Genomic DNA, 576,716 nt, shown 5'->3' on the forward strand with positions numbered 1-576,716 from the left:
AGAGGCGGCGACAGAGGCGGCGGTCTCCAGATGAAGACCTCCCCTGGACGGCGAAGCGAGACAGAGACTGTCCGGGACACTTTTGGTGAGTATATCGTTGCCCCCCCCCTCCCTGCCTGCATCTTCGCTCCATAAGACGCGGCTGATTTTTCATCCTACTTTGGGAGGAAAAAAACTGCGTCTTATGGAGCGAAAAATACGGTATATATAAAGCAAGTGTGTCTAAGGGCAAGTGCATGCATTTACAAGGGCAAGTGTAAGATAGGATGTTTGTGTGTAAGGGCAAATGTGAATGTGCGTGTGTGTGTATGGGCCTGCATTTGTAAGAGCAGTGTATATGTGTCACACATTTTAACCTGGGGGGGGGTATTACATTTTGTTTCAAATTGAAAAGTATACAAAGTTACAATAACTCTGTGTGGAGAGGTTACAGTGTACAATTAAAATGTGTTAGTGTACAGCAGCGGTTCTCAACCCGTGGGTTGCGACCCCTTTGGGGGTCGAACAACCCTTTCACAGGGGTCGCCTAAGACCATCGGAAAACACATATTTCAAAATATGTAATTACATAATTTTATGGTTGGGGGTCACCACAACATGAGGAACTGTATTAAAGGGTCGCGGCATTAGGAAAGTTGAGAAACACTGGTGTACAGTCCCTTACGAAAAATTACTGCAGTTTTTTTCTGAAGTAATACTGCAGTTTTTTGGACATGAAAAAACTGCAATACTGCACTTTTACTGCAGTATTACTGCACATGTACTGCAGTTTTACTGCATTTGTACTTCACAGTAAATGTGCAGCAATACTGCAGTAAAAGTGCAGTATTGCAGTTTTTTCATGTCCAAAAAAATGCAGTTTTCTACAAACAAACTGCAGTATTACTTCAGAAAAAAACTGCAGTAATTTTTCGTAAGGGTTAGACTGTGTCAATTTATGGTGTGTGAGGGCATTTCAGTGTACCTGTTAGAGCATGCATTAGTACTAAAATGAAAGTATGTGTGTTGGTGTACAATGCTAAAATGTGTGAGGTTTCATAAGTTAGAATGAGTACGTTTGTGTGGGGTGTCAGTATACAGTGAGTATGTGTTTTGGGGGGTTTTAGTGTTGGAACATGTGGTGTGTCAGTGTTCCATGTTACAGTGAGTTTGTATGGGTATTTCATGGCATACTGTTAGACTGTGTTGTATATGATGTTAGAGTGTGTGAGGACAGTCAGTATACATTGTTAGTGGTCATGTACAGTGTTAAAGTGTGTGTTAGTTCACATGTTTAGATCTCAGTGTATGTTGTTAGAATGTGTATTAGCCTATGGGGTTAGACTAAGTGTGTGTTTGCATATAATGCTGTATGAGACAGGAAGGTAGTGTGCAGAGTGACATACAGGGAGCATAGCACTGAGCAATGAAGAAGCTGTACAGAGTAGGGGGTAGAACAAATATTTACTATGCCTGGGTGTCAGCTGCCCCTGTATAAGAAGTAATTGCCCTGCACTCTACTCTGTACAGCTTCTTCACTACTCTCTAGACCATAAGAATATTCTTGCCTAGGTGTAGGACTGGCCCTGGATTTAGGGCTAATGATCTGTCATGTGAGCTAATCAAATAAGTAAAGATATGTAGCAGGATGGATCCACTGTATCCTTTTCAAGGTTTTACCCTTGTATGGGAGGCAAGATGGTAAAATGCTGTGAATTAGATTTTTTAATTTATGGCTAGGGAAATGGTGCCAAGAACAGGGATTTGGTTTCTTTTCCCACACTAGTTCTATTTTGTGTAATAAGGAACTGTATACAAAGATGGCTTGCATCTTTCTCCCAAATGAAAGTTATTTTTTTAACTTTTTTAATGATAGGCATTTGTAAAGCTTTTTCCCCCCCCAATACCTTTGCATGGATGAGTTAGGACAATCTTTATCTGTGACACGTAGGTTGAAAAACAGATTTTATAATGATGTGCACAAGTGATAATGTGGATTTAGTGGCAGTTACAGAGACCTGGTGCAATGAGCAAAATTATAGAGATATTGTCATATAAGGACGTTATACATGTTATACAGAAAGGATAGAGAAAGCAGAAAAGGAGGAGGGATTGTCCATTATGTAAGAAATATATGAAAGGTTTGGGTAACTTTAGAACTTAGAAACAAAGTGGTTGTTATACAGGCCACATGGACAAGCAAAGGAGCTTGATCATGTGCTGGCTGAAGAAATAGCTAAGGTGTCAATGAAAGGGGGAGGTTATCATTATAGGGGGCTTTAATATCCCTGATGATGACAGGGAAAAACAGCTGTGTCAGTCAGGACTAGAAACACCCTAAATTCTTTACAGGAATTGTAAATGGTAGAAGAGCCAATAAAGGAGGACACTGGTAGATTTAATATTTGTAATTTCAGATGTCATGGCAGAAGAGCAATGGGCTCTAGTAATTATCAATCAATGTGGTTTAGTATAAGGAGAGAGGTCCAAACTAAAAATAAGGATTTCGTTTTTAGAAAGCCTGATTTTTCTAAAATGGAAAGATATGTAGACAAGTATTTGATGGCTTGCACACCTTTATGACATATAAAAGTGTCCAGGCCATCAAATACTTGTCTACATATATTTCCAGGAGAATATTTCTAGTAGACATGTAATAATTTGAGAACATTGCTTTAAACTTGTTAGCAAGACTCAAAAAGGAAAACACTGTGGTACTCCGCAGATGTGGAAAAAAATATTGATGGAGAAGAAGGTAAGGTTAAGGAACTATAAACAAACAAATGTGAGACACATTAGATTAGCCAAAATGCATTATCAGATGTGCGACAACACACAGAAAATTGCCAGGTTAACAAAAAAGGGTGATGAAACCTTTTTCAGATATATAAATGAAAGAAGAAAAGTAAACAAGGAAAGGCAAATAAAGGGAATTATGTAAATAAGGATAAAGATCAAGCCGACTGCCTCAATAAATACTTTAGCGAAACAGGGAAACATATAGAGCATGTATGTTTATCAAAAAACTAGCTTTACTTGAACTCTCCAAAGTAAAAACAGACACATTCATTGAGCCTGATGGGATCCACCCAAAGTTATTAAAACAGCTTCAGAGAGTCCTGGCAAAACTATTAGTAGACTTATTTAACCAGTTGCTATAGATAGGAGTAGTTCTAGAAGATCAGAAGTTGGCAATTGTAGTACCACTTCACAAATGAGGTAGCAGGGAATATTGGCCCACTACAGACCATTAAGTGTTATATCAGTAGTTGGGAAATTAATGGAAATGATGCTAAAGGAGCAGTAGATAGCTTTCAGTGAAGTATTTGACACTGTCTCTCATAGAAGACGTATTAATACATTGCAGTGTATTTATGTTTGGATGTTAAAATGGTTGAATGGATAAGGCAATGTTTGAATTGGCAAGAGACAGAAAGTTGTAGTAAATAGTGTATATTAGGAGGAAGGTCTTGTAGTAACTCAACAATCAGTATTGGGACTCTTACTTTAACATATTTTCAATAGAGATATTACAAAATATCTTAATGGTATGTCTTATTACAGATGGTACAACAGGGTAGACATTCTTGGTGAAACAAGCCGAATGACAAGTGATTTAAGTAAATTAGAAGAATGGTCGAGAGTATGGCAGCTGCTTTTTAATGTTGATAAATGTAAAATAATGCACTTGAGACATAAAGGTCCCAAGGCACAATATAGCTTTGGGGGCCCTGTTCTGTCAGTAACAAAAAAAGGGGCACGTGGGGAAAATTAAACATATGCAGGCAATGCAATAAATCATCAGAAAAAGCAAGCAGGGTGCTGGGTTCTATAGCCAGAGGCATTAGTGGCAGAAAGAGGCAGGTGGTTCTACCACTTTACAGATCTCTGGTCAGACGTCACCCAGAGGATTGTGTACAGTTCTGGGGACCCTAGCTCCAGAAGGATGTTGGTACACTGGCATATTGTTGCTCATAGGAAGGCTAATAAAATGGTGACTGACTTGTAGGATAACTTGCAAAACAACAAAACCCTCTTGTTCACATCTGACGAGCAAGCGGGGGAAGACCTTTATAAATCTCCATGGTCGGAAGCATATTTTTGTAGTTCTTCGAAATTGCTTTGTGTAACTAGTAATTTTCTTGGAAAAAACCACAAATGATTTTCATACATATCCCCTAAAGCATTAAAAATGCTCTATGTACACCACACAATTGGTTACCCTCAGAATGTAATTCAGAATAAATTCTGCTATACATTATAATATTTTTTTCAGATCATTATCTATTTTAAACCGCATCCCCTCAATCTCCTCTCTTACAATAATTGCATATACGTGGGTTAAATGAGATCTGCTCATTTGTATTTGGACTGGTTTCATGGTGTTCCACATTAAAATAGTTTACTCTTTTAGCTCCACTATTATCCACATGTCTGCGTATTTACTTTAAAAGCCACCCTCTTTTAAAAAATGTTAGTTTGTTAAAAAAATTCTTAAAATAAGCTAAATAATTAAAAATGCCATTCATATAACTGCAACTAAACTATACTTGACATAATCACATTGCTGGGCTTGCCCACAGACTAAATTTGCCTTGTAGTGGTGTATATATATGTATAATGGCAAGCAAAACACAATCATTGAAGCACCAAAAATCTATTTTTTCCATTTCCATTTCTCACCTAATCACTTTCTTTTTTTTTCCACCATCTTCTCTAAAAACTAAATGTTCCTTACATTACATCTACATCCCTCCTTTACTTTGTTAAGTACTTTAATGTTTCTACCACATGCTCCTTCCTCTTCTTTTCTCCAAACTATACATATCGAGATAATCTTTCCTTATAATTATCTTACAAACAAAAATCTACTTTTAATTAAGATGTATAATAAGATTTAAAAATAGCAGATCTTTTATTCTAAAAATAAAACAGATGTACTACTCCTAGTGCCATAGGACATATAAACATGCTAAATATACTGTTTTTAATAGTGAAGTTTAGTACAGAATTAAATTAAATACCAAATATAGGAAGTATTTAAATATTTACTACTGAAACCAGCCTTATTAAGGTCAGCATACCTGGGAACTTCCCATGGTAGGCTACTTGCAGCTTCATGAAAATAATAGTCACACATCAAGTTTTTCTCAATTAAAAAATATTTTTGAATTGCAGTATTTGTTACTTAATCCTTAGGGGTTAACCTGTTCCTCTTCTTCCTTACATCACATTTGAACATCTGACCCTCTAATTTTAGACTATGAAGTATTTTTTTCCTATTGGGAATCAGAGATTATAACATTGAGGTCTCTCTCCAATAGTCTGGCAAAATAAGTTTTTCCTTGAATGGGGTCGGAAAAAATGTATTGGTAATGCACAGGTTGACTAGCCGACAGAAGTAACTGTTCGAATGGAGTGAGGTTACAGGGTATAGTACCCTCACTTTTCAGGGCAGTTATATAAGGAGATAGTTAGTGATGTCTCATTTGGGCAGTAAAGGAGTGTTGGTGGAGTAGGCCTGATCACTCTGTTTTTGCAGACACCATTCTAATGTAAATAAGAAACTAACACAAATAGGAAGGATTAGACTCAAATACAAAATGTATCCCTATTATTGTATTTTTTTTAAATTATTTTCTTACTTTTGAATCAGAAAGAAAACTGTTCTTTTTCATACGTAATAAAAATATGCAAAGAAAGTATTTCTCATCTGGATGACAGAAGAAACTTTGGGGGTAATGTTGACAAGCCAACATCTACTGTCACGGTCCACCAGGAACTGTATTCAATTATAGTATTCAAACAAATTGTCAGAGATCAGAGGTCTCCCATAGATGAGAATTTTGCTACCTCGGCACATCTCCAGAAGAAGTAAACTCCACTTTGTCATGTCCTGAATAATACCTAAATTGGCCATATGTCAATTTGTAGAGGAAATTGTTTGACAATAACCAGAGTTTAAGGGCCCAATGTTATGTGTTTTTTTTCTTAATTTTAGACCTCTGCATAACCCACACAAGATCAGTTTTTCTTTTATCACACTATTTTAATCTCAATGTAAAACAATAGAACCATACTTGGCATTGTTTAATGTCATATGTCAGCAGTCCCAAACTTTAACATTACTACCTTGCAAAAGTATTTTAGAAATGAATATAAATAGATCTCCCAGATCTTTAATATACAGTATGATGCAGGTCAAATATTAAACAGATTTGGCCACTTAGCTCATAAAAATCTAAGAAATACAATAAATGGTAACAAACCACTTCCTTTTGTAGTGTACAAATCCTAGAGACAGAAGGAAAACAGAAATGCCATTGATATATTAATAAAAACAAAAAGAGACACATATGTAAACAGACATTAATTTACTTGCTTGGTCTCAGAAGACCTCACCTGACCCAGTTCAGTAGGGTGACTTTTTCAGAAGCTTTGTCAGAGAGCCTTGCTTTCTAGTAGTTATTAAAAAATGTTTTGTGAGAGTGTGATAGAGTGGTGAGTGTAAAAATGCCCCCGAATTTCCGGACAAACCGAATGGGCAGGCAATGTAATTTGCTGTCTGAAAACGAATGGGCCAAAAGGAACCGAAAAATATGTCTGAATTGTTTTTGGCCCATTTGCACATGTCTACTGCATAGTAACTCCTGACACATTTCATACCCAAATGCTTAGTCTAAGCATTAAGTGTTGAACTTGGTGGTTTTCATCCTTTCTGCTCTGTCTTTTTCTGTCTTGATCATCTTCACATTAACCTCTGTGGTAACAACCATCAACAATCATAAGTGAAGACATTGGATGGACAGGGTAAAGGGTAGTCCTTCAATCATGGTTCCCAAATGAGAGGAGATGAAGGATATAATCATTGGTTTTATGCACTAATGAAGCTATTGTCCCGAAAGTTTGCAGTAAGGTTCTGGTTTCAATTTACCCACTTTGTTATTATTAAGGGTCATCCCTGGCAGACTGCTCCTGGAAGAAGGGCTGAGGGAGCCCTGTATAACGCAAAGCTAAATGAATGAGCTTACTTTCAAAAAAAGAAAATCTTACTGGTTTAAAAAATGCATTATGCAGGGCCAGTTTTACTTGGGTGAAAAAAATATACCCTCTTTGAATTCTATGGTTTCACATATCACGACATAATAACAATGATCTCTTCCTTAGCTGGTCTAAAAAATAGTTAAATACAAACACGGATGAACAACAGCACATGACACCGTATCATGATTTATTCAACAAAAATAAAGCCAACATTGAGAAGCCATGTGTGGTTCAACTAAGTACACCGTAGGAATTAATATGCTAAGTAGCAATCAAATGGCCTTGATTAATTAATCATCAGCAAGTGTGACCACCTCTATAAAAGCCAAAGTTTTAGCAGTTTGCTGACCTTCAACATTCAGGTGTGTGTTAACACAATGCCAAGGAGGAAGGACATCCGTAATGATAATAGAGAAGCAATTGTTGCTGCCCATCAGTCTAGTAAGGGTTATAATGCTATGTCCAAACAATCTACAGTGAGAAAGATTATTCAAAAGTGGAAAAACATTAAAGACAATCTTCCCAGCCCTAACCCACATCTTTAATCTCTCATTTTCCTCTGGTGTATGCCCATCCTCATTCAAACATACCATCATCTCCCCCATCATAAAGAAACCTTTCCTTGCTCCCACATCCCCATCAAACTACCGTCCAGTTTTATTTCTCCCGCTATCTTCCAAACTGCTGAAATGATTAAGGTACAATCAACTAACAAACTTTCTCTCTTCAAACTCTCTGCTTGACCCTCTACAATCTGGTTTCTTTCCATGGCATTCAACAGAGACTTCACTCACTAAAATTACTAATGACCTCCTCGCAGCTAAAATGAAAGGCCAATTCTCACTGGTTATTCTCTTGGACCTCTCAGCAGCCTTTGACACAGTCGTTCACCCCCTCCTTCTACAAATCCTCCATGCTCATGGCATGCTCTAACCGTACTTTTAGTGTCTCATTTACTGGAACTTGCTCCTCTCCCCTACCGCTATCTATTGGTGTTCCTCAAGGCTCAGTTCTTGGGCCTCTGCTATTCTCCATCTACACTTCTTCCCTCAAACACCTTATTTCTTCCTTTGGTTTCCAGTATCATCTATATGCAGATGACACCCTAATCTATATTTCTGCTCCTGACCTTTCCCCCTCTCTTGTATCAGGAATTGCATCATGGATGGCATCCCGTTACCTAAAGCGCAACATCTCTAAGACCGAACTCATGGTAATCCCCCCATCTGCTCTGTCCACTTTTCCTGATATCTCTATTACTGTTGACAACTCCACTATCCAACCAACAGACCAGGTTCGCTGCCTTGGTGTCACCCTTGACTCTGCACTCTCCTTCATCCCTCACATCCAGTCCCTCACCAAATCCTGCCGCCTCTACCTGAGAAACATCTCCCGAATCCAATGGCCCAATCAAAGTCCAGACCTTAACCCGATCCCAGCGGTGGGACCTTAAGAGAGCTGTGCATAAACAAATGCACAATACCTCAATAAACTGAAGCAATGTTGTAAAGAAGAGTGGGCCAAAATTCCTCCACAACTCTGTAAGAGACTGATAGTCATACAGAAACTGATTACTTCCAAGTTATTGCTGCTAAAGGTGGTTTTACAAGCTATTGAATCATAAGGTGGCTTCTCAATTTTGGCTTTATTTTTGTTGATAAGTCATGACATGATGTAATATGTCATATGTTGTTGTTCATCTGAGGTTGCATTTCCCTTCATTTTTAGACCTGCTAAGGAACATATCTAAAACCATAGAATTCAAAGGAAGTACACTTTCTTTTCCACACAACTGTAGTTCATGAGTTGAAACCGCAACTCTTTTGACAACTCCTACTTTTAAGGGAATGCACTTTATGTTAAAACTGGAGACTAGCATATTAATTAGTTTGCTGATATGATATAATCTCCTTGCCAAACCCTAACAAAACAATAGAAGAGAGATAACCTAAGTGGGATAAGTAATCATGCAAATCCTGTGTATAGAAGGTTAATATTTCTCCTTCCATTTTACACACAAATATATATATATATATATATATATATATATATATAGATACAGTATATATATATATATATATATATATATTTGTATATATATATATTTTTTTTATTTTTTTTTAATTATAATTTTTTTTAAATACATCTAATTCACAAATTCACATACTTATGCTTCTCCCATTATGGTCGGTCTGTGGGTTATCAGGGATCACAGCAGCTTACTTAGTGGCAATGCCAGACTTTGTAATTAGCAAATAAACTGACATATAAAAATAATATAAATAATACATGTGTGTATGTATGAGTGCTTTAATTGGAGAGGCTTGTTAGAAAGGCCTTTTTCTTTGTCGTTTCTATTTTAATTATGAATTAGGCTATAGCTGGTGCCATGCAGACTGCTGCTAGCTTTAAGTGCAAAGCGATTCATTCACGACTTAAGTCATTAACTCTGGACCTATATTCGCCTTTAACAGTCAATAAAATGTTAAGGCATTGCTCAATTTTATGGTGTCATCGAAAATTGCTATAGCAACACAATGTAAAGCAAATATTTACACAACAAAACTAGATAATGGATCTTAGTGTTCCAAAACAGGCATTGTACTGTCAATTTAACAGTTTATTCTACAAATTAAAAGGAGTTATGTACTGGAAAATGTATACAGCTGTTTATAATAAATCACCAAACTTGACATCTAGCTTATCAATCTATATCACAACAAATAATAAATATATGATTCCATTGTATATATATACTCCATGTTATATAGAAAAATAAAAATACAGAACGTCCCATAATCCGTTACTGTGATGCAAATATATGAAGTAACTTTTTTATTATAACTTCCCTCCCTGACAAGCATTTGCAACGTAGAAATTGTCTGATGTTATAAAACACCTTGTAGTGTATGCAGTGGGTTGCCACCCAGGGGCATAAACAAGGACAGTAACCACCTGCTTCTACCTTCCTTAGGTGTACTGTTTCTATTATTTATCATACACTCACACACACATATGCTCACGCTAACACCATACAGTAGCACACCACAAACACCATACGCTTACATATACTAACACCATACAGTAACACACACATACTCTAACACACACTCACTCTAACTCCATAAACATACACATACATGTTCTGTAACACTATAAACTAATGCATCTGTGAAGAACCATGTCTGATCTTTACTGTTATTATTATTATTATATTTATGTGTACCCTGTTTGAATGTGGCTGCAGCTCCAGCCTTCAAAGAGACGATCCCATAATCTGGCTGGGGCTCTTAATCAGCCAGCACAGCCCTGTCTGCCCAGACGGCACCCGCACTACAGGGGGGATAACACAGGTGGGGGAACCCATTGTATCCCTTAATCCCCTCACCTGATACATCCCCTGTATACTGATGGGATTTGTGAGGGGATGTGGCTGATGGGATTGGTGATGGGATGTGGCTGATAGGATTGGGGGTTGGGTTCGGTGCACAGTGAATGAAGATTGTATATAAATTCTGTGTGTTTGTAATAAAGAGGGTTCTGTTTTTAACCTCAAAGCATGAAGTCCTGTCTCATGATTGAGGGAAGTGCTGGTCTGTGACTGCTTTCTTCGGACAGCCACAGCGTGTCCGCTTACTGGGAGAGGGAAGGAGCTGACGGGCGGATGTGTCCAGTCTGGGGCACAGGACGATCCGTCACAGCATCCACTTACTCTAACACCATACACTTAGACATACAAACCCAGACTAACACCATACACTAACACACATGTGCACACACTCTCACTGTAACATACACTTACACATAAACTCTCTCTAACACCACTTACACATACTTGCTCTAATAACTTACACATACATGGATAAACATACATTGTCTTACTCACTGGTTCACTCACTTTAGAGTCCTATCCTCTCCACATCTCACAGATCTCCCTCCCAACCATGCACAGGCCTCAGTCTTCAGTGCTGCTTGCTCTCCGTCTCTGGAGCTGCCCTAAAGGGGGCTAAAGGAGCAGGCAGTTGGAAGCTCCAGAGACTCAGGACTGAAGTACACTAGCGCCTCAGAGAACCATCTGAGGTTGCCTAGAAAAACACTAGAGGTTCAGGCCCACCCCAAGCAATGCTTGTATGTAATACGCAAGTTCTGTCTTTAAACAGGCTCAGTAGGGGTCCCTCTTTGGGATCCAAACCCCTCTGCCCCTCTTTCATACAATGCTGTGACTTTTCCTGGTATCACAGTGTTCTCCAGCCCTAAAAGTTACAAAAATGTGTATAGAAACATCAGAAACTTAATTTATAAATACTATTATGTAAATAAAATGCATTATTCTTCTTATTAACGGATTGCTTAGTTACACCACTAGTTATAAAATGCTTAACATAAACATCATAGTAAAGCCCAGCTCCCTACCTTCACCTCCAACCACATCTCCTAAAACAAAGGTGACCCCCCTTGACATTTTTTAACCCCCCCAGCCCAGATAAGACACTCATACCCACCACAATTTTGAGCGCCTAGTCAGCTGCATTGAATAAGAGTACATGAGAGATATAAATTTAACAAGAATGAGGCAAAATCGTACTTTATTTAAAGAGGTTTTTTTGTAGGAAGGGTCTGGGCATTAAGGAGTAGTAGCAATTACATTTCGTATGCTGTCTATAATTTCAAAAAGGTTAAATTAATCCGAATAGGTGGAAAAGCACATATAATGAACATGTGTCCTTTGCATTGTGCTCATTACCTTTTTATATATTAATCATGTTTTAGTTACATATTACACTGGACCTTAATGGCAATATTCTGCTTGCCTAAAAGTGTTTTTATGTTTATTTATGCACTTATTCCTGTCCAATGAAGAAGTTATATAGATTTCCCATGTGCATGTAATTTTGTGAAATCATGCGACATATACAATACAATATAAACTACAATAATGAAGTTACCTTCTTTAAACACAACACATAAAACAATCACATATTTACCACTGGATGATATTTTTTATTGATTAAACCATTCATGTTAAAGAGTAAGCTGTCATGTATCAGCCAAGATCAAGTTAAATGAAATGAATTTCACCAAAATAAGTCGAGCTTCACAAACATTTTTTGATGCAATTTACTAATGTAAGTTAACAAAAATCACAAAATATTGTGTGGTTGCAACAATATAAACATTATAAATCATGGCTACAAATGAGATTTGGTCCATTTTCTTTTTTTTTTTTTGTGGTAGCTTTATAAAGATGACAAGCATTCCTGACTAATGACTGAAGTAAAAAGACATTCTATACATGGCATGTCTGTCTCACAATACGGTTTTGAGGTAAAACTTTATTTATTTATTATTTATTTATTTAACAGATGTAAATTGGTTAAAAAGAAAGAGCTGCAAACCAACTGGTTAAAATCTCAAAAAACTGTCACTTGTACTCTGAAATCTTAAAAAAACCCTAAAACTTGTATTCTGTTTATTATTTTGAATTAGTATGGTTCTTGATTGCAAAACTTAAAAAAATAAATAAAAAAGTGTACTGTGAGGTTTTTTTTAAGTGGCAAATCACCTTAAACAATAATTGGTCGACAGCCATTGATTTGTGGTAACATTGAGACAATCACAGTTCCTCTTAAATATTTCGTTACTGGACCACATTTTGAGCAATTACTTTTGCTTTGATTAGTTCGGTGATGTAATCTTCCTCGTAGCCCAAATTGTTCTTCAAAATTTCAACAGTGTGCTGCCCTATGACAGGAGGTGGTACTGGATTAGCCACATCGAATTTATTAAATCGTACAGCAGGACCTGAGAAAATAGAGAGAAATTTCTTTACTAGGCGTAATTAATTAAAGAGAGCATTACCTAACAGTTTGGTTTTCCACTAAAATACAGTGACAAAACTATACATATTACTGAGGGTGCAACAGTGGCATAAGTAGATGATAGAAAAATATATAAAATATAGATTGATAAATAGATAGATAGATGATAGATAGATAGATAGATAGATAGATGGATAACGGTAAATAGATGCATAGTAATACAAGCTATTAAATTCAAGAGAGAGAAGATTGTGCTTGTAGCATAAATTGTCAAACAGTTCATTGCTTGTTTGATAATTTATCTGGGATTCTTTTGCACTTTGGTTTTGAGGCTATTTGGAACACGCTCAAAGGTTTAGATGTGGCATTTGAATACACTGCCAAACCAAGCAGCCGGGCAAAGGATCTAATCACCTAAAAAGCATTTTCATGGAAACAATTCTGTGGTTTGCGTTTTACGAAGTCCAAAATCATATTATTCTTCAAAGTTTAATGGTACTGTTTGTCCATAAAGTACTCAGACAATAACGTAATTCAGAGAGTCCTAGATTATAGCATGACAGGTCCGCTGAATATGTACTTGGATGTGTTCTATACAGTACGGTTTTCCATTCAGTACACACACAAAACTGTAACGGGTCAGATTTTGTAAATATATTTACAATTGTAATAATTTAACTACTATCTGTATCTTTATTAAGCAAAGGGTGTAAATCAAGTTTTACACATATTTGCCTCAATTCAACAACATACTGAATGTGTTGTTTTTGTGGCGTAATGCTGTCTGATAAACAGAGGGCACCTTTGTAAGGAAACCTAGACAGCAAAGCAGGAACATAAGGAAAGTCGCTGTGGTTTTTGTGAAATATGTTTTACAGTCATACTGTGGCATAAAAAAATCTTTGTTAGAGAGAACCCCATTGTAAGTCACAAATGCTGTTAATGCAATGGAAAAAAAAAACATGTAAGAGTGTTTGTAATAAAAAAAAATCTCGAGGGTTTAATTTGGATGTAGTTGTTGTTAAATATTTAATTTTTAGGGGACTCTTTTGAACTTTAGTCACAACCTAAAAAGAAGAGAAAAGTGTAATTGCTTTAAAAACGAGAAAATACAATTTAAATAGTTTGGAATTTTATACAATTTACAAGAGATCTGTTTCAGACTAATCAGAATTATAAGTATTGTCCTGCTGTTCTTTACTCCCCAACAGTCTCGTTTTTTTGTGGGAAAAGTCCTGAATTTTGGTCAAGGGAGCTGTAGAATCAATGGAGGACTGTGCTGCTGCAGCTCCCATCTATCCTGGCCCTCCTGTTCTTTTGACCCTGCAAGTTTCATGATGACCCCAGCCTTTCAAACCTCTTGCCACATCCCCAAAACAGGTGTATTTGGGATGTGATTTAAATGTAGGGGGTATTTAAATTGATTTAAATGTAGGGGGTATGTTATTGGCGGGTTACAGTAGCTTAACCAGGACTACCTTAGTACATTAAAAGGTTCATGTTTTGTACAAAACCAAAGAAGATCAAAAATGTTGATATTCACAAAGATATCTCAGCTGTTTTATTTGCATCATAGCCTCTAAAAGTTTACATAACAGTAAAGGTAATCTGAATTTTCTAGAGGGATTATAACACGGTAGAAAATGACGGGCTGCAATTGGTGAAATTCTGTCTGCTACTTGCACTATGGAAGGGTCTAAACTAAGTCAGAGATTTTTAAGGAACCCCTGAGGCCCATCCTTGCTTAAATCCCTTTCATTAAATCACAATTGCAATCGGCTGGTTTTATTTGTGAGCATAGCTGCTAATTTTAATACATTAATTAATCTCAACTGTTAGGAATACTGGCAGCCCGAAGACACACATATATATATATACAGCACATTGTCTAGCAATCACTTATAGAACATTTGTGAACATCTGGACCACCGCTAGAAACAAGGGCGTGCTGGGCCGGGGGGCAATTGCCCCCCAGGCCGCCCTGAATCCGGGCCGGCGGGCTGGCCGGGTGGCCGGCAGACGAACATTCATGGCAGCCGCAAAGTTAAAAACTAAGTGGCTGCCACCGGGACTGTCCTCCAAAAACGATGCGCGCGGCAACTGTGGCTGTGCGTCGGGACTTGATGTCAAATCCCGGCGCACAACACTGAAGCCACGCCCACCGTCTTCCGCGCGCTCTGCACCGGAAGGACAGGACACAGAAGAGGAAGAAGAGGAAGAATGAAGAGGAGGAAGAAAAGTGACAGTGCCAGAGGAAAGGTAGGAAAATATTAGTAAGTGTGTGAGAGTGATGGGTGTTATGCTATAGTTTATGATGAATGTTTGTGAATGAGGGTTTGAGATTGCATGGATAGCATGGCATAGGGAGGCTGTCTAGGCATGATAGGAGTGTGATTGCTGTTATCAATTTTTTTTTGTCCTACTGTGGTGTGTTAACAACACTTTTATTAAAAGTAAATTACATACCAAAATTGGACAGAAAAATTCAATAACAGTATTAATATATATATATGATTGCAAACAGCAATCACACGCCTATCATGCTAAGTCAGCCAGTTCATGCTAGAACCTGGGCATGATAGGATTGTGATTGCTGTTAATCATATACATGTATATATATGTATATATATATATATATATTAATATTGTTATTGATTTTTTTTTGTCTAATTTTGGTGTGTTACTTTTAATAAAGTATTTTAAAAGTTTTGGGTTTTTTTCGGTTTTGGCCAAATGAATCCAGAATTTTCATTTAGGTGCATCCCTACTATCTACTAAGCCAGTCACTGAAGTGTTAGGCCTACACCACATCAATGTTTGGCTTAGTATATAGTGATAGGGGTTGTACTGCAGTATTATCAGTGTCTGGCTTAAAGTATAGGCACACATTGACGGTGGTACAGCATAATCCCTAAGTATATAATGTTAGCAGTTATGCTGTACCACCGTCAATGTGTGCCTCAGTATATAATGATAGCAGTTATGCTGTACCCCTGTCAATGTTTGCCTAACCATAGAAACTATGCAGTTTTAAAGTGTGTGTGTGTGGGGGGGTGCCACATACAGGATCTGCCACAGGTGCCAAATACTCTAGGTACGCCCTTGCGTCGTGCAAGGCCCAATGGCCATTCCTCAGCTCTTCGTCCCACGTCTTAAAAGGGGTGGGATGAAGAGCTGAGGCACGGCTATTGGGCGGCGCGGTGCGTGCTCGCCGGCCGCTTTAATTTCATTAGGCTCCGGTGGAGTGACTGCCGCACGGCGGCCGCTTTCAATGTCGCTCGCAGCCGCTTTGGTGGCACAATGGCCACTTGACTAGACTTGTCCCCCAGGCCTTAGGGTGCCAGCCCTCCCCTGGCTACAAATGGCCCTACTGTCAGGCCAATTTCTAAGGATAAAGATCTAGAAAACTGCCATATTTGTTCAATGCTACCTTGCTTTTTTTTTACTTACTGATAAGATAAGAAGACATTAGGAATTACACTCCATCAATCCAAGTTTTCAGTAATTCACTCTTTATAGTTTTCTTATATTTCACACACTATCTCACACAGTTATTATTCCAGCGTAACATGCAGACTATATGATTTGAGCTGGGTGAACTGATCAATGCAGCTGTAACTAAGTGCATATTAATCATGCAACGTAGCCTTAAGGTGGTTCTGGAAAAGTTTAGAACAGTGATGGTAGTTTAGAAGTCAAGTACATAATTATAGTACTTGTAGTAGTTATCATACCTTCTTGCTTGGACAATACAGAGCTTTAATATTTTTAAATACAAATTTGATTGCAGATGACCCACAGTCACATATGGAATCATTTACCCCTGGCAGCCTCTTTGTTTAAAATTAAATAGTGGAGGTCATGGAAAACTCTGTAGCATTTTAGCAAATAACTGGTTCTTGCTAGCAGCTGCTATATTTTATATTTAATGTTTTTATTTACATGGTATTCCATGACTGTTTAGACCCATAGCATAACCATATCCCAACCTCACACCCGTCTGGACCGCCCAATAAAGACAATGGACACCACAGCTTTATTAACATATCAATTTTTAAACATCTATTCCCCAAGTCAGCGGTACATACGGAAATCCACAACTACATAAACAACCTGCCAGCTGTTCAGCACTAAGCCCGACAAGCAGCTCTTTTCTAACGCTTGACCAAGAGTGCTAGAGTCACATCCCCAAACCCACTATGGGCAAAACATTCTATTGTCCTTGGATTTGCGCTGGCAAAGGGACCCACCAAAATGAAAAATGCCAACACAGGAGAGGGATGCCAAAGATCAACATCATATTACAACATAATAGCACATTAAACAACCCTAACCTGGCTGAAGAACAGGGTGGGTGAAAGGGAACGGCAGTCACTTAGCTGATGTAGTGGTGTACATAGGGTGGCAGTCAGCCTCAGATGCCACTCATCAGGGGTCACATAGGGTTGTTCCAAAATTGTTTACAAAGGGCTGGTCCGACCTGTCCTTTGTGAACAATTTTAGAGCAGCCCCGGAAGGCAGGAACGTGTCCCTCGGTTGCTTGGACACATGCTAGCAGTGAAAGAACCTGCAGGTGAGGTAAGGGGGTGAGGGAAGGAGGGAGAGGATAAAGGAGGCAGTATTTTTGTATGACTGTATGCACATTAGAATGAGAATGTGTTTGTGTATAACCATGTTTGTGTGTGACTGTGTGAGCCTGGATGTGTATGTGTAAGTGTATGTGAGCAAAAATGTGTAAGTGTTTGTGTGTGAGCATGGATGTGTATGTGTGTGAGCATAAATATGCATGTGTAGCTGTCTGTGAGCATGGATGTGTATGTGTAAGTGTGTGTGAACATGAATGTGTAAGTGTGTGGGAGCATGGATGTGTAAGTGTTTGTGTGTGAGTATGATTGTGTATGTGTGAGCATGGATGTGTATGTGTGTGTGTAAACATTAATGATTGTGTAAGACAAGAGGTCAGATGAGTCTGTTCACTAAGGCATAAAACGACTGTATATAGTAATGTAGGTTAGCATTAACAAAAATCTAGTTTTATCTAATTTTGTTCCAAGACCAAAAGGCTGCTATTATTATCAGTCATGTGATATTTGGGTGGACTTTCTCTGCTGAAACGACACACTGAGCTGATTCTTTATGGCAATGATAATGAAGTCCGTTCATCCATAGACTTTCATTAGCCAGAGTGTCAGAGTGTGCTGGGAATTAAGTCTCAGCTGTTGTTTTCCATGGGTACAATAGTATGATAAGGAGTTGGTGTGTTTGTCTAGCAGATCAGGCTAATGTAACAGAACACAAGCAAAAGGCCAATATGCAGCTGCCTCAAAATATTATGTTATGGAAAAAACTAAAACTAGGACTGGTAGTGCTCTCTGTAAGTGGTGCACAACTTGCATCATTTTAATGACATGCCTATAACATGTACTTTTTTCTGAGCTGTTATTTTGCATCATTGCAAAGCATGTTTTCACTCGTTCATGTTTAATAAAATGAGTCAAAACAAAAATATAAGACTAGAAACAAGAAAAAAAAGAAACATATGTATGCTTAATCTGATACAAGTAATAAAAAAATTGGTGGGTGTTCTGCTTTAAGTATTTTACGTTTTCACAAATGTACTGTTTTATATCTTTGATCCAGTTATCTATTCAAATAAAAATGTTTCCTTGTAGGCTTCAGTATTTAATGTATACAGTAAAGTCTTGTGTGGTATTATATCAAAGGCTTTTGCATAATCTAAAAAGATAATCATCACTATGACACACTGGTCTATGTTTCATGTAAAGGAGGTAAATTATTCTGACATTTTCTATTACATTGATAATATTTTAGAGGAAAACATATTCTTGAAAGTTTTCTGTTAATACCTCACCAGTAGATTATCTTCTGGATTTTAAGAGGGTCTATAATTTTCAGTCTAATGAGCAAAATAACCACATCTGCTTTCTAGTAAACCAGTGGCACCATGGCGCCTAGGTAGACCCCCTTCTAATTAAAAAATGTGCCCCATCAGTATCAGTAACTAAAGTAATCCCCCAGTGTAACTGCTTGTAGCTAGACATTCTTTATGTTGATGTGTCAGAAAAAGGTATGTTTATGGAAAATTTACATTATGTTTCTACTTGTATTTCTTTAGTATCCTCAAGAAACCAAGAAAGAGAGGAGAATTTGTTTTTCAGTGTAAAGCACATTTAAGGAGCAACCCTATCCTATTCCTGTTTTTGTTCATGAAAAGCAACCAGGACAGTTAACAGCAGATGGAAACACAGTTGAGGAACTATCATTAATCAAGCAACTTTATATTGATCTCGATCTTGGGGCGTATAGGCAGGACATTGTTCTAAAAATTGTTGTAATAAAATGCCAGTGTTCCATATATCCCACATAGCTGGCATAAAATGAAACAGAATGGAAAGTCTTGTGCTGTTAAGTTCAGTCCAGTCTGCCATCTATGATGCTTAATGGACAAATATCATAGTGTGAGATTTCATCTTTACCCCCACTTGTCTTGTAGCTATTTGGGAGCATTAGTCAATGAATAAAACACACTTTGGGGTCTGTTTAAGTGGTTATTCCAGTTAAGTATCAATTTGATTGGCCTGAGGTTACATGCCCTTACACGTTAACACATGCAAAGCAACCTATATATTTACTAATCTCTTGCGAGTAATTGTGAGTGACTTTACATTTTGTGAGTTGCAGGCAAGTGCAAACTTAATTAGAGTGGGTCCTACACTTTGAACAAGACTGCCCTTGCAGAGGCAAGCGTAGCTTCAACCCTGGGCCCAGGGCCAGGGATTTAGGAGGGCACCACACCACTTACTTCTCCCTCCTTCACCATCATGGTCTCTGTATTGCCGAGTAAAGTGCACCTGTAAGATATCCTCCAGCATATCTGTGAAGTAGAGCTCAAAAATATATATAACATTATATCTGGCAGCATTGCAGAAACTGCAAATGAGAGGGAGAGTCTGTTTCTCCCTTCTTTAGGACAAAAGACCCTAACATCATTTGTCCTGTGTTCATTTGGATGCTGTGGGATTAAACTATAAGAAAATACCCTTTGAGACACAGAGGACATACTGTGTCCACCTTGTGCCCAGTAAGATACAGGGAGGGCTAGTCACAGTATAGGTGCAAAAAACACCCGTAACCAAATCCACCCTACATTCTATCTCCTGTAAGTGTTGAATATGAAAAAAATGCAGTAAATAGTGCCTACCCAATGTCCCACACAAATGTAAGGGTTCCTTCCAATGCACCTTTTGGGTGTTAGGAAGATGGACAGCAATAATCATCCTTAAAGAGTGCAACCTGTAAAAAGTTAAGACATTTCTGAGCTCTTATATTTGTCCCAAGCGTACAGGTCAAGCTAAATTAAAAAATAACAATTCAAAAAATTATGCTTGAGAAAACACTCACCAGATTGCAGAGGACTCTAAAATAGCAACTCATTACGCGGGAGCTTTTTATATACTCCAAGTAGCTCCAAATAGTGATTTGAGTGGAATTGGGTGATACTGGAAGACCACTTGTCACCCCCAAAATGTATTTTCAAAGCTAATTAAATCTCCAAACATTCAAGATGTTCAAAAACATATTTCAGATCATTAATTCATCATACATCACTTTTACAGAGTTTTTTGTTTTGCTGAATAAATAAATCAAGTAAGATATCTTACTAAACACACACATCTAAACGTTAATATGGTGCCAGAAGAAAGAAGGAGATCACTGTGAACAACCAATTAAATGCTTGGAACATAGTTGTAAAACTATATAAATGATTAAGAAATTCTATTTTAAACTGACGTTTAGTGTTCACGTTACCAAAGCAAACCCATTCAGCTATTAAAAAAACTTTCTGATGCTTTTCAAGCTTGTGCTGTGAAAAGAAATCAATCTAGCATTGTAGGCATTCTTATTTTAGAAATTAAGTGGAGCTCTTCATGCAGCAGTTTTAATGGTAAACAAACATTTCTTGAGATGACTCGACAAAGACGCTCTGTAACCAACAGACCTACGATACACCCCATACATTCACAGAAGGGATGGCCTAATGGCAAAGCAACAAACAAACAAACACAGATCATATTTCTTGACACGCAAACTAAACCTAGTATGTAAAAAGTAGAAAAAAAGTGAGATTCAGTAATCCGGCTGATTGCTCTGCTTTCGCCATTGTGCACCAGAATTTCTTGTTATATTATTGCCAAGATGTTAATTGTTTCCTATTTTTTTTTGTCACCTAAAAACAGCTGAGGAAAACATCTGCCTATGGGATGTCTTCATCTTTCCCACCCATCACTTCATATAATAGAAATGTCCTTGATGCTGGACTGAGCGATCCAGACCAAATGATTATGTCATACTAGGTTCCTGCTGAATGATTATCAAATTCTCTTTGCATATTACTCAGATTACACATATTCAGAAATGTTTAAACATGTTAACCATACTGTAATGGGATGAAGTGAGCTAAAATCATTTGATATCCTCTTGCGTGAGTACCATCAAAATGTGAATCACATGGGTTTTGTTCATCCCTGATATATTTTAAAAGGGTACTGTCACAGCTTTTAGCATACATAGGTTAATTTATTAAAACCACCTATAGGTTGTGCTTTTTGTAAATATTGAAATGTTAAACCTCACAGAATCAGAGAACAGTGGTAGAAACAGCATTATAAAATATATTTCTTCACACCCAAGAGATAACCCAAGAGATAACCTTATGTGGATGAATATTCATACAGGTCTCCAGGAATTGATGTTAAGATCACTTTTTTGTTTTGTTTAATACATGTATGTTGCTTATTATAATCTGTAAAGGTTATTGCATAGGTTTATTTTATGTATTGAACTGTAAAATGCAGGCCTTGGGGAAAGTGAAAGGTTGGACAAACAAATGAAACATTAGACAAACAAGTTACACCAACTGTTTTGCATTTGCAGTCAGAACTTCTGTTTATTTCTTTTGTGTGTCATAGATCTTTGTATGGGTCTGTTCCTTATTGTTCTTTATTAAGTTAAAGTGATGGCATAAAAGTAATTAAAATTATTGTTTGCTTATAGTATACATTTCCAGACAGCAGGAGTAATTCTACAAGAAAACAAATGTACCGCAATAAGGACAGGTATTATTATTATTTATATTATTATTTATTGTTTTATATAGCACCATCAAATTCCGTAGCGCTGTACAATGGGTAGACAGGACATAACAAGTAGTATGTAACATAACAAATTGACTAACAGAGACAACAGGTGAGGAGGGCCCTGCTCAAACGAGCTTACAGTCTAGAGGTATTATTTCCAATGGCAACTGCTCCATGGTTTGCATTTTGGCCCAGAATTCTCCCATGTTTGATTTGACAAATATTGCCTACGGGGTTCTATTAACTAAGATACCGAGTGGTCAGTAGAGTAAAGGGTTAAACCCACTGATGCTGTGTGCCCAAACACTCCCAAAATAGCTTGAATTTTGACAATATTCAGGTGATAGCATGCACAATACAACAATTATAATAAAAAGTACAATAATAATAAAAAGTATAATAATAATAAAGTCTATCTGCACACTTGTAGTCCACGAAGAACATTCAAGTCTATGGAGGATGGAATGCAGATTCCAAGCACTGGGGGCAGCTGACGCAATAAATATGTATATTAGACGTGTACTGTAACCGAAAACTATTCGGATCATTTTTTGTTTTGGTTTTGTCTCATTTGTTTCCAGACAAATAATTTTGCTTCTGCATTTTGGACCCTCTGCCAACTAATGTCCTACGTTGCTCACATTTCTTTGAAATCTAGCCATACACCCTCCACTGACTGATGTCCTCAGTCAAAACAGCCACAGCAAAAATTGTCCCCTCTCCCCCAAAGCTTCTGGTGCAATCCTTCCACCAAATGCTACACTGATGCTGATACAACCTTGTGTACAGCCTCCACACCAACTGACACAACCCAGCCAAGAGCAAACAGCTACCATATACATAAGTTCAATTGTAGACGATGGGCGTTGCATGCCAAAACACGCATTTTCCCTGGAATTGCTAACTTTCTGCCTCTCCGAATGCTTACATTCAAATAGGCATGATCTCAACTACCTATTTTTCAATCTGTCACCACTGGGCAAAATGTCTTTAATTTTGTGGCTTTTTCCCCTTATTTTTTTGGGGGGCGCTCCTTTCCTTGGGCTAAAAATGAATATCTCTAGCTGTGCGGATCATTGCTAAATAGGCCCTTAAAAGGTAAGCAACTAATGAAGGGATGGGGTTGAGTGGGGTATATTGGGCAAAATACATGTGGCGAGGGAAGTGGGGGGCATTGTGAGTTAGAAGTCTCAATTCGCATTTCCAAGTCACAGGTTAACGAATCTGCAAATTCCCTGATATAGACTCATCTCTGCTGTAGCTTAAGAATGATTTTCTGCAAATGCTAATGTGAGCTGGCTTTAGTGAATTTGCGAGTTGGACTTTTGTCTCACATTTTTTGGATAACTCACTAGCTCTTACAATTTAGTAAATTGAGTGAATGTGCTCCCCCTGGCACTAATAGGTTAATGAAACATGACACACTGTTTTGGCAAACAGCCTTCTTGACAAACGCTTGTGAGCTATTTTTATTTTTTTGTAAATATTTATGAACAAAAACCCAACATCCCTTATAAAATAATTTTGCTAAACTAGCCCAAGGATTAGATTTACACATAACCATGGAGACATCTGATTATAATGTGGAAACATATGGGTGATGGTACTTTCCAAATATGTTTTCAGTTTACTTACAAATAAATCCTTTTACTTTTATTTGCTTGGTATTGCACATTTCTTATGCATCTATTTGGAAAGAATCCCATTATCTACTCTTCATTTCAGGCTAAGTGTTCTGCTTGGAAAGTTATATAGCTTTTTTGTATTATACATTGCATTAATTAACTCAAGAAAACACTTCCCATAAGAAGAGGTTTCTATTGCAAAACATTTGCACATTCACTTGCAGTTTGTTTGCCCATATTCTTTAATTTAGTCATATGTATTTTATATATATATAAAACACGAAGGGTGCGTTTTCGTTCTTCAGCCCGAATACTGAACATATGAACATAGCGGTGGCAAAACGTACCCAAAGACGAAGACACACAACACAAAGAATCTTCGTGTTCGTCTTCAGTTACTTATCTCCCTGGTCCCTTCCCCATGTAGCCTATCTTATCTACCCAGCATCGCAGGGGTTAACGGGAGCAAAAATCCGTAGATTCACCGTCAGGAGTTAAAGGGCCTGCGATGCTGCGGAGATAACGGGAGCGGAAATCCGTAGGTTCGCAGTCAGGAGTCAAAAACCTTTAACTCTTGGAGCGGGGAGACAGGCCAAGTTCCCCGTCAGGAGTTAAAGGACTGTGCAAGCGACTCTATTGGTCGTTTGTATGGTTTAACTCTTGGAGCAGGGAGACCAGTGGTCTCCCTCGGCCAATTGCGGCACCAGGATTTTAAAAGTCTGTGCGAGCAACTCTGCCGGCGACCAATAGAGTTGTTCGTATGGACCTTTAAAATGCTGGCGCCAAGGCTGCTGCCGTATTAACCCCTTCTACAAAAAAACTGCAAAAAAAAAACGAACACGAAGAATGTACACGAATATTTGCCCGAACCGAACACAGGAACGGGCAAATATTCGTGGAATACAAAGATTTTTTCCCCCACGAAGACGAACACGAAGAGTTGGCCGGCGACCAAGTCTAATAGATAGATAGATAGATCGATAGATAGAGCAATCTTCATGCCTGTGGGGAGATCAAATTGATAGACTTATTGAGTTATTTGCTAGTTGCATTTAGTAAGGAAAATTGATGTAGCTATACTGGCCTGAGAGGAGATAGCATTTTTAATCTGCTAGATTAAAGTTTGCTGGACAAAGATGTAGAAGAAGAGGTCCGAAAAGCTTATTTGACTCTACATTGTTTTCTGTGTTGGACCAATAAAAACGCCATTAATTGCATTTAGAATTATAAAGTTGCAAATATTCTGAGCTCTGAGAAAAGAGGAGCATGGGTTTTGGGTTGTCACTAGCACTAGATTCAGTAAGGGCAGTTCTAAAAACAAGTTGTAAAAAACTTCAAGTTCTCTGGCAAACAATGGTTTCACTTGAATTTTGTTTAATTGTATGCCCACCTCTGTTGATATATAACTCTAACAGATTTAGTGTGCAGCTTCCCTGTTGCACAACCCCTTCTCGACCAATAACAAAATATACACTATATCTATTGACTAAGGATGGCCACTGTTATAAAATCTGTAGGATCAGTGATTTATTATAGGAGTGAGAGAACACAATCTCTCTTGAGAACAATTGTGTTCTCATTTATCTTTGGTGATGGAAAGATCCTGCCCTACTCCACTTCCCTGATCCACTCAGTGATTGAATCTGAAAACCAATGTCCTAGCGATCGTATGTGAGCTCAAAGTACTTCCGGGCTCTGGAGGTGGTAGGAAGAAATGGCTTACGCTCTGATGATGGTCAGAGGGTCATGCAATGGTTTTTCTTAGTTGCACACCAAGGGGGTGTCATACATTTTGTGTTGAAGCAACAGTGTAATTTTAGGGGTGCTGGTCAAATCTTGAAACACACATTTGACATTTTAAATTTGTCTCTATATCATGGGGGTCGATCAGAGTTAGTTCTAAGACTTTAGAAATCTGCACAGCAACCATACCTTTTACATTGAGAGACTGAGCTGACTTCCCAGCAGCAGCTAGGATTTGAAGAATATGTTTACAGTTAGTTATGCTGTGAAACCTGGAGGGCAGATCCTGAAAATAATAAACTATAATCTAGAGAGCTCTCAAGACATCAAAATAAGCATTAGGCAATAAAAAAAATACATAAAATATATTTTACATAATGGACTTATTGATACCTTGTAATGCATGTAAAAAGGACATTTAGGAGAACAGCCACATGAAATTGGCATCTTAAACCAATCAACAGTATACCAATTTACAATATCACTGTGTCAACTTCGGCAATATATAATGTAATTTACTTTGTCTGGGGCCAATATGGCTGCAAACACCCTATAATATGTTATAAAGGAATCTGTTGCTATTAGTTACCCTTTACAGTAGCTTGAGAAATTGGGCATAACACAAAAGGTCTTTTAATTCCACTTCTAAGACATTCAGTGTTATGCTTTATGCAAAACAACTGGCCCTTGTGCACAAAGCATTTCATAAAGGCTTTTGAGACAAATATTTACATTAATAACGGCAGACAAAAATGTTCTGAGAGCGTGGGGGGTAATAAGAACAAACAGTCGCCTTTACCTTACTGTGCAGGTCAAACAATCATCTGTTTTATATCTTTTCATTAATTCGTAACAAACCCTGCACTATTTGAATGTAGTAATGCACTGGGAATGGAACCCAGATCTCTGATAAAAAAAGAATGAATTAAAGGTGAAAAACAGGCTTTTGTTATAGTTCTGAAAAGACATAACCGCATTTATAGACTTTAAGCAGCAGGAACAGAGGAAAAAGCAATTGTTTTGTCAAGAAAGGCAAAGTTCTGCGTGGTCACAACACGTATTGTTACGATCCTTTATTTATATAATGTCAATATACTCCGCAGCAAGGTTCAGTAAAGAAGAATGTATATCTGAGACCCTCAAGGTAGGAAAACATAACAAGGTAGGAAAACCTATGTATAGAACTTTAAAATCAGAAAAGAAATCATAAGGCGGCCAATGAAAAAAAGGGGACAGATTTAAAGTACAGAGTAAAAATAAATAAATAAATAATATATCAAGTGTCAAAAAAATTCTGCAAACTGTACAAATAGGGCACATTCACCTATTAAGACAATACAACAGAAAACCAAAAGAACCCTGTGAAAATCCATGACACAAAAATGTACCACGTGAAGACAAAAAATATTTATTTACTTACAATGAGGATGTCTCAAATGTGACCAGGACAAGAACAATCTAGTGTAATATTGTCAAACAAATAAAAGCAATCAATAGAGAATAAATGGTTAAACTCACAAAGGCATCTCCAATTGTAAATGTGGAGCTACATGTAAAGGTGTTTCAAAAATGATTCCCTTGCATGTACTGCCAGATTCTAACTGTGAGGATTCTGTAGTGTTTTATGGATACTGCCAGTGCTTGTACTGGTGATGACTGCCTCTGACCACTCTTTGAAGTGATTCATATATTAGTTGCCCTTTATTGATTTGTTGAATAGCTTAAGATAACAACTATACAAAACTTTGTTTTAATATAAGTAAAGTTTACTTAGTCGTTTTCTTTCAAGTTTATTTTAATAAAATTAAAATTAAGCCAGAAGTCATGCTGAGTAAATGCCCAAACAAGCACTTCTACAATCTTTGTGACAATAGCGTTGTCTGGGTATGGATACGTCGCCTACCTATAGCATTGATGGCCTATGTAACAATAGGTATAACATAGCAAAAAACACAAATGTTGTGCTGAAGACATCCTTTATAGATTCTAGGAGAAGTATGGTTCATAAAGGACCTGCTAGGTTATAAAGGACCCCCCAATCTTCATCTGTGCCAAGATGCACGGCAGAAATCTGTGCCACCTCTGACATATATCTCTTTGACTGGTGCCTCAGTCACTTGTGCCATCATACAGAGTTAGTGCCCAGAGGGTCAGGGTATACTTTTCATTAGGCTTGTGTTACACCAGTGATACTTCCTGGTGAGTTTACAACTATTGTATCAGAAACCCTGAGTATATTAACTTAAAGAAAAGTTCTTGAGCAGTTCAGTGAATAGTAAGTTTGCCAACATGCAAAACGGTCAAATTCAGCATGTTTTAAGACTCCTGAGCTTTAGTATCTCAGTATCTCAAATCTGAGGGTAACTGAACATATTCTTGCATCCCAGTTTTGTCTTGGTTTTATTAGGTTCCCCATTGGGACTGTCTTACTTTAGAAAGACTTAGATACACAGATGTCAGGTGACTGTTTCTTAGTTTGTGTTGCTCACATCCATCTTAACATGTGCAAATATGAATATATGGTTCTGATAGCTACCTTGCCCTCTAGAAGATTATTTACACTATGTGGGTCAAATAGGTATTTTACATAAAACAATAAACACCCTTCAAATACATCACTAAGTACATCAAGTACACTATTGTTTGAAATAATCAAATTTTCTAAAGCAAGGTAAAGAATTATAAAACAGTTATGGTTTTTCATAAACGTTTCCAACTTCTCCTTAGCATGTAAGTAGAAAATTTAAGTCCCTAAGCAGACAAAGGAAATGTTATCATTGGACCTGTTGTTTTACACTACATCTAAATATTAACAAGAAACACAGAACTATGTCACATGTTAACCTGTTTTACTTGTAAACATTTATTTTAAAGATGAACATGAAACGTTTATATTTTGGGGAAACTGAACAGGTATTTGGGTTTCTTCAACAATGCATATTTATTTCTGTAAAGAAAATTAAAATAGAGTCTTCTATACAGAATATACAGTGGGGCAAAAAAGTATTTAGTCAGCCACCAATTGTGCAAGTTCTCCCACTTAAAAAGATGAGAGGGGCCTGTAATTTTCACCATAGGTACATTTCAACTATGAGAGACAGAATGGGGGGAAAGAATACAGGAAATCACATTGTAGGATTTCTAATGAATTAATTGGTAAATTCCTCGGTAAAATAAGTATTTGGTCACCTACAAACAAGCAAGATATCTGGCTCTCACAGACCTGTAACATCCTCTTTAAGAGTCTCCTCTGTCCTCCACTCGTTACCTGTATTAATGGCACCTGTTTGAACTTGTTATCAGTATAAAAGACACCTGTCCACAACCTCAAACAGTCACACTCCAAACCCCACTATGGCCAAGTCCAAAGAGCTGTCGAAGGACACCAGAAACAAAATTGTAGACCTGCACCAGGCTGGGAAGACTGAATCTGCAATAGGCAAGCAGCTTGGTGTGAAGAAATCAACTGTGGGAGCAATTATTCGAAAATGGAAGACATACAGGACCACTGATAATCTCCCTCGACCGGGGACTCCACGCAAGATCTCACCCCGTGGTGTCAAAATGATCACAAGAACGGTGAGCAAAAATCCCAGAACCACACGGGGGGACCTAGTGAATGACCTGCAGAGAGCTGGGACCAAAGTAACAAAGGTTACCATCAGTAACACACTACGCCGCCAGGGACTCAAATCATGCAGTGCCAGACATGTCCCCCTGCTTAAGCCAGTACATGTCCGGCCCTGTCTGAAGTTTGCTAGAGAGCATTTGTATGATCCAGAAGAGGATTGGGCGAATGTCATATGGTCAGATGAAACCCAGGTAGAACTTTTTGGTAGAAACTCCACTCGTCGTGTTTGGAGGAGAAAGAATGCTGAGTTGCACCATACCTACGGTGAAGCATGGGGGTGGAAACATCATGCTTTGGGGCTGTTTTTCTGCAAAGGGACCAGGACGACTGATCCGTGTAAATTAAAGAATGAATGGGGCCATGTATTGTGAGATTTTGAGTGAAAACCTCCTTCCATCAGCAAGATCAAACGTGGCTGGGTCTTTCAGCCTGACAATGATCCCAAACACACCGCCCGGGCAACGAAGGAGTGGCTTCGTAAGAAGCATTTCAAGGTCCTGGAGTGGCCTAGCCAGTCTCCAGATCTCAACCCCATAGAAAACCTTTGGAGGGAGTTGAAAGTCCGTGTTGCCCAGCGACAGCCCCAAAACATCACTGCTCTAGAGGAGATCTGCATGGAGGAATGGTCTAAAATACCAGCAACAGTGTGTGAAAACCTTGTGAAGACTTACAGAAAACGTTTGACCTCTGTCATTGCCAACAAAGGGTATATAACAAAGTATTGATATGAACTAGGGCTGCAACTAACGATTATTTTAATAATCGATTAGTTGGCCGATTATTTTTTCGATTAATCGATTAATCGGATAAAAAAAAAACAATATGCAAATTTTTCGTTTATTTAAAATAATTTAATGAACTGGATGTTAAAAAACAACTTAAAATTTACATTAACATTCTTATTTTGTTATGATGTAATAAAAAACAATATTTTCAAAGTACAAGAACCCAAACACAATATTTATGAAACAAAATAACCCCAAACATTCTGAAAAGAGGTGGACTATTACTGTTCAAGAAACTTTGCCCCAGCCCTGGCACTTTTCACCCAGCACTTTGCACCCAGCCCTGGCACTTTGCACCCAGCACTTTGCCCCAGCCCTGGCACTTTGCACCCAGCACTTTGCACCCAGAACTTTGCGCCCAGCCCTGGCACTTTGCGCCCAGCCCTGGCACTTTGCGCCCAGCACTTTGCACCCACCCCTGGCACTTTGCACCCAGCACTCAGTACTTTGCCTTAGCCCTGGCACTTTGCACCCAGCACTTTGCACCCAGCCCTGGCACTTTGCACCCAGCACTTTGCACCCAGCACTCAGTACTTTGCCTTAGCCCTGGCACTTTGCACCCAGCACTTTGCACCAAGCCCTGGCACTTTGCACCCTGGCACTTTGCACTCAGCCCTGGCACTTTGCACCCAGCACTTTGCACTGTGCCCCTGCACCCAGTCTCCAACTCTGCCCTGCACCCAGCCCTGCCCCCACATTCTGCCCTGCTCCCACACTCACACCCTGCACCCACCCTGCCCTGCACCCACACTCACACCCTGCCCTGCACCCAGTCTCCCACTCTGCCCTGCACCCACACTCACACCCTGCATCCCCACCCCCACTCTGCCCTGCACCCAGTCTCCTGCCCTGCCCCCACACTCACACCCTGCCCTGCATCCCCTGAAACCCCACCCCCACCCCCGCGAATCACTCTGTGCGAATGGAGCCACTCGCACAGAGCGAACCGCTCTGTGAGAATGGAGCCACTCGCACAGAGCCACTCGCACAGAGCGAACCGCTCTGTGAGAATGGAGCCACTCGCACAGAGCCACTCCGTGACGCGTTCCGGAGGTAAGTATTCTTCATGTCTGTGCGAATCGCCACTCGCACAGAGCGATTCGCACAGACATGAAGAATACTTACCTCCGGAACGCGTCACGTAACTAAAAGAAGGCGGAGACTGCAGAAGCAGGGAACGCTCGCGGAGGTAAGTAAACAACGAATCGGTCACTCGATTAATCGATAACGGAAATCGTCGACAACGATTTCCGTTATCGATTATCGATTTTATCGATTCGTTGTTTCAGCCCTAATATGAACTTTTGTTATTGACCAAATACTTATTTTCCACCATAATTCTTTAAAATCCTACAATGTGATTTCCTGTATTCTTTCCCCCCCATTCTGTCTCTCATAGTTGAAGTGTACCTATGGTGAAAATTACAGGCCTCTCTCATCTTTTTAAGTGGGAGAACTTTCACAATTGGTGGCTGACTAAATACTTTTTTGCCCTACTGTATATATATATATATATATATATATATATATATATATATAAATATATATATATATAGTATCTCACAAAAGTGAGTACACCCTTCACATTTTTGTAAATATTTGATTATATCTTTCCATGTGACAACAGTGAAAAAATGTCACTCACTGTAAAGTAGTGAGTGTACAGCCTGTATAACTTTGCTGTCCCCTCAAAATAACTCAAAACACAGTCATTAATGTCTAAACCTTGGCAACAAAAGTGAGTACATCTCAAGTGGAAATGTCCAAATTGGGCCTAATTAGCCATTTCCCCTCCCGGTGTCATGTGACTCGTTAGTGTTACAAGGTCTCAGGTGTGTTAAATTTGGTGTTATCGCTCTCACACTCTCTCATACTGGTCACTGGAATTCAACATGGCGCCTCACGGCAAAGAACTCTCTGAGGATCTAAAAAAAAGAATTGCTGCTCTACATAAAGATGGCCTAGGCTATAAGAATATTGCCAAGACCCTGAAACTGATCTGCAGCACGGCGGGCAAGATCATACAGCGATTTCACAGGACAGGTTTCACTCAGAACAGGCCTCGCCATGGTCAACCAAAGAAGTTGAGTGCATGTGCTCAGCATCATATCCAGAGGTTGTCTTTGGGAAATAGAGTGCTGCCAGCATTGCTGCAGAGGTTGAAGGGGTGGGGGGGTCAGCCTGACAGTGCTCAGACCATGCGCCGCACACTGCATCAAATTGATCTGCATGGCTGTCATCCCAGAAGGAAGCGTCTTCTAAAGATGATGCACAATAAAGCCCGCAAACAGTTTGCTGACGACAAGAAGACTAAGGACATGGATTACTAGAACCATGTTCTGTGGTCCGATGAGACCAAACTTATTTGGTTCAGATGGTGTCAAGCGTGTGTTGTGGCAACCAGGTTGCTTTGGCAACACTGCTGTGCTGCATCCGAGCGTTACAGAGAGAGATTGTTCTGTTCTGTGTGAGACTGGTAAGCCTTAGCCTGCCATTTCTCACAGTGTACTTCATCCTCACTTCAGTTCTACTTAATTATTATATTTAATAATAATAATTTGATTAATTTAATAATTTTTTTATTTAATTTGTCATCAACTGTAGTGTATAGTGCTGTTGAGTTGACAGTGCACCCAGTGCCTCAGTGGCACTGGGGTGCCCTTGCCCTGGGCTGGCACTAGTGCCTACTGCCTGTCTTGCTTAAATAAATTAAATAATAGAATTTATCTATAGTTTGTGCTTTGTTTTAGCAACAGCAAGAGACCAAGTCGATTTTTCTTAATTAATAATCTTTCATTTTATTTCATTTGTTTTGCTCACCTCAGTCCATCAGTGAAGTGAACTTGTTGGGCTAGTGAGTGCAGCCGCATAAGTGCTGTGTTCTTTTTTGATCAGCAAGCAGTGACGTTAACTGTTTTGCAAAGATTTTCTCATTTATTTTACATTTTATTTCAATTTTATTAAAAGTACCCTTAGTGTTTTGCTCACCTCAGTCCATCAGTGAAGTGAACTTGTTGGGCTAGTGAGTGCAGCCGCATAAGTGCTGTGTGTTTCAGCAAGCAGTGAAGCTAACTGTTTTGCTGTGACATTTTATTTTAGTTCTAATTTCTTTTCAAGAAAAATTGACTGTGTGACGACAACAACTGTACTAAGCAAAGCTTCAAGCTACTAGCTGTAGTACTAAAATAATTCTAATCTTTAATCTTCTTAATCTATGATATATTATATAATATAATATAAATTCTAATTCATAATCTATAATATATATAAGTAATTCTTTCTAATTCATAAACTATAGTCTATCTATAATCCCTAATATAAGTAATTCTAATTTATTAATAATATAATATTATATATAACTTAACCTCACTTTAGCTTAGTGGGCTTGAGAGCATCTGCCTAGAGTTAGACTAGAATACTAATATAGCTTTAGGTTTAGCATAGTAATAGGATAGGCTCTTAGGCCCGTGTAAATTCAAAGTTTTTTTTTAAAGTTTTTTAAACACTACACTACACACAAAACACAAAATTTTAAATGGATCATCCTTTTGGGACTAAGGAGTGACAAGCTCCATCTACCACCACCACCAGTTCTAAGATGCAGCCTTTGCGTCAGTCTAGTCGGCCAAGTAGGCCAAGCTCTCGCTTATCATTTGGGGAAGCATTGCTTGAAGGATCATCAAGTAAAGGAAAGGCACCAAAAGCAGGCAATAGTAGTGCGGCTAGGCCCACAAGCTCTATGTTTTTTTACGGAAAGCCTAAAGCACCAGAAGCACGTTCAAAGTTAAAGGGTAGCACAACTAGTACTTCTACTAGCCCAGTGAGTAAAAAGAAGTGCCTTTTGCCCCAAGCAGCATCTTCCCCATCCATGAGCAGCATGCAAGGTACCAAGCAGAGCCAAATTAGCAGCAAGACTCAGAGGGGTCCCAAACCAAAGCGATCTCATTCCTTTGTAGGGAAAACCACCACCACCACCCCCACCTCAGCCGCCTCTACCACCACTAGTGCTGCGCCTACTGTTCCCACCGGTACCGCCACGCCATGTCCTCCTAGTACCTCTAGCAAGCCACCAAGTCCTTACAAAATTTTTGTAAAGACAGTTAGAGAGAGGGCTACACATAGTGGAACGCCACCTAGCGAGGTAGCAGAGGAACCTGAGACTGAGAGGCCAAGTGCAGAGTCTGTTCTTCCTGCTCGCACTACTACTAGTCACGAGTCTCACGACGATATCAGTCTTAGCTCCAGCCTAGCAGGAATTCCATTCGATCTGGCTAATGAAGAACTAGACTATGAGCCAGAGGAAGTAGAGGAGATGAGTGGTCAGGAATCAGATTCCTCAAGGAGCAGTGTCCAAATGACTAGTGCACAATTTTCCCCTGAGCCTCCACCTTCTCCGCTACGATCATCACCATCACCACCACCAGAAGCAGCAAAACCTAGCAAATCTAAAGCTAAAGCAATTAGCAGTCCCACTATGGCCAGTACTGTTACCACCAGTCCCACCAACACTAGTTCTGCCTCTGTTCATCCACCCCGAGCAGTAGGAGCAGCACCCAAGGCACACTCCAAGGCTATGTGCGCCCCAATTTGGGAGCACTTTGAAAATGTTGAAGAAGGGCGCTATGGAAAGTGCAAACATTGTGGGAAGCTAATAAGCAGAGGGAAAGTGTCTGGCCAGTTTACCAGTGCTAGCATGAAGCATCACCTCAGCACTCAACACAACGCTGTGCTATTGGGGAAAGATGCAGAAGTAAAACTTAGTGCAGGCAGCATAGCTGGTGGCCGTGGAAAAACCCAAACAGCTGCTTCTTCTGAGCCAATAGCAGCAGCAGCAGCAGCAGCAGCAGCTAGTGCTGGCAGCCAGAGACCAAGGCAGGTTGGAGCACTGCATGTCCAGCCCACCCTGGAACAATTTGTGGCATTCCAATCCAAAATAGCAGGCCAATAAAGTAACGCGACTGATTGGTCAGTTCATTGCTGTTGGAGGGGCATCCTTCTCTATGATCAAAGGGGAGCCTTTCAAACAATTGATGGCGGCTGTGGCTCCACAATATACAGTTCCATCACGTTCCACTTTCAGCAGGAACATTGTCCCCTCATTGTATCGGTCCTGTGTTGCAGCAGTGAAAGAGGAGCTTTCCAAGGCTGCTGGTCAGTGTGTTAATTTCATTACAGATTTGTGGAGTGCACCTAGCGTCCAGCATGCCTTTCTTTCTTTGACAGCACACTGGTGGCAGCCCGGTGTGTCTAAGGAAGCTGCTGCAGCAGGCTACCGATCTTTCCTTCTCCATGCAGAAGTGATGGATGAAAAGCACACTTCCCAAAATATTCTGCATGCAATGAGGAAAATGTTTAGCCTTTGGGTGGGAGCAGAGGCGGGCACCAATGTTGAAGTTGGTTTTGTGGTAACTGACGGAGGTGCCAATATGGTGAAAGCGCTGCGAGATGGTCATATTGTTGGTGTGCGCTGTGCAGCCCACATCATCCATCTTGTAGTGAAGGCAGCAATGTCAGAAGGAACTAATGTGGTAGCAGTAGTTCTGTCCCGCTGCAGAAAGATCGCTGGGCACTTTCATCATAGTGTTAAGGCTAGCCAACTTTTGAGGGAAGAGCAAGAGAGGTCAGGTCTTCCCGTACACTGCCTTCATCAGGATGTCAGTACACGGTGTAACTCCATGTTAGACATGCTGGAGAGGATTTTGGAGCAGCAGAGGGCAATCCATAATCTTGCCTCAGAGCACAATATTGGGATTACATCTCCATTGGATAGGGAGGATTGGACAGTGATCGCCCAGCTAGTGGCAGTCCTTAAACCATTCAGGGATGCCACAGAAAATTTAAGATCAAACACTGCCAGGCAACAAGATGGATGTGTTCCTTGAAAACCGTGAGGCTGTTCAAGGTGGCACTCTAAATCCTGACGTAGCAGCCATAGTCAGGAAGCTGAAGGATCTGCTAAAAGTACACCTTCGCAAACGCATGGAAGAGAGTCCCGAAATGATGCTAGCGTGCCTTTGCAATCCAAGAATTAAGAGAAAGCTAGCTTTGAAATTTAATGTTCTCAGTAGCTACCGGGAGCAATTGGTCAACAAAGTGCGTGACTGGCAGCGTAAAATGGGAATGCTGTCCGAGGAGGGAGAGGTGCAGGAGGAGGAAGAGATGATGTGGTCTGCTACTCCTAGCAGCAGCATCATCAGCAGTGCCACAAGCAGCACAACACAGCTGAGTGGAGCAGCTGCGTTTTGGGAAGAGGCACTTGGAAGTATAGTTGGACCATCTGACAGAGCTAGCAGCAGAAAGGAGAGTAGTGCTGCTGAAATGGTCAAACTTTACCTCTGTGAAGTTCCTTCTGCGTCTAATGTTGATCCTCTTAGCTACTGGGATGAAAAGAAGAGTGTGTGGCCTGGGTTGCGCAGCAGCTTCTATCATGTCCGCCAACCACTGTTCAAAGTGAGCGCGTGTTTTCTATCACTGAAAACATACTGAGTCCACAGCTCACGCATGGCACCTCATCTGATGGAGCAGATTGCCTTTCTTAAATTCAATCTGCCCAAGTTGGGTTACCCAGCTCTTAGCTTGGAAAGTTAATTTTTTTTCTCTCTAATGTTTAAAGTAGTTTCTCCCCCTGGTTGCAAGTGTTTGTGGTGTAGCAACGTCTGCTACCTCCGCCGGTGTAGCCAATTTACGCTAGGGCCTAGTGTCTGAGTTCTGGAAGTCCGCTCACAAACGCCATGGACTGACAGACTTTCATGCTTTGCCCTGGGGTGAAACAGGTGAGCGGGTCGTCAATTGCCCACTCATTCACCTTTTTCCATTTCCAACGCTGCTGCTGGTGGTGGTGCCAGTATCTTTTGCCAGTTCGCTTCCTGGCTGAAATCATGCCTCAAATGTCCCTAATGGAAAGGGTAGTTTCTCCCCCTGGTTGCACTTGCTGCGGTGTGGCAATGCCTGCTACCTCCGCCGGTGTAGCCAATTTACGCTAGGGCCTAGTGTCTGAGTTCTGTAAATCTGCTCCCAAACGCCAAGGACTGACAGTCTTTGGATGCTTTGCCCTGGGGTAAAACCGGTGAGCAGGTCGTCAATTGCCCACTCATTCGCCTTTTCCAATTCTGCTGCTGGTGGTGGGGCCAGCGTCTCTTCTCTGCCAGTTCGCTTCCTGGCTAGTGTCATGCCTCAAATGTCCAAAATGTTTAAGGTAGTTTCTCCCCCTGGTTGCTCGTGTTTGCGGTGTGGCAATGCCTGCTACCTCCGCCGGTGTAGCCAGCTTACGCTAGGGCCTTGTGTCTGAGCTCTGGAAGTCTGCTGCCAAACGTCTAAGACTGACATTGTTTGGGTGCTTTGTCCTGGGGTGAAACAGGTGAGCGGGTCGCCAATTGCCCACTCATTCGCCTTTCCCAATGCTGCTGCTGCTGCTGGTGCCAGCGTCTCTTCTCTGCCAGTTCGCTTCCTGGCTAGTGTCATGCCTCAAATGTCCCTAATTGTAAGGGCAGTTTCTCCCCCCCCTGGCTGCCTCTGTTTGCGGTGTGGCAACGCCTGCTACCTCCGCCAGAGCAGCCAGCTTACGCTAGGGCCTAGTGTCTGAATTCTGTAAGTCTGCTGCCAAACGTGTAAGACTGACAGTGTTTGGGTGCTTTCCCCTGGGGTGAAACAGGTGAGCGGGTCGCCAATTGCCCACTCATTCGCCTTTTCCAATGCTGCTGCTGCTGCTGCTGCTGGTGCCAGCGTCTCTTCTCTGCCAGTTCGCTTCCTGGCTAGTGTCATGCCTCAAATGTCCCTAATTGTAAGGGCAGTTTCTCCCCCCCCTGGCTGCCTCTGTTTGCGGTGTGGCAACGCCTGCTACCTCCGCCAGAGCAGCCAGCTTACGCTAGGGCCTTGTGTCTGAGTTCTGGAAGTCCGCTCCCAAACACCAAGGTCTGACAGTGTTTGGATGCTTTGCTCTGGGGTGGAACAGGTGAGTGGGTCGTCAATTGCCCACTCATTCGCCTTTCCCAATGCTGCTGCTGGTGGTGCCAGCGTCTCTTCAATGCCAGTTCCCTTCCTGGCTAGTGTCATGCCTTAAACGTCCCTAATGTTAAGGGCAGTTTCTCCCCCCTGGCTGCATCTGTTTGCGGTGTGGCAACGCCTGCTACCTCCGCCGGTGTAGCCAGCTTACACTAGGGCCTTGTGTCTGAGTTCTGGAAGTCCGCTCCCAAACGCCTAGGACTGACAGTGTTTGGATGCTTTGCTCTGGGGTGGAACAGGTGAGTGGGTCGCCAATTGCCCACTCATTCGCCTTTTCCATTTTTCAATGCTGCTGGTGGTGGTGCCAGCGTCTCTTTTCTGCCAGTTCGCTTCCTGGCTAGAGTCATGCCCAAAATGTCCCTAATGGTAAGGGTAGTTTCTCCCCCCTGGCTGCATCTGTTTGCGGTGTGGCAACGCCTGCTACCTCCGCCGGTGTAGCCAGCTTACGCTAGGGCCTTGTGTCTGAGCTCTGGAAGTCCGCTGCCAAACGTCTAGGACTGACAGTTGTTTGGATGCTTTGCCCTGGGGTGAAACAGGTGAGTGGGTCGCCAATTGCCCACTCATTCGCCTTTCCCAATGCTGCTGCTGGTGGTGGTGCCAGCGTCTCTTCAATGCCAGTTCGCTTCCTGGCTAGAGTAATGCCCAAAATGTCCCTAATGGTAAGGGCAGTTTCTCCCCCCTGGCTGCCTCTGTCTGCGGTGTGGCAACGCCTGCTACCTCCGCCAGAGTGGCCAGCTTACGCTAGGGCCTAGTGTCTGAGCTCTGGAAGTCTGCTGCCAAACGTCTAAGACTGACAGTGTTTGGGTGCTTTGTCCTGGGGTGAAACAGGTGAGCGGGTCGCCAATTGCCCACTCATTCGCCTTTCCCAATTCTGCTGCTGCTGGTGGTGGTGCCAGCGTCTCTTTAATGCCAGTTCGCTTCCTGGCTAGAGTCATGCCCAAAATGTCCCTAATGGTAAGGGTAGTTTCTCCCCCCTGGCTGCCTCTGTCTGCGGTGTGGCAACGCATGCTACCTCCGCCGGAGTGGCCAGATTCCCTAGGGCCTTGTGTCTGAGCTCTGGAAGTCTGCTGCCAAACGTCTAAGACTGACAGTGTTTGGGTGCTTTGCCCTGGGGTGAAACAGGTGAGTGGGTCGCCAATTGCCCACTCATTCGCCTTTCCCATTTTTCAATGCTGCTGGTGGTGCCAGCGTCTCTTCTCTGCCAGTTCTCCCCCCCTGGCTGCGTCTGTTTGCCCACTCATTCGCCTTTTCCATTTCCTTTTCCATTTCCATTTCATTTTTTTCCTTCTGATACACAACCAACCAAACATAACACACACAATAACACAAATAACACAGTGACATAACACATAACACACATAACACATATAACACAGTGACATAACACACATAACACACACACGTACAATACACAAATCACGAGGACCTTTCCTCTTGTTATTTGTCCTGGCCTTCACTTCTACATTCACTAGCATTAACGCTATAACTCACACTTCATCCTATAACATTTTTCCATCCACATACCTGCTAACAGACCCAACTTTTTCAGGGACAGTCCTGCTTTTTTCCAGTCCTGTCCCATCTAATTTAGCTAAACTAGATATGCAAATACACGTAGGTAGTTATAGCTCGGTAGGTAGCACTAGTATAAACATTAAATAAATATAATAAAGTACTAAATAAATCTAACTTTAAAATACATTTAAATAAACCCCTAATTTTTTTTAAAAAACCCATTAAAATTAAATTATTATTTAGACATAATACATCTTTAACCAAAGCAGTGCACTGCTACTAATCTTAAACATAACCGTACATTAACCCTAAGCTATTTTTTAGTTAATTTTTTCATCTGCATACCTGCCAACACACCCAAGATTTTGGTGGACAGTCCTGCTTTTTTCCAGTCCTGTCCAGTAAAAGTTGGGTTGTTGCAAAGTATGCCATTATAAATAGGTAGCAAATGTTAGGCATGTATTACAAGTGGTCCAAAATCAATTTAAAAATATTTTTAATTTTAAAATAATCCCTATTCTTTTATTAAACATCTATGGATGTGTGACTGTGTATGATAAAAAGGAGGCCAAGTTCCTTGGAGCATTTGTCTAGGTAATTTTGTGTACAGTACACCTTGGTACGTGTGTGCAACTCTATTAGTCGTTTCGGCAGGGGGCTCGCCTGCCATCAACGAATGAAGTGCATTCTGCAATTCACTCGTTGATGCCAGACCAGCCCCCTGCCGAAACGACCAATAGAGTTGCACACACGTACCTTCACGGCAGATGCTGCTGCTCCGATCTGTTGTTAACCCCTGCTAGGCAACCGGGAGGGAAACGAAGATCAAACGAGCACGAAGAATGTCCACGAATATTCGCCCGAAGAGAAGACAGGAACGGGCGAATATTCGCGGAATACGAAGATTTTTTTTTCCACGAAGACGAGCACGAAGACGAACACGAAGAGCCCCCTGGTGCCCAAGTCTAATTTCTACTTAGGCGTGTACTTAATTTTGTTGCCAAGGTTTAGACATTAATGGCTGTGTGTTGTTATTTTGAGGGGGCAGCAAATTTACACTGTTATACAGGCTGTACACTCACTACTTTACATTGTAGCAGAGTGCCATTTGTTCAGTGTTGTCCCATGAAAAGATATAATAAAATATTTACAAAAATGTGAGGGGTGTAATCACTTTTGTGAGATACTGTATATCTATAGGTTAATACAGCAAATAGTTTTAAACCTTTATGGAATAAGCATAAGGGGACCTTTATATAAGACTAGGCCAAGGACCAAATAAGATATCAAAAATGTCAGACTGGAAGGGCTGATTAGTGTTTAACTACTGTCAAATTCTATGTTCTAAGTTCTATAAACACAGAGGTTATGTGATAACCAGATGTTTGAGATGTTTTGTTACTTCCTACAAAGGGCTGGTATCAAAGTATAAAATTGCTAAAAAGGGATAATAACTATAAATACAGCAAGATGAAAAAGAGGAAGCAATGAAAAGTAATTGCCAAAGTGAAATGGTTACTAATGGTAAGGCTTTTGGTCAGCTAGCTATTTGTTTCCTAATATTACTAACTAGTTAACTATTAACTCGTTTTCATGTGTAAATATATACAAAACGCCCCAAAATGTGGTCATGTATGTTGAGGTATTTTTATTGAAACTGTGGTTTTGAATATATATGCAAAGTTTCCAATAAATTAAAAATCATCATTTTGCTTAACATTGATGTGTGTCAGATGCAGGGAAATTGATCTCTTGAAATCGTCTTCAAAAAAACGGAAAAAACTTAACGGAAGGCACACCCTTGAAACTGAATGAGCAAGGCTAGGAATCAATCCAAAGATAATTTGCTTGTGCTCTTTCTGGAACAGTGTGCTCTGTTTCCATACAACAGCTCAATAGCCTGAGAACCAAAATTAAAATCAGATTGAACAAAAGCGAATACCATTAACAGTATACAGTGATACAACGACAGATCGACTAAATTTAGTATACCTTTTTTAAGCCTAGCTACCCTCTAAACTGTCTGCCAGGTGTTTCATCAGACTAAATGTGTTAACTATTTTAGTGTCTCTCAATAGCTGACCTTTTACAGCAGGTGCTTAGCTTTAATAGTTTTTTTTTTCTCTTTCCAGTACTATGTGCTTCTGAGATTCCAAAGCACCTTCCACCCACACACCAGTCACCTTTGATCCTTTGCCATTTGTATTTGTGGGGTTTCGGTATTTAATTTTACTGCTTTTTTCCACTGTCTCTCAGCGGAATCTTTTTTTTTTAAATCTATTCTTTCATTCTTTTTATTGTCCTTTATAGAATTGCTATGGTCACTGGTCATGTAGTTAGGAAAAAAAAAGTGTTGAGAAAACAATGCATCATGTGACAACTTCCTTTAAAACCCCATAAATTGTTTTACATACAACAACCACCATGGGGATCATCATTTTGATTCATTTTTTTTTAAGTGCGTTCAATGCTATATACATGAAAGAAAAAATATAGTGATTCTTAAGGCCACGTGATTACTCTTTTCACTACACTGTCAATGTAAAAAAAACGACTAATAATGTCTGTTTCATACGAAGAGGAGCCATAAGGCTTAAGCCATATGCTGATTTTTTTTTCAAATAATGTATTTTTTATTATTAAAATTGCCTTTTGAGTCAATTCACTAAGATAACTTGATTGGTCACTTGACAAGGCATATTTACTAATATGTGATTTATTTGTGAGTATACGCAACTTTAAAGTTTGTGAGTTTCTGGCAAGAGCATATAAATTTTATGAAAACTTGCATATCCTCACCTGAAACGCACAAACAAGAAAAAAACGCCCCTATGGATCTTTTCATTATTTATTATTATCAACTATGTTCCAACTTACATTTGTTTTACCAAAAAAGTTGCAGGTTAATGAAACATCAAAGTGCCTGCTTTTATTCAACTCATATTCAAACATACATTTGACTGTCCTGTAGTGAAGTGTATGCAAGTTGAGTGTAATGTTCTGCAAGTTGTATATGCAAGTTGGCTTTAGCAAAGTTTTGTCCAACTTCCAGGACATTTGCAGCTGCAAACTTCCATTTTTAAACAGGCAGTGGATGTGGATGACCCTGCTTGCTAATGCCTACAATCTAATGGGGAAAATGTACTATACCACAGAGGTTATGTGCTCAGATGCAAGATATGTAAAGGTATGTAAAATGCCCAACAATTACAGGTTGTGATATTTCCACACTCTTACAGAGAATCTCCTGGAACAATCAATATTACAACAATATAATGACAACAATATAATGATCAATATGACATGTGTGAACTATTTGGGCTGTTATGTTAAAAAAAATGTTGCCCACCAAAAACACAAAATAAATATCTGGAATAAGTATTGTAATATATTTATGTCATAAGTATATTAATGGTTTGGCAAAGAAAATTATTATTTTTTCAGTCCTCAATTGGGTAAGTAAAGTAGAAATAACAGGTTAAAATTGCTTAATTAGTAGTTTTAGGGAATTAGAAGAAAATAATTTATAGAATTTGGGTTTTCCCTAGTCATATGATGATTTAAGTAGATTGCATTGCCATATTAAAAAATACAGCTGTTTTTTTAAACATATGTATCAATCTACAACAGTAAGCTTTACATTTACTAATAACTAATAAGTGGAGACTGTATAAACTATACACTTTGTGAAGAGCAGGAAAGAAGTCTAATTTCATGTGAAATCCCTTTCCTAGATTATACTGATTCCCAGAATAATTCCGAAGCCATCTGTGTAAGTCCTGATTTAATGTCCAGACGGCTCTAACACACTAAATATTTCTTCATAACGTGATATAAAAGCAGAGCCTTACAGGTGTACAGCATGGAAGGACCAAAAAAATCACTATAAAATAAAATTAATTGTATTTTCTTAAGTCCTATTGTTTTGTGACACCCCTACTATTAAAATAAATAACAAAAGGTGCAATTCCACTTTCTGTGACCATTTTTAATACAAAGTGGCTATAGTTTTTGTAATTTTATCCTTACGTGTTTCACAAGAAATTTCTCTTTACATTTTATAATACTTTTTATACATGTGGCTGCATTTATTTAACTTTAGTTTGAGCCCCAATAACATTGCTCCCCATGATAGTTTTACTAGATCAGGAATTTACAATATTTGTTTAACACAATTGAAACCAGTCTTACTAACCACTCTTAAGTGTGAAGGCCCTGAGGATACAAAAACAGGACTCCAAAGGCTACTCGGAGCTCTCCTTTTTCTGGGGAAGTGGCCATGTGAGGGGGGGCTAGCTCTACATGCTCCCCTCAAACAACCAAACAACCTTAGATGGGCTGGGAAAAGAAGGGAAAGTTGGTGTAGAGTATGTGTGGTCAAACAGCGTTCTCCTGCCCCGGAAAAAGAGAAAAGTGAGATGGAGCCTTTGGGCTAAACTTGGAGTGTTCCTAGGTATATCCAGATGCCTTCTTAGGTAAGGTACATATGAGGCATTTTAAACATTTTCGTGTCATACGTTACTGTGCAATAAGGAATCATTTAAAACTGTGGAATATTCTGAAATCCTGCCAGGGATACGTACACCCAACCAGTAAATGAATGGGTCATAAAGTTCACAAAATGTGCAGAACATCAAAATACAGAAACATGTGCTACTTTATCCATACAAATAACTATTATACCTCTTAAATACACACTACTAGTAGCGAAAAGACACTCGATTGTAATGTGATGGAATAGACGTTTAAATTAAAGTGGCCATTATTTGTCCAAAATGATCAAGTTGAAAACCACAGTTTTATAGATACGCAAGTTGTACGAAGTCAGTGTTGGTGACGTTATAGGCATCCTCCTAAACCTCAGAGCATTCAAAGTAAACTAGGAGCCAGGGGCCATGGCTTGTCCGATTGATGTTGAGCGTATACATCAACATTTTAATGTTGTGAAAACCTAAGATGATGAGACTGGCATCCTACTGGACACAGGCGTAAATACAAGGTCAGGAATAATCTTTGTTCAGGATAGAACAGAGATGTATTTGGATTCCCTTAGGAATTCCGAAATGTTTTGGATCTAGCTAATGATTTTAGTTACTGATGGAGTCAGAAGGGTTGTGAGGTGATTGTAAGAACAGCATTGTAGCCAAGGAAGATATATAAGGTTTATAGATTTTGGACAGCAAACAGATGATTCCTGGGGAGAGAGAGTTTGGGTTAAGTTCTATAAACTTTTCTTGGATGTTGACAGAAGCAAAAAGAAACATGGGCTCCAGTTCTTTTAATCGACTGCAGTGGGATCATTGGCAAGTTCTATGTAACATGTGCTATCCAGCAGTTGTCTGTTCAAGGCGTTGTGTCCATGACCAATTCCATAGTGTCACAATAAGAGTTAAAGTGAGCCTTTTACACACATGCCTGTTTCTTCTTTACGGTGATGGGGGAAAAATAGCTGTCAACATATGATGCCTGTTGATAACCCATTCTCTACAAAATAATTTGGCAAAAGCACCTCGGTTTGGTTGACTTAACATAGGAGCATCCAGGTTCCATTCTAAGGTTTGACATAACAGCAGTGGTGTCAGTTTTGGTTGTATATATTTTGTTTTATAGTATAACTGTATTCTACTTCGGTCCTGTGGTATAATTACTGGGTACTAAATTAATAGTACATAGAGAATAATATTATTATTAACATAAAACTGAAAACCATATTAAAAAGATTGTCATGCTGAGTAAACTGGCAAGGTCATATAGTACTCATTCTACTTTTAATGTCTGGCAACCTTCTGGACAGCTGCTAGCGTTCCCATCCTTGCGACCTGCAGATGATGCTCAACATTCAGAAAATGTTGGGGCTCATCAATAAGGACGAGAACCACAGAGAGAAAATCTATCCCTGATTCTTTTTCTTTTCCATTGCCTTTTATAGGAGGATCGTGATTACTTGTGATAATATCTTCTTTAATATGAGACTTGATTTCTATGTCTTTGTATACTCAAGAAAACCTGCCTCCAAATGTAAACAATTTGATTTCAAGCATATTCCTTTTTATATAGTGTAAGATTTTACCTGAAAAATAATAAACTTGACAACTATAAAACAGATGTGAATTTTTGTTTTGTTTTGTCATTTTGCATATGGTATAGATTTAAAGTTTAATTCGTGGTACACAGAAAATATAACAAAAAAACTGATCAGTGCTTATTGGATATTATGCTAATGCAAATTATTATTTAACTGTGTGGTTTATGCCATTGTTCATGAAATTGCATTTATTCAAATTCTATTGCAATGCAAAAAATAATGGTTGCCTGTGAGTTTAGAATTTAAATACAGATTTAGAAAGGAGATATGCTGAGTTGGCTTCTGCTCAGTATTTTCATCTGTTTCTGCAACTTTTTTTTGTACGCACTGAATAACTGTGGAATTGTAACTAAGTTTAGACTCAAAGGAGGAAACTTACAAATAGTAGGTAAGATGTTATGCATTTAACTAACAGTGCTTGCAGCACTGACAAATTCCAGTCTTAATCAGTTAATTCCTCCTATTAGACTAACTGTGTAGGAGCCAGCTTCGGAAAGTTACACATTATACATCAGGTCAGATCATGAGCGACAGGATAAGGCTTCACCAAACACTACTTCACAGATGGCTTCCTTGGAATGGAAATTAAAAGGAAATATATTCTCTTAAAAAGTACATCAAATGGAAAATTCTGCATCAATAAAACACTAAAAAGCTAAAGATCCTATAAAAACATATATATTCTCTCTCTCTCAGAAGAGTTTTTTTGGCAGCCAACTATAGACAAAGGAGTGAATGGATGAGTGTTACTTAAGTCTATATACTTTAAGACAATTTAACATTAAAAATTAAATATTTATTCATTAGCAAACACAAATGGATAAATAATATGCAGGGTCTAGGTATTAAATAAGTAAATTGTTTAAAAGAATAGCCTGAAACTAGGGCTAGTTACTCAGAAAATTTATGTCAACTCGGAGACACAAAAGTTGGTAACTGATGGAGTGTTTTACAGAAGACAAGCTGGTCAGATTCTACCAGACATCCAAAGGTCTAAAGAAAGTATGGGCAGCTTCAAGGTGTGAAAGTGTTTTTGGAAGAGACAAACATATAGGCCCACAGCTGCAGAGAATTAAGTGATTGTGGACCATGATGATCAGATTTTGCAGCTGCTACTTGGCTAAGCAGGCCAAAAGAAGTCATCAGACATAATAATTTTAACACTCAAGGGAAGAGCAAAGACAGATTTATCAGTAAGACTTGGTGGATGGGGCAGGCAGATTTAGAGCTCGCAATTGAGATACATAGAAACATCGAATTGGACAGCAGATAAAAACCATTCCGTTCTTATCTGACATTAAATCTGATGTGTCTACGAGGATCCTACACCTGTAACTAAAGTGTTTATGGGTTTACTACTTATATTGTATTTGCAACTAAAAGCACAATAAGGCACGTCCTGGATAAGTCTGCAGTTAATAACTTTAACATCTCCAAAACTATTACAATATTTGGAATGCAAAACATAAGATATATTACGTTCCTGGAGGCAAATTTAAAGATCAGCTTTAATTCAGACTTAAGTGGATTCTGTTTCACTAGCTACACATACAAAATTAACAAGTACCGGGATGGTTTAGAAAATTGAAAACAGGTCTTTGTAGATCCATAGACTACAGCAATTATTCTTCTTTGTCTCACTTACAGTCTTGTGCTATTATGCATAATCTACGTCCATGTTTTCGGAAGGCATAGGAAATAAAGCCAAATGGCAAAATTACCACGTTTCAATTGATGCTACAAAAAAGCAATCCTAGTTATGTTTACAATGTGTGTTTTATGTAGGACCCTGCCCTTAACAAAAAGTGAAAACAGATTGATACCAAGAATGCAAAACAACGGAAAACAAATAGCTGCCCCCAAGGTTAAAATCTGAATTCTTCTGACTTTTTTTTTTATTTTTCACATTCTAGCTCATTAATTTCCTGCACTGTAATTTTAAACAAGAACAGGAATCATTGTTGACTATAGGAATTGTAAGGTCTTTGATTAATTCATATACTACTTTAAATGTTTAAGAAAATCTAGATGCATTTTGTGTATCTTGTAAAAGACAGGAACTGTAAAACAGCAGCTCCGTGTCCTCAATTTATTGAAGGCTTTGATTCCATTAAATGCATGACAACTGTTCTGATTCCGTCTCAACAATTTCCCAACATTGTGCCTTTTCACGGTGCGTGAATGCCCTGATCACAAAGTGAAGGGGTTGTCGCATTGTTTGGCATCATATAACCATCACACGCTGGAGGAGGAGCAAGCAACGTCACAAGGCAACATGCAATATGGTTGGGCTGCCATATGACATTGCAGCTGCTCCAAATGGTTATTAAGTCTAACATTTTGTTATAGGGTTGCTGTTGATGACCAATTTTTGACAACCCCTGTTCCAGAAAGTAAGGTCTCAAGCTTTACCATGAACTTACATTGTATCATTGTCTAAATGGCAATCCGCAAACTGTAATTGCTGAATCTATCAAAATAGCTCAACATTTTTAAAAGTGGTTTTATTGCTACAGCAACCACTGGGATGACCTTTTCTAAATAATGCTTCTTATATTTGACAAAAGTACATGTATCTGTAAGGTGTCATATTTTTTTAGTTTATCTTTTTAGTTACACTATTATGTTGACTTGATTTTGAAGTATTATAATTACAGTTATTGAGGCACAAGAAAAGTCATATAAAGGTAATCCCTTTCAATTTCCTATTTCTCTCAAATAGGAATACCTTGTGAAAGGTAGGTATCCCAACTATAACACAGATAAATTAAGCAAGATTAGATTGAAGAACGGTTAAACCATGTTTCAGATAATAGCATGTATAATGGAAACAATGCTCTTCATAAGAGGACCAAGTGTCATTTCAGAAGCATTGCAAGGTTGGATACATAAATTGGTAGGCATGAAAAAGACTTGTCCACTTAAATCATTTTGTATTGTATCAGAGCCCCAATAGTTTACTATTTTGCTGCAGCTTACACTTGTCTAACTGTATCTGCTTTAATATGAACAACTGTTTTTCAGCTACAGTATTTTTACGAATAATTATAAAACAGAAAGTGCGGATTTCTCAACAGAAATTGTATAGTATGGGACCACACAGGAATACAATAACATACCTTCTTACTATCAAGGGCAGGGTAATTTCATTGTGTGGATCCCAAGTCAATTAGCATGTTGAAATGAACCCTATTTATATAATAAAAGAGGCAACATTTTTATTGGAGTACGCAAAAATGCTCACTTGCTGTGCTTGACAGATGGACAATGACTACTTGGTTCTCCATTCTAAAGATGGAATCTAGTGGAATAGATCATTAGATCATCTGTCAAGCCACTTCCATTTTGTGTCCTACTTGGTCCCTATAAAGTTGCAATTACCTACTCTACCTTGAGGGAAACCCATCCAATTTTAATTTACATAACCTTCATGTTTTAGAGTTCTTCAGTAGGATAGTTTTTGTAAACCGGGGATACATGTACCACATCGAGTACTTTTGATTGGGGAAACACAATTCATTATAATATTGTTAAATAAATAAAGCAGAGTTGTAAAGACATATTTTCTACTAAAGGAAGTATTATGTTTGTGGGTGCTTATCTAAGAGCTAGTCTTAATTAAAATCCTAAAATCCAAGGCAGACATGCTGGTAAAATATTGCATTCTCAACAATCAGATGTTTAAGTTGAAACTGAAATGTGTTATTGCAAATACCTTAAAAACTATTTCAAAATTTCTTTATCAGTGATTAAAGTTATTATTTGATACTGTGATGTTCACTGTGCAATATTTACCACATCCATGATCTATAGTGATTGGTATGACAAAAATAAATTTTTAGCATTCTTGGTCTGCTTTTATTTACTAGTTACATTTTTTTTCTGCTTAAAGTCACGTGTGACCTTTGGTGGCCTTCACAATAAGAGCTGAATTAACAGCATACAAGAACATTTATGCATTTTCAAATATTCACTGTTTTTTCTTTTAACTTGTACAAACGCGAAGAATGCAATTATGAAGCTCATATTGCCAACAGCTGCCTGAAATAAAGACCAGCCATTTTTTAAATGCCACCTTTAAATCGCATGTTAACAGCAGATGAAAAACATTAAATTCCATTCTACAATGACTTGAAGCAGCAAAACTTAACTATGACTTTTTTTACTTTATTTTCTTCTATATTAAATGTTACTTATAAAAATAAACATAACACAATATTTTATTTTCTTTTAAGGCTACAGTAATGCAAAAAGATTCACAAACTATAAATTCTATTTCTAGATTTAGGTTTTGATCTTTTGGCATATTTACTCAATAATTAGCTTCTACTTCAGTTTATTGGTTCATATTGTTCAAGATATGTTACATGTTTTTTCCTCTATCAAACCACATCTTACCCAATGACTACATTTTACATGGTAACGTAGAGTGTGTGTTTTAACCTCTTAGGGTGTCCCTCTTTAAGAACCAAATTTCTTTGTACTTAAATAAGTGGTTAGCCATATAGCCAAGTAATCGCAGAGTAAAGCCTGGCTTCGGTTTTAGAAATTAATTCTCAATGCCCTATAATTTGTATCAGGACAGCCTATACACATAGGGAGCCTGTGCAATATCACATTATGCAGGACATATTCAAATTGTTATGTTTTGTTCAGTAGCTCTAAATTCTAGGGAAAGATTAATATCTATCAGCTGTGGTGTTGGAAGAGGTTACTGTTTGTTTTGCAGTCTCAATAGAAGGACTAAGATTTAGTGGATGACATTAGTATAGCTTTAATGCCAAAGCACATGATAAATCTGCATTGGGAGGTGCAGCCTGATAAACTGCTTTACTTGGCTATCTCTATCCCATTTTAACTCTTGCTGAGCCAGAAGGAGGCACTTTTCCAGTTTTCGTCCAGTAACAGTGTGTTTTACCACTACACGTCTGGGAACTAAATGGGCCTTAACACTTCATCCAGCTTCTACCTGTAATTGTTTTTCATGCCAGTGCTCATGGGATCCTTAATTTAATTAGCGCTAACTGGACATCCTTCAACTTTAGCGTGCCAACCTTGTATGAGACAAGTTGATGCTGGAGGCCAATCTCATATCAGTTGAAAGGTGGTCTTCTATCTGTGCTTACTAGAACTAATAATGTAAAATACATTTATGTAGTATATGGGGACTGCTGACACACTTAATTGGAAATCTTGTGTTTCCACGTACATGCGGGACCTCTGTTTAAGCTAGAATAATGATGAGGTTCACAAGTGTTGCAGTCCACAAAAGCAGGTGGTCAGATGTATAAAATGCCCCCTTTTTTAAGGTTCCATTTCACTTAGACAAAAATGAATTACACTTTCTCGTTTGCTAAGCAAATTAGCCCTAGCATATTTACTAATAGCTCTTCTGAAAGTTTAAATGAAAAGACAAATAGAACACAGAAAAATTTAAGAACCTCCTTTTTTTCTATGGCAACAACCTGTGTCTGTGTTTGTGCCTTAAGAGACTTAATTGTGTCACGGCAAACATTATATACGAGACACAATTTAACATGATTAAAGGACTATTTCTAGGAAAAGGTTTCGGCATTCTACAATACTGGGAAATATGTTTCTAATTCAATATGTAGTGTTAAATTCAGGAGAGTAAATGGAATAACCCATTTAACCCTTTGAGTGTTGGAGGCTGGGCCAATTTCCATAGTTTTGCTAAATTTAATTAAACAGTTAAAAGTCCCATGGGAAAAAATTATTTATTCTAATAAAAATCCTTGAAGCTGTCATTGTTTTCAGTCATGTGCTTTTTGGGGTGGCTTCCCCGACTCAAATACAATATTGAGCTGATTCTTTATGGCAATGCTAATGAAGTCAATTACTTAATACACTTTCATTAGTCTAAGTGTCTGACTGAGTGATTAAAAATGAGCCATTGTACTGTTTACCACAAGCAGTATAATAAGCACCAGACTTGCGCATATGGACCAAAAATGCATCTGACAAATTTTTATGTTTGTTTTTGTCCATTCGTTTTCAGACAACTAATTTAATTTCCTTCTCCTTTTAGTTTGGAAAAAAAATAGGAGGGCTTTTCCCATTTGGAAATTAAATTCATAGTTACTCATTTTAATCCACTCTCTCCCATTGAGACAAATGAAAAACGCTCTCTCACGCTGTCTGTTGACATCTCCATACCTTCATCTTGTCTCCACTTCTCCGTCTTGTCCCCCCGCAACAGGGTGGTGCCTCAGTGCACAACCCCCCCCCCCCGATTGCAGTAATGGGATAGTGGCTGAACCCATGGTGTGGGCTGAGGCTCCATCCTGTTGCAGAAGCACTACACCAGGCCAGGATAATGCAGACATATCACCGGAGAAAGATAAATGTTTCTCCACTTCCCTTTTTCTTCACGGATCAGCCTGCATTATTATTGCCAGATGTAGTAGCCATGCCAGGATAACTCTGCAGAGAACTAGAACAAGCGGACAACTGGAAAAGACAGAAAAAAGCGGAAACAGAGTACAAGAGGAGGAGCTAAGGAAGGAAGGAAGGACAGAAAAGCACAGAAGGTAGGGAGACATTGACAAAGAGAATGTGAGAGAGTTAGTGACAGCATGGGAGAGAAAGCATGTGAGAGAGCGTGTGCGGGAAAAAATTCAACAAAATGCAAACATAAATTTGGAGCACTTCGATTATTTTTTGCTTGGGTCACCTCCTCATTTTTGGAAATTCGTACAAATTGGTGACATTGGCAAATTTTGTTAAAATTTTAATTCATGCAAATCCAAGTCTAATAAGTCAGGATGTTTGTCTAATACACTGGGCTAAGATAACAGATACAGAACACAAATTGGTAATATGGAGCTGCCTGAAAAACATTACATAATGCTTTTTGCATTAGAAATACTTTTTTTTTAAAAAGAGAACACCAGAATATGTAATCGCTCTCCAGAGAGCTCATACTCCCTATATTGGATGGCAGCATGCCTTTAGCAAGATGGCGGCACCCTGGAACCAATAAGAGTAAACTAGAGGATCTGTCCAAACCCTTCTGAGACCTCGACAGGCTGATTAGAGGTACTGCAATCAGCAATGCAGCACAATGGAGCAAATATATAAAATACTGGTTTACAATAACTTTATCTCCAACAGTATCTTATGCCTGGACAAAGTCTCCAGTGATAAACTATGGAACAGACATCCCAGGCAGTTGTTTAGAGCATCTGAATCAGAGGGACACTTTTTCCTATAAGCAGATCACCATATTAGAACCCAAGTCCCTGTCTCTCTTTTTTGTCCCCTGATGTTACTTGTTTCGCAAGAGCTCAGAAGGGCAAGGTAAAGCAGAAAATGTGTTGTTTTGTGTACCTACACAATAACTGTTGAAAACCATAAAGCAATATAAAATGAATAAATAAATAAATAAATGAAAGAAGGTGTGCCAGAGATAATTATTACCTGGGTCTGGAACTGGCCCTGTCTAGGTGCATGTAACATAGCTGGAGGTATGTAAGGGGCGCTGTGATTTACTAGTATCATGTTTAACAACAGTTGATTGACAAATTATATTTTAAGGACATAAAGGTGATCATAGGGAATGACTGTCGTGCAAATGCAGAGTAAAAACACCTGGAAAAGAAATCTGGATAGTTTTACACTGAAGTTCCCCACATTCCATAGACATTCAGTATATCATTCCTAATGGTGGACTCCTGTATCGGAGAAAAGAATGTTAATCTTTGGTGTAAATGTTTTAAAACCCAAATATGTTCTAGAATGTACAAAAAAACATCTACAAGCTAAATGTCAATCAAAAACACAATTTAGCAAAATGTGTTTTACTAATTGCTCAATGGGAAAAACTTTATTATGAAATACAGTTACTCCAGAACAACCCTAGTATTACTTTTATAAACACCACCCTATAACTAATCCTATATATCTTCTCCTGACCTTTCACACTCTACTCTAAGTCGCCTCACCAACTATCTTTCAGGAATTGTATCATTAATGTCATCCCATTACCTAAAGCTCAACATCTCCAAGACTGAGTTTATGGTAAGCCTGACATCCACTCTGTCCACAATTCCTGACATAGCTCTTACTGTTGACAACTCCATTATACAACCAACAGACCAAGTTCGCTCCCTTAGTGTCATACTTTCTCTCTCCTTCACCCCTCACATCCAGTGGCTCATCAAATCATGCCTCCTTCAGCTAAAAAAAAATCTCCCTAATTTGCCCATTCCTCACACAAAAAAATACCAAAATATTAATTCACTCCCTTGAGATAATGCAACTCCCTTCAAACTGGTCTCCTCTTCTCCCGCCTTTCACCGCTCCAAACCATCCTCAACACTGCAGCTAGATTAATCTTTGTCACTGTTCCTGACCTGCTGCTCGACTGTGTCAATTGCTCCATTGGCTCCCCCACGCCTTCCAGAATCAAATTCAAACTTTTGACCCTGACCTAAAGAGCCTTTAAGAACTCTGCATCCCCCTATATCTCTACCCTCCTATCCAAATACACCCCTAACTGCTCTCTATATTTCTCTCATATTATTCCCGTTTTCTGGATTTCACCAGTGCTGTACCCCTTCTGTGGAATTCCCTTACTTGTCATGTCAGACTTTCTCCTTTGTATGCAATATTCAAAAACTGTCGAAAAACCCACCTTTTTCAAGAAGCATACAACCTTAACACCTAAAACTCTCAGCCATCATCCTAATCAAGCTATCTGAATGACCAGCAATCTCTACAATTAACATAAATTGTAATGTAATTTAATATGTGTGTATCAAACCACAGGATTTTGGGATATCATCTTAAAATTAGGAACATTTATGTGAAATATTTGCGGAAGTAGACATTTAAGCCATGTACTGCCTGAAATCACTTGGAATGTAGTTTTTGTGCTAAAAAGAAACTATTTAAAGGTAAATTCCCACCATTCTATTTTCCATTCAGTATGTAAGTAATATAAACAGTCAATGCTTTAGGCTAAACCCCATAGTAACAGAGTGATATAGGTTGCAAAAAAAAAAAGACCTAAGTCGATCAAGTTCAACCCTTCTACCTATCTAAAAGAAGGAAAAAAACTCCACACTAATCAAGCTATTTTTCAAATGTTGCCACACAAATTTTGTAGCCCTTCTTTGTTCTTTTTCTAGTTCTATAATGTCCTTTTTAAAGACTGGTACACAGAGTTGCACCGCACATTCAATGAGAGGTCTTGCCATTGACTTTTAAAGAGGCAAGCTTATATATATATGCCACCCTGCTTTATACATGTCAATGTCTTATTGGCCTTTGAAGCTGCTGACTGGCATTGTGCACAGTTGCTCAGTCTGTGTATAATTATTTCTAAATCTTTCTCGTTCGTTTTTTTTTCCCAGGAGATACCATTTCAGGTATATGTTGCATTACATGAATGCAACATATTCTACATAACTTTACATTTGTCTGCATTGAACCTCATTTGCCACTTGCCTGCCCAATCCCTCATTTTGCCTAAATTTGCCTGCAAAGAAGAAACATCAAGGTAAGACTGTATTACACTACCTAATTTTGTGTCATCAGCAAACACTGAGATATGGCTCTCAATTCATATATGGGAGGTCATTAATAAACAGACACTTGGGTCCAGTTTGAAAATTTTCCATTTACAAAACTCTGCAGTCTGTCTTTTTTCAATCCAAATACATTCATTTGCCCCTAAGCCTGTTTCTAAAAAATTGTTCAGTAACATTTATGTAGAACTGTATCAAATGTCTTAGACCACATTCACTACTACGCCCAGTCTATATTTTACTAACTTCTTCATAGAATGCTATTAAGTTGGTTTGATGAGATCTGTCTTCCATATACTGTATTTGCTCGATTATAAGACAAGGTTTTTTTCAGGGGGTCAAGAGGCATATCTGGGAGGCAGAGTGGCATATAGGGGGTATAAGGCATATCTGGGAGGCAGAGGGGCATAAGGCATATCTGGCAGCAGAGTGGCATATCAGGGAGGCAGAGTGGCATATAGGGGGGTATAAGGCATTTCTGGGGTGCAGAGTTCATTCTATTACCTGACGATAACTCTTGATGACAAACTTTGATAAGGCTCTTTGATATTCTCTTCTGCTTAATATATTCTTATTATTTCTATTTAATTTTGACTACTGTACTAAAATCTTAAAAAAAATAATGAGAAGCAACACAATATGTGTCATTGCCATGCCCAAAGTTATGCGAACTTTGGATTTTGAGTTAACGGTATGCAATGCTTGCTTTTAAAGTCCATTAAATATTTCAAGAACCATAGAAAAGTAGCGCAAGGAAAACAACCTTAACATTAACACTATAATGGGTTTTGTGGGCTGCAACTTTCTACAAGATAAGACCCTGTGAGCGTCTAAGATATAAACAGGCTCCAGTGTTCCTGCAGAAGATTAGTTCTTATTTATTGAAACGTACACAGTTTGGTATATGTTTTAATAAATAAGGCTTACTAATCTTCTGTAGGAGTTCCAGAGCCTTATCCTGCACTAGAAATGTGGAGACATGCACAAATTTTATTGAAAAAAATCTTTTGAAAGCATTGGTCATGTCATGTATTACATAAATGAATGCTGACATTATTAAAAAGAATATGAATTGTGCTGAATGGAAAATTGAGTTTATTATGACCAGCAATGGATCATCTACTAGGTGCAGTGGTCGCTTAAAACTCCAGCCACCATATGTACTTTAAAGTATCCTGTTCCATACTTTCTTTGATCTCCCTTGCAAATGCATAGAGAAATGGGCCTATTTTTTTCCTGTCCCCAAACTTCTAGGCTTGTAGGAGATGTCCTATGTTAGCCTGAGTGGACCCTTCATGTCAAGGTTCATGAGATAGTTATCCCATGGCTATTTACAAATCGGAAAAGTATGATGTACAAATATAAAAGAGACAGGGTCCAGAGCTTATAGGCATTAACTCAAGTGCAAGGATGAGTAAACTAGCAAATCTTAGCATTAAGTAGTAAATCAAGGCAAACTATAATATGACTCCATCAGAGAAAAAGAAAAAAAAATGTGATCCAGATGTCTGTCCGATAAGGAAACGTCTGATAAGGAAAAGTGGGCGAGTGAGTACCATCAAGCCGCTAAAACAGTTCATAAAACATAGATACAATCAATGAACATATTCGCAAGGGCTAATACGTTAAGGAAAAACTCATGGTCATAGACTCCCCACCCTCAGATTTGTGGCTATTGACCACATTGCAGTCCACTTTAGAATCAAGGATGTTATAGCACAGGGAAGTCTTCTGGATTAGCACCCTGGACTGCATTGGCCTCAAGGGGTTTAATGAAAAAAACATAGTACTGTTTCCTTTGATTGTACTGTATTCCCTTTATTAGTTAGTAGCTGGTGGGCTGGAGCTCTGGTTATTTGTAAATACATATTACTAAGACCATTATGTGTCATTTTTCCTTTTTGTCATCTATGTATATTACTGTTGTTTTTATGACCTCCATCATTGTAACTTTTTGCTTCATACTATATAACTTAGCTACTGTTTCGCTTTTACTTTGGCACCTTCAGTGTCTCTGGCTTGATCTCATGTTCTTGAACATGGTATATATATACAGCATATAACCCATGATCTACCCTTCATTTACTTTATTTTGTGCTTTTTAGGCTGTTCCTACCCAGCATGCGAGTAGTCTATACCCAATTAGACACCTTGTTTCATTAGCTCTTGTCGGGTTACCATTCTTATGTGACATTTTTCCCCTTACTATCATTCATAAGGTGCCAACAGTGTGTTAGAGCTGCTGGGGTTGCTCTGTATCACAATAACCAGTATCACAGTATGCAGATTGCCTGTTAACTTCAAGTGTTACTATTTTTGTTGCGTTAGCTTGTGAGGATACATAGTCAGATGTTTAATGGGACACTGCCCTTATGTATTGTTACTATGTTTGTTTTCTCCTCTATTATTAATTGGTTGACTCACATGTTCTATTTAATCTATGTGATATGTGAATGAGATACCTACAAGGACACTGCTGATTGGTCAGTCTACTGTATATGCCTACTCTGATTTAAGTTTCCTTCTCATGCTCTCTCTATGGGCTACTCATTGGTCTACTGATGCAAAACATGTCAGAGATGCCCTTTACCCCACAATCAGTCTGACTGAGCCCCCTTGTAAGATACAGCATTGGACTCTGGGATGACTCACATGAATATGTGCATTGATTGTATCATTGAACTGTATTAGAAGCTTGATGTGTGGTGCATGATTTTTTATATCAGGTTTATCTTATCTCTCTATCTATTGGAACTTGGTGGTTTAGGTGGCATTGGTGTTAATGTAGTTCTTATGTTTTTACCTATCTTATACATATTTTTACATATTTGTTCTATTAGTTTACTTTGGTTGCCATGTTTCCCATTGCTTTAAACTTGAAGGTGAGGGCAGATGTTCCCGCGTCACCCAGCTCTTTTTTAAGGATTGTTTGTTGACTGTGTTATTAAATTCATTTAAGGAAAACCTCTGGTGTGTCTGCTTTCTCTCTCTCTCTCACTCTCTATCTCTTATTATACACATTATATTGCACCATCACATTTTACAGTTCTGCACATTAGACACAACCTAAACCATCACATAACAGCTTGGACATATAAAAGGGCCATACTCCAATGAGCTTGGAATGTATATTCTATTTATATATTAATATAAATTACTTTATAAGCTCAAGGGAACAGCAGCTTGGTAAGTATTAGGAGGCAGCTAAGTGCTCTGCCCTGGGGCAGCAGCCAACCTAAATGCATTAATGCTTAGACTGGGTCTATGTGTCATATGCAAAGGTACATAAATATAGTATTCTTGGAGAAAAGGAATACTTATATATGAAAAAAAATGAACATATATCTTCATCTTTTATCTCTATTCAATGCATATTATATCCACTCCCAAACAAATAGTTGATTTTGTATAATGTGATTTAGTTATTAAGAATTTAGCTAGTCAATATGTACACATGTAACTTATTATTCAGATATGCAGGTCTGCTAAAGGCCTAACTCAGTGGTTAGTGGTGGAACTTGAGATAGAGTTAGGATGGAAGTAGAAAGGATTCCTCCACCTGAGACTCCACCATTTAATGTGGCTCAGGAATCATACTTTTGGATATGATACATGCCTTTAAATAAAAGGTGCAGTAAAATTAACCTGAAGGACATTAAAACATGTACAGTATATATCGGAACATAAAAAAGATCCTCAGTTCCGTCAATCTGAGACACTCTTATTACTTATTACTACTAGTATTATCTTCTGACTATATAAATATATAACAACTGTTGGCAATGATTAAAATAAATAACTGCACATGCACACAAGTCAGTCCCCAACATTACAGTGCAAAAAGCATAATTTTAATAGTAAGATTAATAGTAAAAGTAAGATTTACATAATCAATTTCTTGAGAGAGAAAATGCCATTTAATAAAGTACATGGCATATCAAAAAACCATAAAATATACAGAGAGATATTTAAATGTCACTTAGTAACAGTGTCTTCCACACTGATGATGTTTCTATATGTTCAATTAGAAGAGCTGATGAATCATCGATGTATCCACCAGATGTAGATCTACCAAAATGTAAGTCTGTAGGGACCTATGCATTTTTTATATAGCCTGTCCTCTATTTCTGGGGCAACTGCCAAACCATCTGAGGTGTGATATATAGAAAAATACTGGTCTAATTTATATATGTTTAATGTATTTTTAGATATTAAGAATGAAATACAGTTTCACATTTGTTATGGTAGCATAGCAATGAGAGAGAATAGGTTAGATATGATGTCTCTCTTTTTGCAGTATCTTCAATTTGTTTTCTTTTTCCAACTTTCCATTTCCTGAACGATCATAAGCACATGTAGTAGTTATGCAAGGAATCCAGAGAGGAGAAGTGACATTAAATGAGCAGCCAAAGAAAACCATGGATTCCACTACTTAAATATCAGTTTAACAAAGGAGATTGGGTGGTTCTGAGACTCACTGATAAAACCAATCTCGAACGTTATTCCAGTTTGGGGAGGATTAACAATGGAAAAGTTTTAAGTGGCCTCAGGGCCACTATGTGTGGAGGTCTCTGATTCGTATACACAACAGACATATCAGCAGACTGGCAGTAGCTCTACTTTAAGGAATGGACCAGTCCAGACAAAGAACTGTAGGAATGCATGGAAATATATATTAATGTACGGGAAGGGGCCTTTTGTGATTTTGTTAGCCCTCCATCTGTTCCTAATCTGATATGAATTTCTGATTGGTCTTTGCTGTATTAACAGCAATAAAAGCAGGATAGTGCTGTCATGGTTCCGTTCATACAAGACAAACAATCAAACACTCGTGTGTTTATTCACTAACAAGTCAAGTGGTTAATTGCATGGTTTTGCAAAACAAGTTATATTATCCAAGTGGAAGACAATTGCCCTCCCCAAGTCACTCATTAGAATAGGGAGGTTAATTGCCAAAAACCATTGGAGAGGCATAGAAGCATCCTGTGTTTCTTCCCTACCCTCCATCCAAACTCAAATACAAAAAAAACCACCCATCCACATTTATATTAAGCAGGTAGAGAGGATAAGGTCTAATAGATAAGAGACCGGTTGCAGGGAATACACAAACTTTCAAAACACAATATTGCAGGCCACAAATCAGTAGTAGTAGGCACAGCGGCAGGTACCAGAAGCATAGTCAGACAGTACAGATTCAGGGGCAGGCAGTACATATTCGTAGTCGAGTAGACATACAAGAAATCAGATCTAATATAACTGGCTAACGCACAAGCTCAACGGCAAACTATCAATGAGGAAGGAATCAGGGTACAGCTAAATAGCCTACTAAACAAGTAACAGGTGCAAGTGGCCAGCATTCATTGGCTGTAGGTGGAAATACCCTGAGTCCAGGCAACGAAACAGGAGAGAAGGTGGTTAACTGCAATAAAATGGATCAGCAGCACAGCTTCTCAAGTGGCAGGTGGAACAGAGAACCTGCTTGTAGATGTGAGGTATTCAAGACCTATGCCAGGCATGATCCCAACAAGGCGATCTGTGATGCAGGCCTGGGGCAAAACTGTGACAACAATATTCCCTTTGGGCTCCAGGGTGCAGGCACTCAACAGGTGCAATTTGTGGAGGAAAATGTTTTTCACTTACCTTTAGCAATTGTCACCCAAAGCCCTCTTGCTTCTCAAACTGAAATGGGACAGTCTTAAAATGAAATTTGTGAGGGAAAAGCTTTGAAAGCCTTGCATAAGGTGTAAGACAGATATAATTATTATTATAATATAAAAGCCATCTTCTACCATGAGTTACACAGACAGGTGGGTTCCATTTTTGTAGCGTGGAGTACCACACATCTAGAAATAAAAACCTTGATCAATAAGATTGAGTCATGAGCAAGTTTAATTCCACTGGATTTAGTTTGTAGAACTCCCACTGTTGCAATGGAAATAAATCTCACTTTAAAAGTCAGTGAGTGAAGAATTTTAAACCGAAGAATTGACTTTTTTGGAAATTGTAACATTAGTTTTGCAAAAATGTACTCCTCTCTACAAATAACAACAAGTAATTCAGACCTCCAGCTTTGAAAATAAAGCACACTCTTGAAAGTAACATAAAAACTATATTAATTCCAAATTAAACATTTAAATCCAGGATAAAGTAAAGAGCTGATGATTCTAAAAGCTTCAGACGTCAATGGACCTCCATATGGTATCAGAAAAAGAAAAACGAAAACGGGATGAAACAGCACAGAGAATTTTTCAATTTTGTAGTCATAGATTTCAATATTTATGACTGTATTGCAGACCACAACAAAACATCAGTGAACTTACAATGATTATACCAAGGAAGTAAAATAAATAAAACTCATAATTACATAATTGAGGAGTAATTCTGGAGTGAAAGGTAGAAAGCATGGCCCAATCACTGTCTATTTAGGTCTTCATCCACACACCTACTATCAGGGCCGGCCGAAGACTTAACGCCGCCTGGGGCGAAGTTTAAAATGCCGCCCCCCGCCGACGCCGGGGGGGGGGCGGCATTATCTACCCCCCCCCACCGGTACTTACCCTTAAACAGTCCTGCGGCGAGTCTCCCTGTGCTGCCACGGTGCCGGCTTGTAATGCTGAGCGCCGGAAATTCACGTCACTTCCGGCGCTCTGCATTACAAGCCGGCACAGAGACCGAACAGGGAAACTCGCCGCAGAGGAGAGAGAGAGGGGCGCCGAGCTGGTAAGCGAAAACCACTCGGTGCCCCTCTCTCTCTCCTCCGCTTCAAAAAAAAACAAAAAAAAACTGCTTGGGGCGGCAAAGTGCCGCCCCTTCTGAAGTGCCGCCTGGGGCAATTGCCCCAGTCGGCTCCATTGTAGGGCCGGCCCTGCCTACTATACTTGCTGATGCCCAAGGTGAAGATATGAAGGGTTAAAATTCTGCATGAAATAACCCAGTACAAGTATTTCCTCCAATACTTCTCACGAGAACTCAATAAAAGGTATATGAAATTCTAAACAGTTCTATCAGTTTAGACAATATTTATTAATTGAGTCTTTTATGCAAATACTACCAATAGTACAGAAAGTCATACTGGCACTTAGTATATTTAGTTATTTTCTTGCAGTAAATTGCCATTTTCGAAGAGCATATGATAAGCTTATTGAAAGGCAAAAATGTCCCTGAACTAAGATATAATTCAGAAAAAATGCTACTATTTTGACAGTCAACCTCATTATAATGATATATTATAATACCCTCACCTTATATATATATATGTATATACTGGATGTTTTATTTATGCATAGGTCAAGCAATGATTGCATAAAAAATGGTCCCAGATTTTGCTTCAAAATGATGGTCAGTTTAAGTATTACTATCATTATTATTTTACATTATTTAAATAGGTATAGTGAAAATTTTAACTTTTTGGGGACCGGGTGTATACAAGAAAATATTCTATATATAGAAAGGGACTCTCCAGCCATCATATGGACTTTAATTTATATGATAGCAGGGTAGTGACTTTTTTTTTTTTTGTTGTGTAGCCCTTGCAAGTTCATGGACAAGTTAATATCTTTTCAACATTTGTCCTCCCACCTGATTTACTCATTGGTTCCCAGTTCCAGTGCTGGCTTGGATTAGGTTTGGTAAAGGACTTGTTAGATCACCCTTGTACATGCACAGAAAGTCCCCTCATTGAAATCAGTTCTTGCCACTGATTGGCTGAGGCATGTCGGACTATATAGGAGGCATGGTACTGCAGCTTTTGAGCTGCAGCCTATCTTAAAGGTAAGTGATTTATTTTATTTTGTATTTCACCTTTAGTCAAAGCAAATGAAAGTACTTTAAAATGCACTCTTTGTTTAGGAGGCTTCCTGGGACACTGGAGTCTCTTTTTAAGAGATGGTGTGCATATGCTCCACCCGACAGCATGTAATTGACCAGGTACAAGTTATATTTTATGTAGTGCACTTCTTTTCTCTAACTGTACAGGAGAAAGGTTTTGCAATGTAACATTTGTTTCCTTTTAGTGTTGTGGTGGGTGAAAACCGAGGCTGAAAACAACTAAAATACTGACCACTGTAAGAATAGAGAAAATAACTTTTTCATTCACAGCTTAAGTGTGCCATTAAAGCACAGACAACAACAAAGGAGTTTAGAGGAACGGAAAAAAAAAGTTGTGGAATTTTTGCCCCAGGATAAACACAGCTAAATTGTCAGTTTAGATGCACAATAGCAAAATGTAAGCTGTTTTACCCAACTGAGGAATTCAATACAAATGTTAGTAACTAAATAATGACTTAAGCTTGAAAATAATCCTTTCCCCCTCCCTTCAAAATAGAAAGAACACAAGCTCTCTTTGGCTTTCTGGGGTAATGCTCTTCATATCCTTCTCAAAATAGTTTTTCTTGCTTAGAAGTGAAATTGGTGTTTGGGTTAATTCACTTATGAATTTCTTTGAACTTTTAATTTCCAGAACGAGTTGATTATTTGTTGCAGATTGTCCATTGGGTTTTTTGTTGTATTTCTTACAAATGAGTTCCTTGTGAAAGGGGAACAGGCATGAATTTTACAGAGTGTTTTACTAGGGTTGAATAATTAAAACAGGAGTTTAGAGTGAAGGACCATCCCCACTGAGATCCTTCTGCAAAAAGGGCAGATCAGGACTTCCATTATGGACACTTTAATCAGTTGGACTCAAGAATCCTTCATGCATTCATTATGCATTATGCAGGGTCATCTCCATTTTTATAGGAGACGATCATTGTGATTTATTGAGTGAGCTGAAATATTTAACTCACATCCAAACTAATAGTTTAGTAACTACACAGCAGTTTAAGGCCATGTATAAATCTTGGCATGACTGCGCCTTTATTAAAGCGTTGTGTGGTTGTGGACTGGCAAAGGTCACCAACTCACCAGAACATCAATGAGGCCCTTAATTCAATTATATTGGATGATCAAAGGTTGCGTTTAATCAGGGTTTGGTGGACAACACAACACAAAATGTAATTTCTAAAGACATTCCCTGCTGTTTGTACAAATACCATTGTGAATTTTAGAGCTATTGACTATAAAAGAGGGGAAGAAAAGAAAGGGGGATCTGGGTCCCTACAGAGGGATACAGACAATCTTTAAGATGAGGGGAATATGCCAAATTTTAAAAAAAGACTATATCGTTCTAATACCATTCAAAAAAACACAACATTGCCAAAGAGCTTACAACTTGGTTGGTGCAATAAAGTGGAAAGCAGAAAACGGTAAAAATGTTTAAATTAGTAATATACACACATATCTGTTTTTAATAGCACATAATTTCTATTTAAGAAGTATGCTTACATGTAGTTAGAGTTGTCTGCACAATAGGGAACAAGACTTGGAACACTCAAAACGGGTGGCTCATTTTAGCAAGGATTAACGAAGAGTGAAATGCTTGCCAGACACACTCCTACTGTATTGTAACCAAGTTTGGTATTGTACACTTTCAATAGGAAATATTTCCTTCCTCTCGGTTCTGCAAATATATTATTAGTTGGCACTTTTAAAACTGTATGCCTCTGAATAGTTTGTTAATGCTTAGAACTTTACAGTGTTTTGTGTTTTTTTGTTGAAAGACTAGGAACGTAAAGTCCTGCCAATTTTTTACTCCCTGCCAGGTCCTATTAGCATAAATGAAAAGGTTTATTTTCAGAAATGCCTGATAAATTACTTTACACAATCACTAATGAGGGTGCTGTCAGCAAGTGAGAATCATTTCTAAAATCCCCTTGGCAAAAGTAAGTGATTGTCCTACTTACCTCACAGTGAAGCTGACCAAAACCACTATATAACCCCTAAAATGCTGAAGGTGTTGGCTATCTAGCAATTCATTATATCTATATCTATTATAAGATAGATAGATAGATAGATAGATAGATAGCAAATGTGAATCTAAGATAAGACCATGGACTAATTAAGATCTGGGCCGAATGGTTCCTATCTTCTAAAATTTTATGCTTCTGTGTTTCTATGAGACTACCTCCACCAAGAACAAACAGCATTCAAACAGCCTCCCCTCATTCATAGACCACCTAAGGGGGAAGTGTAGGGTCAATGAGACAAACTGAGGCAAATGGTGAGAATTTGATGAAGAAAGTCCGCAACTTTTGAAGGGAATAGGAAAGAAATTGGAAAAAAGATTATAGAGTAGTGGGGAGTGGATCTATAATGGCATAATGCAAGAACATAAGGGGAGGCATGGTGATTTATGATACAAAGAGGATGAGTAACCTTTTTGACATGACATATAATGGAATAATAATAATATATCTTAAAAAATAAAGTTTCATGGGATTTTTGGAATTTAGTGATGTTCGCTGGTATATTACCACATTAAGATGGTCTGTTACATTTTTAGATAAAGTACGGTAATCCTAGAAAGAAACATAAAATGCACAGGCACATAGTTGAAAATACAATGTACTGTATGTAACCACACAGACATGGTATCAGTCTACATGCCTATATATATTAGACATTATGTAACTATGCAATCACAATACCAACAGAAGACAAAAACAGCAGTGATTGTTAATGTTCTACATATCTGTATAGGCAAACAAAAGCATAGGTCTTCAATAAACAAAATTAAACAGCCTTATAAAAAAATTCTAGACCAACATTTGGATTCCAGGCTGAGATGGACATGTTTGCCCTGTTGATGTTTTAGTTAGTGTTGACCAAGGAAAATGTGTATGTTTTGCAAAGCACATTCTAAATTATATTTGGAAAACTCACTGTAGGTTTAACATTCTAGGGCAGCTTATACTTTCTAGCTATCACATTAATATAAAATAATTAAAATAATATGAAAAATATTTAATAAAAGCCTCACAAACAAGATAGACTGTTGTGAAATATGAGATACTTACTACTAAAAACATTTTTTTCTTTTAAAGCATCAAACAACCATATTCCCTAAAAGCTTTATTTAATTATTTTATCCACCTTTCAAAAGAAAATAGACACTTTTGAACAACTTTTTTATTTATGTTTTTTTCTTCACTATTGTAAACAACAACTTTGTGAATGAAGCCCATTTATCATGCTGCCAATTGAGTATTTTGAGAAAACAAAAAATGTAGGTCAAGGCAAACATAAAAGCTACTTTGAAAAAGCACTGCCTCCTTGTGACTGGGGAATAAATACGTTCCTCAACTGGTTTTAAGTGTTAACCTTAACAAAAGAAGCATTTTAATTACACATTCACGATCTGCAACTTCCAAAACATGGGTATCTAGACAGAAGTAGCACAAAAGCCTATTTTGGAAAATCACATGACAAGTGAATCAATTATTCACACTATCAATCGGCAGTAAACATGTTTACTTTTTCTGTGTCTTTTAAAAAGTGCTGTTTTATATGGCAACCTTAAAGGGACCATCATATAGAGCTGCAACCCCATGGGACTGCCACCCTTGACCTAGTCAGCTAGTCCACTTAGCATAAAGGATGGGTGAGCACCTAAGGAGCAAAGTTGCATTTTAAAGGCAGGTGAATTATGCACTGATCAGCCATATCATAATGACCACTGACAGGTGAAATTAATAACAAATGGAAGAAGGTGGCCTGGTCTGATGATCACATTTTCTTTTACATCACGTGGAAGGCCGGATGCATCCATGGAGGCTCCAACTCGCAACTTACAGGACTTGATGGATCTGCTGCTAACGTCTTGGTGCCAGATGGCATAGTACACCTTCAGAAATCTAGTGGAGTCCATGCCTCGGCAAGTCAGGGCTGTTTTGGTGGCAAAAGGGGGACCTACACAATATTAGGCAGGTGGGTCAAAATGGTAAGGCTGATCTGTGATTATGCGTGTTGAGATTCTGAGGTATAGTCAGGGCCGGCCCGACAATGGAGCCGAGTGGGGCAACCGCTCCAGCCCTTTTTTTTTTTTTTAACGCGAAAGAGAAAGGGGCTCTCTCTCCTCTGCGGCCAGTCTTCCTGTTCGGTCTCGGTGCCGGCTTGTAATGCTGAGTGCTGGAAGACTTCCGGCGCTCAGCATTACAAGCCGGCACCGAGACCGAACAGGGAGACTCGCCGCAGGACTGCTGAAAGGTAAGTACAAGGGGGGCATTTTAAAATTCGCCCCAGGCGGCATTTTGCCTTGGGCCGGCCCTGGGTATAGTATACTGTTATCTCTAGAATGGAGTCAGAGGGGCAATTAAAAGCATACAAGGGGCCTTTCTGGATTTTACCTGGAAGCTCTGGAAATCAGAGCTAACTTCCAGGTGGCAGTGTGTTTAATCTTCTGTGGGGGAGTAGAATTTAACCCTACTCAGGACCTGCCTACTGCCCACCCTGGCCTTCATCTATATTGCATTCTTTCAATTCTCTCAGGGACTAGCCCCCTACAACCTGCAGGGGGTAAGAGAGTGAGAATTATAGAAAGGGTTATAGAAAGGTATAAGGGCTGTCTTTAATGCAGGCCAAAAGAAGCAGCTGCCCTGGGTCCAGTCATCCCTGGGGCCCTCAAGGTGTCTACACAAGGATGGGAAGAGATATTGAGGAAAGATAAAAAGGGAGAGATAGAAAGAAAGATAATAAGAAGAAGTAGAGATGGGACAAAGGGGAGAATTAAAGAGAAAGAATAGAGATAAAAAGAAAATGAAGATATGAGATAAAAAAAAAGCAAAGAGAGGAAGAGCGATAAAAGAGAAAGAAGAAAGACAATGAGAAAGCAGGAGATTAAAGAAAAGGGCATACATTAAAGAAAACAGAGGAGAGAGAGATAGAGAATGGGTGGGGGATAAAAAGATAGATAAAATGAAAGGGAGCTATAGAAAGGAGAGATAAAGAGGAAGGGAGAAAAGCAAGAGATAAAAATAAAAAGAGAGATAAAGAGAATCTGCATGCTTAGAGTTTCCATGGGTTAGGTATTTGATCTATATATTCAGTATTGAATTTGCATTTTGATCTTATTCAGTTGCTCTATACCTGTTTTCACATGATATTTATTTAATCTATACCTGAAAATACAGTGTTTTTCAGTTAATCTATATCTGCAATGCTGTGTTTTCCATGTGTTGTTTATTTTATCTATACCTGAACAATATGGTGAAAAGAGAGGTGTGGCCCAGCGAAGGAGAGGAGAAAGGAACTCTGGGGTGATGACAGGGCGGAGCCATGGGTGTGCCCTGATCTTGACTTACCGGACCCGCCCCATTCATTTAGTATTGTGCTCCTCCCCTGCACATGTGAAAGGCCGCACTAACAGTTTCCCCCTTATCAGTGAGGCAAGTACTTTTGTCTTTTTGGTGTTAAGGTGGAGGGCGTGATTGCATACTAGGGAGTGCCGGGAGTGGGGGTGTGGTTGCAAGCAAATGCTTGCCCAGGGCCCAATTAATATTAAAGACGGCCCTGAAAGGTATATATATATATATGCAATGATTTATTCAGTGATCTGATGGGCTTCCCTTTCATCTTTCATCTTTACACGCCACAATAAAATATTTTATTTTCAGTATATCCATATAAAACACCAGGGACCTTATCTGAGCAAGAAGTGCAATAGCTGGATCAACATCAAGGGGAACATGGCAACAATGTCAACTGCACAGGTGATGTACCGAGTCCATTGTGTAGAAAGATAACTCCTGGTACACAGTCAAAAAAAGAAAAATTTATCTGGCACAAAACGGTATAGTTAAAATATTAAATGAAAGGGACATCCCAGTGCCAAATGCAGTCCCACCAATGAAAAATTTATATTTTAGTTCTTAGTAAGTGCTTTAATATGCATTTTTTAGGTTGAAAAAATATATTAAAAAAACATACTTTTCTTTAGTGCTATACCACACTGCCCCCCCTCATGCCAGTTTTGGCTATGTGAAGCAGTCAATCACTGACAGGAAAGCACTCTCATTAAAATAGTTACATTTTGCATCAGGGGTCCTTGTTAGACCCTCCGGAACCCCCAGGTGATGAGTATAGCACATGGATCCCAGCAAGAGTAGGGAGTGGGAAATAAAACATGCATGGTGGGGGATTCTGATGGATCCCTATATGTAGAGCAAAAAATGTTTTATTATCATAATTTATTTTCCGTGACAAAATGTTTATACGGTAAATTAGACAATGCTTTGATTCCAGCTTTGTGGGAACAGTTTGGGGAAGGCCTTTTTCTATTCCAGCATAACTTTGCCCCAGTGCACAAAACAAGGTCCATGAAGACAGGGTTGGGTGAGTTTGGTGTGGAAGAACGTGACTGACCTGCACAGAGCGCTGACCTCAACCCTATCAAAGACCTTTGGGATGAACTGGAAGGGAGATTTCAAGACCAGGCCTTCTCATCCACCATCTGTGCCTGACCTCACAAATGCTCTAGTGGATGAATAGGCAAAAATTCTCACAGAAGAGTGGAAGCTGTTATAGCTACAAAGGGGGGGACCAATACATATACATGTATCATGTCTATGTATTTAAAATGCAATGTCATAAAAGTCCTTGTTGGTGTAATGGCATGTGTCCATGTACAATACATGTGTCCATACAATGTATGTATAAAAGGCTGCAGATCATATTATGTCTGTACAATGTTTCTCCTACTTATATGCATACTAGTTTGGGTTGAATTTTTATTTAACCAAAATTGAAATAGACATGCACTCCGGTTTAACTGATATTCCAATAAATATTTATTTCAAAGAAGCTGATCCATATTTGATCAGCGTGGGAAAACAACCAACCAAAAAATTTGCAAGCTTACCACTTTTCTCGCCTCATTGGGCACTTACTCATAAGCTATTTAGCATTAGAGATTAATTGACTCCATTAAGTGAACCTGCTGATGTGCAGTTAAACACATCAGGACATATAGGGACCAAAAATAGGTCTGGGCAAATTAAGCAGATGTTAAGTGTTGCATGCAATTGAAAAAAGGTCCAGGCTGAATGGTATACTCGGCAAAATGTCTTATGGTCCGAAACTTTCGGTCTTAAAGTCCGAAACGGGGAAGCCGTCACAGTACCACACAGTAGCTCAAAAGGCACCATGAAAAAAATAACAGCTCTCATGTTTCCAGTGTTTCTCTTGTGGCGCCTATGTGATGTTACTGATGTTGGGCCTTGCAAGTTGCCCTGGGTCCTACACCCAACTTGGCGGTCCTGCTTATGGTCATACAGTATAATCCACTTTTGTTTTGTTTCTATGGCCGGTTCAAGCCTGATTAGTATGGATCTATAGATTATATGATGCAATTTCTAAAATATAAGTTTATAGGAGAATCTCACTGGGGTTAGTGTATAATTTAACTCTCCTGCAAACCTTAACAAATGAATTATTATTATAGTTATTGAATACACCACTTTATTATCTTTAATATCACTTTATTGTTGACAGACCAAATCATGTAATTGAAAAAATTCAATGTGAACGAATAGCAAACATGCACATGGTTTTGTCTTCTCTACTCAAAATCCAAAAAGATCCAAAAGAGTCATGGTGTTTCTCTGGAATTGTTAAATGTGACTCATCTGAGTGAAACCAATACACCTGCGTTTATTTCACCTCTCTCTGAAAACAAGCCAGCTTCTAAATCAAAGGACATATGATGATAGACATGTGATCCAAGACTACCACACACCTAAGACTTCATCTTCTTACTAGATCCTTTCACAAACAAACCTTTAAAGTGAGCTTTAAAGTGGTTTTCCGATTCTTCAACCATCTGCAAGCTGAGTACACATATTGTGTGAAATTAATGAACCCTTCTGTAGAATGCCGCTCCGTTTGTTACACTCATTGTGAACATTTAAACATTAAAGTGATATTGTAAAGTTCTATTATCTAATGCTGTTTGTGATGATTGTCAGCAGACTAAGATTAAGATTGAGTTTCCAGGTAAAATAACATTCTATTTGCCCATCAAATACTAAATATGCAAATAGACTTTACAATAAGTCCATAATTATATTCATTCATAGTTTCTGAATGTCAGGTGACCATTTTTTTCCACCTTGTCTGCTCATTTTCCTGTCAACTTGAAACCTAATCCATATTGATGATGTGTAGAAGAACTAGAGGGTGAAATTTGAAGATACATGCAGAGAATTAAAGGGTGAAATAAAAAAAGGAACATTAGATTTGTGGGCATACAGGTTAGTCTTCCACTGCTACTGCAGTCAGGCAAAGAATTCAAGGAATTCTTACCATATGCATAATGTTACCCTAAAGAATCATGTGTCAAGAATGAGGATGGACAGAATAGATGGATCAACTGATTTTTATCTGCCACTACAATCTATGTTTCTATCTGTCCTCCAGGATAACATATCCATAAACCATTTTTCTATCCTCCACTGGTAAGTCATAGCTTCATGTTCAAATACTCATGTTCCTTCCTCGCTGAACCCTACCAAATTTTTCTCCACTGTTAATGATGTCTGTTATATTCTTTCATGTTTTCCAGGAACTAAATATCAAATTAAAGAAGCCCTTTGTTGATATGCTTTGTTATTAGGAGCTGTCTAACCAATCATTCATAGAGCCTAGTCTCTTGCATTGCCATTATCATCTGCACTACATTCTTGGTAAAGGTGAGCAATTGCAGCTTAGTTATATAGAGGGATAAACCATTTTGGCTGCTTTGTGCCTTTATTCACATTCACAATAGCGGAATAAGATGAGGAGATGTGAAAATTGGCATACACAGAAAGGTTTGGCAGGGCAGCACATATGCTTGTAATTGTACCTGTAATATTATAGCAGTCTTACTAACGCATATAGAAACACACAATTTGATGGCAGGTATGTGGCTCATAGTTTTACCTGTTGTAAGACCTCATAGATTGCTTGGTTATTCCTCTTGCTCAGGATAGCCTTATACCTATTCCATACATGTTTACCTTTACATTGTATTAACCACTACCATACTACACAGAAGACTTTCACACTTATCTGAAACCTTTTAAGTGTAGTAACATATTTTTTAATCATAAATGCTACAATAATAAATACATGTACAAATATAAAACCATGTATCTTGAAAGCATTTAATAATAATCCATCAAACTTTGCTAAAACAGCAAATTTGCTACTACAATAGTTTCAAAACAGCACTATTTCTGCAAACCCAGCCAAACCAGAAGGGAAAATCAAAGTCGGAACGTCTATATTTTATCTTTTGTGTGACACTGTAACTGCATGTTTAAAGATGACATGGTCTAATGATTTTACAGCACCTACTCTATTTAGAGGCAGAGAAAACGTACACATGTGTGCCACTGTTTCCACTTGTGCAAAGAACACAAAGGAAGTACTTGTACACAAAGGATTAGAGTATAAGCCATCAAAGTACTTCTTATTCCAACTTTGAAAACAACAAAGCCATGGTATGTACAGAGCAATGACAGGTGTGTCAGGTATTGAGAGATGATTTTAAAGATAAATACATGATTTTAAATGGGCTATTCAAATCAGCAATAATAGTTTTAGTATTGTAGAAATAGAAATGCTGATTATTAGCCAGCTTTGTAGCTCTATCTATCTATCTATCTATCCATCTATCCATCTCTTTATATTTTCTGCCTCACCGAAATGTGTGGTGGAGATGGAGTTACCTGATCTACAGAAAATAAACTGCTGGTATTTCCATAATAACTACTGTGAGTGATACCAGTGGGAAAATGTAATCCTGCTGCCAGTGTCTATGAAATACTACAGAGCTTTTCCTTGGTTAATGGCTCCAGCACCCTATATATTGATTTCTCTCCCACACTACTTCACTACTTCCTCTCTACAGCTACAGCTTGATCTTATTTTGTGGGTTTACTTTTTAAATGTCAGTGACTTGATGGGGTCTCATAACCATAACATATTTTCATAGATATATTACGTTACAATTAACTCAATTTTATGTAATCAATTTTTGAAAGCAATTTAGGTTGTGACTAAAGTTAAATAGGACTTTAAAGGTTGTCAAGGGCCATATACCCGCCATCATGTTAGGATTTCACTAACCGATCATTAATCGGTTTTCAGGATGTCTCATTGGGGAATACATGTAACTGGAATTAATGCTCTATGAAGAAATTAATTTATAGGCGATGCGAGGGCTGTCTCATTGGGGAATACATGTAACTGGAATTAATGCTCTATGAAGAAATTAATTTATAGGCGATGCGAGGGCTGTCTCATTGGGGAATACATGTAACTGGAATTAATGCTCTATGAAGAAATTAATTTATAAAAGATGCGAGGGCTGTCTCATTGGGGAATACATGTAACTGGAATTAATGCTCTATAAAGAAATGAACTTATAGGAGATGTGAGGGCATGTGCCAGACCATAGGAGAGGATAGCCACACGAGGTCATCTGATTACCGATGGGAACTGGGTGGTTTACAGGAATGGGCAGAATCCCTCAACATCCGGCAATCAAAAGGTACTCAGAGGCTGGCTGTTAAATTGTGATATTCAAAACTCACCATTTATTGAGCATTATTTTTCAATGTATATTTTCAGCGATAAGTCATCTGGAGTTCAACCTTCCTGAAATAATCATTATATATAATGCAACAAAGTTGTTTACTTAGTAGTCCAATTCTATTTCAAATATCAAACACGACTTTCTTTGTCTATGAACCATATAAAATAATAAATCACTGGCTCATTCCCGAGTCATTGTTTTTTCATCTTTTCTTTCCTCGTTGTTTTGCTATAAAAAAATAGTGCTGATAATGAGGGAAACTGGACAGCTTGTTAATGGAGATTGATAAAATCTATTGTTTTTGTTTCTCAAGTATCCGTCAGATAAAGAATTTGATTGACTGACATTAAGATAATTACGTAAGTGGTGTACAACCTAAATAATCTGCGGCAATTAGTTCTGTGTTTAATTGTCTGATACGAATCTAAGGCAGGATTTGTTCTGCAGTCTGTGAAATGTATTCACTGCAGGAGATCTCTATCAGACTAATCAGCAGCAAATCTTTTCACCAGGGGTTATGAACCACAGCAAATAAAGTACAAAGGTGTTTCTTTTTCCAAAAAAGACAGTAAAGCATTTCCAAATCAAATGCTGAAACAAGCAAGTTATATCAAAGTTTGTATGCTTCGCATACATAGTGTCCTAATTGTTGATGTTGAGACACTCCCGCACAGGGACCCTAAGCAGGTTTTTTTGTGCCACTCTTTAGGTGAAATGGATACTCTGCATGTGCTTTAAGGGTAGAGACCTAAAAAGGGCAAGTCCCATGGAAAAAAAATATTTTTCTCCTTGAGCATTAAATTCTGTGCTACAGTCATTTGAAAAAGAAAGGATGTTTTCACACATGGCTTCTCCATTTTGGCTTTATTTTGTTGAATAAATAATAACAGTGCAATATGTCATGTGTTGTTCATCTGAGGTGGTATTTACCTATTTTTATTATTATTTGCTTTTACAGTATAATACATAGTAAGAAAAGACAAGTAGACAAAGCCGGAGTTAACAGACAAATTGAAATGTTTAAGTTCAATTATAGTATAGAAAATACATATACAACATCTTAATCAGAAACTGATATATAGTATTACCAGCGAGAAAAGACATAAAAGAAAAATAATTAACGTACTACAATTATGGTATATGGTTATTGGTAAGGTGTTATTGGTAAGTAAGAATATCCAAAGTGGGTTGATCCCTGTTTATTCCAGTTTACTTGTAAGTTATTACAAGGTAAGTCTTCTCCAGATTTCCCAATACTTGTGCATAAGTCCCTTTGCTCTTTAAAATCCACGTTCCGTATTCCTCTGATTAGTAATCTGATTTTTAATATGTTCCCAAAAAATTATCTTATTTTGTCTCCAGTTTCTAGTTATAACTATTAACATTGCGATTCTCACATGATCTACTCATCTACATGATCTACGTTTTTTTGTTTTGTCATAATCATCTCCCAGTCTTGATGTGGCTATGTGTCTTTCTACTACAAAAGAGCTATTTTACTACATGACCACCATATATGTATCCTGGAACCGTCGCCTTCTTCACATCTCCAGGGATTTATTTTGTGGAGCCTTTGCAGTACCATATACCACCTATTAACTATTTTAAAGAATATCTCTTGTGGATTTAAGCAGTGTATGTTCTTCGTAAAACTGATTCCAAGCTCTAATCCACCGTTATTCTGTAGAAGGTAGAGTATCTATATTTAAGTCTCTCTCCCATTTTTTCCAAACAGATGGGGATTTAAAGTCGTCTAATTCTAAGATCAGGTCAGTACTAAGTCTAAGAACTTTCTTTCTAGCCTGATTGTCGAATATTTCCATAAATGTAATCTCTTTTTCCTCATTATTCCCTGCCAGAAGAGATTGATATAGGTAATATTTCACTCTCATATAGGAGAAGCTTTTCGTATATTCTATGCAGATCTATACAATCTTCCAGATAATAGTCATAAGCGGGAATTAATTAAAAATATCTACAATCTACCAAGATAAGTAAATTATCGATGGCCCAATCAGAAGAATGTGAAGTGACTAAAGTAATAACGCTATTGAAACGAGGCAAAACCCCGGGTCCTGATAGATATATAGCCGAATTCTTTCAAATTTTAAGTTTAATTTTGACTCCCTATTTATGAAATATGTTTAATGAAATAAAGAATCAGAGGAAATTTCCTCGTGAGATGTTACAAGCTGTTATATGCCTTGATAAAGTTCCTTCAGATGTTAAAAACTATAGACCAATATCTTTAATAAATCTAGATACTAAAATATACTCTGCGATAATTGCAAATAGAATTAGAACTAAATTAGACGTATTAATACATAAAGGTTTTATACAATCTAGATCCTCTAGCAATAATGTTAGGAAAATAATAGATATCTGTAATTCTATAAATATTACCAGGGACCCCACGCTGGCCCTGTCATTAGACGCAGAGAAAGCGTTTGACAGGGTCAGCTGGGTATTCCTGGAAGAAACTCTAAAGGCAATGGATTTTGGACATGGATTTATAGATGCAATAATGGCATTATATACTACTCCTACAGCTAAGATAGTGGGTCAAGGATTTGACTCAATGGTTGAATATTTTCAATTCTACAAGACAAGGTTGTCCATTGGCTCCATTATTATATATAATTTCATTGGAACCATTCACATCTAAAATAAGATATAATACTAACATTTTAGGTAACAAATTGGACATCTGGAAATGAAACTGTCCTCTACACAGATGATGTATTGATTACTTTGGACAAACCTATTGTTCCTATTCCGGCCCTATTAGAAGAAATTGAACTATACGGTAGTTTATCCACTATAAATAAAATATAGAAAAATCACAAGCTATGTGTATAGCTATGACAGATGATGATAAAAATTCACTTAAATCTAGATTCCAATTCCTTTGGCCAGATTATCTAGGAGTAATGATTCCGGCAGAAGGTGACAAGATTATGGAAAAAACTCAAGTGAAATTAAATAAATGGAAAAATCTTCCTATATCTTGGATGGGTAGAATCAATATTATAAAATCATATATACTACTGGTTTGGTTATATAGATTAAGAATAATTCTGGATGGTCTACCCAAAGAATGGTTCAATTTAATACAATCTAAATTTATGAGTTTTACATGGCGTGACAAACATCCTAGAATTAAAAAAAATACCCTGTTTATGCTTAGGAATCGAAGTGGATTGCAATTAACACAGTCTAAAGGATGTGAATGGTATATATTTGAACAAACTATCTTGGGTCTTAGGAATTTAGAATTAGTCCTTTGGTTGCAGAAACACGATTTAAAGATATATCTGTGAGATCTAAAAGGGACATCACTTAGCTGAATTCGACTTTTCTGGCAGAGATTTAAGAAAAAAATGAGTTTTAGTTATTTAATCACTGAGAAGGCCCCGATAGAGCTCTTAAATAAAAATATTCTGGATATTAGTCTTAATGAATGGAGACAATGCGGGATTAATAGGATAGAGGATGTTATCATAGGTAATAAATTGAAGGACTTCTCCTCGCTTTGCTCTGAATTTGGTCTCTCTAATAAAGAAGTATTTACCTAATTATTAAACTTGCTAAGGAGTAGATGATTGTTAGTATGTCCTTATATGTAAAAGCATAGCGTTTGATACAAAATCTACATACAATAATGAAGGTAAACACTGACAAACACTGACAAAAATGTTGTTTTGCTAAAATGTTGTTTTGCTACAATACATGTCCTTTCTTTGCAGAGCAGACCAGAAAGTTATAATTGTTATGTTATATTTTGGATACTCCAGCATCACACTTGAGTTATTTATGGCAATGTTAATTAAGTCTGTTCTCACAAACATTAGGGTTTGCTATTACTGTAAGTAGTATAAGTGTTATAATTATTTTAAATATAAAACAGGCAACTTTGGGGAACTTTTATCTTAAAAAATACAAATGTAACCTTTCTTAAACAACTATATTACTGTTATATCCAACAAAAAAATCACATACTATGGTCCTAGCAACACACTAAAAATTAAAAAAAAGAATAAAAATAAAATGTCTTCAGGGTGGAATATTTTAATAGTGTATAAGATAGAAAACTGTAGAAACATAAATCATATTAAAATGACAATATTTTAAAAATCAAATGTAATGATTAGAATACAAATCTAAACATACAAAGGTTTTTTTTCAAAGTGCCATGTAGTTTAAAAACAAATTAACTGATTTAAGAGCAAATACAATTAAGGAAATAAAAAATGCTCAGTGTTATAAGCATATAGAGATATAAGGTTAAACAGCCTAAACAAATATGACTTTCCCAAACCAACACCACATATGTCTTTGCCTTAGAAAATTAGATTATTAATATTACAACTTTATTTTATGTAACACATCAAGTGTTTCCGTAATTGCAGAACAGGGGATAAATATCTATAATGAAGATTTTGTGAATGATCTGTAGTAGAGCATAGAGGAAAAAATTTGCCCATCTCAAAAAAATGCTAATTTCTGCCCTGGCAAACCCTCATGGGAAAAATCTTGTTTCCATGCACAAGTTTCTGCTAGCCTCATAACATATGGTTGTCTATTACAAAAGTTTTGTTCCACAAATGCATTTTTTAAATATCTTGCCTTTATCTGCAGATATGTGAAATTAACCAACCTCATACATGCATAGAGCAATGCATCAAATTGTATTATGAAATCATCCATTTAAACACACTCCAGCCAACTATAATATCATTACATATAAATACAACACTTAACACAAATTATTTGGCAATATTTCTGTGTTCAGAAATGAATAGTATATCCTAAAGAGTTTTACAACGTAGCTTCTCATTTCCTTTCATATGAGATGATGGTTAACAGTTGCAAATCAGCTGTTCCAGTTTGAACTCTAAATCCAGTCCACTGGTGGTATTCATGGTTTCCCATTGTTAAAAAATAATTGAGAACTTATATGATGTTTTACCTGTACAGTGTTGTTTAATTCATAGTTTTTCCTGACATATCCTTGGACACTTCTTTCAACTCCCTCATCTTGCACTTTGCACTTATCCCATAAGGGGTATACTCTTTCTCAAAGATAGATTATGTAATGTATGTAGCATGATTGCAGGTCCCCTTTGGAACTTAAAAAGCTTTTCTACCTGCATAAAAAACTTGACAGTCAAATCCCAGTTTGCCAATAAGTTCCAGATGTGTTTGTGTGTCTAACACATGTGTATGAGACTGTATATAAGTGCAAACATTGATATATACATGAATAATTAGTGCATTATTTTAAGCCTAAAATCACATTATTGTTAAGTGTCACACTAGACCATTGTTACTGAAAAGAAACATATTTAAGAACAACTAGTGGCCACATCTGGTTGCTAGATAAGGTTTGGTTCCTGTGTTCTGGGTTACATATTAACCACTTAATGTGAAAGAAATGTGTGTTGTTCAACTTTTCAACTTGGTCAATATCAACCTCTTTATTATGCATTTGTAAGAATATAATAATTAGACTATAATATTTTGAGAACAGGACATAGCCTTTTAACTAGGGTCTACAGTTTCGCAAAGTGACTTCCATTTGTTCGTTCTTCTTGGCTCTGACACTGCAAATAACACACTGCCAAGTGCCTGTCCTAGAACAAATTTTGCACCCAGGGCAGGCTCGGCCTCCTTCTGCAATCTATGATTTGTGTACGTACTTCATGACAGACACAATGTGCAAATGGAGAGCTACCAGAGGTTATTCAATTTGTGAATACTTAAATTTAGTACTCAAATGCACACATTTGCAATATAGTTGGCGTGACTACTATTCCTACATTAAAAAATCACCAGGATATGCTTTTATGTTTAATGTTCAGGAAAATTGATCATAGTCCATAGGTAAGTCACAAATAATCATTGTGTTGATATTCTGTATAAGTCTAAATAAAACAGTGTCATCATCAGGTGGGTACAGTCATCACATCTATATAGGGCCTTGCCTTTGGAGAGTCCCTACAGTTCAACACAATTCCTATATCCGCTACCCTGAATTCCAATCTACATTTTAAGGCAGAAATGTGTAAAGTAGGGACCAAGTTGGGGGGCATTGATGAGTGTTGTTGAGTGTTGTTTTTAACATTCTTTGGGGGATTAACATGATGGGCCCTAGGAGAATATTTGAAAATAAAAATAGCCATACCTGGAACAGATATCTTCCCAGCAGTAGGGTGATCCATTTCTAAAACAAGGCCATTGTGATGAACCTATAATATTGACATGAAGAATTAGTAACATACACACACGAATATTGTTTTTAAAACTGAAATATCGACCAAATGACATTTAGCTCAGGTAACAGACACTATAATATTTCTTATCTACAGCTAAATAAAAAGAAACCATTTGTTTTAGGTTTAAAATCTACATTGAGATCTCTCCATAGAGACGTGCTAAGTTATTTGGGGATCCATATAAACCACACAACCTGTTTGATGGAAATATGATATTAATAAAAAAATTAAGTTCTATCCAAATAGAACATTAACAATTGTACCTATCACTGGAAGTATATTTTACCCCAATAAAAAAATAAATCATATAGTCAGCAGATCATTATTTTGGATATGCTGTAATTTTCCTTGCAGAATATCTGTGCTTCAGAGAAGTTAGATGCTTGACATAATGTATATTCCAACTAAAGTGATTTCTGGGCATATATTGTAAACTGTAATTAGCTCATATATATATATATATATATATATATATATATATATATATATATATATATACTATTCAACAGTCATAACCCCTTTGAGTGTAGAAAAATAATTACTATAAACATACTAGAGATACAGAACATATTTCAAATCTGGAAGTGGTACCACTGATTGACAGAAATGCGGACATTAGTGTCACTGTGGAATTTAGCTTAAAATGTTAACTGCCACTAAATATATCTCTTCTCCTGATCTTTTCTCCTCTACAAGGAAAACACTGTGTGCCAAGTTTTAAGTTCACTTTTTGCTTGTCATTCCCCTGCGTGTTTATCCTGCTTTCCACACTGTCAATCATCAGCTCCTCTAAGAAACTGTCTTCTCTATAGGTAGAGACCTTTCATAGTTCATGTTTCCCTTATCCAACAGCTCCCCCTCTGGTTCAGTTTTCTAAAACAGAGTCAACTTTGGGTTTAGCTCATTGCTTGCCCTATTTGTAGTGCACATTAGTCCCCGACTAACTGTCCATGTACAATATCACTTAGCTACCGATGTTATGCAATGCTTCAAGCCATGATATCAGAAAATGTATCATTTATAATTGGCTTGGCAGCATTCAACCTATAAAAGCTTCTATGTAACCAAGATGTTTGCTCCCAAGAACCCTATGAGGTAACTAAAAAAATGGGAGTTGACAAGGAACTCTGCACAGGGTTAGATGATTATGCAAAAATACCACTTTAAGACTTTAAGAATTTTTTGTATAACGTAAAGAAAACCCTTCATATTTGTATAAACACATCACTCGATTGTATATGTGTTAATATGTCTTTAAGCCCTCCTTCTATATAATTATAATAGTTATTAAGGGCCCCCTCTCTTTCTTTGATATAGGATTCTTTTTAGCTTAAGGAATGTGAAGAAGCAGCAGGCAGGCCTTTGAATTACACATGTTTACAGAAAACAAACCCTTTCTATTTAGCTAAGGACACAGTGTGAAATCAATGTAAAAAATCAAAAACAAGTTTCTACAAGCATATAGTGCTTTATCAATCACACTGTATCCTTAAGCCTCCGGTGTGGAGGACAAAGTTTTCTTAAGATGAACGCGTTTCATATGGCACATTTTTAAGTTCTGTGTGGAAACTTGAAATCTGTTCCATGACATCCAGCAAGAACATGGCAAATACGCTATACAGATATGGTTGTACTTGCACAAGTAAAGCAAAGGGTAACTAAAACAGAGGGCATTCTTATCAATAAATGTATTACAACATTGGTACTTAAAAATGCAGTGTAGAAATAAGAATAAAATTACTGATAAAAATTATTTATTCCTTGGAACATGCAGTGGAAGTGGCATATTTAGACATATTTAAGACTGTCAAATTAAAGTATGTGTGTATTAGAAATTAAGTAAAAAAATATATAAAAAAATTCTACATAAGAGGTTTATGTAGCTCGTGCTGTGAGTCTGTGCTTTGGGTAAGAAGTCTACGGTATCAACAGTTACCATGAGGCAAAGTATCAGTAATGGTACATATTATATAATATTAGATATGAATTTGTTTCGTTTGGCTTTATAATGTGCTATTATTTTTATGTATTAAGGCTACTTTATTGAGCAGCATTAACTGGTACCTCCAACAAAACAGCATAGCAGTTCAACCTCAATTTTTGCCTCTGCGTAGGCCAGAATGAATACCAGCGCCTAGTATTGTATATACTCGCTGATAAGCCAACCCTTAAAATTTCAAGAAAAATTACATTAAAACTGTGTATCCCGTCTACAAGCCAACTGTGGAAATGTAGAGTCACCAGTATGAGGAATCTGCACACACACCAAAGGAACTCAGGTGCTTAACTGTGCCAGGAAGGGCCAGCTCCCCAGTAGATCAAAATAAATAAAGGCTCCAGGCACTCAAGGGTTCCAGCTCAGGCAGATTTATTAAAGGAAGACAGCAACAACGTTTCAACCTTACAATGAGGTCTTTATCAATTGTGAAAATGTAAACATGCACACCTAGACCTTCACACTAACACAACCAAACACTCACATTAAGATACATGCACCCAGACACTCATACTAACACCCACAGTCAAACACTCACGCTAACACACATACACAGAGACGCTCACACTAACACACACCCAGACACTCACACTAACACACACTAACATATAAACATGCTACTCACTTAACCTCTGAAGCCTCAGCCTGTCAACAAAGTGTGAGCTTCTACGCTTGCATCATGCAACGTTACGTCACCCTCCTCCAACCTGACTCCCCCTTAAAATATTTTTTCCCATTGCCCCCAAACCCCCGATCCAGTCAAAGTATGTACAGATAAGCTGAACTAATTTCATTGTATTTTTTAACTAGTTGTGGGGAGCTGCTGGGTAGGAAACAGAGGCGGACACCATATATAAGAGATATTAGAGAGATCTGCTGGAGAAACAACTTCATAGTAATAACATGTAAGATGTGAGGGTGTGTTTTAACATTACCATGCCTCCCACCTGTCCCGCTTTTCGAGGGACAGTTCTGATTTTGCCACTCTATCTTGCTGTTCCACTTGACGCTGAACACTGAACTCATGAAAGCTGTACAGAGCAGGAGCTTGGTGGGGCTGCAGGATTCAGGACCACAATCCCACAGTCCCGATTTCATTCCCCAGTATCTGGGACACCAGAGAATGCATACTGAGCATGTGCAGAATTGTACACATGCACAGTAGCACTGCGTCTCCCAAGCTCCACCACCGATGCCTTGATTCATTGGGAGGAATGCATTACTGTTGTTATTAGGGCTGGATTAACTAAGGGGCACATGAAGCAACTGCATGGGAGCCCCAGAGCAGTAGGGGCCCTGAGTCCCCTATGTTTATTTGTAGTAGCCTGAGCTGTTCCACTGCTTTCATAACCTCTGCTGCCTGTGAACTCTGGATGAATGAGGTGGACTGTCAGACACTTGCACAGAGGAGCTGGCTTTACAGCAGGCATGTATTACCTGATTAATCCAGTGCAGAACCAGCTTCTCTCTCCCAGTGTCCATCTGCACCCAGGCAGAAAAAATGGGAGAGCAGTAGTGTGCTCTGATTGACTTCTTCTTCCCTTGCTTTACTGCCCTCCCTTTTCTTTCCCTCCATGTTACATGACCTTGTATGCCCAGTCAAATGCTCCACAGCAGCTTGTATCCTGCTGGCGAGAGGCAACAAGGAAGTGTATTCAAGTGCACTTGCTGACATCAACTCTAGGTAAGTTTAGGCAAGTTAAAGTGCATAGTTTTTTTACATCATTGTGTTGTGTGTCAATATTATGTTGTGCCCTTCATTATTTTTTTGCCAGCTGTCCTGATACGAATGTTTTGTGCCACTTGCCAACATTCCTTTCAGAACAGAGTGGCATTTTATTCACTGTAAATGCTCGGTGCCTTTTTTATTTTACAGGAAAACATGGTTTGCACAGGTACACTGGCCAGGCTTTTAATATGAACAGGGTTTAACATAATGAAGGAATTTTGAGGAATCTGCAACAAGTATTTATATTTAAAATTACATTACTTGTGTTGACATGGAAAAATAGTTGGACGCAAGAAAATGATGGATTTTTTATATAAGTCCTAAAGCTCCTTAATCTGTACTTTTTATTTAGCACTTGGGCTCTTATTAACGAGTGGCAATTAGTAGACTGTAAATTAGTAGATACAATTTAGTATGCAGGAGATATGTTTAAAGCAAAACAGAGTCTCCAAAATGTCTTGGTATGTCCTATGGGATAGAAATAGAAGGGATATTGCGAGCAAGGCATTCTCGTTCAACATCAGTGCCTGACTTTGCAAATGCTCTACTGGATGAACGGAATTGGAGATCAGGGAAAGGACATCACCACAAGTGCCGCCATTTGGGCGGAAGTTATATCTGTAGAAATGTAGCCAAAGATAAAAGATTGACATTCATGAAATCATTAAAAAGTGGAAACTCTATAGACTTTTATAGAATGTGTTTCAGTGCTTGAATGCCCAATGTACATAGGGAAAAGTTAATATCATACACACATAAAAATTTCATTGTGAAATCTATGTCCATTGCATGTACATATTAACCCCTAACAAATCAATAAAATAACCACAGACACAGAATTGTAAATTGGATAGAATTGGCCGTAGCTTTATTTAAAAAAATGCTAACATTACAAAAAAATGGCCACTCACAAATACACTAAAGTCAACGTGCATTATATATCAAACATTTGACTATAGGAGAGTCAAGTTGATGCAACTTAAACATAACAAACAACCCATAGATTAATTAACCTGGGAGTTGGAACTAACTTGTAAGTGCCTCTTACTCCCTGGTACTTAAATTGTTTTTAAATAAAAACTAAATGAATAAATAAAATCATGCCTGGTGTGGCAATGGGCAGTAAAATAATACACAAGCAACACAAATACATTATTTAGCCATGAATATTAGTTTCAAGAATGGGACACTGAACAATCTAAAAATAAATCTAATTAAATGCAGGCCACTTTCCACAGTGGCTTCTGCCTTGTCTGTTTTGTAGATTAGGTTCAGTTGGAGTACTGTGGTAACTAGCATCACGCAGCACTGCCTGCTACTTTTGGTAAGACTCCAGGGCCAAATCACTAGGACTGGTGATGGCCTAGTTACATTTAAGAAGGTTTACAAAAGTAGCAATTAATGCATATCATTGTTTCTCCATGAGCTCTTTGGCCACATTGAACATGGAGCATCAAACATTTTATAGGACACTATCGCCAAGTAACCTAGGAGGAAATGTGCCACTGTGCACATGTAGATTGCTTATTGCAATTGACTATAATTGTATTGACACTGGTGTCCATCATTAGATCTTAGCTAACATCTCCTATGTTAAGGTTTAGCAGTTAGACGAATATAGTCAAGACAATATGTGAGAATAAAATACATGCAAAGTTCAACAAAAGGGGGGCAATAGATACACTATAAGGAATAAAATTAATATTCCAATGTATTAATTGCAATTATGTTTGCATCAGGTTTTGATTCACTTGCGGTTTCTATGGGGTTTATTCTGTGTGGCATGTGTTTATCTTAATCTTGATCTTATACCGAATAATGAGTCTTGTTTGTGACTATGCTTTAAATTAGCATTTCATATGTTGACCTTTATTTATATAACGTGTTTCATTTATATATTCATGCATGGGGTCTCTACTCACAGGTCCTTTCTTGGTGCCCATGGAATCTTACTTTTTTGACTGAAAAAATATTTATTCTGATGTATGTTTTTATATCACTGAAAAGGCCACAGTGGAGCCAGATTCTCAGAATATTATAGTTTTGTTTTGGTTTGGAAGGTTACTTGCATTTGGAGACTCCTACTTTCAGTAGTTTATGTCCTTGGAGATGGTTATCCATGAAATAATTCCTTTATTAGGGACTGTAGTCCCGTAATAAAAATATATGGTCTCCAATTTTAAGCAGAAAAGAACATAAAGTTATTTTGATAAAGAGCCTTTTGGTGCGAAACACGTTAAGTAGGTTCTCTGTTCTATCGGCTGGTTTGTTCTTTGTCACTATTTTTTTCATCTTAAAATTAGACATCATATATTTTTGTTATGGGACTATGGACCCTAATAAAGGAATTATTGCATGATTTCAATAATGCATTGTTTGACCGTCTCATCTTTAAGGAGATACAAGCACTTGTATGTGGATTTAGTTCTGGATTTTTATTTATATTATTACATAATATTTACATGACTTACATTAAAAATAATTTAAATGTTTTATTTTTCTGAACATTTTAAAATATAGATGAACAGCTTGTATCTTCAGGTAAACAGCTGTGGAGATTACATAGCTGATCTTTGAAGCGTAATGAGTGGAAGCTATAAGAAAAGATCTAAAGTGCTCAACATATCTCATTGTTCAAGAGTTTTAAATCTTCAGGTTCCTCTGGAGATGTGCAGAGCTGGGAACATACTGGATTTCACCTACACCCTTAAAGTGCTCCAAGTAACTGTTTTTTAGTCGCTGGGTGGTGGAGTGGCCCTTGGTCACACTCACTCCTCATCCAGGTTTCGCCCATTCCAGTGTAGGTCTAGCTCACTCCCACTCAAGTTTCACCAACTTCCTACTGTTTCAAATTCTATCTTGGATAGCCCTGTCCCTATGCATGGGCAGCCCTATCCCCTTCAGCGCTTCCTGCATCCTTTAAGGAGTAGCTATCAGCTACCCTTAGGAAGTTCTCACATATAATAAATCTCTTGTTACACCTGAAAAGTTGATCTAAGGAAATAAACGTCATACGTGACAAAACCAAACCCTCTGCCCTTAGTGCCAGCTAAAATGTACCCTCTCAGATTATAACTTAACTTAATTTAACATTACAACTCTTAACATTGTCTAACATGTCTAAGCAGGGTATCCAAAGTTTGTTAAAACAAAGTAAATTTCAACATAATTGAAAAAATATTCTCATACAAATAAAATGTGCTTTACCATAGCACCTGCTTATATGTAAATACACAAAAATGATCGAAAAAGAAATGTCAATACAGTTTGTGCCTAGAGCTATGTCTAAATTACAGGTATATAATATTCACACAGAGAATTCACTTTTCATTTATCATCAGGAATGAAAAGGCTTATGTGGAAAATGTACAATCGGACTTGGCAGCAAAACACAGGGTTGCTCATAATAGCACCTATTTTTAAGATCAAAAGAAATATTAGCCTTTAAAAAATTAGTTAAGCTTCATCTAAATATAGAATGCAGAAATAAAATGCCGTGTTAGAAAAAGAATCAACAACCAGGATAGAGAAGAATTTAAAGGGATTCATGAGGTCACTGACACTCACTTTCAATTATATCCTTTTTTCCTGGCAAATTACAAAGCTATAATGTGTTCTTCTCGTGCAAAACTGTGACTGACACAAAAAAATTTCATTTTATATATTGATTTATTTTTATATTAATTTATTAGCCAATGACTCCAAGAGCCAAAATTGGTACAAACAGTATATGAGTATCATCCAGGAATACATTTAAGGTGAACATATCTACTAAGATAAATTTCTGTTAAGCGCCAACGGATAAAAAATGGTGTACACTGCTTTTAAAAATGATTCACCTTTTTTTTTTTAATGACCTGTGTTTTGTTTCTTAGAACATAATATCCCTATTTAACATTAGGCAAAAGGGAGATTTGCCCAGTCAGTGGCTGTCAGCAGTTGTTTGATTCTCCATGCAATCATTGTTCTTATTGTTAATTGAAAGTGAGCTTTTAGTTTTGAATAATTAATATTACGAAGTATACTCACAAGTACCAGGATCAGTAGCATCTGCTACTGCCTGTATGTCTCAGTATTGAGACCATTAATCCTGACTAAATTCCCAACTCCACCACGCTTCACTGTTGCCTGTAAACACACGTTCTTGTACCACTGTCCCGTTTGTGCACAATTAAAATTAAAATTTTGACTCATCAGCCCACAGCACTTGCTGCCATTTCTCTGCATCCCGGTTCCTGTGTTTTTGTGAATAGTCTCTTGGCCTTGTTTCCTCATCGGAGATATGGCTTTTTGGTCTCAAATCTTCCATAATAGTAGTATCTACTCTCCAGATAGTAGATGGGTGTACCAGGGTCCCACTGTTTTCTGTTAATGTTGAGCTGATGACACTGCTGGACATCTTACGATTGCAATGTATCTTTCATCCACTGCACTGTTTCCTTGGCCAACCACTGCATCTACGGTTCTCAACACTGCCCAATTCTTTGTACTTCTTCAAAAGAGCTTGGACAGCTTGGGAACCTCTGTCTGCCTTAAAATGTCTGCCTGGGAGAGACTTTGCTAATGCAGTATAACTACTTTGTATATTGTTGCTGTGTTGCCATGTCTTGCCATGGTGTATGACTTTTGACATTAAACTGTCTTCAGCAACCTTACCTGGTTAGTTTGCTATTGTTCACCCAACCTGTTTTAGTTAATGATTATGTTTCAACCGACATATTAATTTAATGATCATTAACACCTGTTTGGTACAATTGTTTAATTATACACCTGGCTATATGCCTACAAAATCCCTGACTAGGTGCAAGTGTACCTATAATTGATTCTGTATTGACTTGAAGGTTGGTCACACCAATTATTGATTTGATTAAAAATTTTCTTCTGTTTACTCACTCTGGGTTTTGTTAAAATAAAACTATTTGTAATAATAAAAATAAACTGTTAACATGTCTATTTTTGAAAGCATTCTTACTTTACATATTTTTTCCATACCTGCCTAAAACTTTTGCACATGCATATAATTTGTAAATAAATCTTAAGTCACATCTACTCTTGAGACTAGATTAATGCTTAAAAGCTAGAATAATAACTATTTGAACAGGTCCTGGGAGCAAAGTTATGTTTACAGTACGTCATTTTGAAATTCCAAGACCACATTCCCATTATTGCACAAAAATGCACAAATACCATTCGACTTCTTATCTTTTTTTTTTCTCCTGTACAGACAGCTAAAATATTTAAAGGCTTAAAAATAACACAACTTTGACAGAGACAATGGAAAAAAAATCATTTTCCATGACCTAACCAGGACAGAGTCTGGACTGTTACTTAAATTAATCTGAACTCGTCTTCTCAAAACGTGGAGAGCCCGTCCTCAGCAAGGCTGTCTTTGATATAGGCGACTGACTGAATGACTGTTTTCTGCTTTAATCCATCAGCACATGCTTCGAGTTGAACAGAATAGCCGTAGACTGTCGCCAGTAAATATCTGCCGCTTTTCTGTGCCAGTATCACTGAGACAGCCTACATCCTTCTGTTGCATAAACAAAGCTCACCGTAGCAAAAAACATCAAAGGGGAAGTTATCACATTTTATTGTTCAAGTATTTTAGCAATAAGTTGCTGGAGAAACCCAGGCTGTAGGTCTACACTGACCATATAAAGCATAAGATAAATGTCTCTTAATTGGCTTGCAGTTTTCAGTTGCACATAGTATGCAATTACATAAGCTCTAAACTGATTTGCTTCAAATGCCTGGGTCACACCTCCCAAGTATACATCTGTGTTGTAAATGTCCTAAAAGACAATTAATGCTTATATAATCATGAGGAAATATGTTTAAAACAACATATTTTGCTCAGATATATAACTACATATGAATAGGTCATAAAAAATGTGAGAACTTGGTCTCTATGTGAAGATCTTCAGTTAATTAACAATATAGAAGCATTTAGTGATATACACTCCTCTCCCATGACCCTCCTACTTCCCGCCAACTTTCTATCTACTCTTTGACCCTATCCCTAAGTCAAACTGCAGTTAGCCCCACCCCTAATTTCAAAAACTTTATTAGGAGAGAAGAGCTCCAGAATGCCATTGCCTCTGATTGGCTGCTTTTGCAATTAAAACACTGTGAGTCAGCATAAGCAGCCAATCTGGGGCAGGAAGGTGCTCCCATTGAAATCAATGTAAAGACTTAACAAATGTGCACATGGATCTAAACAGACATCTACATGCAGTGTTCAGCAGAGCAAGCACTGGATCTGATTGGAAGTGAGTACATCGGAAAGACTGCACAAAACGTTAAAGGGACCACACAGCTATCATATGCGTTAATATGGATATAATGGCTGGAGTGCTCCTCTAATTTGTAAGAAAATAAACCTATGAAAATGCAAAAAAACAAATAAATCATGTAGTGTGTAGTGTTGAAGTGATCTTTTTGTCCCACAACTGATTTTAAAAACTTTATTAGGAGAGCTTCAGGATGCCAACCGTGAAAGGTTTCTAGGTATGATCACAATGTCATATGAAAGGTCTTGGTAAAGCTCAGCCAGCTAGCCTTGCTTCAAATTATACCTCTAAAACAAATGTGTCCTTCTTATGTATTGTAGCACAGGGACGCATGCAGCCCCTCTGGCATAGGATGAGTCCAGGTCATTGAAACTGCCTCTATTCTGTAATGTGCATTATATATAGTTTAAAGTAGGAATTGCAGCTTTATGTGATGCAAAGATCTGTTTGATAGAAAATGACAAGCATCACCTTATAGATATAAAAAGTGATAAGGAAACCATCAGAAAGTGATGAACATTCTACACTGGCACATTTTAGAAACTCAAAGATTTCCCTGAGGTTAATCCACACTGGCTAGAAAATCCATAATTTATGAAATTACAGATATAATTTTCTTAGTACTTTCAAATATCATTCACCATACCAGGGAACTTCCCAGGGTAGACTGCCAAGTGCTGTCCTTGAGACAGGATTAACCCTAAGCAGCCTTTAGTAGGTAGAGAGTGGGTAGAGGATGGCTGAGACCAAACACTTGACCAATGAAGGAGGAGACTGAGACATGGGTCAGCAGGGCCTCATCTGGAGATTTAAGGGTTTCCAGGTATCCCAGTCACCCTAGATATTTCACATTTCCCAATGTTGCTTTACTGATTACAGGAGGGTCTGGATAGACCCTCTGGGAAACTTGTTTCTTTTAATATTGTTTCCAGCAGTGTCAGGATTGACACTCTGATGCTATTCTGATGTAATTAGCGTTAGCTGCTGCTGAAAGGGTAAGACCTCAAGCTCACTGGCTTAACTAGGGGGCCCTGTGCAACCCCTTTTTCCTGTCTCCTCGTACCCCAGTTTAAAATAGTTTAGAAAGGGCCCTTCTGACCTGGATCGCACAGAAAAATCTTTTACTCAACTAAAAAAGGAAGTAGAAAACTAGCTAAATAGATTCTACTATTTGTCCTGAGTTTAGAAATACCCAATGTTTTTATGTTTTTTGGCTGTTTTTTGTAAGTTATTGGGCAATAAGTACAAGTAGCGTTTTATGATTTCCAAACCTTTTTTTCCAAATCTGGTCATTCTGCCTCCATCTCCTCTTTGGAACATCTTTGAAGCCTGTTAACTCAATTAATCCCCATCAAACCATATATTTTTGAAAAATAGACACCCCAGGGTATTTCAAATGCTGGTATTTTAACCATTTCCATGCACTAATTATACAACCACACTTTGTCAAACTTTGTAATAGTAATTTTTTTTTCCACACGAATTGTAATTTAGTTATAAATATAAAGGTCCTGGTATATGTCACTGTCAAACAACACTCCAATATGTGTTCAGCAACATCTCCTGAGTATGGTGATACCCCACATGTATAGGCTTGTCAGATTGTTTGGCTGGTAAAAGGCTACTTTTGGGACATGCGTAATTCAGGTGGTCATTTGGTCATTCTGCCTCTATCTTCTCTTTGGAACATCTTTGAAGCCGACTACTTCAATTTACCCCATCAAACCATATATTTTTGAAAACTATACACCACAAAGTATTTCAAATGCTAGAAATTCTACCACCTGCCTTTCCCAAAATTTTATTTTGTATTTTCTTCCACACAAATTGTACTTCAGGAAGGAATTCATAGCTCCTGGTATGCGTCACTATCAAACAGCCCCCCAATGTGTGTTCAGCAACATCTCCAGAGTGCAGTGATACCCCACATGCATGGGTTTGTCGGGTTGTTTGAGATTTAAAATCCCACATTTGGGAAGTGCGCTTTTTTTCTCTATTTTGGTCAGTCTCTACCTATACCCTATCTTTGAGCCCGGCCACTCCAATTTACCCCATCAAGCCATTTTTTTTATGAAATTAGACACCCCTTGGTTATTTGAAGTTCTTTTATTTGAACTCTTTCTATGTTGAGATTTTTTTTGAAATTTTAGCACTTGCTCAAAATAATAAACGTTACTTTATTTTTATTTATTTTTTTATTTTTTTTTTACACATTTTGCTGGTACTGGATGGTTCCTCTGGTGACATCACTGCATAATTATTTTTAAATGTTAGCACATTTTTTTTTTTAGCATTTTTTTTTTCCATATTTTTAATTTTTTTTAAATATTTTACTAATCACATTGTGATTAGAAAGCTGGGCTCCATTGACTTGCATGGTTGAATGCAGTACCTGTATTCAACCTGCAAGAGGAGCCAGAGTTCTCTAGAGGGTCAGGAGACCTTCTAGCGAACTTTTTCATCTTTATTATTTTTTTTTTACAGGGTGGCCGCCATCTTGCGCATGGTGAAGATCACAGCCCGTCCTGGGGTAAGTGTTTGGTGTCGCTGGATGCCTCCTGATCGAGGCATTCCAGCGACACCATTTAAGTTTAGGAGGTGATCGTTGATCATGACATGGCCCCTGATGCCGATATCGGCGTTACTGAATGCCTCGACATCGAGGCATTACAGCAACGCCGTTTCAGCGAAGAAAGTGATCATTGATCACTTTCTAGGCTTATTTAATTTTTTGACGGTTCAGGACCGTCAAAGGTCGTTAAGTGACCGTTTTTCCGTGACGGTCCTGAACCGGCAAAGGTCATCAAGGGGTTAATAATACTTCTACTACTCCTTTTATATATATATATATATATATATATATATATAAATGTATGTAAGCATGGATGTGTACCTGTGTGTGTGTGTGTGAGCGTGGATGTGTAAGTGGGGTGAGATGGAGTGTGTGTTAGTGAGTATGAGTAAGTGTGTGTTATTTGTGCGTTTACATATGTTGTATGTTGGAAGGGGGGACAATGATGGCACAGACCAGTTGTGTGGGAGCAATGATGGCACAGACTAGCTGTTGAAGTTGGGGAATTTTCGAACCAGGGCTCCGTGGTTTCTAGTTACACCCTTGCTCAGGCTACTGACAGCCTGACCTCCTGTGCACCAGCAGTGATACAAAAACCAAACGACGTACTATTACATCCTTGTTCATCTAGACCATGTTTTGTAGGACATAACAGTATGTTGCAAGGTTGTGAAGCAGTTAAGCAATCAGCTAAAATGTTTCAGACAATGACAGGCCCACAGCATATAAGAGCTGTTCAGCTCAACTAATCTGCCATTTTTTTCTGCTATAAAGACTCCAACCTTAAGTAGTAACAGTGCAGTGGCCAGCTGGATACACGCCAGCTAAATGCATAGCATGCAGTAGTGTGTATCCAGCCAGTGGCTGCATATATCCGAATGCCTTAAAGTCCAAGGACAGTTATGTATGCCTAGTCTGTCCCTTTATGCTTTTACTTGTACAAATTGGTATATACGAGGAATCCATTTGCTTTACATGCCTGAAACCTTTCATCTTAGGGTATTCAAAGGTAAGTTTGAAGGACCAACTTTTTGATGCACCAGATCCATCTACATGCTAGATCCAAGCCATACTTTTCCATGAATTTGGAGAATCTAGATTAAACTCAGGCATTAAGATTTTCTCGCAAAGAGATGCTACTGAGTTCAGTCTTAGTTGAATGGCAAATTTACCAAGCATGCGCATTCTTGTGTATATCTGAATGTTTGCCTCATGTTATCTCAGAGATTAATTTATGGCAAACTATAAAAAACGAAACACTTACCTGGCACAGAATTTAAAGCTATGCTGCTAAATTTTCATTGTTTTGGCATGATCTGAAATTCCTTGCCATTGAATGGCTGGTTTTCTAATGAAATCATTGGCAGTATGCCCTGTGACTGATTAGCTTAACAGCTTAACAGCCAATCGGTGGGAGGAAAGTGCTCCCATTGAAATCTATGTACAGAGTTTACACATGTGCATATGGATCTAAACAGAAACTTACATGAAGTGTTCAGCAGAGCAAGCGCTGGATCTCACTGGATGTGAGTACATGGGAAAGACTGCATGAAAAAAGGGACCACGCAGCTATATTATGCGTTAAAATGCATATGATAGCTGGAGTCATCCTTTAATTTGTAAGAAAACTAACCTATAAAAATCATGTAATGTCTAGTGACCTTTTTTCCATACAATATTTCAGACTTTTAGGGAGTATCCCACTTCATATAATATCCTACTGTATAAATATATTTATACTACATGACAAAGGCAAGTCCAAAACTTTGGACTGGCACTGGGAGGCAAGAAAGAATCTGGGTCACTTAATGTGAGGTTTCTTGACATCATGGTGAAAGCATATATATGTATGTGAGCTAACATGGATGTATATGTGTAAGTATCTGTGTGTTAACATGGATATGTATATGTAAGTGGCGTGAAAGGGAGTGTGTGTTAGCATAAATGTGTAAGTGTGTGAGCGTGAATGTGTGAGTATAAATGGTGCAAGAGGGAGTGTGTGTTAGCATGAGTGTGTGTGTGTGTGTGTTAATGAGTATGAGTAAGTGTATGCTAGTGTAAGTATGTGTAAGCATGTGTATGCGTGTTCATATTAGTGTTTACATTTGTGTAAGTGTGTACATAGGTGTGCCAGCGTATATGTTAGGGGGCAAGGGCCCAATGGAGCCACTTGACTTTAATTGCTCCCCTGCCAGATTAACCACTAATGTCTCCAGATGGCAGATTAACCACTAATATCTCCTGAATGTGACCAACAACGTGTGATTGATCCACTATATTTTAGTGCTGTATGTTAGATTTTACTACATAAAAATATATATGTTTAGCTTGTATTTCTACCTAGGAAAATGTGGGTTGTTGAATCCCCAAATGCTGTGTAATTACTTTGATATTACCGTATTACCTTCCAACATTCTTATAAAAGTGGGGCACACACATCCTGGGCTGGTATCCTCCCAGCTAACTTGACTTTACATACCCCAAGACATTCCAAGAAGTCCACCCCCTGCTGCAGACACACTTCTCTATTATAGCATGATTCTTGTTTTCCAGTCCCCTTGACTCACTGTATTGCATGCCCAAATGTAACACCACTTCCTGGCACGCAGGGAATACAGAAAGCTTCAGCTAAGCGGGACTGATATCCACATCTCGGGAACAGATTACTACGACTGAGATCCAGAATAAGTATTGCCCTGAAGAGAGCAGGACAGTGACAGGGGTGTGCTAAAGATCTGAAAATAAAGTGATGTAACTACTTAATGGGCCTGAAAGTAAATTCATATATTTATCTGCTTGCTAATTTTAAATAAGATTTACCATAAGGTATAAGCATGCATGTAAAGTGTGGGCCATGGAGAGAAGTACCTTTGCATCTTCAACTGTCAAAAAATAAATGACAATTTTTAACCTTTGTTATTTTTTCTGTGCATCTACTAAATGTACATTTTTAACACAACAGGCTCACTTTAAAGGCCAGACTTACAAGAAGACGATTATATATTTTATGTATCCATATGTGTATTATTCCCATATGTAGTAGCTAATTTACAGACCACCGCAGTTGAAGATGAAATTACACATTATATAAAATAGTAAAGAAAAAAAGACAGATATGGTTTCAGAAAAAAAATCCTTGGTCCCATAGGGATTACATTGAAGCCAGTACAATTTAAGAAATGTTCTTACATGGTTAAGCAATTGCAGTTTTAAGCAAGTAATAAACAACATTCTTTGCAATGTCACCCCGAGGTGAGGTTTTGGAAAAAAATGAAAAAAAAAAGATTTATCATATAAATATACAACACTGTCTTATTAAACCAATTGGGAATTTAAGCTAAAAATATAAGAACATTTATGTTCTATGTCAACCCTATAAACATTTTAAAAAAAAACAACCTTTCAGTTATATAGCAACAAGCCAACTATGTGTTTATTAATATATGAGAACAAAACTTGAGAATAAAGGTTTTGTGTATTTACATATAAAGCCCAAAAGACTGTTAAAATAATATTAAGTATCATTAGTAATTAATAGCAAATATTTTCTACAGTTTACAAAAGATAATGATGGACATACAATGTAGAAAAGATAATGATGGACATTGATTTCACTTTAAACTAAAATGGCCACGATGTTTGATGTAGAACAAACTGGGGCACTCCAAAGCTATTATTTATTATTATTTATTGAGCTGTACAATGGATAGAAGATATGGAGAAATTCTAATGTAACTTTATTGTGCTTTAATACACAATCAAACAAGAAAGGTCACCAAAGAGGACTGTTCACCATACTTGGTTTGCATAACAATGATCATTTATAGGGATCATTTGTTGCATGTGTTTTACTCTTATAATTGGTTGTTATAATAAATTTGCTATTATATGTTCATACCTGGAAACTCTCCAAGCTTGACTCTTTGGGTGAAGCCCTGCATCGCACTCGGTGACTTTTCTCTTTCTCTGGGCCTGTTTGGCTGATAAACCCACCCACTTTCCTTTCTATTTTTATCTCTCTTAAGGTAGCCTGGGGCTAGCCCTGCCCCATGTAAAGCTATCCTTACCCTGTGTGTGTTCTTAGCCCCACCCATGCACAGATAGCCCCACCTCTACCCAAAAACACCCCCTAGAGGAGGAAGAGTTCCGACTGTCTTACTTTGGGAAGTTCCCCGATATGTGTTACTGACATATTCCTGAAGATTGGCTGTCCCTAAGTGAAATAGGTGGGTTTTAAGTGCTGTTTTTGTTTGGAATTTGCTCAGAACCAAGGGGTTGTTTCCCTCCTCACTACATTAGGTTCTCCTGTATAGCAGTAGTAAAAGTACTATAAAGGATGTAACTGCTAAACTGTAGCGGATAAAACAACCAAAAACTATATTGAGCAGGATGTCTTGCCAAAGTCTTCTACTTTTAGGCATCAACTGTTTTCCGGCCCTGTTTTACTGCTTCAGGATTCTAATTTCATATCAGATACTTAAAGAGATGTTTTACCATCCCATGAACCCTCACAACAAAGAATGCCTGTTAAAGTACTTTACTATGTATTATTTACCTGTAGAAATAGTCACCTCCGTACTCTGTAGTGACACATTAGGCTGCTCAATAATAATAATTATAATAATAATGATAATAGTAGGACCTAAGACTATAATATGTCTAGACCTTTATTTTATTCAAGCCACTTTGAATTTTATAAAGCATGATTAAATTATATAAAAACATAAGTGATCATATTGTTTTATAATAATAAAAAATATTTGTTAAAAATAGGCTTTGGAAAAGAAAATTCACAATGTTTCTATTTTGGTGCAAAAAATAAAGTAATCCAGCAAAAGACACACAACTGAGATATTTCCCGTTCATACTGCTAATTAGTTCTAAAGGAACTAAATTAATATAACATCCTGATGGCCATGGAAAACAGCTGCTAACAGTTCAGGGCAACAGGAACACACACCTGTGTTGGTATGCTATTGGTTACTTTTTATAGTTGTTCTGAGGATACCATGGTGGGCGTTTTCAAAGGTTTAAAGTTTATTCTATGTACGACTCATGGCTGGTAACACAATTTAAGTTTTCCCAAATTGTATAACATCGCAGTACACAAGCTAATATGTTCTGTATGAAGAAACCATTCATCTACGACTTAAGATGGTACAGCTTTTTTCAATGCTTTTTTGGTTTTCATAATAGTTTGAGAAAGCTAATATAATGTATTACATACATGCATATCTTAAAGAAAAAAATAGGCATAAACAAAATCTTCACAATATGGTACAAAGTACCATATGGTATATTATCTTTTCTTGAATGAAAATGCATTTTTTGCACACAGCTAAGCAACGGACTCTGTATGGTTACTTGTATCTTGACAACATCATGCATGATTTTTCTCCAGCTCTATGACATTGCCACATATCTGTAAACTTACGCTTTCAGGCTTACAAAGTAAGTGACCTGTCTAGCGAAAGACAGTGAGAGGAAGGATGATATTAAAAGAGTTAAAAATGCATGCCAGAGCCCCATGAGCACACAAAGATACAAACAAAGACCCTAGTCCAAAACACATACAATTGGCCCATATGGCGGTATGGTGTCAGCAGGGCATACCTCCTCTTTTGTGCCAATCTTTCGTATATATCTCACATCATACCTTGAGTGCCAAAAATTAACCATAGCTTATTTTGACTGTTTTTGGTATGAAATAGCAGTATTTTTGTCCTGACAAAGTGAAACATTACCCTTCATATGAGAATGTACAGTAGGTGATGGAAGCATCTCTCATGAAAATAATTTCTCAGTAAAGCAAACAGCAAAAAACAAATTGCTCCTTTAATAGTAAATATTTTAAGTAGCCCCTCTTGAATATAGCAAAAAGTGGATCTTGACCTGACAAGTATTTTTTTTTTGAGCAAACACGAACAATCAGTCCATGGATCTCAGACAAAACAGTAAGTATGCAAAATGAACCAACACATGGCGGTGGACCCAAACACTTGTAAAATTGTGAAACTGTTTTGTTACTGTAAGGGGCTTGCCATTAAAGTGAAATGTATTGTTTAATGGTCAGGGTATCTCACTCAAGCTGCGTGCTATTAGCAAGACAAAATGGCCAAGTACAGATAATATTTGACCGGCCATACTTAAGACTAAGCCTGTGGGCTATAATCCAAAAAATATATCAAAGAAAGATGTTGCTCAACTTAGCTTTGGATTGTTATATACATGTTTTTACACACACATATACGCTCATACCTCCTAAAATTGCAGGCGTCTAAATTGGGCACAACATTTGTTGTGGGTGGGGATGGAGGTAGGACTTTCTATGAAAGGCCAAAGCTTTATCTATTTCACAACACAGTGGACCAGTCAAAGGAGACCAGGGGATCTACCCAATCAGCCATAGTCCCCAGTGCAAAAGCAGGAAAGGTCTACCTGACAATGCCAGAACATCTGTGCCACGAAAAAAAAAGAAATTTGGGAGGTATTCATTCCCTGGATACTAATAATGCAGGTATATACACATACATACATACATACATACATACATACATACACTGTCCCAACTCTTACTTACCTAGCATAGGTAAGTATGTTCACACAACACACAATGGCAATAGGAAATTAGCCATTTTTTAACTGTTGTAACAACATTGTGTATCTCTGCTGCTGTCTGCGATATATCTCTAATGACAGAATTCCTCTTGTAAATATACATACATGGAAGTAAAAAGACATTATGGGAATAACATTATGGTGGCAGCCTAAAGAATTACAATTTACGATGGTAGTTTACCCCATGCAAAGGAAACCTACAGGAAGCCAGGATAATGTATTGAGTTCTGAAGGAATCTTTATAAGGATTGTTGAACAAATATTACGTACTCCTTAAATCTTTCTTTCTGTGTATTTTTAGAAATATTATATTTAAATAATTTCCATTTCCACTTTTCCAAACCAAAGCAGACATAAACCTTTTCCACATTTTCCCTTAGCACATATTTACAGGTACATCCTACACTACTCCACAGAGAGTCGTTCAATCTATTTTTATTTAAATATTTTCTTTGGATAGAATATTTTAACCTTAATGAACAGTGCAGAGAGAATGGGCAAAGAAATGTGAGTCTCACGCTTTATTATAAAGGCAGACAGACTCACTTTATGAAAAATACAGACATTGCACCTTTAACTACTATTTATAAGAATATCTGTTTCCTAATGAATGAATTGAGTGGAAACGTCTTTAAGCAAATACTGGGAACTTCTCTTCTTTTTTTCCATTTTCAGGATTACAGCTTTGCATGCTCTGAGAGATGAGGTAAAAATAGTATAGTTCAAATTAATACTGACAGGTATTCTATGTTTCTTTGCTTGCGGACAGCAGTGGGAAAAACGTCCCATTGCCAAAAAAGGGATCCAAAAGGCTTAAATGGCAAATTGTGTTAACACCTCGTCAGGCAAAGTGAAAAATCGTAAGTTCTTAAAGTGACCCTGTCACCCACTTATTGTAAGGGGTGCAGATTGCAAATGTGACGTGTGGAGAGAATTTTCAGGAAACTTATCATCTGCTGAATTTGAATAAATCAACTAAAAGTAAAAAATGTAACAAGTCTAACTAACTGTTGACTCTTTTTTGGCAATTGCAGTGCCGGGGTCAGGCCGCATTTTTCATTGCAACGGACTAACAGTCCTTTACACGGCTTTCACTCACTAGGGAAATATATATATTGGGGGTTTTTTGTACCAGCTTCTCATAGATTTATGGTAAATCATCCATTATACCAAGGTAGATATTGGTAAAAATACACTTAAAATGCTTCACATTGTTTCCCCATAAATGGAATATTTAGTGTGCTAAAGATACATATACACATATATATATATATATATATATATATATACACCTGCAAGTATGCCAACATTTTTCACCCCTAGTACACTCGCTTTTGAGGCCAACAACTGCCATAACTCCCCTCAGTATTAAAGGCGTTGAGGTCAACCAAAGCTCATTGGTCCATTTTTTGGTTTGAAAAAAATAAATGTATTTTAATAAGTAACGCATTCTTTCTTATTGGCGTAAATTGGTTTTGGAGGGTGGTGCTTATGTCACCTTGCAATCCCTGATCAGCTGGCAGCCTGCTACCTAAAACCAGCAATCAAACTTACTTTTATTTACCTTTTAATTTGTAGAGAAGCTGCTGTTTGATCTATGACTGATCTGCAGCTTTCTTTGTTTTAGAAGCCACTCTAATAGATTAATAAACATATTACCTACTATATATATAGATATATATATATATAGCAGGTTCCTTATATGCTACTTCTGTATATAACATACAGCAATAAACTAATTTGATTATATAGTTACTGACAGGATACTGTGCCAAAAGCAATACATCTCTGGGTTACAACACTTAAGTACTAAACTCTGTTGTTTTATGGTAAGTAAGAAAATAAGACTTTAGGCTATGTTACTTTATAGGCTCAAGTCATTAAGGAATGGTTTATTTTAGAAACATTAATAAATGAGCCCTATACAATTACTTACGTTTAATTTAAGTGTTCTCATGAATGATAAAATAACATTATTTTGTATATTTTACTAACTGCAATTTGCTCTTTTAGAAACAGTAATTGCATCAGCACATAGAAATTTGTGAATAACTCATGTTCTTGAGCTGTTGATCCACTGTAAGTAAGTAAAACTTGAGTATTGGTTTTCTCTCTATATTTTAACTACAATACTTGAATGACACATTTCATGGAAGTTCCAGTGTTTAGAATTTTGGACCACGTAAAATGGTTTTTATCCCAATAACAATTTTGGGACACTTCCAAAAAGATAAACCGATAAAACCACCTTTCTTACATCAAATAATAACAAATAGCTATTTTTTTTTCAATGTTTGTAATAAATGTTTTTTTTGTGTTTCAGCTTTTTCCTTTCATTAACAATTCACTCCTTTTAATTACAATATGTAATGCTAGATATACTGTTTATTAATGATTATAAAAAACTCGTCAAGGCATTGTATATATGTGATATCTTTTCATACTTTGCTTGTATCATACATTATTTTCGTAATCGTTTTACTCACATTCACACTCATTTTTAAACATTGTCTGTACAACGTATATTATATAGATATATACATGTTTTTAAAGCATTTGATACCATGGATTGATCATATACAAATGAATGCCAACATTTAGGTAATTTTTTAATAAAAAATGTTATTATAGGAAACTCTAATTGCCCTATTTGTCTCAGGCATTAATGTAATCTAGAAAAATCTCTGTCATTTCCTTTCTCTGTACAGCATAAATGTTGAAAAAAGAAAATTCTGTAAAACTGAAACTGACAGGGAAATAAATTCAAGTTTCCTTAAAAGAACTAGTTTAAATTGCAACCTTATGTCCCTTTTGTTACCAATAAAATGGTAAATTGTCTAAAGCAAGAAATGTCCTAGCTGTGTGGCAAAGAGATTACATCAGCCCAAGTAGGTAATTCTGCACAAAATAATAGCTTAATAACTTAATTTTGCTGATCTTTATAATATGGATCACTATTCCGGTATAGCTAACTCAATGAAATAGTAAACACTAAATTCCCATTATAAAATCAGAGTACTCCGTGCCATTAACTTAAGGGAGATTTCTTGTTGCACAACTGCATTGTTAACTGTTCCCATCTATAAATCTGATTTATTCTCTGCATATTTTTTTTTCCAGTAAAATAAAACTCAGAATTTTCCAATGACCTCTAAGGATTATTTTCAATGGTCTTTTTTCTTCTATTTTTTTCATGCATGAATTACTAACTTTTTTACAAAAGGTAAAGAAAAGAATCAAGACGCTATTCATAATTTTTTTTTTCTTTCCGTGATCTCTTTTACAGACCTAGGTTTCCAAACATCGCTTCCTTTTCCAAATACTTTTCCTTTCTTGCAGTTCAATTTCCTGCACTACTTGTTATGTGGTGAATCACTAGCACAGGATCTCGGCATGCAAACGACTTTCAGCGCAGAAAGCTTGGAAAAAAAACTGGAGACAGACGCTTCTTTCCATCAAAGCGAGTGTTTTTAATGTGACAGAAATGAAAATGACATGTCTAGATATTTCATTCTATGAGAATTTGCTAAACAATGTATTGAAGTTCATTTGATTTCACTTTTGCTTAAAATGCAGGCCTCAGACATGTACAACTCTGCTTAAGGTCACAGTGCCCTGTAGGCAATTTGCTTTCATCCCCACTGTGCTGTGCGTAATGTAAAAATGTGCAGAAATTCCCTGGTGACTTTTAAGATATTGCAACGGGTTAATTTATCTTACTTAACATGTTTCTGCTACCGGCCTTCAAAAGAGTATCTGCCAATGATATAGCCCGGAAGCTGCTGGTGTATCAAGGGCTGTAGAATGTAAACAGAAAACAAAGTTGATTATAAATGTCAGTACTGACCTTTCCTCTAGATCCCTATTGTTCAACTCTTTTTTTTATAGAGGACCTCATACCAATGAAAAATAACTGATATGGAAACCCTGAAGAGACGAAGCCACCAATTTGACAACACTGTTCTAGCTTGTGGCTGGCCAAACATAGACATATGGTTGGATATGGCCATGGTCAACAAAAGTTAGTTGTGTTTCCAAGCCACCAAAGAAACCAGTGGCTTAATTTATTGTTTTAAATTATTTTTAAAGGGCTATTCAACCAATATAAAAAATGGAAAATACTATTCCACTTCATATCTGTGAGGCATATGGCCTTATATAAAAACACTGCAAAGGAACTTGTGTGGTACATGGACTTATTTATTCACTTGTTCTAGTATAACAATCCATTAATATGTGTACTTTGCCTATGAGGCCACAGAGCGAATTATATGTAAAGGCAGACTTGGATGGATTGGGCTTAAGCACTGAAATGAAAAATAGTAAAAACATTTAGAAATTGAAAAGGAAAAAAAAATCACTACTTACACCCTCCTAGAAAAACAAATTTGACACTTAACTTTGATTTAATCTATTGGTGTTTATTAAAACCATTGTTCAGTGGCGGATCTACCGGGGTCGCAGGGGTCGCGACTGCGACCGGGCCCCGGCGGCAGGGAGGCCCAAGCCAAGGGGCCGCCCGAAATCTTTTTTACGTTTTTTTTTTTTTTTAAATAAGGCAGGGGCGTCCAACATGCGGCCCGCGGGCCAAATGCGGCCCGCGAGACCTCGAGGTGCGGCCCGCGTAAGATCGGCAGCCAGGGCAACCGATCTTACACGAGCCGCACCTCAAGCCCTGCTACTTACTTGTGGGAGGGTCTTCTGGACAGCACAGAGGAAGCAGAGTTCACGTGACTTCCTACTTCCTCTGTGCTTTAGCAGAGAAGGCAGAGGGAGGCCGCGCCCCCTGCTGAAGTCTGTGAGCGGCATCGAGGGAGCTGCAGTACAGGTAAGGGGGTGGGGAGGGTGTTTGAATGAGTGTGTGTGATTGAGGGAATGAATCTGTGAATTAATGATTATATGAATAAATGTGTGTGTGTGTGTGTGTGTGTGTTAGCATGGATGTGTAAGTGCTGGAACCTAGGCATGATGGGACTGTGATTGCTGTTAGCAATCACACTCCTATCATGCCAAGTCAGCCAGTACATGCTGAAACCTGGCCAGCTGCCCCCCTTGTGTAGTGATAATGCCAGCAGTATGGGGTCTGCACTTACAGCCACCCTGTACCAGCATGTACTGGCTGACTTGGCATGATAGGAGTGTGATTGCTAACAGCAATCACAGTCCCATAATGCCTAGGTTCCAGCATTTACTGGATGGATGTGTAAGTGCTGGAACCTAGGCATGATGGGACTGTGATTGCTGTTAGCAATCACACTCCTATCATGCCAAGTCAGCCAGTACATGCTGAAACCTGGCTAGCTGCCCCCCTTGTGTATTGATGCTGCCAGCAGTATGGGGTCTGCACATCACTTACAGCCATCCTGTACCAGCGTGTATTGACTGACTTGGCATGATAGGAGTGTGATTGCTAACAGCAATCAGAGTCCCATCATGCCTAGGTTCCAGCATTTACTGGATGGATGTGTAAGTGCTGGAACCTAGGCATGATGGGACTGTGACTACTGTTAGCAATCACACTCCTATCATGCCAAGTCAGCCAGTACATGCTGAAACCTAGCTAGCTGCCCCCCTTGTGTAGTGATGCTGCCAGCAGTATGGGGTCTGACCATCACTTACAGCCACCCTGTACCAGCATGTACTGGCTGACTTGGCATGATAGGAGTGTGATTGCTAACAGCAATCACAGCGAGCACAGTCCCATCATGCCTAGGTACCAGCATTTACTGGTTGCCTAGGCTAACAGCAATCACACTCCTATCATGCCAAGTCATATTGCTAATTTTGTCCAATTGCGTGTTACCTACTTTTATTAAACATGTGAGTTTTTATTAGTATTTTTAAAGGTGGGGGTCATTTTCGGTTTTGGCTAAGTGAACCCTGAATGTTTTGGTCCAGAATTTTCATTTTAGTTCATCCCTAGAATAAATCTAGGGAATCCTGAATTTGTAGTCGCAAAACTTTCAAGGCCCAGAAATCAGTGAGAGGAAGAGTAAAGGTTTTGTGTCATTTTACTTTATTTTAATCTGCATATTTTATTAAAGGCCATATTTTTTGTCACAGTGAAAAATGAGTGCGGCCCGCGCACGTATACAATTCTGATGAAGTGGCCCACTGCAGAAAAAACTTGGACACCCCTGGATTATGCCCTTTGTACATGCGCCCCTTTTTCTTTGATTATGATTCAATATGTAAATTGAATTTGTTGAATTAGTTGAAAAAAAATTGTTGGGTAAAAATCATGTTTTTTGGGGGGGGGTGAGGGGGTGGGGGGACCCTTAACAGATTCTCGCACCCGGGCCCTGAGGCATCTAGTTACGCCCCTGCCATTGTTCCTCATCTTTAGCCCAAAAAGAGGCCAATCCAAAAATACAATTGTAAAACAAGCCATGCCCAATGGAATTATCTCAGTAGCTCATCAGTTGCATATAAAACACTCCTGCAGCCAGAGGTCATTTTAAGAATCAGCTGACACTGTGCACCGATTTGATTGTAGTTTCTTGTGTAATTTTTTTTTTCTGCAATTAACTCTCAATCATGGCACTGATATTTCAACGTTTCATAAGGTAGCAGGAGATTGTATAAAAATATATTCTCTTATGCTGCGTTCACAGCCAACATACCTGAATACAGCTACCAGTTCCTCCACTAGCATCAAATAACACTCAACTCAAGATTATGGGTGGGTTCCTACTTCATACTTCCTAGTGAGAGTACTCTTTGCTGGACCTGCATCCATAAGAATGCCTCATAGTTTTCCAACTTTGTTTACTTCTGCAGTTCTTATGATCTTAATGTAGCAGAAGCATCTTATTAGTTTCTTGCCTTACATTTTTTAAAATCTTCTCCCCAACCCACACATGCAGTAAATTAACAAAAGAGGAGAAATTTCTTGGTTGGGAGCAATTATTTTACATACTGAGAGCAAGAAGTTAGGATGGCTTCTCCAATGGTATACACATAAACATCTGTGTTAAAATATGTTTTTAGAGAATTACCAAACATGTATTATATTAATAAAAATGTTTAAGAACAAGGTATATATATATATATATATTTTATTTTTTATTTTTTTTTCTAAGAAAAACAATAAACCAGTTGGTAAAATGTGCTCATAAAGTGGTTGTTTAAACAATACGTACTAATAAAAATATTGAAACCTGTATTCAACAAATGGTCTGTTATATTTGTTTAATAACACACTAACACAGAACCAAAGAGTCACAATCTATATTAACCCCTTGATGACAATTGCCGGTCCGGGCACGTCACGGAAATTCAAGTCGATAACGACAAATGACGTGCCAGGACCGGCACGTCATTAAACGGGTGCAGAAAGCGATCTATTTTCGCTTTCTGCACCGAAACGGCGTTGCTGTAATGCCTCGACCTCGAGGCATTCAGCAACGCCATTATCGGCACAAAGGGGCCATCTCTGGCCCCTCCCCGGGGCGTCAACATCCGCCATACTTTGTATGGCGGAGGACGCCCGTTTTAAAAGCGTTTAGGAGGCGATCAACTTAAATGGTGTCGCTGGAATGCCTCGATCAGGAGGCATCCAGCGACACCAAACACTTACCTGGGGATGGACTGTGACCGCTCCGGAGAGCGGTCACAGCCGCAGCTGCCGGTGATCTTCGCCATCAGCAAGATGGCGGCGGTCCGGGAAAATTCAATTAAGAAAAACAATAAAGTCTAAAAAGTTTGCTAGACGGTCTCCTGACCCTCTAGAGAACTCTGGCTCCACTTGCAGGTTGATTACAGGTACTGCATTCAACCATGCAAGTCAATGGAGCTCAGCTTTCTAATCACAGTGTGATTAGAAAAAATAAATTAAAAATAAAATAAAATTAATAATAATTAGAAAAAAAATAGTAAAAAAACAGTAAAATGTAAAAATAATTTCCCACTGATGTCACTATCAGGGGAACCTTCAAGTTGAAAAAAAATGTTAAAAAAATTAAAAAAAAGGCAAAAAAAAAAAATATATATATAAAAAATATATTTTTGTGAGCAAGTCCTAAAATTAGCATATTAGCTTAAAACAATATTTTAAATACTGGCATATTAAATGCCCATGGGGTGTCTACTTTTAAAAAATGTATGATTTGATGGGGTAAATTGAATTGACTGGGTTCAACAAGGTCCCAATTAACACGGGGGGAAGGATGGCCACACATCTAATTTCCAATTAGAAAAATGCACACGTACCAAATGTGGCCTTTTAGTTCCCCCCAAAAATGATAAACCCATGCATGTGGGGTATCGCTGTATTCAGGAGATGTTGCTGAACACATATTGGGGTGTCGTGTGACAGCGGCATATACCAGGAGCTGTAAATTCATACATAAAGTAGGTGTGTGTGGGAAAAATACACACACAAAAATACTACTGCAAACTTTGAAAAAATGCTCGTGGTAAAATGTGTGCATGCAAAGAGTTAAAATACTAGCATTTGAAATACCCTGGGGTGTCTAGTTTTCAAAAATATATAGCTTTATTGGGTACACTGAAATGGCCCGGCTCAAAGATGTACCAAATAGGGCATGGGCAGTGGATCCCCAAATGCCAAAGTTCAACATTGAAAAATGTGCATGCCCCAAATGTGGCCCTTTTGCCCCCAAACAGCCAGGCAAAATCATTCATGTGAGGTATCGCTGTACTCAGGAGATGTTGCTAAACACATATTGGGGTGTTTTTTGATAGTGACATATACCAGAACCTGTTTATTCATACCTAAAGTAAAATGTGTGTGAAAAAACAAATGCAAAAAAATTACTACCATAAAGTTTGACAAAGGCTGATGGTAGAATAAGTGCTTGGAAAGGGTTAAAATACCAGCATTTGGAATACCCTGGGCTGTCTAGTTTTCAAAAATATATGATTTGATGGGGTAAATTGCATTGGCCGGCTTCAAAGATACCCGAAATGGCACATGGGGGGAAGAATTACCAGATTTGGAAAAAATGGCTTTGAAATAGCAAAACGCTACCTGTACTTATTGCTCCATAACGTGCAGAAAAAAACCAAAAAAACATAAAAACATTGGGTATTTCTAAACTCAGGACAAATATTAGAATCTATTTAGCAGGTTTTTTTATTACCTTTTATAGATGAGTAAAAGATTTTTCAACTAAAAGTTAGAAACAGTCATTTTTTTCTAAATTTTTCACCATATTTTATACTTTTTTTAATAGTAAATCATATGATACAATCAAAACAATGTCATCTAAAGAAAGCCCTTCTTGTCCTGAAAAAAACAATATCTAATGTGTGTGGGTTCAGTAAACGGGAAAGAAGAAAATTACAGCTAAACACGAGCAGCGCAGAAATGTTAAAACGGCCATTGTCACGAAGGGTACAAAAAGTAAAATCAGCCTTTGTCACGAAGGGGTTAATTAGTTTTTTTCTCCACCTTGAACACCTGGACAATCCATTTATTCTACATATCATTTTTCATCAATGAGCTCCTCAGAAATAATTCTACTTCTCCAGTGTGCTTATTTATATTATGCGAGCTCATAACACAATGATTTCAATAGAAACATGTGATTTTCATAGGGCCTACATTTCCCTTACGAAAAAATTACTGCAGTTTTTCTGAAGTAATACTGCATTTTTTTGGACATGAAAAAACTGCAATACTGCACTTTTACTGCAGTATTACTGCACATTTACTGCAGTTTTACTGCATTTGTACTTCACTGTACTGCAGTTTTACTGCAGTTATTCTTTGTAAGGAAGTACAAATGCAATAAAGCTGCAGTACATTGAAGTACAACTGTAGGTTTGCAATATAAAAAAAAAGTGCAGTAAAAGTGCAGTATTGAAGTTTTTTCATGTCCAAAAAAACTGCAGTATTACTTCAGAAAAACGGGAGTAATTTTTTTGTAAGGCTAGGTTTCCACTTGTTTTTTTTTTTCTAAAAATGCCATAAAAACGCCAATTCAGCCACACGCGGTTTTTTTGGTGAAAAAGCGCTGCGGCCAGATGTTAGCTGTTCTTCAATAGGAAATCTCACGATGCCATATCCACTTGGCGTTTTTCTGTTTGGCGGTTTTTCTGTCCTCTGGCGTTTTTCTGCTTTTTTGGGCTCTGTGGCAGTTTTTCAAAATCGCAGCATGTTGACGCTCTGGCGTTTTTTGCAAGGAAATCTTGGCGTTTTTCTCCAATAGAAGTCTATGGGAGAGAAAAAAACGCCATGAAAAAGCCATGTGGGTTTTGCCTTGGCGTTTTTTATGCCGTTTTTTTCCAAAGTTACAATGCAGAGGATGGACCCAGTATCTGTGTGTCCTACGAGAAATAGGCTGGAAACAAACAGTTTCACACAAAACAAAGTTCATATTGAATTTTACACCATTTGGAACAAACAAACATACCCAACTGGATCCTGCCTGCCAAAAGCAACAGCAAACAATTTGCACCATCATTTGGGGCCAATCTTCCTAGAGGACCAGACATTCAGAATAAAGCATGCCTTACAAACCACAGAAAAGAGACAAAAGGGTCCGCCGGGGCGTGTTTAAGTAGAACTCTACCAAGAAAATGACATCAGGAGGGGGCAGATACTTGCCATTTATCCTAATCCCTTTTAGCTGGGTGACAATTCTAACGTGTAAAGGCTGGAAAAACTGCCTAAGGTCAAAAAAGCAATTTCCACAGAAAGGCTAAAACGCCAGAAAAAACTCCAGAAAAAACACCAAAACGCAGGAAAATGCAGTGGCAGTTTTCTTGGCGTTTTTCCTGGCATTTTTCATCAAGAAAAAAACGCAGGACAAAAACCCAAGTGGAAACCTAGCCTAAGGGTTTCTCTTAAAGTGGTTCTCAAACCACTCCTTCAAAATTGATCAATGGTCCTAAATTAAGGAATTACCCAATTATATTCCATAGGGTTATATACTTTTTTAAGTGCTATGTAAAGAATCACACTTTATATCTGCCTTGTTTCCACCAAGGAATAGTAGCAAATGCGGAGTGATCTAGTTTTGTCCACAAGAACCTCCTTTACTTTAAACATGTATGCATGCTTCCCAATGTTGATGAAAGGCACAGTGGGGCACACATATAGATAAAGGGTAGGACAAGGGGCAGAACATCGAGTTTCAAAATACCTCACAAACCACAGATCATTGTAACATGTTGCACTTTAAATTCTTCCCGTAAATTTGTGATGGGATCAACCGTCCATGTCGAATATTTACCCTAGAGTCACAAACAAACTTGAAATAATAATTAAAACATTTTACATTTTGCCTGCTTTATGACACCTAAAATTAACACTATGTTGTTAGATAAGCAAAAGTTAATGGGCCAATTGGGCAATTTTGAAGCTATTTCTTGATTTAGTCTTTAATTGTCATTTATTTATTCAAAACTAATAGGGAACAGTAGGCTTTGTTTAATCTTTCAGAGTTATGCACAGTTAAGGAACTAGTACCACACCGCACTCCAAGTCCCTGGCTGTTCAGGGACTGTGTTCTCCCTCATTAGGTGAGAGTCACAGTATTTAATTTCTCTTTTCAAAATACTGCCAGCATGTGAACAGCAATGGCTACTGTGCAAGCCATATAACACAATTATTAGTCTTTCAGTTGAAAAGCCCTGGACATTATTTTAGCTCATTCATGACAGTTCTATGGTTCACTTGTGTTGGTACAATGTTTTATGTTGGGGAATTACGGTGCAGAATTTAGTGGGGTCCCCAGAGAAGCAACACGAATAACTCACCAAATCAAGCTGCCTAAGGCTTCTGTCCCCTTCTCAGTTGAACTTTCTTTACGCTACACACATTTCTGCCTCACATGAAGATAGACTACTGTGGCTGACGAAATAATCATTAATCACAACTGAACCACACAATCTGACCATACATAAATTAAATTAGAACTATTTGCTTAATGACACAGAACACATGCACCATAGTACCTGTAACTGAATGTATTTTCTGTTCTTGAAAAACCATAGCTCATCCAATCAATAATTCATTTAACAATACATGATGGGTAAATTAATTAGCAATTTATATTGTTGGGAATACAGTTTTAGTGTTATGAAACAAAAAGGCCTAATAATTATATTGGTGTTGATGTTATTGGGTATAATGAAATGTGGTAAAACACCTTGTAAGGCCAGACGTGAGGGGACCTGTCTCCATTATGGTGTTTAACATAACTTAGTTACTAAACTACCTACCTGAAGCTTCTGCAATTCATCAAGCCTTTTTGTTTTGGAGGTATTAAAAGTTAACCTCATGAAACCGGAGATTGGTCAGCATTGTTTATTGAGTTTCCTGTCAAGTAGTGCCTTAACAAATCAATAACAACATTAGAGCACAGGAAAAACCATGTAGATCCTAAAAAGTTAAAGTATTTTTTCCATGGTATGCAAATACATTGCTTATTTTATTCTGTACTTTAACACAATTACATGAGCTTATTTAATGTAGAGAACTGTAAAAGGTATGATTTGGGAAAAGATAGGTCCCCTTCTATTTATAAAATAGAACAATTTGTTTAAAAATGTTGGGGTACAACCAGAAGGCTTGTTGTTCCCTCAGAAATCTCATGGTGCTGCGACAACCACAAGGGATTCTGGGTAGGTGCATGCAAATAAGGTCAACAATCATCACGTTTTGCTTCTATATCCACTTTATACATGCTGACGAGTCCCATTAAGGACGAAACAGCTGTCCGTGAGTGGTGATCTGGCTATTGCACCTCTTGTTTTGTCTAAAGGCTGTCCTGTACAGCGGGCAATTACTTTCAAGGGATCCACGTATAAAGTGGATATATGTCTGTAAAGTGTTTATAATGTGTCTACATACCCCTAAATTTTAGTGGTTTTCCATCACCTTTACCCACCATAACTTGTAATGTAATGGTATTTAAAAATGTTGGTCACTCTAATTGACTTCTCAAATTATCTCACATATTGCTAGTGACTTAATAAACCTAGACAAAAAAGACAATGGTTTTTTTTAGTTTTTTTTTAAAAAGCAGTAAATGGTAATTTACAGAATTAGCCAAACTGCAAATTTCTTGTTATTATTATTATCTATCTGCATCCAACAAACCCCATTCAAATTGTATTTGCAATTGAAGTAACATGTCTGATGAGGATATTTGTTGTAATTTTCGTCACTCTCATTTAGTGTACCCACACGAGTTATATATTGTTTTTTGAGGACAAGAAGGACAAGAAAATCATATATGTTTGAAAACAAGACACCCCAGGGTATTTCAAATGCTGGTATTTTAACCATTTTCCTGCACTAATTCTACTACCAGCTGTTGTAAAAAAATTGTGGTAGTTTTTTGTTTTCTACACACATTGTATTTCGGGTATGATTTGATCACTCCTGGTATATCTCACTTAAAAACAGCACCCCAATATGTGTTCAGCATCATCTCCTGAGTACAGTAATACCATGCATGCATAGTTTTATCGGGTTGATTGCGGGCTAAAAGGCCATATTTGGAAAGTGCACATTTTTCCAATTGTAATTTTGACATGATGTCATCCTGCCCCCATGTGCTATTTGGGACATCTTTGAAGCTGGCCAATTCAATTAACCACCATCAAACTATATATTTTTGAAAACTAGACACCACAGAGTATTTCAGATGTTGGTATTTTAACTCTTTCCATGCATACATTTTAAAATGTTTTCAATTTTGTCAAATTTTGCAGTAGTATTTTGTTGTGTGTGTTTTTTTTTCACACGCATTCGAGTTTAGGTATGTATTTACGTAAGAAGTTTGAGTCTGTGTTAGTGTGGGGCAGGGAAATACCTAGAGCATTCGGCACCCTGGGTGGATCCTATATTTGGCACCCCACACACTTTAAAATGTAAAAATACCCACAAAAATTGAATATTTGCAAGAATATGTATTGCACAACTTTGTAAACTGCTTTACTGCATATGCCCTCCCAGCACCCCAGGACTTGTTTCATTTTTCCCCTGGTAAAATGGTCCCCTGGTCATTTTTCCCCTGGTAAACTAGTGGGGTGTTTACAAGAAGGGACACACAATGACTCTCTCCAAAGTCCAGCTAGCAGTGCACTTGAAAGACATGCTGAGCGCTGGCAAGTGACATCACCAGTGCTCAGTGTGTTACCCAAGGAGCTTAGTGTTTGCCGCTCTGCAATCTCAGCACAGACATGCCACACAGACAGAGCTCAGTGCTCCGCAGCGGACGCATACAGACCTGCAAGTCTGCGTCTCAAGGCTGGAGGCAGGAGCGTAACTGGAAACCATGTTGCCCTGGTGTGAAAATTGCCCTGGGGCCCACAACTTCCTCAAGCAACATATCCTACAATTCCACCTTTGCCCCAAACAGCTTATTAGTGCCACCCCCAAAACAGCTTGTCTGTACCATATTTGCCCCAAACAGCTTCCTTAGGCTATTTTTGCCCTTTAACAGTTTGCCTGTACCTTTTTTTGTCCCCAGATTTTCAGTACCCCGAATAGCTTGTCTGTGCCATTTTTCCTAGAAACAACCAATCTGTGCCATTTTTGCATGCAAACAGCCTGCCTGTATCTCTACTTACATCACTTATCTGCAGGTATGGTATGTGTCTGTTCCTCCATGCTTTGTGCAGACTGATTCAGCATGTGGATGTGATGTCATTTCCTGCCTACAGGATCGGGAGAGTGTGAGAGATTATCTGATATTTCTGTACTCTCCATGCCGCTAGCTGCAGGTATTACCTGCGCCTACTAGCGTTAAAGGGACAGATAAATAGTCACTCCTCCATGGAGTCCTATGCCGGTGTGGCATTCTCCTGATGAGTGGCACCTATGGCGGACCACCCCACAAGTATGCCGATGAACTCTGTTTTCTGTGTAATTAATTGATCTCTATTTTTTCCAGGTTTTATAATTCTCCAGGTGAAGCCCTGTTTTTTGAGTTTCCAGGCCAGTTTCTTTTTTTTTTTTAAGCAGGGGAACGGTGTTTGGCAATGCCCACTCACTACCCAGTTTTTCTCTCCCACTAAACAACATCTGGGACTATCCTTGCCCCCAATGCATGATTAGCCCCTCCCTATGTACAGCTAGTCCTGCCTCCACACAAACCCAATCCTCCAAAAGAGGGACAGCTCCTGGTAGCCTATACTACCACCATAATACATAAATGGTCCATTTTACAATTCTATTTCATTCAGTGCATATCCATACCTAGGAACGCTCTAGTTTGACCTATAGTCTGTTGGTAAAGACCTCAGAAAAGGAAGAACTTTGCTTAGCCTACCTTGGAAAGTTTCTAGGTATGTGAATAATTTGTTATAAAACAGCAGGAATCCCAGATTCAAGTCCCAGAAGCTGCTACTGAATTCTATGTAGGAGTTTAAGACCTGAGGTCACAATGTGATCCTTTAAAATTCATTTTGGGTAAAAAGCTTCTCCTACTCATAATATTTCAAATGGAGTTGTAAATAAGAGATAAGGATATGCTAAAGAAACGCTAAAGGATTTAAAAAAAAATGGGCTTCTTTTAGCCCATTATGGTATTTATTGTCATTACACAAAGAATGCCACAACACCCATGATTATATTCGGTCTTTCTTGCTACAGATCTGTCACTGACTGGGTAGACCATGATTTCTTAAAGTAATTGTTTGTCCAAGTTCAACCAGTAATACATAAACCAGAGAATACCATATTTTGGATGCACCTGGCTATACAATATTTGAAAAAATGATCCAAAAATATTGACATATTTAGCGTACAAAACACAGGCAATTCTGAGCCACTATTTTCTAAAACAAAAACCAGCAAGTCCTGAAATTACAATAATTAATTTAACATGTTCTCAAACATGAACTAAAGGGAGCTCTTGAAGAAGAGAAACAAACATATTTGATGAAAGAAAATTAGAAAGAACAAAAGAAAAATACCAGATAAATTGTGATCTATTTCTAGAAGTTCATATAAACAGCTGGAGATGAATTCATTTTGCAAAGCCAATGTAACAAAATTAAAGACATAAAAATTTAAAGACATATGTTTGTTCAGCCTTAAAAATAAAATGTCGTCTTCACGCAATTAACTATTAAAAAAAAATATCTGAATATATACCGTATTTGCTCGATTATAAGACGAGGTTTTTTTCAGAGCAAATGCTCTGAAAAATACCCCTCGTCTTCTAATCGGGGTCGTCTTCTAATCAGACCTCAAATAGAGTCTGATTAGGAGACTAAGATCCAGATCCCCCGCACCGCTGCAGGGGACCTGGATCCTCCTGTCTCACCCCCCCCCCCCCATCATACACACTTACCGGTGCTTCCTGCTGTATTGCCGGGGCAGCGGGTTGACGTCTACGCGATCCGCGTAGACAACGTCCACTGCAGCCGGAAGGAGGTGTGGCTAGCAGCGGGGGTTGTCTGCGTCCGTCGCGTAGACCTTCCCCGACTGTCAGAGATCTCTGATCTCTGACAGCCGGGGAAAGTATACGCGACGGACGCATACAAACCCCCGCTGCCAACTCCACCTCCTTCCGGCTGCAGCAGAAGGCGACGTCAACCCGCTGCCCCGGCTGGAAGCACCGGTAAGAGAGGGCTGAGAGGGGAGAGAGGGGAGGGGGGGGAGAGAGTGTGTGTGTGTGTGTGTGTGTTAGTTAAATGGGGGCATAGGGCATTTCTGGAGTGGCGTTAAGGGGGCATTTAATAGAGCACTCTGCCTCCTGAAATGCCTTATTACCTCCCTATATGCCACTCTGCCCCATAATATGCCTTTTAACCCCCTAAATGCCAGAGTGGCATATAGGGGTATAAGGCATTTCTGGAGGCAGAGTGCTCTATACAATGCCTTTTAACTCCCTTAATGCCACTCTGCCTCCTGAAATGCCTTATACCTCCCTATATGCCACTCTGCCCCATAATATGCATTTTAACCCCCTAAATGCCAGAATGGGATATAGGGGTATAAGGCATTTCTGGAGGCAGAGTGGCATATAGGGGGTCAAAAGGCATACCATGGGGCACAGTGGCATATAGAGGGTTAAAAGGCATATCATGGGCCACAGTGCCATATTGGTGTGGCAAGCCTGGGGGCAGATGTGCGTAACTGGGGGACAGGCTGGAAAATACAAGAAATAAAAACAAAAAAAATATTTTTCTCAATCATAGCTTTTATTAAAAAAAATAGTTTACATGAATTAACATTTACTGGTAAAACTTTTTTCCTTTAGGGTCGTCTTATATTCAGGCTTTTTCTTTTTTCCTAAGTTAATATTCAGATTTTGGGGGGTCATCTTATAATCAGGGTCGTCTTATAATCGAGCAAATACGGTATATGTATAGTATCTCACAAAAGAGAGTACACCCCTCACATTTTTGCAAATATTTTATTATGCCCTTTCCAAATATATATTAATAGTGTTATTGATTTTTTTTTGTCTAATTTTGGTGTGTTACTTACGTTTAATAAAATTGTTGGGGTTTTTTTGTTTTTAAAGGCGGAGGGGGTCATTTTCAGTTTTGGCCAAGTGAATGCTGAATTTTCGGTTTCGGTCCAGAATTTTTATATCGGTGCATCCCTACTATATACTAAGCCAGACACTGAAGTGGTAGGCCTACACCACATCAATTTTTGGCTTAGTATATAGTGATAGGGTTTATGCTGCATTATTGTCAAAGTCTAGCTCAATGTATAGTGATAGGTGTTATGCTGTACCCCCCTCAATGTTTGCCTCAGTATATAATGATAGCAGTTATGCTGTACCACCGTCAATGTTTGCCTCAGTATATAATGATAACAGCTATGCTGCACCACCGTCAATGTTTGCCTCAGTATATAATGATAGCAGTTATGCTGTAACACCGTCAATGTCTGCCTCAGTGTATAGTGATAGGTGTTATGCTGGACCCCAGTCAATGTGGGCCTCAGTATATAGTGATAACAGTTATGCTGTACCACTGTCAATGTCTGCCTTAGTATATATTGATAACAGTTATGCTGTACCCCTGTCAATGTTTGCCTAACTATAGAAGCTATGCAGTTTTAAAGGGCGTGTGGGGGGGTGCCACATACAGAATCCGTCCCAGGTGCCAAATACTCAAGGTACGCCCCTGCCATGAGTTGCCATGTTGAACTTCCAGTGACCAGTATGAGAGAGTATGAGAGCGATTACACCAAATGTAACATACCTGCTTCCCATTCACACCTGACACCTTGTAACACTAACGAGTTACATGACACCGGGGAGGGAAAATGGCTAAATGGGCCCAATTTGGACATTTCCACTTAGGGGTGTACTCACTTTTGTTGCCAAGGTTTAGACATTAATGGCTGTGTGTTGAGTTATTGAGAGAACAGCAAATTTACACTGTTACACAGGCTGTACACTCACTACTTTACATTGTAGCAGAGTGTCATTTCTTCAGTGTTGTCACATGAAAAGATATAATAAAATATTTACAAAAATGTTAGGGGTGTACTCACTTTTGTAAGATACTGTATATATGTGTGTGTGTGTGTGTGGGTATGTGTGTGTAATATTATATTTACATTTGCATTTATGCTTACTAATGTCTAGGGTAATTTCAATAAACTTCTTGATATTTCAATATATGCCAATGACATTCACAAAACTTGTCATAGATTCTAGTATGGGCTCTATGCCTGTTCCTGAGAATGGCTCACTCTAATCATATGGCCCATTGTAAGAATAGAAAGGTTGTATAATACCAGCATGACAACTCTTCAGTGTCCCTATTCCTTCTTTTCCTGATTCAAGTCATAATTAAAGCATTTCTACTAATTACGTGTTTTCTCCTAAACATCCTCATTCATCACTTCCTTCATCTATTAAATTATCTCTTTTCTTTCATCATCCTTTATCCCACCTGACTACTATATATTTATATTGCTGTTATTTTTCTCTTTGATCTTCTAGACTCTCCACCATCAGTTTCCTGATAATACATAGTTTAATGCCTTCAGTGCTTTCCTTTTCTCCTACTAAGGATCATCATTATGACATGTGAAATCCTCAACTTCCAAGGGTCTATACATTGCTTAGAAGCCCACAATATTTTACCTATGCATTCAACAGACACAGTTGTGTTGGGGGTATCTAAGATGGTAGGAGAAGAGGAGTAGGAGTGATTAAATGGAGTAGGAATTGCTCTGCTGGAGTTACAGGAAATGATGAAGGGATCAAGGAGAACGAGGCCATAAATCAGAATAATATGTGTATTTTCCACAGTAAATGTTCAGCATGGAGAACAGCATGAATATGAACTTATTTCACATCAAAACTGAGAATCTACTTTTGGTACATGTGTCGCAAACAACCTTTGACTTTTTAAGAAATGTGGGGGGAGGGCTTACATTAAATACACTGTATTTACTGCATTCAGTAGCTTGAATTGAGTAACCCCATGTATTTATGCAATAGATTGGCATTGCAAATCACTTACATAAGATTTCTAAAGTATTTCAACAGACGGAAATGAATATATTTGCATATGATCGTTTTTTTCTGCAATTGATTCATATGGTCACCATATTACCAATCTCTTCCAAATCTTGGAATGAATGGATCACCACTTCTGCTCTTTTGCAAAAAGCAATTAGAAGGAACGTAATACTGTTCCCTGCTTATAGATTCTATGAAGAAGGCTAGAAACGTTATCATACTGGTCTTAACTCCATTTCTCTTTGCTAAAACGTTCCACTTTGGATACCACTATTTTGTTGAAAGGGAAAAACTGTAAAAAAAAGAGTTAACACATGTTCAACAATGAAGAAAGAGTAAGCAGTTGTTCTGGGAATCTATACGGAGTAACAGATTAATATTTAGAAATATACATGGGAATCTTATGGGAGAAGCTTCTAAGAAAAGTACAGAAATGTTCAACATCATTACTAACTATGTTAATGAGATATACATTTGTTTAACATATCTGATTCACATCACAGAGCTGCTCCCAGGTTCCCTTGGTGGAGCATTGTACTTCCTGGCCCTTCAGTATTGTGAGTTTTGGGGCTTGATCTGTGTTTTCTGGTTTTTGACCCGTTGCTTTGGACTCTGTTTACACTCCTGTGTCTTGATTTGGCATCCTGTTTGACTTGATAATCAAGCTTAGTTTACTTCCCTCTCATATCCGAGTGTAGATTTTTGACCTTTCTGTGTATGACATAGGCCTGCCTGACCTCATCTGCCAGTTCCCTGGTCTGTCATCTGCTGCCATATGCGAGTTCCCCAGTCCGTTGTCTGCTGCTGTCTGCCGGTTTCCCTGTCCGTCCTCTGTTGCCGTCTGCTACTTTAAGGGGCTGTCATCTACTGCCGTCTGTCACTTCCCGGGGCCATCATCTGCTACCATCTGCCAGTTCCCGAGCTATCATCTGCTGCCGTCTGCCAGTTCCTCAGACCACTGTCTGCTGCCACTTGCCAGTTCCCCTTGTCGTCGTCTGTTGCCGTCTGCCAGTTCCTCAGACCGCCGTCTGCTGCCACTTGCCCGATCCGCTTGTCGTCGTCTGCTGCCGTCTGCCAATTTCCAGTCTGTTGCCACCTGCCAGCCCTCCGAGCTCTTGTCTGCTATATTTTGCCAATTTCCCCAGTCTGCTGCTTTCTGCCAGTTCCCTGTGCCGACATCTGCTGCTTTCTGACAGTTCCCTGGGCCATTGTGTGCTGCTGTCTGCCAGTTCCCCTGTCTGCTGCCATCTGCCAGTTCCCCGAGGTGTCTGCTGTTGTCTGCCAGTTCACCAGTCCGCCATCTACTGCTGTCTGCCAGTTCCCTGGTCCATTGTCTGCTGCCATTTGCAAGCTCCCTGGTCCGTCATCTGCTGCTGTTTGCCAGTTCCCCGAGCCGTCATCTGCTGTTGTCTGCCAGTTCCCTGGTCTATCGCCTGCTGCTGTCTGCCAGCTCCCCAGTCCATCGTCTGCTGCCATCTGCCGGTTGCCCCAGGCGTCTCCTGCCGTCTGCCTGTTCACCAGTCTGCCATCTGCTGCTGTCTGGCAGTTTTGGTCCATCGTCTGCTGCCATTTGCAAGTTCCCTGGTCTGTCATCAGTTCCCCTGTCTGGTGCTGTCTGCCAGTTCCCTCTTCCGCCCTCTGCTGCCCTCTGTCAGTTCCCTGGTCTATCGCCTGCTGCTGTCTGCCAGTTCCCTGGTCTGTCGTCTGCTACCATTTGCAAGTTCTCTGGTCTGTCATCTTCTGCTGTCTGCCAGTTCTTCGGGGTGTAGTGTGCTGCCATCTGCCAGTTCCCCTTTTCGTCGTCTGTTGCCGTCTGCCTGTTCTGTTCACCAGTCTGCCATCTGCTGCTGTCTGGCAGTTTTGGTCCATCGTCTGCTGCCATTTGCAAGTTCCCTGGTCTGTCATCAGTTCCCCTGTCTGGTGCTGTCTGCCAGTTCCCTCTTCCGCCCTCTGCTGCCCTCTGTCAGTTCCCTGGTCTATCGCCTGCTGCTGTCTGCCAGTTCCCCGGTCTGTCGTCTGCTACCATTTGCAAGTTCTCTGGTCTGTCATCTTCTGCTGTCTGCCAGTTCTTCGGGCTGTAGTGTGCTGCCATCTGCCAGTTTCCCTGTCTAGTGCCATCTGACAGTTCCCCCGTCCGCCCTCTGCTGCCGTCTGTCAGTTGCCCGAGCTGTTATCTGCTGCTGTCTGCCAGTTCCCCGGTCCATCGCCTGTAGCAGTTTGCCAGTTCCCTGGTGCGTCATTTGTTGCCTCAGAGTCAATAGGATCTTTCTTGAAAACCTGGCAACCCTGGCTAGATTATGACTACCACCTTATTATATACATCTGCATACCTGAGAACTCTTGACACGCCCCACTCCCTGCCCATTTTCCCTTTAAATGGGGATCTTTCCCACTGACATCTTCGGGAACTTCCACTGACATCAGCTGGAATGCGGGACCTCCTGGCCACGTCCCGCAATTGAAAGCTGCAGGTAGCTGGAGCCCAGAAGTTCCCAGGTATGTACATCTGTTTTAAACGTTTATTTATTAAACCATGAATCTTCAGCTCAACTAAGGTGAGATTTCACCTCACATAATTATGCATGTATACATAAAGGGCCAAACTGGCCCTTATAAAGCTCAATTAAATTAAAGATATTTGTTGAATCCTATTTTAACAATTTAACTGTGCATTATACGTTATACAGCTGTATTAGCACCAACAGGTACACAAATAAAAAGGTATTATTTTATATTGCAGTACTTATTTATATAAATTTATATAAATTTAATTATAATTAATTAAGAGTAATAATGATATTATATTTTCAAGTTCTTAGTGCAAGACATTTCCAGCCTACTGAACCTCTTTGTGGAACATTCCAAAGCATGCAATAACACAGAAGTTGGGTTCAACAAACCACTGTTAGAAAGGCAAGTCTCTATGACATATTACATAAAAGTCTTATCATTTACAAATGTAATGAAATGTGATGAACAGAGAAATGTTGGTGGAGCTTTGAAATGGAAATCATTGCCACCAAACTGAAGAGTGTGACAGACCTCATTGCTCTTTGAGACAGGTATTGCCTTTACACAGTAGCGTACCTAGCGGGGGTGGGGGGGGCGGTCCGCACCGGGTGCCGCTCATCAGGGGGGTGCCAACTTGCCGGCACCCCTCCAGAGACGGACAATAATGTCCGCCACTGGAGGAGAAGGCTCGCAAGGGAGCGGTATCGGAAGTCTTTAACAGACCTCCGGCTCCCTTGAGTGATTTTAAGCTGGGAACCAGCACTGGGACCCAGTCATGCTGGAATAGAAAAATACATCCCCCCAAAATGTTCCCACAAAGTTGGAAGCATAGCATTGTCCAAAATGTCGCCTTCAGCATAACAAGACACTTTGGACAGTGCTATTCTTGCCCATTCATCAAGCAGAGCATTTGAGAGGTCAGGCACTGATGCTGGACAAGAAAGCTTGGCTCACATTCTCTGTTCTAGTTCATTCCAAAGGTGTTCGATGGGGTCGAGGTCACGGAGATTGCCAGCCAGGTCTTGTTGTCCAATATCAGTCCCTGACCTCACAAATGAATGGATGAATAGGCAAAACTACAAAATCTTGAGGAAAGCATTCCTAGGAGAGTGGTAGCTGTTATAGCTGCAAAGGAGGGACCAACTACAACTAAATGTCTATGTTTTTAGAATGTGATTTCATAAAAGTTGCTATTGGTATAATGGTCAGGTGTTCCAATACGTTTGTCCATATAGTGTGTGTTTATATATACAGTATCTCACAAAAGTGAGTACACCCAGGGCCGGCCCGACAATGGAGCCGAGTGGGGCAACCGCTCCAGGCGGCACTCTTGAAGGGGCGGCACTTCGCCTCCCAAAGCCCTTTTTTTTTTAAAGCGAAAGAGAGAGAAAGGGGCACCGCTGTCAGTACCCGCTCGGCGCCCCTCGCTCTCTACTCTGCGGCGAGTCTCCCTGTTCGGTCTCGGTGCCGGCTTGTAATGCTGAGTGCCGGAAGATTTCCGGCGCTCAGATTACAAGCCGGCACCGAGACCGAACAGGGAGACTCGCCGCAGGACTGCTGAAAGGTAAGTACAAGAAGGGGGGGGCGGCAGGGACGGAGGGAGAGGAAGGGTAGATAAGGGGGGGCGGCAGGGACGGAGGGAGAGGAAGGGTAGATAAGGGGGGGTGGCATTTTAAAATTCGCCCCAGGCGGCATTTTGCCTTGGGCCGGCCCTGAGTACACCCCTTACATTTTTGTAAATATTTTATTATATCTTTTCATGTGACAACACTGAAGAAATGACACTCTGCTACAATGTAAAGTAGTGAGTGTACAGCCTGTACAACAGTGTAAATTTGCTGTCCCCTCAAAACAACTCAACACACAGCCATTAATGTCTAAACCTTGGCAACAAAAGTGAGTACACCCCTAAAGGGAATGGGGACCAAGGAGTTGAGGATGTACTGGGCCCCAGGATTTCTGAAGATGACCGTGATTGAGATTACTGTTAAGCAACACATTAATTAGAGTTGTTGTTCTAGATATTTACCAGATCATTTACTTCAGTTCGATGTCCACACAATACTAGTGAACTTCCTTTCCCTGGTTTCATTAGCCTATGTTCATATTCTTCCCGAATAATAAGCTTAATACAGCCTGCAATATCTTTGTTTAGTTTTAATCATTTATTGCGATTTCTGGTAAAATGTTGTACCATTTGCAGTTTTATAAACATTGTTTTAAGAATGTTCAACATTTGTTTGGAGGAAACAGGCGTGAGTCACCTAAAAAAAACAGATTAAAGGGACAGTATAATGCCCCACACAGCCCCACAAACAAAGAATGCATATTAAAGTATCAAGTACCTAGGCAGCAAAGTGTTCCTATGAACAGTGTCAGTGTTGGCTGGTGGTAAGTATTCTGCTCATGAGCACTAGTAAGTGAGAGAGGTATTTGGCAGAATAAATAGCCTGCAAGCCAAGTAGCTGGGAATGTGAAAAAAGGGAAAATACATAGAGGAAATTCCATCGATGCATTTGCATGGGGAAATAGACGTCAAAGCTGGTACTCACCTATCATATGCATTTCAAGTGTAACATAATCTTTATATTTAAAAAAAAACAGATTCACAAGTGTGCCACCCATTAGATATAGAGCAAACTACAGCTAGTCATGCCGTCTGGAGCATAGTAGGGTGCAAGCCATGGCCAAGCTAGGTCTTTTATGGAATTGTGGCACCAGTGTACAATCCGAGCTGACTTTGTCTGTTGACAAATGTCTTGATGTGCATTTGGCGATCTTGTAAATTAAACTAATGCTGGTTTGTTTTTCTCCAACTCCAATGGACCAAGCCCGATATCAATGTTGAGCCTGACCCAAAAAATAAATAAATAATATTACTTATTGAGTGACTATTTTAACATAGATACCTATTGTAACATAGAACATGTTCAAGTTACTCTTAGTGCACTCAATTACATTTGTTCAGTAGTGGGTGGGTGAATACTTGTCAAGTACCAAATACCTGTAGCCAACAATCAAAGGTATCAGTCTATATAAATGTGCCTATCTCAAAGAAGTCAGTTTACAGCCAGTTCATCCAAACAGCAATGCTAAGTTTTCACATGTCTGACTTTCCTACCCTACTTTTATTTAACTGTTGTCCACTGGCTCCAGAACAAGGTTCACAGCTTACAATCTATTTTATGGCTCTTCTGTGAAAGGGCTCATAGCATTAAAGGTAAAGTACTTATTTATATAAGACTGTGTTGGAAGTGTTAATATACCTATTGCACATCACTATGGAAATTGCATAGTTAACTACATTTTGCAGATAAATCTGACTATTAAACTTAAATATTTATATATTTTGAAATGCACAGTCATGTCCATAATTGTGCAAGAGCGGAAGAACCACATGTTCTAACTAATTTCACTACTCTATACTCTATATTGGCAAAATATAACTACCTGATTTTTTGGAATACTCATCTGGATAACTGCAAACCTAGGCATGCCACACACTAACTTACACAGGTGCAAAGCCTATTCCAAAAGGGAAATATATTGGCCCTTTCAGTAACAATCCACGGGGGAAGTTCTCTTGTGCAGACATTAGTATGTAGCCAGATTAATTTTTCCTAGGCATCCAGTTTTATTAAGTGTGGAGATGACACGTATGTTGTTTATAACAGTGCAGCAAGAAAATTTGGATGCAATATGACATAACTGCCAGAATTTTCGGCTAGTAACTCACCTCTGGGAGTGCATTATGTCTTGCAAAGCAAACAGCAAAAAGGGTTAAATTGAAAACGGTGCGGTGAAGAGGTCAATAGCTTGCAGATCTTCAGGCAATGACATGCTAAAAGAATGTGTATGCTAAAAGAATGTATGACATTTGGGAGAGAATATATTGGTGAACATTTAAGGCTCTTACTTGGTTTTCATCACCACCTACACACACTTTTTTCCAGAAAGAAATAAACTTTTTGGAGTGGAGGTTTCAAGAACATGGGTTGAGGTTTACAAAGTGCAGTTTAGTACTTAGATTACAAATATTATTAACAGTCTCAAGTTAAGTTAAAACTGTTTGCGACACTTTAATTTTGTTTGTGTAACTTTTGGTGGGCTCTGATTTGACAAGGTGGTCTGGGTGAAAATATGCATCGAGGTACTTTTTATTTGTTTTACTTTTCTGTCAATATGATATTAGCATACCGGGTACTTTTGCTCTTCCCTGGTTTTCTCTAGTCCCACCCCTTCGGTGGATATTTATGCGCACATGCGGTACCTGGTCTTGTTGTCTAAGAGCTCTCAAATCTCGTACTACCCGTACTGTACCACTGTGCGAGACCTAGCGCACTTGGTGCCAATGTAGGATGTATCTTGGAGCTGCGCCGTTTGTATTAGCTGTACTGAAGGTTGGCCTTTTTGACGCGTCATGTGGTACCCAACCGGCACAGGACGTAGAGTGAAGTTGACCCACTCGTTTAAGTAGCTTTTATTTGGCTTCCTATGTCCTCAATGTAATGTTACTATGTGTACCAATATCTTCATATCCTTTGTTCCTTTGCATTATGTTCCCACATATCGATTGTACACTGTGACTTTATTTGCAAAGCTCTGTACTGTGCATTGTGCATTTCTTACCAAACGTGCAATAAACGGAGAATTGAGAAAAAAAAAAATATATATGCATCGAGGTAGGCTAGGGATCGACAATGTCACCTACCTGAAATGTGGCAACCCTGTTTGTTGGAATGTCTGCAGTAGTTTAGCTGACTTAAAGAACAAAGTTATTCTATCGAGTCAAGTCTAAAACAGGTCACAAATGTTGGTCTATGATCCTCATGTCTTCAATGAGGAGAGTCAAATTTAGGCAATTAAATACAACATCCATGTTCTTCTGCAAAACAGTATCCAAAAAGGTTCACTGTAGGCCCATATATGTATAGTATATAGTATATGACTGAGCCTAGTTCTGTGTTCTCCTACGTCACATCTGTCCCGATTTCCTGATCACCATTAGCTTGTAGATACAGTATAATAGAATCATCTAAAGGAATTTGTACCATATTGAATTTTACTAAGATTGTTTTAGTAACTACCGTATTTGCTCAATTATAAGACGACCCTGATTATAAGATGACCCCCCCAAATCTGAATATTAATTAATGAAAAAAAGAAAAAGCCTGAATATAAGACTACCCTATAGAAAAAAAGTTTTACCGGTAAATGTTAATTCACGTAAACTATGTGAACAATTGTTTGTTCATAAAAAATATGTTGTTTTTGTTTTTATTTCCTTTTTTTCAACCTGCCCCCCCAGTTATGCACATCTGCCCCCAGGCTTGCCACACTGCCCCAGAAATGCCTTATACCCTCTAAATGCCACTGTGCCCCATGATATGCCTTTTGACCCTCTAAATGCCACTGTGCCCCATGATATGCCTTTTAACCCTCTAAATGCCACTGTGCCCCATGATATGCCTTTTAACCCTCTATATGCCACTGTGCCCCATGATATGCCTTTTGACTCCCCTATGTGTCACTCTGCCTCCAGAACTGCGTTATACCCCTCAATGCCACTCTGGCATTTAGGGGGTTAAAAGGCATATCCTTCAAACTTACCGGTGCTTCTGAGTCCCCGGGCAGCATGTAGAGCTCTACGCACTTGAGCGGAAGTTGTCTACGTGAATCGCGTAGAGCTCTACGCGCTGCCCGGACTAAGCACCAGGGACTCAGAAGCACCGGTAAGTTGGCGGGGGGCATAACACAGGAGGATCCAGGTCCTCTGCATCTGAGTCCCCGGTGCTTAGTCCGGGTAGCGTGTAGAGCTCTACGCGAATCGCGTAGAGCTCTACACGCTGCCCGGACTAAGCACCGGGGACTCAGAAGCACCGGTAAATTGGGGGGGGCATAACACAAGAGGAAGATCCAGGTCCCCTCCATCGCTGCGGGGGATCTGGATCTTAGTCTCATAGTCAGACCTATTTGAGGTCTGATTATAAGACGACCCCGATTATAAGACGAGGGGTATTTTTCAGAGCATTTGCTCTGGAAAAAACCTTGTCTTATAATCGGGCAAATACGGTATATTTGTTCTAAATTGCTCTGAAAAAGAATCCACCAAGATTAATGAGTGAACCTTTGTGATATATTCTATACTATATTGCTTTAGCTATTTACCAGCCATTATAAATAATTTCTACTGCTGGTGGGTGCCTGCGTCATTGCAACATATGTGGGGCGGAGATGAGGTTTAATGAACTACTAACAATATTATGTATACTGACTTTAAAAGGGACTGTGAGAACAATACACAGCTGAAAAAAGTTTCTGGCCACATAACTGGAGGCCCTGCTATTTATTTAAGTGTTTATAGACTCAATGATCCAAGACCTGAGCTGTATTTGTCATGAAACTTTTTTTTTTTTGGATGTCACAATTCTTTGCAAATGTTTTCCACAGTAAAATGACTATTGGAGTTAAAAGGCTAACCAAAGTTGCTCATCAACCTTTGTAAAGTCCAGGCTTATCAAGCTAGTAATTCCCAATTTATGTAAGCATTGCAATAAAAGAATAAATAATGTTGTTATTGCTAGATACTAGAAGAAGCCTTTTGACTAATTTTACAAATATACACATCTCAGTCTGGGCATTTGCCGAATGGCCAGGCTGGTCTTGGCTTACTTGATGGTACCCCATATATAAATATATCTGAACAAAATAGTGGCTAATGAGACTTACTAACTCCAATAAGTGTATCATTGCCTAAAAACTATAAGTTGTAAACCTAAAAGTTGTATTTTGGACTTTCCATAGGCATTTTCTCAGTCTGAGCCGACATGATTTTTTCTCACTTCCCGAAACATCTGTGTTTCTTTCACTGTGCAACACAGCTAGTTTTTTTTTTAGTTTTTTTTTTAGAGCTAGCAAATTGATCATTAACGGCTAATTTAGAAGTGATTTAAACAGCATTAGGGCGAATGTCACATTAATAGCCTAATAGATTTTGGTAATTCTGGAGTTAATTATCTAAGCAATAACTTGCATAAACAACCAGAAAACAGTGGAAATTGCTTAAACATTTATAACCAAACCACAGCCATACCTAAAATGCATACACATGCATTGTGGAGGTGCAGCTTTGCTTGTAAATTATTACATTAAATAATTACTCAAAAGCACAGAGATACAGCTTAAGTGTCCCTCTTTAGGAAGAACAACCCCTATTCCACCTATGATGTCATATGTTCTAATGTGCCCTTCTTTCCACCTATGATATCATTTTTTTATAGCTTGGAATGTTTATTGCTTTGAGTGTATCACGGTGTTCTACAGTCCTAAAAATAACAATAATATGTATAGAAATGGCATAAAATTGGTTTACAAATAAAAGGACAATGACATACATTATTCTTCTTCTAAACTCCATACTATTAATAGTTTACAAAGGCACACCTGATGTTAACACAATTCGGTTCTATACACATCACATGAGTGCTATTGTATATCACAGTAGGCTATGCACATGTACCATTGGCTACAACAATGATTGGCATTTGCATTTGCAAACAGTTGATTAGAACAACAGTAAGGACAGCCAGCCGTTGAGTCCAGACCTAATCAGGACAGTTGGCATCTGTGTGTGTACTCCATTAATGTGTGCAGAGGGAAATCACTAATATATTAATCTGTTACAGAGATTATCTGTTTGCTGTCCCACAGTTAGATGGCTTCATGACTGCAGCGTAACCTCTGCTACAGTAGCATTTTTTGAATAATTAACCCATATTAGGAATGGTGTATTCGAAATAGAAGTTACATTCTTCATTGTTCCTAGCCCAGTTGTTGCTGCCTAGTTCCTAAGTCCTTTTGATATTTTTAATTTTTCATGTTTGGTTCACATCCTTATAAACAATACATGCACAGAAATATATTTTTTGTTTTGTCTTATCTAAAGTTTCAACATGTCTCCACCAAACATTTGGTTTGCATATGCACAGTTCTCTGATTTAAAACTGGGAAAAGTGTTTAAGACATGCCTTTAAATAAAACAGATCAGAGAAAGCTGTAGGAACTTATTTTCGTTTGCTAATACTCCATTTCAAACGCAAAACAGAAAAAGAGATTCCACTCTCATCCTCCTGGTAAAAGGCAGAATAAATTTAATAAGCTATTACTGAAACAAAAGTAGCACACACATTTACTCTTTGCATTCCTTCATACACTGAATTGCGTGCTCACTAATAATAAACCCTTGCCAGGTGTTGCACCTCAACCCTTTCATAGCTAACAAGGAAGCTCACTAGCACGTAGACAGATGTATTCACTAAGGTTTAAGTTGTTGACCAGGTTACCAAGGTATTTGAATTAACTTCGACAGCATGTGACAACCCCAAATGGAACAGCATCTATCCTCAAAAAGGTGAGGTGCTTTTGAGCGCTGACAAGGTAAACATTAAGAGCCTCCCTTTAAGTTGCTATCAATACTTAACAGCTGTCATGTTATTGTGGAGACAAGCTGGTCATCAAGTGTGTTAATTGAGTTGGTCAAACAAGTCGGAGGGGAAATAGGTCAGCAATCTGTCACAGTCATAAGTCAAGTAAGGGGTCAAGGTTGTTATTGAGTTTGTTTAGTTTCCTTGGGTTTAACCACATCTGAGTCTGCCTCTGGTTGGTTATGTTGAACTCGAACATTTTTAAACTCAAATATTCTATTAGTAGGCAGGTTGGTATGCTTCTCATTGCAACTCATGCAAGTTGGCAGTTCTGCGAATTTGCCATCTGGTTGAGATGTCTATTTGAATAGATTGTAGACTTTGAATAGATGAGTTTATGCAAACTGAGTTGGCCTTGAGCAACCCAACGTGACCACCACCTCTATTCAACTTGACCTTCAGAAAATTGCCCCAAAGTAATTTATCAATGTTTCTCAGAAGGAAATTTACTAACAACTCCCACTGCTGGGAATATTGATGTGTCAGGCACTTAAAGGATTCTTGTTACTACACATTGTGATGAAGAGACGGTGGGAAAGCCGATCAAAGCTTTAGCATATGTGTGAATTGGTACATAGGCCTCCTATTGTAAATGAGACAATACTGTCTGAAAAGGCATACTTGATATACAGTTGAGAAAAATTCCCTTTCATGTTCAATAGAGGGGAAATTAGCCAGCTTCTCAACAACATCACTGATTCTGCAGCTTTAGTGAGTTTACATGTTCACATTTACATCAAGATCATAAACTGGACATCTTGGATATTTTGGCATGGACATCCAATAAGTATTTCTTACTGCAGTGGGTTGGAGCATTGGTCTATCTAATATATGACTTGCATAGCACCTATGTACAAAATACAAACAATACATCTCCTTATAGGTGTACAGTGGCAAAAAAAGTAAATTAACCCTTTGGAATGATCTGGTTTTTCTGCATTAATTGTTCATATAGTGTTATTGGATCTACACTTATTTCACAAGTGTAGGCAAACGGGAAATGATAAGTGAATGAACCAGAGTTTTTGTGGATTCTTGGGTGAGGAATGGGCGGATGCGAGAGATTTTTTTAGGTGCAAGCGGCAGGATCTAGCGAGGGACTGAATGTGAGGGATGAAGGAGAGGTTAGAGTCAAGGATGACCCCATGGCATCGAGCCTGGTTAGTAGGAGAGATAGTCGTGTTGTTAATGGTGATAGAGAATTCAGGTAGTGGAGTGGAGGTGGAAGGAGGGAAGGTCATGAGTTTTAGAAATATTACGTTTCAGGTAGCGTTGTGACATCCATTAAGAAATAGCAGACAAGCAATTGGTAATACAGGACATGAGAGATGGAGAGAGATCAGGAGAAGACAGGTAGATTTGGGTATCATATATCTCACATGCATATTAATTAATGCAAAATAGTTTTCAGAGCAAAAACTACTTTATTTTGTTAAAAAAAACCAGTATGTAAATGCTGTTATCTGGCAAAAGGATGTTGGCATCCAAAATCATGAAGTTTATCTCTCTCTAAAAGTGGACATCCACATTTCTATGGAGCTTCAACTATCAATTGCACATCTGTCCATTTCCAGCATGCAATAAATCTGTTTTTAACTCTCTTTAAATAGATTTTGAAGGAAGGGGGGTTATATAAAAACAATCTCTTCAGTGGTCTCTTGAGAGGCAGCAGTGGAATCAAATCTGAAACATACACATTGCAAACGGCCTGATTGTGATTATACAGGGAATCTCCCGTTGAAAAATACTGGCTTGGGACATTTGTTTTGTATGTGTAGAGTTTGCCAAATAAGTATTTGACACAGACATCAGCAGATATAACAATAAATCAGTTTAACATGTTCCGTGTGTAGATTTTTGATGCATACTCCTGAAACAGGCCCGGTTCATTGCTATTCCTTGGACAATGTTTAGAGACAAAAAGGAAAAAAAACTCTTAATTATGATTAAAAAGCTGCTTTTTTTTTTTAGATACCAGCTGTGATATTTGAGCTGTAAAAATGTGCAATCCAATGAGGAAAAAAATATTAATGATACATTTACAAATTTAACAATAAAATCTGACCTGTTTGGTCATTAAATTGATAGTTGTACCCAAAAGGGATTTGGTCATTTACTTAAATTGCTGTTAATTATTATCTTTGTTTTTAATATGTAACAAACACATAATTAGTTATTTTGAAATGTAATTATACACATAACAAGAAAACAAACAACAAAAGTGAGGTGGGTAAATTGGTGAATACAAAAAGTTGGCGAGATAAGGTTGAATATAAACACTGATATTGACCCCACCATATCATCTAAATTCATGAGGATGAATTGTAATTTAAACCTTGTGTTTTACCTCAAGGGACATCTAGATAAAATAGATGCCAGAATCCCCTAAAAGACAACCCATGAAACACCAAACAATGGCCACCAATACCCTGTATTAACTAGAGTAGAGTCAGCTGCTGCTCCTATATTGAACATAATGAGATGGCAGGTTACCTTGCCAGTGGGTGACCTATAGACTCTCTTTTCCCACCCAATGGGCAAGAGGGCAAGAGAGACTATATATGCATCCCCACCCTTTTCCACCCTGATTGTTTTGTCATGGTGGTAACACAGGACATCAAAAAATAAAATAAAATTACTCTATACACATAATATAGGTTTGAATAGGGCAGTGTATTGACTTAAAAAAATAAATAAAAAGTTTATAAGACGTTCACTTGAAATGTGAAGTTAGTAGGCATATCACTGCTTATGAGACAATGGTCTCCATGCTTTCATATTTAGGCATGCTAATTGAGTGTATAGTGTTAAGCATGTGGCATCTACATGGAGAAAAATTAGATGATCTAGGACTTCCATAATGATATAGTGTGTGATCCAAAACTTGATAGGGGGAAGAAAGTGAAACTGTATATATTTTTTAAAGATAGCATTTCTTCTCTACTAAGTACTAAGATAACAGCTTTCATCATAGGATATCTTTTTGGGAAACTCCAATTCAGTCTTGACACTTGGCTTTCAACAAAAGAATCCAATATAAGATGCATCACAAAAATCTCTTAAAACATTTGGGTATCAGTGACACTGAATGTCTCAGAATTACGAAAAGTAATGTGTAAGTAAGCATTGAAAGCCTTTTTCAGCTGTTCCTTAGAATTTTTGGAAAAGATTTAGAGGGGAAAAATCATTCTGTAAAAATAACAAAAAGTTGTTGAGATGGTTTATGGAGTTATGTATTGTTATTTTAGTAAAAAAAAAAAACTTTTAGCCAGACGATGAAGAGAGACAAGGGAGGGAAAAAAATAATAGATTAATATCCTGGTGTGGAAAACATGAATGAGTAACCTCTGCAAAAGCCCTTTTTAAGGATGAGACATGTTGAGCCAAAACCCAAGCCAGTTATTGGATATAACAGAAAAGTATCACTGAAAAATTGTCCCTGATGCATTGTATTTTTCTCATTTCTAAGTCCCTGATGCCATCTTTTCAGTTCAGTGCTGAGTTTATTGCATTTGTTTTAGGCTCCAACTTAGACTGGATGCGTCTTTTGCACTGGTTAGAAATCATACTGTAGATGTTTTGCTAATCTCGACTTTGGCTCTGAAAAGTAAGTACGCAGCATTTATAGGGAAATGATCGAGAATTAATACTTGAACTCTTTCAAAGAGCAAGCATTCCAACTCTGCCATTCAAAACTAATTGGTTTAATAATCCCAGCACACATATTATAAACATGAATAATTCAAAAGCATTCACTGCTACTTGCTACTGTGTATTTCGGCAAACAAATGCAATTTTTAAACTATGTCTATTTTAAAAAGTGCTGAGAATGCAACTTTATACAAACTTTTATATATATAAGTATTTGTTTTAGTTTTAGCATTTGCATTGTCTACAATGGAGATTAAAAAATGTAAAACAAAAAAATACATGTTTACTTGTATGCATATTAAAAACATATGAAGAAGGAAATATATATATATATATATTATTGATATTATTATTGATAAAGTTCTAAAGATATTTTTCTTTAGGTGATGGGTCTGTTTCCTTATACTCTCTAATATGTATTTTAGTAACACACAGCTTTACCAGAATACTACATAAAATAACTTTCTTTAATTTTATGAGTAATTGTAGTTTGCAGCATGCAACATCAATGCAATAGCAATATAATATATGCATTGTTGTGCTCTTACAACAGTTATAGAACCGCTTTTACTACCAATATGTTAATTGTGTGGTAACAACAGGCTTATATTCATTAACTATGAATTACATTCATATCAGAATAGAATTAAATGTTCCTATCATACTAAAGGTGTTAAAATGTGGCTTTAGAAACATAGTAATGTAAAGGGCTCCATCTTATGGTCTTTTTCACTAATACACAATTATGTCAATTAAGCAAAAACATATGTTCTACAAAACGTTGTCAAAAGTCTGAAAACGCAATGTCTGGGGCAACTTTAGTTACAATTTCTAAGAACCCAAACACATCTACGTAACATTTAAGACTGCAAATTGTTACTATATGACTATTAAGCATGAAAGTTAGTATCCAAAAACTAACATATTGTTCAGATACTAATTTACTTCAAACAGACCTGTCAACAGAGATAACAAACCCTGACAGTGATCAACAGATCAGTAGTCTGCAGGTTTTTTTCATAAAAGAAACCATTTATCTTAAAAAAAAAAAAAGACTAGGGGGCTGATGGCATCACATACAAACATAGGAAAACATTAGTAATTAACACTATGAGATTTGTAAATAGCACAAGCAAATCTCACTGGACATTTAATGGGGGACTGATATATTTTTGAATTTACTTGCATAAAAAAAATCTACTTGTTTGTATGTCAAATTATCTGTTTATGAATAATAGAAATATAGTGTAACTTACACATAGTTTTATCATGTTATCATGCCGAATCACGGCACATAATGCTATACATGTCTAGTATCCACTATAATTGAGACCTGGGAACTTGCATTGCTTTACCGGGGCTTCTGTTACTGTCTACAATTAGCAGACAAGACAACATCTTTTGCCCACACTTATTCTTCATCCGGGTTGCACGTGCTTGGCCACCTTACCCGGAGTGGAAAGATCTGAGCAGACAACCCTGGGAAGTTCCATACATGGGTGTAATATGAGAGCTGGGCATTTACTGGTCCATTTAAAACAAAGGGAACACATTTTCCATCTAGCCTTCTAGTTGTACTTATTGTACTACTCCAATTAAAATCAAATTAACAAAGGATTTAGAAGATGGTGTTTTACATACGTGAGGTTGTGGCTGGTGATCAAAGAGGGTGTTAAAACTCACATTAAAACTCGATTTTTCATCCTATACATTTTTAAACATACTGCATTAGGTTTTTTGTTTCGCTTAAAACGTTTTTATCAGTTCAAAGATCACACAAAAATGAGTAAAAGTAACCCTTGAACCAGTTTCAAGCGAAAAAAAATCAACATATGGGGGGAGGCACAAATTGTCAACACATATTAGTTTCGGTATCACAAGCTTGTTCACAATCATGCTCATATAAATACACAGGAAATATCTCATAACCACCAAACCTAAAGCTGCTTTAAAGATCATTCTTACTCAATCAGCAATAGAGTTTACACTAAACAAAGCTCAGGACATACTTAAGACAACTGAAACTCAAACCAGAAAATCCATCTACTTCTTACTCCCTGCAGGCAGAACAAGATAGTTCAACCAACTGATGGACACCACTTTGTATGTCACAACTCAGAAAATGTTGTTGTTTCCAATACACTGGGATTACTTATTTCCACTTATTTTTAACCAAATGGATATATTTTTGATAAAAAAATTAGCATACTTTCCTCCTCTAATGCCCCTCTTTTCTAGGAGTTCAAAGGTTTCCTTGGTATGAGTGTATCAATGTCCTGTAGGCCTCACAATACAGATTTCATTTGTGACAAAAGTCACATACATTTTTAAGTAAGGTGTCCCCTAGTGCCACTACTAACAATACCCCTAAAATAAAGGTATGTGTTGGTGTAAATAGATGCCTGAAGGTTTGAAGACATGCATAGGACCTGTTGGCTTGTTCAACCGTGAGGAAACTTTTTTATACACATTTCCTAAGCATTCATTCTGTAATACCTCAAGTTTTATAGGTATTCCCTCCTAGGCCTTTTGTATGATCTACGCACCTATGCTACGTAGCTCAAAGGCTTCATGGAGAAAAAAGAAAAGAAAAACCATGTAGCAAGGACAACAGATTTTAAAATAAGTGATCTACAAACAATTCACATTAACATCACTAAGCAAAAGGAAAACATAATTTGCTAATGCCTTCTGAGTGAGTCATTACTATTAATAAAAAAAAGTTCATTTTCCATTTGTGGAATTTATTCTACTCTTAATAAACGCACATGTACTCCAAACAACACTGCCGACATGCCACATAGTATAACTTTATAACCTCTGAAAATCTCCTGACGTTCACTCAACGGTTCAACTACAAAAGGTACGAAAAAAACATTAAGAATCTTTAATGGGAGATATAACAAGATACAAAAGATAGATTTTTGTTAAATTACCAGATGTTTTTGAAACAACCAACTGGAACAATATGCGTAAAACTATGAAAAGAACATATTTGTGTTTTTTTCCTATTTGGAAAAGAAGAAAAAAAATATCCGTGCAGGATATTCTTTAGGATGCTTAGTTGTGGCCTTGTAGCATCTGAAGACAACAGCAACGCCCTTTCTTCGGCTATAATGACTTGCACAGCAAGGGAAATGCTTGATGTGGTTAAAAGTTTGCTCTTGTTACAGCTTGTTCTGTTTATAAACATTACAGCTGTATAAATAGTGGGAAACTATGTAAAAATCTTCTCCCGATTCCCAGTCGTCTTTCTGGTGCACTCTTGAGTTTTTTGAAACCTGTCAGTGATGCATCACCATCCCAAAAAGCTAACTACTGTGTGGATTGTATGACTGATGCTGGCAGATGACAAGAACATTTCGTTTAGCAATGACAAACACTTTTGTTCATTTTTGTTAATTGGAAACAGCTTTCGATGAGAGCTTTTTAATTGTGTTTATCGTGCATTCTATAACAGCTGGGAGGTGAAAGGAAATGTGTTTTATTTTGTGTGGTGTCCATGTCTCCAATTTGCATGGGCAGAGACAGCTATCCCAAAGAGCAGACATTCCTTGTAAATAGTTTGATGGCAACGGTCACTACAGCTGAGCTGTTGCAAATTCTGGTTTATTTGGATGGCTAGAAATACTAAATATTTACACTCTTCTTCCAGATTCTTTTTCCACAGTACTTCTTATGGTTTAAGTGAGGCATGTCAGACTCAAACGATATTGAGGACCACATGCACAACCTCTTTTTAGGTGTATACATGTCCATGCATATCCATAAATCCATATACATAAACATATGAACAGTCAGCTAATACATTTGATACAAATACATTTAATAATTATTTGTATATTACCAAATAATTCAAAATCTATGAATAACACAATATATAATATTTTGCTTAAAGGTCCTGTTCCACAAAACATTGACTGCACTTAAGGAGATCAGTTGTTTTATTCTTTCCACTGAAACATTACCCCTTTCAAAGTGGGTCCAGAAAGACAACTACATACCTCATATCTTGCACTTTTCTATGCATAGTGTAGCTGCCAACCAGCACTTGAGCCAACTAGCAGCCGTATCTCCCTTTCCAGGGAATCCTTGTGTGTTTAACAATATATGCATGACTGTAGAAAAGCTTCCCAGTCACAGTTAAAGGCAGAAGCTTCCTTTAACTATGAAGAGAACACTGCTGATTAGTCACTGACCAATCAGCAGCTTCTCCAACTATGAAAAACAGTAAAATAAAAATTAAATTGTTGTTGTTAGGCAGTGATCAATAATAGAGAACAGACAGTAACTTAAGGCCTGCCCTGTGCTGTGTCTCCACCCATGAATGCCTTAACATTTAGCTCACTTATGCCATTACAGAGGAAAAATATCCATCAACATATCAGTCTAATCCTGCAAGTAAGGGCAGTTTCATAGCTCTTTGTGTGAAAATCCTCTCTTTTGGGCTCTCTAGTGAGCACTAACCCACCAAACATGGTCTTAAACAATATGCCAAAAATGTATGTCTGAGGTTGATTGCTCTCTTGGGCAGAAGAAAGTTACCTTTAAATTTTAGTTCTAGACTGCCCTGATACAGACTGATACATAAAAGGAGATTCTTCTTTTGAAATTAAATGAAAGTGATGTTCAAGGGATTGATGGATGTCTGCTTTTGGTTGCATAAGTTACATTCTTTTTTGCATACAATCCTGCTACACTAAACTGAAATGAATTGAGCTCTAAAAAACAGGGTTATCATCTGTCATATTTTCTATCTGTTTATGTTTCTTTAACACAATTATGGAATGTATTTTTAATTTAGTTTGGTGTGCCTACATAGTTCATACCTTCCTCGTGATTTGTTGTGCACATACATGAGGTCTGGGTGCAATCTACATCCATAAACAACTACATCTACTAGATAAAGTTACTAAGGGGGTGGGGCTTTTGAGAAAATGATTTTGTTTTCCACACATTTACCCTTTGGTTTGGCATATAGTCGTGTGAAGAGAAAGTGCACCCTCTTTAATTTGTATGATTTTACATATCAGTACATAATGACAAGCATCTGTTCCTTAGCAGGTCTAAAAATTAGGTACACTGTAAATACAAACTTAGATGAACAGCAACATATGACATACAACACTGTGTCATGAGTTATTCAACAAAAATAAAGCCAAAATGGAGAAGCCAAGTACACCTTATGATTCAATAGCCTTTAGCAGCAATAACTTGAAGTAATTAATTTCTGTATGACTTATCAGTGGCTTGCATCGTTGTGGAGGAATTTTGGCCCACCCTTCGTTACTTCAGTTCATTGAGGTTTGCGGGCATTTGTTTATGCACAGCTCTCTTAAGCTCCTGCCACCGCATTTCTATCAGGTTGAGGACCCAATTTTGGCCAAGCTTTAGCTGTCGGAAAGATGACCTCACATTTGACTCTAGAAACATTTGGTATACAGTGAAGTTTACAGAAGAGGCTTTCTCCTGGCAACCCTACTAAACTACCAATACTTGTTCAGTCTTTTTCTAATTGTACTGTCATGAACTTTAAGAGTTAACATGCTAACTGTAGGCTGTAGAGTCTCCTATTTTTTTGCAATTTTTGCAATTTCTCTGAGCATTGCAAGGTCTGACCTACTTAGCATCTTAATTTATATAGAAGCAGTAAAGGTGTACTTAGTTTTTCACAGATGGCTTCTCCATTTTGGCTTTGGCTTTTTTTCTTGAATAAATCATGACACTGTGTAATATGTCATGTGTAGTTGACGCATGTCTTTTTTCAGTCTATGCAACTATGTTCATTTGATTTACCTAACCTTTAGACCTGCTTAGGAAAGGGTGATTGTTATGTCCTGATATGTAAAACAATAGAATTCATAGAATCCTGTACACAATGGTGAATAATGGAAGAACAAATACGTTTAGCAGGGTTTTCTTCCTTTTGCCCCATGAAATGTTAATGAATAGAAGGTGGGCAGAATCTGGTTGGGAAGTGGGCATGGCCACATACACACACCCTCACCAGCAGATTAAACATACTCATCTGGAGGCCCAGAAATTAGCTCTGATTTGGGAGCCAAAAGTGAACTCTGAAGAGTCCACTGGTATGGCCAGATGGTACTTTACCACATTTTTTAAAAAAATGTTCACACACATATATTAGTTTGCTATGGGCCTCCCTTTTTAAACTAAACATTTAGGACCATGATTTTTAATGAGTAGATGTTTAACCATATTACACATCACCTCAGGCACTAAAATTAGAAAACAAATCTGTGATCTGAAAAAGTGGCACATATAGACAGCCGGGGATCTAATTTATTGTTTAGAAAACAACACTAATGTGCCACAATCATCATGATACATGCAGCACCATCTCATCTGCTTTAGGTCATAGGAGGATATTCAGAGGACAGACTGTACAGGTCTAACCAGGACACACTCAATTGTGTAAAACTAAGCTGCTTTGCTAGCAAGAAGATAATACAAAACAGAGACTGAATAAATTGTTGACAATTATTCCTGTTTGTGTATTCACTGTAATTTAAATATTATACAGTGATTTAGTGATATATTTGCAGCATTTCTTTAAAGCAAGTTTTTGCCAAATATTCGCCTTGACTTCAACATTTAAGTCACCATAAAATAGCTTTTTCCCGTCTTAAATTTTAAAAGTATGAGTAGACTAAAATGTTTGTTTTTTTATCAGCCATGCATAATTTTCTTATTACAAAACAGTAGTAATGAGGGGACTTGGCTGTAATAGCTTAAAATAGTACATATAAGCCACAATGGGAATTTTAACTACAGCTTCACTGCAAGGAGAAAAATGCAGAGGCACTGCACCCTTGAGTGTCTGGACACATTTTCCCTATGGTAGGTTGGGCACTTTTTGTACATGTTTTTTAATAATTACAATACATTTAACCTGTTTGTGACCAGTGGTCTTCTTTACCCTCTCGATATCACAGCAAGCTTGATGAGGGATGGGGGGATTAGAGGCTAGCCAAAAGTGAGAGAAAAACATTTCAACTAGAGTTCAATCGATGTTTGCTTAGTTTTTGGGGGGTGTTTTGCATGTTCATTTTCAGACAATACATTTTATTTACTGACTTTTCAGTTCAGACAAAAGGTTTTTTTGGTTCCAAAACAAAAATTGGTGCAATATTCTCAATGGGGAAGTCACTGTCACCTTCCAGACTCAAATTTCAACAATATTTACTTCAAGCAGCAGCAACTGAGAGTATAGGAAGAGATCAAGAGAGAAAGATTTTTGGTCACATCATTTTAATGATGGGCACACACTAGTTAAAATGTACCCATCAATCACAGCCATAGCCAATGCAGCTGCCCCACTACATGCCAGGAAAGTATTGACTACTTCTATGTATCAATCACATATTGTGTACCCCCATATACTTATCCCTTATTCCTGCTGAAAGAGTGCCAAAACGTGTTGTAATGGTGCTAAAAAAAACAAATGATGGTATTTCAGATAATGTACATGAGTGTTTTCCATGTCATGAGGCAGTAGTTATCTAGCACCCTGCCCATGTTGAACCTTTCAGGTTCACCAAAAGCTGATAGTGGTTTTAAGCTGGTTTGCAATGTTTTCACATTAACCTGTAATTGCTTTGACAAAGAACTGTAATCCTGCCCTACTCTGACACAAGTGTTTAACGTGGTTATTCTTAATGTGGTTAGAGGGGTGCTACAGAGTTCCTGATGGAGTGGACAAGTGTTAATAAGCAGTCAAGATTAAACTTTTTCTCATCCAAACATAGAGGAAGTGTATGTGACAATCCACCTAACAAGGATAGACTGGGGATTGAAATCACCCCAAGCACCTTAAAGCCAGCAGCCGATTAATCCTGCATGTAAGGCTGACTCCTGGATACACATGACTGCAAACATAAACACTTTTGTAGTGTGCAACCACGCACTAAAGTAAGGATCTGCCACATGTGTGGCAATTGCCATCAGGACAGTATATTACCAGCGCAGCCAGTAATCAGCCCTGTGAATGGCGTAAGTAAAATAGAGGGACTGCAAAGACAGTTTCTTTTTTCACTGCGACAGGGAAGCAGGCTTCCTCAAAATGGCAGAGCTCCCTCTTCAGCTGCCATCATCAATATATACACAGGTAAGAGGCTACCATCTCTTTTACTCTCCTAGCCACTCCCCCAAGTGTCTCTATTTTGACACACTCCTTCCTTTCCATTCCTGCTTCTTGCTTTTGCATCTGTTGGAGATCCTAGCTCTACTTAAGGTGAGAGGGAGGGAATGAGTAAGTATATGATGGGTGTGGGGTGTGATGACTGAATTTCATGAGAGTGAAGTATTATGAGTGATAGCTTAGTATGATGGGTATTAAGGAATGATGACTTGGTTTGACAGGAGTGAGGTGTTATGTGTGGTGTCTAGGGGAAATAGGTGTTATATATGATGATGTGATGGTAATGAAAAGTGAGGGGTGTGAGAAAGAGGAAGATGACTGAGTGTAATAGGCGTGAGGTGTGATGGTCGGGTGTTATTCGCGTGAGGTGTGATGGTTGGGTGTGATGACTGGTAGGGTTGCTACCCTAATGAAAGAAGATAGAAGACAGAAGAATGAGAGACAAGAGAAGAAACAGAGCTGGGGAAAGGGAGATCATGATGTGGAGAAGGTGGGGAGAGATTGAGAGAGAGAATAAGAGAGAGTGAGAGTCTGAGAGGGTGAGTAAATGTGAGTGAGTTTGAGAGAGTGTGAGTGAGCATGTGACAGCGTGAGTAAGAGTGAATGAGACAAAAGTGAGTGAGTAAAAGTCAGTGACAGTGTGGGAGAGTGAAATCATGAATAATAGCAAGTTTGAGAGAGTCTGAATAAGAGTGAGTGGGAGTGAAAAAGCAACAAAACGCAAGCAAAAATTATGATGGGAGATAAGAGTTAAGTTGTACCACCGTTAATGTCTGGCTCAGTATATGGTAAGGGGAGTTATGCTGCATCACCATCCATGTCTGCCTCAGTATATAGTGGTAGGAGCTGTACCATTGGATCACTATATAATGATAGGAGTTATGCTGTACCACTGTCTGTGTCTGTGTCTATATAATAACAGGAGTTATATTGTACAACCCTCAGTGTCTGGATCACTTTATAAGAATAGGAGGTTTACTGTACCCCTGTTTGTGTCTAGCTCACTATATGAGGTATACTGTACTACCCATAGTGTCTGGATCACTATATAATAATAAAAGTCATGCTGTACCACTGTCTATGTCTGGCTAACTATATAATGATGGGAGCTATGGTATACTACTGTAAGGGAGTACCTGTAGCGAGGTGCAACATTAAGTGGCTAAACCCCTTCGGGGCTCCACCTACGCCAGCAACCAACTATGGCCAGCAACCAACTATGGCCAGCAGTTTTTGGAGGAAAAAGTGGCAACCCTAGCGTCAATTAAGGTACATGGAAAGCTCCTGTCTGGATCTGCCTTATACCATATATTTTACATTTCACTATTTTATATAGGTTATGAACAATGTTAGCATGATATATCCATCTCTGTGTTGTTATATGCCTTTGTGTACCTTTTTGTATAATTCTTAAATATATTTTGATAAAAACAACAGTAACAATAATTATTAAAAATCTAGGTATATAGATATAACTGCTGTCACTTTTCACAGCTTCATGAAAATGAACGTCCTATGCCGTCCTCAAAATATTGGTCCTTTGTGACCTAGGACTGCATAGAACATCTAACGTTCTAACACTCATGACCTTGGTCTTAAAGGATTAAATACTGAATTTGAATAGGGCACACTTAGTTTCCTGTAATTCAATAAAAATGTATTTGTGAAAGATTTTAGATAATATAAGTAATATGTGACGCAAATTTGCAATTACTTGTGGGAAAGGCAATAAATTCCATAAATATACCCATTATAGTTTTCCTATATGGTCCTGTGACACTAGTGTCTTTGGATTAATATAAATAACATGTGATAAGGCCAGATATGAATACTGAATCTCTGTGTCTAATAAGTTACAGCTAGAGAAGCACATTAAAGGCATACTCCAGCCATTATAAGGCGTTTGTCTCAAAATTTTCATTCCCCCCCTGTAAATGCATGAAGGAATTCTGCAGAATTACCCCATATGTTTTTGCATCTTTCCCCTCTCCAACCACTTAGCTAAATACAAAAGTATTTTAGTATGCATTCTTCCTTGGTAGAGCTGCATAGGACTATGGAGTGTCCCATTAAAGATTGTTGGTATCAGTCAGTGGCTCTGAGATGAGTGGCACATCTCTAGGAACAACATGTCCCGTGATGCTTAGTCAACCTTAAGGCAGCCTCAAATCATGGGAAATGTAGTCCACAAAGATTTGCCCCTATTTGAACAAGCTCCTCTCCACAAGAAGAGGAGCACAGAACGATAGGCAGCACCGTGGTAGATCATGCTGCATTATGCAACATACACTTTGTGAAGATTGTTCCTATGTGTGTCAATATATTGGCTTGAAGTTCAGAGTCTGGCAAGTCTTTAAATGTCTGCAGGCATGCATATGGGGGGGTGGATCAGCGGTGCGGATGATGTCTGAATAAAAGATGGCCCTCATTATAACAGTAGTAGTTTTTTCAGATTTTTTTTATAATGGAGTAAATACGTAAATCGTTTAATTTGTGTAGACATGAGGGAAAACTGTCAGAAATACTTAGATAATAACAAGTGACCTCACTGCGTACATGAAATGTAATGCCTAAAATAATATCAAAGTTCTCTGATAAACTTTTGACGTTAAAAGATCAATGGATCTATGACACCAGAAGTGCATTTATCACTGACCTCTACAGATCAGAAATTGGATTACATCAACATGCCCTTCACTTTAAAGTGCTGTATGATGTGAGATGAAAAGGCCTTACCTAGGACTGTGCTATTGGCTCAGGTTTAAAGAAAGTATGCAACAGGTATTTGTATCACATTTTAATCTGTGCTATTGACATGGAAGTGAAAGCCTTTGAAAATTATCCTTTTATAGGATGGGCAAGAATTTGGAAATCTCTGTGCAAATGGGTGTGAGAAATTTGTCAGAAAGCAAAATCCAAAAACATAAAGGCGAGTGTACAATGCTCTTGAATGCTAATGTCATCAGCATTAACTTGCGTATCTAATAGTGCAGCTTAGTGTCAGATCAGCAGATAATTTTCAAAGGATACTTTTTTCCTGCCTTCTCGACTTAAAATATGTGACTTTATTCATCTCATGCAAGATGGAACCTGTGTCCGGAGATCTGAAAGATGTATGATATAGTTTTACACATGGTGCAAAACTTATTGTTATATGTGCTATGAAATAGACTTGACCAATAATGTATTTACAGATAAAATAAAGATGCTTTGTCTTCCAGGGACAAGGCTACCACCATCTGCTACTCAACACCATACACACTTCAAGTATAACCCGCAGTTGTGGTTTTGCAGAAGGGTCGCAAAATATTGCACTATATCACCACGCTGAGCAGCCACCTTGCACAGCAGGCCAGCCTAGTGTGAAAAGTTGGGCTGGCTACGGAGGTTGTCAGATTAGTTTTCTGCACTAAATGTATTCTTGATCTCCGGAACACTTTTTCCCTTTTAGTGTCTGGGGGCCATACCTGGGAACTCTATGGCTTTGACCCAGAGTGTCTGTGTGAAGCTCTGCTTTCTCTGGTCTCGAGGACATTTCTTGAGCAATGATTCCTCCAGCATACAAATTGTTAGAAATGGTCTGTGAATAGTTATTACAGTAATGGTACAGTTTTGGAATCATAAGATTGTTTGACCTTTTAATACATGGAAGTTACACTGCATTCATGTGCTCCCCAAGGTATATTTCACATGTTGCTAAGCAGAACAAATAAAGTGCTATCCAGCAGTCTGGCTTAATACCTGAAAACTGATACCTACCAACATATCTACATAAAGTAGCATATCTCCTAAGTGTCCCACTTTTGGAGGGACCCAAATCCTTCTGCCCCTCTTTCTACCCCTGATTTCACTCTTTTCTAGTAGTTGAGACTGTTTGTTTTTTATGTTTCATCATCCTCTAAATATGACAATGAATTGCATTAAAACTACAGGAGATGTGTTTTTAGATTATAAATATTTTAAATACCTCACTCTGTTGAATGGATTGATAAAAAGTCTTGCTATATGACAACACTCCCTAAAGTGTTCCCCTTTGGCCTTTTCAAATGTTTAAAGGAATGCTGGAGGAAAGAACTTGCCTCCCAGCTGTCCTGTTTTCCACAAGACAGTAATGATTTTTTAGCATTGTCTTGGGGAATTTCCCCACTATCTGGCTTTTGCGTGGTGTGGGGACCATGGACCAGTTGGGAAAGCCTTGTGATCAGGGGCAGAACCGGACCCTGGAGTTCTGACAGTCAGGGGTCCCAAGAGGTGCGGAGCGGTCATTTTCAACACCCGCTCTGCGTCCTTCTGTCTCCTCTGCTCCCTGCCGCCACCTGCCTCAGCACTGCCTCGACTGCAGTGGTGGGAGCGTGAGGCGTCTGTCTTGGTGCCGGCGCTTCAAGCACGCTCCCACCACTGCAGTCATATGCCGGCACTCAGCAGTAAAACCACAGGACTGCATGGTAAGCGACCTACAAAGGGGGGTAATGAGAGGTTAGATAGTGAGAAGGGTAGGGAGAGGGTAGATAGTAAGATTGGAGGGAGGGGGAGGGTAGATAGTGAGAAGGGAGGGGGTAGGGAGAGGGTAGATAGTGAGAAGGGAGGGTGGTAGGGAGAGGGTAGATAGTGAGAAGGGAGGGTGGTAGGGAGAGGGTAGATAGTGAGAAATGAGGGGGTATGGAGAGGGTAGATAGTGAGAAGGGAGGGGGTAGGGAGAGAGGGTAGATAGTGAGAAGGGGGAGAGGGGGTAGATAGTGAGAAGGGGAGAGGGGTAGATAGTATGAGAAGGGGGGAGAGTGGTAGATAGTGTGAGAAGGGGGAGAGGGGTAGATAGTGTGAGAAGGAGGGGAGAGGGGTAGATAGTATGAGGGAAAAAAATCATGTTTTGGGGGGGGCATTAACAGATTCTTGCACTGGGACTGTAACGGGTTCACCAAGAGAGCTGTAGTAACTCCCAGAGATCATCCACATGTATCCTCCTGTTGTCCCCGGAATAACTTCCAGCACCAGCCAGCATGCACACCTTGGAACCCTGCTATGTGTACCCAATAAGTAGACACAACTACCTTGAATTGAGTACAGCAGGAATGAACAGTTTATTGATGTAAAACATAGACTCATATATCCACAGAACTTAATTAACATAAATTAACATTGATAAACAGGTCCATGTAGACAACCCAACCTTTAATCCCCTTTAGCTTCTGAATCTCCCCCTGGCAGCAATCCTGTTAATGGGATTAGTTCACACAATGGCGTTCCTGCCTGTGCAATCTTTGTATGGCAGCCAGGCTGGAGCCATCTCTGACTACCTTTGGGCCTTGTATGACAAGTCATTCTGTCACAGGGGCCCTGAGCCTTCTAGGTATGCCCCTGCTTGTGATCCCCCCTGATCAGCCCATGATGTTGCAAAATCAACATAGCTTTATCACAGCTCCCATGTGGCCACCTTGCAATACATTGAAGCTGAGGGCAGTGAGGTACCAGGGCGGATAAGGCAGGCACAGGCAGTGGGACCATCCCTGCCGTGCCTCTAACCACACGTAGGGCCGGCCCGACAATGGAGCCGAGTGGGGCAACCGCTCCAGGCGGCACTCTTGAAGGGGCAGCACTTCGCCACCCCAAGCCCTTTTTTTTTTTTTTAAAGCGAAAGAGAGAGAAAGGGGCGCCGAGTGGTTTTCGCTTACCAAGCTGTCAGTACCCGCTCGGCGCCCCTCGCTCTCTCCTCTGTGGCGAGTCTCCCTGTTCGGTCTCGGTGCCGGCTTGTAATGCTGAGTGCCGGAAGATTTCCGGCGCTCAGCATTACGAGCCGGCACCGATACCTAACAGGGAGACTCGCCGCAGGACTGCTGAAAGGTAAGTACAAGAAGGGGGGGTGGCAGGGACGGAGGGAGAGGAAGGGTAGATAAGGGGGGGCGGCATTTTAAAATTCGCCCCAGGCGACATTTTGCCTTGGGCCGGCCCTGACCACACGCCTTGCCTTGCCTTGCCTCTGGGTAATTACACAACAAAAGTGTGCCCTTTTTGGGGGTATTTTGGGCTATGCATTGGATGTACTGGTCAACACGATGTGAAATCCCAATGGGAAAATGCAGTTAACAGAGTTTGGTTTTATAAAATAGTTCCACAATTATGAAAACTTAAAGCACATTATCATAAAGCTTTGAACAGTTTACCTTTTGGTATCTGTTAAGCCCAAGGAATGTACTAAATGTCTACATTCTAAGTATTCTTTGGGTTCAAAGAATAGTGAAAAGTATTGCTTTTTATTTTTTTTCCAGAGAAAACTATGGTTTATAAATGGCATGGGATTTGGGGGCTCTTACTTTCTCACAGTTAATATGAATGTTGCTGTTTTTAAATGTATCTGATAAATTTAAATTGTTCCTGTTAAATCGGTTACATGGTCGATTTTCCTTTATCAGCCAATCTTCTCAGCAGTGTTTTTATACAGCTTGGGTACTAAAATGAGATTACCTACACTGAGCAGATATGCAGCTGGGGTTGTCTTTATTTAATTCATCTGAACTTTGCTCTGCAACTTAACAAAAAAGACTCCCATGGGAGACGTGATAAAGTAAAACTGATGTTGTATACAATAACCAAGCAATACAGAGGGAAGGACCTATTGACAAAACAGATCTAGAATGATGTAAGGCAGGAGCTCGTTGGTACATACAGTACCTATGTGCCTCAATTAATGCTAACATTATCCGTGATCCTCAAGTTCCCTTTCATGACTGGAATATCCCTTAACTCCTTAAAGATGAAAGCTTTTTTTTTACTTTGTGGACAAGAATGTTTTTAGCATTTTCTGTATGTCTTTGTACCACATTAATTTCTCTTTCTCATTTAGAGTATCCATATGTTTAGAGTATATTGGGGGTTTTTCAGGACATAGAGGGCTTTCTTTGGAAACCATGTTTCTAAATATACTGTGTATTTAATATTAACAAAATCCAAAAAGAAAATATTTTTTATAAATTTTAATCAGCTAATGCTTGAGTTTAAAAATGTTATATGCCTAAGATTTTCATCTATCTGTGGCATTTATGTAGTATTAGACTGCGCATCACTTTTTGCGAGTTGTCATTGTAGTCTAAATAGCTCTCATAGATTCCAAAAATACCCACAAAATGATATGTTATATATGCTATTTTACAAAGGTTCATTCAGTCATTTCTTATATTCCTCTTATATTATCTGTTATCTGTCATAAAGCTGCTCGTTTTGCACAGGCTTTGCAATTTTGCTTAGGATTTTGGTCACAGGATTGGTGCCAATGTTGAGAGGGAGAAAAAAAAAACAGCATCTATATAGATAAGGGGCCAGAATGCTCCCTCACAAAGTATACCATTTTTGTTGGGGGGGGGGGGGGTTAGCAAATATGTCACTTTGAGACTTTAAGCTTTTTTTTAATTTATTTCAATTTTGTGTTATTTTAATTTATGTTTTAAACTTTGTTTCAGCCCCAGCATCACTACCTAGTGATATTCTCTGGTAGCATTTGCTTTACAGGGTGTTAAGCATACACCTGGCAGTAAGTTCTGACATTATGTGACATGTTTGTGCATCACTCAGCATAAAGGGGTTAACTTCCTGACTGGTGATGACAATTTAAAAAGGAGTGTTGTCCCACGATCATTATTGCCCAGTTTGCATTCAAAGTGCTACTTTTCAGCAGGGTCATGCCAGGCTGATAACCTAGTTGGGTTTAAGGACCTAAAATGGTGCAGTTGAAGGGCACCACTGACTTTATACACAGCCCAGCTAGAGATGCATGTATGTTCCTTGGTCTGTATCACACCTGACTGTGCATGGTACTCATGCATCAGTGGGCATGGAGAAGGCAGAATAACTAACTTCATCTAAGCAAAGCAGATTTCAGGATTCTGCCCCACTGCCATCATTTTTTGGGTTTTATATGTAAGTCTTCTTATAGCCCACGGGGTGTCCATAAAAAACAACTAGTAACAGTATTGACACCCTGACTGGTGCTCTTTAATATGTTTTTTGTTCAGTTCCTTTTCATGAATGTATGTTGCAAAGGAAATAATATACATTAAGCTTATGTTCCAAAACCACTTGTCAGGGCCTGCCACAGGCTAAAATATATCAGCTCTCTCCAGAACCTATGCCTACACAACACTGCGTGATATCTTAAATGTAGGTAACCAGATACCTTATGTTTTATAAGATCATCACTGAACTGGGAACACATAAATAACCTTCCCTTCTCTATACGTTGACTGATTTGCCGAGATTTCGTTGTTTCTTCTGCCAGCACGTAAGCAGTCTTATTCACAAAGATAAAAATCTTACATTTCTTTCCATGGGGATAAAAATGTTTCCTCATCTCATAATACAATGTGATTCTCTCTGTCGGGATTGGCTCCTCTTTAACTCTTTACCCACAAGTTACTAAAACTAACTATGAGAAAATGCAGTGTGGATTTTCTTGAATACATTTTTTTTATGATAATGGTTTTAATCAATAAGTTTCATTTAAGCTTATTAACTATTTTAAGCTGATTTAACTGATTATTTTATGTCTTGGAAAGATATTTGACATTTTGAAGGAAACCATTAAATCGACCTCATTAACAGTTGTTCTGTGGAAAAAGAGGTAGATCAATTTATGTGGAATTTTAAAAAAAGTCTAATAAAGTTGATTCAACTAAGGAACACATGAATTTTATTTTTAGATTTTTTTATTAACTAGATGCAGAACCCTTACTTCAATGCTACTTTAAGACAGAGCCAATCAGATTTGTACTTGATGAATGCGGTCTTTCCTTAAATGGTTCTGTTGAAGGAATTAGGAGTTACTGCCCAGAAAATGTACTTTTGGGTATAGCAACATGATTTAAAAAAAAATAATAATAATATAACTATTAGTTACTATAACGGATATGCCAAGGCATAAAAAGGTACGTTGGTGTTGCGTGAGACTTGCATAGAACCCTGTGTACAGGGGCGTAACTAGACGCCTCAGGGCCCGGGTGCGAGAATCTGTTAAGGGCCCCCCCACCCCCTCACCCCCCCACCCCCTCACCCCCCCAAAAAAACATGATTTTGACCCAACAATTTTTTTTCAACAAATTCAATTTACATATTGAATCATATCTGTAAAAAAATCAAAGAAACAGGGGCGCATGTACAAAGGGCATAATCCAGGGGTGTCCAAGTTTTTTCTGCAGTGGGCCACTTCATCAGAATTGTATACGTGCGCGGGCCGCACTCATTTTTCACTGTGACAAAAAATATGGCCTTTAATAAAATATGCAGATTAAAATAAAGTAAAATGACACAAAACCTTTACTCTTCCTCTCACTGATTTCTGGGCCTTGAAAGTTTTGCGACTACAAATTCAGGATTCCCTAGATTTATTCTAGGGATGAACTAAAATGAAAATTCTGGACCAAAACATTCAGGGTTCACTTAGCCAAAACCGAAAATGACCCCCACCTTTAAAAATAATAATAAAAACTCACATGTTTAATAAAAGTAGGTAACACACAATTGGACAAAATTAGCAATATGACTTGGCATGATAGGAGTGTGATTGCTAACAGCAATCACACTCCTATCATACCCAGGCAACCAGTAAATGCTGGTACCTAGGCATGATGGGACTGTGCTCGCTGTGATTGCTGTTAGCAATCACACTCCTATCATGCCAAGTCAGCCAGTACATGCTGGTACAGGGTAGCTGTAAGTGATGTGCAGACCCCATACTGCTGGCAGCATCACTACACAAGGGGGGCAGCTAGCCAGGTTTCAGCATGTACTGGCTGACTTGGCATGATAGGAGTGTGATTGCTAACAGCAATCACAGTCCCATCATGCCTAGGTTCCAGCACTTACACATCCATCCAGTAAATGCTGGAACCTAGGCATTATGGGACTGTGATTGCTGTTAGCAATCACACTCCTATCATGCCAAGTCAGCCAGTACATGCTGGTACAGGGTGGCTGTAAGTGCAGACCCCATACTGCTGGCAGCATCACTACACAAGGGGGGCAGCTGGCCAGGTTTCAGCATGTACCTGCACTGCAGCTCCTCGATGCCACTCACAGACTTCAGCAGGGGGCGCGGCCTCCCTCTGCCTTCTCTGCTAAAGCACAGAGGAAGTAGGATGTCACGTGAACTCCGCTTCCTCTGTGCAGTCCAGAAGACCCTCCCACAAGTAAGTAGCAGGGCTTGAGGTGTGGCTCGCGTAAGATCGGTTGCCCTGGCTCCCGATCTTACGCGGGCCGCACCTCGAGGTCTCGCGGGCCGCATGTTGGACGCCCCTGCCTTATTTAAAAAAAAAAAACGAAAAAAAAAAAACGGAAAAAAGATTTCGGGCGGCCCCTTGGCTTGGGCCCCCCTGCCGCCGGGGCCCAGTCGCAGTCGCGACCCCTGCGACCCCGGTAGTTCCGCCACTGCCTGTGTAATCCACACAAAATTTAATAAAATGTCCATGCCCATAATGCACAATTAATAAACTGCAAAAAGGTATCTCTAAATCTTTTTTGTTAGGATCAGAGTAACATTTACCATAATATTTAGTCACAAGGTTTATGTCACGCGCGCCGCAGGATCTCAGGGGTGCCTACAATTTGATTCGTGTCAAGTCCGGGGATGAATGGAAGACAGCCTTCAACACCCGCTTCGGGCACTACAAGTATAAGGTCATGCCCTTCGGGTTATGCAACGCCCCTGCGGTGTTCCAGGCCTTCATCAACGACGTCTTCAGGGACATGCTTTTGTCCCACGTCATAGTATATTTGGACGACATTCTCGTGTATTCCCCTACACTCGACACACACCGTCGACACCTAAAGGCTGTCCTGCAGAGGCTACGGGAGAACGGTCTGTACGCCAAGGCCGAAAAATGCATCTTTGAGAAGACCAGTTTACCCTTCCTTGGCTACATCGTCTCCTCCAAAGGTCTTCACATGGATCCAGCTAAACTGGAGGCCATCACCGCTTCGCCCCTCCCACAAACACTCAAAGCCATCCAACGGTTCCTGGGCTTTGCCAATTATTACTGGCGCTTCATCAGGAACTATGCTACCATAGCGGCTCCTATCACCGCTATGACAAAAAAAGGCGTCGATCCGTCTTTGTGGACCACACACGCCCGACAGGCGTTCGAACATCTAAAACGAGCCTTCGTCTAAGCTCCCATATTACTACGGCCAGATCCTTCCAAACAGTTTCTCCTAGAGGTTGATGACTCCGAAACCGGCACAGGGGCTGTGTTATCGCAACGTCATGAACAAACCACGAAACACCATCCCTCTGCTTTCTTTTCCAAGGGTTTCTCCGCGGCCGAACTGAACTACGGCGTCGGTAACCGCGAACTCCTTGCCATCAAAATGGCATTCGAGGAGTGGCGCCACCTTTTAGAGGGCACAGAACAACCCGTGGTCGTTATGACAGACCACAAGAATCTGCTGTACATCGAGAGTGCAAAGAGATTAAGCCCTCGGCAAGCACGGTGGTTGCTTTTCTTCAACCGGTTTAATTTTTCCATCACCTACAGACCAGGCTCCAAAAACATCAAGGCCGACGCTCTCTCCAGACAACACGACAACCACAGAGACCAACACACCGACGAGCCCATCATACCATCCACACGCCTTGTCGCCGGCTTGTCCATCCGCACGATGAGCAGAATCCGCATGTCCCAAGGGGCCATCCCGTCTTCTGGACGTCCTCCTCCGGGTCTGTCACGACCCTGGTAAGCAGGTCGGGTAGGAGCCCAGTAGCAGGGGATACAAGGGGTTCTGTTTGTACTCCACGATGCATGACGGTAAGTGATGTGGTACGGACAGGCGAAATAACACACAGCACAACAGAATACGAGGAAAGGTACTGTATTGATATAGGATATCACAAGCAAGTAAAGGCAGTAGTCTCTAGGCAGGATGCCCACTGGCAGGGCTGATGGGTACGGAGGCCCACTGGGTGGGCTGACAGCAGGAAGCCCACTGGCAGGGCTGACGGGTACGGAGGCCCACTGGGTGGGCTGACAGCAGGAAGCCCACTGGCAGGGCTGACTGGTACGGAGGCCCACTGGGTGGGCTGACGGCAGGAAGCCCACTGGCAGGGCTGACTGGTACGGAGGCCCACTGGGTGGGCTGACGGCTCAGGCAGGTAGCTCACGATATAGGCAGGTAGCTCACGATATAGGCAGGTAGCTCACGATATAGGCAGGTAGCTCACGATATAGGCAGGTAGCTCACGATATAGGACACGGGTTCAGGTACAAGGCCAAAGCAGAGCGGTCCATGCACTTCAATGCAAAGGCCCTGACTACAGGGCAGGGCAGGTTAATAAAGGCAGGTACCACCCAGGTGATCAGACCCAGCTGACCTGGTAATCTGATCCTGAGCACTGCAGAGAGAGGGAGAGGGTGGCCACTAGTGGTAACAGCCGGACAGAACACAAAAACCATCATGCATAGTCCGGGCTAGCAGGGTGGAATCCTCACAGGGTCGTCTCTACGTCCCTCCCAGGCTTCGCACGGACGTCCTTCACTGGGGTCATAAGTCCTTTCTCGCAGGTCACTCTGGTTTTCGGAAGACGGAATACCACATCCGAAGGTCGTTCTGGTGGCCATCCCTTACCAAGGACATCCGAGCGTACCTTGCCGCCTGTCACACCTGCACATGCCAGAAGACTTCTCGGAGGCGTCCTCAAGGTCTCCTGCACCCTCTTCCCGTTCCCACAGTTCCCTGGACACACGTGTCAATGGACTTCGTCGTGGATCTTTCCAAGTCGCAAGGACACACCCCCATCTTGATGGTAGTCGACCGCTTCTCCAAGCAAGCGCACTTCGTAGCCTTGCCGCGCCTGCCCTCGTCTCTGCAACTGCCCGACGTCTTCCTCAACCACATCGTCCGTCTTCACGGTCTTCCTCTCCACATGGTGTCTGATCGTGGTCGCAATTCATATCCCGCTACTGGAGACACCTCTGCCATAGACTCGGCATAGAGCTCCACTTATCGTCTGCTTATCACCCGCAGACCAATGGGCAGACAGAAAAAACAAACCAAACACTCAAACAATACCTGAGGATGTTCAGCAACGAACGCCAAGACAACTGGTCATCTCTCCTCCCACTCGCAGAAATGACGTACAACGGTTCCCTTCATGAGTCCATCGGCTGTACCCGCCTTCTTTGCTGCCTTAGGCTATCACCCTGTCGTGTTGCCTCCTCCGTCTTCTCGTTCCTCCTCCACGGTGCCGGCAGTCGACAGTCATGTGTCTGACATGGACAAGCATTGGAAGAACCTCCGGGAAGTCCTCTTGAAAGCCCAACGCCGCTGTAAGCGGTTTGCTGACACCAAAAGATCGCCTCCACCAGATTACCAAGTGGGCGACTGAGTATGGTTATCGACGCGACACATCCGTTTATACCAACCGTACAGGACTCTGGGACCCCGTTTCATTGGTCCTTTTCGCATCCGTGCCAAGCTCAACGACGTGACGGTGTCCCTTGATCGCCCGCCTACCATGAAGATTCCGTGGTCCTTCCACGTCTCCTTGCTAAAACCATATGTGACCAACCAGTTCACCGTTCCGTTCAAGCCTCCTGCTCCGCTCAACGTACAGGGTCATGAGGAGTATGTTGTCGACAGGATCCTTGATTCCCGTAGGGTTAGGAACGGCCTGCAATACCTCGTGGCCTGGAAGGGGTACGGTCCTGAGGAGCGGACTTGGGTGCCGGCTCGCTTCGTTCACGCCCCCCGTTGTGTCTCTCGTTTCCACGCGCTGTGCCCCCTTCGTCCGGCTCCGTCGTGCTCGGGGCGCGCTCCTGGTGGGGGGGGGTACTGTCATGTGTGCCACCGCGGCTCGTACCTTTGGCGCTCTCATCAGCTCGCCTGCCCCCAGCACCTCCGTCACAGCCCCCGACACCGTGCGTCCACACCCTCGGCCGGGATCGCGCCTACACGCCGAGGACGTGAAGGCGCGTACCGCCGGGAACGCGTTTATGACGCGCCTGAGGACCGAGTCGGCCGCGACGTCACGCGACGTACGCAACGCACGCCACGCACGCAACGCCGCAGCCTGTATATGAGTACCGTCTCCTATTTAAGCTCCATTTGAATTCCAGTCTTTACCCGTTCAAAGTGTTATGCTTTTTGGGTGTGCTGTTTCCTGCCATTTCTCTTTTGCCTTGTGTACCGACCTTTGCTTGTTATTTGACCATGATTCTTCGCTGCCTGCCTACGACCCCGGACCTGTTTAATCGATTTTGCTTCTGATCTGCCTGCCTTGACCTCGGATACGTTTGCCCTCGCTGCCTGCCATTGCCCTTGACCACAGACTGTTTACTGGACTTCTCTAACAGCGCATATCTGCATAGCTGGATCCTCCATCGCTACCTGACCCCGTGACAGTTTATTGGTGAAACCTATATATTTATACCTGGAAACTTCCTGGTGATTTACATGGAAAAGCCATGTGCCTAGGGTTACTCAAATTTGCAAAGACAGTCTCAATATTTGATTTTATATACTAGCTGCCAGATGTAGAGGCAAATGTCTCATTCAGTGGGATTGTCGACAGCGTCTTATGCACATTTATTCACATTATTAATGAAACTGCATTTGATGTAAGCAGACTGTTACCAAGCCTTAACTGTGAAATAAATCACACAATTTAAATGGCCTGGCACTACATTATCATTTCACCTTTAAGTCATAAAGATTGAAGTTTGAGATAAGACACACACACTGCGACCTGCGTGAATTATGTCAGTGTGGCCCTGAATGTCCCTTAATGTTTCACTTGGGGCAACCGCCTTCCTCATAGTGGAGACAAGCAGCTCCTAGAGACATAGTCACAAGGAAGACAGTTTCTCCCTGGCAGCCCCTATCCACAGGGCTAGAAGAGGATGCCAGGAAGGCAGTCTCCACCAGATCCCCACAAACCGCCATCAAGCCAAAAAATGTCAAACAGACATGATCAGGAATAAGCCACTGGAAAACACCAACTTGCAGTCAGCTGATGTGTGCAACCCTCCTCACATTCAGCATTGCTTAACTATATGCAGCATCCACGCTATACAAGCGTTCGCAGGTGGCTATACATTACATGGTATGTTTTCAGCAGCAGTAAGGTGTGGTTGAGCTACTGCTGTGTTATTAATGTGACAAAAAAGTGTGTGAGCATGAGTGACCTTGTCTGTTGACCTAAGGTGACCTTAAGTTTTTTACTAAGGACATATGGTGGTTTGTTATATTTCTCTAAATTTAGGAATATGAGAAAATGTATACTAGATGCACAGGGCCTTGAACTATCATACTTCCAGTGTATGTGCTCAGCCATCCAGAGATGTTATTCTTGTTAAAAGACTGGTGTCTTAGATGTTTCTGTTCATTTATTATGTTCTTGAATTACATAAAACCAGGCTTTTCTCAATGCTAAATTACATTATTGCATACAGCACTGTAATAATGTTGAAAAAGAATGTTTTTTTTTCTCCCATGAAATTATAATTACTATATAGAGACAGTAAGAGGTACGTAAAGAGTTGCTCTTTGTAAAGTGTCATTAGGCTAGAAGGTAGTTTTAACATTGTTTCATACTGGTTACAGGTGATGTCATGTTGAATTCTTTTGAAATATCTAATTTATATTGCTTAAATAACAATAGATTCCATGGGAATTTAATTTGGAGAGAGTCTAATGGTCGTATTTTATTTCTTAGTTGGGTGATAATTTGGTAGTTGATAAAATCAATAAGCATGACATTGAATGTTGCCATTACTGGATAAACTTCAATGAGATACTATTGCTAAAATTCAAACCAATTTTGTTCCAACAAACACTCTTTATCTGCAGTCCTAAAGGCCGTCATTATTTCCACCACACTGAGTTAATTCTTTATGTTAATGTTAAGGAAGTCCAGTGCTTCCTCCATAGACTTCTTCAGAGCTTCCAGCTGGGTGATTAGAACTTTTTTGCTGTTTTACTAGACTCACAGTTTAGGAATGACCAATCCAGATATCTCGCTTTACATTATACTATCAACTAATCAAACCATACAATGCTTACAACACACAGAAAAAAAAATGTAAATACTGTTTGATGGGAGCAAAACCATTTCCTCAACATTCCAGTAACGTAAAACCACTGTTTAAGGTAGAAAATCATTTTTCAATCTCAGGAAACAGCCCTAGTAGCTGCCAAAAATCCATACATATAATAACAACTATTTGCTAACGTTGAACACCTGCGGTTTTATAGGGGGTCTCTCAGGACAGCTGAAACTAAGTATATTCCAGTCTACTGATACAGCAGCCAATCAAAACTAGAATAAAAGCAACAATCAATACTATAAGCTTTTTTTAAACGCAGCCAAAATAACTTAACTCCCTTGTGTAGTGACAGTGTCTGCATAGTGACTGTTTATTGCATGTTAGAATTTTTTAACTACATCACCATTGTTTGGGGAAGAAACGACCTCGACACAGACTTTTTAACATTCTTTCCAAAAACATGATTTAAAAAATGTTATGAAAACTACATGATTTAATATTAAAAACACAAGAAAAGCAAACACACACCAATGGTGTAAATGAATAAATAATACTTTCCCTAATTAGGCAGCACCCCCCCTAATAAGCGTTCCTCCAACACTTAATAATCTATTCAACTCTTCCAAATGGGGCGCACATCCACATAGGGCAAAAAGAGATTTTTGACAAAAAATAGTGTAACTCTGTATGCAAATGAGGCTTAGCAGTATTGCAAGTCAATAATGCACTCACATTTCCAAGGACATAAATGAGCTCATCATAAAATATTTAATTCTTCGTAGAACAGATGAAATGTACAAAACCAAGACCAAGGAGAGGTAGGATAATAGATCCAGCATTAGCAAAAAGGCACCGTTTGTGAGAAACCACAATATCATTGGTCAAATTTTCCAACCCTACACAATTAAATGTTTGAAATACATTTATTGGAATATATGGTAGAATAATAACAATATATAAGAGGACCCTTTTATCTGCACACAAATAAGTGACTTCTCTAAAAGAGCGATTTTTAGCCAATAGGGATTATGTATAAAGAGCAATTCTTGTACACATGCTTAACCTGGTGCAAATCATAATAGCAGCCAAAGGAATGTTAACAAACGTCATAATGAAATAAGGGTGACGATCACTTTTGTAATTGGTGAATAACTGTTTATCATAAACTTAGGGCATTATGACACAAATAAGTTTTGAGGCACTATTTAAAAAGTGTATAAAACAGAATGAGAAAGAATTCACCACATACCCAGCAAATACCATTCATAAATATTGGGGATTCCGTCACACACTATTAGCCATATATTGCTTAGCCCGCCACTACGTCACAGTACCCGATATTTGGCTAGTCCTATATAATTTTAGATGGCTATCTTGCTTACCAAGGAGCTAAATCACCCGCGTGGCTGCTCAAGGTTCGGTCAGAACCTGCAAATGTGCACAGCACAAAAATATATATAAAAAGGGGAGTGCACAACCTAAAAATGCATAAACATTTAGATTCCTGAGTTGCTGTTAGAATAATAATGACCAACAAACACATAAAACAAAGCAATAATTCAGTGCTTAACCACCATTCAAAATACATTGAAGGCATAAATATTGGGGATTCTGTCACACTATATGGCCATATATTGCTTAGCCAGTATATCAAAGTACTCTTTGGACAGCATTATTGAGGTTGGCCTGCTAGAGAATGCTTTAAATAGCATGAGAGTGTCAATGGTGTTAAAAATGCAGTGCAGTCCCACTGATTCCGCTTGGTAAGTAATACAGCCATGTAAAATTAGATAGGACTCGCCAAACTTAGGGTACTTGGACAAAGTGGCGGGCTAAGCAATTATGGATGATAATGGATCATGGTAATAGAACATATCTTGTATGCCAAATATTGCTCTCCTTAGAGTTCACCTGCGCATTTCTGGATAACATGTTTTCTTTAAATATATATATATTTGTATATTATTAATATAATATGAATACTGCTACAAGCAATCTAAGGAATAATAGTTTTAATATATTAAAATATAGCCTTTCTAAATGGGGGGGGTAAATACCTAGGTACTAATGAACTAGATTGGCTACGAGCCATGGTAGCAGAAGTTTAATAACTGTTGGCAATCTAGTTTGCAGGTGAACCCAATGCAGAGAAAACAGACAGATATGACATTATCTGTAAATGGCATTGCTATAAAGGTTGACTTGCAATTAAGGAATCAAGTCACTGCCCCCTAGTGTCCATAATGAGTATAACTATATCTGCTTTTATCTCAGACCTCAGAGTACAAAGCAAACCATTTTATTTAGAATGACAACTATGCATGTAGGGAGAAACCTTCAAATTAGTTCTGAAACAATAATTGTTTTGATGCACAAATGTTTTACCATCACATTTTAGGGTAAAGCTATGGGTGGAAATGGCAAAAGAAAGCATTAAGTTAACAAACAAAAGGCACTTTAAGGGAGAGAGAAAAATATAATCATCTCCAGGTTGCAAGTGAAAACCTATCCCAGCTTTAAAAGGCGATTTCAAAGATCAAAGGGTTTAGGAATCTGTGTTGTGGACAGTTGGTGTTTATCATGAATTTCAATGAAACTACAATCCAACCGATAATAACCTGTGTAAAATTCCTTCAAAGAAAACACTAGAAACATCTGCCGGAGAAGCAGAGAGGACATTGTAACAAGATTTCAGCAACAGAGTGGCACTAATGAGTTATAGATGTTCGATGACACAAAGCAGTGTTTACACAATCAAGAATAGCTTTCATTCCTTCCTTAAAAATAGACATTATCTACCAGCACTAGCAGTTTTGGACAGGAATTAAAAAAAAAAAAAAAAAAACTTCTGTTCCCCTTTAAAAAAGGGGTATTTTTATTATTACTGATATTTTCTACATGCATAATTTTTTTTAACCTGGCTTCTGATTCAAGAGATGACATAAAACTCCACTGGTAAACTCAGTGTGTTGGTGTGTTAAAAATAAAATATTTAAATAGGCACCTTCCCAGTTAATATGTAATTATTTTTCTGTGGAAGGTCTTCCTAGAGGGGAACATACCATTCATTAAATCAAATACCTGGAGTAAACAAAGAATTCTCTATATAATGTAGTAATTTTGAAGTCTGGCAATCATGAAGCCAGTTTGTTAAACTACAAAAATGGTCTGTCTTGATCTTTTCAGTAAAATAAATTACGGTAATATATTTTTGAAATTTGTTCATTTGATGCTTTTTTTGCATATTGAAATATGTGTTTAACATGTCTATATAACAATTATTGTAATTATTCAGCAATATTCAGTGAAAAAAGCATAAAAACCCATACAGTTTTTTTTTATCAATATTTTTGAAGGGACCACTTTTGAACCATGTGATGGAAATACTAGGTATCCTCTAGATCAGTGGTTCTCCAACATTTTATATTCACTGACAGTCTTTAAAAGGTATTGTCTGCCAAGCCTATCTTTCTATCACTTAAAATCTCTGTGATCAGTATATCTGTATGATTTTAAGTTGGCTAACTGAACCAAACAAGCAGAGAGGATGACCTTACTTTGCTAAGATCTGCTGAAATCAAAGGTAACAATTGTGGAAAGCCATTGTTTGTGCGAAGATGAAGAAGAAGAAACAGATGAAGAAGAAAGAGACGAAGAAAAGAGGCTAATTATACATGACTTCAGTTTATACTTGTTTGTTGTTTGGTGGGATAAAGAAAGTTCAGATAAGTTCAACAAATTCGTAAAGAATAGCACGTGGCTATTTACTCCTAATGCACTGATGTTCCTGTCTCATGATTGCCCCTGGTAACTCATCCAAGATCACCGCCAGTGATAAACTCGCTTGTCTAGATTGATTATTTGCAACAACTGGATTTGATTAGGACCACGATAACTTTGATTTGGTATCTTAGTTAATCAGGATTTGAAATAAACCATAGAAATCTGTAATTCAATTGTATTGGCCTTAAATGCCCCAGAAACGTGGACACTAAAAATAAAAATAGTTTCGCTGGTTTAGGTGGAAAAATTGTGTTTGTGATAGAAAACTGGTAAACTGAGATGAAAGATAAAAAGTTCTATTTTGAACATTTTTCAATTGTAGAAAAATGTTGTGTTTCCTGTTTTATAATGGTGTAACATGCATAGAAACAGACGAACAAATGCAAAACCGTAGTTGTGGTAATGTATAAATCAGTAAGCATCAACATGTTCCACACTGTGACAATCAGAACATGAAGTAGGCATGCAAATGAACAAGCTATGGTGTGTCTCATGTATTATGTAACATCCAAAGTGGTGGTGGTATATGAATGAAGGATGACTCCAGTTATAGCATACTATGAAGGCTGTGCAGAATGAGCACAAATCTTCATACAGCCAATGGGCCAGTTTGGGAGATCTCCTTTGTTACCTGTTCATTGAACAGCGGAACACCAGAAACAGCACAACAGCGGGATCTTCTCCTAGTTTTATGACTGTTACAACCCAACCTGCCACCCTAGGCCTGGTCGGCACTGACCAGTATACACTCTTGCATGCAGCACCTTTAATTCTTACCCTTATAGAGTAATTTTTAGAATATTTGTCTGTGTGTTAATAATACTAAGTTATCCATGTTCAAATCTTCAATGGTTTAGGGCTTAATATGCTGTATCACTATATGAACTCTGTTGACTGAGTGGAACCATGCCCTTCAATAACATGAAAAAAACCGATTTAAATACACTTGGGACTGGATGCGCGAGTAATAGGTTAGCATGTGTTCCATTAATATATATTATAGGTCAATAAGTAGTACAACATGATAAATCTTAACAGCTACAGTTTGTAAAAGAAATATTAAATCATGTGCAGATGGATGGATTATTAGTCTGGGTGATTTGTATTAGCAAAATTGAACAGCAGGGTGAGTCGGGGAGATAGATATAAACTGCAGAGCCCTTAAAAACATTGTTTCATATTAAACATCAGTGCAGTAAAATGTGACTTTTGCAGTTAACCGACAAATGAAATTGGCTGTACGGAGGCTCCCCGTCAGAAGGGGAATGCAAGTGAATGCATCAATTGGCACAAAGAGAGATTGGGGCAGCTCAAAATGAAAAACAATAAAACGTATTATAATTTTTTTTATATAGTGCTAACAGTTTATGCAGTGCTTCTTACAATATATATATATATATATATATATATATATATATATTCAAGGGGAATAGACAGACTAAGACAAACCAATACATAAAAGTGTTCTACTAGCAACCTTTAAAACCTATATTTTATTGTAAACAGCTAAAATTTACTTAGAATTAGTAAAAAAAAAAAAAAAAGAGAAACACTAAAACAAAACTATCTCAGTTAAAAAATTACTCATAAGGAAGATGCTGCATGGCAGGCTAGCTCTCTACTGGCTCAGAGTAAAAAAAAAACAAATTGTGAGAATCAATTCTATAATTAATTCTAAACGAGAACTTTACTAAAAGATCATCAACCACCAGATCTACCATTAAACTGACTTGGAAGCTCTTGCATGAAGATTTACAAGCTCTTGCAAGTACTTGCATAGTGATTTGTGAGCATTTCACAGGAGTTAACAGCAACTTGCAAGCACTCGAATGGTTACTCGCAAGCTTCTGCAATTGTTAACGTGCCTTGTTTTTCCAAGTCTCACTCATTTTTTATGTGATTCAGCAAGTAGCCATACAAGACAGACTTTGCAAGTGCTTGTGTCTTAAGTTAGGCTAGTTGAGTTAACCCTAATGACTCAGCCTTTTAGAGAATTGACTCCTCTGTTTATGTGTGTATGTACATGTAATACCTCTATGACCTTGCACAATGCACATTTAGTGAGTGTTCTTGCAAGATTGAGTTATGTATTATGGAGACAAAAAAATAATTGCATAATGTTCTTCGTCATGCATATAGTAAAGCTGATGTAGCATATTTCATCTCAATTAGACTCGCAAGGGGGTTTATTAACTAAAGAAAGACTTGGCAGGAAAATTTCAATGTCATCTCACTGACCAACATCAGCAAACTTCTGTTCCAAGATTAGCTCAGTAAGATCTATTGAAAGTCACCTAGAATTGTTATTGCCTATATAACTCATGGTGGTGCTATATAAAAGAAACATAATATTATAATACAAATCTTAGAAACACAGACTTGCATGTAAGAACAATATTAAGGGCAAGCTACCTTCATGGGAACCAGCTGGAATTACCGATTGCCCCAACTGGTGCTGAAATTCATAGACAAATATTTGTCCAGTTAAAACAGATTTCTAACAGTAGTATTGTTTGATACAGGTTAGTTTGATAGGTCTACGCAGTGGCGTATTTATCTTTAGCGCCATCCTAGGCCTAATTCAGGGCAGCACTGCCTGCTGTCCCTGCGCATTGGTGTGCTTTCTACTGCTTTCATGTGCTGGTGCTCTTTAAAAGTAAGCGTGATGCGTCAGGAAACTACGGAGGACTGTGTTGACTCAGCACAGCCCTCCATAGTGTTAATGGGATGGTTGGGAAGATCTATGATCTCCCTTTTAACAGGCTCATTGAGTAGTGTCATTACAGGGAGCCTCGCTGCTATGTGGCAAAGGGGCTGCTGCCCACCTGAACCGCAAGCCCTAGACTGGAATACGCTACTGTGCATAGCAATTTTGTTTTTTCAAAGATGTTGGGGTGTAAGAGATCACAGTTTCTCGTTAAAAGTAGCAACCATGAAATAATTTTATATGGGACAGCTCTAGATACAAGTTCAGCTAATAAACCAAACTCAATGTCAAGAAAAATAAATGAGCTTTTACATGACTAGTAGGTAGACTATATATACCTATTGTTTATCGTATAAGTTGTAATAACTAGTGTTTTACATTACCTTCTGCAGGTTCCATTGCTGAGGCTGTCCAAGGAACAAGGTGTTGTAATACAGAAAACAAAGGACCACAATGAACCGCCCCGTTATATGACTGTTTAACATGATGTTTTACCATCTAACTTGAAAGGGACAATGGTGGTGCAGTTCCGTATCACAACCAAACTATACTTGTAAATATGTGTAAAAATGTCCTATAGGAATCTTAAATCCACAGGTCTTATGATAAAGTATTTTCTGTGAACCTGACGTTCTCCGCAGAGACCATTATTTGTATTAGTTATGGGTGTGCCCAAGGTCAGGGAGAAAGCTGTTATGTAGCAGATTTCCTGGTTTGGTTTTTGTCTCTGGTCATAAAGGGAGAAAGGTTTGTGACCGAAAGTTTTTGTTTTTTTAGAAACAAACTAGTTTATGCTTCCCTAGCCACCAACAAATGGATAAAACAAACTTGCTTGCACAGGTACTGAATATCTGTGAGGCTTAAATCCAACGTTTAATGAGTTAAAGGGAAACACAAGGATTTACAGCTGTGTAACTAGAGTACATCAATGACCCGAGACATAAAATGTTCCAGCTTTAAATATGCAGCTTAGTGGTTTTAACTTTATCACATCTGCCTAAAATTGCTAAATGTTGTAACTATGGGCATCTAGGTTTGGGAGGTCCATTTGTCACAAAATAATTAAACATATTTTTAATTGCTTTAATGTATATTTACCTTTAAACACATCAGAAATGGTGCAGGGTATTTTTAGTTTCATATGTGGTGGCAGTTCATAATTGTTCAGAAAGGACTCTTCCAACCTAGAAAGGTCCTTTCTAAACAATGTTGAACTGGCACAGGGAGACAGGAACGCAGTAGCGTCACTTTATGGAACGTCACGTGATATTGCTGTGAAATCAGGGTTGCTCACACACTGTGCGAGCAGCGAACCAAAATCTTTAGGGGAGGTGAGAAGTAGGGTGGTGCGAGAGGGAGTATGTGTGTTTTTTTATGTATGTGAGCATTAATGGTAATATGTATGTGAGCATGGATGTTTATGTATAAGTTTATGGGAGCATCAATGTCTATGTATAAGTGTGTGTTAGCATGAATCTGTTGTAGGTACAAGCATGAATTTGTATTTGTTTGTGCGTGAGCATAGATGTGTATGTGTGTTAGCATAGATGTGTATGTGTTTGTGTGTTAGCATAGATGTGTACTTGTGTTTCTGTGTGAGCATGTATGTGTGCCCACTATGTAGGAGGTGAGAGTAGGTTCTCACCCTAGTGCCAACTTTGTCCCTCAAAAAGCTTGCCAGCTTACCTGGCTGAAGAATTCTTGCCGTGCCTCATTCCCTTCACATGAAGACTTGCTGGTGGTTACACTGGTTTCTCTGAGCTCCTACCTGCCCGAAGATAAATTAAGCTACACACTTAATAATTTTCATGGGCGGGACTGCTCAATAATCTTTGTGGGCAGCACGGTCATGTGTTGCAGTTGTAGGGCGTTAAAGACTGTCCCAGCAAACCAGTTAGAAATTCCTATGTCCCCCTCAATATGTATAAAATGTTAGTGTGCATGGTATCGATGGTATAAAAGTTATAGCCCATTATTGAGCAATTTGCTGCCTTGTCTTCAGTTCTATATGAAATTAAATTGATATCTGGATGTCTGACTTACATAATGCTAAGTAAGATAAGAGGCTCATGGGCAATGAAATGCTCAGCTGTTGGAGTGGTAGACATCATTGAAGCACTGTACACAATACATTGTGATACACAGGCTAAATATAGGTCTCTGTTTTACTCTGCTGCGATCCCCATATACTAAAATGTCAGCCACTGTTAATATCCCTGTGTGAATTGCAGCTGCCATATGTTTACCACTTTCAGCAAAGTTCTTCTGTAACTCACAGGTGTCATTTCTTTACTAGCCTCAGGTTTAATAACAACTGCTGTTCTTCTCTACCCTAATATATGAGCTTTTTAACAGTCACATCTGTCTGGAATTTGACAGCTCTGGTTTTCTTGTGCTGTCAATCACAGATAAGAACCTGTTTCCCCTTTGCTATTCTGCGCTACAAAAACCATTCTTCATAAGTCATCAATAATGTTTGTTCTGGCTTAACATTGTTCAGACTCCAAATGTTTCCTTGCCAATCATGTTTTTATATATTTATACAATTCTTACAAAAGTCATAGTAATGTATATGATTTTGTAAGGATAGAAAGGCATGTAGATAGATTTAATAGACTTTTTGTTGAGAGTATTTTGATACTAAATGCTTTATGTCCGATACTGAAGGAAGGTAAAGAAGGAAAAAAGTAATAACAAAAAGCCTTGTCTTGCTATCAAGTTATCTTGTTCTAAGCAAAGAATGGAGGCCTTGCATTTGAAGACATTTGGGAAATGCTAGAAGATAGTTGTAACTCTTGTCACAATCTTGTCTACAGGCCATTCCTGTTTCCTCACGGATGTCCCTTGTAAAGTAACATTTATAGGTTTCTACATCCTGTCCATTATTCAGAAGGTTTTCAGTGTGAACTATAAAGCTGAGGTATTTAGTTCTCTTAAAATCCATATGCAGAAAATTAACCCATTTGTTGTCTTTAAATGTGAAAAGTCTTAAAACAGACAATCACATGCCTTCCACTTTTTGTAGGAAAGTCCTGCCCCAGTTTAGCGGACAGTGGCGTCCATGGGCCAGTTGAGTGGGACAAGGAGTCCTTGTGAAGCTACCTTTTTTATAAGGCTGTCACGTGGCCATGCTCCTCACCTCACCTACTTCTGGTGTGGGTCTTGCCCATTTCCAGCATTGGTCCCCCTCCTTCCTGCCTCTTGCCACACGAACAAGCATCTGAAATGTTGGACTGCATGCAATTTAACTCATTCATTTCATGGTTAAAATGTGTTGATATGATTATTAGTCTTAACAAAACAGCTTTTGCCTCTTCTCTGGTGCTTTCCACATATCTGGTTCGAAAGTTTGTTCACAATACAGCCATGTATTAATTATTAATAATTGAATATGTTTCGCATATGGTCTAGTGCAGGCCCGGACTGGGACAAAAAATAGGCCCGGGCATTTAAGCCTGAGCAGCCCATATTTATTTATTTATTTATTGTTAAAGCCCACCCTTCATGTACCATCTTTGCATTTAATGATTCACACAAATCATTAACACATTCATTAATGCAGTCTCACAAATCATTCACACAATTCATCCTCACATGAATTCATTGTCATACGCATTCACACAATTCATCCACACATTTATTCATTCATTCTCATACGCATTCACACTACCTCCTCTCTTCATCTTATCTGCCCCTTTTCACTATGTAACCCCCTTCCCCACTTCTCAATATGTACCGCCTCTATCTATCCCCTCTCCCCCTTTCTCACTATCTAACCCCCCTCTGCCTCTTCTCACTGCACCTCACCCTACTTACCTTGTTGCCGGAACAAGCAGCAACTGCGACCGCACCTGTGGCAGGGAAGGATTGACTTAGGGGCTGATGGAGCTGCAGCTGCAGCTCCAGGCCCCCGCCTTAAAATAAGCCCAGTCAGGACCGGACTGACTGGTCCTCTATGGCCGCATTAACGCAGAGCCCCTTAAGCCCGCCGCAACTACCCCCTCCTAACTATCTACCCTCTCCCTCTTTGAAGTTCACTTACCTTTCAGGAGTCCTGCGGTGGGGGTGCAAGGCCTCTACCTCCCAGCTCTGCCACTGTATGGAACAGTATAGAGTGATGGGAGTTATGATGTACTTTTAGAGCATAATTAGATCATGAAAAAGACATTGGAAATGGTACAGCATAACACCCATCACTCTCACACACTTACCAATCCACACACCTACCAATCCACACGTATACACCAATCCACACGTATACACCAATCCACACATATATATATACCAATCCACACATATATATACACCAATCCACACATATATATATACCAATCCACACATATATATACACCAATCCACACATATACATACACCAATCCACACATATACATACACCAATCCACACATATACACCAATCCACACATATACACTAATCCACACACATACCAATCCACACACATACCAATCCACACATATACCAATCCACACGTATACACCAATCCACACGTATACACCAATCCACACGTATACACCAATCCACACATATATATATACCAATCCACACATATATATACACCAATCCACACATATATATATACACCAATCCACACATATATATATATACCAATCCACACATATACACCAATCCACACATATACACCAATCCACACATATATACCAATCCACACACATACCAATCCACACACATACCAATCCACACACATACCAATCCACACATATACCAATCCACACATATACCAATCCACACACATATATACCAATCCACACATATATATACCAATCCACACGTATATATACACCAATCCACACACATATATACCAATCCACACATATACACCAATCCACACATATACACCAATCCACACATATACACCAATCCACACATATATACCAATCCACACACATACCAATCCACACATATACCAATCCACACATATACTAATCCACACACATATATACCAATACACACATATATATCAATACACACATACACCAATCCACACATATATACAAATCCACACATATATACCAATCCACACATATACACTAAGGTTGAACCCGGCTTAAAATCACTCAAGGGAACCGGAGGTCTGTTAAAGACCTCCGATACCGCTCCCTTGCGAGCCTGCTCCTCCAGCGGCGGACATTACTGTCCGTCTCTGGAGGGGTGCCGGGTGCCACCCCCTGATGAGCGGCACCCGGTGCGGACCGCCCCCCGCCACCGACCCCCGCCACCGCCCCCTGGAGTGTGGCGCCCTGTGCGGTCGCACACCCCAAAGGCCGGCCCTGCTCTAAGGGGCTGGGAAGCCCCCACCATGGCCGGCCTTAGGGGTCTGCGGCCGCACAGGGTTTAAATTAAAACATCGGGTTTTTGCGGCGGTTAATGCGGCCGTAGGTAGGGTAGGGGCCTGGAGCTGCAGCTCCATCAGCCCCTAAGTCAATGCGGCCTTGCCGTGGTCCGGCCCACCGGGCAAATGCCCGGTGTGCCCGATGGCCAGTCCGGGCCTGGTCTAGTGTGAGCAGTAAACATCTAGACCGTCACTAGAAGCTCCATGTATGGCAATAATAGTTCATGCAACTGTCATTGAGCTTGCTGTTTTTTATGCCCTTAGCTACCTCAGCATATTGTGGATGATGATCATATTTACACCTGATATTTGTTATTATTTTAGGATTAAATGTGACAAATGATTGACCTACACGCTGTTTGCTCCTGTCCAAATTCATGTAACTGTATTTTAGCATTTACTGTATTATATATTTCCTTGCTTGAGCTTGTGAACACTCAAGGGCTATATATATACACAATAACATACTTTTTCTGCATCAACTGCAGGTGCAAGTCTCCTAAGGACATTAAATGTTTCAGTTGTGATCTCGCTATGGGCCTACCAGGAAAAGGTGCAAGTTATTACAAAGTATTTATTTCAGAGTTCCTATCAATAAAAGCAAAATTCTTGTATTTTGTTTGCACATTGTGCTACACAGGCAATATGCAACATGTAATAATGTCTTAGAGGCACCTGAATATGTCTTTCAAACATATGGACAAGTCCTCCGTTCATATGTTGGGATTGTTTAGAGGCTGGCTTACTATTAAATTACTATTGACAATTGGGTTACTATACATTATTTTATTATTTTTTTTGCATTAATAATGAGATGAATATTTTCCCTCTTCTACAAGGGGGAAGATATCCCCATTTGTGCTTCTTGTCTCATTAGTAGCAGGAAAATGAAGGCCAAAAGGCAAGGTTAGACTAGGCTCCAAACACACATCAAGAAATTATTGGCTGATGGTAGACCTATTTTTCCTGCAGAGCTCACAGTGGCAATAAACAATAGGACAAAGGTTATACAAACAGGCAAAAGTCCAAAGAGCTTTTGCCTATCAACTGACAGTTATACAAAACAAGAGATCCTCTGGAGATGAGTAAGTCTCCACCTGCCGTATATAAGATCATATCAGTTGGAGGCTGAAAAGAAGTTAATAAGTATAGGTTGGGTGCTCAAAACGCTAAGAACAATTTAAAGAAACAGTGTCCTAAATAATGTTATTTTTATTGTTTATTTACCCTTTGGAGCATCATCATCCCAGGTACAGGCTGCAGGAGTAAAAGTGATTGTTGCTCTAGGCCATACCCAGAGCAGCATCACAGCTACCATGATGCTATCATGATGTGATCTTGTGCGTGCTGCATTTTACGGACATGTAGCGCCAAGTAAGTTTGCTATGACAGCTATGTTGGCTGGGCCTAGTGCTCCATAGTGTATATATGGGCCAGTTACAAATGAGAGCAGATCTCCCTAACCATCCCTTAAACCACTGGTTATAATCAAGAGGGCTGCCCCCAAAACTGCCGCCCTACTTACAGTTTGAATATAAACCTAAAACTAATGCAATTGTTAAACTCAACATCATTGCTGAGTTGAACTGTGTCATGGTTTATTTTCTCTTGTTGTTAAAAGCAAGTGCATCATCAAAAAATAAAGGCCTAGTCAATAGACCACAAAACAAATCTGCTCTGCTTCATTTTTGACAGATTGCAAAAATCATTATACATATGGTTTATATTTCTAATAATTTACTTGACAGCTGTAAAATAAAGGAACTGCAATCTGGGTAACCCTTTCACTTTGAACTAAATCGATAATTAAATTTGTCTCATTTACAAGTTTTATTTATAGGAATGAGGTTCTAACTTATATATTTATATTATTTTTTGTTATGCTTAGTGTGAAGAAAAATATAAGCAAATCAATAAAGACAATACTTTTAGAGATTCATGGCGCAATTTATCTTAATGGTCATGGTTAATATGACATTGGACGTATCAGAGAGTGTGTACCAAGATAAGGTGATTTCAGCCCAGGGAATCACAATTTACATTCATATGGTGAACATCATATATAGGTGGGAAAATCTACATAATTTTATGTTAAATGTCCTACTCTGTTGAATAAAACATTTGTAAACAAAGGTAGCAAAAAACATACTTTCTAGTGTTGTTTTATGTCCAAACATGTCCCAAAAATAATACTTAATTCATGTAACATTTTGTGTCATTTATTAATTTTGCTTGAAATACTTAAGGGATTTATTCACTTAAAGTAGAGACATCAGAACTGTGATTTCAATCCACTTTAATGTCAATCCATTCAATGTGGGGTTCTCAAGTTTCTCTTGCAGGACACATTTTTCGGTCAATTTTTTGGCCCAATAGTTTTCAGTTGACAAATTCTGTTTCTGACGAAAATGGGGCATTTTAAACTCGGATTTCCGAGAAAATTTGTTTTCCGATGCCCACATTCACTTTCACTCTCTCAGACTCTCATTTGTGTTCACTCTCTTTTCTCATGTTTTCTGAATGTCTCCCTACTTCAATTACTTCTGTGCCTCACGGCTTGCATGTCCTGCATCTTCTTGTTCTGCATTTTCTTGTTTTCCTTTCTCCTCTTTTCTATCTTTTTTCTCTCTTCTTTCTTCGTTCGCATCTCTGTGGACATAACCACCCAGCAAACTTCTGCCAAAATGGTGGAGCTTCAGGCGACGTACTTTACCCTAATCCTCCGTGTGCATACATATGGTGTTAGCATATGCTAGCATGATATCAGCCTGGGTTTGTGCGTGATGCTGTATGGTGTTTATGTGTATGTGTCAGCATATGATGTTTTAGTGTTTGGTGTTGAGTGTGTGTGTCAGTGTATGCTAGTGTATAGCTTTAGCATGAGTGTGTGTTAGTATTTGGTGTTACCATGTGTGTGAGGGTCATTGTTAGTGTATGGTGATAGAATGAGTGTGTGTTATTATTAAGTGTCAGCTTGTGTGTATGTTAGCTTATAGTGTTAGTGTGAGTCTGTATCTCAGTGTATGGTGTTACAGTGTCAAGGGTGAGCCCAGGGTTAGTGGTGTGTGGGAGACGAGGGAGATAGTGTGTGTAAGTGTGTGGTGTTAGAGTGAGTTTGCTTGTTAGTATATGAGCCTGTTTAAGATACTGCACCAAATGCTCATTTTGTTCCAAAACCCTAAATTTTGTAAGGTGAAATGTGTCAGACCACTGCACTCTATGGTAGAGAACTTCGAGAGAGACAACAGTCTCAGCCTCCCTGGGGTGAAGTTGAAACTAAAAAACCCCACTTTTTAAGTTGTTTTAATACATTAATTTACTTGTGCTTAATTTTGTGATGTGATGATTCCCTGTAGTCCACCCCACTGAGGGACTGTACAGCCATTTGTTGCCTATACCTATGATTGACCTTCTACTTTTTTATTTATTTTACAACAAAATCTGATTTTGCCCATTTATCATTTATTTTTACCAACATATTTTCACAATGACTCCTGGATAACAGATATACTTCTATAATGTACTGTAAAACCATAAGGTTGCTGTATGATTGGGACTGATGTCATACCTTAGCTATCATCATAACAGAGAGCTTTCATCTACTTAAATATGCTCTATGGTGACTTGTGGAGAATCCACTATAATGAGCTGAGAAGAGCTTTAAGGCACAGTTCTGTTAAGTCTGCTTAGGTCTGGGTTTCTTAAAGGAAAGACAAACGTTACTACAATCAGGTGTGCATTTTTATTTTAAGAAAATTGCTTAATATAAGCTTGAGGGTGTAATGCAGTGTTAGCTTCTCTCGAATAACTCAGCACATTTTAAGTGCTTTCACCTAATGAGGTGCTGAAATGTAGTGCAGAACCCCTTGCAACCAGAAATGGTTCAATTGGTGTTTATAACAGCTTCACCCATGGCAACAGAGAGGATTAAACACATAAATGCACATTTTTTCAATAATGTAGAGTTATAAAGAGTTATAAAACAAAACATTCATAAGTGCAGTAGTGTTCAGTTATGTTAAAAAAAAACTATACTGCAGGTAATCAGTTTTTTGCTGTCTGCTTTATGGTGTAAATTTCATGAGAAACAAATGTCAGTTGGACATTTATAATGATTTTCAGTTTCACTCATGTCTTTAGTTGAGATTTTGAGTAGAGAACAGCTAATTACTGTGTCTGGATCTCAAATATTTGAGACTTCTAAACTATATCATGGGTGGCCATTCCTGTAAAGCCATATTAGCCAAGTCAAAACTTACAGATACAAGTTTAGCTCTATGAGAATTTTTACCCCTGTACAGCTTCTGCCCTGTACAAAATCCAGTGGAAAAAACACACTGCCATGCTGAGTTCCCACAGTGTTCGAGTGGTGTGATGTTTACATCATGTAACCGCTGTGACGACCACCAAATTTTACACTTGTCAATGGGATATATTGAAGAAGCTGGTGAAAAAGGTTTCCATGTAAACCCCTGCGTTTTTCTACTTTTGTCCATCTCTAGTAACATCCCTGCAAACTAATTAAGAATTAAAAGTATGTTGGTCTTTAATGGCTTGATTTTCAGAACTACATATTTATGATATATTAGATGCAAATCTAATATGTGTTAGGCAGATATTGAAATCAAAGCACAAATTATAATTCTAACAAATATGGATGCACAAATGTGTGGATCTGGATAAAACTGGAAAGAAAGAAAGAGGGACAAGACAAAGGGAAAATAAAAACAAAACATAGGTGCTAACTGGCTTTTCTCTGTGGCTCTCATAATTCTTTCTGTTTCCTGAAATACTATTTCTTAAATATAATTGTCTGGGTTTTTTTCTCCCATTTCATTTGGCACACCAAAATAAAGTTTAACTTGTTTTGGCCCTAAACCGTTACCATAAATGTCTGCGGCTGATTGAAAATCAAAATTGGTTGCAACCCATAATTCCTTTTTTAGCTTAAAAAAGTGACATTTTAGGCATTTTTCGTGTGTCTGGATGGAAATGAAAAACTTAGTGGAATTGCATGTCATGTACCATATGTGCGTAGAGAGAGTTATAAAAGCTACAATAAAATACATATTTACTGTTATCATGAGAACCAAAAGATATACAGAGCACAAAAGTTATGAAATACATAACTGTACAAGGAAATGCTTTGTAATGTTTTTTCTTATGGGAAATGGCTAATTATGTGCTTAAACTGGCAGCTATAGGCAAACAACATAACTGTTTACATTCACTCTTTCCAAAATGTGGTTTGATCCCTGATATGTACATATGAAATGAATTTTTAACACACTCCAAACGTGTGGCAGCTAATTTCAGATAGTTTTATAGCAAGAAGCAGCAGCGTATAATAAAACATACAAACTGAAAGGGATCTTTAACCACTGTAATTCCCATAGTAAAGTAAAGACTAGAACCTACTTATTTTATTAAAGTAAAATAAATTATAACAAATTTCTGCTGTTAAAATAAGTGGCAAACATATGTACATATAATATAGAAGAATGAGCTTGGAGCATTGCAAATAAATCATAAATACTGTACATTATTTGGTAAGAGTGAACCAAAGATGTGAACTTTCCAAGTCCCTTTACAGATGAAAAATTCCCATTGGTCCACAAAGTCAATTGCGCAGACTAGGTAATCACATGAACCATGAGATGGTGTATTTAAATGTCCCAGACAACTTGTAGCTCTAAATTAACACAATTGTCAGACTATCACATGAAAATAATCAGCTAGAGTCAGTGGCGTATTTACCATTGGTGCTGCCCTAGGCATAACCCCATCTGTACACCTGTCATTTTTACTGGGCATCAGGATATGACATCATATCACAGTGCTCCACTTTTATACGAAGAACATGGTAGGAAACCATGGAGGAATGTGTCAACTCGGCGGAATGAGATGCTCACAAAAACAAGAACAAAATATACAAGATGTGGTACTTTTTATCAAGAAATTTAAAAGCAACATCAAAATAGAAATGATATAAAGAGATTGGTTTGATATTACAATAAAAATGAAAAAATCCATACATTGTTTAAAATTTATGCAACTCCAATATACATTAGTCTAACTTGCTCTCCAGTAGAATATCCAAAAAATATTTCCAACTATACAATCTATCTGCTGGAAATGATATTCCTCCTTGGGAACATATCTACATATTTGGGGGGGGGGAGATTAATATCATGTGGGAGATGTTTTTTTCAGGTATATATATTACTTGAAAACTCTGTACAAAAGTCTCCTCAGACTGGCCTAAAATGAGAAAGGTTGACCGTAATTATAATGCATGTATTTAAATGTAAAATATCAATTCAAAATGGAATAGCCAAAAAACAAAGGAAAATGGCTGATCTGTATATAGAGGCCAATAAATAATACCAACACAAAGTTATAAATAATACCAGCAGAAAGGTTTAAGAAATCTTGCAGGGTGAAGAAGACTCAAAAATTACATACTAGTAATTGAGTTCTAGAGCATAACCACTCTATCCAACCCTGAAAGCCTTTGGGCATCAAATGTTAAATGCCAGTAACCTGATTATACCTGGAATTGGAACCCTTCTGCAGCCAGTTGAGAACAAGAGCAGATCTCTGTATTCGCAGAGCAGGTGGCAAGCCCAGGGCAGCAACATGTTAACAGGCAGAAGCTGGCATGTAGCAATGTAATTAACAGAACCTGGCTCTCTTGATTGATTTTAAGCTGGTTAGAGGGAGATCTTTGAGTGCCACCCAGGGCGGACTGCCCCCCACACTCCACCCTAGGTACGCTACTGATGAGCATTTGACAATAATTTTACCCATGTCTAGATGTGAGGCAAATTTTGTCGGTGCAAGAGATATAGCAATCTCTGATGTCCATTTCAGTCTTCATGGGCGCCATCGAGAAAGTATGGCTGGTATCTCTCTGCTTTGGCTCTCAGGAAGAGCCCCCACCCTTGTCAAAAAATGCAAAATAGTATGAGACCAGCTCTAAGAGGAACAGACATTTACCCAATGAATTTTTCCCCCTCAGAAATTAAACATATATACATTTTAATGACAACCAAGAAAATTGACATATCTTACACGCCAAATAAAACAGGGCAAATAACCCAGGTGCTACATAACTATTGTATAATGGTAATCAGAACTAAAATATTTCTCTACTGTTTATAAAACAATGCTCCCACCAAATCTGCATGTGTTGTATGTAATGCATATTGCATCTGTCAACATAACTGTCTCAGAGACAAATTGTGTATTTTTTGTATTTACACCATTCCTTGACCTTTGATGAATGATGTCCGGAATGTGTTCTGTTACCTTACCATATGTGGGGCTGTTTTAATCCAAAACCTACATGAACTAGGCCATCTGTCTCCGGATGTTTTCTTGCCATAGGTATGCTGTATAGCTTTTTTAAAACATACATTTTGATTGGATTTTCCATTATATCTTTTACATACAATAAAAATATTTTATTTTGTAATAAAAATAAAATAAAAATTTTACAAAAATGTTGTAATATTTTTGACAGATATTACACAGCAAGCACAAACCGTGTGTAGTTAAGGAAAATCTTACCTTTTTTTTATTGTATACTTAACTCATGACAACTCTTTCTAGTAATACTTTAGAGCATCCAAAGCAATAGATAATAGTAACAAACACCTATTGAATGGTATTCCAGAAATAGCTTTAATCCTTTTGTCTGTAATGTTAACCTTCAGGGCAGAAATATAACGGATTGCTCACTTGTTTGGGAATTAAATCCCACAGATAGATCAAAGGATAGAAAACTACTCATACATTCAAACGTAACTTTTATTTAAATTAATGTGGATAGCTGATAACTATTTTACGCTACTTTTTTGGTAGCTCGGACAGCAAGTGATACCAGTTTCTCAATGATGTTTGCTGCATCTAAAAAATCTAAATGTTGCCTAGACCCCAATCATGGGTATCAACAGTGATAGATCAGGAGTGGAGTTTAAAAAGTGCATTGTGTTTGCCAATGAACCATAAGATTTAAGAAAATACCAGTAATATCCCATTGCACGTATCACTAACTCAGGTTAGCTTCATCAGGGCATCCAACAATGACCTTCAAGTAACAACCCATATTGGGGTTTATTCACAAAAAGGAGAGCTGGTAGGAGAGTTTGCGAGAAAGCTGCAGTTTCATCTTTCTCTTTTCATTATGCATTATACATTATCCATATGCATTATGAAGGTCCAAAAATAGCAAAAAAGCATAACCTGGCCTTGTGTAATCCACAATTCAATGGGTGAGAGTACTGAAAATATCTCATGATTAATTATACATTACACATGGCCAATCAAAGGTTTCCTGCAGCAGAAGGGTTGGACCTTCATAATGTATAATGAAGTCAATGAGATGAAACTATCCTGCAAACTCTCCCTATACTGAATGAACTCCAGTAGGTATTTGTAAATGGTCCAGATTAACCCAACTCAATGGGATCTTTGAGTACTTATCATGGAATGACCACCTAAATAAGCCACACGAGGAGCCTAGTTGCAAATATTTCAGGACTTTTAACTTTAGAACATAACTTTAGAAACACAACGGGTACCCAGGGCCTAGTAACCACCCAAAGTGAGAGTCAATAGCATGACTGTCTTGCTGAATGCTGTTCTCCCATTAAATAGATGTCTCGATAGTTAATTGCACAATCCATTGTACCATATATGTCTTTCACCTTTATTGAGCCATATTCAGGCCCACTGAAACAGTTCTTTGGTTGTGACTAATTTATTTATAGCAAATTAAAAAAAGAAATTGATATATATATATATATATGATAAGATATGATAAGATATAAATGATATTACTTGTATCACATACATTATAATGAAAGTAACACTATATACGCTAGTATTTTTTTCTAATTTAATGACAATATTTTAGTATTTATTTTTTTCAAATACTGGCAGGCCGTAAATACTTCCTCTCAAGCCTCCCATGATAACGTATGACCTTTCTCATCGTAAAACAGCATCCAGATTTTGCTGGTGGAGTGTCATTACAGACCTGTGTTTTTTGTATTATCAATCATAAATTCTACTTGGCGTGAAATCATCACGATGACCTTCAAGTCACTTGCTAAAACTTGAAGATCCTGTGTTTACATTTGCATTATCAAACAGCTGTCCTATCCATCAAAATCCTTGCACAGATTTCAGCACTATAGCTACATTTCACATGACACCCAATAGAAGACTACGTGACCCGGTGTACTGGATGTGTTTTTGGCTCACACTGATGAACTGGGAAAATATATGTTATTTAATATTTTTATATTATTAACTAATAAATCTTTATTTATATTTTTGCCATCTCTGTCAATATAACAATGTCAACTTTTGGCTTTTTGTGTCCATTCTTAACATTAGGAATTAATTTGTTTTCATGTTTTTGGAATAAGGCAAGTACAAATAAGAACATTATTCTAAAGCTTTATAGATCTTCTAAATGTCACAACTACAAGTTGATGTTTCTTAATATTTTCCACAAATAACCATAGTATTTTTTGTTTTATTTCTTGCAGACAGTATAATCTACCTTTTTAACATTTAATGTTTTAAATGTTTTTTGGAACATTTAATTTAATGTTCCACATACTTTGTAATTGAATTCAGCACTACAAAAAAACATACTTACATCCCCTATACTGTAAAATCACTTCTCACCAACAATTTTTTAATCAAGTAAAACTTTGCCTCAATAATGATTGTTGCTGGGAACACTCAACTGAAAAAAAACTCAAAGGCACACAGTAGGAAATAATAAGATATATGTCTATGTATACATACACCGAACAGGCATAACATTATGACCACCTGCCTAATATTGTGTAGGTCCCCCTTTTGCCACCAAATCAGCCCTGACCCATCGAGGCATGGACTCCACTAGACTTCTGAAGGTGTGCTGTGGTATCTGACAGCAAGACGTTAGCAGCAGATCCTTTAAGTCCTGTTAGTTGCGAGGAGGGGCCTCTATGGATGAATCCTGGTGCCATCTGTTCTCCGGGTAGGGGATGCACATGCACCCGGCCAGCCACATTATGTAAAAGAAAACGTGATTCATCAGACCTGGCCACCTTCTTCCATTGCTCCGTGGTCCAGCTCTTATATTTACATGCTTATTGAAGGTGCTTTCAGCGGTGGACAGGGGTCATCATGGGCACCCTGACTGGTCTGCGGCTCTGCAGCCACAAACACAAGAAACTGTGATGCACTGTGAGTTCTGACACCTTTCAGAACCAACATTAATTTTTTACAGCAATTTGAGCTACAGTAGCTCAACTGTTGGATTTGACCTCACGAGCCAGCTTTTGCCCCCACGTGCATCAATGAGCCTTGGTGGCCCATGACCCTGTCGCCTGTTCACCGGTTTTCCTTCTTTGGACACCCCAAAAGAGCTGCAGTTTTGGAGATGCTCTGACCCAGTTGTCTAGCCATCACAATTTGGCCCTTGTAAAATGTGCTCAGATCCTTAAGCTTCAAGTTTGAGGACAAAATGTTCACAAGCTGCCTAATATATCCCACCCACTAACAGGTGCCATAATAACAGGATTATTAGTGTTATTTACTTCACCTGTCGGTGGTCATACTATTATAGTTGTTCAGTGGAATTGTCACCCTGGGCAGGGCTTCAAGAGAAGTGTTGCACTCAGTGTGAACAACAAATCCTTGAGTAAGATGCCTATCTGATACCAAGTGGTACAGCTGTGAAAGTGGTCAGCACATTGAGGACAGTCGAGGTGGAAAAATGTGGAAGTTGTGTCCAAAATTGATCTGGAAAATACCTGCATTTGTGAAGTAAGAGCAAGAAATCACCATCATGAGGGAGCTTCCTGCAGTTCAGAGTAAGTGCTGGAACCGGCACCGCCCTCACTTGAAATTAGGAGGGCTCTTCCACAGGTGAATCCTGGACTTGGTGTGACTGATAGCTGTTCTCGCCAGTCTTATGTCTTCCATGGGAAAGAGTGGGGTAACTAGGTGCATTCAGTGAGACAAGCAGTAGTTGCTGTATCTTTGCCCATACAGCAAAAACAGAGGGGGGACCAGAAATACAGGCAATGAAAGATTACTGCACTGCCATGTATCATTCATGGTATGTACCTGGACTGGCTGCTTATTGCATGGTGAGTGTCTGCAGAATAGTGTGTTTTGGGAGTGACCAGCTGCTGGATAGTGTTTTGTGGTGGTGTGAGCAGCTGCTAGATAGTGTGTTGTGGTGGGTTAGTGTCTGCTAGATAGTGTTTTGGTGTGGGGTGAGCTGCTACAGGAGAGTGTGTTGCAGAGTGCTGTTGTGAGATAGGGAAAATAAAAAAGATACAGAGAATAAAAAGACAGAGGTGAATGAATAGAGAGGATGAGAAAAAAGTGCATGTCATTTTAATGGCACATACGCTATTTTATAAATAAAAATACTCCTGTGGTCCAACTATACTGAATACTGCTGCATGATATCATTTTAATTATGCAACTATGATGCAAGTAAAAATTTATGAATGTAAAACACATTGTGAATTGTGTACAAATAATCAAAAACATAGGCTGCGTAAATTATTGTCACTATGTAAATACATGTTAAAGAATATTATTAACACAACATATCAAGTACAAATTATTGTGAAAATTTTTTCTCATGACAGGTCTGTCTTAAAAATTTACCGCCATTAACATTTAATGTCTTACAAAAGAATTAAGCAACACTTAATATATGGAGCAGACCAAGATAGCTAGGAAGCTAATGTGTTCGCATGCGCATGTGTGTGTTTTATTTTCCATGTACTTCTTGAGGATGTGGTACTATGTCTTTGCGAAAACACAAAGTAGTGGTATTTGATGACACATATAAGCTGTTTCCCATTAGGAAAAATGACAAAAAAGCCCATTTAAACAACAACAAAATATTTGTGTATATAATCTGTAGCTATCAATTACTGGGAACTTTCCAGTTACCAGGTCGGAAGAAAACAAGACCCTGTTGTCACAGCAGTGGCAGGTGTAGTTGCATCTGGCATTATTTTTCTTTTTTCCACTGAGGCATTTATCTTACTTAAGGAACCCTAATGAAAAAAAAGTGAGACATTTCATATATATTTGCTCAATTATTAGCAGTGTTAAACCCCTTTAAAAGTACTGTTCCACTTAGACAAAACATTAATGGCACTCTATAGTGTGGTAAGCAAATAAACCTTAATCTGTCAATTTCCCTGAAGATTTAACCCCATAAAACAACACAGAAAGAAGCTTTCTATGGCTATCTATCAGTGTAAGTTCTCATTGCATGATACTTAAATGTTCCTGGCAAGGGACTTCCGTGAGCGGAACATAACAATAACCATCTCAAATCAATGACACCGCATATTACATTAACCCAGGAAACAGACTGGAAAAACATTGACCCCTTTAGACTAAATGATAGTTGGACTGGCAAATGCATCTCTGCCTCCCATACATCTAAATCCAGGGGTGTAGCAATCTTACTGAGCACCTCACTCACCTATCCCATACTCTCACGGCAATTGGATATGAGTGGCTGATATATTATATTAGACACTCGCATCAGTCAAAATGTTTTTATTAGTTAATAGCTATGCACCAAATGTTCCCAACAATCAACTGTATTGAAAATTGTTTGGTATACTTCCAAATACCCCTGTATCTGATGTTATTATGGGTGGCAATTTCAATGTGGTACTGGACACTGGACTGGACGGACGGACTCCATCTTAAAGAACATGCACTGACAAGAAGCAAGGTATTGACTTACTCCTGCACAACTATCACTTAATAGAACTCTGTTGTGTCGCCCACCCAACTAGTAGGGATTTCACTCATGTCTCCAGGGCACACAGGGCAAACATCACCCATGATTGACTTTTTTAATCTCCCCCAATTTAATTACATAAATTCAATCAGAAATAAATATTATTATATCAGACTATGCACCAGTAGACAATGAACTGTGTCCTATGACAATGTCCTACTAACTACTAAAGCCTAGGCTCCAAGAGTAAATTTTGTAAGTTGGATAATAAGCCAGGCTTAAACATCTTCTAATGGTGCCACAATTACATCCTCCACAGCCATTAACAAAATGACTCGGGAATATTATACAGATCCATGCCAGATGATTTCGATCTGGGGATGCAACTCCTAAAAAAGCAAACCTGACCAAACTAAACCCACACCATAGAGAACTCTACAAACAAGAGTCACAGAGGAGAAGGTGCAAACGACTATAGAACCCCTACATAACAAAAAACATTTGGCCCGGATGGGTATCCAGCAGTGTTCTATAAGATTTTAAAATCCACTAATCACCAGCATACTAACCCTTACTCTTCAGTCATATACTATCTGGCAACCCAAATATCTATGCATACAGACTGCAGGGGCATAACTAAAGACCACAGGGACCTGATGCAAAATTTGCCCTGGGGCCCTGTGTCCCACTGTGCCACCTTTTAATCCCAAACTGTCACGCGCCACTGCCACCTTTTAATCCCAAACTGTCAATCTTACCTCCGGCGCTCACGCTGCCTCGCCTGCTCCCAACCCCTCCGTCACTGCGGCCGCCGCCGTGCGCACACGGCAGTGTCGCAGCCCCACCTCCACCGCGATCCGACGCCAGCAAGGCAGTCCGGCCTCCTCCACCTCGGCCGGGATCGCGCCTGCAGGCCGTGGACGCGCCGGCGCGTCTCCTCCGCGTAACGACGGGAACGCGGCTATGACGCGGCGAAGGTCCGCGTCGGTCGATACGCAACGTACGCAGCATACACAACGTACGCAACGCACGCAACACCGCGGCCTGTAAGTAGCTCACCTATTTAAACCCCGTTATTCTCTCCAGTCTTCACCCGTTCAAAGTGTTATGCTTTTTGGGTGTGCTGTTTCCTGTATTATCTCTATTGCCTTGTGTACCGACCTTTGCCTGTTTTTTGACCACGATTCTTTGCTGCCTGCCTACGACCTCGGACCTGTTTACCCGTTTTTGCTCCTGTTCTGCCTGCCTAGACCTCGGATACGTTTGACCTCGCTGCCTGCCTTTGCCCTTTGATCGCGGACTGTTTACTGGACTTCTCTACAGTGCATATCTGCATAGTAGGATCCTTCTTCTCTCCCCGACCCCGTGACAAATTTGAACGGGTCAATAACATGGATCCCGCGGATATGGCGCGGTTGCAAGCACACCAAGACCTCCAGGATCAGCGTCTTGCGGCGCAGGCCACCCAACTACAGTCCCTGGAACAGAAGGTGGACGCCATGACGGACTTGTTGCGTTCCTTGACGTCTCTCCCAACTGTGGGATCACCCCATCACAGAGACGCCCCTCACGAGGGCATGGGGTCTGTTGCCAGGTTCCCTCTGCCAGAAAAATATTCTGGGGATCCAAAGGAATGCCGTGGCTTCCTTAACCAATGCATGCTCCACTTCCGTAACCACCCCCAGGCGTTCCAGACATCCTCCAAAAGGGTCTCGTTCATCATATCACTGCTCAAAGGCGATGCTTTACTGTGGGCTTCTCCCCTCGTGGAGCAGGAATCATATCTCCTCGAGGACCGTCCGCTTTCATGGAAGCCGTACGGACTGTCTTCGACGCTCCAGGAACCGCGGAGTCCTCGCTGCTTGACCTCCAGCAAGGCCGTAAAACCTTGGCCCAGTATACTGTGGAGTTCCGCACCCTGGCCCATGAGACCAACTGGGAAGAAGGCGCTCTCAAAGCCGCCTTCAGACGAGGCCTCAATGAGAAGATAAAAGACGCCCTCGTCTTCCACGATACCCCCGCGGATCTTGAGGATCTCATAGCCTTATGTCTCCGAGTGGATAAACGCATCCAAGAAAGGGCGAACAAACACAGCCGTGGAAGAAGACCAGGGCTGTTCACCTCCGGCCCCACAAGGCCTCCGTCTGCCACATCCTCCTCTTCCGTGGCCGACGAACCCATGGAGATAGGGACCGTTCGCCGACTCACAGAGGCCGAAAAGAAACCCAGACGGACACAGGGGCTCTGTCTATACTGCGGTCAAGCCGACCATCTATTGCCCTCCTGTCCCTTCAAGCCGGTAAAAGACAACGCTTAGGTTGCACCGGAGAAGGCACCCTAAGCACATGTCCTTTTCCTTCTCCTCCCGCTACATGCCTGACGGTACCCATCTCCATCCGCTGGGAGGAACACGTAGTGGCCGCCCGCGCCTTCATAGATTCCAGAGCTGCGGGCATATTCATGGACCACCAGTGGGCAAAGGAGCACCTCCTACCGCTTCGTACCAAGAAAGCTCCCTCCCTGGTCGCCTCCGATGACGGCACTCTTCTGGGATCCGGACTCGTGACACGGGAAACCTTACCTCTGACCCTACTGGTAGGGGTAACCCACTGGGAACAGCTCACGTTTGAGATAATCAAGTCTCCTCATGCCCCTCTCATCTTGGGACATCCCTGGCTGCGTCAACACAACCCTCGCATCGATTGGGTAAAAGGAGACATACTAGCGTGGAGCAACCAATGTCAAGAGACCTGTGTCATGCCCTGTCGGCGACTCAATCTTGTCCTCGAAATCGCACCCACAGACCCCAAAACCCTAGTACCTAGACACTACTGGGATTATCTGGATGTGTTCTCCAAAAGAGACGCGGAGAGGCTACCACCACACCGGCCCTACGATTGTGCCATTGACCTGTTACCTGGAACTGATCCACCACGAGGACGTACTTATCCTCTCTCCGAACCGGAGGCTTCATCCGCCTGTCCTCTTCACCTGCCGGGGCTGGATTTTTCTTCGTGGCCAAGAAAGAGGGTTCCTTACGGCCATGCATCGATTATAGGGGACTGAACCGTATCACGATAAAAAAACGGTACCCGCTTCCTCTCATCACGGAGATCTACGACCTCTTGAAAGGAGCTAAGTACTTTACTAAGTTAGATCTCAGGGGCGCCTACAATTTGATTCGTGTCAAGTCCGGGGATGAATGGAAGACGGCCTTCAACACCCGCTTCGGGCACTATGAATATAAAGTCATGCCCTTCGGGTTATGCAATGCCCCTGCAGTATTCCAGGCCTTCATAAATGACGTCTTCAGGAACATGCTCTTATCCCATGTCATTGTATACTTGGACGACATTCTCGTGTATTCTCCGACACTCGACACACATCGTCGCCACCTACGGGCTGTTCTTCAGAGGCTACGGGAGAACGTGTTGTACGCCAAGGCTGAAAAATGCATATTCGAGAAGAACCGTTTGCCCTTCCTGGGTTATATCGTTTCCTCCGAAGGGCTTCACATGGATCCTGCTAAACTCGAGGCCATCACCGCATGGCCCCTTCCACGAACACTCAAAGCCATCCAACGGTTCTTGGGCTTTGCCAATTATTACAGGCGCTTCATCAGGAACTATGCTACCATAGCGGCGCCTATCACCGCCATGACGAAAAAAGGAGCCGATCCGTCTCTGTGGACCACACACGCCCGACAGGCGTTCGAACGGCTGAAACAGGCCTTTGTCTCAGCTCCCATATTACGACGTCCGGATCCGTCCAAACAGTTTCTCCTAGAAGTAGATGCATCCGAAACCGGAGCAGGGGCTGTTTTATCGCAACGTCACGACCAAACCACGAAATACCATCCCTGTGCCTTCTTTTCCAAGGGTTTCTCCGCAGCCGAGCAAAATTACGGTAACCGCGAGCTCCTAGCCATCAAAATGGCACTCGAGGAGTGGCGCCACCTTTTAGAGGGAACAGAACAACCCGTGGTCATCCTGACAGACCACAAGAATCTGCTGTATATCGAGGGCGCCAAGAGATTAAGCCCTCGGCAAGCACAGTGGTCACTATTCTTCAACCGGTTCCATTTTTTCATCACCTACAGACCAGGCTCCAAAAACATCAAAGCCGATGCCCTCTCCAGACAACATGACAACCACAGAGATCAAAACACCAACGAGCCCATCATCCCATCCACACGCCTTGTTGCCGGTCTGTCCATTCGCACGATGAGCAGAATCCGTATATCCCAAGGGGCCATCCCGTCTTCTTGACGTCCTCCTCCAGGTCGTCTCTACGTCCCTCCTGGTCTTCGCACGGATGTTCTTCACTGGGGACATAAGTCCTTTCTCGCAGGTCATTCAGGGTTTCGGAAGACGGAATACCGCGTCCGCAGGTCGTTCTGGTGGCCATCACTTACCAAAGACATCCGAACATACCTTGCCGCCTGTCACACCTGTGCATGCCAGAAGACCTCTCGGAGACGTCCTCAAGGCCTCCTGCATCCTCTTCCTGTTCCCATGGTTCCCTGGACACACTTGTCAATGGACTTCATTGTGGATCTACCCAAATCACAGGGTAACACAACTGTCTTGGTGGTCGTTGACCGTTTCTCCAAGCAAGCGCATTTCGTCGCTTTGCCGCGCCTGCCATCTTCTCTGCAACTCGCCGATGTCTTCCTCAACCACATCGTCCGTCTTCACGGTCTTCCTCTCCACATGGTGTCCGATCGCGGTACGCAATTCATATCCCGCTATTGGAGACACCTCTGCCAAAGACTCGGGATACAGCTCCACTTATCGTCTGCTTATCATCCGCAGACCAATGGACAGACAGAAAAAACAAACCAAACACTCAAACAATACCTGAGAATGTTCAGCAACGAACGCCAAGACAACTGGTCGTCTCTCCTCCCGCTCGCGGAGATGACATACAACGGCTCCCTGCATGAGTCCATCGGCTGTACCCCATTCTTTGCTGCATTAGGCTATCACCCTGTCTTATTGCCTCCTCTGTCTTCTCGTTCCTCCTCCACGGTACCCGCAGTCGACAGCCGCGTATCTGACATGGACGAGCACTGGAAGAATCTCCGGGAGGTCCTCTTGAAAGCCCAACTTCGCTGTAAGCGGTTTGCTGACGCCAAAAGGTCACCGCCACCGGATTATCAAGTGGGCGACAGAGTCTGGTTATCTACGTGACACATCCGTTTGCGTCAACCTTCCCGGACTCTGGGGCCTCGTTTTATTGGTCCTTTCCGCGTCCGTGCCAAGCTCAACGACGTGACGGTGTCCCTTGACTTACCTCCTACCATGAGGATACCACGGTCCTTCCACGTCTCCCTGCTGAAGCCGTATGTGTCCAACCAGTTTTCCGTTCCGTTCCGTTCAAGCCTCCTGCCCCACTCGACGTCCAAGGTCATGAGGAATACGTCGTTGACAGAATCCTTGATTCCCGTAGGGTTCGTAACGGCCTGCAGTATCTCGTGGCTTGGAAGGGGTACGGTCCTGAGGAGCGGACGTGGGTGCCTGCTCGCTTCGTTCACGCCCCCCGTTGTGTCGCTCGTTTACACGCGCTATACCCTCTTCGTCCAGCTCCGTCTCGCTCGGGGCGCGCTCCTGGAGGGGGGGTACTGTCACGCGCGCCGCCGCGGCGGCTCTTACCTCCGGCGCTCGCGCTGCCTCGCCTGCTCCCGACCCCTCCGTCACTGCGGCCGCCGCCGTGCGCACACGGCAGTGTCGCAGCCCCGCCTCCGCCGCGATCCGACGCCAGCAAGGCAGTCCGGCCTCCTCCACCTCGGCCAGGATCGCGCCTGCACGCCGTGGACGCGCCGGCACGTCTCCTCCGCGTAACGACGGGAACGCGGCTATGACGCGGCGAAGACCACGTCTCCCTGCTGAAGCCGTATGTGTCCAACCAGTTTTCCCTTCCGTTCAAGCCTCCTGCCCCACTCGACGTCCAAGGTCATGAGGAATACGTCGTTGACAGAATCCTTGATTCCCGTAGGGTTCGTAACGGCCTGCAGTATCTCATGGCTTGGAAGGGGTACGGTCCTGAGGAGCGGACGTGGGTGCCTGCTCGCTTCGTTCACGCCCCCCGTTGTGTCGCTCGTTTCCACGCGCTATACCCTCTTCGTCCAGCTCCGTCTCGCTCGGGGCGCGCTCCTGGAGGGGGGGGGTACTGTCACGCGCGCCGCCGCCGCGGCGGCTCTTACCTCCGGCGCTCGCGCTGCCTCGCCTGCTCCCGACCCCTCCGTCACTGCGGCCGCCGCCGTGCGCACACGGCAGTGTCGCAGCCCCACCTCCGCCGCGATCCGACGCCAGCAAGGCAGTCTGGCCTCCTCCACCTCGGCCGGGATCGCGCCTGCACGCCGTGGACGCGCCGGCGCGTCTCCTCCGCGTAACGACGGGAATGCGGCTATGACGCGGCGAAGGTCCGCGTCAGTCGATACGCAACGTACGCAGCATACGCAACGTACGCAACGCCGCGGCCTGTAAGTAGCTCACCTATTTAAACCCCGTTATTCTCTCCAGTCTTCATCCGTTCAAAGTGTTATGCTTTTTGGGTGTGCTGTTTCCTGTATTATCTCTATTGCCTTGTGTACCGACCTTTGCCTGTTTTTTGACCACGATTCTTTGCTGCCTGCCTACGACCTCGGACCTGTTTACCCGTTTTTGCTCCTGTTCTGCCTGCCTAGACCTCGGATACGTTTGACCTCGCTGCCTGCCTTTGCCCTTTGATCGCGGACTGTTTACTGGACTTCCCTACAGTGCATATCTGCATAGTAGGATCCCTCTTCTCTCCCCGACCCCGTGACACAAACAATTTATCAGTGCCATATTCGTCCTCAAACTGCTTATCTGTGCCACCTTTTCCTCAAGCAGCTTGCCTTTACCCCAAACAGCTTGACTGTGCCATATGTGTCCCCAAACACCATAGCTGTACCATCTTTACCCCAAACACCTTGCATGTGCCATCTATGTCCTGAGCTTGTCAGTGCCCCACATATCTTACATATGCCATCTTTTTCCCCAAACAGCTTGTCAGTGCCCCCAAACAGCTGGTGCGTGACATCTTTGGAGTTTTTTTAAGAACACTTAAATGTAACCAAAATGTAAAATATATATATATATATATATATATATATATATATATATATAAAACAGTAAAGGCATTCCAGCTAAACTATGTCACGGAACCAAGATGCCCGTTCAAGCTTATTGTTTTCATTACGTCACTTATTAGTTTATAAGTAAAAACCATATACCAAAAGGTTACCTATTGCCAAAATCTATCTATCTATCTATATGTCTACGTCACTGTTCTGTGTCTGTAACCCTGACTTCACACACTGGTGCAGCAATGATCTGCAGACCTGGAACTCATTGTATGTTTTCTTGGCTTGAGATGTCCCAGAGACCTATGTTCTAATTAAATTACTTTGTTCTTACGACAAAAAAATGACTCACCAAAGATTTGGTAAAGTCCTTACCATTATCCTCCAGCCACACACAAAAGATAAAATAACAATATGATCTAAACTAAACTACAGAACAAATCAAAATTAAACATAATAAAGAAATGAACTAAAATGGGACAATGTGTAGCAATACACCATTCTCATAAACTTTGTTATATGTAATCCCTGCACAGTTACAAAAAACATAGGGCACACAACCCCAAGTCGAGTCTGGCCAATGGCATTAACCCTTAATGTGACTGATCAAATTATTAGTTAACAAACCCAATTAAGTAACTAGTAAGGTCGTGTTATCATGACTACTTCATATAATTTGTCCTTTATATTCCAAAGTAAAGAATTTTTCCTTTGACTGTAATGTAGTCCATGCTAAATTTCCCTAAATAATTTTGTTACTTCTGCAGTCACAAATTTTAAAGGCCTTGTATTCTACACATAACAGTTTTTGAGTTGCAATCTGACAACCAAGGTGTCCAAACATTATTATCCAATTTTTACTATGGATTTACTGTTAAAAAAAACACTTTAAGGTGTTTGTAGAACACATCAGTTTCTTTTATGCATATAAATATAATACATTGTTTCACAACACAAATCTTGTTAAATATCTAGTACAGAACATCCTTTCACGAAACATAAACGTTCCAAAATATGCACCACTAGCATTTTATTGCCCAGATGAGCTGTGCACTCACATGTCAATACAGCAGAATATTAAAAAAACAAAAAACATATGGCACTGAAAATATATATAAAAAGTAAAAATGGTTCCAAAATCATGTTAATAGTCTATTTTGATAATTTAACAAAATACAAAGTGAGTGAACAGAAGGCACCCTTTGCCTTAAAAACAACCAATTGTTCTAGATACACTTGCACATAGTTTTTAAGGAACTAGGCAAGTGGGTTGTTCCAAAAATCTTGGAGAACAAACTACAGATCGTCTGTGGATTTACGCAGCCTCAGTTGCGTCTCTCTCTTCATGTGATCCCAAACAGACTTAATGATGTTGAAATCAGGGCTTTGTGGGGGCCATACCATCACTTCCGGGACTACTTATTCTTCTTTAAATTGAAGATAATCCTTAATAGCTTTGGCTGTATGTTTTGGGACCAAACATATGCCTTCCAGATGGTATTGCATGATGGAACATTAATTCTGACCAAATCCCCAGAAATGCAGCACAAAACTATCAAGGACCCCCAACATGCTTTGCCGTTACCTGCAAACACTAATTCTTGTACAGCTCTACAGCCCTTTAGTGAACAAACTGCCTTCTGCTACAGCCAAATATTTCAATTTTTTCATCAGTCCATTGCATCAGCTTCCATTTTTCTGTCTTTTTGTGAATAGTTGAGTCGCTCGTCCTTGTTTCCACGTCTGAGGTATAGCTTTTTGGCCACATGTCTTCCATGGAGACCACTTCTGACCAGACTTCTTCTGACTGTTTTCTGCCAATGTTGAACTGATGGCACTGCTGGACATCTTCGGAATGTAAAGGGAAGTGCGCATGATGTGTCTTTAATCTGCCTCACTATCAAATTTTATTGGCCGACCACTGCGTCTACAGTCCTGAGCATTGGCCGATTCTTTGTGCTTCTTCAAATGAGTTTGGAAAGAACATCTGGAAGCCCCTCCCTGCCTTGACATTTTTGCCAGGGAGAGACCTTGCGTTACAGAATAACTACATTGTGTCTTGTTGTGCTCAGTCTTGCCATGGTATATGACTCTTGACATTAAACTTCAGGAACCTCGCCTTGTTAGTGAGTTTGGCTGTTCCTCACCCAGCCTTATTCCCCCTACACAACTGTTTCTGTCACAGTTAATGACTGTGTTTCTACCTACAATTTAAACTGATGATCATTAGCCCCAATTTGGTATAATTGTTTAATCACACACCTAACTATATATCCATGAAATCCTTGACTTTGTGCAAGTGTAGAATAATTGATGCTATTTTAAGACAAAGGGCGCTCACTCAAAATATTAATTTTATTTCGATTTTTTCTTCTACTTACTCAATCCATCCCAATCTTCCACCCATAACTAACACGCATACATACTAACATGCCCACTCACTCTAACACCGTACACTTACATACATACACATCTTACTTCTCTTCTTCCTAACTCCAACACTATACTCTGACACACAAACTCACAATAACATCATACACTGACACCCATGCAATGCCAAACCAAATACTAGCACACATAAACCCATGATAACACCGTACACTTACATACAATTACATACTCTAATATCATACAGTGACAGACACACACATGCTAAAAGCTTACAGTAACACACATGCTAACACCATACACTCATGGGGTAGAGGGCTGGCATATTTTGGCATTTCTTGTAAGGCCAACTGTCCCCATCTGTAACTAACACACTTACACAGAGACTAAAAGAAAAACTCACTCAGTGTAACACACAGATGCACACTAACACACAACCACATGCTCATTCTAACATAGAGACACATGCTCACGCTAACATATAAATAGGCACCCATCAAGCATGAGACCCCGTTTACTGTGTGGTCACGTAATATGATGTTATGTACTCTCGCTAAGCCCTGCTTCTGTAAGCAGGCCTTCGCTTGCTCCTGTTAGATGGCAATCCCCCCCCCAATTCCCTGGGCCAACTCGCCTCTGCCCTCCTAGTTGGAAGACCTAAAATATCAGGCCTTACCTTTGGCTTTGGCTATGGAGGGGTGTCGCACATGAAGATGTCCACTGTGACTATAACATCACTGTGGCAAGAAGCATTATCACCCTTTCCTTTTATCGCACAACACATCAGGTTTTTTTTTAAAAAGCAAGGGCCTGCGTACACAATGACGCTAGATGCCATGTTCATGCATACCCTGCAACCTTTTACATGGACAAATTGGCCTACTTTACCCAAAGAGCCACCTTACAGCACTTAGCTGCAGAGAGTCAATAGGTGGCCATATGGCAGCTGTAATACTAATCTGTGCTGTACAGACCTTCTTTAATTTACAGTTCTCTGGGTCATTCAGGAGAAATCATGGGAGATTAGAGGATCTCTTCAACTGGTCCGTGATCCCTACTGCTTACAAATGCAAGATAGGTAGGTGAAAATTGGATTGGAACTGTACTGTTAGGAGGTATGGGCTTATGAACTCCTATTACATTTTCTTCTTGTGTCTGGGTTCAGCATGTAACCCAGTCTGTAACCTTTGAAACATTACTGAGGTGAAATCAGTTTAGCAGAATGAAAATGTGAGGCAAATATACTATACCGTACTTTTCTTCTGAAAGGAGACTTCCTATGGTCCAAAGAATAAAGCTTTCTATTCTTGAACAAACAAGTCTCAGGTATATTTGCTTTTTTTTCTGGAATACGTTTGAAAATGTTAAGAGTTTTGAAGTCCAGATGTGGACGTTCCTAACACCACCTAGAAACCAACTGTGTGCCTCTCCTGCCCTTATGGGTGGAATTAGTCTAATAATCTAATGGTTTTCCTCGGTAATGACATGCTCCTGAGTGGGGACTACCCTGGCCGATGAGGTGATTTGTAAAACAAGCAATAGAAATATTTTCATAATATATTATTGTTGCTATACTATCACAGAACACAGACTGTATACATTATTTTATGGCATCAGAGCCATGGAAATTACAATTAATAGCTCCTTGTCTGACATGTGACCTGCATACAGACCTGATGCCACACAATGTAGTGCAAGTGTTTCAGTTTTCGTGAAACAGCTTTCATAGTTGCACGCTCCTTTAATTTCCACTCTTTAATGTCACGCTTAACTACCACCATTATAAACTACTCTTGGGGTCTGGACAGGCTCCCAATAACACTGATGCTGTACTGAAGTTGTGACTAGTAAATCTCTCAGTGGGGAGTACATGCCTCCTTAAAACTTTCTATTTAAGGAAATGCTAAACAAAATTACAGAAATAGCTTCAACATACAGTATATAAAATGGAATTCAGAATGGCTCGCCCTGTGTTCCAGGAGTTAGAAATGACTACAATACCAAATTATGCACCTGCAGTAAAATTCTCAATAAACACAAGAAAACTCTATTTTATGTCAAATACATGGTTTTGTTATAGACAAAAAAAATTTAAAAAGCAGGTTTCTATAATTTGCAGTAACAACTTACTACCAGGCAGGTGACAATGTTCTAGGAACACTAGATTGTAGGTATACTTGTGTGTACAATAAATACAATATTAGAAAAGAAAAGCTTATTATACAGGAAGTGGAATGTAGATAACGTTTCTTTGCCTATGTTCGTATAACTCCTAAAATAATAATTATTAATGTTATCAATGTCAATACGTTTTTTTTAGATTGATAATCGAATTAAACTCTTGTGTAGTATAATACGAGAGCTATGTGGGATCAGCTAGCACTATATTAATTTAAAAAGACGTTAATGTTTCGGTGTCCAACACCAAAGGGAAAATGCTCTTACTTTGATCACTGAAATATCATTGAAGTGTGTGGCAACTGATGCTGGGAAATCATGATATATTTTCAAAATGAAGTATTCTTGATATGTATCTGTAAAGTAGTGTCTTGTGACGCAAAACAGAACACTGGCACATATTGACAGCTCCTTGCGCTTTGTGTCAGGATGAGAGAGTAGCTGTCTGTGAAATGACATATGAAAGCACATCTAAAGCATCTTCATCATTTGACAGTGTCCGCTATACCGGGAACTTGACACCATACATTTGCATTTGCTCTTCTAGCTTAGAGTTCAGAATTAAGATTTATTTACATATTCTTCATTTGACTTTGTAATGGTACCTTCCTCCATATCTTCCTCTCTCTTTATGCCAATGTCTTTCTTATTCATTCTGCTTACTGATCCTAGGAAGTTGTTAGAGACACCAGCTTCACTTCATATTTTTCAAATTCCTTTAGGACTTTGCTTTTTAGTTCTCCCCAGGCTCTGTTTGGTCATTGATGGTTTTGTGTTTGCTGTGTTCCAGAGAGCATCTTAAAATATAAAAGAATGGAGTGGAAGGGTGCCAATGGGGGTGGTGCATACAGCTAACAAGATAGCCTTTAGTGAGACAAATATCCCCTATGAAATGCCACTGTTATACTATAATATACTATACTATAAAAACCAGAAAAAAGAGCACCCTGGGGAGTTTGCAAAAAATTTACTTATATTTAATAAAAGTATGTGTACTTTTTAAAACTTCCAAGTGTGTTCTATTTTTGTTGTACTTGTTTGCTGAATTATTCAATAGGGTCCTTGAAACATTATTTAGAAATTGTGGTCAAGGTTGCTAAATTAGTAATTTAAAATATATATCTTGCCCTGGCTTCCCATCGCACAAGATACGCACCCGATCTGCCGCCCAAGCCAGATACGCCCGGCCACACACACACCATGCCTATCGAGCCGCCACCTGCACCTACATCATCAAGCAGCCTTTGGACTAAAAGTGCTGCAGTTGGCTTATCCACATCTACTTGGAATGATAACAAATACCATGTTATAGTAAAAGTGGAGAAGTGTTGAAAAGTACTGCCTTAGCTTTTAAAAAGAAGGTGTTTATTTATTTAAACATTAAAAAGAAGCATTGGAGTCTTCTTAATTAGACTTCCATCCCGGATTTGATTAGATATGGTAGGCTTTGTGGTAGCTGCGGGATCCCGAGCTTAGAACTATATTAAATATCATGATTATTTTGTAAAGATTTTACATACATAGTCCCTGTTTTTGACTAAAAGTTGAATTCTATTACTTAGCATCAAGGCTCTACTTCATCATAATGGAGCCATCCCATAACAGGCCTCCAGCCCTGTCATGCCTGCTTTAGAGCTTCCCTCATCTCTAGTGTTGTAGAGCTGTCAGGGTCTATCCAGGCTGCGGAGCTGCATATCTCTGTTTTTCCCTGCCTTGCCTCAGTTCCCATGTTTTGCTGTGGTCCACTCCTGGATTTCTGTATGCTCTGTCCTGAACCTCTGATTCCTTGATTCCAGTCTGCTCTTATCTTCAGCTCTGTTTCCTTTATAAGGTGTGTCCCACCCATTTGTTCTGTTTGTCTCAGTCTGCAGTCTAAAGGTATGTCCTTCCCGGTTCTGTGTTTGGATTCAATGTTTAGTTTATCAGTACTTTCGTATGCAGGGCTTAGCGTTAGGACCCACCGTCATTGGAGTACTTAGTGGGCTAAGCATACTATGGCCATAAGATGTGACGGAATCTCCAATTGTTATCTTATAGTCCTAGGCTAGTTCCTGTATTCATGTTTGTCTGTCTCTTATGTACCTTTGCCCTTCTTCCTTGTATCATCTGAGGATTCTGGTTCCTCTCTCCTCTCCCCATGTCCCAGTTAATATGGCCTATCCTTGCTTAAAGGAGAAGCGTCCGAGGATTCCGGCTCCTCACTCCTTCCCTTGTGTTTCTTGCCTTGTTCCCTGTCCTTTGTTGTGCCCTGTATCATGTATGTCTTGTCTGGTTATGTTTAGTGCCTGGTCTCCCTATCCCTTGCTTGTTATGTTTCTGCTATATCCTTTGCTTAGCTTCCATACTCCAGCCTGCAGCATCCTGCACGTGATTCTAATGATATGTTTCATGCCTGCTCCAGGGTGCCTGCAGGATTTCACTTCGTTTCCTTTTGACTACATCTGCTGCTATATCAGGGCGCTGGTGTTTGGCTGCACAACCCTAGATACTCAACACCCAGGTGAGTGCGGTCACCCTGCAACCAGGCCCTGTCCAACTCCACTACTGCACTGTGACCCCTGCACACAATCTTTGGGCGCGCTGGGTCCTTTCAGTCATCTGTTTGGACCCAGTCCGTGACAAGAACAAGGTAGGTGGAAGTCTGTTCAACCACCAGCACAGACTACAGCTGGAGTAAGGTGTTATATGATGTAATATCTATGATTCCTTGCAACTTTAGGCCACGCACAAACCATAAAGGAGGACTTGTTAGTGGAGAGGTACACTGGAGCTGCATATACTTCCATTGAACCATGCAGATGTCCACCTCAAGGTTCTAGTAGCTATCGACTGAATGTGAGACAGCTGTTCTTGGTCCCCAATGTAGGTCAAGGCCCAGAACAACTGTTCATTTTTCCTACATAATAAAGACCATGCTCTCCAGCATAGTGGGTCATGCTATTTAAAAGCAAGTGTTCATACAAACGTATAAGATCATTGAGCCAGTACATGCAGTTACCCGTAAGCTGGCAACATTTGACAACTTTTGACAATTTTGGCAATGACCCCTTTACTGCTGCTTACGCTGTTGTGTGTATAAAAAACCTGGTACGATAAATCAGCTCACCATTGGAAGATCTGCCCTGTCTGCTTTCTTGGGGACTGACAAGCTAAGGGCTATCCCTCCACATGTCAAGGCTATCCTAAAAAGACTCTACCTGCAGGTCTGACAGCTCTTCTCAACTGTTGAAATACACAGCATTTTGACTAAGACCAACTAAGTGCAGACCAAGGATTGCAGGTCTGGATGGGGTCACAGACACCACTAGATGTCAAACACATTTTGAGGAGTGAGCACATTCCGGCTGGGTTATAACATTGCAGGGCTGGACCTAGTGGCCTATTTATTTAGTGGTACACCAGGGAGCCTCAATGCAGTAATTCCAGAACTCCACTGGTTTTAATGGATGAACTTCCACCATCTTGTATGTTTTCCCCACCTGGTAACAGCATCCATAGATTCCAATAGAATCAGTAATTACTGATCTTTAATTATTGTCTGTTCAAAGTGCTGTAGAAAGAATAGAATCAACCTCAGATCTTGACACCAAGAAATTGCAGTAAAACCTTGAGGAATCACTGCCAAACCTAGGGTATTGCCAGGTATGTATTTTTAAATGTGCGTCTTAATGTGTTCTCACTACATTTTGATGTAAAAGCGTAATTTATACTACAGGAAATAGAATATAATAAAAGATGCAATATAATTGCCTATATAGAGCTAATCAATGTTCTAACACTTCACATAAGAATCATACAAATGAAACTTGGTTGTAAGCCCAGAAACAACATCAAGGAATCAATCGTTATTTATTTGGTTCCAAAAATGTATTAGTACATACAAAAAAAACTAAACTATTTTTATTCAGAATAATTCATTTACATAAGGCATTTTTCTTAAAAAATATGTCTCCTCTACAGCCATATATCACTATATTTGATGGAAACTTTAAATGGGAACTCCAAAATTTTTATTAGTATAAACTAGTATAAACTATATAACTAGATTAATATGTTTAGTGTAATTTTCTTTTTTTAAGTTCTACCTTTTGAGTAATATGTTTTCAGACAGATGTACATTAGCCATTTGGTTGTGTTCTTTACTTGATTATCTTATATTTTGGCTGATGAATGTCGATGTAGGAATGAACTTCATTAGCATTGCCATAAGGAATCAGCTCAGTGTGGTGATTGTGCGGAGAAAGTCACCCAAAAAAAAATCACATGGCTGACAATAAAAATGGCAGCCTCCAGGTCTACAGATAGAATGAGTTTATTGGAACAAAAGGAGAAAACAATTCTGTATACAGCACTCTATTTCATGTTGCAGTAGAAAAATATTTTTCCATTCGAATTCTCCTTTAAGCTAGAGATATATACATGGATTTGTGAGATCTTTAAATTATATCTGATTACTGTTGCACCCTACCTCGACCCCTTTCCTGTCTACTGGAGACTAGCCCCACACAAAGCAAGCTAACTGGCTTTCTGACCTCTCATAATCTGCATGGGAAGAGATCCAGAGTATTTTTCTCTATTTTCTGCTCATATTTACAGTGCATAAATATACTATTTAGTGTTTTTGTTGCGTCTTGCAGTTGTTACCTTTCTATCGCATTTATAACTTAGATAGAAATAAGATCAACATTACTTTTAATGGAAACAGAATTTCCTCTACTGTGCTGTGTACTGTCTAATGTAAAGTATGAATTCCCTTTCATGTATAAAGCATTAACTTTCAGGGTTATTGGAACTGAGGAATTTACTTATTGGTTTTAGAAGCTGGATTTCTTGCTAGGATAGGATATCTTGATGGTCTCTCAACAACTGAGAGGCCGTTTTGAAAACTATGATTTGTTGTTGCATATTAAAGCCTGGAGTAGGCATAGATATCTGTTTTTAATATTTTTTCCAGCAGAAACAAATCAATGTCCCGCCATAATAATATGTTGCTGGCTTTTAAAGTTGTTTTTAAATATAACACATAAATGTGAAAAGAACTTCTGTTCAAAAATGTAGAAATCGATTTTGAAAGGAGGCAGGACAAGTACTCTTAGATCTAAAAGAAAACATCAACCTGCTGGCCAGACAGAAATTCAGAGACGGAGATGAAACAAGTGGGTTATTACAGAACTAATACAAAGACATAGAACAGAGGCCAAATTCATACTTTGTGCCGAATATAGAATGGATCCTGGGCTGGGCAAGTGTATTGTACTTTATATGAATGCTTCACTTAAAGGGACACTCCAGCCATCCTTTGCATTTCAATGTATGTGATAACAGCGTGGTTTCTTTAAGTTCTCCTGGTGTCCCCCTTGGAAATGCATGGAGGACTCTGCAGAATCCTCTCAGATGTATTTGGCCTCCTTAACTACATGAATACCTTTGCATGCACATGATATACTTACCTCCAGGCATCTCCAGCGCTAGGTAAGAGAACACTGCTGGCGTGGTCTGTTTAGGTCAACCTGATTTCAGTGGAGGCACTTTCTTGCCCCTGATTGGCTGTTTCAAGTAAGAAGAGAGCAGCTGCAGGGCTGCAGCTTCTATATCATGTAAGTCCTTTATTTATTTTTTTCAAAGCATGCATATTAAAGTACTCATCGAGTACTTTTAATACACGCTCTTTTTTAGTGGGGCTGTCGGGGACAGTAAACTGTCACTTTAAAGCTTTGCAGAATCACTTTTTATATACATATTTAGCAAGCTATTACACATAACACACACTAAACAATTTTTGCTTCACTTGACATATGAAGGTGTTAATGGATTCTTCATCTGTGTGAGCCACACAGCGTTAAAAGGACACACCAGCCATCACATGCACTTTAATGCGTATGACAGCGGAGGGTTCGCTTTTTGGAAATTTGTTGAATGTTGCCTAAACACAGGAGGAGGAAGAAAATAAATACGATTAGACAAACAAGTTAGATTTGGATTTGTGGAGATGTGATGCCTTCATTTGAGTTAGTACCAGGCAAAGTTTTAATAAGGCAGAGAAGTCCAGATGAGTCAAGCATTGGTGATGAAAAGACGAGAAGCGAATTGAAGTAGGGTTATGAGGGGGGGAATCATACTTGGAAAGTATGCACTTCGCCACTGCACTCATAATTAACAGCATATTTATTCAGAAAGAGATAAGCCTAATGTTTCAAACCTGCTTTTTTTATCCCTAATGGCATTCATCTTTAATCATTTCCTGGCTATTAATCCTATCACTGTTAGCCAAAACATTACGTCGGCTCGCAATAACCTTTGTATACCAGAAAATACCATTCATAGAAATAAATTTCATACACTATATATTTCTTTTTGCATCCCAGACTTTGGAAAATTGCAGTGTAATATTTGATAAAGATGTGAAACAATATCCGCATTTTCTGTTATGCCGCAAAACAATGGTTTGTTCATGAAATGGAAGAATCAATCATTTATTACTCATAGTTTGGCCTTAGGCTTGCATTCATTCAAACCACAATCCGCAATACATAAAGGAATATGTTTATACAACCCTATGAAGACTTAACTTGACTTAACTTGATACATCACAGTGTAGGAACCAACTGGTATGAAAAAGAGCAGCACTTGTTTCAAACCATACAGAGATTATTCATAACTAAAACACTCAGCCTCAATGCACAAAAAAGCGTTAATTGCTATACTTCATTATGTGTGCCCTATTCTACTAAATCTTTAAATTGTTCTGTAAATCACTGTATACTTAAGTTTTGAGAGTGCAGAAGTGGAAAGGAGAGGACAGGAGAGACGAATTGTGAGTACACTTCACAATCACGGATGAAATTCATTGATACTTAAGAAAGATTAGTTAATCAATCATATATCCAAAGACAAGTCCTCTATTTGCTTGAAATAGCACCAATATCCAACAAGTACCTCAAGCGCAGGCAGAAAACAAATTCAGAGTGCGGTAGGTGATTGAGATCCAAGTAGAGGATTCAATTCACTAGGATTTGGCTGCGTCCCACTAAGGTAATTGCATTAAAAGAAGCAATATTTCTAGGAGTAAAAAAATTGGAACCCCAAAAATACATTTTGGCCTTCAGGGGTATTATTATTAGTGAGATGAAGTGGGCATCTCTCTTGGAAGTGGGTAAGTAGTTCCAAGTGGGGACTCATTGTTCTACTTGGGGTGAACCCCAAGAGATCCCAAAAGGGGTATCAGTCTGACAAGGGCAGTTCAAAACTAAAATGCTCTCTAAATGAGGGAACTAACAAGCCTGTCTCGTACACTACTTCTCTCTCTGAGGATCTCTTGGAGTTTACACCAAGTGTAACATGGAGTCTCCTTGCTCACTTCTGCCTAGAGGAATACAAACCACACTATGCCATGTGTTAAATACCTAAAGCTGTTCATATACATGTGTGTGTATATATATATATATATAATATACACGCATGAGTCCCCTTTGCACTATTACCTATAGGGTGGAAGCAGAAGTTTTATTATTCTTTAATTTATCAGAATTAAGCAAAAATAAAGTCTAACAGTAAAGTGAGTAAAAAGTAACATTTAGTTCTCTCGTAAGCATTAATTTTCTTCAAAACTGGGTCCTTGGGCACTGGCGTATTCAGTCTCTAACTCTTCACCTCTTAAAAAAAATCACCAATTAAAACATTATTGACCTCAAATACTGCTTTCCGTTATTGGTCCCTGCGTGAAACAATTTTGAAATTTGTTCTTTAAAAGACGCATGTTAAAGGTTCAACAGGGGAATGTTTTTTACAGTAACTAAAATATTGGAGGTGGTTACTGCAAAAATACCTAGCCACCTATTGGGAAATGTTTGTATGTATTAGCTTACTGGCTGTTAACGTGTAACAGTATACATTTTCCACCCAGCAGGACATTTTTCACGCAGGGCTGCAAGGAAGTAATACAGAAACTCTTAAATACAAAAACACTTGTCCTCCTTAGTCTCTGAGGCAACAAATTGTTCTTTCTGCATTTAAAACCATAACAATTGCTGAAAACGATCTGATTTTACAACATATTTGCATACATATTTTATGCAACAAAGTGATTTCTTTCCAACTATTTTTATCCATGGTTTTCAACCCAATCCTTAGCTAAAAATCAGACTTTATATGTTCTGGTAGATCCATCACGCAGCTAATTTTCAGGCTCTACCATTTTATATGTTATCTCTGGAGTTTATATCTAAGAGTGCAATATTGTCACCATAGCAACCAACTGAATGGTCCTTTGACTGAGCTATGGTTGTGAGACCTGTAGCTTTTACGTGGTGGGTTAAGTGGTTTTGTTGCCATAGCAAGTAGGTTAAGTGGTTTTGTTGCCATAGCAGCTGAAAAATATTGCTGTGGGGTTTTAAATTACTGCACAAGGAATGAAGTAGCAGATGTGGTAAATAAATGTATCATGCTAAGGCGCCACTTTAACAGTGCCTTTTTCTCCCTCAATATATATTTTTAACCATTTACTAGGTATCAGAACCTGGCATAATAGGCTCTACCAGATGTGATAATTTAAAACATATGTTTGCTTTCATCAGACTTTTTGTTGATAGATGCGGTGCTATTTTTGTGCCCTATTTTGCACTGGTTTTATGTTTGGGAGACATGGTTACATAAACTTGCCATTCTTGTAGTGCTTCCAGAAGCCACAATAACCTTGTTTGTGCCAGGATGCCATTTCCTGTACTTTAAAGCAAAACCCTAAATGGGGATTTCTGATGTAGGTAATATTATAGCAGGCAACACTAATTTATTATTACCAACTTATTTATGCAAACTATGCCCTTTGTAATCTCAACCGTCTTTTCTCCTCCCTCCTTAGACATTTATTTGTAGCTGACAATAATATCAATAAACTATTTTGTAAATTGCTTCCAGATTAGAACTGCTGCCAGGAACAACAGAGGGTAGTAGATAAGTGAAGCAGCCTCCCAGCAGCAAGTTACTTTAAACATGCATGAGATATGCATAGGGCTATCCTGATTCTAAGATGAGACCAAGGATTGATTAAGCTTTGAGTGTTTACATCAAGAAAAATGGAAAAGCTGAAAGGTCCTAATCTGTCTCAAATTCTCTTAATTTCAGCCCTCAGATGCGCATGCAAGCTAGCTTGGTGAATATCTTTTTCTGAGTATGGAAAAATGAGATGAAAAACACACATACATTTTAATCTCAATTTCCACTGCAATCTATGTTAAAATTTTTGTACGTAAAGTTATTGTACTGGCTGCCTGGGCATGCTATGTGTGTGATTGATGTTAGCAATTGTTAGCAATCACACTCCTATCATGCTCAGGCAGCCAGTACAGGCACATCGCTTTCAGCCTCCCTGTGCCCCCTATACACGGATCCATGCTAACACACACACACACATATATACATACATTAATTTACTTCCCCACCTTACCTGAACTACAGATCTTCTGCTGCCGCTCACAGACTTCCGTGGGGGCCGCTGTTTCCCCTCTGCCTTGCTCGAGCAGGAACAGGAACTGAGCGGAGTCATGTGATGAGATGTGCATTCACGTGACTCCACTGGTTTCCTGTGTTCCCGCGGCGGATCAAGTGACGCTGCTGAGCAAAACAGGTAAGCAGCAGGTCCCCTTTTTAGTTAAAAAAATAAAAAAAAAAATCTACCACCACTGTATAAGACGCACCCAATTTTTTGACCCCAAATTTTTCTAAAAAGGTGTGTCTTATACATGGGGAAATACGGTAACTGTGATACCTCGGGCATTGATTTCAGCCCATTGTTGTTGGAATGAAAAAGATCTTTTAAAGGCAACTTTTCATACTATCATCATTTGTTCTTATTATTTTACCTTTAAAGAAATCCTGATTAGTTATCATGCTTTCCTTTCAATTGAATTTCAATGATGCATTTCACTAAAAGAAGGGTATCTCACCGTTCCTGTAGCAATCAGTCACTATTCACCAAAAAGCATGCACCATATAGCCCAATCCCACGCATATACTGCACTGATGAGCTAAATGAATGTTCGTTCTTTTCTGGTTTGTATTTTTAAGTCTATTCCTGGTTTACATTAATGTTTTAGAAATTAGAAATCCATTCTAATTTAAGAATCTGCAACCACAGCTATGTAGCGACATAGAACCATGGAAAATTCATGTACCTGACTATCTCTTGCTTCTTTCTTTAAAAACATTAAGTATACTTTACATCTCAACAGTAAACACAAAAATGTTAGTGATATTCTTTTTAGATTAGTTTAAAAAATCAGATTGTAAATTATTTGTCATTTTCTAGTAACATTCCTCCTTAAAGGGCGCAGATTAAGTAATTTCACACTGACTTGAGCCCAACAAAACATATAGTGCCTTGGCTGATGATGTATACTGAGTTACCCAAGAATTTTCTTCTATTTAAGATGTAGCAATTTGGGATTTTGTGAGATACGGGAGAAGATTCCACATATAAGCATTTTTATTATCTTAGTAGACTTTTTAACACCTTAAGCTTTTAGCATTCAAAGAGGATTGAGCCCAACTCAACCAAAAACCAACAGCACACATTATAGTTGAAATATTTCCAATGACACCAAAATGCAATGCAACTTTCCTCTGAACAAGGTAACAAACATAATGTACCCCAAATCTCCATCAACATACCACTCTGATCCCACAAGGGCAGTTCAGAACCAAAATGCAAGACAAACCAACCACACCCCTCTGACAAGACCTATAAAAGCTGAAAGGGACTTCTGGGGTTGTTGGCTCCGTTGGAACAGATGGAATTTGCATTGAAGTCAGCTCCTGAACAGTCTTTTGTGAGTGTATCAGACTCATAAATCTATGGAGATTTTTTTCTCTGTAATGGTACCAGTAAGCTAAAACTTGAGCTGATCCCAAAGGAGGATTTGTTCCGTCAGGGATCTCTTGTAAGTTCACCCCAAGTGCAAAGGTGAGTCGGGCAGTCAGGGCCGGCCCTACCATGGAGCAGAGTGGGGCAATTGCTCCAGGTGGCACTTTTGAAGGGGCGGCACTTTGCCGCCCAAAGCCCCTTTTTTTTTTTAAACGCGGAGGAGAGAGGATGCCGAGTGGTTTTCATTTACCCGCTCAGAGCCCCTCTCTCTCCTCTGCGAGCCCTCTAGCTCGGTCTCGGTGCCGGCTTGTAATGCTGAGTGCCGGAAGATGACATCATTTCCGGCGCTCATCATTACAAGCCTGCACCGAGACCGAGCAGGGAGACTCGCCGCAGGACTTCTGAAAGGTAAGTACAAAGGGGGGGGGGATAGGGTAGATAATAGGGAGGGAGAGGAAGGGTAGATAATGGGGGGGCGGCAGAGGAAGGGTAGATAATGGGGGGGCGGCAGAGGAAGGGTAGATAATGGGGGGCGGCACTTTAAACTTAGCCCCAGGCGGCATTATCCCTTGGGCCGGCCCTGTGGGCAGTGGACATCCTTGCTCACTTGCACCTGGTATTGTAACGGCTAACAACTTACCTGCAGCTGCTACAGCCATAGCAGCCTCCCACAGACACTGCCGGACGAGACCCTCACGCATGCGCACGCCACTCCTAAGATAGCTAATAGTTTGAGGCGGGGTTATCTGCCTGGGGCTATTTGAGGGCTCCTTAGCTGTCCACTCACTGCCTGTCAAAGAGTTTCATGCTTTGTTTCTCTGGCTCATTTGCGGTTTTGTGTTTGCTCCAAGTTCTGACTCCGGCTTCGTACCACAGTTATCCTGACTTCTCCAACCCTTGACTTCGGCTTCGTCTCTCGGCTATCCTGACTTCTCCAATCCTTGACCTCGGCTTCGTCTCACGTTTATCCGAACTTCTCCAGTACCATTTCGGCTGCCTCTGGTTTGTGCACGGGTTCTGCACTGTGGATCCTCGGCTACTGATCCTGACTATCCTTGGCCGTTACAGGTATCATACCTACTGTACCCCACTGATGAGGCCTATGAAAGCCATAGCTGAACCATATTATTTTTTATTTATATACCGCTAATAATGTGCACAGCACTTTTTATAATATATAATCAAGGCGTATAACAAAACAAGAATTGTCAGACTAAGACAAACCAATACTTTAGTTAAAAAGTACCCTGCTCACACACCTGCACTCTAGAAATATCTGGTGTTGTTGGTTCTCTTGTGCAGATGACATTTGCCTTATGTTTTTATATGTGAACTGCCTTATAGGTGGGGTCAGAATGATACATTGATTGATATTTTTCTTCTACAATAGCATGAGTGAACTAAAACCAGAGCCAAATTATAGGACAGTCTATTCTTGTTTGAGTTGTTTTTATACCTCTTTTGTTTTTATCTTCCTTGTGCCAAAGTGGGCATAAACAGTGTTCTGATAATATGAAAATTATTTATTTGCTTACAAGATAACCCTTCCTGTCCTATATTTGCATAGTAGCATATGAGGTTATTTGCATTTTAGTTTTCATACACTTATAGTATTAACCAAATTCTAAATAGGTAGTGTGGAAGGTTTTCACACATAGGTGTGTGACCAGTAAGGTAAAAAGTCTAGAGTTCTGAACTACCTCTCTGGTCTAACACAACACCCATATGTCCCACTTTAAAAACAAAGTACCGTATTTGCTCGATTATAAGACGACCCCCCAAAATCTGAATATTAACTTAGGAAAAAAAGAAAAAGCCTGAATATAAGACGACCCTAAAGGAAAAAAGTTTTACCAGTAAATGTTAATTCATGTAAACTATTTTTTTAAATAAAAGCTATGATTGAGAAAAATATTTTTTTTGTTTTTATTTCCTTGTATTTTCCAACCTGTCCCCCAGTTACGCACATCTGCCCCCAGGCTTGCCACACCAATATGGCACTGTGGCCCATGATATGCCTTTTAACCCTCTATATGCCACTGTGCCCCATGGTATGCCTTTTGACCCCCTATGTGCCACTCTGCCTCCAGAAATGCCTTATACCCCTATATCCCATTCTGGCATTTAGGGGGTTAAAATGCATATTATGGGGCAGAGTGGCATATAGGGAGGTATAAGGCATTCCAGGAGGCAGAGTGGCATTAAGGGAGTTAAAAGGCATTGTATAGAGCACTCTGCCTCCAGAAATGCCTTATACCCCTATATGCCACTCTGGCATTTAGGGGGTTAAAAGGCATATTATGGGGCAGAGTGGCATATAGGGAGGTATAAGGCATTTCAGGAGGCAGAGTGCTCTATTAAATGCCCCCTTAACGCCACTCCAGAAATGCCCTATGCCCCCATTTAACACACACACACACACACACACACCCTATACCCCCATTTAACTAACACACACACACACTCTCTCCCCCCCCTCTCACCCCTCTCTTCCCTCTCTCCCCTCTAAGCCCTCTCTTACCGGTGCTTCCAGCCGGGGCAGCAGGTTGACGTCGCCTTCCGCTGCAGCCGGAAGGAGGTGGAGTTGGCAGGGGGGGGTTGTATGCGTCCGTCGCGTATACTTTCCCCGGCTGTCAGAGATCAGAGTTCCCCGCACCGGTGCGGTTCCGGTGCGGGGAACTCTGATCTCTGACAGTCGGGGAAGGTCTACGCGACGGACGCAGACAACCCCCGCTGCTAGCCACACCTCCTTCCGGCTGCAGCGGACGTTGTCTACGCGAATCGCGTAGACGTCAACCCGCTGCCCCGGCAGTACAGCAGGAAGCACCGGTAAGTGTGTGTATGATGGGGGGGGGGTGAGACAGGAGGATCCAGGTCCCCTGCAGCGGTGGGGGGATCTGGATCTTAGTCTCCTAATCAGACCTCTATTTGAGGTCTGATTAGAAGACGACCCCGATTAGAAGACGAGGGGTATTTTTCAGAGCATTTGCTCTGAAAAAAACCTCGTCTTATAATCGAGCAAATACGGTAGATAAAGAGAGTTACTTTTGTGTTAAAGGATGTGGTTAGAGGCAAGCCTTAGGAGAGTGCTTTACAAATACATATGTAGTTTTATTTTCACTCTATAATCTATAAACACCTTATCTTCTATTTTTATACATATTATTGCAAACATTGAAAGCTTCAAGAAAAGAAGAACATCAAAGGTGGAAAGGGGCATAGAGGTTTGGTCCCACAGAAAGACTGCCCCAGTGAAATAGGGACATTTGGTAGTGATGAGAAGCTGTGCCACACTGCAGTAGCATGTTCTTCACAAAAAAACAGCTTTATTTAGATAAAACCATAAAATACATACAGTGATATTTATAACATGCTTCCAGAATGTTTGTAGTGAGAATCCAGCTCACAGCAGACAAACCTCCACAACAAACAATCCTTCTATAAGCTCCTCTGTTAATGATTAACCTTGCTGTGTTCTAGCCAAACCTCAGCAATCTAATATGTTTTAATCTGGGTGACTGCACTGACGTTCTGTCCTCCAATGCTCTTTTCAGCTCATTTTAGCTCAAAATAAGATTTTCAACACACTGTTAGGAAAATTGTTTAATTGTTTTGTGTAACATGGATGATACCATTGTTTTACTAATGATACCATTGTTTTACGAATCTTCCTCTTGTGATGGGTGAAGTGAACAGTGTGTTTTTCACAAAGAGACACCACTCATTCACTTACCCCCCCAACATTGCAGATGCCCATACTGGGACATTGGTGTTGGGGGTTTTGGCTAGAGGAGTTAGTGGAAGAAGGCCTGAGGTTTGAGTTGGTGGGGCCATATGTGGAAGTGGGTGAGCCAGAGGAATGGCCATCCACCAGCCTTAACCGATGATCCACTTTGCAAAGTGCCCATGTGGGAGCTCCTGTCCAAACCTACATTGATTTCACAGGTCTCTAGGCAAGTTAAGGGAGATCAGATGACCTGTGGCTCTTGATCCCCACTGTCTGGAAAAGCAGGACAGTGGGCAGCTACATAGGACAGCAGGACAGAGTCTGAAAATCATAAATGTCCTGTGAAAACAAGGACATTTGGGAGCTTTGAATGTATTTTTCCACGTGGCTGCTGCCTGTTTTTGGCAAGGCCAAGCAACACTGACTTCTAAGGTATCATCAACTATAAAGAGATGGAGCTAAGTGATCCTATTGAGTATTTCAAACAGAAGCACACAGAGCATGTATTGACTTAGAAGACTTCAGTATGTTCCAGAAAAAGGGTTGAGGCTTTACAGGAAAAAATGGGCAGACTAGAGGGCCAAGTGGTTCTTTATCTACTGTCAGGTTTTTTTGTTACTAAGTATGGTCATGTCAAAGGAAAAGATAACGACTATTAAAAATAATGATGACTTTATAATTATCACATAAAGAAAAAAGACTCACTTTTTAGTTCAAATGCGTACAACTAATTAAGATGAAAAAAATATATAATTTAGAAATTTTTGTGTGCCTTATTTTCTTCCTGAGTTGCAGTGACCATAAAATGAGATTGCAGAAGTAAAACGTAGTCTGTGCCAATAAAACTATGTCTTAATGAGCTCAACTCTTTGGAAGCAGGAAAACCACTGGAAAGGTGTTTAACCTCCAATCAAATTCCATAAAGTCATGTTTTGTTTTGATATCCTGCTTATAACCCACAAAAAAGTCCTTAAAGTCATGGGCAAAAGAGAGAACCTGGAAACATCTAGGTAATTGTGACTTTTAATAGCTAGGTTTTTTTTAAATGTGATTTTACCTATTGGAAAAACACAAACCTAAATTTGTAGAACAAATATATATATAAGAAGTAAGATGAATGTATGTAGATTGTACTATCCTTCATATAATACCAGTCCACTCCTCACTGTGTCCATCCCCAGTAACACATTCTGTAGAGGATTCTGTTGCATATTACAACCTGTTGTCCTTAAGGGGTTAACTTGAAAAAAGGACTTCACCTTCTCTGATAGAGGTCAATGTCATCTTTGTATCCCCAACATAATTTCCACATACCTGCTAAAATACCTACTGATTAGTTCACTGCACATCTCAGCTAAAACTGAATGCAAAACTGTGCCTTCACACTTGTTATTTCTTTAAAAATGGTTGATAAGATCTAGTTAAGGTTCCTTCCTTTTCCCACTGAGGCACTTGTGGCAGGGGCAGTGAGTAGATGTTAGAGACTACATTGGTGCCTTAACTGGGAACTTCCCACAGTAAGCTACCTAGGGCTCTCTGGGGAATGGCTTTGTGAAGTAGCAGGGCTAGCTGTATAGGGGTAAGAGTAGCCCCAAACATGCTTCAAGTAGTTGAGAAATAGACTGGAAGTGGGTGTTCTGGTCAACCGATCAAGACATCTAGGGACGCAGGACCTCACCAAGAGACTCCAGGCCTACATCACTGTGTGCAAACAGGTAATGCTGAAAGATGTGAGAAATCAGCTTCTAAAGCACAAGCTGCTTTACCAAAATATTGGAGCCATTAGAAAAATAACTTTGACACTTTAACCTAACACTCTTATGCTCAAGGGCCTATGAAGGAGTGAGTATTCCGAAAATGAAAACCAATGATAGGTCTTTCATGCTATACATGTAAATAAACAAATTAATCATATATAGCAGAATTTAAATTTTCATTGCGTGTGTTTTTTTAAATGCTGTGCAGAAGATGTGCTTGGTACATCTCCCTAAATGTGATTGCTCTCCTCCAGTCAGCTGCAGCACTGGCTTGGAGATTACCTGTTCAAAACCCGTGTGCATGAGCTACAAGTTTTCCCATTGATTTCAATGGAAGCACTTTACTGCCCTTAACTGGCTGCTTGAAGCAATCAACCATTGGAAGCAAATGCTGGACCACAGAGAAAGAGGGCAGCAACCACAGCAGGGCTACAACCTCTGGGTCAAGTGAGTGCTGTTTTTCCGGTTTCAAAGAATGCATAGTACTTTAATATCCAGGAACATTAGACTGTACGTTTAATATTACACATGTATACAGACTCCTGTTGCCTCTGTAGCTTACTGCAAAAGTGTGGACATATGTGATCAAATGCGAGTGAAGGAAAGTCCTTGAGGTTGTTTTTTTTTTTGCAATGCATTCCTTTTATTTTTCTTGCATTCATTTTTTATAGCAAAAGGTTTATTAATATTATTTTTTATTCTTCATAATTTATTATATTTAAATGTATGACTAACTACAAATAAATGGAGTGGAAACTGAAAAGTAAAATACAGTGATTAATTGAAACCAAATCTAGAATCTAGAAGTTACATGTAACAAGTCATGCATGGGATCATGTTAAAAAATATGGTACTAATGAAGTGGCAGGAGCTTGACAGAATTTGTCAGGCAAAACAATAAAAAATGGAGGGGCAGCAGGGGAGGGCTGGCATCTTCTGGCCCCGGGTGCAAGTAAAGCCTATTAACCCCCATAGACACTGGCACACATATGAATGCACACTTACACAAACTTAGACACACTGACTAGAGCGACCACATTTTATTTCTGCCATTCAGGGACACACTATGAAGTGGATGAGATCACACACACAGGCCTATATTATACTGTATATATAGTATAATGTATTTTATATATATATATATATATATATATATATATATATATAATCACATATACACAGCATCACAGCATTATTAGGAAGCCTTGGGAACCATGTTGATTTCAGGTTTAATAATATAATAATATTATAATATACATACAATCATTACCAGACATGAGCAGATTCAGAGAATTAACCCCTCTATTACCAAACACAGTCACACACACACATACCTGGTGCTACCTACAGCTTACACTGAGCTTGGTGTGAAGGAGGGATTCTGAACTTTCAGGCTTCTGAACTTTCAGCCAATCAGGAGAGTTGAGAAGTCTCTTCTGATTGGCTGAGGCCTTCTTCAATTCTCATTCCAGGACAATGCTGCCCTGGACCCGGGACTTAAAGTCCCATTGCATGATTGCCCTGGGCGATCTGAGACATGTGGTCACCCTAATGCTAACAGAAACTTACACTGACATACAAGTACTCATACTCAAAACACACACCCATGCCAACACACAATCCCACACACCCTTATATATATCACATCCATGCTCTCATCTGATTTTGATTTTTCTTCTGTTCACTCACTTTGCATTTTGTCAAATGATAAAAATAAACTATTAATTTGTCTGTTTCAAAGTATTCCTACTTTACAGCATTTTTTCACACCTGCCTGAAACTTTTGCACAGTACTATATACATATATCTAAATACAGTACATATCTATATACAATATATAGATAGATATACTGTACATACATAAATATTCTTCTGTTCATCATCTGTTGTTTTGTTGATGCATGACTGTTAGTCAACATCTTTACCTTATATTGTGTAAAGATTATACACATTATAGAATTTGATATATAATGTAAAAGTAACTTTGTCAATTGCCTTAAAACAGATTGCATTATGCAGCTATCTACGAAAAAAGGGGAAAATAGCTAACAGTCCGGCTACCCTGACCACTTTACAATTTAGAAGCATATCAAGGATTGAAAAAAGTCAGTAAGATTAATGATCATTTCCTATAAAGTAATGAGCTAACAATAGCAGATGACATGCACAGTGACAGATCACTTTATTAAAAACCCGTACCTTACATATTTATATGATAAATGAGGACCAGATGTGTAAATGATATTATGCTTATTCAGATATGAATAAAATAGTGAGATATATTTCATGAAATATGGAAAGCATAGTTCAAATTGATTTGAAGTAGGATCGACACAGGATATTTAGAAACATAGAATCAGATAAGAACAATTCGGCCATCTGCCCGTTTTCCTGCCGTAAAGATCCAAAACTCGATCAGCCCTTGGTCTCTTGTATTCGGGATAGTCAAGGTAGCTTGATCTTTTGTGTCTAACTGATCAAACAAAAATAAAACTGACAGCATGTTGCCAGGTTAACTGTTGGCAACTTTTATGCCCACCATTACACAGCCAAGACACACTGAAGGAAGCGGTTAGGAAAAGTTTTATACTCCATGTGCTCACATAGTAATGGCAAAAAAGTCACTTTTAAGGTAAATAAGGTTTAAGTATGTGTGATATGACAATAATTTGTATGTCTCTTATCTCACAGATTTAATAATGTATCCCATTGTACAGTGTTGTGAAATGTGATGGAACTATATAAAACAATAAATAACAATAACTTAACAATGGCAGACAACCACTGAAAATTCATCCTAAAAGCCCAGAAAAGGCTGAGTTGGCCAAGTATACCTTTGGTTGCCTTCTACCCTGCAATCCTACAGAGTTACTAGACAATATAAGAAGACAATAGGAATAGTGGTTTCAAAAGGAAATGTTCACATTGTCAAGGCAACAAGCAGAGATTGAATTACAAATTCTCTCAATTTGTATATTTGGATAAATGTAGGCGATTATATTTTTTGAAAATAGAGGAAACCAATGTTAGGTAACTTTTTATTTGTTTTTTTCATACAGATTAATATTTTTTAGTGTCAAAATTGAATCATTTGTGATTAAATCAATATTTGAATTAATGCACTCACATTTTATTTGTTCATCATCAAAGGCAAGAGAAAAACCATAATTTTGTAGAAATCCAACTTTAAAATCCAATAGATGGGAAAACTTGTTTTTTATTAGAGCTGACAATAACTGGCATCATATGAATACCATGACAAATTCTAAACAGATCAAAGGCATGCATTAGATGCCAATTGTTTGTTTTTGCTTGCTTTAACTAAACAATCCGCTTACTGTGAATTGACTACAGTTGCCATATGTGTGCACCACGTCAAACGGCCTGACCTAACATCTGTCAAGACAGAACGCTTCATACTTTGCTGCTTAGAAAAGAAGGAAGTGCATGCGTTCATATTTTTTAGTTTGTGAATCAGTTAAACATAAAATGCTAATGGAGGAAACTATGCTTTTATGATTTCATTATATTAGTGATTTCATAATGATGAGCTCATACCCATATGTTCTAAGGGTTTTGTTTGAGAACAGCATAAACAATATTCGGGAACACACAAATATTAAAGTGACACTGAAGGGTGTATTTAAAGTAACCACATATCTATAACATAGTTTAGTCTATTTCTGGGGTTTTAGCCTGGAAGTTAAAGCAATTTCTCAAACCGGTAATCCTTGACAACAGTGTCTTCCTAAAACTATCTGTTCTTTGAAATGGCACAGTTCAGTAGTCATGACTACAGACTAAATAAGAATCCCTCGTACTGACATCTTCAAAATGTGTGGTCAGGCATGTTTAGTTTTATATAGGTATACTTGTGTGGCTTCAGCCAGCCCACGGGGCATTTAATGGTGTGTCCTTCATAAAGGTCCATTTCCATACTCCAGCAGTGATCCTCAAAACCTTGGAACTCATATAACCCTCTTTTGTTCATATTGTGTGTTTTTGACACTGTCTGACAGTAGTGTAATCTATGATAACACACACATATTGTGTTGCTTGTCAGTTTACTCACATGTTTTACAGTTACTTCAATTATCATGTTTTTTCCACGATTTTGTATTTTAATTAACATACACATTTACATTCTCTTTATATCTATCCTAACCTATTTTTGCCCTTTTCCTGTCTGTGCACTCTATTATCTATCCGACTACCCTATTATATTTGCTATGAAATACATTAAGATAGCAATTACAGATATTATTCACTTAAAAAATTACAAAAAGAAGCCAAGAAAAATAAACATGAGCTTTGTTAAAGTTTCCTCCCTAAAAAGTAACAGAACAGTCATCTGGCAAATATACTGAAACGGCAGCATCTTTTAATTTAGTTTGACTAATTCCCTAAAATAGCCACAAATGTAAGAAATGAATATCACTCAGCATGCAGAGCCATATGGACCTGTACATGTTCTGATAACTGGAAAGTAACAGGGTCTCAGAAAATGCATTATATTAGAAACATAACATTTCAGCGGATGTCACAGAAGTTAAATAATTACAGGAAGCATAGCCAAGAAACTGAATGCTATGGGTCAGATTCATTTTAAGACGAAAGCTTTCAAATAAGGACAGCAAGCAAAAAAGCCAAAACAGACAAAAAAGCATTATAATTTCAACAAAGTATGAGATGAGTGGGAACTGCGATAAAATGCTCAGACTTGTGTTAAATTGGAGACGTTTTACTCCAATATCTGAAACTGTAGAGTCAGGGTAAAACTACCATGTCTCCAGTTCATTAACATGTAAAGCTTCCCTTCTGAAGATGTGATAGTCCAGTACATGGTCAATCCTAAATGCCAACTTGTTCTCTTAATACATTTTTATTGGCTTCACAGAAAACTTACATCCGAAATATATAGAAATATGTTGCTCATGGGACCTAAATAGCAATATTCAAAGAGGCAAACATCAACTAACTAAAACTAACTCATTATTATTATTATTATTTCCCATGTCCCTTCAATCTATACAGCATTTCACTGCTTTTTTTTTTTTACTCATTAAGTAACTACCTTCCCACATGGTTCTGTGGAGTTCAAAACTTGCACCTTAGTTCAGAAATGAATTTAGTGGCATCCTGTCCATGGCACTGGCAAGAAAGGTTGGGGGTAGGGTGACAAAATGTACCCATTCTCAACTGCAATGCATTCAAACTGACCAAACATTCTGTGGTGAGGGTGAGAAGGAGTAGAGGAGGAAGGATAAAAAAGAGTGTGTGTTAGTAGGTGTGTATGCTGTTAGTGTTGTATGCGGTTAGCATGAGTGCGTGGGTGTTCAGGGGTGAGCCTAGGGTTAGTGGTGTGTGAAAGAATGGGAGGGAATGTGTGTGTGTATGTATGTATAAGTGGACAATGTCAGAGCGTATGTGTGGGTGTTAGTGTATGGTGTTACAGTTAGTGGGTGTTAAAGTAAGTTGACTGAATCCATCACTGAACCCAGCCAGATCTGACCTGACCTGAACTAAAGATACCAATTTGTTACGGGTGGGAGGACATATTTTACTGCCCCCCTTCAAACGGAACTGCACACTACATGCAGGGACACCTGGGTATTCTTGTAGGTTGCCTATGATACAGATGGCACCACTTTGATACAAGGAGGGAAGTCACAAGCAAGTACATTGAAAAGCAGGTTGGTAAAGGTATACAGGGCTGAATAAATATCTCTTCTGTTTTAATTTTACCTAGCTTCATTTTAACATGCAACATACAAACACAGTATTTATTAAATAATACATATTAAGTGCATATATACAAAAATAATAGCAGAAAAGGCAGGTGCAAAGCGCACCACATGTCATAGTTACTATTGCACTTCAGCCACAGATCGTTTTAGCAACTCACTTTTTTTTTTTTTTTTTTTTTTTTTACTAAGCATTATTATCTTTTTCAATCGTATAGTATCACATAGGTAAGCCCTATCACACAATCAATTGTTTAAACCCTTTGGTACAAATGGGGCTACAATTTGTATCTAACAGAATCTTACTTCTTCAAGGGCACCTCATTTAAATTGTATGACAGAAAAAAATTGGTGTGCTTTTTAAAACTAGAGTGTTTATAGCAGCAATACAAAACAGGATTTTGCAAATGCACAATGCCAAATCAAACTGTAAGTTAAAACAGCTGCCTCTAAACTAATCCCTGATACGGAATAGAGATTATTTGAATTGTGTGGCTTACTCTCCAAGATGTGGAGACAATTTCCCCCATTTTAAGTAGTATAGACCTATTGTCGATACAAAATACCACTATTTTTAGGGATTTTATTTTAAGCCTCCCTTATTGCTTGCAAAATCCCTTTAAGTAATTTCCTAATTTAATTATTGCAGGAAAGAAGAAAGAGGAATTACCGTTATTTAAAAGAATATTTCTTTTTCAAGACATGCCAAGGCTAAAGTTACAGAAAAAGAATCATTGAATGTGTTTTCAAGTAGATTTTTTAAAGACAAATGTAGCTTCTGTGGAAATGTTGGCACTAAACAAAATTAGTCTGCTTAAATGAACTGGTCTTAAAATGGCAACAAATTGCGCATTTTAAAAAGCTCCTAAAAATATTCATGAGTTGGGACAGGGCACAGACGTTGCTGCTCGAAAAAAGCGCTTAAAATATTTATTTAAAGAGCAATTATTAGTTAGACACAGTGGTAGAAGGGAGGTGTTTATAAATCAGGGTTTTCCTGTAGTATCTACCCTTTCTCCTGTGTCTAATTAGTAGGCCTTCAAGCTCAGCCTAAAATATTGCAAAATTAGTGGTTGAACTTGCTGAGACAAGGGCTGAGCCACACAGCTAGAAGTGAAGAGGTTAGAACATTTTAAAATCAATGTTATTTTGCTAGATTATTTCCCTGCTGATTAGTTAGGTTAATTTGTGTTTAGTTGGTGCTCATATTGAGCTAGGCTTTTGCTTGTAGATTTTGCTTTAATTTTGTTTTTGTTTTTTTTTTTGTTGAGAATTGACAACCTCAGTATTGATCACACCCCGAGAACTCGCTGGGTCACTCCAGGTTGCAGGAGATGTGTTGAGGCATGCCCCACTCTCCACTCACAATAGTGCTTGCCCTGTCAGCTAGGACGCCCCATGGTGTCAGTGGGACTGCCCACCAATACACCCCTAACCACCCTCTTCGTTCATCTCATCCTTATATAATGTTTCATGTCAATTGTTTTATGGATTGTACACAAATGTTTGCTTGTATATACTTGGTTGAGCGATCAGTTTATATATTCTGCTCTGTCGCAGTCAGCTTTGTATATGATAGGTATGTTCTGTTCTTGAAAGAACTCAATGAAGCCTTCTGCAATCTAATTCAGTCAACTGTAATAACGCTCCTCTGAAACTTGCATTAAAAAACAATCTTGGAGTAAGCCATCTGCTTTATAATCAAAACTTTCTCAATTTTCATTTACTGAAGCGCCCCAAGCATAAGACATTATCTTCATAAACATAACATGTTATTGAATGTTTTCACTTAAAAATGCTTTGTCTCGTTTTATTTCATTCCATACAGGAGGAACCAGAAAAGCAAACTCTTAGCCATTGTGTGACCTTAGCAGATGTGATCATATATGAATTTTACTATAGTGACCATATAGTAAAGATGCAAACAAAATTGCAAAGCAATACAACTACTAGACAGAACAATCAGCATTTTAAATCCTTATTTATTACTGGTTCTCAAAATATTCAATTGCCATTATACATTGAAAGCCAAATTTAAATTGGAGAGTTAAAGTCAATACTTTGGGGGAATAATTCAGCTCTACAGAGAGGTGCTAGAGTCAAATAGACATTGAGTTTGGCGGATAACCAACCCGCCTTTAAATCCAGACAGGAAAAACCCAAGTGAATAGTTGTTTTTTTTTTACTTTCTTTTAAAGTTATGAATGGTGAAAACATTAAAAAAAATCTCCCTAAATGTATATATGGATTTTATTTGCTTTGGCAATATATATGTTGACTTCTGAAAGCAGGTTCACCAAGGTTTCAGCCAACAAAAATCATAATCTAATCTATCAATTCTTTTTTAATTTTTTTAAGACCATATTTTTGAAAAGAATCACAATTCCTGTCTTTATACAAAACAACTCACCTTCAATGTGTTTTAATACCTTTAAGTACCTGGTACAGGTAGTATAATGCTTGAGGTAACTGGCCTTAAAGGGGAATGCCTTTAGGAAATACTTCACAGCCTTTAGAAACATTAATTTATTAAAACTAACTATAGGTTCTGGGTTTTTATTTTCAATACTATTACCTTTCTCCCACCACATATGTGGTAGGAAAGGTGGAGCCCACCTTGGTCTTAGGAACCCCAATTATGTGTTTTTTTTTCTGGCAATACGAGGTGAAATACGTGAGTATTACAACTTACAACTTGTAGTTAAATGAACCACAGGTTATTTGCTTGTCTCAACTGATATCAACTCAATTGTTAAAGGTTTTGTTCCACATAGATCTCTTTTTTCCAACTTTCCTTGATTATTATACAAGTATGTAGCATAAAGTAGCATATCTTAAACTAACTTGTTCTTTTTTTTTTTTTTTAAATAACACACAGTTTTACCGTATTTCGTTCTTGAAAACATTTAGATGGTACCAATTAATCCTGTCGGTCTCAGCCTGCCCATCTCTGACATCATAGAATCTCTAAGGGCTTGTGGGACTGTGCTGTGCCTGTTGCCCATAGAGTGTAGTGGAACTCAGCTAAGAATACGTAGACAATTTGTTTAGCAGAGGCTGACCCCTTCATTACCAGCCATGATTCCCACATCAGATATTTCTGACAGCGGGACAATTCTGTAGAGTTTTGCTGTTTCATGTGCACAAGCATGGGCATGGCTGTAGGTGGTCAACCCATTGTGATGTAATACATAGGGGAAAGCTTTATAGGATTGGCAGGACTGTTACTAGGAAACTAGTATTTCAATAAAGTTTTTAAAGGCATTTTTTGAATGTCAGAGAGAATTAAAAGGGGGAAAATGACAGGTAGGTTTTGTTTACTTCCCTCTAGACAATGCAGAACTTATCTGGGGGCATTATAAGAGGCCCCTATATGGAACAGCACCTTTAAGCAAATGGGGGTAAGTTTTTGCGAATGCAAATCCAAGTTGACTCATGAGAGTCAATGTTCCATCTAATTTTTCTTAGGTGGCGTGCGCAGAAAATTTCTCTTGTGCAAAAATTTTCCCAGAGCCAAAATTATGTGCGCACAATATCCGCACCGCATAAAGGATCAAAAAAAATTATATATATATTTTTTTTAAATTGGGAAAAACTGTTGTGCGCACAATTTTTGGACGTGTGCGCACAGCTTAGAGGGAACACTGATGAGAGTATGCTACTACAAACTTGCTTTTTTATCCAGATTCTGTAATGTTATAACAGGGAAGCGTGAAAATTAACAGTTACATTAAAACTGACAATACACACAAAGCTGACAATAACATTAACACACGTTAGACATACTTGTGCAGAAGAAATATAAGGTCCTGCTTTTGCAAGTTTACAATCCATACAATAACCCAAATTAAAACAGACAAAAATGACTAAATAATTTAAGTTATGTACTTGGGCAGACATTATTACCCCAAACTAGACATACATTACAGCATGAAGAACGTGGTCATTGAACCCATTAATGACAAGATTATTGTGCTCTCCTTCATGGGGTAAGAAGTTTAAATCACAGCTTTAAATCATGGACAGATGGTGGGACAGCAGGATGCTAAGACAGGAAGACAACACTGTCCATGGAAATCCAGAAGCATTTTCTGATATTGTATTTCTTATAACTACAGTTTTGGAAGACTTTTCTATTTGGCTATATGGCACATTTAAGATATCTCAAGTTTTAAAGCCAAGTTAAGAATTTGAGATGGATTTTCCAATTGGCCTTGACAGTATTAGTTTTTGCACATGAACCTAGTAATAATGTTAGCGTTATTAGTATATACAATTGGAACATCATATATGTCATCTTCAAACATTTATAGCATGTAACTGTATATGTAAAATATAAACCATATGCGTGCAATAAAAAGTGGCTATCAATAACAATGTTTGACAAATCACCTTTGCAAAAGTTTCAGTGCATATGCAACATTCACAACAGCAGTAAAGCATTTACACTAAATGGCATTGTTATGTAAAACCTACAATAAACCTGTAATCTTATTCTATATTTATATTGCTTTAAGCACCATTTCCAATGTAAAATATACCATGTCTCCTCTTCTTTTTAGCCTGATTATTCTGTAATCATTGCCACATGTTTTATACTTTCTTACTCTTTTGAGGTCTCTGCGGCCATTTTCCAAACCAGCATGTTGTTATCTTATTTCCTTTGAGAGAGATATTGCTACCATTTTACTGTACCTTTGTTACTTTAAGGGCTATAGTCCAATAAAATACTGACTCTTTAGTTTAATCGTATTTTCTTAATTTTGTTTGGTCTCAAACATATAGCACCTTTCCAGATATTTCAATGACAGGACAGGTCACATGTATAAAGCATTCTTATTGAGAGAGAGTGCCAATTTCTCTATAAGGTCAATAAATATGTATAGCAGTTGATACACTACGTGTCAGCGCCAAAGATAAATTGTGAGATTACAAATGTATTTTCAATAAGTATAAAACAATAAATATAATTTATAAAAAAATTATTATTCACAGAATTTATTCGCTATAACGGCAAACTTTTGTATTGACACCTATTGTATCATTTTCTGTATTATTATCTTGGAAGTATCTGGGAACAGCCCCAGTTTGGTCTTTTCTCTATAGCCATTATACCCACATTACCTTACTGACTCAATAAATATGTATAATAGAGGTAGATATGTACAATTCTAGATCCATTTTAGGTGATACTACTGTAAGAAATAACACTATGCAAAGATTTAGTAAAGCAACTGGGATAAGAAACCATGTAGTGATGCAAGAGCGAAGCCAGTACAGAGAATACCAGCTCTATGAATCCTGATTAAAAGAACCCTAGGGGGACTTTGAATATATATGTTTACCTTATCAATCGTGGTCAATGGATTACTCACAGGCCTAAAAAACCTGATGAACTGTAGGTCTATTAAGATGGTTGAAAAAAACTGGCAGTGACGTTGAGCTGTTCCAGAACTGTACCCTATCTCTACTATGGTAAATATAGTTCAGTATATTAAAGCCAAGAGGATCTCCTGGTACGTTCTACTCACAAGGTCCGCTCATGCAGCAGATGGATGGTATGAGGATTAACAGTGTAAGCCATTTTTTCTTTTAAAAGTTTATATCGGTACAATGTTAACAGACCTGTGGCATAATAATAACATGGATTTCCCGCCCAGTATGGTAATGGAGTTGGAAACCATCTAACCTTTATTATGCTACAGCAATAAAAGTATAACCTTCAACTAAAGACTATATTTTCTCATGGGCTATTTGCCTATTACTTTGGGTATTTGAAAGCCATTTCTTTCACTTTGTCTGGAAGAAACAACTTGACTCTCTCTCGGTGCCTAAGCATGTGAGCAACATGTGTACATCACCGGTGACATCAACAGGACTTCACAGATTATTCTACGGAAGCTTGCGTGCTAGCATATTAGTATATATTCTAAACATCCATGGAGATAAAAACATCTGTATGGTAAGTTTATTTTTATCCAATTACTTTAAAGAATACAACAAAAAATGGGAATAATATTAGAAGTGTGTTTTCTGTAGAAAAAAAACACTTTGTCCAATACAGAGTATTATTTCCATTTTTTCTTCTTTTTTTGTAAGAAGTTCTTATCCTTTAATCAAGCAAAATAGTACATTAAACAAACTCTTAACAAGATTTTAAATCTTAATGGATGACCTCAATCTGGTCTTATTTATAGCAGCCTCGGGAATATAAGCACAGAATAGTATGTGGTTTTGCGGTTCCCTAAACAAAAATACAAACTTAAAAGTGAATGCAATTTGGAATATCAACCATACTAGCTTTCAGGACAGCTAAACTGGTAAGGAATAAACGATAGATGTTATTGGGTATTGGAGTTTGTAACCAATAAAGGAAAGGAAATTGACTTATTATTGCAAAATGTTTGACTAATATGTGTCCAATACTGTTTCCTATTTAGGGACAAAGTGTACATTATGAAACAAAGGAAAGACACAACATTCCTAAAAATGGAATGAGTTCCAGATAACCACTTTGAAGTCAAAGAGGTCAGCACAGTTTTAATTGTACCTAGAGCTGCTGATCACTATGACACAGAAGGGATTAAGATGAGCTTCCGGGTCAAAGCTCAATAATTTATTATAAATGTCAGATTCAGAATGTAGCAGTTGAGAAGACAATTCTGTGCACATGTGTTTAATTTGAAGTGAGCAGTAAAGATTTTGTCTAGGATGGTGTATGAGCTGACAATTTACTTCCAGCCCCCCCCCCCCCCGCATGTTCAAGAAGCAGCACTGTCCTTCAAGTGGGAGAGAATAGATAAATGGTGCAAGCAAGGCACCATAGTTTCTGCCACACAAGTGGACTTTATCAGGTGGAATACACAGTTTGTGATGCATTACCACCGAAAAATATTAAGAGGGAATAATCAGCAGTGAAATTTCACAGCTGGTCATGATTTCCAGTCTGTGCCAAACACCTGCATTTCTAGAAAAGGATATCAAAACAAAACTCCACCCAATGGCAGCGAGCCATCCCTTAACAACCAGTCACAGACTTCACATGGCTATAAAAATTAATTTAACATTTCTACAGAAACAGTATTCTTCCTGTCCCATAAGACCGTTGCGCTTTCTTACACAGTTCTTCCGGCTAAGATAAATATTCCACGCAAAACAAAACAGCAAATAGAGAACTTAAAGAATTTGACGACTGGAAGTATTATATGTTGTTTTCATCTGTTTATTTGTGGAAGCCTGATTGGTTTGATTAACCTCGAGACTATCTAGTTGAAATTCTTCCATTTTAAACGCATCCAGGAAGTGTTCACTGTCACATCTGGTAAAAGTGTACAGTATGATGCATTAAGTGCACTGAAAGCACTTATTACTACATATATATATATATATATATATATATATGTTTGTAAAAAAAAAAAAAAAGGTCATAGCAAATGTTTGTTCCAGTTACTTGAGTGAAAGCATGACAAGGACCAGACCATGAAAAAAATAGAGCCATGATATGTTACATATTTTCTATAATATGGTTCGTGTAGACTTTGAGACATTGAATAAAACGTATGGAATATTAAGTTGTAATATACAGTCTTTCATATGGAAAAAAGATTTACAGAAACACATAACATAAAAACTGTATGTACTATCCTACATCTGTGTACATAATGCTTCAATTTAGTGTGTGTCCCTCCTCCTCAAATGTTTTCCAGTCTACTGTAGCAAATCCAACACATGAAATGTACCTGTTCAGATGACTAAATACCACAAATGTATTTGTTAACACAGACTGATTAAACCTAAGGATAGCTGTTTCACACTTTTTAAACATGTTTGATATATTAATATGAATGTATTCTTATGAAATAATAATTATTGTTTCTGAAATGATGTTACTTTGAGATTTGAAATTCTGATTCACCATATGTTTCTGCCCTCTTTAGAATATATTCCTTTTCTACTATAATCATGACCTGAGGCTTCCCTTATCCCTTACTCTCTATTCATGTTCTTGGCCTGTTCCATATCACTACAACTCACTTCCACATAACATCTAGCCCCATCTTAATATCCACTGGTAATATCAAAACTGATCTTATCAAATAAGCATTTAAATTGTTTCACTATTGTTCATTTTTCCTCCACTAATACCAGTTGTCTAGCGGGCAATGCATTGTGGCCTAGGTTGACTAAGGTTAGCAGGTCTACGAGACCACGGCCCCTCTGCATCACACTTGGGGCATATCACCTTATAAGCTTCCCCAGTGTGCCCTGCTGAGTAAGCCATTTACAAGGAAGATCTTTGATTCCCCCATCAGGTCCATTTACTCAGTAGTAGACTGCCAGACACCACTTGTACTTATGTACTTAATAAATGGATGATGTCACATAAGGCAAACCATAAAATGAAAAAGGTCCATTTGTGAAGATTAAAAGCCCCAAAATAATCACTGGTCTCATATACACTAGCTGAGCACTTAAGCTATAAAGTTGTTGAAATTCTTCCACATCTTGAAACAACACATTCAAATAAAAATAAAATGTGTCATATTAAACAAACAAAAGAACAATTATTAACATCACACAATATCTAAGGGGAAGTATATATATATATATATATATATATATATATATATATATATATACACACATACAATATAATATAATATTCCATAATATACCATATTATATACAAAAATCTTAATTCTATCACAATATCTGAAAATTTGCAATGATTCAACTTAAAAAAATAGAAATGAACATACAATTTTTTTATTATTTTTCAACCAACTGGTGTAAAGGGATCACAAAAAAATAATATAACGTATAACGCAAAAACCCATAAAGGTTAACTAACCTGGGGTTCAGAGAAGACTTCTTTTATACTATTGATTGGGCCATAAGGAATACCACTGCCTTCAAAAAGCTTTAGCCATTCACTGGTGCTTTTTTCTGAGAACCTGGAAACAAACAAAAGATTGTGGCTTGAACTCCTTCTTTAAAAAAAATCCAAAGGATATAAAGCACTACCACGCTGGTTTATTCCCAAGCAGCCAATATTATAACAAAAATGTTCAGCGGAAATGTGAAAGTTAAACCCTCAGGCAAATAACATGGTTAAAGAGCCTTGTAATTCTATCTGATAGTCTTAATACAAGACGCAAACCAAAATTATCAGCAATTTCATATATGGTCAGTAGATTTCCTCAAGGCCTTTTGTACTCTAATGATCATCACATTTGTAAAACAAAAGCATTAACATTCTACTGGAAAGGGAAAAAAATGAAATATAGAGCTGCTCGCGTTTTGATCTGAAAAATCTGATATGAAACAGTCCTGACTTTTTCCTGCCTATCATATGTGAAACATATGTCGGAAATAGCAACCGCAACTGTTAGATAGCTAAGCGATGTTCACATTTATTAGCAACATAATTTTGAAACATGGATTACAGGGTCACTGGGCCATGGACCACAATGCACTCTACACATCCTGTATTCGGGCAAATTTATATTTGCAACCTGGTGAAAGCTGTGATCACAGAACATTTGTTACAAAAAAAAGTCATCTGTTAAAAGTTGCTTTCCCAGTCAGCAATACGACTGGTGTATGCACACAGGCAGCTGATGTGACCTTTTGATAGGGGTAAGCAGGAAATAAAGTTGTATGATTAGGGTCTTTGAGACGCGGTGCTGAGCCAAAACCCTGTTATATAATCCTTTTTTACTTTTTGTGCTAGTACTAACTGTTTAATCTGAGGGAGGTTAAGTCTGTTGACAGGTCATCTGCAAAATGTCATTATATTGTTCAAAAAGTGCTAGGCTGGATTATCCGATGTTTCAGGTATTTGGCAACACTTTGTTTGGGTATGGTGATTTAAGAAGAAACAAACAAGTAACAGGTATTGTGGGCTTTATCTTTCAAGGAAATCTAGGTGCTTATTGAATAAAAAAAAAAAAGTTGTCCTTAGATCAGGGCTCGACAAATCCCAGGTCGCCATGGCGACTGATAATTTTGTCCTGGCGCCTAGGTGTATGTGAGCCAAACCAGTGGCCGAAACACACATTCGGCAAAATGCCGAAATGTAAAAAAAAACGGCTGAAAAAAATCCCCGCAGGGGCCGCACTGCTTAGCTGTGCGTTGCTCTTAATGTGCAAGCAGCGTCTCTTGTGCTGGAGTGGCCACAGGAAGCAGGAAACCAGAGGAGTCACATGACTGCTCTGTTCCTCCTCCCAGTGGGCGGGACAAGAGAAGTTCGTGCAGAGAGACAGAGATAGACGCAGCAGGGCCCCTATGGAAGTCTGCGTGTGAGAGATCTGCAGTGCAGGTAAGGGTGTGAAGGAGAATGAATGAGTGTGTGTGTGATAGCATGGTTGTGTAAGTGGGGGGAGGAGCATGGCACATGGGGCTCTAAGTGATGTGCAGCATCAATACACAAGGGGGGGGCAGCAAGCAAGGTTTCAGCATGTACTCCTATCATGCCAAGTCAGCCAGTACATGCTGGAACCTGGGTATGTCTGGGCAGGACTGTGATTGGTGTTAACAATCAATAACTCGAGACTAAGTCCTGGGGCAAAGTGTGGGTGCAAAGTGTGAGTGCTGGGGCAAAGTGTGGGTGCAGTGCAAAGTGGTGGGGCAAAGTGTGGGTGCTGGGGCAAAGTACGGGTGCAGGGGCAAAAAAAGTTTTTTAACTTTTTTAGCTGGCTCCTAGATTTATAACAAATTTGTCAAGCCCTGCCTTAGATATAAATTAAGGTAGTAAAGTTAGTAGAAAGCCATTCTTTCATGATAAGGACTGAATACCATTTGTCAGAGACATTTTATTTTCCTAAGGTATTGTATCATGTAGAAATTATTTGTCTAGGTATTATAAAGAGGCAGGAACCCTCATCTCAGTCTGTATGTGTAAGGTTATCTAATAATTAAAGGGGCAGTGATGTCTACCTTTTTTTATTAAGGTAGAAATCATCAGTCGGAAACATTGCCCAGACACTCAACCGTAATCTAACAACAGATCAGCTAGCAGCATCCATGGAGTTTAATTTTATTTTTGTTACTTACAGTGGTAAGTGGTAGTGACATTAGTCTTACAGGCAGGGATCGGACCTTTTTTCTTTTAAGATCAGTGACAATTAAAACAATATGAGAAAGTGAAATATTAGCTCAGCAACCCTTTATACACAGTTTAGTAATTGTTTTTGAGCGATCATGGGAGGGGAGGTTACTTATATGATATGTAGTTAGCCTCTTTAGCTCCACTTGGATAACCATCTAGCTTATACACTACTGTTTCAAAGTTTAGGGTCACATAAAATGTTCCTTGTTTTTTAAAGGAAAGCAAATTTTGTCCATTAAAATGACATCAAATAGATCAGAAATACAGTGTAGATGTTGTTAATGTTGTAAATGACTATTGTAGCTGGAAATTTTTATGGAACATCTGCGTACAGAGGCCTTTTATTACTTGCATCACCAATGGCACCTTGTGCTAGCGAATCCAAGTTTAAGTTTAAAAGACTAATTTATCATTAGAAAAACCTTTCACAATTATGTTAGCACAGCTAGCAATGTCCTTGTTTTCCATGAAAGCAGCTAAGTGACCCCAAATGTTTGAACAGTAGTGTAGATGCTTGGCACTCAAGGGGTTAGTGAAAATTACTAAACAGCAACATAATCATTTTAAGTATCTTTAAGTGGACTGGAGGTTTTTAGTCTAATGCATATATCCTCAAATACATATATAAAAATGCTGTATATACTTGACTCACTTTTCATTGACAACATCTGTTTCAGTACAGCATGATGTTATGGTTTTCACTAGTGCCCTCCATGTTGCCTATTCCAAATATTTTGGACCTCTTCCTTTAATAGTAAATATATTTAAATAGTTGTTTTTTCTCATTGTGTAACCCTGACAAATGTTTGTTTATGGAATGATGCAGTCGACACAGACCATCAATAAACGTCTTTGATTGAATCCCTCTTGTGTGTTGTCAGTCATCATACACTGTGAGTTTTGTGTATTTGGACTTGCAATATGCATGCCATGTTTTGTTTTAATGATCACTGCACTTTTCCTCATGTGACATAAGTCCAAAAATCACAAAAACACTAGAAGGACCAAAATTTTACTTGCACGCAATTTATGACATATAGCAAATTCTACAGCAATTTCATATCCCTTATAAATGCATTGGATTCATCTAAGGATCAAAGCTCATGCAGACAGAGAGAAATTAGACCACAATATCACAAACAGTGTAGAATCTCAAGTTTTCAAGAGCTAAATTGGAGCAAGGGTCAATGTTTTTTCTGTTGTGGATTAACTACAATTCTAATGATTCTCCTTCAGATAACTGCAGAGGATCATGTGCATTGTGGTTAACCTCCTGATGAAGACTTACATGTTGCTTGCATATAATATAAAGAGCACAGTAATTACTGTGACAAGCCTTTTTTTAAACAGTAATACAATATTCTGAAGCACTATATAGAAAAGTAGTTAAAATGCAATAAATGTCTTTCTATATGAGTGGGCAATAATAACAACCAAAAGGAGTTTAGCACATCCTTGTAAAAAGAGTTCAGTTCTTGTGGGACATCCACAGGAGATAATAAATAATGCGTATGTGAGATTTCAGGTCAATGATTGGTGGTGTTAGAAGGTTCCTATAGGTATAAGGGTCTTGGAAGGAGAACAGTTTCAAATAGTGGATATAAATGTAATTCAACCCATCTTCTATAAAGAATGGCTTGCAGGTATGTGAACACTTGTCTGCCATACCAGTCCACATGTGCACATATATGCTGTGGTTTCTGAATTAGGTCAGAAGGCAGGATAAATGACAAAGGTGTTTTATTGCACAACAAGTAAAATGATATAAATAATGAGTACAATAATAAAAGTGTGCAAGCATTTATCTTTTAGATACTTCTCACAAAAAGGGTACCGAAGAAGCTGGTATTGGTGTGAGTAGAGGACAGGGTACCAATGAAAGCCCCCAACCACAATTATCCTGGCCGATGGGCAAATTACACCTTAGTTGTTGGTGTTCAGATCAAATTAATTAGCATGTACTATATACTGTGTATCATGTACTTTAAATTCAATTATTTAAACTCCAGGGATAAATTATGTCTACATCATTTGTTTTTTCTCGATTCTGCACATCTCTCTAAGTTTTCACATTTGCCACTAACATTTAGCCATTTAGTTGGTGGTTAGATTCTTACGCTTTTCTCTCCTCTCTGACGCTACTAACTATACAAAGCTATAAGTAGGGCTGCTCCACTCTGGTGTCACATCCGCTTCTGGAGGTGGAAGGGGGCATGGGGCATTACTTCCAGGTGACTCAAGCGCTCCCCTCATTTTGCAGGGCGGTTACTGTATACTGGGACAATTTTTGGTCTACATTATTTCCATACTCCTTGTGACGCCTCCATCGTATTCCTATTTCTTTGTGTGAACTGTCTGATTATTTAGTGTTTTCCAAATCTGGTCAGGTAACCACAGCTTCAATGAAAATACATCAAAGGATATGGTTTATGCGTAACAAAGCTACCTTTAAAAAAAAAAAAAATCATATTAGGTAAAACAATGTTTTAAACAGACAATCCTGTAACACAAAAAAACATGGAAATGTAAACATAATATTTTAATATTATATAATACATGTGAAATAAGAATGATTTGTCTCCTGGAGGAAAAACAGATTCTTTATGTGGTCTATCCATGATGCCAAACAAAACTTCCATTCTTTTATTTAAAAAATATAAATTAACACAATGACATGTACTCATATTGCCAGAAGGTTTACAAGAAACAAAGACAGCTATTCTTGGCTCCCGTCTTAGTATGATGGATGCAAAAATACACAAAGTATCTTTACACATGCTATGTTAAAACAAAAATATATAAAGATTAAGGCTAACTTATAAAATAAGATAATAATTGTGCTATGTAAACGGATAACTTACTGAGGGAATAAACGAGAACGCTCCAAAATCAGGACTTTTCAGTCACAATGTCAATGAGTCAAGTCTATGTAAATATTATCCTCTCATGGTACGCTTAATGAATTTTCAAGGCGAGCACATACATCATTCCTGGAGTTACACTAGTGGTTTCCTTGAAGCTCTCACAAGCCAACCCAAAGCTGTATCAAACGTGCCTTCAGACTGTTCAGCATCCCCATGTAATCACAAGGGTGTATTTAAAGCTAGAGTTTGTGTATCTTTTAGTCTCATCCCACAAGCACTATAAATGGCTTCATTTCTTTTTATGGAAAAGCAAATATATGTCATGATGCTTATTTTTTTTTTTTAACTTTATTTTTTTACATTGTCGCTGTAACTAATATCTGTTTTATGCAGAGGGAGAGGAGATTAAATACCTTTAAGTACACTTAGTCAGGGATGGAACATCTTTGCATTCCATGATTACCAATGGACACATTCATCATTCTATCCTGAAACAAAAGCCCTTGACCTAAATTTAAAGTCAAATGGCTTCCTCGATCTGTAGAGAAAGCATTAAGTACATTCTTTATTTTTTTTTTTACAGTACTTATTTCCTTTATTGACGTAATTAAAATTTGTATCTTGCTTTACCACAAGGTCCATATGATACACTGTATTTTTCACAATTTAGAACACACTTTTTATGACATATAAGCTCCATAAAAATTGCCCTATCTTGTACTCTGAATAGGGCCTAGGCAGGTGCCAGTCCCACACATGAATTCACGGACTAAAATGCAAAATGTCTTTTTGTATATTTAGTAAACAATTAATTTAGGGATTGTTAAAAAAAGAAGTTCAACTGATATTTGTGTATGCAATTGGTATGATGGGAATGTGCATGGTTACCATCCTTATTTCTATGTCTTATTATTGTGCAGGGTACAATTTCCAAATTGGTGGGACTCCACTATGTATATTTTTGCTTTGAGATGTTCTGTGTACCTCCCCTTTGCTACCAATATGTTATGGTTCATATTCCTGTTTCAATTAAGTTTGAATTATAAGTATCTTTAAATAATGACAAAACAAGGTTTCCATGAGGACCAAGATTAGAGCCATTTGGGTAACACTCAGCGAGTCACACAGAATTTTCACCATGGGTGTATATTGGCCATATTCCAAGAATCTCAGGGTCGCCTCATTTAGAATGTTCCTAGTTATCCGTATTTCTATTAAATACCCACATTTCAGTAAATCTCAAAACTTTAATAGTAACCCTCATTGTTATTAATTCAGCGCTCATGCTGGTTTAACCCCTTCGAGACAAAGGCTGATTTTACTTTTTGTACCCTTTGTGACAATGGCCTTTTTAACATTTCTGCGCTGCTTGTGTTTAGCTGTAATTTTCTTCTTTCCCGTTTACTGAACCCACACACATTAGATATTGTTTTTTTCAGGACAAGAAGGGCTTTCTTTAGATGACATTGTTTTGATTGTATCATATTATTTACTATTAAAAAAATTATAAAATATGGTGAAAAATTTAGAAAAAAATGACTGTTTCTAACTTTTAGTTGAAAAATCTTTTACTCATCTATAAAAGGTAATGAAAAAACCTGCTAAATAGATTCTACTATTTGTCCTGAGTTTAGAAATACCCAATGTTTTTATGTTTTTTTGCTTTTTTCTACCCATTATGGGGCAATAAGTACAGGTAGCGTTTTGCTATTTCAAAGCCATTTTTTCCAAATCTGGTAATTCTTCCCCCCATGTGCAATTTCGGGTATCTTTGAACCCGGCCAATGCAATTTACCCCATCAAGTCATATATTTTTGAAAACTAGACAGCCCAGGGTATTCCAAATGCTAGTATTTTAACTCTTTCCATGCACCATATCTACCACCAGTCTTTGTCAAACTTTATGGTAGTCATTTTTTTGCATTTGTTTTGTCATACACATTTTACTTCAGGTATGAATTAAAATGTTCTAGTTTATGTCACTATCACAAAACACCCCAATATGTGTTCAGCAACATCTCCTGAGCGCAGCGATACCCCACATGAATGATTTTGCCTGGCTGTTTGGGGGCAAAAGGGCCACATTTGGGGCATGCGCATTTTTCAATGTTGAACTTTGGCATTTGGGGATCCACTGCCCATGCCCTATTTGGTACATCTTTGAGCCGGGCCATTTCAGTGTGCCCAATAAACCCATATATTTTTGAAAACTAGACACCCCAGGGTATTTCAAATGCTAGTATTTTAACTCTTTCCATGCACCATATCTACCACCAGTCTTTGTCAAACTTTGTGGTAGTCATTTTTTTGCATTTGGTTTTCCACACACATTTTAATTCAGGTATGAATTAAAATGTTCTCGTATATGTCACTATCACAAAACACCCCAATATGTGTTCAGCAACATCTCCTGAGTACAGCGATACCTCACATGAATGATTTTGCCTGGCTGTTTTGGGGCAAAAGGGCCACATTTGGGGCATGCGCTTTTTTCAATGTTGAACTTTGGCATTTGGGATCCACTGCCCATGCCCTATTTGGTACATCTTTGAGCCAGGCCACTTCAGTGTGCCCAACAAAACCATATATTTTTCAAAACTAGACACCACAGGGTATTTTAAATGCTGGTATTTTAACTCTTTGCATGCACATATTTTACCACCAGCATTTTTTCAAAGTTTGCAGTAATATTTTTGTGTGTGTATTTTTCCCACACACACCTACTTTATGTATGAATTTACAGCTCCTGGTATATGCCGCTGTCACACGACACCCCATAATGTGTTCAGCAACATCTCCTGAGTGCAGTGATACCCCACATGCATGGGTGTGTCATTTTTTGGGGGAACTAAAAGGCCACATTTGGTACGTGTGGCCATCCTTCCCCCCGTGTTAATTGGGACGTTGTTGAACCTGGCCCATTCAATTTACCCCATCAAATCATACATTTTTTAAAAGTAGACACCCCACGGGCATTTAATATGCCAGTATTTTAACTCTTTCCATGCGAGAATTGTTTTAAGCTAATATGCTAATTTTAGGACTTGCTCACAAAAATATATTTTTTATATATATATATATTTTTTTTTTATTTTTTTTTTTAAAAAAATGTAACTTTTTTTTCAACTTGGAGGTTCCCCTGATAGTGACATCAGTGGGAAATGATTTTTACATTTTACTGTTTTTTTACTATTTTTTTCTAATTATTATTAATTTTATTTTATTTTTTAATTTATTTTTACTAATCACACTGTGATTAGAAAGCTGGGCTCCATTGACTTGCATGGTGAATGCAGTACCCGTATTCAACCTGCAAGTGGAGCCAAAGTTCTCTAGATGGTCTGGACTATCTAGCGAACTTTTAAAATTTGTGGTTCCTGTTACAGGACGGCGGCCATCTTCCTTGATGGCGAAGATTGCCGGCAGCTGCGGCTGTGACCGCTCTCCGGAGCGGTCACAGCCCATCAAAAGGTTAGTGTTTGGTGTCGCTGGATGCCTCCTGATCGAGGCATTCCAGCGACACCATTTAAGTTTAGGAGGCGATCGTCGATCGCCTCCTAAACGCTTTTAAAACGGGCGTCCGCCGCCATACAAAGTATGGCGGATGTTGACGCCCCGTGGAGGGGCCAGAGATGGCCCCTTCGTGCCGATCGCGGCGTTGCTGAATGCCTCGAGGTCGAGGCATTCAGCAACGCTTTTTGGGTGCAGAAAGCGATAGTAGATCGCTTTCTGCACCCGTTTAAAGACGTGCCGGTCCTGGCACGTCAATTGTCGTAAAGCACATGCTTTTCCGTGCCGTGCCAGGACCGGCAATTGTCATTAAGGGGTTAAATATTATGGTACTGGTCAAAGAGAACAGAGATGTCTAGATATCGTTTAATGGAAGAATACATGCATAGTAATATATTTATTATCATAAAAATGGTTAGGCCTTAGAGGTTCAATGGTTACATCATCAAAACGTATTTCACTTTATAACTTTTTCTATGCTGACCCATTAAAAGGTGTCACAGACATGTACATTTCCATCCCTCATTTCCCCATGTATATCAGTAAGTACAACCTATGCTGATAGTAAGATTGAGCTTCACTTGGCCATAACTTCATGCAATCGTCTTCATATAGCAAGAGAACACAATAATTTCAAAGAAAACACTGTGCCATCTTCAGCTAACTGAAGCAGGTGACATATCTTCTGTTCTATTGTTGTGCCTTAAATCATTTGAACAAAGGGTTTTCCAAGGTTAAAACTGCTTCCCCAGAAAACTCCAGGAAGTACAATGATTCCTTTCCCATTAGCAAATCTAGGCAGCAAGATCATATTTATCTCTACATTCTATAATGTAGCTCATGTCATGTGTTATGTGTACTGTACATATCCTTGATCCACATCACCCTCTAGTAAAGCAAACTTGGAAGGATAAATCTATATGTATACATATACTGAATATCAAGATATTATAATCATATTGGACCTACTTCACAGTTAATATGGAAAGGAGCTCTCTTCTGTGTTGGACTCTCAGTTCGTTGGTTGTAAACCTGGCATCGCAAACTAGTTCAGGTAACCCCAAGACCTGCACAAATTAAAAATATAGTGTTAGAAACAAGAAAACATTACAAAAATAACACAATATACAATATGAATTGACCATCTCAGCACAGTGTGTGGGCATTTATATATAAACATACATATTATTCCTATATTATTACAATTAGGGAAATTTATGTTACTCAACTAATCATCCTACTTATCCTCACCTGTTGTCTCTGTTAGTCAATTTGTTATGTTACATACTACTTGTTATGTCCTGTCTACCCATTGTACAGCGCTACGGAATTTGATGGCGCTATATAAAACAATAAATAATAATAATAATCAAGTTTTCATATAAATCAGAGTATTTCTAGTTACACATTTATATTTATTCATTTCTAATTCATAGGTCCAAAACCTGTCTTGTTTATTTTCATGGTACATCAATGTTACCCCTTTTGTGTTTTTAACAGCTGAGGTTTTTGACAGCTGTATATCCTGGATCTATCAATTGCTGGAAAATATATTTCTCAGAGAATTCCTCTAAATATTTTGTCCCACACCATGTTCTAAAAATAGGTCTGGAAGGGAAACATTAACGCATCTGTACCCATTTATATAGCTTTTTCCCTAAAACATGCAGTTTGAGGTATTTCAGCCCTCACTTATCTAACAATGCCCCAGTGTTCTGCCTTTTAGCTGTGACCAGGCATTTGCTCTTTGAATGCACTAGTGCGTTCTGACACATCTGGTCATGACAACCCTGTCCCTACCCAAAATGCTGGTCATGTCAAGTACAAATGTCACAAATATGCAAAAAATCATAGTTTAGACATCATGATTTCAATTAAAGTTTGATGGCCTAATCATCATTACTGTGATTTGTAAGTTGGTGGTATAGTCCTGCTGTCTGAACACTATATAACTCAACTGAATTCTTAGATTCTACATCTGGACACATTCTTTACTATCATGTAATAGTAGTGGTCAGTATAAAGTAGCATAGTTCTGTCTAACATTGCTTAAATCGTCTAACTGGTCCGACCACTTCACTGGACATTTATTATATCTGTTCCAGACCAGCAGCATACACATTCTAAAATAAATTCACTCAGACCTGTAACAAGTTACAAAGCAGGGCACATTTAGGCTTATCTGATTTAAACAATATGGATTTAATCGGTTTGTTTTTAAGTTCTATCTATAGGCAATATTAGTTCATACAGTCATGGCCATTGATTAGACAGCGATCACAAGAGCAGACAATGTTTTCTTCATTATTTACCTCTCTCCCATCAAAGGAGTGTCAGCTGTTTACTGACATCACAGGTTTTTATCACTGAATTTGGTTATTGAAGAGCACCTGTGCCCCTAGTGTTTTTACACATGCCAACTGTTGGTATGGACACCTGAGTGGCAGTGAAGGTTGCTGGTATTAGCAAAGGTTAGGGAATTAGGCTCCCTGTATTGTCTTTCTGATAGAACGGCACAAGACAGATAGGAGGTTCAATTTTGTCTTCGATATATACTTAATAAGTAAAAAATAGGCATGAGTTTTCATTTAAACATCAAACACTCCAACATTGATTCCTTCTGTGTTCCTCTCTCTGCGGTCAATGCACTGACTAGTGAGCTAGGAACTTTGTGTTATGGCTGACTGTCCTAAATAATTTGTGGGGCACTTTACTACTGAGCCAATTGGTTGGACCTGCCACATATGCTTTGATATTTTATCCTTACATCTGGATGTATCTTGGTTTGGTGTAGAAATTCAGGTAGGGATAACACCCATTATACTGTATATTTGAGAGGAGACTGGCTTCACTGTCAAAACACACTAAAGTTAACCCATTCACACCTGAGACCTTCTAACACTAACAAGTCACATGACACCGGGGAGGGGAAAAGGCTAATTGGCCCCAATTTGGACATTTCCACTTAGGGGTGTACTCACTTTTGTTGCCAAGGTTTGGACATTAATGGCTGTGTGTTGAGTTATTTTGAGGGGGCAGCAAATTTACACTGTTATACAGGCTGCTACTTTACATTATAGCAGAGTGTCATTTGTTCAGTGTTGTCACATGAAAAGATATAATAAAATATTTACAAAAATGTGATGGGTGTACTCACTTTTGTGAGATACTGTATATATATATTATTTGAACATCACAGTTAAAACCACCAATGCATTACATACATGATAAGTTTGTGTAAGTACTTATGACACGGTAGTAGCAAAAAATCAAAATTACAGCATAATGAAAGCTACAACAAAAAACAATGCCATGATAATTAAAACAAAAATGCCAATATTCCAGATTCATGGTTTACATGCTTGAGCTGCAATTTTCTTCAACAATTCATCAATGTAATAATTCTATTTTTGTTGTTAAGCACATTATAATAATTGATAAGGTATTTATGTATATTCTCTTCATAAGTAACGCACTTTTTCATGTATCTGTTTGTATAACTGATAATGCAGCTTTGTTTGTTTCAACTTGTTGAGATGTGCTTTACATCAGTTTTACTACGCTTTTTATAGTTGTACTTTTTAATATTTATGGTCTATTATAAATCAATGAGGCGATTATTGCTCTGTTATTTAAAACTGAACTTGTAACACATCTTTTTTCAGTATGAAGCAATACGAAGCAATGGTGACATCATGTGGTGGTAATGTAAAGGGGTACTTTACATTAAATGATCTCATGGAATGGAACATTTCAAACTACCACAGTTCAGTTGCTTTCTTAAATTTAGGACTTGAATCTGATTTCCAAATAATTATTAACTCAAATAAGTTTAATGTAAGGCCTTTTGTAAAATATTATAAATAATACAAAATAAGCAAAATGAAATAATGAGGTACTAGAGCAAAAAAAATGTCAAAAAAGGGTGAAACTGAAAATAAAGAATATGATTTTCTCTAGGACAACTTTATGGAGCCCAAACAATGGAAGTGAGAAATATATATATATATAGGCAACCCTAGATACGCAAGATCTTCTGTAGATATTGTTGCTCTCAGAGCTTTAGCATACATTGGTCCAATAGCATATGTTCCTATTTAACCTGAATTATATATGGTGTGTGTTTTTACATATAAGGCTTACGCTGTTCCATGAATTTTGAAGCATGTTACAACTAAATGTAAAACATTATTTCAAAGAACAATCCTTGACGACAAATAATTCCTTGTCATACTGAATTTTCTTAAAGATAACAGGGTCTGGTGTGCGATGCCACAGCCTTTGGTAGACATCAGAGAGATCTTGTACAACTATAGATCTTGTTACATAGCGGTAGAGAGAGAGTCAGGGGTACAATGTACTGCTAGACAATAATGAGATTTGAACCCTTGCTGCAGTTGACTTATTCATTAAATTCTAATTTTGCACAAGTTCATATTCCCATGTGTTCCTGCTCCTCTCTCTGAAGTTCCACTTGACAATTGTTTCTTTCATGTCTTTGATGTTATGGTTGGTGCAGTAGGAGTCTTCTCCCACAGGTGTATCTGTTTTACTTCCTAGTTGGTGGCATGTAAACACATATTCAAGCTTTCTACTAGCATCTGTCCAGTTTCTCAGTGTTCTGTCCATGATATAAGTTCGATGAAGCAAAAAAGCTATGTAAGCCCATCAGATGTAAAAATAGCAAAAATAATAGATATATAATACCTTACTTATTGAAATGATTTACATGTTAATTCTTCCAGACACAAAGAATGTGTAAAATCAATATTTGTCTAATAAATAAGCATTATTATTATTAGGCTTTGTATTTTATAGCTAGGTACAATCCAAACGATCTAAACAGCTGAAATCTGGACTGGGGATTTAAATGTTATATAGCATAACTGGGAAGTTAAAGTGTAAATTAATTACATAACCTATGTTAATTTGCCTGCTACAATTTCTTTTATCTCAATTTTTTACAGTGCTGCTGAAGAAGTTTTACACAGATGTCAATGATTTGATTGTAGATATGTGCACAGAAAGTGGATCTAAAAATGATACTTCTAAAAATGATATCTGCATCTGAAAATCAGCAAAATTCAAGAGGTGTGATTTTCGTTGCAACTATTTTTATGTACAAGCTATGGTACTTTTATGTAGATAGCAATTAAAATGTAAAAAGCATAATACTTTTTGTTTGTTTTTTAAATGTAGTGCCTTAATGAAATGTAATTGCCATAAATGTATGTTATCAGACTGTGCTGACAGCTTGATCGGCTTTACTATGACTAGCAGAGTAAAGTATTCATATTGCACAAGGCATATTGACTTTTCACACAATTGTAGCAGGTAAACAAATTGATTTAGTAAATGTCTAGTGGCTCTTTAACCATTTATTTACCTTGACAAAGAAGGCCAACAGGTTGTAGTACAGACTGTACGGATCTTCTTCAATCCTGTGTACAAACCTAAGCTTTCTGTTACATGGTAGAGCGTAGCTAGTCATAGAACTCGCTGAAATTTGCCCATGACGTCTGTGTATTGTATTTTTGACAGCGCGTGTCACCAATTGTAGGCTGCTTCTTTTTCTCCTTTGCCGCTATCGTACCAATATAAAACTAATAAACTTTAAGTGACAAAAAAAAGGTTTGGAATGTAGAGGACTCCTGAAACCTTGGAGCTTAGCCTTACCCACGATTAACTTGAAGATAGAATTCTTATCCATATACTTGAAAATGGATGGCATGGATGGTTAGATTATAAATTAAAAACCTCAACAGGGCCAGCTTGGGTTCTATGAATACCTTAAGTGCTGATCTTATTAAACCCTTAGCTTACACGTAATGCAATGTCTTAATTTTTGAAAAATAATTTTCGAGTGAAACGCTATACAAACAATAATGTAATTCATTTTCAAAAACATAAACAAATGGGTGTAACCATTTTAGTCTGCTGTAAAATATTTCTATACACTGTATACAGTATACTATGTTCTGGAATTTACGAGGCATTGACTATTTAGAGAACCAACAATACACAGTTCCAAAAAATGTCAAACTTTTGATACATGCAAACAGAAAACGCTGCTGTTTAGTTTAATCATGTATTTTTCCATACATAAACCAGGTAGTCGCCAGAATAAAACTGTGCATCAATCTGTATGCCCAATGCTTGTTACTAAACAGTTGCTATAGCAAAAGGCAATCAGTAACTAAAAAACAAAATCTAGATTTTGTGTATATTGCTATTTAAAAAAAAAATACAAAATTAGCTCTCTTTTATTCAGCAAGAATCAGGAACCTTTTCTTCTCCAAGATCAAACATTTGAGACTGCGTAGTACATTCAACACGTCTGTTACCACTTAGGGCATACGTCTTTGTAAAGCAATGTAAATAAGTTCACAGGCAACAATTGGTGTGTGTTTAGTATTCGCACCACCGGTCCTCTGTGTGAAACCTATGCTTTGATCATCGTTGAAAGGCTTGAATTAATTCTGTACACACTTAGTTAACATCCAATTCACACTAATAAGGGCATCTGAACTTGATTCTAATAATAAGCCCTTATATAATGTGTTTGGGTTGGGCTAGTATGTATAAGCACGCCGGCTGTATGTGGCTCACAACCGTTTTTCTGAGTCCCCAACATGCCTTGAGAGTTTTACAGGCTTCAGTTTATTAGCATAATTGCTTCAGTTAATTCACATACCTCCCAAGTGTTTCATTTTTAAAGGGGCAGGATCACCCCAAAAATGCATCTGTCTTCTTACCCCTGTGTTCCTCTTTTTGAGGAGATTTACATGTTTGAGGGTATGAGTGGCAATAAAACTAACATCGTTAAGATTGTAGGAAACTTGCTTCTAAATGTGCCCATGTAACACTGTTTTACAATTGCATTTCTAACGTTCAAATTTGTAAGTTACCAATATGATCTGTGCCTTTTGTGTGTCAATCAGTCAATTGTTTTGGAGATATTAAGTTTGGCCTCAAGCTAAAATTGCCGGCACCCGTTGTCAGGGCCAGTATTATCTTATCAATTTCCTGTCATGGAGCTCTCACATTTCTCCTCACTTCATTCTTATAAAGGCTGCCTGAACCAATCAGCAGCAATCAGCAACTTAACAATATGTGAGAGATAACACTATGAGGAGAAATAATCATGCAGGTCATGACAACAGGAAGTTACGGTACCTTTCCCAATTGTATATACATATTAGGTGGCTTTCTTTCATATATATACTGAAAAATTTAACAAATAATACTTACAAATGTTAAGTTTCTCTGAAAATGCTGTTTTAAATAAAGTTGCAAAGGCACAAATACATGTTATACCCAAAATAATAGTTTTTTGCTTGGAAAAACATATTTTTCCTTCTTTTAAATAAAGCAAAAATACACACACCCATTTATAGACAGTTGACTAGTTATTTTAGCTCAAACTGTACACATGAATTAGGGTTATATAGATTCTGGTGTGTGTCAGCTAGGTCGTGCATAGGGCTCAGTTACAAAGCATTGCTCAGTGCTGCCAAAGAAAATAACAATTAACCCATTATCAAGTGGTCATTCCTATCAGCCTTGTTTTTACAACGTAGAATATTTAAAAGGTGACTTGTAAAAGAAATATGTCATGATGATCATTATGAGGAACACTTGCATTACGTCATTATTCTGCTTACCTTGCAAACAGTAGAGAACTGTTGATCGTTGCCTGCCCCAATTACAAGGTAACCGTCCTTTGATTTAAATGACTGAAAGAAAATAAACATAGGTTACTATCAACAAATCATTCAAAATATACAGAAGAAATGTTTGCTTTGCAGCTTACATTTTAATCATTACATATACACAGAATCATGTAGCTGGAGTATTATTTAAACATCATGTTGACATTGCTCATAACAAACTTTGGGTTCAACAAGCTATTACCTCAAGCTTCACTGTACTGACCCCTGAAAAGGCACTTGTCTGTTTGAATGGGTCAACACATACACGGCTGGAGTGGGATCAAATAGGCCCCAGCATTTAAAGAACACCAGCCTACTAGACATTCACCCTACACACCATATTACCCGCCTATACCTAAACAGGTATGAATTTAACAAGGAGCATTGAAAAGAAATCAGCAATACTACGATCCCACCCATTTACCAATAGGTAAGAAGGCATCCTCAAAAAGGTACGTTCACTGAAGATTTCCATATCAGACAGAATGAAAAAGAGAAATTGATAATCGGAGGGCTGGTCTGCTGACCATAAGCAAACTACGTGGTCTTTTCACAAAGGTTAATTTACAGTAACATTAATAAGGCCACCTCGACTGAGTTGGCTGATGCTGCAACTTGTCTATTTGCTTAAGCGAACTTGATTCTCAGGTGAACCATGGTTCAACTCAACTTGAATTCTAATTCACAGTAAATCACAAAAAGCATAGTTGAGTTCGTTATTGAATAAATCATGACACGGTGTAATATGTCATGTGTTGTTGTTTATCTGAGGTTGTACTGACCTAATTTTTAGACCTGCTAAGGAACAGATGATTGGTATTATAGAGAGGGTACTTTGTTTTTCACACAACTGCATATATAACTAAGAACAAATGCAGTGCCTATACTATCCTGTCCAGCTGTGACTTTTTCTCATAGATTATTGTATGTGTTTTGTGGTGTTTTTCTTATATTAGCAATCAATGCAACTTGCCTACCAGTGTACAGGTCACATTCTCAGACCATCATCAAAAAAGGACTAAGCCACCCACTTGAACATAGACTGTGAAAGCCATGATATAGATATGAACATCACAGGTATGAAAACATGTTTGATGTCTTCTGCACTCCTTTGACAACCCAGCTGTTTTCAACACCTGATCAGTCAAACGCTAAACAGGATTATCCATTACTGCCCCTTGTGACAGTTTGAACCCCTAACAATGTAACATGTAACATACAAGATACACAGATAACATGTTGAGTTTAGCATATGAGTCAAGACACACAGAGAACTGAATTAGAACTGAATTAGAGTATATCTGAGCAAAGTATATTTAACTCTCTCCCATATATCTGTTGCATCTGTGAAATACAATAAACTGAGAGAAGAGAAGTACTTCTGAAAAGTCTTAAAATTATTCACATGCATATTTATTCTGGAATAGTCCCTTTTATCCATATGTAGTAGTAAGTTCTCCATTTCTTGTGGTTTCTGTTATGTGTGGGAAATGGGTCATTCCTAATGGCGTTGTAAATTTAAAAGCCCGAAAAGGATTATGTCATTACTGCCAAACAGAGCTGTATCATGATAAATGCAAAAAGCCTTTTGCTTAGCAAGTCACTTTACATACAAAATTCTTCTTTGATGGCTATTTAAGGTTGCTTTTTTTTTATATTTTTTTTTTTTTTAACTTTTTCAGTACTGCTGATAAAGCAGAACTATCATTAGAAACACATTTATCATTCAACCTGAATGTATAGGCTATGATTTCATCCCATTATTTGACGATGCTCAAACGAAACACATGTTACTGCAAGGGTCCTTTCTGGTCACAATATGACATTTAAACAAAACAAAGTAAAACCCACCAAGAGCTTAAAATAATTTTGTTTAAAAAGTTGCTTGAATGCTTGAAAAATTCCAAAACATTATCCAAATACAATCTGTTCTGGATATTAATGAATTATACTTAATGTATTTTATGTTATTATTATAATTTAATGATGTAAGTGTTCCTTTTGAATACTTCATCAACAAAACCAACATGAGGAGTATAGATCTATAGCATCCTCTGTGGGGCAGCTGTGTTAATGAAAATATATTTAACAGGACATCTATGTAGGTAGTGAATTCAATATTTACTGTTCCTGTCCTTACTATACATCTTCCTCAGCTAAGTATGTTAAATATAATAATATATAACTGTTCAATAAATGCCAATCTCCATACTGCTGAATAAAAGGAGGAAATGGCAATAGCAACACCAAAATAACAAAAATGCTAATTTTCATGGACGGCAAACCCTAAATGGAAAAAACATATTATATGTTTATGACGATCGACTTATCAGTAAGAATTTTCTAGATACCACAGAGAACAAGCAATGGGCCGTGATCAACCGTATTATGGTTTTATTTTGGTATATTATGGATTCAGGTTTCACAGAAAAGATTACAATTGTCAGTACAACAGTGGTCTGGTCAAATTAAAACACAAATGAGAATGGAAGGGAATGGTGATCTGGAAGACAAGACTGGTCGGTCATAGGTCATGAAATCTTGATGAGGTAACTCCTAAGCGTTGACACAAATTGTCCTGCGAGATCTTTCATCGGCATGGAAAAGATGACATCTCTCAGCGTCAAAATTCAGTAAACGTCAATCGCTCTTCCCACGCTCTAATTACTTTGCCTTCTTCTTTCTTTACTTGCATTTCTACATGTCATGACGTTTACAGCAGAACTTTGTAAGCAGTGTTAATTCATAAAACATTGCCCAGCAAAGCATAGTAAATATGGTCATTCAATTAATAGGCTTGAAGAAAATCCTCCACTAAAGGTGTAATCCGGAACATCACTGATTGATAAATGGTTATTCACTCAACATCAGAGCAAGCTACTGCTTATAAGATCTTCTGGAGTCTGGGCTGGCAAGCTGCAAACCCCTGTTTCACCAATTCACTAATTGTTTGATTTAACCTACTTATCCAGTTTGAGAGGTAAAGATTAAAGAAAAGCACTTTGGGTGAAAAAAAAGATATAAATCAAATGTTTGCAAAGAAATACTTAAATCTTAAAGATAAAAGGATTTTCAGGGGCCCTCTTTCAAGGAAACCAATAGGAAGAATTATGAAAAGAAACGGATGGCAGGTAAAAAGAATGTATTAAAACTGATTACTGATGTTTCATTTGGTTAGTAAACATGATGAAACCTGACTACTGACCCGCTCCCATTTCCCATTAAGACTGACTTCCTAAAGATCCTAAGAGTCTGGTTCTGCAGAGACGGTGTGACCCTGAAAAGCTGGGAGGAGAGGCTAAAGTAAAGCTGAAATTTGGACTGTGTAGCCTCAGAGATCTCATACAGAAGGGTAAGTGCTGGTGCTGTGCAACAAATTTTCCACATTCTGCATTATGTGGCTCAGATGTAGCCCTTGCTGGTCATCCACCGAGCAATCAACAAGTCAGTCTTCCACTTCGAAGAAAATGGACAGGGTAAAGGGCACACTGATGTTCAGGGACCCTCGCAAGGGAGACAAAGGAGTGCCTGACATCCCTACCATGCTGAAGACATTCTTTGTATGTAACTGTGTGAACAGGACTCTTAAGAGATGTACTGAAAGGGTCTGCTGTAAAATCCATGTCTAACTTCTTTCTGTCCTTCTACTGTCCCTTTGGAGGCAACTGTAGTGGGAAAGGTGGGACAGCTCCATCCCTTACAATTGGACTATGCCCTGGTTCTACTCGGACATTGAGAAATTTGTAAGGGATCACCAACTAGAGGGAGAGCTGTGCTCACCTTATGTGATTTACAAGCTCATCACAGCCAAGCATACCAGGGATCCAGGCTGCCAAAGCCATGAATGTTTGGTCAGATGTGGCATCAAGCAGGCTGACCAACAGGCATAAGGACATTGCCTGGATGGTCATTCATGGAAATGTATGCATGCCATGGGCCGTGCAGATATAGACACTGCCCGCAATGCATTTTGGAGGCGGAAACTGCGCTTGTTCTGGCAGTGGCTGTTTGCACAGGCTTTGTTCAGGGCCCTCAAGGACTCAATCGAGCAACTTTTCTTACCACTCTGTACTTTACAGACTTTTACCAGGAAAACACACATTGATGATGATCGGCCTCCAATGTGCTGTGTAAAGGACACTTTATGGCTTGCCAGGGACCGCCTGGTGTTGAGGAAGGAGCAGGTCATAATCTGTGACTGTGTATACGTATCCATAGCCTGCAGAGTGACTGCTTTTGAACAGTCTAGAGGAGAAGGAGGACTAGCCTCACTCCCCTTCTGACCGATTCTCAAACCCCTTAGTTTTACTATTACTTTATTTCTCCTGTAAACCCTTTATATGCCCTTCAAATAATTTGTATGTTGTATGTATGTATTGTACATTGTATTGTATGTATTGTATGTTGCCATGTGACAACCCCTCAGATACTGGAAAATAAAGCTCTGAAAAAACAATTCAGCAAAAAAAACCTGTCAACTAAAAAAGTGTAGTAGGGTGATGTATTTTCCTGATGTATAGAAACTTTGAAACATACACATTTGCAATTAATACTAATTTGCTGTAGCTATAGCTACATATAGTTACACATACCACAAAATACCACTATGCATATATATATATATATATATATATATACACACACAATTGAGACATGCCTTCATCCTACAAATGATACTTTTTTTGTTGATCTTTTTCTTTAATTCCTCAACACCACATGACTAGCATGAATACCATTATTTTGCCCTGTTAATTACATCTGTCATGCTCAGTGAAGACTGTATTGCCATTTCATTTTTTGTTTGTTTTTCCTGAAAAAGAAGAGAAATGCAGACAAGAGAAACAGGAAAGTAAAAAATTAGCATTCTTGAACCCTCTTACCACCCAAGTAAAAAAAAAAAAATAGCATGTGCATTTTGAAAAAAAATCAAGCAACTTAAACACGAAAATGTTTTGTTTCAGAAACACAAGTAAGGCTTGTGTACAAGAGAAAATAAATGAAATTGGTGGAGCAGATGGAAATATAATAAGGCATAAAATTGGAACGGGTACAGCTAACATTCTACTAATACGACAAGCCAATTAGTAAAATGTAGCATTGAGGCAAACAATCTACTTGGTTGGAGAAGAAAGAAAATCATATTATGATATTAATAATATTAACTATGTAGTGCTACTTTAAATATTGCTGACACTTTTTCATCAATTTAGGCAGAGGTAGCTTCAGCTATCACGTATGGATTGTACTTTCCCAAGTGAAAGTAATACTCACAGCATTAACTGGGACTAAATGATTTGATTAATGTGCTCGTGGAAATCATATTTTTTGTTGGGTCTTTAAGGCAATACTATATTTAGTTACACACATTAAAACCGGAATGTCAGCTATGATCTGCAATCCAGAAACACATCTGTTTAGACCAAAATATCATCAAATCAGTGCAAAATATAATAATCTCCAGAATATATGACCATTCATCTGAGAACGCCTGAGATCAAAGTAAAAGCCCTGAAAATTAAGGCCAAACCAAAATTGAGGCCAAACTTCCAATGTATGATCGCAGTTGTAATAGACTTCAAGACTGTATGGAACCTACCTAATTTATCTTCTAGAACATTCACTGACTATTTTTGGGGGGTCAGTTTCAATCCCTAATTCTAGCCAACAAAATTCCTTAAGTGGCATGCTGAGTTTCTAGCCAGTGAGGACAACATTTCATATTTTGAGAAATATCAAAAACCTTCAAGAAGTTGGCATTAATATTTTCTTATTTTTTTCAATTAAAAAAAATATTTTTTTCTTATTTATTTAATGGGATGGAGCTTTGGCTGCAGAGGGTGCTTTGTAATATCACAACATCTAATATCTGTATATAAGCAAGGGTCAGGCAATTGTTCCTTTATGCTGGCAAGCTGTTACTGGCATGGTAACTATCAGCTTCAACAAGGTTCTGGTCGATGCACCAGTCCCTGATCCCAGGTTGGGATCAGACACGTTATGTTTCTGCAGAGAGATGCTGCAGTTGGTCACTGAACAAACAGCATAATTTTCCCTTATGCAATCCGAGCCTTCATGTTTAAATGTAGACCTGAGGCTTCTTGCTATAATAGAAGTCTTGCATGTAGACATTTTTCCACATAGTGCAGAGAAGGGATATAGCTAGGGTTAAAACGTATTAAGAGTTTAATTATTTTCCATACAACATATGTTTTCTGCGATCTATGTGATCCGTGTAAAAATATTTTCTTATTGGTGTTTTACTAAGCTACCAGCTTGTTTGGTTTTAATCAGTAGTTCTAAATTAAGAAAAAGGACCAATCATGGATCAGAAAACAAGTCTTTGGCATGCAGCTCCCTCAATTACCAATTCAGGTCATTTACATAAAAATGGATTACACCATTAAGCCTCCAAAAGGTACCAGACATATCCCATAACACATTACCTACTAAATGACATGGTGGGGAAAAAAACCCACCAATGTTTAAGGGCAGCATGGACAATATATGGAGTTGGGGATGGTAACTTTAGCGCATGGGTTCAAAACTGTCTTCTGTCGTTTGAAGCGCGAAAGGTTTGGCTTTTTACCACAATGTTCAGTGACTTCTAGTGCTAAGTGTTTGCTTCTATGTTAATTGAAATTTAAATCCTCAGAACAGGCCTCAAGGACCAGGTTCAAGGCCCGTTGTCTACTGCATGGGCCAATAATCACCGTTCCAGCTGTTACTGGAGATGAGCTAACTTTTCTCTCTATTTACCTATACACAGCACACATATATATATATATATATATATATATATATATATATATATATATATATATATATATATATATATATATATATATATATATACCCACCTGTCCACTAATTGTTAAGAAGCTGCCTTGGAGGTATATTAAGACTGGGTCACTGAAAGTTACAAATGAGGAGACCATATTAATATGTTGATAAACAATACAAAGCAGGCTTCGTGGCATGTTAAGTAAGTTTCTCGGTTTCTCTTGTGGTGTAATGGAAGCCAACATCTAAAATGTTACAGTCTACATCTGCAAAACCACACTAACATTTACCCATAACACTATGAAAGTATTTGGCTGCAAATATCATCGTTTGGACTTTGCTGAAAGAATATAGCATGCTTTAAAAATATTATACACGCATGAACAGAACAAATAAGTCCAGATTCAGCAGAATTCATTAAATAGTAATAACCAAGCTACTTGACTTTAAAGTATGCAGTTATAGCTAATAAACTTAAAACATCCATGGAATTCACTAAATAAAACCATCAACTATGGCTATAAAATGAAAAAAAATGTAAAGCAATTGTAGTACAGTCAATAAAAAAGGAAGAATTTGTGATTTTCATGTAAATCAGCCGCAGCGTCCAATTGTTATTTTGTTTCTTAGAGTAAGTGCTAACTCTGTTAACAATGTTACCCTAGAAGCTTAAAACACATAGAAGCCAACTCAAAGTCTCCAATGTTTATAAAATGCATAGCGTTCTTTTGGTTCCACAGAGTATCTGCCATCTCTGCAGAGTGTCTGAAAATAAAAAATATAATATGTTGTGCCTCGTTTCAGCAAAGATCATGTCAGACAATTTAATTTGTTTATTTCTATGCAGTATGGGAATTTCCACAGCTAGAAAGGTGAAATTATTCAAGACATATTATAGTAAAATGTGTGAATTCTCTTGTTTCATATAAAGATAAGTTAACAGGTGAGTATGGCTAGAGGCGAGGAGGGGACAGCCCCAGAAGAGGGCAGGTCAGGCAGTGGCCCCCTGTCTGCCTTATACGAAGAGCCACCTCACAGCACCCGCAAAGCATTGCAAGGTGGCTATGTGTGAGCCCCCAGGGCCAGTCAGGGGAGATCAGAAGATCTTCCCAACTGGCAAATGATTCCAACTGCCCCGGAGTTTAATGGCAGTAAAAAGTAGTGTACAGACATTCACACGTAATTGAAAAGCAGTCCTCTCATAGGTTGCAATGAAAACAATAAAACAGAGGATCTCTTTGCAAACACTGTTAACCTGAAAGTCTCAAGGACGGCAAGACCCCCCAAGGAGCAGCAGAAGCAGGGTACTGGACAAAAGAATGGTCAGACGGTCCAGAGGTCAAGAGCAGGCAGAAACAATATCAGAAATGTTAAAATCGGCACAGGTCAAAGCCGGCGACAGATAGCAAGGCCAGGACACAGTCCAATGGTCAAAAACCAAAGGCAAGCAAATACAAAGCAGACTAGGAACAGGATACAGGCAAAAGGGAACAGTGGACAACAATTCACAACCACTGAGGAGCTGATATAATCAAGCAATGATAAATTAGCTTGGTACGCTTTTATAGGATCATCCATTAGCGCTACAGCATTAACGGCTGACGTTTTGTACGTCCCTGTGACCTGTTTTCTATTTCCTATGCAGGGAATAGGCGTGTGTGTCCCGTACCGTGCTCTTGTTCTACTTATAGTTGGTGCCCATTCACGGTGCACACTATTACTGTGCTGCACAGACCTGCAAGGCAGCTGGACAGGAAGGCCACAAATGCACCCCTGGACAATCAGAGGTAAGACGCAGTAGGCGGTTGTGACACCTATAGTCACTAACTGAGATAAAATGTGTCACTGTTTTGTTTTATCGGATTTTCTTTTTCTACCGCAATATATGTAAGGATTCCTATTAAATTACTTTTAATAGATGATTTAATAGATCTCCTGGTACTGTATTACCCACTGTTTTAATCTAACATCTACACACAATAAACATAAAGATATGTGTTAACTTATGTGCTATGACTTACCCAATAATAAAGAAGGCAGTTTCTAATGGTAAAAAAACATGTTATATACTCATCACTACTTCCTCTAGAAAGAAGCAAAGAAAAGGGAGTCTCTGCACAGAAGCTTATTTTGAGTTGCATAGGTCCAAGTGATGAGAGTTGGTGAAAAATGAATAGCTGATGAAAGATACCAGTAGAGATAATTCAATGAACAGCGACAGTAATGAATTATTCTTCAGGCTCCTACTTGCCAAACTTTAAGGTCAAACCTTTACTAATGAATTCGCCTTTGTTGGTGGTATTTCCACTGTTTTTCTTTCACACTGTACGACACAATGATATTTCAATTTTTTTTTAAAAGATGGTAACGTTATCTGTTTGTTTTCTTTAAATAATGTGACTTTAATGTATGAACTTTGGCCTGCTCTATAATGACATTAACTCAATCATATTAAATCTTCAAGTTTGACCTTCAGTCTGATGTTGTCAAAAAAATTCCAATTAAAGGTGCAAAAAGCAGTAATGGATTCATCAAATAAACTAAAATTATTTATTTAATTAGACTACAGGTATTATTTAATACGTGTTTAAAAAACATAATGAAAAGAAAGAACTATTTAGTAAAAATCTGAGTGTCGTTAAAGGGAATATGTAATGAAAAAGGACACCCATGTTTTACTTCTCTTTTTGTATCTATAATCTATATTTTATATAATTGTAGCGAGTATGCAAGCAACTGATGCATGATGATCTGACACTTAATTTGCAAGCCTTTCCTCTACCCCAGGTGAACATGCAGCCTACAGTGATTTTTTGCTGGGTTATACAGAACTGGGGCAATGGAGGAATAACCCAGGACAATAGGACTGCACTCACTTCTTCATCTGAAATAGATGTTTGAGAATTTGTTGAGCTATCATGCGCAATGAGTTCCAGAGAATTTGTATTGAAACCGGTTATTTAAAAAACCCTTAAAAATTACCGCATTAGGTCACTTTTTCCCTGAAACATCCGTGGAGGAACAATGGGGCAGGGGGATTTGTACCGTATTTGGTATCCCTAAAGAGGGACACTTGAAAGATACAATAAGCCTAATCTTGTGAAATCTTTAATTGTGCAGCTGAAACAGCGTGTAAGAATTATTGCTTATAAAATTAACAGAGCACTCCCAGTTTTCTATCACTTTGATGATATAATAGGAGTTGATTATGTCAGCTGTTCTAATATAAAAATATACTACCATTCAGTATTTGTTAAGTTTGGCATAAAACCAACACGTGAAGGACAATTCCTGGGCACCCCAATGTTAAATGGCTATAGACGTACCCACTGACTGCATTCACTTAATACGTACAGTGAGATATCTAGTGGCCCCTTTTTCAGTCTTTCACAACTATACATTTAGGATGTAGATGAATGAATCATTTTATATAAGTCAGAGTAAAAATAGAACATATAAAGTTTTATATTGCTGGAAAGGATTCACTTAAATTCAAAGAACTCCTTAAAATAACCTCTAATTGATTTTCTTGGTAAAATATTTTAAGCACACATTTTTCCTAGCTTTTCAAAAGGCTTTCTATGGATTCCTTAATTATGACCTTTTCATTTTATGTCTCTTTATATGTCCTTTATAAACCTAGTAGGAAGTAATAATCAGAACATAGAATCAGGAAGAATATTTATATGTATAAAAGAAAATACATTATTTATAGTTCTAGATGTACTGATGTTATCAACACTCTAAAAAATTCAAAATTATGAAGTAATAATGCTTTAAAGAATGTCAGTAAGATTAAAGAAGAAGATGAAAAAATACTTTTTTTGTACAGAGTGGTCTACTGATCATTCACTTAACTCCTAGTTGGTAAACGCATGTCGCAATTCACTTTTTGCTATTTCGCATTTGCACTATAGAAATTAAAGTTCCAGTCTAACAGCAACTGCCCGTCGTTTGTGGGTGTGTTGATGTGCAACTGGCAACGTCTAGTGGCTGAACTGAATGTATGCTCACTATTATGTACTCACTACTGTGTACATTATAATTCAGTGTAATTCGGTGACATGGCACATGCCAGATCTCCCCTTGCCCTTACTTAATATAGGCTCTATTTTTTAGGTTATTTTTTATTAATTATTATTATTTATTGAACAGGGAACTGAAGTTCCACACTTCCAACTCACATATATAATTCAAATGTTATCAAATGTAAAACCAACTGTTTAATTCAACTTGACTGTACTGCCACAAAGAGTTTGCAGGAGAGTTGAGGTCTCAGCTCCTTTGCTTCTCTGTTAATTACAAAACAGCTCTTCTCTAGCAAGAAACTAAAGAATAATAGCATTATAATTTAATGTGTAAGGAGACTGAAAAAAAAAATCTCATTGATTTAACCATAGCTTATAAAGAGCTGGTAAAGATCTTCCCGCAGCAGAAGCTCACTGGGATTGGCCCTTCGTAATGTATGGTGAAGTTGAAAAGTTGGAACCACTCCCGCTATCTCTCCCTTTAGTAAATAATCTTTCAGAACCTGTGAGTGACATCAGGCTTCAAATTCTCAATATTTTTTCATATTTTCTATACTTATATTAATTTCTCTTATTCAAGTAGGAAATTGTCAAAGCAAACAGTTTATATCCAAAATAAACATTAGTAAACACATAAAATTCCCAAATTAATAAAATCCATCCTTGTGTCAATATTTCCACTGGCATCTTGTTCAGTGTTCTTAGTTTCCTGCAATAAGGTGACTAAGACATACTGTTTTTAATAACCCACTCAGCATTTTTTATTTGTACATGTGTGTATTACAGGTGACTGGTATAATTCCAGATAAATAGTATAATTATTCTGGTTTCTATTTAATTCCTTATGTTAATCAAAATATTTCCTTTACAGTGGGTGCTAAAAAAACAACAACATTTCAATGGGCCACAACAAAGTGCATAAAAATACAAGTGAAAGAGGAATTTTGTATATGTTTAGAGACATTACTGTATTTTTAAAACATTGGCCTCATTTCTCTATCCAACACTTCCTCTACAGTAAATCTTAGAACCGATTCATAAGTCCAAGTCTGTGTCTTTTCCAGGATAATTTTCCAAGATAATTAGGTAATTTCCAGGTTATAAAACTGCAAATTTCCTGAATGCGCAAAATGAATATGATAATATGAGTTGCCAGTTTATACAGATTCCGGCTGTGCTTCAAACAAAATCAGTTTTTCTCAAAACATAGATGCTCAGTTATTATAGCACACAAGGGCTAATAGGTCAGCATTAGTAGGTCACTAATAATTGAGCACATAAACAGACAGCATATTTATGACAGCATATTTATGTTTAGTTATGTTTAAAAAAGTGAACCTGGTCAAACCAATTTAATGTGTATTCCATTGGTTGACCACTTGTCAAAATTTGGACTAATAATCACTTTTTATACATAGCTCCCAATGATTTGGGTATGTCACATATCTATGACCAATCAGGGGTATTGTTAAGAAAATGTCAATGGTAGAAGATAATGCTTGTTCCTCAGGTATGTTTTTTGTAAAACAAAAAGTACTAAGTTATTTGAGTCTTGCTCATCATTAAACTTTTTGTTTGATTAGGTTCACTACTACCTAACTCATGTCCCATGCACACTGGTAATTGTTGAGGAGCAGATATGAATCTTTAGCTGGGGTGCAAAGAAAAGCACTGATGTCCTTCAACTGCAACCTATGCCACACTGTCCCTAAACGGAACCAGGTTATAAAACTTGCATGACCTTCTTGAAAATCAACATTGTTTATCAAACCGTGAGCACTTATTTTTTTGTAATTTTACTGTGGATTATCTGAGGTTAGCTATGTGTATAACAATAGTCTTTGTGTTGAATATTTAAGATGTTGAGCTAAGAGGGGCACCATTCTATCTAAAATATTAATTAAAGGGGGGTAGTGTGTAATAGAATAAACTAGTATTTAATGAAGATAAAAAGGTGGAAAAGCTTGCATTGCCTATGTAATGCAATAATATCGAACACATATGGAAAACGTAGGCTCATTGAATGCCATACCACAGTCACATTACAGGCTATTCCCTATTCCACATTCTATTATGGAAACATTTACACTTTCAGAGCCCAGTATGTAGGAAGTAAATAAATAATAACTGTCCAATGCACTATATTCTGTGGAAAGCAATAATTACTTTCCATCTGACCAAGTTCCCCATTGCCAAAAGAGGACCTTGGAAAACAATGTGAGAACAAAATATCCATCTTTCATTCCCCCTGTAATAAAGTGCTTATCGAGACCCCTGTTTGTTTGTTTGTTTTTTCATTTTCTATTGGCCTAAGCAACATACCTATAAAAAATAAAATGCTGATTTTTCATATGCTTCATTTTAGAAGAAAATATTCATATGTTCATTGACAAAGCATGAGTGTTACAGAGTGTAGTATGTAGTATGAAACTCTGTTTAACATCAAGAGCAATACTATACATAAACATCCCAAATTAGAAAAAATAATCTGCAAATACATCTTTAGTTTCTATTTTTCATTGTGTGTTTCAGTGTCTTCTTGTTTTGTTTGATCTAAGTATGGATAAGCTATGATTAGCTAATTTCTTTTTTTAAAACAGGTGCTTGCTGTAGATTTATTGATGATGTAATGTCCATGAAGAGGCAGGCCTGCTTTATCCTGTAGGCTATGGGGACATTTAAACATTATCATAAAGGGTAGACAGCATTATCCAGCCAGTTTCTAGTGACAAAGCTCTACACAAAGAGGATGGGGTCAGCATTATACATTCATCTCAGTGCTTTAAAGCAACTCTTGACAGAAAATATTAGTCTATTTGAGAAGAAAAGGGTTTGCATTTTGTTGGATTCTTTATTAAGACCAATATGTAGACAGTTTCTTTGGCTGTAAGTGACCTTTAAATGAAACAACTAATGGTTTGACACAACATGACATTTTAGATATGTGGAGAATGAAAGCTAATTAGTTTTGAATTAGGTCATATGTGTACATAATCACTGACCTAAAGTGCTAACCAAGGGGTTGAATACAATAGTGACATTTATGGATGAAGAAGATGTCTGTCTTCAAATATTTCATTTCAAATACAAATTTCATTATGGGTTTTCCACCAGCAGATGGATACAAGAATATTTGTGGTCCCAAAGGCTAATGAAGTGAATCAAGAAGACATAACTGATATATTGCCTCTTATTGGAATTCAGAGTGCTGAATGTCATTTAAAAGTGATAAAATCTCCTGAGCAAGCAATGGGATATAGTAACTTAGTTTGGTCTAGGCGGCAAGTCCAGGGGGGGGAGCAGTCCCCCTGCTGCCAAACTGGGGGGCAAATCACCCTGTAGAGTGATCAGCCCCCCTCCAGTATCTCCCTGCTTAATGGGCTGGTTACAGGCCCATTTATACTGTGGAGGCTGTGCCTTTAAGACAAGGAGCACAAGGATATAAGAGTTTTATCCAGGGACTCTGTGTCTTAAGTGCAGACTTCGGCGCGGAAGAGGCTGGGGGGCGCTGTAGGGCATGGCAGAAAGTAAATGCATGGCTGGGGATGTGGCTGCTAATTTGATCATTCAGCTATTTGTTATGAAGACCTTTTTCTCAAATGTTCCTACAGAATTACTTTTTACAGAGAACCCCTAGTAGCAAGGTATTTACCTTTCCTAGGCCTGAACTAGGTCTGTGCTCCCAGCTGCCCTCACCACTACCATTGTCCTCATGGTTGAGTGTTAGGATATGATGTCATCTGTGCATTAAAATTAAGCAACACCTTTTGCTGCATACTATGAAGGCTATGCCTACAATGGGCAGGCTAAGGAGATCAGAGATCTCCCTTCTTACTTACCCATTGTGAAGTGGCAATCTGCCCCCTGGTTTTGTGGCAGAAGTACTGCCACTCCCCAGACCTGCCATAATATGTTATTATGAGTAATAAAAATACAATATTCATTAGGAAATTCATTGAATTTGCATAAAATCCCTTTGGTAAATATCAGAGCTAGAAAAGCTATATCATAATCATTTAAAATAGAAAATAAATACAAGTCACATGTTTTTTCAGTGCTGGATTCAACTATGACTTTATCTCGAAAGTGGCTCTTAAATAAAGGGAGGGCTATGTCAGGCCCTAAACAATTTTCTACAACTGACAAAGACCCATTTAATTTATGAGAACACAAAATTTGCTTGGGATTCTAATTTTAGGCAGGAAGCTTTTAGTATTGCTTGGCTTATTTATATCTTTGCATTTTTTTGCCAAGTCAGCAGTGAAAACGACTTACTCTTTTGCACATGCTTTAAAAAAAAAATAGAAAGTAAACACTTAAGAGAAAATAAAGGCTTTTGAAATTCCTCCAACCATCCAAGCAAAGCTTACAGTATTAACTATGACACTACAGGACTAAACAAAAAATGAGAATTTATTAAAGAAGCATTGCAAACCAAGTACTGAGCCTTCCAAACAAACTTCAGAACTTTGTGGTCTTCGATTAAGTAAATACAACTTATTTTGACCTGTCTAGGAGAACGTTGTCCAAGTGCAGTCTCAAGTGGGAGGTCTGTGGTGTTTTCACTTCAGACCCTCACAATCTATATAGCTCATAACTAAAAAGACATATCATTCAAAATGTTGGCAGTTGCTTCACGGGAAAGGCCAATATCTTTAAAAATTGAACTTTTAGTCACCCTAGGGTTGTCTTGCAAGAACAACACAATCTAAAAATTATACATTTCCATGAGTCTGAAGGTGTTATTCCCAAAATGCACAGTGGAGTTGGACAAAAATATAAAACTTTGTAACATTCTTTTATATTAATAAATGTCAAAAACTTCCCATTTTGTAATTGGTGCGTTTTTAGAGGTCTAGATTTTAAAGTTTAAAGGAAAACATAAGCATAGTTGTTCCATGACTGTATATGGTTTTATAAAGTGATCAATTGATACAACTGAGTAAAAAAAATTTCAATAATATTTGTTTTTCCATTACTGATATTTGAAAGTATAAGGAGTAATATCAATTCTGTCAAGAACATAACATCCTACCATCAGTGTTTTACCTCCTTATGAGACTTCTTAACCAGGCTTACAATGGTTCAATATTTTGCTATTCTTGGTGCAGAGTATTCTGGAAAATATTGTTACAGAGCAACAGGTGGGTTTCACGCAAACCATAAGGCCTTGTGGTACTTTATCCTATGGTCCTTGTTTTCCTGTATAGGAGACATGAGATCAGTGAATCCATTGGGCATGTGTCTCTTCAATACTCCAGTGCATGGAGATTACGTCCGACACCCCTAACGTCCGTGGACCAGCAAAAGTAGACAGATTTTTGCTGACTGAGGCAATAAGGTCTTTCAGACTCTAGAGGCAAGTATTGATTATGATGGAATAGGCATGATGGGTGTGGGAGCATTTGTGAGAGTATGCGCCCGGGATCAGTCGGCCGCAAACAATAAAGGTTAAGCCGGACTGCCTATGCGCATCCACTTGGAGTAATACAGAGAATGTAGGTGCTACTCCGATTGGATAGCTTGACATGACTGGTCACCCTTACCCACAGCACAACATGGGGAAGTTAGGGGCCTCTCATTGGTTGCTGTTTAAGGAGCATACTCTCCCCTACCTGGTGTTACATCCCTGCTTACATTATTGGACTCTCAATGTAACCTATCGCTGTGATTGTCTTGTCTCAGATCTGTTATCTGCTTGTATTATTGTGCTCCTTTGAGCTCTACTACATAAAAGGCTATGCTTTTCCACTAGTAAAAAGTTCCCCCTTAACCATGTCTCAACTAGTTCTTGGGGTGACACAAAGACTCACACAGAGCTATATTACTTCCATACAAACAGCAGACAGCAACAGAGCTTCCCTGGGGCCCTGGAAGAGGGATAGCCAATGATGAAGGCCTTGCAGGCCTGGTTCCTGTCACATTTGGTGGTAGCAGTGGGAGTGTCCCCAGATTCAGCAACAGGCAGCCACATGCAATAAAGTTTAAGCCAGGCTGACTGTGTGTCAGGACTCGGGTGATCAGGTCGGGTAGGAGCCCATGCGCAGGGGATACTTGGGGTTCAGTATGTAACCCACGGTGCATGATTATGCAAACAAAGACACCACAAACAGAAATCCAGGTAATGCAGTGTATTTCATGTATATAACAGGGCCAGCAAATAAGGGTAATATAGTCTAAGCAAGTAACCGGACGTATGGCAAAATAAAATACAGGTAATAAGTCTTTTGGCAGGGAGCCCGCTTGGAAGGGCGCAACAGACAGAGAGCCCGCTTGGAAGGGCGCAACAGACAGAGAGCCCGCTTGGAAGGGCACGAAAGGCACACAGCCCGCTTGGAAGGGCACGACAGACAGAGAGCCCGCTTGGAAGGGCACGAAAGGCACACAGCCCGCTTGGAAGGGCACGAAAGGCACACAGCCCGCTTGGAAGGGCACGAAAGGCACACAGCCCGCTTGGAAGGGTACGAAAGGCACACAGCCCGCTTGGAAGGACACAAAGCAGGGAGTCCACTTGGAAGGACACAATAGCAGGGAGTCCACTTGGAAGGACACAATAGCAGGGAGTCCACTTGGAAGGACACAGTAGCAGGGAGTCCACTTGGAAGGACACAGTAGCAGGGAGTCCACTTGGAAGGACACAGTAGCAGGGAGTCCACTTGGAAGGACACAGTAGCAGGGAGTCCACTTGGAAGGACACAGTAGCAGGGAGTCCACTTGGAAGGACACAATAGCAGGGAGTTCACTTGGAAGGACACAATAGCAGGGAGTCCACTTGGAAGGACACAAAAGCAGGGAACCAGGAACAGCACAGGTGCAGAGCCACAGCAGGAAGGTCCATAGACTTCAATACAAAGGCCCTGACTGAAGGGCAGGGCAGGTTCATAAAGGCAGGGGAATCCAGGTAACAAGGCCCAGCTGGATGTATTCACTAGGGCTCAACCCAGGTAACAAGGCACACCTGAGTTCTGAGTGCTCCAGAGGGCGGAGGGTGGCCACTAGTGGTAGCAGATGTAAATGGCACAGGTATGAAAAAGCCATGGTTCAGGCAGCAAAAAAGTGGTTCCTGACAGTACCCCCTCCCCAAGGAGCGGTCACAGAACGCGAACAGTCTAAACAAAACCTGTACAACTTTAATAAACTGAGCAGAAGGGTGTACTTAATGTGATTTCTTTTTCTTCTTCTTTTTCTTTTTCGGTAAAGCTTGTTCACAGATCTCCAGGTCTTCCTTTCGGATTATATTGCCATTAGGGGTAATAACACAATCAAAGGAGAGGTTATCTGTGGTGCAATTGTAGGTCAAAGTAGGACTGGATGCTGAAGTTGAGGAGAAGGTATGGTTCAGTGCTTTCTCTGTCCATGTACCAGGGGTCACATAGCTGCCCTGTACCCAGGGCACCACTGAGGGCAGTTCAGTATGGGAAGCATTGATGGAAGGCCCCTTCTTACCCAGAGATGGAATAGGGTCATGCATCTTTGTTACCAGTCCAGAGGAGATATTAGGGGCTATGGTAGTCTCTGGTGTATCACACTTTGCTGAGGTAGCAGTGATAGGAGTTGCAATCACGGCTGAACAGAAAGCAATAGGAAGTTTATCCATATGGGAGCAACCCACACTGCTACAGACTATAGGATCACAGACGCTGCATTCCATCACAGAACAATCATCATCAGGCTTCAGCTGGACATCCACTGGAGTTTGATAAGCATTAGGAATCACAGGGGTTGGTATATACTCCATAGGTTCACTGTCCTGGGGAATAAAGCTACTTCCCCTTTTAGGAGAGCTCTGTGCTTGTGACGTAGACTGTTCAACCGGTACAGAGGGTTTGGGAGGTTTCAGAGGACATTGGGTGATCCAGTGTCCCTTTTTGCCACAGTAAAAGCAAGATTCCTCATCACGCCTTTGTTGTAATTCGGTTGTGGTAAGGGGTTCACGTTTCCTAGATTTCCTAGGAGATTCCTTTTTAATACTGGTAACACGCTCGTTGGATTTCTCAGGTGCTTTAGCAGGTGTAGGTGAATGGTCTTCATGAGAGTGATTGGAGTTGGAGTCCCAGATTTGCATTAATGATTTGCACAGTTCAAGCAAGCATTCGCCTATCACTTTGATGACTGAAAGTAACCCCGCAGACTCCTTGTAAGGGCCTTTGTATTCTGTCAGGACTCGGGTGATCAGGTCGGGTAGGAGCCCATGCGCAGGGGATACTTGGGGTTCAGTATGTAACCCACGGTGCATGATTATGCAAACAAAGACACCACAAACAGAAATCCAGGTAATGCAGTGTATTTCATGTATATAACAGGGCCAGCAAATAAGGGTAATATAGTCTAAGCAAGTAACCGGACGTATGGCAAAATAAAATACAGGTAATAAGTCTTTTGGCAGGGAGCCCGCTTGGAAGGGCGCAACAGACAGAGAGCCCGCTTGGAAGGGCGCAACAGACAGAGAGCCCGCTTGGAAGGGCACGAAAGGCACACAGCCCGCTTGGAAGGGCACGACAGACAGAGAGCCCGCTTGGAAGGGCACGAAAGGCACACAGCCCGCTTGGAAGGGCACGAAAGGCACACAGCCCGCTTGGAAGGGCACGAAAGGCACACAGCCCGCTTGGAAGGGTACGAAAGGCACACAGCCCGCTTGGAAGGACACAAAGCAGGGAGTCCACTTGGAAGGACACAATAGCAGGGAGTCCACTTGGAAGGACACAATAGCAGGGAGTCCACTTGGAAGGACACAATAGCAGGGAGTCCACTTGGAAGGACACAGTAGCAGGGAGTCCACTTGGAAGGACACAGTAGCAGGGAGTCCACTTGGAAGGACACAGTAGCAGGGAGTCCACTTGGAAGGACACAGTAGCAGGGAGTCCACTTGGAAGGACACAGTAGCAGGGAGTCCACTTGGAAGGACACAGTAGCAGGGAGTCCACTTGGAAGGACACAAAAGCAGGGAACCAGGAACAGCACAGGTGCAGAGCCACAGCAGGAAGGTCCATAGACTTCAATACAAAGGCCCTGACTGAAGGGCAGGGCAGGTTCATAAAGGCAGGGGAATCCAGGTAACAAGGCCCAGCTGGATGTATTCACTAGGGCTCAACCCAGGTAACAAGGCACACCTGAGTTCTGAGTGCTCCAGAGGGCGGAGGGTGGCCACTAGTGGTAGCAGATGTAAATGGCACAGGTATGAAAAAGCCATGGTTCAGGCAGCAAAAAAGTGGTTCCTGACACTGTGTCTCTCACAAAAGCTTCCGCCATGATCATTTCATCACAAGAAACCATGGCAGATGCCTGCAAGCAAGAGCCAAACCAGGACAGGAACAGGCTTATGAATGCTCTCAGGACGTGCGTCTGCAGAATAAGAACCTGACTCAGCTCCAATACGGCTAGTGTTGCATTTCGGGCATGTCCAACTGTAGTGCCCTGGAGGTGGTAGAACTTTTATTACACGCAATATCTTCTACCCTGCATACAGATTTAGTAGATTACTGAGTACATTCACGCCGATTGAAATAAAAGTGATCAGCATCATCAAATGTATATGAAGCCAGCACAGGGTTATTAGAGGCAAAATATATCAGCCATAGGTCACACTAAGCTATATATCGTACATTTGTTTTATTAGCTTTCATTAACATTAAAACACCATGAGTGTTTTTATAAAAAATTGTAATAAATGCCTTCAGTAAAGCCTGACAATTTATTTGAAGTCATGTATAATTTTCTTGCTGGAGTTCAAATCATTGACCTTGGTAGGTAGAGGCTGCCACAGATAGCAGCGTTAATAGGATAAGAAGGCGCAAACCCATTAAGACACATTTTCTGCACAGCCCTAGCGTGCAGCTGACGTTCCACATAAGTCAGCAGAGTGTAATTTCATCACTGAACTAATTTTTTGTGTCAGTAAAGCAGAAAAAAATGACATTGTATGTTAAAATGACAATAATTGACCTTCTAAGCATTTCAAAACGAATCTCTTAGTATCCAGGACTGTATGATTTACTGATGCTCAACGCTGAATGTTTTATGAATAAACAATATTTTGGTAGCTTTTACTGGCATGTTATTATGCAATACAATGATAATATTAGATTAAAGCACAGTATGCTAGTGCATGTCAGCCATTACAGCTTTACTATACTCTTTCTACTTTTTGAAGGAATAAATATTATATTTAACACTATTTATTTATAAACCAAGGACATTATGATAGTAGTTTCTGAAATTCCAAACAATAAAAAATGTTTGTAGATTATAGAGACAATTTTTGTTCTTTGAAAACAATATCCCTAAAGGGTTCTCTATCCATAGTGCACCATTGCAAAAAATGATAATTAAAAATCCTGACCCTGACATCCCATTGCCATAGAACTACATGCAAAAACTATAGCTACACCCCCACCATTCACTACCACCAAATACCCAGAGGTATTACAAATACTATCCTATAGGCCTACCTGGGAATTTCTGGGCTCTGGCTACCCAGAGCCTTCCCTTGTGGGACACTGCCAAGACTGCACATTGATGTCGTTGGGAGGTCCCGCTGACGTCAGAAAAATGGTCGGGGAGCAGGGCGTGTCAAGACCCAGCTCCCGAACCCGGAGGATTCAGGTCTTGACCCGGAGAACCGGAGAAGCATTGCTCACCCAGCAATCTCCGGGTCAAACCTGAAGAGTTCCCCGGTATGCCTATAAGGTTCTATGTAAGGGATGGATGTGGCTCTCTATCATGACATATAGACATGTATCTAGGGTACGTCTGAAATCAGGGGATGTTGAACATAAATTAGGTCTTTGTTCCTCAAAGCAAAATTGCTAAAAAAAACGATTTATTTTTAATTTTTCTATTTTCTATCGTTGTTAATGAAAGACCAGTTTCACTGAAATAAGAGGATGTATGCATTTATGTGAGTACATGAAACTGGTAAACAAGGAATCTTGAAACCAACATAAGATAAAAATGACACAAAGCATACAGTACGTAGGGAACTAAAAAAAACATGTTATGTAAGGTTTAATATACTATTCCTATCCCATCGAATCCTTCCCAAGGTTTAAAAACATGTTTTGACTTCATAAATAAGGAACAATATTCCGCAATTGATTGGTTAGGAAATTAATTATATTTTTGCAAACATGAGGCGATGAAAGGTGTAGTTAAGGGTATTGATTTAGAGGATTTCCTGTAACTGTCCTGTGAACCATGCGGCTAGACAGATGTGTCTGACAAGCGAAAGTTTAGAGGCTAGTGGGAGGAAGTCAATAAGAGATTCGAAAAACTTACACTTAGCATTCAAAAAAGCATTTCTTTAAAAATGTGTTCAATAACTAAAAAAGGCAAATATCACAAACATTGGGGAGATGTACTTCGAGTAGTGGTGATTTATGTAGATTAAAAAAGGTGCAATGGAATTTTATGGAGGCTGAAGAAAAGAGCAGATAATATGCATGAAATGGAGAGGGTTTTAAATGGATTGAGCCTGTCTGTATTTCCTAGCGATCGGCTAAATAATGACTAGCGAGGAAGTAAGAAAAAAAAACAAGCACAATGAAGAAAGTCTGGCGGGGAGTCATGGGAATTCTAACACTTCGGCTTCCTAAGGAGGAAACGGTTTTAAAACTATACTTCAGCTGATGAAAACACCTTTCAAAATATTACATTAACATATCATCCAGTGCCTGTCTGTGACTTTTCTTAGCAAATCTGCTTAAACAACTCATAGTATGTTGGCAAGTAACCAAAGCGACTTGATTAGCAGGAATAATACGAAGATATGCGTTTTAGGGTTTTGTTTTGTTTTAGATTGGAACCTAAAGTATTCAGGAAGTCATGCTCTGCTTAATTCTACCAAGCTGCTGCATTTTACAGGCTTAACATACTGAATGGGATCCTAATGTATATATCGTCCATTTTCAGTAAGTGCATATGTGGACCAGCTGGGCGGAAGGGAAAAAAAAGGGAAGAGTGTGTTATTTCGGAAAGCTAAATTTCCTGGCTTGCCCTGTGAGACATTAGAGTACAGTGACCTGAAGAGACAATTAAGCCGTACAGAAGGGTAAACATGTGTCAGCTTTACAATTGCTCCACCTGTACAAATTTCATGCTGTTTACAAGGCAGGTGACGAGGGACACGTTCTCATAGTAATGCGTAATACCTTGAGTGGTAGGCATCATACATGAGGACATGTAGTTAAAATGTAAAATTTTCTTAGATTGCTATTTTTTTCCACAAAATGAAATAGTATTTTACTTGGGAGACATAATAAATCATCAGTAAGTTTAGTTATTCAGTTTACTTTTACAGTATTTTATTGGTTTATGCAGTATTTTTTTGTGGCTACTCTGTTATGCATTTTTATCAAGTTGTGTTTTTTTAAAAATCAGATTCCATCATCTCCCTGTACAGCAAACTTTTTCTTACATTGCTATTTATATTGCTTGTTACAAATGGCATAATGATGCGCCATGGTTATCAAGGGCGAGCACTTTTGTATATATTCTTTTTTCACAGGATTGCACTGTTTTTTGCACAGAGCATGTGTTTTTTTTCACTTTTTCAAATTTTTCTTGAAATGTTATTGATATAAACTGCCTGATCAACACAATACACAGTTTTTGTATTGACAATGAAAAGCCAAGGTGGAGCCGAGTCCCCTAAAAAGGCCTGTTTTCTGGTGAGGAGGGCAGTTAGGTAGCTCTTTTGAGTGCCCCCTCCAATTGCAACTGTTCCAGTGGTCCTAACTGCAGACAGTTCCGGCCCTCCTGCAGGCCTTATGACCAGGAAGGGAAGGGGCCGCATATCCTTGGGGAGTTTGACCCCCGGAAGAAAATGAAGAAGGGGACCTGGTGTCCACTGCCACCTCATGGCATGTTGGCACTAGTCACTTTTATTGTTTTTCAGTGTGGTGCTACTACGGGGCAAATTTTTTCACTCCACATGCATGGATTGGTATGCTATGTACACTTTGGACCCTTCATCTTGCTCTTTTTTCCCAGGACGGGACTGCGAAGCACGAGTCTCTCTGAAAAAAGTGTACATCAGGGGTTTTTTGGCTTCCTCTCATTGTGGTTCAGGATTGTTCTGATATGTTGATTTTTCCTTTGTAATGGCAGAATTGAGCTAATACTTGAGACTCTCTTGCATGGGAATGCACTGTAGAACAGTTTATTAAGATGCTAGCAGTTAATGACTGAGTGAGTCTCATACTTCGCTGTACACAATATGCAGGGACTGCCAAATACAGATTATGAATTGACATTACTCCACTAATGTTATCTCAATTCAGAATCTCTGTATTATGTTGTTACTGTCCGCCTATTGCTCTACAAACCTATGTACAATTCTACCTCTAAATGTATAATACGACTTAAAAGAGAAGTCCAAAAAGCTTGCAACCTAATGCAATCCAGGCTCTAATACAAATTCAGTATCAGCAGTGTTCTAGCTCAGTTCAGAATTTCTCGTATACACATATTAAAATGAATAAGTAATTGTGGTTGTGGTATGATTGCACCCCCCCTCCAAAGAAAAGAAAGCAAATTACTGTATTTCAAACCTGTTGTGTTTGTTTCATTTTTTTCTGTTAATAAGATTATAAAAACAACATTACCAAATATTGATTATCTGGAAAAAGTTGACAAACCTTGTTTAATTGATGTAGTCACTTTGCCTATTATAATATATCCAGAACTTTTACTTGCTATCTTTTTAGGTTACTCTGCTGATTTTGATTTATGTTGCCTATTTACTGTGCCCAGTTATAGTGAATTCTAAATTGGCTGCTGGAAGGATGTATATGCCCAGGCCACTTGACTTCTACTACAAAAAAGCTTGTATTATCCATAACCAACAAAGTCAATAACTAATAATTCCATATAAATATTACTTGGAACCCAGCAAAGTTTCATTCCTGCATGCACCTGCTTTTTATACATTATTAATGGTTTTAACACATCATGTAAAAGACATGCTCAAAAAATGAAATTCTTGCACTTGTTACATATGGCTGTTTTAAAATGACTGACCTTGTGCATTAAATAATTGACTTGTTAAACATTACCTTCTGTTACTATGAACAGATGTCTTGAGTTTACAACCTTAAATGATGTAAAGCGGTGCCTGGAAAAAATCAGGTGTGCCTTTGGAATGAAAGCCTGTCATTTGTCTCTCAGAGTTTTGATAATCTTTTTTATAAAAAAATAACTGTATATTACAATAAATATTTTTTTCACATAAAGTAATATCAGTTGATTCAATTATCGGAAAAACTATTATGTTTGATATCAAAATATCCCGTTGTCACCTATATATTGTAACAGAGAAACACAAATACGTTGTGAGGACCTGATTGCGTGGTAATGACAAAGCTGGACCCCTGAAGACCAGGGAGAAAATGTGAAGGCGGAAGTGAGCATTTTCTCCGGAACCTTTAGTGGAACGAGCGTGAGAACTTTTGTTATGAGAAAGCTTTGCTTAAATGCTTAGTCAATCATGCAGAATCATGCAGAATCTCAATTTTACAAGTAACGTCCTCATTGTTTCTAAGAAATCCAATTGTGTTAAGTACATCCTAAAATTGTGAGGATACCTCTGATATAAAGTATTAATGGCAAAAAATGAGAATTGATAGGTCATGTTCTGAAACATTTCTTTACTGTGTCAGGACAATCAGCTACTCCAATAAAGCACAACACTTGAATGTTTAATTGTTCATGCCTCCATAAATGATAGGTATTTTACATGGTATTTCCCACAGTGCTTTTCTATTAACAATTTTTCATGGCTCACCTGAAAGAGGACCATCTTAAGCTGACTTGTCTATGTGTACTATGCATGAATAAAAGAGTTGAAACACTAGAGGAACCTCTAATGCTTCCCTCAGCCTAGCCCCATTAATTCTTAATCATCTAACGTTACTGAATCAACAAAGGAATTTATTTAGCCAGTGATCAATCCTTTTATTTGCACATCCAACAATCCACACCTACTGTTTCTGCATTAGTTCTTATCATTCGATGCGGCTTTGTTTTATTGTACAAAATATAATATAGACAATCCTAACCTTTCTTTGTTTTGCCTTGGTTTTGAAACCTTTAATCCCAGCTCTAGAAGATATATTATATGACATGTCAACTAGGTGTAGACACATTTTGCATTAGCTTCTTAAATAGATCAATTAGTTTAGCTACCATATTGGTCTCATTGTAAAATGAGTGTCCAGGGAACCAAATGGTGGTCTTCAAATACAAAAGGGGAGATGTATTGTTGGGTTAATCTCATTTGATTTCTCATTTTTGTCTTAGATAATAAAAATAATGATGTCTAAATAGACCTTAACACATTTTTACTTATAGACTGAGAATTTCCCTGCTATGCAAGCATAAAACTGCAAAATCCAACTGATCACCCACTGCAAAATAAAATAAGAACTCTTACCTATATAGAGTTGGCTGAGCATTGTGAGGTTTATAGTTGCCTAATAAATTAAGTGCTCCATGTTCACTGGACATGCCTTTCCATTCAACACATACTCATGTCAATTCAACACTTTTTTTCAGCTGCTCCTACTCTTATTAGCTCAATCATATTTAGCTTAGGTTAACCACATACCTCATTAAATTAAAAAAACATTAGAAAATCCTAGCTCGATTTTGTTCTAAACTTATAAAAACAAAATAAATTTTTTTTAGCTTTGTTTATAATTTTTACAATTATATTGCATTCATTTTACTATCTGATTGGTGGGAATGATACAGATAGTTGCAAACTGCAAAATGTACAAGATTGAAAGGTTCACCTTGTTGTATGAACTATGGAGCAATGAGCAGCCAACTTAGCCACATAGGAGAAGAAACTGAAATGTCTGATTAAACCCCAAGTGCTTAGTTACTCAACTCATTGCAAATATAATATATTCTATCTTAAACTTTTTATAAGGTTCTTTATAAAAGATATACCATGCACAGGGCAAATTACTGTAATGTGGCCCTGCAATGTACATTTTGGAGTAGGGTTGCCGATATATGGCTAGATCCAATGGCCCTTTATAATTCATTATATATATATATATATATATATATATACACACTCACTGGTCACTTCACTAGGTACACCTGTTTAATCGCTTGTTAACAAAAATAGCTAACCAGCCAATCACATGGCAGCAACTCAATGCATTTAGGCATGTGGACGTAGTCAAGGCAACTTGCTGAAGTTTAAACCGAGCATCAGAATGGGGAGGAAAGGGCATTTAAGTGACTTTGAACTTGGCATGGTTATTGGTGCCAAGCGGGTTTCTCTGAGTATTTCAGAAACTACTGGGATTTTCACGCACAAACATCTCTCCAGGGAGTGGCAGTTGTGTGGACGAAAATGCCTTGTTGATGTCAGAGGTCAGAGGAGAATAGGCAGACTGGTTCGAGATGACTATACCATCTCTGAATGCACGTCGAACCTTGAAGAAGATCACACCGGGTGCCACTCTTGTCAGCTAAGAACAGGAAACTGAGGCTGCAATTCGCACAGGCTCACCAAAATTGGACACTGGAAGACTGGAAGAATGTTGCCTGGTCTGATGAGTCTCGATTCCAGCTGTCACATTCAGATGGGAGGGTCAGAATTGGGTGTATTGGATCCTTGTATCAACGGTTGAGGCTGGTGGTGGTGTAATGGTGTGGGAGACACTTTCTTGGCACACTTAGTACCAATTGAGCATTGTTTAAATGCGACAGCCTACCTGAGTATTGTTGCTGACAATGTCCATCCCTTTATGACCACAGTGTCTGATGGGTACTTCCAGCAGGACAATGCACCATGTCACAAAGCTCACATCATCTCAAACTGGTTTCTTGAACATGACAATGGGTTCACTGTACTCCAATGGCCTCCACAGTCACCAGATCTCAATCAAATAAAGCACCTTTGGGATGTGGTGGAACGGGAGATTCGCATCATAGATGTGCCGCCGACATAGATGTGCAGCAACTGCATGATGCCATCATGTCCATATGGACCAAAGTCTCTGAGGAATGTTTCCAGCACCTTGTAGAAAGTATGCCAAGAAGGATGTACTTGTGTACCAAGGTGGCCAGTGAATGTATATTATATATATATATATATAGATAGCACTTTTTATGTAATTATGTATACATTTCATATGATAAATATAATGGCTACAAGAATATTCATGTTAAAAGAAAGCCATTTGTGTTAACATTTTATAAGCCTACACCAAACACATAGTTATCAAAGTCATTCTGAAGCAAAACATAATGTTTGAAACACTTAGCAGAAATATTGCACTGGTGTTCAGTGGTATTAGTCAAACTATTAGCATTTGGGATAGCTCCACATTTGCATTTGTTAAGTGGCAAGTTCACCAATAGAAGAAAAAGATAGTAATGACTTGTGTTAGTCTTTATTGGCTACAGTAAACACCAGATTTCCATACAAGGTTTTTTTTATATATTATTATATAATGTCATTTACATTATGTGCACGGCTCCTGGAATTTCCACTGCTCTTATATGTCAAATGCCTGTGAAGTTTATTACCTAGTTAGGATTTAGTCTGTTGCTGAATGTCTCACTACTGCTACCTGCAATGAAACACTGGCAACATTCAGAGTAAACCTAGCCAAGTAAGCCTATAATTTGGCAGGCCAAAAACATTTGGCTGACAACATGCTCATTGTGCAATGTGCAGTTGTTACATTTACAAGAATGGGCTAACATAGAACAGCAAAGTGCTCAGGTAATGCTGCCGAAACGCGAGATTATATTACAGATACACAAAGAAAGGTTTTTGGTAGTGGCTAAAAATATTTTAGCCACCCCCTACACCCTTGCCAATTAACTGTGTTGCTGGCTCAAATAGTTGAAGGCTAATTTGTGTTCATGTTAAGGAGTCAGCATGGTCTTACTTGATGAATGTGTACAAGTAAAGGCTCTAAATCTGACATTCTGCAGGTTACCTGGTAAAAATGTATTGGTGATAAGCTGACTTTAACATTTGGTATACTGATGCTATAGCGGACACACTTGTAAGGTTTTTTTTTTTTAGAGAAAAATGGGATGAGTTTTTTTGCTTAGCATCCCTGCCTCGTGTTTCTAATTTTCCACCTTCTCTACTGAATTTAACATTTTGAAACTAAATGTTGCATTAGGAACATGACTCCCGGTACTGCTGAATGTGATTTAACCTTCAGCTACTTGCCTAACATACTAGTGAGAGCAATTCATGTTTGAAATGGAACCCAGAACCTGGAAAGCCACATTTAAAGACATTCTAAAATTCTTACAGTCAATGTATTTATTTGATTTCACTTTCTTTTATTGAATACTGCCCTTAAAAATAACAATGGCATTGAATGTGTTAAGAAAGATTTGTCAAGCTTGTATTGAATAGACACATTTGGTTTTAATCTTATGATATACTATGTATAATATATATTTGTTATTTGTTGGAATCATATAAATAAAATAATGAGGAAAAAAAACAGGATGTACTAATGACAACTATAGTATATGCCCAGGTTTTTTTCTTATATGTTAGTATAATTAATTTACCAAACAAATCAATATCTATTTTCTTTCTGTCTATCTATATGCTTGTATATATTATATATTCTAACAATTAGTTTTACATTAGATGGTGTTATAATGTATACAAGAGTGACATCTAGTGGTACAAAATAATGTGAAATTTCTCTTCATTTCATGAATAATGACTAGACATATCCTATTTAAAACAGTTTTCTTAATTCCAGGAAAATTGCATGTTACGCATGTTTTTTAAATTAACATTATATATAGCCAATATTCCACTTGCCCTTTAAAAAAATGTTACATTTACTTTCCATTTAGACAAGTGCATGTGTATTACCGTATTAGCATGAACAAACAAAAACTCCGGCTAATTAAAAGATGTATATTTAAATCAGTAGAGAAGTTGTGAGTAGTCATGACTGCCGGACAATGGTATTACTTCCATATGTTCGTTCCTCACGTTATGTAATGTAATTCTCTGAATGTGGATATTTAAAACCATTAGCGTTCTAAATTCTATAACTCTCAGTTACGTGAGAGCTGCAGTTTTACATTATGTGAAAAGCCACTTGGCCATCATGATTTGGTTTGTAATAAATGGACCATTAGTAATGCTGTATTAAAAATCATTATTAATTATTAAATAAAAATGCAGGTATATGAAAGCATTGGATCTGGTGCAATTGTTTTTTTTTTAATGGTCTTAACCCTATAGCAACCAATGGGATATTCCTGCTGGTTGGACCCTTCTCAATCTTTGCTCCAGAATCACCATTTTTACATAAACTCCAAATGGATGCAACTTTTATGCAAATTTGATGAACAAACTCTTTATACAACTGGAATGAGTGCTGTAAAATGTGCTAGCAAATATATGGGGGGGGGGGGTATCAAAGAAGGCTTAGCTTGTACCTTCAGAAACCCAGTTGTGTTTAGGGTTATGACATTTAGGGAAGCAATGGACAGACTTCTGATCTCCAGTCATGGGACATGCTGGTATTTTGGCTTGGCCACTTCCTGCCTACCTACCCCTTTCACAACTACGTATGAATTATGTGCTGTGTCACAGCCTGCCTTGTATGTGATCTGTATGTACTGTCCCTAAATAAACTCAATCAAGCACTTTACTGTTGACAGAAACATGAAAAAAATGGCAATGTAGTCACCCAAATGGGACCCCATTGAATCTTTTCACTAAACACTCAAGAAGTCATAGAGCTGAATTCACCACACACATTTAATGTTACTAGGCCATTCATGCTTTCAGGCTAAATGTTAAGTGTTTTTGGTAAAGGCTTATGCAAAGCAGCTTCAGACGCAAAATATAAATTGTTTAATTAGAAAAATCATGATACAAAAGCGTAATGATAGTCTCTGAGTGCCTTGAGTGAAATCCCATTTGTAAGAGTCATAGACACTAGTGTTTTAAGTAACTTATCTTACAATGTTATGCATTCACATGTTGGTTCAAAAAACTAATAAAAAAACAAAAAAAGTAAATTACATTGACTTCCCTCAAGGGCCAAAAAGCCAGAAGAACAAGGGAACAAATAGACTGCTGTAAATAATTTACATTCCAAAGGGAATGAAACCGTATTTCGGGAGGCCAAGACACTTTTTTTGATGATGAGAAAAACAAATGTAAGACAAAATCAGATGCATTTCAAACCTGCCAAAGTTGTCAACTATTTAAACTTTCATTTACACAAACTAAACAATGGGTTTTTAAATACGCACAATAAAATGTCTACCATTTGTTTTGTGGGTTAATATATACCTATGTGAATTGTTCACCCATACATCAGGAATTTTAAATATTAGGATTTTATATAAAGTATAGAAAAATATCATAAAAACCATCCCTTTATTAAACAGTTATATATAAAATAATGTTATAGTTTTATAGGCATCAATGATGTCCTTCATTCAGTGAAGCAAGCAATGTGTCACCATGAATGTCTCTTCCCTACAGACAGGGCTAAGGATCAAATCCCATTGCCATTCAATCATGCTACTGGCCTGTTAAGCAGAATAATGTGCCAAAGGGTCAAAGCCAAGTGCCATGTAAAAAAAATTGCATGACTGCTATTTTAACCCCTTCACAACCATGTGGACACACTATGATCGCCAGTACACCTTCACTATTTGAGCACCCAACTGTACATCAGGGCATTCACTGACACTGCCAGAAGGACTGGATAGAGAAATAAGAGACTCCAGACCCTGCTTGAATCTCTGATTACCTTCCATCTTGGCCGGTAACACACATGCCCTGCTTCCTGATGACCAAGTGATAAGTACAGTGGCAAAGTTTCTAATGTTCCCCAGCACTCTCTTCTTTACCACTAGAAGTTTACAAAAAAGCAATTCTCTACGCCTGAAGCCGTAAGTATTAAAACATACAAAATAGGCTACTATGTAAGAGAGCAATGTTGTCCCCTTAAACATAAATATGTATGTTTGGTATTGGTTGTAATTATGGAAGTTGCTGAACGTAAATTGAGTTATTTTTAAGCAGTGGCACCTTTTCTGTAGAATATTTTTTTGTCCACTTTTATTTACATATTTGTACAAATATATATTGTATTGAATGTACTAGTTTTTAATGTATGAAAAACCTTGGTCATGAAGGAGTTAAGAGATTTGACTGCAACTTTGAAAGCAGACCCCTGAAGCTCTGATCTGCTTCTAACTTGCTTTATTAATTCCTTTATCAGTAGCATGGACAATCCAATCTCTTGGTAAAACTAACATACTTTTTACACTAGGAAGGAAATGTATAAACAGAGATCTGTGTAAAAAAACAACAACAACCAAAATCATTATGAAATACACCATGGATACCAGACAAAACATAGACAATGCGCTGAGTATTATGGATTTCACCTTAGCAGCCCAGTTTCAGGAAGAAAACAATATGGTTATTCATTATACTGGTGGAAAGTAGTAAATGTGGAGCGATTAGCAGGAATATTCTCCGTGTTGCTATGTGACTGTACCACCAAATTGTTGTATTTTGTGCCCTTACACTTGTACAGTAATGTTACTGTATACCTCTTTTTTTAATTCAACATAAATATCTGCTGGATAAGTTTTTCATATTCTATAATATAATTTTTTACATTTGCATTTTTATCGTTGTGGATTTACTTTACTTCTTGAAAACTAATGAAGGGAACTCCGAGACCTAGAAAAGGTTTGTGATTCTATATCTTACTCTTTAAATGCTGGTCAATTTAAAGGTCTCTTCTAGATATTCTGTAGAGGGCAATACTGCAATATTCATTTAAGTTCTATAACAAACTTTATATCAAGCTTAAGTGAAGTTTAAGTTTGTAGAAGTCAAAGGAAATACAAAAATACAGCTTAAATTTTAGGTTCAAACCCAGTTTCCTTAACTGCTACAAATTACTGCAAAAAGTGTCTTGGTGAAAGGGAACATTTACCAAGATAATAGGGCAGTTTCTTTATCCTCTAATTAAATTTTACAATAAAAGCTACAGCTTGCCTGTGGTCAGTCATTTGTCATGCACAAAGATACAGATGTTCAAAACCATTTACATTTTTGTTTAATAAATCATTCAACATCTGTGCAAAAACAATGGTTTAAGTAAAACAAATAAAATGAAAAAAAAAAGCATTTAAAAATACACTATACTAAAAATTAGTTGTCCACTTGCTTATTTAAAACATCCCAAGTGCAATTTGCTCCTAATTTCCTACCAGTTGTGCAGAAACTGAACCTTTTTCTGGTTATTTGGTTTAATTTATGCTAAACCAGTGATAAAAGGTTAAGAAATACATTCTTAAAAAGGAACATTTAAAACACATTGTGCCATTGGCGAGTATAACGGTCACATAGGTCAACGAATAACAGATGTTTCATTTTAACTGTGCTCTTCACTTTAACCACATGAATTGAAAAAATACTCAGACGTATCCTGGAATGTTATAAAAGCACGTCTAATGGAGATCCTATGAGGTGGATAATCAAGGCAAAGGCAGGTCCACAGAGCAAATCATGGCCAGTTGGGATTCTTTGTAAAGTATGATACCTCCGTTGAAGTAGCGGATGTAAAACAGACAGTTTGGGTTATAATTGTATCTGTCAATAGTAGGGATGTGATGTTTTTAATACTACAAAACAATGGATAAAATTGGTAACCATGATTAATCAGGTTGAATCTCATGTTCCACTTGCAGGAACATCATAAGCTACTTGAGAATCAAAACCTTGGTTTGCGAACAGAAGAGTTGTCCCTATTCTGCCAACTGCACTGAATTTTAAACCGTTATAAGAAACATTTGGCTAACTCAGCAGGTGGGGGCAATATTTACCTTGGGTGCTGCCCTAAGTCTGACCTAGAGAAGCGGCACTAGCCACACCTTCCATGGCCACTGTCCTCACTGTGGCTTTACTCCATGGCTGGTACCACGCTTTTTAAAGAATTTTATAGAGACTGTGCTGGCATAGTGTAAATAAACATGTTGGGAAGATCAAAGGTCTCCCTTTTTACAAGTCCATTGAGCAGCAGCACATTGGGGAGCCTGATCATGGATCTTTCCTCACTGCCGCCCCCTGGACCTGCAGCTTTGACCTCCTAGTCCAGAATACAACACTGGAGATGGGTGCATGGGAGGATGTAAACATGGAACATTGCATTTTTCTACTTAAACATTTTTAAATTAAAACAACAGCATACCTGATAAGGGACAATGCTTCCATGGGCTGTTCCCCAACGTTGTGCTTCAATTCCCCCATTAAGGAAATTTGCTGCTATGTGACTCAGGCATGCCACCTAAATAAATAAAAGGTACATTCACTGTCATGCCAAAAACACAGTTTGTTTGGTCTTACTCAACTGGCCCTATAGCACTTCCAATTAATAATAATAATAATTTAGAAAGGGGCAGGCGAGAGGGACTGAATGGTTCTTATCTGTCATTAACTTCCATTAACATATACTCTGTCCCATCCCATTCAAACAGCACTGATATATTCTAACAAATACAGTATATGCAGCAAAATTATAGATCTAAGGGGATGCTTCTGGACACTGCCGGTGCTGGCTGTGGCATTATCTATTAGCTCAGCTGGGTTTTCATGTTCACAAAATCCACAGGGAATGATTATTAGACAAGGCGCAATGTAAAATCACGATGTGTCTGCTCAAAGTGTACCCGACACGTCTGTAATGCAGGATGGTGACCTTGGCTACAATCATGTAATGGTGACAGTCAGTCAATGACCTTTGGGAATCACATCTGGTGTTTTAGAAAATGACCAGCTATCTCACTACAATGCTTTTTCCAAAATGTGTGCTTTTGTGTATTTTGTAATTAGACATCTTGAACAATTTTGTACTGCTTTTGGTTTAAGGTCTATTACCAGTTGTTATTATAAAAGGAAATTAGCTTCTATTGAATTGCAGGTGGGTTTTTTTTTTGTGGAATGATACATGGAGATCATCAAGAACAAAGAATCCCACATGCAAAGAGGTATAGTGGAGAAAAATATATCACTGAATTATGTTTACATTTTCATATGCAATATAAGTAATGTGGTGTGGTTGAAGACCAGAAAATGGGTCAAGAAACATATGTATGGCTTGGAAAACATAAAATAAATTCAATTAAGGATCACCCTGAATCTTCCATTCATGTTCCGAGAGGAATTATACATCTCAAGTGTCCCAAATGGAGGAACTGTTTGAATTTGTTGCCTGAGTTTTAGAGGACCACAACACAGCCAAAACATGATATTTGTTTGAGTTATATTATTTGTAGCAATCGGTTTCCCCAGTGACATTGCTATAGCCCCATATAGGGTTGCCTTAAACTTTATAAATTAGTCTCCCTGGCTTGAGTTTTTGCTTTCTGTAAACTGACCGTAATGATTGAATGTCTGGACAGCAAAGTTGCCTGTTTGCATAACATTAAGGAAATTACTAACATGCAATATAACAACACATTTTAACCAGAATTAACTGCCTAGGATAGCTGAATGAGCCAACATGGACTCAAGCTGGGCCCAACATTTGGTTCAGTCTGGCTCTTAAAGCCTGAGAAATACCAGAATGTGCAATTACTTTCTTTATGCTGCAGGTAAATAGTGTATGGCTTGGCTCACGTGTGACTAGATAAACTGTGCCACAGCCCCATCTACGTTCAAGCTGTACTTAAAGCCAGCTCACCCACCTATCATTAACTCACAAAATAGTAACATGCATAATTAAATGTGCCAATGAGGTGGCCCAATCACTAGTAGTTGCTACATGACAGGTCCACTTTTAAAACTGTGAATCCGAACTACTTTCATACTTAAGCCCTCATGTTCACACAGGTGATTATGTAACCACAGGTTCTCTATGTGCGCAAACAAAGTGCAGTTAATTGCAATGATATGCCAGATATAAGTTTTTGGCCTCAACTTTTCTATTTAGCATGCGTACCCTACAGATGATTTTCTTTGAGGACGATCAGGGGTGCAAAGTAGGCCTCTGTTGAGCAAGGTTGCTGAAACTTCTTAAGGGGTCCTCAAATGTTCTTGAAAGATAAGTAGGCCTTTTGAAGTTAGTACTAATGACACCTGTGTCTAATGACATTTGTAATGTAATTCGACAATGCAAGGTGTTTTGTCATCATAATGATGGCTTATTTGTTTGCAAAACTAGAACACTGCATTTACATGCTCAATAAGTAAGAACGGATATCACAGTATTATGGTGATATGTTGTATATGGAATGGAAGTATTTTGTGGCACATGGCACGTGGCACTAGCAAATGTTACAAATGCAGCTATCTGAGGGGAACAAAATGTATGATGTCACATGGTGCAGACCCAGATATACATGAATTCTGGACCAACACATTAAAATAGCACTGCTATAAATGAATTGTAGCTCAGTAATAATTAAAGGATGATATATAAACATGCATTTAGACAGTTAATTTATAAATCTATATGCTAAAGCATGCAACTCCTTATATTGGATTTACCCCTTAAGGACAGTGTTGTTTTTTTATTTTTGTACCCTTCGTGACAATGGCTGTTTTAACCTTTTTGCATTCTTGCTGTTTACCTGTAATTTTCTTCTCTCTCATTTAGTGTGCCCACACAAAGGATTTTTTTTTTTTTCAGGACAAAAAGGGCTTCCTTTAGATACCATTATTTTCATCATATCATCTAATTCACTAGAACAAATAATATGGTGGAAAAAGTTTTATTTACTCATCTACAAAAGCTAATAAAAAAAATGTTAAATAGATTCTAATATTTGTCCTGAGTGCGGAAAAAGTTGTTATTGCTTTTACAAACCTTTTTTTCGAAACTGGCCAACACAATATGTGTTCAGCAACATCTCCTGAGTACAGTGATACCACCCATGCATAGGTCTGTAGGGTTGAAGGCCACATTTGGAACATGGGCAGTTCAGTTTTTCAATTTGGAGTTTTGACATCTGGTCTTTCTGACCCCATGTCCTTTTTGGGATATGTTTGAAGCCAGCCAGTTCAATTTACCCCATCAAACCACCCTACCACCAAAGTCTACAAAAAAGACTATTTTAAATGCTGGTATTTAAACTCTTTCCATGCACTAATTATACCACCAGCCTTTGTCAAAGTTTGTGGTAGTGATTTTTTGTGTGTTTTTAACACACATTCTACTTTAAGTATGAAAGAACACCCCAAAAATGTGTTCAGCAACATCTCCTGAGTACAGTGATAACACTAAAGCATAGGTTTTTGGGTTATTTAGGGGTTAAAAAGCCACATTTGGAACATGAGCAATTCAGTTTTTCAAATCAGAATTTTCACACGTAGCCATCATGCTCCATGTCCTATTTGGGACATCTTTGAACCCATTCAATTTACCCCATCAAACCATATATTTTTTAAAACTTGAGACCACAGAATATTTTAAATGCTGGTATTTAAACTCTTTCCATGCACTAATTCTACCAACAGCCTTTGTCTATGTCTGTAGTAGTATTTTTTTGTCTGGGTTCCATTGACCTGCATGGTTGGCTGCAGTATGATGCAGTCTAATCTTTTTTCAAACTACCTACCCAATTATGTCATTATACTGTGAATTTGTAATTTATGCCATACAAAACAAGTCCAAGATGCTCACCAAGAACAGACAGTTGCTTTATAACCTGTCCTACAGTACTCCCCTGCTTAGGAGTGTCTCAAGTTCTAACTCTCTTGTGCCATTACAGAGGAAAAATCTCTATCAATACAGTCTGATTGTGCTACAAGTGTGAGAAACATTTTCTCTGCATGAGGGAGCCAACAACCCCAGATATACATTTCAGCCTTAATGGGCCTCATTAGTGGAGCCCAGTTGGTATCTCTCTAGGCGCAAGAAAGCAAGGAGATCCACCTCTAGACTCACATTTTCCCGTGATGTAGGCCTCAAGAGATGTCCGCAGGGTGAAATACCATACAAAAGTCTGAGATGCTCTTGTGCCTAGAGGGATACAAACCGGACCCACCAATGAGGCCCATAAAGGCTGAAATGTGTCAAAAGACGTCTATGTATATGTTATCTTGCAATTTATGATAAATCTCCAAAACACACATACCATAACTAGTCCACCCAATCTATTTAAAGCACCAGGCACTCTGTGTATGAGTTAATTTTAGTAAGCGACAGTAGGAAAATTAGATTAAGCAATTCTCCGCTGAACAGAGCAGTTACCTTACGTCAATTTATAGTGCATGAACTTATATTAACATCAGCAAAGCTTGAAACTTTATTATTCTGATATGGCTGAGTTGGCTAATGTCTGATAGGGAAATTAAATATTAAATGTCAAGCATCCAGACAGCAAAAACAGACATAGGGTTTGGGATTGCATTCTAAACATAATTTGTTACAACACAACATCTGACTCATTTGATTGTATATCAGCACAAATAAGTATAAATGCAAAAAGACTGGATGAGTCATTCTAAAAACGAAGGCAAACACTTCAAACAGGGCTATTTGCTTTTATGTTATGTTCTGCACTTGTGTTAATAAACCCATACTGCCAACTGCTTAACTTAGTGACAGTAATATCAACAATTTCCAGCCAGGCACCTCTAAGTCAGCCTTTTGTTTTACTAATTAAGTAATTTAACCTTTTGCATGTAATGGGTTTATTACATGCCCCTTCATACGTAAAGGTGAACTGTCATCTTTGCAAAATCAAACATCATTAAAATTATTTTCTAAAACTAGCTATAGTCTGAGTATTCTGTTTTTTAGTCACTCTAATAGTATTTTTAAGATTTTGATTTAAAGTGATGGCTATTTTACCCAAGAGAGACTGGTATCTATGGCAAACGGTGGCAAACCTAGCAATACCAAATATTTACCTTATCTCCTCACCTATCTTTAGCAAGATTGTCAGAGTAACATATTAAAACAACAGCTTTGAGATATTTCTCTCCATAAATGGGATGGCTCTTTACAGATTTTGCAATAGCTGTCTGAAATGTAACTCTAAGATGAATTTCCAAACTAGTGCATAGGTACTTCTATCTATAGGGTATATGAAAACCCTGACATTGGGCTTGATCGACATACTTATCTACAAAGGGTTTTGTGTAAAACTTCCAACTTTTAGTATCCCTAATTGTTAGAAAACTTTTAATTTTATATTTGTTTTGAGCCAAGCAAGAGAAGTGCTTGGTGAAATTGGGTAAAGTTTTCCAGCTTATAGTATAAACATGCCAATGACAACTGACCAAGGCTGACCAAACTCTACCATACGTTTGCTCAAAACAGACAAAATCAGAGGGGACCAGCTACAAATAAAACCAACAGATTTCTACTGTGGAGAAATCGGGGGAGATTTTTCTCTTGTGTACACATGACCAGTGATGTCATTTAGTCCAATATTATAGCAAATAAAAATACCATCTTGAAAGGTTTCAATTAACTGTAATCTATCTGTAATATAGGAACCCAAAATGTCCTATTTATTTAACCGCTAAAATAACAGAGTTGATTGCATATTTAATTTCAGTTAAATATGCATACCTTAGTTCTTCCACACCAAACGCATCCAACCATGTCTTTATGGACCTTGCTTTGTGCACTGGGACACATGCTGGAATAGAAAAGGGCCTTCCCCAAACTGTGCCCACAAAGTTGGGAGCATAGCATTGTCCAAAATGTCTTGGTATGCTGAAGCACTAAAAAGTCCCCTTCACTGGACGGGACCCAACCCTTGAAAAACATACCCATACCATTATCCCTCATACATCAAACTTTACAGTTGACACAATGCAGTCAGGCAGGTAACGTTCTCCTGGCATTCGCCAAACCCAGACTCGCCCATCAGACAAAGTGTGATTTATCCCTCCACTGAACATATTTCCACTGTATCAGAGTCCAGTGGCGGCCTGCTTTACACCACTCGATCCAACACTTGGCATTGTACTTGGTGATGTGAGGCTTGCATGCAGCTGCTCGGCCACGGAAACCCATTCCATGAAGCTCTTACCGCAGTTCTGCGCTGATATTAATGCCAGTGGAAGTTTGGAACTCTTCAGCTATGGAATCAGCTGAGCGTTGGCAACTTTTATGCACCATGCGCCTCAGCCATCGGTGATCCCTGCTGCTGTTCCTAAATGCTTCCGTTTTCCAATAATACCATTTACATTTAACTGTGGAATATCTAGCAGGGATGACATTTCACGAACTGACTTACTGTCAAGGAGGTCTTCAGAACCCATTTTTTTCACAAATGTTTGTAAATATAGACTGCATCGCTAGGTGCTTGATTTTATTTACCTGTGGCAATGGGTCTGATTGAAATACCTGAGTCCAGTTTCTATGCATATACACATTTAAACACTTTGGTTATGAAGTGTTAAATCTATAATAGTGACTGCATTCCATAATCAAATCTGTAAATCTGTAGTTTACCCTTTGTGTGCAAGTTACCCAATCAGTAGACTCGCTAGTATAAGTAGTAGCAATAAACCTATGGGTGTAAGTGCCAACTAGTATTTATTTTCCAAAGTGTGCTATGAGCTGATGATCAGGCTTCACAAAAATGTCTGTGTCTGACATTGATTTTAGATTGTAAATGATAAAGTAACCACAGACTGCATTATTCTAACAGATGAATTGACTGGGAATTAGAAATTAAAAAGCAAGGCTTCGACTGTTGTTGTTGCAGAATTGTTTCAGTTATGCCTTGGTAAGAAGTTAATACGTTGCAATATACATCACAGTTTGAGATACTCCCAACAAGGCATATTTCTGAATATCTTCACCTGAACCAACAGACAAATCTATGGGTTCAGGTGAATCTAGCTGACATTAAGTATGTAGGTGCTTTTAACAATGATACAGTTGATCCAAAGCAGGACCCAAATCTTGTCAGGCAATCGGGCAAAAATAGACGTTGGCAGACTATATCTCCTGGCATTCAGCAATCTCAGGACTGCAAAAAGCTTAAATATACATGGATCAGGAATAAACACAACTATTAATAGGTAACTGTATCATATAGTATCGTAAGTTTAAAATTATATGATACACTATACACAGAGCCTCAAGAAACTGTGCTGCTCCTGGACCTAACTCAACATTAATCTGCTCCTCACTAAATGACTAGCCAGACTTTGTCTACCATATCCGCAATATAAGGATTTTTTTAAGATCCAAAGCTGAGACATTTTGATATTCCTAAAATCTGACACATGTAGTGTGGACCTAACACATCAAATCATATTTTATCTATAGTGAGCCAGCAGATTTTAAAGCAATATTACAAAAATTCAAAATTGACAATAATATCAGAAATCGAGAATATGAACACAACATACTCTTTACAGGAGGAGAAGAGTGCTTTGCTTATGCAAGCAAGCAATCTATTAGGAAAATGAGACAGGAGGTACCCTGAAAATCTTGATGGTGGGGACAGAGGAAGGTTTATTTCCCAAAATATAGGTTGTCGATATTAACAGGATAGATTACATACTTCTCTGAAGAGACCAAACATTGAACACAGCAAATACTGTTAAGTTTCTGTTGATCTTTATCTTTTCTAGAATCATATACTCACTGTTCTAAAAAATTCTTATTTTCCTCTCTTTTAGTAATTTTTGAATTCTTTATTAAGAATTTTCACATTAAGGGTGTTACAGTAAAGGAGAGTTACACATCCAAATGAGAGTTTTGAAGGTAACACTACATAGGTTTTAAAAGGAGGGCCAACTATGTACCTCTCAACAAGACAGACCTGTGGAGACGTGTTCACATTGGCATCAAGTAGGTAAGACTGCTCAGAAAGCAGCCTTCCATGAAAGGAAGTAGGTTTTGAATGCGGTTATAATTACTTGAAAAGTTTTCCAATTCTTTAGTTGTGGCTTAAGGAATTTCTTGGAAATGTTCATATCCTTCCTATATTTAATTAAAACCAGGTTCTTCAAACAAACCTTGAATTTCAATAAGTGTTAACACTTTTTTTTCTTGTTTTCTTTAATGATGTCAATTATACACAGTTCTAAGATGTGCTTCTGCTTGAAAACTTGGGACCAGCTTGAAAACAGATCCAGTTATATATTTTTCTTCTGAAAATGAACTTGATTTTTGTGTTTCTGCTACTATACAATAAAACACTAAATGTCAAAAAGAATGCTCATAGCTGCAGATTTGATGGACTGAGACACAGCTAAATTCATTAATATTCATTTTCTTGGTAGTTACATGTGGAGATCACATTGTACAAAACAGAATTCTCTAGGGGTTAATCAATCAAACCATAGAAACCCAGACAATCCTATTATGGGTAATGAGTGAACACTGACACTCCATAAATCTATATATTGCAGTTTATACATTATTATTGGATTGTGGAGTGAAAAATGACTCCATGCCACATTTTTCTAATGATGCTTTGGCTCTAATTTTTGTAACAGTACATTTGTTAGGATCTGTAAGCATAAAGCATAAAGCACTTCTAAGCATAAAGTCTTCTAGTTGGAAAATAATGGATATGAGTGAAAAACTGACCATCAACAGAGGGCACTAGAGTCTATTTAAGATCTATTTATCTATTTTAAGTAATGTGCTAAAAACATGCCTGAAGTTTTCCTTGGGTGTCCTTAGTTCCCCCAACAGCCTACAGTTGCAATTTGAATTGCTTGTAGTAGTCAAAAGCAAATTCCACTGAAATAAAATTCATGTTGCAGGTAAGGTCATGCGAGCAGAATGACATTTGGCATGACCAGTGCCAGATTAACTGTGGAGCACATAGAACAATAGCTTAAGGGTCCCAGAGTGGTAGATGAGACCTGAGTCCCCCACCTTACACTTACTTGATTTGAAGTAGCCTGAGCTGTACCACTGCTGTCATAAACTGTACAGCCTGTGATCTCTAGCTTAGTGTGAGGGACTGTCAGATACTAGCAGAAAGGCTACTGGCTCTACAGTAGAAATGTGTATTACTTGATTGATTCAGGGCAGAACCAGCTCCACTCTCCCAGTGTCCATCTGCAGCCAAACAGGAAGACTGGTAGAACAGAGTGGTTGTTTTTCCCTCTTCTTTTTCTTCTCTTCCTTCACTGTCCTCCCCTTACTTTCCCTCCATGTTACAAAGGCTTGTATGCCCAGTCACAGGCTCTTTTCCTGATGTGAATGGTACAGTGTTGACCAGGAGTTATGTGCCCCTTCCAATCAGTCCTTTCCAATATTACAACAGATTGACACTTCATTGACTGCAAAAGTAAAGTCTCTATTTTACAGTGAAGCATGATTTGCACATGTGAAGTGGCCAGGCCAATGATTAGGAGACATAATGCAGTGTCAAGGCTTAAATATGAGCAGAATGTAGAGGAACCTGATATAAACAGTTGAGTGTTTTATTTCCTGTTAAGTTTTATTATGTGGATCTGGGAAAAATATTTGGCGAAAGAAAAGACAGGCCTTTTGAGTATAAGTGTTCCAGGGCCCCAAGCGCCTTGATCTGAAAACAGAAAAGGACGTGTCCCCCTATCAAACAAGGGGGTGATGAGCACTAATAACCCTGGGAGTATAGAGATCACCTACGGCCTTATAACCCTTCATTCCATGGCCTGTGGGTTTGGTGGTTTAAACAATTATATATAAACCCACAAGACGCACATTGCCCACCAGCTATTATTCACCAAGAACTCAAACTCAACTTTCAGCTTTGCAAAGCTGTTTGAATATCACGGGGAGTGGAGTTGGAGATGTACCTTATAGCCAACCCTTATTAGAAGCTTATAATCTTATAAAGTAAAGAATTTGACAGTTAGAAAAATGGGTGTAGGAGACATTTAGTATTTTAAAATTTAACAAAACATGCAATAGAATTATTATTATTGCTTATGTTTCTATACACCCCTTCTTGTTTCTTCATTATATAAAAAGTTCTGGCTAGCATTCACTTTTATTACTGTGGTCCTCTTTAGGAAGAGAACATGGATACATGGCTCCCTGGACCAATTTTTATTTTTATTTTATTTGAAACAAGTTTTTTCCTTGTGTTTGAGCTGTAACATTGTCTTTTTTTCTTTTGGTTCTCTCTTTCCTCACTCTTGAACTTGTACTTTTGAAAATACTAAATTAGTTTATATGATACATGTAACATCTATGATTTAAAGCCATAAAATGTATTAAAAACTGGTGGTTTAAAAACAGTTGTTTAATCCTCATACACATATCTTAATACCTTTAAAAGGATTGTCTCTGTTGCATACATCCCAACCAATCCATGTTCTGCAGGACAGTCCAAATATTCAATCATTGCACAGCTGTTGAACTGGGCTATCCACAATTCCGCTTGTGTAGGTGTAGGGATCATGGGCTAGTTGGGGAGCCATACCCCTCGTTTTATATTCGAGGTCGCCTTATAATCAGACCTCAAATAGAGGTCTGACTATAAGATTAAGAACCTGATCCGCCGCATCGCTGCAGGGCACCTGGATCTTCCTTTTTGGCAGCCGGTGGAAGTCTGCACAATGCACGTAGAAACTTCCCCTGCTTCCCGGCACTTCCGCTGGGGCTTCTATGACAGAGCGCTGGTGTGACATGATCTTCCAGCACTCCCTCATAGAAGCCCTGGCAGAGGTGCCGGGCAGCAGAGGTTGTCTACACGCATCCCACAGACGTCCATCGGTTGCCCCCACTAGATACCAGGGAGTCTGAAGCATGGGGGGGGGTCTGGGGATGCATTGGTAAGTCTGGGAGGAGCAGAGTGGCATATCAGGGGGCTGAGTGGCATATAGGGGGTATAAGGCATATCTGGGGTCAGATGTGTATAGCGGGGGGGTTGGCAAATTAAACTAAATAAAAACAAGAAATAGATTTCTCATTCATAGTTTTTATTAAATATGAAAAAAATAGTTCACATGTGAATTAATATTTACTAGTAAAACCTTTTTCCTATAGGGTAGTCTTTTATTCAGGCTTTTTCTTTTTTCCTAAATTAATATTCAAATTTTGGGGGGGTCGACTTATAATCAGGGTCATCTTATAATCCAGCAGGTACGGTAAATACAGATCTGTGCTATTGCAGGCCACTCTATCTCTTACCAGTTCCCCAACAAAAATGTCCTGCATCACATGTTCACAGGAAAGCTCTCAACCAGGCTTGGGAAGTTCTAGGTATATTCATTTAACTTTGTTAATCCATTGTTAAAGACTGGGATCCAGTACAAGCTCAGTACAACATTCTCCACAATTCAACAACACAATTAATACCATGGAGAGGACATGGTGTGTGACGTCTCTAAAGGGTCGGCAGCTACCCAATGAGCATTATATTTTGCTACTCAATGAGTTACACTCAATAAACACACCGGCAAAACACGCTTGAACTTAAATACCAGTTATTTTATGAGAGCTGGCAGGCTTACCTGTGATGAAAGCAGGTTGCAGTCAATGTGCATTCCCTTCCCTGTTTTACTTCTTTGTATCAAACCAGCCATAATTGCTCCATGAACATACAGTCCTGTTGCAAGGTCAGTCATTGCCACTCCTGGACGGACAGGATCACCATCCTGAATGCCAAAAGAAACAGGGTATTTTAAACAATTCAAGGACCCTTTAACTACCTGGGCTTTGTTACATTGACACCAATGAGGATAGATACAACAAAGGGGGGGTTGTTGTGAAGTAAGCGCTGACAGGTGACAACAGCAACAAATGCAGGCCAATGAAGGATGTAGATATCTCTCGCTTACTATCCTTTCTAAACCCAAACATTGCATTAAGGACTGTAATTATTTCAGAGCACCATAATGAATTTAATGAAAATTACCTCAGGTCCCGTAATATGCATAAGTCCAGACATAGCACAGGCAACAGCATCATAACCTGCTCTCTTGTACATTGGGCCTGTCTGTCCATAGCCTTTAAAACAGCAAAACAGTTTGAAAATGAAAACATGTTAGAAAACAAAACTTCAACTTACACAAATTAGCAGTTTGTAATGCAAATTCATAATAGTATGCACAAAAGAAGGTGAGATAATTTGAGCATTACATGGAGAACATTAGCATTACAGTAGAGATACCAATTCTGGACATATGCAGTATAGTCAGCAGGGATTTCATAGCCACACTAAAAACATGAATGTTTCAAATGACTAGTGTCCCACACTCTCTAATGTATTGCAAGTAGCTCAAATGTTAACACAACCAGCTACGTTAGATCAGACAAAATTTGATGACATGATCATGACAAATTCTGGAGTAGCATGTTTTTTATGCTAAAATTAACAAAACAAACATAGTGTTGTATGTGTAATTGTTATGAGGAGGAACTGTTGTTAGCAGATCTTTGCCATGCCATGCCTAGTGTAGATTATAAATACATTTCTTTCCCCACAACAGCTTGCCAGATTTAATTAACCAAAATTAAAAAGACTGAATAGGAAACACATTGTAAATGAACGCTACACTCTTTATAATACAAACGGATGTATCTTCATGGTGTTGGCTAGATTATTTTACTAGGGTTGTTAACAGTAATGCCTCAATTCAGTGATGGTGCTTGATGGAGAGCTGGAATTATCTCTAAGGAATTATATGGAATATTAAAATCTCTTAATGTATTTCAGTTGCATTGAATAAGAACAGATCTATATTTTTAAAGATTTATGATACTCATAAAAAATAAAAACTGAAAAATATTTTTTACCTTCTGGGAACTTTATTTCCACTTTTGAAAGTGGGTTTCCAGAGTATGTCATTTTTAGAATAAAAACACGTACAACATCACCAATCTGTTGATACGTTTATAGAACTTAAAGCTTCCTATGTAAAAAAAATTATTGCGACTCAACAGGCATGATGTGCCTAGCAACTTTTTTGACTTTATGTCCAAAAGTGCATAAATGGCACAAAAGCTGAGAAAAACATGGCGTAGCTGTTCAGATTGCAATCTCAACTACAGGCCCACCCAGAAGATGTCAGCACCCATCTCAGCCAAATAGCTGAGACAGAAAGTAGAACCAGCTATTTCAGTAAGTGCTCCAGTAAGTTCGCATGGGTGTCCATGACCCAATCATTATCTGCAACAACGCCAAACACATCTCAGAATTGACCGATTATCCATATTTGGCCCATAACAAAAAAAAAATGAATCAGCAGAAGAAAACTCCACATATCCAACTACTGGAGATATAGAAGTAATATGCAAGTCAGACAGAGTAAATTGGGGGGGTTATGGTGGGGCATTGGTAGGGTACAGATCGGGGCTAGAAACAGGATGTTAACAGAATTATGGTGCACCAGACCTGGAAGGGCTAGTCTGGTCAGGTGTCTCTTGTGAGAAAATATCAGAATCCTATATGGTTCGTATTCACATACACTATTCTAACACTATGCACTCATGCAGACTGAATATGGCACTACAATACAGTAGATATACTGACTCTGCCACTATACATTTACACACACACTGACTCTAGCACTATAAATATACACATAAAAACTTACTCTGACACTACAGTATGTACACACACTCACAGACTGACTCCAGCACTATACATTTACACACATACACACTAACTTTGACACTACAGTATATACCAGTATACACTTAAATACTCTACTCCCAGCATTACATAACCCCATTGGGCGCCTCGCTGCACCCACTTCACCGCACCCCTGCAGGAAAGTGCAAGGTGGCGGATATGATGGTTGCCCTGGCCAGTTTTTACCCCCTTGTTCAAGCAAAAAAAAAGTTGAGTGGTTGGTTGCACACACTTCCATACCTACCCTGGCAAAACAACTCACATATTTACTAACATATGACCTGCTTGAGATGAAAGTTTAGGAGACTTTAGTTGGCTACCAGAAAATGTAAAAAAAAAAAGTCTCACAAATGAGTAACGGCAGATTGAACTTGATGCAGAATAGTTTAAGGTGTTGTGAAAAAAATGGCAAAACAATATTAAAATTAATTTTTTGGGAAAAGATTATTAAAATTAATAACAAAAACACTGCTTTTTATTGGTGGCCCCTAAATTACAAGCAAAAAAATGAAAGTACATTTGGAACCTTTAAACAAAAATAATTTTTGCCTACTGTTTCCTGAGAAAAACTTTCTTACAAAACATTTTTTAGAACATAATTATCTTAACTATATAATCATTAAAATCGCTAACCAGCACCATCTACTGTTTATTTTGGATTATGAATTTAATCTAATTCTAAAAGAAAATGATATAAAAAATGTTTTTAAATAAGCATATGTCAAAGAGCATTTTTTTAAAGTGCAAAAATATTTAGATGCAAATAATATTGTGATTCTATCTTTACTCATTAAATATCTGGTGCACAAAACTGCAAATAAAACGTTGGATCTTGCAGATATTGTCAGAATAAGAACTTCCATTTCACTAAATGTTCACAAATTCCTTTAGTGTAGGGCTGCAACAACTAATCGATAAAATTAGTTGAATCGATTTTATCAATTATAAGATGAGGGTTTTTTTCAGAGCATGAAAGACGGAAAGCTGTTACATTTTTAAATGCCGACCGCGCAATCGGGCATTCACTTTCGGGTTGCGTCACTGCTGACGTCACCCGGAAGTTCATTGGAGGACAGGATATCCCCTGCAGGAGATATCCTGTCCTCCGATGAGGCACAGACGCTGCGATCTCTATGCACGTCTGTGAGGACCTGCATAGAGATCACAGTGTGATCGGTGCAGGGGGATCGCTGGGAGGAGAGTAAGAAACCATGTCTCTCACCCTCCTCCCATGCTGAAACAGAAAACGAAGGGAAAAAAACGGTTAGTCATTTAAAAAAATAATAACAAAAAAATCATTAAAATAATGCAATAAATAGTAATTAAAAAAAAACAATAAAGTGAGCTTAGTGATGTCATTGTGACATCACTGGAATTGATAACATGTTCAAGAGGTCCCTAAGAGGACCACTAACCATTTAAAAAAATATATATATAAAAAATACAAAAACAAAATACAAAAGATAAAATAAAAAAATAAAATATATATAAAAAAAAAAGATGATAATAAAAAAAAAAAAAAAATCCTTACATCCCATTGCCCTAACACAACTTCTACCCAGTATAACCCTCCTGCCCCCGTTCACAACCCCCAACCCCGTTAACCCATACGTTTAAGCCTATAAGTGCTGGGAAAGTATGGAAAATCTATACAAATTAGGTATTTCTGAAATCAGGACACCTGAATTGATAAATTTGGAGGAGATTTTCTATCACTTTACCTAATTTTGTGAGGATTCAGAGGGAAAATTTAAAAAAAATTAGGTGTGTAAAATTTTCACTAGTTTTTACTAAATTTTTCATGCTAAATTTTCAGCTAATCATCCAACTATGGTATCAAAAGAAAGCTATATCTCTCCTTTAAAAAAACAATATATAGTTTACATGGGTACACTATTCACAGGAAAGGAGAATAATCGCTGAACCGACATAGCGCAAAAATTGCTCCGGGACTTGAGGTACCAAAAAGTAATTTAACAATGTTTAAACTGGTATATATTTGTTTGGCTGATCCACCTCAAACATTTAACCTCTTGTGTAATATATCCCCACCTTCTTCTAGATTGCTCCTCAGCTTGTTTGAGCAGGGGCATTCTGACCGTTTGTTTAAGTCCAAATTGTTCTGTGATGCAATATTTGTTGTGTCCGGTTTATCCGGTACAGTGCTGTTGAATATGATAGTGCTATATAAATCAATGATTAATAACAATAATATCCATACTCCCCTGCACAAGTGGCACCAAGTGGTTGGAGAACAGACTGCATGCATCCATTATTCACACTTGAATCCCTGAGTTCCTTGTTTTGTTTTTTAATCAAATCAACTCAACAGTGCTGCAGTTAAGTTGATGTGAGACATGTATGCTGCCAGTCCAAAAAATATATACCGTATTTGCCCGAATATAGGCCGCACTTTTTTCCCCCACTTTAAGTCTTTAAAGTGGGGGTGCGGCCTATATTCGGGGTCTAGCGCCCGACGCCCGGGACATGCAGTTCCGGGAGCTGGGCAGGCAGCAGTGTAGGGGATCTGCATCCTACTCTCCGATATGCTCAGACAGCCTCCCCTGCCGGCACTTTCCACGGGGGGAGTGCCGGAACGGGAGGTTGTCTAAGCGCATAGGTCAGACGTTCACCGGCAGCGCATAAACAACCTCTTGTGCCGGCACGTCTGCTCGGTGTGCTTTAACAATCTCCCTTGCCGGGAATTCCCACGGGGGGAGTCCCGGCAAGGGAGATTGTTAAAGCACATCATTGTTAAAGCGGAGGTTGTTTATGCTTGCCGGTGAACGTCTGCGCAGTAAGCTTTAACAATCCTCCTTACCAGTGCAGACTCCCGGAGTCCCGGGTGTCTTTCGGGGCCGGCGGGGGACATCTATTCTACGCAGAACGGTATACAACTTCCGGTGCCTAAATCTAGGGGGGGGCACATCTCGAGGGGGACACAGGGTGGCAGCATATCTCGGGACACACACACACACAGAGTGGGACACACAGAGTGGCAGCATATCTCAGGGGACACACAGAGTGGCAGCATGTCTCGGGGGGGACACAGAGTGGCAGCATATCTCGGGGGGGGACACAGAGTGGCAGCATATCTCGGGGGGGCAGAGTGGCAGCATATCTATTACACTTTAAATTACATTTTTTCTTTAAAAAAGCACCTAACTTTTAGGGTGCGGCCTATACTCGGGTGCGGAATATACTCGAGCCAATACGGTATTTGCAGTAAGACGTTGCAAGTTAGACTTTTTGACCAACTCGTGCCAGTTTGCTACTACAAACACAACTTGGCAGCCAAGGAGCATTCACTCGACCTTTAATGAATAGCACCTAACCCAGGGGTTCTCAAACTGCGGCCCTCCAGCTGCTGCAGGACTACATCTCCCATAATGCTCCTTCAGCTAAGGGGCTGGCTGAGGAGTATGGGAGATGTAGTCCTGCAGCAGCTGGAGGGCCGCAGTTTGAGAACCCCTGACCTAACCTATGATTAGAATCTGAAGAGTATCATTAGTTCCATTTGAAATGTTATCCTGACAGGAACGTTTGGGTTGCAAGGAGACGGTTACAGAACAAACCTTTAAACGTCTGTTCTTTTCTGCACTGTAACCTAAAACAAATTATTGTTTCTGACGCTAGCATTATCTGATATAAAAAAGCCAAATAGAAGAATGAAACCTGAATAACATTAAAAATAAACAAATAGAGCTTAGGAAGAGCTCAAGGCTTGTTATCATATTTGCAATAAACCCACTCAAGTGATGTTATATTGTTAATTATAAATGAACTGCATGATATCATTCAGATCAGATGACCTTCCATAGAGGTCATGTAAATGCCTTCAGTCATCCAACCACAGACCACATACATCCAGCTGGAAAGTAAAGGACATAAACGTGAAACCAAGCATCTTTGCAGGCCCTTCCTTGCGGGATATTAACATTTATTCTCGTTATCTGTTAAAGTAGGGAATGCAGAAATAAAATACAACTTGGCACGAAAACATGTTCAGGTATGACGCTTTATAATAGCACAATATAAAAGCACTCATACTTAAGAGTCTGGAAAGATAAATTAGATACCAACTGGATTATTTTAGTGATACAGCTATACGTTTAATAGTAATTGAACGGCACTGCTGAATGGATTTTCAGAAGCGTTAAAAACTTTAATATCCATCTTATCCATGAAAAAGATGGAGTGTCCAAGCGTCCAAAATACTTTACTTACAAACCCTCATTGTGTCACGTTCTACACCGACATCAGCAGAAATGAAAGCAGAAACATTAAAACACAACCTGCTTATTAAGACTTAGCATTACTGAGTGAAACAATGCAAAAAGTAAATGAGAATTACAATTCAACTATCACTGCCATTACTTTTTTTGTTAAATAATACATTTACGTAAACTATAATACAAACAATAATGAAAACAGAAAATGTAGCAGGTTTCTCCATGAAATGCTGTCCCTTTGAGTCTCTCTGTCTTACTGTCCTGCGCACATAGATCTGGCATCACATGTGACATGTAGTGTGCAGTATGTGTTTTAGAGGAAAGGAGGCATCAGCGAGAATCAAACTGTGAATGTTGAGAGGTTTGTATATGGATTCATTATGCCTAGAAGTACAGCGTAATCCTACCTGAGGACAACAGCTACATATACAGAATATGTACTTGAATACATTATTGTTCTCTATTCACACAAAATGTCACCATTGCCTCTGTTTAACCCCTTCGTGACAAAGGCTGATTTTACTTTTTGTACCCTTCGTGACAATGGCCGTTTTAACATTTCTGCGCTGCTCGTGTTTAGCTGTAATTTTCTTCTTTCCCGTTTACTGAACCCACACACATTAGATATTGTTTTTTTCAGGACAAGAAGGGCTTTCTTTAGATGACATTGTTTTGATTGTATCATATTATTTACTATTAAAAAAAGTCTAAAATATGGTGAAAAATTTAGAAAAAAATGACTGTTTATAACTTTTAGTTGAAAAATCTTTTACTCATCTATAAAAGGTCATAAAAAAACCTGCTAAATAGATTCTACTATTTGTCCTGAGTTTAGAAATACCCAATATTTTTATGTTTTTTTGCTTTTTTCTGCACGTTATGGAGCAATAAGTACAGGTAGCGTTTTGCTATTTCAAAGCCATTTTTTCCAAATCTGGTAATTCTTCCCCCCATGTGCCATTTCGGGTATCTTTGAAGCCGGCCAATGCAATTTACCCCATCAAGTCATATATTTTTGAAAACTAGACAGCCCAGGGTATTCCAAATGCTGGTATTTTAACCCTTTCCAAGCACTTATTCTACCATCAGCCTTCGTCAAACTTTATGGTAGTAATTTTTTTGCATTTGTTTTTTCACACACATTTTACTTTAGGTATAAATAAACAGGTTCTGGTATATGTCACTATCAAAAAACACCCCAATATGTGTTTAGCAACATCTCCTGAGTACAGCGATACCTCACATGAATGATTTTGCCTGGCTGTTTGGGGGCAAAAGGGCCACATTTGGGGCATGCACATTTTTCAATGTTGAACTTTGGCATTTGGGGATCCACTGCCCATGCCCTATTTGGTACATCTTTGAGCCGGGCCATTTCAGTGTGCCCAATAAAGCTATATATTTTTGAAAACTAGACACCCCAGGGTATTTCAAATGCTAGTATTTTAACTCTTTCCATGCACCATATCTACCACCAGTCTTTGTCAAACTTTGTGATAGTCATTTTTTTCCATTTGTTTTGTCACACACATTTTACTTCAGGTATGAATTAAAAAGTTCTCGTATATGTCACTATCACAAAACACCCCAATATGTGTTCAGCAACATCTCCTGAGCGCAGTGATACCCCACATGAATGATTTTGCCTGGCTGTTCGGGGGCAAAAGAGCCACATTTGGGGCATGCACATTTTTCAATGTTGAACTTTGGCATTTGGGGATCCACTGCCCGTGCCCTATTTGGTACATCTTTGAGCTGGGCCATTTCAGTGTGCCCAACAAAACCATATATTTTTGAAAACTAGACACCCCAGGGTATTTTAAATGCTGGTATTTTAACTCTTTGCATGCACACATTTTACCACCAGCATTTTTTCAAAGTTTGCAGTAGTATTTTTGTGTGTGTATTTTTCCCACACACACCTACTTTATGTATGAATTTACAGCTCCTGGTATATGCCGCTGTCACACGACACCCCAATATGTGTTCAGCAACATCTCCTGAGTACAGTGATACCCCACATGCATGGGTTTGTCATTTTTGGGGGGAACTAAAAGGCCACATTTGGTACGTGTGCATTTTTCTAATTGGAAATTAGATGTGTGGCCATCCTTCCCCCCGTGTTAATTGGGACCTTGTTGAACCCGGCCAATTCAATTTACCCCATCAAATCATACATTTTTTAAAAGTAGACACCCCATGGGCATTTAATATGCCAGTATTTTAACTCTTTCCATGCGAGAATTGTTTTAAGCTAATATGCTAATTTTAGGACTTGCTCACAAAAATATATTTTTTATATATATATATTTTTTTTTGCCTTTTTTTTTATTTTTTTAACACTTTTTTTCAACTTGAAGGTTCCCCTGATAGTGACATCAGTGGGAAATTATTTTTACATTTTACTGGTTTTTTACTATTTTTTTTCTAATTATTATTAATTTTATTTTATTTTTAATTTATTTTTTCTAATCACACTGTGATTAGAAAGCTGAGCTCCATTGACTTGCATGGTTGAATGCAGTACCTATATTCAACCTGCAAGTGGAGCCAGAGTTCTCTAGAGGGTCTGGAGACCGTCTAGCGAACTTTTTAGACTTTATTGTTTTTCTTTATTGAATTTTCCCGGACCGCCGCCATCTTGCAGATGGCGAAGATCACCGGCAGCTGCGGTCCATCAAGAGGTAAGTGTTTGGTGTCGCTGGATGCCTCCTGATCGAGGCATTCCAGCGACACCATTTAAGTTTAGGAGGCGATCGTTGATCGCCTCCTAAACGCTTTTAAAACGGGCGTCCGCCGCCATACAAAGTATGGCGGATGTTGACGCCCCGGGGAGGGGCCAGAGATGGCCCCTTTGTGCCGATAATGGCGTTGCTGAATGCCTCGAGGTCGAGGCATTACAGCAACGCCGTTTCGGTGTAGAAAGCGAAAATAGATCGCTTTCTGCACCCGTTTAATGACGTGCCGGTCCTGGCACGTCATTTGTCGTTATCGACATGAATTTCCGTGACGTGCCCGGACCGGCAATTGTCATCAAGGGGTTAATCTTAATTTTTACAAAACCCTCTATATTACAAAGCCATTTTTAAGCAATACATACATATCATCATTATAAGTAGGTATCTGAGACCCAAGTGTAATGGTGGGCCCTCTGTGATGGCCCAAGTCAGCTAAAACAAATCATACGACAAGCTATTTAGTTGCTGTTCATTCATGTTGTTATCATGCCTCTTTTTATGCAAAGCCACCAGTTAATTTTGTAATTTGAGAATAACACACATTTCGAAATATAATCCGGCACCCAAATGAAGTAACTAGATTCACCATGACATGAGTCAGGGAAGGATAAAGGTACCCATATAGTTGTTAGCCTGCATTCCCTTGGGAAGTTCCTTTTACATTTTTTGTTTAGGATGTATCAATAAAAGTTAAGTTGATTTTTTTTTTTTTTGATTCACATCAGATCACAGAAATTGATTTTGGTATTTAATCCCCATATTCCTTTTATATTAGGTCCTAACAGTATATTGTTCAAGTTTAGGTCAAAGGCAGTTACAATTAAATGTAAAGTAAAATCTATGCTAACACACAAACACTTACACATAAAGATGCATGCTAACACATCCATGCTAACGCACAAACACTTACACATTCATGCTCACATACACACTTACTGTAAATTAACACACACTTATGCATGGATTCTCATTCTAACAAACATACACACATTCACACATATTCCCTCCCTTACAAACTCCCTCCATCTCCCTTACTTCACTGGCAGCTTTCTCTCTGGCAACTCGCACACTGTGGGAGCACCATGGCTTTCACCACCTGGGTCACAAAACCTAACTTTATGCGATCTGGCTGTGTTCCTGCCCTTTGTGACCAATTTTGACCAGCCAAGGGGGCATTTGCCACCCCCCTACCCCTCGGATCAGTCCACCCCTGCCCTCTTGTCCCATGGAGGTTAAAGCTCTGCCATCTCGCAAACTTGTGTTTGACTATTAATAGCAGTGAACAGGTCATGTTAAACTTGTATGTTTTCTACATTATGGAAGCTGGATTTCTATAGCGGAAACATGTTCTCAGATTCTGAAAATACACAAGCCCTGATTATTTTAGTTTTGGGGGCTTTGGTTTGTTTAGGTTTAATCATCTGTAATACCCCTTACATTTCCCATGAAATTATTAAACTGGAAACTAAGTCGGATGAAAGTTGAAATACCAATACAAATCCCTGCATTGAATTCAAAGGATGATAATTCTAAGAAGAAAAATAAAACTTGAAGCTAAGTCAGATGAAAGCTGAAATACCAATATAAATCCCTGCATTGAATTCAAAGGATGATAATTCTAGGAAGAAATAAATATGCTTTTGTAAAATTTTAAGATCTTAAGAACCTTCCATTTTTGGTTATTTTGCCTTAAGTGGGTATACCACATGGGAACCGAATTCATGTAAACAAAGATTTGCCTTTTTCAACTGAACCATCCACAGTTTAATTACAATAAAATAAACATCCCTGCTATTATGAAATGACCTTTTGCTCTTTGAGAATCTGAAAACATGCCAGTTTCCTGAATCCAGGAAATGTACTTGCCTCTGACTTTGATCAGAAATATGATGCATGTTTATACTTTGCCCAATTAACCTAGGAATCTTACTCCCTGGTCTCCATGAAGTTAAACACTATTTGTGCTAGACAGGTCATTAATGACTTAAATCTAAGTACGAAGTAGGATAAAAAAAAATAGATTAATGTGTGAACTTCCTCAAAAATGTTCACCAACTGATTTTTTGTCAGGTTAGAATTTTTGTCAGGTAAGCACTACGCTCCACCCCATTTGGTAAATACGTCCACTTGCCCGTATGCCTACTGCATCTAAAAAACATTAAAAGGATACCCCTCTTATAGAAGAATGCATATTAAAGTACTCTGTGAGTACTATAATATGCATTCGTCCAAAAGAAAAAAAAATATATAAAATAAAGCCAATCAGGAAAGTGCTCCCATTAAAATCAATGGGAAGACTTTACACATGAGCACCGACAACTAAAGAGACTCCTGCGCGCAACGTTCATTGGAGCTGACTGAATGTGAATCACGTTCGGGCAACCGGCTGAATGCATCTCCTGCAAGGTGTTTAGCCTGGGGTGTGGGGAAAGGGCCAAATGCTTTTGATCTGCCGTTAAACAAGGGTCTGGCTGCCTAAAATGTTGGAAGCAAGGATCTGACAGTATTTACTACTGGCAACCAGTTCTGGCCATCAGGACAGAGAGAAAGTAAGATGCAGGTAGTGAACATTCAAACGTAAATTACAATAATGAAAGGCTTTACCTAATGATGTGTCTCTTATTATTAAGTACCCAAAATTGTGAAGATATTTAGAAATACTATTGTAAACATAAACAGCCACTAGATGGAGCATAGTCCCAAATTGTGGTCAAGAAAATAGTATAACAACAAAAGCAGTCATATTTGTGTAAGTGAAACATTTCTCAATAAATTAATGTAGCCACATAACTGTCTGATAAGGACATGCCAGAGTTTGTGGAATATATGGACTCTAGGGCACAAAGTAAGGACTATGGGACACAACTAAATACAAAGTTCAGAATATATTATTACAAAAATGTATAAAAAGTATAGGGTATGCCAGATGGCATGGTTGTAGTGGTATCAAAAATAGGTCCAAGCATCAAAAATAAACCAGCCCTACGGTCAGTCCACGCTCACCAGATGGGCATAATTTTCCCAGAATCCTTTTTCAGTTTTGTGGTAGCCATATTTCTATGTGTGTCTATCTTCTAATGGGTTTCATTTCAGCTCTACTTAAAATACCATAATATGGTCCTTGTCCCGGAATGAGGAGTCTGAGTGAAGAAGGTCTCAGCCAATCAGGAGAGACTTCTCAACTCTCCTGATTGCCTGAGAGTTCAGAAGCCTCTCCTGATAGGCTGAGTTCCTCCTTCACATCAACTCAGAGTAAGCTGCAGCCAGCACCAGGTATGTTTGACTATGTGTGTGACTGTGTTTGTCACAGTGTTTGTTTGTGTGACTGTGTGTGGTAATGTCTGGTAATAGAGGAGTTAATTCTCTGAATGCACTCAAGCCTGGTATTAGAGGGGTTAACATGCTATATCTACTCATGTCTGTAATGAGTGTATGTATATTATTAAATCTGAAATCAACATGGTTTCCAAGGCTTCTTAAAAAATAATATATAATAGTATATGTCAGGGGTGTCCAAGTTTTTTCTGCAGTGGGCCACTTCATCAGAATTGTATACGTGCGCGGGCCGCACTCATTTTTCACTGTGACAAAAAATATGGCCTTTAATAAAATATGCAGATTAAAATAAAGTAAAATGACACAAAACCTTTACTCTTCCTCTCACTGATTTCTGGGCCTTGAAAGTTTTGCGACTACAAATTCAGGATTCCCTAGATTTATTCTAGGGATGAACTAAAATGAAAATTCTGGACCAAAACATTCAGGGTTCACTAAGCCAAAACTGAAAATGACCCCCACCTTTAAAAATAATAATAAAAACTCACATGTTTAATAAAAGTAGGTAACACACAATTGGACAAAATTAGCAATATGACTTGGCATGATAGGAGTGTGATTGCTAACAGCAATCACACTCCTATCATACCCAGGCAACCAGTAAATGCTGGTACCTAGGCATGATGGGACTGTGCTCGCTGTGATTGCTGTTAGCAATCACACTCCTATCATGCCAAGTCAGCCAGTACATGCTGGTACAGGGTGGCTGTAAGTGATGTGCAGACCCCATACTGCTGGCAGTATCACTACACAAGGGGGGCAGCTAGCTAGGTTTCAGCATGTACTGGCTGACTTGGCATGATAGGAGTGTGATTGCTAACAGTAGTCACAGTCCCATCATGCCTAGGTTCCAGCACTTACACATCCATCCAGTAAATGCTGGAACCTAGGCATGATGGGACTCTGATTGCTATTAGCAATCGCACTCCTATCATGCCAAGTCAGCCAATACACGCTGGTACAGGATGGCTGTAAGTGATGTGCAGACCCCATACTGCTGGCAGCATCAATACACAAGGGGGGCAGCTAGCCAGGTTTCAGCATGTACTGGCTGACTTGGCATGATAGGAGTGTGATTGCTAACAGCAATCACAGTCCCATCATGCCTAGGTTCCAGCACTTACACATCCATCCAGTAAATGCTGGAACCTAGGCATTATGGGACTGTGATTGCTGTTAGCAATCACACTCCTATCATGCCAAGTCAGCCAGTACATGCTGGTACAGGGTGGCTGTAAGTGCAGACCCCATACTGCTGGCAGCATCACTACACAAGGGGGGCAGCTGGCCAGGTTTCAGCATGTACTGGCTGACTTGGCATGATAGAAGTGTGATTGCTAACAGCAATCACAGTCCCATCATGCCTAGGTTCCAGCACTTACACATCCATGCTATCACACACACACACACACACACACACACTCACACTCATTTATTCATATAATCATTAATTCACAGATTCATTCCCTCAATCACACACACTCATTCAAACACCCTCCCCACCCCCTTACCTGCACTGCATCTCCCTTCGATGCCGCTCACAGACTTCAGCAGGGGGCGCGGCCTCCCTCTGCCTTCTCTGCTAAAGCACAGAGGAAGTAGGATGTCACGTGAACTCCGCTTCCTCTGTGCTATCCAGAAGACCCTCCCACAAGTAAGTAGCAGGGCTTGAGGTGCGGCTCGTGTAAGATCGGTTGCCCTGGCTGCCGATCTTACGCGGGCCGCACCTCGAGGTCTCGCGGGCCGCATGTTGGACGCCCCTGGTATATGTGAATCAGGGTGTATGTGAGATATATAATATATAAAATGTATTTTATGTGTATGTGATGGTGCGCATCAGTGTATAAATTATATATATATATATATATATATATATATTTATACACACACCTGTTTGTGTAATCTCATCTGCTTCACAGTGTGTCCCTGAATGGCAGAAAAAAATGTGGTCACTCTATTTGAGGCCCCCGCTGCGCTTTTAATCACCCGCTGTCCGTGGTAGTGGAATTCAAACATGGCCACGCATCCAGCGGCCATCTTTGAATATTTTTTTTAATAAATTTTGTTTTGAATTTTATAATCAACTAATTTTCCCTCAGCTCCTTTTCCCCACTATATCCTTTATCCCCCCCATACAGCACCTACCCCCTCCACTATACTACCCCACTGTGGGGGGCAGTGACTGTAGTGGGGGGAATAGAGAATAGTAGTGGGGGGAACAGGGCTAGTGGGCCCTCCACTACAAGCCCCTGTCTGTCCCCCCCACTACAAGCCCTGCCCCCCCTGTACTTCCCACTACAGCACCCCCCCCACACTACAGGACAGGAGGGGAGCCCACTATTATATTGTTTGCCCAGGGCCCACCAGAGCCTTGAATCGGCCCTGCTTACACAGAAAAACAAGTCAAGGCGTTAAACATGGACCAATAATACATACAGTGGAAAACTGGAAATCATCTGGTTTATAGACAAATTAAAATTTTACATTTTGGTTTTAATTGTTCATGTTTGGAGACGGCTGCATGAAAGGTTAACACAATTATGTGTAAAAGATACAACAATTATTTAAATGTGGTGGTCTTTAGATGTAAGTGCAAAATAAATACACATTTCAGGTAGCTGCCTAAAATCTTTATTTCTAAGCATCAAACTTTTAGATTTGTGAATATTTCCAGTTTCTTTTTGAAATGTTGTACCCAGTACCCAAGATCAGCACCCATGCCTTTGGCAACTGTCATTCTGGGCACCTGATATTACATATGTTTCTCCTGTATGTATTCTCCACTTACTCTGAACATTAACATGCAAATTATTCTTCTGCTTCAAGAACACAACAACAAACTAATAACACAACTAAAAAAAAAACAGGATAAAGAGCTGAGAAAAAGGTAACCTTACCTGTAATAGAGCAATAAACAATATGAGGGGCAATTTCTTTTATGTCACCATAACCCAGTCCCATCTCCGCTAGTTTGCCCGGAATATAATTTTCAACAAAAACATCACAGGCTTTTGCAAGCTGAAAAAAAATAATCTAATGAACATGTCTACAAAAAAATGTCAGTAATAAAAAATATTACATTATAATTGGCAAAAATAAATAGAATTTTTTATTCCAGTATCTAGTATAATACAAAAATGATTCTGTATTTTACGCACCTCTTGAATAATTTTGGTCCCTTTGGGATCTTTCATATTGACAGCAATGCTCTAGGAAGAAAATTGTATACATATAAAAATACACATAGGATAGTTAAGCGTAATATTTGTACAGGCAGATAATACACATTTCTAGCCCCATACTATGTTCTTGTTTCTGAATGAAAAAACTGGCAGCCATCATGAGAAACAAGTAGGATCACCTCAAAGGATGATGAGCTGAAAAGATACAATGAAGGAAAAAATTATTTGATCCCCTGCTGATTTTGTAAGTTTGCCCACTGACAAAGACATGATCAGTCCATAATTTTAATGGTAGGTTTATTTGAACCGTGAGAGATAGAATAACAACAAAAATATCCTGAATAGCACATTTCAAATAAGTTATAAATTGATTTTCATTTTACTCAGTGAAATAAGTATTTGATCCCCTATCGATCAGCAAGATGTCTGGCTCCCAGGTGTCTTTTATACAGGTAACAAGCTGAGATAAGGAGCACTCTCTTAAAGGGGGTGCTCCTAATCTCAGCTTGTTACCTGTATAAAAGACACCTGTCCACAGAAGCAATCAATCAATCAGATTCCAAACTCTCCACCATGGCCAAAACCAAAGAGCTGTCCAAGGATGTCAGGGACAAGATTGTAGACCTACACAAGGCTGGAAAGGGCTACAAGACCATCGTCAAGGCAGCTTGGTGAGAAGGTGACAAACACAAAATAACTCAAAATAGAAAAAGGCTCCAGGCACTCAAGGGTTCCATCAGACAGATTTATTGAAGGAAACGGTCCGTTTCCTTCAATAAATCTGTCTGATGGAACCCTTGAGTGCCTGGAGCCTTTTTCTATTTTGATTTACTGGGGAGCTGGCCCTTCCCGGCACAGCTAAGCACCTGAGTTCCTGTGGGGAGTGAGTGCTGATTCCTGATTCTGGTGACAACACAAAATAACTGTCAATCTTCCTTGGTCTGGGGCACCATGCATGATCTCACCTCGTGGAGTTTCAATGATCATGAGAATGGAATCGGCCCAGAACTACACGGGAGGATCTTGTTAATGAATTCAAGGTGCCGTGAAGGACTGAAATCCTGCAGCACCCGCAAGGGCCCCCTGCTCAAGAAAGAACATGTACAGGCCCATCTGAAGTTCGCCAATGAACATCTGAATGATTTCGAGGAGAACTGGGTGAAAGTATTGTGGTTAGATGAGACCAAAATCGAGCTATTTGGCAACTCGCCGTGTTTGGAGGAGGAAGAATGCTGCCTATGACCCCAAGAACACCATCCCCACCGTCAAACATGGAGGTGGAAACATAATGCTTTGGTGGGTGTTTTTCTGCCAAGGGGACAGGACAACTTCACCACATCAAAGGGACGATGGAAGGGGCCATGTACCAAGGGGTATGACAAGACGAGAATCAACAGACTAAGACAAACCAATACATTAAGTGGAGAGAGCCCTGCTCGCAAGTTTACAATCTTGAGGGAATGGGATTACAAAGCCTTCAGGACAGCATTATGTTTTAATGTTAGAGAAACATAATTGAAAACACCTATGGATTTATTCACTAAAGAATGAGCTGACAAGAGTTTCATCTTTTCATAATATCCAAAGGGTAAAGGGAATTTTTTTCCGACCTATCGAATACACTTATTAAAACTACCTATAGTTTGTACTGATTTTGTTATACTTGATATTGACTGGAGACACACTAGCAGTTAAGATGGCTGCTTTCATGGTAATCACATAAGGTGAATTTCTAATACCTTAATATTACTTATATTAATCAGAAAAAACAATATATATTTCTTTATTGTACTGAAATGTAAAGTGCTGGACAGGAAAAGTGACAGCTCTGTTTTTACTGTGTATTATAAGGAGCCACACCAGAAACATTCATTTTGCAATATGTTGGCCTTGTAGAATACATATCTACCGTAAATCAATGAACTTTTGCAAAGACGTGACTTATTTGTCCTTGTTTACCAAAAATGGGGAAACCTATTAATATGTGACATTGTTATGTCCATACCTTCTTGTTTCTGTTTACACTAAGAAAGTAAACACTTTCAGTTGCTACAAAGGGAGGTCCCCATGATCGTGTATCATCTCCATGTCCTGCAATGGAAATAAAATAAATGTAAAACGTTTATTAAAACTCAAATAAAAATAATATTACACTATAAAGCGATTTGTTATCCACATGTGACACCCTCAATGGTCCAATATGATAAATATTATGCATCCACTTTAAATGGGGTAAAGGATAATGCTACTGTTTATCAGCAACAATTTTCCCAGAAATACAATTTTGTTTGAATAACTACAATATTAGACACAAAGCATCCATTACAGGCTATATATGATGTAGAAACATTGTTTTCCTAGGCAACGCTAAGGAACGCTAATAAAAGTAAGTAAAAAATAAAACAGAAAAACTAAAACCACTATTGGAACAAGCAAAATGATTTCTCTCCATGAGTTCATCGATACAATACAAGATCATTGTGTGTGTGACATAGAACTGACTCGCATTTATACTATATTTGTGAGTATCAAGGTATTCAAGTGATATTAAAACTTGATTATACAAATGAGGCTACCTGGTCTTTCTACTTTGATGACTTCTGCACCAAGATCTCCGAGAATCATTGTGGCAAATGGTCCTGCAAGCACCCTACAAAAAATAAGTTCAACACCTATGGGTGACATGGAGATTTTTCTTCAGAATGTATTAATAATCAGTTTTAAAAGGATATACTATTTTTTTTATATATATAAAGTAGTCAAATATTTTGTAAATGCCATTTTTTACATGTAACTTTTGTTTGCTCTCTTTTTGCCCTAGGATGTAAATGGAACAAAAAGGCAAGTTTAATTATTGGATTAGAAATGGAGGCCTGGTTTAAAAAATATAATTGAGGCATTAACTTACTGATACTTGTTTGATAGAATATGCGGTGTGGATAATATATTTTATAGTGCCAATAACTAAAACAAACATGAATTAGACTGTTCTCTGGAAATGAGAGCGTTACAGTTTGGGGTCACTTTTTCAAAGAAAAGCAAACTTTGTCCATTATCATTGTTAATGTTGTTAACATCAAATTGGTGAGAATTACAGTGTAGATGTTCTTAATGTTGTAAATGACGTTGATTTTAATGGTATATTTTCATAGGTGTACAGAGGCCCTTTATCAACAACCATCCCTCCCATGTTCCAATGGCACATTGTGTTCGCTAATCCAGGTTTAAAAGGCTAACTGATCATTAAAAACCACTTTTGCAATTATGTTAGCATAGCTAGAAATTTCTTTCTTTTCCTTAAAAACATCTAAGTGACCCCATGTTTTCTCCCAAGTCTTTTTACGCTTACTTGACATTTTGTAACCATCTTCCTCCCCAGATTTGTAATATTTTCCCTCTATAGTGATCTTAAAATACCTGGTCAAGTCCAGGATTTTTACACCTTCTAGTGGTTTCACATTGCCAGAATCTGTAATCATAGAATACATATAAGCATATAAGAAATATAAAAGCATACATACAAAACATGTGCAGAAAAAAAACCAGTACACCAATTTCCAAGTTGAGGTACATATAATTTTCTTTCTTTATGAAACTGCGAAAGTTGCCTTGGCGGCCACCAGGACAGTGAAGGCGCATTACTTGTTTTACCAAAAGACAGGGCTAATTGAGGTAAACAGGATCAGAGTCAGGGGAAACATTTTTGGTCAACAACTGCTAGGGCGAGGCCTGGACTGGCCATCTTGAACAAGAGGCAAATGCCCTATTGCTGGTTGAATGCCCATCCACGTGCTATGTGACCATAACCCCCAAGTCCACCCCAGGCTAAGCAGAGAGGTGTGGAATAGTATAAACATAAACTTTATGTGACCGAGCAGTAGCAACGCAGTAGCTCACACCACATGCAAGCAGGGAGCAAGTCAGACTCCATGTAAGTGTGTGTGTGAGCGAATGTGTAAAAGACAGTGTGTATGTATACAAACACACACGAGGGGGGCAATTGGCTTTGCTTGTCCGCAGGCCAAAGGGTACCAGCCTTTCCTTGCAGATTATGTGCTGTAAATGTTCTCATATAATACTCACCTTTTTCCCTATTTTAGGACTCTTGGAGAAGAGAGTGTGTATTATGCAAAGGTGTAATGTATGTTCTACATGGGCCACAGTTGCATGTTATGTAACTGTAAATATTATATAGGAAGTATAATCAAAACATACAAGAGCAACAAACCTCAGAAGGCTCCAATTTTGATGAAGAAGAAGGAGTAGATTAATTCACAATGTAAAGTATAAATACCTTGGAGAACAAGCCTGACACAAAATGGGTGCCCGCCATGGGAAAGAAGTTCATTGCAACTAATTTTTGGGCATGTCAAATGGTTTAATGTGAAAAAAACACTATGGCTTAATCAACAGAAATGGCACCAAAGAAGGTGTCATTAAAAAATCACCCTAGATAGAGATTGCCATAGAAGTAGAAGATTGATGAAGTAGAAGGAAAACAATTAAGGTAACTGTCACTGGTGTTGTTACAATCCATGGTAGCAAATCTGCAGCAATTATTACAATTATCCATGTCGAAGGGGTCCACATACAGTGGGGCAAAAAAGTATTTAGTCAGCCACCAATTGTGCAAGTTCTCCCACTTACAAAGATGAGAGAGGCCTGTAATTTTCACCATAGGTACACTTCAACTATGAGAGACAGAATGAGACAACAAAGTCCATAAATCACATTGTCTGATTTTTTAAGAATTTATTTGCAAATTATGGTGGAAAATAAGTATTTGGTCAATAACAAAAGTTCATATCAATACTTTGTTGGCAATGACAGAGGTCAAACGTTTTCTGTAAGTCTTCACAAGGTTTTCACACACTGTTGCTGGTATTTTGGACCATTCCTCCATGCAGATCTCCTCTAGAGCAGTAATGTTTTGGGGCTGTCACTGGGCAACACAGACTTTCCACTCCCTCCAAAGGTTTTCTATGGGGTTGAGATCTGGAGACTGGCTAGGCCACTCCAGGACCTTGAAATGCTTCTAACGAAGTCACTCCTTCGTTGCCCGGGCGGTGTGTTTGGGATCATTGTCATGCTGAAAGACCCAGCCACGTTTCATCTTCAATGCCCTTGCTGATGGAAGGAGGTTTTCACTCAAAATCTCACGATACATGGCCCCATTCATTCTTTCCTTTACATGGATCAGTCGTCCTGCTCCCTTTGCAGAAAAACAGCCCCAAAGCATGATGTTTCCACCCCCATGCTTCACTGTAGGTATGGTGTTCTTTGGATGCAACTCAGCATTCTTTCTCCTCCAAACACGACGAGTTGAGTTTCTACTAAAAAGTTGTACCTTGGTTTCATCTGACCATATGACATTCGCCCCAATCCTCTTCTGGATCATCCAAATGCTCTCTAGAAAACTTCAGACGGGCCCGGACATGTACTGGCTTAAGCAGGGGGACACGTCTGGCACTGTATGATTTGAGTCCCTGGCGGCGTAGTGTGTTACTGATGGTAGCCTTTGTTACTTTGGTCCCAGCTCTCTGCAGGTCATTCACTAGGTCCCCCCATGTGGTTCTGGGATTTTTGCTCACCGTTCTTGTGATCATTTTTACACCACGGGGTGAGATCTTGCGTGGAACCCCAGATCGAGGGAGATTATCAGTGGTCCTGTATATCTTCCATTTTTTTATAATTGCTCCCACAGTTGATTTCTTCACACCAAGCTGCTTGCCTATTGCAGATTCAGTCTTCCCAGCCTGGTGCAGGTCTACAATTTTGTTTCTGGTGTCCTTCGACAGCTCTTTGGTCTTGGCCATAGTGGGGTTTGGAGTGTGACTGTTTGAGGTTGTGGACAGGTGTCTTTTATACTGATAACAAGTTCAAACAGGTGCCATTAATACAGGTAACGAGTGGAGGACAGAGGAGACTCTTAAAGAAGATGTTACAGGTCTGTGAGAGCCAGATATCTTGCTTGTTTGTAGGTGACCAAATACTTTTTACCAAGGAATTTACCAATGAATTCATTAGAAATCCTACAATGTGATTTCCTGTATTCTTTTCCCCCATTCTGTCTCTCATAGTTGAAGTGTACCTATGGCGAAAATTACAGGCCTCTCTCATCTTTTTAAGTGGGAGAACTTGCACAATTGGTGGCTGACTAAATACTTTTTTGCCCCACTGTAACTACCAGCAAAATTACCAAAACAGAAAGGTGAAGGCAAACCAGCCACACCTAATCTGCCTGGTGGAGTTGCCCTTCGTTTTGACTGCATGGACACAAACCTCAGTATGTTCCAGTCTAGAGAGACATTGAAAATGGAGCAGATAACCAAGGTGCAGGATACAAAGGCTGAGCAGTGCCACAAAATATGTACAGAGGTTTTACGCAATAATTCCGCAGTGGAACCACTTGTCAGAGACAGAGAGATTTGGAACAAAGAGAATCGGGAGAATGGACCCATGGTCAGCACCCACCTAAGTGTCAGTGACGTATTCTGGAAATATTCCAGGCAGGTTCAGGGGAGCATTGGCTTCTGTGCTGCATAACGGAGAGCCAATCATCTTATTACAGAGACTGCTTTCTCACAATTTTTGGAGACTTTTTAATACAACCTTGGTTTCTTCAAGTCAATACGTGAAGCAAATGTTATTTGGAAATTAAAGTGCTACTTTAATTGCAAAAGGGAAAGATGTTGTTTATTCTACACTTACTAGTAAAAGGTGCTCATTATATTTTTAAAATCAGCAGGACATGGGATGTTGATAATAATAAAAAAAATATATATAGCTAAAATATTATAGCAAAAATATCTGTTTCACAGCTTTGCTACTAACTCTAAGCCATGGACACTTTGCAGAAAACACATCTCCAGTTAATATTAATGCAAGCTACATCATTCTAGGTAAAACATTAAGTTGTTTTCAATTTTGCATTATATCATTAAATTTGACCTTTGTTTTATGGGACCAGAGCTATTAACTTGCATTTAGAAATGATCTTAACATAAATATTAAACAGAAAAATGTAAGAAAATGTGATATAATAATGAGTATAACATCAGTAATAAACTCTGCCGATTAATTCATTTATCACACTAATAAACACATTATGACATGGATATATTTAGATATAATATAAATAACAAACTTTTAAGAGCACCCTTGAAAAATATGTATAACAGAGCATGCCATATATAATACAGGGGTTATATATTTTAAGTGATATAGATAACAGCACCTCTAGGTCTTTTTGTATTTTATTTTGCATTCTGGATCAGTCCTGGTACATAATTAAGACAGAGTGTAATGTATTCTGGAATGTAGATACCACATGGGTGCTAGTAAATCTATTATACCTCTCTGGTAGTAACCCCGCAGCTGCAGGGGGCATGCAGGGTGCCTGGTAAGGGAGGAGGTGTAAGGGGAGGCCCCACATTGCACCCTCACCACCCTGTAGCTCCTCCTCAGGGACTCCACAAGTCGGGAAGTGGGTTGCATAATTCAGGGAAACGCAGATCAGACAAGCAGGACTCATACAGAAACTCAGGACCTCACTCACTGTCCCGGTGCAAGAAAGAGTCCCACTACAGGCAAACAAGAAAGAGGAGGAGGGGCGGACAGCTGGAGGGCACCGGGCCGGCAGGGGGCGGGGCCACTACTGATCTGTCCGGGGAGAAGAAGGGACTCACACTGCAGGCCTACAGTTAATACATGATATAATATAGTTATTATCAATCTTTGACTAGTGAGTGTGGGGTTAAATGTTTGAATGTAACTTTGAATAATGGGTATTAGTTATTTTGCGGTCCATAGTAAAAGTAACACAGAAATCTATTACAATGTTGCAACCACAGGGAAGTAGAAGGACTGTAGAGGATCATAACAAATAAACATGTTAAAGAAGGTGTTGACATATAAGCGTCTATAACTCAAAGATATTGATGGAAAAGGCTCTGAAATTTACATTTTGTTAATTGTTTTATGTTATATTTGCAGGGTGAGAATGTCTGAGAACACACTGTGCTGACCAATTTACTAAAACAATCTGAAGTATAACTTGAATGCCACCAGAACAAAAGTACTGCCAGGTGGAATGCATGTTCCTTTGCCTATAATCCTCTCTGCATCTAACTGTGTTCACAGAAGATTACCAGAAGCTGTTCATTGCCTGCATTGCCATACTCCTAATGCTAGGAACCTGGATGGTGCCTGATCACTACTAGTCCACTCTGAATACATGAAAATGTCAGTGATTCACTAACGACAGCAAAATAATTACTTGTCAGGAGTTAAATCTTTTCTAAATTAAGTCATCAATCTTCAATCGGTGGTTTCAACAGGTTATTTAACCCCTTTGTGATGAAAGATGAACCATGTATGTGAAAATGTTCCTATAGGACCAGTAATGTACCTGGACATGAGGTACTGCTGCTTCCTGCCCTTAAGTCTGGGCAGACCTGCAACAATGATGAAGAGTCCTCCCAACCTCCACCTAGAATGTAAGTTCCTGCGGGAACAGGGCCCTTCATTCCTCTTGTATCTGTATGTCAATTGCTGTATTGTACCTGTCGTTATCTGTAAAATGTTCATCTTGTACAGCGCTGCGGAATCTATCGGCGCTATATAAATACAGTATAATAATATTAATAACCTTTTGAGGGCTCCTACAAGAGTGATCATACTGCCTTAAGGAGTGATCATACTGCCTTAAGCCCACAGGCAGCTTCAGGGACAAAGTCCTGAGTTTGGGGACCAGTCGCAACCCTCCCCTGCTACACATTCTATTATGCGACATGGTAATTTAGGGATTAATGCTTGTGTCTTCAGCCCCCAAAACCTTGTGGGGACAAATCAGACTAAATGCTACACTGCTATGGTGCACCTACACCACAAGAGTTAAAAATGATTTTGGTTTTTTAAATTACATATAAAAAACAAACAACTTCAGCATCACTGGCCTAGAGGTCAAATGTTCTTCCAGGCCAGGTCAGTTACACTCTGCACAGCCAATCAGGAATGAGCTGAGGATGATCGTACCACTCCTGACCAATAAGAGTAATCTAATTATTATGATGCCCCCGGCCTTAGGGGTGTGCGACCTGTGCGGCCGCACAGGGTGCCATAGCAACAGGGGCGCCGTCCGGGACTTAAATGAAAACATCGTTTGTTTTTTTTGTAACTTTATTTAACATCCTCCATGTTAAATAAAGTTGTTTTTAACTTTATTTAACATGGAAGATGTTAAATAAAGTTAAACAAAAAAAACCCGGTGTTTTCATTTAAGTCCCGGGCAGGGGCGCCGAACGGTCGCTCGTGAAGTTTTCAGCAACCGCTTGAGGCCCCTCACTCTCCGTGTCTCTGTCACGGTGCCGGCGTTTCGTGCTGAGCGCCGGAATTATTCTGGCGCTCAGCTGTGAAGCGTGCACCGCGGCAGAGCGGGAAGACGGACGCCTCCCGCTCCCACCGCAGGACTCCGGCAACAAGGTAAGTAAGGATAGGGGGTAGATAGTGATAAGGGGCAGGGGGGGGTAGATGGTGATAAGGGGCAGGGGGGTAGATGGTGATAAGGGGCAGGGGAGGAAGGCAGTGAGAAGGGGCGGGGGGGAGGCAGTGAGAAGGGGCAGGGGGGGGAGATTTTTTTCCTTTCTTTTTTTGGGATGGGGGGCGCCAGAGGAGTAGTTCGCACAGGGAGCCAGAACACTTAAGGCCGGCTCTGCCAGTCCCCATAAATCAGTGACAGATATCATAGAGTGAGAGAGGGGGGTCATCCAAGGTAAAAAAACAAACATACACACACTCACACAAATTTTTCTTAAATACAGAATTATTACTACCTGATAACTTGTCAGTGACAATTTTGGTCTTAATTATTGATTGGCCTCACTGATCAATGTCAGTGCCCTAAATTTGTCACTTAGAAGTGATCCGACAGAGATTAATGGCTCTTTAAGTCACTGATCATTGATCAGTCTCACCAATCAATAACCAATGACATAACATGATCATCATCCTTATCACTAACACTATATACTAACTGTAACCTAACCAGGGCCGGCCCGACAATGGAGCCGAGTGGGGCAACCCCTTTTTTTTTTTAAAGCGAAAGAGAGAGAAAGGGGCCCCTCTCTCTCTCTCCTCTGTGGCGAGTCTCCCTGTTCAGTCTCGGTGCCGGCTTGTAATGCTGAGTGCCGGAAGATTACCACCGAGACCGAACAGGGAGACTCGCCGCAGGACTGCTGAAAGGTAAGTATAGGGGGGGGGGGGGTAAGGGTAGATAATAGGGAGGGAGGGAGAGGAAGGGTAGATAATGGGGGGGGTGGCAGGGACGGAGGGAGAGGAAGGGTAGATAAGGGGGGGCGGCAGGGACGGAGGGAGAAGAAGGGTAGATAAGGGGGGGGGACGGCATTTTAAAATTAGCCCCAGGCGGCATTTTGCCTTGAGCCGGTCCTGAACCTAACCCTAGCATATAACCATACTGAACGCAATAACTATCCACTAACAAGACCCTTGCGCTACCCCTTGCACTATACCCTAACGCCTAACCTAACACTAAGCTGTTAAATTAGAGTTATTTGCACATTACTTGGTTTAGAGACACCAAAAAAAGATTTGCCTCGAGCCCAAGTCATGCAGCAGAGACCCCCTACAGGCAGCTAGGCAGAGAGAGGTCTCTGTGCCGTCTGTGCCTATCCAACATCCGTCTTCTGCACAGCCCCGTCGGAATGTCTCAGAATTTAGCCAGCTTTTGGGCTCCCTGCCTCCTTTCCTTAATTCTGATACCAGAATAAAGGTGTGTGGTGGAAACTTTTATGACACCTTGCTATCAGTGAAGACACCAGTTGTCTCACAGAACTGCTGTCTGTTCATGTCCTGTATTTAAGTTATTTATGTGATGTAAACTCTCTTTTGTTGTGTTTTGGATTTTAAAAAATACAAGTTGCTTTGAGTGTGAAGCCACTCCAGTGTCTTAGGGGACACCATAAGAACAATGAATCCCTTGTTCTTGACTGAAAACCATTTCCTAAAATTCAACAATTTGCTAATGAAAAGTCATCGGGGATGATAAAAAGGTTAGGAGGGGCATAATTTTTTTTACAGCTCTGTCATAGTTTTTTCCACTTTCACAGTGCTTTGTCATTAAAGTATATGAATCTAAGCAAGCATTCATAGCATAGCCTGTTTATAGCCACTGGGAAACAGATGGGTTGCTAATACTGAAAAAGCAGGATAGTAAGGCAGCTATGCGGGACAATGTCTGAAAATCAGGGCTGTCCCTTGAAAAATGGGAGGTATGCATTATTTACTGGCACACAGTTTGCAAGACAATGAAGACCGTGGAGAGGGATTAATTGCTGCATAGCAGCAGTGACATATCCTGGCCTAGCCCGACTAGGCGTAGGCCTAGGGCATTAGATCCAGGGGGGCACCAGTCCACTTTGGTGATCAAGCTTCCCCAGTGTCCCACTGCACAACAGGCCAGTTAGAAGGGAGATCCTTGATGTCCCCAATCTACCTATTTACACTATGAAGGCTGTGCCAGCTCAGCACAGCCTTCATAGGCTTTATCAAATGGCATGATGTGCCTTTAAGACACAGGGCGCCAGGGTATGATGTCATATGCCAGCGCTTTGTTTCTTAAGGGCACACAGTGCCTTCTATTGTACTTGGGATGCCACGCCAGAGTGGGAGGCAGCTTTAAGTTGGGTCTTAGGCTGCTCCGAAAAGGTAAACACATAACTACATTGCAGGACTGATCTCCATATTGTGGGACCACAACACACCATCGTGGAACAATGTGATAGAACCCAAAATTCAGGATTGCCGCGTGTGAATCAGGACAGTTGTAATGCATGCCATATTAGTGCATTAGCACAAGGACTGAAGCAATGTCTCATCTTCCTTGACCATGTAAAGACTTCAGTGATTAGTTAGGGTTGGACATTTAGCTTTAAGAACTTTCTCCGTGGAAGTTAAAACTTGCCTTGCATGGGAGCCTTCCTTTGTTCTAAATGAGGATTAAACAGACAGGCGATTTCCAGTCTAAGGTTAAATTGCACTTTAACTGTCCAGACTGTGAAATATATATATATATATATATATATATGTATAAGATTACACAACCTCTTAACAGTGAAAATAACAAAATTTACTAGTGATTATTTGTGTTACATACTGCAGCTGGTGTTTTGTCTAGGTGGCACAGCTCTTATTTTAGGGCTCACTATTCTATATATACATATAGCGTATATTCTATGTATACACTATTACCCAGCAAACATTCCGAGCTCCTAGAAAGGAGGAACACTGAAAGGGGCTGTACCTCCTAAAGAGGGACCCTGGGAAGATTGCCGAAGACCTGAAAAAGCGTACTGCTTAGTTTCCTCAGGAACCTTTATCTTACAGCCACGCAAAGCGAAGGAGCGGAAGTTGGGGACTGGAGAGGAAGCGGAGTGAGAAGGCGGAAGCGCTGCCCAGCTAGGTACGCAGTGTTACTGGGAAGAGGTCGCATTCGGGCCTGGTTATTGAGCGGTGACTTTGGGGTACTGGTTGCATTTCTCTTAAGCCTGAGCCATGCACAGGCCAGAGTTCCGTTCCCCGACCACCCCACTCCACGGCGGTGGAGGGAGCCCAAACTCCTTTCGTAGCCCACCCCAGTTTTTAGGCCACGCCGCCGGTGGGATGCCGGGTTCCATGCTTCCTCCTCCGTTACCGAACTGGGGATACGGCAATCCTCACACCCCTCCCTTTGTGCAAAGGCCTCACCGGCCTTACGGGAACGGAGGTGGGCAGTCTCCGCGCTCATCCCCCGGTGGAGGTCAGAACTTTTACGGTGGTAGATTTGGCAACCAGTCCCCAGGGAACACCCCGCCCCGACGGCCTAGTCCTCGTTATAATTCAGGCCCCTACAACATGTCGCCAGGAGGAGGAAACATGTACCAGCAACAGCAGCATCATCATGCCCGAGGTTACGGCTCTCCCAGGCAGCCGATGAACTACCAGGTAATAGGGAGGAAAGGCGGTGTGTACAGAGCCTCACCGACCGCGCACATGGGGGTGGGATATTATCACACACGAAGTGGGGAAGCACCGGATCGTTGAAAAAAATACAAATGAAAAAATCGCGTGTGAAATGGGGGAAGGGTAGTCCAAATATCGGTACGAGATCTGTGCGACGAGGCTGGTAAAAAATTAGATCTGGACTAAACATTGGTCTTTATCCTTGTGCATACGCAGGGTTTATATTAAATATATATATATTTATTGTAAAAAGGTATACGCTAAGCTTGTGTGATGTATGAGGAGCTGGCGAGGTAATGGCGATTGGGTGTTTATAGTAAGGTGTGTATTCTGGAAGGTTCCTGGATTGCCTCTTCTTTTTCTTACCAATGAATTTTTTTTTTAATCTATAAAAGATTATACCTAGAAGGAGTTGGTGAGTTGGGATGACCAAAAAACTGCTTAAAGTTTTTTATAGCATAGTAATAAAGTATGATTTTATAAATCTCTTGCACACTTCAGGCATTCTGAGTAGACCTTAGGTAATGCCGGTCAAGACAGGCACTAAAATAGGGAAAAGTAACAAGAATAAAGATTCCAAGAATCTTATTACATTACATCATACACCCACCTTGGAGAATTTCACCCATATCTTCCGTGGAGAAGATATTAGGTGAGACACCAAAAAGGGACATTTTGTTCCTTTATTTTTTTTTATTTTTATATATTAAATTACTTTTGCAGGCTTGCTTTTAGATTGCAGTATTGGACAGCTACACTTGGCTCCCAAGCACTTTTAAAATGGTGTTCCAGGGTTACTAAGACTAATTATTTTTCCAAAATGTTCTAAGGTATGGATACGTGTAGTAGAAAGTAGGTAAAGTGATAATGTGACTTTTCTCCTTCCACCTAAATAAATAAATATTTAGTTTAGGCTGAAACATTAGTAGCTGTTCATTGTGAAGAACAGAGGAAAGGTGTCAAAGTGACACTGCTTCAATGAAGGATGTGTTTGGATAGCGATTGTGCCCACCTGGCAGATCCATATGCCAACAAATTCCTGAAGCTTTTGTATAGACGTCCGGCTGTCGCAATTTAACTTCTTTTTCCCCAGTTTTCTTTAGCGCAATCTACAGGTATTTTCCTTCTATAAGCAGCATTTGGCGATAACATGGTTCTCTGTTAGAGCTGAAAGTAATATTAAGTAAAGTTACACCAAGGCTTCTGCATTGTGTATAAGCTTGCGGCATACTGTAGCGGTAAATGTTTGTAAAGCGAATCTAGTCAAGATCTCCTCTACAGGATTTGGTATACTGTAGCTGCAGGAATATCATCGGCAAACAGTCCTGTCTGCCTGAAGGAGGCACCAGTTGGTCTACAATGCCACCAAAATTATTTTACATCTTTGGTGGAAAGATGGCTTAGAAATGTAGTAGTGATTACTTAATAATTTTTTCTTTTTCCCCGTGTAGTTTTAAAATAACATTTTGCACCCGTCTTGTCTTCTAGTAGTATGGCTAGTCATAATCGTATGAGTATTGTCAAACAGCATTTGGTGGTCTACATTATTAACTAGTGATCTTTAATTTTCACCGATAAGGTCTAGTGTAAATGTATGAGATTTATTAATTTACTTGGTGCTGGTGCTGACCCGTTAATTTTAAACTTCTAAACATATGTAGTTTCTCTCAATAATTATAGACCACTTTAGGGCATATATATGGAATATTTTTTTTACTTGATGATTTTTCTTCCAAGGGTTCACCCAGGACATCTACACCATTTGGTACAGCGCATGGCAGAGAGAAAAGAGTGTCTAATGATGTGGAACAGTATTACAGACCTTCAATGCTTGAGGACCCATGGGCTAATCTTAAGCCATTATCACTTTCAGAAATAGAACAACCCAACATCAATGAGCAAACAACATGTACTCGTAAAAGGGGAAGGTATTTTAGTTAACACCCTTACGCTTATTTCTCCTGGGTAGAGCTAAAACCCCACAAATGGTCAAGGACACAGTTCAGAACCTTTTTTAATTTGACAGATCCTGTCTCTTTTATCATATTTTTTTATTACAACATAACGTCGGTCTGTAATATTTTGGAAGGCGTGAGCTCTGTGGTAAGATAAATCAGGAAGAGTCCACCAGCAATGAAGAACAATTTTGTTCTGTAATCACCAGCGTTTCATGTGACTGTTGTCCGCAGCTCTCAGATTCCAAGACTTGTTACTCTTGCGCACCTGGTAGGCTTAAATTGAAGCCTATTTTTTACCGTTTTCTTCCATTATTAAATGGATTTATTTTTTTAGGTGACTTAGCCGGATAAACAATATAGGTTTGTAATACTTTATTTATGCAACAAGCATGTTTGTGCAGCGATTTCAGAGGAATTGTGATTTTTGTATGACTAGAATCATCAAAATATGTTGATGTGTAATATTTCATTCTCTGATCATTTTTTTTAATAGAAACTTTTTAATCGTTTCAGGGTGTTTATTAGATTACATTTATGTAAATTTGTACATAACTTCAGTTAAGTATATAAAAAAAAAATACCTACCTGACAAACTATTGAAACATTTTGTCTGTGTCCAGATCTGATATTTTGCTATAAAACAAGCATTAAAGTGGGTCACGATATGTACAGTTTTTTTCTTTATGGCTTTTTTTTCTTTTTTTCTTTTACTATGTTATAATGTTGTGTGAACTGACTGGGGATTTGTTTTATTGTACTTATAGAAACTTTATTTGTAAAAAACTATTTCTAGAAAACTGTTACTCCTCAAGTAAACCATTTATTTGGATTTGTAGATCTTTTATTAAGATTCACGTCTAGACCTTTGAAATAGTGGTATAAACAAAAGGGGGCGCGCACATTCATATGCATATAGTTTTCTATGTTTAACTAAAAACAGACAATGAGTTAAAGGAAACAAAGGTTTCCACTGAGATTGTTATTCTTAACAAAGGCAACCTATGTTTATAGTGAAACTTAAGAGGTGTTTCTAAAGAACCGATGATGTCCATCAGCTGTGGTAGGTGAATTCAGAAGGATAAAAAAAGCTGTATCGTAGAAATTACATTACAATTTTATGATAATAAATTCCTTCAGTAGTCATGCTGTGTCTGGGAAGAGTTACGAAAATGCAGCATAAAATAAATGCAAAAAAGTTATTGGTCTGTAGTAACTTATAGGGATCCCAATTTTTAAGCTTTGAACACTCCTTGCCGCCTATTGTCCTATCCTAGGCATGAAATAATTTAGTGGTCTTTAACAACCTGTACAAAATGTAGGTAACAACTTATAGTAGCCCTCAGGTATGTGTTGGTAAGTAAATTTGGGATATGACTAGGGCTGCAACTAACGATTATTTTAATAATCGATTAGTTGGCCGATTATTTTTTCGATTAATCGATTAATCGGATAAAAAAAACAATATGCAAATTTTTTGTTTATTTAAAATTTAATGAACTGGATGTTAAAAAACAACTTAAAATTTACATTAACATTCTTATTTTGTTATGATGTAATAAAAAATGTTCATTAACATTCTTATTTTGTTATGATGTAATAAAAAATGTTCAAAGTACAAAAACCCAAACACAATATTTATGAAACAAAATAACCCCAAACATTCTGAAAAGAGGTGGACTATTACTGTTCAAGAAACTTTGCCCCAGCCCTGGCACTTTGCACCCAGCACTTTGCACCCAGCACTTTGCACCCAGCCCTGGCACTTTCACCCAGCACTTTGCCCCACCCCTGGCACTTTGCACCCAGCACTTTGCCCCAGCCCTGGCACTTTGCACCCAGAACTTTGCGCCCTGGCACTTTGCACCCAGCCCTTTGCACTGTGCCCCTGCACCCAGTCTCCAACTCTGCCCTGCACCCAGCCCTGCCCCCACATTCTGCCCTGCCCCCACACTCACACCCTGCACCCACTCTGCCCTGCACCCACACTCACACCCTGCACCCACTCTGCCCTGCACCCAGTCTCCAACTCTGCCCTGCACCCAGTCTCCAACTCTGCCCTGCACCCAGTTTCCAACTCTGCCCTGCACCCAGTCTCCTGCCCTGCCCCCACACTCACACCCTGCCCTGCATCCCCACTCTGCCCTGCACTCAGTCTCCTACCCTGGCCTGCCCCCCCACCCCCACTCTGCCCTCCCACCCCCACTCTGCCCTGCATCCCCTGAAACCCCACCCCCACCCCCGCGAACCGCTCTGTGCGAATGGAGCCACTCGCACAGAGCGAACCGCTCTGTGCGAACGGAGCCACTCGCACAGAGCGAACCGCTCTGTGCGAACGGAGCCACACGCAACTAAAAGAAGGCGGAGAGTGCAGCGGAAGCGGGGAACGCTCGCGGAGGTAAGTAAAAGGAGCCGAGTGCTCCAACAACGAATCAATCACTCGATTAATCGATAACGGAAATCGTCGACAACGATTTCCGTTATCGATTATTATCGATTTTATCGATTCGTTGTTTCAGCCCTAGATATGACGAGGTCTAATCACAGAGGAATATAAGATAAACGCAGCACAGGTAAGTGGGCACTTAGTGTTAACGTATATTAAGTGTTTGATACTAAAAGCCATTGATCCACAAATAAAAAGGCCTTGGTTAGCCAGAGTTGTATATTGTAAGGAAATTTAGTTTGTAAGTCGTCATATGCTTGCACATTTTTAATAAAAAAAAAAAAAAAAAGGAAATGGAACATAAATAGGGAGGGGATCTTTTGCATGAATTATGCAGTAAAACAAGTCTATACCTTATAAAGCCTTTAAAAGCTCTTGTTTTATTGAGAAATCTGGCTTCCAGAGTTTATTGTAGATACATGTAGAAGCAATAGGGTATTAAAGTATTATTGGGTGATACACCATAATATGTCCATATTGTAAAAAACCATAAGTGTACAAAGTACAGGAGCCCTCAGTGCTAGTGATATGGCACTAAAGTATTTGAATGAAAAACATTTCTGCCTAGCACACGTTGCATGTCCAGCAATTCTGTTGGGACATATGGATCAGTTTAGAGTGATTTTTGAGGAATTAAGAGCAGAAAAGGGTGGATTATGTAAATTGGAATAAGCAGAAAATGAATCAAACAAGGGGGAAAAGGGGTGGGTTTAGTTTAAAAGGTCATTGTCCATTACACACTTTTTTTTTTAATGTAATGCATTTAGGGCTGCAACTAACGTTTATTTAAAATAATTTAATGAACAAACTGGATGTTAAAAACAAACAGCGGAATAAACAAACTTTGAGAAAAATGCATTTCTTGTTTTTATTTCCCAACCTGCCCCCCCAGTTATGCACATTTTAGCCCAGGCTTGCCACACTGCCTCCCAGATATGCCTTATACCCCCTGTATACCTTATACCCCCATATATGCTCCTCTGCCCCAGCTATGTTTATAACCCCCTATATGTCATAGTGCTCTCTAATATGCCTTATAACCCTTTATATGCCACGGCCCCCCCAGATATGCCTCCACCATAGAAGCCCTGGCGGGAGTATCGGCCAGCGCAGCATAGGTTGTCTGCACGCATTGCACAACATTTGCCTGCTGCCACAGACGAGGATCCCCTGCAGCGCTGCAGGGGACCTGGATCTTCCTCTCTGACAGCAGGTGGGAGTCTGCGTGATGCGTGTACACAAACCCCTGCTGCTGACTGACACTTTCGCTGGAGTTTCTATGACAGCACCGGAAGGCCATGTGGCACCATCATAGAAGTGCTGGCAGTAGAGAAGGATGTCTGCGCACAGACGCCCACCAGCTGTCAGGAAGATCCAGGTCCCCTGCAGCGCTGCGGGGGATCTGGATCTTAGTGTTATTATCTGACCTCTATTTGAGGTCAGATTATAAAATAAGGTGTATTTTGGTCTGAAATAACCCTCATTTTATATGCGATAAAATCAATTTATTTTATCGATTAATTGTTGCAGCCCTTAATGCATTTATGAAATCCTATAGGTTGTGTTCTTAATTTCTCACTGAGTGTAAAAGATTTCGTTATTTGTTTAAAATGGTGATTTATAGGGCTGCAACAACTAATCGATAAAATCGATGATCAATATTGAAAATCGTTGACAACGATTTTCATTATCAATTAGTCAAATCGATTTTTAGCAATTTATAAAGAGGCTTTTTTTTTTTTTTCCTCCAGAGAAAATGCTCTGGAAAAACTCCTCTCCTTATATAATCTCTCCCCTCTGCTTCCGCTGGGGCTTCTACGATGCAGCACCAGCATCGCATAATGTAGAAGCCCCAGCCAAAGTGAAGGGGAGTAACGGAGGCTGTCTGTGCGCATCACACACACCCCCTCCAGCTGACAGAGAATCAAGGTCTCCTGCAGAGGATCGTCCTCTATGTCAGCTGTCAAGCTCCATTGAAAGTGCCTGTTGGCAACGGAGGTTCACAAAACACCAGGGCGTCCGGAGAGAGGCAGAGTGGTGTCTGCCTCCTCCCCCCTCCCATACACCACTCTGTCTCTCTACCCGACTCCCTGGTGTCTTGTGAACCGCCGTTGCTGAGAGGAGGCAGATTGGTGTATGGGAAGGGGAGGAGAGAGGCAGATTGGTGTATGGGGAGGGGCAGATTGGTGTATTATGGGAAGGTGGGGCAGAGTGGTGTATGGGAAGGGGGGAGAGGCAGAGTGGTGTATGTGTGTGTGTAATGAATTTCAGAGTGGCATATCTGGGGGAGGCAGAGTGGTGAATCAGGGAATATAATGAATTTCAGGGTGGTGCAGGGCATTTATGGGGGGCGGAGTGGCATATCAGGGTGCACAGTGGCATATAGGGGGTATAATGCATATCAGGGGGCATAAGACATATCTGGGGGTAAAAGGTATATCAGGGGGCTCAGTTGCATATCACTGGCATATAAGGAGTATAAGACATCGGGGGCACAGTGGCATATCTGGGGGCACAGTGGAATCTCTGGCATATAAGAGGTATAAGGCATATCTGGGGGCAGAGTGGCAAGCTGGGGGTCAGATGTGCGTAACTGGGGCAGTTTGGTAAATAAAAGAAAATATAAACAAGGTTTTTTTCTCAGTTTTTATTGAATATGAAAAATAGTTAACATGAATTAATATTTACTAATAACTGTATTAAAACCTAGTTTGAGAAACACTGGGTTTGGGTTCTTGTCGCTTTTATTATGTCAGTAAAATAAGAAGGTGAATAGAGAGAGAGGCCATTGTGATAAAGAGATGAAAGTGTAAATTGTAAGTTTATTACATTATTTTAAATTTTAAAAAAAATGGCATTTTTTTAATCCGATTAATCGAAAAAATAATCGGCCAACTAATCGATTATTAAAATAATCGTTAGTTGCAGCCCTAGTGATTTACCTCACTTAAGTGATGTTCTAGTTTCTGGTTGTCCAACTTTCATGATGATCATCCTACGGCTTCCACAGTCGTCATGTTTTAATCTATGTATTAAAGTGTTTATTTCCATGGCAGTGTTTAGTGAGTTGTTCCTTTTGTTTTACAGTCTGGTGGCATAATTAAGTTCGCTTCTTGGAAAGAGCCGCACTACTTGTTCTGAACTCCGATTTACTAGATATTTATTTATACTTGGACTCGTACATTTCTTAAATTTTATATTCATCTATGTATACAAATTGTAATGGGTGTGGTGCCATATGAGTGCATGATCTGCAGTTACAGCATCAGAACATTTCCCAACACTTAACATGGGTTATTTTAAAATGGCTTCATCTAGTATGTGTGAGCAATGCATGGCACAATCAGAGACTTTAGTCGTTCATTGATGTATCATACGTGTTGGAAAAAATGCCAGACCTAGTCTGTTAATAAAGGTTAGTAAGCTGTCTCTCTTCCTTGTACACAGTGTAGCCTATTTATATAACATTGATAAGGCTGTTGTTTTCACGAATAAGTATTGTGTATTACACACATTTTTACAATGTTGGAAGATCTAGTTTATAAACTTAACACCTTAGCAAAACATACTATATTTTTTCATTATTTATAGCTGCTTTGTTGTTGACCCATTTGCAGCCAAACAGCCTCTTGGCCCTTACACCCCCTTAGCTGTGAGTACTTTCTGTGCTTCAAGCTCTGTGCTGGGCCTGCATGGAGAATTCCCCTCCCTTAGACAGTTCCCTGATTCTATTACCCTTCATGCCTTCTTTGTACTGCGTGCCTGTAGGAAGAAGACTATTTTAACTCATTGACATCTGTTCACTAAAGGGAGAGGCGTCAGGGGAATTGTACTTCAGCTCCAGTACATTATGAATTCTACTGCAGGCTGGCGTGGTTAAATGAATGTGATTTCCCTAAATTCTCTTCACCCATTATATGACATTATACAGGGCCAGCTGAGCCATTGTAGTCGATGAAACCTTCTGAGGTCAGCCAATCATAGTGAAGTGAGTGTTAAAGCCACACACAGCCACTAGTCCTTTTAGTGAATAGACTATATTGTGAGAAAATATCAAGATTGTATTGTTAAGCGGCTACCTGCACAATACACTCATGCACACAGATACAAACCAATCACTGAAACATTCGATTAGACACATAAATGTATAATTACTAGCTTTCCATACAGGGCCTGGGAATGAAGGGGGTTTACAATGTCAATCAAACTCTCATCAGCCAAGTAGGTTACTTTAAAAACACATGTTTTCTATTTTCAAATAAATTTCTTACACTGTTATTAGTCCTGAATATGGAAATCGTGAAAACTGATATTTGACATGACAGATCTGCTTTAACTCATACCCAGTATTGTAATTTGTGTCATGCTTGCCAATTCCAAAGAAAGATGGTCCCATCTGAAAGATCTTGCTACCCCTCTTAAGATCACACTAATGGTTCCATCTATAACTTATAAAAGACACGTGTCATGGTCTTCTGCATGTACACATGGAATGTGTCTTCACGTTTTGACGAAGCTATCAATAGTTCTAGACAATATGGTCTATTCAGTAAAGGGCGAGTTGACAGAAGCGTTTGCAACACAGCTCAAAGCCTCGACTATACTATACATTGTAAAGGATCAACTCCAGCAAGCTTTTCTGGCCCTGTATGATGCACAGTTTAAATCAGTGAGTTTTCTCCAAAGTTACTTCACAGGTGAGTTTTTTTTGTTTTTGTTTTTTTAATAAAAATGTATGCAAAAATGGTGCTTGTTTATTGTTAGGTGTACACAATCACAAATCACTGAATGCTTATGCACTATATCTTTTAGTTGTGTTTTGTTGGCTCCATGAGTATTTAGGGGTTACCTTTATTTTGAATTCAATGAATATGGCACTGTAGTTAGTGTCTTGACGTTTTGTTTTTAAAGGGGATACATGGAAGGCGTTTTCTGTTTTTTGGGGGGGGGTTTTTGCATCTTTTGAGTGCCCGGTTATTTAAGCATGCCTAATGTTGGAAGGTTTCCAAAAACATTTCTGTACACATTACATGATTGCTAAACACCGCAAGCAAGAATTCTTAGTATTACAATATGTTAAATGTTGCATATAATTTTTCATTCAATGCATGGAATTTGTTAAAAAGCATGTTTTTGTGTGGTTGAGTTCGTGTGATTTCAGTACAGGGTGTGCAGTTGCAACCCCTTACCCCTAGTATCAAGCCTGATGAAGCTCCTTCACAGCAATAGCATGGGTTAGGATTTTGCCTTTTTACCTTAAGACAGTTGTTATAATGCCCCCATTTGGTCACTGACTGCCTGAAATGAAATTTTGTGTTTCTTAGGTGACACCTGCTGCATCTAATGTTGGAGTGGGTATAATGGCAGCAAAGGATAAAGGTAGGTAAACCAATAATGATTCAGATGTTGTATCAAGTCTTTTAGCGGTATTGGCACGGTAAGTATTCTGGTTTAGAATAATATAAACTTTGTGCAGGTTGGGCCTTGTATGCTTACAGAGGTTTTTTAACCTTTAATATGTTGCCGTATCCTATATTTGAGAAAAATGAAGAGGCCAACTTTAATTTGAAGTAACTAAAAAAATAAAGTTATAAATCACCGTTGCACTACCTTGAGGTGCAAGCAGGCCATCATTTTTGGATACTCCAGCTGGAGCACAGGCTTTATCTTCTAAAAATTAATTTTAATAACTTATTCTACCAAGGATTCACTGAGATGCTGGCCTGTTTGTGACCCCTGTGTATTTGGAGTTGTGTGCCACTACTCAACATACTTAAAATACAGTCAGGTCCATAAATATTTGGTCAGTGACACAATTTGCATGATTTTGGCTCTACACCACAATGGATCTAAAATTGACTGCATAATTTCAGCTTTAATTTGAGGGTATTTACATGGACGTAAAACAGGCTATTGTTTGGCTGAAACCCAAAACAAAACCCCATCAGAGAAATATCAGGGTTAGGAGTGGTCAAATCAATCTCACATATTCTCAAAAAGATGTAATTTCTTTGAGCTCATTTACACAAAAAGTCTTCGACCACCACAGAAGACAACTGTAGTGGATGATTACAAAATTATTTTGTTGGTGAGCAACATCCAGCCCTGTCAAGAAAACTCTCCAGGAGTTAGCCATATCATTTTCAAAGTGTACAATCAAGAGAAGACCTCATGAAAGTAAATACAGAGGGTTTACCACAAGGTTTTGGAAACCAGTGCTAAGCCTCAAGGTATTCTTGACTTTGGCAGGAAAAAAAAAACGATGAATAGAATGACCTATACCAGAATGATGGGAAGAGTAGAAGTATGGAGAAGGGAAGGACCAGTTTATGATCCAAAGCATTCTACATAACCTAGAGCATGGTGATGGCAGTGTTATGGCTGCTGGTGGAACTTGGTCACCTTTGATATGACTGCCGGCAGAAACAGAAGGATGAATTCTGAGGTATATACTAACATCTCAGATTCAGCAAAATGTGTCAAAACTGATACAACAGCGATTCATGGTACAGTGGAATATGGCACAAAACATACTGTGAAAGCAACCAAATAACTTTTCAAGGCAAAGAAGTGGAATATTCTTCGATAGCCAAGTCAGTCACCTGACCTCAACCCAATTGAACATCTTACCTACTAAAGGCAGCAACATAAGTGGAATTAAAGACCTGGCAAAGCTCCACCAGGGAGAAAACCCAGAATTTGGTGATTTACATGGGTTCCAGGCTTCAGGCAGTATTTTACTGCAAAGGATTTTCAATCCAGTATTAAAAATGATCATTTTGTTTAATTTACTTTTGAACCCCTGATGGGCACTGTATGAAAATTACCGTATTTGCTCGATTATAAGACAAGGTTTTTTTCAGAGCAAATGCTCTGAAAAATACCCCTCGTCTTGTAATCGGGGTCGTCTTCTAATCAGACCTCAAACAGAGGTCTGACTATGAGATTAAGATCCAGATTCCCTGCAGCGCTGCAGGGAATCTGGATCCTTCCGGTCTGGTAACCTCAGCTGCTACCGGGCGTTTATCAGCGAGCGCCGTGAAAGCGCGGGCAGCAGCGTACCTTTCCCTGCATAGCGTGCTCTCAACATGGGGGACGCCTCCTCTGCGCCGCGATAGCCCGCCCACTGCCGGGGAGCAGAGCCGGTTGAGGGAAATCATTGATCTTGGCACCGCACTCCAGAAGCAAGACACCGTGGGACCTGGGCGGCACTGTGCCGTCCCGAAGTCCGGTAGATTTACCGCTTTAATTTTCTGGAGGAGGCGGGGCCTAGCGGGTTCACAGCACATCATGCCGTAATGCCGTGGGAGCCGCAGTATACTAAGCGCCTGCTGAGCCATCGCGGTGAGTGCTTTAGTTGCTTGAGTGTGTGTCTTGGTTTGGAAGTGTGTCTGGGTATGTGTGTCAGAGTGGGTATGTAAGTGTCTTGGTATGTAAGTGGGTAAATTAGTGTCTGGGTGTGTAAGTGTCCCCCTATATGCCACTCTGCCTCCCTGATATGCTTTTTATCCTCCTATATGCCACTCTGTCCCATGATATGCCTTTTAACCCCCCAGAGTGGCATATAGGGGGTTAAAAGGCATATCATGGGCAGAGTGGCATATAGGAGGGTAAAAAGCATATCAGGGAGGCAGAGTGGCATATAGGGGGTAAAAGGCATTTCTGGGGGCAGATGTGCATAACTGGGGGGGAGGTTGGCACATTAAAGGACATGAAACAAAAAATATTTTTCTTAATCATAGCTTTTATTAAATATGAAAAAATAGTTTACATGAATTAACATTTACTGGTAACTTTTTTTCTTATAGGGTCGTCTTTTAATCAGGCTTTCTTTTTTTCCTAAATTAATATTCAGATTTTGGGGGGTCGTCTTATAATCAGGGTCGATTTATTATCGAGCAAATACGGTACTTTTAATTCTTAGCAGTTGATATGTATATTTTTGTTGAACTCCTTGAACCAAAGCAGAAAGTGTGCAATTCACTTAATTTGAAATCCACTGTGGTGGGGTACAGAACGAAAAATTCTGAACATTTTTTAAAAGAATATTTATGAAACTGACTGTATTTTGTAAATGGGTTGGTACCTGAGACTTAAATGCATAGGAGGGTTGCATTGACTAATTTTTATTCAGTACAGATCAGCTTCAAAAATTTATTAAGCGGTACCAAGCCTGAGCCTTCTAGGGCTGCAACAACTAATCGATAATGAAAATCCTTGCAACGGTCGCCGGCTGCCAGAGAGGAGGATCCGCCCCAGTGCTACAGGGGACCTAGATCAATCTCTCTGGATGCCGGTGGGCGTCTGTGCGATGCGCGCAGACATTCTACGCTACTGCCGGCACTTCTACTGGGGCTTCTATGATGGAGCCCCGGTGTCACATGACCTTCTGGTGCTTAGTCATAGAAGCTCAAGGGAAAGTGCCGGCCAGAAGCAGAGGTTGTCTATGTGCATCGCGCAGACGTTCGCTGGCTGCCCCCACTAGACACCAAGGAGTCTGGAGCACGGGGGTAAGTCGGTGGGGGGCATATCAAGGATACAGTAGTATATAGGGGGTTATAAGGCATATTTGGGGGGGGGCACAGTGGCATGTAGGGGTTATAAGGCATATTGGGGGGGTCACAGTGGTATATAGGGGTTATAAGGCACAGCTGGGGGCAGAGTGGCATATAGGGGGGTTATAAGGCACAGCGGGGGGGCAGAGTGGCATATAGGGGGGTTAAAAGGCATATCGGAGGGCACTATGGCATATAGGGGGTATAAGGTATATCTGGGTTGGGCAGATAAGGCATATTTGGGGAGGATGGTGTGGCATATCGGTGTTTATAAGGCATATCGGGGAGGCAGTGTGGCCTGGGCTCAAATGTGTATAAAGGGAGGGGCAGGTTGGGATAAGTCCTGTAAGTTGCAAGGAGGGGCCTTCATAAATGCATTCTGGTGCCATGTGTTCTCCACGTAAGAGGCGTACACGGACCAGGCCATCCACATGATGTAAAAGAAAACGTGATCCGTTAGTCCAGGCTCATGTGCTCATTGTAGAAGCTTTTGGCAGGGGACAGGGGTCATCAAGGCACCCTGACTGGTCTGCGGCATGCAGCGAACTGATGTACTGTGTGTTCTGACACCTTTCTATCAGACCCAGCATTAACTTTTTCAGCAATTTGAGGGCCAGTTGCGCGTCTGTTGCATTTAACCACACGGACCAGCCTTCGACCCCCCCCCATGGATCAGTGACCGTTGGCCAATCATTTGCCAGTTCACCATATTTCCTTCCTTGGACCACTTTTGATAGGTACTGACCACTGCCGACCTGGAGCACTCCACAGGAGCTGCTGGTTTCACCCAGTTGTCTAGCCATCACAATTTGGCCATTGTCTAAGTCGCTCAGATCCTTACGCTTGTTCATTTTTTTTTTTTCCTGCTTCTAACACATCAACTTTGAGGATAAAATGCTCACTTACTGCCTAATATATTCCACCCACTGACAGGTGCCATGATAACATTATCAGTGTTATTCACTTCACCTGTCAGTGGTCATAACGGCTGATCGATGTGCATATACATATATAAATTTGAATAATAAAGCCAACCTCTGTATTCATTCCTGCTAACAAGAGGATCTTTTTGGGAACAATGATGAAAATAAATTCTCAGGAGGTATTTATTGGTTCCAATCTCTGAAATGTGTTCATAAAAGCAGTTTTTACAGTTTGAGTTGCTGTGGTTCAATGGGTTTTCTTAATAAAAGTTTATTAAAATGAAATGTGTGTACTTTTTTTTCTATTTTGTGCTCCTTAAAATAAGATAAAGAGCAAAATTATAATTTACAATTGAGTAACACGAGGCGCTAGTGGGTAAGGGCAATGCACTACAAGTAGTCGACTCCAATGTTCTACTAATATTTGCTCACTATTATTTTGACAATTTCTAGGAAAGGGGTTGTTCATTAAAAAAACCTGCTTAAAAATCATATCCTAAATAAATGCTCTGGTCATTTGGTTGCATGCTTCAACCTGAGTCAATTACCAGATGACTCTTCTTGACCAATATACTCTATGCTTGTGCATCCCTTACCTTTGGGGTGGTGATTGGTCCTTACTAAATTAGTAATGTAAATAAATGACAGTACTTTTTAGTGGAATGGGAGAGAAAAAAAACAGCCAGTGCAGGAATACATAGTTGTGTAGACAGTTGCTTTGCTTGTTGAAGAGGCAAAAAAAAATTAATATCGACAATGTTGATAACCACACAGCAAAATGGTTGTAAACACTTCATTTTTATAAAAGCAGATATAGAAGTGAAAGGTGATGATTGTTAACCTTATCTGCATACACCTACCCAGAATCCCTTGTGGTTGGGGCAGCACCACAAGATTTCTGAGGGAACAAGCGTTCTGGCTTGTGGATTAGTGTTTAAATAATGCTTCTACTATCCCTATGTCCTTTATTAAAAGTCTGGTTTTGCGATTGATGGTCTTGAGGTCCTGCACCACAGCACAAGGGAGCCCCTTCTCATTCAACTAATATGCCCTACACCGCTATGTGATCAGCAGACAGGGAGCAACTTTCTAACCTTTGGTTGAGACTTGGGAGCCACAAATACAACTCATTATTTGAATTCAGATGGGGCGTTAGAACTATTTGGACACGGTTCAAAGTAAATTGACATTAGTTGCCAAAGTTGGTTAAATATTTCCCAATATGGCAAAAATACATATCAGGGATATAATATTTGTGTATATCATATAACATTGGGTTTAGTATTAGGCATTCCTATGGTACACAATGGATCTTACAGATGCTCTCACAGCGGACCACAAATCTATAATACTATATAGATAATAAGAACATTGTAATGTAATGTGAGGTCAGTCCCAAACCCGAGGATATTCATGTAAATAAAATGTGACAGAACCCGTTTTCTAGACACATTTTCCCCCTATGAGGCCCACCTCACCAGTTTATTATAAGAAAATATAGATAGTATAGAAAAGTATGGTATGCTTAACTTCACTGGTGCACACACTTTTGAAAGCCACAGCTCCCACCAAATGGGTCACCCAAAAAAGTACTTTTATATGCTTGTGTGTTATTTTTACTTTGTAAGTAGGCACCTTTGATATCACAATTTGGCCTACCTGCTGCAACCGGTTTTTTTTTTTTGTTTTTTTTTTAAACACAAACAGAATCTGACAATCACGTACCAAGCAGCATATGTCGATCTCTCCAGAACAGAACCTCTGTTTTTAAGTGAAACCGCGGAGCTTTGCACACATTCAAACAAGTATGGCTTTCACAGGAAGAGGTATAAGTAGATTGGTGCTAGCTACAAAGGCTTGGATGATAGATAGATATCACACACGTACCACAACTACACATTAGAAAAATTTCTTCAAGGCTCTCTGTTTTTCCATTATTACATGTTTGCGGGTTTTATTAGGGCCTAGCTTCTCAAAGGTGAAAGTCATCACTCCAGTCGACGGGAGTTTTTCTTTTTCACTTCCTTGCAGCCTCTACATCTGTTCCTGAGAACTCTCATCGGGGTGAATGTAGAAACATACAAAGAGATGGCAGATAAGAACCATTCGGCCTATCTAGTCTCCCCAACAACAAATGTACCCAACTGTTACACAACAGCTCATAAATGATTTAGCACTAATTGACGTAGAGGAGTTTCCCACAAAAAAAAAAAAAACACGATCAAGCTGAGGAAGCAGAGTGAGATCCTGGTCTGCAATCCATCGCCACACTGTAAGGTGGTGACATCGCTATTACAGAGATAGAGCAGCGAGAATAATTTTTTAGACATAATTCAACATTATGGAGAACTAATTTGAAAATAAATGACAATGGAGAGCATTTTGATCAACATTTATTTCCTTATGCTTAAAAGAAACAGTTGATAAAACGTTTGAAGCACAAGAAAAAAAAAAAAAAAAGGATTGTTTTTTTGTTTTCCCTGAAATGAGGACAAGGTACATCTTCCACAATGACACTGAAAACAGTGTAAGAACAGACAGTGGCCTTTGACTAAAAGGTAGGTTTCCCCCCCCCCCCCCATTTTTAACAAAGTAACCGATACCAAACTGCCCAACTTTTTCCCCATAAACATTGGTCCGAATGTACAAAAATCGTGCACAAATGTGCTAGTTCTTCAAAATTCTTGCAAGTGCCAGGGAAACGTAAACCAGAGGATGCCCTTGAAATTATTATTCAAAAAGTACAAAATAAAGATTTTTTTTTAACTAGTACGTCAATGTGAAAATTAGTTTTTCTCTAGTTCTGAAAACACAGAAAGTATTGGAGTTACATCCCCTACCCTTAATTTACCGTTATATTGCAAGACCATTTTCAGATAAAAAATAAAGCTGTCAAATTATTGTTGCTCTCTCATAGTTGGCTGCTAGAAAATGCAGCTACGTCGTAAAGTAGAAAGTCTTTTTCCAGATAGAAATATTTTGCATGAGGGAGAAATTCAGAACTCAGTACGGTAAGCCCCTACCTCGGCCTCGGACATATGTTCCAATATGACCCCTATGTCCTTGAGGGAAGGTAGGTCCTTGTAGAGGGGATGTCCAGGCATGCCCATGCATATGAGCAGGTAGACCAGGATGTTCTGGTAGGTTAGTGCTGTAGCTAAAGTTATGAATTTTTGTTGGCAATGCATGACTACTGTCCAGTCCTGTAGGGGCATCGTTATTTCTGAGAAGAATCGTAGGGCTGCGGTTGTATTCAAACCTGTGGTCCTTGTCACCACTGAACAACACTGAACCTGAACCAAGGAAGTGATCCTGGTATGCTGTGGCAGAGTTACAGAAAGGCTCTGAAAACCCAGTGGGTGCTGGCAGCCTATTACTAATTTGAGATGAAGGGGTACTGTAGTTGTCAGCAGGCTTGGTTTCAGGATGCCTTTCCAAAATACTAGTTGGTATATTACCAGCCCTATCACTGTTAAATGAGGATGGGAGAAAGGATGATCCAATTTTTTCAGTGCACTCAGCTGCCTTGGCAAAGGACGTTCCCACAGGGAAACCACTACCACCAGGATCTTCTCCCCGAGTTTGCTGCTGAGCAAGGAGATTAAGCAGTGCAGTTTCCACCTCTGCGTGTTTTTCACCAGCAGACAAGCTGGAGCTATGTGCATGTTGTCGCTCTGTCCTGTAGTCGAGATCTTCTTCCGATGCTGGAGGGGGTTCTGGCGGCTCTGGGGGGCGCTGGTCTGGCGGCAGTATTTGAGGAAGCGTTGGCTTTGGAGAAGGGTTTTGTAGGTGCTGGTTATGATTGCCTTCAGTGTCATTTTCATCTAAAACCAAGATGTGAGATTAACATTAATATTTTACCATAGATCTTTGGTTAAAAAAAACAAACAATAACTTATTATACAAAATATAAATGCGAGAGCTGTACTAAAAACAACTGGACATCTGCACCTCATCTTTCGGAAAAACTATTGATGCAAATAATCCACACCTTGGAATGCCCTTTGCACTTGGGAAGACCAGCCAAGAGATTCCTTAATGGAGGAAATTTGTTTTATTTACCAGATAGGTACAATATATGAACTTACATGAGCCAAAAATATATGGCGTCCAACGCAACAGAAGCTATAGTAGTAGAGCCACTGACTTTTTCTTTTACGCTTATTGCCCAGTAAAAGGTCTGCTCTTGCATGTGAGCTACTTTGCACTAAAAGCATATTCAGAATAATAAGATTCTGACATAAGAAATGGCATATAATGTATGCTCACCATGTGAAAATTACCTAATTGATAGTATTTGTGAAACTTTGTATTGGGGTAGTCCAATACATTGACCTTGAAATAGGGGCTTGGATAGCCAGAAATCATAGCATACCTTTTGGTAAGGGACTTGGAGGACGCTTGGGTGGTAATATCTTATTATTCGACTTCTCCCCTGCCTCCTCTTCAGGAGCGTCATCGTTGGGTTTAGTCTCCTTCTCCTTGACCAACTGAGACAGTATAAGAGCAAGAGCACTCTGCACAGCTGGCTGAGAAAGGTCTGCTTTCAAACCAGGTATCTGAGGATGAGCAGGAGTCTCAGGCTGTGCTGCTGGGACGGCAGGAAGCGGTTCCTCTTTTTGCCCTGGCTGCTTGTCTCCCGTGGCAGATACTCCACTGGTCAAAGTTATGCTGTTCAACTGCTGCTGTGCTTCAGGATTTAACTTGATGTTTAAAGACTGTGCAAAGTGAGCCATGTTGACATTAGCTTGAGATTGTAGTAGATTCAACAAGATGGCCACCTCGTTCTGGTTCAGCTGAGGGCCTGTACCTGGGTTGCCTAACGGAGAGAAACAGAACATGCACATTCTGTAATTTGTGTAAAATGAAATATCACTTCTAGATGCATCATACTTCTAGAACCAAAGAAAGGTTTTTGAAAAAGTAATCAACGAAATATGCTGGTTGTAAACAGTACAGAATGGGTACGACTCAAATGCACTTTTGATGGCAGGACACGCACATTTGAATACATCTATCAAGGATGCCGATATTATAAATAAAAAAAATAGTAACTTTTCCTGACTATGTCATTTCTGTCAATGGGTCAAAAAATGAAATTTATGTACAAGTGTGACGTCATGCATACAGCCCAAATACCGTATTGGCTCGGATATAGGCCGCACCCTAAAAGTTTGGTGCTTTTTTAAAGAAAAAGTTTTTTAATAGACATGCTGCCACTCTGTTCCCCCCCGAGATATGCTGCCACTCTGCCCCCGTCTTACCAGAGCAGACTCCCGGGTGTCTTGCGGGGCCGGCGGGGGACATCTACGCAATACGCGTATACAACTTCAGGTGCCGCTGCGGGGGATCTGTATCCTAACCCTGCTGCCTGCCCGGCGCCCGGAACTACATGTTCCATTTTATTAAGTGGCACTGGGCATCACAGGGCTGACCTCTTAATCATTTGAGTGTGTTTTACTCACCTAATCCAAGCCCGGAGAATCCCTGAGTTTTTAACTGTGAAGAGGTCTGCATTCCTTGGGGGGTGTTATTTCTGCTGTCATCCATACCCAAAGACAGATCTTTCCGAGGTACTTTTGGTGCTGTTGCGTCATCACTCATCCCCATTTGCTTTTGCCTTCTGCGTTTCTTACTCCATAACTCGTGGCAATCCTGCCAAAGAGGAAGACTGCAAGGGAGAAACAGAATACTAGCCATGACTGAACCTGCCGTGGAAAACACAACCACGAAGGAAATGCAGATATCCATCTCCTGCCTGGTTAATCTTTGGTTCCTGAACTAAGTAAAGTGACCTCTGATTTTTTTACCACTGGTAAGAGGAATGCTCACATCATCAAATTATAATCTCTGGATTTATAATAATAATAAAAAAAACTGCAAAGGTTGTAGAATGACTTCTCACAACTGATATTCCACAGACCTCATGAGTCCATGGAAGTGTTTGATCGGTTTGGTGAGCTCTCATGGTCTCATGATCAGTCTCTGTTTCATAATAGCAAAAACATTTTGCGAAATACAACTTTTGAAATTGGCCATAGGAACATACTGGTCAAAATTGCTTTACAAAGTGTTGCAGTCAGTTTTTAATGGGTCGTTCTGACTGTCCTGGTTTTCAGAGTGATCCAATGATCTGTTTTTTTTATTTTAACAATATCACTTTTTCACTTCTGAACAGTTTTTAAGTACGTTGCTTAATAGTTTAATTTCAGGAAAGCCGACAGGCACCCGGGAAAGAAGGCCATTACTTACTCTGGCGGTGGCATCTTAGTTGGGTCCACTTCCCGCAGAAATTCACACTGTAAGGCTTGTTCTGCAGTACAGCGTTTGCTAGGGTCCAGTGCCAACATGTGGTCAAACAGATCTAACCCAGGAGTAGGGACGCTGCACGGTAAAGAATTCCATGAAGTTAAGTACATTATAAAAACACTGAATCACATAGTGCTTATGTGAAATGCTGGATTCAAATGGTGCGCTTCAAATATATATAATTTATAATATGCTACACACTGCTTCAGATGGTTTTCTGGTTTTATTTTTTCAGATTGTTTTAAAAAAAAAACAAAAAAAAAAAAACAAAACACCACAAAATATTCTTTAATGGTCAAAATGCTGAATTTCCAACTTCCAGAAGTTAACATTTGGGGAAACTTTCATCTAAGCCCTTCACTAGCAACAAGCCATCTCCACCAATTTATGATAAGAAACAAAATAAAGAAAAGTCCTTACAAAGCAAACTCTTCTCTGATTTTCCGCCGATATTGCTTCTTTGGCTTCATAGTGTTGAAGTATGGTAGCTTTATTACATCTGGCCATACAGCTGGACAGGGACTGCCACACATACGGCTTTAAAAGAAAGAAAAAATAATAGTGAGTAAATCTTAGTGTACAATTTTGGAAATAAAGTGGACTTCACTTGAAAGCATAAATTCAATCAGAATCAGGGAATTAAGCAACATATGAACGCTTTGGCTTGGAAAATATTTGTTTTAAGTCAGCCAATGCACACACTGATAAACAAGAGAAATATTTTTTGTTATTACTAAATTACCAGCTTGATTGTATTTGATACTGCTGTACGGGTTCCTTAGACTTTAGCAATATGTCATACGGTTAAAAACAGGGAACAGAAATTGTGATAATTCATTTTGATGCTACTGCAGTTAAAAGTGGGGTACAATAGGACTGTACTCTGGGTACATTGCAACGAGAACGGATAGTAAACTTTAGTAAAATGACATTGGGAGATGGTCAGAGAAAATGCTTTTAACTGCAATAAAACCAATAGTTATTAGATAGTTTTGGTAAGATTACTAAAATCACAAACACGTTTGGGGTACTGAAATAACATTATAAAGTAAAGTAGCAACTGCTAAGGCCAACATCAGGACATATTAACCCCTTCTTGAGGACGAATGGTACATCACAAAACTGGTGTTTGTTTCTGCAGTCCGACATACCATGGACAAGAAATCGAAAGCAGTTTTTTTTTTCTTCTTTTACGCTAGCTTATGGGAAATGGATGCACAAAGTATGTCAAAATGACCATAGTGCAATACCCGGGGTAGTCTACTTTCCAAAATGTTTCACATTATTATTTTTTCTTACATAGTATTTTACAATAAAGCCCTGCTTGTCCTGGGGAAAAAAATATAAATTCAACGTGGGTAAATTAAACAAAAAAACACAGGGAAATCACTGTTGAATAGGGTAACAGCTGAAAATGCCGTCGTCCACAAGTGTGAGAACGCCTCCGTCAAAGAGTATTACAGGGTTCACACAGTAATTTCAGAGTTGCTGATCCAGAAATTATTAGGAATTATTCTGACTGAATTGAACTGGCATGTGCGCGGAAGGTCTTGTTGTTTTTCTTTTTTGCTTCAGCTAGTTTACTTTTGAGATTTTGAGATATCTTGAAAAGTTGAACTATTTGCTAACTAGGTTACTAGTCTATGAATTTGTGTTGCCTTGATACACAATTTCACTGCTTAGAAAACTTTAATGGGATAAGGCACTCCTAGTTCATAACATATAACTGATTGCGTTCACATGTTAAAAGTTTCTACAATACTATGTGCCAACGTGTAAAAGTATGTTTTGCCCATCATCCAGATTTTCAATTTTCCAAAGTTTGTTTTTAGATCATCATTGATATAGTAAAGTATATAGACCCTGTTACAACCAAGGCTATCAAACAATCAAGAAATCAACTGAATTTTTGTTCAAAGTTAAGTATTGAAAGCACTACCACTACGCACTGCATTACTGGATATAGGGAAATGCTGCCACCTAGTGCTCATCAAGAAAAATGCCGTTTGGCGCGTTAAAGTATCGTCCTTGTATTTTTCACTCGAGGCACTCGATTAAAAACTTCTACAACTTACCTAGGCACATTACTTTTTTTTATGGGGCTGCTGTCTTGTCAAGGTATTAAATGTGTTCTTTTGTTACTGGCAATTTTCTGTTTACAGAGAGATTTTTTTATCTCATTATGAGCCTTACCTTATAAGTTCAAGTTGAGCAAGCTCCTGATTTGCCTGGAAGATTGGTTTCTTAGTAAACAGCTCACCGAGGATGCACCTTCAAATGAAAATAATTTGTTTAGGGATAGCAGTAGATCATAAAGCTTTAACACTGGGATTGATTTACATAAAAGCAATGTATTTATTTTGCATCAAAATAGAAGAGCTCAGAGTCTAACAGGTAACATAAAACAAAAGCAAAAGCTGGTTGGCCAATTACTTTACAATTATTTGAAAATAAACAATCCTTTTAAAAATCATTCCTGAGGATACACAGATACACCAGTACGTTCTTAGGATATCCTCATCTGCGTAAGAGGATCACACTGTGGCTCATTTATTTAATCCAAACATCTTCACAAATGGAATAACTGTTTAATCTACATTTCACCGTGAGTTATGAGCAAAAACTTCATATGATGCATGCTGAACGACGTACTACAGGCTTTCAAAGTCTGTTCTTTTTATGCACAGCAGACTCAGCATCACCTCACCTGTGCCAACCAGAGCTCTCATCATCGGTTTCAATTCACTTCAACAAATGGATATTCCAAAACATAATACAGAGAGCTAGAATTCATAGTCCTGGGATTAGAGGGTACTTACCCACAACTCCAGACATCTATTGCAGGGGTGTACCTCTCTTCTCCAAGAAGCAGCTCAGGAGGTCGGTACCACAGAGTTATGACCTTGTTGGTGTATGGCCGACTACATACATATATAAAAACAAAAAGTGTAAGAACAATTGCACACATGCCGTCTTTTGCCATAAACATCATATATAGCTAAAACGTAAAATCTTGTTGTAGTATTCTTCAACATATTATTTGTACCAAAACCAGCATGCGGAATAGGTTCTTCAATAGGCACCAAAAGCATAAACATTTACACAGCTACAGATTTAATTGACCTATCGCCTTCTCTTCTGATATTAGCACGGTTGATAGAAACCAGTCTCAATGGGTGAATCCTCAATTTGCCATTTCTTGACACCCTGTACTAACATTATAAACATATTTCTGATTATTTCAACCACTACAGTTGAAAAAACTGATTGGCATAAATATTTACAACTGCACACAAGCTGAATTAATAAAGCACCCGTTAGGCAGCTTCATTTTTTTGCAATGCACCAACCCAAGGTCATTGGTTCTCTTCCCCCCACATCAGCACAGCTGGTATTGTCTATTCTTAAAGATCTACAGTGTTCGTACATTACATGCAATACTTGGGTTTTTCATTGAATGTGACTAAGCAGACCGCAAACAAGGAAACAAGTGTCTTTAGGGAGAGACTTAAAAGCACCTGGATTAGGAGACACCATGTGATAACTGCAATATACTCAACACTCATATGAAAGGCCTTTACATGATGGTGTAATTAAAAGGACGCCATTGTCCCAAGTGTTATTTTGTGCTTATAAATGTTTCTGCTTTCCAGTTTATGTTAATACAATTGTATTGGTCAGCAATCAAAAAGGACAGATTTGGCTACTCCTCTTCCTCACCCATGCAGTATCAAAGTGGAAAACCTTACCTTTCCTCTGAGCTGTAAAGTCTTGCAAGTCCAAAATCCGCAAGCTTGATCTGCCCCCTTGTGGGAAAATAAAGAACCAGTCAGGGAAGGTACAAAACACACCCGGATACTGATTTTTATGCAAAGACCCAATCACCCTTAAAACGTGGTGGAAACAACAAAATGCTGAATACATAAATTAGTCCATTTTACTAAAGGCATTGTTTTCGTTACGATACGTGGAGAGAACAAACGCCAAACATTAAGGAACTGAACACCATGAAACTATATTTACAGCAACAGTATACATTAATAATGTACAAAGTCTATATCACAATAAATACTTGTATAAAATAGGTACATTTCCCTTAACTGATGTAAAGCGATACTGCTACATGATGCCAATTATGCTGGAAAATCAGAGACTTACCTATTATTAAGTAGAATGTTGGAGCACTTTATATCCCTGTGCAAAAAGTTCTTCTTGTGACAGTAGTCCAAACCTTCCATAAGTTGCCTCATGAAGGACTTTATGTGATATTCATTGAAGTGCACTAGCCCTGATTCCAGGAGTCCCATCAAGTCATGGTCCATGTATTCAAACACAAGGTAAAATGCCCCTGAAAACAAGAGTTTCACTGTGAACCTCAAATTCAACCAACACAAACATATATATTATATACACAGTATCTCACAAAAGGGAGTACACCCCTAAGTGGCAATTTCCAAATTGGGCCCAGTTAGACATTTTCCCTCCTCCGTGTCATGTGACTCGTTAGTGTTACAAGGTTTCAGGTGTGAATGGGGAGCAGGTGTGTTAAATTTGGTGTTATCGCTCTCACACTCTCTCATACTGCTCACTGGAAGTTCAACATGGCAGCTCATGGCAAAGAACTCTCTGAGGATCTGAAAAAAGAATTGTTGCTCTACATAAAGATGGCCTAGGCTGTAAGACGATTGCCAAGACCCTGAAATTGAGCTGCAGCACGGCAGGCAAGACCATACAGCGGTTTCACAGGACAGGTTCCACTCAGAAGAGGCCTCGCCATGGTCAACCAAAGAAGTTGAGCGCACGTGCTTAGCATCATATCCAGAGGTTGTCTTTGGGAAATAGACGTATGAGTGCTGCCAGCATTGCTGCAGAGGTTGAAGGGGTGGGGGGGGGCAGCCTGTCAGTGCTCAGACCATACGCCGCACACTGCATAAAATTGGTCTGCATGACTGTCGTCCCAGAAGGAAGCCTCTTCTAAAGATGATGCACAAGAAAGCCTGCAAACAGTTTGTGGAAGACAAGCAGACTAAGGACATAGATTACTGGAACCATGTCCTGTGGTCCCATGAGACCAAGATAAACTTATTTGGTTCAGATGGTGTCAAGCGTGTGTGGCGGCAACCAGGTGAGGAGTACAAAGACAAGTGTGTCTTGCCCACAGTCAAGCATGGTGGTGGGAGTGTCATGGTCTGGGCCTTCATGAGTGCTGCTGGCACTGGGGAGCTACAGTTCATTGAGGGAACCATGAATGCCAACATGTACTGTGACATACTGAAGCAGAGCACGATCCCCTCCCTTCAGAGACTGGGCCGCAGGGCAGTATTCCAACATGATAACGACCCCAAACACACCTCCAAGACGACCGCTGCCTTGCTAAAGAAGCTGAGGGTAAAGGTGATGGACTGGCCAAGCATCTCTCCAGACCTAAACCCTATTGAGCATCTGTGGGGCATCCTCAAACGGAAGGTGCAGGGCCCAAATAGGACATTTCAACTTAGGAGTGTACCCACTTTTGTTGCCAAGGTTTAGACATTAATGGCTGTGTGTTGAATTATTTTGAGATGTACTCACAAACATGAAGCTAACTAAAATAGTACCAAGATGTAAAGAGCTATGTGGCTACTATAATTAGAGTATTATGAATTGAGGCTACATGGGGTTTCTGCTTGCTTTTGTTTGAGAAGTAATGCTACACGAGATACCCGCCTCCCAAAAAAGACTGATACCAAACCTTTATCTTTCTTGAAGTCCAAAGCATCTTCTTTATCAGTGACAATCTCTTTCATATTAATTATGCTCTGATGATTAAGTTGTCGAAGGATCTTTATTTCTCGAATGGCTGTGATCGGAAAGCCCTCTTTTTCATTGTCCAATCGTACTTTCTTTAAAGCCACCATTTCTCCTGGAAAAAGAAATCAATAAGAGAGTTATCAATGGTTATGAGCTGCTTCAGCACAAAATGTTTTAGGTAGGTACATCAATATATAAAAAAATATTCCCTAAATGTAAGTTTTTATTTACCCGTATGCCGCTATGCCACTGATATAACTCCTGCGTGGGACACATGCAAGTCAAAGCACACATGATGCCCTACGCATCACAAAAACAATGCTTGCAAACCCCACTCGGAAGGCAAGTAAATGCAAAACAATTCCAATAGCACAATGTAAACATAAAATAGCATACACGATACACATTAATGGTAACGTACGCACATATTCTTTCACTATTTAACGCCAAGCACTATTGAGACAGTATTAGAGCTGTGTTAATGAATACGTTTCCATTAATTTTGGGGGAGGGGTCGCTATTCAGTAGATTTGCATGTGAGATAACACATCTGCAGATGTTGCATATGAAGTAGAATTTCCATATTACAAAACAGTAACATTGCTGCTTTTGTGTTTTAAATATATTGCCATGGTAACAACAATAAAAATCGATTCTAAAGGAAACTTTGAAAAGTGGTCTTGTTCCCAGAGAAAATGATGCAACGGTTCAGCAAATCAGATGATTCCATTTGTTTGCTATGATGAGGACACCATATATTTTGATAATCACTACGTGTCATATTAAAAGTATATTTAACGTAATGAAAAATAAAGCAGTTGCCTAACCCTTTTAATTACAGCTCTTTAAATGCCAAACTGGAAACAAACTGCTATCCTGTTCTAGCCTTAATACAAAGTCTTTAAATACTGTCGTATATTTACTATGAGCTTCAAGATAGGAATTCATTACGCTGGAGCACCAAGCCCTTGAAAACGTGCAAGGCCAGCTCCTAAATCCATTGTTTAGAGTAATTATATAACAAAACAAAGCGTTGAGCGATGTCGGCTGTATTAGGCTTAGACCTTCGATCCAGGTCTCTTCTCACCTGTATCTTTATCCCTGGCTTTGTAGACCTGTCCATATGTGCCTTCGCCAATGATTCCAATGATGTCAAACTTGTCCACACAACGCTTTCCCCAGTCGATTTCATTCTCGTGTGTTTCACCGCAGCGTGGACCACATATCCTTTGATTTAGGGAGTAACAAAACACAAAGAAAATAAAATTAACATTTAACTGCTGGGCTACTATTGTACATTCTGTAAATTATGTGACCTAATGAATACAAAATCGAGTGAAGATCCGTCTGCAACAGAAATATCCTTTTGGTATCACACAACCAGCTTGACATAGTTAACACAAATGTGATCTATGAACAAATGCAAATTAAATTTATACTTACACCAGCGAATAGAATAATAATAATTTTGGCATTTATTTTCTTTATTGTGCAGGTTCTAACAATTTCACAGCTATTCACACCAATATATGGATACTATACATGGTGATTCAACATGAATTAAGCAATTTGCTTGGCTATAGAACTCAAATGAGAGATGAATAGAGCAATTATGGGCAGACTTCCAACCTTGTATTTCCTAAAAAAAAAAAGATATACAAAAAAAAAAAAAAACCTCTATAAAAATTGTGCTTACTTAGGCCTTCTCTTGCTTTTTGATGATGCCTTCTTCCCATCAGGACTATCCAACAAGTCATCGCTTCCAGTGTGGACAGGAGGCAGGGGCAAATCAGACAACAAATGCCGAAGCTTCCTTTCCATTTCTTTCTTGACCGATTTTCCTGGGATACAGCCACGCAAACTGTGGGAAATATGGTAGAACGTACAATTCAAGAAACAAAATTCTGCTATGTATCCGTGTGTATAAAGACAACCCAAAAAACAATGTGCAGATTAATAAATAATGCTTACCTGTCAGCATTACTGGTAAGAGATGGGGGAAGCGGTAGTGATGACATTGCTGAAGATGGTGCCCCTGAAGTCTTAACCTTCTCACTGGTAGTAGTAGTAGTAGTACTTTTTTTAAGTACTTTATCCTTCTCAGCAGATGTTTCATCCCCTGCAGCATCCACTTTATTTACTTTCACTGATGGCTTGGAGGTTTTATCTTCAGAAAGGTTGTTTTCCCCTTTCGACTCTTGGGTCACTGGCTTAACTTTAGGTTTCTCGCTCTTTAGGGAGGGTGCAATGTCCGTTTTTGCTTTCTTTTGTTCCTTGGCATGGTTTGCCTGTGGTGCACTGCTGCTGCCAGCCTCCACGTGAGTCTTGGTGGGAGTGGAAGTGCTAGAAGCTTTGGCTAGGGCTCTAGCAGCCACCGCTTCCCTGGCCTTCTTGTTTTTGTTTAGCTCTGCTGCTAAACTGCTCTTCAGTGTCAAGGTGCTAGGAGAGATACTTGAGTGTCGGCTTCTTGAGTTGGAAATTTTATGTCTGCTTCGAGACCGAGAACGCCGTGGCTTGTAAGGACTCCTGCTACGTGACCTCACATTCCGCCTACGCGAAGGGGAAAAGAACCACATGAAGACACTGAGTTACAGATTACATGATTGCATCTTCTGTAAGTAAGTAGATCTCCACTGGTTACAGGGTGATATAAAGCTACCTGGAACATCTATTAAATGCGAAACGCCATCAGACGGACTCTAAGAATGGACATCAAAAAAACATCCTCATCTTATGTTTGTTCCGTGAATTAGCTACCCTTGAACAAGCAGCCAAGAAATAAAATAGGATTCTTTTTTGTGTATTCCTGACATACCATTCCAAAAATGTTACCTCAGAGAAGGCTTGAAGACCTCAATCTTTCGAAATATTGCTTCTTGAGATAACCAGTTAATCTCAAAGGGCAAGCACCATTAAAAAGTTGAAGGGAAAAAGCATTAGCTTATATCCCTCCTATTCTTGCTGTCCCTAGCATAGTTATTCTTGCTTGGTTTTTATGACCCATTTGCAGTCCCTACATTTATCTTACATCAGCTCCCAGGATCATTTGGCCACCAATGGCATGGCCATCATACCACAGGTTCCAGTACTAAACGTAATCAACAAAGGCTACTCATGTGCAGATACAAGGAAGCCATAATCGAAAGGGTTTAATCACAGAACCTGCAGTAAAAGTAGCCTTAATACTTCCTCAGATATCATTCAGACAAGGACTAGGAAGGCAAGCTTAGTTGGCATCAAAGATATACCTTTATAGATTCATTTCCGGTGCCAATGGGAACCCCCCCCCCTTTTTTTTTTTCTTCTAAGTGATGCAAATCATTTATATCAGAACATTGCTCATACTAACGCAGACCACCGATAAAATCACAAAGCCAAACATGGCACGACACCTGCCAAATGACCACAAACAGATGAGGCCAGATATGGTCCCAGCTGAAATACAAAACAATATAACTTACAGTTTGGTGTAAAGGTTTGATTTCTAATAGAATTGCCACTTCTGACATGGTTTCCTGTGAACTTCGCTTGCTGCTGCTGGCAGAATGTGGCAAGCAAAATACACTTTGTGGCACAGCCTTAAGGAAAGAAACCACACCAGGGATCTCATGGGCACTATTGGAGCGACGGCATATGCTGGGGAGCAAAATGTGTGCGTCCAGAAGTAGAAGGGCCAAGGTAGCAATCAGAGATGTTCAATGATCGATTTAGAAGAACCAATGTCACACAACGCACTGCCGATAAGAATGGCAAATAACTAAGCAGCGAGTCACAAAATTCATGCTCATTTTATTTTAACTTGTGGAATGTTATGTCTATTATTCCACGAGACCGATTCACTAAAGTGTCAAAAATAACTTTGGCTTATGCTTACATACCTTGCAACACCAAGCATATGTTAGCTTGGGTGGTTGCTGCTTAAACGGACATCTCATTTCTCGCACTGGGCATTAAACAGATTTCAGACATTTTCTACCGTTAAGAAATAACATTGTGAAGGCCATAATTAAAAAAAAAAAAACTAAAAAAGTAACCATGAAAAAAAAATGACTTCTATTGCATTTCTACTATCTGCAACAACCTACATAATAAAAACCTACAGAATTGGTGAATATTTGCATTTAGCTCTGGAACGGAGATAACCACAATGGAAAACACTCAAATTTGATGATTATATTAATGTAATATTTCATTATAAGTTTAGATTGAACCAAAACATCTTGAAAATGGAATTCCACGTCAAATGTTTACAAAGGGTATGAGCTCAATTTTACGGCTAAATAAGACTGATCATGATTTCTGTAGCTTAATTGGGTGCATGATCATGTCCAGCACATACACTCCTACATATGAATACCCAAACTATTTTGCTCTAGAGGGCCATGCCTTATGGATCTACTTGCAGTGGTTAGATCTAGCTTGTATTACAGGAAAAGCTCTGGGTTCACCAATCTACATTTGCTGCTAATTCAAGGGATGGTTTACAGTCTCTACCATCTCTTGTAAAGGAGAATGCGTACTATGTATTTAAACATACATTCTGCCCACCTCCTTCATAGTTGAAGGAGCTGGAGTTGAGTCGAGGTAAGTGCATGGAGATGCTTTCAGTCGAATACATTAGCTGGGGTGGGGGATTCTGCAGACATACAACCATGCAATGCATATGATGAATGGAGGGTCCCTCTAATGGAAACAGCTAACCCACCTCCAAATAATTATGAAGTGTTATTTTAATTTTATTAAAATAATTGACTAAAAATATTGTTTACATGTCAACTAAACGCAAGAGGAATTTATTCACTAAAAGGACAGCTGGCAGGAGAGATGTACTTCCAACATGCATAATGAAGCTCCAACTGGAGCGAGCTTCTCCTGCACGATGATCTAGTATGCCCTGTAAAATGCATATGTAAATCAGCACACATTTCTTCCAAGTCTCCTTACCCATTTAGTTACACATTATACAGGGCCAGCTTGTGAGCTCGAGGATATGAAACCAAGTTCCCCTGCCAACACCCCTTTTAGTGAATGGACCACAAATAAACGTTTAAGCGGCTTTTTAAAGGTTACTAAACAACCTACGAGTGAGTGCTTGTGCGCCATGTGACCTGGCAAAAAAAAGAAAAGGTTTTGGCTGATAGGATGTATTAAAACTGCTTTAAGATCCCACCAGTTATACTATGGTGGGATCTTAAAGCAATGAAAACCAAGGCTGCAATACCTTAAATACTGTAGGTGTTGAGTAAACTGAAAATAATAGAACTCAAAAAGGTACGTTCAAGCACAAACTGAATTATACATTCTCCATAACAGGTCACCTACAGCTAGAATGATGAGCAATCCAGTACCCCCTTACACATATAGTGATAGGGAGTATCTCTACTGCCCGGACATTCTTCATTACAGTGCAAATAATAATATTTCATTCTGCAGCAGAGAGGGGAGAAATCAGTAAACTTTAACAGCCCCTCAAAAAAAATTCCATAACAATCATGGAATCTGTTTAACGAGGTGCACTCAAAATGAACCCTATAGTTTAACAAGAGAGGGTCCCAAGTCCCAACATACACTGCACATGCTTTATTTGCACCTACAGCATAGGCTGGGTATGCGCAGCGAAGACCCTAAAAGCTTGGAGGCCAGAAAAACTATATCATTCTTCGCCAAACCACTGGCAGGACAAGGGGGTAAAGACTGGACAGGGCTGCACTCGCAAACCCAGCACTGTACGCTTTCCTGCGCACGTTACACGTCCCCGCTGGGCACCCCGCGGCAGGCACATCCCTGCAGGAAAGCACAGGATTCACAATGGCAGAATATAGGCAGAGATGTGGCAGGTGAGAGGCGAGTGCATACTGTAGTGTCAGTGTGTGCATGTATACTATTGTGCCAGAGTCAGAGTGTGTGTGTGTATATATATATATGTGTATAGTGCCAGTCAGTGTGTGTGTGTGCGCAATATATATATATCATACACACACTGACTCTGGCCCTATACGCATAAATATACACACACACTCTGACACTATACACATACATACATACATACATACTGTGTGTGTGTATAGTGCCAGAGTGTGTGTGTGTATATAGTGCCAGAGTGTGTGTGTGTGTGTGTGTATATAGTGCCAGAGTGTGTGTGTGTATATAGTGCCAGAGTGTGTGTGTGTGTGTGTGTATATAGTGCCAGAGTGTGTGTGTGTGTGTGTGTATATAGTGCCAGAGTGTGTGTGTGTGTATATAGTGCCAGAGTGTGTGTGTGTGTGTATATATAGTGCCAGAGTGTGTGTGTGTGTGTGTGTGTGTATATAGTGCCAGAGTGTGTGTGTGTGTGTGTGTATATAGTGCCAGAGTGTGTGTGTGTGTATATAGTGCCAGAGTGTGTGTGTGTGTATATAGTGCCAGAGCGTGTGTGTGTATATAGTGCCAGAGTGTGTGTGTATATAGTGCCAGAGTGTGTGTGTGTGTGTGTATATATAGTGCCAGAGTGTGTGTGTGTGTATATAGTGCCAGAGTCAGTTTGTATGTGTGCATAGTGTTGGAATGTGTATTTTAATGTATGTATAGTGTTTGCCATTGTGTGCATGTATATAAGAGTGTGGTGTTGTGTATGTTACAGTGTGGCAGTGTAGCTCAGCATATAGTGTGCGTATTAGTGTATGGTGTTAGCATGCGTGTACACGTGTAGAATGTTAGCGTGTGTTACAGTAAGGCGTTTGTGAGCACAAAATGTCAGCGTGTGGAGGTGTAAAAATTATAGTCAAACATACAAGCTCGAGTCTTTATGGTATAAAATACCTCGTCATGAAGGGGTTAACTGCAGTACTATACAAAGTGGTAAAGCACTGAAGAAAGGCGTGTTTTATGTCGTGTTGCCCTAACAAAAATCCTTCAACTGCAGACCACGGTCTAGTAAATGAAAATAAAATCCATTATTGGGGAAAGAAAAAAAAAAAAAAAAAGTGTACCCGTTAGAAGAATTATACGACATGGCAGGGTCCATTTAAATAAAAACCAGTCTGGATTTTTTGGAATAATAATCACGTAACTTATTCAAACTCCTAGGGTCGACAAACTCCAAGAAATAAGGGACTCGTGTTCCTAAAAATTATACTTTTATTTATTATTTTATAAACTAGTTATCTGCTTCCTGCCTCTGCGCAAGGCCAGTAAGTTCTAGATTTGGTTATTTCTTTTCTGGGGGAAAAGGAAGTAAATGTCCACAAGTATGTATATATATATATATATATATATATATATATATATATATATATATATATATATATATATATATATAGCTAAAAACTAAAATAAAAAAGTTAATTTTCAATAAAGTGAAACTGGTGGCACCAGGTGCTTCCATGTAAAGAATCCTTTGGCAGTAATACCTATTATGGCTGATCTTCTGGTGATATCACAGTTATGACCTAGAAGACTTCTGGAATGTTTTTATTTGTTAATATTTATTTTAAAACCTCACTATTAATAAAGCTACGACTACTAGCCCTGACATTTCAGACGATAATAATGAATAATTATAATAAAACCACTGACTGTTTAATAATTACATGGGTATTTTAAGAGCAATAATAGGACCTATGACAAAGAAATGATGCCATCCAGCTACAGGGACAAACCAATGACATCATAAACAGGGTAATCGTGTATTTTAGCTTCCCGAGTAATGTTTGTATATGGAAAGCTGTATACGTAGTACCTGTATTATCATGAGGACCAAAACTACTCCTTCTGCTAATAATGGGCATTATAAATAATAATAAAATAATAATAATTGGGATCCGAGCATAAAATGCCACATGCCAGTAAGACTCACATAGACTCAGGTGCCAGACGCAAAGTGCTGGGAGCCCCGGCTACTTGGCTTGTAAGGTTTGCGCAGCCCAGATTCTGATGCTAATCCAAGTATTATTACTACATTTAATAATAATAATAATAATAATAGTGTGATTAAAACACCCACCTGCCAGCAGGACTGTATGGGCTCCGGGATCTCCGCCGGGACATAGGGGAGGCGGCCTCGGTCCTGTCGTAGGTACCATAGCTGGGAGATCGCCGACCCTGGCGGTGTCCGCTGTAGCCGGGGCTAGGGGAGCGGACAGGGCTGATGGATTTCCTGCGGTGGTTGCCCGGTGAGGAGGCCCGGTAGGACCTTTCCTCTCTGTAGGCCTTAGGCGGCTGCTTACTGTAGGCCACTGGCTCTTCTCTCTTGGGCCTGTATGAACCCGCGGGCCTAGGTTCCGTTCTCTTTCCAGCCTCGGCCTGAGGCCTCCAGGGCGGTGACAGCATTAAGGGTGTCGGAACGACCAGCTCTCCAACCCCTCCGCTTTTGCGCTCCTCAGTGCGGCTCTCTCTTCGGCTCTCATCCCTACGGCGGTGACCCGATTCCCCCCTGCGAGAGTCTCGCTTCCTCCTACTACTCCGCTCTGAGTCCCCGGACTGCCGTAGCAAGGCAAGCGGCGTCTGGTGCAGCATAGTCGGCGAGGGGCATCTATCAGAGGCCGGGGATGGAACAAGGCCCAGTCTTAAGGCCGGAGCCAGCGTATCCGGTCTGTGCTCGCCCTCGGACAGTACCCCTTCGGACAGAGAGCTCACATCGTCATACTCCACTGTCGTGGCGACGGTCCCATCCTTCTTCAACACGCTCCTTTTGCTCCGGTCCCGCCGCCGCTTTTTCCTGTCCCTTCGATCCCTGTCTCGCTTCATACCCCCGGAAGCAACCTGGGGTTCCCCCCCGCCGGCATCTAACCCCAGGCCTACTACTGATGCACCAAGGATATCCTCCTCCCTGGCCCTCCGCTTCCTCTTCTGGCGACGGTCTCTCCTCCTCCCTGATGATCCCCGAGGCCTCCGGTGCTGCCCTGACACCGAAGAGGCCCCCGAGGAAGTGGTAGAAAGGGCAGGGGCAAGATCCGAACTGCCCGGCATCGAGGGGGGCAATTAAGAGAAGGCACAGCTATTTCCCCTTTAGACCTTAAAACCCCTTCTCATTCGCTATTGAGTGTAGTCCTGACTTTAACCCCACTATCCTAATACCCCCTTCCTCCCCAACACTTCTACCTAGCTCTGTGCTTTCCTCGATCGTCAGTCCTATTCTATTGCCTGCCTCCTCGCCCTCAACCGGGATCCCTCTTTATTTAGGAACTTTAAAAAGAAATAAACGTATTTTTATATATATATATATATATCTTTACTTTTATATATGCACGTGGATAAAGTTGGATCTGTTCTCTATATCAAATAGTTAGATACTATTAATATTTTAAATCAATAGCTGGATCATGTAGCAAATTGCTATTCTATCCTTAATCTCATCCTAGAAGTTAATTTATTGAAAAAATATCATACAACAACCCTATCATCAAATCTCAAACACACAGAGATCAAAAAAATCTATTTACACACAAAGTTGTGTAGCAAATTCTTTAAAAAAAAAAATATTTAGAATTTTCAGAGGTTCAAGTACCGATTTCTCAATTACCCAGAAGTTAGCCCATTACAAAACAAAACAAAAATAAAGAAAATAACAATAAAAAACAAATCCTGGAAAATATTGCCAATCAAAATATCCACAGGGGTAGGAGTTTGTTTCAAGTTGCTATGTAATCAGAAGAAGTGGAGGAAGTTCCTTCATGGTGCTGAACTTGTGCCCCGTTTGTCCCCAGAGATTTAGTTGATGTAGGTGACACCCAACCGTTGGGTCTGTCATACAGGCCTCAAATAGACTAAACAAGGAAGTGCTACCGGCTCCATGGTCTCCACTCTGCCCAGGCAGCAATACTGATCAGCAGCCCACTAACCCACACCTCCCACTCCAGCACATGGCAGGGAGGGGACTGCTGCTCACACAGAGCTATCACAATCCATGATGGCAAGACGTGGAAAAACAACTCAGAGTGTTGGGAACCTTTGATCCTTCTGTACTCTGCCTGTGTTCTGGTGGCCTGTCTTCTTCTTCTTCTTCTTCTTCTTCTTCTTGTTGTGATTGAGGGCGGTAATGAGATTGTTCCTGAGAAACTGTAGATGGCACAGCACAGGGTGTTTGCTTTCTCTCCCTGCCTCGTAACCGGCTTTCTGAAAGGGAAGAGACTATTTTAGGGTTAAATATTGCTCCTCCTTCTGCCCTGTCTCCTCCTTTCCTTCTGTTCTCTTATTTTGTATGTCTGCTTTCAGTTTCACTGATTTCTCTAAACTTTCCTTAAGAGGTTACTAATTTCGCTCTTAAACGCTTGACAGACCATGTGGAGCTGTTGGTAGAGCTGAATCTAATTTTGTGTAACAATAGTATTGAATGTAGTTGTAACAATGTCTTTCATAGATCATTGGGAAGTAATTCTGATGTAGTTTAGACTACCTGCAGCCGGATGGAAAGTGGTTACAGTAGATTTTATGGAATTACTTTTCATTATGTTTGGTTGGATCGCAAATGTATGTTTGAATGATTATATGTCACCTCTTGTGGTCTTGATCTAACAACTGTTATGACATGACTCCATATTTTCTCATTAACAAGCCGGGTTTGAATTTTCTGCATACTGGCTGTTGTTAAATGTCAACTCCAACAAAATTGGGAGGTGAGTTTCAGCAACAGCTGGAGAGCTACAGGTTGCCTGTCCACTGACCAAGTGGTGTAAAGAAGGGAAAGAAAAGTACACATTTTACTTGTAAATACACACACACACACACAGATTATATATATATATTATTCTCTTGGAAACACCAAGACACCCCATCTTTTTTGTCTGATAAAAGGTGAAATAAAGCACTCCAAAAGTGGTTGAGCCATAGTGGAGAGCAGATCCCCGTTCTTTCCTGAGGCCGCACTCCCTACATGGGGATACACAGCCTCTTCCTTCCCTCTAGAGCCCTGCGCAGGACTGTTTTTTTAAGCCTGCTCCCGCTGAATTTCTGACCATTACGCGTGTCCAATCCCCCCCGCTCCCGCAACGCGTGTCCAATCCTGGCCGCTCCCGCAAGCTTCTATTCCAATACATTTATTTACAGATAATTGGGACATAAAAAATCTGCCTGAAATGGGCTTGTTCCAAAATGGGCTGGGTGTCTAAGATCAACCTGTCCTCAGCTTACTTACTTGACTTACAGAAACAACAGGTGAGGAGGGCCCTGGCCAAATGAGCTTACGATCTAGAGAGATGTGTGTATGTATAGGTATGGATACTTATAATGATTTAATATTCCATGGCAACATTTTTATTTTTTGTTACTGTAAACATCGTGTTCAAGGTGATGGTCAGATGCCGTTATGGAAACAATATTGATCTCTTATGGCCAGCAAAGTATTTATCTTTGCCACTTTCCTAGGCCTGACCCAGGGCAGCGTCTCCAGACACCCCTACATGGCCATCACCTTACTGCTGAGCTCCAGGTTTATAACATCATATTCTGAAGCTCCTCTGCCTATTAAGGATGCATGGCATCTGGGAATAGCATGCAATCTCCCCAGTTACCAGCCCAATGAGCAATAGTGCACTGGGGAACCTGATTGCCCAGTAAAATGATCTGCCCTCTCTTTGGTGGCAGAGGGCTTGTGGACCACCTAGACCTCCCACCCTAGGTCTACTCAGCCTGGGCCAGAATGCACCGCTACTTGTGACAGCTAGTTAATACGTGTGGCGAGAAAAAATATTTGTATTTTTTGTACGTTAAATTAATACATATGAAAGTACTTGCAATTTACTTTCATGCTTATTCATTGATCATGGGGCCAACTCGAACACTGGAATGCAGGGGCATACCTAGATTATTTGGGACAGATTCTGTATGTGGCACCCCCCAAAATAATGTTGGTGTAAGGGTCCGTGGTCAGAAGACTACCATGACCCAGAGCGCCCAAAGATGGTCTTCAGGAGTTAATGCGCAGTGGCGGAGTTGGACAGGGGGACTGCACTCTCCAGGGTGTTGAGCACCTAGGGTTGTGCAGCCACGTACCAGCGCCCTGACATATCAGCAGATTTTGTCCAATTCAAAGCAAAGTAATAACCTGCAGGCACCCTGGACCAGGTATGGGACATAGCAGGCTGGCAGTAGGGAAGCTAAGCAGAGTACAGGAGAAACATAGCAAGCAAGGGGGACAGAGCAAGGAACATAACAGACAAGACATACATGGTACAGGACACAACAAAGGACAGGGAACAAGGCAAGGAACACAGAGGATGGAGTAAGGAGTCAAAATCCCCAGACGCTTTTCCTTTAAGCAAGGATAGGATATCTTAAACTAGGACATGGGGATGATACAGGGAAAAGAGAGCAAAGGCACATAAGAGACAGGCCAACATGCATACAGGACTAGCCTTGAACTATGTTATAACAATTGGAGATTCCATCACATCATATGGTCATAGTATGCTTAGCCCACCACTACACCAAAGTACTTCAATATTCGGTGGGTCCTAAAACTAAACCCTGCCTACTGAATTACTAATAAACTGAAACTAGACATTGACTCTATACACAGAACAGAGAAGGACATACCTTTAGACTGCAGACTGAGACAAACATAACAAACAGGTAGGACACACCTTAAAAAGGAAACAGAGCTGAAGCAAAGAGCAGAACTTGAATCAAGGAATCAGAAGCACAGAACAAAGTATATGGAAATCCAGGAACAGAAAATGCATTTTTGTTTTTATTTCCTTTTATTTGCCACTCTGCCACCCAGTTATGTACATCTGCCCCTAGGCTTGCCACTCTGCCCCCAGATATGCCTCATACCCCCTATATGCCACTCTGCCCCCCCAGATATACCTTTTACCCCCTGATATGCCACTCTCCCCTCCCCGGACTAACCAATGCATACCCAGACTTGTCCCCCACGCTCCAGACTCTCTGGTGTTTAGTGGGGCCAGCCAGCGATGCATGCAGACAACCTCTGCTTCTGCCCAGCACTTCCGCTGGGGCTTCTATGATGGAGCACCAGATGGTCATGTCATGCCGTCACTTGGTCATAGAAGCCCAGAGGAAATGCCGGGCAGCAGCGGAGGCTGCCGGAGAGGAGGATCCAAGTCCCCTGAAGCACTGCGGGGGATCTGAACCTTAGTCTTATAGGCCTCTATTTGAGATCTGATTTTAAGACGACCTCGAATATTTGCTCTGAGCAAATATGGTATTTCACAAATTTGTCAGCTGTCAAACTAGAAATCTGAAAAAAAATTTTATTAACTTATTAATAAATTAGTTTAAATAAATAACATTTACTGAGCAGATATGGTACAGCGAAACTTCTATTACTATATACTGAGCCAGACATTGATGGTGGTACAGCGTAACCTTCAACACTATATACTAAGTCAGACATTGACATAGTAGGCCTCTGCCCCTGAAACAGCCTGCCTGTTCCCCCTCTGCCCCTGAAGCAGCCTGCCTGGGCCCCCTCTGCCACTGAAGCAGTCTACATGGGCCCCCTCTGCCCCCTCTGCCTGCCTGTGCCACATCTGCCCTTTTAAGTAGCCTGCCTGTGCCATCCCCGCCCCTTAAGTAGCCTGTCTGTGCCACCCATGCCCCTAAACACCTATAACATTAATTTACTCACTCATTCATTCAATCTCCCGCGCCCCCTTACCGCACCTGGTCCGGCTAAGCACCACTGGAGCCGTACAGATGCAGCCTGATGGCAACCTAACCCTTAGGCACACAGCTTACCGCTGTGGTGCTGGCACATTGTGTGAGAAAACTCTTTTTTCGCCCAGGGGAAGCAGAAACCTGGCAGGAAAATAGTTTCTTCACACAATGTGCAAGCTCCACAGCTGATTTGGGCTTTTTCCTTATTTGGAGGCTCTCTTATTACCACACTGGGAAGCCTTCAAAATATCTACTTGGGATCCCTACATAGACCTACAGAAAGATCACCTATATTGCATTTAAGGCTCAACATTATCCTATATTTAGGATTTTTGCAAATCAGAGGACATTTCCAAGTCCTTTAAAAGGTTGTACCTTCTATGCATTTTGTGACACCTTCCTTTCCTATACACTATAATTTTATTGTATTTTATGAGAAGTGCTTGTTTACCATTTGTATGGATGTGTAAGTGTTTCGTGGCAAAGATGGCAGAGGCAGGCTGTTTGGGCCTTGTGGTTTCCAGTTACTCTCCTGTGTATGAGTTAATGAAAATGATTGTTGAATATTAAACCATTCTGCCTTATCTTATATCTAGCTTAGCCTTATGCCTATCCCATGCTTACTTAAATGTCTCAACTCTATTAACATCTACCAATTCTGCTAGTAGGCTATTCCATGCATCCACTACCCTTTCAGTAAAGTAATATTTCCTGATGTTATTTTTAAACCAAGGTACTGCATATGCTTGTGGATGCAAACACCACAACACTAATCTTTTAATTCTGTTTTGGTACCTCATCTCGGATTATCCTCTGCTATCACTTACTAGAGTAGTTGTGCATGCCCCCCAACTGTCCCAATTTGTAAGGGAGGAGGAAGGGTGAGGCAAGAGCAGCACTCATCTCGGGTGCAGCTGCAGCCTGCAGGACTATTCGGGAGCTCACAATCTCCCTCTAGTCGGCTCAACAGTAGGGAGCGCGAGGTCTGCAGAGCAGTAAGGTAAAGTCCTCACGCGATTCGCTTAGAGTTCTACACGGTGCCCAGACTAAGCACCGGGGACTCAGATGCAGGGGACCTGGATCATCCTGTGTTATGCCCCCCCCCCAACTTACCGGTGCTTCTGAGTCCCCGGTGCTTAGTCCAGTCAGCGTGTAGAGCTCTACGCGATTCGCGTAGAGTGGACGTTGTCTACGCGAATCGCGTAGAGCTCTACACGCTGCCCGGACTAGGCACCGGGGGACTCAAAAGCACCGGTAAGTTTGGAGGAGGGAGGGGGATAGAGTGTTAAATGGGGGGCATAAGGCATTTCTGGAGGCAGAGTGCTCTGTGAAATGCCTTTTAACCCCCATTAATGCCACTCTGCCGCCAGAAATGCCTTTTAACCCTCTATACGCCACTCTGCCTCCTGAAATGCCCTATACCTCCCTATGTGCCACTGTGCCCCATAATATGCCTTTTAACCCCCTAAATGCCAGAGTGGCATATAGGGGTATAAGGCATTTCTGGAGGCAGAGTGGCACATAGGGGGTCAAAAGGCATATCATGGGGCACAGTGGCATATAGAGGGTTAAAAGGTGTATCATGGGGCACAGTGGCATTTAGAGGGTTAAAAGGCATATCATGGGGCACAGTGGCATATATGGGGTATAAGGCATTTCTGGGGCAGAGTGGCAAGCCTGGGGGCAGATGTGCATAACTGGGGGGGCAGGTTGAAAAAAAAGGAAATAAAAACAAAATATTTTTCTCAATCGTAGCTTTTATTAACAAACAATTGTTCACATAGTTTACATGAATTAACATTTACTGGTAAAACTTTTTTCCTGTAGGGTCGTCTTATATTCAGGCTTTTTCTTTTTTTTCATAAATTAATATTCAGATTTTGGGGGGTCGTCTTATAATCAGGGTCGTCTTATAATCGAGCAAATATGGTAGTATGTCTCTGAGCCTCATGAGAATTCAATTCAATGTGTTGGTTATTTTTAATATGCATGACTGTGCTGACAAAAATGAAGCGTGTTGTAAGTGGAGATGCAACTGCAACATCGTAAAGTGCAATTGCTTGTATTGGTGAGTTCCGTGAGAGCGATAAAAAAAAAAACAGGGCACATTAAGAAATTGCTTCAGGGTCCATGACAATGGCTGTTATAAAATTTTTGCTGTGTTTGTGTTTAGCTGTAATATTCTTATTTGTCATTTACTGTATCCATACAAGTTATGTATTGTTTTTTCAGGAGAAGAAGGGCTTTCTTTAGATACCCTTTTGATCATATCATCTGATTTACTATAAAAATAAAACACTTTTTCTGACTTTTATTTGGAAAATCTTTTTCTCATCTACAAAAGCTAATAGATTCTAGAGTATCTTTTTCACACACATTGTATTTCAGGTATGAATTTACAGCTCCTGATATATGCTGTGTTAAGCAACACCTCCTGAGTACAGTGATACCACCACATGTGCAATTCAGTTTTTCAACTTGTAATTTTGACTTCTGATCATTCTGCCCTGTGTCCTGTTTGGGACATCTTTGAAGCCAGCCATTTCAATTTACCCCATTAAACCATATATTTTTGAAAACCAGACATCCCAGGATATTTTAAATAATGGTATTTTAACTCTTTCCATGCACTAACCACCAGCATTTCTTAAAGTTTGTAGTGGTAGTGTCTTTGTGTTTTCCCCCATACACATTGTAATTGCTCTTGGTATATGTCACTGCCAAACAACAACAATGTTGAGGCATTTCATGAGCAACCACGTTTGAGCTTAGGAGATAATCAAGCTCTATTAAAGCAGGTGGCTAACGCCCAGGCCCGGACTGGCCATCGGGCAGGGCCGGATTGACTTAGGGGCTGATGGAGCTGCAGCTCCAGGCCCCTACCTTAAAATAGGCCCAGTCAGGACCGGACTGACTGGGCCTATGCGGCCGGCCTTAACGCAGGGCAAAAGGGGCACCTGCCCTTAAGCCCGCAGCAACTGCGACCGGGCCCGCCACTCTAGCAGCGGGCCCGCTACTTACCTGGCAGCCGCGCGCGAGCAGTGTCTCTTTTACCACCAGGGGGACGGAGGAATCCAACTGAGTCATGTAACGTACATCACGTACGTCACATGACCCTGCTGCGCGTGTGCTTCCCCTGTGCAGATCCGCGGAAGTCTGCGAGCAGTGCGTACATTATCAGTTCAGGTAAGGGGATGAGGGAGGCTGTATGGAGTATGTGAGATTGAATGAAAGAGTGAATTAATGAGTATCTGTGAAGGAGTGAGTGAATGAATGTTTCTGAATGAGTATATGTAAATGAGTGTCTGAATGAGGGAATTAATGAGTATCTGAATGAGGGAATTAATGAGTATCAATGTATGAATGAATATCTGTGAATTAGTGAATAAATATTTGTGAACGAGTGAATGAATATGTGTGTGTGATAGCATGGATGTGTAAGGGGGGCAAAGATGCCACAGGCAGGCTGTTTTGGTGGCAAAGATGCCCCAGGTAGGCTGTTTTGGTGGCAAAGTTGCCACAGGCAAGCTGTTTTGGGGGCAAAGATGCCACAGGCAGGCTGAGTAAACCTTCCGTGGAAACCCTCCGGATGCGGGTGTCAGTGTGGCAAAGCCTGTCCTGGTGTTTGTGATTGGGTGTCAGTGTGGCAGAGCCTGTCCTGTTGTGTGTGTGTGTTTGGGTGTCGGTGTGGCAGGGCCTGTCCTGGTGTGTGTGTGTGTGTGTTTGGGTGTCGGTGTGGCAGAGCCTGTCCTGGTGTGTGTGTGTGTGTGTGTGTGTGTGGGTGTCAGTGTAGCAGAGCCTGTCCTGGTGTGTGTGGGTGTCAGTGTAGCAGAGCCTGTCCTGGTGTGTGTTTGTGTATGGGTGTTTGGGTGTCGGTGTGACAGAGCCTGTCCTGGTGTGTGTGTGTTTGGGTGTCGGTGTACCTGTCCAGAGCCTGTCCTGGTGTGTGTGTCTCAGTGTCAGTGTGGTAGAGCATGTCCTGATGTGTGTGTCTGGGTGTCAGTGTGGCAGAGCCTGTCCTAGTGTGTGTGTTCGGGTGTCAGTGTGGCAGAGCCTGTCCTGGGGTGTGTGTTTGGGTGTTGGTGTGGCAGAGCCTGTCCTGGTGTGTGTACGAACACAGAAAAGAACCCCAGCACTCCAATCAGCTACCAATCCTTAGGTTACTTTATTCAAAGAAAGCAACAACAAAAAGCAAAGTTTCGGCCAAACAGGGCCTTTCTCAAGCTCAAAAGGCCCTGTTTTTTTTTTGCTATTTTTGTTATGCTTTCTGTTTTTGTTTTGCCCTTTTTTCCTGCTAGCACCCAGCTTCCTGGGAGTTGAGTGCTGAACCATTTCTTCTTTTTTAACTGTCCTGGTGTGTGTGTGTGTGTTTGGATGTCGGTGTGGCAGAGCCTGTCCTGGTGTGTGTTTGGGTGTCGGTGTGGCAGAGCCTGTCCTGGTGTGTGTGTCTGGTTGTCGGTGTGGAAAACCCTGTCCTGGGGTGTGTGTTTGGTTATCTGTTTCCTTAATTTACAGTAGGAACTATTTCATTTTTACTTATCCAGAGATAAAATGCCCTCCTGAATTGGTAGTGACTTCAGGGGACAAAACATTCAAGGCCCTGAAATCATTTAGTGGAAAAGATAAGGTATTGTGTTATTTACTCTATAATATTTATTTCAAGGATTAGTCGCACTAAATTGTGGCTTCAGGCTTGCCATGTTGAATGACCAAGTATTATGTATATACATATATGTTTTTTCATAAAAATGGTCTGCTCAGTCTGAAATGCCCGGGCTTATTTTTTGTCCCAGTCCGGGCCTGCTAACGCAATATTGTATATGGCACACGTCGTTGCTCTGGAGAGCAATCATACGGGCCCCTGCAGCAGTTTTTGGTGTTGCTGAATGCCTCAATATTGAGGCATTATAGCAACTCCGTTTGGGAGAAAAAAGGCAGGTCAAGTTTCTTAAAGGGGTTATTGTGAGGGACCGTCAGAAACTAGCAGTGAGGAACTGGCTTTACAGCAAGTTTGTATATTACCAGATTAATCCAGTACAAAGCCCAGTGACTTCTAAAAAATATATATAAGTGCATAAAAAAGCACAGGAAACATATTTTTACTGTGCTAATATTACACTGTTGCTGAACGTTGAGGTACAAGAGGTATTTTTCAAGGAATATCCAAAAGTTGATATCTCTTAGATCAGGGGCGTCCAACGTGCAGCCCTCCAGACTTCGAGGTGTGGCCCGCGTGAACAGGGCCGTACTGCCCCCCGGAAACCGTAAGATTTCCCGGTGGGCCTGCCGGTCTGTGGGCCGGTACACAGAGATGCCATTGTGGCAGTTGTATGGCTGCCTCCGTCAACCGCTTAATGATTTTAAAGCAGCCAGTGTGCAGGCACGACGCCCTCCAGTGCCCTAGTCATGCTCTTTGCCCCGCCCCTTTGAAGATACGACATGGCGCTCAAGGGAGTGGGCTCACACGGAAGAGTTCCTTGTGACGGAAGGGAGAGCATGTTGAAGGAGAGCAGTCTGCAGGGGAAGGAAGCCAGCAAAAAGTAAGTATTTTAAAAAAAAAAGTGATAGATGGAAGGGGACCCATATTCAAAGGGGGGCTGTCTTGGGGCAACAAATAATATAAAAAGGGGGCGGCTGAGGGTTATAAGCACACAACAGGGTGGTTGGGGCATCACATAAATCAGTACAAAAAGGGGGGGTTACAATACACATTAACCAGTACAAAAGGGGGTGGGGGCATCAATACACAAGGGAGGGAAGCTGGCTGGGGGCATTAAATAAAAATCAACACACAAATACACATGGGGCAATACACAAGGGTGTTTGTGTGTGTGGGGGGCTTGGTCGGATTAAGAGCATCATGGGCCTGGTGCTGAGGAAACAACAAAGCTGTGTGGAAAGCATTTTTTATGCATTGTGTAGCTTAACCCCTCCTGATGTGAGTGTCGGTCTGGCAGAGCCTGTCCTGGTATGTGTGTTTGGGTGCCGGTGTGGCAGAGCCTGTCCTGGTGTGTGTGTGTGTGTGTGTGTGTTTGGGTGTCAGTGTGGTAGAGCCTGTCCTGGTGTGTGTATGTTTGGGTGTCAGTGTGGCAGAGCCTGTCCTGGTGTGTGTTTAGGTGTTGGTGTGGCAGAGCTTGTCCTGGTGTGTGTTTGGGTGTCGATGTGGCAGAGCTTGTCCTGGTGTGTGTGTTTGGGTGTCGATGTGGCAGAGCCTGTCCTGGTGTGTGTGTTTGGGTGTCGATGTGGCAGAGCCTGTCCTGGTGTGTGTTTGGGTGTCGGTGTGGCAGAGCCTGTCCTGGTATGTGTGTGTGTGTGTGTGTGTGTGTGTGTTTGGGTGTTGGTGTGGCAGAGCCTGTCCTGGTGTGTATTTGGTCATCTGTTTCCTGGCACTTTACTTACTCTAGGAATAAATAGAACTATTAAATTTTTATTTATCCAGAGATAAAACGCCCTCCTGAATTTGTAGTCACTTCAGAGGACAAAATTTTCCGGAGCCCAGAAATCAGTGGGAGAAAAAGTTTTGTGTTATCTCCTCTATTTCAATCTGCATATTTTATCAAAAAGGATTACCACTAAATTGTGTATGATGACTTTTTTTAGTGTACAGATGTACTACCAATCCCATCACATAAGATTCTATCTTGTATTATCTGCTGAGCACTGGTGTCATCTTTATCCAGTACACGTGGTTTCCATAAAACTCCTCAGCACCATGATGCCTCCAGTGTGCGTCAGTCATGTTAAACCCAGCCTGTACCCAGTGTGCTCCAGCCGTGTGTATTTTTATTTGGCTAAACTTGTTTTAAATGGTTTGTTTTACTGTTTATGTAATTCATTATTGATAGAATGACAAACAAGAGTTGATCAAAAAACTGTTTGTCCACTGCTTTTTTTCATTATTGCCAAATTAGCTCTGTAATATGCAATTAATATGCATTATAAAGTTAAGAGGCCATATTTTCTCTCAGTGAAAAATGAGTGTGGCCCACGCACACATACATTTCTGATGAATTGGCCCACTGCAGAAAAAACTTGGAACCCCTGTCTTAGATGTTTAGATTTGTTGCACCTAAGCACACTTTGGTTTATTTTGTGTGCAAAAATACTCATTAAGATTTGCTAATCTTCTAGTGGTGTTTTGGACCATAGTATTTTTAATTTTTTTTTTATCAATTATGTGTTAAAGTGTTAAATTATTGGATGAATCATTTTGCTTTTAAATAGGGCCAAAACATTATCAACATATTTGAAAATCTGTCCAGAAGATGGTGCTATCTAGTAACAGAAACGCTATTCCCTGAAAACTCCCAAAGCTTGCGACTTGACCTAGCAAGACTTTTTGTTTGCGCATGTTATGAAATGGCTACAGGAGTTAATGATGCGCCAACTGATTTTAAGCATAATTTAAGGAAGAACTACACTGCTCAAAATAATAAAGGGAACACTTAAACAACACAATGTAACTCGAAGTCAATCACACTTCTGTGAAATCACACTGTCCACTCAGGAAGCAACACTGATGGACAATCAATTTCACATGCTGTTGTGCAAATGGAACAGACAACAGGTGGAAATTATAGGCAATTAGCAAGACACCCCCAATAAAGGAGTGGTTCTGCAGGTGTTGACCACAGACCACTTCTCAGTTCCTATGCTTCCTGGCTGATGTTTTGGTCACTTTTGAATGCTGGCGGTGCTTTCACTCTAGTGGTAGCATGAGACGGAGTCTACAACCCACACAAGTGGCTCAGGTAGTGCAGCTCATCCAGGATGGCACATCAATGCGAGCTGTGGCAAGAAGGTTTGCTGTGTCTGTCAGCGTAGTGTCCAGAGCATGAAGGCGCTACCAGGAGACAGGCCAGTACATCAGGAGACTTGGAGGAGGCCGTAGGAGGGCAACAACCCAGCAGCAGGACCGCTACCTCCACCTTTGTGCAAGGAGGAGCACTGCCAGAGCCCTGCAAAACGACCTCCAGCAGGCCACACATGTGCATGTGTCCACTCAAATGGTCAGAAACAGACTCCATGAGGGCGGTATGAGGGCCCGACGTCCACAGGTGGGGGTTGTGCTTACAGCCCAACACCGTGCAGGACGTTTGGCATTTGCCGGAGAACACCAGGATTGGCATATTCGCCACTGGCGCCCTGTGCTCTTCACAGATGAAAGCAGGTTCACACTGAGCACATGTGACAGACGTGAGTCTGGAGACACCGTGGAGAACGTTCTGCTGCCTGCAACATCCTCCAGCATGACGGGTTTGGCGGTCGGTCAGTAATGGTGTGGGGTGGCATTTCTTTGGGGGGCCCGCACAGCCCTCCATGTGCTTGCCAGAGGTAGCCTGACTGCCATTAGGTAACGAGATGAGATCCTCAGACCCCTTGTGAGACCATATGCTGGTTGGCCCTGGGTTCCTCCTAAAGACAATGCTAGACCTCATGTGGCTGGAGTGTGTCAGCAGTTCCTGCAAGATGAAGGCATTGATGCTATGGACTGGCCCGCCCGTTCCCCAGACCTGAATCCGATTGAGCACATCTGGGACATCATGTCTCGCTCCATCCACCAACACCACGTTGTCCACAGACTGTCCAGGAGTTGGTGGATGCTTTAGTCCAGGTCTGGGAGGACATCCCTCAGGAGACCATCCGCAACCTCATCAGGAGCATGCCCAGGCGTTGTAGGGAGGTCATACCGGCACGTGGAGGCCACATACACTACTGAGCCTCATTGTGACTTGTTTTGAGGACATTACATTGTGGACATTCTTTTGTGGCAAGAAAGGGGCAATTGCTTTTTCACTTAGGGCCAGGTAGGGCTAGATTTTTTTCCTTCTGTACCTGAAATCCTCATTTAAAAATTGCATTTTGTGTTTATTCTGGTTATCATTGTCTAATGTTAAAATTAGTTTGATGTGAAACATTTAAGTGTACCAAAAAAACAAATAGAAGAAATTGGGTTTGGGGGGGTACTTTTTCACAGCACTGTATGTAGACTGTAAAAGGGAACCCTAATTATAGCAATATAATAACCATGCCATTTGCGTTAGTTTTATACAAAGATATATGGGTTCCTATAAGCTCAGAGCAATATTTTTGGGATCTCAACATGGTCGACGCAGACAGATTTTGAACACAATATTTGATAAAGTTCTGACGTTTATCCCTATGTTGTATTTGTCATTCTACACCTAAAACTGAGAAACAACCCCATACTTTACATACCTTATGTTAGAGCTCCTTCTTCTCTGTGCAGAGCGCCAGGACATGCAGTCATACCTACCTGGGCAAAATGGAATAAAAAGATACTATAGAAGTGTGCCTTAGGCCTAAGCCATAAAATAAATTTAGGAATAAAAGGTACTAAACAAGATTTGCAAAAGTGAACTTTATTGGTCTTGAAATGGCTCAATTTGCAAAGTATACATCTGGGTGGTGGAATCAGCCTTTAGAGGGTTTTTGAAACCTTCAGCTTCATAACACCACAGAACCCAGAGCAACAGCCTTGAAGCAACTTAAAGCATTAGTGGTTTAACATCCTTGCTTAACTACAAAGAAACAATCACAGTAAACAGATGACAATGTGACCTCTGGTACCTATGTGATATATTCTGAATATTGTCTCTTTTGGATAAAATCCCAATGCATATATTTGTGAAATTCAGATTTTTTTTTCAGTGCTACTCCCGTTTCAGAGTACAGCCTGTTGTCAAACCAAAACTTCCATGAGCCTCAGCCTATGTATCAGAATTCAGCATTCTTAGGAGCTGTAGAATAAAGAAGTTAGAAAGACAGGAGGTGTCCACCTAGGTAGGGTCTTATCAATACACATCAATCTGCAACATGAACTGCCAAATTAGAAAGATAGCAATGGTGATTTGATTATTAATTAAGCCCTTGAAATCAGTCCCAATTACCGTAACTTAAATGGGAACTCTGTGGCTGAACTTGGAAGAACCTGTAGTATGATATTAAAGTAAGAAGGTCACAACTGATTACAGCAAACATTAAGTTTGATCTGCATTCATGTTGGCAAATGTCCTTGGGTAATAAATCTTGGTAGTTCATTGTAAAATTATATATACATGTAGAGTTTTCTTGTGAATAATCTTTCCTTACCCACAACATTTTACTGGTTATCCAACAGAAGGTAACGCTTATTTAAAGCAAGCAACCAACAAACCTTGGAATGCGGACACGTGTATATTCCCCACATGCTAAAACATATAAAATATTTAGTTTCCAGATTTTCTTTTCTTTCAAACAGCAGAAACCAACATCGAGTACAAGGGTTACATAGCACGGTGAGTTTCAAAACAAAAAAAAATAATCTTAAATGCAATTTTACATTTACGTTGAATGAGAACATATGTATTCTTCCTCTTCACCCACTGTGAATTTTTTTTGTGTTGTGCCAACAAGCACCAGTATGGATTCATTTCTTCTGTACAAGGTTGCTATGGTTTATCTACTTGTCATGTCCATATATAAAATGGTGGAACAGGAGAAAAATTGCTTGGACAAATTAACTACCATTAAAAACAAGGTTTTTACATCTCTATAGATAATCCCTGCTAGTTATTTACAGCAAATAATATTTGAATGGATTTTCTTTGCAAAATGAAAGACCTAATTTGTAAATTTACAAACTCTGAAAAAGTTATAATTGTATGAAAGTAACAGCATCGTATTGACATTATTTGACTAATAGGGTACATTTTTTATGATACTGTGCCTATATTTAAATGTTAAACTATAATATGGTGAGTAATTAACTACCATTTTCACAAATTGTTCACAGTGTATGAATATTTACAAAATAGTGATTTGTGGTACTCAGCGATAGGTTCCTTAAGATCAATTGTGTACGATACCTATGCCTAATAATAAACCCAATGTTCTAGGTTATATGAATTCAAACAAATTAGTTTTATATGTGCCTCTCAAATCTTCAACCATAGGTAAGAAAATTCTTCATGGTCTGCTGATCTGCTTAATGTCTACCATTACTAGCCACAGGGACTTCTCACTTTTTACATAGTGGTGTAGGGCATATTAGATGAATGAAAAAGGGCTCTGCAGTGCTGTGGTGGACCTACACAGGCCAGGTGGTGACCTCAAGACCATCAATCTGAAAAACTGACTTTCAATAAAAATCTGTGACAGACAGGGAGTTGGTAAGTGCTTAGTATCGGTTTCACTCTTTGGTTGTGGTTTGAACACACTCCTCGGTTGTGAGATGTAGGTAATCTCAAGCAGAAGGCATTGCTAACAAACAGAGAAATATATTGTTTCTCACACCAAATATTTAACTTAAGGACATGATTCAATATTCAACTGTAATTTAAAAGATACACATTCTTATATTATTTACAGATTACCAGAATGACACAAATTCATACCGACTGGGTAGACAGATCTGAGTTCACCTAAAATGCCTTTTGAAGATCTTTAGACCACAAGAATTAATAAACAATTTTTAAAAAGGATATGAAAAAAAAAATTGTTGAATTATGGAGGAGGGGGTAGAAAACAAAATGTATTAACATCACCCTTTTCTGGAACCTTCCTTTCCAATACAATACACCCTGTGATTTAAATGATGATATGCCATAAAGGCTGGCCGGTTAATAGGATTATCTTAATGTTTAGTAAACCTTATCGACCAAGAAGCCACAGTATTTAGTCACCATGATTTTTTTGCACTTCGGGTAAAATATGCAGACACTCACATAAAATATACTTCTCAATTTAACATGTTAGTCTTCTTTACATAATTACTCTTGACCCATTTGCCACCCTGCCTCAGAATGCTTACCTAAAGTAGTACTAAAACAATGCTTACAACACCAACGACGATGATGTTCTATAGAGCCAACATCCACTGCCACATATAATGCTTGGCAAATATTCAAACAGATAACGAGACGCTAATTTTCATTTACAACCTTCCACATGAAACAGCCCAGAAGAGTATTTTTAGTTTTTCTATTTTTACCCCATTAAGGCATATTGAGACATTTCCAGGTACAATGAGAACTATATGTCTAGATCATCAAGTACCCTGGATAGGATGAAATGTATAAATGGAAAACTTCCTAACAAAATGTCTGCAACATTAAGTCTATTAGGTTGTATTTACTTCAGAAACGTAAGTATAAGATAATGGGTATCTCTGTCATACCCAAAATTAGAAACAGACAATAGAGGTAAGGGTTGTAGTTAAAAAGCAAACAAAAAAAACTAAGTAGAAGAGTCCCCTGTTTGAATATACACAGACTATTGCCACCTTTCACGATGTGTACATTCAGGAATATTGTACAAATAAGTAAGTACATGTGATTGGAAATTAATTTTGTTTGCAGATGGTAAAAAAAATAATAAAAAAAATAAATAATTGTATTTGTTGTTGTTGTTGTTCATGACGTCAAATGTCAGTGCCTTGAAGTTTCCCAAATCATGCTTTTAAAGTGTTAATGTCTCCAAATTGTAAAAGAACAACCAGTCACCTGTGCTGCACGGGACATGCTAGTATTTTATGGTTCTTAACAGTATAGACAAAAAGAAGAAGTGGTGGTTTGCAAGTTTTCATTATAAAATGCAACATCTTTCCCTTATCCTCTTGGCAAGGCTTTTTCTCTTCTTCTTTCCATTCTTTTCTTTGCTGTCTTCCATCTTGCGGGCTCGAATTTCCCTCATTAAATCGAAGAATACCTGTAAAGAAAAACAAGTTATATTGCTGAATCCATTGAAGCATAATTAATGGTGGTTATGTAGACTTTAGGCACCTGTATTCAAATGAAGAGACTGTTCACCTACAACTCAATTTAGTAGATAAGCTCCTGAACACTTTACGGAGTCCAGATATCTCTTGTCCAGTCTAAAACATGCATAATTGATAATGCGTGATCAGTAATGTGATAATAGTAGAACTATTGTGAACATGTATGGAGTATACAGCCAAGTAGATGTGGGCAAAAGAGTGGTTGTTTATTGGGAGAACTGCTGCACTTGGCTCTTGGGACAGGAGTAATAGCTACCTTATCAACATTGGCTCGTGTCTTTGCAGAGGTTTCTACGTAGTTAACGTTCCACTGATCGGCCCGGCTTTTTGCTTCTTCCACAGAGACTTGACGTTTATCCTCCAAATCTGATTTGTTGCCAACAAGCAGAAAAGGTACATTTTCATCCTCCTTTACTCGTAATATTTGTTCTCTAAAGGCAAACACAAAGTCAGTTGAGCTCCAGTAGCATAGTAGCATTTGTTTGCATTAAACAAGCACATATTACTTTATAATACTTGTTATAATAGGTTTTTCTTATGGAGACTGACAGTGCAACAAAGAAAGGCAATGTTAAAATCACTCACATGACCTTACTACAATTAAAAAAGTAAATGATCATATCCAAGAGGAGGGCTCTATTCTCCTCCTGCACCAACATGTTTTTTGTGTGCTAATGTTATTGACAGTTTTATATATTGTAGATCTTGATGTTATTGTTAATTTTACCCTCCTATGTTGTAATAGTGTTGTAAATACTCTTTCTCTAGTACATTTGTACCTCCTAAATTGTATCTTTTCTACCAAACCATCCTCTGTAAGAAATACTTAATATACATAATTTCATTTCCAAAGTGGTAGAGGGGACCAAAATAACATCCCTTTTAGTAATCTTGGCTATAAGTGAACAGTGAGTGGTTGTCTAAGATAGCATCACTTGCCTAGAGAAAGCAGCCAGTAACTTTTGAAGTGCAAGCTGTTTTATCAAAATGTTTCTGAGCTCTGGGAGAATACATTTGGTTTCTTCAAAAGAAGCCTAGGTTACTTGTATAGTATAATTGCACTTTAAGGATAATCAGGATTAGTTATGGTGATTTCATCAGTTAGTACTGGAGTAACAATTGTTTCTATGTCTTGAAAAAACTGCACCACAGTTTCTAGTCTAATTGAAAACTACAACAGACATGGCCATATGTTCATCAGACATTTCCACTCGACACCATATCGTATTCCTAAAGTACCGCCTGTCAAGCCATATGCGCACTCACCTGAAATCTGCTGTAGCAGCAAAGGATTCCTGCTCTGTGATAGAGAAGACACAGAGGAATCCCTCTCCACTTCGGAAGTAATTGTCTCTGATTGCCGCATAGTCCTCCTGACCAGCTGTATCCAGGATATCGATCTGGACCTCCACACCATCGAGTACAACCTTCTTCCGATAGCTGTCAGCTTTAGTTGGTTCATAGTCTTCCACAAACTGTGAAACCATACATTAAGCCTTAAGGAATTATACTCCAGAATATAACATCGGATAAAATAGTGATTCTCAAAGGAATTATGAGGAATCAAAAACATAAATAGGAAAAATACCAAACAAACCCACAAATGCTATAGTACAAACAGGACAGGAAGTTATAAAAGATCATGGAAAGGAGTTTGTTTTTTAAACCAAACTATAGTTTGGTTTTTCGCATGACAAAAACAGGACTTTGCTATAACATAGTTTCTGTATATCTATACTGTCATTTACTTGGGGGGGGGGGGGACTGAAAATGTAAGTAATACATTTAAAAAAAAATATTTTTACCTACAATATTTATATCAAATTGTACACCGCTAATTCAAATGAAAAGAAAAAAAGCAATATATATTCACTTAATTGGAAAAATATCATATGCCTGGGACTTTTTATTGCCTTTCTCAGTTTTGCATTAATTCCAGGAGCCGTCACATGCATGCAAGGAGCTGAGACTGGTTATTACTGGTTCACAAAGCGGTCTGTGAATGCTCTCTGACAGAGCGATCTCCGCAGATTGATGAGTATACGCGTCAACCTGCGTTAAAGTTTCAGCTTTTATGATGAGTTTACACATCATTTATGGGTTAATCATAATGGGCCTCGTTGTGTGTGTATCGCATGAAAGAGAAAAAAAAGAAAAGAGCCAGAACAGAGTCATGCAAGGGTGGTCATAGTGGGTCATCACATCTGACTGATGGGTATGGTCATGATGAAACATCTTACTTGGGCTAGGGATGTTGAAAATGCAATGGCCAGTGTTATTTTTAAACTTATTCCTTCTGTTTGGTCTGGCATTGCTTTGGATCTTGGTCAGCTCAGGTTTGACTGTCACTCCAATTTGTTTCTTGCCTACCCCTATAAATGTTTTTCTAAGTATAACTAATCCATAGTCAATGGTGTTTCCAACATATGTTTAAAGATAAAATGGGGGGAAAAACAGTAGGGCTTAAAGGGGAAGTCCCATACAAAAATATTGTTCTCCTTGAGCATTAAACAAAATTGTGTTACAACAAACTTCCTTATATGCAGACCTGCTGCTACTGTTGTCAGTCATGTGATATTGTATTCCTGCTCAAAGAACACACTGAATTGATACTTTATGGCAATGCTAGTGAAGTCTGTTTCTCATAAGGACTTTCATTAGTCAGGATGAGGGCTCAGCTGAGCTATTGTATTGTTTACTACAGGTAGTAGGATAAGCCAGGGTGTTTGTCTATATTGGGCTAAGATAAGAAACACAGAAAAAATACAATTAATAAAATGCAGGAGCATGAAAAAAAAACAAAAAAAACCCCCAACCATGCGAAAACTTGGCACATCAGCCTGACAGCTCACCAACGTCACTGGGCAGTCCTGGATGCACCCCGCAAGGGGGGCTCTGGGTAGCTGGAGGCCAAAAGTTTCCAGGGATGTATATACACCTTACGCGACATGCATATTCCATTGGGGCTTACCTCATCATACATAAATTGGAGTGTTAAAGCTGATTTTCCCACTCCACCGCTTCCTACCATGATGACTTTGTGCAGTGCCAAGGAATTCTGGCCTTTAGGCTTATTAGCAGCCATCTTTGGATTTTGTGTCAACTATACAGAGTAATAAAGCTGAACTGCAGGAAGAAAGAAGTAAACAGGAACTATTAATTAATTGAATTTGTAGAACCAAAGCTCATCATTCATCAACACTATCACCTGTACATAAACATGTGCTGTTTCGCTAAGCTCATTCATCAAAAGAAATCAATAATGAAATTGGTTTTGTTTGCCATTATACATTTAACTCAAACACGGCAAACATTGGTCAAATTAAAGGATGACTCAGCTGGTCACAGCCTAGTGAGTGCAATATGCATACACACAATGAATATGGCTCTAAGTAATAAAACAATCATACAAAAACATGGATTAGGCCACACTTTATTTAAAACATTCCTGGTTTAACCCCTTCGTGACAAAGGCTGATTTTACTTTTTGTACCCTTCGTGACAATGGCCGTTTTAACATTTCTGCGCTGCTCGTGTTTAGTTGTAATTTTCTTCTTTCCCGTTTACTGAACCCACACACATTAGATATTGTTTTTTTCAGGACAAGAAGGGCTTTCTTTAGATGACATTGTTTTGATTGTATCATATTATTTACTACTAAAAAAAGTATAAAATATGGTGAAAAATTTAGAAAAAAATGACTGTTTCTAACTTTTAGTTGAAAAATCTTTTACTCATCTATAAAAGGTAATGAAAAAACCTGCTAAATGGATTCTACTATTTGTCCTGAGTTTAGAAATACCCAATGTTTTTATGTTTTTTTGCTTTTTTCTACCCATTATGGGGCAATAAGTACAGGTAGCGTTTTGCTATTTCAAAGCCATTTTTTCCAAATCTGGTAATTCTTCCCCTCATGTGCCATTTCGGGTATCTTTGAACCCGGCCAATGCAATTTACCCCATCAAATCATATATTTTTGAAAACTAGACAGCCCAGGGTATTCCAAATGCTAGTATTTTAACTCTTTCCATGCACCATATCTACCACCAGTTTTTGTCAAACTTTGTGGTAGTCATTTTTTTGCATTTGTTTTGTCACACACATTTTACTTCAGGTATGAATTAAAAGGCTCTCGTTTATGTCACTATCACAAAACACCCCAATATGTGTTCAGCAACATCTCCTGAGTACAGCGATACCTCACATGAATGATTTTGCCTGGCTGTTTGGGGGCAAAAGGGCCACATTTGGGGCATGCACATTTTTCAATGTTGAACTTTGGCATTTGGGGATCCACTGCCCATGCCCCATTTGGTACATCTTTGAGCCGGGCCATTTCAGTGTGCCCAATAAACCCATATATTTTTGAAAACTAGACACCCCGGGGTATTTCAAATGCTAGTATTTTAACTCTTTCCATGCACCATATCTACCACCAGTCTTTGTCAAACTTTGTGGTAGTCATTTTTTTGCATTTGGTTTTCCACACACATTTTACTTCAGGTATGAATTAAAAAGTTCTCGTATATGTCACTATCACAAAACACCCCAATATGTGTTCAGCAACATCTCCTGAGTACAGCGATACCTCACATGAAGGATTTTGCCTGGCCGTTTGGGGGCAAAAGGGCCACATTTGGGGCATGCGCATTTTTCAATGTTGAACTTTGGCATTTGGGGATCCACTGCCCATGCCCTATTTGGTACATCTTTGAGCCGGGCCATTTCAGTGTGCCCAACAAAACCATATATTTTTCAAAACTAGACACCACAGGGTATTTTAAATGCTGGTATTTTAACTCTTTGCATGCACACATTTTACCACCAGCATGTTTTCAAAGTTTGCAGTAGTATTTTTGTGTGTGTATTTTTCCCACACACACCTACTTTATGTATGAATTTACAGCTCCTGGTATATGCCGCTGTCACACGACACCCCATAATGTGTTCAGCAACATCTCCTGAGTGCAGTGATATCCCACATGCATGGGTGTGTCATTTTTGTGGGAACTAAAAGGCCACATTTGGTACGTGTGCATTTTTCGAATTGGAAATTAGGTGTGTGGCCATCCTTCCCCCGGTGTTAATTGGGACGTTGTTGAACCTGGCCAATTCAATTTACCCCATCAAATCATACCTTTTTTAAAAGTAGACACCCCACGGGCATTTAATATGCCAGTATTTTAACTCTTTCCATGCGAGAATTGTTTTAAGCTAATATGCTAATTTTAGGACTTGCTCACAAAAATATATTTTTTATATATATATATATATATATATATTTTTTTTTTGTCTTTTTAAAAAAAAAATTGTAACATTTTTTTTCAACTTGGAGGTTCCCCTGATAGTGACATCAGTGGGAAATGATTTTTAAATTTTACTAGTTTTTTACTATTTTTTTTCTAATTATTATAAATTTTATTTTATTTTTTAATTTATTTTTACTAATCACACTGTGATTAGAAAGCTGGCTTCCATTGACTTGCATGGTGAATGCAGTACCTGTATTCAACCTGCAAGTGGAGCCAAAGTTCTCTAGATGGTCTGGACCGTCTAGCGAACTTTTAAAATTTGTTTGTTCCTGTTACAGGGCAGCGGCCATCTTGCTTGATGGCGAAGATCATCGGCAGCTGCGGCTGTGACCGCTCTCCGGAGCGGTCACAGCCCATCGAAAGGTAAGTGTTTGGTGTCGCTGGATGCCTCCTGATCGAGGCATTCCAGCGACACCATTTAAGTTTAGGAGGCGATCGTCGATCGCCTCCTAAACGCTTTTAATACGGGCGTCCGCCGCCATACAAAGTATGGCGGATGTTGACGCCCCGTGGAGGGGCCAGAGATGGCCCCTTCGTTCCGATAGCGGCGTTGCTGAATGCCTCGAGGTCGAGGCATTCAGCAACGTTTTTTGGGTACAGAAAGCGAAAACAGATCGCTTTCTGCACCCGTTTAAAGACGTGCCGGTCCTGGCACGTCAATTGTCGTAAAGCACATGCTTTTCCGTGTCATGCCAGTACCGGCAATTGTCGTTAAGGGGTTAAATTGTAATCCAATTGGTCATTTGTATACTTTGTTTTCCTTGTTGTCATTCGCAAACCCTGTTTGGGTGTATACACTTTAAAAAATAAAATTGATCGGCTGCCACATAAAATCGGCTGCTTTGTGCAAAGTATTCACAGATCACTAGTAAAATGCTGCCCATGGATCCATGACAAAAAGTATGACATATTCTATAGCAAAGCTCAGCTCCTTATTTCAGGAGATGCCAAAATGCAATGTTAACTCTTGGTGTGCACTTTTGTTGTACTCTTAATACTAGCTGTATACAAGGCAACTACCCAGCCAACACCTTACAGAATTGGGGTCACTTTTATGGAAAACAAGGATGTTTCTAGACATCATTGCAAAAGGATTTTCTAATGATTAATTAGCCTTTTAGACTTAAACATGGATTTGCTAACACAACGTGCTATCTTGACACAAGAGCGATGGGGGTGATAAAGGGTCTCTGTACGCCTATGAAGATATTCCATCAAAAATCAGCTTCCAGCTACAAAAGTAATTTACCACATTAACATCTACACGGTATTTCTGTATTATATATATACACACACACACACACACACACACACTTGTTTGAACAGGGCCCTCCTTAACTGTTGTCAAATTGTTATGGTATATACTACTTATGTCCTGTCCTACCATTGTACAGCGCTATGGAATATGATGGCGCTCTATAAAATATATATACACACACATACATATATATACACACACACACACACAGAGTTATATACTTGGTTCTTACTTTGTTCCCAAAAGAAAGCCATATAAAAATATCAAGTACCTCCCCATCTTGGGAAAACAAGTTAAAATTTGGGCCAACTCAGACGCTCCACCCTACTCAACTCATCTGAACAGATTTGGTTGAATCGCAAGTGAATAAACCGGTGGCCAAACTACCGTGTTTGCTCGGTTATAAGACAAGGTTTTTTTTCAGAGCAAACAAACAAACAAAAAATTACCCGTGCTTCTCACTCCCCGGTGTGTTGTCCGGACAGCGGGTAGACTTCTGCTGCAGCCGGAAGGAGGTGCTGTTAGCAGCGGGGGGGGGGGGGGGTTGTCTGCGTCCATCGCGCAGACCTTCCCTGACTGTCAGAGAGAATAGTTCCCCGCACCACTGCGGGGAATTCTCTCTGACAGTCGGAGGGTGTATGCGCAAATTAACATTTATTAGTAAAACATTTTTCCTATAGGGTCGTCTTATATTCAGGCTTTTTCTTTTTTTCCTAACTTAAGATTCAGATTTTGTGGGGTCGTCTTATTAATCGAGCAAATACGGTAAATACTGTTGAATGACATCTGTTATTCTTTACATTGCTATATCTAAAACCAACATTTATTCACGCCTGAAGGTTTTGTGCCAAAATTGCCTGGTATTTGGAACGGTTTATAATTCCCTCCACCGGTTCCAGCTGAAGAAAGGCCCTGGGTAAACTGCATCTAATGGATGTGCTTGTTATTAGGATTCATTGTATGTTTATAGGGAACTTTTCCAGGTTTACAAAAAGTCCCTTGGTAACAGCTACCGCACAGCATTATAATCTATGCCGCCTCTTGGCTTTGTGTTGCTCCTTCAATGGGTACGACATATTCCAGAGAAACCAAATACACTGAATGCCAAGAAGAAATCCAATGAATACATCCCCTAGAGTTTACAACACAGCCCACAATCTTAAGAAATGTATCAAGACAAATATTCCGAGGACTAAAACTTAGATATACTCATTGCATTACATACACGCTGAAAATCTAACATATTTCGGTTTTTGCTTACCGCATCAAAATACGATATTTTATGAACTGTAAAATTGAATGCATGCTTTTTTTCTGAAAACATGTTTCAAATCCCTTGGTAAAACACATTTTCTTTAACCATGCAATACAATGTTGTATGTAGTAAATATTGTTCAGCACTGAAGAAAAACTCATCCTTTCTAGTTTTTTCCCCCCATTAACCTTTCTTTATCTGCAGACCTAGAGATACTGAGATGATTCTTTATGGCAACACTGATGAAGTCCAGCCAGGTTAAGAGGACTGAGACATTGTATTCTTCAGGCAGTATAATAAAGAGTCTTTAGTGTTTGTCTAGTAGATTGTGCAAAGATAACAGAGCCAGAACGCATACAAATGGCCACTTTTAATACAATTCTAGTTATAAAAGCTTGGCTAGTATTTCCATAATGAAGACCAGAGTCATCAATAAATCTTAATGACTCGAATGCTGCATCTGTGATTTGTAAAATGCATAAATGTCTAAATGGGCTTAAAAAATTTAAGTAAAACATGTGCAATCGTGATTTAAGGTGATACAAAACTATAATTGACTTTGCTACGTGCCTACATTTTCTAACAGATCGTGCTCTTACATTTATACACAGCAGCAATAATGTTCCAGAGAACCATATATCATCAATGTAGCATGATGGGCCTTTATATGTTCTTTTGATTAAATATTGAATGGAGATTCCATCTGAAACAGACTTAACTGAAGACGTTTCACCTGGGTTAATACGATCAATTTTTAAAACACTGAAAACGTCAGTATATAGGTCTTGCAAATTTTGTAGACATCAAATAATAAAATGAAGTTACAAGCAAAATTAAACAAAAGCCTAAAAGGGTATTAGGGGCCGAGTATTCAGGAGTACGTTAAATATATTTATAGCTCTACCACATGTCCAAGGACCCTTTTGTCCCAAGGTGGCATGAGTACTATTTTTTTCCTGAATCTCCTCACAATTAGTCACACAAACATATTGTTAATATGCATTTTAACACTCACAGCAGCTGGTCCAGTAGACTTAATTAAAAGTCTCTATAGTCTCAATCTCCTATTCTACACCTGAGCAGGTCAAGCACCCACAGAAAAGCTGTACTGACAGGATCAATTCAATTTTTCATGCACAAAAAATAGTTTTCTCACACTCCAAAAAGTGTTATTTAATACAAAAATAGGGATATTTAGGTTAGCGAGAGCACTACACCTCTTGATAGAATTAGCACATATAGAATATAGGTAATGGATAAGCCACTTTACGGGTCAATTTTTTTTTTTCTGGATTATTTGAAAATTAAAAAAGCCCATATTTATGGTCATTGCCTCTGTAGATGAGTTGGTATTATGGAAAAGCCCACTTCAACCCCTTACAGAAATATTCTTAATACGGTATATAAAACCGTTATATACTTTACACATATCACATATTAAATTTAGACATGGCTACCTCAACAAACTAATAATGCTCCAAATACAGATCTTTCTGTGAAATAAACCTAATCTCTTCCATTATGGGCACAAGTGCATGCACAGGTGATCATGGCCTTAGAACTGGACCCTCCCATAGCTGGTGGTTTAATGTAGGGCTGCAACTAACGATTATTTTAATAATCGATTAGTTGGCCGATAATTTTTTCGATTAATCGGATAAAAAAATGTACATTTTTTTTCAATTTAAAATAATGTAATAAAAAACGTACAATTTACACTTTCATCTCTTTATTGCAATGGCCTCTCTCTATTCACCTTCTTATTTTACTGACATAATAATAAAAGCTACAAGAACCCAAACACAGTGTTTCTCAAACTAGGTTTTAATACAAAGTTATTAGTAAATATTAATTCATATGTTAACTATTTTTCATATTTAATAAAAACTATGAGAAAAAAGCCTTGTTTAAATTTTTTTTAATTTACCAAACTGCCCCCGGTTATGCACATCTGACCCCAGCTTGCCACTCTGCCCCCATATATGCCTTATACCTCTTATATGCCAGTGATATGCAACTGAGCCCCCTGATATACCTTTTACCCCCAGATATGTTTTATGCCCCCCTGATATGCCTAATATCGATATGCCTTATACCCCCTATATGCCACTGAGCCCCCTGATATACCTTTTACCCCCAGATATGTTTTATGCCCCCCTGATATGCCTAATATCGATATGCCTTATACCCCCTATATGCCCTGAAATTCATAATACCCCCCATACACCACTATGCCTCCTCCCCCTCCCATACATCACTCTGCCTCCTCCCCCCTCCCATACTCCACTCTGCCTCCTCCCCCCTCCCATACACCACTCTGGCTCCTCCCCCTCCCATACACCACTCTGCCTCCTCCCCCTCCCATACACCACTCTGCCTCCTCCCCCCTCCCATACTCCACTCTGCCTCCTCCCCCTCCCATACACCACTCTGCCTCCTCCCCCACCCATACATCACTTTGCCTCCTCCCATACTCCACTCTGCCTCCTCCCCCTCCCATACTCCACTCTGCCTCCTGTCAGCCACGGAGGTTCACAAGACACCAGGGAGCCGGTTAGAAAGGCAGAGTGCCGTAGAATTCAGAATTCAGAGGGGTGTATGGCTCCCATACACCCCTCTGACTCCTCCCCCCTCCCATACACCGCTCTGCCTCTCTACCCGGCTCCGTTACTGACAGGAACTTTCACTGCAGCTTCATAGAAGCCTCAGAGTAAGTGAAGGTGAGTAACGGAGGCTGTCTGTGCGATGCAGACCCCCACCGGCTGACAGAGAGGATGATTCTCTGTCAGCCGGTGGGGGTCTAAACGATGCGCACAGACAGCCTCCGTTACTGCCCTTCACTTACGCTGAGGCTTCTATGAAGTCAGTAACGGAGCCGGGTAGAGAGGCAGAGTGATGTATGGGAGGGGGGAGGAGTCAGAGGGGTGTATGGGAGGGGGAAAGAGACGGAAGTGAGAGACCGGCCGACAGTGAGGGGAATCCTGGTCCCCTGCAGCGTTGCGGGGGATCTGGATTCTAGTGTTATAATCTGATCTCTGTTTGAGGTCGGATTATAATTTTTATAATCGATAAAAATCGATTCGATTAATCGATAATGAAAATAGTTGACAACGATTTTCATTATCGATTAGTTGTTTCAGCCCTAGTTTAATGTTGATCAATGAGTCGGAAAGATCCATTCATGGCTATGGACTTTTCTTTGTTTTGTTTTTTTTTATTAAAAAATGAGAAACCCATTGGGTTAAATAATTCCTTTATTTTCTTTGCTCCCCTAACATTGTATTTACCCATTTTCTAGCTTTAAATATACAATAGTTCCTTACTAAAAAGATCATAGGATGATTTACATAAATGACCTTGGGAAGAGCCTCAAGTTTTAGGCGTATCTTTATTTCATGGGAAAAAGGAACACATTTTCCACAGTGATTTATGATGCCCAACAAAAACAATATTATTATTATTATTATTATTTTGACCTCAAAGATCTGTTATACGTGTATTTGTTATTAAGTATATCTTCATGTTTTATTTTGTATTTCACACAGTGAAAACATAGGGTCTGCAGTGTTACACTATTAATACAGTCCATACTCTGCCTATCCAAGAAAATATCCAATAAAGAAAATATCCCAAATAATTTAATTATTTTAGCCAAATGATAACGGTACCAACATAGGAAAGACACGTGGAGGAGGATTCTCAGTGTGCAGGCCAAACACTTAACAACACCTAAACAGGGCTCGACAAAACCCTTGCTGCCAGGTTGCCATGGCAACTATAAACTACTTCCTGGCGCCCAGGATTTTGCAGGGCTGCCATCGTAAATCTGGTGTAGTGGCTGCCGTAAGGGGGCCAGCGGGATCACATGATGCACACTACATGACAAAAAATTGTTAACAATATAGTTGCTTGACTTCACTGAGCTTACTAACAGTGTTTCACCACATCACTAATATCCTATGCCAGGGGTGTCCAAGTTTTTTCTGCAGTGGGCCACTTCATCAGAATTGTATACGTGCGCGGGCCGCACTCATTTTTCACTGTGAGAAAATATGGCCTTTAATAAAATATGCAGATTAAAAAAGTAAATGCCACAAAACCTTTACTTTTCCTCTCACTGATTTCTGGGCCTAGAAAGTGTTGTGACTACAAATTCAGGATAATTATAAATGAAATAGTTCTATTTATTCTAGGGATGCACCAAAATGAAAAATCTGGACCAAAACATTCATGGTTCACTTAGCCAAAACTGAAAATGACCCCCCATCTTTAAAAATAATAATAAAAACTCACATTTTTAATAAAAGTAGGTAACACACCACAATTGGACAACAAAAATTAGCAATATGACTTGGCATGATAGGAGTGTGATTGCTAACAGCAATCACACTCCTATCATACCCAGGCAACAAGTAAATGCTGGTACCTAGGCATGATGGGACTGTGCTTGCTGTTAGCAATCACACTCCTATCATGCCAAGTCAGCCAGTACATGCTGGTATAGGGTGGCTGTAAGTGATGTGCAGACCCTGCTGGCAGCATCACTACACAAGGGGGCAGCTAGCCATGTTTCAGCATGTCCTGGCTGACTTGGCATGATAGGAGTGTGATTGCTAACAGCAAGCACAGTCCCATCATGCCTAGGATCCAGCACTTACACATCCATGCTATCACACACACACTTATTCATTCATATACTCATTCATTCACAGATTCATTCCCTCAATCACGCATACTCATTCAAACACCCTCCCCACCCCCTTACCTGAACTGCAGCTCCCCGATGCCGCACACAGACTTCAGCAGGGGGCGCGGCCTCCCTCTGCGTTCTCTGGTACTGAACAGAGGATGCAGGACTGGAGCAGAGTCATGTGATATCACGTGAACTCTGTGGAGTTCCGCTTCCTCTGTCCAGTACAAAAGACCCTCCCACAGGTAAGTAGCAAGGCTCAAGGTGTGGCCCGCGTAAGATCGGTCGCCCTAGCTGCCGATCTTACGCGGGCCGCACCTCGAGGTCTCGGCCTGCGGGCCGCATGTTGGACACCCCTGTCCTATGCCATCTTAAGAACTCCTATGCCATCAAAAGCTCTGAGCTGTCAGCAAAATGTTTAATGCACAAGTTGGAAACTTCTCACGTTATATTTATCTCAATTGTAACACTGGCTTGATTGTAAGGTAAGATGGAGGCTGTGACGCCAAACCTTTTCGGATCAATAGTACATTAGACTTTTTTAATAGCTGACACCACACATCTTTGTGCTGTCTTGTGACAGGAAAGCTTATCAAAACGTCCTTCGTGTACAGTATATTTCACACACACATCTTTGTAGTGTTTTTTTAAGCAAGAACATCAAACCTGTTAATTGCAATCTCTGAAAAGGCTTTTAATTCAAGAAGTCATATATATATATATATGAAAAAAATGAGAAACAGGTGACCAAATTAACTGAAGTGATGCTATTTAAACATAAATCTTTCAAATGTTTTATATACTCACTCACCCACATATCATACCCTGTTACAGACCTATTCTAAGGTACATATTAAAATACTTCATCCTCTTGGTGGCTCTAAGGTCATTTTCTGGACCCAAGAGACCATCGCCATGAAATGTTCTTTTCAATTATCCAACAACAAAAACCTAGAATTAATACTTCACTAGACTCAATAAATACTAGTTACAATTTAGTTCTCTCCTGCATCAGTTTTCTGCTCTAGTTTTCACTTTTGTTTTATTTTTCTTACCTCTTGAACCATCATGTGGACCATATAAAATATTCTGTTCTAAATTTATTGATTGGCTTAAAATCAAGAATTTTAGATTTTCCTCAGTGTCACAGGTGAAATCACTGTGTAGATACAGGTAGATCTGCTAAGGCAGGGCTTGACAAATTTGTTGTGAATCTAGGCGCCAGGTAAAAAAGTTAGGAGCCAGGATTTTTTTAAACTAACAGTTGGTTAGGAGTGATCGGATCATCATCAGCCCACTTACTAAACTCACAGCGTTTGACCTGGAAGCACCCTGGACTTTCAGGTCAGTGCTGTTTTTTTTTTAATTTATTATTAATTATTTATTTTTTTAACTCGTTCGATGCTGATGTTCCATTGGAGCACAACATTGACTGATATTTAGTCCCCACAAGCTTGTGGGGAAAAATGTTAACCCCTGCAATGCCACGAATGTGTCATACACAAGTGTGGCATTGAAGGGGTTAACGCTGCACTGTCACTCTCATGGAGCGATCAGGCAGCAGGGGGGTGTTGGGGCTGGTGTCCACACATGTGGAGACCAAGGAACCTTCTCCCCTGTCCCTGAAACTGCCTCTGGCAGCTGGGACTCAATTGCTGGTCTATAGACCAGCTATTGCAGGGAGGGGAGTCTTTGATGACTGCTGTAGGCTTCCATGCCTACAGGAATCATCAAAGGGCTTGTGGGGGCTCGTTTTTGCTGGTCTGCCTGGGCTTCCAGGCAGACCACCAGCAGCAGAGCCCCGTACAAAACGGGAATTAACCCCTAAATGCCGCGATCGCGGCATTGAAGGGGTTAACGCTGCACTGTCGCTCTCATGGAGCGATCAGGCAGCAGGGGGGTGTTGGGTCAGGTCCCCACACTTGTGTGGGGAACCAATCAACACACAACCCCCTTCCCTGAAGCTGCCTGTGGCAGCTGATAACACGATTGCTGGTTTTGCAGCAACCGCGGTTTCAGCCTACAGGATCACTCCGTGGGAGGGATCTCAGGCTCGGGGGCGGGCTCTGAGTGGCTGTGCTGTCTGCCCAGACTCCTGGGAAGACAGCAGCAGCGCCCCCGTGTGGTTACTCAGCCTCTCACAAAATTCTCTGTCGCCATGGCGACCTGGCGCCTGGGATTTGTCGAGCCCTGTGCTAAGGATAACTAGAAATTCTTATTTTACCCCAAACTTCCTTTTCCAAGATTCTTTACTTTATCAATTTTGCATTTAGAAATGCTTGTGGTTATGGGCAGATTAACCCCTTCATGACAAAGGCTGATTTTACTTTTTGTACCCTTCGTTTTAACATTTCTGCGCTGCTCGTGTTTAGCTGTAATTTTCTTCTTTTCCGTTTACTGAACCCACACACATTATATATTGTTTTTTTCAGGACAAGAAGGGCTTTCTTTAGATGACATTGTTTTGATTGTATCATATTATTTACTATTAAAAAAAGTATAAAATATGGTGAAAAATTTAGAAAAAAGACTGTTTCTAACTTTTAGTTGAAAAATCTTTTACTCATCTATAAAAGGTAATAAAAAAACCTGCTAAATAGAGTCTACTATTTGTCCTGAGTTTAGAAATACCCAATGTTTTTTTGCTTTTTTCTGCACGTTATGGAGCAATAAGTACAGGTAGCGTTTTGCCATTTCAAAGCCATTTTTTCCAAATCTGGTAATTCTTCCCTCCATGTGCCATAAAACACCCCCATATGTGTTTAGCAACATCTCCTGAGTACAGCGAAACATCACATGAATGATTTTGCCTGGCTGTTTGGGGGCAAAAGGGCCACATTTGGGGCATGCACATTTTTCAATGTTGAACTTTGGCATTTGGGGATCCACTGCCCATGCCCTATTTGGTACACCTTTGAGCCGGGCCATTTCAGTGTCCCCAATAAAGCTATATATTTTTAAAAACTAGACACCCCAGGGTATTTCAAATGCTAGTATTTTAACTCTTTCCATGCACCATATCTACCACCAGTCTTTGTCAAACTTTGTGGTAGTCATTTTTTTGCATTTGTTTTGTCACACACATTTTACTTCAGGTATGAATTAAAAAGTTCTCGTATATGTCACTATCACAAAACACCCCAATATGTGTTTAGCAACATCTCCTGAGTACAGTGATACCTCACATGAATGATTTTGCCTGGCTGTTTGGGGGCAAAAGGGCCACATTTGGGACATGCGCATTTTTCAATGTTGAACTTTGGCATTTGGGGATCCACTGCCCATGCCCTATTTGGTACATCTTTGAGCCGGGCCATTTCAGTGTGCCCAACAAAACCATATATTTTTGAAAACTGGACACCCCAGGGTATTTTAAATGCTGGTATTTTAACTCTTTGCATGCACACATTCAAAGTTTGCAGTAGTATTCTTTTGTGTGTATTTTTCCCACACACACCTACTTTATGTATGAATTTACAGCTCATGGTATATGCCGCTGTCACACGACACCCCAATATGTGTTCAGCAACATCTCCTGAGTACAGTGATACCCCACATGCATGGGTTTGTCATTTTTGGGGGGAACTAAAAGGCCACATTTGGTACATGTGCATTTTTCTAATTGGAAATTAGATGTGTGGCCATCCTTCCCCCAGTGTTAATTGGGACCTTGTTGAACCCGGCCAATTCAATTTACCCCATCAAATCATACATTTTTAAAAGTAGACACCCCATGGGCATTTAATATGCCAGTATTTTAACTCTTTCCATGCGAGAATTGTTTTAAGCTAATATGCTAATTTTAGGACTTGCTCACAAAAATATAATTTTATATATATATATATAGTATTTTTTTTAATTTTTTTTGCCTTTTTTTTTTTTTTTTTTAACTTTTTTTCAACTTGAAGGTTCCCCTGATAGTGACATCAGTGGGAAATTATTTTTACATTTTACTGTTTTTTTACTATTTTTTTTCTAATTATTATTAATTTTATTTTTAATTTATTTTTTCTAATCACACTGTGATTAGAAAGCTGAGCTCCATTGACTTGCATGGTTGAATGCAGTACCTATATTCAACCTGCAAGTGGAGCCAGAGTTCTCTAGAGGGTCAGGAGATCGTCTAGCGAACCTTTTCATCTTTATTATTTTTTTTCCCGGGCCGCCGCCATCTTGCTGATGGCGAAGATCACCGGCAGCTGCGGCTGTGACCGCTCTCCGGAGCGGTCACAGTCCATCCCCAGGTAAGTGTTTGGTGTCGCCGGATGCCTCCTGATCGAGGCATTCCAGCGACACCATTTAAGTTTAGGAGGCGATCGTTGATCGCCTCCTAAACGCTTTTAAAACGGGTGTCCGCCGCCATACAAAGTATGGCGGATGTTGACGCCCCGGGGAGGGGCCAGAGATGGCCCCTTTCTGCCGATAATGGCGTTGCTGAATGCCTCGAGGTCGAGGCATTACAGCAACGCCGTTTCGGTGCAGAAAGCGTAAATAGATCGCTTTCTGCACCCGTTTAATGACGTGCTGGTCCTGGCACGTCATTTGTCGTTATCGACTTGAATTTCCGTGACGTGCCCGGACCGGCAATTGTCATCAAGGGGTTAAACACACACCTATATATACACACAAACACTCACTGGCCACTTTATTAGGTACACCTGCTCAATTGCTTAACAAAAATAGCTAATAAGCCAATCACATGGCTGCAACTCAATGCATTTAGGCATGTAGACGTGGTCAAGATAACTTGCTGAAGTTCAAACCAAGTATCAGAATGGGGAAGAAAGGGGATTTAAGTGACTTTGAACGTGGCATGGTTATTGGTGCCAAACGGGCGGGTCTGAGTATTTCAGAAACTGCTGATCTACTGGTATTTTCAAACACAAACATCTCTAGGGTTTACAGAGAATGGTCCGAAATAAAAGAAAATATCTAGTAACCGTCAGTTGTGTGGATGAAAATGCCTTGTTGATGTCAGAGGTCAGAGATGGGCAGACTGGTTCAAGATGACAGAAAGGCAACAGTAACTCAAATAACCAAGGTATGCAGAATACCATCTCTGAATGCACAGCATATCGAACCTTGAAGCAGATGGCTACAGCAGAGAAGACAACACCGGGTGCCACTCCTTTCAGCTAAGAACAGGAAACTGAGGCTACAATTCACACCGGCTCACAGAAATTAGACAATGGAAGACTGGAAGAATATTGCCTGGTCTGAGTCTCGATTCCAGCTGCGACATTCAGACTGCGACTTTGTCGTAAATAACATGAAAGCATGGATCCATCCTGCCTTGTATCAATGGTTCAGGCTGGTGGTGGTGGTATAATGGTGTGGAGAACATTTTCTTGGCACACTTTGGGCCCCTTAGTACCAATTGAGCATCGTTTAAACATGACAGCCTGCCAGAGTATTGTTGCTGACCATGTCCATCCTTTTATGACCACAGTGTACCCATCTTCTGATGGCTATTACCAGCAGAATAATGCACCATATCACAAAGCTCATATCATCTTGCATCACGGATGTGCAGCTGACAAATCTGCAGCAACTGTGTGATGACATGCCCATATGGACCAAAATCTCTGAGGAATATTTCCAGCACCTTGTAGAAAGTATGCCACAAAGAACAAAGGCAGTTCTGAAGGCTCAACCCGGTACTAGCAAGGTGTACCTAATAGTGGCCAGTGAGTGTATATACACACACATGTAAGCATTATATACGTAAACTATGTCTTTGACACACTTGGTATATAAAAGGAGGAGGACTGTCAGATTTTAGCATAACTAGATGAACTTAGTTCACCTCTATGGAGTCCGCATAATTTAATAATTGTTCTGAACAACAATTTTAATATATGCAATTTTAATGCATATCACTTATGCATTTATCTTTAGTGAGACTGTCTGGGACTGTAAACCATCTCTTTAAAAGCAGGAATAATATTACAGATCATGTAAACAGAAAAAAGAAAAAAAAATACTTTTCCCATGGGGTTGCTTATTTTACTCGAGTTTAGGAGGTTAACTTTCTAATATCCTTTAATGTTCCTTTAATTGACCTATATCCAATATAGTTCTCAAGGACAGCAATTTTGGCAGCCAAACATATACCCAAAAGCAATTAGTGCAGAGCAAAAAAGAAAAAAATATCCAAAATAAAGAAAAAGACTAATGTAACGCAAAAATAGAAACGGTTTCATTCTAAATGGGATTTGCTATAAAGCAGAAATCTAGTTACTGATTAGCTGACAAAATGTCTCAAGAGTAATAAAAGCAGTTATTTTACAAGCTTCCCAGGAAACACAGCAGATGTACACTGCAAACTTAAAGGAGCCGTCAACCTCTAAGTTATGTTTCGTATTTATTAAAGAAAATCCTCTTGACCTTACCAATGTCAAAAGTAAAAAGTCCATGGAGGTTGTTTTCAAGCTGATGATGAACAGGCTCAATGTTTTTCCCTCTCCATTGAACAACTTAATTAACCCATTACAATCAACCTCAAATAAAGGAAGTACATCAATTGCACTATAATATCCCAATGAGTGGGATAATACAGCTCCCATCCCCATGTACATACCCTGACTAGTACCAGGCTTAGCTTTTGACACCCCACTGCCTCGCCTGCACATTTGTTTTGTCATAAAACACATGTGCATTATATTACAGAACAAAAGCACTTACTATCAGGATTCAGCTTCCAAACAGTCATGATGGTTTTTTATTATTAAATACCCTGATAACAAGGTACCTGGACTGTACGTATATTACTGCCTCCAAAATGTCCCTCACATATCCGCACTCCCATTTTAAATGCCACGTCATCTTTTGAAGTACTTGTGCACTGATTTCATTTGACAAGGACTATCAACATGTTCCACTATCTCACCGTTTTATTTTGTCTTGTAGGTCATTTTTATAGTGGTCACCTGTTAACACATTTAGGCACAGTTTCTTTTAGACTGCCTTTTTAAATATGGGCCTTTCATTTTTATTTCTGTTTACTGTACAAAAACTTGTTTTCAACAAGATTATTATATACCGAGAGGCAGACCAAGACATCCCAAGTGTTCTATTTTCCACGCAACAGTCCAGATTCTGAGACACTGTCCTAAGGTCCTGCTGAACAGCCCCACTGTACTGCTTTTGCAAGCAGTCAGGACCATAGGCTGATTGAGGAGATCCTGTGATCTCCCCTGACTGGCTCCATGAGTTGTGAAATTGTAAAGTAAAGATGTGTGCTGATTAAAGACATCTTTCTAATGAAATATTTCTCTTCATTGACTTTCATTAGTCAGAGTGTCAATGTTTGGGTGACTAAGACTGAGGCAGTATGATAAAGAGTCAGATGTTCATTTAGCACAGGGCTACAAAAGTCTAGTCATTGAAGGCTGCAAACAGGCCAGGAATATTGTGCCGAAGCTGGGATATCTAAAACTATTTGTGGCCCTCAAGCACTGGAACTGTGTACCCCATGCCCAGATAGAACACATAAAAATGACCAATATGTAGCAATCCAAAAACATATCATGTAAAACTAGGAACGGTTTTAACCCCTTAATGACAAAGCCCGTACATGTAGGGGCTCAAAATGCATCGTTTTCAATGGGTTTAAGGACCGCCCATTGTCCTTAAGGGGTTAAAAAGCAATAAAAAATGGTGGGACAGGACACAAATTTATATGGCAAGGCACAGGTATCTCTGGTCATAAGGGGCATAATAAGTGCAGTAATTTTGGTAATGGTTGGTTCGTTCTGACATACTAAAGATAATACTGAAGAAACAAGAAGTAAGCCTGCTATAAATTCAGTTTGCTAATACACAATCTTATACAAACCCGGTTAACAGTCTCTAATTAGTCTTTGTTTTGTTAACAGGAACATCTCTGAAATATATACATGTATTGAGCAGAGGATTTACTCTCTCAAGAGAGCAAAGTTACGTTTCGGAGCAACACACTGTGTAAATAAGACAACTGGAACTAGACACACCTATTGCAAATGAAAAGTCTTAGCTAAGCTTCCCCGTTTCCAGGCCCTTCATATCAGAAAGATATGATGTCACACACTATGCAGCTGGAAACCACAAGCAAAACAACCGTTCCAAGAGATCAAACAACCAAGGCCTGTTTGCACTTGTGAAATCAGCTATTACTCATACCAAAGCACCAGTGGAATTGTCCAATTAACAAGGACGTTTCTGTTTAGCCTCAATATCTTAGTACGTAAACCACCCAATATCCCTTACTAGTTGATCAATTTGACCTTCTTGCTAAACCACATTTTTTCAGTCCTTTTTAACATGAAAAAGGAGCCTGAGCAATGAAAAGCATCTGAAAAGTGCACTTTAGCGTTGTACAGGGTATAATCCATTAACTAACTTTAAATCAATGAGCCGTGTCAGAAGTGAAGCTACTCGTGTATTTCTGCTACTCGGTCAACAATGGCTCCACTCAGGACACAATAACCTAGAGTTAGAGGACACAATATGGTTAGTTGCTGAAAACACTACCAAAAAAGGCAATCTGTGTTAGAAAAGTGTTTTTTTTTGTCAATAAATGAACATAATGAAAATATTTTGCCACAAAATTATTGTTACATGTGGACCTTTTAACTCCTAATTATTTGGCATGACTGATATAGATCAGAGCTGTGATCTACCTATAGAAGCATTGGTTGTTGGTTCCTCTCATCCATATAGCCACCTACACTCATGCAGCTCTAAACTAAACTAATACCATTAAAATTAATACTAATTAAAAATAACCCTTTTTTCTAGTCGCCAAAAATGCCAGTTTTTGAGAGGCTTAGCAATAGGCTCCTATGGCTTCTTCAGTTTTAAATGCAAATATTATTCTGTGTTCCTCAAATACCACGAGTTGTCATGGAACAGCATGTTGCCGTGTTTATGTCTCGTGTATAAAACCTTTCAGAAGGCAGTATCTTTAATACAGCCACGCACTGAATAGGTTGTTAAAGAGAAAGAGAATTATGTGAGATGTAGTTCTGCAGCAGCTGGAGGGCCGCAGGTTGGACGTCCCTGTTCTAGACTGTACACTCATTTGAGCAGAGCTTTCCTCTCCTTTTGTTTCTTAAGCTCTCGTGATTATGCGATGTCTCACCTTCCACTTCCAAATGTGAGCCAGCACAGCTTGGCCAACTAGACCGTGGTCTTGTTTGGCCACATTACTTTAAGCAAATATTTTCCATCCACTGTTTTAACATAAACTTTCGCCATTTGAGGTAACAAAGATTGTTAAATATTATTATTATTATTGAGATTAAACTGTAGATCGGTTTGTTTTGCACCTGACCATTTGCTTTCCCATTGAAATGGGGGTGGGGGCGGCATTAGTATAAATAATGCCATATTAAACAATAAAAACATAACATATATGTACATTTTTAAAGCATTATATAATCAGAAAACTGTAAAAAAAAAAATAAAAAAAAAAAAATAAGGAAGAATGTGAGAAACAAAAGCGTACACCATTTCATAAATGTAGATGAAACAAGGAAGTAATCCGACTACAAATTCAGATTTTTTTTTACCCTTGACCTAACATACATCAGACAAGGCAAGGCGATAAAGTCCTCATTTCTTCACCCGGTTGCTTAATGTTGTATTATAACCAGGCTTTAAAGGAAAGTCACTATATTTGTATAGTTCGCTGTTTTAGTATTTTCTTTTTAATAATTTGTCAAATGAAACCCATTCAAGACGAATAGCTTTGTCTTTTTAGACAGATGCTCAATAATGGCTTAATAACTACTGTTATTTGTATTTAAATCTTCATAGAAACACAAAATTTAAAAGAACTATTGGGTTCATCTAGACGTTAATAACCTCAAACCATATTTCATACTAGTCTTCTCCTATATTAAGGATAGCCGTTTGTCAATCTCATGCATGTTTAAATCCCCCCACTGTAATAGCCTCTAACACTTCTGAGAGGCCGATTATATATATATATATATGTATATATATATATATATCTATCTATATCATGAGATATACACAGTTTTAGAACATTCTAATTTTAGAATTATACCGACCAGGCCCGGACTGGCCATCGGGCACACCGGGCGTTTGCCCGGTGGGCCGGGCCACGGCAGGGCCGCATTGACTTAGGGACTGATGGAGCTGCAGCTCCAGGCCCCTATCCTACCTACGGCCGCATTAACGCAGGGCATAAGGGGCACCTGCCCCTTAAGCCCGCCGCAACTGCGACCGGGTCCGCCACTCTAAGGGGCCGGGAAGTCCCCACCAAGGCCGGCCTTACGGGTCTGCGGCCGCACAGGGTTTAAATTAAAACATCGGGGGTTTTTTTAACTTTATTTAACATCCTCCATGTTAAATAAAGTTTTTTTTAACTTTATTTAACATGGAGGATGTTAAATAAAGTTGAGAAAAAACCCCGATGTTTTAATTTAAACCCTGTGCGGCCGCAAACCCCTAAGGCCGGCCCTGGTGGGGACTTCCCGGCCCCTTAGAGCAGGACCGGCCTTTGGGGTGTGCGACCGCACAGGGCGTCACACTCTAGGGGGCGGTCCGCACCGGGTGCCGCTTATCAGCGGGTGCCAACTTGCGGCACCCGGCACCCCTCCAGAGACGGACAGTAATGTCCGCCGCTGGAGGAGCAGGCTCGCAAGGGAGCGGTATCGGAGGTCTTTAACAGACCTCCGGTTCCCTTGAGTGATTTTAAGCCGGGTTCAACCCGGCTTAAAATCACTCAAGGGAGCCGGAGGTCTGCTAAAGACCTCCGATACCGCTCCCTTGTGATCCGCGCGGCAACAGCTGCTGTGCGCCGGGGTTTGTTGTTAGATCCCGGCGCACAACACTGAAGCCGCGCCCACCGCTGTCCGTGCCCTCTGAACCGGAAGAAGACAGAGAAGACAGAAGAACTGAAGAAGAGGAGCGAAGAGGAGGAAAAGGAGCTGTAAGGAGAAAAGAGTAAAGGTAGGAAAATATTCAGTGAGAGTGGATTAGTATATATGTGTGGATTGGTATATATGTGTGGATTGGTATATATGTGTGGATTGGTATATATGTGTGGATTGGTATATATGTGTGGATTAGTGTATATGTGTGGATTGGTATATATGCAGGCCCGGACTGGCCATCGGGCACACCGGGCGTTTGCCCGGTGGGCCGGGCCACGGCAGGGCCGCATTGACTTAGGGGCTGATGGAGCTGCAGCTCCAGGCCCCTATCCTACCTACGGCCGCATTAACGCAGGGCATAAGGGGCACCTGCCCCTTAAGCCCGCCGCAACTGCGACCGTGTCCGCCACTCTAAGGGGCCGGGAAGTCCCCACCAAGGCCGGCCTTACGGGTCTGCGGCCGCACAGGGTTTAAATTAAAACATCGGGGGTTTTTTTAACTTTATTTAACATCCTCCATGTTAAATAAAGTTTTTTTTAACTTTATTTAACATGGAGGATGTTAAATAAAGTTGAGAAAAAACCCCGATGTTTTAATTTAAACCCTGTGCGGCCGCAAACCCCTAAGGCCGGCCCTGGTGGGGGCTTCCCGGCCCCTTAGAGCAGGACCGGCCTTTGGGGTGTGCGACCGCACAGGGCGTCACACTCTAGGGGGCGGTCCGCACCGGGTGCCGCTCATCAGCGGGTGCCAACTTGCGGCACCCGGCACCCCTCCAGAGACGGACAGTAATGTCCGCCGCTGGAGGAGCAGGCTCGCAAGGGAGCGGTATCGGAGGTCTTTAACAGACCTCCGGTTCCCTTGAGTGATTTTAAGCCGGGTTCAACCCGGCTTAAAATCACTCAAGGGAGCCGGAGGTCTGCTAAAGACCTCCGATACCGCTCCCTTGTGATCCGCGCGGCAACAGCTGCTGTGCGCCGGGGTTTGTTGTTAGATCCCGGCGCACAACACTGAAGCCGCGCCCACCGCTGTCCGTGCCCTCTGAACCGGAAGAAGACAGAGAAGACAGAAGAACTGAAGAAGAGGAGCGAAGAGGAGGAAAAGGAGCTGTAAGGAGAAAAGAGTAAAGGTAGGAAAATATTCAGTGAGAGTGGATTAGTATATATGTGTGGATTGGTATATATGTGTGGATTGGTATATATGTGTGGATTAGTGTATATGTGTGGATTAGTGTATATGTGTGGATTAGTGTATATGTGTGGATTAGTGTATATGTGTGGATTGGTATATATGTGTGGATTGGTATATATGTGTGGATTGGTGTATATGTGTGGATTAGTGTATACGTGTGGATTGGTATATACGTGTGGATTGGTATATACGTGTGGATTGGTATATACGTGTGGATTGGTATATACGTGTGGATTGGTATATAGGTGTGGATTGGTATATAGGTGTGGATTGGTATAGGTGTGGATTGGTATATATGTGTGGATTGGTATATATGTGTGTATTGGTATATATGTGTGTATTGGTAAGTGTGTGAGAGTGATGGGTGTTATGCTGTACCATTTCCAATGTCTTTTTCATGATCTAATTATGCTCTAAAAGTACATCATAACTCCCATCACTCTATACTGTTCCATACAGTGGCAGAGCTGGGAGGCAGAGGCCTTGCACCCTCACCGCAGGACTCCTGAAAGGTAAGTGAACTTCAAAGAGGGAGAGGGTAGATAGTTAGGAGGGGGTAGATAGGGAGAAGGGCGTGAGACGGGGGAAAGGGGGTAGATAGGGGGAAAGGGGGTAGATAGGGGAGAAGGGAGTGAGAAGGGGTAGATGGGGCAGAAGGGAGTTAGAAGGGGTAGATAGGGCAATCATACGCCTATCATGCCAAGTCTGCGAGTACATCCTGGAATCTGGGTATGCCTGGGCATGATAGGAATGTGATTGCTGTTAACAATCATATATATATACATATAATATTGTTTTTTAATTGTTTTGTCCTATTTTGGTGTGTTACTTACTTTAAATAAAAGGGGTTTTTTTATGGTGTGGGGAGGTCATATTCGGTTTCGGACAGGTAAATGCTGCATTTTCGGTTTCAGTCCAGAATTCGTTTCGGTGCATCCCTACTACTAAGCCAGACAATGAAGTGGTAGGCCTACACCACAACAATGTTTGGCGTAGTATATAGTGATTGGGGTTATGCTGCACTATTGTCAATGTCTGGCTCAATGTATAGTGATAGGGATTACGCTGTACCACTGTCAATGTGTGCCTCAGTATATAGTGATAGGTGTTATGCTGTACCACCGTCATTGTCTGCCTCAGTATATAGTGGTAGGTGTTATGCTGTACCACCGTCAATTTCTGCCTCAGTATATAGTGATAAGTATTATGCTGTACCACCGTCAATGTCTGCCTCAGTATATAATAACAGTGAGAAGAGGCAGAGGTGGTAGATAGTGATACAGGGGGATAGATAGTGAGAAAGGGGAGTTTTGTTACAAGTTTTTATTCCTTTCTTTTTTTGGGATGGGGGGCACCAGAGGAGTAGTCCGCACAGGGCGCCAGAACACCTAAGGCCGGCTCTGCCTTAGAGTGGCGGACCCGGTTGCAGTTGCGGCGGGCTTAAGGGGCTCTGCCTTAATGCGGCCATATAGGCCCAGTCAGTCCGGTCCTGACTGGGCCTATTTTAAGGTAGGAGCCTGGAGCTGCAGCTCCATCAGCCCCTAAGTCAATCCTGCCCTGCCACAGGCGCGGTCGCAGTTGCTGCTTGCTCTGGCAACAAGGTAAATAGGGTGAGGGAAGGGGCTGCAGTGAGAAGGGGCAGAGGGGGGTTAGGTAGTGAGAAAGGGGGAGAGGGGATAAATAGAGGGGGTACATATTGAGAAGTGGGGAAGGGGGTTACATAGTGAAAAGGGGGAACATAGTGAGAAGGGGCAGATAAGATGATGAGAGGGGGTAGTGTGAATGCGTATGAGAATGAATGAATAAATGTGTGGATGAATTGTGTGAATGCGTATGACAATTAATGAATTCATGTGTGGATGAATTGCTTGAATGATTTGTGAGACTGCATTAATGAATGTGTTAATGATTTGTGTGAATGATTAAATGCAAAGATGGTACATGAAGGGTGGGCTTTAACAATAAATAAATAAATATGGGCTGCTCAGGCTTAAATGCCCGGGCCTATTTTTTGTCCCAGTCCGGGCCTGATACCGACACTTTAAAGCAATATTTTTCTGTATCTACGTGGCCCAGTTTCAGTAAGGTACTATGCTCAGATGCTCTATTTCACAGACGTCTTGTATACATAATTTTGCATAACTGAAATACGGCACCTTGACACAGTATCACAGCGTGAAAATGTCAGTTTATTCACACTATGGAAAATGTGATACAAATCCCCCCGGGGCAGGCAGGCAGGCAGGCAGGCAAAGTGACTCAATAGGACAGGTCAGCGTTTTCCAAAACTTAGTATTGTCATTATCCTGTTATGTGCCAAAGGGGATAAGCTACAGTTCCAAGACATCCTGAAGCTTCGGGCGGCTGCTTATGGCTGACCAGCATCGAGCAAAATTTGGAAAGTGAAATCTGGCTCTGTAGGAAGTTTTGCTTTTTAACAGGAATGCATCCCTGCAAAGTACTGACTGCTCTTCAGATAACACTCCAGGGTCTGACGCAGTGTACTGATTTTATACTTGATTTGTTTCTAAAACAAACTACCATCTATCTCGGACTGGGAGTTAGGAGTTGATGGAGAAGACTTGTAAAGTGATCAGCACTGAACAATTCTACCACTATGAAGTATGATAAGGAGCCATGGTGTTTGGGTACTGGACTGGACTACTATGGTACCAGAACACAAACAAATGGCAATGCAACATGCAAAAAGTAGAACTGCTTCAAAAAGAAACACAAGGTTATTTTTGGAAGCTAAGGAAATATGTAGACTTAACTGATGCTATTACTGTAGATAGATTAGATAAATCTATCTATTCCTATCTGAAAAGATCATTACCTATTTAAACAGAACACGCCGTTATCTCGGATGGCGTCTCATATCATCCTCAAAATCCATTAAGGACAGAAACAAATTCTGATGTTTGATACTAATGGCATTAGACTATACCAGCCTCTGTCTAGCATTTCACCTGATTTCAGTCCCAACTGCTTCATACCATTTAAAATTAAATTAGATATACCTTTAAAAGGTTAAAACTGTTAAGCCATGTTGCTGTGTTTATCTCTCCCTTCAGAAAGCAGTATCTTTAATACAGCCACGCACTGAATATGTTGTTAAATGAGATATACCTAATATATTAGATATACCTAATATATGTTAGCAATCACACTCCTATCATGCCAAGTCAGCCAGTACATGCTGGAACAGGGTGGCTGTAAGTGATGTGCAGACCCCATACTGCTGGCAGCATCAATACACAGGGGGGGGCAGCTAGCCAGGTTTCAGCATGTACTGGCTGACTGGGCATGATAGGAGTGTGATTGCTAACCGCAATCACAGTCCCATCATGCCTAGTTTCCAGCACTTACACATGCATGATATCACAACCACACTTATTCATTCATATACTCATTCATTCAGATTCATTCCCTCAATCACGCATACCCATTCAAACACCCTCCCCACCCCCTTACCTGCACTGCAACTCATCGATGCCGCTCACAGACTTCAGCAGGGGGCGCGGCCTCCCTCTGCGTTCTCTGGTACTGCACAGAGGAAGCAGGACTGGAGCAGAGTCATGTGAACTCTGCAGGGTTCCGCTTCCTCTTTGCAGTACAAAAGACCCTCCCACTGGTAAGTAGCAGGGCTTGACATACGGCCCGCGTAAGATCGGTTGCCCTGGCTGCCGATCTTACGCGGGCCGCACCTCGAGGTCCTGCGGGCCGCATGTTAGACGCCCCTGCCTTAGACTCACAGAAGTTTTTGGGAGTGAATGAAACCCCCAAGGTGCTCCCACTGGTTTCAACAGGAGCGTAGCACCAAAGACAAACGGAAGTTTTACATTGTAAAAACGTTGGAAGCAGAAAAATAGAATTCTAATTTGTCAATGTTACAATTTACAATTTTTTTTATTTACAAATTTACAACCTTCTCCCTCAAACAAAAGTCATAACACTTTCTTGAACATGTGAAATCTTGAAAATTTTTGTCTAACCTAAATACCGTTCAGGAAACAAAATTTGTTGCCCAACAACATGACATGCATGGTAGGAAAGATGTTCAAACACAACAGTTCAGGCTTGAAAGCACATATATAGTCAGATTTTATTAATCAAAGATCTTAGAAACCGTTGAATCATTGAAAAGTAAATAGACTCTATTAGATAAGTGATTTTGCTTTGAACTTGATTCTTGGATGTAGTGGTCAGAGGTATTTGGGAGCACCATAGTAAAGAATGAGCTGTAGATACATGGTGGGGCTTTCAATGAGAAGATGAAGAAGCAAACAATATTAAGGATTATAAAGGCCAAGGGTGTATTATATATTTTAGCATTAATTTTTATGGTATACTGGCAATAGAATCTTATCTACAATCATAAAACTAGGTTTCCACCAGAGCCTCTTCAAAAGACTGGCCCGCTAGCCCACACAAAAGAGAAAAATCTTGCCGAGTCACATGAAGATACATACTGCCAATGTAAATAACCTCAGGACATCTAATGTTTCTACGACAAAATTTCAACATAAGTCAGAATTCACATTATTGCTTGGATATACCCAAAGAGATGTCACAGAAGTATAGAGGAAATAAGGCCAGGTCAAACTCAGAAGATCCATCTTTAAAACAAAAATGGAAACAAACCAAGCACTGTTGGAGTAGGATTCAGATGGTTCTATACTGAAACTTGGCACCAACTTGGTTGGAAGAGGACACAGGCATCTTTGTGGATTACGTTGCATCTGCTACGGAACTGTCACACCGCATCCGATAGCCTGTTATTTGCTCTACAGCTGTGCCCAGGTGGTCATGTTGCACCCAACACTGCATCAGTTGTTGCATTGAGTCTGATGGTATCCTGATTTATGCAAAGACATCTCAACTATTTAACTCTGCAGTAGTGTAAGGAGCACGAGTGGCATAATTATTCTTCTAAAATGCAAACTCCTTGGTTAGTGAATAGAGATCAAGATGAAAACTCCTATACTGTATATAAATTCTTGTGATATGGGCATCTCATGTATCATCTTGCATCTATCAATCTGAGTAAATCACACCACTAACAATATGTAAAGCGCGGTGTAAATTGTGTCCTCTATTTTAATTGATTGACATTTACAATCAGAAGCTTGACCAACACATTGTGCGACCTTGTCCTCGCTCTAAAAGATGTATTTATTATAGAACTGCCTTGAACAGATGTTGACTTGCATTAACATGTTCTTTTTCTTTACTTCTCTTACACAGTTATGATATTCGCTTTTCCTAATTTTACCTATATTAGTAAAATGTCTTTATGTGCCCAATTTAAAATGGATCGCAAAATAAAATGTGGATGTTATTTCTATGATTAGAATTAAACATAATATAGATTATGAGGAATCTGACATGCAGCTATAAAAGATAATTGACCAGGAAACAAGCATGCAGTAAAGGCAAAGTGATTAAAATAGGAAAATGTGGGAGGACAATAAGCTTTGTGTACCCATGCATCTCACTTATGGGTTTCCATGTCAGATATGTAGTTGTGAGCGTTCCCTATGGCTCTTTAGAGTGACAGTTTACTGTCCCACACAGCCCCACTACAGAACGCATTTTAAAGTACCATATTTGCTCGATTATAAGACGAGGTTTTTTTCAGAGCAAATGCTCTGAAAAATACCCCTCGTCTTATAATCGGGGTCGTCTTATAATCAGACCTCAAATAGGTCTGACTATGAGACGACTAAGATCCAGATCCCCCGCAGCTGCAGGGGACCTGGATCCTCCTGTTCTCCCCCCCCACACTTACCGGTACTTCTGAGTCCCCGGTGTGTAGCTGGGGCAGCGTGTAGATGTCTACGCGATTCGCGTAGACAACTTCCGCTGCAACAGGAAGGAGGTGTGGCTAGCAGCGGGGGTTGTCTGCGTCCATCGCGCAGACCTTCCCCGGCTGTCAGAGATCAGAGTTCGGGGAACTCTGATCTCTGACAGCCGGGGAAGGTCTGCGCGATGGATGCAGACAACCCCCGCTGCTAGCCACGCCTCCTTCCAGCTGCAGCGGAAGTGCATGGGATCTACACGCTGCCCCGGCTAAATGACAGGGAAGTCAGAAGCACCGGTAAGTTGGGGGGGGGGGGGGAAAGAGTGTTAAATGGGGGGGCCATAAGGCATTTCTGGAGGCAGAGTGCTCTGTGAAATGCCTTTTAACCCCCTTAATGCCACTCTGCCTCCAGAAATGCCTTTTTAACCCTCTATACGCCACTCTGCCTCCTGAATGCCTTAAACCTCCCTATATGCCACTCTTCCCCATAATATGCCTTTTAACCCTCTAAATGCCAGAGTGGCATATAAGGCATTTCTGGAAGCAGAGTGGCACATAGGTGGTCAAAAGGCATATCTTGGGGCACAGTGGCATATAGGGTTAAAAGGCATATCATGGGGCACAGTGGCATTTAGAGGGTTAAAAGGCATATCATGGGGCACAGTGGCATATAGGGGGTATAAGGCATTTCTGGGGCAGATGTGCATAACTGGGGGGCAGGTTGGAAAATAGAAGGAAATAAAACCAAAATATTTTTCTCAATCATAGCTTTTATTAAAAAAAAATAGTTTAGATGAATTAAAATTAAACTTTTTTCCTATAGGGTCATCTTATATTCAGGCTTTTTTTCCTAAATTAATATTCAGATTTGAGGGGGTAGTCTTATAATCGAGCAAATACGGTACTTTGTGAAATCTATGGGAGTGCTCTGCACGTGGGAGTCTGAATAGACCCCTGCCCATAGCATTCGCCAAGCCTGCCCTAGAGCTAACTGGTGATAAGTATATCATGGGCCAGACAAACACATATCCTGCATGGAAAATAGCTGGGGGCTGGCAAAGGGACAAACATTTGCAAAGGGAAGCAACAGCATTTAAAGAAACCTCTTAGCTATCCCTTTAAGGAGAGCCATGGATGTCTAAAAATGTTACTACTGGTGCTCATTTGATCTGAGAACCCTATGGGTGTGCTCCCCGGCTTAAAGGCGAATTTACAACTATAAGATTAAAATAAGATTGAGCCTTTTCTTTTAATAAGTCTAGTTTGCATAAAGTTTTCAGGCAGCTACATATTAGTAATTTGTACATATGTTATCCATGCTCCGTTATCTTAACCCAATCTACTAGACAAACACTGACATCGTCATCATACAGCCTTGTGATTAACAATACAATGGCTCAGTCTTAATCACCCAGCTAGATACTCTGACTAATGATACTCTATGGAGGAATGGCTTCATGCATTGCCATAAACACGTGATATTTGAGCAGAGAGAAAAAACAAAAAAAGTCATAGCAATGGCAGCCTCCAGCTCTACAATAATAGGTAGTTTATTTGGGAAAAAAATAATAAAACCAAGTTGTTGTCAATGCTAAGCATTGCTGTATACAGTACTGTATTTTACGGTGCGTCCTGTAAGAAAATGGACCACTAAAATTCTACAAGCCATTGGGACCAGATAGACAAATATGAATCTAGTTTGGTAATTAGAAAGAAATGTAGGCACCTTAAAAGTATTATTAGTATTATTAGTAGATTTTTAAGTGGGTATTAAAGAAATTAATGTGGTCTTCCCCTCTAAACTTTAGGCATTCATTGGTGCCTATTTTGAGTTGCCTTTTCTAAAGTTACACATTCACAGCTATCAACAAAAATGGCTTGTCCATGGGAAAAGAGAGAGAAGAAGAAAAAAAAAAAAACGAAGACATGGCTGACGAGTTTCATGCCAAGAGACTTAATCATAAGCTCTGTTGTCAGCACCCATTCATAGCTTGGCAATTTTTTTTTTCTGCCCAGATTTGTACAGGGCCTATAAAAATGTGTAATTTTCTATAGGTTGAATAATCATTTATAAATTTAATATGCCAACTAGTTAGTTATTTTTTTTTATTAATCATTTTTAGAAATACAAATTGTACATTGGGTTAACAGAACATAACAGTGTATCACATAAAAAAGTGAAGTTGCAGAAACAAAAGCTTAAAATAAAATATGATGATCCTTGAAGAGAAGCATGTATACGAACATTCATTTATTTTAGATTTTATTTTTTACAGGCCCCATTACACAGAACATTATATGTTTTTTTAATATGCTATTGTGGTTTGGCTAAACACAGACAGGACTAGTTGACGATATCTATGTTTCTCTTAATGTTGCAAAATGTTATAAGATAATATATTTATATTTTATCAGTAACGTATAGAATATTTGAATACCAAAGTATTCAAAATGTGCTCCATGTCCCCAACCTGTGTTTGTGTTCCTAGCAGCTCCTCACATGTAAATTTAACCCTGGACCTATTCTTTGGTATATTTGTCCAAAATAAATAAATGTATTTATATTTGCATACATAGCGTGGTGTTTAATTAGAAGCAGACAAGATCCTGTATTTTTTTTACTCATATCTTGTTTTCAGCTATATTTCTGATGAATCAGAGATGCATCGCTACAAATTACCAGAATACAAGTAAATAACAACCAAGAACAAAAAAAACATCCCGTGAGCCACAGAAAACACATTGCAACTAAATGCTTGTTAAAATTGGCCTATTTTCCCATAGCTTTGTGACTCATATTCTATTACCTTGTCTTGTTCTACAACAGCAATGGTAGAATAGCTAATATCGCTGTTCCCAAAAAGAAATCAAATATACATTAAGGACAGCATGTATCATGTAGCCAGCAGGGGCACAGCATTCATGTCTCTCCCATTAGGAGGATGGCAAAACCATCACATAATAGAACAGCTATTAATAATATTCAGCTGCAGTACCAACATACTTCAGATAAGAGAGACAACCATCCCATTCTCTAGTAGACCCTGATATTAGACCACACCAGTCATCCACCAAGAGATCCTCAACACCCCATACACTGTGCAACTGTTCCCCTGAGCGTTAAATCTGATGTAATAGAAACCTGAAAACATGTTGTACAACTGAGAAAGTAATAAAACAAATCAATATATGGTGGGGGGAAAAAATCCATAATTTTCCCTTCTATTTGCATTCCACCAGAGCTGACAATTCTTCCCAAACTACATTGGGGTGTTACGAAAAACTCAGAATTATGTCTATCAAAGGATTAAATAAATCCAAAAAAGTATAATGATGGGAGGGATCGGCCCCACAGGCCAAAACACCACCACACCCCATCATCAGGATTTTGGTTTTAACTCTTTGAGACCTAAATCAGCATGCAGAAAAAAAAAATCCTGGCCCTTTTAGATCTTAAAAAGTACAAAACAATACATACCACAGAGAGTAATTAATAAGGTTACATATAAGCATTTTAAGCTGTTACCCAAGGCTATTATTTATACAAGCGCAGATACTTTTTTTTAACCCTGTCAGAACATAAGGGTGTTGACATATAGCCAATATTTAAATATCCGTCATACTCTAATCTCATATTATATATATATATATATATATATATATACACACACACACACACACACACACACATGAATGCTGGATCCCCCATAGCATTAAAACACATACATATATTATATATATGTAGAACAAATTTTTATAGATGTATTTCTATTTAGCTGCATTATATTTAACCTTCGATATATATTCATATAATAATAATCGGTATAGTTTGGGTGAATCAAACAGGAACACACAAAGATATAAAATGCTGGAATGGAATATTTAAGTATTCGCATTTCTTATTGATATTCAGAAACAATACATACCCGTGCACTGTGCACGCATAGTAATTGTATACATTACACACGTTATCAGACATGTAAAGACATCAGCCTTCCGCATTATTAAACATACAAAAGCAGCCCCAGAGCCGAACACAGATCCTACTCGCTCGTGATCTGGGATGTGCAGGTTTCCCCTTTCACCAATATGAAGCATCCATGGCCAATACAGCAATTGTAATTCGGAGCCAGGTAAATGGCAGGAGGATCATTAAACAATGGAAAGCCTTCTTTCTTGAGCCAAGTGTATATGATCGCCCACTCCCACTTACCCCAGTCACAGGGCTATTCCCACACCACGCAGGTTCCCCCTTCTCCCACCACGGACTCCCACCGGAGCACGCAGGTATGCAGGCTATATTTAGCCACGCTCGGGAAGCAGGCATTGTTCTTTGTGACGTAATACTAAACGAGATGCAGGCAGCACAGGGGACAGCACTCACCCCACACTCACCTCTCTACTCCAGTCTGGACTCCGGGCAACCTTCCGCTGTCTGCTGCAGGAATCCTTCCTTCTTCCCTCTCTCCACACCCACATCAGTAGGGGCCCTGATCACCCCCCACGACCCTGCCTCCTTTTCTCTTCTCCCCTCCCTTTCTTCTACTTCCACTTCCTCCTTTTTGTCAGTGTATCTTTTTCTTGGTTTATGTGGAGTCTGTGATGCTGTGTGAAGGACACTGTGAGGATGATGTGTGCCTTCTGAGGCCCAGATCACCAGCACCAGCTGTGTGTATGTAAGAGGCTGAAGAGTGTCCAAGAGGAGGAGGAGGAGGAAGAGGAGGGTGTTGTTGTTGCTGCTGCTACTACTGATGATGATGATGTTGCTATTTGCAGTGTGAGCTCAGGCAGAGGCAGTGGCTGCCTGCATGCTGCTCCTTTTGCAGCTGTTGCTGCTGATGGAGCTGGAGAGCTGAATACCCACTGGATGAATCAGTTTGCCTTATTGCTTTATGAAGGATTTTCTGTCCTTTGGAATGAAAAGTGATATGATTAATAGAGATGGGCCTGCTCCTGCTCATGGTGCACATTTACTGGGATCTGTGGTGGACAATTTAATGACGTTCTATGGACCTTCACAAACCTTGACACAAACACTGGTGTCCTTGTACTGACGCTTCAACTATCCGTGATGGATCATGGAATAAACTTATTTTAAAATGCAAACCTTAATTAGTCCTTGGTCTCATCTTAGATTCAGAATACATTGACATAAACATCAGTGACTTCATATTCTCTGTTTACAGTTCAGGCAACTTTCCCAAGGAGGGTCAAGTGAAATATTGGCACTCATATGGCTGAAGGTGATAGATGGAGGTGAAGGATGATAGATGGAGCTTGGGGACAGGTGGAGACTACAAATCTGGTAGAGCAAAATTAATCATAATGGTACATGGATGTGCCCTTTCACATTTAAACCCAGAGACTGTAGTGGGTGTATTTACTAAACAATGAGTTGTGATGGGATAAAGTATTTCACTTCACTTGATTAACTATGAATCATGATGGCCTCACTCCAGGCAGTACATCCTTCTCCACTATTCTGTTTTTAATACCTTATAATGTTAAACTAGGGTTGCCACCTTTTCCTAAAAACGAAAAATGCAGGCCATAGTTGTGGGTTGGTGAGGACGGGATTGGCTTAGTTCATTGGTAAAAATAAATCTGATTAGAGGGATTTGTTATCGTGTTGACATGATAAAATACTGGCTGGGGGGGGCAACCCTATACTAAACATTCTAGCCATATAGGTGGGTTAACATGTTTTTAAATAAAAAAGATCAACTCGTGAGGCACAAATAACCATAATTAAAAATTAATTCACTATTATAACAGTGGTGGAGGACCTCATATGTGAACAATTATATGCATGGCTTCGTTCAGGAAGGGTAGCCACAATCCCCAGTGTCTTATAATTGTTTTTGGTTACACAGAACCCCTCACCTCATTCCTTAAGTCTCACTGGCAAAGGGGAAGGGCTATAGATATTCAAGCTGCCACTGAACTGTCAAGAAGTGGGCCACAAAAAGAGGGGCAAAGGGGCATTTTTGTCATGGGGCAAAGGGGGCAGCTGCCCAGAACCCAAGCATCCACAGGTGCCCGTATGTAGCTTCCCGTTCCCGCCGATTGTTATTTAGTTACCTGGCTGACTTTTGGGTGTCAGGATGTGAATAGGAACCTCAAAATAGGGGCAGAGAAACTGTTGGGAGCATTATATAAAACTGGTGAAAATGGATTCCACCTCTCCCCTGCCTCAAGTAGTTTGTTCCATTCCATGGACACTTCCTATTCGTCAGAATGAATAGAGTGCTTCCTGTGATAGGGTGTGTGTCTGTCTCATAGGGTTCTAGAGAGTCTGCCTGCTTTGTGAGCTTCGTGTTTTGTATGTACTAATACAGATGAGCATAACTGGGAACTTCTCGGCTCCGACTACCCGGACAGTGGGCGGTCTGGCTGACGTTGGTGAGCGGTCCTGCTGATGTTGGTGGGTAGTCCGGCTGACATTGGTGGGCGGTCTCACTGATGTAGGGGGCGTTCCCCCTGACGGCGGGGGTGTTCCTGCTGATGTCGGGGGCGTTCCCACTGACAGCAGCAGGAAACACCCCCATTTCAAGCAAAAAATGGGCAGGGAGTGGGGCATGTCAAGACCCCACACCCGCCACCCGGAGGATTCAGATCTTGACCCGGACGAGTAGAGCTCACCTGGCAATCTCCGGGTCAAACCCAGGTATGCAGATGAGTGAGGGAAGTTGCTTTATTATTAATGGGCTTCATTTTTGAGTTGACTTTATCAGCATACCTGGGAACTCTCACTGTGTGACCCCGAGTCTCAGGGTTTTTGCACCAATATCAGGATCTCAGGGTCACACAGTCTGAAACTGACTCCTTCCTATTCTACACTGCTTTAAATATATATATTGACTACCAGATGGTGCTTTTGTTACCAGTATGTTATATTTAATATCCCTGCTTGGTTGCAGGTGTACTCAGTTAAGTGTATCTTTAAATAATGACAATTCAAGGTTTCCATGAGGACCGGTATTACAGCCATTTGGGTAACAGATTTCACTACAGGCTACTAAAGGTTTAACATTTCAAGAGTCTCCGGGTGAGCTCATTTAGAAAGTTCTCACATATGGTTATCGGTGATGATAATGTCTGTCCTGTTCGGGATCACATCAAAAAGAAATGCTTAATTGTATTAATTTGCAAATAATCCAAATTTTAACAAAGACAATTAAAGCTGTAACTTAGCTTTTGCCTACAGCAATTCTTTGAGTGCAGTAGCGTGCCTTTTATAACTTATAAACAAAGTAACATTTATTAGTAGGAAAATGTAATTAGTCCAAAGAACCACATAAATATATACATATATTTATGTTTCTATGCATTAATTACAGAAATTTTAGAAATAATCAAGATTTAGTAAAATATGGCCATAGTTGAGAGGAGTCCTGAGAAAAAAAAATCACGTTTTTATGATATTGTGGTAATGTACTGTCCTCTCAAATATAAAATCCAGCCTATTAAAATTTCAAACTGATTTTCTTTTTGTATTCACCTAAACTCAATGAAGTTGGTTGGCAGCTTTGTATTTATTCATATCCCCATCCAATAAAAAGCTGCTTGTCTAGAAAGATTTCCTGTTTCTCATCCTCCTTTTAGTACACCTTTAACGCCCTTAGCAACCGTTCTACATGCACGCATACCGTTGAATAAATATTACAAGGAAAACAAACACTACTGGGAAAACTGGATATGGAGATGACAAAGGATTGTCTGTTTTTGATAGACTCGCTTCTAGTTATAGTTGTTGACTATAAGGGATATTAAAGAGGAGATGATGTAATTAATGAAAGAAAATATATATTGTGTGTGTCCTGCAAATGCATGTTGCCTTAGGTTGATGTTGTGTGTTCTCATGGAATTTGTTCACCTAGAAGAGCCTCTGCTGAATGTGTGAACAGCACTGAGTTACTGTATGTTAATTACAATCAGGGCCGGCCCTACAATGGAGCCGACTGGGGCAATTGCCCCAGGCGGCACTTTGCCGCCCCAAGCGGTTTTTTTTTGAAGCGGAGGAGAGAGAGAGAGGGGCACCGAGTGGTTTTCGCTTACCCGCTCGGCGCCCCTCTCTCTCTCTCTCTCCTCTGCGGCGAGTTTCCCTGTTCGGTCTCGGTGCCGGCTTGTAATGCAGAGCGCCGGAAGTGACGTGAATTTCCGGCGCTCAGCATTACAAGCCGGCACCGTGGCAGCACAGGGAGACTCGCCGCAGGACTGTTTAAGGGTAAGTACCGGTGTGGGGGGGGTAGATAATGCCGCCCCCCCCCCGGCGTCGGCGGGGGGCGGCATTTTAAACTTCGCCCCAGGCGGCGTTAAGTCTTCGGCCGGCCCTGATTACAATAGTGGTTATTTAGAAGTTACGAAGTTACTGCTTTTTAGACAGTTGGTTGCTATTGTGAAAGTGCCGCTTTTCAAACCTTTGCACTAGAATAAATTTTTAGACTTGACCCCCATGTCTACTAACTGTAGTAGTATCTGTTTCTTATAGTAATGGTTGCCAACTCTGTCCTCAAGGGACACTAGCACTAGGGGCACAAATTTAGCGATTAATCCACTGTTTCTGTTTAGAAAATCTTAGGTCACTTGTGTTGATTGAAACATAGGTTGGAAGCATAAAAGTAAGAAAGATTTATTTTGCTGAGAAGTGGGTAGACATATGTAATGTCTAAAAGGTAGGGAATTTAAACATATACCGGTATATATATAATAGTCTTGTGGTTATCCTGAATCCAAAACAAGACCAAGGACTGATTAATGTTTGAATCTTTACAGGAATAATTGGAAGACTAGATGGGTCAAATGGTTCTTATTTATGTTTTCCATGAATACCATTAACTTCAGAATTGTAGTAGTAGATTACTTAGAAATTAATTAATTAATACCGAAATAGTAATACATGGCGGCGGCAAAACGTATACGAAGACAGACACACAACACGAAGAATCTTCGTGTTCGTCTTCATCTTCGTTTACTAATCTCCCTGGTCCCTTTCCCATCTAGCCTACCTATCTATGCAGCATCGCAGGGGTTAACGGGAGCGGAAATCCGTAGGTTCACCTCTGGCATCAATGGGTTGATGCCAGGGGAGGCCCATGCAGGTGAACAATAGAGTCCCTCACACGGTCCTTTAACTCCTGACAGTGGTCTCTCCGCTCTAAGAGTTAAAGGTCCGTACGAGCGACTCTATTGGTTGCCAGCATGGGACTCGTCTGCCATCAACCAATAAAGTGCACTTTATTGGTTGATGGCAGAGGAGGACCCTGCCCGCGACAAATAGAGTTGCTCGTACAGACCTTTAAAATCCTTGCGCCAAAGCTGCTGCGTAGTGCGTACCGAGTTAACCCCTTCTACAAAAAACGATGAAAAAAACGAATACAAAGAATGCACACAAAACATTCGTTCGAACCGAACACAGGAACAGGCGAATATTCCTGGAATACAAAGATTTTTTTCCCCATGAAGACGAACACGAAGAGTTGGGCGGCACCCAAGTCTACTTATAAATATGTTTCCTGCTGAGGTGTGTATTTACCCTAGGAAGTAAGAAAGATTCATGTTTTGCCTTGCAGCATCCATTTTTGTGAATTTGGTGCAAGAGACAGACCCACAGTTATCTTTACTTTTTGGGACTTAAATTGATCAAGAAAACGTCAGGCGATCCATGACCAACGCTAGCTTAAGATACCCATGAAGGTCGATACAGGCACCATAGGTCATGGATAAGCAGTGACCAGACACGAGCACTAGTGTTCATGATGACTTTTGGGAGTTCACAGTACACATGGGGCATTTAGTCAAATGTCCATCATTAAGCCTGTTTTCGACTACAAGGTTGAGCAGTGATCAGAAAGCAGATAAATGTATAGAATGCTAATATTAAGAGCATAATAAAAATATATCCCTATATAAGCTGTGTCTAAATGTTGTCCATGAAATTCTTCTCTCTGGGAGGAACACCTTTACAAGGTTACAGGCAGGATTTCAGGGAAAGCACTCAAGCATAGCATAACCCTCTGATCTTTCAGCACCCTGGGAAAACAGTGAAACCAAACAAAGGAAAACACTGCCTCTGAGAAAAATGTTTCTGGTTACACTAAAAACTATTTTGTTGGCTGCACAGGCCATGCATCTCTATGAGTGGGAGAATGCAACATAGATTGCTGCCAAATTTATTTGCTGAAATGATATCAGTGCCAACTTTTGACATACACACTACAAGCAGCTAATTGTGCACAGAAGTTTCATTTGTATACTCCATTTATTGTCTGAAGAAGCTCTCTGTATGTACAATGATGTCACAGAATAATTAAGAAACATCACTTAAAAGTGCATTGACCTTTGATGAATGTATTAAGTGACTGTAATACAGCATTCATTGTTATTAATATTATTCATCTTGTCTGTCAAGGCCATACTATTAAGTTAGATCACCCTATTGAACAATAACAACTGCTACCTGGACCAGTTTGGCAGGCCAGAAAATTTCCCCTATCCCCCCCCTCACCGTATTGGGCTACTCGTGGAAATCTCCAGCACAGAACTCTCTTTTTGCTTTAGTTCAAGAATTTTCACTGGAGTGGTTCTCCAACAGAATCCACCTCTGTCTCCAAATTGTTTATTTTCACATGGATGTAATATGCTGTTGCATGAAATTATAATGCATTGAATTAATTGCACCAGTCCCATTATTGGTCACCCAGGGTTAAATTCCCTTTTAAGAATAACCAAATCATCTGTTTATATGGGTAGTAGATGCCATTGTTTTTTTTTTATACTAAACTAGGAATGTAATAGATTTCTACAAACTATACTATAGTAATGAAATGTATAAACATATCACGTTTATTGATGACTCACTCCTTGTCAAAAGGTGAGCCCCATAGGTCAATGGTGGACCTGAGCTTCTCCAGTTGTGCTGCCATCTTTGAGTACTGGGGTGTACTTTTGGGCCTAGCAAATGGCTCTGGTCTACTCAAGAGCAGTTCCTCAAAAAAAACCCAAAACTTACATATTTTGTTTCAATCTTATATTTAACAATAGATTAGATCATACTTTATCTCAGAGGCGTACCTAGAGTATTTGGCACCTGGGGTGGATCCTGTATGTGGCACCCCCCCCACACACACACACTTTAAAACTGCATAGCTTCTACCGTTATATACCGGCGCAGACACTGAAGGTGGTACTGCATAACACTTACTGTTATCATTATATACTGAGGCAGACATTGACGGTGGTACAGCATAACACTTATCACTATATACTGAGGCAGAAATTGACGGTGGTACAGCATAACACCTATCACTATATACTGAGGCAGACATTGACGGTTGTACAGCATAACACCTACCACTATATACTGAGGCAGACAATGACGGTGGTACAACATAACACCTATCACTATATACTGAGGCACACATTGACGGTGGTACAGCGTAATCCCTATCACTATACTTTGAGCCAGACATTGACAATAGTGCAGCATAACACCTATCACTATATACTAAGCCAAACATTGATGTGGTGTAGGCCTACCACTTCATTAGTAGTAGGGATGCACCAAAACGAATTCTGGACTGAAACCGAAAATGCAGCATTTACCTGGCCGAAACCGAATATGGGCCCCCCCACACCAAAAAATCTAACACTTTTATTTCAAGTAAGTAACACACCAAAATAGGACAAAACAATTAAATAACAATATTAATATATATATATATTTATATATATGATTGTTAACAGCAATCACATTTCTATCATGCCCAGGCATACCCAGATTCCAGGATGTACTCGCAGACTTGGCATGATAGGAGTATGATTGCCCTATCTACCCCTTCTCACTCCCTTTTGTCCTACCTACCCCTTCTCACTCCCTTCTCCCTATCTACCCCCTCCTAACTATCTACCCTCTCCCACTTTGAAGTTCACTTACCTTTCAGGAGTCCTGCGGTGGGGGTGCAAGGCCTCTGTCTCCCAGCTCTGCCACTGTATGGAACAGTATAGAGTGATGGGAGTTATGATGTACTAGAGCATAATTATATAATGAAAAATACATTGGAATTGGTACAGGATAACACCCATCACTCTCACACACTTACCAATCCGCACATATACCAATCCACACACATACCAATCCACACACACACCAATGCACACACACACCAATCCACACATACACCAGTGCAGACATACACCAATCCACACATACCAATCCACACATATACCAATCCACACACATACCAATCCACACACACACCAATCCACACACCCACCAATCCACACACACACCAATCCACACACACACCAATCCACACATACACCAGTGCAGACATACACCAATCCACACATACCAATCCACACATATACCAATCCACACACATACCAATCCACACATATACCAATCCAGATATACCAATCCACATATATACCAATCCACAGATATACCAATCCACACATACCAATCCACACATATACCAATCCACACATATACCAATCCACACATATACCAACCCACACGCATACCAACCCACACGCATACCAACCCACACGCATACCAATCCACACACATACCAATCCAGACATATACCAATCCACATATATACCAATCCAGACATATACCAATCCACACATATACCAATCCACACACATACCGATCCACACATACCAATCCACACATATACTAATCCACACATACCAATCAACTCTCACTCACTGAATGCTTTCCTACCTTTCCTCTTTTCTCCTTACAGCTTCTTTTCCTCCTCTTCTTCAGTTCTTCTGTCTTCTTCCGGGTCAGAGGGCACGGACGGCGGTGGGCGCGGCTTCAGTGTTGTGCGCCGGGATCTGACAACAAATCCCGGTGCACAGCAGCTGTTGCCGCGCGGATCGCAAGGGAGCGATATCGGAGGTCTTTAACAAACCTCCGGCTCCCTTGAGTAGTTTTAAGCTGGGTTCAAGGGTTGAACCCGACTTAAAATCACTCAAGGGAGCCGGAGGTCTGCTAAAGACCTCCGATACCGCTCCCTTGCGAGCCTGCTCCTCCAGCGGCGGACATTGCTGTCCGTCTCTGGAGGGGTGCCGGGTGCCGGCAAGTTGGCACCCCCCTGATGAGCGGCACCCGGTGCGGAACGCCCCCCCCCCCTGCCCCCCGCTAGGTACGCTACTGCTTTATCTTGGTAATCATCAGGACATTTTTGTATTGTACATATTAACAAAGTAATCCTGTTGGAAGGTTAGAACTAGGCAAATGTTGTTTACTTAACTTAAACATTAGGTAGATGAGAGAGAGGGAGGTTCAGCTGGTAAAGTAAACAGCTTTTACTGATTAGAAAAACAGACTGATAATGGAAATTAACCAGTCAAAACCATATCAGAAAAAATTTGCTCTTAACGATGGTTTTATTACACATACAGTGCATACAAACCACCTGCCATTTTCAGGCCATTTTCCTGTAGAAATCAGTACCTCTCCAGAGATTAGCTGAATTGTTTTTACCTGAAAAAACATGTGTATAAAACATTAGAATTGGCCTTATAATCATAGCTAACAAGGAAATCTTTAAGTGACCAGACCATTCCGCTAGCTGCTATGATGGCAAGATTATATGTATTAAGCTTTTTGACATCACCCTAATTTAAAAAAAAAACAACTTTATGTTGTTATTATATCTGTTTCTTTTTTTTGATGATTGAAAACAAAAGGGTGTAAGGGGGTGGTTTTTGCTGTCATTTGTGCTTTTGGAAAACTTTATAGAACCATTGCCCAGGCAATTTATCAGGAACCAAACAGGTACTGGGTTAGGTGGGAGTTTCTGTGCAGAGACAGATGTTTTGTGAGAACTGTATGCTTGTCTGGTTAAGGTTGTTACCTCATGTTGTGAGTGTCTGCCAACAAGGTGCATAAGGTCATTATACTAGGGCTGGCAGACAAAAGGAGGGAAGGATTCTAAGACAGGAACTGGCAGACGGCAGGAGACCGGGACAAGACCGGGGTCATACTAACCAAGTTCATACGTGAAGTGGGCCACAGCACGGTGCAGAAGGATATGATGGCAAGGTATATATCAAGTCCAGGCCAAGATCAAATACCAGGTAAATAAGAGACTGAAACAGGATACAGGTGAGCAGAGTAGAGTCAAGTTCGAAGCCAGGTAAATACCCAAAACCTGTCATTCTGAAATAAGGTACAAAACACAAAAGCCAGCCAGAGTCACCAGCTAGGAAGACAACCAATCCTCCAATAAAGTAGGGTCCAAGGGAACCAAGGCGGTAACATCACAATCTCCAGTGTGACAACATCACAACATTTTTATTTTGTCTGGTTTAGGACAACTAAATATGGGGGGAGGCATTTACTGTTCTAAATTGTGACTGTTATTTCTTTGAACACCTGTTAAAGAAGGCCAATAAATTAAATACTAAGCATAATCCTTTTATGGCTTCATATTTCTAATATTATATATTGTCTGTAGTACCAGATATTCTAGAAAGCAGACTTGAAAAAGTTTTTTTGGGGGATACCAAGGGAGGCAAAAAGGGTAACAATTGGTGCCCCTCTTACTCAGTTTAATTAGTTTGCTTTCCCTTTTTGCTCCGAGGTCTCTTTCTTAGATGCCCAAGCCTCACCAAAGTTCTGTCTATGCTCGGGCTACTGGGGGTGGATACATTTAAATTTCACCCTTTGTAAAGAACACATACAAAGCATTTATTATATAATCTGTCTCTCTCTTGTCTGTTATGCCATATGCTTTTTATATTTTACTAATTCACCTTATTTCAACATATAAATGACATCTATACACCACAGTGAATGTGCACCTACAGAGAATATCAATTTAGTTTGTTGCTTTCGATTTTTATTTCATACAGTAATTAAAAATAATAATATGCAAACAAAATATGAATTACAAGTAAACAGGCAAAGTAATGAAATGGCTCTCTTGTTTAAAAGGAAGTATGGGAACCCATAAAACTTGTTACGTACTGTGTGAAAGATGAGTGTTACAGTTTCTAACAATAGCTTATTAAACTTTGGGTTAAAAATTATCCACAAAGAGTATAGCAAAAATATACCTTAATGTTGACGTTTTAAAGATTAAATCAGAAATTACTGTTGTGATTTCTGTTAGCTCAGCTCTTTACTGTTTCTTATCAAAAAGAATCTGGCAGAACACCAAGTGTCTGCACAGGGAACATCTAATGTTCTTTGGAAACCTGTATTAGGGTCCTAATCAGCCCACTTTATGGTTAGAGGTAGATTTGATTTTATAAATACTTATATAGACAAATGCGTACGTGTTTTTACAATGGCTTTTTCATATTGTTTTATGATTTTTTTTAATACCCATTATGAAAATGAGTCATTCTACATGTCTAGACTTTACATAGGTCTTAATAAAAACACTACAGATAGATATATGGATGGAGAGATATTTTCTTAGTATGTCTATGTTTTTCATCCGTAGCTTTGTTCATTGTAGTTTACGGGACATTTAGTCCCAAGTGTTCCTACTGTCGTGGCCAGAAGTGTTAAGAATCACACAAGTATTGGTCTTCACAAAATTTGCTTCTTCAGTGTTCTTAAATATTTTTGTCAAATGTTGTTACTATGGTATACTGAAGTATAATTACAAGCATTTCATAAGTGTCAAAGGCTTTTATTGACAATTACATTAAGTTTATGCAAAGAGTCAATATTTGCAGTGTTGACCCCTCTTTTTCAAGACCTCTGCGATCCGCCCTGGCATGCTGTCAATTAACTTCTGGGCCACATCCTGACTGATGGCAGTCCATTCTTGCATAATCAATGCTTGAAGTTTGTCATAATTTGTGGGTTTTTGTTTTTCCACCCGCCTCTTGAGGATTGACCACAAATTCTCAATGGGATTAAGATCTGGGGAGTTTCCTGGCCATGGACCCAAAATGTTGATGTTTTGTTCCCCGAGCCACTTAGTTATCACTCTTGCCTTATGGCAAGGTGCTCCATCATGCCGGAAAAGGCATTGTGTCACGACCACCACCACACTGGCACTTACCGCAGAAGTTTTTCTACCCAAAGTACTACTGCTGAAGGAGAAGCCCCCGGCAGCAGCACCCCAGGATTTAGAGGATCCCAACAGTAAGGAGGCCAGGTAGAGGTAGGTAATATTGGAACGGAGTTGGATCAACAAGGTATTGGTAAAGCGTAGAAGGATCTGGTAAAGGATCCCGCAGGGTTGAGATGATGCCAAAACGGTAGTCAGGAAAGCTGGGTCAGAGCACCAAAATCGGGTAGTCATACAAGCCGTGGTCAAAATCCAGAGAGGGTAGTCGAACAAGCCGGGGTCAAAATCCAGAGAGGGTAGTCAGACGAGCCAAATTGGTAGCCAAATCAGAGAAGGTAGCAGTACAAAATCAGCAGGCAAGAGAGACGTCAGGCAAGCAAAGGGTTAAAATACTCAGGAGACTAAACAGCACGGTGCACACAGCAAAGACCACAACGGGGTAACTGGGAGGAGGATATCCGCATTTTTAAATCCTGTGCAGCTTCAGCCTGTCATCAAGACCACGCCCCCAGCTATGCTGTGACGACACGCCCCTGTCTTCTACTTAGGAACCATGGATGTGCCGAGATCGGGTAAGTACTTGTCTCTGGGGGTCTCCACCTCGTGGTGCCCGTCGCGCACGGGCATTAGCTTGCCCGTGCTTGCCGGACCCGGGACTGTGACACATTGTTCATCAAACTGTTCTGGGATGGTTGGGAGAAATTGCTCTTGAAGGATGTGTTGGTACCATTCTTTATTCATGGCTGTGTTCTTAGGCAAAATTGTGAGTGAGCCCACTCCCTTGGAAGCAACCCCACACATGAATGGTCTCAGGATACTTTACTGTTGGCATGACACAAGACTGATGGTAGCGCTCACCTTGTCTTCTCCGGATAAGCATTTTTCCAGATGCCCCAATCAGAAAGGGGATCATCAGACAAAATAACTTTACCTCAGTCCTCAGCAGTCCAATCCCTGTACCTTTTGCAGAATATCAGTCTATCCCAGATGCACTCACATCTGCCTGCTGCCATTTCTGAGCAAGCTCTGCACTGGTGGTGCCCCGATCCCGAATCAACTTTTAAAGCTTCCAGTCTTTTGTTCTAACTCAATCAGCACAACAGAGTGATCTCCAGCCTTGTCCACATCAACACTCTCACCTGTGTTAACAAGAGAATCACTGACATGTCAGCTGGTCCTTTTGGGGCTGGGCTGAAATGCAGTGGAAATGTTTATTTTCATGGGAAAGAGGGACTCTTACATGGGAACTTCTTAGCTCAGGCTACCCGGAGCCTGCCCTTGCGGGACGCGACCAGGACTGCCCACTGAAGTCAGCTACTTTTGGCCACAACTGTATATTTTCTTGCTTGTTGTCTGCATGAGATGGGAGCCACTCTGTTTGTGCAATCATGTGTATTGTTCATACTGACTTCATTAAAATGCCAGATGGAACTGTAAGAACATGTAAAATACTGTTACAACGGGAACCACAGGAAATGTTCATATCTGCTACAACACAGTTATTAGCACAGTGGATGTCACACCAGCCATTCTGGCTGGCGTACACAATGACATTGTCACTGAAAACATGTAATGTGTATGTTGCCGGAATAGTGGCTCATGCCTTTTTTTCCCATGGAGCATCATTAAATCCCTTATTAAGAAATGGAAAGAATATGGCATCACAACAAACCTGCCAAGAGAGTGTTGTACCTACCTGTCCGGCCGGGGTCCCACGGCATTCCTCGCGCACGTCCTCCTCGTGTACTGACGTGCGCTCGGCACGCACACGAGGGGGCGTGCGTATCGAGCAGGCACGCCTCCCAGCCACTGACAGCCTTGATCGGGCTGCCGCAGCATATCAGCGGCGATCGGAGAAACTATCCGCCGCTACCTGCTCGCGGCGCCCGACCAGTGCCTCTTCTGCCTGTGTGCCGCTTACGCGTTGCTCGCGGAGGTAACACAGGCAGGAGGTTTTGTTGTTTGGTTGCCATCGCGACAACGCTATTATTGCGCCGGTTGCGATGACGTCATCTTACCTGCTCTCCCACCATTGGCTCTATTTAAACTTCCTGGTCCTATGTTTCCTTGCCCGTTCAACGAGTTCATATATTTGTTCTCAGGGTGTTTGTTTCTCTTGTGCCTTCTTATTGATTTTCACGTGTACCAGACCTCGGCTTTCGTTCTTCTGACCTTGATCCTGTGCTGCCCGTCCCGACCTCTGCTATTGTTCTTTGACTTCGCTCCTGTGCTGCCTGCCCCGATCCCGGCTTGTTTATCGGATATTCTCGCCATTCCTGCATTGTGGGTCCATCACCTGTGGTGCCTGATCCGACGTAACAGAGAGGATCGCCCACCAAAACTCACAGACCAGACAATCACAATCAGAGAGGCAACAAAGAGACAAAGATAACGCTGTCCATCGGACCACTTTAAGCGGTACACTCCACAGAGCTTGGCTTTATGGAAGAGTGGCAAGAAAAAAAAGCCATTGCTTAAAGAAAAAAAATGCAAAAGAATCAAGTTGTGCCCCAGTATCTTGAAGTGGTAGGTGGAAGCAACGCACTGGAGCACAAACCAAATAACATAAAGATGTAGCAGAATGTGTAGAAAAGGGCATAGCTACAGACTTATGGACGATCCTCGTGATGGCCAGTCCCAGACGCAAAGACATGCTGCAGGTAAGTGGTAGTCGCAGGACCTCGAAGAGAGGACTTGTTATGAAGCGTCTCTGCTCCAAGCTGTGAGATGCGCAAAATGTCCATCACGAAACAGGGGCAAAAGGTAAATTCGCCAGACTGTGGATATGTTGAGTCCAAGAGTCCCGAAGAAAGCAGCAAAAGCCGTAGCGCTGAGTGGGAGTTTAGGCAGTGGAATGCAGAGGGGGTGTAGATCGCTTCTTGCGTTGCGGTCTTTTAAATAAGTCAGAGCCCGGATAGCTCAGTCGGTAGAGCATCAGACTTTTAATCTGAGGGTCCAGGGTTCAAGTCCCTGTTCGGGCGCAAATTTTTTTTTTTCTGAAGCTCATTGTGTTTTGTTTATACATGGATATACCAAGTTAACACCCTTTCAACTTATTATTACTTGCATTGTATTTTCTTTTTTTTTAACTAATGCAATGTAACAAACATTAGTACATACGTTCTATAGCACTAAATTTGAACTGGAGACATTTTTTATAGGCTAATTAATACAAATCCAACATGCTACAGTTTGGTATCCTTACTAAATCTTACGAAATATTACCTGATCAAGATAAGCAATATATACTCCACTAGAATTTCCTCTTAAGTACCTTACTTACTGTTACTCTCCGTTAATTTATTCCTCCATTTTTGTGGAATTTGATTCTGGTAGCCTTAGAAGAGGGCAGTGAAAATAATATTAAAAAGCAATGTAATTGTGTCCATAAAAGTGTTGGTACAGCACCACACCCTAACCACACATCTTAAAACAAGTGTCCCTCTTTGATAATATCAGATATTGAAAGATTTAAAAATGTATATTTTTAAGCCAGGTATCTTCAAAACAGTAACTGATTGACAAATGAAAGGCACAATCTGTAGGCAATTTAATAAATGAATGTAATGATGCCAAAAGTTGGGTAGATGACAATTCTTCTTGGCAGGCTGAATTACGTTTATTTGCTAACCATATACAGCAATCATATTAGTATATCAAGTTTTTCAAGTACATGAGAAATAAGTACATGAGAAATATTTACATTTAATATGTAGTTCTAAAATAGTTTCCCCATGTAGCATACATGGGAAAAATAGCAAATATATAAATAATATTTAATAACATATATAAAGGTGTTATGTACAATAAGAAACAATGATTGACAGTGACATCACCAATGAGCATCTCTTTCCATGTCACTGGATGACTCAGATCTCTGCAGAAACAATGACACACTGTTTAAAAAACAAAACTTTTATGTCCTACTTCCTTAACTCCTTCTACACTGAGGGTATTTTGTACCCAAAAGCCTATGGCTTTTTTTGCATTTTTACATTGTTTCATTAACCATAATCCTCCTTTTTAATTTTTCGTGTACCCACATTAATTATATATGATCTTTTTCAGGGATAGATAGAGCTTTCTTTGAGATGTATAGGTCAACATTTAGAAGGAATACTACATTAAAATAGTGCTTTTTTTTGTAATATTTTACTATGATAATTGTCTCCAAACTAGTTCAGTTGGGCAAAATACCAGAACACGTATGAATGTACCCAACGTATGAAGGTTTTTGGAAGTTATGGGGCACAAAATGGAACATGACAATTGCCTTTTTCAAACTTGAACTGCTCAACTTTAATTTTGAGAGGCCTATACCCACCAGCTCAAAATACCCCCCCCATGTATATTTTTGTACAGAAGACAGCTCAGGGTATCTCACAAGGAGCATCTGTACCACTGGTGTAACTACAGTCGACCCCTTGTTCCTGTCTCCCCATGCCTTTTCAAAATTGAAAAGTGTGTGTGTAAGCATGCATGTGTACGTGTGTGTGTGTGTGAGAGCAGGGATGTCTACTTGTGTGTGTGAACAGGGATGTGTTTAAAATGAGACATATATGCCGAATTAACATGATCTTTGCTTCTTGATAGCGTTGTCCTTGAATTTTTATGCATTTCATTTTTGCCAGCTCTTGTAAATCACTCAAGGTAATCTGTCAGGGGCCTTCTCTGTACTACTATAGATATAAAGCAGATTCTCCTTTATTTTACTTAGGGAGCAATAAATGAAAAATGAGAAATAGCATTATGGTTAATCCAACTAAAACCTCACAAATGAGTTTCCTTGCACGGAATTAAGGCTAGTTGTGCCATCTGGGATTAGACATCAAATCACGCAAACAAATGACAAAACTTCAATTTGGCTTTTGTTAGTGCGAGAGTGAATTTAATAGCAGGAATAAAGAAAGGATGTTGTCACTGTCTGATTTAGCAGAACATACATATAATATACAAGGCTTACTGCAAGGCAGTGCAGAACACAATCACCAAAAATATCAGGGGAGGACTGGCCTGGGGGCAGGGGGGCAAATGCTGATTCAAAAGGCTGATCCAAATTCTTAACTGAAAAGAATAACCATGAATATATTACATATTCAATTACCACACTTAAATATCAAAACACTTGTACAGTTGTAAGTACTGTATGGTGATGCAGCATAGCACCAACAATCAAGCAAACAGAAAAACAAAACAGAAAAACAAAACAGTTCCAGAGGCTGAAAAAAGTGTGGCATTGCAGTAACAGTAACTCGACAAGGAATGGTGTTAATAGTTATGAAAAAAGTCCAAGTCGAGAGGGCCAAAAGTGATTAGTCTTCTTTCTATTGTGGAATAGTCTTTAAGCAAGCTGTAGATCAGTGTCTTGTTCCCTCCACAAGATCAAATATTTCCTAGTTAATCACATCGCAAAATGGAGTGATAGAAGAGGAACTTCTGCTCCACAGAGTATTTGTGTTTATTACAAGGAATCTCAACAAAGTCTGTGCAAAAGGACACTGCCAAAACAAATGTAGTGCAGTCTCCTTCACCATAGTGCACTGCAGGCAGTCTCTGTATCTGCACGGCTCCTTGGATGCATGTCCAAGTAGGAAGCCTCCCTGAATGGCCATACATGCTTTGTCCTTGTGTCTTTTCAGCCAACCTGATAGATGCCACATAAGTCCAAAGAGTGTTTGCTGTGGGACCAAGGAGCAGTGGAATCTGGTTTATACTTTCCTTGGACCTCCAAGGACCTTAATGTTCACCACAGGAAATGACAAGTCCAGTTTCGCTACATCCAGTTGCTGTTCAAGACAAACTTTATAATATCCAGGGTAAAATAAAGGGTGTACTTTTTTTAAAGGGATGGAGCTGTCCAAGTTTCCCCAATTCACTCTCCTCCAGAGGGGATGGAACAAAAAGTTGGAAATGGAACTCCCTGTAGAGCAATTTGCAGAGTCCCTTACAGTCCTATGCACACAGTTGCTCTCAAACAAGGCTCTCAGCAAAAAAAAAAATTATATATATATATATATATATAGTGACGCTTCTTTGGATGGATTTTTGTACGAAACTGTGCACTTAACTCTGTTCTAGACTTGTGCATTCAGATTCCTACATATTGCAAATTCACAGAATTTTGGCAAATTCTGCGATTCGTACAAAGACATATCTTCTATCTTTGTCTGAATTTGGGTATCATGGGATTTGTTACAAGACCAGCTATAGAGCCTTTGATCACTGCTGAAATGTAAACAAACAACTTTTAAAAATGTTTAGTAATATTGTTAGTTTTACACTTGGATGTTGAAGAAGCTTCCTCAAAACATTGTATAACAGCAGTGGCCAAAGCAAGAGGATAACAGTAATGCAGAAAACATTATAAGGCTCCCATTATCAAGGTTAAATCTAATTTATCAATTGCTCTGTATTCTGAACTAGAGCTATGCAAAAAATTTTTATCCAAAAATGTGAGGAAAGTAGCATTTTATGCCCTGAGTATTCCCAGGAAAAACTTTGCTCCCCTGTCCCAGTCTCCCTCAGAGATATATGTCACTTATCCTTAACAAAAATATTTGTGACATCACAAATCAAAAGCCTTTTGAAGAAATGTTGCATGGGTTGTAATGTCCATTAGAGAAATGTGGCGGTTTCTGCCCATGTTCATATTTGTCAACGGTAAATTCATCTATAACAGATAATTGTTTTACTCCATGATTGGTTCTTTATATGGCTCTTATTGTTAATTTTAATACTCAATTGGAAACTGATTTCAATTTGTGGAATGAATTGGTCTTTCTCAAAAATAAATTAGAGACCCCTGTAATGGTGGGTTAGAGACCCCTGTAATGGTGGAGACTCTGTAACATACCTTGGAAGTATGATGACCCACTGATGCAGAAACAAATAGACAGGTGCTAGAACTCCGGGAGACAGGAACGTCAGGAATATGCATAAATACACTTTGAAACATCTCAGGGATGCCACACCAACAAATGGACGTGTAAAATTAAGCCTAGGTGCTAAAAAGGTGTAGTAAAAGAGCAGGAACACAAGGCTATCTGAGGACATAATGGGTCATCCGGGATCACATAGCATCACACATGCGCAATCATTCTTATTGCTGGTCAGACTTAATTCTGGCTTACCACGAGGACGGATAAGCAGAGAAAGTAGGTGAGCACTGGTGCTCCCTGCTACCTCTGCAGATTGATGGACCATGAAAGCAGCAAAGGTTAACTGGAGCAGGTTGGCAGTCCCCTAGAAATGATCAGCATAGGGAGCATGTCGCAGGGCAACCTCATGGAGGCAGCGAATGGGTGCATGAGGGCAATAAATCCAAAGACGTAGTACAAGAGGGAGAGAGGCAAAAAGCGTCATCATGGGGTAGCAGAGGTCAGGACTAAGGTTCTAGGTCGAGGAAACAGACTGGAGGTCAAAGCACAAATATAACAATAGCAGCAAACAGGCACTTCAGGAAACAAGAGGCACAATGGAGGTACCTTAATAACTAAGGAAGGAAGGGAAGGTAGGTGTGGCTATATACATAGGCATGTAGGTATCTCACATCTGGAGAAGGTCTCATTAACTGATTTGTTGCTGCATTGCTCTGGTGTCTCCATAGCAACGTTAATACCCTGTATGGTGGTAGGTGCCAGGTCATGCTCCCTATGGAAAGCTGAATGTGGCAGCATAGGGGAATGCTACCCTGCATACTGTGGGTGTGTTCCCATAAAACCCAACGCAGTCCTTTAAACAGACTCTAGCTGCTGCTTACGTGCATGGTGGAACTAAAACAGATGAGTCTCTTCTAGCAGCATTTTCATAAAGGGAAATGCAAAGTAGCAGGCAGTAAAATACAGTCCAAAACTCTGTTCACATATATCACTATATATTATATTTTCTGTAGCGTCACCATCACAGGGTTGTCGTTGGGCTATTGAATTTCTGTTGCTACAATTGACTGAATGTTCTGTTCAATTTTTAATTTTTTATTGTACTGGAACAAACATAGTTTTTTTCTACTGCCAGTGCATCCGCTCATTAATACTACTACCAATCATGTGTATAACTTTCATTAACTCCACTCAGTCTGAACACAAGAAATCCATATTATATAATCACTGACTTGTTTAATTGTAGCTACCTTCCAGTAAATTAATTTTAGTGAGTAACAGAATGATGGAAGATTTATTTTCATTTGATGGTTTTACTTAAAGGTACAATCCAGCCATCGTAAGTAGCTTTCATCATTTCAAAGTATTATTATTTATTGTTTTATATAGCACCATCATATTCCATAGCACTTTACAATCTACTTGCTAGGGCATTACAACTTTCCCTTTATGTTTGTGTGTCTGACTGGGAATATTTCATTTTTAAGAATGCTGTATGGCTACAACATTCCGACATCAGAAACATAGCGACAGATGATTTACATGTCAGAGATATTACATACTCTAAGACACTGTGTTACTGCTGGAACAATACATCACTGTATGTGCTTTGTGCATAAGAAAAGCAGTTGGAGAACACAAAGCTATTGTCCTAGTACTATAGGGTCTGTGTAGATGCCCCATGAACGTAGTAAACAAAAGATCCCATCATGGTAAAAGTACTACCCATTCTGCATGTTACATTGGGCACCTTCCTGGCATTAATCTGCCATTAACACAAACAATTCAAAGTAGTATGGCAAAGCAATGGCCTAATTTTAATCTATAACTCCTTGTTATATGTGAATATGAAATTAGGGACCACAAAAAATCTCGTAGTGACCCAGCGTCTTCAAATCATAAAGATCCAGGGGGCAAATGCTAATGGAATACATTTAATTTGTTCCACAAAGAACCTACCAGCTTCAAACGTCTTCTGAATTATTGAACACCTCTAACTTTGATGAGGACATCTGACACCGCTTTGCTTCAGATACCGAAACAATAGACGATTCTGAGCACCTCTGTGTGCAGCTAAAGTCTATACAATGGAGTTACTGCAATTTGAGTATTTGAGTTTTGCTTGAAGTTGTATCTAATAGATCATGAGACTTCTGAATATACATAACTTGTTTCTCTTTAAAATGTGTTTATATTCTCTAACCTAAAAATAAGAAACAAAAAAAGTATGGTGCATTTTATAGGAAATATAATAGCATGCTCCCAGGATTCATACATATACTGGGCAAATGTGACAATACAAATGATGCGGTGCAAATGTATACAATGTATACAATGTATAGGGGAAAATGTATGATAATGTCTTGGTATGTCTCCTTCAGCATGCCAAGACATTTTGAACAATGCTATGCTTCCAACTTTGTGGGAACAGTTTGGGGAAGGCCCAAATGACAGTGCCCCAGTGCACAATCACATGTTTGGGCGAGTTTGGTGTGGAAAAGCTTGACTGGCCTACACAGAGCGCTGACCTTAACCCATCGAACACCTTTTGGATGAACTGGAACGGAGATTGTGAGCCAGGCCTTCTCATCCAACATCAGTGCCTGAACTCGCAAATGCCCTACTGGATGACTGGACAAAAAGTCCTGCAGAAAGACTCCAAGATCTTGTGGAAAGCCTTACCAGAAGAGTGGAAGCTGTTATAGCTGCAAAGGGGCAACTACGTATTAATGTCTATGTATTTAGAATGTGATGTCATAAAAGTTCCCGTTGGTGTAATGGCCAGGTGTCCCAATACTTTTTGTCCATATAGTGTATCTTTCCATGGCCCAGAATCCAGTAGCTGTACTCCTCAGGAATAGCATCTACCTGATCAGTAGGTTGATTAGGGATAAACATGGTGTCAGTTATAAGACTTTTTGTCACTGATGTCTCTGGGACACTTTGCAAAATGTAAATCACAATTCTTATGCCATTGTCATCATTCTCAAATAGACAAATTTTAAATAACAGCCTCATTACATAGTCACGTAATCGCCAGTTAAATTCAACAGATTGACCATAATAATAACCATATCAGGGAAAATGCTGAATATAAAATGCAAATCAAAGCTCACTGTGAAGACAGAAATTGATTAAGTAATAATGTTTCCAAGAAAACTGCAGAACTTTACTGTCATGTATCTATTTCATGTAGATCTATTTTCTGTTGGATAAGGTCATTAATGGATTCACTGACTCAAACCCCTCCATTCCAAGCAGAAAACGATGCCAACGAATAGAATTTTTATTGTGTGAGTCATTTCAGATGCTATCAGAGGAAAGACATCTTTACAGTCTATGATTTCTCATGGGCAGCTTTCAGAAATAATTACTGAATACTGCTAAACCTAAAAAGGGTCATGGGCTCAGTAAGTATACAGTACAGATAAAAGCTTATTTTTTTTTTTTTTTTTTAGTTCTTATTCTTTATCATTTAGCTAGAATAAAGACTATTATGCGATAGAAGAGGAATAAAGTGATAACTCGCATTTTCAAGGGTGAGGTCGTGGGAACAGTTGTCCCATAAGCTACTCTGATTTGAATTTTCTTGGACACCACCAGAAACATTTCTGCTTCTCCTTTTGTTGATTGTCAGCACTGGGTTAGTGCGTAGAATGTTTTTTGTGTTGTTTTTTTTTCCCATTACTTCTATGTGAAGCCCTCTCCAGAACTCATTGTTTCCAACCACTTTCTTTGATGGCCTGTTCATCTTCTTAGTATAATATTGTGCCATTGTGATGTTTGGATGATGCAGGGTTAAATCCTTAAAGCAAATTGGGCATTACTGTCCTTTTAATACAGGGTCTCCACTACTCAAGGCCTCTGAACTCTGAACAGGATGGGCTTAGTTAATAGGGTGCCTCTAATGCTATACAGTGCATAAGTAATTTAAAATGACATCACCCCTAAACCTTTACACAAAGCCTGAAAACTATAATTTATTATTACTCATAGTGTGCACCTAACATCAAGTGAGGCACAAAATGTCCAATTATATTAAAATGTCATTCAACTTCCAGAGGAGGAGCGCTGAACAAAGTTTTAGAAACTGATGAATATTTTAAGCTAATCATGAGAAGAAAAGGCCATGGAGAAACGAGTGTAGCACCTGTTGTGTTACATCATTAGTATGCGTGAAGCTCACCTGTTCACCTTATTACCTGTGGAAACACAAGTGGAGAAGTCAGCACCTTGCAGAGTTTAGGGAGAGCTGTGGTTTTAACTCCCTCACATGACTATTTATTATAAAGAACCAACACTGGTAGTTTTTTCCCAGCTAGAATGACCAAAATGGCAATGACTAAGAAGTCCAATTCATTTAACTATACATTATACTGGGCTGTTCCTGGAGCGGAATTTCACTGGGTTGGTTCATCATGTATAGTGATTTTGAGGAGGTAAAACTGTCCTTCAAACTCTTAGTTTAGTTAATAAAAACCTAAGAAATCTCATAACCTTTTTTCCCATGTTTCAAGTATTCTTTAAATCCATTACTTCACCCAGCAAGATGAATGTAATTGTGACATAAAGAGTGGTATACATTACATAGAACTTTTAAAGGGCTGATAGTGGACTTTTGGAATGACCATTGTGACAAAGGTAAAGCTGTGTTCCATGAAAACACAGTTTTGTTGCAGTGTATATTATTATTGTGTGTCTGTGTAATATATATGAGTGCGTGTAGGCGTTGGGTTATTTACTAAAATGTGACATATTGGTAAGTTGTGGATGGCCTTGTAAACAGTGGGATGTTTGGTGATCAGGATCCCTGATCACTGATGTTCCCAATCAGCTCAACTTGACACATTCCTCCATGGTTTCCTTCCTCCCAGAGCCATGTGTCCTTAAAACGTGGAACGCTGGGATAACAGAGTGGTGTGGAGGGGGAGGCTGCAGCCGTGAAGACAAATACTCCTCTACTAGCATAGTACATACATGATAACAGACATATAAATATTTCATATGTTCCTGTCCAACACATCACCACATCCAACACAATGCAGGGTAGCAAGTGCTGGATTTGTGTCCTGGAAGCAATGCTGTCACCCTACCCCCATCCTGCATATGCATATTATTTTCAATTTACTTGTATCACCATACGTATGCACAATTGTTACGCAGATATATATATATATATATATATATATATATATATATATGTGTGTGTGTGTGTAAGGTTGTATTAATGGCCAATTAAATACTACATTCAATTTGTACAAAAGCCACTTCACTATTTATTATACAGCACTGATATGTGTCTCCAGCAAGAAGTTCTGAGCTGGCCCTGCACAATGCATTAAATGGTTAAGGAGACTTGAGCAATCACCACTGGTTTAACTATACATGATGCTGGGTCCACATAGCCTCATCCGGCAGCTCATCCTTCATAATGTAAAATGAAGTCAAAGAGCCAAAACCACAACTCTCCTGCCAACTCACTGTATTTATTATGCCTGGTAATACGTAATAATTGAAGTCATAAGCATCAGCTGTCAACATTGCCAAGCTTAAAAGGATATAAGATAGAAACTAAGAAATATCATGAAAATGCATTTTTAAGAAGTGTAGCTTTAACTAAGGTGCCTTCACCTGATCAGGTTGAAATTGCCCAGGTGTGGCAGGATTTAGCAGGAGTAAGAGAAGAGATATTAGTGTGTGTCCAAGTAAAAAATAACCCCAATATGTCAATTATGGAGCCAGTGGTTGATCTGACAGTAGGGGAGAACTGTGTTGATTTGGCAGAGGAAAAGCCACCAAAATGTCTTTTGATACCAGAGAATGAAATTGATAAGGCAGCTCCTGATGTACTGCCTGTGACCATTGAGCATCAAGAAAGGAAACCACCTGAGTTAGGTAAAGCATTTTTCATTTTTTGCACGGTGCCTCAGCGAAGGGTTAAAAAAGGATGTTTTTTTCCCCCCAAAATGTTTTCTATAATTTAATAAAGTGTTACAAAATGAATAACTATAGACAAAAGGAACTTCCAACACCCCAGGTCTCTTGAGTGTGCTAACATAGCAAAATATGTTTTGTTTTGTTTTAATGTTCAGACTTGTATATTTTAACTTATTTTTAATAGGGGGCATATATGGAATTTATCCTATATAACGCTATTAAAAACATTGCTGCCCTGCATAATAAATCTTTAAATTATCTTCCATTAAAGAGAGAGAATTATTCCTTTTATACCTCAAGTAAATATGAGCGCTGGACGAGTGGCTTCATTTACCAAAGTGTCCTCTTTGGGTTGCAGGCCCTTTTTCCTCCCCTGATCTTTATTGGCGCTCAAACAGTTTGGTTGGTATTAGTGTATTAATTCTTTATAGTCTTCAAAATTACAGTAGTGAGTCTATCCACACCCTCTAAATAATTGTGTCCCTTGCTGGCTATTGGAGATGTTGGAAAGTATAGGTTACATTTCTATTGTTCATGCACTTAGTAGCGTATGGTCCAATTGGTCTAATTAAATTGATTTCTCAGTTTTAAAGTTTTTGTACATTAGTTGGTTGTTTTCTACGTGGCTGTCTTGTGCATGTCTTACAGTTCCACCAAAACAAACTATAAAAACCTTACTGGAAAAGTTACATCATAAATATGCCATGAAGCCATGGACCGAAACCTTCAGACTTGTCCGGTACTGCTTGGTAAGAACTTGAATGAAGCTAATAAAGTCCGAGTTATCATGAACGGTTGTTTGGATAAAATATATTTAATGCTTTGTACATGTTAAAACATGGACTAAAGATTAATATCGTGCCTATGGGTATCCTGGATTTACTCATTCATGGCCAAGTGTATTTTGTAAGCTTAAGGCCCTGAGCCTTTTTGCCATTTTTTAGCAGGTTGGTTCAACACAAATTCTATATTGTGTATAATTCTATATTGCTTCTTTCAATATTTTTTTTTACCATCTTCATTCACAATATTCATTAGAAATAAAATATAAAAAGAAATGAGAAAACATTTGTTCCCTTTTTTTGCATAATAGATGGCTAGTGCTTTAAAAAATGTTTGGCAACACACCCTAGTACATGAAATATTTTTTTCCACATTACCGGTACTTTTGAGATGGTGGACAGCAAAGGGTTGTTTTTAAATTCAAATCTGGCTGTTTCAAATTTGCTGGACTGCTCTCTTCCGTGGTGAGCACCCCTGATGATGTCATAGTTTTTGCCTAAAATTGAGTCATAGAGGGGGATATAAAAAGTATATGATCCTTGCCTATCTCTTTCTATAAAAGGAGGAATAGACTAAATTGTCTATGCCACAGATCTCCGTTTTTAATATCTTTGTAAAGTAAATAAGTGACACAGGAAACTGAAACTGGTTTGGTTGATTGCCCCAAATGCCCAAGGCAAACTGAGCTTCACAACAGGTATTTTTTTTTTTTTTCTTGTATTGACTGACAAGCTTTTTTTGTGACATAATCACATTATCAACAATGAACTATTTGATTTCTAATTAGCACACTTACTATATTCCTTTAGGACAAGCCTGTTGGCAATTATTTAAAAGACACCCTAGATCACCCATTACTGAAGTGTCAGGGTATGCTCCAAGATGCTGTAAAAGGTGGGTATGGTAACATTGCTGATAGTGTGTGTGTGGGGGGTCCAGTCCCAGGTCCAGCTCCAGCCCTATAACCCAACATATCAAAAATATATTTCACATAATACTTTAAAAAGTTCAATAATCAATACTTGGTTTCAGGGCCTGACTGGCAATGATGGGGCAGACCTGGCACTTTAAGGCCAGTGGCTGCCTGAGGCTGTAAGTGCAGATGACGGCTGGATACCCACAGCCACACATGTGGTTTTTATGTTTAGGTAGCAAGCGGTTGGACATACCCAGAGGACAGCTGCACGTTGTAGCACCCAACCAGAAAAAGTCTAGTTTAAAAAAGAAAAATCTAATGTATGGTGTCCACCCAGGTTAGAAAATGGCAATAGATGGGTGGCTTATGCTGTTTTTCAGTAGTCCAAACGCTGTCATCTTGTAACACATAATTGTTCATGCCATATTATTGAAATATTTTGTTTCATGTACGGGTCATTTGTTTTTTCATGCATAGTGTTAAAACTTCCTATGGAAAAATAACTAAAATAAGATATGACAGCAATCATATTGAGAAGTTGAAAAAGGGGAAATGTTTCAAAGGTTTCAAAATGTTGTGCTGTTTTATTTTATTTTTTTTGTTTTTGTTTTTTCCCCCAATTAGCTGCGTATTAAAAGTGATATGTTGAACTATACCATCTGTAGTTTCTAGATTAAAGTAACTGCCTGGGTTAGTATCCCCCAGTGAAACACAACCAGCTTCATTGTATTGAATTTTACGTCATTACAGTAGGGTGTCTGTCTATGACTTCAAATTATTCTATCATTTTTCATGGTGGAATATGAGAATACTTTGATCAAAATATCCAAAAATGTATCTGAAATTCATGTCTTCCATTTCAGCAAAGTCCTTGTCTGCAATACTGACACGTATAGAGTCCATATCGAAGCAAAAGGGGTAAGTTATGGGGTTCTTTTAGTTAAATCTTGTCCATTCATGACATTTATACTAGGTAAGCTTAACACCAAGTAAATACACACAAGGAGAACATTGTAATCTGGACTTTTTCCCATTGCAAACCTCTTATTACATCACATTAAATCATTTATTCAACCGGAACGGAATGGGGTTGTACCCTCTCTGGTTCAATATACTACACGTTCATCAATTTATCCTTTGAAGATTTGCAAATATCTGAGACTCTGTAATTATACAGCTGTTGAGTCTAGCACACACACGTGCTTTTGTGTTTCAGTCCTCCTACCGCATTGCATTATATAATAAATCAGGATACCTATGCACTCTTGTGATTCTCCGAAATAAAATTGCACATTTTGTCAGGGCTTGGCCCCAACTCTTGTGTTCATGACAAGATGATTTATATAATCTACCCGAATCTCTGTGGTCTAATATATCTCAAAGGTATTAAGGCTGCGCTTCTATGTAGACTTCATAAATTAAACTATCTAGTCGAACGATTTGATGTCATGGCTAGGTAAATTTTGCTTTAAAACTGTATCCTATTCATACAAGAAAAAATAACATTTTGTTGCAAACCCTCACTTGTTAGTATTCTTGAGGTTCAGTGGCTAATTTGCAAAGTTTTAGAGCAAACCAGGCAGAAGACCTTGTTGCTGTTCCAAAATACTATCTAAGCATTATTCAAGCTCCGTTGAAAATAATGGCTTATAACTTGGGCTTAAAAGAGAGATGGATAATGGTTTTGGCGCATAACTTTCACAATCACTCGTCCATAGAAGAGTATAAAAAGATATCCTTTTTACGACTGAAAAGTCGTATTTATTAGGTATTCCTGGGTATTTGGAATATCGCATATGTACTTTTTATGTATAGTCTTATTGTGCAGAGATGTTGGTGAGATCCTACATAACTTGGCAACATTGTTGCAAGCAGAAGTCAAATTATTTTAATGTGACTTTTTTCCCCAATGAGGAGGCATTACACATTTTTGCCTTGAAGACTATTGGGGAATGACCCTTGCAATGCTGACCATTATTTATGTATCAATAGCATTATTCTTGTCCTCAAGAAATACATAAATATACTTGCACTACACTATTCTGTGTTGCATTGAAATGTTGCGCAATACTACATTTCACCTTACAATGAAAGGGTTGTATTTAGACTCCTCTGCACAAGCTTTTACCCCTAAGAGGGGGTTTGATTGAGGTTAAGACTTGTCTACGAATTCCTAAATAAAATTGTCTTCTAAAATGTATACATTTTTAACAGGGCCCTTTTGAATCCTTTAAGTACATTTGATTACATTAACTTTCATTACATATTATTATTATTATTATTATTATAGCAGTTGCCTAGTTTCTACTCCTTAGAACCAAAGTGGGCCAAATAGTTCCTATCTGCTGTCGCTTTAAGACACTCCTTGGTCTTGTCTTATATTCAGGATGGCTTTATGCCTATCACGAGTATGTTTAAATTGCTTACCAACAGTGGAAATAATACCTCTTTCTCTGACTTACAGGTTGGAGTCCCACCTTGCCCCCAATGGACGCATTTGCTACATTACTTCCGAAATGTTTTACATAGAAATTCAAGTAAAGAAGAGTGGAAAAGTAGAATTTGTAAAACTGGCGCACCATGGGGAGGCACCTAAGGTATTGTCGCGCATTAACTTTATATCGCATACTTATAAAGTCAACAATGTTTTTGTGTTTAGCATTCTGCTGTGTGTACTAAACATGCAACTGCACTATTCTTTGCCAGTACAAATGTTGCAGATCAATAAGCATGCAACCTCTAAAATTACAAAATAATCCCTTACACCCAATTTTAGACAACTTTCTGTCTTACCAAGTAACTAAAAAAAAACATTTGAACAATACTAAATAGTTTTACAAATAATTATATTATATTAAAGATTATATTAAAGATATTTTCATATTGGTAAAAACCAGTTCCCTGGTCCTTTTACATCCATTGAAAAATGCAAATATGTAAACAAAAATGATCCCAGTCTGGATCTGGATAAATGGTTGCATATAATATAGTAATCGTATAATAAAATAGCAATACAGTTAAAATGCTAATATCCAGAGTTGCTATTCTCCATTTTATAATATAAATTGTTGTCTTGGATGACAGTTCCACTTTTCAAAAAGCTGTTAATGAACTCATAAACCTCCATGGAGAGGGGCAGCGGCGGCATGATCGGTTCCATCGAAGACTTCTTGGAAAATAAATATTCTATTTTAAAGTCACAGTGTGGAAACAAATCCAACCTGCGTCACAGCAGTCTTAGTCTGTATCCTAGCTGCTCTATCTCACAATTTATCATTTCAATAATGGGCCTTGGTATGTTATTATTACCCTCTGAGAATCCCATTAAATGTATTTTTGATTGCCGCCACCTTTCAATGCAGTGAATGGGAGATTGTCTCAAATCAAACCTCAGCTTAAAACCTCAAATTAGTGGACAGGTTGCAGTGAATACAAATTCATACATTGAGTCATCTATCCATTTGTTTTAACCCGAGAGCTTTCAGACAGGAATGACTTACTCTAAAGGAAATGGAAATTACCAGTTGTGTATAACACAAGTCCAGGGGCGGGCTGGGCCGGGGGGCAGGGGGGCAATTGCCCCCCAGGCCGCCCGAAATCTAATCTAAACGGCCGCTGGGTGCTGATGCCGCCGGGCGGCGCTACTTTAATACTTTTTTTTTAAATTTAATATGGCAAGCAGGATCGGCTATTAAATGAAAAAAAAAAAAATAGTATTAAAGCAGCGCCGGCCGGCGGCATCAGCACCCAGCGGCCGTATGCGATGGCCGCCAAGTGATGGGAGCAGCGTGAGGGGTGAAAGCTCCGCCCCCTCGCACTCACCTTTCACCCCTCACGCTGCTCCAATCACTATGCGGCCATCAGATTGTTGGAATTCGAATCTAAACGGCCGCTGGGTGCTGATGCTGCCGGCCGGAGCTACTTTAATACTTTATTTATTTTTAACCCCTTAAGGACCGGGCTCATTTTTCGTTTTGTACCCTGTGGGACCGAGGCTGTTTTGACACTTTTGTGGTGCTTGTGTTCAGCTGTAATTTTCTCCTCACCCATTTAGTGTACCCACATAAGTTATATATTGTTTTTTTCAGGACAAGATGGGCTTTCTTCAGATACCATTATTTTGATCGTATCATCTTATTTACTATAAAAAAATTAAAAAAACATGGTGAAAAATTGAAAAAAAAACACATTTTATGACTTTTATTTGAAAAATCTTTTACTCGCCTAAAAAAGCAAGTAAAAAACTAGCTAAATAGATTCTACTACTTGTCCAGTTTAGAAATACCCAATGTTTTTATGTTTTTTTGCTGTTTTTTGTAAGTTATAGGGCAATAAGTACAAGCAGCGTTTTATGATTTCCAAATCTTTTTTAACAAATCTGGTCAGTCTGCCTCCATCTCCTCTTTGGAACATCTTTGAAGCCGGTTAACTCAATTTAACCCATTCAAACCATATATTTTTGAAAACTAGACACCCCAGGGTATTCCAAATGCTGTTATTTTAACCCTTTCCATGCACCAATTATACAACTACACTTTGTCAAACTTTGTAATAGTAATTTTTTTTATTTTTTTTTCCACACAAATTGTACTTTAGTTATAGATATACAGGTGCTGGTATATGTCACTGTCAAACAACACCCCAATGTGTGTTCAGGAACATCTCCTGAGTGCAGTGATACCCGACATGCATGGGTTTGTCGGGTTGTTTCAGATTTAAAATGCCACATTTGGGAAGTGCGCTTTTTTTCTCCATTTTGGTCAGTCTGTACCTATGCCCTATCTTTGAGCTAGGCCACTCCAATTTACCCCATCAGCCATTTTTTTTATATATTAGACACCCCTTGGGTATTTGAAGTGCTTTTATTTTAACTCTTTGTTGAGATTTTTGAGAAATTTTAGCACTTGCTCAAAATAATAAACTTTATTTTTTAATTTTATTTTATTTTTTTAATACTTTTTTTATATTTTTTTTTACACATTTTTCTGGTACTGGATGGTTCATCTAGTGACATCACTGCATAATAATTTTTAAATGTTAGCACATTTTTTTTTAATTTTTTTTTCCATTTTTTATTTATTTTTATTTTTTTTTGAATATTTTACTAATCACATAGTGATTAGAAAGCTGGGCTCCATTGACTTGCATGGTTGAATGCAGTACCTGTATTCAACCAGCAAGTGGAGCCAGTTCTCTAGAGGGTCTGGAGACCCTCTAGCGAACTTTTTCGTCTTTATTGTTTTATTTCCCGGGCCGCCGCCATCTTGCTTGATGGCGAAGATCACCGGCAGCGGCGGCTGTGACCGCTCTCCGGAGCGGTCACAGCCCACCCAGAGGTAAGTGTTTGGTGTCGCTGGATGCCTCCTGATCGAGGCATTCCAGCGACACCATTTAAGTTTAGGAGGCGATCGTTGATTGCCTCCTAAACGCTTTTAATACGGGCGTCCGCCGCCATACAATGTATGGCGGCTGTTGACGCCTCCGGGAGGGGCCAGACATGGCCCCCGATGCCGATCTCGGCCTTGCTGAATGCCTCGACATCGAGGCATTACAGTAACGCCGTTTAAGCGAAGAAAGTGATCGTTGATCACTTTCTAAGCTTATTTTACTTTTTGACGGTTCAGGACCGTCAAAGGTCATTTAGTGACCTTCATGTCATGACGGTCCTGAACCGGCAAAGGTCGCGAAGGGGTTAATATGGCAAGCCGATCCGGCATATTAAATAAATAAAAAAGGATTAAAGTAGCTCCAGCCGGTGGCATCAGCACCCAGCGGCCGTTTAGATAAGTTTTCCAGCAGTCTGACAGCCGCATAGTGATGGGAGCAGCGTGAGGGGTGAAAGGTGAGTGCGAGGGGGCGGAGCCACTTCACTTGACTTGCCCCTCCAGGCCTTAGGCTGCCAGCCCTCCCCTGCACAAGTCCTTTGTTAAAGGGGGGCTGACACATTTCGAAATATACAAAAAACAAAATACTGTCTGCGCTTCTCACCCTAATAAAGTTGGCAACAAATATATAAACATAATATAAATGAGAGGTTTTGGTTATATGAATTGGCCAAAGCATAATTAAGCTCACCCGCCACGTCAAGGCACACTCTCAATAGGGTGAGATCCTACTCTCACCTCCTACATAGTGGGCACACAAAGCAGTTTATACTGCTACCAAAACCAGATTAATGTGTTGGGGGAGGTGCAATTAAACCTCCTCCCATTTAACCCCTGGATAGCAAGCTGCAACCAGACTGATGAGGAGCCAACAACCTCAAATATGTGCAAACAGGGAAAAGAAAAAATGTCGGTGCGCTAAGCTAGTCTCAGGCTCAAATAATACAAATGTATAATATAAGGCCTACCAAACAGTGTGAGCATGCTGCAAATACAGTGTGTTGGCTGTACAATGTATACAAAAAACAAAATACTGTCTGCGCTTCTCACCCTAATAAAGTTGGCAACAAATATATAAACATAATATAAATGAGAGGTTTTGGTTATATGAATTGGCCAAAGCATAATTAAGCTCACCCGCCACGTCAAGGCACACTCTCAATAGGGTGAGATCCTACTCTCACCTCCTACATAGTGGGCACACAAAGCAGTTTATACTGCTACCAAAACCAGATTAATGTGTTGGGGGAGGTGCAATTAAACCTCCTCCCATTTCGAAATATACCAGTTCTTACACCCTTATTTAAACTTACATTGTATCATTAAATATTAAAATGTTGTATAGGCTGTGAGAAATGCTGCCTGGTGACATGGTTTAACCCGTTCGTGACAACGGCTGATTTTATTTTTTGTACCCGTTCGTGACAATGGCTGTTTTAACATTTCTGCGTTGCTGTTTAGCTGTAATTTTATTACCCCCCCCCCCCACAAACCCTTTACAACTGCATAGCTTCTATCGTTATATACTGGCACAGACATTGAAGGTGGTACAGCATTACTGTTATCATTATATACTGAGGCAGACATTGACGGCGGTACAGCATTACACCTATTACTATATACTGAGGCAGACAATGATGGGGGTATAGCATAACACATATCACTATATACTGAGGCCGACATTGACGGTGGTACAGCGTAATCCCTATCACTATACATTGAGCCTGACACTGATAATAGTGCAGCATAACTCCTATCACTAAACATTGATGTGGTATAGGCCTACCACTTCATTGTCTGGCTTAGGGATGCACCAGACGGTTTCTGGACTGAAACCGAAAATCCAGCATTTACCTGTCCGAAACCAAATATGGCCCCCCCACCATAAAAAAAATCTCATACTTTTTTAATTAAAGTAAGCAAAATAGGACAAAAAAATCAATAACAATAACAATATTAATATTAACAGCAATCACACTCAGCCAGCTAGTACATGCTGGAATCTGGGTATGCCTGGGCATGATAGGAGTGTAATTGCTGTTAATTTATATTATATATATATATATATATAAATATTGTTATTGTTCACTGGAGGCATAGAATCAGACATACAAATCCCGTACAATAATAATGTATGGAAACATAGCAAGAGAAACAACTACAGGCATAGATGAAAGGTTGCACAACCCAAAGCCAGCTCTGGCGTCCACACTGCCCACATAGAACCTGACCAGCACCCGGATTACACACACAGGATTTACCATCTTTGTCTCCAAACAGCCCGGCCTGTGCCATCTTTGTCCCATAAACACCCTGCCTGTGTCATCTTGGTCTCCAAGGCTCAAACATCCTGCTTGTGCCATCTTTGCCTTTCCACAAATCAATTATACATCTATCATACACACAAACACTTTAACAGTCACTCACTAATTCACACTTTCATTCACATAATTAATTCACACAATCATTTATTCTCTCTCATTCACACATTTACACATTCATTAATGTATTCTCACAAACTCATTAATTATCTCCCTCATTCAGACAATTCATCCACACATTCATTCATTCTCACTATCTACCTTTCCCCCTTTTCTACCCCTTCTCACTATCTACCCTCCCTCTCCCTCCCTCCTCACTATCTACCCCCCTCCCTCCTCACTATCTACCCCCTCTCCCTTTGTAGTTAAAGGTTTTGGACTTACCATCCAGAAGTCCCACGGTGGGAGCACGACGCCTCAGTCTTCCTGCTCTGCCGCTGCTTCCTGCTCTGCCGCTGCGCTGCTTGACTGCTGAAATATGATGTCATATTTCGGCGCGCAGCATGACATGCCGGCACCGCGACGGAGTTAGAGGCCTCGCGAAGGAGACTGAGGGGCGCCGTAAAAAAATGACGAGGCTGCCGGGGATTCGGGACATGTGGTCACCGTAGCCCGTGGCACCCCCCTGATGCTAATACTCTCTGCCACCATACACTTACATACTCAGAGCTGCTCTACAACTTCAAAGTCATGTAACAAGCATGTTACATGATCTCACTGGGCACCTTGGTTACTGGGTATGCCTGGGTGCTACGCACCTGCCTTACCACACCACTGGCCCAGTCATTATTCTAAAACCCTCCTATGTCTTACATCACAGGAATCTGACGTCCTACAGCCACCCCTAGTCCCTTTAAACGAGAAGACCTTTCCATGATTTCAGAAATTGGCAGGATTTTATGTCTACAAGAGTGGTATTAAGCATTTAGTAAAGCTGGGAAAATGTGTAGGTGGAACAGCAGCTTTGACTGTTGTTAAACATATAATCATATCTAGGAATCTACATCTGAACGAATCCCTGCTTTCCCGCAGGTTCCATTTACTCTCTTCCCATTCCCTATTCTTTAATGTCCTTAAAACTTCCGGCAAGAAGCCCATTAGGACATTTAGGTAGGTCCTGAGCTTGTAGCAGGGACTTTTTTTCCTGACGCTACACAGGAGATCTAATGATAGCCTGGGCTCTTGGCTGCCATGTGTAGTGGCACTCCTTGCGAGCACCGGTACACTGTCATTCAAGGAATGCATGATCGGGCATTCTCTTCTGATAAGTTCCCTTGAGAACTTCCCAGAAGCTCCCTTGAGAACAGTAGAGCCTCAGCAAAGTCTTTCTAGACCTGGCTCAGCTCTCCCATTGCTCCCACTGCTGGCTAATTGCAATTATTACAATCAGCAATGGAGGGCTATAGGACCCTGCTTGCTGATCACAGTGATGACTGGAATGCAGATTGCAAGCCAGGGCTTCTCACCCAACATCAGTGCCTGTCCTGAAACAGATAAGAGTGATACAAAGCACTTATCTCATGATAATCAAACTATTTGTATTGCAGCAACCCAGACCTGTGTGCAAACCAATATAAATAGTTGCTGCACAACTATTAATGTACGGTAATAAGAATATTAACATGGAATAAAATAAACACTAAGATGTTAGCAATATTTTGTTCTGATGATATCGGGGAAAACTCATGTACATGTAGGTGCCTGCATACTTTTGGTCATATTGCATATTATTCCAATAGACAAGCCTGGACTGGCCATCTGGCACACAAGAGAAATGTACAGTGCAGCCGCACATATCCAGCCTTAACATTTGAGGGCTGCCCCATCATCACCAGGCTGGCCCTGCCAGTGGAAAGCAACAAGAGCAACAAATAAGCAATTTATCCCCTTAAGGACCGGGCTAATTTTTCGTTTTGTACCCTGTGGGACCGAGGCTGTTTTGACACTTTTGTGGTGCTTGTGTTCAGCTGTAATTTTCTCCTCACCCATTTAGTGTACCCACATAAGTTATATATTGTTTTTTTCAGGACAAGATGGGCTTTCTTCAGATACCATTATTTTGATCGTATCATCTTATTTACTATAAAAAAAATAAAAAAAACATGGTGCAAAATTGAAAAAAAAACACATTTTATGACTTTTATTTGAAAAATCTTTTACTCACCTAAAAAAGCAAGTAAAAAAACTAGCTAAATAGATTCTACTACTTGTCCTGAGTTTAGAAACACCCAATGTTTTTATGTTTTTTTGCTGTTTTTTGTAAGTTATAGGGCAATAAGTACAAGCAGCGTTTTATGATTTCCAAATCTTTTTTAACAAATCTGGTCAGTCTGCCTCCATCTCCTCTTTGGAACATCTTTGAAGCCAGTTAACTCAATTTAACCCATTCAAACCATATATTTTTGAAAACTAGACACCCCAGGGTATTCCAAATGCTGTTATTTTAACCCTTTCCATGCACCAATTATACAACTACACTTTGTCAAACTTTGTAATAGTAATTTTTTTTATTTTTTTTTCCACACAAATTGTACTTTAGTTATAGATATACAGGTGCTGGTATATGTCACTGTCAAACAACACCCCAATATGTGTTCAGCAACATCTCCTGAGTACAGCGATACCCCACATGCATGGGTTCGTCAGATTGTTTGGCTGGTAAAAGGCTACTTTTGGGGCATGCGTAATTCAGGTGGTCATTTGGTCATTGTGCCTCCCTCTCCTCTTTGGAATATCTTTGAAGCCGGTTAACTCAATTTAACCCATTCAAACCATATATTTTTGAAAACTAGACACCCCAGGGTATTCCAAATGCTGTTATTTTAACCCTTTCCATGCACCAATTATAGAACTACACTTTGTCAAACTTTGTAATAGTAATTTTTTTTAATTTTTTTTCACACAAATTGTACTTTAGTTATAGATATACAGGTCCTGGTATATGCCACTGTCAAACAACACGCCAATGTGTGTTCAGGAACATCTCCTGAGTGCAGTGATACCCGACATGCATGGGTTTGTCGGGTTGTTTCAGATTTAAAATGCCACATTTGGGAAGTGCGCTTTTTTTTCTCCATTTTGGTCAGTCTGTACCTATGCCCTATCTTTGAGCTAGGCCACTCCAATTTACCCCATCAGCCATTTTTTTTATATATTAGACACCCCTTGGGTATTTGAAGTGCTTTTATTTTAACTCTTTGTTGAGATTTTTGAGAAATTTTAGCACTTGCTCAAAATAATAAACTTTATTTTTTAATTTTATTTTTTTAATACTTTTTTTATATTTTTTTTTTACACATTTTGCTGGTACTGGATGGTTCATCTAGTGACATCACTGCATAATTATTTTTAAATGTTAGCACATTTTTTTTTAAATTTTTTTTTCCAGTTTTTATTTTATTTTTTTTGAATATTTTACTAATCACATAGTGATTAGAAAGCTGGGCTCCATTGACTTGCATGGTTGAATGCAGTACCTGTATTCAACCAGCAAGTGGAGCCAGTTCTCTAGAGGGTCTGGAGACCCTCTAGCGAACTTTTTCGTCTTTATTGTTTTATTTCCCGGGCCGCCACCATCTTGCTTGATGGCGAAGATCACCGGCAGCGGCGGCTGTGACCGCTCTCCGGAGCGGTCACAGCCCACCCATAGGTAAGTGTTTGGTGTCGCTGGATGCCTCCTGATCGAGGCATTCCAGCGACACCATTTAAGTTTAGGAGGCGATCGTTGATCGCCTCCTAAACGCTTTTAAAACGGGCGTCCGCCGCCATACAATGTATGGCGGCTGTTGACGCCCCGGGGAGGGGCCAGACATGGCCCCCGATGCCGATCTCGGCCTTGCTGAATGCCTCGACATCGAGGCATTGCAGCAAGGCCGTTTAAGCGAAGAAAGTGATCCTTGATCACTTTCTAAGCTTATTTAATTTTTTGACGGTTCAGGACCGTCAAAGGTCATTTAGTGACCTTCTTGTTATGACGGTCCTGAACCGGCAAAGGTCGCGAAGGGGTTAAAGAGACTTTTACAGTATCTTGGCCAAAACAAAAGAAAATAGTGAGTTAATGCGAAATCTGTTCAAGCAATTACTAAATTAATTTTGAAAGTTATAGAATATATTTTGAATTGAACTATTTATTTCAATAATTACAAATTTCACCAGATAGCAAATGTAGTATGCAAATTTTACTTGCAAATCTTATCGTGATGATAATTGTGTATTTTTATTTTTTTATTGCTTCTAGAACTGCAGGGAACTGCTCCAGTTTCTCAGGTATAATAAGGGACTGAGGTCCTTGCATATTTTATTAATTTGTTAAACATGTAAATCAAAAGCCATAGTGAAATGGAAGGGACTAATATGTATACTATATAAACCATATGTGCCCCCAGACAGCTTGCCTGTGCCATCTTTGTCCCCAAACGGCCTGCCTGTGTCTCTGTTTACACCACTTACCTGTAGGAGTGTTGTGTCTTTATGCTTCCGTGGTGTGTGCAGACTGATTTAGCATGGAGGAAGTGGAAATGATGTCACTTCCTGCCTGTTGGATCAGTCTGCCACAGTGTGTAGGCAGAGAGTGTATTACCCGCACCTGGTGGCTTTAAAGGGGTGGAGAAGTGGTCAAAGGGGTCACCCTAGAGCGACAAAGATAATATAGGGGATTTCTCGTAGAAATACTATACAGTAGCATCGGAAAGGTTTTTTTTTTTGAAGAAGAAGAAGAATACGTTGTTTCTGTGCATTTTCCATAAACATGCTTTCCTTTCAGTGAAGAAAATATGGTTTTATCATTCTGTTCTATAGAATAAAGGATTTTGAGAGTTTCGGGACGAACCTAGAAGGGCTTTTAAATTTATACAACATTCCCGGAAATAGGTATTTAATATATTTATAATGTTGGGGTTTTTTTTTTTGTTTTTTTTCTTTACATTAACGGCACCTGTGTGCTGCCTCCCTTTTTTTGTTTTTCTGTCTCCAGTGAAACAAAAGCTAAAGTATACCTTGCCTTGCAGTCCCTGGAAGCAGATTTGTATACCATGCTCAATATGGGAAGGTAACATAATTTGTCTCTTTGCTACATATCTTAAAAAGTGGGTTACTAGCATGATGTAATAGAGACAACAGTATGTGCTATCATAGTCACAACAGCAGATCACTGTGATACAACCAGGGGAAGGGCTGACACCTTCTGGCTTGTGAGGCAAGCAACACCAAGGTTTTTTTTTTTTGTTTTTCTCCTCACCCTGTTACTAACACACAGTAACACAAAACACTATACATGGAGACTGTTTTCACTTCTACCACTGGGTCACATAACACAACACAGAGCTCCTTCCTCTACTTGCGGGCTGGCCCAATTTGGAGTGGCACTGTTGAAGAATTTGTACGGACGTTCGGGCCAGTCCACCTCTGGACCGAGTCAGTAGTCACTCTGTTTACCCAAAATGACACCAGAAACAGGCATATTTATTCACTAAAGTTAAAGGTTCCTCCTGCAAGAAGGGCTGAGCAGGCCCTGCATAATGTGTAGTTCAATCAGAATTCTCATTAATTTAGTTATTGGTTATGCAAGGCCGGCAAACAAAGAGCACAAATTCTCTGGGATTGACCCTTCATAACACATAATGTAGTTGAAGACCATGTACCAGGAGATGTGAATATATTTTCTATCCAATTCCCTCTTGTAATCTTTTAATAGTCAAATAGTTAGCAAGGCCATCATTTTTTGGCTTTTCTCTTTAGCCAGACAGAATTTTATTTAAGCATAAATGGATAATAAATGTGACAAAAAATACTTTCTTTTATTAGGCTTAACTCTAATAAGGACAGAGTGACTGCAATTCTACATGGACCAGTTGGTCACATCACTGCCAGAAATGGAGGTGAAAATCTAATTGTATAGCTTCATTCTATGAAATGGATCCTATTCTGATTGGATCGTGTAACTAGAATTAGATCTAGATTTTAGAAATGTAAACTAAACTGTCGTGTTTACATAAATATCTTGCTAAAATCTGTGATCCCTAAAGGAGCAGGCATATGGATTCTCGCAACCACACCAAACTCTTAATGAGTCTAATCTATAACTGTTATTACATTTGCATTGAAAAGGAGAAGTTGAAAATCTCATTAGAAAGTAGTGTAAGAAAGTAGCTTTTCATTGGCCATCCAATCTAGCACATGTAGATTTCATACCAATGGTTATACCGAACGCCTAGAACAATAAAGATAAAGTTGGGAATATGGAGGTCAGTATGTTATGGGCAAAATATTTGAAGGAACAGTAAAGTGAATATTAAACCTTGTATAAAGAACAAAGATGTGGTCCAATCTCTTCATATCTGCTTCATGTTTACGCTCAAAAATGATTCTTTATAAATTTGCACAGATCTGACATACATTTTATATGTGTATGCATTATTCTGTAAATGTCAGTGGTGTCATGTCCTGAAGTCCCAATATGTTTGTGTTTGTCTGCTCTTGTATAATAGTTCAAACAGTAAGGCGCGCAAACAAACAAATAAAACGGCAAATCTTTGAGTTTTACTTGGTTGGCAGAGAATGGAGTGGAAACTGCTTAAATATAAATATATATATATATATATATATATTTATTTTTCTTAAACATACATAAACTGTTTTATGGTTTGGGTGATCTTTTTTTTTTTTTTTTTTTTGCAATCATTATTATATAACACAAACCCCAGTAGAATTATTGTATCTCATATTTATTTTTCTCTCCAGGGACCCCATTGAATATAGAGTATTATATTTCTGCATCTCAAATCTTGGAAGAAAAGCTTAAACCAGGTACACATCATTTACTTTCATCTTTTTTGTTTGTTTTAGCATCTTGCTAATTGTGATTCCTATCCCTTTTTAAGTCTTTAATGTAGCAGTAGCCTTTCTTAATGTGGTTTGTTCGATTCTCTTCTCCAGGAACCTGCATAGTAGGTGCTGCAACATCTGTAACTGTCACGGGTACAAAAAACTATTACCATCTTCCAGTCTCTCCACTAATAAATGAGTCTCAGCAAGAAGGTAGAAGGTACCTCCAAAAAAGTAGTTTGCATTAAAGAGCATAGGATGGCTTGAATGTCCCTTTAGTAAAGTTCTCATAAGTGTAGACCATGCCTAATGTTGCATACTAACTTTGCTTTGTGTTTTTATGTGTTTATTTTAGCATTCCTGTATTTACAGCTCTTACTGATGACTTGAATCTAGCCTTGCCCGCTTGCTTCTTCCTAATGTTCTCGGAGCCTGTACCATTAACTTTGTCTTTTATTCATATGATCCAGAACATAACAGGTATAAAATTGATTTACGGGGAGGGCAAATGGTATACGTAAAGTAATCGCTTAACACATTAAATACCAGACGGCACAGAGATCATTTTTGTAATGTTTCTGTCACCTGAACCATAGTAGGATTATACACAGGCTTAATGATTGTCTCGTTAATGCTCATATTAAAAAATCTGCAGTGAGCCTCGTTCAGTTAGATGCTAATTGGCCAATTCTTTAGTTTTTCTTTAAGCTTACTATATGTTTTCTTTATTCCAACGTGTCCTCTGGTGTAGTTGGAGCAACACTTCCTATGAAAATGTCTTTCTCCCCATTCCTGATCAAGCAGACAGTGTAGTGAAGTATGTTTTCCTTGCATGCGTAAGTTGGGCCTCCATTATTTTAAATGGGAGCTTAGCTGGTATACAGCAAGTTGAGTTGACAACTGTGTGTCTGCCGGATGTATACTTAAGTACACCAGAAGCAAACAAGGGAATTAAAAATTACATTCCTTTTTTAATACATTTTCATGCAGTAAAATAAACAGGAGACCATGAAAATAGACTCCAGTGTATGTTTTACATGGTGAGCCCCTTTTAAGATTTTGTTTATTTAACTACTCTTGGAGAGATACTTGGTTAGAAGTTCTACTATTTCAGTTGTCCTTAACAGTAACTTACCACTAGACATAAAACCAAAACTTTGTTGTTCCCATGTTTTGGCCCTATTTTTGATTATTTCTGAAAAGGTTTGGTCAACAGTAAAGCCAGTTATGGCATCATAAACAATGTTGATAGTAGAAATTTATACTCTACAGAGTAGGAGAAACAATACATTTCAATACTTTTTTGTGTGTTTTCTTCCTTAAAGCTTTTCAAAGTGTTCCATTTCTGTGAAATACAGCCACATAGAACCGCATACATTGTATTATATATAAAATAATAATCAGTTCTATTTTAAATATTATTTCTTAGTAGGTATTGCAAAAAAGAATGAACACACTTTGTTTTGAAGGGCTTTCAGTTTTTGGATTAAGGCAGTCTCCATTACATGAGCTCCTCATTCAGATGACAACCACAACCAGTGGAGCTCAGGAAGTTTGTAAAGAGCCCAGGTTTATAAAGGTATATTGTGAGCACATGACATCTTGGTGTTTGTGAAGGGTACATGCTTAACTGCACTTATAATGTGCACGTTTGTTTAAATGAACGTACAGTCTGACCTAAATTTTGTCGTGGGTAAAGCAAGATACATGGGATACATATGAACAGGACATGGTTCCTTTAGGGATTTGTAATGGTTGGTGGAAAGTCTGGTTACTTTTGCAGTAGGAGAGAATTACATATAGTATCAGGGAGTCTTGGTGAATAATTACAAATTTTGGTTTGTTAAAAAATCCTTGTTTTGTTAGTCTGTTCCAGATAGCATGGATCAGTGCTACTATATATACTCCAGCACGGAAGAGTGTGCCTTAATGGGTGCCTCGGTTAATAAAATACCTTTCACTCATCCAAGTCATGTACCTCAAATCCTGGAATTGCTTCGGCAACAGGCTGCCTACAATGCTCTTGTATGTAGCTGTATATCCAACAACAGAAAAACCAAAGGTAAATATGAAATGACCACATAATACCTTGGCATGTGCCATGAAAATAACTTTGCTATAGTAAACTTTTCCTGGCAATGTCCTTCCCGTACGGCTAATGTGGTGGGGGGACTGAATGAATGAAGATCTGTGCTGGAAGTAACTATAAAGTAATAAAGTTTGTGTCTACCCTGTGTCAGCTTGAAATTAACATTGAACTGTTTTCATTACCACTTCATCACATATGTAAATCAATTAAATTACGGTAATTGATAAATTAAAAAAACAATGTAAAAAAAAAAAGACTGTTTTAGATATGTAGTTTAGTTCACCTTATGTATTCACTAAGTAATCTGAGTTTAAAGGCAGCTTGTAGCAGTGGTAGCTTTGTTTCTTGCCCTGTAGTTCTCTCCATTCACCTTACCTCTCCTCTACTAAGGCTCCCTAGACCAATCAAAAACAATCAGTGACTTAATAGGGGAGAGAGGTTAATGGGGATGAATAATCATGCAGTGCTTATACCATGAACGTTTCCCATGATGTAAATGTAAATTATATGTAACAGGTGTATATATAGGATGTCCTTAAAGAAACACCATTATACAGGTTTTTACCTAGTGTATAAAATGAGCATATAATTTTAAATATCTGCACATGTACCTATGTTGGAAGGCTAGATCTTATGGATCTTTTGCGCACGTAAGTTAACTTACTACCGCCATTCATCAGAAGCCTTTGTCTTACCAAACAGTTATAGTGTAGGGAGTCTGGAGGAGATAACATTCAGGTTTTTGTGACTTTCATTTTAGTTCAAGGGGCTTGTTCTGTTCATCCTAGCATTCCAGATTTCATCAAAATCAATCCACTCTAGAAAGCATATAGAGGCTATTAGTTGCTAAAATATCCAAATATATAATACTCATTTATTCAGCATCAAAGAATTCCTCCATTCCCCCAAAAACTGATGGTGCCAGTCAGGCCTGGGACAAAAAATAGGCCCGGGCTTTTCAGACTGAGCATCCTATTTTTATGAAAAAACATATGTACATACACATACATAATACTTGGTCATTCAACATGGGAAGCCTGAAGCCACAATTTAGTGCGACTAATCCTTGAAATAAATATTATAGAGTAAATAACACAATACCTTATCTTTTCCACTAAATGATTTCAGGGCCTTGAATATTTTGTCCCCTAAAGTCACTACAAATTCAGGAGAGCGTTTTATCTCTGGATAAGTAAAAATCAAATAGTTCCTACTGTAAATTAAGTGCCAGGAAACAGATGACCAAACACACACACACCAGGACAGGCTTTTCCACACCGATACCCAAACACACACCAGGACAGGCTCTGCCACACCGACATCCAAACACACACACCAGGACAGGCTCTGCCACACCGACATCCAAACACACACACCAGGACAGTTAAAAAAGAAAAAATGGTTCAGCACTCAACTCCCAGGAAGCTGGTAGCTAGCAGGAAAAAAGGGACAGCATAAACCCTCTTGAAGTATACGAACGCAGAAAAGAATCCCAGCACTCCAATCAGCTTCCAATCCTTAGGTTGCTTTATTCAGAGAAAGAAAAACAAAAAAAGTAACGTTTCGGCCAAACGGGGCCTTTCGAGCTTGACAAAGGCCCTGTTTGACCAAAATGTTGCTTTTTTTATTTTGCTCTGCCACACCGACACCCACACATCAGGACAGGCTCTGTCACACCGACACCCAAACACACACACCAGGACAGGCTGTGTCACACCGACACCCAAACACACGCACACCAGGACAGGCTCTGTCACACCAACACCCATACACAAACACTCACCAGGACAGGCTCTGTCACACCAACACCCATACACTCACCAGGACAGGCTCTGTCACACCAACACCCCTTCACAAACACTCACCAGGACAGGCTCTGTCACATCAACATCCAAACACACACACACCAGGACAGGCTCTGTCACACCGACACCCATACACACACACGCACAGCAGGACAGGCTCTGTCACACCAACACCCATACACAAACACTCACCAGGACAGGCTCTGCTACACTGACACCCACGCACAAACACCAGGACAGGCTCTGCCACACTGAGACCCGCATCCGGAGGGTTTCCACGGACGGTTTCACTTTATTGATTTATGTGATGGTCGCTGCCCCCAAAACAGCCTGCCCCTGGCATCTTTGCCCCCCCCTTACACATCCATGCTATCACACACACATTCATTCACTTGTTCACAAATATTTATTCACTAATTCAGATAATCATTCACTCATTCAGATATTCATTCATTGATACTCATTAATTCCCTCAGATACTCATTTACCTATACTCATTCACAAACATTCATTCACTCCTTCTGATACTCATTAATTCACTCACTCACTCTCACATACTCCGTCATACAGGCTCCCTCATCCCCTTACCTGAACTGATGATGTACGCGACGCTGGCAGACTTCCGCGGACAACCTGTTCTACTGCACAGAGGAAGCAGACGCGCAGCAGGGTCATGTGACGTACGTAACGTGACTCTGTTGGATTCCTGCGTCCCCCTGGCGGTAGAAGAGATGCTGCTCGCGCGCGTCTGCCAGGTAAGTAGTGGCGGGCCCGGTCGCAGTTGCTGCGGGCTTAAGGGGCAGGTGCCCCTTTTGCTCTGCGTTAAGGACGGCCGCATAGGCCCAGTCAGTCCAGTCCTGACTGGGCCTATTTTAAGGTAGGGGCCTGGAGCTGCAGCTCCATCAGCCCCTATGTCAATCCGGCAAATGCCCGGTGGGCCCGATGGCCAGTCCGGGCCTGGTGCCAGTCTCTATGCGTTATCTACTGATTGAAAGCTGGTGAGCTTCCTGAAGATTGGGATCAACCTATTGGGTTTGAGACATCTAATCTAGCATTATCTTCTCTTATCTCCTCCTTAATGTCTCTTATCTCTTCAGACAGTGGTGATTTGCTTCACTTTGAAGTCTTGTTGCAATTGGACTCTAGAATCTCCATTTCATTCCAGCATCCTACAGGTTCCAGTCTTTGCTGTGGTATGTATTTAACATGGGGGCTTCTAACCATTTATATGCTTAAGATCTTGCACTCATTAAATCATAGTTTATGCCTTTTCTTTCCACATAATTTGCACCGTGTGTCATCTCCATAGTCTACACATATTCAGCACATGCACACCTTCAAACTGTAGCTCAACCTTGCCCTGCAAGTTTGCATGGAAAATCAGCTCTCTCCTCTAACCACCCAGCACATTGTGCCCACCCTCCACATGTAGTATAGGACCCTATTTCCTTTTTATTCTGGGGCTATGCAGGTGAAACCAGACAGGTGGCAACCCAAATTCCAATAATTGTGCATAAGAAAAATACAAAAGGCGCTGAAGTGTCGCTTTTGCATAAAAGATAGTGGTGGACTTTTGAATGGTTGCATTCAAGCTGCCACAAGAAAAGGGCCAGTTATGGATTTCAGTCATTGTGCTACTACACTGTTTACTCATATTTTTTTTAAAAGTAAAAATCAATGTTTTTTTTGTGTCTTTATGCAGTTTCCATTGATGTGAATTCCAGGCAATTAAGAAGCAATATCTATACAAGCACATTAGATCCTCCTTTTCCATGTAGCTCAGAATTCATTACTCAAGTTATGGAACGGTAATCTGACATATTGAATTCTCTGGTTTGGTAATGTCACTATTGTGACTGCCAGTTGCACACACTCACTGCAGGTGATGTCTGAATGCACTGCTTTTGCTGAACTACCAGCACATTAGGTTAGGAAGAACTTTTAGGTATGTATGTGTGAAGGGTCAGGTTTACCCTACTGATCTTGTACAACATATTGACCCTTCTCTCATGACTGCAGGCCACTAGAGTCCCTTGATGTCTCCGACTCATTGAACTGATCAGCTGTGAGTTTCACCACCTGAAGGAATCTAGCATTAATTGGGACAAGTTCTACCTACAAAAAGGGTTCCTAAATTAACACCCAATTGGAAACAAAAAATATCAGTTTACAATCCTATGCAAATAGTGCATTTACAGTACCTAAATTCATGGAGGAGTGAGTTTAATCTGTAGTCAATATATCTTAAATATTAGCACAATGTAAAACTAAACAAAATTGCTGTATGTTGTAACACATACAATCATCCTGTAAATGAAAGCAGATGGAAGGGCTGTCCAATTTTTGACCCTAAACAGATATCCAAGAGTATCATTCAATTGATTCACACTGTAGAAGACCTACATGGTACCATGCATACTGCAATAAATCCAAGTAGTAGTAGAGATGTGAAACACATAGCTGTGACAAGGTAGACGAGTTACATTCATTTATTGTAAATGTGCATATTAAAACATCCAACTAATTTTTCCCTCAAATGTTTGATCTTTTTGATGCAGGAAAGCATCTTAACAGACACTTCTATCTTTCAGCTGCATGTCCATACCCATTACTATGAGAACTATTTTCAAGAGGGCCGAGAAGGAGAAGACGTCTCAGGAAATGACAATTTCAGAAGGTTTAATAGAGAGCTCCCAGTGTATGCCTAATGTAGTACAACATGGCAGACCACAAGAGATCCAATCAAGCTTTGAAAATAACAACCTATGTGTCTCATTACCTAACACAACCCATAATGGGGATAATTCAATGCCAGATTGCAAAAGGGCAATGGAGTCAAACACGCAAAAATTTAGTTCTACAAATGTTCATGATACAAACTTTAGCACTGGACATGTAGATGCTATTGTGGCAGAAACATACTCTACCATAGCCGAACACTCATCTGCTGTCATTATTCCTAAACAAGATTCTGTAACTGTACAAGATCTTAGTCCTATCCCCACTGAACACCCAAGTCATTTGATGGCAGAAGGCCTTAGTCCTATCATGGCAGAAGACCACAACTTTGTTTTACGAGAAGACCACAGCCCTATGATTACAGAGGAACAAAATTCCAGTGTTGCTGAAAAGCTTAGTTCAAGCTTCGCAGAAGAACCAAGCTCAAGCTTTACTGGAGAACTCAGCTCGAGCATCACAGAAGAGCTCAGCTTAAGTGTCACAGGATTAATGGCGCCAGGCTCAGTTCCAGAAAATGAAACCAATGACTTCTATGAAATAAAATTATGAGAATTTAGTTTGTTAAATATATAAATATTTCAAAGCATAACCCGCTGTATTCATTTTGTTATTGGGTGTGTTGGTGTCCTACCTTTTATTAAGACAAATGCTTAGTTTTCTGTGGCTCTTGCCAAAGTGAAGTTGTAGGTTTGTACGGCTGTCATTTGATTCACTTCACAGACAAACATACGAGATCCATGAAATATAATCGGTAAAAATAACAGTGATAGTGGTATCAGAAAAGTAAAAAATATGGAACACCTATATAAGTATAACTAACATACTTAGTATGGATAACTCTACTGAAAATCCATCGGGTGTATAACCCTCCCACAAAAACAGGTAACGAAAAATAAGCTGGAGAGTAGAGAATTATTTATGAACCTGGTGTCCCTCTTGGCAAAACACACACCTTTTTCTCTGTGATAGAAACTTTGTTCAGTCTCAAGCTTGTGCCGTTATTTAGAGGCTAATGTTTCTGAACACAGTGTTAAGTTCCTTTCCTCAAAACTGTAACATTCTTGCACACTCTAGATAAGGTTTCATGCAAGTACCTGCCTTAAATGAGTGATTTATCATGCAGCTTATTTTGCAAGACATGGGTATCTTCTTTTTTTTTGGGGGGGGGGGGCATGACAATATGTCTGGCTTTAAATGTATATATGAAATCCACTTGATTACTTGATTTCAAATTTGCTTAAAACACCTAATTCCATTCTAAATTGAGGTTGAACCCCAAATTGGTTCACAAATTCTAGGTCCACAACTGATCTGCTTTTTGAGGCCAAGAAAAGCCTCAAGTATGCAACTTCCTCTTTCCCTATTGGAAACGTCTTTTATGATTGCTTGATATTATGAAATAGCAGACAAAAGTTAAGTCTTCCCTTAACTGCTGGAAAAGTTATTTAGATATTTTTAAACAGCCATTGGTTTTCTTTTTAGAAAACAGCTGAAGTCTCTTGAGCTGACTTTGGGCCAGATGTAATAACCAGTTTTTACGGGAAAAGACCCACATTGTGTACTTAAGTCATATGGTTATTTATCACTACGTCTATAACTCTGGGTGGGGAATATCAACCTAACTCCCAGGCAGTATTTCTACAGACATTTGTCCAGCCTTGTTGTAATGCATTAAAAACAAGGTACTACCTGAATAAGCACTAAGTAAAAGAACCTGCAGCATGCAGAATTTCATAAGCATTTGTTGCAGTAAAACAAAAACTCTCAAACACAGCACATTCTAAACAAAACATAATACAAAGCTTTCCAATTCTGCAACAGGAGAAAAAGAGCATTCCAGTGAGCTTTTGTGGATGTCCTCAATCCATACATGCTAATACTTACCTGTAACAAGTCTGATTTTTTTTTGTTGAAAATATGGGATATTGTGATAAATGCCAAAACAAAGGATATAATTTACGGTATATACTAATATATATATATATATATATATATATATAAAATCTACAATGGCTGGTATGAATTTAAAATACATATGTACAGTATCTCACAAAAGTACATCCCTTACATTTTTTAAAATATTTTATTTTTTCATGTGACAACACTGAAGAAATGACACTCTGCTACAATGTAAAGTAGTGAGTGTACAGCCTGTATAAATTTGTGTAAATTTGCTGTCCCTTCAAAATAACTCAACACACAGCCATTCATTTCCCAAAGACAACTTCTGGATATGATGCTTGGCACGTGCACTCAACTTCTTTGGTTGAGGCCTGTTCTGAGTGGAACCTGTCCTGTGAAACCGCTGTATGGTCTTGCCGACAGTGCTGCAGCTCAGTTTCAGGGTCTTGGCAATCTTCTTATAGCCTAGGCCATCATTATGTAGAGCAACAATTCTTTTTTTCAGATCCTCAGAGTTCTTTGCCATGAGGTGCCATGTTGAACTTCCAGTGACCATTATGAGAGAGTGAGAGCGATAACACCAAATTTAACACACCTGCTCCCCATTCACACCTGAGACCTTGGAACACTAACGAGTCACATGACACCGGAGAGGGGAAATGGCTAATTGGGCCCAATTTGGACATTTCCACTTAGGGGTGTACTCACTTTTGTTGCCATGGTTTACACATTAATGGCTGAGTTATACAGGCTGTACACTCACTACTTTACATTGTAGCTGAGTGTCATTTCTTCAGTGTTGTCACATGAAATGATATAATTAGGGCTGCAACTAACGATTATTTTCATAATCGATTAGTTGGCCGATTATTTTTTCGATTAATCGATTAATCGGATAAAAAAAATGAATGTAAATTTTTCATTTATTTAAAATAATTTAATAAACAAATGTTAAATACAAACGCAGAATTAAAAAAAACTTTGATAAAATAAATTTCTTGTCTTTATTTCCCAACTAGCCCCCCCCAATTTATGCACATTTGAGCCCAGGCTTGCCACGCTGCCTCCCACACATACCACTCCACGCTGCCCCCCACATATGCCACTCCACGCTGCCTCCCACATATTCCACTCCACGCTGCCCCCCACATATGCCACTCCACGCTGCCCCCCACACATGCCACTCCACGCTGCCCCCCACATATGCCACTCCACGCTGCCTCCCACATATGCCACTCCACGCTGCCCCCCACATATGCCACTCCACGCTGCCTCCCACATATGCCACTCCACGCTGCCTCCCACATATACCACTCCACCCCCACATATGCCACTGTGCCTGATACGCCTTATACCCCCTGATACACCACTCCATCCTCCCCAGACATGCCACACTACCTCCCAGACATGCCACGCTGCCCTCCCCACATATGCCACTCCAGTCTACCCCCAGATATGCCACTGTGGCCCCAGATATGCCTTATACACCCTGATACACCACTCCGTCCTCCCCAGACATGCCACACTGCCCTCCCCACATATGCCTTATATAATGTATATGCCTTATACCCCCAGATATATCACTCCGTCCTCCCCTGATACGCCATATACCCCCCAGATATCTCATAGTCCTCTCATAGAGTCACAGACCCGTTCACAGCACACTGACACCATACTTTTATAAATAAGTACTGGGTTAATCTTCACTGCCCCCAGGATTTAGATTCACCTTAGTTTGGCCCCCCTTTATCTCTAACTGCACCTTAAGTTAACTTTATTAAATTAATCAAATTAACCCTCAGTCCTCATCATTAAATTAACCCTAAACACCCCATTAACCATAACTACCCCTAAATTAACTCTAAATACCCCATCAAAACAACTACCCTAAATTAACCCTAAACACCCCATTAACCATAACTGCCCCTAAATTAACCCTAAACACCCCATTAACCATAACTGCCCCTAAATTAACCCTAAACACCCCATTAACCACAGCATCCCCTAAATTAACCCTAAAGACCCTGTCAACCACAACAGCCCCTAAATTAACCCTAAACATACCATTAACCACAACTGCCTCAAATTAACCCCAAACACCCCATTAACCACAGCTGCTCCTAAATTAACCCTAAACACCCCATTAACCATAGCTGCCCCTAAACACCCCATTAACCATAACTGCCCCTAAATTAACCCTAAACACCCCATTAACCATAACTGCCCTTAAATTAACCCCCACCTCCCCTAACTTTCAGTAGCCCAAATATTAATTTTATACTCACAGTTAGATGAGTGTCACAGCCATGTTGTTCTGGCCTTCTGGGAGAAGGAAGGGGCGGGGCCAGTTGTCACAGTGATTACAGGGAGGGCCTGGTAAGTAGGAGCTGCTGCTGTGAGTCAGACTAAACGGATTATATAATGAGGGGTATTTTTCAGAGCGTTTGCTCTGAAAAAACCCTCATTTTATAATCGATAATAATTGATTCAACTAATCGATAATGAAATTCGTTGGCAACGAATTTCATTATCGATTTTATCGATTAGTTGTTGCAGCCCTAGATATAATAAAATATTTACAAAAATGTTAGGGGTGAAAAAGATTTTAGTTGACTGGTATTTTACTGGCTTCATTTGCTGTAGAAGATGAGAACCTTACATTTCTGTTGACTACCGACCCACTCTTGGGTCAAACATCATAGTTAAAGAAATTATTAGAAACTAGAGTATATCGACCACACCTCAATGACAAGGCCCATGAAGGGTGAAACATATGCCTGCCATTGTTGGTTCCATCATCCAGAGGAACTTGTCTCGCATTTCAGACCTAGACTTCCCTTGGGATTACACTCACATGCTGCTGAAAAAAAATCTCATAAGATACTATTAAAAAATGTCAATAAGTTCAAGCTCCAAAAAACAAAAGGCTAAATAAAGCTTCATCCAAAATTATTTGAATTTTGTGGTGTCCCTTTTCCAAATGCATGAATGTATTCTACAGAATCACAGAACGCAACTAATTTCAATGGAACCATTCAGTGAAATGAAACGTTGGGACACAGACACGGTGGGATGCTGCCACTGCTTCTCCCTAACTATAAAGTACTTTCATATGCTTTGTTCGCTTAGCAGGCTCCCTGGAATACTTGATCGTCCCTTTCAACTAGAAATGATTGGACCCTCTTAATTCAAGTTAGAAGCAATGCAAAAAGTTTGTTTAAAGGTGAACTTCCATAATTTTTTTATTTTATTTATTTTTTAACAGGTCTGGTTTTTACATAATGTTTTTAGAATGCTGCATTTTAGACATTGTGATAAACAATGTACTGGCACATTTGTAATTAGCGAGCCTGGCTATGACTTATGGAAGTCTACAGAGTATGAGATTTCCATAGGGTTCCTGTAAATAATTAGCTCTGTTTAATGTCTTCGCAAGGAACGTCACCTAAAATAGCATATGATGTGTGCAATGGCACCCTCTAGGTCTGTTGATAAAGGATGTTTATTGGAACAAGATGCAATAAAAATCAAGTTTTCTTCTTTACTGTATACAGCGCTACAGTTAATGGTTAAAGAATATTTTTTTTCTATGGAACTTCCTCATTAAGTTTTCAGTCTTTGAATATGAAAAACAAGACCGTCTGGAAGAGCCATGTCTTTAACTACAGAAAGCATTTCCCCCACAATCCTATAACGTTCATGCTTTCCTCTGTCATTGAGCTGCTGTATAGTCCTACAGCTGGCAAATGGAGATGAGTGAGAGTCTTGGATCCGACAACAGTCCAGGCCTTCTGTACACGGGTTTTGCTTATCCGTTACACCTCCACATTCAATACTGGCCAGACCTATATCTTCCAAAGTCGTGGACAAATCAGAAGGATGGGGTGTCTGGTAAATGGAAGACAGACCTCTCAGTAAGTGGTCTTCACACTGACATACCACGGTCAATAGATCATTAAGCTTCGTGGTCACCGCAGGTCCAGGGTCATGAAGCTGACACCATGTCAAAAGTGCACTAAAATGAAAATATTTTATCACACAAATTGCGTTTTGCATTTCAAACAGTCAGACTCTTTGTTTCACATAGAGCCCAGGGATGAAGACTACTGATCAATGTGGAATGGCACTTAGTTGTGTGGATCCCACTGCATGTTATGTATTAGTCTAAACATACTTTTTGTTGCCCTAAACAGTCATTTAGTGTAAAAGAAAAAAACTCTGACAACTATAATAAGTTTAAAAATGCTAAACACAGTAACAAGACATTGGAGATTACAAAAGATTTACCAGAAGGTTCACTTATTAAGAACTAAGATACCATTAAACTGCTGCAAACCTAATTCAGAACAAGTGGTTTGAAAAAAGGATTGAGCAATATTTGGAATGGCAAAAAATATTTTAGTGAGTAACTGCCCATTTACTCCTTCACTGATGGAGGTGTATACAATGGATTGAACCATGGTATTTCCTACTGCACTGCAAGTATATAATGTTAAGCATTAAATAACAGAACTGCCTAATGAAGTCTATGGGATAAATTACAGATTCTGAGCAAAACCACAAGATAAAATTCAGTTTGTACATACCTTAAGGTTCCTCTGATTTCACCGTAAGGCATAATCATATTCACTCCAAGTTTATATCCCTGATTGAATCCACTCTGGAGAGAATTTCCTTTTCCAGCATCTACTCCATCGAGATACCCTTCCTATAACGATACCAGAAGATTAGATACATTGAAATGTTGTCTAAAATTAAAATGGTTGGAGTTGGCACTAACACAAACAGCCGCTGCTAATTTATCATTAGATCAGCAGTTATTAGGTTGATCTTTATAAATATAACCCTATTTAACTTATCTCTATAGACCTCTACCACTTAATGTGCCTGTGTCCCTATAATATAGTTACTTTACAAGCACTTGTTTCTTCTGCTAACCATTAAAATTAAGAATATATATACACAACAGTCCTATTTCATTCAACAAAACAAAGCAGACACTTGAAGCAGGTCTACAACATTCCCCAAATTCTACATTTTACAGCTTTCTATGCTACACCTATGTAATGGTAACTACACATTAAAATGAGCAACACAAATGTATAAAAACTCATGTACATACTATGGGAAAAGGTATTGTGAGTTCCTTTCTGCATGATGATTCCTCCCCATTATGCTATTGTACACCTACTGTTAAATTGCTGATTGGCTCATGCAGTCCTTGTTAAGGTAAGATGAGAAGGGAGAGAACATCAGCACTGGAACCTGATCATGATCAGACAATGCCTGCCCTGCCTTAGACATTAGCTTCTGTGAGGTTAACAACCTTTCAACTTGCTATCGCCAAAACACCCACAAACCATTAGAACAAGTAATATAAGTAATTTAATATATATATATATATATATATATATAGATATATGTTTATATTGGGATATTAGGGGGTATTATTTTGCCCTGATTTCTGAGTTCACTCAGCATGAGTGTGTATTTTTCACTTTAGTAACAGCTTTAAAACTACGTAGGTTTAATGCATAAAAAAAATTACATTGATGGAAAGCTTGAACCTTATTACCATAGCAACCAACAGAATGGCACGATAGCGTTCCATCAGTTGCTATGGTGAGAACTTTCCACTAGGGTAGGGACGTCAAAACATACGGGGTACCCCCAGATGCTTCCATATCATATTATATCATGCTATCTGTTGAGCCTTTCGAGAAATAAGCGGATACGGGTGCCCTATCTTCATGTTCACCTTCAACCTCTTCTCCATGGATCGCTTCCAGTCCTTTTGCAAAAGACTCAGTTCGTCTCCATCCTCATCAAACACTTCCTCCCCTTCCTGCTGCTCCACAGCCGCCCGAATCCACGACATGTCTAAAGCCCACGAGCTCCAGCAGCTCGCTTCCGCCTAGCACGAGCATACGGGAGCGCGCGAGCACGTCGCTTAATGACGCAAAAGTGATGCGACGGCGTCTGTCTAAACAGTAGAATCTCACGATGCCTGTGGCGGAAGTGGCTTCATATATCTGGTTATAATAATCAGCAAGCAAAATACCCCCATAAAATATAAGATATAAACGTTATTTATACATGTTATATCTTTAAAAATTATACGTAGCTATTTAAACCCATAATAATGATTAAAAAATAAGTATAGGGAAATAGCGTGTCGTACACGAAAGGAATTATTAAAAGATAGTGGCAGCATTCTGTAGGTTACTAATGTAGTAACAGATATTGATATAACTAAAATTCAAGCTTTAATATCAATTTGTGTACGTGTGCTGCAAGCAGAAAGGAAAATAAGTGCCAGTCATACCTCCCAAGTGTTCTGTTTGGTGTGGCACAGTCCTGAATGCTGCACTGTACCTATTTTGGGAGCAGTGGTGATCATGGGTTGGCTGGGGGGATCTAGTCCAGTGAGCATTGCTTTTCTTTCTTTCTATTACACGTACATGATAGGACAGGGTAGTCTACAAACCTCCATATCTGTAGAGACTCTCCAAAAGAGGACCCTGCAAAAAACTGGGAAGGAGCACATTAAACAAAATATGATAAATGATAGCACTCAGAAAACAGTAACTGGATGATCAATCTGGGGATTATGTATAAAAAATTATGTAGCGCAGGCTTTGAAAACTTGGGTTCTCACCTTAGCAACCAATAGAAAGCACTTGGTGATTTAGCGGTTCTGTTGATTGCTATGCTCATAAGTCTTCTTTCCAAACTTTGTATTGAAATTACTCTTTACACATTAAACTACCTGTGATGGCCCAGGGTTAATAGTCTTGGTCGTAGTTATTGGTTGCGATTGCTGTATTTTCTCAATATATGTGGTATTTCTTGTTTGTGGTTTGTTCTCCCTCATGTCCTACCCTGTCAATGTTTCATATGCCCTGCCCAAGAACCTTAACCCCTCCTAGCCCGGTCCAGAGCGCTCTTTCATGGAAATAACCCACGGGTGGTGTGATACGGACCAGGGGTGGTTCAGAGAGGGAGCCTCTTGCAGGTTCCCGGTCACTGGGACTGCCAGGAGAGCGGAGATCAGCCGACATGGTTATCTTACGCATGCCGGCTATCTGACAGTCCGTCCCTGAGAAACTTTGATCGCTTGTTGCCGCTCGGGGTCCCTTCGGCCGATTGCGTCGCTTTTTGGACAGGATATCCTTGGGACCTGGAGCTATCCATCGGTAGGGATGGCCGCTGCTCCTTCGGGATCACCCTGAGAACAACAGCTTAAGATTGTACGGATGTTGCGGAGCTCGGTGGCCGGAGTGTGGCGCTGTGGCATGTCGCCTGTCTAACCCAGGAAGAAGTGCAGTGCCGCCTAAAAAAAAATCAAAATAGACAAATCACCAGGTCCAGTTGGCATTCACCCCCGCGTTCTAAGGGAGTTAAGCAATGTAATAGACAGACCCCTATTTCTAATATTCAAGGACTCTATAGTGACAGGGTCTGTTCCCCAGGACTGGCGCATAGCAAATGTTGTGCCAATATTCAAAAAGGGGACAAAAAGTGACCCGGGGAATTATAGGCCTGTTAGTTTAACTTCTGTTGTGTGTAAACTGTTTGAGGGTTTCCTGAGAGATGCTATTTTGGAGTTTCTCAAGGAAAATAAATGTATGACTCCATATGAGCATGGGTTTACAAGGGATCGGTCCTGTCAAACTAACCTGATCAGCTTTTATGAGGAGGTGAGCTCAAGACTGGATCGGGGTGAATCGCTGGATGTCGTATATCTTGATTTTTCCAAAGCATTTGATACGGTGCCACATAAAAGGCTGGTACATAAAATGAGAATGCTTGGGCTGGGGGAGAATGTGTGTATGTGAGTAAGTAACTGGCTCAGTGATAGGAAACAGAGGGTGGTTATTAATGGTACATACTCTGAGTGGGTGACTGTTACTAGTGGGGTACCACAGGGGTCAGTTTTGGGTCCTATTTTTAATATATTTATTAATGACCTTGTAGAGGGATTGTATAGTAAAGTATCAATCTTTGCAGACGATACAAAGCTCTGTAACGTGGTTAACACAATAGAGGACAGTGCACGATTACAAATGGATCTGCATAGGTTGGAGGCTTGGGCTGGGATGTGGCAGATGAGGTTCAACACAGATAAATGTAAGGTTATGCACATGGGGAAGAAAAATCCAGGCTGGGAATATGTATTAAATGGGAAAACACTGGGGACGACTGACATGGAAAAGGACTTAGGAGTTTTAGTTAACAGTAAATTTACCTGTAGCGACCAGTGTCAGGCAGCTGCTGCTAAGGCAAATAAAATCATGGGGTGCATCAAAAGGGGCATAGATGCCCACGACAAGGAAATAATTCTACCACTGTACAAGTCACTAGTCAGACCACACATGGAATACTGTGTACAGTACTGGGCACCAGTGTACAAGAAAGATATAGTGGAGCTGGAGAGGGTTCAAAGAAGGGCAACCAGAGTAATAAGGGGAATGGGAGGACTACAGTACCCAGAAAGATTATCAGAATTAGGGGTGACTTAATAACTATGTATAAATATATAAGGGGGCAGTACATAGATCACTCCCAGGACCTATTTATACCCAGGACTCTATCTATAACAAGGGGACATCCTCTACGGCTGGAGGAAAGAAGGTTTCTACACCAGCACAGACGGGGGTTCTTTACAGTAAGAGTGGTGAGATTATGGAACTCTCTGCCAGAGGAAGTGGTGATGGTAAACTCAATAAAAGAGTTCAAAAGGAGCTTGGAAGTGTTTTTGAAAGCAATAATATTACAAGTTATGGATATTAGATTAATAGGGACAGAACGTTGATCCAGGGATTTATTCTGATTGCCATATTTGGAGTCGTGAAGGAATTTCCCCCCTGGTATGGGGCAATTGGCATCTGCTTTATGAGGGTTTTTTGCCTTCCTCTGGATCAACACAGTAGAGACACTATATGTATATAGGTTGAACTTGATGGACTTTGGTCTTTTTTCAACCTTATGAACTATGTTACTATGTTACTGTTTGGGCAGGATGGAGATATGTGGACGTGATTTATGACTGTTTAAACTGTATATAAGACCGTGTGTTTCCCAATAAAGTGTGTGTTCTTTCCCTGGACATTAGTCTCGTCTAATGTTTCAGGGACTCGCTATATCAGGACAATTATTGGACTGCATGTGGCTATGCCTCCGCGAGTTGCTATGCTATGACACTAAGGACACCGGGCCAGTTCCTGAGCCCTTCCCCGCTAATACCGTCTAGAGCTGGAAGCTTCCCGGGAGGAAGCAACCGAGAACCGACGGGTATACCTAGCCAGGGTACCGGAGGCCCATCACACTCCCTTCATCCTAATGCTACAATAAAAACAACATCCCTAAAACACAGAAATATCCCAAATGCATGAATTCTCCTTTATTGCATATTTTTTAATTTGTCTTGCAATACTTTTGCGGGTAACCAAAGGCGGGTGGTTTGACCCAGTCCTAATTCTCCAAACAAGGCTGGCATGTGGTGGGACTTAGTGTTACATGACTCCACAGGAGTAGCATGGCAGCTTGCACTGCAAGCTCTGAAGCATTTAAGGTGAGAGAGTGTGTTTCTGAATGAGTGGGTATTTAAATTGTTAGTATATTTATTAGTGTTTGCATGAAGAGGCTACATTGTAGGAGAGTATAAATCATGTTCTGGAGTCTTGTCCTTGCTTGAAGTTACCTCTGCAACCTGGCTTTCAGACTTAGGCCTTCATGACAATGAAAAAAAATCAGGTAAGTCTATTAGTACTCTTTGCCACTTCATGAGATTCATAATTTTCTATATAGCTATGAACTATTTGTTTTCTAAGAGTTGGTGCTCCTCTGTATACCATTTTTGGCCAATCTGATAACATATTATCTTTGAATAATAAATGACAGTATTTATTAACTCTTTGGTTAAACATATGAAAATAACTTGAATAATCAACAACTGGAGCGATATCAAACGTGTTTTGTTCTTTTTCCTTATATTTCATTAAACTAGTTCTAAGTCATTCAATTGCTTCTTCACTTATCAATTCTAAATCTTTACTGTTATATTTTGTCTTATTATTTGATGGTCAATAAATATATTTTTCTTGCAGTAATGTCTCCTTAATCTCAGAAATTGAAAAATGACAGCTACATTCATGTGAAAAAGAAAGTACACCCTCTTTAAATTCTATGACTTACATATCAGGGCATAATAACAATCATCTGTTACTTAACAGGTCTAGAAATTAGGTAATACAACCTCAGATAAACAACAACACATGACATATCACAGCTTGTCAAGATTTATTCAACAAAAATAAAGCCAAAGTGGAGAAGCCATGTTAAAAACTAAGTACACCCTTACTGCTTTCATAAGAATTAAGATGCTAAGTAGCAGACAGGTGCTGCTAATCAAATTCCCTTGTTTAATGGATCATCAGCAAAGGTGGTCACACTTGCTGATGATCAATTAATCAAGGGCATTTACTTAGCAGCACCTGTCTGGTGCATTCAGGTGTGTGTTAACACAATTCCAAGGAGGAAAGACATCAGCTGGGAATCACCTTGGGAAGGGTTATAAGGCCATTTCCAAACAGTGTAAAGTCCATCATTATACAGTGAGAAAGATTATTTAAAAGAGAAAAACATTCAAAGCAGTTGCCAATCTTCCCAGAAATGGAATGTCAGACCCCAATGTCAGACAATGCTTTGAGAAGTTGCAAAAAAACAAAGAGTTACATCTCAGACTCTACAGTCCTCAGTTAGCATGTTAAATATTAAAGTTCATGACAATGACAATGACAGTGCAATTAGGTAAAAGACTGATCAAGTATGGTTTGTTTGGAAGTGTTGCCAGGAGAAAGCCTCTTCTCTCTAAAAATAACATGGCAGCTCAGCTTAGGCTTGCAAAGCTGCATCTAAACAAACCACAAGACTTCTGGAACTCTGTCCTTTGGGCAGATGAGACCAAAGTGGAGATATTTGGCCATGCACAGCGCCACGTTTGGCAAACACCAACCACAGCTTATGGGGATTGTTTGTTACTGATCTGCCTTGGTCCCTGGGGCACAAACAATTGCTGCCACCTCTCCAGTTCTCCAGCAGTCTTGGACAGCTTGACAATTGGCACTAAGCACTGTTATTTTTTTGCTTTTATGCAAAGTGGAAATTAGTGTGAAATTATGTGTGAAGTGTATGCCCTATTTTGGAAACAAGTAAACATTGACAGTATGATAGTTGTGACAGAAAACAATTATTAATAACCAAAACTACTTAATTCCTATATGTTATCATCTTTATATATCTCACATAAACCATGTTTATGTCCAGTTTACCCTTTCTGTAACATGGTTACATTTTCACTATACAATATATAGTGTCTACTATGCTAAAATACACCTCTCAAGTGTCCTGTTTGAAGCGAGGTGGCCCCCATTTTCAGGTACTGCCACGCAGGCAATGGTGATATTGCCCTTGATACCTCACTACAATCACAGGTAACAAGTGGCCACCTCATGGCATATTAAAGGAGAGAGTTGTAGTATGACATCATATTCTGGAACATCGGTACGTGGCTGGACGTGTAATGTATTTCAGTGGTCCAGACAGTGACATTATCGTGGTCAAGGCCAACTAGACCTAGGCCTAAGGCAGCAGATCCAGCGGGAGGCAGTCCCCCAGCTGCCAAACTGGGCGGCAATCAGGTCCTTCTGCTCAAAGGGGCCATTGGTCTTTGATCTCCCCAATTGGCCTATTTACACTATGTATATAGACTGCATTATAAGGTGGCGCATTGTGCTTTTAAGACACAGAGCACTGAGGTATGACATCTTTTTTTTTGAAATTAAAAGTTTTTATTATTCATCGGAAAACGGGTTACAAATAAAGAGTCGCGCAGGACCCAAGACAAATAACATCCGACACGTAGGACGGAACTTGGAACGGTCCGACTAACCGCACGGCAATCAAAAAGACAGATCATAAAATAGCAAGTAAAAGAATGCCCAGAGGAACGACAGTTCGCAGCAGTCGGACTCGTAACAGAAAACGATACCGATGAAAATTTTTCAGTTTTACTCAAAACATACAATAACCATGACGTGGAAGCAACAAGACCACCTGCTATACATTGTGTTATAAATGGCGTATGGTGAGTGGAGATGCATAGCGCAAGTGATCACGAAAACAAAATAAATGCAACATAAACGAACCAAAACAAAAGCGAATCAGTGATACATCAGACGGCCGAGGCCACAGAACAGCGGGCGCAATAAGAGCACGCTGCATCCTACCAAAACAGCAGAGTGCCGGCCGGGCGTGGTCGAAGGCAAGCGATTAACAATAATCAGAGAGGACCTGGCTAGCAAGCCAGGGAGTCCAGACTTTCAAGTAGATATGTGACGTGCAAGACGAGTCATGGGACATTTTCTCCAAGACCCTATGCCTCTCAGTGATGGAAACTATTTCATCGACGGTAGGAGGGAGAGGCGCTTTCCAGTGTCTGGCAATACATAATTTAGTGGCTAGGAGAATGTGTATGAGAAGCTTGCGTGTCGAGGAGGGGATAGGATCGGGGAACACATGTAGTAAAGCAAATTCCGGAAGAAAATCAAAAGGGCAGTGAAAAACGTGGCGGAGCAGGGCAAATATCTCCAACCAAAGCGGCTTCAGAACTGGACAGCTCCACCATATATGAAGCATAGAACCAGACTGGCCGCAGCCCCTCCAGCAAAGTTTGGATTGGGTTGGCCACATACGAGAAAGACGAGCCGGGGTGAGATACCAGCGACAACTGAGCTTCTTTTGGAGCTCTATGTGATTGGTGCAATGAGTAACCCCCCGCATCGCCTCCTCCGCCTCCAGCCATGTATCTAGTGGGAATTCCTTTCCCAGCTCCCTCTCCCAGGCAAGCATATGAGGCAGCTTATGGGCAGAGAAACGGGCCAGCAACACCGAGTACCAAATAGAAATACCCCCTGGAAACCTGGGAGCTGAGTCGCATAAGGCGGCCACCTGGCGGAGGAGCGGGGTCGAGAGACACACCGACGAGGGCAGGGAGCCCAGGAGATGACGGAGCTGGAGGTAGCGAAAAAAGTCGTGTCGTGGAATATTGTGTGTAGATGTGAAGTGTGAAAAAGGGCGCAAAGTCCCGTCCTCGAAGAGATCCCCCAGTGAGGAGAGACCTGGGCGAACCCAATGGGAAATAGAAAAATCAGGAATGAGCAACTCCAAAACCCGTAAGGGAGCAATACGGGTAAGGCGATGGAGAGCAGGAAAGCGTTTGGCCACCTTATCCCATATGTCAATAGTGTGCCTAGTAGTCGGGGGCAGAGGCAGAAGGCGCGGGCGTGTAGAGCGGGGCAGCCACAGGAGCTGGTCAACAGTAAGAGGAGAAATAACGCTATTTTCTTGAGCCCTCCAAATAGGAGGGCGAATGGGCGAAAGAAAAGGGAGAGTTTGCGCCAGAACGCAAGCCTCATGATAAGATTCTATATGGGGAACACCCAAACCCCCCTGCAGCCGAGGCACAAACCGGGTACGATTTGCCACTCTGGACCTGCTTCTGATGCACGTGAAGGAAACAAAACATTTCTGAATAGAACCTAAGAGCCCCCGCGGGGGTTTAACCGGGACCGTCCGAAGCACATATAACAGTTTCGGGAGGGCTGTCATTTTTAAGGCGTTAACCCTTCCCAACCAAGAGAGCTCATAGCCCCGCCATCTAACGATGTCTCGCCTCACCGAGTCCCATACCCTCACAATGTTTAAGGTGTTTATATCGTGAAGTGACTTGGGCAATCGAATACCCAAGTAGGAGAGATGGGACGTCCTCCACTCAAATCTATAGATAGAGGAGAGACGAGCCCTACAACCCGGGTCCAGATGGAGACACATCGCCTGCGTTTTAGAGATGTTAATAGAATGATAAGAAACAGCAGAATAGCGAGAGAATTGAGCGAAAAGAGCAGGGAGGGAGCGCTCCGGGGAGGTAACCGACGCCAGAATGTCATCCGCGAATAACCCAAGCTTGCTCTCATTTCCGTTGGGTAAGGGAAACCCAGAAATCATAGGATCCGTGCGTATGTTAGCCGCTAAGGGTTCAAGTGCGAGCGTATAGAGTAAGGGGGAAAGGGGGCAACCCTGACGGGTACCATTCGTGATGGAAAACGGGGAGGAAAGAAAACCCATCATGGAAATGCAAGCGGTGGGAGACGCATAGAGCGCCAGGACCGCCTGTATGAAGGGGGGGGGGGAATTAAATTTATGAAGAACTCTCGACAAAAACACCCAGTGAAGCCTTTTCGGCGTCGAAAGAAATAAAAAGGCTGGGGCATTTACGCTTAGCTGCGTCCCAAAGGGAATTCAAAAACTTGCGGGTATTGTCGGAGGGCTGACGGCCCAAAACAAAGCCTACCTGATCAGGGTGGAGAAGGGAGGGTAGGAGCGGGGCAAGTCTATTCGCCAATATTTTCGCATAAATTTTCAGGTCGATATTGAGAAGAGAAATGGGACGAAAGTTAGGACATACCGTGGGCGGCTTACCGGGTTTGGGCAAAGTGACTACATGCGCTCTAAGATTCTCAGAGGGGACGACGCCAGATGACATAAAGGAGCGGAAAAGAAAAAGCAGATGAGGTCCTAAAGTAGGTAAGAAAGAACGATAATATGCTGCAGTGAATCCATCCGGACCCGGGGCCGAACCCTTTTTAAGATGACAGATGGCCCTCTCAATCTCCCTCAACTCTATTGGCGCGGCAAGCGATTCAGAAAGTTCAGGCGCAAGGGTGGGTAAGTGTGTAGACTCCAGATAGGTGGTAATGTCTGTGAGTGAGGGTTGAGAAACGGTGGTGTCGCGATGCAAGTTGTATAATTTGGAGTAATAAGCAGCGAAAGCCTCTACCATCTGCGAAGGATTACGAATCTCACGACCCCCACTATCAATAATGTGAGAGGGACGGGATAGAGACACAATTTGTTTAAGTTTTCTGGCCAGAAGGGAGTCGGCTTTGTTGCCTTTCGCGTAGAACTTTTGTTTTAACTTCAACAGCATGTATGCTGTGGAACGGGCATTGATTTCCGCTAATTGGGATTTAATGTGTTTGATTTTGCGCAACAGGGAGTCAGATGGATGGCGCTTGTGGAGAGTTTCCGAGTCGTAAAGTTGCAGAAGCAGGGAGGATTTATCCGCCAAGTGTTGCTTCTTAAGGTGAGAAGCCAAACTGATAAGCCTGCCACGTATAACCGCCTTATGAGCGTTCCACACTGTCTCTGCAGAGAGATCAGGGGAAGAGTTGTCGTGAAAATAATCAGTGAGATGCGCTTGAATTTGTTCTTTATGTGCGGGAGTTAACAACAAACTATCGTTAAGGCGCCAACTGCCTCTGCCCGAGACCGGATAGGAGAGTGCAAGGGTAAGTATAACCGGGGCATGGTCGGACCAAGAGATGGACCCTATGGAACACGATTTGGCCGATTGCAAAGTAAATTTGTCCAGAAAAAAGTAGTCTATACGGGAGTATGAAGTGTGTGGTGCAGAAAAATACGTGTAATCTCGCTCGGAAGGGTGTAGGACCCTCCAAGCGTCAAACAATTGATTGGAGTGTAGCAAAGAGGACAACGTGGAGCCAAGCGTGCGTATGCGAGAAGTGTGTGTGGAGGGCCTATGAGTGGAGCTGTCCAGCTCGGGGAATAAAGTCGCGTTCAAATCACCACATAAGATGACCTGACCCTGCCGTAGAGTATCCAATTTAGATAAAAACGAACTAAAAAATTGAGTGTGGGAGGTGTTGGGGGCATAAAAAGAGGCTATAGTGTAGCGAACGGAATTAACGTCGCATACCAAAATGAGGAAGCGTCCCTGCGGGTCAGGGCATTTACGTATCAAAGAAAATGAAAGGGCATTAGACAAGAGGAGCGAGACTCCCGCCCTTTTAGAGGTGGCCGTGGAGTGATACTGCCATGGAAAGCGTTTGGAAAATAAATTAATCTTGCTAGACTTTTTAAAGTGGGTTTCTTGAATACAAACAATATTGGCTTTGTGTGACTTGACCTCAGACCACAAGGAGGTGCGTTTCTGAGGAGTATTAAGGCCCTTGGCATTAATGGACAGGAGAACTAGATCAGCCATTTATATAACAATAAATAAAAAAAGGGGAAAAGAAAAGGGTAAGAAGGACCCGCAGGGGAGCCAGTCCCCAAAGTGGAGTGAGTGGAGACAACGCATGAACAACCACACCCGACCCGGCAGGACATGATAATAAAAAGACATAATAAAATGTAGCGGAGGAGCATCACTGATTACAAACAAAAAGAAAAGAACATACAAGGAACACAAATAATGGAGAACCAGGGCGGAATGCCCAAACATACTACGCAAAGGGCGTGCTAAAGATGTAAATAGCACTTGGGGGGCGGGAAAGAGTGAGTGAGAAGGACTCATCCGGCGGGAGGCCGCGCAGCCTAAAAAAATGCGTGACAGAATCACATGGCCGTAGATGAGGGCCTGAGAAAAATGTGTGTGTAAAGAAAGAAAATAAAAAAAAGTACCATAAGTGAACAAACCGACGTGTAAGTAAGAAAATAAATAAAAAAAGTAATGTATGAAATAAGGTGTATGGTGCAGTGCAACGTATCCCTAGTGAGGGAAAATATCTGAAGCCCGCGAATGGGCTAAGCCAAAACTTGTGAGGGGCTCTAACCCAAATGCAGCCGGCGTAGCCGGAGTCATGGGAGAAAATGGAGTGCAATTATGTAATGCGCTCTCGGCGTGAAGCTAATAAAACTTAAATAATGCGTAAATAAAAACGACGGAAAAAGGCGGCGAAACAGAAGTAGAAAAATGAAAAAAAAAAAAAAAAAAAATTTAATAGAAAATCCCTGTGTAGCGTGCAAAATGTAGGCGACAGCCAAAGGCCCAACAGGCGATAATGTACTGGTTACCGTCCTGTAGACGAATGAAGGCCGTCAAGTCTTCGTGGACCAGTCCCTCTTCAATTTCTTCTGCGGGGAGAACTTGTCTTTCGCGGCGGAAGAAGGCAGCGGCGCAGGAGCCGAGACCCCATTTATGCAGGAGAGCCATGCCGTCCTCCGGGGTGAGGATGGAAGATGCGGAGCCATCCCTGATAACAATGAGCCTTATGGGGTAGCCCCATCTATAGGGGATATTGTGCGATCTCAGGAGGCTCGTCACTGGAGCGAAGGAACGACGACGCTGGAGGGTAAGTTGAGAGAGGTCGGTTAAAAGCATGATGTTCTGGAAACGAGGAGGGAGATCAGGCTTGCGCCTGGCCGCTTGCATGATTTTTTCTTTGACGTCGTAAAAATGCACCCTAGTCAGAACGTCCCTAGGGGATTTTAAGGATAGCGCCTTGGGCCGCGCGGTACGATGCAATCTGTCGAGATGTATGTCAACGTTGTTACCGTCTCCCAGGAGGTGCTTGAAAAGGTCAATCACGAAAACTTGCAGGGCCTCCTGGCCCATATCCTCTGGAATGCCCCGCAGACGTATGTTGTTGCGCCGGGAGCGATCCTCCAGGTCCATCACCTTCTCCCTGAGATGCATCACCTCAGATTTGAGTGCAGTATGGTCATCCGCGAGGGTGTTGTGTGCGTCAGCGAACTCCTCCATGCGCCTCTCGAGATGATCTGTGCGGTCCCCCAGGCCATCCAGGTCGCGACGAATAGAATTAGCGATATCTTGAAAGTCTTGGCGGAGCTGTTCCCGCATTTCGCGTAACAGAGACTTCATAGTGTGTGAGGTGAGTGCGTGCGTGTCTTGACCCGGGTCATCTCGTTGAATGTCGGCTGGGGAGGGAGGCCTAGAGCGGGAAGACAAGGCAGGGCCTGTAGAGGCATCAGAGTCTTCCTCCTGGTCACGTGGTAGGCCCGACGTGCGAGATGAATGCTTTTTCCGGCCCTTCGGCTCAAAAAAGTTTGGCATTTTCGCAGATTTCTTCGTGCGAGGACCCGACATAGACAGAAAGCAGACGGGATGAGGCAAAACGGCGAAAACAGCCACCGATGGATGCGGATAAAATGCTGGTAAGGCTGGTTAATAGCGGAGCTCCCGCACCCTGCGTCCGTTCAGTTCGCCATCCAGACCACGCCCCGAGGTATGACATCTTAAAGGCATGGGGCACCTTTTTATGTGGTGCAGACACTGAAGGAGGAGGGGTGATTGGGCCTAAGGAAGTGGAAAATGTAAATAGGTAGCTGGGTCCAGCCTCTCCTCTAACCATGCCTCCAACAGAGGTGTCTATCTTTGGGTACCTAAAATGCTAGGGTATGCAAAATGTATTAAAAAAAATTTAAAATCTGGTCACCTTAGTCTAGTTACACAGGCAAGATGGACTGCATGTCAAAAAATGATTAGGACAAATGTTTTGGTTTGTTTTTGGCCCATTCATTTTGGGCAAAGAATTACATTCCCTGCCTATTCATTCCTATTCACTCTCTCACACTCTCACTTCCTCTTTCACCCTGTGTAAATGTTTCCCTACCTTCTCTGACATCTGCTTCCGTTCTTGTTCTTTATCTTCTTTCTTTCATCTTCTTTCTTTTATTGTCTATCTTCGTCCATGTCTCCGTGAAAATAACCTGACGTGACCTTCCATCAAAAAGGCTGGAACTTCTGGGAGAACATTGTCCAAAGGGCTGTGAAGTTGGCGAAAGTTCACTTTAGGACAAAATCACTGCGTTTCGGTCACTTTCTCCCACCAAGTTGGAGGAGCAGGCGAGAGAACATCACTTGAAGCACTGCTATTTAGGCAAAGTTTGCGCCAGACTATGTCCAGTCCTCCTATCCTAATGTGAATTTCCGCCAAAATCGCCGCTCTTTCAATGATGCCCTCACAATTTTTGCGCCAGGTTTTGGCTACAGAGATGGGGATGAAGATAGAAGAGAGAAGATGAAAGAGAGAGAAGACAAGAACAAGAAAACAATATACGTAGTGAACATGGCTTAATATGTGGCCCATTTATAGTGGTTAAAAAACTCAGACCCTCCAACTGTGTTTTCAGCAATGAGTGTCCAAGACACAACCTTTTACATTATTTTTGTTGTAAAATATGTCCACTAGAGGGAAGCATTGGTTAAACAATGGTTTTGATTTGTGAATGCTTTTTATACATTTTTGCTTGGTACTATTGACAGGGATCTCCATAAACACACAGTCCTCAAGGTTGCAGAGACAGCTCGGACATAGAAATGATCTGAAAAGTGGTTTGGCCTGTTTTTATTTATACTGAAAAGGCACATCAAAACCAAAACCAAATCATCACTAACTATACAGAAATCAGTACCTTAAATGCACATTTGCTTCTTTAAATTTTCTAAAGGCCTTTGTTAGTGTATGTGTGTGTATGGGTAAGTTAGTGTGTGGGTATGTTAGTGTATGTGTGTGTATGGGTAAGTTAGTGTGTTTGTCTGGGTATGGTAGTGTCTGTGTCTGATTACATTGCACTCTGAGTTTAAAAACAAGAATAGAAGAACATGTAGGTAACACTTTTTTCTTTACACATTTCAACAATACACTAACATTTAATAATCGGCAACAGCTGATTCCATGTGTTCACTCTACACAACATTACAACCATATGTATTTACATTTGTTTACTCTACTCTCCTATAGGACTCACTACAGCCACTCTGGAAGCTGTTGTCCACCCTGTGGCATGCCCTTATTTCATATATCCTTCTAACTAAAAGTAAATTGGTCAGTATGTCCATTATTTCCACATTTCTATATTCTATTCTATTTGTTCCCTCATTTATATTGTCCCTTTTTATTTATTTTTATTATCGTTTTACTTTTGTATTTATTTATTTAGCTTTCATGTAAATAACACTTTACCATATTAATGTATATCATGCATGTATATTGACACATATTTTACATCATGTTTTCTGTGCAACATCTTATTTTCTATTTTTCTTGCTGTACCATTCCCTTTTCGTTCTTGTCTATAGGAAACCATCACGTTTTGTTTCTAATCTGAGAACATTGATTTTAACCCCTTAACGAAAAACCTGGCATGTCATGGCATGTCATTAACCCTTTAATGACAATTGCCGGTTCTGGCACGGCACGGAAAAACAAGTCGATTATGACAAATGACACGGCACGTCTTTAAACGGGTGCAGAAAGCGATCTACGTTCGCTTTCTTCACCCAAACGGCGTTGCTATAATGCCTCGACCTCGAGGCATTCAGCCTCGCCACGATCGGCACCAGGGGCCATGTCTGGCCCCTCCCCGGGCGGATGCCCGTTTTAAAAGCGTTTAGGAGGCGATCAACGATCACCTCCTAAACTTAAATGGTGTCGCTGGAATGCCTCGATCAGGAGGCATCCAGCGACACCAAACACTTTGGATGGACTGTGACCGCTCCGGAGAGCGGTCACAGCCGCAGCTGCCGGTGATCTTCGCCATCCGCAAGATGGCGGCGACCCGGGAAAAAAAACAATAAAGGTGAAAAAGTTCGCTAGATGGTCTCCAGACCCTCTAGAGAACTCTGGCTCCACTTGCAGGTTGAATACAGGTACTGCATTCAACCATGCAAGTCAATGGAGCCCAGCTTTCTAATCACAGTGTGATTAGTAAAAATAAATTAAAAAATAAAATAAAATTAATAATTAGAAAAAAATAGTAAAAAAAAACAGTAAAATGTAAAAATAATTTCCCACTGATGTCACTATCAGGGTACGAAGGGTACAAAAAGTAAAATCAGCCTTTGTCACGAAGGGGTTAAACAAGCTTAGATCGCTTTCTTCGCTTAAACAGTGTTGCTGTAATACCTCAATGTTGAGGTATTCAGCAACACCGAGATCGGCATCAGCCGCCCCATGTGGCCTTTCCCCATAGCGTCAACGTCTGCCATACTGTCAGGTCATTGTGGGGATGAGCTGGAGACCAATGGCAGGGTAGTTGGCACAACAAAAGGGTCAGGCAAAAAGCGGAGTCAATAAACAAGCCGAGGTCAGGGCAGGAGAGGGCAGTATAATCCAGGAGACAAGCCGAAGTCAATATAACAGAAGAGACTGTAGTACTGAAAAACAAACACTAGGTGGAGTACTGTGCTAGGGAACGAATACCCGTAGGAGTTTAATACACAAGCACCCACCACGGTCAGTGCAAGGGTTTTATGGGTTGCGAAACCCAAACCCGCCCCTCGACATCAGCTAGCTCCACCCCCTTGCCATAGCACTAACGTAGTTAGTGCCTTGCTAGGGGACAACATCCACAGCCCCCACCAATGGAGAGCGCTTAGCGGACGCCCAGATACGCCCCCCCCGCGCCGACCGCACCACGGAGGCACTCGCACCTCGAGGCCCGGGGATGCGGCCTAGGAGACGGTGGCGCCGAACCCCGTTGGGACCCAGAGGATGTGGGGGCGGAAGGTAGGGACCCTCTGCATGACACAGAGTTTAGGAGGTGATAACGAGGCATTCAGTGACACTGCACACCCACCCCAGGACTCACTGTGACCACTCCAGTAACATTTAAAAATAATTATGCAGTGATGTCACCATCAGGGGAACCATCAGTTTATTTTTATGAGCAAGTGCTAAAATTATCGCTGTATCTCCCCAAAAATCCTGACATGGAAAGAGTTAATATACTAGCATTTCAAATACCCACGGGGGTTGTCTACTTTAAGAAAATGAATGGCTAAATTGGAGTGGCAGGGTTCAAAGATGTCCCACATAGGGCATAGGCACAGACTGACCAAAAGCAAAAAAATTGGCCTTTTAGCCCCAAACAACCAGAGAAACCCATGCATGGGTGGTATCACTGTATTCAAGAGATGTTGCTGAACACATATTGTGTTGTTGTTTGACAGTGACGATGAGCCAGGAGCTGTAAATTCACACATGAAGTGCAATGAAAAAAAGCACACAAAAGAATACCACCACAAATTTTGACAAAGGCTGGTGGTAAAGTTAATGCATGGAATGGGTTAAAATACCAGCATTTGAAATACACTGGAGTGTCTAGTTTTCAAAAATATATGATTTGATGGGGGTAAATTGCATTGGCTGGCTTCAAAGATGTACCAAATAGCACATGGGGCAGAATGACCAGATTTGGAAAAAATGGTTTTGAAATAGCAAAACGCTACTTGCATTTATTTCACTATAACTTGCCAAAAAAATAAGCATACAAACAGTGGGTATTTCTTTTTCAATAGCTTTTGTAGATGAGTAAAAGATTTTTCAAATAAAAGTGAGAAAACTTGCTTTTTTCAATTTTTATCAAATGTTATTATTTTTTTTTATAGGAAATTAGAGGATATGATCAAAAAATGGTATCTGAAGAAAGCTGTTTTTGTCCTGAAGAAAACCCAATATATAACTTGCGTGGGTTCACTAAATAGGAGAGACGAGAATTACAGCTAAACATGAGCACCACAAAAGTGGTAAAACAGCCTGGTCCTTAATGGGTTTTAACACTATATATTTCTGTGTAACATATTGAATTTGTATTGTTGACTTTTAATATTATTAATTAAATACCTCTTGTTCTTATTGTAAAGTGTCCATATTTTCATGTGTTAGAGCTCTCACCAATTATTTTATTGGTTTCTTTTTGAAAAATGCAAGTAGGAAACGATCTAGAATGTATTAAAACAATTTTAGCTTAGATGCTGATGGGAAAAATACTACACTGCAAAAAAGTGGCTTAAGCTATGGCTCAGATTGATTGTTCATTAGAGCATCAGAAACGACAAGATGGCACATTTATATTAAAACACACAAACAACAGTTTATTGATTAATCACACAGCATCAATATACAATGTTCTCAAGTAATATATATATATATATATATTTATATAATTCTAAGCACTTTTCTGAATAACATTCACCTTTTAACTCATCAAATATCACATAAAGTTGATATAACATATTTAGCCCGAATAAATATATTGCACTTAAAAAGAAAATTCCATTAGGTGTCACTTCATAAAGGCTTGACATACATTTTGACACAAAATTCCTTCCTAAAGAATGCACTTCGTTTTGCAGACTCTGCGATCACCGCAACAGAACAAAATCACACAGCAAACCAGAAAAATTATGGAATTTTCTAGTCAAAGGAAAATCCAGTTAATAAGTTCAGTTAAGGCTGACTTCTGGCTTCAGCAGAAGTTGAATCCATCCTTAACAACTAAAGATGGAATTAAGAGGGGATCAAGATGAAAAATCAATATTCAAAAGTGAATAAAATCTGTGCTTTGCAAGATATGGTCATTCTCGTTGTGTACCCTGTTGCTATTTTAAATGGTAAAGTTTCACAATTTAAAAATGGACCCCTGTATTAAAAAAAAGCTATCTGGATGTATGGAAAACCCATGGCAAAACCCCCCCAAAACAACAAAAAAAGGAATATGGCATTATCAAGTACCAGAATATCACGTGATCAGGCCTCCCTTGAAAATATACACTTCCATGTTGGGGTTTCAATGCAGAACTGCTGTGTATATTTTTCCAGAGCCCACCATTAAAATAAAATTCTGGTTACGTTGCCATAGGTAAAAGATTTTCATGGAATTATCTACTTCCCGTACATCAAATGTGAAAAAAAATATTTGTAATAAAAGATGCTGTGACAAATATTTGGCACTTCAAATAGAACCCTATGTATGTTGCAATCAAATAAGTTCTAAAATTAAATTTAGAGAAAAACATTGAATTGAAACATTGAATTTTTGTAGCACTATAATATTAAATACTAACTAATATAAAAACAGCAGAGACTTCAGCAGACAATTACTTATATGTACAAAGTCTGGAATAGTGGCTAGGCTTGACATTGCGAAATTGTGCCAGATACCTGGCTAGCTCATGGGAATGAAAGGAGGAAAAACTTGATCCATCTATAACCCCTCACCACCTGAAGCACTCACTATTCAGTACCAATATCTGCCGAGAGGGAGTCAGTCTGATTACAGGCCCAATGAATGCTGCTGGCTTGCCCGGTACTATGTACAATCTGGCTGGTAACATAAAATCTCAAGCCATATTTTATTTATTAATATTTATTTACAAGCAAAAGAAATATCAATTTCATAAGCCGATATTTCTGCTTGAGAGTGAGAAAACTGAGATTATTGCAAAGTGGCCCAAAAATTAAGTGTTTTAATATCTGCCAGATGAAATCAAGGAACATAAGTAAAAAAACATTGTACCAGAGGAAATAAGAAAAGCTGAAACAATGTTATACTCTTACACCCCAAAGATCTAAGAATGTAAATACATAAAAATTAAATACATTTTCCGATAATTCAGAAGTCAGAACATCGGAATACCCATTTTTACAAAGTTTGAAGACCAGAATAAGATTACACTGAAATTCAAAGAGCCTTATCTTAAAAAGTAAATAATTGGCAGCTTCACAGACAATCTCTTTGGAGTGGGATGTGGTAAAGTTTGAATAAACAGAATAAATAATAAAATATAATCTTAAAAAGGATATCTATAATAATAATGGTTAACAGCTTACTTTATGGGGCATCACGTTTGTTCTGATGCACAATATCAAAGCAAGCTGATTATTTGGCAGATGTCGATGATGAATGGTATTGAAGATAATTTGGCAACCATGAACAACCTTAAAAATTCCATACTGTACAGCAACTTTGACCCAAGAAAGCTAAAGATGATGAGTACGGTAGTAGGTACCCTAGACTGAATGTAGCCACAGTAATTTTTTAACCCCTTAATGACAAAGCCCGTACATGTACGGGCTCAAAATGCATTGTTTTCAATGGGTTTAGGGAACGCCCATTGTCCTTAAGGGGTTAAACATACGCAATCTTTATCTAGATACAGATCATATAAAATATTATAGCAGTACTATCAGAATGTATCAGTGATACTCACTAAATGCTACGAAAACCAATGTCTTACAGGTGCAGAGCTGTTTTTTGGCCAATTGATTTCCATGCCCATAATATCCCAGGAAAACAAACAAATAATGAAAACCCGTAAATAAAATGACATTAAAATGACATAAATCTTGTGTTATTGCTAAACGTAGTACCTTCAGTGCACATGGACTGCGGGGATACTGATTCCTAGAAACGTAATGTTGGTAAAACAAACAAAAAAACCTCATGATCCTCCAAAACTCCCTTTCCTATTGAAAGCGTAACTTCCACCTTTTGAAAACTATACAAAATCAGAAAATATAATAGGGGATAGAACATTATTTGAGACATGTGCAAGTTAACAAGTCTCCATGGTCTCTTATGCTTTAAATCTTACAATAAATAATACACAGTTGTAATGAGTGGGTTAAAATAGTCACCATGTTCTATTCTTTTAAAGTTATTGCAGCCAATACAAAAGTGTTCATAACTACACAGCTGTACAGTATTGCATTTAGAGCATACTTGTCTTTTAATTGGGTGCTCCCGTTGTGTGTCTGTTATAAGCAGCATTGCATGCTTCCATGTGGACATATAAGCAAAACGTACTACAAATAATTTACAAAACATGATCACATTTTGCTAATATTGGTATCTACAGTTCCTCAAAATTTTATTGTTATTGACTACAATTTTCTATTTTCATGATTCTGATATGGTTTATTTTTTTCATCCTCATGTCCAGCCATTGATTAGTAGAATAGATAGAGATAAACAAGATATTAGCGATGGCTAAAACATTTCCTCCATGATCCATGTACAGTCCTACTGATCATGTTTATTCCAGATATCCATGAACAGAACAGCTCTCACGTGTTCTTGGCAAGGGGAAATGTCTTGGAAAGACTCATGGAAAACCAGCTCAAGGTTGTCTGCTGGTCTTAAGTTTTCTGTTTCACCATGCCTATTTACAATGTGACAAATGGAGAAAGAGCCTTAAACTATGTTAGAAACAGGGGGATATGTCAATATGTGGGGAAGGCCTCACCAAAACTGTTTATTGAGACAATGTTCAGCTTTTATAATGATACTCCTGTAAGATCAAAGGACAAAAATATTTTTGTGTATACATCATATTTGTATCTCCATTAATTTCCACTCCTCTCAGTTGATTGAATAAAGATTTTGGCCTATTGGTGAAATGCATGCAATGCTGCTTTCATACGCTGCGTTGGGGGGGGCGTTCAACAAGCAGTTTTGTACCTTTCTACATCTCCTTCTTTATAATAGTGCCTAATAAACCTGATCATTACAGTTTTCCTCCATGGACCAGTCTTCTATAGTTGACTCCAGTCACATATATTTATCTGTGTTTATTCATTTCTTCACTCCAGTCATACAAATGGTGTCATCACTGCAGAGGAGTGTCTGAGTCCCTGAATAGCAGCATAAGGCCCTTGCTGGAAATAGTGGTGGTACCTGGGCATGTGGAAAGAAGGGAATGTTGGCCCGCTGCCTTGCATTGAGCTGGCTAGGGCCGTGGGGGTGAGTGGCATACCCAGCCGACTGTAAGGAGGCAGGGATCCCTGGATTGGATGGGAGAGTGGCGTGGCCAGGGAAGCGGTGCTGGTGCCCAGTGCTGTCAGGGATTGAGGGTGCTGGAATCCAGAAAAGCCCGAAGTAGAGGATACCCAGGAACTGATAGACAAGTTATCGGATGTTGTAAAGGCTGATCCTACAAAAGCAAAATCAGATGATAAACAGTCGAGAAAAACAAACACTAGTAATATTTTATGTTCACATAAGCAACATACAATGTATGGAAAAAAAATCAGCACCACAAAAAGCAGATGCCTTGCACATGCCTAAACTCATATAGAATCATATACAACATTGACATCTTCCTTCTAAAAAAGCTTTCACCTCTCCACGAGAAGACACGTTAATGCCTTTTATATTCACTAACGTTGTTACTAGAAATTATCTCTAGTAGGAACCGTGTGTTCTATCTGCATTTTGATGCTAGCTACCTAGGTGTGCCTTTCTCATTATACTTAAATTCACACAGGCTCATATTAATATTATAAATATTTAGTAATATTAAGTGGAGCCTGTCCACTTTTCATTGGTTAATGCTTGAGATTTCCAGTTTGTTGAGGGTCATCTTAGTTAATCAATAATTCTATTAATATTAACTATACTAATGAATCTTCTTAACAGTACAGTTTGTGCTGGCCATTTTTGTAAATCTAAAATTATAATCCATGTGTGAAAGCTGTTCTTTCATATATTTTAAAGGATACACATAATAAAATAAATACTAAAGATGATTTGTGTTTTGAACAATAGAACGTTGAACCAATGTTGCAATTTAATTCACCTCAATTTCATAATATTATTTTTTATTACTATTAAACTGTATTATGACTCTACACTAATACTATTATAGCTGTATTATACATTAAAGAAGGTAGCTCAAATTCTTGTAGAACTATATTCCATCAGATAATCTTCTCATAACTCTCCTGCAATATTCCCCAAAGTTAATTGTCAATATGTCTAGATACATGTTTATATATGTGATTTTATTATTATTATTATTATTATTATCTTTTGTTTATATAGCGCCAACAGTTTACGCAGCGCTTAATACAATACATAAATTCAAGGGGTACGACAAGACGAGAATTGACAGACTAAGACAAACCGACACATTAGGTGGAGAGAGCCCTGCTTTATGTATGTTAATTGTTAGTGTGTGTGACTGTATGCCTTAATATAAGTTACTTTGTATGTTAGGTGGCCACTGTTTTATGAAAGAAAATTGTATTTGTATTCATATATACACACACACAACAGGGTGACATTGCGGTTTTATTTGTTTACTTATGAAAAATGCATAGTCCAGGGCTGGACTAGATAAAATGAAGACTATAGCCTAGCCAATATGTTACAGGTGACAGTCCTATTGTATGCATTTTTTTTTATATAAATAAAGAAATAAAACAGCAATGCCACCCTGTTGTATGTTTATGAGTGTATGTTTGAACACAAATACGACTGTGTTAAAACAAAACACAATATTATTTCATAAAATAATGTATATATAATATGACAACATAAATACATAGATTGATGTTGGGTATTGGTGGGAGGGGACCCCACTGTTATATTTTTGTCCCCAGGGCCACCAAAGCTTTAAATCAGCCCTGCACACAAAATGTAAATCAAAACATAATTTTCACATACATTTTCAATGAAACTGCCAGTACGACTCACCTCTGTTTTGCACTGCTTGACTATCTTCCCCCAAGATGTCATCCTCTGCTCCATATGTCCGAATAGGAGACCTTGCATATGAATGCTTCTGAATGAGACTTTCCACACTTTCCCTGTTCAGTGAGAAACTAAACATTGTTTATGTTCCTACAGGATGCCTGTTATCACTAACAAAATGTCCATACTGTCAGTCTTAAAGTGGCATACCAAGTCTGTAAATCCCAATATCATACAATGAGAAGGCAAAGGGTTATGACACAATGTGTTACATCATAACAAATTTTAAAAAATCCTGATACAGCAACTCAAGATGACATAAGTAAGGAAGCTGTTATACATAACATTCAACCAGTTCTGCATAAGAAAATGTCATGTGTAAACAACATTGGTTGCTAGCGTGTGATCCACAGGGCACTTTTGGCCTTAGGGGTACTGACTAAGGTGACTTTATAACCAATTGATAGATTATTTATGTAACACTCTTATTTGCAACAAGGTTATTATATTACATTTCAGAAAATTAATTTGTGCCATGTGATTTTATGAAATATGAAAAGCTGTCCTTCATGTATTTTGCCACTAGAGGGAGCTTTTTGAAAACAAATGAATGCATTTAGGGATACAGATCCAGGAGTAGGGAGTAAGTGGATGGTTTTAGTTTTTGACAGTGAATGAGACAAACTATATTAGAGATTAGCTCGTTATTAGATTTCTAGGAGCAGGGCAAACATTTCCAGTAAATATGTCTAATAAACTTGAAAGGCAAAACAGTTACAATGGAAGACTATCGGCAAATGTTCTTCAGATTTTTGTTACGTTTTGGTGTCTTACTCATATGTTTTGACACACATTTTCAAACAGACTTCATCTTTGAGGATTTCAGGATTTCAACTTCTCAGGGGAAAGCAAGTTTAGTCATCAAGTTCATCTAAGATGACTTTAAGGATATGTCTGATAAAGCACAGTGTAATAAACTTGCTCTGTTATGTTAATGGTTCTAGTCGGGGTTTTTTAGAGCGAAAAAATACCAGGACAAGATTTTGATTCTACCAAATATGTTCCAACATGTGACCGAACGGCTCACTAAAATATATTAGAACTACTGGTTGCGAAGAGGTTAAGACACTGAGTAGATAAATGTGTTTTACATTCCCGGTCCTGTTTTTGTCCTAGACAATCTCCGGGTTGGAAGGCAGCCCAAACGACAAGAGATATTGTGAGTAAGTAGAGGTGAGGAGAGAAGGGAGCATGTCTACCAACCATCACAGACACCCCACAGGACTCATAATCACAGAGAATGCACACATTATCTCTTAGCGAGACTACCATTCCTGTATGGGCCTCAACTACGAGTTATCTTATAAAGCTGGCATTGTTGTTAGTACCAGGTGGAATGTCTTGGTAACTTTAGAAAATACATATTCTTTATGTACTTCCGGCTGAAATTTTTATTTTGGAATCAAAATATGAAAACCCTACTTTTCATACTACCCAATATTTAAAAAGGCCTAAAGAGGGACACTTTTTTAGTGGTTGTGATTAGGGGCAAGGCTTTTTATGTGACTTTGTAAGCTATTTCTAGCTGTTTCTATAAAAGAGTAAGACATTTAGGAGATGAACAATTAATTTGCATTAACACAGTTTATTATTTCTATAATAAAATTATACGATGGCATTCTGTATCAATGAATACGCTTGCATCTCTTGGGTAGAACATCCCTCCTAAGTATCCATATATTTGTTGTTTTTAAATAATACGTTTTTCCACTTAGAAATGCAATAAATATGCAAATGTTTTGCTGTATTCAGAAATAATCGCAAATGAGCTGAAATGGTAAGGTCTTATTCAGCATTTAACGTAAACTAAAACAAAACCTAATTTTCAAAATAAAAAGGCATATTGTGATACAAATGTCATTAGCAGCTCTCCAGTTCTCCTACGACAAACACTAATAAATCCCAATTATGAAATTTAAGATAAACCTATATATTCATAATGTAATATCCAATTAGCCCAGAATAGTGCAATTTCTGTCAACATGTCATTAAACGAAGTGTTTTTGCCCCAGATCACCTATAGGCAGGAGCTGTATGTGTTATTTTCAGATAAGAACTGATTCTAATCAGTTACAAGAAGAAATCCAATTATTCAGTGGTTTAGTGCCCTAACTGACTCCAGACTAATTCAATTTGTTTGGTTCTCTGAAGATCAATTGACCTGATTTATTTTTTCCCCAAAGGCTGTTTAGGAGACTATCTACATTACACATCTGAACATTAAACCTATAGGCCATTGTCTTGTTACAGTGAGACTTGGGTAGACAGACAACATAAAACTATGTAAAACAAGATGAAGTATGAGAGAAATCTTTTTCAAGAAACAAGGACAGATCGAAACGAAAGAAACAACAAATATTTGTTTGATACCCTGGATACCCCTGAATTCCTGACCCTCCTCATTGAATCTCATCTCCTTCCATAAAGTTGAGTAGCACTACCCATCCCATTCCCAGGCCCCCAACTTGACGTGCTTCATCTGTGTCAAACTCCCTCTAGATTGGGAATCTAACCCTATTTAACTAATGTAAAGTTTATTTTGTCTTTCCACACATGTTTAGAGGCCTGCTAGAAGGGAGCCGTGGAATTTTAGTCTCTATCATGGGTGATTAAAAGGTCATAAAAAGGCCCTGTTCATCTACACAGCCCAGATTAAAAGGTGGATATGGTAGATGTCTGTGGCGTTAAAATAATTTAACTTATTTTTACATTTAGATATTACAATTTATTCTTTTACACAGGTAAACATCTGAATGCATTTATTGCATTCCTTAATTATTGAACATATTTATCTCTTCTCTCGTGGGCCACTAGGGGGAGCCAAGAAATTAGCTCCGTGCCATTTGAGGTGCAAGTGTTACCACTACTTCACACTAGTCTTTCCTACTGGTCTCTCTGCACTTGGTGTCAAATATAATGTAGCTAAATGTAGCTAAAAAAAAGACCAATTAGCCATCCTAACCCAACCCTTTGGAAAAGTAATCAAGAAGGGCATGGCTTCTGTCTCTTGTGAAACTAGTGGTGATGGATATGGTGACATATTCCATCATTTACATTTAAACATAAAAATCCTCCTTTTCTAATACACTACAATTGTGTTCTACTGCTTCATCATTTTATTGTTTCTTCTATACAATCCCTTATTTATATTGTCAATGTTATAAAACTAGAGGGTCATAGGCTAAGATGTAACATCAGGAATTGGAACAACCTTCCAGCAGAAGTGGTAGAGGATAATACAGTGAGGGAATTTAGACTTGCATGGGATATGTAATTGGACTATCCAAATAGGCAAATGATCCGGAATCTAAGATGTGGCCAAATAATTATTAAGGCTTGAGTCTTTTCAATATATCACAGAGAATGCATGACTGTAGACCAGGAGTAGACTTACTGATTGGTCATTTGAACAAGTAAACTTAATTAATTGAAGTATGAATGTCAATCACAGGATTTGTATTTTACAGTAGATCAATATTAACGGAAATCACCCTGCTACAGAAGCACATGAGTGATCTTCTCCACCTCTGTTTTTTTGTTAATGTTAGTAGACAGACACCAAGGTACAGAAAATAATAAAACTTTGATTTGTTCCTATTTCAAAATTTTTACAATTCGCCTTTCATTTAACTTTAGTCATTCCAGTTTTGAAGGATGTTTGGTTCAATGGCTTAAGTGGAATTTGACTTAATTTTCTTTTTTTCTATAGCCAACAAAAATATTGAACAAAATAAATCCAGGCTTTACGAGCAAAATATTTGGATTCTCAGCAAACCCACCTGCCACTTTTTATCTTAATCATACTACTGTAAGGAAAGTTGTGATTTTCAGAATAAAGAGGATAAGAGATGAAGAAATGTCAAAAAGATATGTAGTGTCAGGAGATAAAATAGTCCAAACGTCTAAAAAAGAAAATCCTAAATGTATTCAGATTTAAACCACTGTTGAACTAAAAAAATCTTAATCGAAATCTGAAGTGGTTACTAAGGTATTTTCACTTAAATGCATAGTTTTACATAATTAAGCCATAATTGGCCTCTCAAGTATGCAAATATATTTTTCTATTAATTTAAATTAGCAGATCTGTAATTTTCTTATTTTGTGAAGGCTTTATCACCAAAAACAATACAAAAGCCTTTAAAAAGCTGTTTTAGTGTCTATGGCAAAAAAACGTTCAGTAACTGTTTTTGTGCTACATCTAAATTAAGGGTTCCTAGTATTGTTATAAAAAGTTAAACTGTAGATATACACAATTCTTTAAAAAACACAACACAATGTTATCTCTGGGAGAGGCACCAATCAGTATTATTCCCTGATATAGCATATCAACATTTGTATGAATATTTTTATACTAAAGGTTTACTCAAACGTTAACATTTTTCAACAAATTCATTTATATCATAAAATAATTAAATGAAAAGTGAAAATCACCATAATTGAAGGATACATATGACATAGTTCCCTAGAAGTCTAAATGTCACATAATATATTATGGTTTTTTTTTTATCCTGGCATGGTTTAGCCTGTTCTGATGTACCTAAATTATTAGGGCTAACATGACCTTTACCTAATCTTACATATGTGATCATTTTATGGACTGACCTTTTCCAATAATGTAATAACTAATACTTAAATGTTCACCAAATCAAAAAGCTAATTGTGTATTATTTTCAATAATATGGATATTATTGTTCTTGGCGAAGAGTATGTCAAAATAATCTTTTTTGTGTGCAGTCTAACAAATTGGCAATTGAAGTCTGTTAAAGGGTCGCTAAAATCCTTAAAACCACCTACCATCAAGTAGTAAAATATGGAAACAGAGCAAATAATAATAATAATTTAAAGCTACGTTGTTTTTTTCTATAAGAGCATGGTACGTTTATGGTATGTCTAGCAATAAATAATTACTCAAATCATTACATTTAGGACCTAGAAACCCTTTGAACCACAGGGGCCTATTTTATGCCCATGTTACTACTGGTTTGGAACAAAAATATGCATGAAAAAAAGTAAGATGGAGCACACTGGAGATGTTTAGTTAGCGAATGTAGAGTGAAATAAAAAAAAACATTTTCCATATCTTGAATTGAACATTTATAAAATAGCAGCTTTTTTTTATTTACCTCTCAATATCTGTAAGTCTAGAGGAGTCCCGAAATCCTTTAGCAAATGGGTTGCTGTCAATTTTCAGCTTGGTTATCTGAAAAAAACCCCAAATAAAGTTCAGTTTTATAAAGCATTGATCTATATATTTTTATTATTATTATTTATTTAATTAATCTTATTCTTTGTTTATTTATGTGTTGACGGCAGATCTTGTGATTTTAAGAATGTTACACATATTTATACTTTGCTGATATGTTTAATTAGTATACTTCATTACTTGAATCCTCATATGTATGATTTACAAAATGAATAAAATATTTAAACACCACAGCAATAATCTGTAGGAAATAAAGAAAATTTAAATACAAACCCCAAATGGTTACAAAAAAATAACATAACGAAATAGGATTATCAATATGTTATAAATACGGTAATTAAGTTACTAGTCTAGGGGCTGCAGTTATATCACACTGAAAGGAATCAGATATGCAAAAAGAAAAATACATCGCTAAATTTACTCACTATATATTTATATATATATATATACATATATATATATATATATACATAAAAACTTTCAGTACATATAAAAGAAATAGATTTATTTAATAAAAAAACACAATGCCAAAAATAAATACAATCTATGAATGCTATTAAGGTATTCTTAATCACCAATATACATGTATTCATGTGCTTCATACATTATAAAAATTGCCATAATAATCTATCGTATATAAAAACACAATAAATATCAGGAGAAAAAAATAATATTAAATGAATATAAAAAAGTAAAAAAGGACCAATAATCTATAAAAGCAGACCTCGTTCCCACAGAGGCTTCCTTTCAGGTGGACTACACCAAAGAAAGAGGTTGTATATTAGTGTTTATGCACTAAAACTATCTTAATAGCATTGATATATTTTGTTTATTTATGGTTTATTTGGTATATTTGTTTTGATTTATGTATTATATCTATGTACTGAATGCATTTATTTTTATATAAATATATTGTGTCATTGAGCAATTTTAGCTCTATCTTTTTTCTTTTTTTGTATATCTGATTCCTTTTAGACTGCTTGTATTATATATAATAATATATAATATACAATAATATTATTAATATAATATAATAATATTATTATTATTACTATTATTTAATATATAATATATAACAAATCCAGTGACGTATGGTGGCCTAGGCTGACTAGGCCTAGGGCAGCAGATCCAGGAGGTGTTGTTCCTCCTGCAGTAAAACCAAAGGGTAGATGACCTCTTGGGTGATGAGGCCCCCCCAGTTTGTTGCTCCTCAATGGACCAGTTACAGGGCAGAACTCTGAACTCTTCAATCAGCCCACTTACATTATGGAGACTGTGCCAAGAGGACACAGCCTCCATAGACTGCACTAGACTGCACGCCGTTAAGACACAGAGCGTCGGGCTCCTGTTGTGAAGACTGGCTGCGGAGTGAGCATGTTGGGGGGAAAATCACTGAACAAATCAGTTGCCATTTGTGAAAAAACAATAGTTTCATCAGTAGGTTCTTGTAAAAGGCACAGCGGTATGAAGAATTAAAAAAAAGGTTAGGTGCCTTTAAAATTGTGCAATTTTCAGAGCAGGATCCCTAAATTCTAGAATCAATACACTCCAAATAAAAACCCCAACTCTTCACAAAAATCATTCTGTAATCATGAAACATTTTGCTTAATTCATATTTCTGCTGGGAATCCATCATTGCACTTCAAGTAATGATTTTTCATGGGGAACATCTCCTAAACATTTGTGTTTTAGTCCTCCAAACTCTTGTTCTGTGAACATTGACTTGTGCTTCTTGTACACCTACCGTTCATACAGATATGCCTTGGAAACCTTAACCCTATATTAGCCTTTCACACTAATGCCAGCCCTTAAGGTAGAAGCAGCTTGTCAGGACTTGAAAAAAGAATGGCCATCAATCCTGATTAAATACATTTATTAAAACTACATATATCTTTTAATCTAAACCTAAAGCCTAGAACAATAATGAGAGGGCAGAATTTAGAGATTGGTGTTATGTATATTGACGTTGGTGCGGCTGAAGTTAAATCCCTACCCTTTTTTGTCTCAGTGTTTTTTATGCATATACCTTATGAGTTGTCCGGTACAAGTCATGTTAAATGGTTATCCATCAATGACATTAAAAAGATAGGAGACATTTTTTTGTGTGTTGTGCCCAGTAATTGTACTGATGTTCTAATGGCCACTTTTATAAAGAGAAATCCCCAACTTCAGAAGCTTTTAATATGAGATATGAATGCCTATTGCTAGAAATGCTAAATACAATAAAATATTGAACATTTACAGACAGATTTGCTTTAAAAAAATATATATATTTTTTAAAATAGTAAACCCAATACTGTTTCTGCATGTCCTTGCTAACCCACAAATCTCTGCCATCTCTAAAACATCACTTGACCTGCCCTTCAACTCCGTCCCAGCGTTTTGACGGCTAAAATTGACCTTTATATTTTAAATTATGAGATAGTTTGTTGAAAGTGTAATGTGTTTATCTTTTATCTAATAAGGAGAGGATAAATCAAATCAAGTCCTTGGCAACACATGAAGAAAATGTTCTTATTCAAACCTATAAACAATGCTGGGTTTTATCTTTGGCAACATGTATGTTTATTTCTAAACAGTCATAAATAACGTGCCACAAGCAATCCGTGAGCAAATGCACAGAAACAGGAGCAATGACAAATGATACATTTTTTGGGTCGTTTTTTCCATTTATTGATAAAAAAAAAAGCAGAATTGTTTTAAGGGACATAAAGACACTCACCAGTTGGTTTTGATAGGCCGTAACAGCGGTAAAAACCGTTTCCTGAAAGATAAATGTTCTGAATTCTTCGGATTTGAGATTCAGCAGAGACGCTGTGTGGTCTTTCTTTTTAATAATATGTACCCTTGGCTGGTATTTATGCATGGAATTCAGTATAATCTGAAACGATACACCAAGCATGCTTGTATTACAAATATGATAAAGAGAAACAAACAAATTTCATTGGTGGCCTCACTGAGGGCTGTTTGTTTTAAGTATTCAATAGAAACCCCCCCCCATTGCTTAAAAAATATTTTCTATGTATAATTCATACACAGATAAACTTATATCATATCAAATAAATCATACTATTATTTTTAATATCATACAAATGTTTTATTAAAATACGCAGTGCAGACCCCCTTTAAAATAATATTTATATGGAAAACACAGATTTCTGGGTTACACATATAAAAATATAGAAAGTTGCTAAATGAGTTATTTGCTATCCCGCTTTATACAATGCCCAATATATAATATATAAATACAAACATGAATGCGCATTAATTCATAACACCTCTTGATTGACACATCAACTAACAAATTGACTTGGATGATGTTGAGATGGAAAGGTCAGCTGGCATAATTCTCAGTGTTTTTCTTTAATGCAGAGATACACTAAATGCCCTTCATATAGTATGCATGGACTTTTTTTCAATATACATAAATCTTTGCATTATGGTTAATACTTAGAAGGCATTCTAGCTATTAGAACCTGGACAGTACAATCCTGATATCTCCATTGTCTGGATGTCTGCTCGTGTTTCCTCCTTTAATCATATCATAACTTAAATACCTCTGTCCTCTCCAATTTTTATTATCAGTCCCAAGCACTAGTGGTTGATTGAGTAATGCAACCCTGTCTCATGGTGCTGCTGTTATTTTTATAGCCGCACTGTACTTGACCCCTCGGGGTCCGCCATGTGAAGCGCACACACTTACGTGGCCGTGCTGATCCAATTCATTGTTTGTGAGCTTGACTTTTTCAAATGAAACCATTTGCTTCAGCAACTGCTCCCCGGTAAATGGAGAATCCGGATGAACATACAGCCTAGGAGTAAATGTATATATCGTAAACACTTTGCTCATTTATACACGTACCAACAAACTCATGTAAGTATGACACTTAAACGTGTACAGCTCTATAATGTAATGTAGTGAAGGCAGCCATCATGCAAGTGTGGTACGAAATGTAGAACAAGTGCACGCTACCGTTCAAAAGTTACTTGTTTTTTTCCAATTTTGTCCATTAAAATAACATGAAATGGATAAGAAATACAGACGTTGTTAATGTTGTAAATGACTATTGTAGCTGGAAACGGCTGATTGTTAATGATAATATCTTCATAGGCTTCATCGCTCTTGTGTTCCAATTGGTACGCTGTGCCCGCCAAATCAAGTTTAAGTTTAAAAGGCTAACTGATCATTAGAAAAGCCCTTTGCAATCATGTTACACAGCTAGAAATTTCCTTGTTTTCCATGAAAACAGCTAAGCGAACCCAAACTTTTGAACGGTAGTGTAGTTAAGCCCAGGCCAGACAGATAAGGTGGTCCCTCCTCTCTATCTTTGGGTTCTGCATATGCACATGGACAGGTATCTCTAGAGGCAAGTTCTTTCTTAATTTTTGATAGCAGGTCCCTGCAGCCCCTTTTGCTACAGATGCGGATGCAACATCAACTCAGAGTTGGACCTCTGATCCTAGACCCCTAGGATCAGCTACTGTGAGTTAAAAAGACCTCGTAGCTTTTCCTACTTTGAATGGTCTTTGGTGGCCCAGCTAAAGTCTGTGGTCATTGGTATAGTAATTTATAATGTTTTTTTATTACACAGAAAAGGTAAATTACAGTAATATGTCCTAATGCTTGTATTACGGTAATGCTCTCGTGTTTTATAAAACAATTGCGCCATTTAAATAGTGTTATTACAACTCCTATTAGCTTAATCTCTGGAATAGATTTGTACTTGGAACGGTTTCAATGAAAAGCCTAACTGCATTCAGAGCTGGTCTTAACAGTGTCTTAATTCCTGTTATTGTAGTTTGTATGACAATCAAGCAGTGGTAATAGTCACTAAAATGAATTACAGATGAAACTTGAATAAAGTAGTTTGATGTGTAAATTCTGATTTATTTCCCATTTTCCTTAGAAAAAAAAACATTATTCTTTCTATAAATGGCAAGATAATTTGAAATCAGTGTAAATTATATATCGGTTATATTGAACAATATTTATGTGACCGTACTAACTAAATATTATTTTAATGGTCAGATCCTTATTCTAGAGGCTTCCGGAAGCAGTGATACATGTGGGTTTTGTTTTTCCATTACATAAAATAAATTGTAGATACCTGGCAGGTAAAGGAGGATCTGCTTTTCCAGCAACGAGCCAAGATGACCGGTGATAGGCATATCTGTATCTCTTATTGTCAACCGGAACAATATCCATGAGAACAATGTATTTGGCTTCTGGATCAACTCCCGAAAATGAAACCCTTATTGTTGGAAACATTCTCCTAGGAAAGGTGACAATCTGATGATTAGAATGGTGTCTTACCATTACATAAACATTTCACTGAGCAACTAGGACTTGTCTTATTTCATTGTATACGAAAAGGGACATCATTATGAAAGTTTAAAAGGGAAAATACACAGACATGGAAACATAGAATTTGATGGCAGATAAGAACCATTCAACCCGTCTAGTCCGACATTCTTTTCTATCCAGCTTTAAACACTCGGCCCTTGATGTTGTCTTAGATTCAGGATATCCATATGCATTGTTAAATTCCCTTACTGTGTTAAGCTCTACTCTTAGGCTGTTCCATTTACCTACTACCCTCTCAATAATATATTTATATTATATATATTATTTACACAGAAGTAGCCAAAGGCTAGCTGTGTGCCTGCATCACATACTACAACTCTTAGAATGCTCAGATAGCATCAAAAGAAAGAATGTGTTATGGCTGGGCATGTATCACGGGTGTTATAGTTAGGTCTATGCTAAGATATTTAAATTTGATTCAAATTGTAATAAACTTAAAGTAACTGTTGTTCAAATTAGTTTAGATAATCATTTCATGATTGAACAAGCAAAGCAATCTCTAACACTCCTGCTGCAGTAGACGCAGAACCAACATTATGTGGCTAAAAGTCATGGGAGTTGGAATTTTAAATAGCTGGAGTGCCAGAGATTCCTTGATCCCTGTTTATGGAAGTCATTATGGTTCTCTAGAGAGTGTCCTGGAAATCTGCTATTGTATAACCTATGGATTCTGACGTTATGCCAGAAGAACAAATTATGTGTAAGGTGTAATTTGTCATCTTTATAACTGTATTTTGCTCGATCATATGTTGAGCCTGAAATGCACACACACACACACACACACACACACATCTTGAAATAGTCATTAAGTGCACTCTATTATCTATCAATCTGGTTTTTGTTCCAATTGTTCAACATATGTATTAATTCTGTTAACTGGGTGTCTTAATCAGAATTCCAGTATTGGAACGAATACCCACTAAAATAGCATGCTGTCCAATTGCCATGAGCCATCACAGTGGAACATTTCTCCGAGCTTCATCATTTCAGACACCATCTAGAGTACAACCCACACTAATCCACATGACCTCTGGAAATGAATCCTTATATGATGCTTATACTGTGACAATAGTGAGTTCGGGGCCTGTTCTATACAAATCTGCAGTTATAGCTCACCTTCCAGACTTGGTGATGATCATTTCAGTTCCCAGGTCGTGGAATTTGTCCCAAAGCTCTTTAGTTTCCAGACTGCAGGAAATCTTGGCCATCTCTTCACTGGGAATGATGGGAGTGGTGGGGATTAAGGGTTCTGTACACAATGAGGATGGACTGTTGCTAAACTCCCCATGGTGATCAACACTGGACATGTCACTCAAAGGCTGTCCACAGGATGACTTCTCCACAAATTGTTCTAATGCAAAGGAAAACAACACATATACATAACTTCATTTCCCATGATACAGAGAAGCAAACACAGGAGGCCTTCTTAATTTAAAAGGGATGCATTTCATTTAGAGGCAGTGTGATATACAGTATAATTTACTCTGCATTGACCCCATGAGTACCTGGGGCTTTGCAACAAGGGATGGGTAGTCTTTTGTAGGTCACCTGCTGTGTACTACAGCTCCTATAATGCACAGCCAAGAACCAGATGAACCATAAGAGGACTTAAGGCAGTAATTTGCCAACATCTCAAGATTGTAAAGTTGAGATCAGGGCCCATCTTGTATATCGGTTTGTCTTAGTCTGTCAATTCTCGTCTTGTCATACCCCTTGAATATATATATTGTATTATGTGCTGTGTAAATTGTTGGTGTTATATAAATAAAAGGCAATAATAATAATAATAATACTAATAACAACAACATACTGTATGCATAGTAGCCATTGGTAGAGCCGAAAGGATAACAACCTACTCAACTGTGCCTGCATTACTTTTTATGACAAATTATTTTTTATAGTCTAATGTTGATCAGATCATGTTTAAATGATAAATATTTTCCTTTCCCAAGATAAAACCAAAGCAATATGACAAGTAACTTGTCATTATGAACTGCAATTTTTATTTTATTACTTTGTATAATATACTAAAACAATGCAATAAAAAGTAAACTAGAGTTAGAAAGTGTATGTAACTTCATATAAAACATCAGAGCATCTAGAAGGTAATTACTCTGCCTGGAAAAGGTTAACTGCAATGCAGCATACATTTCCGGTTATGGGCAGATTAAGAAAGGATACTCTTATTAATAAAGGGATTAGGATAAAGGGGATGATTAATAATGGTACTTAGAAGAACAAGAACATGGGCATACAAAGCACAATATTTTACTTTGATCTCAGAAATCAAGCACCACTATAAGTTGCAGGATACCAAAATAAATACATTTAAATAAGAGACAATATATAAAAGTTGTCTGTTGATATCTGCACCTATATTTTGATTTACTTTTCATTTTGTTAGCCTTTGTATTTTGGCAGATTTTGGAAAAAAAATATATTGATCATTACCATTGGGTTGTGAGAAACAATATTATAAATAAATACCACAATTTAAAAATCAGTACATGTTAGGAATAAACCACTTAAAACAGATCTTTGTTAAGAAATCTATGTATGTTTGTGTGTGTGTATATATATATATATATATATATATATATACACACACATATATTTATATTATATTATATATATATATATATAAAATAGCTAGAGTCAGTTCTTCTTTGGGTTTCTCTAATGAAGGTCATTACACTTTTTGCATACAAACATATTGTAAAATTAGAACATTAATACAATCATTAATTTTCTCATTCTACAATACAATAATATATATATAAATATATAATAGCAGAGGACCCTCAGTCATTAAATTGGTTAAATTATTAATTCATATTATTTTTCCATATATATATATTTATATATTAATTTAACTGTTAATGAAGAAGGTCTTGTGTGTGTTAATTTATCTTGTTCGACTATCTTTAGTCTTTTTTTTTCTTTTTCTCTTTTTTTTGGGTTGAATTTCCTGAAATCTGTTCCTGGTTTGTAGGAATCTGCAGTCAGTTTGGAGACATGGTATTAGCAGATATCTCCTGCAAATGCAGATTTGGAGACAGAAGCAAGCAGAGAGGATGATCTGTCTCCAAGCTTTTCTCCTAATCTCCAAAATTTACTTTTGTAATGAAACCATTTAATTCTGACTTGTGCAAGTCAATAGAAGCAAGCAAAAATGTACATCTACATTCAGACTGACATTTTCTCAGAGACGACAGTCATACCGAACATTCTATTTACAAACGGCTTTGTATGTTGTTTTAACAAAATCCAATGTTTTCATCAAATGTCAATCCAAGTACAAAACAACAACTTTTGTATCTATTACATTTGTACCAGGGACATACCAACACTTTAATTTACCCAAGATGGACCTAAGAGTTCCATTAAATAAATAAAAAAATCACCAGCATTGCCATCATAGGTTCAACGTACTTTCTAAGGTTTCTAACATTCAATAGCCGCTGAGTTCATTGAAACGAACTAAATTATAATACATATTTAGAGTGAATAATTCCAAAATTAACATCGTAAAATAATTCACTATAAAGTCATAATACATCCATGTGCCTGTACTGTTATATATTATTTGCTGATTTATAGAGCGCCGTCATATTCCGCAGCAGTGTACAATGGGTTAACAGGGCATGGACAGAACATAACAATTTGGAATATATATATATATATATATATATATATATATATATATATATATATATATATATATATATATATATATACACACACATATATATATATATAAGATATATATACATATATATATATATAATATATATACATATATACATATATACACACACGCATATATATATATATATATTATTATTTTTTTAAATAAATTCTGCTCTTTGAATTCTGTTTTATGCTTTTATGTCTGTTTTTTTTTACCGATCAAGTAATGTAATCAGGAGCCATTTAGATACATTTTTCAGTAATGTATATATATGTATTATTATATGTATTATTAAAAGTACAATTGCTCAATTGTAGTAATATATGGGCTTCTTGTAAAAGAACCATATGGAAGTAACAGTACATCGTAATAAGATCTATAATGAGAAAACAATATATTTATCCTGCATACATTTGTTTTTTAAGGTATTCTAAAAGTTCTTTCACAGCCATCGTTCACCAAGCACATTAGTATGTTTGCTAAGTTAATAATAATACTACTATTAATAAGAATATTAATAATAATTATATATATAATTTATATTATGTCTTATCCAATAAATGACATCATATGCCATCTTGTACGTTAGCAGTGTATTAATGATCTTTTATCATTATACATTAATTGGGGAATGCATTTTTACAAAATTGTGTTTGTTACACATTAAGTAAAAAAAAGTTTATATTTTTTCCCCATAACTATATACCTAACTATGGACTTAACCGTGCGAGTCCAGACAAGAACCTTATAATTGTGCAAATATATTCAGATAAATTCTGCCAGCAAATGGTCTCCTGTATCAGGCATGAAAAATAAGGAAATATATATTTCTTTGAGCATACAAGGTTTAACTAAAAGTAACTATTGCATTGTATAGTTTGTAACCGCTCTATGTATATGCTTTTCATCGTGTTACATAGGAGTTACATAGTGTTTTCTTCTGCTTCTAATTTAGCACACATATTAGGTACATTGTACATACAACCATAATCTATCTAATTTATGAATTGTTAGCATCTTGAAACATACACACATGTATCTAAATGTACATACAGTGTAACTTTGCAAGTACATACAGATCGTGTGTTGCTTTAATTATATTGTGCCACTTGTTAGCGCCATGACTTTACCCTGTAGCCTGCCGGCCATTTAGCCCGCACACAGATACCTCTCTCTACTCACCCAAGGGTTTGATTGTGTTCTCCGATGTCTCCTTGTCCTTGGCTGTCCCACTTGACATGAGAGACGCAATGGAGAAGGCATTAGCCCTGGAGGAGAGCTGGGGTTTGGGAGACGCCGTGTATTCCATGCTGAAGGAGCCTGCCTTTACAGCAACAAGTAGGGGAGCAGAAAAGGCAGATCGCTGGGAGCTGTGCACACTACAGGCAAGGTAAAGCTGGACACCCTTAGAGCCTTTTGTGGACACAGAAGAGCATTATTTGGTGAGGACCTCTTCTTCCCTGTAGGGGCTGCTGCTTGCCTTTGGGATGCTGGGCTCTAAGTGCAGCAGAGTCTTGGCATGGGGTCCCAAGGAGCCAGGGAGTGTCCGGTGGGCTGATGGAAGAAGACTGGCTGCCTCAGTGGGGAGTTGAAGTTGCTCTCACTGCTTGGAGTGTCAGCCTCCCCTTTCCTTAATTTGATGGCCGCACAGATCCTATCTCTGCCCCGGCCAATGGCAGCGCTCCGGCGTCACTTGTGCCAGATGCAGCTGATCGGTGTGATAAGGGAGGTGGTGGGCAGAGGTGCGCACAGTGGGTGGAGAGCACGGAACGAGGGGGGCTGATCAACGTGGCCACCACATTCTCACACCACACACACACTGTCTCCTAAAAGGTCGGTAATTGCCCTAAACAAGGTACACATGTGGCATTAAAGGAGTGGTGGGTGGGGTTTGGGGCCATTTAAATTAAATCCTTGGATGTAGGTAAACTGAGAAACACTTCTCAATTAGGGGTAATTTACAGTATAAGAAGAAAATGACTAATCAACCATCACAATATATAAATGCTTGTCCTAATGTGTTTAAAGGAGATCTTTTGACATCACAATTAAAAATGTCCTCAACACAACTTGTATTCATGTATTTATATCCTGACATGCAGAATACACATGGTATACGTGTGGGGTATACCGTCCTAGTGCATATGTTGGAATACAAGTATCATTGTATATACTACCCTCTATGCTAACATAGCATCCACAAAATGGGCATAATGGTCAGTTTTGGGACAATCTGTTCCTTATTTTATGTCATGATATCCACTGTAAATTATAGACACGCGTGCAAGCAATTAATTATACACATTCTATCTATACCCTATATTACTGAAAGATTAAGTAGCTTCCAATTACCTACAAACCAGTAAACTATCAGCTGGGTTAATCCCTATAACGATAACACCATTCAGTGATCATTTGCCCTCTGTCCACATATTTTCTGAGCTTTCAATGTATGCAATTTATCAGATATTATTTTGTGCCACATTTCAAGATTCAGCATGAAAGCCATTCAATATTAGTGTTTGGTAATATCATATGTTTCTATTGGTTCAGATACCATTTATTGGATGTTGCAATGTCAAGCAAAAAAGTTAGGAAATAGCTAAGCAAATAAACACAATCTGTATGTTTGTGTATGTATGTGTATATATATATATATATATATATATATATATATATATGCATAAAGTTATATTTAATAATTTATAGTTATATACAATACAACAATACAATATTATACACAATACGTATGTATAATAATTATACCATATATATATATATATATATATATATATATATATATACCCATACTGTTTACCCATCTTTTACTTCGCCTAGGTAAACATATCAAAATATTATCCACTAAGCTCTATAGAATTTAATGAACCCTAGCAAAAAAAAGTCTGTATAGCTGACATCACATGAATTCATATAATGATTGTACTAAGATATAACTAAGATATTTTATATTTATTTTGGAACAAAAAAGTCACAGATTCCAATATTATGATTCCAATCGAAATAATAATTGACAACCTCTGTTCTCTCCCACATATAGATGTCAGATTGCTGTGAGGTTTAAATTCGCTGTGGGGGCTCCAGTGAGGTTTTTTTTTTTAAGTCTATTTTGTGTGTGAAATGCTCAGTTTAGTACAGATCATGTCACTTGAGTTTGTGGAGACTTTGTGGCAACATTTGTATAGTCTGCCTCCACTCCCTATCTCCTCCAGACCCTTTCTCAGTGGGGTTAATCCACTTCACAACACACCATTTCCAGCTAATCTGAGCAGGGCTCCTCCATCAGACTCTGGGAAAGTGAGCTGTAGGCAGCCAGTAAAATGAAATTCCATTGCAGGTACACTGCTAAATTTGTTTTCTTACAATGACATATCTCTGGTAAATGTCCAATAATGTCATGTTGTTATTTTTCCTTTTTCTGTAAATCAACACTTGGCATCTGAACCTGTTTTCTGGCATCATCCAAATCATCTGATTCTTGGCATCTCACAAGATGTTCATTTATTTGTTTTATGTATGGATTACATTGGGATTATGACATTCGTCTGTATTAAATACAGAAGGTAAACCTTATCTATTAAGGATGATTCCAATTGAAATATTGTATTAATAATTATGTCTTTTATTTAATGAAAATATGCTTTTTGCTGTTGGATGTAATATTTAGTACATTTCTAGTATCTATCTATCTATCTATCTATCTATTTATCTATCTATCTATCTATCTATCTATCATATATCTGTCTCACAGTTTTATTATTCCACATGAAGAATATAAATACCGTATATAATTGCAGCAATTGATACAATTGGTCTAACTTGCATATAATCGGTCCATTATTTAGTAGCCGGTCTCATACATTTTAAATCATTTGGCATTTTTCGATTCTGTTTAGTAATAAAATTCAATCAAATAGTCGAGTAAATTGTACAATATATATATAAACAATACATTAGCAATGATATATATATATATATATATATATATATATATATATATATATATAAACAATAAATTAATAATTATATATTTTGTTACATTCAATTACATATATATACCGTTATATATTATAAAAAAGGAATTCCATTTAAATCCCTAACCACTAATTTACCTTTTATATAAACTGCTAAAGGCTTCATTAAATCTACCGAATCTCTTGTGTTTGTAATGTTATGTACAATTGCAAAAGTGTGGCCAAGTTAGGAAATAATCCAGTATTTTTATTACAAATTGTCTAAAAAAAACATAAGCAAAACAAATAAATAAACGAATTCTTTATTTCCAATGTATGTTTCTTTTTTTTTTTTTTACCTAGACAAGTCTTTTTTCAATATTTCCGAATCATATTTGCAAATCCACACACATCTTAATATTGAAATCATCTATAGTTTCTACATATAGAATACAATTAATAATGAAATATTTTTTTCTCTAGTGGACATTGAAATTGGTCATTGATAGCCAACAATCATTGTCCTATGTGTATAACACACATTTAGTTCCATATGAAAAACCGCTGTTTTAGTTGTGACCCCCTGCAACGCTCTCTCTTCTTGCTCTGGGAGTCTGATAAGGAAATGACTACAGTCTAGACTCCAGTCCTTATTCTAAGCCCTCTCTCCTTGTTTGTCTAATTAATTTCTTTCACTAAAGCAAGCCTGTTTTTTTCAGAGATCCATGTAGATCAGCAATCCTGATGACTTAACAGTACTTTATATTATAATTCAATTTATATGCCACGCTGGCAGTAATTTAACCCTATCAATAAGAGAAAAAAAATCTTTCCAAAAAATTATTTACATTTTATAAATTATGATATTCCTTTAGAATACAAACAAACTGAAAAAATGAACCTTCATTTAACCCTTGCGATCTTGGGCGTTTGGCTCTCAAAGCGTTAATACAACAGTACAACAGTTTTACGGTATTGTTTTGCCCGAAATACAGAATCTCCCAGATCTTTTCGTCTGCTCATGCTAAACTGTTTCATTAATGAGGAATTAAATTATTATACACAGAATTATAAACATAATTACGATATTGGTAAAACAGACATTAAGACAAAATGATAAAAAATAATCTCTAACTAATACATTATATATATTTTTATATAATATATATATATACACACACACACACACACACACACATATATATACACTTAATTTATAATATATATATAAATGTATATATTCAATTACTTTATATATATATATATATATATATATATATATATATACCAGTTTATTTTATCCGAAGAAAAATCATGCACAATAAACAAGTCCTTACAGAATTATAAGATCTAAAAAAAACCCATCTGATTTAAAAAGAAAGTGAAAAAAATGGTGAATATCCTCTCTCCTTTTATTCCCAGTCCCAGACTAATATATTCTTTAATTTTTACTGGTGTTTCTGTATTTTATTGGTTGGTGTCACTCACTAGGCTTTGCTTAGAATGAAAATCCCAGTTCTGTGCACCTGCTCTGGCCTCTAATCACATTTATTCTGGTTAAAGAGTCTCTCATTGTCCTCCAAACATCCAGTATAAGACCCTTTCATAGCCTCCACCTAAAACCAATCTCCAGTATTATTTTATAAAATTAGGCTATATTTCGATTGTAATTAGATAAGAGTTCAAACATGCAGAAGAATCATATAATGAGTAACTCGGTTTAGAAAAAGTTTGCATGTAACTGAAAGGTATCCCATCTGCTCAATTAAAAATGTTTATTTTTTTAGCTGTCTAAAATACTTGTTAGCTTTGATGTACAATCCCTATATATTTTTATAAATCCCACATGGCATGCAGGCTGGGTAACATAATCATAAGTTACTTTCTCTAGCCACTTTTGCTTTGAAATACTGAGAATTTTTCATATTTAAGTATATAGTAGTGTTGATAAATTGATATGTATTTATATATATAAATACCTTAGGGAAAAGTAATTCTCACTATAAATACATATGGCTCATAGCTTGAAACACACACACACACACACACACACACACACATATATATATATATATATATATATATATATTTTATTTTTTAGTTCAAAATATTAAAAATGATAAAAGTCAAAACTAAGCATATTTAAAACTACCCAAAAGCTTTTAAGAAGGCAACACAGCCTTTTCCACCTATCTCTTTTATCTACTTGTCTCATATATACTACATATTCAAATTAAATGTGCTGTTCCACCTACTCTGCTGACATTAACACATATAGAATTAAAAGGCACATTACAAGCATCATTCATAGCACTGCTGCTTTTAATCATGTAAAAGTTTGCCTCATTCATATTTTTTCAGGCAATGACTGAAATGTAATACAAAAGCAGATTGTTGCCATAGAAACTGAAAAAGGCTTCTTAAAAGTTATTTTATGTGATTAAACCTTCAGAAGAAAGAAGACAGATATCAGCTAAGGTTAATTTGCTTAAGGTGTTAGCTAGCTCCATTAATGATTTGTTTAAGTGGAACAGCACCTTTAAGTTAGCCTGTTTAAATAAAATTGACAAAATATGACATGGTTGACTACCTGTTTTTGGCACAGGCTGGGACATAAAATGTTAGGGATGTTTTTAAAGAATACCTTTTTATTTAGATATAAAGTGTTATAGTTACCAGAAGAACACTTTAATATACAGTAACAATTTACTGAGGTTCAATTTTCTACCGAATACAGCATCATGTAATTAAAAATACAAAGAGTCAAATGAATACAATTTATCACACATTTTAAAGTGGAACTGCCATCTTAACAGGATTTAGAGAACTTTACTTGTTTATATGAGATATATTATTAATATAAGTTGTACATTTTGTTTTTCAGTTAGTGTAATTCTTCTTGATGGTATTTAGTTCAAAAGTGCCTATTTTGCAGTAGCTGAGATCTGTGCCAAAAGTTGGCAAAACTAGCATGATTCAATAAAAATTCTTGTCTTGAATCATCCGACAAACTAACAAAAATTGAGAGAAAATGAATAGGGGGGGGAATAATCATTACATTCACATACACCCACCCATATGATCTATATATCTGCTATATACTATCATCTCTATCTCTATGTTAATGAACACACATATCCTAAAAAAATGAATAAAATGCATAATGTTACAAAATCACAATTTTCTAGTCTGGGGATGATATTCATCTTTTATCATTGGTCTTTCTTTCCTATATATTTCACAACATATATTAGAACCTATATTGTAGATTTTGTATACCTATAACTTTGGGAATATGACAGAAACCATATAGTGATGACCCAAGTGTTTTGAAATGCCTCTCATTATTTCTCCATGTAAAAAGTAATTGTACAAAGTCTATCATAGTAGTTTACATGATGAAAAGTGCCCTTATCTGTTGCATTGATGGAAACATGCATTCTTCACATTAGTTTTTCACAGGTCTCTGTATTTCTGCTATGCTGTTTTAAATCTCAACGATTGCAGCTGACAGCGAGATTCAAATCACATACCTGTGACTTGTCTTTGTAAGTTTCTATATATTCTGACAATATTGTATAAATAATAATATTTTGTATAGTACATGGGCATTTAATTAATAATTCTGATAATTTCTAGGCTAAATATGTGTGTTTGTTGGTAGTAGGTTCTAATCTGACAAGGTACCAGCAGGCGTCAGATATGGTTTAGAAGAGAACACTGAGAGTATGGAAAGTTTCACTATTTGACCCATCCTTTCACACAAGAGGCCTTTTTCTAGTTTTTCCAAAATATTGCCATGGATGAATGTCCATGGTCTGATTCTTGCATAAAGATGCACAGGGATACTCTTTTAGAACAAGCTCAGTAGGGTGCTAACACGTAGGGTGAAACTGTCACAGGAAAGACACATGAAGACTGGGTTCACTTGCAAGTACGTAGTTATTTCATACTAATTGTTTAGACATCAGCACAGGAATTCTGTAATGTGAACTCATTTACTGGTCTTCTGGACTCAACAATAAAACCAAACAGGCCCCTTCACAGCCAGATGAATTCATCTGCAGTAGAGCTTGGTAGGATTTTTGAATGAAATGCTGCAGGACCTTCCTGTCTAGCTATTCACGTAAACCATGCTGGGGCTCAATATTTTGTATGCAGACTGTAACAACCTACGTAAAGACCTTTATATGCCTCAAATAATTTGAATCCCAAAATTCCTAAAACCCTTTTTTTTCCCCCCCAAGGCGTTGGCATGGTAGCAAGCATAGGCATGAAGTCCCTTTTAGTGGTCAATGTTAGGAGTGTAAATGTAAGAGGTGATCACCTCCAGATATGTCACCCACCTTGTAAAAAAAGCTGGCACTTAACAACATGCATTAAATTTGTCCATCGAACTCCATAGTAAAGCATCTCAATGTCACCTACACTGAAAGGACCCCAAAGCCAGAATATATAAGCCTATTAGCGCCTGACTTGAATCACGTTCAGTGGAGAGAGAGTTAGAAAGGCTTTATTAAGAACTGAGACTTGACAATTAGATTATAGTTCAGTTGCTGGTGGATAATGTGCTAAAAGCTTTCTCACTCAGTGTAACTCCTTAATGAAAATTATTCACACTTTGCAGGTTATTGCACACACATATGTCCAACTGAGGATATGGTCAATGGGGAACAACGATGCATAGGCACACTTTTATTTCACATACATACAGCATGTATAACAAGTAATACATTCCTAGTACTGGTCTCCAAGCACCTATTAGGATCAATAAACAGATGTAATATGCAGTTAATTTTTTGCTCCATTAGCGGGCACAACTCTTGATTAAAGCAAAGTAAAACACTTATTTCTACCGTGGTGTGTGATACATGATACATACTGGTTTTAATTTAGCATTCACTGGTTGTAGAAGAATGCCCTCTATATTTTTGAATGACAATGAAGATGATAATGAACAGCCAGAACATGTCCCACCAATTGAAAAATATAACATTTCTATAAAATAATACTGGGTCTTATGACGATGAAGATGATAACACATTAGTAGCTCTTACTAACAGGTGTATAGAATCTAGCACATAGGCAGCCATCCCCATTGAAGATTAGGGTTGTACTGAAGAACTCAGTTACTTTAAATGTGGCACTGTCATATGATGCTACCTTTGCCACAAGTCAGTTTGTGAAATTTCTTCCCTGCTACATCTGTCCCTGTCCACTGTAGGTGCTATTATTGTGAAGTGTAAGCATCTAGGAGCAACAGCAGCTCAGCCACAATATCACAATAACACACACAGGGTGAGGCTGCTGAGTACTGAAACATGGAGCGCGTAAATATCTTCTGTCCTCTGTAGCATCACTTATATACAGAGTTCCATACTGCCTCTAGAATGGATATTAGCACAACCACTGTGCATCAGGAGCTTCATGAAATGGGTTTCCATGTCCAAGGAGCTGCGCACAAGCCGAGGGTCACTATGCACAATGTCAAGCGTCGATGGAAGTGGTGTAATGCACACTGTCACTGGAAACAAGTGGACAAATCTGGGTTTGGGGGATACCAGGAGAATGCCACCTATTGGAATGCATCATGCATACTGTAAAGTTTGGTGGAGGAGGGATAATGGTTTGGGGATGTTTTCCATGGATTGGGATTCCAGTGAAGGGTTATGTTACAGCATACAAAAACATTTTAGACAAATGTATGCTTTTGACTTTGTGGCAACAGTTTTAGGATGCCATTTCCTTTTACACCATGACTGTGCCCCAGTGCACAACGGAAGATCTATAAAGACATGGTTTGATGAGTTTGCTGTGGAGGAATTCAAGTGGCTGCACAGAGCCCTGACCTTAACCCACTGAACACCTTTGGGATGAATTGGAATGCTGATTGCAAACCAGGACTTTTAATCCAGCATCAGTGCCTGACCTCACAAATGCTCTCCCAGAAGAGTGGAGGCTAAAAAAAGGGGGAAGGGTCAACTCCATGCTTTTGGAATAGATGTCCAACAAGCTCATGTAGGTGTGATGGGCAGGTGTTCATATACTCTTTCACTGTCTTCTCTACTGCTGTCAACACCCACCAGTAACTGCTTATATTACGACCAAAATGCTGCAGTTAGCTGCTTGTCAGGCCAACTTTTTTCCAAAAATATTTGAGAATATAGGGAACATCTCTTGCAGTTTCCTTGTAATAGTAGTCACACTGGCGGCCTGTAGACCTCTTAATTAGTCCACCACTGACATTCTATATGTAAATATCTTTATGTCCTATCTTTTCCTCATTGTAAAAAAAATATATTTTGAGAAACATCTAAGTGCCCACTCTTTTTTTCCAAGAGTTTCTGTGTGATATCAAGATATTTATTAGTTTGTGTCCAACTAGTCCATAAACCACACCAGGTGGCAAAAATCTATGTCTTGTCTTGGTTTCTTAATAAATAATTAAGTGGAAATTTTTAAAAAATATATATTCTGAACCCTATTCCCAAGATGTTGAAGTTCCAGTAGTTGAGGCGTTTTTTGCTCTAAGTACTGCAATGAGATCTTACTTTTCACCTAGCAATACAACTAACTGTACCATGGAAAAGAAAATTTGTTTTGGAAATAAAGGGTTAACGTTAAAAAAACTAAAAATTTATGTATTATTTTTTTTAAAGCAAATTATGTGGAGATGAATATCGTAAATAACTCTTCATGCTGGCCTCTAAAATAACCTACATAGACATCCATGAGCTGAATTAAAGGTGCAGTTCCACTTATCCTGCTAAATTTAATATTTTAAACATAATATACTACTTTGTCTTATTCAAAGCTTAGAGCTCTGAACAAATAGTGTATTCAAAAATCCTCATTTGGAAATAGACAATCTCAGCAGCTCATTGGATGTGACACTCGAGATACTTTCACTTATAATAAATAGTACAACTTTCTAACAGAAGACCCAGAATGCAAATACTTAACAGGAGCTGGAAAGTAGCAAAGGAGGAAGGTGAACTTGACGTGCTATAAAAGTAACAACCAGATGACTTTTGACAGACATTGCATTTTAAGTCCGCTCCCTTTCTTGCAATTAATAATGTCTATGAAATCCCTTCTGTCATTACTTAGGGTCTGGAGCACTTAAAGTGTTTGATTCTGTTTCAGGAATTCTGCACAGGCACCTCAACTCTGATGGTTTATGCTATTGAGAGATGTCATTTCCTGATCCCTACTGGTGAAAATAAAGTTCAAGCCATTCCTGCAAGATGTCTATTTTGCATAATTTTTCATCCATGATATCTTTTTTTTTCTTCAATCAAAGACGGAAAGTGTCAATTTGAAGTGTTTTTATTTTCATATATATTTTTAATTTGTGTATCTTGTCTTTCATTGTATTCCTTTATTGTGACTCTGCAAGCAATACACTTACATTTTACTTCTTTGGGTCAATCAACTGGGTTTTAGATGTTGTTATGTAACTTTTATGGTCAGGTTATGGTAAGGTTATGGTAATGGCAGCTACAGTGATGTATGAATTATAAGTGAAATGTGGCCTGTTGTGCAGAACTTACAATTTATGGGTTAAGTTCTAATTAAAAGTAAAATATTTAAAAAAACACACATATATATATATATATATATATATATATATAAATAAAATAAACATTATATAAAAGTGTATCTGACTCGTAGAACAATTCTTCTGTAATGTTTATAACTGGCAAGCTAACCCTTGTTTATTAAAGCAAATGAGTGCCCCCAGATCAAACCCTATACCCTCCCTCATTCATGTGAGAGTAACTGAATAGATGAGAAATGTAGTTTTGTGTAATGTTATGCCTTTTTTTGCTTGCAGTACTTTATTTAGCTGGTATTTATTTAGCAGTTATCCATTACAACATCTAGGCAGTCATGTTTGACATTAGATGCGCTGAACATGGGTAGGGGCAAGATGGTACCTGCCTTATACAATCATACCTCCGTGAGCCCTCAGCACAAATACTGAAATGAATATTTCCTATTGCTAAAAATGAAACTACAGCTGCTATTTATGAAATTGTTCAAGTTTAGCCCCATTATGGAAACATGCAAATCAATTCTAAAGGTGATTGGAAGCTCCAGTCTTCCACGGTGGGAAACCCAGGGGATCTATATAATCTGTAGAGCTTCTCTCTTTGAATTATCACAATTTTATTTAATAAAATATTTTTGTTGCTTTTTAAGACTATATTATTTTTTTTTATAGTAGTTAGTATAGATAATGGTGCAACAACATGTATTTATTAGTTGTGATTTTATTGGCACTCATTGTTTCTATTTTTCATTGTTCTATATGTTTTTGTTATATGCTGCTGTTCTTGCAATAAAAAGGCTGGTGGATGTGATAAAACAGCATAGATTGCAAAAAGATAAATGAAGGCATAACACAAAAGACAGGCAGAAACAACTAATCTTTATTAAGGAAATTGGTTACAAAAATGTGGGAATATATGAATTTAACAACCGGTCACACACATCAACCATCTTAAGAGTGAACTTCCACCATCCCAGAGGCATCTAAAGATGGTAATGCATCTAGACCATGATTTAAGAAACATTTAGAATTATTTTGTTTATGTTGCGTATTTTAAATCGTGTTAATATTTTAATGTTTGGGCTAGATCATATGCTGTCCAGTGGGCCTTAACCATAATCATATAATACATACAAAAATATATGACTGGCCAATCAAAGATACAAGTATTTAAAAAAAATACATAAGAAGCAACATTAACTTTAATGGAATATATTCTCTGCAAAGATTTTATGTTCCATAGTCTGAAAGGCCCTTCTGAAATAGTCATTACCGAGTTGGGTTGCCATAGACACGTTGCCCAGTCGTAAAGAACAGGGAGAAGAAACAGCAAATGCAAGCTGGTCCTAGTTAAAATGTATAGGAAGCAAGGTTAGAACCATCTACCCGTATCCTCATTCCTCTAGTGATCTGACAGTTTTCATTGCTCTTAAAATGAGAGGATAATCCCTCCACACTCTCCCACTGAACTAGAACCCACTCTCTGCTTTTACCCTCAGACGAGCATGGAATTGGCTGGCTCTGGATTGATATAAAGTCCCCTTGGTGCTAAAACTTTAACAATTCCCTAAACAATGGTCTAGATGCAACAACTTTAGTTCATATATATGGCTTGTTCAGTTAGTGCAATTAACCCAAGTACAGCTTTGGGTAAGGACAAACACAGAAGTATTCAATATATTTTAAATATTTCAGAGCCAGCTTTATCAGGATTTTATTCTCTGTAAATCCATAGGTTAGGGGCGTACTTCAAGTACATAAATCGGCGTCTATTAAATAATACTGTGCTGCCACCCGGAAACATAGCTGCCGCTCCCTCTCTGCCAAAATATACAGTATATCACAATAAAAAGATGCCCAGGCTTGCTTGTCAAATAATCACAAGTTTATTTGCATGAAGAGCAGACCTCAACACATACATTTCGAGGTGCCCACCACCTCTTTCTCAATGTAAGTGCTCCCCATGAGGTCCAATCTTCATGCAAATAAACACGCCTGGGCGGCTTTTTATTAGGATTTTATTCTCTCGCATTTACATTTCAGAAGAACGAACAAGTCATTGAGTGTCCACTCCTGAACATTATTAAAATTGTACGGTAGTCTTGTACGGTGTTCGAGAATATGAAAGATATTTACAGTATACATGCAATTATGAGTCAATACATATTGGACACATATGACACACAGGAAGTATATTATTTTATCAAATGAGAATTAAGAGAATGCCCTTCTTTGGATGAGATGTGGATATTTTAGAGAAGTAGGGCAGGGATAGAAATTCAGAAAAGTGTTCTAAAATATGTTAAGGTTGTTAAAGGTTTTCATTTAACAAATTGTATAATTGCACATTTTCTGAGAAAAAAGGTAAAATGTACAAATCTGAAGAAACTCTGGAGAGAACTAATGACTGGAGCAACATTCTTTTAGCCATAAAACATTCAAAACAATGCCCTCTTATAATCAGATGATCGAGTCTTATGTTTTCGCCTGGGCTGGCAGGTAAATCTAAAAACAAAATACACGGGGCTTTAATGCAAAAATCTTAAAGGAGCCAATAAACCAGGTACAGTTAACTTAATCGTAGTCAATGCTACAAGCACATATGCAGCTATGTAGAGAGGCTATGCAAATGTGAGAATTACATCACTATAATACATTGCTTCAAAACAAAGAAACAGGTGAACAATACCTTTTTTGCATACAGTTATATCCATCAAGTTTGTTTCGAATGGCCCTCTTAAAAGCCCTAGATAAAATATTGGCCAAGCTGTTCTGTGGACAGGGACATCAGACCAGTTGCAACCAACATGCAGCTACGCAGCATTACAAAACATACATACAACAAAGAATGACACAACTGATGGTAACTGAGACTGTGAGCAGGGTTTGTTTAATTTCTAGAATAGGAGCTTCTCACTTCTCTGTCCTTTTGCTCTTCTTTTGCTCCTATTTCCCCTCCATTGTCTCTTCCCTCCTTTCCTCTATCCTTTTATTTTCTCTTTTCTCCTTTTTGTCTTCACTCATTTTTCACTCTCGTTTCTCAGTTATATTTATTATAATTTCTCTTCTCCAGCCTTTCTATCATCTTTCTCTGTACTCACTCATTTCTCTCTACTCTTGTCTGCTTATCTCTCCTCTCTCATAATTCTCACTCCTTTACTTTTCCTTTACTTTTCTCGCCCTTCTTTCTCTTTTCCTTCATGTTTGTCCTCTCTATACTCTCCAAAACCAAACATTTTATTCTGTAACCCAAACGGGTAACCTACCCATGTGATCATGCCCCAGCCACAACCTCTCAAAGAGTGTTCAAGAAACAGCTGAAACGAGGTGGCAACCCTTGCTGTGACCTAGGTTGACTAGTAATGAGATATACTCTGTAATATCCTGCTATCAGATGGCACCACCAGCTAGGAACACCCACAGCAAGACATTAGACCATGACTTTTTTCTTTTTTGGCAGATGCCTGGATCTGGGACAGGGACATTCCATTTTTAATACTTCACTATTCTTGCACAAAACATGCAAGGCAGGAATAAAAACAACCTGAATCTTGTCTTTGTGTTCTGTAAATATGCATCCTGATAAATAAAGATTGAAACTGCTATAAAACATACTGCTATAAAATAAGATACCATATTGGTTGGATTTATTAGCAGAGTGAGTTGATATTGAAACTTTACAACAGATCATTAAAGTGCTACCAAGCACTGCCAGACTTTTTCTTAACAAAAATAATAAAATAGTAACATACATAATGTATCTTGTTGATATTTAAACTTGAAAATGTCCTATTGTATATTTGTTTATATCAGCTGTTCCAGTGAAAAAAAAAACCTGACAAAATCCAAATTTATTGTCATCTGTATAGTGCAGTGCCACAATGAATTTTTTTCCTTGTATAAGAAGTGACAGGGGAGCGTACCTAAGGAAGTGAAGGCGAAGCCCTCTGCTCATATGACTAATTAGACAGGCTTCATGCTGTTTTGCTCTTTTTGATGCTGATCCTTGTACTAATTGTCAGCTTGTTTCAAGAGGAAGGCTTTGCTGAGTTCAGATGCTGCAATGCCATGTTCACCTTTAGCTTTTTAGATTAGAAACTAATGCAGGCTGACAAGAAGCACACTGAGAGAAAGGCTCAGACCAACTGAGGAATCTATTTTTTAAAGGTACAAAGTCTAGAAGCAGGAACTTCTACTGACCAAATTACCTTAACAATGATTGGTCGTGTCATACTGCAATACAATTCAAGTAGAAATGTGAGGTGGAAAAAAATAAAATGTTATTGAATATTAAAAATGGTGCATAGTAGGAAGTAGGACAACAGTGTGTGACAAGATGTGAGAAGAAGGCATTGGTGGCTGCAGGGACGTTTGTGAGATGTTCACCACCAAGTCTTTTACTGCTTATCCTTGGTAAATAGGTTGTCCTTGGGGTTCATATGGCTTTTACTAAAGGATAACTACCAGGAGAGTTGTTTTCTTTCATTGATGGTATAGTTATCTAGGTACCTAGTCATGTGTGCTTTGCAAAACTTAGCAGAACAGCAGGTTGGAGAGTGCCAGAGAAGCATGGGTAGGTAAGTGTACAATGTGTGCTAAGTAGGTTTTTTGTTTCTTGAAGCAGAAGACCATAAAACCACAAGTAGAGGTATGCATGGGTGTTTGTTAGTTCCTGTTTTCCCCAGTGTATTTACAGACAATAAAAAGACGGGAAAGCTGAATTAATTCATTTTGATTTGTAGCTCTTTCACAAGAATCCTCCACTCGCTCTTACCCTTTTGGGAATATTCTGGAAGTGGACCTGCATGACTAGTTTAGATAAGTTCCTGAGAGCTGCAGTGCCCTGAGTCCTCCTTTATATATTGTACTGCATTGGTCCCTCAAAGCCTTATACTAGGCTTTGGAGATAGCTATCTGTGCAATGTGTGCTTGCATGGTACTAAAGAGGTGTGAATATTTGACAAACCATTGGATTCATAATAATCTAATGTACAATCTGAAGGCTCCTATGTGTATAATATAGAATTAATTTTAATGATCATTATCACAGAACACTTCTAGAGTAAGTTTGAGATAACTGATCTATATAGCGCATTGACTTTATAGATACTGTATTTTTGTTTCTACTAAACAAATGTGTATGTGTATATCTATACGTTATCCTTTCCTTTTACATACAGTTGAGCTAATGATAACAGACATATTGACGTCCTGTGGCTATTAGTGAAGTACACACTGGAACATGTGGACCAGCAAAAGAACCACAATAATTACAGAAACAAATCATAAATACAATATGGAAATCCATAATGATAAAGGTACCTTTGGTGCCATTTTACATCTATAGCCTTAGGAAAAAATCTTAAGAAAAGATGTAGAACATATGGCACAGAGAGTAAATGATGACTGTGATCAATTAGTGCTGTTCAAGTAAAAAGAGTCAAAAAGCAGGGCCATGAAAATCCACTGGAAAACACAAAGCGCAATGTGTTGTTAGTTGTTTGATCTATCCACATCTCATACTTTTTAAATTAGAAAGGGCTCAATCTTTATGGTTGGATTAAGACTACAGTATGACGGCAATCCTAGGTTCCCTTCTGAGAAATGAGACCTGTGTGTTAGGATCAAAGCTTAATATTTATATGAAAAATGGGTTAAAAGGTAATTCTTCAATACAGTGTTATGAGAGTTAATACATGATATGCTGAACAAACTGAACAAAATGTCAATATGGCTAGATGGGTAGATACCTACATACATACATTGATGCTTGTTAAAATGCATTTTAATGGTTAATTAAAAGGATAAGCAGTATAACTTCAGATAGAATATCATTGGCTGAATGATTATTCAGAAAAAATGCAGAAGAAAATACTTTATTTTAAACATAAAAAAATAAACACAAAAAAACCCATAAACTGGAAAAATGTAAATATTTTTATTCTACATTTACTATAAAAATATAGCAAAAATGTACTTTTTAAAATGCATTTTGATCAATGCTGCATTGCTTGGTCACAATTGTGTTCTTGCTTATATGTCTGTTTTTCATACTTATCACAAGTGCATGGGTTAGTGGAAATTCCAAACCTCATAGGGCTACATATAACCATATATGTCCATATCATCTAGTATTTTGATATTATATGTATACTTCTAGTATGTTGACTTTAAATCAGATATTCTGAAAAGCAATCATTAACAAAAGACTTACATAAGGAAAACACATGCAGTCAATTACTACACCTGAAATATGTATTCTTCCGACAAAGGACTGAATTAAATGCCAGAGATAACTCTATCACAAGTAATTGAATAGCAATCTTCACATAGTTTGCAATGGGAAAACAGAGATATATGGGCATAGATTCATTAACTGGGATAAAATTAATCCTTGCTTTTATCTCATTTCTTTCTATTATAATCCATGCAAGGATTGTTCATCAAGTACTTGTGAAAGATTGATCTCTGGCAATGAACCTAACCCAGCATTTTAGGTTCCAACCAGCAAACCTCCAAACATTACAATGGCCAACAAAAGGGGCACTTTTTGTTTTGAGAAGTGTGGTTAGAGGCATGGCTAGGGTTAGGGCATTACAAACACTTTTATATTTCTCTGTGACCTATCAGTACCTATTTATGTAATTTAATAAGGTATTTATTTTACAAGGATAATGTATTCTAATGACACAATTTAAAAACAGATCACTGGCTGTTTCTAAACACATTTTGTGATTTCTTGGCCTGTAGAACACTGTTATATGATACCCAGCAAAATAATTTGAGCATCTAGAAAAGAGGTACTAGATGAAATAGGGACAGAGGGATTTGGAACCGAAGGAGGATCTGTCTTGGGATGGTGGGACATTGGGGAGGTATGCACCAATGCGGCAGGTATCCAGGACATCATGATATGGTCAGAGAATATCATTTACATTTTATCAATATCTTAATTGCAACTTCTATATGCTATCAAGCCCCATTAAAGTATTACTTTATAATGCAGAGGACATTATATAACCAAAGGATATAAGTACACAAGTATGACATTTTATATATCTTCTCTGGGTATACTAGGAAAACAGAAAGGCTCACATGCTTTTATTACACAGTAGAACAGCTTGACTTCGTCTATCTCTCAATTTCATCGGATCATCCGAAAGACTGACCGAATCACTCCCATGATTATAATAAATGTCATGACAATGGATTTTAAGATATGCTGATTTTAAAGGTAAGCACTTATATGAATTCTATGTAATCCTGTTTTTAAAACCCAGTCAATACACGTAAAGCAGTAATATTGTTAGTCCGCTGGTTTCATAACAATGGATGTCTAAAAGGTCTAAATGTAAAACAAGGAATTATACTGGTAAGTCGGATTTTAATTAAAGTAAAAGTGTTGTGTAACATCTCATCTAAAAACAGTATGAAAAATATAGCTCAGTTTCTTCCACTAGTTAACTAAGTGTATTGTCTTGATGTGCAAAGCTCTCTAGTTAGCAGGATGGTTGAATTATTATTTTTATGTAAATACAAGAGGAAATGTCCCCTATAAGAACCAGGTATTAACAATGGGAGCTTAAGATACAATATAAGTGTTGATTTAAATGATTTTTCAGTAAGTTTTAATTTATATGAGCTCATTACCAAATGTAATAGACTCACATTACAAACCATGTTCCATCTCTAGATTTTTGTACTATTTTAAAGCAAGTTTCAAATATTGAAAATCTGATATAAGATAATTAAATAATAGTAATAATAATTCATTCATTAAATAATTGATTATTTAGGAAGAAGGGGTTCAAATGTATGCCTTAGGCACAAAAGATAGAAGGCAATGGTTGTGTGCAGGGGAGGGCTGGCAGCCTAAGGCCTGGGGGGCAAGTCTAGTCAAGTGGCCCAATGCGCCACCAAACCAGCCCACCATCCATGCCCATCTTCTCCTGATTTTCTAATGCATATTGATGTAATGTGATAAGATTGGGAGTAATCAGTATGCAAAAATTCAGGAGGGTGTTTTATCTCTGTGTAACTAAAAATGAAATCTGTTCAATTTATTCCTACAGAAATGAAAGTGCCAGGAAACAGATGACCAAATACACACACCAGGACAGGCTCTGCCACACTGCCACCCAAACACACATATACCAGGACAGGCTCTGCCACATCAACACCCAAACACACACACCAGGACAGGCTCTGCCACACCAACACCCAAACACACACACCAGGACAGGTCTACCACACTGACACCCAAACACACACCAGGACAGGCTCTGCCACACCGACACCAAAACACACACCAGGACAGGCTCTGCCACACCAACACCCAAAAATACACACCAGGACAGTCTCTGCCACACTGACACCCAAACACACACACACCAGGACAGGCTACCTATCCTTCCTGCTTCTGATCCAAAAAACTCCAATTACACTATTTTTAAAATTATGCCAAAATCCTTAGGGACTCCAAAAAATCAGTCAGATTTCTCCTTCGAACAATAAGCTATGAAATGTTTATAGTGAGTTGTCTGTAAGTTGGCAGCATATTTAATTATACTCAGTCCAGTCTAGCTTGATAGAATATACCCCAAAGACCCCTTTTTTCCTGCATACTAATCAGGAGAGGGCTGGCAAAAGCGGCCAGTTGCCCTCTTGGCTGATTTGAAGGTTTAGTGTGTATCTTACTTACAATTTTCAAATATATATATATATATATATATATATATATATATATATATATATATATATATATATATATCCACCTGGAGGTTTAGAGTAAAAATGGCTTCAGGAAATGTAATATTCTTAGCATGCAGTATATGTAGTACCTATAGGTTGGAACATAGTCTAGGCTTTGAGGACACTTCGGCTGCATGAAGCACTATGCATGAAATGATGGAAAGATAATGCAATACTCTACTCTTCCATTTTGTAATTAATTTACAAAGCTTTTAAACTCACTTGTATTTAGGAAAATGCCATTGATTAAATAGAAGACATCAATTAGGAGTCTTTTTAGAGAAAGCTGTTTGAACGTCAAACAAATGTATATATTCTTCATTGGAGCTCTAATGGCTTATTTCTTTTTAATCTGCTACTTATCCAGGGCATTTTTCTGTATTGAAGTGGAATGTATATGCTTATATTCATGAGCTGGAAAGTACATCTGTGTGTAATGATAAACAGTGTATGTATACTTAATGGAATATGAATGAGGCAGCGTAACTGGATTTGCGTGCATTTACAGGGTACCATGACATGGATGAGATTATATATATATATATATATATTAATATATATATATATATATTAATATATACATATAAAGCAATGTATCAGTGCATATGGCAAATAGATACAGTAGCTTTGTCATTAAGGGGTTAAAAGGGGTTAAAAGGTATTGTTCTGTTTTTGTTGTTTTACAGCTTCTTGTTTTTTTATGTTTTCAGACAGCTGCATATTAGATATGTGTAGAATGGCTTAGTCATAATTACCAAACATGACAAGCTGACTAATAAAACTCTACAGAGGAAACGTTTATCTTGTATAAGCATGGCATCATTGACATTGCCAGTATCCAGTTATTATCTCTTACCAGTGCCGTGTTAGCGGATGATCACACTGGCAGTTGCCCTGGGGCCTCATGTTCCAGAGGCCTACCAGGATGCCAGGAAATTTCCTAGTAGGTAGCCACACCTAGGGCCTGGCCATCAGATTATATGTGCTGCCATGTGAGGCACAGATCTTCCACCCACTGCACGCCTGCCAGTCAGTGCGGCTTTCGGATATGACATTATATCTGACATGCACAACAAGACCGCACCGCAGACCGACAGGCAGGCAGACTGACAGAGAGGTAAGGGGATTAACATACAAAAATATGAATGGGGGCATGCTAGAGAGCGGTATAAAGAGGAAATAATCCTGGGTATAGAGATGGATGATGATAGGGGATGAAAATGATGGTGGGGAAGAATATGATGGTAGGAGATATGAATATACCGGATGGGGGACATGACTTACACCGATCAGCCATAACATTATGAGTGGGTGCAATATATTAGGCAGCAAGTGAACATTTCATACTTAAAGTTGATGTGTTAGAAGCAGGAAAAATGGGTAAGCCTAAGGATCTGAGTGGCTTTGACAAGGGCATTGTGATGGCGAGACAACTGGGTCACAAAATCAATTGCATCTCTTGTGGGGTGTTACCAGTCTGCAGTGGCCGATACAGATCAAAAGTGGTCCAAGGAAGGAAAAACAGTGAACCACAACAGGGTACTGGGAAGCCAAAGCTCATTGATGCTCATGGGAGCGAGGGCTGGCTCATGTGGTCAAATCCAACAGATACTGTAGCTTACATTGCTGAAAAACGTTAATGCTGGTTCTAATAGAAAGGTGTCAGAACACACAGTGCATCACTTTTTTTGTGATGGGGCTCTGTTGCTGACCACTGTCCACTGTGAAAGGCAAAATATTAGGCAGGTGGTCAAAATGTTATGGCTGATCCGTGTATATAATTTATGATGTGAGTGTGTGATGATAGTCAGTGCAGCTGTACACTTACACATACATACACACTCTAACACCTTACATACAGTATTTCTGTCCTTATATGTCTGGTTTATATACACATGCATAACCTCTTGAACACTCCACTATCTGGTTATAGATCTTAGCTGCATGTGTATATGCAGATACATGAAATAGGGAAATATAGAACTTTAGATCTAAGTGTGAGAGAAAGGATGTTATCTGAAAAGATGTGATAGCAACTCTAGAAGAGTTACCATAGAAGGGAAAGGGGACTGCCGCAAGTTGCCAGATAGACTGTGTATTGTTATGGTGGCATCTTTACTCTCTGATGGGTCATGATGTGAATGTCCCCCCTGCTTTAAAACTGGTTAAGTCAAACAGGCTAATCCATCTGTTGTAAAGCAGCATGGTTATACCCGGGAACTTTCCAAATTAGCTGACCCTAAGACCCCTTTGACAAATTGCCCCTTTAATAGCCCATAGTGAAGATTCTATATAGTGACTCATCAAATGTGTTATCCAAATGGCTCTAATACCAGCCTTCATGTAACCATTGCATTGTCGTTATTTAAAGATACACTTAATTGAGTCGCCAGCATTGAAGAAGGGATATCAACCATAAAATATCAAAAGGACCAATTGGGAGTCTTATATATGATCGCAGCAATCTAGAATCAGAAGAAGTCAGCTCCAGACCTTGTGACCCTGAGAATCTGCCCCTTCACCCTGGGACCTTGAGATTGGGGCAAAAGCCCTGAGACTCAGGATAAAACCCTGCGAGTTCCCAGGTATGAGCATGGCCTACAGCAAATGAGAAACCATACAGTAATGTTGAACTGCAAACAGAGACATAAGTAAAAAAAAATACTACTTGCCTTCACTGATATTTCTTCATATTGTTTGATGCCCAGTGCTTTACAAACTTTAAAGGGGCTCTTCCACTTACCAAAACATTATTGATCAGTATTTCTTGGAATGTTAAACAAACAAACCTAATCTGTATTAAGTTACGTTCACATTAAAACAACACAGACATTTAAAAAAAAAAAAAATTGGTCTCCATGGCAACAACCTATCAGTGTCTGCTTTTTTGTTATATCACATGTTAATGTTTTTAGTTGTGACAACCCACAGGCCTTACAGACTGTGGTTCATTTTGCTTTATATATGACCCCTGCTTGTCACACCCTTTGAACCTAGGGCAGGGGTGTCCAAGTTTTTTCTGCAGTGGGCCACTTCATCAGAATTGTATACGTGCGCGGGCCGCACTCATTTTTCACTGTGACAAAAAATATGGCCTTTAATAAAATCTGCAGATTAAAATAAAGTAAAATGACACAAAACCTTTACTCTTCCTCTCACTGATTTCTGGGCCTTGAAAGTTTTGCGACTACAAATTCAGGATTCCCTAGATTTATTCTAGGGATGAACTAAAATGAAAATTCTGGACCAAAACATTCAGGGTTCACTTAGCCAAAACCAAAAATGACCCCCACCTTTAAAAATAATAATAAAAACTCACATGTTTAATAAAAGTAGGTAACACACAATTGGACAAAATTAGCAATATGACTTGGCATGATAGGAGTGTGATTGCTAACAGCAATCACACTCCTATCATACCCAGGCAACCAGTAAATGCTGGTACCTAGGCATGATGGGACTGTGCTCGCTGTGATTGCTGTTACCAATCACACTCCTATCATGCCAAGTCAGCCAGTACATGCTGGTACAGGGTGGCTGTAAGTGATGTGCAGACCCCATACTGCTGGCAGCATCACTACACAAGGGGGGCAGCTAGCTAGGTTTCAGCATGTACTGGCTGACTTGGCATGATAGGAGTGTGATTGCTAACAGTAGTCACAGTCCCATCATGCCTAGGTTCCAGCACTTACACATCCATCCAGTAAATGCTGGAACCTAGGCATGATGGGACTGTGATTGCTGTTAGCAATCACACTCCTATCATGCCAAGTCAGCCAATACACGCTGGTACAGGGTGGCTGTAAGTGATGTGCAGACCCCATACTGCTGGCAGCATCAATACACAAGGGGGGCAGCTAGCCAGGTTTCAGCATGTACTGGCTGACTTGGCATGATAGGAGTGTGATGGCCAGGTTTCAGCATGTACTGGCTGACTTGGCATGATAGGAGTGTGATTGCTAACAGCAATCACAGTCCCATCATGCCTAGGTTCCAGCACTTACACATCCATGCAATCACACACACACACTCATTTATTCATATAATCATTCATTCACAGATTCATTCCCTCAATCACACACTCATTCAAACACCCTCCCCATCCCCTTACCTGCACTGCAGCTCCTCGATGCCGCTCACAGACTTCAGCAGGGGGCGCGGCCTCCCTCTGCCTTCTCTGCTAAAGCACAGAGGAAGTAGGATGTCACGTGAACTCCGCTTCCTCTGTGCAGTCCAGAAGACCCTCCCACAAGTAAGTAGCAGGGCTTGAGGTGCGGCTCGCGTAAGATTGGTTGCCCTGGCTGCCGATCTTACGCGGGCTGCACCTCGAGGTCTCGCGGGCCGCATTTAGCCAGGGGGCCGCATGTTGGACGCCCCTGACCTAGGGCCATGAGACATGGGTAAAGAAAAATGAATATTGTATCACAGTATGGTTTCCTGAAAGGAGTATGGTTTCATTTAAATGTTGGGAAATTTTCTGATAAAACGTAAGTTTCCCCCTTAATCTCAAAATTGGTATATGCCATGATCTAGCAACCTCTTTTAATATAAAAGATCATGTTTCTTAGCAAAAGCTTTTATGTGAATATTCCAGGTCACATTACTGTCATCTGGTTATTGCTATTGTTCTATCTATTGTGCTATCGTTCTTAAGGTCAGTGATTTCAAGCATGGTCCTTTGATAGGATGCCACCTTTACAATAACTCAGTTTGTGAAATTTCATCCCTGCTAGATATTCCACAGTCCACTATAAGTGGTATCATTGGAAAGTGAAAGCAGCAACGTAACGTCATAGAGTGGAGTCCCAGAGTACTGAGATGCATTGTGCGTAAAAGTCACCAATGCTCTTCTGATTCCATAGCTGTAGAGTTTCAAACTTCCACTGGCATTAATATCAGCACAAAAACTGTGTGACGGGAGCTTCATGGAATGGGTTTCTATGGCCAAGCAGCTGCATGCAAGCCTCACATCACCAAGTACAATGACAAGCCTCGGATCAAGTGTTGTAAAGCACATCACCACTGGACTCTGGAGCAGTGAAAACGTGTTCTTTGGAGCCATGAATCACGCTTTTCTGTTTAGCAATCTGATGGGTGGTGAGTCTGGGAGGTGCCAGGAGAACGTTACCTGCCTGACAGCATTGAGCTCACTGTAAAGTTTGGTGGAGGAAGGATAATTGTATGGGGCTGTTTCCCAGGGGTTGGGATAGGCAACTTACTTCCAGTGAAGGTAAATCTTAATGCTTCAGCATACCAAGACATTTTGGGCAAAGCTATTCTTACAACTTTGTGGGAACAGTTTAGGGAAGCCCCTTTTCTATTCCAGCATGACTGTGCCCCAGTGCACCAAGCAAGGTCCAGAAAGACACGGTTGAATTAGTTTAGTGTGGAAGAAACTGGCCCGCATAGAGCCCTGTCCTCAACTCTATCAAACACCTTTGGGAAGAACTGGAATGGAGATTGCAAGCCATCCCCTCTTGTTCAACATCAGTGCCTGACCTCACAAATGCTTTACTGGATGAATGCAATGTCATAAAAGTCCATGTTGGTGCAATGGCCAGGTGTCCCAATACTTTAGTCTACATAGCGTACAGTACACACACACACATACAGTATCACACAAAAGATGTATGTACAGTATCTCACTTGTGTGAGATACTGTACATACATACACACATACACACACACAAATGTACCACACAGAACATTTCAGATAGATTTTAGCCCAGCTAAAATTACTAGACCTGTTTAAGAGCCATCTCATTCATTTATCTTACCATGGAATTATACTGCCATTTTTTGTAGCTTTTAGTGAACAGACCCAAAAGTATTTTCAAAAAAGATCACATTCCAGGGTTATGTTGACATTCCAAGACAGCCAGACTACTTTAGCCCCACCAAACTATATTATGTATAAATTGAAAGATACAGAAAATAAAATCTGCTGAAAATTGTTGTGGAATATAAGAAAAAAACCATCAGAATAATTCCAGTGTTCCCCACTTTTTGTGGGTTTTTTCTATTTACTGTACAGATCAAGGCTTTTATCACTTTAATTATTTGACTGTGGTGGTGTGAAGGTCTCTGACATTGCAAAAAGGATTTTTACTGGCAGGAACATTCACACCCTCTAAAACATCTATTTTTGTGTTGTCTATTGCGTGAAATCTTTTTCTCCTGAGATGATAAACACTGCTTGTGAAAACTCACTTTGTACTCTATGTTTTGTGCTTAATGTAATACATGTTTTCTCTGGGATCAGGGTTGTGTTAGTTTAATCCGCTGTATGTGGAAGATTTGGAGGCAATCAATTTTCAGACTTGTGTCATCATTTACAAGGATAATGAAATTGTTGTTATTGATCACTGCTTAACCTGTGGACCAGCAGTAAATCGGTTATTATACCACTTTTAACAAGATATCAGCTGCTGTTTGTCTAAAGACTCCCTGTGTTTTTGATGGTAAGAATTGGAAATTATTGTTTCATATATAGCTTCAATCTCTCTGTTAGACTTTACTTATTTATTGTAAAGTCAAGTAGCCCTATCGGCACCTTGTCCACTCTTACCCCAGTAACTCACACTCTTAAATTTACACACTAACACACATATACACATTTACACATGCTCACTAACACACACTTACACAATTAGGCTAACATATACTCCATCTCATCACATTTACATATACAAATTCATGTTTACATACACTTACACATTGATGCTCACACACACTTGCACAGACACAATAATGCTAACACACACATATACATTCATGCTAACACATATATACACATTCATGCTAACTTATAGATACACGCTCACGCTTACATGCATATATTCATTAACACATACTGTACATACTAACGTAAATACTCTCGTTCACATCATCCCTCCACCTCCTCAGCTCACCTGCCTCGCTCCGGTATAGTGTGCATTACATGACCCTACTCCATTCCTGCTTCACAAGGCCAGTCCAAAATTGTTCACATGTCAGACTGGCCCTTTATGAACACTTTGGGTCCAGCACGAGGGCCAATATGCCCCGGGGCAGCCTGCCTCTGCTTCAGCAGCCCGCAAACCATGGTGATTCCGTCATTCTTCATGCAGCACACTTACATTGCTCATGAATGGCTACTGGAGTGGTATAAGGTAGAGCTACTTTGGTCCCTGAGGTAAGCTTGGGCATTGAATAGCTGCTCTTTTTGATTCACAAAATCAAAGTAGGTCTGGTACAGTATATATTAGATTTAATAATATATAGCAACATTTTCTACAGATACGCAGAACTAAAGGAGAAGCGTCACATAGGCAGCTATTAGCATAACTTGTTTAATATTTAAAACCCATAGATTTTGTACTTCAGCCACTTTAATTGCTTTAAGGAATTTACAGTTATTTTAAAATGCCTTTTCTTATGGTATACACGTAAGATTTTAAGTTGTTAGTTCAGCTTAGTTCAGATTTACAATATTTGTTCTATATAAAACACTATCCAAAGAGGTAAAACCTCAAACTTTCACAGGTAGTTTAGCCAACCTCTTAAGTCTAATGTTCCTTGGGGTTTGGACCTGCTTTTGTTAAGTAAAAAAGCCATGTCAGGGGAACAAACACCTTGGGTCAAATTCAATGAGCCATCAAGTTTCGCCACTATTGCAGGAAAAAATGAGAATGAGTGATAAATTGTTGCAAAGTAGTCAGCAATTCAACTCCCAGGGCACACAGTAAAGTAGCAACGGCTAACGGATCAACCCCGTGTACGTGTTTAGTGCAACTTACTTTCTATCTTCTCAGAACTGACACTATTTTCAATTAAGAATCACTGCTTGTCTAAGAAGATCAAAGCAAACCTCTTTCAGTCAGTTAAGATCAAAGTAATTGAACAATTAGGTTCAATTAAGCTAAACTAGCTGCAAAAATGTCTCCACATTTCCATTGATACAAACTGAAGTTTGAAGTTGATATTTTTTATTAGGCTTACATAAGCGTTACAAAAACTGTTTGGGATATCAGCAGTCCCTTTTCCCATCTGTATAAATAAATATTGGTTCAAGAGAAAACGGAGTCTTTAGTTGAAGTTGACACCTTTTATTGGACCAACATAGAAAAGATCAACATGGAAGAAAAAAGAGAGAGATTGAAAGTCCTACTAATTGTCATTATATATACCATGCAACTGTTTTCACATATGTGAGTATTAATTAAATATGCGTCATGTACATAGAATACAAATAGAAATGTAAATAAATATTATCGTAATAACTGGCAGAATGATTTTAAAAAGTAAAAACATTGCAAGGTTTATTTTTTAAACTCATTTTTGCTGATTCAGAATGTTTACTTTTTCACCTACATGGGGTTAGTGCAGTCTGTCAGTCTTCATTGCAGAAAGCTCTCTTGAAAATTAATTGATATTGCAAAGTATGCAATAAAAAAGTTCTAAAAGAAAACACCTTGCAATGCCAACTCTTTTTTACGCCTCGTTTGAGCAATTCATATGTGGATCATTGTCCTGTGTGCATTGCGCTTGTCCTTTAGGTCACAAACTAACAGCCGAATATTCTTCTTCAGGATTTTCTGGTAGAGAGCAGAATTCATGGTCCCATCAATTATGGCAAGTCACACAGGTCCAAAAGATACAAAGCAGCCCCAGACCCTCATGCTACCACCACTGGGTTTGACTAGAGGTATGATGTTCTTATTGTGGAATGCTGTGTTTGCTTCACACCAGATGTAACAGGATCCATGTCTTCCAAGAAGTTCCCTTTTTGACTTATCAGTCCACAAAATATTATTCCAAAAGGCTTGGGGGTCATCAAGATGTTTTGGGGCAAATGTGAGAGGAGCCTTTGTGTTCGTTTTGGTCAGCAGCGTTTTTTGCCTTGCATCTTTCCCAAGGGTGCCCTTTTTGCATAGTCTCTTTCTTATTGTGGAATCACACTGACCTTAAACTGAGGCAAATTAGGTCTGCAGTTGTTTCCATTTTAGTAATGATTATTTTGAGACCTCCTGGATGAGTTGTTGATGTGCTCTTGGAGTAAAATTGGTTGGCTGACCACTCGCCACTGTCTCAATTGATAACGGCTCAAACCACAGTTATAAATGGCTTTGTAACCTTTTCCAGACTGATAGATGCCAATGAATTTCTTTCTCATCTGTTTGTTAATTTCTTTAGATCGTTGCATCATGTGCTGCTTTTTGAGACCTTTTAGTCTACTATACGTTCTATTTGATTGATGTTTATATTCAACAGAACTGGCAGTAATCATACCAGGGTGTGTCTAGTCAAATTATTATACTATTATATGTTGCAATGTTGGTACATACTAAATTTTACCTTGCAATGAAAATGCCCAAGTTAAAGTGTACTGAGACTCCTCTGTGCATGTGTTGTGTGTTAGTTTTATCTTTTAAGTTTGCATTAATTGAGTTAAAATCTGTCATGACACGTTTCATGACCTGCTGTTTGAACGTCTATAAAATCTAAAATGTATCGTTTCAACATGGGCTATTTTTCTATGAAACCCATGCAGATATTTCCATTAGGTTTCCTTGTACTATTTTGTTGTGTTCATTGACTAGTTGCTATGCTTCGTTTCCATTTTATGTCATTGAATTGCAAACCATAGGTTATTAACCTCCATTAAAACCAGTTAGGGTTCAGATGGGTCATTGAATGTTATAGCTTACAAATTATGTGTTTTCTGAAGATTACTAGGGTAATTTAAAGGGGAACTGCCAATGTCACAGCTTTTACAATAGCTTCGATTAATTAAAACTACTTCAAGTGTGTACTTTCTGTTTGTCAGTGTAATTATTTACGTGCTATTTTATCCTCCTGGAGGCTGAGGTCTGTGTCTCGGAGTGGAAGCATTATCTGTGCTATTTCCTGTTCTGAAAGTCTCCTCTCCTCAACCGATCCTTACAAAAGGCTTCTGAACCAATCATTAACCAGAATCAGCACCAAGGAGGCACAGCTAAGGTACTAGAAGTACAACCATGTAATTTTTGAGAAAAAAAAGTTTCAAGATAACCCCCTCAATATGTTTTTGGGTTTCTGTTTTATAGAGCCACTAGGCCGGACCTGTCCCCATTCTCCCAGACCTCCCTTACTTTTAAGGCTACAGAACATTGTAAAACAATCATACCTAGAAGGACTGGCCTAAAGGTAACAATTTGAAGGCCAGCGGCTGTCTAATGACATAGGCATGGTTGACCGCTAGATATATTGACATTTCATTTTTATGCTCACGTAGAGTGCAGGCAGGCATATCCAGTTGGGTGGCCGCATACTACAGCACCTGATCTGCTGCTGGAATGACCTGATACCTTGTAAATATTTGGAGCTGCTAGGACATATGAACATCAATGGAAGAAAGTAGGGATAGAGGTATATGGGTCCCAAAAATAGACTATGCTTCCTAAAGAGTGAATTCTTGTAGGTATATATGGCATAAACTGATTAGGCTGCCATATCTAATCAGTTTCCTGCTTTGTTATTTTGTTGTCTTCTTCTGAATAAATCATCAACTTAATGGGGTGTTATAATCATCACAACAACAGGAACCTAACATGGCTGCTCTATTACTATTTAATAAGTTTAGTTAGCCTACTCCATTGCTCATGTACAATTTGGAAAAAAGTGACAGATGAAATTTCATTTTAAATATTTTTTCTTGTAATTCTTGTATCAAATAAAACTTTTATTATAAAATTGAGTAGGTCCTTAAACATAAAATAGTAATGTTGAGTTAATGATAAGTGCATTAGATAAGGTTTCATACATGAGGTACATAGATTCCATAGGCTCTTTGATTTTTTCATCAGTGTTACCGACAGGAATTTAATTATACACTTGTTTCGTATATTTTACAAGTGTTGTCCTTGAAGCTTCAAGGGACAGAAGACTATTTATCATGTGGTATTTGGAATGTTCCATTGTTCCATGCTTGTATCAGTCGAAACACCTTGATTGCGTTATGGTGAAAGAGCGGCACCATTTACGTTCAGTAGCAACTATTGCATCTGGTTAGTCTCCTAAAGTGACAAACGAAAAATTATGGATGGAAGCCATTTAAATGTAATGATACAGAACATTATTTGTGTTTCCCAAGAGAAGTTTGAAAAAACATCTGTATAAATAAACACTTTGGTCTCCAAGCTCTGCATTTATCATTGTATTGGTGATGATGAAGAAAACGCAAATAATGATAATGTCAATCCACATGGAATTTGTGTTTAAACTCATAGACTAGTATATACAAAGGTTTGATGGTGGTAAGGTTCTTATGCTAGAACTTCAGCCTGTTTTCCTTTATTCATATAAACTTAGACTTATTTAAACTTAGTTTCCTTAGTTAACAGCAGTCCCAAATTTTCAAGGATAGTCCCGCATCCTGATTTATATCACTGCTACTCTCAATCCCAGCCATTTGGACTATACTTGGAACTATAGGGAGGTGTGTTTAGAGTAACATGTCTAAAAAGTAATATTATGATCCCACAAACCACATATGACTGGACTGGTGGACCCTTTAAGAATTGGGTTCTAGACACATAGACTAGGACTAGGTTAATGTTTGTAGTTACATTTGCCAGCATTGCCAATAATGGAAATTATTTTTCAGAAAAGCCCTGACCTCTCCAATAAATTTATTAAATATATGCTGTTGTTCATACATGTACAGTAGTATATAAGTGTCGGTGTACATCATATCACAGTAAAGGCACAGATAAGATGAGTGTTTAAAGCCTTAACATACAACATGCACAACCTAGGTTCAAAATACACATTTCCACAATTGTTTTACAAATGTTGCTCAGTAGCTCAGTAGATTGTAAGCTTATTTGAGCAGGGCCCTCCTCATCTGTTGTTTCTGTATGTTAAATTGTTATATACTACTTGTAATGTCCTGTTTACCCATTGTACTGTGCTACGGAAAATGTGGGTGCTATTTGAAACAATAAATAATATTAATATGGCTGTGATTGCCACCATTATCATTCTGTCTGAGGGTCATGATAGTTTTAGTCCACAAGCCCTCATAAATATATTTCCATACATTTTTGTGTGTTTTTTATGGAGCTGGCTGCATCTGTCCCATAAAAACTGCTAAAAAATTTTTTTTAATTAAAAACACTTTCAGCTTTTAAAAGGGTAAGAGCGTGACCACTTAATATATTTACTCTGGGCCCACTTTGCCAACCACATGGTTGACAGTCTGAGGGTTAAACAAGATCTAGGGCCAGCCCAAGACATTGTGCTGTCTGGGTCCAAGGATTCAATTCTGCCCCTCCTCCAAAACCATGCACACCAAAGCTATGCCCACGTCCATTATGTTATATCATGATTAATGAAATCACTCTTTCATGCTCTCTCACACTCTCCCTCACTTTCACCCATTATCATTATCTTCCTACCAACTGCTTCGGTGTCTTTGTCTACCTCTTCTCTTGCCTCTTCTTGTTCTTCTTTCTTATTTCTTCATCCACTTCTTGTAGTGTCTTCTTTCTTTGTCTGCTTTTCTATGAACCTGGCCTCCCGGTGCACTTCTGCAAAAGGGCAGAGCTTCTGGGCACACCCTCTCCACCAATTGGAGGAACGGAGAAGCTCTTCTCTTCCTCCACAAATCTATCCCGAAAGAACATGCCTTGGGGTGGCTAATAGCCGCGCCCCTGTGAAAGTGCTGGATTCACTGGGGCTAATTTAAGCGCTGGCTCTAGCAACAGCACCACAGAAGTACACAGTTAAATAATTTTGATTACGCTTCCCAGAACCTTCACCGTTACATATACATCCCAAGTTCTTCTTTGGGTTCCAGATCCCTCTTTCCTCCGCTGATCGTCTTCTTTTTTTATTAGTTTAAGATGTTGGCTGAGTTTGAGGGTATTCTACAGCCCAAAATGTCACAAATCTAATGTGTAATGATGTGTTTAAACTCAGTTAACACATTTGTATGTACTGAACTTGGTTACAAAAATTGCCATCAAAAAGTCACATTGTCATATAAAACGTCTTGTGAAAACCCCACACTAGCCATGACTCTAACAACATCCCCAATACGAGTTTCCCTCTGTTTATCTAAAAGAAGGTTTCCTGAAGGCCTTGTGATGCTGCTTTACTTATATCAGCTGGCAGCCACCAGGAAATATAGAGCAATTAGGCACTGATCATTTTTCTAAAAGGCGCAGATAGTGATTAAAAGGTGGACTTCCTAACATTTTTCTTTAATGTAACATGAAAAATGACTGGTATGACAGCACCATTACCATCCATTCCTATTTCTAGGTAATGGAGTTTTTCCACCTACACTGGATTTACCACTTCCATAAATAAATGAAGCATTAGAAAAAATTATATTTAATCATGTAAAGTATTTTCTCACATTTTAGTTCAAATTTAATTTGCAGCTTTGGGGCTTGGCCCATGCCAAGGAACTAAAGTGATATGACTCCTGTGGCAAGTAGTTGGGTCAGACCGCTAGCTCCACTGAAGCTTTTAACGGTTGTTTGTGACCACCAGGACCAGATGGTTTTCAAAGAGCTGCTTGGAGACTTCAAACACTGATGTGACACACTTCTTTGATTTTAATACTTCTAGTTTCATCTTGCTGCCAAATTTATGCACACTTGAGTTAAAATCTGCCACAACTGTTCACTTCTCTCATTTTTCAGTTCTTAGAGTAATTACAAGTTGGGACTGACAGAGATTCAAGGCAGCCCTCAGCAGCTGTGTTGCTTTATTGACTTTTATCCAACCTGCGTCAGAGGGCCAAAGACTTAACTGCAAAACAGGCCCTTCTGAAGTATTTCATTTCATGGTTACACAGATAACAGAAATACACTTTAGAATTTTACAGTGTTCGCTTCTGTCATTAATAACAAGATTTATAGGACATGTCCTAACTGTGGGCCTTATTACAGCCAGCAAACATTGGCAATTTTAATGTTATTAATAATTGGGTGATCTGATGTCTCTGCTTACATGAGACAGTTCCCTTATTTGAGACTTTTGTCCCCTGATACCTGAAAATTTCCCAGGGCTAGTTCCCTGGACCCTCCCATCTACTTCACCATTAAGTAGGCAGGATGGGGTGTTGGCTATAACGAGGTAGGGCTAGCAGGGCACAGGGTGGGGGCTAGCTCCAATTAGGTCTTGAGAATAAGAGCCTTGACAAGGTGCCCTGGTGAAACAACTTTCTATTCAGAGACTCCGGGTCAAACATAGTGAGTTCTGCAAGGGTGGCACAAAAATAAACCACAACCAGATGTCTGGTTGACAATTGCATAGGAATTTCCCTAGATTTTGCTTTATTTTGGTACTGCCTGTTTTCATGTCTTCTTAACCTTCTCCCATTCTTGTTCTCATAACTTATTTTACACAATCAGTAATATTGCATACGTTTGTGTGTTATTCCTATGTTTACCTGTTTACTATTGTTGCTAACAACTTATATTATAAGAAATTTGCCTTTGCACAACATTAAAAGTCAAGTATATTTTTTTTTATTATGGACTAATGTTCTTGGTTTTTGTTGTAGAATAATCAGTGAATCTACTATGCTAGGTCTCTGGGTTATGATTATTCCCGTTCTCTAAATTTCTTATTTCATATAAGTGTCTTGAGAACTGTACAAATATATTGTAAAAACATTTTCGTGTTTCCTTTGAATTAGCATGTTGTTTTAATACGACTAAAAAGGATGGATTAATAGGCAAGTAAACAAAGAAGTGATTATGCATCATTTTACCAAGCAATTCCTGGTATGGCTGCTTTGGCCATGCATTTAAAGTCTTGGTTACCTCTGCCATACTAAATTTCTAATGCAATCACTCTTCATTTGCAACCCCACCGTGCCAGTATTCCACTGGCTCCCCATACTCTCCAGAATCAAATTAAACTCTTGACTCTCGCCTTCAGGCCGCCATATCTCTGTTCTCATCTCTAACCACCTTCTTCGTTCTTCTTGCGACTTGAGTCTCTCCTCAATTATCACTTTTTCCTACTTGCATATCAAGGATTTTGCCCTTGCTGTACCTGTTCTCTCAACTTCCCTACCCCATTTGGTCAGACTTTCCTCTACTTATTCTATCTTTAAATGCTCGCTGAAAACCTACCTTTTTCAGAGAAACTTAAAATCTACCCTCCTAATACACTAAAACGGCAGCCTACAAAAAGTATATTCTTCCCAACTTCAGTTCTTTGTGCCACTGACTTTTCCACAGCATCCTTTCCATAATGAAATCATCCTTATCCATGTAACCCTTCTCATTCTCCCTCAACATCCTGATAGATTGTCTTCTACACCTGAACCAGTATGTCTTGTGTATGTAACTTCTATTGTAAAGTTGTATATTGTAAATTTTGATCTTATTGTTCACTATCCCCCAATTGTAATGGCACTGTGGAATCTGCTAATGTTAAATGTTAAAAATATCATGTTATGTAACAGTGGTTTATTCCTTTTTAATAACTAACCTAATATTTTCTGCTACAATATTGTATATATTGGTGATTTTAAGTAGAGTTCATGGGATACACTGTCTTGTATTTAATGGAAAGGACAAATTCCATTAGCTTTCATTTTAAAATTGGAAGAAACATTTTAAATTCTATATTGGTTCCAATGATCTTTTCAGCTATGCTTTTTCAGAGTTTTAACTCTTGGCTTTCAAAGGACCTGCTTTTAAATTAAGGACACTTTGATTGATTCCAGTAATGGAAATGGAAATTCTGCTTGTCCTCATTACCATCATGACGGTTATCATTGTCATCCCGGCCGCTCTCGCCACAGCTATCAGTATACAATGCATGTCATTTTGTGAGTAACCGCTAAGTGATCTCAAAAGAAAGTACTGGGTTAAAGTGTTTACAGGTTAGCTTTTGGTTAGACAATCAATCTACATCAATTGCACAGCTGGTAGTCAAAGTTAACAAGATTTAAGTCAACCAACCTAAAGAAGTCGGGCATGAACTGATCCATGGAAACCGAGACCATAGCCTGGTTTGCCTAGTCTGCTCATGAACTGAGCTGTTCGTCCCATCAAAACACACTTCTTCAACTGATGAAACCAATGTGTCAGGATTCGGGCCCCAGCCCTGCCAACTGCCAGGCATGGCCGCCCCCTTTAAGAGGTCTGCCTGGAGTTGAACTCCTCTCCACAGCTTGCTGTTTTGTTTACTTGTCTGTCTGTATTTTATGTACCTTTTCCCTCTTTCCCTTATTCATCTGAGGATCTCGGTTCCTCTCTCCTCTCCCCATGTCCTGTTTGAGATATCCTATTTATGCTTAAATGAGAAACGTCTGAGGATCTCGGCCCATGTTGCCTGCCTGTTAACTTTTTGACCCGGACTCCCTATTGGATTTACCCATTTTGCTTGCAACCTGTCCCAGACCCTTTTGGATTCTTACCTGGACTATTCTAACATTGTACTCCCCAGCAGGGGCGTACCTAGAGTATTTGGCACCTGGAGCGGATCCTGTATGTGGCACCCCCCCCACACACAAACACTTTAAATCTGCATAGCTTCTATCGTTATATACTGGCGTAGACATTTAAGGTGGTACAGCATTACTGTTATCATTATATACTGAGGCAGACATTGACGGTGGTACAGCATAACACCTACCACTTTATACTGAGGCAGACATTGACGGTGGTACAGCATTACACCTATCACTATATACTGAGGCAGACATTGATGGTGGTACAGCGTAATCCCTATCACTATACATTGAGCCAGACATTGATAATAGTGCAGCATAACTCCTATCACTATATACTAAGCCAAACATTGATGTGGTGTAGGCCTACCACTTCATTGTCTGGCTTAGGGATGCACCAAAACTTCTGGACTGAAACCGAAAATGCAGCATTTACATGTCTGAAACCGAATATGACCCCCCACCATAAAAAAAATCTCACACTTTTATTTATATAAGTAACACAGCAAAATAGGACAAAAAATTAAATAACAATATTACTATATATATATATATATATATATATATATATATATATATGATTGTTAACAGCAATCACACTCCTATCATGCCCAGGCATACCCAGATTCCAGCATGTACTAGCTGACTTGGCATGATAGGAGTATGATTGCTGTTAGCATCTATATTCATCTATAATATACACAAACACTTTAACAGTCACTCACTAATTCACACTTTCATTCACATAATTAATTCACACAATCATTTATTCTCTCACCCATTCACACAAATTTACACATTCATTAATGCATTCTCACAAACTCATTAATTATCTCACTCATTCAGACAATTCATCCACACATTCACTCATTCTCACTATCTACCTTCCCCCTTTTCTACCCCCTTCTCACTATCTACCCCCCTCCCCCTCCCTCCCCACTATCTACCCCCCTCTCCCTCCCTCCCAACTATCTATCCTCTCCCCCTTTGTAGTTAAAGGTTGTGGACTTACCATTCAGAAGTCCTGCGGTGGGAGCACAACGCCTCAGTCTTCCTGCTCTGCCGCTGCGCTGCTTCACTGCTGAGCGCTGAAATATGATGTTATATTTCGGCACTCAGCATGAGATGCCGGAACCGCGACGGAGTTAGAAGCCTCGCGAAGGAGACTGAGGGGCGGTGAGCGGTTGCTAGGTGCCCCTCTGTCTCCTCCGCGTAAAGAAAAAAAATGACGAGGCTGCCGGGGATCCGGGGAATCAGGGACATGTGGTCACCCTAGCCCGTGGCTGCCCCCTGATGAGCGACACCCGGGGCGGACCGCCAACCCCCCCCCGGCCCCACGCTAGGTACGCTACTGCTCCCCAGCTGTCTGTATACTTGGTATGCCTCCTACTCTGCTACTTATGGTGAGATTTATCTGCTTTGTTTAATATACCTATATTCTAACATTCAGCTTTTGTTTCAGTTGTGAAGTGTGTGTCTATCACTGTGTGCGTTCTTACACTCCTGCGCCCTGGGCTCCAACATCCTGTAAGGGCTGAGATGTGATGAACCTGACACAATGTCAGACAGAGGGAGTTCAAAGTCAAACCAACTCTTACCGAACAAGGGACAAGAGTGCTGCTGGACCAATGCCTTTTGCACTTTTATGTCCAAAGAAAATGCACTAAAGGCAATCACGGGGCAAAACATAAATTTATATGCAAGTTATCATTTTATATTACATGAAGATAGCACATTCAATCCCAGTGATTCTGCCTCTAAAACAATGAGTCTGGCATTTTTGTCAGGTGAGAAATACAAACTTACAATTCACGGTGGCCTAATGAGATGCAGCATGGAAATCTGTGCCTGTGCTCAGGGGAGGGCTGGCAGCCTAAGGCCTGGGGGGCAAGTGAAGTGCCACCCGAAATCTAATCTAAACGGCCGCTGGGTGCTGATGCCGCCGGCCGGCGCTACTTTTAATAACGGATCGGCTATTAAATGAAAAAAAAATAGTATTAAAGCCAGGCCGGCCGACGGCATCAGCACCCAGCGGCCGTGTGCGATGGCCGCCAAGTGATGGGAGCAGCGTGAGGGGTGAAAGCTCCGCCCCCTCGCACTCACCTTTCACCCCTCACGCTGCTCCCATCACTATGCGGCCATCAGACTGCTGGAAAACTTATCTAAACGGCCGCTGGGTGCTGATGCCGGATCGGCTTGCCATATTAAAAATAAATAAAGTATTAAAGTAGCGCCGGCCGGCAGCATCAGCACCCAGCGGCCGTTTAGATTCGATTTCCAACAATCTGATGGCTGCATAGTGATGGGAGCAGCGTGAGGGGTGAAAGGTGAGTGTGAGGGGGCGGAGCTTTCACCCCTCACGCTGCTCCCATCACTTGGCGGCCATCGCACACGGCTGCTGGGTGCTGATGCCGCCGGCGCTGCTTTAATACTATTTTTTTTTCATTTAATAGCCGATCCGGTATTAATTAGATTTCGGGCGGCCTGGGGGGCAATTGCCCCTGCCCCCCGGCCTAGCCCGCCCCTGCCTGTGCTGGAAGAATTATATAGAGATTCTTATGGTTCAAAAGCTCCCCCACTTTATACTATTTCTAGTTCCAGAACTGTCCATGTGCATGACTGCCAAGCCCTGTGTATTTTGGTCATAATCATAACTGTGTTCGCATATTGTTCAATACTGTCTGCTGTCCTTCATCAGGAGCTTAATATATTGTCAGGAACATAGCTTAATGAATAACACAGTTCATGTTAATAAGGCAGTTTCGGGATTTAGCTGGATTCCTCAGAATCCACTTTGTTTTTCCTATAATGCCCTCTTCTACAGCAACAGGTTACCTTCTTGAATTTCCCTTTTAAAGTTTGGTTCCCAGACATCTTACATAGGTTGAGTCAGGGCCGGCCCTACAATGGAGCCGACTGGGGCAATTGCCCCAGGCGGCACTTCAGAAGGGGCGGCACTTTGCCGCCCCAAGCGTTTTTTTTTTTGAAGCGGAGGAGAGAGAGAGAGGCACCGAGTGGTTTTCGCTTACCCGCTCGGCGCCCCTCTCTCTCTCCTCTGCGGCGATTTTCCCTGTTCGGTCTCGGTGCCGGCTTGTAATGCAGAGCGCCGGAAGTGACGTGAATTTCCGGCGCTCAGCATTACAAGCCGGCACCGTGGCAGCACAGGGAGACTCGCCGCAGGACTGTTTAAGGGTAAGTACCGGTGGGGGGGGTAGATAATGCCGCCGCCCCCCCCCGGCGGCATTTTAAACTTCGCCCCAGGCAGCGTTAAGTCTTCGGCCGGCCCTGGGTTGAGTCATCCCAATTCCTACAACACTGGATTTATATATTGGACACACATGAATTTACCATCTGATCCTGTACTACTATGTTAGACATAAGAGCATCCCTGACACACACAAGGACCAGAATGCCTGCATTGACATGCACATTTGCAGAGGTCACAAGAAGCAGAATACAACTTTCTCTTTTCTGCTTTTGGTATTGCAAGCTTCAACATATGCCTATGCATACTCTGTGTACTAAAAGGATAAAGCTGGTGGCTGGGCAGCACACTGTTGCATATAAATAAATACACCAAAAGTATTTATTATTTGTAGATGAAGACATGTAACAAAAAGACAGAGAGATAGAAACATACATTGAAAGATGAATGGTTGTATAGACAGATGTGTAGATAGAGAGGTTAGATATTGATATGTTCTTATACGGTCTTATTTATTCATTGCAATATTATGATTTCCCATCAGTGGTATGATCACTTTTTTTCCAACAGTTTCACATGTGGTACATTATTTATTTAATTCAATTTTTGTTACTGTCATTTGGTCTTCTCTACCTAACAGTTTTTTTTCCGAACAGTGTTAATCCTTGGGCAATTATCACTTTGCTTGGGTTAAGCTAGGTCACCAGTTCATAATGCTTTTACGCACTCACCATACTCTGTATGTAGCAACAGGACCAAACGTGAAGACTCCTAGTCATTCTTCCAACAACACTTCTTATCCATGTAACACTTTATTTGTCAACTGACATAAAAAAGAAAGTGTCATAAAATTAGTTTGGATTTGAAGCCTTAAAGGCATGGCCCTTATGTTTTAAAAATAAATAATAAATAAGTTATGTATCAAAAATACATTTAGGATGATATCACATATACACTAAAAACCCACAATAAAACAATAAAGCAGAATAGATAAAAAGATAAAATGCATCTTCAATGCACCCTTATATGTACCACAACCAATTGAATAGCCTGAAAAGTAAATAACCATATGGATTGAAAGTTTATTTTGTTCTGAGTAAAAAAGAAAACTAAAACATTTTTATATACAAATGTTTATTGAGCAACAGACTATAAACATTTTACATGGTCACTTTCTTTTGAGAGTTGTCAACAGATGGTTTGTCAACCATCCTGTAGAACTATTTTAATAGAGTTGAATTACAAAGGCGTTAACAGTGAATTATGAAGAAATCTGGATTAGGGAACATATTAAATTGGTTCAAAGAAATTTAACAGGTAAACATGATTTATTAATTTGATATTTTCCAAGCTAATTGAGGATTAGCTTTGTGCAGTTTAACCCATCAAATTCTGTAGTAAATGTTCTACCAACCTTTTCCTGGTACTGTTTAGCCATACCAGCTAGACCACACTACCTAACCTGTTATCTAGACATAAAATCATAATACAGTGTGTTACACCAAAACATGGGACCAATGTAGAACTCATTTGTCTAGACTTTTAATCTACATGGGGCATATTTTCAGTGTTGACAGGGCAGAATGTATTAATTTGTTCAGTCACCAAATCAACGGTATTTTCTTAAATGCTTACTTTTCTGGATTCCGCCAAGCCACTTTACTACAATGAAACACAATAGTTAGGCTTCAGGCTGGAGGAATGTTGTGCATTTTTAATATTTAGAACAAGGATTGTCTGACAATGAACATGACCTCATGTAAATGTGCTACAAACATATTCTCTTCAAAGTAAAAAAACAAACTTCTTTGTTTATCTTGGTTAAGCAGTAGGAGAAAAAACGCATTCTCTTCTCAGCAGGAGGTTGGGTGTGCTGATTACTGACACTGTTAGTAGATCTTGTAACTGAAAGAAAAGACTTAAAACCAATCAGCAAACTAAGCAGTGATGAGGATGACACCAGGATCTGATATGAAGCAATTTAACACTTCATTGTGTAGAACAGAGATCTGCATACCCTATGCAATGGAGCAGAAAGCAACCATGCAATCATCTTTCCATTATTGCATTTTTTCTGTGATGATTAAACATACCTCCCAATCATACTATTTTCCACAGAACAAATTTTGGGCACTGTCCCTCTGTCACAGGTAGTTGCCTCACTGTCCCACTTTTGTGGACGGTGGGGATCATGGGCCCATTGGGGAGATCTTCTGATCATCCCGACTGATCCTAAGAACTATAAAAATGATGGGGGTCTGTCCCAGGTGTTGCAGCACCTACATGGCCATCTTGTGAGGCTCTGAAACTGATCGGAGCAAGATAGGTCTTGATGTTCCCCTATCCTCTCTGCCCATACCTCCCAGCCTCAACTAGACGAGGGCTCTGGGTTTTTTTACACATGGAACAATAGTTTCTGATAAGCTATTGTTGAGCAGTATATATGGTAAATAATAATTTTGATACTTACCCTTGCTGCCACTCCAATGACAGATCGGGTCACGAATTGGGCCGCCAGCTGGATAAACACAGCCGCACGCTGCAAGAGTATAAAAAGCCCAATCCGGCCCAGTGAAGAGTAAATGATTGATCATATCATTAATATTCATCTTGGGGTAAAAGGGAAAACACTTTGCCTCTAGCTTTGTTTAACATACTGTTCTAATAAAGAAAACAACTCCAGATTATTTGCATTAGTGCACATGTGAGTGTTATATACACAAAAAGCAATGGAAGTTTGAAATGCATCTTGTATCATGTTTACAGCTTATCTACTCCATACTGTACAAGCCACGGTAGATGTTTATCACATCTGGTATGAAAATTGAACAAAAGCATTTTTTTTTTAAAAAAAACTGCATCCCCTTTTGTTAAATTATTACAGCCCTTTGCCACAGATCTCAGCCTCCACGCAATAAAATAATTGTTTATTAAACCAAATATCTGTAAAACAATTACAAAGATTGACAAAGAATGACCCATAGAGGTTATATATATATATATATATATATATATATATATATATATATGAATGTAGTTACCCCCTAGACTATTAGACTATTGAAACATTCCGCAAAACCGAAAACATAATTATTAAATGTGTGCTATGATATTGCCACTGAAACTGCATCTTCGTTAGATTTCATTACTATAGAATGTATCACATCTATTTTAACAAGATTTCAAATGACAAACTCATTGGAACATTAGCGGACATTTAAATGCTAATTAGCTAAGTCACTGCTAATCTTTCCCAGTCCAGTTCACAGACACATGTGTCAATTAAACAGGAGTCAGTCCATGGGGAAAACAGAGGTCAGAGAGTAGTGCTCAGTCAGCTGTGAGATCATATTAAAACAGATTGAGCTGTTATAATCACAACAGGGAAAATCCACTCTTGTATGCGCTTTCCCTGTAGTAGCACAATGTTACAGTATGTATTTGCAAACACAGAGGGAGTGTCTACCCCCTTGACTATTGCCTCTTACTTATCATTGATCCCCTTTACCAGTTATACTGTAACATTTTAGTGTTTAAAGGAACCATAGCACCAGACATTTGTTGGGTCTATAATATTAGAAGGAAAGATAAATTCCAAGACAACATATCCTACAAATAGTAATTGGGAGTAATTGTATCATGACAACTGTTGCACTGAGAACTTCTTTTTTTCAGAAATATGGTAACAAAAGAGCCGGAAGGTTGGGCAGGGGCCAATTATCCCCTGAGCTGCTCTAATTTGAACGTTTTTGGTCACTACCCTTCATCTGTATGTTTTGCCTACAGTTTCCCAAACATGCTCCACAACTGATCCATTATTTGCTCCACTTGGCATATCAATACCCTCCACCTTAAGTTGTGCAGAAAAATAGTCTGCACATGCCTCCACAGCACAAATTGGCCAGTTTCAGAGGAGGCGCATTGAGTGCTACGATGCACTAGAGAGGTCATTTAGTAAAGGGATTGTGCCCCCCAGACCCTCCACCATAAGCTTAGTCACCCTAGCCCAGAATACACCACTTGCTTTCCCTATGTAAGCCATCAGAAGATGTCATATTTTAGCTTGCGTACCGTTACAAGGAAATATCTCAATCAGACTGATCCCATCCATTAGGACAATTCACTTCTGAAATGTGAGGTAAAATACCAAAATAGAATGTACACAATCTGTTAAATCTCAGCTGGTTCATCTCATTATGTCTTTTTTTTCCAAAGATCCGATTGCTTGCTCTAAAAAAAGCTGAACAATAAGAGATATAATGAAGTTTCTGCTATCTATAAACCAAAGTTCCATTTCCATTATCTATTTAGATGCTGAGAGCTCTGAGCATGCATGGTTATATTCATCCAGGGCTCATTGGTGTTATCTCTTTTGCAGGACTGGAATAAGAATCAAGGGCTGAGTAAGGAAAGAATAACGAATTTAATGAATTCAAATTTTTTGTTACTGCTCCTACTTTACCACTTGGGCTCAGAATTTATTTAAGTTTGGTCTGTTATGACACGCGATGCAAAGCAAAGTAAGTTGAAAAGGTATGGCACAAGAGAGTTCATATCCCCCTAAGGGTTAACAATGAGGAAAAGGGCCATTTTCTTAAGGCTCCCACTTGCTACTGTGCCATATACTTGCCTGCACTGTGAAGTGCGAACTAAGGGCTTGTTGTGCTTGTAATTATTATACTATTAGCCTTCCAGCTTCTTGGGGAGCGTAGGCTAGCTGAGGATAACGAGAGCTGTAGCTCAACAACCGATGAAGAACTGTTTGTTGGCTACTCCTGATATCAGTACTACTACTCCTACTCCTCGGTATTTTTTTATTTTTTTTTAACATCTTTTAGAAATTGTACTGAACATACTGAAAGGTGAGATATATTACTTGCTCGAGATAAACTCAATGCCGTTTTCAAAAACTATTAGCGTCAAACATATTTTTGATTGGTCCATCTACTAATGGTTAGTGGAAAGAATGTCAAATATGTAAGTGATAGTATAAGCAGAGGAATTGTAAACAAAAATAATATTAATGTCTGTTAGTTTGGCACATGCCAAAGGGAAAGTGAAGTGTTTATCCACCTTGTCAGCAGGTCTCTAACCCCTTTCCCTATTATAACATTTCACTGAAAAATTAGATGATTGCATTCTAGCCAGAATTGTTTTGGCACGACTACAAGAAAGTGACTGTTTCGCAGATGTAGAAGAGAAATGCAAAATTCTGCTTATAGTCCAACAGGTTTTTAGGCCTTTTTATAGCTCGGGCTCGGTCAGGGGCATACCTAGAGTATTTGGCACCTGGGGCGGATCCTGTATGTGGCACCCCCCCCACACACACACTTTAAAACTGCATAGCTTCTACCGTTATATACCGGCGCAGACACTGAAGGTGGTACAGCATAACACTTACTGTTATCATTATATACTGAAGCAGAAATTGACGGTGGTACAGCATAACACCTATCACTATATACTGAGGCAGACATTGACGGTTGTACAGCATAACACCTACCACTATATACTGAGGCAGACAATGACGGTGGTACAACATAACACCTATCACTATATACTGAGGCACACATTGACGGTGGTACAGCGTAATCCCTATCACTATACATTGAGCCAGACATTGATAATAGTTCAGCATAACTCCTATCACTATATACTAAGCCAAACATTGAGGTGGTGTAGGCCTACCACTTCATTAGTAGTAGGGATGCACCGAAACAAATTCTGGACTGAGACCGAAAATGCAGCATTTATCTGGCCGAAACCGAATATGACCCCCCCCCACCATAAAAAAAAAATCTAACGCTTTTATTTAAAGTAAGTAACACACCAAAATAGGACAAAACAATTAAATAACAATATTAATATATATATATATATATATATATATATATATATATATATATATATATATATGATTGTTAACAGCAATCACAGTTCTATCATGCCCAGGCATACCCAGATTCCAGGATGTACTCGCAGACTTGGCATGATAGGAGTATGATTGCCCTATCTACCCCTTCTCACTCCCTTTTGTCCTACCTACCCCTTCTCACTCCCTTCTCCCTATCTACCCCCTATCCCCCTGTCTCACTCCCTTCTCCCTATCTACCCCCTCCTAACTATCTACCCTCTCCCCCTTTGAAGTTCACTTACCTTTCAGGAGTCCTGCGGTGGGGGTGCAAGGACTCTGTCTCCCAGCTCTGCCACTGTATGGAACAGTATAGAGTGATGGGAGTTATGATGTACTAGAGCATAATTATATAATGAAAAATACATTGGAAATGGTACAGCATAACACCCATCACTCTCACACATTTACCAATCCACACATACTAATCCACACATACCAATCCATACACATACCAATCCACACACATACCAATCCACACACATACCAATCCACACACATACACCAAGCCACACATACCAATCCAGATATATACCAATCCACATATGTACCAATCCACACACATACCAATCCACACACATACCAATCCACACACACACCAATCCACACATACCAATCCAGATATATACCAATCCACATATATACCAATCCACACACATACCAATCCACACACATACCAATCCACACACATACCAATCCACACATACACCAATCCACACATACCAATCCACACATACCAATCCACACATATACTAATCCACACATACCAATCCACACATACCAATCCACACATACACCAATCCACACATACACCAATCCACACATATACCAATCCACACATATACCAATCCACACATATACCAATCCACACATACCAATCCACACATACCAATCCACACATATACCAATCCACTCTCACTCACTGAATGCTTTCCTACCTTTCCTCTTTTCTCCTTACAGCTTCTTTTCCTCCTCTTCGCTCCTCTTCTTCAGTTCTTCTGTCTTCTTCCGGTTCAGTGGGCGCGGTTCAGTGTTGTGCAGCTGTTGCCGCGCGGATCGCAAGGGAGCGATATCGGAGGTCTTTAACAGACCTCCGGCTCCCTTAAGTGATTTTAAGCCGGGTTCAAGGGTTGAACCCGGCTTAAAATCACTCAAGGGAGCCGGAGGTCTGTTAAAGACCTCCGATACCGCTCCCTTGCGAGCCTGCTCCTCCAGCGGCGGACATTACTGTCCGTCTCTGGAGGGGTGCCGGCAAGTTGGCACCCCCCTGATGAGCGGCACCCGGTGCGGACCGCCCCCCCCCGCCCCCCGCTAGGTACGCTACTGGGCTCGGTTCTATGTTTGTCTAAAAAAAACATAGGTCTGGCAGGAACAGACACCATTACTAATCATTCCAGTGTAGCCATATGCCATACTAATATTTTGCACCATACTATAATTCTGATAACTGTAGGGAGATGGACTCTGAGCCTAAATTACCCAGAGAATATATTTGGTCTTTGACTGAGACAGCTACCTGTGCCCTTTGATTTGCTTCATGGTACTCGGCTTTTCCCAGGACTTTATTTCCTACCCGCCTAAGCGTTTATGTGCTGTCACTAGACCTCCAAAAGGAATGTAATTAATGTTAATGATGCTAATGACTGGATTGCAGTTGTTGATTAAATAATCATATTCACCTGAAAACACTCTTCTCATTGTATGGAACCCTCCACCAATCAAGGACAAATAGTCAGTGGGTAATAAAGGCTTTTTTTGGGGCCATTTGGCTTCGATCCTGGTCAGGTAGGCCTTTGGTTCTTTACAACAGAAAACCTGGAGCCTAATGGCAGATGTATCTCACAAGATACAAATTTCTCAGTAGAGATTATTGCAGCCCCTTTAATTCTAATATACTGAGTATTTTGAAATATATTTTTTATCTTACAGACATACACTCATTGCCACTTTATTAGGTACACCTGGATAATTGCTTGTTAACACAAATGGCTAATTAGCCAATCACATGGCAGCAACTCAATACATTTAGGCATGTAGACGGGGTCAAGACAACTTGCTGAAGTTCAAACCGAGCATCAGAATGGGGAAGAAAGGGGATTTATGGGACTTTGAATGTGCCATGGTTGTTGGTGCCAGATGGGCTGGTCTGAGTATTTCAGAAACTGCTGATCTACTGGGATTTTCACACACAACCATCTCTAGGGTTTACAGAGAATGGTCCAAAAAAGAGAAAATATCTAGTGAGCGGCAGTTGTGTGGACGAAAATGCCTTGTTGATGTCAGAGGTCAGAGGTCAGAGGGGAATGGGCAGACTGGTTTGAGATGGCAGAAAGGCAACAGTCACTCAAATAACCACTCGTTACAACCAAGGTATGCAGAATACCATCTCTGAATGCACAACACGTTGAACCTTAAACCAGAAGCCTTAAAGCTACAGCAGCAAAAGACCACACCGTGTGCCACTCCTGTCAGCAAAGAACAGGAAACTGAGGCTACAATTTGAACAGGCTCACCAAAATTGGACAATGGAAGACTCGAAGAACATTGCCTGGTCTGATGAGTCTTGATTCCAGCTGCGACATTCAGATGGCAAGGTCAGATTTTTTGCGTAAACAACATGAAAGCATGGATCCATCCCGCCTTGTATTAACGGTTCAGGCTGGTGGTGTAATGGTGTGGGGGACATTTTCTTAGCACACTTTGGGCCCCTTAGTACCAATTGAGCATTGTTTAAATTCAACAGCTTACCTGAGTATTGTTACTGACCATGTCCATCTCTTTATGACCACAGTGTACCCATCTTCTGATGGCTACTTCCAGCAGGATAATGCACCATGTCACAAAGCTCACATCATCTCAAACTGGTTTCTTGAACATGACAATAAGGTACTCCAATGGCCTCCACAGTCACCAGATCTCAATCCAATAGAGCACCTTTGGAATGTGGTGGAACGGGAGATTCACATCATGGATGTGCAGCCGACAAATCTGCAGCAAATGCGTGATGCCATCATGTCCATATGGACCATATGAAGAATGTTTCCAGCACCTGAAAGTATGCCATGACGAATGAGGGCAGTTCTGAAGGCAAAAGGGGGTCCAACTCAATACTAGCAAGGTGTACCTAATAAAGTGGCCAGTGAGGGTATATAGATAGGATTTTTGACAATATTTAAGTATATGAAGTATTATGGGAATTATTAAAACCAATGTTCTAAAAAAACATGGAAACACATTGTGTATTTCAGAATTCAGTTCTGGGCAAAGTCCTTTAACTCTCATTAAGTAAAACACTATAAGTTAGTCTATTGGCCATTCTAGTTAGTTATTTCAGTAGCTTAAGCAATGCTTGACTCTTTTTAAAGAATTATTAGAGTCATCGAGTCATCATCACATTCTGGCATAGCAGGAATTTGACTTGGGTGCCTGGACCTTCTGTTAATCATGTCATAGGAAATGATATCAATCCCATGGGGGGGTGGATGGATGATTTTAAGTTTTTCCCACAATATGTCCAAAAATTCACTTTTCGTCTGCATGGCATTGTGTAGACAGTACAGTTTGCACTGTCTGCACAATCACAATGGATGTTATCAGCTGTCAATGAAGTCCTGTCCATACTAGACACAAGCCATTTCCTCCTGCTTAAGGCAGGATAGTAATCCTATTGTGGTGCTTGCAAATAGAGATCTTCCCTGTGGTTTAATCACTAAGGAGCCATCCCTGCCTGTATATGGAGCGGCATATTTCATAAGGTTGTTACTTCTGGAAAGTGTATACTTATACAGGATAAGGTGTAAGAAAAAAAAACAGTGAACAGCGTTTCAAATAAGTTTCCTTTTAGAGTCCCTCAGGGAAATGGCGAACTTACCATTACTTTTTTAGCACTGCTTTTAAGTGCAGCCAGACAACTCCGCATGGAGCCACTGTGAACATTTAGAGAGAGAGGAGAAGGAGAGAGGGAAAGCGACAGACTGCCTATCAGTAATTCCCTGAGATTAACAGGCAGGAAAAGGCTGCAGTCTACAAACATGATAGCAAAGGCCTCCATTACACTACCTAATATTATACTGGACCCAAAGTGCTAAAAAGGCTTAAAGTGACAGCATTTAGTCAGTGATTGTGGGACCAGGACATGAGTTTATTTTTTTTTTTTACTTATTTTCCACTGATTAAGTTTAGGAACACATTTTGTTAATACAACTGGGTCAGAGGAGATGAAAAAAACACAGCGGCATCTGGCGTTACAATAATAATAATCACCATCATTCATATAAACAACAAAATAAAAACTGTGTAAAAAGAAACCACCTTTTTTGTGCTCCATCTGTAATCGTTGTTAACTTTTTTTAGAATTTTTTTTTATTTTTATTTTGTTTTCTAATGTTAGGAAAATAACATACTTACCTATAATATATTGGCATTTGTTCAGGACACAGACTTCCTGTGTTACACACATGTTTTTTTTTAGTCTTGGATTTAATACCTTTTCAACTGTTTGATTTTTTTTCTCCCTTAGATGCTTGGCACAGAGAATCATGAGTAACTAAGTAGGTTTCTTTTGGACAGATCTACACTAAAGTGATTTTAGTGTAGACAGAGATGTCAACAGCTAGACACTGAAAACAAGGGTTATATTTGTTTTTTATTGGTCAGAAAAATGGTACTGGAAAGGATTTTGAGTTTGAAGTTTATCAAGGAGACTCAATAGAAGGCAATTATAGCTCCATTTCCACAAATCATGAACAAAGATTGGGGAATTAGGTAGTGATCAAAGCTTTCTAAGGAGATGTTTACATTCTGCAAAATATACAGTATGTATGTGACTCTAAACCTTATAGGGCAATATATTTATCTTTTATTTAGTATTATATATTGTTTGTTATCTGTGTAATACTATGGTTATAATGTTTGATAAAAAAAAATGTGCAACATGAGCGACCAGATTTTTTTAACCAAAGGGATAAAATTAATTGGCATGCACTTTCCATGGTAGTTATTTCAGGTATAAGAGTTCTGTCTCAGAATAATAGGAATTAGGGCAGGTTCTTACTACTTTATCCGCATTGTGAAAAATGTCATAATTTATAAAAAAAAAAAATATGATAGATTTGTAAATAATAATTATAATATAATTAGCAATAAATTACAAGTAATTCGATAACAAAATCAAAACAAATATAAAAAAAAAAGTTTTTTTCTTAGATGGGATATTTCATATTTTGAACTTTTAATTACTATCTACATTTATCCTGATTTGATGATGTGGTTTTCAGTTGCGCAACAAATTTTTTTGTTCCTTTATTTTTCCAATGTTTTACAGTTCTATGCCGTATATTCTTGGCGCCATGTAATAAAATAATCTCAATAAAAATAATCCCTCGTTATGTTTACTGTAACAGTTCAGTCTGGTGAGATATGGCCACTGACGTGTTGGTTTGCAAAACGCATGTGGCTAGACTTTGTGTCTGTGTCACTGGCTTGACATAGAAACATTCTGTTAGGCTACACGTCCCACAACTCAAAGTAATATAGTGCTGTATATGACAGCAAATTCCATTTGTAAATAAGTTTGGTAGTTCTATTTTATATAGCCTATAACAGTCAAATTTGGTTTGATCGAAGGTAGTGCTAATTCTCAGCAGGATCTTCCCAGGACGATGAACCAGTTCCACTTGGGGCAACTTTGAAGGTGTAAGAGTTAAACGGGATCACTGTCTTCCCAGGAATACTGTGTGAATCCTTAGTATTATGAGGACATCAGGACACCACATAATATTGTATAACACAAACATTTGGGGACAAGGGTACATACAACACGGACAACCTAAACTGACTATTTCTTACACAACTTCTAGCATACTTAAATGTATATGTATATGTCAAAACTACATCTTATGTTTGTTTTTTGATCACTTAATTGTTCTGGAGATATTTTTACGGAAACATTTGTAAACATATCCGTTTTACCCCAGTGAAACTGATATCTGTTCCCAAGGATGACCAAACTAGCATTTCTAATATATTTCCTATACTGTTATCTCTTTTTTGTCACTCCATCAACAATCAGCAATTTAACAATAGGGAAATAACAACTTAATGGGGACGAATTCTTTATGTAGATCCTAAGAACACAAGTTAAAATAGCTGCTTCCGTGGTGTACTAATTAGTTGTGTTTCTTAAACCTGTGAACACCATTACATAGGTTTTTTAGAGTGGTGATCAGTAAAAAGTATGATTTGGATAAGGTGACCTGATTTAAGAATAGAACCCAGACATTAAATATTGTCTAAAAGGCATTTTGAATTATATTTATGTTTACCTATGACATATATTAATCCAACATTTACGCGAGCCTGAACTTCTTCAAGAAAGACATTGAAGTGGGGATATTGTTATGTACTCCATGGTAATAATGGACATTGCAAACAAATAAAGCAACAAGAAATGCATTTATATATATATATCTATATATATATATAGATATATATATCTATATATATATAGATATATATATCTATAAATATATAAAATGGTAACAGATTGATCGTCTATATTATCAACCTAGAATGCAGGTTCCTCATTCTGAGCCAGTATAAGTATACAATATGCTCACGCAAAAAAGTGTCATGGAAACTTGTACAGCCCTGTGAGGCCTAACTAGGATTAAAAATAAAACACAATTGTCTTTTATAGTTTGCAATATGTATGACTTTATCCTTTTACTCATTGGGACCAATGCCTATTTTGTTTGATATACCAAAATATCATTTTCTGCTCATGTATACTTCTATAATGCGTAACTTGTAATGTTTATATAGAATATATGTCATTATGTGATAAAATTAAAGGGACAGTTCAGTTATCATATACATTTTAATGCGCATGTGTAGAAAGTGCCCTTGTTAATTGAATTAGGAGTCCCTTCCTACTCCTACTTCCTACTAGTGGCTGCCATTCGGTGGTCAGAATTGCCAGACTGGGGAGGTGGTTGAGCTGCAGCTTCTCTTTAAGGTAAGTAATTTATTTATTCTTACGTATTTAAAAGATGCATATTTAAGTACTCGCAAAGAAATTATTATTTTGGTACGGTTGCCTGGGACATCAAACTGTCCCATTAAATAATGTTTGTATGATTGTTTAATATTAAATAATATACCAAAGAGGTAAAAAAAACAGTAAGGAATGAAAGAGTTTGTTCATTGTGATAGGTGTCTCAAAATGTAGGTATTACTATGTCAGATTCGACGGCTGCTATTTCTTAATGTAATAAGATTGATGCTTATTTCTGACTGCCTTTTTTGAATGGTTGTTGTTATACATTAACCACAAACCTTTCTCGTCGTTAACATGTAATAAAGTCCAACACGCCATACAATGGAATCTTTCTGAATTTCTAAAAGAGCTGCTATGTGCCAGGGAGATTAAGATATCACTGGCACTAGAACTTACTTCAAAACATATTTCTTTTCTGTCAGCAAAATTTTCCCCTCTTGCCCTCTCTTATCTAATGGTTTCTCTTCATTCCAGCTAACAGCCAAATTACATAGACACAGGAGCCTAATAAAGGCACCACTTAGCCTTTTTCATCTTTTTTTTCTACAATTTTTTCAGTCTATTATATATATATATATATATATATATATATATACACTGCTCAAAATAATAAAGGGAACACTAAGATTACACATCCTAGATCTGAATGAATGAACTAATCGTATGACATACTTTCGTCTTTACATAGTTGAATGTGCTGACAACAAAATCACACAAAAATTCTCAATGGAAATCAAATTTATCAACCCATGGAGGTCTGGATATGGAATCACACTCAAAATCAAAATGGAAAACCACACTACAGGCTGATCCAACTTTGATGTAATGTCCTTAAAACAAGTCACAATGAGGCTCAGTAGTGTGTGTGGCCTCCACGTGCCGGTATGACCTCCCTACAACGCCTGGGCATGCTCCTGATGAGGTTGCGGAAGGTCTCCTGAGGGATGTAATCCCAGACCTGGACTAAAGCATCCGCCAACTCCTGGACAGTCTGTGGTGCAACGTGGCGTTGGTGGATGGAGCGAGACATGATGTCCCAGATGTGCTCAATCGGATTCAGGTCTGGGGAACGGACGGGCCAGTCCATAGCATCAATGCCTTCCTCTTGCAGGAACTGCTGACACACTTCAGCCACATGAGGTCTAGCATTGTCTTGCATTAGGAGGAACCCAGGGCCAACTGCACCAGTATATGGTCTCACAAGGGGTCTGAGGATCTCATCTCAGTACCTAACGGCAGTCAGGCTAACTCTGGCAAGCACATGGAGGGCTGTGCGCCCCCCCAAAGAAATGCCACCCCACACCATTACTAACCCACCACCAAACCAGTCATGCTGCAGGATGTTGCAGGCAGCAGAACGTTCTCCACGGCGTCTCCAGACTCTGTCACGTCTGTCACATGTGCTCAGTGTGAACCTGCTTTAATCTGTGAAGAGCACAGGGCGCCAGTGGCGAATATGCCAATCCTGGTATTCTCTGGCAAATGCCAAACGTCCTGCACGGTGTTGGGCTGTAAGCACAACCCTAACCTGTGGACGTCGGGCCCTCCTACCACCCTCATGGAGTCTGTTTCTGACCGTTTCAGTGGACACATGCACATTTGTGGCCTGCTGGAGGTCATTTTGCAGGGCTCTGGCAGTGCTCCTCCTGCTCCTCCTTGCACAAGGGTGGAGGTAGTAGTCCTGCTGCTGGGTTGTTGCCCTCCTACGGCCTCCTCCAGGTCTCCTGATGTACTGGCCTGTCTCCTGGTAGCGCCTCCATGCTCTGGACACTACGCTGACAGACACAGCAAACCTTCTTGCCACAGCTCGCATTGATGTGCCATCCTGGATGAGCTGCACTACCTGAGCCACTTGTGTGGGTTGTAGACTCCGTCTCATGCTACCACTAGAGTGAAAGCACCACCAGCATTCAAAAGTGACCAAAACATCAGCCAGGAAGCATAGGAACTGAGAAGTGGTCTGTGGTCACCACCTGCAGAGCCACTCCTTTATTGGGGGTGTCTTGCTAATTGCCTATAATTTCCACCTGTTGTCTGTTCCATTTGCACAACAGTATGTGAAATTGATTGTCTATCAGTGTTGCTTCCTGAGTGGACAGTGTGATTTCGCAGAAGTGTGATTGACTTCAAGTTACATTGTGTTGTTTAAGTGTTCCCTTTATTATTTTGAGCAATGTATATATATATATATATATTTACTCACAGAGTCCATTGCACACCATTCCAAATGTTCCAAGCCCGGTGCTAGTAACCAGCAGTTTCCATATAAAACACTTTCAAAAAGATGGTCAGCACTCCAGGTCTTTAAATTGACAATTTCATTTTATTCAAAGTCCAGTCGACGTTTCAGTCATTACTGACTTTCATCAGGACATATGTCCTGATGAAAGTCAGTAATGACTGAAACGTCGACTGGACTTTGAATAAAATGAAATTGTCAATTTAAAGACCTGGAGTGCTGACCATCTTTTTGAAAGTGTTTTATATATATATATATATATATATATATATATATATACTGTTTTGTATTGAATAAATACCATATATAAAATATATAAAGAGAGGCGTGGCCGACCGTTGGAGAAGATGGCTGCTTGAGACCTGAGCTCCGTCGGTCCCCCAGTGATATTAGCTTTTCCTAGCCAACAATAGCCACCATGGTGCGTAATAGACGGCAGTCCTCTGCCCCGTCGGTGCCTGGGGAGGGTGCCGGGTCGTCGGTGGCTTCCCTTAGGGAGTACTTCCGTACCCCAGCGGCGCTGGCCTTACAGGCGACTGAAGACCACGACGAAGCATCGCCCGCAAGTTCCCGCGATTCTGGTGACAGGCGAGAGGAAGCTGTTTCCGGAGTGCCGGGTTTACCTACCTGTTCCGCGGAGGTTCGCCAGCTCTTTTCCTCTGCTCCGTGGCGGGAGGACTTCAGCACGCTGCTTTCGGAGCTTAAACAGACCGTGACCGATGCCGTTGCGGGCCTTCGGGCGGACTTGGATGCTGTGGACCGTCGCCTCACGCTCCGGGAGTCTGAATCGGCTCAGCAGGCCCAGAGGACATCTGCCCTGGAGCTATCCTCCGCTCGCCACGACTATTACCTGGCCGACTGCAGGAGGCGTCTGGAGGACCTCGATAACAGAGGCCGACGGCACAACATTAGGATCCGAGGCCTTCCGGAGGTCACTTCTGACTCCCCTGAAGATGTTCGGGGCCTGGTGGTCCGCCTGTTCAACAGCCTCTTGGGGCGGCCTCCTGAGACTGTGCTCTCCCTGGATCGAGCCCACAGGGCTCTGAGACCTCGGGGTCCCTCGTCGGCGCCCCCGAGAGATGTTATTTGTTGCGTGACCGACTACCAGCTGAAGGAGCAGCTCATGCGACGTGCGAGAGAAGTGGGCTCCTGGACTTTCGAAGGCACTGCGATCACCCTCTTCCAGGATCTGTCCGATATCACCCTGCAGAATCGGAGAGTGCTGCGGCCCCTTACAGCCGAGCTCCGAGGCCGTGGACTCTCGTATTATTGGGGCTACCCCTTTAGCCTTAATGTGCGATCGGGGGGATCTGTTCTTTCGCTTCGCTGTCACCGGGAGCTGCCTGCTTTCTTAAGGGACCTCCGCCTACCTGCTCTTCAGATTCCGGATTGGAACCTGCCCGCCATACCGGTGGATCGTGCGGCTCGCCCTGGAGGGGCTTCTCGTCGACGGGAGCGGTCGCCGGGCCACGCGGCCCGTCGCGGCAGATTGCCTTTGCGGCTTCCGGAGGCTACGGACCCGGAGGAATGATCTTCGGGGGGTGCGTCCCTGATGTTTCTCCGCTGTTGGACGTCTGTGTTGGCCTTGGGCCCCTGACTTACCATCTCGGGACTCGTGTGGAGGCTCTGGCTGGGTCTTCCTGGGCCCTCCTGCCGCATTCGGGGACGCTATCCTGATCCTGGCCACCTCTGTCATTGTGCAGAGTTTATAATCGTATCGCCGCGCAAGTTTATTTTTATTTTTCTTTATGTTTTGTGGGGTTATGTTTGTTTTCTTTAACTTTTTGAGCGGGTCGTGGGGGGGGTGGGGGGGTTTAGAGTGTTTATTTTCGGTACTGCATCCGCTGCCGTCAGGCTCTCACGTCTGTCACTGATTGGGGCCCTGGGCTTATGCCTTGGGTGTTCATATGCTGGCTCTGGGTGTGGTTTCTTGCTCTTTTGGGTGGGGGTTGGGTCGGGGGGGTTATGTTTTGCCTTTATGTTTTCCTTTGCGCTGATAATTTGATACTACCTCTAGCCCTTTGATGTGCCGTCTCAGTGGGAGTGAAGCGTCCTGCGTTTGCTCACTTCTTATTTTTTACTTCTAGACGACACTCCCGCTTGCATTTCCGAGTATTGGTTGGGGGGTTCGGCTCTTTTGGGAGGGGGTTGGATGGTGGGGGGTTTGTTTTCCTTTTTCTTTTTTGTTGCGCTCCTGTACCACTACTGTCACTTGCCATCTGCTCGGTTTACTGTGGGGGGGTGCTGCAAGCCGCGGCTGCTCGCTCCTTTCTCCTTGCGGGCAACACTTCCTTTTCTGCGCGAGAGTGGTTCTTTTTTTTTTTTTTTTTTTGGGGGGGGGTTCGGCACTTTTGGGGGGGGGGTTTGTTTATCGTTTTTATTTTCTTTGCGCTACACTATCGAGGTCCTCTGGCGTGCAGTCCTGGTGAAGGGCGGCGTGCTGCGTGGTCCCCTTCTCTCTGCTTCGTGGTTACATTTGGTCCCGTTTCTTTATCCTGGCGGGGCGGTTGCTGTGTCATGCTCCTTCACAGGCCGGGGACCGGAGAGTGGTCTCATGTTTGTTGTTCCTTTCGTTGTTTTTGTTTTGTTTGATTTTGTCCGGCTTCTTCTTTTTCGGCCGTTCCTTCGCCTCTGACCGTAGGCGTCGTGCCGTGCTGGTAGTGCACTGTGGTTCTGCTGTTTTTGGACCTACAGTGTTTTCTTTTCCAGCTGACGCCCTTGGTACTTTTTTGGGAAGGAGGGTTTTGTTCTCCCTTCTTTTCCCTTCCTCTTGTTTGTTTGTTTGTTCGTTTGTGGGTCGGTTTGTACCTGCTCCCTCCCCTCTTCCTTGTCTCCCTCTCCTAGTGTTTCTCCCCTTCCCCCCTTGTATTCTGTGGACACCGTCATGGCTTATAGGCCAGCTGATCTCGCCGTCCTGTCCCTTAATGTTAAGGGCCTTAATGTGCCGGAGAAACGGTCGGCCCTGCTTCGTGATTTGAAGGGTCACCGTATCTCGGTGGCCTTTGTGCAGGAGACTCATTTTCGGGGCTCGGCCCACCCTAGTTTGATTTCACGGGATTATCCTGTGTCCTTCCTCAGTAATAACCCTCAGTCAAAGTCGAAGGGGGTGGCGATTTTGTTTTCACGACACTTTCCGCTCACTGATGTTGAGCACCTGGCTGATCCAGGCGGTAGATTTATTTTTGTCAAGGGGCGGGTGGCCGGTCAGGCCTATACCTTCGCTAACGTTTACGTCCCTAATGTGAAACAACATACGTGGCTCTCTAAGACGTTGCGGGTGCTCCGTACCTTTCAGGAAGGTTTATTGCTTTTTGGCGGCGACCTTAATGTGGCTCTCCACCCTAAACTGGACTCCTCCACGGGTACGTCCCAGACCCCTCCTGGGGTTTTGCGGAGAATTCATGCTTTACTCACTGCTGACCAGTTGGTCGACTGTTAGAGGGCCCTTCACCCGACGGACAAAGACTATAGTTTTTACTCCGTCCCTCATAAACGTTACTCCCGTATTGATTGTCTTTTTCTCACGCACTACCATTTGTCCCTTTTGACGGCGGCCAGCTATGGTTCCATTACATGGTCGGACCATGCCCCTCTGACGCTGACCCTTGCATCCCCGTTGACCCGTCCTACTCAGACTTCGTGGCGGTTGAATGAGTCCTTGCTGTCTGATGAGGGGGTGCGGGACTCGATTGCCACGGCTCTCCGCGACTATTTTTTGACCAATGTCACCCCGGATGTGCCCCTTCCTACGGTTTGGGAGGCTCACAAATGTGTGGTGCGTGGCCGGTTTGTCCAGATGGGTGCTGAGAGGAAGAGGGCCTATGCTCAGAAGCTTCGTGATCTTACTGTGCAGATAGCAGCCTTGGAGACAGTTCATAAGGATTCTTTGCGTGATAGCGACTTTAACCGTTTGCTTGTGCTTCGGGCGGAACTCACCGATATCCTTCATAGTGAATTCCAGAGGCATTATGATAGGCTTAAGGCCATCTTTTACGAGCATGGAGATAAGCCTGGGAAGTACTTGGCTCGCGCCTTGCGTCGGAGGAGGCAACTGTCCTATATACCCAGAATTCGCTCCCCGGGTGGTCGCCTGCGCTATCTCCCGTCAGCTATAGTGAAGGAATTTGTTGCTTTCTATTCCTCCCTGTATAATCGTTCCCCCGCGCACGACGCCCCTGAGGCGCTTGAGAGCCATAGACTGGCTATTCGTCAGTATCTATCGCGTTATTTGCCGCGCCATTTGTCCCCTGCCGACTCTGAGCTCCTTGAGGCCCCGATCTCCAGTGAGGAATTGGCTTGCGCGCTCAAGTCCTCTAAGCCGGGGAAGTGCCCGGGCCCGGATGGTTTGTCTTTGAGTTATTATAAGTTTTTTTGATGTTCTTGGTCCCCGGTTGGTAGCTGTGTTTAACTCCATTCTGGACGGTGCGGGCTTCCACCCCCACACTCTGGCCGCTACGATCTCTGTGATCCCGAAGGACGGTCGGGACCCGGAGCTTTGTGGGAGTTATAGGCCTATTTCCCTTCTCAATGTGGATCTGAAGCTGTTCTCCAAGGTTCTCGCTATGCGTCTTGGGCGCTTCCTCCCTGGTTTGATACATCCTGACCAGTCGGGGTTTGTGCCTGGCAGGGAGTGTAGGGACGGGACCTTGCGGGCGGTGAACTTGATCAACTTGATTAAGCGGTCGGACGCCAAGGCTATTTTATTATCTACGGATGCCGAGAAGGCCTTCGATCGGCTTGATTGGACTTTTATGCTTGAGGTGTTGGGGGCGGTGGGCCTTGGCCCGCATATGCTGGGCTGGGTTTCCGCACTGTATACTTGCCCGTCGGCTAGGCTGCGTATTAATGGGGCCCTCTCGGACCAGTTCCCTATATCTAATGGCACTAGGCAGGGCTGCCCGTTGTCCCCTATGCTCTTTGTCCTCTCTCTGGAGCCTCTTTTGGAGGCTGTTCGAGTTAATCCGGACGTTACCGGTGTGGTGGGTGGGGGCGTGCATCATAAGGTGGTGGCTTTTGCGGATGATATGTTGTTCACCCTTGTGAACCCGCGTGTGTCCTTACCTGTGCTGATGGATGAGTTCAAGAAGTACGGCTGTCTTTCTAATTTGAAAATTAACTTGTCCAAATCTGAAATTTTGAATATCTCCCTTCCTGCGACTGAAGTGGAGGCGTTGGCTTCCTCCTTCCCTTTTCGGTGGTGTGTGGGTAAATTGCGGCACTTAGGGGTCTGGTTAGCGGATGATGTCTCCTCTTATATAAATTTAACTTTCCCCCTCTGCTTGATGCGATCCAGAAGGATCTTCGGTCTTGGGGTTCTCTGTTTGTTTCCTGGGTGGGTAGGGTGAACGCTCTTAAAATGAACATCCTCCCCAGGGTGCTGTATTTGCTCCAAGCCTTACCGATTGCTTTGCCGCGTGCTTTCTTTTCCTCCTTGCGGGCGATGTTCCTCTCCTTTCTCTGGGCGGGGCGGGCTCCGAGGTTGGCTCTGGCCTTGTTGCAGAAGCCTAAGGCCGCGGGAGGTCTGGGCCTTCCCTGTGTTCGCAATTATTACTTTGCTTGCCATCTGTTGCGTTCCCTGGAGTGGACCTACCGCCCTGCCCATAAGTTGTGGGTGGCTCTGGAGGCCGACGCTGCTTCAGTGCCGATACAGGTGCTTTTGTGGCTTGAGCCGTTTGTGGCTAGGAGGCAGACGGGGGGTCACCCCTTCCTTTTGGCTACTCTGGCGGTTCTCCATTCTGTTTCCCGTAAATCCCGGTTACTTACCTATCCGTCGCCACAGACGCCGTTGCACTATAATCCTGATTTTCCCCCGGGTGTGTTGGGAGGCTCGTTTCTGGTATCGGCTCCGGGCGCTGCGCCGACATTGGGGTCCTATATGGAAGGGACGCGACTCCGTTCCCTGTCTGCCATTGTTGGGGGCGCTGCCCCGACTGCGCTGCAGACTCTGCAATATTTGCAACTCAGGGCTTATGTTATGTCTATCCCTCAGAAACCCAACCTTATTAGGGACCCCACGCCTTTTGAATCACTGCACTTGAGGGATGCTCTTCCTCCTCATGGGATCTCCCTGCTTTATCGGCTACTCTTGAGCGTGGGGGATGGGGATTTGCCGGCCTATGTGGGGAAATGGGAATCGGATCTCGAGGTGTCCCTCTCAGCGGCGCAGTGGGGGAAGATTTTCTCCTTAACGCATGGTTGCTCCCTTAGTACCAGGTCTCAGGAGCTCTCCTATAAGTTACTTACGCGCTGGTACCGTACGCCCTCTCGCCTGCATAGCATGTTCCCTGACCACTCGGAGTTGTGCTGGAGGTGTGGCTTGTCAGTGGGGTCGATCCTTCATATCTGGTGGGAGTGCCCCCTTATTGTTCCTTTCTGGAAAGCTATCGAGGCTGTCCTCCCGCGTTTCACTGACTCTCCGCCCCCTTTTCATCCTGCCAGTTACTTGCTCCATCATACCACCACACCTGTTACGGTGTATAAGAAGTCCGTGCTCCGACACTTGCTAGACGAGGCTAAAGCCTTGATTCCCTTACATTGGGCTTCTGTCACCCCACCCTCGTTTAGGGAATGGATTCTACGGGTGGAAAGGGTGCGCGCTTTGGAGGAGCTGGTGGCCCGTTCTGATAGACAGGGTGAGCGCCACGGACGGACCTGGTTCTACTGGTCCCAGTTCTTTCTGGACCCCTCCACCCAACTTCTGCTGCCGTAATTAGGCTGGGGTCCTGGGATTCCTTTGTTGGGGTCTCTGTTTTCTGTCATGTTTCTACTGCTTGGGATATGTCACTGTGTTTAGCCCTGCTGCGTCAGGGTGTAGTGCTGTGCTCCTGCGGTCATGCGCTGTTGTCACGGTCCGCGTCACAGACCGCAACGTAGCGATTCCCCCGAGTACCCGCGGCTAGCGGGTACTCGAAACTTACCTCTCCCGCAGCTCCGGGACCTTGCTTCGAGGTGCCAGCAGCCAACAAGCACCCGGGGCAGGTCCTTCAGGGTATCCCCATCGCTAGAGATGGGCGGTACGTACGGGGGCGAACCACGCCCCCTCTCTTGTAGCTTGCCTCCCTGGAGACGACGCAACGTAACTAACGTTGCGTCGTCCGCTGGGGCGGAGCCTGGTCTGAGCGGCAGATTCAAAAGCCGAGCACTGACTTCCATTCAGTGCTCGGTTATTGTTCCTGCTGAGTAGTTCGTTCTGAAGTTATACTTACCTGATTGCTTCTCCGTTGCTGACCTGTGCCTGTTCTTGACTTCGCTGCCTTCTCTACTCCTACCCGGCTTGTATGATAACCATCTCCGTTGCTGACCTGTGCCTGTTCTTGACTTCTCTGCCTTCTCCACTCCTGACCTGGCTTGTTTGACGATTCTTGATACTTCTGTGCCTTGCTGCATACTGGGTTCCTCACACAAGAACATTGTGACAGCTGTCCATATTTGATTTTGATTTTGTTTTTGTCTTCCTTCCCTTCCCCATTCTGTTTTTGTTTCCCCTTCTCACTTTGTGTATAAAATGTTTTAAAACCCAATAAACTTTTGATTTATAAAAAAAAATAAAAAAAAATATATAAAATATTTATACTGCACTAGCTACATAATATATTTGTAAATTTACAATATACAGTAGTATATACAGTATACATAGAATATACAGTATTTATATTATATCTAAAATATATTGATACTGTATTAGCTTTTGTCAATGAAAATGCCTTTATATATCAAATAGACCAGATGTATTTTCTGAATTACTATTGCCATGAATAAATTGTAACTAAATTACATACACTAATAAAAACACATATATAAACAATTACAATTAGAAGAAATCTCATAATTTGTTAAATTGACGTTAGGATCAATAAAAAAAAACAACGATTAAAAAAGGACAATTCAAAAAAATCTCATAATTGACCTTAGGGGAAATTGCTCATCTTTACTTTATATTTATTTTTTACAAGATCACTTAAACTGTTTATCTGTGAACGGTGTATGGTAGGGCCAAGCTACAGCTATGACTCCCACCGCCTCCATTGTATGTCTCCAAAGGCAGAGGCAGATTAAGTCCTATCAGAGTTTTACTGACAGCTGAAGCACTAATTAGAGACAGTATCACTAAAAGTCTGAATAATATAAACTTGCCAAGTGTGTTTCTGTTGTGTATCATGTTCTGTAGGACAAAATTGTCTTTACAACAGCCTTGAGTTATTAAATAGCAGTGGGAGCTAATCTGTCCAAAAATTCAAAAATATGGGACTGGAAGTACCTCATTGTTTTGATATTGAGAAATATCCTTGATTTGCTGTTTTTAAATGTTGGCTTATTATTGTAATTGAATATAATTTCCAATACAAAGTTAACAGAAATCCTCAAGAGTTCCATCATTTTTGTGGAGAAGTCTGAACATTGTTCAGCATGGTCTCCTGCAGCTACTTAACACAGGTGGGCCAAACTAGAGATGACCATGCAGACCTGGCACTTTTGATGATATTTATGCAGCCACCGGTTGGATACGTGTGGCCACACATTGCATTTTCATACTTGTGCAACATTTTGTGTATCTAACAAACAACCGCATACTACAGTACCTCATCTGCTGCTATAGTGGCAGTATGGGTTTGTAACTTTGTACACAGCACTAATTGCCACCAGGAGCCTTTTATGATTCAGCCCTTCAGACAGATCATTATTTCCCAATTCAGTAGCAACAAGGTTCTTCTAAAACCTAGAAGCACTACAGAGGTTTAACAATACACTCTCCCAGCAGTAAAATCAACTTTTCTGTATTATATACATATATAATAATAATATTAATAATAATATACAGTATAAGTGACAAAATCTTATTCTAGTTCAGTTTAGGAAATACATAGCATATTTCTAATACAACAGTTCACATGCATAGAAGGATGAAAAGTACAGTAGATACATGGTTGGAAATTGGCAACTACCCTTACAGTAAATGGATACTACACATTCAGAATTTTGAAGCTGGGATAGCATTCCTGGAATATATATCCTATTCATGAAGAAAGTCACGTTACAAGAACAAATGCAGTAATACTGGAATTCATATTTCTTTGAAAGACACCTAATTGTCCCATGTCTTAGGGGCTTATTGTTTAACCATCTACGGATTAATATAAACATATCTTTAAATGCAGGATATCCATCTGTTCCAATTAGAATTTATGAATGTTTGAATGAAACAAGACAACCTTTTCATCCTAAATGACTATGTTATTATGTAAAATTGTTGGTAGTTGGAAAATCCTTTCTACACCTATTCAAAAAGCTTTATGAACTAAGGAGGCAATTAGATTTATTTTAATTTATTTTGAAGACCTAATTTGAATTAAGTGACTTTTATGTGCACTGAATATTTAACAATATGGTAACCAAAATATGGCCATTGTGGTTTCATAACAAAAAGTCAGAGGGAATAACAAAAATACAATTGTAGGCAGACCAAGAAGCTACCATAATCATGTCATCCATGACATGAATTGCCAGAGAAACCCTTGTGCTCTGCACAATGGCACATATTTCCAAAACATAAATTAAGATTGGCCAAAAAATCTATACCTCCATAAATTAAATTGTTGAAATGGTAACTTATAGAGCTTTCTTTGTGTACATGTAAATGAAATTTAACATTATACCGTTTCAAATGAGTTTTACATTTTGACATATACAGTTATATAGCTAAAATGGGTGCTGCCCTTACCCTGACAAAGTCAACAGCCCCTAACAATACTGAGGACCTTTGGGACCTTTACCACGCTTTCTCCATCCTTTCTAGAGTCCCAAAAGTATGTACCTAAATGCACAACTGGGCTTTGCTGATTAGGGACCCTGGTATGTGAACAATATTTCCATGTGTATCTTAAAAGAGTGCTAATTTAAGGTATATATGGCTTAACTGACTCATTTTGTACCCATTCACACAGTCAGATGTGTGACAAATTCTATATCCTTTAGTTGACATTACAGGCAAAACGTTCACTTTACACTATTTCCCAAAATACTATTTCTATGAGTGTTCCCTGACGATAGTTCTAAGCTACTTATTTAAAAAAGGCCAACAGGACAAATAAACTAGGTAGAACCCTTACTGTTAATCAATGCCCATTGCAAAAAACCCACCCAGGTATCTGTAATAAATCAGATCCAATGGGTTCCAATAATAGTGGTAGTAGTAAAATTGAGCAATACAGTCTTAAATGTTTTTTTCTCTGAACCTTGCTTCTGGTCTTTGGAGGTGGCTATAATGGAGAACTGCAATGGCAACACTTTTGCTGCTGTCAGTTTATGAAACTGACCTGCACTCAGGCTACCCTAAAATAGAGTGATTTGTGGAGCTTCTGATTGGGATTCAGTATAAGTGAAAGCTCTGCTTTTAAGCACCCCCAGCTTCTGGACACATTTCTGGTTCATCTGGCTGATAGTCCAATTCTGATTAGTACAAAGGACACGTTAGTCACATTCCTTGATAGAACTCCAACTGTACAGTAGAAGATGGCAAGGATTTCTTTGTGGATACAACACTTCGGGGTCTGTTCACTGAAGAGTTGGTAGAAGAGCTTGCAGGAAAGTTGTGGTTTCAACTCTCTCACTTCACTATACAATATGAAGGTCCAACCCAGTGAGCTTCTGCTGCATGAAAAGCTTGGCTGGCCCTGTATAATGCATATTAATTATAAATTATATAATATAGTATAATTAGATTAATGAGAGTTCTTTACGCTTTGATTAACGTATTAAGCAAGGCCATATCTGCCGTCTTGCTTGAGAAACCTACCGGTGTTGGCACTTCACAATGAATAGTCAAGTGAGGAAGTTGAAACCACAACATTCCAGTAAACCTGCCAGACAACTCTTCATTTAGTGAATAAACCCCATTGTTAGCACTCTACTACAAATAAACATTAACACATTTTGTAGATCAAATTATGTGCCACTGGATAATGCAGCTATATGCCTTCTTTGAATGCAATTTTTTAAAATAATTTTAAAATAAGTTATTTAAAAAAACAACATTATTGAAATAAATGTAATTAGGTATATAGTATTATATAAAGATATACTATACATAAGCACATTTTTGACATGCAATGATGAGTTTAATTATAGCCATTATGTTTTTACATTTGACAGTAGCCCAAGTAAAGTAATCCATTACAGTTTTAGGTAACATTATGTAATTTTCCCTCATTTAATTTTAGGAGTTTAGGATTCAGCTACTCCCAAAATCTCAGGTTATTACAGAATTTGTTGTGCCGGTCATTAGAACTAATGGCAGGATGAAAAACAGTTCTGTCAAATAGTTTAGGAGAACTTTTTCATATAAAAAATAAAAACTTTAGGCTGATATAAGGAGCACTAGAGGCTATCACTATTGAACTTGCCAGTAAGTAGTAGGAAAATCTAGGATATCAGTAAAAAAATATATACATATTAGTTCGACCACTGCCGACTAGTAACTTCTTCTGGCTGATGACGTAGGTGGATCTTACTCAAATTATCGTGACATTCTCAAACCGTCTCAACCTTCACAACCATCCTTTAAGTATATAAGGGTGCATAATGTTGCATAATATGTATATTTATAATATATATATATATATACACACACACACAAAAAGAAAGTACACCCTACGTGAACTGTGTGATTTTACATATCAGAACATAATAACAATCATCTGTTCCTTAGCAGGTCTAAAGACTAGGTAAATACAACCACAGATGAACAACAATTTATGACATATTACACTGTGTCATGATTTACTCAACAAAAATAAAGCCAAAATGGAGAAGTCATCTGTGGAAAACTAAGTACACCTTAATGGTTCAATAGCTTGTAGAAACCCCTTTAGCAGCAATAATTTGAAGTAACCGTTTTCTGTTTTCTCGCATCTTTGTGGAGGAATTTTGGCCCACTCTTCTTTACAATGTTACTTTAGTTCATTGAGATTTGAGGGCATTTGTTTATGCACAGCACTCTTAAAGTCCCGCCACAGCATTTCTATTGGGTGGAGGTCTGGACTTTGACTGGGCTTTTGCCTTTTTCAGCCATTCTGTAGTATATGTGCTTGTGTGCTTGGGATCATTGTCCTGTTACATGACCCAATTTCGGCCAAGCTTTAGCTGTGGGACAGATGGCCCCACATTTGACTCTAGCATACTTTGGTATACAGAGGAGTTCATGGTAAACGTTTTGTGGCTGAGGTGTTTGTGCTGATATGCTGTGTTTGGTTTCTGCCATGAACTGTACTGTCATGAACTTTAACATTAACATGCTAACTGAGGCCTTTAGAGTATGAGATGTAACTCTTGAGTTTTTTTCAATTTCTCTGAGCATTGTATGGTCTGGCCTTGGGTGAATTTGCTGGGATGTCCACTCCTGAGAAGATTGGCGACTGTCCTGAATGTTTTCCACTTTTGAATAATCTTTCTTACTTTAAATTGTTTGGAAATCGCTTTATAACCATGATTGCTGATGTATTTCCTCCTTGGCATTGTGTTAACACTCACCTGAATGCTCCAGAGCAGCAAACTGCTAAAACATTGGCTTTTAAAGAGGAGGTCACACTTTCTGATGATCAATCAAGTTTCACATTGCAAGAAGAGAAAGATGGGGTTGCCATACCAACCATTTAAAAAGTGGACAGTCTTCAGGATGCGCATGTATACTCCAGTGTATAACTGGCTCATAAGTCTGAGCTGTTCAAAACTGTTCTGCCACATCTAGAACATGTAGGTGTCCTATATGAAAGGGCTGAGAGGTGAACTCTAAGCAATGATGCAAACTCCATGTCATCAATTTGCTTTCTTGGTGGACAGAGTGCTCAAAGACTACCCAGTAAAAAAAAATACCAAACCTAGCAACATATATGATCTGCATATTCTGTTGAAGGCACAAGGCTGGAGAATTTGTCATAAGTGTATGATGACAAACATACTTCAACCATGATATCTATCACCACACAAATATTAGCTGAAGGAAAGAATTTGTATTTTTCTTGTAATTTTCCCATTTCTTTATCAAGTGGGCTTCTTAAGAACAGCTGTTGTGGTATATAACGTTTACTAAAGTTTATTCCTTTCCAGCTCTTCTCTCTTCCCTTTCAAATGAGATTAGGAAAGAAAATATAAAGGAAGACTTTAACAAATCAAAGGAATTGTATGATCTCATAACACTTCAACACTTCTCATTCAGGAAATAGGCCACTGGAAGGAACGTTTCCAGTCACAAAAGACAATAATTGTCATTCATCACTCGATGGTTATTGTTGCTTCTCATATTTCTTGCAAAATTATTTTTCCTTTTTTCTCTCTCCTAACTTTTGTTAAAGGTTATGTTAATTTCCATTTCTCCTCAATTTATCTGTGCTGTAAGATAAGTGTTGAGAAGAGGAAAGGTTTCATTGTTCACAAGAGCGTCATGGCTCTTCAACACTCATGATGTCTGCCTAATGTCACGGGCAATGCAAATATCTCTGGCAGGCAATGTGAATGCACTGGAAATACAATCTATAGGAAGGTTCCACACAAGTTGGGCCTATTGGATAGAGGCTGTGACTAGGGGCACCATGGAATCGTGTGCGTTATCCTCGTATCATAAAATGAAGCCATGTATTTTAGTTTTTGTTTATTTTGTGGTAGCAGTGCTAGAGCAGAGAAGACTCTCCCACAACAGAAAAAAACAGAGATGGTTCTGTGACCCCCTAAATCCAAAGGATACCTTTGTAGGGTAAATACTTAATAATAGCTCACACAGATATTCAAACTGATTGCTAAAGGATATAAGATTTGACTGTTTTATTGCTATAAGATACCATAGATGTTGATGAAGAAGCAGGTAGTGGTAATTATAGAAAGAAGAGAAATTGTAGAGAGGCACGTCCAAATTAATATACTATAGCATATATATATATATATATATATATATATATATATACTTATTTTTTTTAAAACATACCTAAGTATGTCGAAGTGTACACAAGAGTTTTTCTTATATGGCTTCATAAAAAGTAAACTGCTACTACTATTTCATCCGTATAAAAACAAAAAGTCTAAAATAACAATTACAAATGTACACAGACAATGTATATTCATGATATATATCTAAGTAGGAAACACATGACCATCCAATGTAGAAGAACCAACTATACTTGTCTCCAAAAACAAGGGAATTTCTGGGCTCCATTACGTCTATATACTGAGCATCTTATCTCACTGAATGACAATTCAATGTTTGTAATGTAGAGGTACCACTTATCATTCCATTCCCAGCTCCCTGATGTTTCACTTTTAAATGGAAGGAATCTTCGGGACATTTGTTTCATGTGTCTCTCACTTATATTGTCTTATCAGAGAAACATAGTAATTTAAGTTGAAAAAAGACACAAGTCCATCAACCTTGCTGTTGATCCAGAAGGAAACCCCCCCACACAATTAATCGATTTAATTTATTTTGTACCTCAAAAAAGGGGAAAATCCTTCTTGACTCCAAAATGGCAATGTGATTTCTCACTAGATCAACAAGTTTTGTCAACATTAAAACTCACCTGCCACTTGGCCACCAGTGCTCCAATTTGACCAAATCTGATGTCTAGTTCAGCCTGTATTACCTAATCTAGTTTTGTGTCATCTCCAGGCACTGACACATGATTTATCAACCTGAGGGGATATAAATGATGCATATTTATTTTGTTTATTGTTAATATTGGTTTGTTTACATATAGCCTGATGCCAAGATTTTCAACATTGATCTTTTGATTTGTTGCAAGCACCCATTATTATGTCATATGGCTTCCTAGACCTTTTATTTGATTTTTTGTTACAATTTAAATATATTTGATACGACTACTGTATGTTTCTCTGTATAGCAAGCTGAATTTGCAACAAGGCGTTACAATTTGTTAACTTGTTAACTTGTTACTTTATCTTACTTAAATAACAGAAAACAGGCATTAATTTAATGACCTGTCTAAAAAGTATACTTTTTCATGCATCATGTACTAAAAATATACTCTTAAGGTGTTACTTCAACTTACATGGCCAAAAAACCCAACTGTTCAAGCACATGTTCATATTTATCAAATCCATATCTCATAATCACAGATCGCATGGACTTTTTCACGTCCTAAACACCGTGCATCTAATAAGTTAATTGATATTAACGCACATCACTCTCACAGCAGAATTACAGACAATGAGGTACAGCAGTAGTGTGACGTACTTTTCTGTTCGCTGTTGCTTGTGGATCCTAAGTAAAAATCAAGCGGGTTCCTAACGTTTACATAAATTTGTTGAGCAGCACAAGATGTTGAAGCGGATTATGAAAAAAATTAGGTTACTATGGGGAGCATAATATTAATGACAATAAAATCTAATTTCCAGGTCTTAGACTAAACTAAAGAATGAAAACAGGCTAACATAAAAGAATCTGATTTGTTGGGTTCCTCATATTGTATTACATTTGAGCAGTAAGGCTAATACAGACATCTCCTGAACTGTGAACTATGGCTATTATTATATTGAATAGCCTAATTGTGTTTAGATCTGAGGAATGGGGGTCTTTTTGTTACCCTGCTCCACGATGTGATTAATGTCAAATTAGAATGTCAATTATTCTATGTACTGGGGAAAAATAACAGCCAGGATCTAAAGTTTAGTAACAGTTCAATCAGCATTGCAAAATGTATTATATGTGAAGGGAATAAGCTTTGTTTGATGGCTGGTGTTAAAATAACAAATAATTCTATTAAGTTGCTATCAGTCTAATGACACTGAAAGCAAGTCATTATGGCTCATGTCATGTTTGATGTCACTTTGTGTGAAATGGGCAGAGCTTAACAGCTGGCCACATTTTAAGTGATAACTTGGTTTACATCAAGATTGAATCAGTATGTTAAATCCGAATAACAAATGTCCACTTCGGTGGTAACCTGTGTATTTTATACTGATAAATGGGCAGCTTCTTTCTTTCAGCTGCCTATATAGGGCTATTGAAATTCAAAGTAAATTGAAAAAATAAACATTACTTAATGATAAAAAATGAATGCAAAATTGTCTATGGTTATTTGCTTGCTTTTCTAGATTCTTGCATTTATCTTTTTTGTGCCATCTGTGTCTAAAAACTTCAGAACTTTTGAAATGATTAACACTTTCTGTGCTTAAGGGGGTAAGGAGCACACTGCTTTGCAGGGCCTGTTAACAATAAAAAGGTAAAGGCAGCATTGCATCCATCCTTCCTAATGTTTACCTGCCAGTCAGGGGAGTCACTTCCAGACCACTCCATGAGCCCCACTGCTTGCAAAAACGTGACAATTGAGCAACTCAGTAGGATAGCAGGAGAGGCCCATGACAAACGGAATGGGTATGGCCAGTAATGCTTCCAACCACCTTCAATGTCCCATAGTGACTTGCACACACGACCGGGGCTGGACTCGTAATCACGAGGCGACCCTGACAGTTTAAGGCCACCGGCCGCTTAATGACATAGTTGGCGACACGCTACATTTTTATGCTCACAAAGCGTGCAGCTGAGCATAGCTAGCAGCTAGTTGCACACTGCAGAGCCCGATATGTTGCTGGAGTGGCAGGTCAGGTGAGTATGGGGCAGGCCCGGACTGGCCATGCGGCACCCGGCACCCCTCCAGAGACGGACAGTAATGTCCGCCGCTGGAGGAGCAGGCTCGCAAGGGAGCGGTATCGGAGGTCTTTAACAGACCTCCGGTTCCCTTGAGTGATTTTAAGCCGGGTTCAACCCGGCTTAAAATCACTCAAGGGAGCCGGAGGTCTGCTAAAGACCTCCGATACCGCTCCCTTGTGATCCGCGCGGCAACAGCTGCTGTGCGCCGGGGTTTGTTGTTAGATCCCGGCGCACAACACTGAAGCCGCGCCCACCGCTGTCCGTGCCCTCTGAACCGGGAGAAGACAGAAGAACTGAAGAAGAGGAGCGAAGAGGAGGAAAAGGGGCTGTAAGGAGAAAAGAGTAAAGGTAGGAAAATATTCAGTGAGAGTGGATTAGTATATATGTGTGGATTGGTATATATGTGTGGATTGGTATATATGTGTGGATTGGTATATATGTGTGGATTAGTGTATATGTGTGGATTAGTGTATATGTGTGGATTGGTATATATGTGTGGATTGGTATATATGTGTGGATTGGTATATATGTGTGGATTGGTATATACGTGTGGATTGGTATATACGTGTGGATTGGTATATAGGTGTGGATTGGTATATATGTGTGGATTGGTATATAGGTGTGGATTGGTATATACGTGTGGATTGGTATATAGGTGTGGATTGGTATATAGGTGTGGATTGGTATATAGGTGTGGATTGGTATATAGGTGTGGATTGGTATATATGTGTGGATTGGTAAGTGTGTGAGAGTGATGGGTGTTATGCTGTACCATTTCCAATGTCTTTTTCATGATCTAATTATGCTCTAAAAGTACATCATAACTCCCATCACTCTATACTGTTCCATACAGTGGCAGAGCTGGGAGGCAGAGGCCTTGCACCCTCACCGCAGGACTCCTGAAAGGTAAGTGAACTTCAAAGAGGTAGAGGGTAGATAGGGAGAAGGGCGTGAGATGGGGAAAGGGGATAGATAGGGGGAAAGGGGGTAGATAGGGGAGAAGGGAGTGAGAAGGGGTAGATGGGGCAGAAGGGAGTTAGAAGGGGTAGATAGGGCAATCATACTCCTATCAGGCCAAGCCTGCGAGTACATCCTGGAATCTGGGTATGCCTGGGCATGATAGGAATGTGATTGCTGTTAACAATCATATATATATACATATAATATTGTTTTTTAATTGTTTTGTCCTATTTTGGTGTGTTACTTAAAAGGGTTTTTTTTATGGTGTGGGGAGGTCATATTCGGTTTCGGACAGGTAAATGCTGCATTTTCGGTTTCAGTCCAGAATTCGTTTCGGTGCATCCCTACTACTAAGCCAGACAATGAAGTGGTAGGCCTACACCACAACAATGTTTGGCGTAGTATATAGTGATTGGGGTTATGCTGCACTATTGTCAATGTCTGGCTCAATGTATAGTGATAGGGATTACGCTGTACCACTGTCAATGTGTGCCTCAGTATATAGTGATAGGTGTTATGCTGTACCACCGTCATTGTCTGCCTCAGTATATAGTGGTAGGTGTTATGCTGTACCACCGTCAATTTCTGCCTCAGTATATAGTGATAAGTATTATGCTGTACCACCGTCAATGTCTGCCTCAGTATATAATAACAGTGAGAAGAGGCAGAGGTGGTAGATAGTGATACAGGGGGATAGATAGTGAGAAAGGGGAGTTTTGTTACAAGTTTTTATTCCTTTCTTTTTTTGGGATGGGGGGGCACCAGAGGAGTAGTCCGCACAGGGCGCCAGAACACCTAAGGCCGGCTCTGCCTTAGAGTGGCGGACCCGGTTGCAGTTGCGGCGGGCTTAAGGGGCTCTGCCTTAATGCGGCCATATAGGCCCAGTCAGTCCGGTCCTGACTGGGCCTATTTTAAGGTAGGAGCCTGGAGCTGCAGCTCCATCAGCCCCTAAGTCAATCCTGCCCTGCCACAGGCGCGGTCGCAGTTGCTGCTTGCTCTGGCAACAAGGTAAATAGGGTGAGGGAAGGGGCTGCAGTGAGAAGGGGCAGAGGGGGGTTAGGTAGTGAGAAAGGGGGAGAGGGGATAGATAGAGGGGGTACATATTGAGAAGTGGGGAAGGGGGTTACATAGTGAAAAGGGGGAACATAGTGAGAAGGGGCAGATAAGATGATGAGAGGGGGTAGTGTGAATGCGTATGAGAATGAATGAATAAATGTGTGGATGAATTGTGTGAATGCGTATGACAATTAATGAATTCATGTGTGGATGAATTGCTTGAATGATTTGTGAGACTGCATTAATGAATGTGTTAATGATTTGTGTGAATGATTAAATGCAAAGATGGTACATGAAGGGTGGGCTTTAACAATAAATAAATAAATATGGGCTGCTCAGGCTTAAATGCCCGGGCCTATTTTTTGTCCCAGTCCGGGCCTGGTATGGGGCATTGATGGTCAGCATTTTCAAACACATAATGATGGAGCTAGTGCCTTTCAATGTCAAGAGATGGGATTTGTTACTAGAGCTTAAAGAGGAGGCAATTTACAAAAATTATTGATTTATTGACAGTCTGAATTCAGAATGGGACATAGGGCATATTTTTGTATAAGTGCAAAACACATATAATGAAATAGCTTTTTATATGAAGGTGAAGGAGGTGGGTAATTGGTAATTTTCTTTCTGTTATATCTAGATAGGATCAAAAAAATATAAGGATACTCTATTGAGCAGTCTTGTGACAATTATTTTTTCACTTTAAATTATTGGATTTTTTTCCAAATTAAGATATTTACTGATTTATAGATTTTGTAATTTGTATACTTTAAGTCACTGGTTTGGCTTTAGTTATTGAAATGGAATTGTGCATAGATTTCATAACATATAATGAATTTTGATAAATTAATTGTGCATTAAGTTAGGTTCGGTAATTTGTATTCCAAGAAATGTTGTCCATGATATTAATTTACTGATATCTATTTACACTCTTGTGATTTTAATTGTTTAATTGAGAGGGGTTTTTTTTGGGTGTGATTAGTCCTCTCCCGATATTGATTTCTAAGGAAGTCAGATGGAAGGGATTGTTAATTATGACTTGGACAAAATGCAGGTAGTGTCTTTGGAGCATGTTATTGAATACAGAGAAATATACTTTAATAAAGAAGATTTTTTTTTTTTACTGCTACTAAGGTGCTGTCTCCAGTTCATATCATTTGTCGATTGAAGTGCTCTATTTATTACAACCTTTACCATACATATATAACTGTGGACTGGACGGATTTAACGGATCTCGAAAAGTCGAGATCAAATACAGAAGATGCTGGTTTAGGGTTGGTTGTCTGTTTGTGATACGATTTTGGGCTTTTGTTAAGCCTCCACTTTTTAAATTCTTTCTCTGGCCATGGATTGACCTGAATTCTGACTACAATTGCCTGTGACGGGCCTTTTCATTCTTTTCTGCATTGACAAGTTAATCAGTGCCATTTGTGAAGGAAACACAAATATGGCAGTTGTTTAAAGTTTTCTATCAAGCCTATTCCCTGACCAGTGCTATTGTGATCATTGTGCTTGTACTGTGTTCTATTTATTGTGCGTCTGCAAGATGTGGGTGGCATCTGTAAACTGTCACTCTTTCTCAGAGATAATCGGCCTCTGAGTGACAGCAGCATTTCAACAGCAGCAGCAGCACAAGGTGGGGTGAAGTGTTGATCACCGGCTCTGACGGAGTTCTGTTTTATTTTCTGAGCCCTTGCACACGCTACCTCATCTGTACAGTCAGGGCAATTAACTACTCGTAACAAAGCCAATTAAATACTTCCTCATGCTAGGTACTCAGTGAGGGATAATCGCTCAGTACTTATTGACGTATATGGATTATCGCAGTCAAAACAAATATGGGTTTGCAAAAACATTACCTTTTTAGCTATACTGCCAATTTAATATTAGCTTTCCTATTTTGAAATAGAGTTTTTCAAAACAAGCTCATAGTCGATATTGAGAAACCAAACAGTACATAAAACCAAATGAGAATATCATACAAGTCATAAAAGACTCTTGATCCGAAAATACTTTTTACAATGCATCCAATTGCAGATAACGCAAACAAGTCGGCTCCAGATTTTGTAACCACAAGAATCGGCCAACTCCTTCTGAGACTTAAAAACTTTGGTGTGTTGACTCGCATGAATAATAAGTTTCATAAAATATTATATATATATATATATATATATATATATATATATACATGGATCCATGTCCATACATATATATATATATATATATATATATATATATATGTATATATGTGGATTTCTCCAAAGTTAGATATTTAGTAAGTATGGGGTATCTAGAGCAGGTCTCTGCCGATGCCGCCCCATCTTTTTGTTCTTCGCAGAACAGGTCAGCTGAGATGTTGTACCCTCTGGTTGGCTTAAGCTAATTTGTTACTTTTCCCGGTGCATAATGATTAATTATAAAATGAATTGATATTAATTAATTGATAGGCTAGTCCTGTCACTTGTGACCACGGATTTCAGCTTCCATAAGGTAAAAAGCTAAATTAACACATTTTCTGATAATCAAGTAAAAGCACACATTGTCGATTGTTTTAAGAAAGGAAATTAAGTAAACTAAGAGCTGTGATGGTGACTTTTCCTATTTATTCTATTGTAATGCAGTAATGTGTGACATAGTGCCCCTTTCAGATTAATGAATATGCGGAGTTTGTGGCAGATTGAAATGTTGAATGTGCACAGCCAAACTAACTGGATGTGTGTTGAGGGTGATATATTGGAAAAAAAATGTCTTCTATTATCACCTAAATGTTATACTGGTTCATCAGGCTCCCTGGTGCATATACACCATACTGCCTTGTAACCTGCCCATATGCTGAAACATGCTCCATAGTGAATGCACTCCATAACATACAGTTTGTAGCACTACAGGATTTAATACAAAATCAGGTCAGTGCCTTGGGGGGGGGCACCTGTGTTATGAGGCAGGAGGTTAGGCAGCCTGGGCGTTGGATTTAAAAATACAGAACTGCATTGCAGAGGTACCCTAGTGGGCCCCTGCTTGTTTTGGCTTGCTGGGTGGATGTATGTATTGCTAATATTGACCCTTGGCTTGCTTGACTACTCTCTTGCCTAGTGAGCCTGCACCTGATTGCCCTACCTGTACACCATACATGGCTTGACTGACCTTGGCTTGTGTGTGTCTGACCTTCTTCCTTGCATTAACCTCTGCCACCTGGTACATCCCGTCATATGATTCTGCCTGCTGTATTACCTATTCAGGCTTTATACCACTTATACTCTGTGCCTTTAATACCTGCCCACACCTGAGCCTCCACACTGTTAGGATCATCCAAATGCCTCTTCGCTCCACTTGTGGCACAAGCCATTGCCGGGTGAGTCACGGCAAAGACATTTTACAGTATGTGCTCCTGGGTGATGGCAGATGTGACATTGAGTAGCAGTGAAGACAGGGCTCAGTCCTAAGTAAAAGGCAGAAGAAGAGGGGGTAAAAAAAAAACACGCAGTGATAATGAAGTGTGTGTGTAGTGTTATAGTGAGTGTGTGTTTGTGAATGTAAGTGTAAGTGCATGGTTTTGGAGTGACTGTGGTAGTGTATGGTGTTGGAAAGTGTGTGCTGTATGTGGAAGTGTGTGATGTTTGAGTGAGTATGTGTTAATGTATAATGTATGGCACCAGAGTGTGCATGTGTTAGTGTACAGTGTTAGCATGTGTGAGCTTGTGTGTGAGAGAATATGCGTGATTGTATGCTGTTAGCATGTTTTACTGTATGGTGTTAGAGTGTGTGCATGTTTGTGTATGGTGTCAGCGTCTGATTTAGTGTACAGTGTTAATGAGTGTGTGTCAGCGGTGAGCCTAGGGTGTCAGGGGTGAGCCTAGTGTTAGTGGTAACAGGAAGAGGAAGGAGATATGTATATATATGCAAGTCTATGGTGTTGGGGGAGGGGGGCAGAGAAATACTCAACCCAGGTGCCACTAACCTAGGCCCACCGCTGGGGCTAGCCTATGAACATGTAGTAAACTTGAGCAGGCCTCCATCCTAGGTGTAGCATTGCATCTCTGCTAAATAATAATATTTACCATTTTAATGCTTGGCAGGCCCCTGAGGAGTTTGAATCACAGAAATGTTACATGCATCAAATGCATGCACTTCAGGCGGAAATAGATTTGTGGATCTGACAGTTGATCTCAGCTCTTTCAAATTGAACAACACACAGATCCTTTGCTTTTACAGAGGTTTGTTCTTTTAGTCTCAAATAAAAAATATTATGAATCTTTGCCCCAAAAAGTCCCCAAGAAAATGTTTCATTTTATTTTATCTTTTTTTTCTTTTTTTTTAGATTAGAGGAAACAACTAAAACAAGTTTTGCGGATTAACTGTGATCTTATGTTGATTATCCAGCATGCATTGAAAATATCACTGATACTATCAGCATTCACTGATAAAACATTTTTTATAATAAAAAAAAAAATACCGACATTGTATCAGACACTTAAGATATTTTGGTATGGTGTGGTTATCTCCAGGAGAAGCCAAATAGATGCATTATTTTATTTATTTAGGTTTTTTTTAATCTTTGCTGACAGCCTGCATTAGAGACTGGTGATGTCTGATAAGATAGACGGCTAGGTCTGACTGCCACTGCAGACTTCAGGTCTACTTGTGGCAGAAGATATGCCCCTGACGTGACAGTTGTCCAGATTACAGTACAGGATGTCATCAGGGAAAGCAGGAACCTAAGGAATTAGGTCCTTAAAGTGACTTTACAGGACAATTTGGATTACCCTGAAAAAAGAGCAGTAAGGATAAGCAAGAAGATAAGCAAGACCTGCATTATACGCATGTATAATATTGGTGTTTGAGGAAGAACAAATATCAGGAAATCAGCTGCATGGAGGCGTAGTTCAGACTTTGTGGAATCATTATAAGCCAAGATGAGACAAGTAGCTCACAAGAGGTTCATTGAATACATTAAAAGATTTCAGGTAGGAGACAGACAGACTCATGCAGAGATCTGTCCTTCATCCCTGTTGAGAGTACATCAGGTCAGGGTCTCCCAGCTCTGTTGCATGGGGTTCTTATCAAAGTATTATTTGCATGAAATAAATCATGGCACCTAAATATCCAAGGTGCTGAAAATGCTTGGAGCCAACTTCTGATGTGGATTGTCTACAGGAGACGAGAATTAAACACAAGTGGTTCTGTTTTCAAACGTTACTTATAGATTTAAATTATATATATATATATATATTTAAATTATATATATATATATATACCGTATTTGCTCGATTATAAGACGACCCTGATTATAAGACGACCCCCCAAAATCTGAATATTAACTTAGGAAAAAAAGAAAAAGCCTGAATATAAGACGACCCTAAAGGAAAAAAGTTTTACCAGTAAATGTTAATTCATGTAAACTATTTTTTTTAATAAAAGCTATGATTGAGAAAAATATTTTTTTTGTTTTTATTTCTTGTATTTTCCAACCTGTCCCCCAGTTACGCACATCTGCCCCCAGGCTTGCCACTCCAATATGGCACTGTGGCCCATGATATGCCTTTTAACCCTCTATATGCCACTGTGCCCCATGGTATGCCTTTTGACCCCCTATGTGCCACTCTGCCTCCAGAAATGCCTTATACCCCTATATGCCACTCTGCCTCCAGAAATGCCTTATACCCCTATATCCCATTCTGGCATTTAGGGGGTTAAAATGCATATTATGGGGCGGAGTGGCATATAGGGAGGTATAAGGCATTTCAGGAGGCAGAGTGGCATTAAGGGAGTTAAAAGGCATTGTATAGAGCACTCTGCCTCCAGAAATGCCTTATACCCCTATATGCCACTCTGGCATTTAGGGGGTTAAAATGCATATTATGGGGCAGAGTGGCATATAGGTGTATAAGGCATTTCAGGAGGCAGAGTGCTCTATTAAATGCCCCCTTAACGCCACTCCAGAAATGCCCTATGCCCCCATTTAACACACACACACACACACACACACACCCTATACCCCCATTTAACTAACACACACACACACACACACTCTCCCCTCCCCTCCCCTCTCAGCCCTCTCTTACCGGTGCTTCCAGCCGGGGCAGCGGGTTGACGTCGCCTTCTGCTGCAGCCGGAAGGAGGTGGAGTTGGCAGCGGGGGTTTGTATCCGTCCGTCGCGTATACTTTCCCCGGCTGTCAGAGATCAGAGTTCCCCGCACCGGTGCGGGGAACTCTGATCTCTGACAGTCGGGGAAGGTTTGCGCGACGGACGCAGACAACCCCCGCTGCTAGCCACACCTCCTTCCGGCTGCAGCGGACGTTGTCTACGCGGATCGCGTAGACGTCAACCCGCTGCCCCGGCAATACAGCAGGAAGCACCGGTAAGTGTGTGTATGATGGGGGGGGGGGGTGAGACAGGAGGATCCAGGTCCCCTGCAGCGGTGCGGGGGATCTGGATCTTAGTCTCCTAATCAGACTCTATTTGAGGTCTGATTAGAAGACGACCCCGATTAGAAGACGAGGGGTATTTTTCAGAGCATTTGCTCTGAAAAAAACCTCGTCTTATAATCGAGCAAATACGGTATATATATATACCTACAAAAAAGAGATTGAATAATGTGTTATGACACATCAGATAGGCATAAATATATTTTCCCTGAAGGTATCCTCTCTCCATAAACATAATTTTATCATCATAAAAGGGTCAATGCATTATTCAATTTGAATGTACAATGTACATAACAAAAAAAAGAATCCATAAATCGAGAATTTATAACCTCATCAGCACTGGAAACTAAATTGCTAAGACATTGCTTGAGAATCACATTGAAGAGGTTATGTATCTGTACTGGTATTGCATGCCATTGCTTTAGGTAATATATGCACCCTAATGATGGGTGGATACCCAACAATTTAACCTTATTTCCTTATTTCCCAATAGATTACAAGGTATCCTGGATTGAAAACAAGCAATTTAATTATTTTTTCATTGAGTTTTTCTAAATTAGAATGAACAACAATTCTGTTGTCATTTTTCTGTTCATTTCTTGCTTGCTTTTATATAATCTAAATATTGGAGGCTCCTTTAAAAGACATGTCCAGGGTCCACCAATAGATAGATTGTTGTGGATCCTCTGGGGAGAGTCAGATATATATATATATATAGAATATACATATATACATAGAATTTGGCAGCAGATAAGAACCATTTTGCCCATCTAGTCCAATTTTCCTAATCTAAGGAGTCAGACCTTAAACGGAATTTGGTCTTATCTTAGATTCAGAATTGCTTTATGCCCTTTCAATGCATCTTTAAATTCCCTCATTGTATTAGCATCTACCACTTCCGTCGGGAGGTTGTTCCATATATCTACCACCCTCTCAGTAAAGTAAAAATTCCTTACGTTACATCTAAGCTTCTGACCCTCTAGTTTTAGATTATGACCTCTTGTAGATAGTAGTATATATTATATTCGTCTTCGGGGCGAACATGAAAACGAACACGAAGAGTGCGTTTTCGTGTTCGTTCCGAAGACACGCCGAAGAGAAGACGGTGGCGGTAAAACGTAGACGAAGACACACACCACGAAGATCTTCGTGATCGTCTTCGTCTACCATTCTCCCCCCCCCCACTTCTAACTTACCTTGTCTTCGCGGCATCGCGGCAGTTCCCGGAAGTGGAAATCCGCAGGTTCGCCGTCACGGGTTACAGGGCAGTGCGAATTAGCCTATTGGTCGCCTACAGGGACCTCCTCTGGCATCAACCAATTGGTTGATGCCAGAGGAAGACCCTGCAGGTGACCAATAGGCTCACTCGCACGGTCTTTGTAAGTTAACCCCTGACAGCGAACCTATGGATTTCCAGTGGCATCTGCAGGGTAAGTTGCAGCATTGGGGTTTTAAAACCCCAAAGCTGCAACTTATCCGGCACATCCCACTGGTCTCCCTCCCTGTTCAATTAGTTAAATGTCCGTACGAGCGACTTTATTGGTCGCTCGTACGGACATTTAACTAATTGAACAGGGAGGGAGACCAATGGGATGTGCCAGGTAAGTTGCAGCATTGGGGTTTTAAAAGTCTGCACGAGCGACTCTGTTGAATACATTAAAAGACAGGAACAGGCGAATATTCGCGGAATACGAAGATTTTTTCCCCCCCGAAGACGAGCACGAAGACGAACACGAAGAGCCCCCTGGTGCCCAAGTCTAGTATATATATATATACTGTATATACAAACGTATTTTTATTGCGCTAGCCTGCACAGTACTTTTTGTACACATTTCTATGTATATTACTTATTCAGACTTGTTTACATGATGACTTAAGGAATGTTGCCAGGTGCATCAGCAGAAAGCCAAAAAATAGTCAATAAATAACAATCTGGAATGACAATCTCAATTAATTGGTTCAGAGAACATAATCAGACATGGATCTTAATTACATATCTTTATCTTCTTGTGTTCTGGACAATGATAGAAAGTGAATTTGTACTGGTTTTGCCAGAGGATGTTTCCATCTCAAATACTTGGTAATTATGAGATAAACAGATGCTCATATTTCTTCAATATTTTAATTATACCAAATTGGTACTCTTGGATCTATATTAAAAATACATAAAAAATAGAAAGCAGCCATTTCTGTTGTGAAAGAAAGAAAGCAGCCATTATGCCATGCCAAAGATTAAAGCCCCAAGAAAGAAATATAATATGACATTAAAACGTAGTGGTTAATATTTCTTCAGCTACCTGTCACGTCAGGCTGTGGAGCTGCATATCTCGCTCTTGCTTCAGTTTCCCTGTTTTGCTTCGATCCATTCCTGGATTTCCTTTTGCTCTGTTCTGATCTTCCATTCCTTGCTTCTGCTTCAGCTCTTTGCTTCAGCTCTGTTTCCTTTATAAGGTGTGCCCCACCCATGTGTTCTGTTTGTCTCAGTCTGCAGTCTAAAGGTATGTCTCAGTGCTGTGTGTTTTGATTACGTTTGGTTTGTTTTGTATCACTGTCAGCAGGGATTAGCGTTAGGACCCACCGTCATTGGAGTACTTTGACGTAGTGGTGGGCTAAGCATACTATAGCCATATGATGTGATGGAATCTCCAATTGTTATCACATAGTTCTAGGCTAGTTCCTGTATTCATGTTTGTTTGTCTCTTATGTACCTTTGCCCTTCTTCCTTGTATCATCTGAGGATTCTGGTTCCTCTTTCCTCTCCCTTTGTCCTAGTCAATATGGCCTATCCTTACTTAAAGGAGAAGCGTCTGAGGATTCCGGCTCCTCACTCCTTCCCAGTGTTCCTTGCCTTGTTCCCTGTCCTTTGTTGTGCCCTGTATCATGTATGTCTTGTCTGGTTATGTTTCGTGCCTGGTCTCCCTGTCCCTTGCTTGTTATGTTTCTGCTATATCCTTTGCTTAGCTTCCATACTTCCAGCATGAAGCATCCCTGCACGTGATTCTAGTGAAATGTTTCATGCCTGCTCCAGGGTGCCTGCAGGATATCACTTCGTTTCATTTTGGTATACATCTGCTGCTA

The 576,716-nt window shown here is 39.4% G+C and overlaps 7 protein-coding genes and 1 non-coding gene across 8 annotated transcripts; 3 read left to right on the plus strand and 5 right to left on the minus strand.

Moving 5' to 3' along the window:
- Nucleotides 1-12,661: 12,661 nt before the first annotated feature.
- Nucleotides 12,662-305,212, minus strand: LOC149300678 (succinyl-CoA:glutarate CoA-transferase-like). Its single transcript, XM_089484747.1, has 14 exons — nt 305,182-305,212; nt 304,991-305,042; nt 304,150-304,223; nt 303,579-303,664; nt 301,550-301,600; nt 301,289-301,409; nt 286,367-286,458; nt 285,963-286,106; nt 274,777-274,872; nt 240,681-240,752; nt 233,986-234,083; nt 224,384-224,486; nt 79,572-79,635; nt 12,662-12,825 (listed from the first exon to the last, which is right to left on the minus strand). The coding sequence occupies exons 1-14, from the start codon at nt 305,210-305,212 to the stop codon at nt 12,662-12,664; spliced, it is 1,248 nt and encodes a 415-aa protein (XP_089340873.1).
- An 8,931-nt stretch (nt 305,213-314,143) lies between these two features.
- LOC149300679 (M-phase-specific PLK1-interacting protein-like) lies at nt 314,144-316,531 on the plus strand. Its single transcript, XM_089484748.1, has 2 exons — nt 314,144-314,572; nt 316,328-316,531. The coding sequence occupies exons 1-2, from the start codon at nt 314,144-314,146 to the stop codon at nt 316,529-316,531; spliced, it is 633 nt and encodes a 210-aa protein (XP_089340874.1).
- A 14,941-nt stretch (nt 316,532-331,472) lies between these two features.
- Nucleotides 331,473-349,514, minus strand: LOC149300680 (cyclin-dependent kinase 13-like). Its single transcript, XM_089484749.1, has 14 exons — nt 348,550-349,514; nt 342,540-343,118; nt 342,265-342,429; nt 341,656-341,795; nt 340,510-340,680; nt 338,937-339,126; nt 338,528-338,584; nt 337,598-337,699; nt 336,972-337,049; nt 335,199-335,315; nt 334,722-334,853; nt 333,935-334,140; nt 332,845-333,288; nt 331,473-332,293 (listed from the first exon to the last, which is right to left on the minus strand). Exons 1-14 carry the CDS (start codon nt 349,512-349,514, stop codon nt 331,473-331,475), a joined length of 4,167 nt encoding a protein of 1,388 aa, XP_089340875.1.
- Nucleotides 349,515-366,749: 17,235 nt separating this feature from the next.
- On the minus strand, nt 366,750-370,027 carry LOC149300681 (ras-related protein Ral-A-like). Its single transcript, XM_089484715.1, has 4 exons — nt 369,914-370,027; nt 368,209-368,417; nt 367,199-367,373; nt 366,750-366,872 (listed from the first exon to the last, which is right to left on the minus strand). Exons 1-4 carry the CDS (start codon nt 370,025-370,027, stop codon nt 366,750-366,752), a joined length of 621 nt encoding a protein of 206 aa, XP_089340841.1.
- A 46,258-nt stretch (nt 370,028-416,285) lies between these two features.
- Nucleotides 416,286-416,358, plus strand: TRNAK-UUU (transfer RNA lysine (anticodon UUU)). The gene has a single exon. It is a non-coding gene; the product is annotated as a tRNA-Lys (tRNA).
- A 9,629-nt stretch (nt 416,359-425,987) lies between these two features.
- Nucleotides 425,988-449,600, plus strand: LOC149300683 (mediator of RNA polymerase II transcription subunit 1-like). The gene is made up of 16 exons (XM_089484750.1): nt 425,988-426,150; nt 426,841-426,941; nt 427,785-427,869; nt 428,755-428,809; nt 430,356-430,488; nt 439,834-439,862; nt 440,394-440,465; nt 440,569-440,643; nt 441,399-441,472; nt 442,335-442,400; nt 442,530-442,638; nt 442,774-442,898; nt 443,888-443,997; nt 447,410-447,505; nt 448,871-449,010; nt 449,198-449,600. Exons 1-16 carry the CDS (start codon nt 425,988-425,990, stop codon nt 449,598-449,600), a joined length of 1,836 nt encoding a protein of 611 aa, XP_089340876.1.
- Nucleotides 449,601-454,556: 4,956 nt separating this feature from the next.
- LOC149300684 (protein YAE1 homolog) lies at nt 454,557-456,831 on the minus strand. Its single transcript, XM_089484751.1, has 3 exons — nt 456,712-456,831; nt 455,540-455,661; nt 454,557-454,968 (listed from the first exon to the last, which is right to left on the minus strand). Exons 1-3 carry the CDS (start codon nt 456,829-456,831, stop codon nt 454,557-454,559), a joined length of 654 nt encoding a protein of 217 aa, XP_089340877.1.
- A 20,383-nt stretch (nt 456,832-477,214) lies between these two features.
- Nucleotides 477,215-494,724, minus strand: LOC149300685 (T-box transcription factor TBX20). Its single transcript, XM_089484900.1, has 8 exons — nt 494,598-494,724; nt 490,841-491,075; nt 489,468-489,632; nt 488,063-488,171; nt 487,082-487,240; nt 484,280-484,356; nt 479,100-479,212; nt 477,215-477,555 (listed from the first exon to the last, which is right to left on the minus strand). Exons 1-8 carry the CDS (start codon nt 494,722-494,724, stop codon nt 477,215-477,217), a joined length of 1,326 nt encoding a protein of 441 aa, XP_089341026.1.
- Nucleotides 494,725-576,716: the final 81,992 nt, after the last annotated feature.

Source organism: Sceloporus occidentalis, unplaced genomic scaffold (assembly GCF_023333645.1).
Source record: "Sceloporus occidentalis isolate IW3139 unplaced genomic scaffold, rSceOcc1.0.p SCAF_23, whole genome shotgun sequence".
In the NCBI taxonomy this organism is placed as follows: Eukaryota; Metazoa; Chordata; class Lepidosauria; order Squamata; family Phrynosomatidae; genus Sceloporus; species Sceloporus occidentalis.

Bases quoted from the DNA above. Each gene is read 5' to 3' on its own strand.
- LOC149300678 (XM_089484747.1), bottom strand. From the start codon at position 305,212: ATGCGCCTTCACTGTCCTGGTGGCCGCCAAG. The intron at 286,107-286,366 runs GTAATTTTCATT...TTTGGCATTCAG, and splicing joins TGCATATTACGGGACCTGAG to GATGGTGATCCTGTCCGTCC. The intron at 12,826-79,571 runs GTATGGCTATTT...CTATTTTCTCAG, and splicing joins TGGGAAGATATCTGTTCCAG to GTCCTGCTGTACGATTTAAT.
- LOC149300679 (XM_089484748.1), top strand. From the start codon at position 314,144: ATGCACAGGCCAGAGTTCCGTTCCCCGACCACCCCACTCCACGGCGGT. The intron at 314,573-316,327 runs GTAATAGGGAGG...TTTTCTTCCAAG, and splicing joins GGCAGCCGATGAACTACCAG to GGTTCACCCAGGACATCTAC.
- LOC149300680 (XM_089484749.1), bottom strand. From the start codon at position 349,514: ATGCCGGGCAGTTCGGATCTTGCCCCTGCCCTTTCTACCACTTCCTCG. The intron at 342,430-342,539 runs GTAAGCATTATT...TATTTCCCACAG, and splicing joins CTTACCAGTAATGCTGACAG to TTTGCGTGGCTGTATCCCAG. The intron at 341,796-342,264 runs GTAAGCACAATT...CCTAAATCAAAG, and splicing joins AAAAGCAAGAGAAGGCCTAA to GATATGTGGTCCACGCTGCG.
- LOC149300681 (XM_089484715.1), bottom strand. From the start codon at position 370,027: ATGGCTGCTAATAAGCCTAAAGGCCAGAATTCCTTGGCACTGCACAAA. The intron at 368,418-369,913 runs GTAAGCCCCAAT...ATGGTTTCACAG, and splicing joins TCCAATTTATGTATGATGAG to TTTGTGGAAGACTATGAACC. The intron at 366,873-367,198 runs GTAGCTATTACT...TTTTCTTTACAG, and splicing joins CACGAGCCAATGTTGATAAG to GTATTCTTCGATTTAATGAG.
- LOC149300683 (XM_089484750.1), top strand. From the start codon at position 425,988: ATGGAGCCAGTGGTTGATCTGACAGTAGGGGAGAACTGTGTTGATTTG. The intron at 426,942-427,784 runs GTAAGAACTTGA...ATATTCCTTTAG, and splicing joins GACTTGTCCGGTACTGCTTG to GACAAGCCTGTTGGCAATTA. The intron at 430,489-439,833 runs GTATTGTCGCGC...TATTGCTTCTAG, and splicing joins ACCATGGGGAGGCACCTAAG to AACTGCAGGGAACTGCTCCA.
- LOC149300684 (XM_089484751.1), bottom strand. From the start codon at position 456,831: ATGTCGTGGATTCGGGCGGCTGTGGAGCAGCAGGAAGGGGAGGAAGTG. The intron at 455,662-456,711 runs GTGAACATGAAG...GTATCGTTATAG, and splicing joins CCATGGAGAAGAGGTTGAAG to GAAGGGTATCTCGATGGAGT. The intron at 454,969-455,539 runs GTATGTACAAAC...TTTTCATTTTAG, and splicing joins GAAATCAGAGGAACCTTAAG to TGCACTTTTGACATGGTGTC.
- LOC149300685 (XM_089484900.1), bottom strand. From the start codon at position 494,724: ATGGAATACACGGCGTCTCCCAAACCCCAGCTCTCCTCCAGGGCTAAT. The intron at 488,172-489,467 runs GTATCTACAATT...ATTTACTCCTAG, and splicing joins GATCCTCCTTTACCTGCCAG to GCTGTATGTTCATCCGGATT. The intron at 479,213-484,279 runs GTAAATAAAAAA...CTCACTGAACAG, and splicing joins AGACTTACAGATATTGAGAG to GGAAAGTGTGGAAAGTCTCA.